At 42.0% G+C, this 576,716-nt stretch overlaps 2 protein-coding genes and 1 long non-coding RNA gene across 6 annotated transcripts; 1 reads left to right on the forward strand and 2 right to left on the reverse strand.

Moving 5' to 3' along the window:
- Positions 1-119,900: 119,900 nt before the first annotated feature.
- LOC126091219 (uncharacterized) lies at positions 119,901-326,471 on the reverse strand. Of its 2 annotated transcripts, XR_007521266.1 has the most exons (4): positions 326,311-326,471; positions 312,883-312,954; positions 179,184-179,321; positions 119,901-120,008 (listed from the first exon to the last, which is right to left on the reverse strand). It is a non-coding gene; the product is annotated as an uncharacterized LOC126091219 (long non-coding RNA). The 2 variants fall into 2 exon arrangements; XR_007521265.1 differs by lacking the exon at positions 312,883-312,954.
- Positions 326,472-326,620: 149 nt separating this feature from the next.
- On the forward strand, positions 326,621-358,662 carry LOC126091182 (S-adenosylmethionine synthase). Of its 3 annotated transcripts, none has more exons than XM_049907042.1 (10): positions 326,621-326,756; positions 341,202-341,464; positions 341,668-341,745; positions 342,295-342,417; positions 342,831-342,943; positions 356,107-356,250; positions 356,341-356,559; positions 356,677-356,859; positions 357,155-357,288; positions 357,609-358,662. In XM_049907042.1, exons 2-10 carry the CDS (start codon positions 341,347-341,349, stop codon positions 357,709-357,711), a joined length of 1,215 nt encoding a protein of 404 aa, XP_049762999.1. In that variant the 5' UTR covers positions 326,621-326,756; positions 341,202-341,346; the 3' UTR covers positions 357,712-358,662. The 3 variants fall into 3 exon arrangements, with proteins under 3 accessions (XP_049762999.1, XP_049763000.1, XP_049762998.1); XM_049907043.1 differs by lacking the exon at positions 326,621-326,756 and adding an exon at positions 336,332-336,355; XM_049907041.1 differs by lacking the exons at positions 326,621-326,756; positions 342,831-342,943 and adding an exon at positions 354,108-354,220.
- Positions 358,663-445,009: 86,347 nt separating this feature from the next.
- On the reverse strand, positions 445,010-503,999 carry LOC126163008 (GPN-loop GTPase 1). Its single transcript, XM_049919873.1, has 5 exons — positions 503,555-503,999; positions 480,355-480,719; positions 480,038-480,267; positions 450,936-451,177; positions 445,010-445,218 (listed from the first exon to the last, which is right to left on the reverse strand). The coding sequence occupies exons 1-5, from the start codon at positions 503,811-503,813 to the stop codon at positions 445,112-445,114; spliced, it is 1,203 nt and encodes a 400-aa protein (XP_049775830.1). The 5' UTR covers positions 503,814-503,999; the 3' UTR covers positions 445,010-445,111.
- Positions 504,000-576,716: the final 72,717 nt, after the last annotated feature.

The following is a 576,716-nucleotide window of genomic DNA, read 5'->3' on the forward strand; positions in this document are numbered from 1 at the left end:
CGCACACATGATCCACTAATTTATACGGAGGGCAACCACAGTAGAAACATTCTAAGGTTTTAATGAACAAGACTGCTGGGGCTGTTAGAATTGTTTATTGGAGGACAGGACCGGTTTCGCAAATTAAATTTACATCTTCTGGTGCTTCACTGTAGATTTTTAACTGTATGTAGGCATAGACCTTATGGCTTTTATTTGTGCGTTTCTTGGCATGGCTAAATTTCTGAAAAATCATTTTATCCCTTTGTATACAGTGAATTCAATTTGCGAAAGCGGTCGCGTTCTCCAATAAAGAATTCTAACAGTCGTAGTAGTCTTGTTTATTCAAATCACACATGATCTGTCAGTACAATGGACCCACCTTATGGTTTCTATAGCTCGGTCCGTGTCTATATTGCTGCAACCTGTTAAATCTCACCTGCCCTCATTTCGAGGTTGCGAGCAGGCCGAAGTGGCCGTGCGGTTAAAGGCGCTGCAGTCTGGAACCGCAAGACCGCTACGGTCGCAGGTTCGAATCCTGCCTCGGGCATGGATGTTTGTGATGTCCTTAGGTAGTTAGGTTTAACTAGTTCTAAGTTCTAGGGGACTAATGACCTTAGCAGTTGAGTCCCATAGTGCTCAGAGCCATTTCGAGGTTGCAGTCCAACAGGTGCCAATTACACAGTTTTTGGATTAAATGGCTAGTCTGGGATGAGGTTGCTTAGCGAGTAAGTAAGTACCGAACACGCCTGGTAAAAGCAGACTATATTTTTTGAAGCCCTGTGTCCTTCAGTTAAGTTGGTGTACATCAGTAACTATTGCAAATCAAGCTAAATGTGCATCACATCAGAATTCATGGACCTTCATGGAAGCTACCAATTCAAAATAATCATTTTTCAATGTAACTTTGATCAACTAGTGACCACAGTGGGAGACCAGAAAAAGATGTGCTGCCACACAGAAATTTATAAGAGGAACACCAGGATAGTAAGGATATGGTTTAGGGCCTGGACTCACAAGATTCTCCACTATTATTAAATTTCCATACACAGTGGTGACCAGGAGGTAACCTGGGACTATCTGTCACAACACTGAGTACATACCCAGCAAGATAATAAGTGGAGCCCAATTTTCCAGTACCAACGCATGGCATGATGTAATGGCATGACATAAACTTTGTTCCTCTGATCTAATCATATCTAAATCTGTAGTTCTCAAGACTGAAAAGATAACTTTTGAGCACCAATCAAAGTTGCTTCCTACATGACAGTGCACAGTTATACTGTGCAAACGTCAGATGAACTTGCAATGAACCTAACTACATCGCTGAGGTTGAATGGTCACCAGCCACTAGGTCCCACCTCAGCCAGCACCCATTACAGTCTACCGAGAACGAGGGGACACTACCCCAGTTTGTAACTTTGTAGCAAACAAACTGTGATATGAGAGATGACATTTCTCCTAACATTCACAATTTAGCAATTTTGATGAAATACACCTGCAACTCACGCATAGCCTCACTCGGAGCCGTTCTTGTATAGATTCTGCGATCAATCTGCATACAGTAGAGTCCCGTTATTCCGAACTAATTGGGACCAGACCTTGTTCGGATTACCGATTTGTTCGGATTAGCCGGAATTACGGTGACGTGTTTCTAGAATGAAGTATACCAAGCAGATAAGTAGGTACACAATGGTAACAAATGGGAACAAGTGTGGGAACAATGGCTCACTCTCACTCCCTGCCCTTGTTATTATGTATTGTTGAGACCTTTGTAATGTCTGAGGTCAGTGCACTGCCAGTTGGCTCGCAAAGCGCTTGGCTATGTTAGTTATCGTTCGCTGGCACGCGTAATAGTTGTATTGTATTCGTTCACGTGTAGTGGTGTACGTATTTTCGTCATGAGTAAACGGAAACATATAACGTTAACTCGCAAAGAAAAACTGAATGCTTTGAAGCAGCATGGTGAGAACGTATATAAACTGGCAGCGGAACTGGTTGTCGGTAAAGCACCCATTTGTGATTGGAAGAAGAACCAAGTGAAGCTTGAACAGTCCTTTGCAACGTCTTCGGGAAAAACACTCGAAATTCGGCAGACTTTGAAACGGTCGCAATACGATAATGTGGATGAAGCTCCTTTGGTTTGCGCAGGAAAGAGAAAGGGGAACTCCTTTGAGAGGAGCACTGGTTCAGGAGAAGGCTGTTTACCTGCCAAGTTAATGAATGGTGATGAGTCTTTTAGTACAGGTACGGGTTGGTTGGACAGATTCAAGAAACGTCATGGAAGCTGTCAGCTAACAATTGCTGAAGAGAAGCTATCTTCTGACCGTGATGCAGCGAAGGAATACTTGGGTGAGTTTGGAAAAATGATAAGAGAGGGTAAGTATCCTCCCCAAAAAATTTATAACGCTGACGAGACTGGCATTAATTTTAGGGCATTGCCAACAAAAAGCCTGGCATCAAAAGCAGAAGACAATGCTCCTGGTTTTAAAATGTGCAAAGTTCGTGTGACTTCATTAGTGTGCAGCAACGCTGCTGGTAATCACAAGCTGCCTTTAATGCTGATCGGCAAATCTGCTAGATCCAGAGCTTTTAAAAACTGCAACATGAAGTCCCTGTCCGTATATTATCGCAACCAGAAAAAAGCATGGATGGATGGTAAGCTGTTCATAGAATGTTTTCACGGCCAGTTTGTTCCCTCTGTTCGACGGTTTTCTAAGGAATCATTTGTCTCCCCGAGCAATCCTGTTGCTAGATAACACGCCATCTCACCCCAGCACGTAGCAATTATGTGATGGAGAAATTGTGGTGAAGTTTTTGCCGCCGAATGTTACACCACTTCTCCAGCCGATGGACCAAGGCGTACTACAAACATTAAAACTGATTAAAACTGATTTACAGAAAACAATTTTTTAGAATGCCGATCCAATATGATAGCATTCCTTTAGTGGACAAAATAAAAAAGACCAATGTGAAGGATGTTTTTTGGGCCGCTGAGGCATGGCAGATTATTTCAGAAAATACCCTGAGAAAATCGTGGAGAAAACTGTGGACATCTCTTGAATTTCAGGACAGCATAATTGAAAATGAAGAGGAAAATCTACTACAAATGATACAGACAGTTCCTGGATGTGATGAATCTAGTGAAGGAGACGTAGATGGGTGGATGGCAGCGGATGAGGCGTGTGGAGAACCTTTAGTTGCTGCTGTGTCTCAAGACCAGGAAGAAGTGGACTGCTGTGACGGAAGTGACAATGAACCTGAAAGCGACAAAGGAGAGCTAGTGCCATACAGTGACGCAGCAGAAGCCCTTGACCTCGCCCTACGTTATTTGGAGCAACAGCCCACCGCTAAACCTGCTGATTTGCTGTTTATGAGACGCTGGCGCAACTACGTCTCATATAACAGACTGTCTTCATTACGCCAAAAAACAATGACTGAGTTTTTGTCATGTAAATAGTAGGGATAAAATGTCCGCTGCATTTTAGTTAGTTTGACAGCTTTTCTTTCAATGTTATGCATTGTTTAAATCTAATGTTTTCTTGCCAATTTTTCTAATACGTATTTACTGTACCGTGTAAATTAAAATAGTGTGTATGTACAGCAGTTTACTGCACAGTTTTCCTACTTAGACTAACCTTTTTCATGTTTGGATTAAACGAACGTTCGGATTAGAGGGACTCTGCTGCTGTACTACACAATGTATTTTTACAGAAGGTTTACTTTGTTTCTATTAACCTTCGCGGTCACGGTTGAGTGCTTCTTTGTGTTCCTAAGGGGTGTCTTTCCACTAAAACTGTGTCTTACTTTGTAGTTTCGACACAAGTGTTGCTAGGCCAAGCTTCTAGAACATTCTATACAGCTCGTTTCAGCTTTCCTCCAGGACCTCGCGTCCCCACACTTAGCGGACTTCCGCCTCTTGCGGAGGTGCCTTTTCACCTGAATGATAATGACCTGACGTGGCTGCTTCTCATTGACCCAAATTCTGATATGCTACTCGATTAAAATTCACGAAACTCTTGAACCACATGTCGGATTTAGATTCGGATTGCATCAATAAAGTGCGAAATCTACAGAGCATATTTTCTACTCTGTTCAAATACAAGCTAAGCTTTTCCACAGCTCAGGAGATTATGTAATGTTAGATTCGGAAATGAGAGTGGACAGGGAGATAGCGTGTCGCTACCACGTCTAAGGTGACTGTTGACCCTTGGTGTGAGATTGGAAGAACTGAACGTTCCAATTTTATATCTGGTGCTACGGAAAACATATCATGGTTAAGGCAAATGACAGTACAAGAAGTAGCGTCTACAATGGCCATTGTAGGTAGATACTTTGTAATAAACGATAATAATGGTGCTCGTAGTGAAGGTAATACTAAATAATGTTCAAAGGACGTTAGAGAAATAACATGTATATCAAATGTTACAAGTCCTTGATAGTAATAGACTCTACCAAGTGTTAACATGAAAGTGTTGCCTGACATGGTACTGGCTAAATGTACTTGCTACCAACGATTTGCAACATTTGACGTACATTTTATTTCCCTAATTGCCATGGAAGATTATACGATATTACCTTCATTATCAGTAACGTTGTTATCGATTATGACAAAGTGCCTACCTATAATAGCCGTTGCAGACACTGCTGTTCGTACTAATGTGATTTGAAAATCGCAGTTCAGATCTACCAAAACTAGTCATCACTGTACAAATAAGTGCCTCTCCCTGAAGCCCTTTTTGGCGCGTTGCAAGCCATAGCTTACAAAATTTGCTACCGTGTAATAAAAATTAATGAATTCCAAGCAATAGTGAAAGCCGAGGGTGGCAGATTTGAAAGAATATGGGAAAGAGTTATTCATGGACAACATATGGATGAACCAGAAGGTAGGTTTCAGCAGCTACATTTCCAGAAGGCGTTCCCCACCAGTGACCTCTAAGCAAATCACGTGCCTATAAAGTATCGTCTCAGTTGCACGACTTGATTCGTGATTTCCTATCAGGAAGGATAGAGTTCGTAGTAACTGACGCAAAGTGATCGAGTTAACCAGCAGTAACATCTGGCGTTCCCAGGAAGTGTTATAGGCCTTCTGCTGTTTCTAATCGATATAAAAGAATTAGGAGACAATCTGGGTAGCCCTCTCAGATTGTTTACAGATGATGTTGTTCTGTACCGTCTGTATTCTTCGTAAGAACGATCCTGATGTAAACAAACCCATGAGAGGCAGCAATTCTACCACTTTTTCGCAGGCGTTGTTAACGCCATTGGAAGTAGACCTTCATCGTGTATTAGATATTATGTATTATACTACCGCTAATGAAACTTTGAGACATTCTAAAGCATTAACAGACAACAATGGTACTGCTGATCGGCAGCTAAATGCTTACGCTATGTATTTATTATTTCAAATCTCTGTGTAAAGTCGCTTCCTCTGACCAGTTCCGTGCACCACTGTATGACTAGTTCTGAGAGGTAGATTACGGCTTGGTTCGTAAATACTCTCTCAATTTCTTCTTTGAACGTAAATTCCGAAACTCTTAAGTTTTCAACTTGTTTATAATAAATTTGAGAAAGATGATACAGGGTGTTTCAAAAATGACCGGTATATTTGAAACGGCAATAAAAACTAAACGAGCAACGATAGAAATACACCGTTTGTTGCAATATGCTTGGGACAACAGTACATTTTCAGGCAGACAAACTTTCGAAATTACAGTAGTTACAATTTTCAACAACAGATGGCGCTGCGGTCTGGGAAACTCTATAGTACGATATTTTCCACATATCCACCATGCGTAGCAATAATATGGCGTAGTCTCTGAATGAAATTACCCGAAACCTTTGACAACGTGTCTGGCGGAATGGCTTCACATGCAGATGAGATGTACTGCTTCAGCTGTTCAATTGTTTCTGGATTCTGGCGGTACACCTGGTCTTCCAAGTGTTCCCACAGAAAGAAGTCACAGGGGTTCATGTCTGGCGAATAGGGAGGCCAATCCACGCCGCCTCCTGTATGTTTCGGATAGCCCAAAGCAATCACACGATCATCGAAATATTCATTCAGGAAATTAAAGACGTCGGCCGTGCGATGTGGCCGGGCACCATCTTGCATAAACCACGAGGTGTTCGCAGTGTCGTCTAAGGCAGTTTGTACCGCCACAAATTCACGAAGAATGTCCAGATAGCGTGATGCAGTAATCGTTTCGGATCTGAAAAATGGGCCAATGATTCCTTTGGAAGAAATGGCGGCCCAGACCAGTACTTTTTGAGGATGCAGGGACGATGGGACTGCAACATGGGGCTTTTCGGTTCCCCATATGCGCCAGTTCTGTTTATTGACGAAGCCGTCCAGCTAAAAATAAGCTTCGTCAGTAAACCAAATGCTGCCCACGTCTTCTATCTCTTTCACATCACTTGCAGCGCCATCTGTTGTTGAAAATTGTAACTACTGTAATTTCGAAAGTTTGTCCGCCTGAAAATGTACTGTTGTCCCAAGCATATTGCAACAAACGGTGTATTTCTATCGCTGCTCGTTTAGTTTTTATTGCCGTTTCAAATATACCGGTCATTTTCGAAACACCCTGTATATTATCATTATAAAAATATTACCAAATCCACACCACTGTGGTAGGATAGTGAAAATACTAACTGAGTTGTACACGCAAGGTTGTGGGTTCCACTCCACTCTAAATTAATTTTTTTGAATGTTAATCGAAATGACATCATGTGTTGTACACCTAAGAGTAAATGGAGTGTGCGGAGGAAAATCGATCTTTGAGTTTGACAGTGCACTGCCCACCATTCCTCAGTTCTTCAGCGGTGGTCCTCCTGTACAGGAGCGTTTAATAATGGACTTCATTCTGAAGAAACATCCTGAGGGTAAGAGGACGCAAAGAACCTCTCCCGTTGTGAGTATTGAAGAAAATGGCGGAAATGTTCGCCCCCTCCCAAACTCTTCTTAACAATCACATCAGCAGTTATTGTGACGCTTCATACTTGTTCGTGTTTCCCTATGTGTACGGTGAACATGGCTGAAACTGTGTCGTGTTCTTTTGAAGAGAAACATCGTTAAACAGCGGTGAAAAACTGATAGTTCTCAATGTTTTTTGAAAAGTTATCCTAAAAACATCATCGCTACTGGCAAAGGAACTCCTAGCCATAACATCCTAGTTCATCGGTGCTTCTATGACAAGTATAATGTGAGCGCATAGAGACAGACGCAGTACGGATAAGCCGTCAGCTCTAGGACAGTCATGATAACTTCAGTCGGGTGTTTAGGAAAACTGACGTATTTTTTCAAAATGCTGTGCAGTCAAATGTGGAGGCATTCATCTTCAGGAACAAAGTGCCTACAATAAACTTCAAGAGATAAATAATGACTATGGCTTGCCTACTTTTAAAAGAATGACTTTTAGAAACTGATAAAAGATATTGGTTTTCAGTTCAAAAAACGAAACGAAATAGTATAATTACACATAGAGATGGTATTCCTTTGTGGAGAAGTCGTTGTCTCCGGCATATTTAACAGTTCAAACGCTATAAACAGAAGATTTATTACTCTGACAAAATATGAGTTAACACAGGTCATGTGACACAAGAAGTATGGGCTGATAATACAGTGACCGGTAAGAGAAAAGCTTTTGTTGCAGTTGCATTACAGCAGTTAAAAAATGCGACTGGAAAAGGAAAGACGCTAATTGTAGTGCATATAGGAAGCAACTGTTGTTTTGTGGAAGGTGCTGAATAGATATTTTAATAAAAAAAGACTCGAGGTTATTATGAAGACATGAATGGCGAAGTGTTCCTAAAATGGTAGAGCCCAACAGTGTTATAATTATGGACACTGCTTCTTGTCATAGTATTAAGGTTGAGCGTAGGTCACAAAAATCGTGGAGGAAGAAAGACATTGTAAATCGGCTGATGGAAAAAGCAGCACATGTCGACCGTACTGCCGTTCAGGTCACAAATATCATGGGGGGCGAGAGACATAGTAAATTGGTTGATGGTAAAGGGAGGACATGTCGATCCTTCTGCGATTAAGCTTGAATTACTGAAACAGGTTGAAGCTTACGTTTAACATCAGTCCATTATTGCTCAAACGGCGCAGTCTGCGGGTCTCATTATCGTCAGGTTACCGTCGTACCACTGCAGCTTATTGGATCCGTCATAAAAAGTAATACGACTTCCAAGCTACCAGAAGTGCTTCAGTTGTTGCACGAATCTCAGTCGCACCTCACTGCCGAACGCTGGTGGGATGCAGAACAACACGTAACAAAGAAAAAGAAGGCGAAAAGTGGTATAGATCGTGTTGTTGTCGGCTACTCACCAGTGTTGAAGATGGCAGTTCCACTGATGACCTATCTTCTTCATATTGAAATTCAGAGATGGAAGGAGTTCAGAGGACACTGAGGTCAGTAATACTTTAAGTGGTTTCAGTATTCCACTATACAGCAAAACGTCTGCAATACGATCTTAAAAACACACCTTGTTCTCATAGATAAATTATACTGCGGTTGCGCAAGTATTTTTATGCTCTTTTTCAAAGTAAAATATAGTTTCCACCTGGCCATTTAAGAAGCATATTAGCAGAGTATTATTGTATATTAACACCTTTTAAAATTTAAATAGCATTTCAAGTTTTATTATTTGTCCGCTGTTTGGCGATTTTATTAATTATCTTCGGGTGAAATATTCGGTCTCATCTGATTCCAAATGTTTTATTTTAATACTTTTGACGTAAATGATATCAGTGTTCCAACATTTAAAATACCTGTCGGTGAGAAGTGTTAAAATAAAGCAATTGGAAACCTGATAAAACGAGACGTTATTAACATTCAGCTGTGGAATGTCGAACAGAAACGAATAAGCTTCCACATGATTATCTACATTTGTTCACATCACTGCTGTCTTGATGGGACGGCTTCCCTGTTAAAATGCACTGGCTAAAGTGTCGTGTGGCCAAGCTACTCGGCCGCATAAGACGTTAGGTTATTGTTGTTCCCCATTATACACAGCTGAAGCTCTGTGGGAAATAAAATTCACTGTAGTAATAACTAACGCGGAAGACTACACAACGTAATGTTTACATCAGCATTGCTCATACGATCAACTATATATTAAAGTCATTAGAAGATCAAAAGCAAATGCAAAATCATCTAGACAAGATATATGTATTGTGCAAAAAGTGGCAATTATAAGGGGGTTGTTTGTGTTGTTGCCCCAGATGATAACTACACGAAATATTAGTCAGGATTTGTAAGCAGTGGGTCCTTGAGGTACGGCAATACGCAAACACCGGGAAGTAAGGTTAAACAGTTTTATTAACAACGGCTGATCAGAAAACACGCACGCTATGCGCTCCCATCAGCACTGTGTTTGACATCCTAATTACGGTCGTATCGAAAGGCTCCGTGGTGAACTAAGAAAAGAGACATATTCGCGCCCGAGGGCACGTTAGTTAATACTGCACGCTGCGGACGGCGGCCAGTGGGTTACTACTGCGTCGCACTGCAGCCAGACACACGTGTGCTGACCAAGCAAATTGTCAGCATTCTAGACAGGACCATAGGTGGCTCAAAACGACCTCCTGGGCGTTATGAATCTATTTCGCCATTTTTGGCATCAGAAGGCATTGCAACATGAAGTTCATTTGCAGACACAGTAAAGTTCGGTACAGAGAAGTGTGCCTTCAGGATGACATTTTCATACATGACAAATGCTGTTGACAAAAGACAAATTAATAAAAGCAAAAAAAAAACACAATACTGATAATCAAGTATCCATTAACATTACTGGATCAATCGAAGGACTTAATTCTATTTGCTGCTTCAATGAAGTTTAACTCATTATTGGAAGAGATTACATTTTCATAGATGTCCTAAATTAAATTATTTTCTTCGGCAAACTTGATAAGGAATGCTTTCCATATGTTAATATGTATGAATAATTGTAATAAATAGATAACATTCTCGTTAATGGCAAATGTCCAGTTGCATGAAATGTAGTTGGCAATACACTAGGCATATCAAATAGTTCACATGATAAATCATAAAATGTGGCATTCAAGATTAATCCATTATTATTCAATCTGAGTGTAAAGGGTAGCTCAGGTGTATCATAATTTTTACATGTAAATGTGACATCAAGGGTGGAGTTAAATGAGAAAATTATACCTTGAGAACATAGTTTAGGAAATGAATGATAAAGATGGCTTCAAATGGTTCAAATTGCTCTGAGCACTATGGGACTTAACATCTGAGGCCATCAGTCCCTTAGAACTTAGAACCACTTAAACCTCACTAACCTAAGGACATCACACACATCCATGCCCAAGGCAGGATTCGAACTTGCGACCATAGCGGTCGCGTGGTTCCAGACTGAAGTGCCTAGTATCACTTGGCCACTCTGGCTGGCGGGTGATAAAGATGCATTAAAATTCTAGGCCAATCATCTCGTGGTTGATGATTCATAAACAATTCTTTCTCACAGCTGTACACTCTACTATCTAAGAATATTGCTGATTCAGTGTAAATTAACCTACGACTACGTTTACACATATGCAAATCATTTTCATTTAGGGACACAACATATCTTCGATCCTTGCTGATCAGTAGATAATCATTCAGTACATACTTTACGTGAATACCTGCCTGTCTCCATTTCACAAGGTAAGTATAAATCTTATACATTTCAAAATTATGCTTTGGTCTAGCAATGGGTATAGAAACAATAACAGTTAATTCATCTTCAATCATTAAAGGGTGTGTGGTGGTTATCTTGTAGTAATCGTATAAATTATAGGTTGCATCTAGCTTTCGCTCAATTGATAGTAGGATCTGTAAAAATTATTCTGGATGTAGTAGTACACTGCTCAAACAATCATTTGAACTACTTTCTAAGGCTGTTCTTGTTAAGGGCATCAATTCTAGCATTTGATAAACTATCAGTAATCCTTAACAAAAGAGTGTTTAAATCTAAGTGTGCACTCAGAACATTTAATCCTTGGAATAGTTCTTGGATATCTGCGTTCGTTTCATTATGTATTACATGGAGATGTGAGATAAATTGCTTTACAATCTGTTCAATGAAAACTGTGGTTAGTAATGGTTCTTTGCATATTCTTTAATACGATAATTTCATTGAAGAGGTTAGTTGAATCTGTACTGAACTGTTGTTCAAGAGCTAATATTTTGCCTTCAACTTCCAGTATATCACAACTAGTTAAAGTACCAAATACAGTACGAAGGATACTCCCTCCAAAATCAAACCAGGCACGTTTACGCCTAATTATAGTTTTGTGTGGCAAAAGCTTTAAAAAACAGTAAATGCCTTTTTCATAATTAGCAAATGTAGACTCTAACTGCATTTTGGCTGTGATACAGTTATTATACCAAGATGTGCCCATTTCCAAAATTGTATCATTAACCTTAACAGAACGAATTAGATCAATTTCCTTCTTTACAGAACTGAACTTTTGCTGGATTTCACTCAGATTGTACTTGAGTACAAGTTTTGCATTACTTGGTGAAACTACCATGTCTCATCGTGGTGCAAACAAAACACCTGTACTCTGTGGCACTATTACCACAGCAGTAGTAGAATACGCTATTATAGCAAACATTAGAATAAAAATGAACATGGTTAATTAGTTCTAAATACTAGAGTTAACTTTGAACATAAAATAAATGAGTTTCTTGTGGTAACCTGTGGAACAAAAGGGTTAGTTTCACTTGTGCACTTGTGCAATAGCTTCAATACTAAATTTCCACAACACATTCACATAAGCACATGGCTGAAATAAACATATGCATTGCACTCTCACACCCTACACATGTTTATGCAGATTGTAGAGGTGTCTGGAACAGGATCGCTTAGAATGTGGCGATGCCTCGGCCTCGAAGTCTGGACTGCGACCTCGCGATTCTCGCTTCCTGGATTTGAACACAGCAGGTCTGCCTCTCGGTCGGTCCTCGTCGTCTTGCGATACTACAGAAAATCTACCCAGAAATGACTTTACACGATTGATATGAACGACAATCGAACGAAAGGGCAGTTGGAGCTTAAGAGTGACTGGCCACAACACCTCCAAGATTGGATATGGTCCTTTCCAAAACTTCTTAAACTTTTTGACTTGATTCTTCTTTAACACCACGTTGCTCAGATACACAAGATCTCCAACTCGATACTGTGGTACTGCCGCTTGGCGGTCGTCTTGTGTTGCTTGCTGAAGACCTTTGATGATTTTGCTGTTTCACTTCCCTCCATGCTTCCTTTAGCTTGCGTGCTAGATCCCTTACGTGTTCATTGCTGATTCCGGCAGTCGACCGTGCAAAGTCCAAGGGTGAATGCATTGTTCTTCCATAGACGGTCTCATATGGACTTAGGCCAGTTGAGTTGTGCATTTTGGTATTGTAGCAGCTTACCAAGTACGGTAAACAGACATCCCAATTGTCGTGTTTGCTGCTCACATAATGGCTAACCATTTTAATAATTGTTCTGTGGACTCACTCAACTCTTCCATTTCCTTCAGGGTATGTTGGTGTAGTCCTTAACTGAGTTATCTGCATGAGCTACCAAGTCTGTTTAAGTAATTCACTCTTAAAATTCGTTCCTTGATCACTAATTGTACATAATGGTGATCCAAACTTGAGAATCCATTCTTTTACAAAACCTTTAGCTATAGTCTCAGCGCTCTGCTCAGGTATTGGTATCATGAGAAGGTATCTAGAGAAATGATCTAACACTGTCAATATGTATTTGTTTCCATCTTTGGTCTTAGGCAACGGTCCTACAACATCTAGGATGGGATACCAGTTCGACTTTACACAGATTACGCGAAGGAACTTGCCCCCCTTCTTGCAGCGGTGTACCGTAGGTCTCTAGAAGAGAGTAGCGTTCCAAAGGATTGGAAAAGGGCACAGGTCATCCCTGTTTTTAAGAAGGGACGTCGAACAGATGTGCAGAACTATAGACCTATATCTCTAACGTCGATCAGTTGCAGAATTTTGGAACACGTATTGTGTTCGAGTATAATGACTTTTCTGGAGACTAGAAATCTACTCTGTAGGAATCAGCATGGGTTTCGAAAAAGACGGTCATGTGAAACCCAGCTCGCGCTATTCGTCCACGAGACTCAGAGGGCCATAGACACGGGTTCACAGGTAGATGCCGTGTTTCTTGACTTCCGCAAGGCGTTCGATACAGTTCCCCACAGTCGTTTAATGAACAAAGTAAGAGCATATGGACTATCAGACCAATTGTGTGACTGGATTGAGGAGTTCCTAGATAACAGGACGCAGCATGTCATTCTCAATGGAGAGAAGTCTTCCGAAGTAAGAGTGATTTCAGGTGTGCCGCAGGGGAGTGTCATAGGACCGTTGCTATTCACAATATACATAAATGACCTGGTGGATGACATCGGAAGTTCACTGAGGCTTTTTGCAGATGATGCTGTGGTGTATCGAGAGGTTGTAACAATGGAAAATTGTACTGAAATGCAGGAGGATCTGCAGCGAATTGACGCATGGTGCAGGGAATGGCAATTGAATCTCAATATAGACAAGTGTAATGTGCTGCGAATACGCAGAAAGATAGATCCTTTATCATTTAGCTACAAAATAGCAGGTCAGCAACTGGAAGCGGTTAATACCATAAATTATCTGGGAGTACGCATTAGGAGTGATTTAAAATGGAATGATCATATAATGTTGATCGTCGGTAAAGCAGATGCCAGACTGAGATTCATTGGAAGAATCCTAAGGAAATGCAATCCGAGAACAAAGGAAGTAGGTTACAGTACGCTTGTTCGCCCACTGCTTGAATACTGCTCAGCAGTGTGGGATCCGTACCAGATAGGTTTGATAGAAGATATAGAGAAGATCCAACGGAGAGCAGCGCGCTTCGTTACAGGATCATTTAGTAATCGCGAAAGCGTTACGGAGATGATAGATAAACTCCAGTGGAAGACTCTGCAGGAGGGACGCTCAGTAGCTCGTACGGGCTTTTGTCAAAGTTTCGAGAACATACCTTCACCGAAGAGTCAAGCAGTATATTGCCCCCTCCTACGTATATCTCGCGAAGAGACCATGAGGATAAAATCAGAGAGATTAGAGCCCACACAGAGGCATACCGACAATCCTTCTTTCCACGAACAATACGAGACTGGAATAGAAGGGAGAACCGATAGAGGTACTCAGGGTACCCTCCGCCACACACCGTCAGGTGGCTTGCGGAGTATGGATGTAGATGTAGATGTAGTCCTACTCGTTCAAATGGTTCACTTGTCTCTGGCAGTTCTTGCAATGGTGCTCTACTTTTTCCTACATTATTCTGTCTGTTACAGAATCACTTTGTGAAACAAACTCGCAAACGCCAGCTTTGCAGCTCGGCCACCAAAGCATTTGAGCTATTTTAATGTTTGTCGCCCTTTTACTGCAATGTCCTGATAATAAAGAATCGTGTTGTTCTCTCATGATTTGCTCTTTCAGGCTTTCTGGAATAACTAGGCAGTTTCATTTACTAGTGATTTTGTATAATAATCCATCTATTATGACAAAACGTTTATCATTTTTCCATAATTTGCATTGTTGATCTTCCTCTTGAGCTGCCTTGATCTCTTCTTCTCCACTTATTGTAACATAAACATTGACTTTTCGATACATTACATCAGCATTCCCATGTTGTTTACCTGGTCGGTGAATTACCTTCAATTGGAACTCACTCAGTCTTAATGCCCATCTTGTTAATCTGGAACTTGAATCTTTTAAGCTCAATAGCCAATTAAGTTGGGCATGATCTGTAATAACTGTAAATTCTCTTCCTGTTAAGAAACATCTGTTATGTGTTATACCAAAAACCAAAGCACAAAACTCCTTCTCAGTAGTTGTATAATTACATTCTGCTGTATTTAATTGGCTGGAATCATATGAGATTGAATGTTCATGACCATCAACTTCTTGAGACAAGATTGCACCTATGGCGAAATTGGATTTCTGTTGAAAGAATAAAAGGTATACTGAAATCTGGATAGGTTAACACTGGGGCTTTGGTTAGACCAGTTTTAAGTTCTTCCATTGCCTTTTTGCACTCTATTGACCAATTAAATGTGGCTCCTTTCGTCAGTAGCTGTGTCACTGGACGTGCTATATTCACATAACCGGCTACAAATTGTCTGTGGAATTTGACAACCCCAAGAGTGATTGTAATTCTTTCAAATTCTGTGGTTCAGGAAAATTCTTTACATCTTCAATTAATTTTAGATCAGGTCGAATACCTTCACTGGTTATAACGTGACCAAGATAGTTAACTTTACTTTGTGCAAAGTGACATTTATCTATTGATAAAGATGGGTTTGCCCTTCTTATAATCTCAAAAACAGCTTGTAGTCTCTCAGTATGCTGCTTCATGTTTTCATCAAAAATTATTACATCATCAAGGTAAAAAAGTGCTTGTGTTGGGGTGAGCCCTCGTAAAACTGAATCCATCAGGCGCTGAAATGCAGTTACGTAGCTTTCCTCAATTTAACACTCGCACTTTTAATAACGGCCGTTTCAATTTATCCCGTTTATCTATGCCACACCACATTAATGAGATCTGTGCTCCTCTGTCAATAAGTAGTGTGATGTTTCTCCCACGATATACAGCACCTATCACAAAGTCATTTTCGGTCTGATTTTCGCTGGAACTAACAGGAATCACTGTCTCTGGCAAGGGGCGGACGGATTGGTGGCCCCTACATCCCAGTACTCGTTTAAAGATCTGTCATATTGTCTGTTGTTCACATTATCTTTCTTCTTGTTGCTACAATCTCTCGAAACAAGACCCTGCATGCCACGATGACAGCAGATTCGCTTCTCTTTACAATCCTTACGCTTGTGACCCAGTTTATTGCATCTGTAGCATTGTACTGTTGTGTTGAAAACTCTGCGTTCTTGTTTATGCATCTCATTCGGTCGTCTTAGTGCTTCAACGAAACCAATATCTGATTCTACTGCTTCCTGAAAAGTTTTACATCGTGCCAATCTAACAGCTTTGCTTACTTACTCTCCATGCAACCCATGAATGAATGCGTCCAAGGCTCTCTGGTCTGCTTTGAACAACTGAAAGCGATTTTCATTTTCATCTTCTGCTAACTTGTATGTTGATATTTCGAATTATGTCAGCAAACTGCTCAATAGATTCATCTCGTCGCCTTCGCAAACTGTGAAGCTGCTCCCTGTAAAATCTGATGGCGTTTTTACGTTTAAATCTCTGAACAACAATCGTTCTAAACTCATTGTAATCTTCTGTTATCACGCAAGTAGTTTCCGCACTAATGAAATCTTGGGCTGCTCCCTGAATACTTAATTTGGCAACCACTAGCTTATCGGATCCTAACAGGGCGGCACCTTCAAGCTTACGAAAAAACACCTTCACATAATCTTTGGGTTTCCCGCTAAACGCTGGTACTGATGGCAATAATGAAAAATTCTTTATTGTAGTTGTACCTGTACTGCATGAACTATCATTTTCCAAGTCTTTCAGAATTTTACGCTTGCTTCTTTCTACTTTTAACTGCTGAATCTCTTCCTGCAGTTCTTTAATAACAGTTCGTAGATCGACAACGCTACTCTGACTGGATTGCGACATTTCGTCTAATTTAACGCCAATGAGTCACTCAAATGTAAAATGAAATCCATCACTGCCTTTCGTATTCTAGCCAAACTGGAGTAGACCAACCTGAATTCCAGTGTTGGATGCCCCCGCATAGTCGGAAGATGTTCAAGATGCTGCTGCTGCTCGAAGTTCATGTTGTGCTGCACCTCTTCAGGACTGTAGATATTCCATAATTATCCCCATGTTGACACCATTTCTATAAGGGGGTTATTTGTGTTCATGCCCCGGATGATAATTACATGAAATATTAGGCAGGATTTGTAAGCAGTGGGTCCTTGTGGTACGAGAATAAGCGAACACCGGGAAGTAAGGTTAAACAGTTTTATTAACAAGGGCTGATTATAAAAGATGCACGCTATGTGCACCCATCATCACTGTGTCTGACACCCTAATTACGGTCGTATCGAAAGGCTCCGTGGTGAGCTAATAAAAGAGACATATTCGCGCCCAAGTCTATGCTAGTTAATACGGCGCGCTGCGGATGGCGGCCAGTGGCGTAACTACTGCGTCCCAGTGTGGCCGGACACAAGTGTACTGACCAAGGAAATTGCCAGCATTCCAGACAGGTCAGCTGGCGAGCGCGTGTTAAGTACCATACGGCTGCGTGCAATCCGTAGACCCTTACACAATTGAATCTAAATAATAAAGAGTGTCCGGTCCTCCACATGACTGCTAAAAGGAATCTGTTAAATTTTACAGGCTATCTATTCAACTAAGGACCCAGGGATAACAATTACGGAAACCTTAAACTGGAACTATCACACAGAAAAAGATGTGGCGAACCGAAGACTGCGTTTTATTGGCAAAACACTATTATAAGATGCAACAGGTCTGCTAAAGAAACTGCTTACACTTCTCTTGTCCATCCTTTTCTCGAGTTTTGCTGCACGGTATGGAATCCTTACCAGATAGGATTGACGAAGGACTTCGAAAAAGTTCAAAGAAGGGCAGCTCCTTTTGTACGAAGTTGCCCAGAAAGTAATGCACTGCATCTTTTCTCAGTTGAAAACAATGCTACGAATGCGAAACATTACGTACGTATTAGTTTAAGTCTCCTGAGTGAGTGCGCCAAGTTGCCGTCACTTCCGACAGCGTAGCTGCAGGACACTTTTCAAAATGGCATCTGTAGGAGATGTACGTTACAAGCAACGTGCCGTCATCGAATTTCTCACCGCAGAGAAAGAAAATGTGGGGAATATTCACAAACGCTTGTGCAAAGTCTATGGAGCATCTGCTGTCGACAGAAGTACCGTTAATCGCTATGCACAGAAGGCGGTTCGGCGGAGCTCCACGATTTGCAGTGGTCGGGGAGACTATCCACAGCTGTCACACCTGACATGTTGCAGCGTGCTAATGTTGTCAACCGCAGAGGAAGTGTGGATGCAATTATCAGCGTTCTTGGATATTCAAAAGTGTGTGCAAGATGGATCCCGCGGTGTCTAGCGGTGAATCACAAATCGCACAGAATAAACATTTATCTTGATTTGTTGCTCAAGTTGAGGGGGAGACTTTCTTGTGTCAGATTCTGACAGGTGATTAAACTTGCGTTCACCATTTTGAGCACGAAACAAGACGACAGTCGATGGGATGGCACCATTCCCAATTCCCACAGAAGAAAAAATTCAAAGCAACTGCTTCCGCTGGTAAGGTAATGATCACCGTGTTCTGGGACTGTGAAGGTGTGATTGTCATCGATGTGGTGCCAAGAGGCGGTACCATTAATTCAGAAGCATATGTCAACCCACTGGGCCATTAAAGGATGCCATTCGTGGAAGACATTTTGAGGATGATGAGGAGGTAATTCAGACAGTGAAGCACTGGCTCCGCCACCAGGACAAGGATTGGTACCGACCAGGCATTCACGCCCTTGTTTCGCGCTGGAGGAAGGCAATACAACAAGATGGAGATTATGTGGAAAACAGGGTGTGTAGATAACATAACATTCTTTCATGTGTGGAATTCTCATTATGATGAATAAAGAACTGTTGAAGAAAAAATGCAGTGCATTACATTCCGAGCAGCCCTCCTGTTTTGACGAAGTAGAGAAGGTAGTGTGCCACACCCTTGCCACAGTGGTAACACCGGTTCCCAACAGACAATCGACGTTAAGCGGTGTCGGGCTTGGCCAACACTTGGATGGGTGACCATGCGATCTGCCGAGCGTTGTTGGCAAGCGGGGTGCACTCAGCCCTTGTGAGGCAAATTGAGGAGCTACTTGATTGAGAAGGAGCGGCTCCGGTCACTAAAACTAACAACGGTCGGGAGAACGGCATGTTGACCTCGCGCATCTCCATATCTGCGTACAATGATGCCTATAGGCTAAGCATGACACGGCGGTCGGTCAGTACTGTTAAGATCTTTCGAAACCTGTTCAGACGGAGTAGGGGAGAGAGTGTCACGGATATGGTATGGGAGTTGGGGTGTTGTTCTTTGCGGCGAGATCTTTTCACGAAATTTCAATCACCATCTTCCTCCTCCCAATTCGACAATTTCTGGCACCCATATACACACATCAAATAAAGTTCTGCATCGCTCCGGTTCCCTGAACTCCTGAACATAAACATTGACTGTGGATATTGTATCACACACACAGTCCCGTTGACTATTCAGAGATGTCACTAAACCCGCCCAAAGATGTAAACAGCCAAGCATGAGTAGCGCCTATTAGACATGAGTAGCGCCTATTAGACGGAGGGCGTCCGTCAACCGATTAGTTCCAGTCATTCCATCAGGAAGGAGGTACACGCTCATGCAGTCAGTAGAGCAGCCATGCCTAGATGGTCAATACCGCAGTTCGATCGAGTCCGCATTGTTACTTTGTGCCAGGAAGGGCTCTCATCAAGGGAAGTGTCCAGGCGTCTCGGAGTGAACCAAAGCGGTTTTGTAAGGACATGGAGGAGATACAGAGAGACAGGAACGGTCGATAACATGCCTCGTTCAGGCCGCCCAAGGGCTAGTACTGCAGTGGATGACCGCTACCTACGGATTATGGCCCGGAGGAACCCTGACAGCAACGTCACCATGTTGAATAATGCTTTTAATGCAGCCACAGGACGTCCTATTACGACTCAAACTGTGCGCAATAGGCTGCATGGTACGCAATTTCACTCCCAGCGTCCATGGCTACACCATGCAGCTCGGTACAGATGGGCCCAACAACACGCTGAATAGACCGCTCAGGATTGGTGTCACGTTCTCTTCACTGATGAGTGTCACATATGCCTTCAACCACACAATCGTCGGAGACGTGTTTGGAGGCAACCCGGTCAGGCTGAATACCTTAGACACACTGTTCAGCAACATGCAACATGGTGGAGTTTCGCTGCTGTTTTGGGGTGGTTTTATGTGGGGCCGACATACGCCGCTGTATCGCTGTATGATACATGAATGCCAGCCTCCGGCCGATAGTGCAACCATATCGGCAGTATATCGGCGAGGCATTCGTCTTCATGGACGACAATTCGCGCCCCCATAGTGCACATCTTGTGAATGACTTCCTTCAGGTTAACGACATCGCTCAACTAGAGTGGCCAGCATGTTCTCCAGACATGAACCCCATGGAACATGGCTGGGACAGATTGAAAAGGGCTGTTTATAGACAACGTGACCCACCAACCACTCTGAGGGATCTACGCCGAATCGCCGTTGAGGAGTGGGACAATCTGGACCAATAATGTCCTGATGAACTTTTGGATAGTACTCCACGACAAAGAAAGGCACCTATCAATGCAAGAGGACGTGCTACTGGGTATTAGAGGTACCAGTGTGTACGGCAATCTGGAGCACCACCTCTGAAGGTCTCACAGGTGGTACAACATGCAATGTGTGGTTTTCATGAGCAATAAAAAGGGCGGAAATGATGTTTATGTGATCTCGATTCCAATTACCTGTACAGATCCCGGATCTCTCGGAACCAAGGTGATATAAAACTTTATCTGATGTGAGTACATAGGGAGAAACGATCATTGTAATAAAATAAGAGAAATTAGAGTACGCATGGAAAAATTTAAGCGTTCCTTTCCCCGCTCGCTGTTTGAGAGTGGAATGGTAGAGAAATAGACTGAGGGTGATTCAATGAAACCTCTGCCAGGCATTTCAGTGTGAACTGCAGAGTAGTCAATGTACAGATACATGCAAACGTCCTCCTACGTATAATGCAACAATCAATCTGGAAACAAAATCTAGAAGAATCTATTGTAAAATGTTGGACATTGTGATGGGCCACTTATAAGGTACATTCAGTAACTTGGAGTCTCTACAATTTTTGTAACTTTTGAATGTATATGATTTGGATTAATATAAAAATTGTTACTGAAATTGTATTGAAATCGCTAAAAGACTGCTACGGTTCATTTCTATGGATTTTCATGTTAAGATCACTGCGTGTATTTCTGGAGAAATGCATCGTAAAAGAGCTGATGATTTTTTGAAGTTATTGTCGACTGTAGGCGGCGTACTGTGAACGCTAAATCTCTTTGAACTTATTTTGACCACTCCTGTATCCAGTGTCTTAGCCGAGAGAAGCTTTTGGTCCTTAAGATGGTAAATAAAACTATTTTATAGTTCACAAACTGAGGAACGTCTTACGAATTTTGCTCTTTTGTTACCTGAAAAGCATGTCTGCGGCTGACAAGGTCTGTATTGAACGTCTCGGTAACCAACGAATTCGCCAAAAATCCAACTTTATTACATACTAGCTTAGCGCCCGTTGTTTCACTCACGTAGACTGTATGATCTGTACAGATTTTTTTACCTTTATTCGAAATTTTATGTTGTTCACAAACTGCAACACCTTCTAAACTTTTTACTCTAATTAAGGTCGTAGAAACAAGGTCGCTCCCGAATGTACATTTGACCGATTCTGGTATCTAGATTTCACGGTCTTTGTTAATTATACTTTTTGCGTTCTTGAGCTGATGTTTCCATAGAAACTTTCGTCCTCCAACACAAATCTCTTTACATTTAACCGAGAAGTTAAATACTGATTCTCATAGATTTAGCTTTAAAAATTGTTTAATGTAAAGAAATTTTTCTTAAAAAATTCATAATGAAACAATCTTATAGAACTTCTTCTAATACCCTGCCTCACTCCCTTAAGTGGTTGAATTCCCGAAACTGCTGAAACAAGTATTTTTTTATTTCTAACGGAGAAGTCAAATACCGATTTTCATAGAGGTAGCTTTAAAAATCCTTTTGTAGTTCTTTAATAATGATTTATTTTCAAAAAAATTTCATCGTCTATTTTACTCCCTTAGTGGTTGAATTTCCAAAACTTCTGAAACACGTGTTTTTCGTAGTCCTAGCTTAAAATTTTTCTTAATAGCAACATATTACTAATAGGCCTTTCATCCTTTATTTCACCCCTTAGGAGTGGAATTTCAAACTCCCCCTTCTTAAAGGAGTGGAATCTCGAACAATAGCTTCTTAAAGATAAGGATTTTCGAACCATCCCTTCTTAAACGGTGTCTATAGTATGAGATCAACACCGTCTCTAAATTTCAAGTTTTTATCCTTGGGCTTGGCTGGGCGATGATGAATCAGGGAATCAGTCTGGCTCTATTTCACCTCCTTATGGGTTGAATTTCCAATAACAGTGGAACGCGTATTTCTTCATTTCCAACTGAGAAGCCAAATACGAATTTTCAAAGATTTATCTCTAAAAACGCTTTACGCAATGAAATATTTTCACCCCCTTACGGGTTAAATTAGAAAAAAAAAACAATGAAATCCGTATCTTTTATTTCTAATAGGGAAACCAGATACAAATATTCATAGATTTCGCTTAAAAAATAAAATGTTTCCATAAGAATTTTCATCTCTTATTCCAGCCCCCTTACAGGTTGAATTTCCAAATATATTGAAACACATGTTTCTTATTCGTAACCGAGAAGTCAAATACCAATTTTCATATATGTAGCTTTGAAAATACCTTATTTATTCTTTAATAATGATTTATTTTCAAAAAATCTTTCATCTCCTATTTCAAACCTTATCGGTTGAATTCCTAAAAAAAGCCAAAATACGTATTTTTTTATTTCTGACGAAGAAACCAAATACCAATTTTCGTAGTTCTAGTCTCGAAATTGCCTTAATAGCGAAATATTTCACAAGTCCTTTAGTCGTCTATTTCACCCCATTAGGGATGCAATATCGAAAAATCCCTTCTTAAACGACGCCTACAATGTAAGATCAACATCCTTTGCATATTTCAAGTTTCTATCCTTAGTGGTTTGGGTTGGACAACAATGAGTCAGTGAGATTGAATCAGTCAGTCGGGGCATCGCCTTTTATGTATAGAGATCAGGTAAATTCAAATGTAAAAATGGCATTTTATTCTTTTGTAACTGCTCATCTTGACGAAAATTTCAGTGCACGCAACTGACCACCACCAAGTTTCATGACTGCAGTTCGATGTTTTCGAGGTATAATTAAAACATTATGATTACACCTCGTATATGATTACGCGATAAATGTTTACGCGACCGCAGCATATGGAGAAACTGCATTTTTGAAAGGACACGAAAGATGATTTAGAAACACGACACAGCTACTGAAAAGTTGGGCTCTGGTATCACGTAGCGGGAATAACAGAGACCTAACAATGTGGTGCAGGAGTGCATTCGCATTCCGAAGGAACGAAATTCAGATACCCTTTCGGTCATTCTGATCTAGATTATCCCATCATCGGTTCGAAAGTCACTTGAGATGAGGACTGGCATGGTTTGTTTAACAAGCCACGACCGATTACTTATCTCCATTACTGTAGTACTTTCTCCCTCTCTTTACTTGGACCTCGCGAGACCTTCAACTGCACCTAACCTTCAATCGTTCGGAACAACAGAGAAATGCAGTAAGCTGCTAACACGACAGAGGCGTCATAGGTACTGCAGAATAATTACTAACGTGCTGCCAAACTTTGCGGAGGCGGCAGTGAGTTGGTAGCGCTGGCTGACGTAACTGCGAGTAGTAGTGGCGAGCGACCGTCGGCATGCAGTACTGGCAACACAGTAGACACCGGCGGCGGGCTTAGTGCCAGTTTCCGAATTGAATTCCGAATGGTAACCAAGTGCGATCTATGGAGCCATTTGCTATGTTAGATTTGCGGCATCACGTGGCTGATACATGTGCGATATTGACTCACGCCTACACTAAAGTGAAAAAAGTCTGGATAGCCATAAGCACATTTACAGATGGCGGTGGTATCGCATACACAAGGTGTAAAAGGGCAGCGCATTTGTAGAGCTGTTATTAACACTCAGGTGATTCATGGGATAATGTTTCCAACGCAGTGTGCGATTTGCAGGGGGGGATGGAGGGGATTTCCCCCCCACCCGCCTTCTGCATCAGACCATCCCCACCTCTGGTTTTAGATTATGTATCCCAACCTGGGATGTTTATTTCCCACGCACTCGGGGTGGCCGAGCGGTTCTAGGCGCTTTAGTCTGGTACCGCGCGACAGCTACGGTCGCAGGTTCGAATCCTGCCTCGGGCATGGATGTGTGTGCTATCCTTAGGTTAGTTCGGTTTAAGTAGTTCCAAGTTCTAGGGGACCGATGACCTTATAAGTTAAGTCCCATAGTGCTCAGAGCCATTTTTTTTCCCACGCACTGGAGTGAAACTTTAAATATAATTTAAATTTGTGGAGCCGAACACTGAAAAGTTTTTAATACAGTCTTACTGTTAATACTATTAATATGTTTGCTTATTAATTTTGAAAAAGTGTTATGTAGTAGTTAAGCATTTCAAAACATTTTGAACTAAATCATCATTCTCATGTCATCATTGTTGTTTTCGTCTAAGGTGCGTCATCCGTTTACTTGCAAGCTTGCGAGGGAAGTACAGTCCAGACCTGGCTCCAAGCGATTTTCACATGTTTGGACCCTTAACGGAAGCGCTGCAGGGAAGAAGATTTGAAAGTGATGAAGACGTCATTGCTGCGGTGCAAAGTTGGTTACAGATGCAACCGAAAAACGTATTTTCTGATGAAATAAAAAAAAAAAAACTCGTAAAACTTCGGGAAAACTGCATTGAAGTCCAGGGAGGTTAGGTAGAAAAATAACGCATGTTTCAGTTTTCTATCATCAGAATAAGTACAGCTTTTAACAAATGTGCCTTTACTTTTTGAATTCCCCTCGTATGCCTGCATGTAGATGATTTTGTAAATAATCTTTATCTATAACTTTTAAAGATATAACAAGGGATGGCTTTACTGATTGTACATACGCGTGAATAGTGAGTTTCGGCATTAACATCTATTTATAAATAACTGTTTAACCATGGGTAACGCCACGGTGCAAGCTAGTAACATATATAATTATACTAACCCCCCTAAGACATCCCCCTCACTGGTGAAAGCACAAATCGCACACTGTTCCAACGTGACGGGAGTTGAGACACTCCGAACCCGGAACGGGTATTCGAACTAGACGCATGGCACATTCCATTTCTGAAATCGTTTGGGAATTCAGTATTCTGCAATCCATTGTGGCGAGAATGTGCCGAGAATGCCACATTCCAGGAGTTAGCTCTCAAAGCGGACAACGCAGTGGTCGACGGTCTTCGCTTAGCGACCGAAGAGTTGTTAGTGCTAACAGACAAGCAATACTGCATGAAATAACCGTGGAAATCAATGTGGGTCGTACGACGAGCGTACCCGTTAGATCAGTGTGGCGAAATCTGAATTAATGGGATACGGCAGCAGGCTACCGGCGCGAGTGGCATTACTAACAGCACTACATCGCCTGCAGCACCTCTCCTGTGCTTGAGATCATGTCTGTTGGACACTAGACGACTGGAAACCCGTGGGCTAGTCATGTAAGTCCCGATTTTAGTTGGTAAGGGCAGATGTTAGGGTTCTAGTGTGGGGCAGACCCCACGAAGCCATGGAACCAAGTTGACATCAGGCACTGTGCAAGCTGGTGGTGGCTCCATAATGGCGTGGACAGTGTTTACATGGAATGGACTGGATGTTCCGCTACCTGGAGACCATTTCCAGTCATTCATAGACGTCAAGTTCCCAAGCACCGAGGGAATTTTTATGGACGACCATGCATCATGTCACCGGTCCACAAGTGTTCGCAATTGGTTTAAAGAACATTTTGGACAGCTAGAGCGAATGATTTGGCCACCGAGATCGGCCGACATGAATCCCATCTAATGTTTGTGGGACATAGTCACAAGGGCAGATTTTACACACAATCCAACGCCGCAATTATGGACGGCTGTAGAGGCAGCATGGCTTAACATTTCCGCAGGAGCCTGCCAAAGACCGGTTCAGTCCATGGCACATCAAGTTGCTACACTACGCTGGGCAAAAGGAGGGCCGACACGATACTAGGAGGTATCCCCTGACTTTTCTCACCCCCTCCCCCCCGCCCCCCGGATATAAGTAAAACTGTACCATCTTCCTTATCTGCTGCCAAAGCGATCAAGTTCTCGTCACACCGTAACGCGCGATGCCTCTGTCTCTCTGATCTCGTTAAATTGTCAACTGCATCCACTCAAACACGGTTAACACCTATGACTATTAACAATATGATGTGCGAATGTAGTACGTGAGATAACCATTCATTCTGATATCAAAAGCTGCATGCAACACTTCATCTACACTACTGGCCATTAAAATTGCTACACCAAGAAGAAATGCAGACGATAAACGGGTATTCATTGGAACAAATATATTATACCAGAACTGACATGTGATAACATTTGCACGCAATTTGGGTGCATAGAACCTGAGAAATCAGTACCCAGAACAACCACCTCTGGCAGTAATAACGACCTTGATACGCCTGGGCATTGAGTCAAACAGAGCTTGGATGACGTGTACAGGTACAGCTGCCCATGCAGCTTCAACACGATACCACAGTTCATCAAGAGTAGTGACTGGCATATTGTGACGAGCCAGTTGCTCGGCCATCTGTTGACTCAGGGATCGAGACGTGGCTGCACGATCCCTTACAGCCAAGCGGATAAGATGCCTGCCATCTAGACTGCTAGTGACACGAGGCCGTTGGGATCCAGCACGGCGTTCCGTATTACCCTCCTGAACCCACCGATTCCATATTCTGCTAACAGTCATTGGATCTCGACCAACGCGAGCAGCAATGTCACTATACGATAAGCCGCAATAGGCTACAACCCGACCTTTATCAGACTCGGAAACGTGATGGTACGCATTTCTCCTCCTTACACGAGGCATCACAACAACGTTTCACCAGGCAACGCCGGTCCACTGCTGTTTGTGTATGAGAAATCGGTTGGAAACTATCCTCATGTCAGCACGTTGTAGGTGTCGCCACCGGCGCCAACCGTGTGTGAATGCTCTGAAAAACTAATCATTTGCATATCACAGCATCTTCTTCTGTCGGTTAAATTTCGCGTCTGGAGCACGTCACCTTCGTGGTGAAGCAATTTTAATGGCCAGTAGTGTATATAAAAATCACGCAATCTGTGAAGTCGGATGTGGTCAGACATACGTAGTCTTACCAGTGGACAATTTTTTTTTTCCCAAATTTATGAAACCTACATAACCCACTCTCTAACACTTTTCAGTAGGTGTTTGAGACTAACTATGTCTTCTATTAGCACTACAGAAGTGGTTTATTAGTGCATGCGTACTCTCTATTTATTCAGCAGCTTTTGCTATATTTGAGTGAGCAGCCTCTTAGCCTCTCTGGAATCCTGCCAGAGAGTTGCCCGTCCCTAGCCACGTGGAGGCGGCCGCTACTACTAGAGAAACCACTCCATTTATACTACTCTTTTATTCCCCCCGCCACCATGCTGATCTAACTACAGCTACTAGCTACTATGAATCGAAGACGAAACAACTTAGTATTTATATATTTACATTTGCGCATTAGATCTGAAGCGCATTTACTCTCTCCCAAGGTAGGCTCGCTGGACCTCCCTTGAGATTTTGTTTACCAATTTTGCGAAATTGCTGAACAATTCGCTTTCTGTCAATATTTCGTTAATATTTCTTGTTTGCAGAAGCTGTCTCTCCACTGAGACAGCCTGTTCGTATATTGGGCACTCAAACACTGTGTGTTCTGGCGATCCTTCGTGGGCACCACAGTCACACTCCGGTGTTGGCCTTTTCCCTATTTTATGCAGGTACGTGGGATAGGGACCGTGTCCTGTGAGGAAGTGAACTAGGCCCTGTGAGGGCTTCATTATCTTGTTCTTTAGTCTTCCCCTCACTATGGGTAGAAACCCGTGGACTCTACGGCCTGTACTGGACCCATCCCATTCGTCCTGCCAAATGTCAATCACTTTTCCACGGATGGCTTTGACGCTTACCAGAGGAATGCCCATTATGTTTTGCACCATATCGATGTTCTGTTTGCGCAGCCAGTAGAAGGCTGCGTGCTGTCTTATTATTAGGTCTAGTGGGCATAGACCCATAATTACCAACAGTGCATCTGTTGGACTTGTGTTGAATGCTCCAATGCATCTCAACAGAACGTTCCTCTGTATTCGCCTGACAGCAGCGGCAGGCCGCACCAGAGCTAACCTGTGGGCCCACACACTGGATGCGTGCCCTACTATTGGTGCCAATATACTGTTATGATAGATGTTTATTGCCTCTGACGGTAAATGAAATCTTCTTTGTCCAATTGATATTATCTTATTGAACAGAGCTAAGGACTTTGTCGTTATTTGCTCAATATGCGGAAGGAAACTCCAATTCTCATCTAGATATACCCCTAGGTAACGGGCATATCTCTGTCGCGACACTGCCTGGCCATTAGCTCTGACTGTTGGGTCCCTATTTAACTTGCCTTTTAAGAGCATGTATTGCGATTTTTGTGGTGCAATAGACATTTTAGTCTTCTCACACCAATATGTTAACAGACCAATAGCCAGTCGTGATCGATCTTCGATCACAATGCGAGTGTCACCTTCCACTAGAATTACGAGATCATCCGCGTCAGCAACGACGCCCAGAACTGCAGTCTCTCCCTGCAGGACGCTCAACAATAGTTCCATGTTAATGTCCCAGAAAATGGGACCACACACCGATCCCTGGGGACAACCACGGGATACTCTCTTAGTTACGACGGCTCCAAGAGCCGTTATTTTAGCGATTCTTCCATCACAGTAGGCCTCTAGACAGCCATATAGCAGCTGCAGGCACCCAATCTCTCTTAGGCGAGAGAAGAGTGCCGGCCACCACAGGCTATCGAAGGCCCCTGAGATGTCTATCATTATCCCCAGAACATACTTCGATGTAGCTGAGTGAACAATTCGGCAAACCTCATTGATCGCATCCTGAGTGGAGCGACCCTTTCGGAATCCGAACTGCCTATCACTCATACCGTGCAGAGTTCGGTGATTCAGGAGTCGGTCAGCCAGCAACTTCTCAAATGCCTTGCCCATTACATCCAGCAGACAGATAGGCCGATAGGATTTCGGCATCGTTGGATCTTTGTCTGGGCCTTTCCTGATGATTACAACTTCTGCAGTTTTCCACCTCTGTGGATAATGGCCCATCTGTAAACAGATGTTGTAAATACGACTTAATGCCGGGGCGACCAATTGTGCGGGTCCCTGTAAGATCTCCACAGGGATCCCATCAGGACCAGGTGCCTTCTTCCTTGCAAAGGTGTAGATGGTTGCTTCCACCTCCTCCGCAGAGAAAGGGCACACGTTTGTATCGTTAAGATACGGATTGGAGAGCGCCTGACGTATTTCCCTCTGCTCGTGCGAATCCTGGTCTTCGATGTCATCTGGCAGTAGTGTGTCCAACAGCAGTCTTGCTGGTTCTTCCCAATTCTTGGTCGTGCCACCACCCCCAGCACGTAGTGTAGACAACATCATGGGCGATCTAATTTTTTCTCGAACGATTTTGTAAGGAACTCCCCAAGGGTCTGTTCCCAGCTGATCGTTCACAAATCTTTCCTAGGACAGGCGCCTTGCACTGTCCAACTGATCCTTATACCTCTGCTTCAGACGACGATAAATACGCAGGTGGTATTGCCGTTTGTCATGGGCAAAGCTTCTTTGGTAGTTGCTTCGCGCCCTTCTGACCGACCGTTTAAGCACAGTCAATTCAGGGGTCCACGGGGTGGACTCCCTGCAGATGTATCTCGCTATTCGAGGTACAGACAGTGTGATAGCTGTTTGCACGGAGCTCACAAGCTCCTCCACAGCTTCATCAATGTTTCCTATGTCCTCTCCAAACTCTGGAGGACTGAACACCTGCACGAGCCGGTCCCAGTCTGTCCGAGCATAATTAAACCGTTCCACCCACTCGCCTGGCACATCCGCGATGGTTGTCGCTATTTCAAATGTTATGCAGTTGTGATCACTGACAGTCAAGTGTTCTCTTACTTGCCAGTTATGGACGTGTGCCATTAATACTTGACGTTGCTCCCGCCCTCCCTGAGTAGGTTGGGGGGTACCCAGGCAAGTTTAACACATGCATGTGCATTTCCATTATCAAATCAACAAGCTCCGCACCCCTACCGTCCTGTACATCACTGTGCCAGAGTGGGGACTTAGCATTGGCATCTAGAGCTACAATTATAGTCTGCCCGGCTAAAGGTCTTAGTATCCAATTCAACTGATCAAGATAAATCTTGATGTCATGTCTGAATTGGCAGTAGACGTTTACAACGTACATACTGTAAGACAGCAAATTAAGTTGTACAACTATAATATGCTCAGTACAGAATTGATTTAATATCGTAGTTTTAATAGTTTTGTTCAATACTATAATTGCACTCATGGGGTTCCAACCCGAGGAGACCACCTGTGCTGCTGCGGGAAAGCCAGGGACTCGACCCGCACAGGAGTTCGGTTCTTGTATCAATAGAACATCTATTCCTTCTTGTTGCGCTACTTTCCTTAGCTCATGTGCAACCATCTGGCTGCGCATCGCATTGACTTGTACCATTTTAAACATCGCCGTAATCTGTTCTTTGTATAAGTCTATCTAAGAACATTCGGTGGGTTGGACAATCTTTAGGTCCACCACACTTACGGCCTCGTCTTCTGCATGGTACACATACTGCTGCTTTGTCCTTATTAGGACAGCCTTTCTTAATATGACCAGACAGGCCAAAATGGCCGCATACGACATCAGGTTGCATACAGTACTTATTGGTATGATTTATGTCCTGGCATTTAGTGCATCGTGGCACCGCCAGGTAATCTTTTATGTTCAACGCAGAGTAGCCAACATACAACCGACCCACTCTCGTTAGTAATTTCCATAAACTTGGCGAGACTTCTACCACGTGGTGTACTGTTAACTTCTCACGTGGACCTACTTGAAACGTAACTTGAACTGTTCATCAAATTCTCCTCTTGACATGTTTACATCAAAATTTTGTGTATATATTGCGTCCATCAGATTGTCTGTTGTCATGAATGTAGGTACTTTATACAGACACATCAAAGGTCGACGCTTGCGAGGAGGTTCACACTTCACTTTGTTACTTAATTGTTCATTGTTTAATATCTTTTGACAGTCCTCTTGTGAGGCCGTTTCTACTATCAACAGTTTTTTTGCAGTACGTACATTGTTTATCTTATCCTTTTTAGGATCAATGCACTTCTCAAATGCTGACTTAACAGCCTTAATATCGCCAGGTTTAGGTTTTATAAATACTGTACGAGTAACTTTTTTGATGTTCGCCTGTATAGTTTCTTTCGTTGTCGGTGCCTTAGCAACTGGGGCTCTTGCAACCGCAGCATAAGTCCGAGCCGGTTGACCTCTGAGTCTTTCATTTTCTTTTTCTAACTCAGTTACCCTACCCTCCAACTGAGAGTGGGCGATTGCCCAGTTGGCTACAAAGTCCCTAATATTATTGATAGCATAATTGCTTATCTTACCGTTTTTTATGCTCGTATCCAGTAGTCTTAGGAATTTCGCATGACGCTCAGCGACAGACAAATTCTCGAGGCTCGATACTTCACCAATATCTAACGCCTTAACACTCTCTTGATTTTCAGCCATTTTGAATAATTAGAGAGTGAAGAAAACACAAAACACTGCTCGAAGACAGGAAAATCCTGGTGTAGGACGCGAACAACCAGATAATTCAGTAAACAAGGAAGTTTTGCAGATCTGCCGGTGTCCAGGAAATTCCGCAAGAGATAAATGTGTTTCCTTGAGGATTGCTGGTGTTGGCTACTTGCCCTCTTCGCCGAGACGCGCGGATCATCACTGGCTGACTGCAGTTCAAATTTTCGGTGGAAACCATTACTGGAGAACGATAGCCAATGGTTGTTTGCTTATGCCCATAATATGGAGAGTAATTAGGTTCCAAAATCTTAATCCGTTTGTTATCTCATGGAGCGAAGAGATCAGCTTCTGTTTCAGTACGCTGTTGGCGAAACACCATTGGAAACAGTTACTGCTGCAAAATACACAACGGAGTCACTATTCAGAGCACACCAAGTGGAATGATTACCTAAAACAGGTGTATGAAAAGCACATGTTAGGCTGAAATTCATTGGGAGAACAGTGAGAAAAAAAGTGGCTTACGCTTGTTCGACCGATTCTTACTGTGCATCATTTCGGCACGCTTCTCTAATTGTTCAAATGTTCGAATGTGTGTGAATTCCTAAGGCACCAAACTGCTGAGGTCATCGGTTTCTAGACTTACACACTGCTTAAACTAACTTATGCTAAGAACAGCACACACACCCATGCCCGAGGGAGGGTTCGAGCCTCCGGCGGGAAGTTTCTCTAATTGGATGAGTAGAAGGGGCAGAGAAGATCCGACGAGGAGCGGCACGTTTCGTCACGGGATCGTTTAGTCAGCGCGAGAGTATTACAGAGATGCTCAAAACCTCCAGTGGCGTATGCTACAAAGAGGCAATGTGCATCACGGACAGGCTTACTGTTCAAATTACGAGAGTGTATGATCCGGGAAGAGTCTGGAAACATACCACTTCCTCCCACGTGATATGACCACTACGAGAAAATCACATTTGCGAATGGGACAGGGGAGGAGGAGGGTGGCGGGGAGGTGGGGGGGGGGGTTGAGATAGTTTACGAAAAAAAACCTCCTCCAACTTTTGTATACCATCTACGAACGTGAGCCCTTCTTACGCAGTAGTTTCGTATGTGCGGTGACAGCAGTTGCATAGGACAGATGTATACAGGGTGAGTCACCTAACATTACCGCTGGATATATTTCGTAAACCACATCAAATACTGACGAATCGATTCCACAGACCGAACGTGAGGAGAGGGGCTAGTGTAATTGGTTAATACAAACCATAAAAAATGCACGGAAGTATGTTTTTTAACACAAACCTACGTTTTTTTAAATGGAACCCCGTTAGTTTTGTTAGCACATCTGAATATATAAACAAATACGTCATCAGTGCCGTTTGTTGCACTGTAAAATGTTAATTACATCCGGAGATATTGTAACCTAAAGTTGACGCTTGAGTACCACTCCTCCGCTGTTCGATCGTGTGTATCGGAGATCACCGAATTAAGTAGGGATCCAAAGGGAACGGTGATGGACCTTAGGTACAAAAGAGACTGGAACAGACATTACGTCCACATGCTAACACCTTTTTATTGGTCTTTTTCACTGACGCACATGTACATTACCATGAGGGGTGAGGTACACGTACACACGTGGTTTCCGTTTTCAATTACGGTGTGGAATAGAGTGTGTCCCGACATGTCAGGCCAATAGATGTTCAATGTGGTGGCCATCATTTCCTGCACACAATTGCAATCTCTGGCGTAATGAATGTCGTACACGTCGCAGTACATCTGGTGTAATGTCGCCGCAGGCTGCCACAATACGTTGTTTCATGTCCTCTGGGGTTGTAGGCACATCACGGTACACATTCTCCTTTAAAGTACCCCACAGAAAGAAGTCCAGAGGTGTAAGATCAGGAGAACGGGCTGGCCAATTTATGTGTCCTCCACGCCCTATGAAACGCCCGTCGAACATCCTGTCAAGGGTCAGCCTAGAGTTGATTGCGGAATGTGCAGATGCACCATCATGCTGATACCACATACGTCGACGCGTTTCCAGTGTGACATTTTCGAGCAACGTTGGCAGATCATTCTGTAGAAACGCGATGTATGTTGCAGCTGTTTGGGCCCCTGCAATTAAGTGAGGACCAATGAGGTGGTCGCCAATGATTCTACACCATACATTTACAGTCCACGGTCGCTGCCGTCTACCTGTCTGAGCCAGCGAGGATTGTCCACGGACCAGTAATGCATGTTCCGTAGATTCACTGCCCCGTGGTTTGTGAAACCCGCTTCATCGGTAAACAGGTAGAACTGCAACGCATTCTCTGTTAATGCCCATTGACAGAATTGCACTCGATGACTAAAGTCATCACCATGTAATTGCTGATGTAGCGACACACGAAACGGGTGAAAGCGGTGACGATGCAGTATGCGCATGACACTAGTTTGACTCAGTCCACCGGCTCTCGCAATGTCCCGTGTACTCATATGTGGGTTCATGGCACAGCAGCTAACACACCAACTGCACCCGCTTCTCCTGTGACGGGCCTGTTACGGACCCGTTTGGGTGCTACGACCATACCTGTTGCATACAGTTGGCGGTAGATGTTTTGCAATGTGCGGCACGTTGGATGCTCTCTGTCCGGGTACAGTTCTGCATATACCCTGCAGGCTTCAGCTGCATGTCGTCGACACTCGCCATAGATGAGTATCATCTCGGCCTTTTCAGAGTTCGAATACACCATGGTCACAGTTCCTACAACACTATACTATCACAAACGTCTGGTAACACGGTGTATTACAGTTGGTCTGCGTGCGGAGACGAATGCAGAATAACAATAGCAGCTAGCGCTACATGCGGACACTGCGACAGCTAGACCAAACCACAACAGTGCACTACAGCCACACTCGTAAACACGGTCGCCATCGTAAACATGTCCCTGCAGATGCTGCTCGCCGACCGTGGCCCGTGTTTGTTACAACACGCAACTGAACGTCGGAGATTTCAAGCGTCAACTTTAGGTTACAATATCTCCGGATGTAATTAATATTTTACAATGCAACAAACGGCACTGATTACGTATTTGTTTATATGTTCAGATGTGCTAACAAAACTAACGTGGTTCGATTTAAAAAAACGTAGGTTTGTGTTAAAAAACATACTTCCGTGCATTTTTGTATGGTTTGTATTAAACAATTACACTAGCCCCTCTCCTCATGTTCGGTCTGTGGAATCGATTTGTCAGTATTTAACGTAGTTTACGAAATATATCCAGCGGTAACGTTAGGTGATTCACCCTGTATAGATTTGCAGTCGGGACAACATTGACCTCACCGCTTTGTGCTTTCGTGTCATTTACGAAACTACTGCGTATGAAGAGCTTGTAGACGTAGATACCACGCAGAAGATGGCCGGCGACAACACTTAGCTCACTACTGCAATATCGCCTCATTTCCTTTCCATCTTTCGCTAATCCTTAGAACTAAACACCATGCGGTGCAGGGAATACTGAAGATTGTGATACAACCCGTCGGCTTTGAGCAGTGCCGTCGAAAGTTACCACGGATGATGCATTGCAAAGGTTTAAAAGCATAGATGAATGTTGAGAAACAAACTAATGCACTACAGAGAAAACACATCGTGGACATATACATGTACATTCATATTTCGAACGTAATGTTAAGTATATAGCTTTATCGAGTCCTAGTATCCTATTCTTCAGCTGAGCTATGTAACTAGCAAAAAAAAAAAAAAAAAAAAAAAAAAAAGTGGGTGGTGGGGGGGGGGGGACTTATGTACCATTAGCACGGAGTACCTCAGTTGCCATACATGAGTTGAATCCCGAACTTCAATTGACCTTCACAGATCAGTTGAAGTATGAGATACAAATTTTACGTATGTCAACCTTTTCGCCTTCGATATTACTAATATCAACTGAAGAATATGATACTAGTACTAGCGCAGCCGAAAAAAGCGACAAATGTAAAATTTGTATCCCGTACTTCAGTTGACCTACACAGGTCAATACTATTGCTCGCGAAAAAAAAAAGACGACGGACGTAATATAAACATGTAGCACGTCAGTTGACATATATATGATGCACCTACCTGTACATCGGTCAACTGAAGTCCGAGATACAACTTTTACTTATGTCGGTGTTCTCGCCTTCGATAGTGCTTTTATAGTATCAACTGGACAATATGTTAGCAGTACTAGCGAAGGCAAAAAAAGTGACATAATAAAATTTGCATTCCGTACTCCAGTTGAACTATATAGGTCAAGTGAAGAATAGAATCTAGTACTACCGAAGGCGAAAAAAACGACAAACGTAAAATGTTTATCCTGTATTTCAGTTGCCCTATATCGGTCAACTGAGGAATAGGATGCAGCATTCGTAGTTCAACTGAGTTACTGCCAGTGATCGCTTTTTTGCTTTCGCTAGTGATAGTATCCTCTTCTTCAGTTGATCTACATAGTACAGGATACGAATCAATTGCATAGGAAACAGCACCCCTACTGGTACAGTATTACGTGAACAGTGAATCCGAACGAGCCCAAGGACAACGGAAAACAATATGAAACGACAATGAGATAAATGAAAGAAGACAAAATTAATATAACGTGAAAATAAGACATTAAATTTACCGTGCACAAACTCCTCCAGAGAAAACCAAAACTGGCCTTGAGGGCCGCCAACAACAAAAATCACATACCGACATACAAATACAGAAGAAAAACAGCATCATACCTCACAGATACATAATCACATACATACAGAGAGATATATACAGAAGTTCACATAAACAAAATTAAAGAAGATAATAAAAGGAAAACCTCAAATGAAACTTTACCCAACATAAGAAAAGGAAAAAACGATGAAAAACCCCAAAAACTCCAAATAAATTCCTTAACCATACCCATCAAAACCCGCCATTTTTCCCAATTATCATTTGCGCCTCACCCCAACATGAAATTAGCGAACAAATTTTGGTGGGTACACCTGCTCAACACGTTTAAGACCACACTTGAATTGGCTACATGTCTGCGGTACGCTTCGCCTCCATAAACATCAAGCTAAATGGCTCTTTAATGTTGAAATGCATCGTTATGGCTCCCCAATAACCCTCTAAACTATTCGTACAAGCCCCAGTAGTTGAACTGCTGAATTCTGTTCTATGATTAACAACAAGGTGTAGAAAGCCCCCCTTTCAAAATCCCTATATGATGAAAACCCGTCTGAAATTACCACAGACCTTTCGGCCGCATGCTCCTCGATTAATTTAACAAAAACTTCCTTTGTTCTGTTAGGAAGCACTTTGAAAACTACATCGGAACACTCTGTACGTGAAATTATGGTCCCCAAACCCATAATCCCACCGCAGGATCACTCCTTTTACACTTCGTTTTACCAGAAGCGGATTCATCAGTTTCGACAATGACACCTGGCCCAAAGGCCACCTATACCTTACAGGGTGACAATTATTGAACTATATGAAATAAAATCGTCATAACTTCTAAACGGTATGCGTTAGGACGTTCAAACTACATGGTTGGCCACGGGGCATGATGGGAATTAGTATGCGGTATATAATTTGGTTTAGCGACGAAGGCCACTTTCATTTGGATGGGTTCGTCAATAAGCAAAAGTGGCGCATTTGGGGGACTGGTAATCCGCATTTCGCGATCAAGAAGTCTCGTCACCCTCAACGAGTGTGCAACTGTGTGGAGTGCAATGACCAATCACAGAATAATCGGTGCGATATTCCACGATGGCACGCTGACTACCGAACGGTACCTGAAGGTTTTGGAATATGATTTCATCCTCATGATACAAAATGACCCTGATTTTGAAAATATGTGGTTCATGCAAGATGGAGCTCCATCCCATGAAAGCAGGAGAGTGCTTGATGTCCTGGAGGAGCACTTTCGGTACCGCATTCTGGCTTTGGGTTACCCAAAGGCCACTGGCAAGACCCTCGATTGGTCGCCATATTCTTCAGATCTGAACACACGCGACTCCTTTTTGTGGGGCTTCATTAAAGACAAAGTGTACAGCAAACACCCTAAAATCAGCGCTGAGCTGTAAACAGCCATTCAGGATGTCATCGACAGCGTCGATGTTCCGACACTTCAGCGGATCATGCAGAGTTTCGCAATTCGTCTGCGCCACATCATCGCCAGTAATGGCAGGCGTATCGAATATGACATAACCTAAGTCCGAATATCTGTAGTAACGTTAAAATGTTGAATAAAGTGTGTGCACGCCATACTTTCTCATATAATTCAATAATTTTCACCCTGTATATTCCCCACAGACTTCCCCGCAAAAAGAGTGTCAGTCAAGAACGGTACACTCAGTCACTCGAGATTCGTGAACACACAATCACACAGGATACTTCTCAATCACCGACAGTATGTGATTCTTACGATATCTCTCAAGGCCAGCTTCAACTCCTCAAACCAGGTCCCTCTTCGAACTGACCGTCGTAATATATCTTTACTGCACCTCCAGATGTACAAATCATGAGAACGTCGAGCTGAAACACTAATCAGGTGCGTATGTTCGCCGCACTCTCGATAGCGGACATAATCAGCCGTAAACCCATACAATTGCAAAACCCCAATCGTAGACAACATATCTACACCTAACGCCTTCTTCAAATCGTTCATGTTTATCGGAATAGATAAACCCATACCTACAAAGGAACGAAAAAAGTAAAAATTGCCCAGAACGACAAACAATTCTTCCAAACTATCTCAAACTCATTAAGAATGAAAATAAGTAGCTAATGAATTGGAACGAACAAGTGGTTTAAATTATGACAAGCGACAGAAAATGGTCGTCGATAAGACTTAGCTAACTACTGCATTATTGCCTCATTTCCTTACCAAGCTTTCACTAATCCATAAAGCTGAACGCCGTGCGGTCCAAGTGTCTTATATTACTGTATCTAAGGCGCGTTCATGGTAAAGCGTCGATAATCCTCGTAGTCCACAGGAGAGATCGTTCAAACAACATGACGAGAAGGAAAATAATAGTGTTATTACAGGAGTTGGACAAAAAATCGGAAACGCTGAGAGAAACGCATGCTTGAACATAATCTCAGATGTTAGCAAAACTTGCAAGTTGCGCTGTTGTATTTGACCGCGAACGGTACCTGCGGAATGTCGGCAGTGTGTCACTAGCGGTCAGAACAGTGTTCTGAGTAATTGTAAGTGCTTTATGTCGGAGCACCATGAATTCGAAGGTGGACGAAGCCTCCGCTAAGTCACAACACGAACGAAAATGTGTGTTGAGTGACCGTGACTAATGGTCATTGATGATGATTGTGACGAAAAATAAGGGGATGAAAACTGCAAAAGTCACTGCAGAACTGAATGTCACTCTCGCGCAGCCTGTCAGTACCAAAAAAACGCGAAGGCAGCTCCATAAGCAAGGAATTGCAGGACCAGCTGGAATTTCAGAACCACATATAGTGATGTAAATGCCCGTAATAGAAAAACGTGGTGCCGAAGCCATAAAATCTTGACCGTGGAGCAATGGAAGAATGTCACTTAGTCGGATGAGTCTTGTTTTACACTGTTCCCAACTTACGGTCTTCGTTTACACCACAAGAGTGAAACATGGCGGGAGCTATGTGACGACATATCATGGTATTTTATGAGCCCCATTTTTGCTATGCAAGGTCGCATTACTGCCAAGAACTATGTGACCATTTTGGCTGATCAGGTCCATTCATCGGTACAATGTTTGTTCCCCAGCGGTGATGTTTGTTCCAAAACGACAGAGACCCTGTTCAATAGCTCGCATCGTCCAGGGCCTCTTTTGCGATCATGAGGATGATTTGTCACATCTCCCATGGTTACCTCAGTCACCAGAACTCAGCATTCGGGAGACATTGTGGTCTACTTTGGAGAGAACGGTGTATGTCGCTATCCGTCTCCATCATCGTTAGGTGAACGTGCCACTATTTTGTAGGAATAATGTAATAACATTCCCTTGAAAACTATACAAGACTTGTATTTATCCACTCCGAAGCTACACTGGTGTCCAAAATTAAAGCAACAAACCATTGTTTCCCCATCCTGTGTCTTATTCACGATATAATCATATAAACTATCAACAGATGTCCGTACGATCGTGTCCTGCACGGAAGATGGCATTCTGGTCAATACGAGGGCGGTTCAATAAGTAATGCAACACATTTTTTTCTGAAACAGGGGTTGTTTTATTCAGCATTGAAATACACCAGGTTATTCCCCAATCTTGTAGCTACACAACACTATTTTTCTACGTAATCTCCATTCAATGCTACGGCCTTACGCCACCTTGAAATGAGGGCCTGTATGCCTGCACGGTACCATTCCACTGGTCGATGTCGGAGCCAACGTCGTACTGCATCAATAACTTCTTCATCATCCGCGTAGTGACTCCCACGGATTGCGTCCTTCATTGGGCCAAACATATGGAAATCCGACGGTGCGAGATCGGGGCTGTAGGGTGCATGAGGAAGAACAGTCCACTGAAGTTTTGTGAGCTCCTCTCGGGTGCGAAGACTTGTGTGAGGTCTTGCATTGTCATGAAGAATGAGAAGTTCGTTCAGATTTTTGTGCCTACGAACACGCTGAAGTTGTTTCTTCAATTTCTGAAGAGTAGCACAATACACTTCAGAGTAGATCGTTTGACCATGGGGAAGGACATCGAACAGAATAACCCCTTCAGCGTCCCAGAAGACTGTAACCATGACTTTACCGGCTGAGGGTATGGCTTTAAACTTTTTCTTCGTAGGGGAGTGGGTGTGGCGCCACTCCATTGATTGCCGTTTTGTTTCAGGATCGAAGTGATGAACCCATGTTTCATCGCCTGTAACAATCTTTGACAAGAAATTGTCACCCTCAGCCACATGACGAGCAAGCAATTCCGCACAGATGGTTCTCCTTTGCTCTTTATGGTGTTCGGTTAGACAACGAGGGACCCAGCGGGAACAAACCTTTGAATATCCCAACTGGTGAACAATTGTGACAGCACTACCAACAGAGATGTCAAGTTGAGCACTGAGTTGTTTGATGGTGATCCGTCGATCATCTCGAACGAGTGTGTTCGCACGCTCCACCGTTGCAGGAGTCACAGCTGTGCACGGCCGGCCCGCACGCGGGAGATCAGACAGTCTTGCTTGACCTTGCGGCGATGATGACACACGCTTTGCCCAACGACTCACCGTGCTTTTGTCCACTGCCAGATCACCGTAGACATTCTGCAAGCGCCTATGAATATCTGAGATGCCCTGGTTTTCCGCCAAAAGAAACTCGATCACTGCCCGTTGTTTGCAACGCACATCCGTTACAGACGCCATTTTAACAGCTCCGTACAGCGCTGCCACCTGTCGGAAGTCAATGAAACTATACGAGACGAAGCGGGAATGTTTGAAAATATTCCACAAGAAATTTCCGGTTTTTTCAACCAAAATTGGCCGAGAAAAAAAAGTGTTGCATTACTTATTGAACTGCCCTCGTAGATAAGCACGCAAAGCGATGACGTCAGAGCACCTAACCTGCGGGATAGTGTTTGCCGGATAGTCCCACATCCACAATCGCTGTGTACACAGTCACAGAAGGCTCAGTATCGCCCAGAGAAGACGCCTACCAGACTCTCTACGGTGGAGGGCCATGGGAAGAATACAAGCGGGACAAACTGATGTGGCCCGATGGCTTAGTGTGAATCGTTCTGTTGTTTCTCGGAGGTGGCGACAGTTTATAGAGTTCGAAACTGTATTGCGAAGACCAGGGCAGGGTCGACGATGTGTAACATAGGACAGGCCCGACCATGTGTGACATCAGAAAGAGAGGACCATTATTTAGCTGTAAGGGCACCGCCTTAGTACTGCACCGCAACTGTCAACTGACCTCGCAGCATCTACTAGGCGTGTTGTATAGAGGTAAACAGTGCACAGAAGGCTTCGGAAGAGTGGCCTTTATTGTAGGAGACCTGCGGTATGTCTGCCTCTGACGTGTTTTCACAGAAGGGAAAGTCTAGAGCTGAGTCGTCAACATGCCACCTGGACGGTCGAAAAGTGGGCCAATGTTCTTTCCACAGATGAGTTCCGATTTGGTCTGGACAGTGATTCTCGACGGATTCGTATCTGGAGGGCACGTGGAACACGATTTCGGGACCCAACCGCCGCGCGGGGTAGCCGCGCTGTCTGAGGCGCCTTGTGACGGTCCATGCGGCTCCCCCCGTCGGAGGTTCGAGTCCTCCCTCGGGCATGGGTGTGTGTGTTGTCCTTAGCGTAAGTTAGTTTAAGTTAGATTAAGTAGTGTGTAAGGCTAGGGATCGATGACCTCGGTAGTTTGGTTCCATAGGAACTTACCGCAAATTTCAAAAGTTTCGGGACCCAACCATTGTGGAAAGAGACTGATACGGAGAATGATCCGTAATGGTATGGGCAGGTATTATGTTGACCACTTGAACACCTATTCGTGAAACTGTACTGATAAATCGGCAAGGTTTAACTGCTATCACGTATCGTGACGAGATCTTGGGACCTCATTTGCGGTTGTTACAAGTTGCTGTGGGCCCAGGTTTCGTAATGCTGGACGATAATGCTCGACCTCAGAGATCACGCGTGACTGATGTTGTCTTGGAAACGGAAGATATAACACGCATGGCTTGTCCTGCTCATTCTTTCGGTTTGAGTCACACAGAGCACGTCTGGGATTCGCTAGGGACACGGGTTGCATCACGTCAGCATCCACCAACCACTCTCTAAGACTTGCGAGCAGCGCTGCAGTTAGAAAGGGCGTTATCGAATGGTTCAAATGGCTCTGAGCACTATGGGACTTAACATCTTAGGTCATCAGTCCCCTAGAACTTAGAACTACTTAAACCTAACTAACCTAAGGACATCACACAACACCCAGCCATCACGAGGCAGAGAAAATCCCTGACCCCGCCGGGAATCGAACCCGGGAACCCGGGCGTGGGAAGCGAGAACGCTACCGCACGACCACGAGATGCGGGCCGGGCGTTATCGCCTCGACATGAAATTGATGGCACCATTCACAGCATGCCCCGTCGTTTGTGAGGCCTGTATTGCTGCCAGAGGTGCTCACACCCAACACTAAGCGCAATTTTTAGTTGTCGGGATGTATGTGTAAATACGTTAAGTCGGTAGAAACGAAGAACATTTTTGTCGCATGTTGCAGTTGTTTACGTTACTACATATTGTTTCTACTTTACTGTCACCTGATTATACTGTTTTGTGGCAAAACAAACGCAACCTTCCAAAATTTCGGTTTATTGCTTTAATTTTGGACACCAGTGTATTTTAAATGTCAGTGGTTTTCCTGCACCATATTAGGCATGGTAATGTGTTATGTTTGGGATATTTCCATATTTTTGTCGAACCCCTGTATCTCTCTAAATTCTCGTGGCTAAACGGTGATAACTTTTCACAACTAGAAGGTACGCTACTAGTAATAATGTTAACAGAATCTATAAGACGTGACTCTCGTATTTTCGGTCCTACCAGCATGGCTCATTTCGCTAAGTTGCGTCACTTAAGTGATTCCTTGAAGGCTTCAGCTGGTTCCCTCCAAGTACCTGTGTATGTGAGGGAACGCTGCGTGTCTCAACGTGTATTGGACTTTAACCGCGAATCGGAAAGAAGGAGAAGGTTGTTATAGTTCGCACGTCCCATAAATATAGTACCTGACAAAATGCAATAATTTGTTTAAGATGACGAAAGTGGTGTTAGGTTACAATACTGGCACGGGACATTTGGCTCTTCTATTGGTCCGTTGGCTCTCAGCGTGTTCGGCCTTGCCCTGGAATAGCTTTCCGAGTCGCCGTAATGGGTACAGTGCCTTCGCCAAGGAGGTTAAATTCTCGCGAGGTACAAAAATACAATGGCTCGTAACAGGCAGTTACGCAGGTCGGATGGTGCGGCAGCCTCTTTATGTGTCAGCAGGTGAAGTTCGTAGAAGAGTGAACTCGACTACTACCACTACGGTGAAGCCCTGCACAGCAGGAGCGTAGGTAAGTATTAACAGTGTCATGTCTTCCATTATATTCTTGTCCAATGGTAGGGTGACGTATAAATGAGAGCGTTGCTCCTGAACAGAATGTCCGAAGTGTTAGAGAACCATGTAAAGCCTCACCACAAGACTTAACTAGCCATGTTTGGAAATAGAAGCTACACCTTTAGAAAAAATTGACAACATAACCGCAAAATCATGGAACATGAGAAAGAGACGTGCGAGGTAATAAGACTCCTTGGTGGTGGCTGACATGCTGCAATTCGTCTGCCTCCCAGGAATGCTCTGTAAGAGGACTGACTGGCCGGTTCATCCTCTGGATGTCTCCAACCTGCGAGAAGATATATTTCAATGCGTTCGCGAATTCCAAAAATGTAGAAGGGTTCTAAAAGCCTTCTTCTTGGGCGTACGTAGCCAATATCACCAAGAGATCACAACAAAAGAACAAAACATCAGTGTGATGTTGAAGCATAATTCTCTGTTCTTTATTACCTTTTATTCACACTCCTGTTCGAAGACAACTTGTGCGGAAATATTGATGCTTTCCAGAGTTTGCTCTCCTTTTTTCCTTCTGTTCGCCTCTACCAACGGTCATGATTAACCTTTGGACACTATTGCAGTTTTCCTGTCCGGCAGAAGTATGTTGTTGTTGTTGTCGTCTTCACTCCTGAGCTCTCCATGCTACTCTATCCTGTGCAAGCTTCTTCATCTCCCAGTACTTACTGCAACCTACACCATTCTGAATCTGCTTAGTGTATTCATCTCTTGGTCTCCCTCTACGATTTGTACCCTCCACACTGCCCTCCAATACTAAATTGGTGATCCCTTGATGCCTTAGAACATGTCCTACCAACCGATACCTTCTTCTAGTCAAGTTGTGCCACAAACTCCTATTTTCCGCAATTCTGTTCTATACCTCCTCATTAGTTATGTGACCTACCCATCTAATCTTCAGTATTCTTCTGTAGCACCACATTTCGAAAGCTTCTATTCTCTTCTTGTCCAAACTATTTATCGTCCATGTTTCACTTCCATACATGGCTACACTCCATACAAATACTTTCAGAAACGACTTCCTGGCGCTTAAATCTGTACTCGATGTTAACAAATTTCTCCTCTTCAGAAACGCCTTCCTTCCCATTGCCATTCTACATTTTATATCCTCTCTATTTCGACCATCATCAGTTATTTTGCTCCCCAAATAGCAAAACTCCTTTACTACTTTAAGTGTCTCACTTCCTAATCTAATTCCCTCAGCATCACCCGACTTAATTCGACTACATTCCATTGTCCTCGTTTTGCTTTTGTTGATGTTCATCTTATATCCTCCTTTCAAGACACTGTCCATTCCGTTCAACTGCTCTTCCAGGTCCTTTGCTGTCTCTGACAGAATTACAATGTCATCGGCGAACGTCAAAGTTCTTACTTCTTTTCCATGAATTGTAATACCTACTCCGAATTTTTCCTTTGTTTCCTTTACTACTGCTTGAAGAACCAAAACGAGGAGAAGGGGGAGGGCGAGAAGGAGAAGAAGGAGAGAGAGAGAAGAGGATGATGAGGGGCAGAAGAAGAAAAGGGACTTCTTTCATTTATAAGGAAACCCACTAACATGATGTTATTATTGTCCAATAATTTTATACGTAGCATCACTTAAACGACTACTTATCCTGACACTCACCTCTGTAGCCGAGGTCGTTAACGAATGTTTGTTCGCGGGTACTCTACCCAAGATGGCCAGTTCGAATCCTGGGGATGGAAAAAATTTTCACCATCAATATTTATCTGGCAACAGGAGGAGAGGTAGTGGCACAAAGCAGCTGTCACTGTCCACTACTAAATTCCGAACCTCTCCTCAGTGTCTCGTAAAGTGTGGGCATGAGTCACCATTAATCGTGATCCGTCCGTCGAATGAGGACAGTCAGCCCGGTGGTCCTGTGTGTGCTACTCGAGAGAAGCAGCCCCGCACCCCTCCCCTCTCCATTCTCCCCCCCCCCCCCTCACCAGCAAATGTATCCGTCACTGCTTTGACGTGCAACAGCCAATCGAAAAAGCTTGTTGTGCAGAATCACGCCGCGAGGGCCACGTGATCGGAAGTCAGTTTTGTTTGGACATTTTCTTCTTCCACTTGTTGCGTGAGGATGTGCTGATCTGTATAGACACTTTGTCATCTGATAGTAAAATGGCCACACAGAAGTGACCGTTCTAGATAATGGTGAGATGGTTGTTAGCTGCTTACTTGCACTCTGTTTACGCGCTTGTACGTTCCGAGTCTTTTCAGTTTGTGGAACATTAGTTTTTTTTTCCGCGTGATACCTTGCAGTCCTGTTTGGCTTCGGAAACGTTAAGCGTTTGTTCGAGTTCCTGGCTTCGATGTAACATGTGACAGTCAACACACAAATCTTGCGTTCCAGCTCTCAGGACGTTTATCCCGTGGTTCTTCCACTCATCAAATACTATTTCAGGCGTTCACATGAGGTGTGTGAGCGAAATGTGAAGACTTGAATAGGATTTTTATATGAAGCAAGAGATTTCGTATTCCATTCCTGAATAATACATTAACTGTAGCCGGCCGTGGTGGCCGAGCGGTTCAATAGCCGGCACGGTAGCTCAGCGTGTTTGGTCAGAGGGCTGCTCGCCCTCTGTAATAAAAAAAACTGGGTAAAGGAATCAATGATCAACTTGAACGGATGTCTTGTGACGTCCGCCCAGACCAAACGCAAAAAAAAAAAAGAAAAAACAAAAGCGGTTCTAGGTGCTACAGTCTGAAACCGCGCGACCGCTACGGTCGCAGGTTCGAATACTGCCTCGGGCATGGGTGTGTGTGATGTCCTTAGGTTAGTTATGTTTAAGTACTTCTAAGTTCTAGGGGACTGATGACCTCAGACGTTAAGTCCCATAGTGCTCAGAGCCATTTGAACCATTTTGAACCATTAACTATTAACATAATATGAATTTCTTACGTACTTACTTTTCATTTCCCTGTCAGGTGTACCATTTTTCTACACGTGTTCACTTAAAAAGTACGTTCCCGAACGTACTGCGTTGGCTTTAGCTACATTTAAAGCATAGAGCGAGTAAATTACCTACAGCAGTGATCCTATTTTTATTTTAAATTAAATTTTCAGCTATCCAGGTAAAATCATATAGCTGTGGAATTTCAAGACACGTGCATTTGCTGTCACACTAGCTCAGATCTTTTTCACTTACTACGTATTGTGGGATACAGAGGGCAAAACACATACATGAACACGTACAAGCAGTCCCAGGAAGAATGGTTAACATTCAGGGATATGACAGGAACGCTCATTTGAAGCAAAAAGCTTAATATGGATATACGCCCTATTTCGAACAGTTTCCAAGATAGTGCACAATTATTGTACAATTACTTTTTGGCTGGTGCAGCAGACTTATGTGTCCTACCGACCGAACTTCTTTGACGTTTTCTTATAGTCCAACTATCGTATTGCTTTCAACCTCATTGCTCGGGATATCTTTCCGCCATTAAACTAGCCCATTGAATGCGCAGTTGTCTATCATGTGTTGCTGATGAAGTAATTCGAGGGACTGAAACGCTGCTGCCCTCTTTATGGATCATGCAGAGGCACTCAGACAAGCAACATATGTTCTCCAAGAGTCCACAAATGCAGTGAAGTGGGCGATGGGATATTCGAACATTTATTTTGAACTGTACAATGGTTATAATGTTGTGCGTACGACAATACTTAGAGGTGAATGTGTTACAAATACGTATTTTTCAATTGATGCTTTGTAAAATGCATGTTGTAATGTTTACTAACTGTTGTACCTGTGTCAAGCCGACAGTGTATTGAACGATACAGAAAATAAATAATAATGTACACTAAACACGTTCTATCTCGGAAAACATTCGGAATAGGGCGTATTTCCATATTAAGTTTTCTGTTTCAAACGGTTCCTGTCATAATTGTGAACATTTACGTTTCATCCTGGGGCGCCTTGTACAGTGCATAGCTGCCCTGGCTCTGTTGTAAAAATTACCTGTTTCAGTTTTGCCTTGGCTTAACTCCTCTGTACATAGTCCCCCTTCCCCTCCCCCCCCCCCCGTTAATTATGTTGCGATATGAGAATTTCTGAGTGGTAAGTAATATAGGTCCTCTATCGAATGCACTAGAACACTAGAAGGGAACGGAATCGACAATAAAAGTTCCACACACATAAATTTCCGGATGACATCGGAAACTCGCCTTTCTATTATATGTTGTAAGGCACATATTGGCTTGTCGCTTTCACGGTAGATATTTGTTCACACTCCATAAAACTCTGGAAGCGAACGTTCTGGCAGCGAATGTTCTCGAAACAACCGCGCCACTTACATAAGGGAAGCAGAATCGCTGCAGGTAGTCATTTTGAAAGCTACAATCGTCGCAGAAACTTGGAAATCATGAAAAGTGAACAACTGCGATTATTGGTTATTACCACGGATTTCAGTCAGCTTAGTGATATTAGAAATACGCGGAGTATGACCGTGTGTATTTTAGTACTAAGTGTCTAGTGTTGCATTTTTCAGTGCGAATAAAGTGTTTCAAAATGGTTCAAATGGCTCTGAGCACTATGGAACTTAACATCTGAGGTCATCAGTCCCCTAGAACTTAGAACTACTTAAACCTAACTAACCTAAGGCCACCACACACATCCATGCCCGAGCAGGATTCGAACCTGCGACCGTAGCGGTCGCGCGGTTCCAGACTGTAGCGCCTAGAACCGCTCGACCACCCCGGCCGGCATTAAAGTATTTCTTCGAGAATAATTTACCTACGTCGGAACAGGATAATAAAATGGATCTTACGTATGAAGAAAAGTAGAAAATCTGAAGATTACGGTCACCATACAGCTGCAAAAACACCACAGGCCGAGCCCAGCACTTCGTCGAAACTTCCACAACAAAGTTCATCGACTGATTCCTTTAATCGCACGGATATTGGCAATAATTCGGATATATTACAGTCAGGAAATATTAGTGATGGTATAAAGCACAAGTTCTCGCTTCCCACGCCCGGGTTCCCGGGTTCGATTCCCGGCGGGGTCAGGGATTTTCTCTGCCTCGTGATGGCTGGGTGTTGTGTGCTGTCCTTAGGTTCGTTAGGTTTAAGTAGTTCTAAGTTCTAGGGGACTGATGACCATAGATGTTAAGTCCCATAGTGCTCAGAGCCATTTGAACCATTTATAAAGCACAAGTGTCTCACAGCCCCAAGGAAACCTGAAAAAGATTATATCTTTCCTACTTCCGAGCACAGGGGACAGGTTGAATGCAGACAAGTGCACGACAGTCACTTTGAGCAGTATCTATGGCTGGTGTTCTCACAAGTTAAAAAGGGACTTCTTTGCATTAACTGTTTAATTTTTGAGAATAATAAAATGGTTAGAGGAAAGAAGTCCATTATCGCCAAGAAACTTGTGACTGAACTATTAACAAAGTTTGGCAGACTTACTGGTAAATATGGTGACCTTGAGACCCACTCTCAGCTCAAGTACCGTGTTAAAGCGTCAACAGATGCAAAATTATTTTTGGCGACACGAGACAACCGCGAACTTGAAGTCATAAATCATTTGTCAAGACGGAGAACGGAAAGTATTAGGGAAAACAGAGACCTTGTTGTACCTATAATAAAAACAATCATATTTCATGGAAAGCAAAATATTCCTGTGCGGGGGCATAGAGATGATGGGAGCCTATTAGAAATCGAGAATGATCATTAAAGTATAGTGAGTAATGAGGGAAACTTTAGAGCTCTTCTAAGATTTAGAATTGACGCTGGAGAGACCACTAAAGCGACCACCACTTACATAAGTAAAACAACATGTAACGAACTTATTTCATTCTGTGAAACAGTTATGTTATCGAGAAAACCGGAGGAAATCAAAGATTCTCGTTATTATAGCATGATCTTCGATAAGACTACGGACATAGCGCACATCGTCCAACTAAGTTTAGCTGAAAGATATGTTGCTAGTGACGGCAAATTACTCGAAAGATTTTTGCGTTTCGTTGACATCTTTAAAGACAATGTTTGTAGTAGAAACATTGACGATGAACTTCAAGAGAGTCAAGATCAAGAGCGTAGTGTTACTGGTGAAGTATTAGGTACTACGATTCTAAGGAGAATGGAAAGCCTTTCTCTGTCACAGGAGAACTGTGTGGATACAGGCTGTGGTGGTTGCTCCGTTAATATGCCAGAATTGATAGGAGCTGTGGCTACAATAAAAGGAAAGCTATCAACGCGTAAGTAGTACCGTGTCGAAGTCATCAGCTCAACCTCGCAGTCTCTTGCATATGCAAAGTTACAAGTGTGAGAAACTCACTTGGTACTATTGAAGAAGTAGTATCGTTCTTTACAGCGTCTAGCAAGCGGTTCGCAACGTTGAAGAGTCACCTAAAACCCTCGCTGCAGTCACATTGTCACACGAGATGGCTAGAGCGACATGATGCAGTTATTCAATTCCAGCTGATCTCGGAATAGTTTGCAAAGTTCTTAAAGATGTACAGTGTTGGAGGGATAGAAGAAAGGCTGCCAAAGCTAATGTTCTCCTTCGAGCTGTCTCTAATTGCGAGTTTATTATCACTCTGTTTGCACTGAGTGACATTATGAGCATAACATATCCAGTCAACAAAATCTTACAAGACCCTAGCTTGGACATCGCGATGGCAGAAGCAAAATTAGATTCGACGCTCTAGGTGTACGACGGCATGAGAGCTAATGCTGATAACCACTTTGCTCATATTGTTGAAGAGGCGAAGGCAGTTATGGAGGGGTTAGACGTAGAGATGAGTGTTCCTTGTCTTGCAGGCAGACAAAGACACAGGGAAAACTGCATCACAATGACGAAGCTATGACTTTTTGTAAAAGAACTGTTTTTACCCCAACTCTGGTCCATGTTATGACTGACATGAGAGAACGTTTTGCTGAAGAAAATATTTACCATTAAAAATTCAACATACTTTCGCCCTCACAACTACTGAAACATGACGGTAATGATCTGGCACATTAACTGAATCAGTGCTTAAGGGAACTATGGTTCTTCGAAGAAGAATCATTCCTTGTGGTTAAAAAGAGACTAATGGGAGAGATTCTTCAATACAAGCAAACGAGCACAAACGCCCTTAATTCTCGTGATTCTGCTATGCAAGCGTTGTCTGTTTGTCCTAGGTCTGACTATCCTACTTTGCACACGCTGTTCAAAATAGTCGCTTGTCTACCTGCATCTACCGAGCGAGGTGGCGCAATGGTAGCACACTGGACTCGCATTCGGGAGGACGACGGTTCAATCCCGCGTCCGGCCATCCTGATTTAGGTTTTCCGTGATTTCCCTAAATCGCTCCAGGCAAATTCTGGGATGGTTCCTTTGAAAGGGCACGGCCGACTTCCTTCCCCATCCTTCCCTAATCCAATGTGATCGATAAACTCGCTGTTTGGTCTCTTCCCCCAAACAACCCAACCCCCTCTACCTGCATCTATTGAGCCGTGCGGCGGCTCGCGTTGGTACTGTTTGAAGGTTTCTGCCCTCTGATGGAGGCCAGGCCGTATCCTTTAGTTGGCATGGTTGCGGTTGTTTGTCTTCTTCTCTTCTTGACTGGCGCCTCTCGTTTCGCAAGCTTTACCTGTCCGCTAGTGGCAGCAGCGGCGGTTATCGATATGTAGTAACTGTTGCCCTATCTTTCGGGCGACGTCGATGTTTTTACATGTCGTGTGAGTGTGGCAGTTCGGTTGGGGACTCCGGAGGAGTCTGGTCCGCGCAGTGCGAAAACGTGCTGGGGCTGCTGGTGGCGCGCATGGGTTGCCGCATGTAAGGGTTGTGGTCACGAGGGTGCACGACCTCGTGGTAAACCTGATCCTGCAGGTTTTAAGATGAGTGCATTTCAATTCAAGTAGAGAAACCTCCACCATTGTGACATCTCGAGATTCTCCAGTAACTTGGGTTCGTGTTGCTGCTCGTAGTGTCGCCGAGGTGAAGAGCAGCGAGTGGAGTGCTTAGAGAAAGCGGATCTGATTAGCTTTCCTCGACTTCTTATTACTATTTACTGCGTTCAGCTAGTTACTATTTGTTAAGTTCAACCAGCGGTATTTTTCCTGCCTGGTAGCTGCTAACGCCCCAGTTACCTGCCCTGGGATTAGTGTATGTAACGGCAGTGTACGTTTCCTCGCCTTGCCTCTGCTGTCCGGTAAGGCGTGTAGTTATGACATCTTTCTTGATTGTAGGCCGTTTGTGATTCTTCTACTCTTGTGGTAATGATTCCTTTCTCGTTCCGGGCGCTCTAAGCACAGTATTCTGGGGGCGTAGTGCACTCCACCGGTTCCGGCTTTGGCGTATTGTTCCATTCTTGCATTTGGTATATTGGACTTCAGGTAGCTTCAATAAGATTATCATTAGTCATTCGTTAGACTGCCACTAGTTAGAATTACTATCTTGTGAAGTGAATGCAGCTCTTGGCTGCCTATCTCATCGCTCGCGAAAGTTTTTGTTGCTGGACGTTCTCAGAGGTCGATTCCTGGAGCACCGTCTGTGACTGGTCTTGTGTTTTATTACTGTATTATTTATTTCCACACCTTGTAACGCCTACATTAAAGGTTATGTACGTCTAGTTAATAGTTCTGGTCGCCTTCTGGACTAAATCTAGCAGTGTAAGGGGTGTGTTACAAGGTTTATCATCATCTTATTTCAGCCGTTTGGTGGTCAGTTACTTGTTTATTTTAATTAACCTTTGTTTGTATTTGCTGTTTTACAACAGGTTTCTAAATTTTTTATATAATTGCCGTTCCTGGCGTGTAAGGCCTTCAGCCGTGATTGTGGTCATTTGGTTTGAAAAAATAATTCGATATTTATAATTTAACAGTAAGCATTAAAACCTTATTGACTGCCATTCCTGGCGTCTGATACCTTCTGCTGTGTTTACAGCCACTTACATTTTAATACTTCAATACCTGTAAGTTGTAATTGCAGAGAGTTCTTAAACATTCTTAATTTATTGCCATTCTTGGCGTGTAAGGCCTTCAGCCGTGATCACAGTGGCTTATTTTTTTTAAACATCATCTGTATCAGTATTTTATGGTGATTGCTAAACTGTAACGCACCGAAAACACTATTATTTACACAGTTGTTTATTCCTTCATTAATAACGTATGGCAATTTTTATTTATTGTTGAGTCTACAATTACTGTTTTAAAAATAAGTGTGTGTAACTGTAAAGGGCAACCAATAGTGACTGATTACTGCCCCGTCCACAATCATAACCGAAACCTGCCTTCCCTTGACAACCGGGTTTCATCTATTGCTACAGTAGAAGAAGTTTTTCAACATTGCGGTATACAAAGACATGGATGAGGTCGACAACGAAGGAGGATCGACTTAAAGGCATAGCTCTGTTAACACTGACCCTTAGATTAAGTGTCCAATTGACGATGTAGTTAACCAATTTACCAGGAAGAATAGGCGCATAGAATTCATCATTTAAGGAAGAGAACCACAGTCGTAGCTTTTTATGTCATACGATGGCATTGTCTTGTAAATGTCTATAATCAGTTTAAATAAAACTTTCTTAATCTTTGCATGTGTCTTGATTATTTTTTATTACGGTAAAAGTAAAGGTAATTCAGATATCTTTACCGTTCCGTCCTCGAGGTTTTTCTGTATCCGCCACTGCAAAGTTTAGACAGCGTGCTAAGACATGGCTTGCAGCTTCCACACTGCGATTCACTATCCCAGAAGATGGCTAGGTGACTAAGGTTCTTCGTACCATGACTTGCCTCGCTCATTCGCGTTACCGTAGACATGAACCGGGATGTTTATTTCAACAGTCTCGATTACCAAATGTTGCCCTTTCTTCACCGTGAGTACGCTGCAAAAATTGCCGTCTTCCAAAATACGACAGTTCTGTTCACTGTTCTGCACGCACAAGTTCCTAGTTCGACCAACATTCAGGACTCCAGTCGCACCTCGACTAACCCCACAGCCGCCGAGGCGAGAGGACGCGCAGTAGAGCAGCAGCATCACTTGTGTGATAAACTGTAAATTAATTTAGTTTTTGTTTTTCTGTTCACGTGCTTCTGCAAAGAAGTACGTGTGTACTTTACTGGGTAGACTAGTGGTTTGAAAATTAATCGTAGTTTTTGTTTTTGCGTAAGTCTTGTGAATATCCTTGTGTAGGGCGGGTTACTAGTGTAAATTTTCCCGTCGCCATAAACTCCGTCACGCCACTAAGTCTTAATTTTGTGCTAGTAGACAGCACACAGTTCAGATCAGTGCATCCTAGTTTGAATATTTATCTCGTGCAGTAACTTTTCGCCAAACAGGATTTCTAATAACAGGTACCTGTAAATACATCAACTTTAGTAGAGTAATTTATTTCTGTTTAATAGCTTGCGGTCTCAGAGTATAGTGAGAAATCTGCACAGCAAGTTTTAGTGTTATTTTATTCTCTTTATTCTCCTCTGGTATATTTTCAAACCCAGAAGCGCCATTTGAGAACTTATATCAACACTCCTGGAAATTGAAATAAGAACACCGTGAATTCATTGTCCCAGGAAGGGGAAACTTTATTGACACATTCCTGGGGTCAGATACATCACATGATCACACTGACAGAACCACAGGCACATAGACACAGGCAACAGAGCATGCACAATGTCGGCACTAGTACAGTGTATATCCACCTTTCGCAGCAATGCAGGCTGCTATTCTCCCATGGAGACGATCGTAGAGATGCTGGATGTAGTCCTGTGGAACGGCTTGCCATGCCATTTCCACCTGGCGCCTCAGTTGGACCAGCGTTCGTGCTGGACGTGCAGACCGCGTGAGACGACGCTTCATCCAGTCCCAAACATGCTCAATGGGGGACAGATCCGGAGATCTTGCTGGCCAGGGTAGTTGACTTACACCTTCTAGAGCACGTTGGGTGGCACGGGATACATGCGGACGTGCATTGTCCTGTTGGAACAGCAAGTTCCCTTGCCGGTCTAGGAATGGTAGAACGATGGGTTCGATGACGGTTTGGATGTACCGTGCACTATTCAGTGTCCCCTCGACGATCACCAGTGGTGTACGGCCAGTGTAGGAGATCGCTCCCCACACCATGATGCCAGGTGTTGCCCTGTGTGCCTCGGTCGTATGCAGTCCTGATTGTGGCGCTCACCTGCACGGCGCCAAACACGCATACGACCATCATTGGCACCAAGGCAGAAGCGACTCTCATCGCTGAAGACGACACGTCTCCATTCGTCCCTCCATTCACGCCTGTCGCGACACCACTGGAGGCGGGCTGCACGATGTTGGGGCGTGAGCGGAAGACGGCCTAACGGTGTGCGGGACCGTAGCCCAGCTTCATGGAGACGGTTGCGAATGGTCCTCGCCGATACCCCAGGAGCAACAGTGTCCCTAATTTGCTGGGAAGTGGCGGTGCGGTCCCCTACGGCACTGCGTAGGATCCTACGGTCTTGGCGTGCATCCGTGCGTCGCTGCGGTCCGGTCCCAGGTCGACGGGCACGTGCACCTTCCGCCGACCACTGGCGACAACATCGATGTACTGTGGAGACCTCACGCCCCACGTGTTGAGCAATTCGGCGGTACGTCCACCCGGCCTCCCGCATGCCCACTATACGCCCTCGCTCAAAGTCCGTCAACTGCACATACGGTTCACGTCCACGCTGTCGCGGCATGCTACCAGTGTTAAAGACTGCGATGGAGCTCCGTATGCCACGGCAAACTGGCTGACACTGACGGCGGCGGTGCACAAATGCTGCGCAGCTAGCGCCATTCGACGGCCAACACCGCGGTTCCTGGTGTGTCCGCTGTGCCGTGCGTGTGATCATTGCTTGTACAGCCCTCTCGCAGTGTCCGGAGCAAGTATGGTGGGTCTGACACACCGGTGTCAATGTGTTCTTTTTTCCATTTCCAGGAGTGTATTTTATACACAGTGCGATATGGATAGGGACTGTGCTTGTTGTGAGCGGATACAAGGAGAGTTGGCTGCTGTCCTTAAACAGCTGGGAGCTGCGTTGGCTACCGTCGACAAGCTTCTAGCTAATGCTCAAAGTTGCGGTGACGTCGGGGCGCCAGTGACGGGACCTGCGACACCTTTGGTGCCGCTGGCATCCCCTGGTGATCCGGACATAGCTGCGGCTTCCGATACGCAACATCTGACAGGTCCGTCCTCACTCCAGAGTGGGTGGCAGGCAGTGGTCTGTTCACGTGTGTCACTGGGCGGAAGGCGAAACAGGGAGCAGGCCGTGCGGCTGGCTCCCTACGTCTTAGCAACAGGTACGAGGTGCTGCCCGATGTTGATGACAACTCTGAGCCAGCACGGGATGCCTCTCCTGTTGGGCCAGCGGTCGATTTTCCTGCCCAGTCCGGACAAGTACAAAGAGGGGGGGGGGGGACGCTAGTCATTGGGAGCTCCAACGTTAGGCGGGTGATGGAGCGGCTCAGGGAGACAGCAGGCAAAGCGGAAAAGAATGCCAGTGTGCATTCGGTATATTTGCCGGGAGGTCTCATCCGTGATGTGGAGGAAGCCCTGTCGGGGGCTATCGAGCGCACTGGGTGCAACCGGTTGCATGACGTGGCACATGTCGTCACGAATGACGCCTGCCGCTTGGGTTCTGAGGCCATCCCCAGCTCCTTTCGGCAGCTAGCTGATTTGGTGAAGGCAACTAGCAAAGCACGCGGGGTGCAGGCTGAGCTGTCTACGTGTAGCATCGCACCCAGGGTTGATCGCGGTCCTCTGGTTAGGAGCAGAGTGGAACGTCTAAGCCAGAGGCTCAGACGACTCTGCGACGGTATCGGATGCGAATTTCTTGACCTTCGCTATCGGGTGCAGAATTGTAGGGTACCCCTTAATAGGTCGGGCGTGCACTACACGCTGGAAGCGGCTACTAGGGTAGCGAAGTACGTGTGGCGCGCACACGGGGCTTTTTTAGGTTAGAGAACCCCTGCTTTGGGATGAAAGACGATTTACCTTATAAATCGGAGGATCTTGGTCCTCGCAGACCAGAGATAGAAAAGATTAATATGATTTTAGTAAACTGCAGGAGCATACGAGGAAAGGTCCCATAATTAGTATCGCTTACTGAAGTCTATAATGCACAGATAGTATTGGGAACAGAGAGTTGGTTGAAACCAGATATCAATTATCAATGATAACGAAATCCTAAGTTCATATTAGAATGTTTATCGTAAGGATAGGTTAGTCGCCAATGGTGGCGACGTGTTTATTGCAGTAAAAAATTCGATAAAATCTAGCGAGGTTATAACGGATTCCGATTGTGAATTAATCTGGGTGAAATTGAGTATCAAAGAACAGTCAAAAATGGTGATCGGGTGCTTTTATAGACCACATAGGTCAGGATCTGTTGTTGTAGAGCGCTTCAGACAGAACATGCAGAATATCATTAGTAATTTTCCTGATCATACCGTTCTAATAGGGTGTGACTTCAACTTACCAGATATAGATTGGGAGTGTTATGCCACCAAAACTGGTACCAGAGACAGGGAATCATGTGGCATTGTTCTGGATGTCTTGTCCGGAAATAACATTGAGCAGATAGTTAGAGAACTAACTCGTGAGAGTAACGTCTTAGACCTCCGGGCAACAGACCTGAACTTAACGAACCAGTTAACATAGAGGAAGGTATCAGTGATCGTAAGACTGTGGCAGCATCTATGACGACGGGTCCTGCAAGGAATGTTAAGAAATGTAGGAAGACATATTTGTTCAGCAAGGGTGACAGGATACAAATTTCAGAATATCTCAGCAGTTTGCATAAAATATTCGGTGATGAGGAGGAAGATGTGGAGAACAAATGGAAAAAATTCAAAGGCATCGTTCAATACACCCTAGACAAGTATGTTCCGAATAATGTTTTAAGGGATGGGAAAGATCCACCAAGGTTTAATAGTCGTGTTAGAAAAGCGGTACGTAAACAAAGACCACTTCATCTCAGATTCAAGAGAAGTAAAAACCTAGCTGACAAACAAAACCTGAACGAAGCGAAACTGAGCGTAAGGAGATCAATGAGAGAAGCGTTCAACGATTTTGAAAGTAAGACATTGTCAATCGACCTGAGTAAAAACCCTAAGAGATTTTGGTCGTATGTAAAATCAGTAAGTGGGTCAAAATCATCCGTTCATTCTCTCAGCGACCACACCGGCACCGAAACGGAAGATAACAGAAAGGAGGCCGGAATACTGAATTCGGTCTTCCGAAGTTGTTTCACCTCTGAAGATCGTAACACTGTCCCTCCTTTCAATCGTCGTACGACCATCGAAATGACAGATATTGAGAGAACCGATCGCGGAACTGAAAAGCAGGTACAATCGCTCAGTAGCAGAAAGGCTTCGGGACCAGATAAGATACCTATAAGATTCCATAAAGATTACGCGAAAGAACTTGCTCCCTTTCTAGCAGTAATTTATCGTAGATAGCTTGAGCAATGAAAGGTATCTAACGACTGAAAAACAAAACACAGGTCATTCCCGTTTTTAAGAAAGGCCTAAGACAGATCAACACAATTGTAGATCTATATCGTTGACGTCAATCTGTTGTAGAATTATGGAACATGCTTTATGCTCAAGAATTATGACGTTTTTGGAAAATGAACATCTCTTCTATAAAAATCAGCCCGCATCTCGTGGTCGTGCGGTAGCGTTCTCGCTTCCCACGCCCGGGTTCCCAGGTTCGATTCCCGGCGGGGTCAGGGATTTTCTCTGCCTCGTGATGGCTGGGTGTTGTGTGCTGTCCTTAGGTTAGTTAGGTTTAAGTAGTTCTAAGTTCTAGGGGACTTATGACCACAGCAGTTGAGTCCCATAGTGCTCAGAGCCATTTGAACCATTTTTTTTATAAAAATCACATTGCCCACATTGCCGTTTAATGAAAGAAAAAAAAAACGAGCTTATGCAGTATCGGAGCAGACCTGCGATTGGATCGAGACTTTCTTGCAGATAGAACTCAACACGTCGCTCTTAACGGAACTAAATCGACAGATGTAAAGGTAATATCCGGAGTGCCACAGGGAAGTGTGATAGGACCGTTGCTGTTGACATTACGTAAATAAATGCAAAATATTGCTCATACATAGGAAAAGAAATACACTACTGCACAGCTACACTATTGATGACAAACAGCTAGAGACAGCGTCTGCCGAAAAGTATCTAGGTGTAACTATCCAGAGCGACCTTAAGAGGAATGACCACATAAAACAGATAGTGGGAAAAGCAGACACCAGACTCAGATTCATCGGAAGAATCTTAAGGAAATGTAACTCATCCACGAAAGAAGTGGTTTCTAAGTCACTTGTTCACCCGATTCTTGAGTACTGTTCATCTGTCTGGGATCTCTATGACATAGGACTGATAGAGGAGATATAGAAGATCCAACGAAGAACCGCCCGTTTTGTCACGGGATCGTTTCGCTGAAGAGAGAGCGTTACGGAGATGTTAAACAAACTCCACTGGCAGACGTTACAAGAGAGGCCTTGTGCATCACGGAGAGTTTTCTATTCAAATTTCGGGACAGCACTTTTCAGGAGTCGGACAACATATTACTTCCTCCCACCTACATCTCGCTTGTTGACCACGAGGGGAAAATTCATGAAATTAGAGGCTTACCGACAATCATTCTTCCCACGCACTATTCGCGAGTGGAACGGGGTTGGAGGGATCAGATTGTGGTAACAAAATTACCCTCTACCACACATCATTAGATGGCTTGCGGAGTATGATGTAGACGTAGAATTACCCGTTCTTAATACCTTATTACATGTCTGGTATTGTCTAGAAAAGCGGCTGGAACATACAGTCAACATTCCCACAATATGGCAGCTTTACGGGATGTAATCGCCAACGAGTGGCTTCAACTGAATATTTCGTACCTGAAGAAACTATGGACCCATTTCTTCGGCGAAGTAAAACCATTAGAAATGCTAGAGTTGTTGTTTCACGATATTAGTGCGATGTCTGCGGGGGGTGATTAATTTTTTGCGAGTTTGTTAAGCTGGGTTGGGTCTCTGTGTTCATAAGGGTACTTGCTAAAGAAGATAAGTGACCTTAATCCCAAGGTCAAGAATCAGGTTCTTTTACGAGGGCCCCGTTGCTACTTTAGAGGTAATGATAGCGTCCCTGTACGTTGTGAAATCAATACCACGATAAACTAATGCTATCATGTAGGCTAGAGTAGTTTTACACGATCGACTTTGTGGTCAAAATCGACTACTCGAAGGGTGTGCGCCTTTCGTGCTTGTGTGTAAATCAGCAGCTGACTACGTCACTTGTGTGTCTGTGACGTCAATGACCTATAGATTGTGTCGAGTGTGGATTACTAAATTTTCGAATACACTGCGCACTGAGTACGCGCAGAAAAGGGGAGCTCGGCGGCGTCTGCTATTATCAGAAGTTAACCTGTTCTAAATGAGCTCACACCTGTTATTAAAATGGATTTTGTGCTATCGTGTCTTCTTAATCTTTTTTGTGTTGGTTGCTTTGTTTCCTTGACACAGTGAAAAAGCTGCACGAGGCCCTGATATTTGTCATTTTAGCGTTCTCCTGCAAGAGAGACGAAATATCTGAAAGCAAAAAGTATTTGCGTTTTAGAGAAAAAAGCCTGCACTATGCGTAAATGAGAACGTAGGTAGATAAAATCTTTTGACGAAAATTGTTTCAACAGTGAAAAACTGAAAATTATTTTACGAGAAAAATAATTGTTGATGTTATTTCGCACTTATGAGGGAAATAAGATACAATAACGTGAAAAGACACTGTTTACTGCGTTCTATACGTTCTTGGATGTATTCGGAAGCATATATATTTCCTCGAGTAAATAAATATGCATGTTTAGACGATACTTTTCTTATTCTTTCAGCTTTCAGCACTCAGAAATTTACCCCCCGACATTCGACAAGAACATTTACTATGAATTTTTCTGCGTCATTAATAAGGCCTGTTACTTGTTCCTACAATTTGTTACTATTTGTCGATTTTTACATAAAGACAGTCGCTCATAACCACACTATTGCCATTTAGGTGCAAACTGCGCACCAGACAGTTCTCACAACAGCTGCAGTTTTGGCGCTGACGTGTAAATGAAAATGACCTCTCGAGACAGACGAGATTCGGTACAGAATAAAACGCCAGGAGCGCTGCGATAGACTCACTTGTCTCGAATAGTCAACTGAGACAAGAAAGTCGACCGTATAAAAGGTGCTTTGGACGCTGAGGTGTCTGCATCTCACAAGGGAAATTCCCCATCGCATCTCCCTCAGAGTTAGTGGTGAAATGATGCAGCTGATAGCCCGTCAGAAACTTAACACAGATCAAGCATGACAACAGGAAGAAGGTGTACTGAACTGTGAAAGAAGAAGCAAAATCGAAAGAGTGAACGGTACAAGCTCAAGATGTACAACATCGAACGAATTGCAAGGACCATGACGTCGTGGTTTTGTGATCACGGTGTTGGACTACTACAAAGCGGGAGATTGTATTTCATCTCCTTTGTGATCCTGTCTTCAACAAAATTATGAACTTTCCGTCCGGTCATTTACATGTCTATTCTCCTTGTGTAGTCACAGCAATTGTCTTGCTGTACACTGGTTATACACTAAAGCGCCAAAGAAACTGACATAGACATACATATTCAAATCAGAGGTAAGTAAACAGGCAAAATAAGGCGCTGCGGTCGGCAACGCCTATATAAGACAACAAGTATCTAGCGCAGTTTTTAGACCGGTTACTGCTGCTACAATGGCAGGTTATCAAAATTTAAGTGAGTTTAAACGTGGTGTTATAATCGGCGCACGAGCGATGGGACATAGCATCTCCGAGATAGCGATGAAGTGGCGATTTACCTGTACGACCATTTCACGAGTGTATGGTGAGTAACAGGAATCCGGTAAAACATCAAATCTCCGACGTCGCTACGGCTGGGAAAAGATCCTGCAAGAACGGGACCAACGACGACTGAAGAGAATCATTCAACGTGAGAGAAGTGCAACCCTTCTGCAAATTGCTGCAGGTTTCAATGCTGGGTCATCAACTAGTGTCAGCGTGGGAACTATTCAACGGAACATCATCGACATGGGTTTTTTTGAGCCGAAGGCCCACTCGTGTACCCTCGATGACTGCACGACACAAAGCTTTACCCCTCGCCTGGGCCCTCAACACCGACATCGGACTGCTGATGACTGGAAACATGTTGCCTGGCCAGACGAGTCTCGTTTCAAATTGTATCGAGCGGATGGACGTGTACGTACGGGTTTGGAGACAACCTCATGAATCTGTGGACCCTGCAATTCAGCAGGGGACTGTTCAAGCTGGTGGAGGGTCTGTAGTGGTGTAGGGCGAGTGCAGTTGGAGTGATATGGGACTCCTGATACGTATAGATACGACTCGGACGCCTGTGTAAACATCCTGTTTGATCACCTGCATTCATTCATATACATTGTGCGTTCCGACGGACTGGGGCACTTCTAGCAGGACAATGCGACATCCAACACGTCCAGAATTGCTACAGAGTGGATCCAGGAACACTTATCTGAGTTTAAACACTTCCGCTGGCCAACAAACTCCCCAGATATGAACACTGTTGAGGGTATCTGGGATGCCTTGCAAGGTGCTGTTCATAAGAGATCTCCACCCCCTCGTACTCTTACGGATTTATGGACAGCCCTCAGGATTCATGGTTCCAGTTTCCCCCAGCGCTACTTCAGACATTAGTCGAGTCCATGCTACGTCGTGTTGCGGCACTTCTGCGTGCTCGCATGGTCCTACACGGTATTAGGCACGTGTACCTGTTTCTTTGGCTCTTCAGTGTAGAATATGAGTCATGTGGTAGAATGTATCACCGTCGCCAGCAAATATGATGAATAGTGAGAGCAGACGATATGCAGCATGGACCGCTCACAGAAATGAAAACAAGAAATAAACGGGTGTGAACTATGTTACAGCAAAGGAATTCAAGTTTCAAAACTTACGAATCTGAACACAATGATCATAAAATGAGGTACTTGCGTAGAAGGAATAGGAGAAACGTACGTCTATAGGTCCCTTCCTTACACCTCGCAGTTGCAAAGGACGTTTCACTGCGAGTCAGAGACAAATTTAAATACAGCGAATAGCCACGTCAACGACCGGATGGACAGTTCATAATTTTGTAAAAAAAAAAAAAAAAAGAAAAAAGTATACGAGGGAGATTTGAACACAGATATCCCCGTTCCCAGTCCAATACCGTGACCACATAACCACGACGCCGTGGCTGTTCAAACCCGCCCGATGTAGCACATCTTGAGTTTGGACCGTTCACTGTTTCGATTTTACTTCTTTTTTCACAATTCGGTACACCTTCTTCCTGTTCTCATGTTTGATCTGTGTTCAGTTTTTGACGAGTTATCCACTGGGCAGTCTTACCAGTAAATCTGAGGGGGGTGGTCACCTATTTTCCTTGATAAAGAAATATGGATGATCATCCTCAGGAAAGAAACTGAAGCATGTTGAGTCAGATAGAGACAGAGGCCTGATGATGCTTAAGCACTTGTGAAACCTGACTCTGTCGCTAATCTCGATTAACAGAGGGCGTGAAGTATGAGACTGCCACGAAGCGTCAACACAAACTCCGGCGGGCAGCTTGTAGCGGTGACGTAGTGCCGTATCTTGCGCCAGCCGCTGCCTACCGCCCCGGCGCGGCGGTTGCGCAAGCGCAGTGCCTCGGCGGCTGCCTGAGAGGGTCAGTCGCGGCCCCCGGGGCCGGCATCCGCCTGCGGGGGGTCACTGACCTTGGCGAACGAGCCGGCGGGCTGCGCCGCTATTTCTGGGAGAGTGCGATACTGCTCACCGGACCGGCAACTCGCTAAACAAGTTCCACTTTGCACCGCTCTGTTGCCTGACAACGTCAGCGTAGCGCTAAGGGCTGCGTCCTGTTCACTCCTCGCGGGAGTGGTACAGCACGCTGTCTCAGCGAGCTTCGTCTCGCACAAATAATCACAGAATTTGTTCGGATCGCAAAGTAAAGGGTTAACAAAATATGTGCATTTTACACTGAAGAGCCAAAGAAACTGGTACACCTGCCTAATATCGTGTAGGACCCCCGTGAGTACGCAGAAGTGCCGAATCACGACGGTGCGTGGACTCGACTAATGTCTGAAGTAGTGCTGGAAGGAACTGACACCATGAATCCTACAGGTCTGTCCATAAATCCGTAAGAGTACGAGGGGGTGGAGATCTCTTCTGAACAGCACGTTGCAAGGCATCTCAGATATGCTCGGTATTGTTCATGTCTGGGGAGTTTGGTGGCCAGTGGAAGTGTTTAAACTCGGAAAAGTGTTCCTGCAGCCACTCTGTAGCACTTCTGGGCGTGTGGGGTATGGCATTGTCCTGCTGGAGTTGCCCAAGTCCGTCGGAATGCACAATGGACATGAATGGATGCAGGTGATGACACAGGATGCTTACTTATGCGTCACCTGTCAAAGTCGTATCTAGACGTATCAGTGGTTCCATATCACTCCAACCGCACGCGCCCCACACCATTACAGAGCGTCCACCAGCTTGAACAGTCCCCTGCTGACGTGCAGGGTCCATGGATTTATGAGGCTGTCGCCATACCCGTGCACGTCCATCCACTCGATACAATTTGAAACGATACTCGTCCGACCAGGTAACACGTTTCACCAACAGTTCAATGTCGGTGTTCACGGGTCCAGGCGAGGGGTAAAGCTTTGTGTCGTGCAGTTATTAAGGGAACACGAGAGGGCCTTCGGCTCCAAATAGCCCATGTTGATGATTTTTCGTTGAATGGTTCCCACGCTGGCAATTGTTGATGGCCCAGCACTGGAATCTGCAGCAATTTGCGGAAGGGTTGCACTTCTCTCACGTTGAACGATTCTCTGCAGTCGTCGTTGGTCCCGTTCTTGTAGGAGCTTTTTCCGGTCGCAGTGATGTCGGAGATTTGATGTTTTACCGGATTCCTGATATTCAAGATACACTCGTGAAATGTTTGTACGGGAAAATCCCCACTTCATCGCTACCTTGGAGACACTGTGCCCCACCTCTCGTGCGCCAACTGTTAACACCACGTTCATACTCACTTAAATCTTGATAACCTTCCATTGTAGCAGCAGTAACCGATCTAACAACAGCACCAGACACTTGTCTTACATAGATGTTACCGACCGCAGCGCCATATTCTGCCTATTCACATATCTCTGTATTTGAACACGCATGCCTATACCAGTTTCTTTGGTACATCAGTGTAAACGCTTCTACTCAGATGCATGCAAAAATAATGTAAGATTATTTTGATGAAGATGAATAATGCAGGCTCATCGGACGAATTGTTATTCCTTAAGTGGAGCGCTATAGATGGTGTAGAACAATGGCGACCAAGAATTCGGCTCGCAAGCCGTACCCTGCGTCATGTTCCACAGCAAAATTGGTTCAAATGGCTCTGAGCACTATGGGACTTAACATCTGAGGTCATCAGTCCCCTAGAACTTAGAACTACTTAAACCTAACTAACCTAAGGACAACACACACATCCATGCCCGAGGCAGGACTGGAACCTGCGACCGTAGCAGTCGCGGGGATCCGGGCTGAAGCGCCTAGAACCGCTCGGCCACCGGGGCCGGCTGTACCATAGCACCCAGCCTGACTAGACACTGCCCCCACCGTCATGCCGCGCTGTCTGAGCAGGGGAGAGGTGAAGGTGGGGAAGCTGCGAACGTGCCGTGTTTATATGGCTATGCAGTCGCACTGCATACGACTTGATTTCATATTTCTCGGTAACACAGATCATAAACGAAACAAATTTTTAGTATTATTTTATTATTTTTGGCATACAGAAGACGTAATATAATTTTCATCTGACATAAATTGTCGGTATGCGACAGACACATGCAATTTCACAGAATTTTGCCCTCACGTTGCCGCGTAATCGGTCGTGTCCTATTTAGTTCCGTAATCGAAAAAAATGCCCAAGTGTAAGTAGGACCCGCACACTGAGGGTTCCGGACAAACTTAATTATGTATAGAGAGAGGTTATCCATTCCGTAAATCGAAAATATTGACGGCTTTTACCTGTTGCTGACACTGATACTGGCAGGTGATTGCTCCCAGGGTTACCAAGACTTTCGGAAATCTTTTAATTTCAAGTCTGAAGTCGGATAACAAGCAGCTAAATAAAGATTTTTCTCGTGTGATATAATTACAAACTATCAATTTCGGATTTTTCTCTTTACTCGTACTGCGGAACCTTTCTTCTTGCCAAATTTCATGATTCTAGGTCAATGGGAAGCAAACTATACATTTTTGATGAGTGAGTTTTCGAGCATCAAAATACGCGACATAAACAGCTGTATGTTGTGTTGACTTAGAAAGTTAAAATCTTCATACCGCCAAGGGATAACAGACCTTAGTATGTGACAAAAATTTGAACTTGATACGCCAAATTGTTCCAGAGGAAAGGGGTCTTAACAGGCGGACAGACAAACAGAACGACGGATAAAAAAAGACAACAAATACTTTTTCGTGCTATATAACTACCAATCAACAATTAGTGGATTTTTTCCTTTATCTGTACTGTAAAATCTCGCATCTTACCACATTTTATGATTCTTGTTCAACGGGAAGTACCCCTTAGGTTTTGATGAGTGAGTTTCCGAGTATGAAAATATGTGACATAAATGGCTGTATCCTTTGATTGCATTGCCTCAGATGCTTAAAAGTTTTACACCGACAAGGGACAATAGACACTAGTACGTGACGTAAATTTGAAGTTGATACGTCTACTCGTTCCTAAGAAACAGGGTTCTTAACAACCCGACAGACAGACGGACAACAAAGAGAACCTGTCCTGTCGTGAGAGTTCCGTCCTCAGTGTGTTTTTACAGACTGCGGATCGGAAACCTAAAAAGGTCCTTCACATACATATGTTAATCGAAATATTGTAGCCCTGTTGCAACATCATTATGGAGATGTGGAAACTCTACCATGGGAAACAACGGAGACGTGTTGGAAAGCTTTAGTGTAAAAAGATTTGACCTTAAAAACTGAATTACACTGCAGATCAATCTTCTTGCATCTGCACACACACAGGAACACTTTCAACTGAAACGGCAAATGGTCTCGAAAAGGCTCGAAAACAAAGAATGGCAGAGTCCTCGGAATGTTTAGAAAACTATCCTTGTAATTCTTTCAAGGCCTTAATGAATTCTTCAAATCTCGCGTTTTCTTTGACGCTGTACTCTGGGGGAACTAGACTGGCTTTGTCAGAATTAGTCCCTTCTACAATACAGTTTTATTTTTAAATGCATCCGCATAAAATCAAAAATAAGTTTTGTCTCATCTTGCAGTGTCTTACCATGGACAGTGTGCAGTCAAGTCCACTTAAAATACGAGGTCTGCAATCAAGTCTGGATGTCCTAATTTTCGTTCCTGCACTCCTTTTTCTTTCATAAATTCAACAATAGTGGGTTTTAAATTGAAAGACGACTTAACCAACGTACTTTGCTGTAATATATTAAGTCCCCATACTCACCGTTCAGTTGCTTCGAAAACTGCCGCAACTGACAGTGGAATAATACGTGCGAATTCTGAAAGTTGCTATTCCCACCACAAATTTCTTCAAGTGCACGATGCCTGCAAATTTAGGACAGAGTGCTTCTTGATGTACAGAACAATGAATCCCATCTGTCGATCGTTGTAAATTTTATCTTTGATTGTCAACTAAATCTTTAAGTTCTTCCTGCAGTAGTTGTAATGTTGTTTAATTGCAAATTTACAGTTCCCGTTGATTAAGCGACTGCATAATAGATATTCAGAATTATCATCCCTTTCCTACAGCCACTGGACCTGTGAACATCGTTCATACCACGAATAAATAGCAAAGGGTAAACAGTGCTGATACCACGATTCTGCACAACTGGAGAGAGTTGTGCCACACCTCAATAAGAAATGAAAAGTCGCACAGTACCAGGTACTTCCGAGAAGGACCGAACAAAGCAGAGACAGGCCGTGCCTCGGCCAGCACGTGCACCACATCCGTCTCGCATGCGGTTTGGCACGGTCTGGTCGTCCCTATCGTAGAACTTGTACCAAGTGGTCACCTGACGCTCCACGCTGACCTGTATCCACATAAATTCGCATCCAAGTGCTTAACAAAAGGATCACAGAACAACATTCACCCTGTTTCTCTACGGTTCCGCTCTCGAATACCGCGTGGGAAAAATAAACACCTAAATCTTTCTTGCGAGCTCTACTTTCTCTTGCTTTATTAAAATGGTAATTCCTTCCCGTGTGGGTGAGACTTAACAAAATATTTTCGCAATTGGAGGAAAAGATATTGATTGAAATTTTCTGGGAAGATCTTGCAGCAGCAAGAAACACCTTTGTTTCAATGATTGCCACACTGGAGCGTGTACCATAACCGTGACACTCTCTCCCCTGTTTTGCGATAATACGAGGGATATTCAGTAAGTAATGCAGCACATTTTCTCCTCTGCCAGTTTTGGCTGAAAAAATGTAGAATCTGTTGTGGGACGTCGTGGAATATTCCCGCTTCAGCCCCTATAGGAGGCGACGTTACACGTAGCCTCAAAATGGCATCTGTAACGTAGATGCGTTGCAGTCAGAGAGCATTGAGTTTCTTTCGGCCTAAAACCAGAACATCACTGACATTTATAGGCGCTTGCAGAATATCTAAATATCTACGGAGACCTGGCAGTGATTCAAAGCACGGTGGGTGAGGCATCTGTCATCATCGTAACCAAGGTCGCGCAAACCTATCCGATTTCCTGTGTGCCGGTCAGCCGTACACACCCTCAGGAAACTGAAGAAACGACTTCAACATGTCTGTCACCTCAAAAATGCAAACTAACTTCTCCTTCTACATCACAAAGCGAGGCCTCATACAAGTCTGCACACCCGAGAGGAGTTTACTTCACTAGTCTGTTCTTTCTCATCCACACTACAGCCAGGATCTCGTACCTTCCGACTTCCATCTGTTTGGCCCAATGAAGGAAGCAGTAAGTGGGTGATTGGGATGTTACTGATGCAGCAAGACGTTGGCTCCGACATCGACCAGTAGAGTTCTACCATCCAGGTATACAGGCCCTCCCAGTAAGGTGGCGTAAGGCTGTCGCATTGAACGGAGAGTATGTTGAAAACCAGGGTTTTATAGCCAGAAGAGTGAGGAATAATGTAGTGTTTTGGAATCCTGAATAAAGCTAACATGCTTTCACAAAAAAGTGTTGCATTACTTATTGAGTACCCCACATACAAAACGAGTTGCCCTTCTTGAACTTTTTCTATGTCCTCCATCAATACTGTCTGGCAATGATACCATACAGTATAACAGTATTCTAGCAGACGACAGCCAAGTATAGTGCAGTAAGTCTCCACAGTAAATTTCTTGCATCTTCTAAGTGTTCTGCCAATAGAATGCAGTCTTTGGTTCAGATGCTCCACAACATTTTCTATGTGATGGTTCCAGTTTAAGTTGTGCAAAATTACAATCCTTAGGTTTTTAGTTGAATTGACGACCTTTAAATTTGTGTTATTTATCGCATTTCTTTCTTTCGCTTACGCCATAGTCCCGCAGCGATCGCAGGATCTGCGGGATTACAACGGATTTGGCAGTTTTAGTGTTAGGGATGGCCGGATGCACTTCCTGCCGCCACCGTACTCCCCAGGACGGAATCAGTGTACCCCAACTCTCTGCGTCTAGTGTAAATCGTGAAATAGTGCGGACGTGTTTCAAATGTCTGCTATGCGTGTAACTGAGGCGGAACGTGGGGACTAACCCGGTATTCACCTAGCGGGATGAGGAAAACCGCCTAAAAACCACATCCAGGCTGGCCAAGCAGTTGGTACACTACATCTGGATCGGAAAATATGCCTTTATTAAGTAACTTTAGTTGCTCCGCTACACCAGGGTATCTACTAAGTTATTTGTGTTGGCAGCTGTTCATGACTTGAATCCTGGAATATTTACTGCATCCTCTTTGATGAAGGAATTTCGGAATGTCGTATTTAGTAACTCCGCATTAGTGGTGCTGTAATCGACAACTTTATCATTCAGAGTGAAGGTTTTGATTATGTGTTGCCGCTGGTGTATGACCACAGTATCTTTGCATTTTCTGCCAGATTTTTAGAGAGAGTTTCATTGTGAAAAGTATCAGAAGCATTTCGGATCCAAGTTTTTACTAAATTTCGACGTGCACGCTCGACTGGTGCTATCAGAGGACCATTTGGAAGATGGAATGGCGCGCCGAGGTCTTCGGCGATGAAAGCAGGTTGTACCTGCACGCAAGTGATGGTCGTTTGCAAGTACGACGTAGAACTAGTGAGCGCTGTCTCGTAGAGTGGTGTGGGGTGCGATAAGCTGTAACTCTCGTTCACCTTTGCTGTTTCTGGAGGGGACGCTAATCAGCTCTCGGTACGTGCAGAATGTTGTTAGACCTGTTCTTTTGCTTTTCTTGTAATATGAAGGTGATGTGTTGTTCCAACGGATAGTGCTCGCCCATACACTGCCCATGAAACACAGAATGCTCCGCAAGATGCACAACAATTTCCCTGGCTAGGACGATCTTCAGACTTTCATCCAACCGAGCACGTTTGGGACGTGATGGGACGAGAAGTGACTCGTCCGACTTCGCAACCAACAACTCTTACACAACTACGTTAACAGGTCGATCAGGCGTGACATAACGTATCCCAGGACAGTACTGACCATTTGTACGATCGACTGCTTGCCAGAGTCGGCGCCTGCATTGCTGCCCTTGGAGGCTACACACGTACTAACATGAGTGTTTCAGCGAGGGTCGATAGCTGGTACTTCAGAACCGCTTGTGATATTGATATGTAAATGTAATCATTTCTTGTACTCCTTATGCACTGTTGCAACAATGAATCTTGTGTGAATTAGAAACCTCTGTGCTAATATTTTTTTCCGGCAATGTACTAATAATCGATATCCCGCAATTTGGCAGCTCTACGGGATCTAACAGTGAGTGGCGTCAGCCGGATGTGCCATAGTTAAAGAAACTTAGGGACTCACGCCATGTACGAGTTGCGACCATGATCAAGATTAGTGGCTATGTTATGCGGCGTGAGTGTGATGTCTCCTCAGGATAAGCAACTTTTTATCTATTGTCCTTACATTTCTTCTAGAACTGCCGGCATCAATACCGATTGAGTAATAAACGAAATTTTGCGGTTTATCGTCCCGTTGATGACTAAGTCCTTAGACACTGAGCACAAGCTGGTATCGGAAAAATATTTGACAAGAAAAGCAGCGATGCCTTTCCAAGCTATTCTCAAAAATGGTTCAATTGGCTCTGAGCACTGTGGGACTTAACATATGAGATCATCAGTCCCCTAGAACTTAGTACTTAAACCTAACTAACATAAGGACATCACACACATCCACGCCCGAGGCAGGATTCGAACCTGCGACCGGCTATTCTCCTGAAATGGTTTCTATTCTCCTGAAATGGTTTCTATTCTCCTGAAATGGTTTATAGAAAGCGCAGATAACTTATATGTTGATGGTCATATGGATATTTGAACCTGCTCATCCAGCATAAAAGTACACTATCCAGGTCGACCAGTGAAGATGAGATGTCGATGAGGTATCTACCGCCAGCGCTCCTTTGAGGGAAAGGAGCGTTTCGTGTGCTCATTCGACTTCGTAGGCGACTAGCTGAATTTAGAAATTCGTGTTCGGCATTACTGCCGAAATCATTTCTAATATTCTCAGGATGAGGCACCGACAAACCGTACATCGAATTGTAGGGCTGAATGAACTGTTGATCGGAGCGTCTTTTCTTAATTAAATCTGTTTGTCGCTCAGTGTCTGAAATCTTTTAGTTTGTTGATGTGGGTATAATATGGTGACCATCAACCGCGGCATAAAGAAGACCGTGCCGATCAGCATATGTATAAACAGAGATCTCCGCATGCCCGGTTTACCAAGTCAGTTTCTGATCTAAAACAACTGTTGACTTCCCTGTGAAACTGTTGCTCGCTTCTTGATTTTAAGTCACTATGATGTCCAAGCAGCTAAACGTATCCGTCGTTTTGAGCTTCTGACATTCAATCTGAATATGTACTCGGTCATGATCCTCAGGAAAGACATCAATTTACTTCGGCAATTGTTACGGACAAATGCGCCGAATTTAAAATGACGATTGAGTGTTCTACAGAATTTTCTACTTGTCATTTTTTAATATGTTTAGAAACTATCATCTAAATACACGAGAAGATAGTCGCCGACAAATCCAGCATTCGTAAATGTAACTTAAAATTTCTTTATGCGAAAATAGTACATCATTAGTTACAAAAAAATACTGTAGTAAATATTTAGCTAATTGTTTTTATTTCAAGATGTTGACATATTTGGCGGTAGGATTAAGTGTAACTGGAATAGTAACAACGAAGGGAGAGATGCAAATCTGTTGTGCTTTTCATTCTCACTCCAATTATTTATGCTTGATGAGTTTGTGATATCTAATATGCGTTACCGTTAAGCTTTCTCCACGTTAGTGTGTTTATTGTTGCCAATGCTATCTTTCATTAGAAGGAAAAGTATTGACGGTATAAGGGAAGGAGAACGCGGGAAGTTGTATAAGTCATTTGTCTGGCTAATGTGTAACATTTTTCTGTGTAGCGTGAATTTCAATTGCTTGCATATTGGATTGACAAACGGTAGTAATTACAAAATGCTCTAAGACAGATGTGTAAGGCAGACAAAAAATTATATTCTCATCGATCAGTGTCCTGTGACGTCACAAGTTAATTTAGCATGCAATTTTCAACTGTATACTGTAACAAACAAGTCAGTAAGTGCTATGTGCTGACCGTAATCGGAGGAGGAATCAAAGACGACTACGTATCTTTAATAAGCGATTGTAATTCTTGTGTATTTTCTGAACAGTCTTGAAAAGATGAAAGAATAAGCCAACCAGTTGCATAACGCAGGTTTCTTAGAATCCTTGACCTAGGTTTCGATAATTATAAAATTATCTTTCCAAGATTATCGCTTTACAGTAGCTGTTTACAGCCATATTCAAGACTTTATTTTCTGAATGATAAAGCACGAAATCACTCCAGCCTGTATCTCTGCAGATGCGATCATCTTTATTGTTTCTGAGAGAGGTGACATGAAATTACCTCGGTGTTCTATGAGACTTGTAAGCCATGATATTCTAGTTACATTCGCTTTATTCTTAATTTAATTCCACATTCAACGTTCGCAAAGCATTTTCTATGTCAGTCATTTACGATTGACATACATGGACCTATTGCATATAAGCTTTGCTTCATGTGACTAACTTTGACGCAACAGTTTGTATCAACAGGATTTTGTGCCTTTGAAAACGGCTTAATGCTGAAAAGCGTAAGTATTAAAGAACTACAATAAATACTGACGCGACAGTTTGTATCAACAGGATTTTGTGCCTTTGAAAACGGCTTAATGCTGAATAGCGTAAGTATTAAAGAACTACAATAAATACTTGAGGTTAAGACAAGAGTTTTATTATAAGTTACTACATACAGTTGCACACTGAAATACAACATACAGAGTTGGTACGACAGAAACCTCACCTCTCTGAGACAGTTTGTCATACAGTGATATACTCGTATTTTAATCTCCATTGATGACTTAGAATATATCTCTCTACCCTATCTGAGGAACACTTCATTGATGCTAACGATGCTTAAAGTAATCTATATTGCTGAGTCAGACTTTTAAATTAACTTTTTTTCATATTTAGCTGGATCTATTGCACAACAAAACGGGAAATCCTGCTCGCCATCACTGCCGTAGAGTGACAAGAAAGATTCTTATCTGAATTTTTTGATATGAGCTCTAAGTTACAGCTACTTTGTTCAGATACAGGAACTTCAATGGGCACAGAAATTCTGTGTTAGGCAATCAGGAAAAGTGTTAAATTTTCGATTTTCTGCCTGCACCGATTCACGGTTTAAATCAAATTTATTAATTGGTCGAGGTGGCGTAATGCTTAAAGAACAGCACTCGCATTTGGGAGAGGCGGGGTTAAAACCCTCGCTTGGCAGGTCCTTTTCAAAACTGAAGTTGATAAAAAAAGAAGCTTCGAACCTCCATGTTAGAAGAAAGGCTTAACGTTTTGGCTTCATTCAGTACTGACGTACTGAAAGTAATGTTTTGAGACAACTACGTTGTGAAAGTACTTTAAGTATCTTCAAAAGTATGAAGTCTAGGTGCAAACCAGTTAACGAATGAGATTATCTGAAACTTTTATTTTACGACTATTTTTTGGGAAAGTATTGTATTTAAATTAAAAGCTGTACCTAAGCTGTATCTAAAATAAATTAGAAAATAACTGCAATTGCTCAAATATTAGTTGAGACTTATAGTAATAACTTACGATAACTAGGAAATGAAATAATTCTGGTTAAGGACACAGCATGCTTTTGAGTAACGGAAGATCAAATTTTTTAACAATTTTGTTAAATTCTTTGGTGTTTTCTCATTCCACTGATATATACATTATAGGGTTTAGAATGAAAGAAAGACCGTTACGTACTAAGTTTTAGAGTTATGGTCGTGAATGCTGTCAAATCTCCTTTATTTCAATTATAGAAAACCTGTGGTATTTCCCAAAACGACTGGAAAATTTTTGCTTCCAGTGACTCTGCTTGGAATATAGCGTGTATGTTGGTAATACTGGTCGTTTCTAGCATCTGCAAATGATCATCATCGCTCGTGTTTACTTTTGCTTTGGTGAAGTGTTTTGTTTAGGCCCTACTGGAATTTGTTGCCTAAGTGCTACAGATATTTGTGCGTGTGGATATTCGTTGTGCTTGGTAACATCTTTCAATGAAGGACTTATAGCTATACTGAAATTATTCAGAAATTTGGGCACAAAGTCTGGTTGTAATACGAAAGACCAGTTGCGTGCCTATGAAAGACTACAGGTGCAGGAAGCTGAAATATTCGCTCTTTAACTCACTAAAGAAGCAAAAAGTGCTAAAAGGAATGCCAAGAAGATGCTTGAAGACGAAGAAATGCTACATAATCAAGACTATGCTTCAGGAATATTCTTCGGCACAATGTCATATCACTCATCTTCGTTCGAAGTTTCCTGCAAGTACTATTTTTCAGAATTTATGTACACCTGTCTCCACAAGGTTATAAAGCAATGAACTAATTTTTTTAGGAAATCTGCAGATATCTAAATCTGTCTAGTACACCTAAACTAGCAGTTTCAATTAAATTGCAGGGAAGTAAATGTTTATTTAAAAAAATATTCTAAAATTTAAATTATAAAACTTCCTGGCAGGTTTAAACTGTGTGCCGGACTGAGGGTCGAAGTCGGGACCTTTGCCTTTGGCAGGCAAGTGCTCTACCATCTGAGCTACCCAAGCACGACTCACAACCCCTCCTCACAGCTTTAATTCCGTCAGCACCTCGTCTCCTACCTTCCAAACTTCACAGCAGCTCTCCTGCGAACCTTGCAGAACTAACGCTCCTGGAAGAAAGGATATTGCGGTGACATGGCTAAGCCACGGCCTGGGGGATGTTTCAGAATTCCAGGAGTACTATTTCTGCAAGGCTCGCAGGATAGCTTCTGTGAAGTCTGGAAGGTAGGAGACAAGGTACTGGCGGAATTAAATCTGTGAGGAGGGGTCGTGGGTCGTGCTGGGAAAGCTTGCACGCACTCGATCTGGCATACAGTTTTAATCTGCCAGGACGTTTCATAACAGCGCACACTCCGCTGAAGAGTGAGGATTTCATTCTGGATTTAAAATATAAGTTACAACATTGTTTTTTGTGATGAATATACATAATCTGAGGAACAGAATGTGTCAAGTATCTCAGTTATCGTGTCATACTTATCTTGTAAATATTTGGTGTGCTTCACGTGTGTATTATTGGATTAAATGGTACCTGAATTTGAGAAACCATTTTAGAAAATTTTGTGCATTAATTTTTAGTAATTGTCTTTATAAAAATCAGTAAGTTCTACACATTTCAAAATACTTGCAAATTGTGTAGAAAGCATGCTGTATTAACTGTGATAAACTACACAACTCTAAAGCATATACAAAGTAAATACTGCTGGAAGAACCAGATTCTGATTTTCAAATAATATGGAGCCAAAAAGGTACACTGTGCCCTTAATGTTTTTTACCACGAGTTTTCATGAGGAAAATGAAAATGTGATTAGCTAGGAGAGAGAGACGTACAGACTCCTCAAAAAAAAAAAAAAAAAAAAAAAAAAAAAAAAAAAAAAAAAAAAAAAAAAAAAAGAGAGAGAGAGAGAGAGAGAGAGAGAAAGACTCGACAAAGACTGTTGTTAAAATTGAAGTCGCTCCAAAAGCGTACCTGCCAATTATCCCACAAACAACAGCGAAGGAAGGTCCTTTTCAAAACTGAAGTTGATTAAAAAAGAAGCTTCGAACCTCCATGTTAGAAGAAAGGCTCAATGTTTTGCCTTCATTCAGTACTGACGTACTAGAAGTAATGTTTTGAGACAACTACGTTGTTAAAGTACTTTAAGTATCTTCAAAAGTATGAAGTCTAGGTGCAAAAGAGTTAATTTATGAGATTATCTGAAACTTTTATTTTACGACTATTTTTTGGGAATGTATTGTATTTGAATTAAAAGTAAATAAAATTTCCTGGTTGTCGCATTCCTATTGTTATCCTGAGTTTGGCTAACAAACTTGTTTACTTTTAGTTACAGTAAGTTATTTTTAAAACTGAATTTCTATTATATGATCTCATCTTTTTGTTGTTTTCTTAAATCAAATATAGCTCTTGATATTGAGGTTAAAAAATCAAATTGAACACTTAATGATTTCAGCTCTCTTCATTTTTTAATCTCATCAATTTATTAATTCATAACATGCACAGTGAACTTTTATACAATCAAATAATAAACTGTAAATGCTGTATTATAGGCTTCCATTTTGAAAATTTCTCTAAAATGCTGTTTTGGAGGTTAATTATCATGGAATTTCTCCTGCACCACAAATTCAGACAAGGCGTCTGAAGACACTAAATAAGATCTTGCTTGCATAGTACACACATCGCAAAGGAATATGGTTGGAACCTGCGGTAACGAAGCGACCCATCATTCACCTAAAGTGTGGACCGAGTTTGCTGCTGTTTGGTCGATTAAAAGAGCACTGTTGCCAACCACTGTCCTGCTTATGTCAACGGACTGTGAAAGGAAACATGAGGAACTTTACAACTATCCTCAGCAGAAAACGGGCGAAGAAATTTACTTTGCTCCGCAAATACTGTTCGTGGTAGATGATTAGATATCTCTCTGTTTTTCAGTTTATTTCTGTTGACCTCATCAAGCTAAATTACTGCACTTGATGCTAGACACTACTTGTCGTGTTTCCTTAATGTGACATTTTATATGTCAGAAGTTGCCAGCGCAATTCAGACTGTCCCGTCAGTGTTACGTTAACGTCGACTGGCAAGGCGCTAGTTATCTCTGACGCAAAGTGAAGTATCGTTCCTAATGCCGTTGACAGCCTTGCTGAGCGGTATCTATGTGAGTCGGCATGTGCTGATTTGGTGATGTAAAGCAAGTGTATGTCCGTGGCTGAGCCCACCGAAGTAAACAAGAGCACAGAAATGAGAATGAAAAGAGTAATTACAAATGATCTATTCTGGAAACAACGCGGAAAATGCAGTGTCCAGTCGAAACGTTTACGTTGTTCTTTTGTTAGTGCCTAGAATGTAAAAATCTTGATAGTTTCATGGGAAACAAGTATGAATCGGCAGCTTACCAGCCAGCACTGCAGATAGCGTGGTGATTTGTACTCTGCTACCTTCTAAGCTACATCTTGATCTACATCTACAATCATCTTGATCTGCATTTATAATTCAACAGCCACCTGACGGTGTGTAGCGGAGGGTACTTCTGGTACAACTACCTGATCCTCCTTTCGCGTTCCATTCGCGAATGGCGCATAGGAAGAGGGATCGTCGGTATATGTCCGTATTATATCTAATTTCTCGAATTTTCTCGTTGTGGTCATTTCGAGAGACGTATTTCAATACTAAACCTTTCCGTGATGCACAAAGCTTCCCTTGTAACCTCTCCCACTGCGATTTGTCGAGCATCTCTGCAATGCTCTTGAGCCGATTAAATGATTCCGTGAACTAAATGTACTGCTTTTCGTTGGATCTTGTTCATCTCTTCTATTAATCCAACCTGAAGAGTAATACTCTGAACGAAGTGGGGCAGCGGTTAGCATATTGGACTCGCATTTGGAAGAACGACCGCTCAAATCCCCATCCAGCCACCCGGATTTCGGTTTCTCGTGAAATGAGTATATTCCTACATCACCCCAGGCGAATGCCGTGATTGTTCCGTTGAAACGAGCACGGCCGATTTCCTTCGCCATCATCTCGTTGGCTCAGCATGTGTACCATCTCTAATGACCACGCTGTAGATGGGTGGCTAAACTCTAATCTTCCTTCCATCCTTCAGTCGAATAAGTGTTTTGTAAACTGTTGTGACTTGGCAAGACAACCAAGCCACTCTGAGGAAGCCGAAAGGCACGCGTTGAAGCTCACGCAGGCTGGCGTGAGGTCTGGAACAGGTAAAGTAATTATACTAGCAAAAAAGGTACGTAGCTTCTGGAATACTTAACTTTAATCCATAATTGGTGAACATCGGTCTGACGGTACAGGCATCACAAGATAAATAGGAAATGATAATGGCGCCTTGCTAGGTCGTAGCAAATGACGTAGCTGAAGGCTATGCTAACTATCGTCTCGGCAAATGAGAGCGTAATTTGTCAGTGAACCATCGCTAGCAAAGTCGGCTGTACAACTGGGGCGAGTGCTAGGAAGTGTCTCTAGACCTACCGTGTGGCGGTGCTCGATCTGCAATCACTGACAGTGGCGACACGCGGGTCCGTCGTATACTAGCGGACCGCGGCCGTTTTAAAGGCAAGTGTGGTGTCTGGTGGTGACACCACATAAACCATTTCTGTTCTGAAGGATTACATTTCCTTAAGATTCTTTGTATGAATCTGCTTTTCCTATTATTTGTTTTATGTCGTCATTCCACTTAACGTCGCTCTGGATAGTTACTCCCAGATATTTTACGGTAGGCACTGTTTCCAGCATTTTGTCACCAATAATGTGTTTTCTATGTATGTGCAACATATTACATTTACAGTATTTATATTAGGATCAACTGCTAGAGCGTGCATCGTTTCATCAGTCATCTTGCGATCTTTCAGATAGTAAAATGTGGCCCTCAACTATGTACCCTCAGACTCAGAGTTGAAATATTAAAAGTTTTGGCTGGTTTCGTTGTCTAGGGGCTGGGATACGTAGTTGCCGCATTACAAGCCAAATACTGCTGAGTCTACAGTATACAATATGAATAAACACATGCACGGAATGGTCGAAGGTCCGTATCACTTGGCAATTACGAATTTTAAAAATAACATAGAATTTTATAAATGAAAGATTGCAATTAAATAAAATCTGCAGGTACTATTTTAACGACTTTAAATGATGAGTACGATAGCAGAAGTACCTTTAAGAATACCATTTATTACTGAAAAACACATTTGGTGTCGTTGGTCCACCAATTAAATAAAATATAAGTTGAATAACAGGGAAACAATAGATTCCTACTTCACGTAATTAGTTATGAGCAACAACTTCTAAACGCATACTACGTCTTCATTGCGGAAGACACGGAAATCTCACAAGTGCACAAGTCAGCACTACGAATTATTTTTAGCTCCCACGACCACGCTCAAACTGCTGGACACTCTCCAAGTCGCAGGAAACTGCGACCGTCCGATGCACCATCTCGTCCAGCATCCCCCCCCCCCCCCCCCCGTGTCCTGTGCGACCCAATGCTCCTCTCCCACTTCCATACAGTCTCTCCATTGACTTCGGTAGTCGCCTACCATAGTAACGAGCGCTGTGATTGGCTAGAGCGCTCCCGTCATGTCTCCAAGCCAATACACACTCACAAACATATTGAAACACATATGAAATATTGGATTTACATTTAAATAACTTGAATTAAATAAATATTCCTATGGCTGGATCATAAACACGCTCTAACACACATTACTAAATATATAAACAAATTAAATAAACATATATCAAAGGGATAGAAACAAAAGTAGGCCAGTAGCCTAATGTCTCTCTGCTTTCTAAAACACAGTAAATATTTGACCAATTTCTTCATGAATTGTATATATCAGGTATAAACAAAGATATAGACGAATAACTATATTTACAAGTATGCTGCTACCGTTTTCTCATGTAACTGTGGAGTACTTATGGCCTGACGCAATCAATAGTAATCGGCCACTTTGACCTCCAATAACTCATGTACTATTCAAGTTACATGCCTGTAATTCATACTAAATTAGGTTTACACTAATAGCTTTCTAAAGACATGTCGATCGACAAAGTCGGATGAGTCGTTTAGATTTTGTAAATTCGTTGCTGGTTGTTACGTGTGTAATTTACAGTGTTGGTTCAAACAGTCTTGGTTGTAATTTTAGTTTTATATTTTTAAACGACGCGTTTCGCCTTATTTGGCATCTTCAGGTTATCTTAATTTGGTATTTCTTAGAAGAATCCTTTAGTCAGAGTAGCCAAAGGGCATCATCAAATATATGGATTAGAAGAATTTCTGTGTAATTTACAGTCAGACACTAAACTTTAAACTAATAAAGATATTGAAAATCTGAAACTTCCTGGCAGATTAAAACTGTGTGCCGGACCGAGACTCGAACTCGGGACCTTTGCCTTTCGCGGGCAAGTGCTCTACCAACTGAGCTACCAAGCAAGACTCACGCCTCGTCCTCACAGCTTTAAATCCGCCAGTACCTCATCTCCTACCTTCCACACTTCACAGAATCTCTCCTGCGAACCATGCAGAACTAGCACTCCTGGAAGAAAGGATATTGCGGAGACATGGCTTAGCCACAGCCTGGGGGTTGTTTCTAGAATGAAATTTTCACTCTACAGCAGAGTGTACGCTGATATGAAACTTCCTGGCAGATTAAAACTGTGTGCCGGACCAAGACTCAAACTCGGGACCTTTGCCTTTCGCGGGCAAGTGCTCTACCAACTGAGCTACCCAATCTGTGAGGACGGGACGTGAGTCGTGCTTGGATAGCTCAGTTGGTAGAGCACTTGCCCGCGAAAGGCAAAGGTCCCGAGTTTGAGTCTCGGTCCGGCGCACAGTTTTAACCTGCCAGGAAGTTTCATATGAGCGTACAATCCGCTGTAGAGTGGAAATTTCATTCTGTATTGAAAATCTAATTACACCATCAGAATCGTCATGCAACTAATGGTAATGTACATGTTTCTTTTTAAGGGGCTCCGGAAAGGCTCAAAATCATGAAAAGTTCAATTTTTACTTTTTTGCGTTTTCTGAATCTGCAGACTATTACCTTTTAATAGATATATAATTTATTCAATTCCGAAGACTACAACTATTTTTAATTTTTTTTTGAAATGTGTTCTACATGGGCGTGACCCACTGTGGCGCTGTGCGATATGTTAATTACCTTGGTGACGGTGATTCTAAAAGTTTCAAACATGTTCAAGGACTGAAGCCCTATGGTGATTATGTTGTAGTGCAGAAATTTGAGTGTATTGGACACGTACAGAAGCGAATGGGAACAAAACTTCGGCGACTGAAAGCTTCGTACAAAAATCAAAAACTCAGTGATGGTAAAGGGTCGGATGGGAAGGGAAGGTTAACTGACAGTGTAATTGACAAAATACAGAACTATTATGGAATGGCTATTAGGCAAAATACACAAAGTGTCGACGAAATGGAGAAGACTGTTTGGGCTCTTTTTTTTCATACTTCTTCTTTGGGACACAAGCTATGTTGGGGAACATAGCTTGTGTCCCAAAGAAGAAGACAGTTGGTGTAAATATAACAAAGGATTGCTAACTGGTGAAGTGTACACTCATAAGCATAGTCTGCCTCATGCAATAATGGAGGTGATAAAACCTATTTTCAGAGACTTAGAAGCACCTGAACTGTTGAAAAAGTGTATTCACGGAAAAACTCAAAACCCCAATGAAAGTGTAAATAGTGTTATATGGTCGAGAATCCCCAAGACTGTATTTGTTGGAATAGAAACACTTCACTTTGGTGTGTATGATGCTGTTGCGACTTTCAATGATGGCAACATTGTAAGGTGCAAGGTATTTAGAAATATGGGAATGAAGATAGGTTCTAACATGGTACGAGCGATGCTTGCTTTAGACAAGGAACGCCTTCGGGCTGCAGACAGGGCTGTAAAGAGTCTAGAAATACAAGCAAGAGCAAACAGGAGGAGGAACAAGAGGAAGCTGGAGGAGGAGTTTGCAGAGGATGAAGATAATCCATCCTATGGACCTGGAATGCACTAAAAAGTTAATCCAATCTTTGTCGCTCGATTCCCAAACTTTTATTTTCTCATACTAATTACAAGTTTTCTAAGGATCTTCCAAACATATTTGTTTCAAACTTTCAGTAAATGTTACACAGTACTTTCTGCATAATTTAACACAGCCTTTTTCCAAAAAACTGTATATTTTTGAATATATAAATAAAACATTGCAAAAAAATGTTGTGAATTTTCATTACAATTGAAAAAAAATCATCTTTAATAGCTGAACTAAAATTTTGTAAAATCCCTGTGTTAAGTTGTAGCCCATATTCCAATAAATAATCTGTAAAAAGTTCAACTTCCTACCACAAAATACTTTGTGAGGAAAGATGTAATTTATAAGCGTTATTTTAACATTGCAAGTATAGGGCGTTCCGGAGCCCCTTTAGGTATCATGATTTCTCTGGCTATTATTAATTTCTACATGAGCTGTGAAATGCCTGCCATTATGGTTTCACAAAGTCCGCCATCTTTGGCACTCTTGGCATACAAATCTCGTTCATGGACACAAAGCACAGTCCTCGACGCAGCGTCAACATGGAATTCCCAGCCACGCAGTCGGCCTGGCCCACGCGCTGTGGCTGCCCCTCCTGCTCCGGCTAATGTTCGGCACCACGCGGTTGCTGACGAGCCCCGGCTTGCCGAGCGGCCCATACGGCCACGCCAACTCCGAACTTGGAATATTTTCAGGGCGCCATAACTCGCCCGTTACCTCATAATCTGCAGGTCATTCTGCAAATAAATAATGTCTTCTGGCGTTGATACTTTCTTGTAGACAACAGCGTTATCTGCATACAATCTTGCAGAACTTCCGACGCCTTCTGCTAGATCATTTATATACACTGTACTCCTACCACACTTCGTTGGTGTAATCCGGAAATTACCTTTACGTCCGTCGATTTTGTTCCGTTAAGCAAACATGTTGAGTTCCGTCTGCAAGGAAGTCATGAATCCAGTCGCAAATCTGGTCCGATTCATGATAAGCTCGTATTTCTTTCACTAACCGGCAATGCGGGACAGTGTCAAATGTCATCCTGAAGTCAAGGAACACGGCCCCAACCTGAGCGCCGTTGTCTACAGCACTGTGTGTATCATGGGAGCAACAGGGGAGCTGAGTTTCGGCATACCTCTGTTTGCCAAATCCATGTTGATTTTCATAGAGGAGATTTTCGTTCTGCAAAAACGTCATAATTCTTGATGAACGCATGTTCCAAAATTCTACAACAGACTAATATACGTCTGTAATCATGTGCATTGTCGTTTGGCCGTTCTTCAAACCTGGAATGACCAGCGTTTATTTTATTTATTTATTTTTTTCCGTGTCGCTAGGTACCCTTCGTTGCTCCAGCGATGTACTATAAACTCCTGCTGAAAGGGGAGCAAGATCTTTCGCATAATCTTTGCAGAATCTTGTAGGTATCTCGTCTAGACCTATGACTTCCCACTACAAAGCGTTGTAGTTGCTTCTCTATTCCGCTATCGGTTATTTCAATATCTGCCATTTCGACGTTCGTACTGTGATTGAAAGAAGGGACCGTGTTACAACCTTCCACGCTGAAACAATTTTCTGGTGTCACCGCCAGACACCACACTTGCTAGGTGGTAGCCTTTAAATCGGCCGCGGTCCGTTAGTATCGTCGGACCCGCGTGTCGCCACTATCAGTGATTGCAGACCGAGCGCCGCCACACGGCAGGTCTACAGAGACTTCCTAGCACTCGCCCCAGTTGTACAGCCTACTTTGCTAGCGATGGTTCACTGACAAATTACGCTCTCATTTGCCGAGACGATAGTTAGCATAGCCTTCAGCTACGTCATTTGCTACGACCTAGAAAGGCGCCATTACCAGTTACTATTGATGCTGTAAAACATGTACCGTCAAGAGCTATGTTCACCAATTATGGATTAAAGTTAAGTATTCCAACAGCTACGACCTTTTTTGCTAAAGTCTAACTTCCTTGTCCAGTTCCAGACCTCACGCCAGCCTGCGTGAGCTTAAACGTGTGGCTTTCGGTCAGTATTTCGCCCTTCTCTCTGTTTTCTTCCGTTTCGGTACCAGTATGGTCCAGATTAGTAAGACCTGTTTTAAAAATACATAAAATATATTCCACGGAAATCATTCAAATCTATGCACCTGCGTCCTCACGTTCTGATGAAGTAGAATACGAATTATTACAGATGTTGAAAAATAACAACACATCGCACTTCAGTGGGAAACTTAGGATACAGTATCATAAATTACAGTGGTCATGGTTTAGTAGAATTTGTCGAGTAGAACAACATATTTAACCCTGACATGCAGTAGTGGAAATCATTATACAGGCATGAATATTTGTAGGCAAATTAACATTGTAGGTTGGAACAGTTGTGCACAGTGTATATGCAGTAGTATCAGGTACAGTATACTGACAAATGCAGTCAAATAGTATCGCATTTATCATGAGATGCCAAAGGAAGTGCCGGTGCGCGCGAGGAAATAGGACTCTCTAATCGTCATATACGAAGAAGTTTAACCGTTTCATTACAGCAACTGACAGTTTTGTTAGATTGGGCGCACAATAAGGACGGGACGGAAATTACGGGCTAAGTGGAAAGTTATTTGAGGCATCGAAACTCTTCCTTTTGCGCAAAGCAAGGGACACAAACCGTTATTCTTCTCAATTTATTGCTGATTTACAGTTGTCAGTGATTGTCAGACGTGTACAACAAATTTTGTTAAATGAGAAAGAAACAATGCAGAAACCTGCTCTGACATCTAAAAATAAACAGGTTAGATTGGAGTCTGCTGATAAACATAAGTCATGGACTTCGTAATGGGATAAAGTGATCTTCAGTGACGAGAAGAAGTTTAATTTAGATGGACCGGATGGACTTCGATAGTATACGCATGATATAAGAACAGAGCAGCAGGCAAGAATGAGCAGAAAGTTTGGTGGGGAAAGTATTATGGTTTGGGCAGCTTTCTGCGCTAAAGGTAAATCACGTATTACTTGTCTGAACATTAGAACGAACTCTAACATGTACACCGAGACGCTAGAGGCAGAACTGATTAGAATGTATGAGTACCTATGGAACGAAAGTCTAATGTTTCGACAAAATAATTGATCTGTGTGTGTTTCTGCTACAACCAAAAAATGGTTTCAGGATAAAAATATCGATGTCTTGCCCTGACCTGCACGTAGGCCAGAGATGAACCCCATAAGACCTTTGGGGAGCACTTACAAGGCATGTTTATCGCAATGGAAGGCATTTTTGGGCCATATGTAAATTGCAAAGGGCGATACGAGAAGAGTGAGCGACAATTTCACTGAAAGAACTACAAACCCTAACAAAATCAATGCCGAAGAGAACTTTTGAGGTAAATAGGAAGAAGGTAGGTTGGACAAACTACCAACAATGCAACAACACAATAAGACAGTGAGTGCCTTTATACCAGTTTCCAGCCAGGAAATGCAAACACCTTATTTTGTTACACCTGTTATGAAAGAAACTATGTAATTTTGTCATAACTGTTTAAGTCTTATATGTACTCGTATCTATTACTTTTATCATTAGTTAGATACAGTATTCTACAGACACTGTACTATTATTTTCGTAGAAACCCTGCCTTTATATCGAATAAACCTAGCCTTTATACTGATTCCTACTATTGTTTTCGACTAGAGAAAAGCTAATGAACGAAGCACTTGACAAGAACAAAAATGTTCTAATAGTGAAACTGGTTACATTTTATCCAATAACAGACTTACAAATGTGATGGTCTTCCGAACTGCAAGTGACCCCTAAGACGTAGAGCCAAAGTAGATACAAAGCTAGAAAGACACAGATCCGTCGGAAGCAAAGTCAACAATACAGATTAAGAGTACTTGCCTAAAAAGGGAGAGCTATATAAAACTGAATTAATTAGGTTTAGTATCTTAAAAAAATGAGAGCTACGCGGAAACAGACGAACGTACAGCTATTTAACAAAGGTGTTATGCAAATAGCAGAAGATCTTGCAGGTGCGAAAAAAGTAAAAGAAAAGTAGAGTGAATTTTTCACTCTGCGGGACAGTAAAAATCCTGAAGGGGTGTATAAAGTCTTTCATGGAACGAAGAAGCGAAAGATGCCTGGAGCTGATGGTGTTCCAAAACAAATGATTAAAGCTAAAGGAAAAGTTATACACAAGAAACTTGGAATGCTATTTACAGTGTGTTTATAGAAGAAGCCGATTTCCGAGAACAATGCTGTAACCAATGCTATTTACAGTGTGTTTATAGAAGTAGACAACTTCCGAGAACAATGTTGTAATCATTTTCCGTCACAAGAAAGTGAACAAATGAGACATAAGAAACATCAGATCTTCTAGCCTTCGATCGGTAAAGTACCAGGTATAAAAATTTACATTTTAATGAGACAACATACTGTTTGTAGAAGTGTACGATGCACAATGGGATGTTCGTAAGTTACGAATTAAATTATGCAGTAGAGAAAAGACTATGGATTAACATTTTGATTGAAATTTATATATTTTTGAGAAAGCTTTTGTCTCACATCCAATAAAATCTGTGTTGGCGGCTCCTGAGTAACAAATAATTGTCTTAATCTATGCCAGTAGACTGAAGAATATATACATCAAAGCTACACCATCCATTATACTTCATCAGGACAGTGAGAAATTCAAAATTGAAACAGGGGACAAACAAGGAGTTTCCATACCATTAAAACTATTCTCAGGTATCATAGGGGAACTTTTCATGTCCTTAAAGTAGGAAAAAAAGAAAGAATGCATTGTAATGAAATATGTGTGAAGCATTCTCGTTTTGCTGATTGCACTATACTGATTGCCTCTAGTGCAGATGAACTTCGACAGCGAATGGGGGAAACAAGTGAAAGTTGTTACGTAGGACTGAAAATCGATTGCATTAAGACTCAAACAATTAAAAATCAACACATCGGAATAAGTAAAAAGTAACAATGGAATCACAGAATTAGCTAATTAAGTCTTTTTTAATTATTGTTTGAAACACTTGAAAAGAACGACTGTATGTCCAAAAATTAAATATAGTTATAACATGGCTGGTTTTTTAGTAACTGTTTGTACTGTTTCTTTCTGTTAATCGTGGCACGGGTAGCCAAGTATAATATGACTGCCATTGTGTTTTTACTGTTTCCGAAGTTAGGCTTAATTTTAAAATGTTTGTATGTGCAACGAATTGTTGTATCTGTTCATATGATGTAAGCTGACTGCAATGAAATGCTAGTGAGATTATCTATGGCACGCAAATTTTAATCTTGAACATTGAAATTCCCGAGTCTTTATCTTGAAACGGTTTTTTGATATATCTTCTGCGTTGAAGAAGTATTCTCCTATCATGCGTAAAATCTGCTGTGTTTTCAAGATGACAGCGAGCTCCACCCGAGTACATCAATCTTTTCTGGATGTTGATTCGTACGTAAATGGTCAAATGAAATAACTGACCTACAGTAATTCCTTTGAAGTAACTACTTATTATTTCCTATTTGTTTCACGGCATCAATCACTATCATACAACGTTATCACTGATTGCACCACATTATTTCACTAAGTTCATCACTATGCTAAAATAAAATTTCTTCTATCATTTTCTTATTCAGTAGTCACGCCGATTTTATGCACTCAATATTCCGTCCAAAATTGTTAGTTAAATCAGTATTTCTATAGCACTCCCTCGTCTTTCTCCGTTGTTCACTCTAAGTTCACCGGTCCCGACGTCCACCGCCGTAATCCTCCTGTATTGATGTGCTGATGTGTAGCGGCGCTACTTTGCCGTCCATTCCAGCGCTGTAGCGTCCCTGCGTCGCACACTATGATTTTCACTGATTCCACCAAATGCCTTCACGGTATTTGCCAATGAGTACAATACTCTCCCAAAAAAAATTTCTTTTCTTACTGATGCTTTTCTCATCAAACTTACACATAAAATTACGGCCGATTTCAGGTGGGGCTACTATTCATGCACTTATAAATAGTTTTAATTATTTTCAGTTAGTAAAACATGAGGTCGTTTCGAAGGTTTCCGAAGAAATAGCCACCCTCCTAAAAATAAAAAAAAAGTTTCTGTTCTCTGAACTTCGCATAATAAATGAAATTTGAATAAATTTAACTAGAAAGAAAATTCTGTTCAAACATCTCTACAACCCACATTTCCTTGCGCATTCTAACGAGTAACAATACCGTGGAACATACCTGACCTATCCAAATAACTGGTGGCTTACACAGTAACGACATTAAAACTATAAAAATACAAAGTATAATGTTTGAAGTTGGCTGGTCTAACAAAAACAATATAAATTAAATTTGTCTTTTTCATAAACTCATTCATATTTATACACTCACTACCTTCTTACCTGCAGCTTCGCTCGCGAACGTGTATGTCACATATATTGCATACATCTGTCCCTGATTCTCTGCTGTTTTCACTATACTACTCCAGAGATTATATTATGAGGATTTAATGAAAGGAACATTATCAACAATCAATATCTTTTTTCTTCGTGTCTACATATTTGGAGCCTTCTGCCACTAAAGAACTCCGAATTGTAGCACCTAACATGGCGGTGTGTAAAGTAACAATTTCGGTGGCTGAGAAAGAGGGTGCTGTAATCGAGTTTCGAATTCGAAGAGTTCATCCACACATGGAGCACACTCTCCTTCAGCATGACAGTACCAGATCACACATGAGCGCTGGACATCTGCAACAATCCGACGTGTGTTCCAACTGATCTTCCCCGAGGTCGGCTTCTACCAGTTTTTCCATTCGTCTGTAAAGAATTGGTATCAGTATTTTGGAACAGTGACATATTAAACTGACAGTTCGGTAATTTTCTCACCTGTCAGTACCTGCTTTCTTTGGAATTGGAATTATTATATTCATCTTTAAGTCTGTGGGTATTTCGCCTGTCTCAAATGGTTCAAATGGCTCTGAGCACTATGGGACTCAACTTCTGAGGTCATTAGTCCCCTAGAACTTAGAACTAGTTAAACCTAACTAACCTAAGGACATCACAAACATCCATGCCCGAGGCAGGATTCGAACCTGCGACCGTAGCGGTCTTGCGGTTCCAGACTGCAGCGCCTTTAACCGCACGGCCACTTCGGCCGGCACCTGTCTCATATTTCTTGCTCACCAGATGGAAGGCTATTGGTAGTTCTAATAGAATGTTGTCTACTGCTGGGGCTTTTTTCGTCTTATGTTTTTCAGTGCTCTGTCAAATTCTTCATGCAGTTATCATATCTTCCATTTGATCTTCATCGACGTCCTGATCCATTTCCATAATATTGCCCTCTAGTACATCGTCCTTGTATTAGAGCTTCTATATATTCCTCCCACCTTTCTGCTTTCCCGTCTTTGCTTGAGACTGGTTTTCCATCTGAGCTCTTGATATTCGTACAGGTGGTTCTCTTTTCTCCAAAGATCTCTTCAATTTTCCTGGAGGCAGTAACTATCTTACCCCTAGTGATATGTGCCTCTACATCCTTGCATTTGTCCTCTAGCCATCTCTGCTTAGCCGTTTTGCACGTCCTGTGGATCTCATTTTTGAGACATTTGTATTCATTTTCGCCTGCTTCATTCACTGCATTTCGTATTTTCTTCTTCCATCAGTTAGATTCAATACCTCTTCTGTTACCCATGGATTTGTTCTAAACCTCGTCATTTTACCTACTTGATCCTCTGCTGCCTTCACTATTTCTTCGCTCAAAGCTACCCATTCTTCTTTTACTGTATCACTTTCCCCTGTTCTTATCAGTCGTTCCCGAATGCTCTCTCTGAAACTCTCTACAACCTCTGGGTCTTTCAGTTTATCCAGGTCCTAGCTCCTTAAACTCCTACCTTTTTGCGGTTTCTTCAGTTTTAGTCAACAGTTCATAACCAACAAATTCTGGTCAGATTCCACATCTGTTCCTGAAAAAGTCTTACAATTTAAAACCTGGTTCCTAAATCTCTGTCTTACCATTATATAATCTATCTGAAACCTTACAGTGTCTGCAGGCCTGTTCCACGTTCACAACCATCTTCCATGATTCTTAAACCAAATGTTACGGTTATTTTGCTTTAATTTCTTTTGTACGCAGTACAATTACAAAACTTCCGAATATACATTTTTCTTTTTTGCGTACTGTGTTGTAAGAGTATGAACTGGCTTTTTGAACTAACAGTTCGTGAAAGGGCAACATATAATTTTGACCAAGCGAAAAACGCTCTGATCGTACATCCATTCTAGCGTATTTGAAAGTCTAACCTTGAGTCTTCCCTGATTGGGAACTGAAGTCGCTTAAAATGAATGGGTAGACCGCTTGGGATCACTGGTTTTGAGGTATGAAGGTGGTCTTTCCAGCTGCTGGATCTGTGAGGGTTATGGTTTCAACGACGCTATTTCGGATGGATTTCATCTACGAAAGGGGAGCATTACAAATTTTCAGGCGGTTAGAATTGCGTAGTAGTGTTCTAATGTCTAGTCGATAAGCCACAAATACAACTTTCTTAAATCACAGGTTTCCTGTAAAACCGACTGTGAGGAATCAAAACGAAACCGCACGTTTTCACAGCACAGCAATTTCTTTCTCACAGTCGAATTTAACTGAAGTCTTGTACGTTCCAGTCTCTAAAAATACTATATTGCCTACGTCCGCCTGTATATTTTCTGAAATATCCTGCAAAAATCTGAAGCAAATGTGCGAAGAACTTTTCGTCATTTTTGTTAACAACCTTTCCCCTTCATATGGGAGTATAGATTATAAAACTGATGTTGGCTGTTGAGACGTAGTTAGTTATTGGATCATCCAACCTGGTGGTGTACATTTTCCAGACATGCGTTGTTTGTTCCTCTTCACTTCCAATACAGGTCTCAGCCTCAATTAATGTGCATCAGTATGGAGTTTACTGATGCATTCGTTGCATGCAAAATTAAAAAAATCGTATTAGTAATAGTGTAAAACTACAGATGTTTATGCTGGAATCATAATTTTCAATATCTACACAGTCGGATTTCTTATACGTAAAAACACATTCTGGAGATATTGTTAGCAGAGTATCCTTCTCATAAAGATATTATTACTTCTCAGAATCATAATAAATATCATTCACTCCTGCTACAGGGCCAAATTTCATTTCTTTTTTCTATTCAAAAAGGATATCTGAGATCGCAGCTCCCAGTTCCCGGATAACTACTCATCCACATCAAGTGGTCGTCGTCTCCTTGTTTTTCGTTCCATGGTTCTTGCACTGACTACCCGTTCCTACTGTCTGTAAAGTCACGTTGTTACTTTGTTCAACTCGTTTTTGGCTTCCGCTCTTATCGATATCTTAGTTGCTTAGCGCGATGCAGTTTGAGCAACCTGAATGTGAGTGATTTGTTTTGTCGTCTCAGCTGCCTTTCTCGTTAGTGCTTCGGCTTGCTGAATTTCGTGCTCGTGATTCACCGTTTAGACGGGATATTTTAAATATGTAGCCGGGAGATTTTGTGTGTTTCAATTTCTGCTGACTTTTGACGAAAGTGAAACAATGAAGGTGGCGGAAAGCCAGTTAGATATTCGAGAATTCCTAATCCAAATTCAGCAATTCATGTGTGCAAATCATCAAATGCGGAGAGATGAACGTAAAAAAAAAAAGTTGGGGAGAAGAGACAAAATAGGGAAAGAAAAGAGAAAGAGAAGAGAGAGAGAGAGAGAGAGAGGGGGGGGGATGGCAACAAGCGGGAAAGAGCAGAAAAAGAAAACAGGCAGGAAGAGTCGTGGTTAGAAATCAATAAACTTGTCACATGTCTGTTGTTGTTGTGACTGTTTCTACCGTTTCTGTCTGTTAAAATCCTGGCACTGGTAGCCAAGAATATTATAACTGGATTTGTGTTTTTACTGTTTCCGAACTTTTAAGTGTTAATTTTTAAATGTTTATTTGTGGAAGGGATTATTATACGTATTTGTTCATATGTTGCAATCTGCCTGCAATGAAACGTTAGTGAGGGAAACTAAGACATTCTAATTTTAATCTTGATCATTGAAATTCCCTAGACTTTATCTTGAAATAGCGTTCTGACGCATCTTCTGCTTTGAGTAAGTATTCTTCTACAAGCGTATAATCTGCTGTGTGTTATCTTAAAGATGATGAGCTCCACTTGAGTTTTTCAGTCTTTTCTTGATGGACTTCATAGGTAAATGATTAAATGCAATAACTGACCTACAGTTATTCCTTTTGAGTTACAACTTATTACTTCCTTCTTGTTTTACAGCAGCAACCATTATAATCAACATTACCATTGATTGCACCACATTATTTAGTTGCAGACATAATTATGACTATAATGAAAAATAATAGCCAGGTGACTAGCTTGTAAATGGACCAAGGAAGCCGTTTACTGGATTCCTAAGGACAAGGAAAGGCCGACATCCAAATGAAAGGTGGATAGGTGACGTTTGAAAATGATGCTTATAACTGACGATCCTAAAACAAGGAAAAATCCAGGAGGACTGGGTATCAAATGGTGAAGTTGACAACAAAGGCGATAATTTTTATTATTCACAAATAGTAGTAGAGATACGTTTGATTTACATGAGTGATATCTGTCTAAGTGTTGAATTTCCGTTTGGAGGCGGAAAGAAGAGGCTAAAGAGTTTTTAGCGGTCGCTGGAATTTCACAGATTTATATTGCATTTAGCCGGTGGAATGAAGAAATCTGAAGCTGTTTCCAGTTAAAAAAGACATGACACCTTTCACTTTCTTCGAAATCAGAACTGACCTCTACTAATAGATACACAATTTTACTTGGAAACACTCATGCCACATTCATTGAACAGTGTGTTAACACTAATTTAAAGACACAGATAAACAGGAATTATCAGTATGGTTAGGCTTCCCCATTATTGTTGTTGACATCAAATGAAACAATAAGTTTATTACCATCAATCGTTGTGTCTTCATCTTCACAACGCGTTTAGAAGGCTTAAACCTCCATCATTAGGGAAGATTTTTTGGATTAATGTGACATGTATGTGTTGTATTACTTTGTGGAAACCTTTGGCACTGTCTAGAAGAGAGAAGGAAAAAACACTGTTTCAGTACGAGGCTCATGGTTTTGTGGAGTCTTCGGCTAAAAATACCTCCAGTAGGCACAGGTTCCTTTCCCTGTCGTGTTAATAGCAATAATAAATAAACAGTGCCTTGTAACAGTAAACGTGTTGCAAGAAATTGTGAAGTAAATTGATTGAGTGACTGGTATGTTTACAGCCCCACGCTGGGCACCAAATTGTTGTGAACTCAAATTGATTGAGGGACTGGTGTGCAAATGGACCCTCGCTGGGTGCCAGAATGTAATGAATTCAGACTGATCACACATGGGAACACTTACATTTACTGTTATTATGAGCGGAACAGGGAATTGTATCTATGCTTTATAGATCTAGAAAAGGCTGATGACCGGGTTCCTAGGAGGAAGTTATTGTCTGTTCTACAAGATTATGGAATACGAGGCAAACTTTTGCAAGCAATTAAATGTCTTTACATGGATAGTCAGGCAGCAGTTAGAGTTGACGGTAAATTGAGTTCATGGTTCAGAGTAGTTTCAGGGGTAAGACAAGGCTGCAACCTGTCTCCACTGTTGTTCATATTATTCATGGATCATATGTTGAAAACAATAGACTGGCTGGGTGAGATTAAGATTGTAAGTAGGCTGTTTATGTTTTCTTTATGTAAGTTTGCTGTTTATGTTTTCTTATTGGCAACGTTACGTAGCGCTCTCTGTATGAAAATCACTGGCTGTGCTGTGTGCAGTATGTGGCTAGTTTGCATTGTTGCCTGCCATTGTTGTCATGAACTGCTATAGCTGGATGTGAACAGCAGATAGCGTTGGGCAGTTGGAGGTGAGCCGCCAGCAGTGGTGGACGTGGGGAGAGAGATGGCGGAGTTTTGATAATCTGTAAGACTGAATGTCAATTATGAATATTAAGGTAAATACATTGTTTGTTCTCTATTAATATCTTTCATTTGCTAACTATCCCTATCAGTAGTTAGTACCTTCAGTGGTTTGAATCTTTTATTTAGCTGGCAGTAGTGGCGCTCGCTGTTTTGCAGTAGCTTGAGTAGCGAAGATTTTTGTGAGGTAAGTGATTTGTAAAAGGTATAGTTTAATGTTACTCAGGGCCATTCTTTTGCAGGGATTTTTGATAGTCAGATTGCGTTGCGCTAAAATTATTGTGTGTCAGGTTAAGCACAGTCTTGTACAATTGTTCTAAGGGGACGTTTCATATTGTATAATTGTTCTAAGTGGACGTTTCACATGTAAAATTGTTCAAAGGCGACGTTTCATATGTCGACCCTTAGCCTAGGATACCTCACTGGAATCTTCTGATTTTTTCTTGTAGTTTGTGTATTTAGTGTAGCTTTTGTTTATTGCTAGCGCGTAATTGTAGAGAGAATCTCCTTTGTAGTTGCAGCCTTTCATTGTTGTACTGTAAAACAGTTGTGGCATGCATGTAGATTTGCACCAAGTATTTCGCAGCTGCAATTAACTAGATATTATTTTCAGTGCTATGTTAATGTGTTCTCTTATTTTTGCTATTCAAATTGTGCTTTTCTGTGTTGTCGTGTGAAATATTGTGACAATAATGGCGTGTGAAAAACGTAACACTAGGCTCCAAACTAAATTGAGAAATAATAGTGACGACGAGCGTAGCTTATCAGCACCACTGGGTAGTGAATTAACTAATATTCAAAGTAGTAATTTGGTAACTGTGCATAGGGAAATGGAGCGGGCGTCAGACAATGGCGTAGGCAGTGAAACAGGTAGTGAACAGGGAAGCATTGTCGATCGATCGGTCGGCAACAGCTCGCCTCAGGAATCCGAAATGATAGGACACAATTTTGCAAATACTGTAGATTCAGGTTTTGCGTCCTCACCGTTTTCTCAAATGAGTCAAGACACATTTTCCGCTTGTCAAAATGTGAATGTTGCCGGTGCAAATTCACTGCCGAAAAGCACTGAGGAACATGTTTCAGACACCAGTGCATTGTTATTACAGTTAATGCAACAAATGGGACAAAGGCTACAAAAGTTAGACACAACGCTTGAACAAAATCAGAAACAAATGGGACAGAATCTTCAAAAGTTAGACACAATGGAACAAAATCAGAGACAAACACAGCAAAAGCTTCAAAAGTTAGACACAATGGAACAAAAGCTTCAAAAGTTAGACTCAGTGGAACATATGCTTGAACAAACACGTGAAGATTTAACTACTGAGTTACATAAAATAGAATCGAAATGTCAGAAAGTCTGTAATGACGTAAAAACACAAATTTGTGAGCATTTCCAACCTATTTTTTCGCGTCATGAGAATGTATTACAGAATCACGAAGCAGCCATAAAAGAACTGCAAACCATTGTTCATGAAAATCATGAGACCTTGTGGGCTAAAATTGACTCAGTTGCATCTACCGATTCGGTTACGCAACTGGCAAAAACTCAGGAAAACTTAAAGAACACAGTAGATTCGATTTCAACACAAATGGACACTCTGAAACTTGGTTCAGAAAAACACACTGAGGAAATGTGTTCACTATCGGAGAAAGTAGCTGAACTTTCGGATCAGGTCACTAACTTATCTACAAAGGTAGATGATGATCTGAATGACACAAGACCCGTAGCCTTCACTGACACAGAAGACTATGAACAAATAAGAAAATTCAAACAAAATCAAAATCAAATTAATACACAGTATAAAAGAGAAATCCGGGAAGTACAAGATCAGTTGACGCAGGTGATACAAGAATTACGTATTTCAGAGGACACTCGCGCCCCAATACTGGAAGAGGGACATAGAAATACGGAAAAGCCACAATATAATAACACAGAGCATTTCGGTAATTATGAAAGAAATTGGCAAGGTGCACCGAATTTTGAGATGGAACCGCCGACACGACGTAACAATGACCGATATGTGACTCGCCGACATGATGATTTTGACTATAAGCTGTTCATTACTACACGTAAATTCAAAACATTTAAGAATTCTGGCAACGACATTCATCCACAAGCGTGGCTCCATCAATTCTCTCATTGTTTTCCTCCCAACTGGTCATTAGAACAGAGATTAGAATTTATGTGTGGCTACTTGGAGAATGAACCAGCTGTAAGAATGCGATCGGTCATTCACGATTGCCACAGTGAAGGAGAATTTTACCATGCCTTCCTCTCAGCATATTGGTCTCAAGCTACACAAGACCGCGTAAAACATAGCATCATGATGATGAAACACTTTGAACAATCTGAATTTTCCAGTCTTGTCAAATATTTTGAAGACATGTTGCACAAGAATCAGTACCTATCAAACCCATACAGCCCCTCAGAACTCATCCGCATTTGCTTAATCAAACTGCCTGAACATTTACGACACATTATTTTGGCAGGACGTTGCAAAGACGACATTGAAGCTTTTCAGGGACTGTTACAAGAACTGGAAATTGACACAGACAGTCGTGGGATGCGAAAACAGGAAATCAATCACTACAGGTCACATCCGTCACAATTCCGTGACGACAGAAATAATAACTGGACACGACAAGTCTATTCTTACAACGCAAATCGTGACCAAAACAGACACCACCCGTATGACAACCGTTGGCAGAGTAGTAATAATTACAGGGAAAGATCACCTCTCCGCAGTAATGACTATCACAGAGACAATCAGAGAAACAGACAATATGGGAACCAAAATAACTATTATCAAGGGAGACAGAATAACTTCAGACGCAACGGTCCAGCGCGCAGTTACGACTCAGGCAGAAATTCTCCACCACATGACCGACAAGAAAGAAACTATCGAACCTACCGACATGACGACAGACGATATGATCGTAACGACAGACCTGAATTGCATCAGAACTGGCGAGCTTTAAACAGAGCTGGGCCCTCTCGGCAAGGCGAATTTGTGGAAGTTAGGCCTCCTAATCCCAGTAACGGCGCGCGCCAACAAAGAAACAGACAATGACTCACACCGCAGGCAGCCGCGTGCGCCGGCTGGCTCCGAGAAAAATAACATTGACGCTAACCTTGAGCAAAATTCCCGTATTCTTTACGGACGAATACCGCATGATACTTGCATTCAAGTTGAAACTCTGCGTACTGAGAAGAGCAAAGGGTAAAAGATTACACCACATTTCTCATGTAAAACCATTTATTGACAGATAATCTGCTTTTTAACTTAGTCTTTGCAATTTTCACTTCACGCTACTTGTACAATTTGTCACACTGAGAAACTGTTAACATGCAACATTTTGGTTTGCTTACGAGTGGATTCTGGATTTGGTGCTTTCTGTGAAATGCCAGATGACACAGTGGTTGGTTTGTGTGACAGCTACACGATTATATCACGACGTTACTAATGAGTGACAATTTACAATGTTGCTTTTGCGGTGTATCTGTTTGATATCTGCACAGTTTTTCTGAATTATTCTGTAAAGTAAAACATGTTTTAGTAGTAACTTTTGTGCTATTGCTACAAGGAGACAGCCTTTTCCGTAGCACAACAATACTTTACAGCACAGTAATTTCTTCATCGCAACAATAAGCATAATAACTAAGTTATCTATACGCAAAGCATTTCACTTTTGTTTATCATGAGGTAAGTACATTGGCTTCTGCTGAACTTAGCTTTTGGAGGACGATAACTACGACACTTCCCAGAGATTATCTTAGAGCAAGACGCACATTTAGCGCTACAGGACACGTATTTGAGTGATTAATTTTGTACTTAAAACATTTATTTTTAAAGAGATTTTTGAATTACAAAGAAAGTTTTTCGTGACACATTTCATTTCATTGCTGTAAGCTGTAATACCTGAGGATACAATTACAATAAACCTCAGGGGGGTACACACCTACTTTGTGTACCATGTGTTTGGCAAGCACAAGGAGCCCTAGCTAATATGGTATTTGCTTATACAATTTAACACATCGGTACCATATTTCTCTAACACATAAATTACACAGCTATCTGATCATTTAACTGAGAGAGACAAACTTGTTTATTTCGTCAGTGACAGATGATTACGTGATTACACCGTTGGATAACTTCACACTTAAGAAATTGTACTTTGTCTGCACTTTGTGAACTGTTCATAATTTTTTTGAAACCATTGTGATACTATGAGAACTTTGAATGATGTATTTGGTAAGGGAGTATGATTTTAAAGTACGTTGGAGGCAGGTGACACTTTTGACATGAGCAGAGAATTTTGTTAGGTTTTGAAATTATTGGAGGAAGCTACGACGATTTTGAGATTTGACTGAGGTTTTATGATGTTATTTTTACGACGACGATGTGTATTATGCTGTTGCGGTAAGTTTATGATCCATAAGCTGATGCTATATGAGTTATTTGATTATGCTATGTATCTGTTATGATGAAATATGGAAAAAGTGTCGACGAATAAGGTAAGGAGTAATGAATAGTGGTTAGGGACTCTTGACTTGTGAAAAAGGATGTTGAAAACCAAGAATCGTACTTTGAGAGTTATGAAATATGTGTAAATGCGTAAATGTATCACAATGCAAGCGAAAATTTTTTGGACTCTGTTATGTCAATTGGATTTTGTCTCTACAGATTTGTAACGCAAATTCTTGACCTGTGAAATATTTTTATATGAGACTGTCACTGTAGTGGAAACTGCTGTCGTAAATATTTCCATAAGAATGTTAAGTGACCACCTGCATGTGCGTCGTGGGCACACAGCTGTGTCAGACACCTGGAGAACAAGCCATTAGTTTGAGTGCCTCGTTAGAAGCACAGGTGAAAAAAAACAGAAAGGGAAGGCCATTGTCCGCGCTACTGAAAGCATACTGTGGAGCTCGTAATTTGTGATATTTACTGAAATGCCTAATGAAACGATGCGAAACATTTCACAGCTATTGTCTTGCTAGTTGAGAAAAATGCCATATGGCTTGCTTTATGTATTTATTTACATATTTTGTTTAATATCAAGTTTCCAGCTGCACTGCAGCATTGGTTAAAATAAAATTTAATGTATGTACTAATATAAATATTTTATGCCTACAGATCCAGTAAATAATTTTATGATCTATCCAAAAAAATGAGGGAGCACAAAAAAGACATTTCCCTTCACAGGAATTGCATAAATTATTTTTTATGATTTGGTAACTTATCTACTAGCGTAAGTTTTTGTGATGCATCACTCTAATGTTAAGATGTGACATAGGTATTAGACATGGCCATTTTAGTGTAATATTTTTTCTGCTTGAGCCATGTCATGTTTAGGTATAAGTTGCTGCTGTTTGCCAGGCATAGTGTTATTGAATTTGACTTTTGCTAATTTATGCTGCTAGCTTTGCCAATTTGCATTTTTTGTCATTTCTGTTTGTGTTGATTTGTTGTCATGCTGCATTGCCTCGTCCCTTGGTATATATATCTGAGCTCAGTAGATTTAAGTTAGCTTAAGAGGGGGTAGACTATATAAGAAACTGACTATGGAGAATAGGTAAAGAATGCATTGCGAAGAAAGATTTGGGCCCCAATGAGTATTGTACAATCAGAAATAATTATTTTGAAAGAAATATGAATAGAATACAGGAACGAGGTATAGGTAGGATTTTCTTGGAAATAAATGATGAGGTAAGCAATGTGTGAACATATAAATACAGAAAGCATGCTTGGATAGGATTTTTTTGGTGGAAACAAATGTTGAAATAAGACGAAAGATCTATCGAATGAAGTTGTGGGGTGGACTGCAGTACCAAATGTTACACTGAAAACAAACCCTGTCCTTTCCTTTTGTGTTATCCCACTATGTGTTTGGGTACCCTTGTGTATTTGTGTTTTTCCTGTCTTTATGTGTTTAGCTGATGAGAGCTCTGTTGTAGACTTTTTCTAATAATATGTTATTTACTTTGTAAAGATGCTTAGACATTATTTATTCTGTTTTGTTTTAATGCTCATGTGTGAAGTTGACGTTTCAAAAGTGATTCTGATCTTTTATTTTTGTACTCATGTCATCATTCCTGTAACACTGATGTATATGTTTATTTCTATTCTTTTGTAAAGCCTGCACTACAAATGTTATCTGTATTATTATGTTTTTAATGATGTATTTTGTATCTTTGTAATTGTATTCTTATGTTATATAATTGTAATTGACGTTAGTTAATCAAATTAAGTAACTTATACGCATTCATTTCACTGCACACATTTCTGTTGGTCATAGTATATGGACAATATGTGAGAAATAGGGACTGATAGTGTTTGCACGTGTGTTAATAATTCAGCAAGGGACTGGATAACAGCATTGCTGGTTCTAAGGACAATTCCAAAAACTTTGTGAGTGCACAAGTGGTGGTTATGGACTTGCTCTATTATCCGCAAGACTCTTCAATGGTGATTGTGCACCTGCACAGTCGCAACAGATGGCTGCTGGCAATCTCTACCAGGACTACAGTGGGCCTGTCCACACTTTCTACAAGGACTACAGTGGGTCTACACCTCTGATGACCCACCAATACCACAATCTCTACAAGGACTACTGTGGGTCTGCATCTCTGGTGGCCCACCAATACCACAATCTCTACCAGGACTACAGTGGGTCTACTCTGTGATGACCTACCTACCAATATTCGTCGAAACTTCGAATGACTCTGCTGTGGGTTTGCTCTGTTGTGGCCCATTACCTGTCAGCATGTCAAGAGTCAGCACTGTCTTTCTGTTGGAAGGACAATACTACTTCTTCAAGACTGCATGGAAATCCACTACTTCCGTGTGCATTGCCTTTTATTGCTCAGACTTTGATAAAAGAAATGGCAGTTTTACTCTTACGATGAATGATCAGGACTGTCTTTATTGACTGTGAAAAAAAATATTAGCTGTTGACCAACATTGTATCAATAAGTGTGTGCATTTGATATCTTTCTTACTGTAATTATGAAAAAATTTTTCAAATCTGTATTGGCCACTGGCCAAAAAAATTTGTAAAATTTTTTGTGGGGAGCATGGGGGCTATGTAAGTAGGCTGTTTATGTTTTCTTTATGTAAGTTTGCTGTTTATGTTTTCTTATTGGCAACGTTACGTAGCGCTCTCTGTATGAAAATCACTGGCTGTGCTGTGTGCAGTATGTGGCTAGTTTGCATTGTTGCCTGCCATTGTTGTCATGAACTGCTATAGCTGGATGTGAACAGCAGATAGCGTTGGGCAGTTGGAGGTGAGCCGCCAGCAGTGGTGGACGTGGGGAGAGAGATGGCGGAGTTTTGATAATCTGTAAGACTGAATGTCAATTATGAATATTAAGGTAAATACATTGTTTGTTCTCTATTAATATCTTTCATTTGCTAACTATCCCTATCAGTAGTTAGTACCTTCAGTGGTTTGAATCTTTTATTTAGCTGGCAGTAGTGGCGCTCGCTGTTTTGCAGTAGCTTGAGTAGCGAAGATTTTTGTGAGGTAAGTGATTTGTAAAAGGTATAGTTTAATGTTACTCAGGGCCATTCTTTTGCAGGGATTTTTGATAGTCAGATTGCGTTGCGCTAAAATTATTGTGTGTCAGGTTAAGCACAGTCTTGTACAATTGTTCTAAGGGGACGTTTCATATTGTATAATTGTTCTAAGTGGACGTTTCACATGTAAAATTGTTCAAAGGGGACGTTTCAAGATATGTGAACACAAAATAAGCAGTCTTGCATATGCGGATGACTTAGTTGTGATGGCAGATTCGATTGAAAGTTTGCAAAGTAATATTTCAGAGCTAGATCAGAAATGTAAGGACTATGGTATGAAGATTAGCATCTCCAAAACGAAAGTAATGTCAGTGGGAAAGAAATATAAACGGATTGAGTGCCAAATAGGAGGAACAAAGTTAGAACAGGTGGATGATTTCAAGTACTTAGGATGCATATTCTCACAGGATGGCAACATAGTGAAAGAACTGGAAGCGAGGTGTAGCAAAGCTAATGCAGTGAGCGCTCAGCTACGATCTACTCTCTTCTGCAAGAAAGAAGTCAGTACCAAGACTAAGTTATCTGTGCACCGTTCAATCTTTCGACCAACTTTGTTGTATGGGAGCGAAAGCTGGGTGGATTCAGGTTACCTTATCAACAAGGTTGAGGTTACGGATATGAAAGTAGCTAGGATGATTGCAGGTACTAGTAGATGGGAACAATGGCAGGAGGGTGTCCACAATGAGGAAATCAAAGAAAAACTGGGAATGAACTCTATAGATGTAGCTGTCAGGGCGAACAGGGTTAGATGGTGGGGTCATGTTACACGCATGGGAGAAGCAAGGTTACCCAAGAGACTCATGGATTCAGCAGTAGAGGGTAGGAGGAGTCGGGCCAGACCGAGGAGAAGGTACCTGGATTCGGTTAAGAATGATTTTGAAGTAATAGGTTTAACATCAGAAGAGGCATCAATGTTAGCACTGAATAGGGGATCATGGAGGAACTGTGTAAGGGGGGCTATGCTCCAGACTGAACGCTGAAAGGCATAATCAGTCTTAAATGATGATGATGATGATGACCGTTCATAGATCAAGAATACAACTCCAGTCTCATGGTCGATTTGGGGCACAAACACGACTCAGTAATAGGGCACGAGGGGGCGTTATTTGCTAGTGTGTGCAGCTGATGTCGATGCGACGAGTGGACTTCCCCTCTAATGGTGTGGCGCGGGTTGACCGCCGGCAGCCTTGACCTGCTGTGTCCTGCGACTCGGGTGCGGCAGTCGGGCGATCCGGGCCAGCTCAGCTGCTTCCTTCTCCCGCTGGTCACAGCCGACCCAGTGCCTCGATGTAGGGCGTGGCCCAGCGGCAGAGGCTGTGTTATTGTCCTTGCGCATAGTGTCTATTGTCTGTAGCGATTATGTTGCAGAGGTAGTGTCTGCACTCCAACCGTCAACTGCCAACTTACAGATACAGTTTACAGACAGTCTGAGTAAACCAGTTGTGTTGGCTACTGATGGTTCAAATGGCTCTGAGCACTGCGGGACTTAACTTCTGAGGTCATCAGTCTGGCTACTGATGCGGTGTATATTTGGATCGTGTTAACCCCTTCCGCATCAACTACGACCTGGAGATGGCGCATTGAAGCGCTGAAACTGGTAGCTACACAGTAAATAAGATCATAAGAACGTCTAGACGTGTTTCATTTTCTTACAATAGTGAACGATCGTTGTCCGTAAGACCTCCAGTCAAAAGAATGGACATACAAAAACTAGAAAATGAGTATGTCGGAAAATCTACATCAACATCTACATACATACTCCGCAATCCACCATACGGTGCGTGGCGGAGGGTACCTCGTACCACAACCAGCATCTTCTCTCCCTGTTCCACTCCCAAACAGAGCGAGGGAAAAATGACTGCCTATATGCCTCTGTACGAGCCCTAATCTCTCTTACCTTATCTTTGTGGTCTTCCCGCGAAATATAAGCTGGCGGCAGTAAAATTGTACTGCAGTCAGCCTCAAATGCTGGTCCTCTAAATTTCCTCAGTAGCGATTCACGAAAAGAACGCCTCCTTTCCTCCAGAGACTCCCACCCGAGTTCCTGAAGCATTTCCGTAACACTCGCGTGATGATCAAACCTACCAGTAACAAATCTAGCAGCCCGCCTCTGAATTGCTTCTTTGTCCTCCCTCAATCCGACCTGATAGGGATCCCAAACGCTCGAGCAGTACTCAAGAATAGGTCGTATTAGTGTTTTATAAGCGGCCTCCGTTACAGATGAACCACATCTTCCCAAAATTCTACCAATGAACCGAATACGACTATCCGCCTTCCCCACAACAGCCATTACATGCTTGTCCCACTTCATATCGCTCTGCAATGTTACGCCCAAATATTTAATCGACGTGACTGTGTCAAGCGCTACACTACTAATGGAGTATTCAAACATTACGGGATTCTTTTTCCTATTCATCTGCATTAATTTACATTTATCTATATTCAGAGTTAGCTGCCATTCTCTACGCCAATCACAAATCCTGTCCAAGTCATCTTGTATCCTCCTACAGTCACTCAACGACGATACCTTCCCGTACACCACAGCATAATCAGCAAACAGCCGCATATTGCTATCCACCCTATCCAAAAGATCATTTATGTAGATAGAAAACAACAGCTGACCTACCACACTTCCCTGGGGCACTCCAGGTGATACCCTCACCTCCGATGAACACTCACCATCAAGGACAACGTACTGGGTTCAATGCATCGGAATGAATGGAGGAATGCGGGTCGAGAGTGTGAAAATTGATACTACAGTAGACTGACGTACCTACTGAAGGCAAAGTTAGAACGCTTTGTGTGAAACAGTACGAAAAACACTACTTCTCAGGCATCTGTGAGTCCTCGTATCATTTATCGAATCAGCGTTACCTTAACTCACAAACAGACTGACCTCTTCTCTCTCGACCATTTCTCTTCGCTCCCTTGAGGCTCACCTCGCTCGCCAATTTTCTTCATTTTTCTCATATTCTGTCCTCCACGGTGCTGAAAGTTTATTGTCTTTGTCATTGGTGGGCTCAATTTGCAACCTCACCCAACGAACAATCCACACTGCATAACTACACCAACCCAGTCTTCGCAGGGTGACAAAATTTCCGACCTTGTGAACCGAAAAGTTCTTCGGCGATGGCTGGTGTGTAGCATGGGAACTCCTGCATCACTCTCAAGCTGTTTCGCAATGCAGCACTTCACACCGTGAGCTGCGTGTTATCTAGTGTCTCCCATATCGGATTTTCTCGTGAGTAGGTTACCAAATGTCCGGCCGGTATTTCTTTTTTCTTAGAAAATGTCTGACCCTTTGGTAAAGAGGGTGCACTTCGTCATCTAACGAATTTAAGTGTAGCGTAATTGGGCTAAAATCTTTCACTAAAAATTGACTTGAGAATAAGTTCACTCTCTCGAAGTCAGACAAGCTATGAATTCCTTTTCAGAAGTCAGACGTACGTGGAAAATGTATCTTGTTTCCAAGGAACTTGCACTAAATACCTAAAAAACGGATTCAGCCAATGAAAGGACTGAAGTGCTTTACATTACTTAAACTCAGTGACTGAAATGACCTTGCTTTGTGGATATTCTATGTCTTCCATACTTACAAACCAAAGGTGTGAAATTAGGTGATAAAAAACTGTTCAGCTCTGCAATGTCAAGAATTGTGTCAGATATAAAATTCTGGACGAAAACTCTACACTACGTCAACAGTGGTGTTCTTTGTTTAAAAAACGACAAAATGTCGAAACGGTTTCAGAAACTTTGAAAATTTGCTAAGTTTTCCTTGCGATTCCTAGATGTCACGCATTTATTGAACGAGTGATTTCGCTCATATCTAGTCAATGGATAAAAGAAAGAAATCGTTTGTTGATGGACACTGTCAAAGGGATTTCGCTGTTCATGTACAAATTCAAGGATATGTATTGTGAGGAATTTTATAACTATATCCTTCTGCATCTACATCTTCATTTATACTCTGCAAGCCACCCAACGGTGTGTGGCGGAGGGCACCTTACGTGCCACTGTCATTACCTCCCTTTCCTGTTCCAGTCGCATATGGTTCGCGGGAAGAACGACTGACGGAAAGCCTCCGTGCGCGCTCGAATCTCTCTAATTTTACATTCGTGATCTCCTCGGGACGAAACGCGCCGCTCTTCTTTGGATCTTCTCTATCTCCTCTGTCAACCCGACCTGGTACGGATCCCACACTGATGAGCAATACTCGAGTATAGGTCGAATGAGTGTTTTGTAAGCCACCTCCTTTGTTGGACTACATTTTCTAAGGACTCTCCCAATAAATCTCAACCTGGCACCAGCCTTACCAACAATTAATTTTATATGATCATTCCACTTCAAATCGTTCCGCACGCATATTCCCAGATGTTTTACAGAAGTAACTGCTACCAGTGTTTGTTCCGCTATCATATAATCATACAATAAAGGATCCTTCTTTCTATGCATTCGCAATACATTACTTGTCTATGTTAAGGGTCAGTTGCCACTCCCTGCACCAAGTGCCTATCCGCTGCAGATCTTCCTGCATTTCGCTGCAATTTTCTAATGCTGCAACTTCTCTGTATACTACAGCATCATCCACGAAAAGCCGCATTCAAGATAACAATTCAGCTCTTCTTTCAGTAGCACATTCCACTGAAAAATACGCTTTGAAAACAAACACCACTGGGAAATACTGGAAATTGCGTCAAGGTAATTGCAATGTATCTGTAACATTTAAATGCCATTGGTTGATACTATAGCAGATTTTCGATGTATTATTTGGCTCATCTCGTAATATTGATCCATGTTTATTAATCCACTGTATAAAATATAAGCATTTTATTGATTCTTCCATAAATTGCCGGGTTTTTAAAAGAAAATGTCCTCCCTTTTGTGAAACACTGTCCTGCTTTTGATAATTTGGAATTGGTAAACCTACTTGGAAATCATGTGAGAAACCACTGCATATGTTCATCTACATTCATACGTTTTCAAAGAGCTGTAGTCACGGCTGGAGCTGGTTGTGGTGTTGGACCAGACGGACTGCCTTGCCTTGGTTCCACTACGGACGTCATTTGGATGCATGTCCTGATACAGGTGCCCCATGCAATGATGGGCCTGTACGCTGGCTGAGCACACTCTACAGTTTGCAGGAGGTCTAACAATGTTCGATACTGATACCCATGCACTATTTCAGCCGGACTGAGCCTGTTGACGGGGCTGGACCGATATGTCGCAAGGAAGCCGTGCTTGACTTCCTCGATAGGGAAGGTCTTCAAGACCTTACAGTCTGAAAATATGGACCATCTGCTCAGGTTCCACAGTTTTTGGTGATCAGGTGTTTGATGATAGAAAGCATGGAAACGCGTCAACGTAAATTCGCCCCGTTAACGGCAACGGCGGCAAGTATCATCGAGAAGACACAGCTGGCAGCAGAGGTGACAGTGGGTAACACCCTCGCCACATGAAGGAAGTTAGAGTATCCACCACCAGGGTCCACAAAGCTGCCTGAAACGGCCCAGCAAAATCAACGTGGACCTTCTGCCATTGACGGTAAAAGTGGAGCCACGGCGAGAAATGTTACGCAGGAGCTGCCTGATTGAGGGAGCAGTTGAAAGGTCTCTGTTGGATTCCTTTCATGTTTAATTTCTTAAATCTGTTGCCATTTATGGAATAAATTCCTCTTCTAAATGTACTGTGGCGTTTCTGACCATCTGGGAGGAGACTGAGCAGTGGAACGTGTTACTTTTACACATAAACAAGAACGATCTGTCACACTACTACACTTTAAAGCACAGTTTATATGTAATTCTTATATGTAATTCATGTCACACAGTCTCATACGGAACCTACATCCGCTTTCTTTTATATACTGTATATGATAAGATACTGTCATCCCCCTTCCCTTTTGTGTGAGAGGATGAATGAGCATATGTATTTCTAGTTGCAAGCTTGAGGGTAGCAGACAAGGCTGTCTGCTAGAGAACAGTAGGACCAACGTCGGAACAGGTAGCTACGCTTCCTAAAAGCAAAGAGGTTTCTATCCTTAGTATGGTCCTGTCCGTCCGTTGTCATGTTGGTATAGGAAGCTGCCCTCTGGCCACTTCCGTTGGTCTTTGAGAGCCACCCTCAGGAAGCACGCTCGGCAGTAGGGCAGTTGCAGTGTGGCCGTGGCGAGCGTCTGAAGTGGTAAGATCTCCGGCTAAGCGCGTGTCTGTTAAGTCCGTAGGACAATGGATTTCTTAAGTTCAGCCTAACTGAAAATTTAATCACCTTTATTTCGGGTTTAGGTCTAAAATATCCGATGTTATCTTAAATTGCAGCGCAGTGTAATTATCATGTGAAGTTCAGATTATTTTCCGGTAGTTGCTTTGTTACTACTTTGTCAGTAAAGTGGAACCACGTGTTGATCAGTAACTCTAACTAAGATCAATCTTAAATGCGAATGCTTGTGTGATTATAACGTCTCGTCTTGACTATATTTTCAATATAGCAACTTTTCTTTATGTTCAGCCCACGTGGGGTGTACTTTGCGAGACCACTACCACGTGCTTATATAACTGTTTGACCCATCAGGTTAATAGTAAGACGTTAGTAACCAGTTCAAGGTTTTTCTTTTGTCAATTGCTTTTCGATCTAATGTATTTTAATTATCAAAATTATTGTGGAGTTGTACGCTTTGTGTAAACCAAGTTGACCACGTGAAGCATGTGGTGTAATCATCAAAGTAGCCCTCAGCTATTCTTTTTGCGAAGACTTCACAAAGAGTTAATATGAATTTAGTATACCAGTGTGTGGTAATTACATGACGGACAGGATTGTGGTATGAACGTAATTTCTTTGGGTAAAAACTGAATCTGTTGGTTGTGGTTAATTTCTTCTTGCTTATGTTTCAATATTCTTCGTGTGTTATTTTATGAATGCAGTGTGGTATGCAGTCTCCCAATCTTGGCTCCATATTTTATGTGTTCCGTAAGACTACAATCTCACATTTTTTTAATCGTATATAAGGCACCAGCTCAGTTATAACTCTCGTATAATATGCTGAAATTCCAATGAACAATCTTAAAATAAATTTCCAAATATAAACTGATTTCTTTCTTTTTATTTAAATTCTCCTTTTCTATATATATATTACCGGTTTTGTATGACTATTAAAAGATTATCATTAATGTTAGTCTGGTTGGTAAACCTAGACTAAATATCTGATGAAACAGTTGCCCAGTAATCCACGGTTAACGTCCCCAGACAGATCACGGCTTTTAACCCACTTTCATTGTCTATTAGCACCGATTTGAGTATACCAAAATTAAAGTAACAATATTACAATTCAGCATACCAAAATTAAAGTTTCAACAGAAAATATTTCGAAAGTGAAAGCGATTGGCCATTTAGAACCATCCAACAACTTATGAGGCAAAACCGTCGCAGTCAGAAGCATTAGACACTGCGCCACATTGAGACCATCCTCAACGCGCTCAAAAGTCTGTTGCTAAGCGGCTGACTACACAATTTGTCGTCTTTGTACATCTTATTTAGGGGGTGTGTGATTTGTGTGACTTGGAGAATAAATTTGTCACAGTACGTGAGTTTACCCAGGAATGATTACAACTGTTTAAGGCCAGTAGTGGTCAACGTATCAGTGCTCACTTTGAGTTTTTCGTGCTTGGGCATGGTACCCTCGTGACTAAGAATGTGCCCCGGGAGCGAAGAAACTGCTCTTCTCCTACTGACAACAAAAGTCGTTTTCCCGGAGCCGTTTGATAAGGCATTCGAGGTTCATGTGATCTGCGTGCGTCGTCCCTGTAACAATGGTACCATTCAAGTGATTGACACAGTGCGGAATATCTTGAATCAATTGTTCTAAGTAGTTTGGGAAAATGTTGGGTGCACAAACAAAAACCTAAACGGTAAGTAGTTGTATCAGCATAAGCCAACGGTGTAAGATGCATCATCGGGTGGCAGTTGTAAATATGCTTTCTTTGAAAAATAGTGGCCGCCTGTAAGTTTCGTTAGTAAATCCTCAAATGGTTCAACTGGCTCTATGCACTGTGGGACGTAACGTCTGAGGTCATCAGTCCCGTAGACTTAGAACTAGTTAAACCTAACTAACCTAAGGACATCACACACATCCTTGCCCGAGGCAGGATTCGAACCTGCGACCGTAGCAGGCGCGCGGTTCCGGATTGAAGCGCCTAGAACCGCTCGGCCACAGCGACCGGCAGTAAGTCCTCCGGGCGAGGCATAGGGTAACGATCGGTGTTGGGCTGGACTTAAAATCACCAAAAATGTGCGTAGACCCGTTTGGGTTTTTAAGGACAACCATATGTGTGACCCATGTACTGATTGAAATATGGTAAACGACGCCTTGGTCCTAAAGCAGTTCGAGATACCCTTGAGCATCCCCTTCAATCGCAACCGGTATATACGAACTCTACAATATTATGACATCGATGAAGGCTCCATAGTGATGTTAGTAGTAAACTTATGTGTACACAGGAGAAAAATATCTCTTTGAACGAGCTGCACGGAGCTTCAAGGTCAGAAAAAAGCGCCATTTTCGACAACAAATTTACGTGTTTCACTAATTTCAAACTAAGGCTGGTAAATCTCTGTTGATCCTTTGTGGACGCGGTACAGCGGCTGGTCAAATATTTAACAAGGGAAATCGTAAACAGCCGTACAATTTGAGAAGTTGTTTTATTTTGTTTTCACAACTATTTTCGCCGATTGAGTAAGCCATCTTGAGGCTCCATATGCACCTCATATATAGGTATTCAAACGTGTGATATTGGGATACTGGAGCCATCAGTTCCTGTAAGTTGTGAATTCGCATGTCAAGTGCTTCCTTCGAAGAGTTGACAGCAACTCAAGTTGTCAAGCCTTCGAAGGAAGCACGTGAAATGCGAATTCACAACATCCAGAAACTGATGATTCCAGTATGCCAATATCGATAGGTTTGAGTGCCCATATATGAGGTGTAGATGAGGACTGAAGATGTCATATTGAATTGTCGAAACTAGTTGTGAAAATAAAATAAATTCTCAAACTGCGCTCCTGTTTGGCGATCTTCCTTGTTAAATAAAAACTTATTAAGGTCTAAACTGTTAGCAGTACCAGGAGAATGTTCAACTAAGAAGGTCAGCACAAGTTCAACGTTTTTTACGGAGCTTCCAATGGTAGTTGGAGGACAGGACTGGCCTTGCGGCAGAAAGACGTGATCTAATACCGGGCACGTCACAGCAAGGAGAGCCAAGCCGCCGATACGTGTCCTCATTGATTAATGAGACGACAATGGCGGTGTCCAGCTGGAATTCTAAGGCCGTCTGGGAAGCGTCAGCTCCAACGTAAGCTTCCGCAGCAGCGGGTAGCCGATTTGCTATCCCTGTGCCTCAGCTGGGATTGCATCCGGCGGGCCGCTTCTTGGCACACTGTTGTGAGATGGCTTGCTTCACTCAGGCCCAACAGTTCGCTGCGGGCAGCTGCTTCTGGGATGTGAGTTCCTCAGTCACGACAGGACGGAAGAAACTTCGACCTGAGTGAAGAACGTAGCACGCAGGAGAGAGGACGTTTCTGACGCGCCTGTTTAACACTACAAGAAGGGTCTCTCGACGCCGAGGGGACAAAAAAATGGCTCTGAGCACAATGGGACTTAACTTCTGAGGTCGTCAGTCCCCTAGAACTTAGAACTACTTAAACCTAAGTGACCTAAGGACATCACACACATCCATGCCCGAGGCAGGATTCGAACCTGCGACCGTAGCGGTCGCGCTGTTACAGACTGCAGCGCCTAGAACCGCTCGGCCACTCCGGCCAGCCCGAGGGGACAGCAGAATGCTGGAAGTTCTGAAGTATCTCATGAGACACCGGCGATCGAGATGACCGTGAACTCGTGTGAGACTTACGGATGTAAAAAGAAGATGGTGAATCAGAAACATCAACTGGCTATTGCTTGTGACGTTAACTAACTACTTTTGACACTTTAATTTCCTTAGTGAAAATGTGCTGAGCATCGGAAGCGATCTCCAAAACATTTAGGAACCTTCTCCCCCAAGATTAGGATCGGATGTGACCAATGCTTTAGCTATGATTCCCCTGTCGCGGCATCATGAGTCAACGACTCTGTATAGGAAACGCTATAGTTCTGACTTGACATATTGCTCTGGCGTGACCGTCCGCCCCGATAGCTGAGTGGTGCCGGCACGGTAGCTCCTCGTCTTCGGTCAGAGGGTTAGCTGCCCTCTGTAATAAAAAAACTGAGTTAATCGATCAACAACGAACTTAAACGGATGTGTTACGACGTCCGCCCCGAGCAGATGCGTCGAACGAAAGCGAACAAAATGACATTTAAAAAAAAAAGTGTTCAGCGTGACGGATTGCCATCCTACGGGCCCGGGTTCGATTCCCGGCGGTGTCGGAGATTTCCTCCGCTCAGGAACTGGGTGTTGTGTTGTCTTCATCATCATTTCATCCCCATCCGGCGCGCAGGTCGCCCAATGTGGGGTCGAATGTAACAAGACCTGAACCAAGGCGGCCGGACCTGCCACGCAAGGGGCCTCCCGGCCAATGACGCCAAACACTCGTTTCCATTTCTGGCGTGACCCATCTCCGTGGCCGAGGTCGCTAACGCACGCTTGTGTGGTGGCGCTAGACTCGGTAATAAGCTGGTTCGAAGCCTGGTGGTGGACCAAATTTGGCCGACAAGGAGAAGGGAGATTGTGGCGTAGAGTTCCTGATCAACAGTCTTTGCACAACTGTCCCGGATTAAATCCCAAACCTGCAGTGTCTTATGAAGTGAGGGCATGTGCCACTGTCAATGATGATCCGTTCCTGGGTTAGGAAGCTATTCGATAGGAATAGGCTATGTGCCCACACTGGGCTTCACCCACTCCATTCTCTCTTCATCTCCAACACGACACTATATATACACCCACACACACACACACACATGAGATGATGGGAGAAAGGAGTTGGTGAAACCCAGTGCCGCACTTAGCCTACTGCTATCGAATAACTCCCAAACCGAGGAATGAATCATCAAGGACAGTACCACATGCCCTCACTTCATGAGACACTGTAGGTTGGACTTTAATCCAGGACAGTGGCGCAAAGACTAGTGATCAGTGACTGCAGTCACTTCCGCTTACATACACGAGGAAGGTGCCTAAGGACACGAAAGAAGGGAAAACCTTTCCAATTAGGCAGCTGAACCTGCCGTACGGGATCTCGCAGCAGTTCATGCCATACGACTTTATTTTACTTTTTGGCACTGGCATGCAAGACCCTTCCAGTCGGCAGCCTATACTGCGTAAGACTGTCTGCGTTGTAGAAACTAAAATTGAAGCGTAGCCGCAACGAGGTGTGCCTGATGACTGTTGTAATTGGTTAACAGAGCACATAATTCATTAAGAGACAAATCACGAGGGTTCGAAGCTTGTCGTAACATTTGAACTATTTTGTACAAACGACTGCTACAAGACAGCCTTTGCTGCTTACCGTAAATTCTATAGGCAAGACAGTGCAAAACGTCGGATGTATACCTCCTAGCTATCTGAAGCGCCACCAATGCAGACGAACGCCGCTGGGGGCGTAGCAGTGTCCACCGACCGATGTTGCTGAGGTTGAGACAAGAGCTGCAGGAGGACAGCATGCCGTTCTTGCAGGTGTTTACATTGTTCCTGGTACAGTGACAACTGTTGCTGGTGCCCGTCCCCTTGAGCTGCAAACTGTTACTGCCTTTGTTGCAGCTGTTGCTCCCAAAGTTCCAGAGACTTGGCATTGAAAGGACAACAGGGTAAGCACTTGTCACCACTTTTCTATCCACTCCCGGTACGAACGTGTAATCCATAAATAAAGCCAAGTTTGTCACGAGCAGAATATTACATGAAAGACAATAGCGAGAACAAGAAAGTCCAGCTACAATACAGGATAGAAACTCAATAAGCAGAAGGGCATAATTCATAGCGGCTTGTGCAACAGACTATACTAGACAGTCACGGCTGTCTGTCTGGTGCTGTTGCAGCGAGTGGCTTGGCCCACGTGACATGCCGCTCTTGCACCTGGTGGAGATCGTCCATTCCGTTCCGTAGCGCCTCTGAGTCACAATCGATATCAACCGTTGGCGCGGATATTAAATGTCTGTTTTATTTTTTTCCATTGCTTTTTCTTCCACTGTCTCTTCTGCTACCACTTTCCCATTATTTCTTGCTCATCCTCAGATCAATTAACCTCTTCACTAAATGTGATACTTTTCATACTACTGCTATTTCTTGCTTTTAGTACATCTTTATTCTCATTTGATGGGAACTTTTTATTGTGAAAAACATAGTAATTAAAATGTCAATAGTACTGGCAGTATTGAAATAACTATACTGAAGAACCAAAACATTATGACCACGGCCCATCGCGATGTTGAATGCCTCCTGATGGCGTTGCAGACATGTGACGCAGTAAAGAAAGATTCTGAACGGAACAAAGACGAATGGACAGTCACTATAGCGAAGATATGGATCGCAAATGCGGAAATCCACTGATATAATCGATTTTGACGTCAGTCCCAATGGCTGAGTGGTCAGCGTGACGGATTGCCGTCCTACGGGCCCGGGTTTGATTCCTGGCTGGGAGGGGCTTTTCTCCGCTCAGGGACTGGGTGTTGTGTTGCCTTCATCATCATTTCATCCCCATCCGGCGCGCAGATAGCCCGATGTGGCGTCGAATGTAATAAGACCTGTAACAAGGCGGCCGGACCTTCCCTGCCTCCCGGCCAATGACGTCAAACGCTCATTTCCATTTCCATCGATTTTGACAAAGGGTAAGTTGTTCTGGCGCTGTGGCTGGAAACAAGAATCTCTGAAACGGCGAAGCTTGTCGCTTATTGGCGTACTGCTGTCGTGAGCACATATGGAAAGCGGTTGAAGGATGGTGAAATAACAGGTAGGCCGTGTGGTATTGGACGACCGCGTCTCATTACAAAAGGTAGAGGTCAGAGGAGTCCCCATTGGGTAATCCAGTATAGGCAGCGCTCTGTGGCAGACCTGATAATAGAGTACAGTGCTGGTGCAGGCACTACTGTTCGGAGCACACCGTTCTAAACCCATTATTGAACACTGAACTCCACATCACACGACCCGTACATGTTCCTGTGTTGACCCAACGACATCGGCAGTAATGATTGCAGTGGGCACAGCATCACTGTGTTTTCACCGTGGATCAATATAAACATGTCGCCTGTCGAATTAACCGCATTTCTTGTTACAGCAGGTCGTTGTTTGGGTGCTTATACGGCGTCATCCAGGAAAACGGCTGCACGAAACATGCACCGCACCACAGACGCAGGCCTGTGAGGGCATAGTGATGTTGTAGGTTACATCAGTTGGGCTTCCATGGGATCTTGGTGGTAATGGAAGACTTCATGAAAGATGTGAACTACGTGCGGACCACTTGCATCGTTTCTTGCTTGAAGTCTCCCCCTACGCCGATGACATCTTCCAACAGGATAACTTTCCGTGTTGCAAGGTCAGAATCGTGCTGCAGTAGTTTGAGAGGCGTTGTAGTGAACTCACATTGATGTCTTGGCCGGCAAATGTGCCTAACCTGTACCCATTGGAACACATATCGGTCGCCAGCTGCGTGCCTGTAAACCACCATCCCGTTATTTGTGGGAATTGCTTGACTGTGCGTAGACATCTGGTGTTACATTCTTCTGGAATCCTGTCCAGGACTTCACGGCAAGATGGATCTCTGTTGTACTGTGTTTGAAAACTGGAACAACTCGTTATTAAACAGGTGGTCATAATGTTTTGGCTCTCCGCTGTATGTTCATTATAATCATTATTTTACTTACTATTATCATCATCACCATTATTATTATTATTCATTATTCATTATTCATTATTATTCCAGAATATCCTTTCTTTCAGGAGTGCTAGCTCTGCCAGGTTCGCAGGAGAGCTTCTGTAAAGTTTGGAAGGTAGGAGACGAGATACTGGCAGGAGTAAAACTGTGATGACGGGGCGTGAGTCGTGCTTGGGTAGCTCAGCTGATAGAGCACTTGCCCGCGAAAGGCAAAGGGCCCGAGTTCGAGCATCGGTCCGGCACACAGTTTTAATCTGCCAGGAATTATTATTATTAGTTGTAGTAATAGTGGCAGTATTTAATCATTTACTATGTGTGTTACAAGGTTAACTGTAAAGATAATACACCTAGCGAAACGTAAGAGGTGGCCTAATGGTCACAATGTTGCAGTGAATTAAATTAAATTAATAAATAAATTGCAAAGAAGCAATAGACTCCTCATTACAATGTACAATGCGTTAATGGCCACTAATCCCTCAGTTGTAGATCGGTGGACATTATATTGTAGTGCTGAACGTAAAATAGTTGTCTGCAGATTTAGATTTCTCGATGCAGTCGCTTAATAATTAGTCTTCAAATGCAGCGGAACGTTCATTTTCTTGTGTGACGAATTTCGCACGGCCGCGCAACATGTATGAGCTTGCAATATCTTTTGACTCTGTCCTGTAATCGTTCCTGTAAGCTTTCCTCGAGAGTCACGGCATTATATCGCTTAAAGATGCAATACACACAGTGAATCATCGATTCTAGTCCCATCCGACCTTATCTAGTGTTTATTTTTTAATCTGAGATGACTTGACACAGAAGTTTCTACGTTACACCTTAAATCAAAATTTATCAGCTAACCTGATAAAATGTTCCGACATGTATACTCTTGATTCTTTATTTGATAAGTGAGAGTGTTGAGCGATGATCGTTAGACTTGTTCTATGACTATCTTTCGGTAGAATTACCGAGAGATGAAGTCAATGCATTTTCGCCATAACATTCAATGGTTGGGGAATATTACGCAAAATAATGGAGCTCAGTCGTTGTTCTGCAAAATTGCAATAAAACCTTCTAATTTGGACAGTTGTTTAGAAAGTTGTTCCCCAAGATCATATGACGGCCACAAGTGTACAAATAATATTACTGAACAAAAGATTGGTGTTAACTGAAGTACCAGTATCACACCCAGAGTTTCAGAAGTTCTTACAACAATACGCAACCGAACAAAATTCACATTTGTCTTATTTCGTTTGGCCCTTTAACCAACCAAGTGTCAAAATGGCCTAGCCAACAGAACAATGAAGTACATGCCAGTGGTAAATATTCATAGAGTGAATAAGGAGAACAAAATCATACATCGTAGTTTCACTGGTTAGTTTTGAAACATCTGGAGAAATTATCAATGACAACTTATGCTAGTACACGTATGTCCTCAGGAGGAAGACATACCCCACAGTAAAAAGGTTCACAACCAACTTCACATCATGCATATAAATCTACATTTGCAGGCACTTCAACAACGGAGTCAGTTGCACAACTTCCTTAAAGTGCTTCCTCAAGCACAGGCAAACAGTCTACGCCACCTGCTGAATCTGTACTAGCCGTTTCATCCACAGGTCCACTAGACTACTACCAGTTACAGTAGTAGTGTTTGAAACGGTAGAGGTAGTAACTACATCATCTACATCAGACTCCCCTACAAATTCTGACTCTACTGCGTGTTCTTCTGCAACTTCTTCCCAGCAGTTTATTACACAATAAGCCAGAACTTCTTCTGCTATGGACCTATGCCACCTCCACGACGCCTTTCTTATAAACCTAAAATGAATATTCACGATTGTCAGTAAGCTCCCCCTAAGTATAAAAACCACCAAAAACTGAGAAAATAACGTCTCTGTTACATTCGAGTGTGTACATAAACTGTTTTTGTCGTGTTACATACTTTCAATAATCATGTAAATGTGCACTATAAGCGAAGATAATTTGTATCATCTCAGCAGCTAATATTTTCGAAGTTCTTTTGGTTGTCACCTAGAGAACGAACATTGATTTTTCATGTTCCATTTATGATATGGAATATTTTTTTAATTGATCATGAGTAAATGTTCGAGAATTTTCCGTGGAAAGGAACTAAATGGTTCGATTAAGAAACTCATATCTTCTGAACTTTTATATCGAACATTTTTATGTATTCGAATCTTTTCCTCAGTATCTGTGGTTCGATTTTCTCAACTGGATTGAGACTGACGGTTGGTGATGTCTCAGTTAAGTACAGTACTTTGACGGAACGAAATCCTTACACATTGAAGAGCCAAATAAACTGGTACACCTGCCTAATATCGTGTACGGCCCATGCGAGCACGCAGAAGTGCCGCAACACGACGTGGCATGGACTTGACTAATGTCTAAAGTAGTGCTGGAGGGAACTGACACCATGAATCCTGCAGGGCTGTCAACAAATCCGTAAGAACAGCACGCTGCAAGGCATCTCAGATATGCTCAATGAAGTTCATGTCTAGGGAGCTTGGTGGCCAGCGGAAGTGTTTGAACTCAGAAGAGTGTTCCAGAAGCCACTCTGTAGCAATTCTGGATGAGTTGGGTGTCGTATTGTCCTGCTATATTTGCTCTAGTTCGTCGGAATGTACAATGGACATGAAAAGATGCAGGTGATCAGACAGGGTGCTTAAGTTCGTGTCACCCGCCACTTGTCGTATCTAGATGTATCAGGGTTCCCATATCACTCCAGCTGTACACGCCTCACACCATCACAGAGCCTCCATCAGCTTGAACGGTCCCCTACTGACACGCAGGGTCTGTGAAACCATGAGGTTGTCTCCATACCCGTACACGTCCATCACTCGATAGAATTTGAAACGAGACGCGTCCGACCAGGAAAAATGTTTCCAGTCATCAACAGTCCAATATCGGTCCTGACGGGCCCAGGCGAGGCGTAAAGCTTTGTGTCGTGCAGTCATCAAGAGTACACGAATGGGTCTTCGACTCCGAAAGCCCATATCGGTGATGTTTCATTGAATGGTTCGCACGCTGATGTTGATGTTGTTGATGACCCAGCATTAAAATCTGCAGCAATTTGTGGAAGGGTTGCACTTCTGTCACGTTTAACGATTCTCTTCAGTCGTCGTTGGCCCGGTTGTTGCAGGATCTTTATCCGGCTGCAGCGATATCGGAGTTTTGATGTTTTATAGGACCATATTGCCCATCATTATGATGTCCTTGCCTGTTCCAGCCTCCTCTGTCATTTCTTTCTCCTGTTTTTTCTTTGATCGTACCCAATATTTCGACTTCTGTTGCTATGCTCGATGTCTGTCTCCATAATGTTCACGATCTCAGGACGTCTCACTATGGCTACCCGTTAGCTTTGAGTTGCGCCAGTGGAACATATTCGCTGAATTCACATGGTCCATTTCGCTTAGGAGCCTCTGGAATGTTATATTCAAGTGCCTGTAAAAAGCTTTGGAATAGCTCCAGGCTATCTTTGCATCTTCCCACCAAAATTATGAGTCTCAATTGCACTGAGAATTTAGCGAGACAGATGCGGATTAATACCGCCAGACTGTATAGGTTGCACAGGGACTATCTTTTCTGAACCACACTAACGAAAAACGTTGCAGGGCTCAAAAATTCTGATTGATTTTGACTGCTCACTGTGACTATTATATGGTTCATGCAGTCCTGTGCCACTTCATACAAATAGACCGAAAGAACCACTTGTCAGAAATCTCGGTATGATGTACACTCGCGAACAAGCTGTGTCATTCGCATAGCAGGATCTCCCTCCAGGTAGTCACATATGAGCTCAAGTTGTTGCTGACTGACCATGTGGGAGTGAATAGTAAAACTCCTCAAATCGCACAGTGGAGCGGATGCCAAGAACGTAATTTCTTAAACATTCGAACTTTTCCACAGAAAAAAATATTTGTAGTCAAATTCTTCCATTTCTTGTTGGGGTAATGATCCATTGACGTAATCTAGGTCACCCGTTGTGTAGTAATGATTTTAAATATGCTCAAGTAAATTTTCTTTACCAGAATCATATTCACCATCGTCACAGCTATTGCGATCATGAGAGGCTTCTCCACACCTACCAACGCGATTAATTTTTCTTTCCACAGATTCAAGCCTTTTGTGTAATTCACGTGCATTTTCTTTCTGGCGCCAGTTAATTTTTATCTCTGCTTAAATTTCAATTAGAACCTCACTTCTTCAGTATCTTCTATGGGGAATATACCAAGTTGCGTCAGATCTCCATTCACATGATCAGAAACTTCGCCAGTTTCACAGTTCAAACCTATATTCTCGTCTGTCGTGCTCAGATTTAGCGTTTCCAGCTTCTGTTCCAATCTGTGGATCACTGTTCCATTTTGCATCTCTTTCTCCCTAATGTGTTCAACCTCATCAGTCGTAGCGATGACACTTTACTGATCTAACAACTCCTCTTTATCTTGTCTCCTTTAGCCTTTAGCCTGCATCGTATTTCCCGTTCCAATCCCTCCTCTCTAACCTCAATCTGCACAACTTCCACAATCCTTACCTGTGATCTACTTCTTCAAATTTTGCTTCATACTCTGCCATCATCTGCAACAAAGAAACAGAAGAAGCTACAGAGAGCAAAAAAAACGTATAGGGAGTTCTTGCATCAACAGGCAGTAGAAACTAAAGAAAAGTATAAGAAAATCATAAATGAAACCAAAATGTTGTAAGACAAGTAGACAGACCGTCAAGAGATACATTTATAAGTAGAGTTGAACATGGCCTTCATGGTAGGCAAGAAACATCATATAAACTAATCAGACAGCTAAAAAACCAGACAAAGATACTTTAAATATAAATATCATTTCTTCGGAAAACTAGATGAACTACTGTAAGAAAATATGTTGTAATCCAGATGCAGGAGAGCCAGCGGAAGAAAAAACAGACGAAGGGACAGACTAATACATTTGACATAATTCAAACAAGCATTCAGGAGAACAAAAAGTAAAGAAGCCCTGGATTAGATAGAATTAACTCACTTGTCAGAACTGATAAGAATGCTCCATCCCTACAACAAATGTTGGAATACAGGTGAAGCACCAGACGAATGGCAATGAGCTAGAGTTATTTCATAGTTTGAAGGAGACAGAATTAATATATTTTTAAAAATATTTACTATTCCAGTCTCAGTTGTAATAAGAAATATTTTTAAAATGTTTGAACATTTGCAGAACCTCTTAGACAATATTTCATTCATTATCTATAATTAACACAACAAATTACAAGAGAATCAGATTTCTGAATGGTTCTTATAAAATCTGTACCAAAATGATCAATGAAAAGATTCGAGGCATCTCTAATTCAGTTTTATTAAAACAGAAAACTGGCCTCTGTAAAAGGAGGAGTGTTTAGCCCGAAAAAAAATCATACAAAAACTACGAGAATTCAATATGAAACACACCTAGCACTCGTCGACTGTGAAAAAGCATTAGACAGCATCCGCAGAAAAAAAGCTCTGGTCGTAGTGAAGAAAAGAGATTTCCCCAGGCAAGATCTATATAAAAACACAAATAAGAATAGATCGGGCGAAGAGCTGACACCAGAAACAGAGGTAAGGCAGGTGGTGAGGCGAGGCCGTAGTACATCACCAACACTGTTGGTGACGTACTACGGATGGGGGACAGAATACCTTAAGGTATAAAAACTGAGACAGATAAATTTCTAAAGTACACTGCTTTTTTCAATGACCAGGTAATCCTGCCGGACAGGCAAAACAAATTACAAATAGCGATACGTGGATTAAACCGTATAATCTTAAATGACAGCCAGAAGTTATCAACAACAAAAACAAAAACTATGGCCTTGTTAGGGAAACACTCCACACGAACTACACTACTGGCCATTAAAACTGCTACACCAAGAAGAAATGCAGATGATAAACGGGTATTCATTGAACAAATATATTATACTAGAACTGACATGTGATTACATTTTCACGCAATTTGGGTGCATAGATCCTGAGAAATCAGTACCCAGAACAACCACCTCTGGGCGTAATAACTACCTTGAGAGGCTTGGGCATTGAGTCAAACAGAGCTTGGATGGCGTGTACAGGTACAGCTGCCCATGCAGCTTCAACACAATACCACAGTTCATCGCGAGTAGTGACTGGCGTATTGTGACGAGCCAGTTGCTCGGTCACCATTGACCAGACGTTTTCAGTTGGTGAGAGATCTGGAGAATGTGCTGGCCAGGGCAGCAGTCGAACATTTTCTGTATCCAGAAAGGCCCGTACAGGACCTGCAACATGCGGTCGTGCATTATCCTGCTGAAATGTAGGGTTTCGCAGGGATCGAATGAAGGGTAGAGCCACGGGTCGTAACACAACTGAAATGTAACATCCACTGTCCAAAGTGCCGTCAATGCGAACAAGAGGTGACCGAGACATGTAACCAATGGCACCCCATACCATCACCCCGGGTGATACATCAGTATGGCGATGACGAATACACGCTTCCAATGTGCGTTCACCGCGATGTCGCCAAACACGGATGCGACCATCATGATGCTGTAAACAGAACCTGGATTCATCCGAAAAAATGACGTTTAGCCATTCGTGCACCCAGGTCAGTCGTTGAGTACACCATCGCAGGCGCTCCTGTCTGTGATGAAGCATCAAGGGTAACCGCAGCCATGGTCTCCGAGCTGATAGTCCATGCTGCTGCTTCGTCGTCGAACTGTTCGTGCAGATGGTTGTTGTCTTGCGAACGTCTCCCTCTGTTGACTCGGGGATCGAGACGTGGCTGCACGATCCGTTACAGTCATGCGGATAAGATGCCTGTCATCTCGACTGCTAGTGATACGAGGCCGTTGGAATCCAGCACGGCGTTCCGTATTACCCTCCTGAACCCACCGATTCCATATTCTGCTAGCAATCATTGGATCTCGACCAACGCGAGCAGCGATTTCGCGATGCGATAAACCGCAATCATGATAGGCTACAATCCGACCTTTATCAAAGTCGGAAACGCATTTCTCCTCCTTACACGAGGCATCACAACAACGTTTCAATAGGCAACGCCGGTCAACTGCTGTTTGTGTATGAGAAATCGGTTGGAAACGCTCCTCATGTCAGCACGTTGTAGGGGTCGCCACCGGCGCCAACCTTGTGTGAATGTTCTGCTAAGCTTATCATTTGCATATGACAGCATCTTCTTCCTGTCGGTTAAATTTCGCGTCTGTAGCACGTAATCTTCGCGGTGTAGCAATTTTAATGGCCAGTAGAGTAAGATAATCATCACTAACAGAATAGAACTGGTGTTCCATTTCCCGTATCTAGGAAGTGAGGTAACTTAAGCTTCAATTACAACCAGAAGGTATCAACAACAACAACAAAAACAAAAACTGTGGCCTTATTAGAAAAATACTCGACAGGAACGGAGATAATCATCAGTAACAAAATAACAGAATTGGTATTCCTTTTCCCGTACGTAGGATGTGACATAACGTTTGTCGAAGGAAATTAGCACCTATCAACACATACTTGCACGATAAGAACGTAATTGTAAAACGAGAAGAGAAATCCAAATGAAATTTTATAAAGTCATGGCACATTGTTGGACATGAAGGTCAAAAGAGCTAAGACGACTTCAGACATTAGAAAAGAAGTTCCTGGGATCTGTGAAAGGCTGCACAAGAGAAGACAAAATACGAAACGAAGAAATAAGGAAAGGACTGAGGGTACAGCCACTAACTGAAAAAGTTAGCTAACGAAAGCAGAACTGGAAAGAGCATATCTACTGCGCATGCCACTTCAGAGGATCCCTCGACAAGCAGTTGAATACAATCCCAATGGAAGGAGTGTGGGAGGTCGAGGATGAAATGGTGAAGTCAGAACACGCTATAAAGCCTAATCCTGGGTTGGCAGAAGAAAAAGAAAAGAAGACTTTGTCCTCAGTTCTTCCCAAACCTTGTGGATAATTTTTCGAACTTCTCTACCAGACTACCCCAACCTTCTCTTCTTGCCGCCTGGAGTGGCCTTGCGGTTCTAGGCGCTACGTTCTGGAGCCGAGCGACCGCTACGGACGCAGGTTCGAATTCTGCCTCGGGGATGGATGTGTGTGATGTCCTTAGGTTAGTTAGGTTTAATTAGTTCTACGTTCTAGGCAACTGATGACCTCATAAGTTAAGTCGCATAGTGTTCAGAGCCGTTTTGAACCTTCTCTTCTTACACAGCTTCTTTGCCGTCTCCCTACATTGTGTTGCATAAGTCACCAGTAGATCTAAACTTCTACTTTGCTCAGTTATTTTAGCAACTGTCCCATTCAATCGTTCACCCAACTTTTAGCATTATTTTCTGCGTGGTCTAGTCTCTAGCTGGCGCATCTTGCACACTCAGCTGTGTCTATTGAATTTTCATTCGTGACTGGCAGCTCCGTTATGGAGCAATAGACACTGCATGAAATACCATTAGGTAGACTGCTGCTGATTTAAACGGGTAGTGACATTTGAGATGTAGAAACGATACTGTTACCAGCTGTAATTGGTTGTCTCGTCAACACCTGTGGCCTAAATTCAGATGCTTCTTTATTTGAGCCACTGCCAGAGCAAAAAGGAGAGTAGTGATCTACTAAAAAGGAAAAGTAAGATCTGTACAGTGAAGAGGCAGAATCTAGCCACTCCCAGCTCCACAATTTTGTTCAGGTTGGGGATGTGGTGCTCTAGTACGCCTGAAACACGTTATCACTCTCTTGAACCGTTTTTTGACAAAGAGATGTTCTCGTAAAAGATTACTGACAAAAAATACGTTATTTTCTTGTGGTTCAAGCTCCCAACGGCTCAAAGTGTGGGAGTGTTTTGCTGTAGTTAGTGGATTTCAGAGGTATCATTCTTACCATTCTATTTTTAATGTGATGAGAGTGTTCTGTAATTACTTAACTTCCAACGGCGTGGCAGATCCCGTCAATTTCGTCTGGTTCTTCAGTTTCATATTTTACGTTGGCAGTCTGCCTGTTTCGTCTAAAAAAGGTATTTTGCTATCATCTTTATAGCGTCCTCTGACCAAATGCAATCCAAGCTCATTTGGTGATTATGGAATGGTTCATTCGAAACTGAACATGACCGACTGTTATCTTATCTCTGTATTTCGGATATGGTATCTCAAGATACGCCCAACGACTCGTAAGTACTTCATCGCTACTTGCCCAACCTTTTACACTTGTAAATATTAAACTAGGCCAAAGTCAACACTTCTTTTTATCAGAGACAACCTACATTTGACAGAGACGAAGCTAACGACATGAGCAGCTACCAGTTGTACTCCAGCCGGAGCAATCACTTCCTGAATCATCACAGCAGATGTAACAGGCGAGTTGGCACAGTGGTTAAGCCGTTGGATTCACGTTCTAGAGGAGACAGCCCTCGCGGTTTAGATTTGCCACTAGAAGCAGGTTACTTAAACAAGCCCCCTCCCCCTTGCCCAAGGCGAGGTTGTACTCCATCTCTTCTAAGACCCCAGGACGTAAATTTCAGCTTTCTGTAAATGAGTAATTCCTAGCGTTGGAAAGAATCGACGAAGTCCATTGTTTTGATTGTCCGCGTGCGTGTAGTGCATCAATTGCGGTGTTCAGTGTTTGCGCCATAGTAGTACTTCTTTTCAAAAACGTATATGGGAGACTGTAACAGTCGTGTTTTCTTTACAAAGACGTAACAAAAATATACAAATTAGTAGCGTATTGCCAATTTGAGGAATGAACGGGTCTTATCCTTAGAGCACCAACATTTAATTGGCCAATTAAACGAACTAATTGTATGGTGAACTCCAGGGTCAGGAACGACGGCAGTAGAGTTTAGGATTGTTTTGCGAACCTACGTCATTTCTCCGACAGCCAATGAGCGTTCAGTAGTGTTTTGAGCGCTCCGCTGTGAATGATGTAGCCAATGCGAGCATCATATATGACCGTAGCGAGTTATTTAGTGACTTTTTATTCCTTCTGTTGTAAGTTGTCATCGCTGATGGTGGTGGTAGGTGACACGTTCTACATAAGCAAGCGGGAGACATAATTTGCTGGATACACTCTTTCTTGAAGCCCAAAGCCCCTCTATCCGCGTACCGCAACTGTCACTTGGAGCCCGCAACACTACAATGCCCGTCCGTACCTAGACCAGCACGGACTCCTATCGTTCGTGAATCAGACTATAGTCATCTCACCAAACTTTCCCCCCTCCTACTTCCGTCCCATTAAGTGCGATATCCGTGGCACATTTATTTACAGTAACAGCAATGTTGCAAATAAGGGCAGAAAAGCTCTTTCAAAAGTCTTGGTGCGGTAGCGAGGACGCCAGTTTTTGTCGTTAGGCGGAGAGATACCAAGACTTCAGATAGCTGCCGCAAAGGAGTCTGCACGCAATGCACGTCTTCTGCTTTCTGCTCTATGTAACCACGTCTTCCCGGCGATGGTAGGTACTTGCCCATGGCTTGGGCAATGCACGAGGTGGTTCCTTCAGATCAGCATTTCCAGACTGAGTTTTCGAAATTCCTCGATAGCAGACAAGAAAAATTCCCTAAATGATATGATTTCGGCAACTTTTCCCCAAACATTTTAAACCTACCTATTCTTTTGAACTATTGCTTATTATCAGTGTTGCCAGCTTGAAGAGTTGGAATTGTATGTCCAGGGCCATCGAAATATCGTACTTACCCAAAGATTGTATTTCATGAACTAAAATTTTTAATTTGTAAATAAAAACACACAGCCCGACCGGAAAAATAAGAAACCTGTTCCATCGTCACCAAATTTGCTTCCTTCATGCTCTTTCCATTGTTCCATTAGTTCATTAGAGCACCACCTAACATCACTTCGTGACTCGACACCTCTATCCACTACGCTACTGTGAACACATAAAATTCGTGCCTGTGTTTTTTACTTACAACTCCTAAACGCTCTTAATAGCACTGCCTTATATTTAATTACAACAAATCGTACCATTACTGAAGCGTTTTCGGGGTATCCTCAATATTTGAAACAGCATTTATTCGCAGAACATACATTATAATATAAAACCCACCAAATACAGGTTTCGATTAAAAGGATGAAATCCAATACGGCGTCTCTTCGAAACTCTATACAACCACGAAGGTCGATAGACATCCAAACGGTCGAAACTGCTCATGTACACGTTGTAGTGATGTAACGGAGTGGTATCATCCTGACGAACCTAACACCTCCCGCAAGAGGAAAGGTGTATCGATTGATTTCAAGAGAGTGACATCGTCACTCCTGCTCATAAATTAAGGATAATGCTGATACATGGTGAAACAACGTGGTGGGCGGTTTGCGGGTTTAAATCACCTTGGCGTATGGCCATGCTGTGCATTTGACCTCCGGGTGTCGCAAGATGGTGCTGGCAGCAGTCCACATACGCAGAGGTGTGTTGGTGCATGTCAGAGTACGGTGCAGCGAGTAAGTGTGCAGACGTTTTCAGACGTGCTGATGGTGACTGTGTGTTGAAAATGGCTCAATTGATGACGTTATGAGGGGTAGAATACTAGGGCGACTGGAGGCTGGTCAAACACAGCAGTTCGTAGCACGGGCCCTCCGTGTACCACAAACTGTGATCTCAAGATTATGCCAACGATTCCAGCAGACAGGAAACGTGTCCAGGCGCTACAGCACGGAACGTCCACAGTGTACAACACCACAAGAAGACCATATCTCACCATTATTGCCCGCAGAACGCCACAGAGTACTGCAAGTAGCCTTGCTCGGGACCTTACCGCAGCCACTGGAACAGTTGTCTCCAGACACACAGTCTACAGACAACTGAACAGACATGGTTTATTCACCTGGAGACCTGCAAGGTGCATTCCACTGACCCCTTGTCATAGGAGAGCAAGTAAAGCCTGTTGTCAAGAACACAGTACGTGGTCATTGGAACAGTGGTCCCAGGTTATGTTCACGCACGAGTTCAGGTATAGTCTGAACAGTGATTCTCCCCGGGTTTTCATCTGGCGTGAACCAGGAACCAGATACCAACCGCTTAATGTCCTTGGAAGGGACCTGTATGGAGGTCGCGGCTGGTCACGGCGGAGGTTCGAGTCCTCCCTCGGGTATGGGTGTGTGTGTTTGTCCTTAGGATAATTTAGGTTAAGTAGTGTGTAAGCTTAGGGACTGATGACCTTAGCAGTTAAGTCCCGTAAGATTTCACACACATTTGAATATTTTTATGTAGGTCGTGGTTTGATGGTGTGGGGTGGGATTATGACTGGTGCACGTACACCCGTGCATGTCTTTGACAGAGGAACTATAACAAATCAGGTGTATCGGGATGTCATTTTGCACCACTATGTCCGCCTTTTCAGGGGTGCAGTGGGTCCCACCTTCCTCCTGATGGATGATAACGCACAGCCCCACCGAGCTGCCATCGTGGAGGAGTACCCTGAAACAGAAGATATCAGGCGAATGGAGTGGCCTGCCTGTTCTCCAGACCTAAACCCCATCGAGCACGTCTGGGATGCTCTCGGTCGACGTATCGCTAGGACACTTCAGGAGCTCCGACTGGCACTGGTGCAAGAATGGGAGGCTATACCCCTGCAGCTACTCGACCACCTGATCCAGAGTATGCCAACCCGTTGTGCGGCCTGTGTACGTGTGCATGGTGATCATATCCTATATTGATGTCGGGGTTCATGCGCAGGAAACAGTGGCGTTTTGTAGCACGTGTTTCGGGACGGTTTTCTCAATTTATCACTAATACCGTGAACTTACAGATGTGTGTCGTGTGTGTTCCCTATGTGCTTATGCTATTAGCGCCAACGTGGTGGCACCACATTCCGCAACTATCCTTAACTTATGAGCATTACTGTAGTAAATATCTAGAAAACTAGGTATTCTTTGATCAAAAATATCAGAAATGGCACTAGTAGTAAGACTAGGCAGATAAAATACTTGCCCAATTTGACCGGTATTGAAATTTTCTTCCCAAAAATTTCCCCGAGGTATCGTTTCCCAAAAGTTACAGCAAAAAAATATTTTTCCCCAAAACTGCGAAAAACCTCCAATCATGAGTTGCTACGCCAAGTCACCTACGCTTGAATTGGCGACTGGAGCCTGGTGGTGGGAGACCTGCTCAGCGGAAAAATTAGAAACGGGGAAGCTACAATACTACGAACGTTTCGTTATTGAAAGATCAGTTATTCAGTCATTCTCGGTCCATCTCCACTGACGCCGGCGTGTCAATATGTGAACAGGTTTCCATGAAGGGAGCTCATCTCGTCATTACTTTTCCTTGCTGTATACTTCATCCTTTTCGCTGTGGCTAGGCCCCTGGGGTTGACTAACTGCAGTAAAGTAATGTGCTACGTCTAGGTTTCTGTAAAATGTGTGTGTGTTTTGTGTGTGTGTGTGTGTGTGTGTGTGTGTGTGTGTGTGTGTGTGTCCCACTGAATTGTTTCAATCAATTTCAGTGCGCCCTTTGTCCACAGATGGTGCCAACTTTAGTGTACTGAAGACTGTTCTGGTAGATCAATATCAGCTTTTTTCTCACCGCTAAAGGCATTCATAAACTCGATTTACTTTTCTTTCTCTCATAAACACAACTTTTTATTGGTTTGAGCAATGGCAGCAAGTCGTGGTAAATAGGAAATTTACTATCAGCAAAATTACAGGACACGTTCCTCTCCCTCAAGTAAACAAAGAAGTACGAATTGCGAGTGCAATAGACAAATAATACAGGGTGTTTCACAATGTTTTGAGGATTTCAAATTTGAATAACACACAAACTAATCACGAAACAGAGCTGAACACTTTACACAAGGTACAAACAACAGTTATTCAAGCCTGCTACATCGGACCAATGACGACCATTCGCGGCTACACAATAGTGGAGGCGTTTCAGCCAGTTTTTGAACACATTTTTCGTAACTAATGGAGAAATTCTGGAAATTTCATCATGAGTTCCATCTTCTAACGGTTGCAAGCTTCTCGGGCGGTCGGAGTACACTCTTGATCTCAAATAACAAGTAAAAGTCTGACAACGTTAAATCAGGCGAGCGACGCGGCCATTCCACACAAGCGCGTCTGTAAATAATGCGGCTACCAAACGTTTCAAAGAGAACTTGTAAGGTCTTGTTGAATGTGTGGCATGTCGCTCAGTCTACTTGTAAAGATTTTGTAACGAACGACGAGGACTTGCCGGTTAAACTACTATGCACACGTAAGATTTTCTTGGGAGTACGGACGGTTTTCCTAGGACCGGTTAACTTTCGATTCGATGGACTGGCAGTAGCACGGAAGTTTCTTACCCAGTTCAACGTAGTTCCATGAGCAGGAATTTGATATCGTGGCTGAATCTTGAAATGGTTAGTTAAGTCTCGTTGTGTGTGTATGACAGATCCGCCGTAGCGAAAATAACACTCCACCGCGAACACACGATGTTGCTTCATCCTGTACGACATGATTACTGACCTGTATACAGGATGAAACATGACACTCCACACTACCAATAGAAGGCGTCGCCATCGCTGTATCTTGTTCTTAGCGTGCGCTATTCACATCTGAAATGTTTAAAAGATTGGGAAACACCCTGTATAATCGTCCACGTTGCGTGTCCAGCGACATATTCCCGAGAGACTATCCTCCCCCTCCCCCTCCACCTACAATCAGCCAATCGTATCCTCACCCCCACCGCAGCGCACATACGAGGGTTGGAACTTAAATAGTGGCAACTATTTATTCACAACCGATACAAAAGAGTTACTGTCCTTCAAAGTAGTTACCAGCGTTGTGTAGAACCCGTTACCAGCGATGTGGAAGGCGTAGTATACCGTGTAAGTAGGCTAAGGTTTTTATATTGGTAACGCCACAAGCCCCCATGAACCATGGACCTTGCCGTTGGTGGGGAGGCTTGCGTGCCTCAGCGATACAGACGGCCGTACCGTAGGTACAACCACAACGGAGGGGTATCTGTTGAGAGGCCAGACAAACGTGTGGTTCCTGAAGAGGGGCAGCAGCCTTTTCAGTAGTTGCAGGGGCAACAGTCTGGATGATTGACTGATCTGGCCTTGTAACAATAACCAAAACGGCCTTGCTGTGCTGGTACTGCGAACGGCTGAAAGCAAGGGGAAACTACGGCCGTAATTTTTCCCGAGGGCATGCAGCTTTACTGTATGATTAAATGATGATTGCGTCTTCTTGGGTAAAATATTCCGGAGGTAAAATAGTCCCCCATTCGGATCTCCGGGCGGGGACTACTCAAGAGGATGTCGTTATCAGGAGAAAGAAAACTGGCGTTCTACGGATCGGAGCGTGGAATGTCAGATCCCTTAATCGGGCAGGTAGGTTAGAAAATTTAAAAAGGGAAATGGGTAGGTTAAAGTTAGATATAGTGGAAATTAGTGAAGTTCGGTGGCAGGAGGAACAAGACTTCTGGTCAGGTGACTACAGGGTTATAAACACAAAGTCAAATAGGGGTAATGCAGGAGTAGGTTTAATAATGAATAGGAAAATAGGAATGCGGGTAAGTTACTACAAACAGCATAGTGAACGCATTATTGTGGCCAAGATAGATACGAAGCCCACACCTACTACAGTAGTACAAGTTTATATGCCAACTAGCTCTGCAGATGACGAAGAAATTGAAGAAATGTATGATGAAATAAAAGAAATTTTTCAGATAGTGAAGGGAGACGAAAATTTAATAGTCATGGGTGACTGGAAGTCGAGTGTAGGAAAAGGGAGAGAAGGAAAAGTAGTAGGTGAATATGAATTGGGGCTAAGAAATGAAAGAGGAAGCCGCATGGTAGAATTCTGCACAGAGCACAACTTAATCATAGCTAACACTTGGTTTAAGAATCATGATAGAAGCTTGTATACATGGAAGAACCCTGGAGATACTAAAAGGTATCAGATAGATTATATAATGGTAAGACAGAGATTTAGGAACCAGGTTTTAAATTGTAAGACATTTCCAGGGGCAGATGTGGACTCTGACCACAATCTATTGGTTATGACCTGTAGATTAAAACCGAAGAAACTGCAAAAAGGTGGGAATTTAAGGAGATGGGACCTCGATAAACTGAAAGAACCAGAGGTTGTACAGAGTTTCAGGGAGAGCATAAGGGAACAATTGACAGGAATGGGGGAAAGAAATACAGTAGAAGAAGAATGGGTAGCTTTGAGGGATGAAGTAGTGAAGGCAGCAGAGGATCAAGTAGGTAAAAAGACGAGGGCTAGTAGAAATCCTTGGGTAACAGAAGAAATATTGAATTTAATTGATGAAAGGAGAAAATATAAAAATGCAGTAAATGAAGCACGCAAAAAGGAATACAAACGTCTCAAAAATGAGATCGACAGGAAGTGCAGAATGGCTAAGCAGGGATGGCTAGAGGACAAATGTAAGGATGTAGAGGCTTATCTCACTAGGGGTATGATAGATACTGCCTACAGGAAAATTAAAGAGACCTTTGGAGAGAAGAGAACTACTTGTATGAACATCAAGAGCTCAGATGGAAACCCAGTTCTAAGCAAAGAAGGGAAAGCAGAAAGGTGGAAGGAGTATATAGAGGGTCTATACAAGGGCAATGCACTTGAGGACAATATTATGGAAATGGAAAAGGATGTAGATCAAGATGAAATGGGAGATACGATACTGCGTGAAGAGTTTGATAGAGCACTGAAAGACCTGAGTCGAAACAAGGCCCCCGGAGTAGACAACATTCCAGTAGAACTACTGACGGCCTTGGGAGAGCCAGTCCTGACAAAACTCTACCATTTGGTGAGCAAGATGTATTAAACAGGCGAAATACCCTCAGACTTCAAAAAGAATATAATAATTCCAATCCCAAAGAAAGCAGGTGTTGACAGATGTGAAAATTAGCGAACAAACAGTTTAATAAGCCACAGCTGCAAAATACTAACACGAATTTTTTACAGACGAATGGAAAAACTAGTAGAAGCCGACCTCGGGGAAGATCAGTTTGGATTCCGTAGAAATACTGGAACACGTGAGGCAATACTGACCTTACGACTTATCTTAGAAGAAAGATTAAGGAAAGGCAAATCTACGTTTCTAGCATTTGTAGACTTAGAGAAAGCTTTTGACAATGTTGACTGGAATACTCTCTTTCAAATTCTAAAGGTGGCAGGGGTAAAATACAGGGAGCGAAAGGCTATTTACAATTTGTACGGAAACCAGATGGCAGTTATAAGAGTCGAGGGTCATGAGAGGGAAGCAGTGGTTGGGAAGGGAGTGAGACAGGGTTGCAACCTCTCCCCAATGTTATTCAATCTGTATATTGAGCAAGCAGTAAAGGAAACAAAAGAAAAATTTGGAGTAGGTATTAAAATCCATGGAGAAGAAATAAAAACTTTGAGGTTCGCCGATGACATTGTAATTCTGTCAGAGACAGCAAAGGACTTGGAAGAGCAGTTGAACGGAATGGATGGTGTCTTGAAGGGAGGATATAAGATGAACATCAACAAAAGCAAAACGAGGATAATGGAATGTAGTCGAATTAAGTCGGCAGCGGCAGCTGGATGTGAACAGCGCGTAGCGTTGCGCAGTTAGAGGTGAGCCGCCAGCAGTGGTGGATGTGAGGAGAGAGATGGCGGAGTTTTGAAATTACATATATTATGACTTTTGATGATATTAAGGTAAATACATTGTTTGTTCTCTATTAAAATCTTTCATTTGCTAACTATGCCTATCAGTAGTTAGTGCCTTCAGTAGTTAGAATCTTTTATTTAGCTGGCAGTAGTGGCGCTCGCTGTATTGCAGTAGTTCGAGTAACGAAGATTTTTGTGAGGTAAGTGATTTGTGAAAGGTATAGGTTAATGTTAGTCAGGGCCATTCTTTTGTAGGGATTATTGAAAGTCAGATTGCGTTGCGCTAAAAGTATTGTGTGTCAGTTTAAGCACAGTCATGTATAATTTTTCTAAGGGGACGTTTCAACCGTTAGCAGAGCCTGTTCTGTTGATGGTGCGAATGGAGCGATCTAAAGTTATGGTGAGTCTCGTGTACGACTGTGATGGTGTTATCGCAACGCATTACGTTCCTCCACGGCAGACCGTCGGTGCACAGTATTACTGTTCGTTTTTGGAGTATCACCTGCGACCAGCTTTGCGAAAGAAGCGGCGACACTTTCTGCGCAACCCGCCCATCGTTTTGCACGACAATGCGCGGGCACATAACAGCGCAAGCTGTGGCTGCTCTGTTCGGGCGATGGGTCTGGGGAGTAGTGTACCATACACCATACTCCCCGGACTTAAAGCCCTTGTGACTTTGATTTGATTCCGAAGATGAAGGAACCTCTTCGTGGCATTCGCTTCAGAATTGTTCCAGAGATCGACAGGCAGTAGACCGCTCCATTAGCACCATCAACAGAACAGGCTCTGCTAACGTTATACTACGCCTTCCACATCGCTGGCAACGGCTTATACACAACGCTGGTCACTACTTTGAAGGACAGTAACAGGTGCAAACATGTAATTCTTTTGTATCGGTTGTGAGTAAATAGTTGCCTCTATTTAAGTTCCAACCCTTGTAGTATGCGGCTTAGCTTTTGTGGAAGAGGTTAATTAGTATAACTTACCGTCTAAGAGACAGTAATATCTTTCTGAAACTTTCTGGCAGATAAAAACTGTGTGCCGGACCGAGACTCGAACTCGGGAACTTTGCCTTTCGCGGGTAAGTGCTCGACCGACAGAGCTACCCATGCACGACTCACGGCACTTCCTCACAGCTTTACTTCTGCCAGTACCTCGGCCCTACTTTCCAAACTTTACAGAAGTTCTCCTGCTAACCTTGCAGAACTGGCACTCCTGAAAGAAGGATATTGCGGAGACATGGCTTTGCCACAGCCTTGGGCATGTTACCAAAAAGTTCGCAGGAGAGCTTCCGTAAAGTTTGGAAGGTAGGAGACGAGGTACTGGCAGAACTACAGCTGTGAGAACGGGCCGTGAGTCGTGCTTGGGTAGCTCAGTCGGTAGAGCACTTGCCCGCGAAAGGCAAAGGTCCCGAGTTCGAGTCTCGGTGCGGCACACAGTTTTAATCTGCCAGGAAGTTTCATATCAGCGCACACTCCGCTGCAGAGTGAAAATCTCATTCTGGAATATCTTTCTGTTTTCTTGTTTTCATTCTTTGTAGTTTAAAACTATAGTAGTAAGTCTTTATGCAGGTTACACGGCTGCGTTTTTATAGCGATGACAACGTGCTACACGTAGTGGAAACTCGTCAGAGACTACGTATGATGCGTGTGGATGCGGAGGAGACTGGGCCCTGTCAGGGAACAGAAACTACGATGGTCACGGTTCCAGTAATCTGGCTACTGCCCTGGGCTGCAAGGTTTGGATCACCTGTGGCGAAAGTCGTGGCATTTATAGTGCCTCTGGAATCGCCTGCGATCCTGATGGCGCTGCGCTTTTCGATGCGCATCACGTAGCTTTGTCGTCCTCATCTAAAGGTGAATGGTTTTCATATTATGCGGATAAAGAAACCGGCCAGGGACAAAGCTAACCGATCGAAAGGAAGCTCTTAGTCTCATACTAAGTTGTATAAATCATTTTCGGACTTCTTGCCGCGCCAATTGAGCGTAAAACCTCGAGCTTTCGACTAATACGTCCATCGTCTTCGTCAGGAGCAACTGCTTGTCAAAACTGCTGCAGTGGTGATCTTAGATGGCCCATACAGTTTCTTATTGGTCGGTAATTACGAAATGCTGTCGCCGATGGTGTCAACGTCTGCGCTGGTGTCGCGACCGCTCTCGTAGTAGTGTAAACAATGCGACGAATATATCTACCTCTTCTCTACATCCAGAGCTCGCTTCCATGCATCGCTAATACTATATCCACTGTCAAGTTTGCAGTTCTTCTCGCACGTTCTTATTTCTACAGCCCCTTTAATTACCGAATCCCAGAATGTATAAGTCTGGGACAAAATTTTTATCTCGTCAGGCACTATTTTGTATTTGTTTGTGAGGCTGTGCTCAGCAACAGCAGATTTATAAAGTTCTCTATTTTTAATATGCCTTTGATGTTCTCCAGGTCGGAAAGGACTGACAGATGTAATTGCTTCCGCACTCACTGTCCTTAGCAGGCCGCAGAATTTCCTTTATCTTCTTACGATTTCGGAAAACAGGTCTTATACCATCATCCAGTCTAGAAGAGAGCAGTTTCATATCCATTGGTACACAGACCAAAACTGTTTCTAACGAGGACCACTTGGATTCCGAAATTAATCATCTGAAGTACGTGTTCCGGAAAGAACGGTTATGGTATACCTGATACGGAGTCTGCCTTCTGCAAGAATAGGAAGCGTGAAAATGTCGAACTTTTTTTTTTTTTTTTTTTTTTTTTTGCGGCGCTACAACCAGAGAAATAGGGGGAGATCTGGGAAGACAAGGTACAAGACTTATTTTCCGATCTCCTAAGAAGATGCTACACCCTGTCAAGGATAGTCTCCGTCTCAGCAGCTACATCGGTCAATCCATCCGCACCGCTTCCGACCGTTACGCAGAACGTCAACGGCATCTTAAAAATCGAGAACTAGGTAATCCTACAGCTGCTGAACACACCCTCACAAACGAACACAAAACACTGTTCGACAAAACAAAAGCTTTTTCTCAGGATCCTACACACTGCGATTCTGTAATTAAAGAGGCTATCGGAATAAAAATGTGGGAGAAGAGCTTCAACTGTGGCAGCAGATATAATATTAGTGGTCCATGAAAGCGAGCTGACGATGTAGAGAAGAGGCAGATTCGTCGCACATTCGTCTACATTGACACCATCTGCGACAGAATTACGTAATTACCGACCAATCAAAATCTGCGTATGGACTATATAAGGCCATCACAGCAGCAGTTTGGAGAGTCAGTTCCTTATGACGAATACGGTGGAGGTAATAGTAGAAAACTCGAGGTTCAAACATTATATGAGAAGAGAATAATTTGTTGACGCACACTCAACACGGATTGAGAAAACATCATTTTTGTGAAGCACAACTAGCTCTTTACTCACTTGAAGTGTTGCGTGCTACTGACAAGGAATTTCAAATTGATTCCGTATTTCTAGATTTACAGAAGGCTTTTGCCACTGTACCAACACAAGCGGCTTGTAGCGGAACCGCATGCTTATGAAATACCTACTCAGTTACACGACATGTCATCCACATGAGTGCTAAAAGGAACTCGTTAAACTTCGGTTACACGATACATCAGTCTAATCTAAAAGCCATAAATTCAACTAAATATTTAGGTATTACAATTACCAACAAGTTAAATTGGAAGGAACACATAGAAAATGTGGTGGGGAAGGCTAACCAAACCTACTAAGGAGACTGCCTACGCTACGCTTGTCCGTCCTCTTTTAGAATACTGCTGCGCAGTGTGGGTTCCTTACCAGATAGGTCTGACGGAGTACATCGAAAAAGTTCAAAGAAAGGCAGCAAATTTTGTATTATCGCGAAATATGGGAGAGAATGTCACAGAAATGATACAGGATTTGGGCTGGAAATCATTAAAAGAAAGGCGGTTTTCGTTGCGACGGAATCTTCTCACGAAATTCCAATCACCAACTTTCTCCTCTGAATGCGAAAATATTGTGTTGACACCGACCTACATAGGGAGTAACGATCACCACGATAAAATAAGGGAAATCAGAGCTCATACGGAAAGATATGCGATTGGAATAATAGAGAATTGTGAAGGTGGTTCGATGAACCCTCTGCCAGGTACTCAAATGTAATTTGCAGAGTGTCCATGTAGATTTGGATGTAGATGTAGGTGGATTCGTGATTTCCTGTCAGAGAGGTCACAATTCGCAGTAACTGACGGAAAGTCATCGAGCAAAACAGGACGATTTCTGGCGTTTCCCAATGTGGTGTTATAGGCCCTCTCCTGTTCGTTATCTGCATAAACGATTTACGAGACAATCTGAGCAGCCGAGGTTGTTTGCAGACGATGCTGCCGTTTATCGTCTAATAAAGTCATCGGAAAATCAAAACAAAATGAAAAACGATTTAGAAAAGACATCTGTATGGTTCGAAAATTGGGAATTGACCCTAAATAACGAAAAACGTTAGGTCACCGACATGAGTCCTGAAAGGAATCCGTTAAACTTCGGTTACACGATAAATGAGTCAAATCTCAAGGCCTACACTACTTTTGTCCGTCCTCTTTTAGAGTACTGCTGCGCGGTCTGGGATCCTTACCAGATACGATTAACAGAGTATATCGAGAAAGTTCAAAGAAGAGCAGTACGTTTTGTATTATCGTGAAATGGGGGAGAGAATGGACATGATACAGGATTTGGGGAGGACATAATTAAAACAAAGGCGTTTTTCCTTGTGGTGGATCTTCTCACAGAATTTCAATCACCAACTTTCTCCTGCGAATAAGAAAATACACTCCTGGAAATGGAAAAAAGAACACATTGACACCGGTGTGTCAGGCCCACCATACTTGCTCCGGACACTGCGAGAGGGCTGTACAAGCAATGATCACACGCACGGCACAGCGGACACACCAGGAACCGTGGTGTTGGCCGTCGAATGGCGCTAGCTGCGCAGCATTTGTGCACCGCCGCCGTCAGTGTCAGCCAGTTTGCCGTGGCATACGGAGCTCCATCGCAGTCTTTAACACTGGTAGCATGCCGCGACAGCGTGGACGTCAACCGTATGTGCAGTTGTCGGACTTTGAGCGAGGGCGTATAGTGGGCATGCGGGAGGCCGGGTGGACGTACCGCCGAATTGCTCAACACGTGGGGCGTGAGGTCTCCACAGTACATCGATGTTATCGCCAGTGGTCGGCGGAAGGTGCACGTGCCCGTCGACCTGGGACCGGACCGCAGCGACGCACGGATGCACGCCAAGACCGTAGGATCCTACGCAGTGCCGTAGGGGACCGCACCGCCACTTCCCAGCAAATTAGGGACACTGTTGCTCCTGGGGTATCGGCGAGGACCATTCGCAACCGTCTCCATGAAGCTGGGCTACGGTCCCGCACACCTTTAGGCCGTCTTCCGCTCACGCCAAAACATCGTGCAGCCGGCCTCCAGTGGTGTCGCGACAGGCGTGAATGGAGGGACGAATGGAGACGTGTCGCCTTCAGCGATGAGAGTCGCTTCTGCCTTGGTGCCAATGATGGTCGTATGCGTGTTTGGCGCCGTGCAGGTGAGCGCCACAATCAGGACTGCATACGACCGAGGCACACAGGGCCAACACCCGGCTTCATGGTGTGGGGAGCGATCTCCTACACTGGCCGTACACCACTGGTGATCGTCGAGGGGACACTGAATAGTGCACGGTACATCCAAACCGTCATCGAACCCATCGTTCTACCATTCCTAGACCGGCAAGGGAACTTGCTGTTCCAACAGGACAATGCACGTCCGCATGTATCCCGTGCCACCCAACGTGCTCTAGAAGGTGTAAGTCAACTACCCTGGCCAGCAAGATCTCCGGATCTGTCCCCCATTGAGCATGTTTGGGACTGGATGAAGCGTCGTCTCACGCGGTCTGCACGTCCAGCACGAACGCTGGTCCAACTGAGGCGCCAGGTGGAAATGGCATGGCAAGCCGTTCCACAGGACTACATCCAGCATCTCTACGATCGTCTCCATGGGAGAATAGCAGCCTGCATTGCTGCGAAAGGTGGATATACACTGTACTAGTGCCGACATTGTGCATGCTCTGTTGCCTGTGTCTATGTGCCTGTGGATCTGTCAGTGTGATCATGTGATGTATCTGACCCCAGGAATGTGTCAATAAAGTTTCCCCTTCCTGGGACAATGAATTCACGGTGTTCTTATTTCAATTTCCAGGAGTGTATTTTGTTGACGCCGACCTACATAGGAAGAAACGATCCTCACAATAAAATAAGGGAGATCAGAGCTAAGTGTCCGTTTTTTCCGCGCGATGTTCGAGATTGGAATAATAGAGAATTTTAGTGAAGGTTGTTCTATGAACAACCAGTGCCAGACACTTAAGTGTAATATGCAGAGTATCCAAGTAAATGTAGATGAAATGATGCGGCAAGAAGTCTGAGAACGTCTTATACAAGTTCTTTGTCAGAAGTTCTCATCCAAGGACGAACCGTTATTCATCGCACTGAATGTAGCGAGCTGCTTAATCGTGGCTCTTACCGACACGAATGACGCCTGCATCTCGTGCCTGAGACCATCCTAGCTTCGTTTAGATGACTAAATTGGTGAGAACCGCTAGTCCGGCACGCAGAATGGAAGCTCGCCTGGCATTTTGTAGCATTTCCTCTAGAACCGACTGCGGTTCTGGAACTGCGCTGTCGGATAGAGAACTGCAGTCCGCCTCAGAGATGCTCAGGCAACAGCGATGAATACCAGAGCACAACGCTAAAAATGATGTACAAAATTCGTATTCCTTCCACTCGTAGCAACATAAAGTATTTCCACCACATTCTGTAGGTCTAAATATACAACATTAATCTGCAACTCACTGTAAAGATGCAGTAGGCGGTGTTCTTTTATTGTAACCTACCGGTACCTTAAGGTTTTCATGGGCGGAACTTCAGAAAAATGATTATATTCCTATGGCCGAACTGGTTTTATTTTCGTAGCTTCTTTGCGTGGGGGTATCAAAAATATTCGTAGATTCCACTCTGCATACTGGTTTTTCAAATCTTCAACTGCCTCCAGTTCAGACTCAGTATCAGATGTTTTATCTTCTCCCAAGTCGATTAAGCCCATTGGCGCTGCCTTTCTTAGTGTACGAGTACATTCGATGTTTCCAGGCCGTTGGTCCTTCACGCTTTTCTACCTGTTTAGTGTGTGCAGGTATTTTTTAATAATCTCACTCGAAGGTAAAACATTTTTTTTCGCAATAACCCTACCAGTTAACCGAAGCCTGTCACCTAGTCAAAATTAATTGAACTGTCAACCAAAGTGGCTTTTTTACCAAAATATTGAGTTCGCATTCGGGGGGACAGGAGTTAAAATCATTATCCAGTTTTCTGTCGTTTGCCTAAATTGCAAAACGTAAATGCCGGATTTGCTTATTTCAAAAGGTCATATTCGATTTTCTTCCTCACCTTCACCAATCCTTGATTGCGATGCACCTCTAATGACCTCGTTATCGACGGGAAATTTGAGCTCCCTTTTCTTTCATTAACTGAACTATGTGCTCGTTCTGGCTCATTTCACGCGTTCTGGCTCATTTCACAGCGCATGACTCAGTGCGTAGCTTGTTATCCATTTATGTCACATACTGGTTTCGTTAACGTCGCCATCGCTTGCGCAAAGCAGTGTTTATGTTGTGTTAGCGTGGACGTACAGCCAGTTGTTTGCTGGCGATGATCCTTATCTGGAATGGCGTGGCAGCGCGCACGGAGTGGAAAATGTAAACGGGTGATACGGCACTTTTCGACGCTCGTCGTAAAGTAGCGAAACTGTGAAAGTGGTTTTGGATCCGCAGGGCACGTCCAGGTTGTTACCGAAAAGGAGCTTGAACCACATAAAGATACAGCTCACTCCACAGCATCTGCGTCTGCGCATTCCGCAGGTGTGAGCAGCTCAACGGCCGGCGGTCACGTTTCTGCGCATGCGCTTGCCCGTGCACGGCACAGTGGCGGCGCCACGCGGGTTATCGCTGGTCTCAGGCCATGGTGCTTCTATTGCCGCACTGGTCAGGCGGTTGCGAAACGGCGACAGCTCGTTGCCAAGGTCTTCGACGAATTCGCACTTTTTTCTTTCTTCCTTTACGTTTTCTGAAAGCACTGATAATCGATAGTCCTTGTGTCGCTTATGCAACAGATTCGAAGTTGTAACGGTTCAAAGATCAGAACACACAAGGGCTTTAACACAGGCAACTTAGCTTTACTGCGATTAATGCTAATGATAAAGGTAGCGTACTTAACTCTCGCACTGAGGAAAAATCATATTTGGCTTGATGTACTTTCTCTGTGATTTTCATAAGCGGATAAAGCAACTGCTGACATAGATGTTTCTGGTAATTCAGAAATGACATGTATGTCTGTTATTCGTCAGTTGAGCTGCTACTATAACGGTGCCAAGCGAGAGAGGTGTTGCATTGAGGAATGAAGGAAGATTAAAATTTAACGTCCTGTCGACGTCGAGGTTATTAGGAACGCAACACGAACTCCGAAGGTGTCAAGGAGATGGAAGGGGATCGGGCGTGCCCTGCAAAGGAATTGTCCCGGAGTTTGCCTGGAGCGGTTTAGGGAAATCACGGAAAACCTAAATCTGGATGGCTGCGCCCAGATTTGGACCATTGCACTCGAAAATCCTTGTCTATTTAGCTAACGACTGCGTCACTTCGCTTGTTGGAATGAGGAAGACACTAAAATATTTACGAAGATCAGTGCTGGAATTCCAGTCTGACAGTTCTGATACGAGTCATCCATGGTTTCTCTAACTCACATAACGATTCTGATGGGGTGGTTCCTTACATATATCATTACTGCTTACTTCTCTTATTATTCTCCAACTAGGCAAATCATCCATCTCCTGTGATCTCGACATCGAGAAAATACTGTTTACTAACCACTTTGTCTTCGTTAATCTCGAAGGCGACAGTACATCTGGCAAGGGCTGGCCGGAGTGGCCAAGCGGTTCTAGGCGCTACGATCCGGAACCGCACGACCGCTACGGTCGCAGGTTCGAATCCTGCCTCGGGCATGGATGTGTGTGATGTCCTTAAGTTTAGGTAGTTCTAAGTTCTAGGAGACTGATGACCTCAGAAATTAAGTCCCATAGTCCACAGAGCCATTTGAACATCTGGCAAAAAAGTCCAGTCACTTACTAAAACGCTTTAAAATGTCGAAATAACGTTTCCGACAAGTTACGATACCTGAAGTGCCAGTATTTTGTTGCAGACAAGGTGAGAGAGCTAAAACAGGTCACTCAAAATATTTATCTAGAACGAGTGAATACTATATATAGAGATGCGGTTTTGTTACAAAGCTCAACGTGGCGAATTTTTTGACCTACGAATGTCGGTTTGAACGTTTGTGTTATGAAACAAACGTTTTTTAAATGAAGCTATGCACGTCATCCTGTGGCATTGTAAGGAGTCTCCGAAGAGATTTTCAACGATATAACGTGTGTACAGCTTAATCAAATAGTAACAAGATAAACAGGCTCTTCAGAGCGTAATTTCTAAGGTATACATGAGTCAGGAAGGGTTCATTGCTTCGTCCGAACATGTCTTTTCAAAAATGAAGCATATAGGTACTGGTGACGTCTCAACTGTTACATTTCGATCGATACGAGAACAAATACAATCTCTGTGTGTTGCGACCACCATGGACGTATAATAAAGCGAGGTGGCGTTACGACTTACCCGCTGTTAAGTTGCTTGGAAGCCGGCGCCGTTATGTTAGCAGGTCCTAAACGTTAGCGGACTACTGTTTACAACTGCTTCTTGTTCAAAATTTCTGTCGTGTACATGCGATTGTTATTTTAAATAGTAAATATTACCAGACTTTCGTGAATAACACTGTGTTAGGAAGGCATTTTCAGGCGTTTTTCTGGTGTCAAAGGCATATTTGATCCAGTAACACGACGCATTTGGCCTTGTTAATGCAACTTTCCTTTTGTTACACGTCCCAAATAGCCAAGAAGCGAGGACTGGTTTTGTAATCCAGCGTTTCCCTTAATACGGAATTACGAAACTGATGTTTCGTCTACTACAGCACTGAGACATATTCGCTATGTCTGTACTGTTCGCAATATTTCCTTCCCACAGTGTTCAACCAGAGTTTCCACTACACTAAAAGTAACCAGCGCAACTAAAATCATGTATATAAAAGAAAATATCGCTTGAACGAGTAATTCAAGAAAGAAGTGTGTTTTTTTTTACACTTCAGACTATAATCGGAACGACTAGTACATCTATAAATGATGCATGCTGGCCTTTTTTTTTTATCAAAACATTTACGCGAGAACCTAATGTTTGGGGCTCCTAACATGGCGGACGTTGGCTTCAAGTTTGTGACGTCATGACAACTTTATGGCGCCAACACACGGCTAAATATCTCTGGGCCCAACAATGATTTTTACGGTTGCTTGCTTTTGAACGCGTGCCACAGCTGCATTAGTTCAAGGCATTAGTTAATACGAATCTACAGATATAGCCTAGCGCGGACACCCGGTTGGAAGAAATATTCGAAAGAAAGCCAAGTAGTGTACTGAATTAAACGGCGGGTGCCGGAAGAATGTTGAACAGTAATTCGCATCTAGTCGTGCAGGATTGGAGTATTCATGAAAGTAGAAATTTTGTTCGAAATCGCGAGACATTATCTTATTACATTGTTTTAGTAACATCTTTCGATGAAGGCTGTAACAATGAAATAGTGCTTTCTTAATCAGTTGCGCATAATGAACTTGAACCGACAATCGTTAAAGAATAATATTTTCCCATGTTACAATAAAATTGTAACAAATTGCTGCATATTTTAAAGCAAAAATTGCAACGACTTCCCACGTTACAGTAAAAATGGTAACAAATTGCCCCACGTTAATGCGAAGATTGAAATAAACTGCCCCATGTACAGTGAAATTCTGACACGTGAACTCATGTAGGGAGAAGTCTAGTACGGTGAGTGAGTGTCTTGACTTTTATACTGTGGGTGGCGGTTATCGTTGAAACCGTTGCTCTTCGGTTATATCGGTTGTTTTCGATGCCAGTTCAACCGAAAAAAACGGCTCTGAGTACTACGGGACTTAACTTCTGAGGTCATCAGTCCCCTAGAACTTAGAACTTATTAAACCTAACTAACCTAAGGATATCACACACATCCATGCCCGAGGCAGGATTCGAACCTGCGACCGTAGCGGTCGCGCGGTTCCAAACTGTAGCGCCTAGACCCGCTCGGCCACCCCGGAATATTTAAACCACTCAAACTAACCGATTTCTGAAATGACCGCTTTTCGGATTTTTATTGCTATTAGTTTCTGTAATAATCGCAGAAATTTTCAAAGTACAAAGAATCAAAATAGTAAAATTACATATGCAAATAAAATAAAACTTATCCATCCACCATTCGCTGCCTTCCTTAGAAAGTGATAAATGGTTGACTAGTACAAAAAAAGCAGCATTCTCCTATTGATCCTAATTTTTTGAAACTCTGCTCAAAAATATGTTGTAATCTGAGTCCATACCACTATTTGGACATTACAAATAGTCAGTGCTAATGCGAGAAAATTAAGGTTGAGAATTCTTTCTTTCAAGTTATTTGATAATTTTCAATGGCTACAAGCGTATAAAAGCATGTCATGTAGACACAGGCAGCAGATCTATTTTTATTGTAAACTATTGATGTTGTTAAGTTTTATCCTTATATTGTATCACAAGTTTTAATCTCTTAAACGAAATGGGGCCTTGTACTTTGTAAAATGATTCCAGACTAGTAATAATAATAATAATAATAATAATAATAAAGATTTTATTGTCTTTAGGCCATTACAGCAATTGACAATGTCAAATGAAGTTACAATTTATAATACAGTGTGATAAGGTATTGACTACTGAAATATTTTAGCTTATATTACAATAAATGTACAGTGGGTCATCTGTTGGATTACTGCATTTTACAGTTGAAGAATTCATTGATATCATAGAACGGGTGGGCAATAAACCATTCATGCAGTCTTTCTTTGAACGTATGTTCAGCAAGATCCTGTATGGCAAGTGGCAGCTTATTAAATAGTTTGTGCCCTGTGACTTCATAGCTATTTATTGATTTTGATAGTCTGTGGTAAGGTGTGTATATGTGTTTGATGCTTCTTGTGTTGTAACAATGTACATTTTCTCTACGTTTCACATCTTGTTGGTTCTTCTTCATAAAGATTAAGATATTGTATACATAGAGGTTTATTACAGTCATAATTTTTTGTTTGGTAAATAAGGGTTTGCAGTGAGCCTTATGTGAAGAATTTGTAATTATCCTAATGGCTTTCTTCTGCAATAATGGGATGTCATATATATGACTACAGTTACCCCACAAGATAATGCCATAGGATATTATACTTTGGAAAAACGCAAAATAAGATGATCTGATGTATGTTTCAGGTACACAATTTCTGAGTTGTCTTAATAAATAAATTACTCTAGATAGCTTACTACTAATATAGTTTACATGTTGGCCCCAGGATAACTTTTCGTCTAAATAAACTCCCAGGAATTTAACAGAACTAGGGTCATCAGATAGTGGCTTGTCTCTTAGAGTGAAGATTATCTGCTGAGTTTTATTTTCATTTCATCTACATCTACATCTACATCCATACTCCGCAAGCCACCTGACGGTGTGTGGCGGAGGGTACCTTCAGTACCTCTATCGGTTCTCCCTTCTATTCCAGTCTCGTATTGTTCGTGGAAAGAAGGATTGTCGGTATGCCTCTGTGTGGGCTCTAATCTCTCTGATTTTATCCTCATGGTCTCTTCGCGAGATATACGTAGGAGGGAGCAATATACTGCTTGACTCTTCGGTGAAGGTATGTTCTCGAAACTTTGACAAAAGCCCGTACCGAGCTACTGAGCGTCTCTCCTGCAGAGTCTTCCACTGGAGTTTATCTATCATCTCCGTAACGCTTTCGCGATTACTAAATGATCCTGTAACGAAGCGCGCTGCTCTCCGTTGGATCTTCTCTATGTCTTGTATCAACCCTATCTGGTACGGATCCCACACTGCTGAGCAGTATTCAAGCAGTGGGCGAACAAGCGTACTGTAACCTACTTCCTTTGTTTTCGGATTGCATTTCCTTAGGATTCTTCCAATGAATCTCAGTCTGGCATCTGCTTTACCGACAATCAACATTATATGATCATTCCATTTTAAATCACTCCTAATGCGTACTCCCAGATAATTTATGGTATTAACTGCTTCCAGTTGCTGACCTGCTATTTTGTAGCTAAATGATAAAGGATCTATCTTTCTGTGTACTCGCAGCACATTACACTTGTCTACATTGAGATTCAGTTGCCATTCCCTGCACCATGCGTCAATTCGCTGCAGATCCTCCTGCATTTCAGTACAATTTTCCATTGTTACAACCTCTCGATACACCACAGCATCATCTGCAAAAAGCCTCAGTGAACTTCCGATGTCATCCACCAGGTCATTTATGTATATTGTGAATAGCAACGGTCCTATGACACTCCCCTGCGGCACACCTGAAATTACTCTTACTTCGGAAGACTTCTCTCCATTGAGAATAACATGCTGCGTCCTGTTATCTAGGAACTCCTCAATCCAATCACACAATTGGTCTGATAGTCCATATGCTCTTACTTTGTTCAATAAACGACTGTGGGGAACTGTATCGAACGCCTTGCGGAAGTCAAGAAACACGGCATCTACCTGTGAACCCGTGTCTATGGCCCTCTGAGTCTCGTGGACGAATAGCGCGAGCTGGGTTTCACATGACCGTCTTTTTCGAAACCCATGCTGATTCCTACAGAGTAGATTTCTAGTCTCCAGAAAAGTCATTATACTCGAACACAATACGTGTTCCAAAATTCTACAACTGATCGACGTTAGAGATATAGGTCTATAGTTCTGCACATCTGTTCGACGTCCCTTCTTGAAAACGGGGATGACCTGTGCCCTTTTCCAATCCTTTGGAACGCTACGCTCTTCTAGAGACCTACGGTACACCGCTGCAAGAAGGGGGGCAAGTTCCTTCGCGTACTCTGTGTAAAATTGAACTGGTATCCCATCAGGTCCAGAGGCCTTTCCTCTTTTGAGCGATTTTAATTGTTTCTCTATCCCTCTGTCGTCTATTTCGATATCTACCATTTTGTCATCTGTGCGACAATCTAGAGAAGGAACTACAGTGCAATCTTCCTCTGTGAAACAACTTTGGAAAAAGACATTTAGTATTTCGGCCTTTTGTCTGTCATCCTCTGTTTCAGTACCATTTTGGTCACAGAGTGTCTGGACATATTGTTTTGATCCACCTACCGCTTTGACATAAGACCAAAATTTCTTAGGATTTTCTGCCAAGTCAGTACATAGAACTTTACTTTCGAATTCATTGAACGCCTCTCGCATAGCTCTCTTCACACTACATTTCGCTTCGCGTAATTTTTGTTTGTCTGCAAGGCTTTGGCTATGTTTATGTTTGCTGTGAAGTTCCCTTTGCTTCCGCAGCAGTTTTCTAACTCGGTTGTTGAACCACGGTGGCTCTTTTCCATCTCTTACGATCTTGCTTGGCACATACTCATCTAACGCATATTGTACGATGGTTTTGAACTTTGTCCACTGATCCTCAACACTATCAGTACTTGAGACAAAACTTTTGTGTTGAGCCAACAGGTACTCTGAAATCTGCTTTTTGTCACTTTTTCTAAACAGAAAAATCTTCCTACCCTTTTTAATATTCCTATTTACGGCTGAAATCATCGATGCCGTAACCGCTTTATGATCGCTGATTCCCTGTTCTGCGTTAACTTTTTCAAATAGTTAGGGTCTGTTTGTCACCAGAAGGTCTAATATGTTATCGCCACGAGTCGGTTCTCTGTTTAACTGCTCAAGGTAGTTTTCAGATAAAGCACTTAAAAAAATTTCACTGGATTCTTTGTCCCTGCCACCCGTTAAGAACGTCTGAGTCTCCCAGTCTATATCCGGCAAATTAAAATCTCCACCCAGAACTATAACATGGTGGGGAAATCTACTCGAAATATTTTCCAAATTATCCTTCAGGTGCTCAGCCACAACAGCTGCTGAGCCAGGGGGCCTATAGAGACATCCAATTACCATGTCTGAGCCTGCTTTAACCGTGACCTTCACCCAAATCATTTCACATTTCGGATCTCCGTCAATTTCCTTCGATACTATTGCACTTCTTACCGCTATAAACACGCCTCCCCCTTCACTGTTCAGCCTGTCTCTGCGGTATACATTCCAATCTGAGTTTAGGATTTCGTTACTGTTTACGTCTGGTTTAGCAGGAAACCATTTGCTCTGAACCAATATGCTGTGTTAGTGAGTGTATTTTCAGCACAGGTTTTAAGATCATTAAGATTATTACTGCTATGAAGAAAAGTCGTATCATCTGCATACAATACAGTGGTGGATCTAATAAACAAGGGGAGGTCATTGATCATTATCAGAAACAGGGAGGGCCCCAGTACAGATCCCTGAGGCACACCTACTTTAACATTTTATATGTTTGACATTTCCTTACCAACACAAACTACCTGTTTATGGTTGTTGAGGTAAGCTTTTAATAGTCTGAGACTGTTTCCTTTGATGCCATAGAATTCTAGTTTCTCTAGTAGTGGCGTGTGCTCAACACAGTTGATGGCCTTGCTTAGGTCACAGAATGAGACCTGAGCAAAGCCTTTGCTCTCAAAAACTTTGAGGATGTAACTGACTACCGTGTTGATTGCATCAATGGTTGACAGATTCTTCCTAAACCCGTATTGTGTAGCATTAATTATTCCTAGATTCTCAAAGTGAGATGATAATTGTTGGTACATGATGCATTCTATTACCTTGGAGAATGCGGGTACTATTGAAATAGGCCTGTAACTAGATGGAGAGTCTTCATCTCCCTTTTTGTATACTGGAACGACCCTAGACAGTTTTAACTCATCAGGAAAATATCCCTCAAGTAAGCACTTGTTTATGCAATGGGTTAAAGGGTACAGAATGCAATCACACACTTTTTTTAGCAGGTTGCATGATATGCCATATATATCTAAGCTATCAGATGATTTCAGTTGTTTTATGACCCCTTGTACATATCTAGGCGTTACTTTGGAGAAGGTTAGCATGCTTGTATTTAGTGACTGTCTACCTCAATTTTGGGAGAGTAACTCAGATGGACTAATGTCTGGTTTGATAATTGCATCTCCTATTTCTTTCACTGAATTAATAAAAAACTCATTGAGTGTTTGTGGTGGGATATTAATTTTGTCTTTTTTAGTATCTGTGGCAGCACTGTTAATTACTTTCCAAGCGGTTTTGCATTTATTGGTGGAATTATGTATGCTGTTGGCATTGTAGGTTTTTTTGGCCTGCAGGATGGCTTTTTTGTATTCATTCCTGCATTCCACATAGGCTGATTTGGCACAGTCAGACCTCATACTATTGTATATGTTGTACAGTAATAAAACTTGTTTCTTTAGATCTGTCAGCTGTTTAGTGTACCATATATTTTGTCTGTTTTGAGATCTGGATTTGTGGCTGCTGTCCATTATTTTGATTTTCTTTATGGGAATACTATAGTTAAATAGGGTCAATAATGCATTAAAAAATCCATCAAATATTATTTTGGCTGGCAGGTCATTACTTGAAGTGTAATGTCGATCGACACTACAATGGCCAAACCAGTCTCTGTCAGCAAGGGAATTACGAAATGTGTTAATTTTATCCTCAGTTACGGGTCTGGTAATCACAACTGTTGGGACAGGTCTGTTTGCATTGCTCCTATTGATGGGAATTTTACTTGCATAATTTAGAGATACGGAGTCATGGTCAGAGAATGGGAACACTACAACTTCGCATGTGTTTTCAGTGGTCTTGAAGTTTACAAAGATGTTATCTAAACATGCTTTGTTTCTTGTGGGCCTGTTATTAACATGATGTAAATTGTATTGTCTTAGTAAGTTTTCCAGATCTGCAACACTACCCTTACATTTAGTAACACCAAAATCAGCATTCAAATCACCTCCTATTGCAATATCATAGTGTAGCCATTTAATATTACTTAATTCACTCAATAGCATGTCCATTTTTTCTAAAAATATGTTAATGCTTCCCTTTGGTGATCTGTACATGGATACCACTATTAGCTTATGACTATTAATGATTATACCCGTCACTTCAAAGTGCTGTTCATCACACAAGGAATTTAGGTCTAGTTTGGTTATTGTACAATTGAGTGACTGGTTGGAATAAATTGCCACACCACCTCTAATGTGCTTTTTCCTACAGTAGCTATTTACTATACTAAAGTTGTCAAATTTGGCAACTGCAAGTTCATTCTCATTAGCCCAGTGTTCACTCAGACAAAAAATATCAAACTGGTTATCAAGACCAAACTCATTTATGATAAGTTCTTTATCTTTCAGTCCTTGAACGTTAAGGTAACATATTTTAAGATCCATGCTCTTATTGCTTACACACTGAACACTATGGTGATTGGTTTTCAAACCTTTTTCAGGGCCTATCTTTTGGATTTCTGCCTCTTGTTGCCCTTTACTAAAAAATTGTTCACTTGGAGTGGTAGCACATCTACTGTTGTATGCCTACTCTTCCCTCCTTGTGATGATATTGTAGATGAGGCTGCTACTACAGGAATTGATAGAACTGCTGTTATGGTGTGTGGAGGCACTGTTGTGGCATCTGGTGACTGAGGAGATAAGGCGAATGCTTCTTCTGCTGCTGCTGTTGAATCTTGCTGGTGAAGTGTGATAGGTACTGCTGCTGCTGCTGCTGCTGTAGGCATTCAAAAAATGGCTCTGAGCACTATGGGACTCAACATCTTAGGTCATAAGTCCCCTAGAACTTAGAACTACTTAAACCTAACTAACCTAAGGACATCACACACACCCATGCCCAGGGCAGGATTCGAACCTGCGACCGTAGCAGCCTCGCGGTTCCGGACTGCAGCGCCAGAACCGCACGGCCACCGCGGCCGGCTGCTGTAGGCATTGTTGTGGCAACTGGTGAGAGTGGAAATTTGGATGTTGCTTCATCTTCTGCTGCTGTTGAATCCTGTAGATGAAGTGTGGTAGGTACTGCTGCTGCAGCGTTTGTTATGTGTGTAGGTATAATTGCTGCTTCCACCTCTACTTCTACTGCTGCAATAGAAGTAACCATTTCTTCAGGCTCTGCTTGCGTCAAGCAAGGAACAGGAAGAGCAGCAATTACTTCTTGGTTGTCAGATGCTTTCAGTATCATGCTGATGTTTTGGCACAGAATCTTCCTGCCTCTGTTATTAAGGTGCATGCCGTGTCTCGTGTAACAGTCTCTTTGCAAGGAGTCCATACTTATAAAATATGAATTTTGGTAGGCCCTGCAAATCTTTGAATATTGCCTGTTTGCTTTTATGATTTCCACGTTCACACATGACCATTCCGAAAGGTCATGCCTATGTGGAATTCCGACTACAAAAACTGATTTCTCTTGTGTTGAATTTAGTATTGCCTTAAGGTTTCGTGTTGCACTGTGGAGGTCGTTTTTATATACATTATTGGCTCCAGCTATGACGACAATATGACTATCATTTTCAGTTTCTATGTTTCTAATGAGTTCTTGGATGGGTGCACCTGGTTTGGCAATACTAGTTGCTTGTATACAATGACTGTAACGTAGTATTTTTGCGATCTCACGTCCATGGCTATCAGAGAATATTTTCACTTTGAGTTTGTCTTCACGTTTATTGCGGAAGTTTCTGCTCATGTGCTTGTCACTATATAGATTCGGCGTGTTGTTTTCGTCACAGTTTTCCGTGGATTCCACATTTATATCTGAATCTAGTACATGAAAACGGTTTTTTGTTACCACAGGAATTCTACAGTCACTGGGTTTCACACGAACAACCCTTTTTGGGCTAGTAAACATATGTTGCCTTGTTGTTTCTGCCTGTAGGCACTCGTTTATTGTAGGTAGGACACTGAAACAGCTTTTATTGCCGCAGTTCGTTCCATTCGTTGTATTTATCACCTTTCCGCTTCTTTCTTCCGTGATCATGCTAGTCCTGTGCTCCCAGTTCCGTGTTTTACTTGCTTTGGCGATCGGGATATTACGCGCCTTTTTCAGTTCGGCATTTTCATTTTCTAAATGCGCAATGTCACGCCTTAGTACATCTACAATTAACTGCAGGCTTGATACACGTTCATTTAGCTTCACTATTTCACTGTTATAATTTACGTATGTTTCGTTTTTCACCACACAACTATAACTTTTGTTCACTTTCTCACTATAAACAACTGTACCGGACGCCATGATGAAACAGATATCCAACGAGAGTGAGAAACTATCACACAGACTAGATTGGGCAAGCCTTGCACACTGCATACACTACATGCTTACCACTTAACACGCCATGACACGTAGCAAGAGGTACATTATTGTCTCAGAAATGTTGTATCAATTCTTACGCCATGTGTTTTGTCGATCGTTTTCTGGCGGCGTTGTTATTAAAACAACACGGATCGCCTTTGTCATGTTCTATAATAACGCAATATTTCAAAGCGATGGAGATTTTATGAATAAAAATTACTTGTTATTTAAAAAAGGTTTATTTAAAAACGAAACGTTTTAATACTGCTGCTATGGCTAACTGAGATTTCGGTTTTTCTGTCCGGTTATTAGTACAAAACAAGAACACAGACCAAACAAACATCGAAAAATACCGATCATTCAGAACTAAAATACTGGTATTGGTTTTAACCAGTTTCCCCCAACCCTGTTTTATATTTAGCACAGTTAGTCGTCTAGCATCTTGTACTTAGCACATATTATCAACTTTCCCTGTGACATCAGGGAAAACCAGTGAGAGATGGGAAAATCATACAGGCTGTGCAAGCTACAGAATGTTTGCGAGAAAACTGAGTGAATGTGATGTAGGTTGGTGCGGGTTAGTACTTGTAGGGTAATATTAAACAAATATCATCAAATATCATAACCCCCCCCCCCCCCCGATTATTTAGTGGTAAGATGGTCCAATGGATAGCGCGTCAAAAATTGAACACAGATCAAGCATGAAAACGGGAAGGTGTACTGAACTGTGAAAAAAGAAGCATATCGAGGGATTCTAGATAGCAACGACGTCGTGGTGTGACGGTACGTCACATAAATGGACATTTGGAGAAAGGGAAAAGAAGTTTTTGCTATGAGACGTGTGAAACATAAATTTTCTAAAGACTAAGTACGTCTGCGCGATGTATAACAAATAGTAAAGAACGTAAGTTATTATTATCCAAACACAAATAGCGATGTAGTTAACAAAACACAGTTTGTTGGTATAATCTCTGTGTAACATAGGTCATGCAGATCAGAGACAATGCTTTGATTGAACCAGCTCTACTCTTTTTGTTTCGTCTAGAGTAGGCCGCCATTGTAGCGCTGGATAAAATTTAATGTAAGTTTAGTTGTAATTTGGTAAAATATACTTAGAATTGTTATTAGAAAGTGTGTATTATTGACTTAGTTATCACCTCTCATGATCGCAACCATTAATTATAATTAATAAAGTTTTTACAGAACTTCGTAGGGCAGGGAGCTCATCTCCCCTAGCAGGATTTAGTCGGCCATTACGCTGACTGTATTATTTGATTAAAATTTCATGTCATAATATTAAATGTAAATGCGAGAGACTTCTCAATGTTGATCTTTCATTAATTTCAAAGTTGAAAAGTGTAGTGATAGACTTCATTTACCAAAATTCACAGCACTGAATGAGTTCAGTATGTTTCATTTTGGCCGCCTAACGGCAGATGAGATTCTCTCCAGTTTTGCCTTGCAAATAATGAACAAGAAATATTTAATATCATTACATTCAATAAGCTCCGCAATGTCTCAGTTAATGTTTGTGACATTTGGTACATAAATAACCAGTAGCCCCTGAGACCCATATTAATAATTACAGTTTGCGTAAGAGTACGCATATTTTCTTTTCTAAACAGCAGCGCTCACGCAAACTATTTATTAGAAAGCAGTGAGTCGCGCGTTGTGTTTAAAAAATTTTATCTCGTACGCACTTCGGGGCAGCCGATGTCCGTACGAGTGTTATCGCGCTATAAGTTAATTAAAAGTCTCATGCTAGCCCACAACATTTAAAGCCACCCCAACCAAAATCATAAAAATAAAAATATACACTCCTGGAAATTGAAATAAGAACACCGTGAATTCATTGTCCCAGGAAGGGGAAACTTTATTGACACATTCCTGGGGTCAGATACATCACATGATCACACTGACAGAACCACAGGCACATAGACACAGGCAACAGAGCATGCACAATGTCGGCACTAGTACAGTGTATACCCACCTTTCGCAGCAATGCAGGCTGCTATTCTCCCATGGAGACGATCGTAGAGATGCTGGATGTAGTCCTGTGGAACGGCTTGCCATGCCATTTCCACCTGGCGCCTCAGTTGGACCAGCGTTCGTGCTGGACGTGCAGACCGCGTGAGACGACGCTTCATCCAGTCCCAAACATGCCCAATGGGGGACAGATCCGGAGATCTTGCTGGCCAAGGTAGTTGACTTACACCTTCTAGAGCACGTTGGGTGGCACGGGATACATGCGGACGTGCATTGTCCTGTTGGAACAGCAAGTTCCCTTGCCGGTCTAGGAATGGTAGAACGATGGGTTCGATGACGGTTTGGATGTACCGGGCACTATTCAGTGTCCCCTCGACGATCATCAGTGGTGTACGGCCAGTGTAGGAGATCGCTCCCCACACCATGGTGCCGGGTGTTGGCCCTGTGTGCCTCGGTCGTATGCAGTCCTGATTGTGGCGCTCACCTGCGCGGCACCAAACACGCATACGACCATCATTGGCACCAAGGCAGAAGCCACTCTCATCGCTGAAGACGACACGTCTCCATTCGTCCCTCCATTCACGCCTGTCGCGACACCACTGGAGGCGGGCTGCACGATGTTGGGGCGTGAGCGGAAGACGGCCTAACGGTGTGCGGGACCGTAGCCCAGCTTCATGGAGACGGTTGCGAATGGTCCTCGCCGATACCCCAGGAGCAACAGTGTCCCTAATTCGCTGGGAAGTGGCGGTGCGGTCCCCTACGGCACTGCGTAGGATCCTACGGTCTTGGCGTGCATCCGTGCGTCGCTGCGGTCTGGTCCCAGGTCGACGGGCACGTGCACCTTCCGCCGACCGCTGGCGACAACATCGATGTACTGTGGAGACCTCACGCCCCACGTGTTGAGCAATTCGGCGGTACGTCCACCCGGCATCCCGCATGCCCACTATACGCCCTCGCTCAAAGTCCGTCAACTGCAGATACGGTTCACGTCCACGCTGTCGCGGCATGCTACCAGTGTTAAAGACTGCGATGGAGCTCCGTATGCCACGGCAAACTGGCTGACACTGACGGCGGCGGTGCACAAATGCTGCGCAGCTAGCGCCATTCGACGGCCAACACCGCGGTTCCTGGTGTGTCCGCTGTGCCGAGCGTGTGATCATTGCTTGTACAGCCCTCTCGCAGTGTCCGGAGCAAGTATGGTGGGTCTGACACACCGGTGTCAATGTGTTCTTTTTTCCATTTCCAGGAGTGTATAATTATCCAGTGATAAAGTGCACCCACACATGTACAGCTATACTGCTAGTGGTTATGTAGTCACGGTGTTGGACTGCGAAGGCAGAGATCCGTATTCAAACTCCGTCGTGGCCCCATTTATTTCCCCCATAAAGTTATGAACTGTTTGTCTGGTCATTTACGTGTCTGTTCGCTGTATTCAGAGTTGTGTCTGTGTCGCGGTGTAACGTCCATTAGCAACCACGAGGTAAAAGGAAGGCACTTCCAGACGTACGTACGTACCTCCTATTTGTTCTACACAAGTGCCAAATGTTATGACTCTTGCATTCCGTTTTGGAAGTTGAATTCCTTTGTTGTAACAAGTTGTATTGTGTATTGATTGGTTCAAAATGGCTCTGAGCACTATGGGACTTAACATCTATGGTCATCAGTCCCCTAGAACTTAGAACTACTTAAACCTAACTAACCTAAGGACATCACACAACACCCAGTCGTCACGAGGCAGAGAAAATCCCTGACCCCGCCGGGAATCGTACCCGGGAACCCGGGCGCGGGAAGTGAGAACGCTACCGCACGACCACGAGCTGCGGACTTGTGTATTGAACCGGGGACCTAGAAACGACGGAGAGGCATCGTCCCCGCCGTAGCCCTCAGTGGTTCCCAACCCTTCAAGCAGTCCACTCATCCTACCGCCGCCCCACACCGAACCCAGGGTTATTGTGCGGTTCGGCCCCCAGTGGACTAGTGGACTCCCCCGGGAACGCCTCATGGTAGACGAGCATAACCCCAAATGTTTGCGTGGTAGAGTAATTACGGTGTACGCTTACGTGGAGACAGTGTTTGCGCAACAATCGCTGACATAGTGTAACTGAGGCGGAATAAGGGGAAACAGCCCGCATTCGACGAGGCAGATGGAAAACCGCCTTAAAAAACATCCACAGGCTGGCCGGCACACCGGACCTCGACAGTAAACCGCCGGGCGGCACGCCTTCCCGCTCAGGAAGCAGCGCTTTAGACCGCGCGCCTAGCCGGGCGGGCTTGCTGTAACATAGTTCACATCCTTTCATTTGTCGTTTTCATTTCTGTAACAACTCTATGCGGCATCTCGTCTACTCTCATTTTTCACCACATTTAATTGCGACGGTAATCTGTTCTTACCACACGACTCACATTCTGTAACGTATGTGTAGTATGACAATTGCCGTGACTACAGAAAGAGAAGAGACACGTCACTGAGCAGACGGACAGTTTATAACATTGTGGGAAAAAAGCTGGGGCACCAGGGACGTTTGAACACGGCTCTCCCGCTTCGCAGTACGACGCCGTGACAACGTAACCGAGATGCCGTGGTTCTTCCATTTCGTTCGATGTTGCTCATGCTAACTTTGGACCACTCAGTGTTTCGATTTTGCTTCTTTTTTCGCAGTTCAGTACACCTTCTTCCTGTTGTCATGCTTGATCTGTGTTCAATTTTTGACGGACCATTCACTGGGCATCTTACCACTAAATCTGAAGGGGGTGCGATGGGGAGTTCCCCTTGTAAGTATCACATTCCTAGCAAGTGACTAGATGTTTCAGATGTGAAACAGTGAGGGGGAAGTAGCTTATCGGTAATAGCTGATTGAATGTGCTTCTGATCTGGACACGCCCGTGCTGGTTACTAGCCACAGGGTAAGTCAGCTGATCAGCTGCTTTCTATTTTTATTGTAAACTGTGAATGAACTGTTAAGTGTTACGTTTTTTTCCCTTATATCATGTCACAACTAGGTTGTGGTTCCTCCCGTTTTTATCTTTTAAAGCAAATGGAGCATTGTACTTCATTGATACCACCCTTCGTAAAATAATTCCAGACTAGGGATGGTTCCATTCTGTAATACAATGAAGAGCCAAAGAAATTGATACACCTGTCTAATATCGTGTAGGGCTGCAGCGAGCACGCAGAAGCGCCGCAACACGACATGGCATGGACTCGACCAATGTCTGAAATGGTGCTGGAGGGAACTGACGCCATGAATCCTGCAGGGCTGTCCATAAATCCGTAAGATTACGAGGGGGTGGGGATCTCTTCTGAATAGTACGTGGCAAGACATCGCAGATATGCTCAATAATTTTCATTTCTGAGGAGTTTGATGGCCAGAGGAAGTGTTTAAACTCGGAAGAGTGTTCCAGAAGCCACTCTATAGCAATTCTGGACGTGCGGGGTGTCGCACTGTCCTGCTGGAATTGCCCAAGGCCGTCGGAATGCACAATGGACATGAATGGACGCAACTCGTCCGACCAGGCAACATGTTTCCAGTTATCAACATCCCAATATCGGTGTTGACGCGCCCAGGCAAGGCGTAAAGCTTTGTGTCGTGCAGTCATCAAGGGTACACGAGTGGACCTTCGGCTCCAAAAACCCACGTTGATGATGTTTCGTTGGTTGGTTCACACGCTGACACTTGCTGATGCCCGAGCATTAAAATCCGCAGCAATTTACGGAAGGGTTGCACTTCTGTCACGTTGAACGATTCTCTTCAGTCGTTGTTAGTCCCGTTCTTAGAGGATCTATACTCGTGAAATGGTCGTACGGGAAAATACCCACTTTATCGCTACCTCGGAGATGCTGTGACCCATTGCTCGTGCGCCAACTATAACACCACGTTCAAACTCACTTAAATCTTAATAACCTGCCACTGTAGTAACAGTAACCGATCTAACAACTGCGCCAGACACTTGTCTTACATAGGCGTTGCTGACCGCAGCGCCGTATTCTGCCTCCTTACATATCTCTGTATTTGAATACACATGCCTGTACCAGTTTATTTGGAGCTTCAGTGTATAACATACCCAACAACGACCGTGAAAAAGTATCATATAGACCAGATCTTGCACACAGCACGTACATGCGTGCCATCTAGTAGGCTACGCCACATGGTAACAGGTACATTATTGTCTCCGTATTGCTGTACCAATTCTTATGTCATGTGTTTGTTGCTCGTTTCTGTTGGCATTATTATTAAAATAGCACTGATCGTTTTTCCGAGTTTCTGTAATAAAGCAATATTTCAAAGCAATTGAGATTTTATGAAAAAAAATTACTCGTTCTTTAAAAAAGGTTTACTCAAAAACGAAAAATTTTAATATTGCTGCTTTGGATAATTGGTATTTGTTTTTTTTTACCTTGTTATTAGTAAAATATAAAAACACCTGTTATAACTGGGACCAAACAAATACCGAAAAATGTCGGTTATTCAGAACTAAAATACCGCTATCGGTTCTAACCGGACAGTTTTCCCCTTCCCTATTTTATATTTAGCACAGGTAGTCAGCTAGCATCCTATACTTAGCACATCTGATCTACTTTCACTATGACATCAGGGAAAACCTAGTGGGAGGTGGGAAAACTGACAAACCACGCAGGCTGTGCAAGCTGCAGAATGTTTGCCAGCTAGAAGCTGACTAAATATGTTGCACATCCGTGCAGGTTAGTACATGTAGGGTAACATTATGCAAATACCATAACCGCAGTGGTATCTGTATCACGTTCCTAGCAAGTGAATTACATGCTGCAGATGTGAAACCGAATAGGCGGAAGTAGTTTAGTCGTAAACAGTTGATGAAATGTTTGGACATGTCCATGCAGCTTACTTACCCACAGTGTAATGGTATAGGGGAATGTACTCGTAGATGGTGTAGGGTCATGTAGAACAGAAATAGCATGTTTCATATACAGGGTGTCCCATTTATCTTGACCACCGTAAATCACTGTTTGTCAAGATGCAAATTACAAAATGTTTCAAGCAAATGTTCTTTAGCCGTCAGGGGGACATTGCCTTCGTTGTAGCTTTGTTTTTTACAAAGATATGAACAGTGGTATAACTTTTTTAAATGGCACCCTGTACTTTTTATTCTGTAATTCATTTCCTCTCCTAAAGACCTATCAAAAATGTGTTACAGTATACCATTCACTGAAACACAACGTTATTAATTACATAACACAACATTTACATTGACGCTCCCAGCGCTTGGTGCAGGTACTCGGGGTGATGGAACACATCCGCGTGCTGACGTTGACAGAGGACAAATGTGAACATAAGTAGAATGCACACCCGTCATTCCGTCAACCATCGTCAGTCGAAGAGTTGTGTGAGTAGAATGTACAACAACGAAGGGAAGGTAGAAATGCTACTCATCTATGGGGAATGTAAGTTAGCAGAACAGTAATGGCAATACTGTTTTCTTATGTACGGGCACACTTAGTACAGTAGTTTAGTCCTTTAAATACTGTTGTGTAGAGTAGGCATACAGCAAAGGCTGTCCTTCCTGCAAACGGCATCGACATAAAGTTTCTTTTATTGTTATTGTTGAAGGTAGGCGAAATGCTACGCAGGCAGCGGAACTGTACAGAGAGCGATATCCTGACAAGAACCCACCTTCCCGACGGATGTTTTCTCGTCTTGTTGCGACGCTTCAGGAAACGGGAAGTGCCAACCCACGACAACGCAATCGTCGTAGCACTCGCACAGACGGAAGCTGCCGAAGTTACTGTTCTCGCTTCCGTTGCTATGAATCCACATGTGAGTACACGACAGTTAGAACACGAGACTGGCATTCCTAAAACCAGTGTACATCGTATTCTTACGCGTCACCTGTTCCATCCTTACTATGTACACCTAAGTCAAGAACTGCATGCGAATGATGTCCAGAATAGTGTACAGTTCTGTCAGTGGGCACAGCATCAAATCCTTGCCAAACCGAACTTCTTCTCCAAAGTTCTATTTAGCGATGAATGTTCCTTCTCAAACAAAGGACAGGTAAATACAAGGAACTTGCATTATTGGTCCAATGACAACCCACGATGGCTTAGACAGGTGGAACATCTGCGTCAATTGAGAGTTGACGTCTGGTGTGGAATGTTTGGTACTACAATTATTGGCTCTTATTTCATCAATGGTAGTCCAAACGGCACAGCGTATGCCAACTTCCTCAGACGAATTCTTTCTCCTCTTCTGAATGAAGTGCCACTAAGAACCAGAATGCTTATGTGGTATCAACACGGTGGATGTCCAGCGCATAATGCCTTGCGTGCACGTCGTGTTCTGAACAGAAGGTATCCTGCCAGATGGATTGGTCGAGGAGGAACAGTTACTTGGCCTGCTAGGTCTCCTGATTTAAATCCTCTGGACACTTTTCTTTGAGGATGCATTAAAGACGTTGTCTATCGCGAAATTCCAACAACTCCAGAGGACATGCAGGGAAGTATCGTGCTTGCTTGTAATTTTATTAAGCAGGCAACACTGGAAGCAGTAAATAATTATTTCATTCAACGAGTGCACCAGTGTATCGGTGTCCAGGGTCACCACTTTGAGCACCTTTGAATGTTCTACTCCTGGGCAATGGTACAGGAGAGTCAAAGTCAATTTTTTGTCATGTTTTTACTTGGTTTTCATTTGTTTTCTGATAACACCATCAAGTGGACAAGTTTTTGATCCCGGGCTCAAAGTGAATTTTGTGTTATGTAATTAATAATGTTGTGTTTCAGTGAATGGTACACTGTGATACATTTTTGAATAGGTCTTTAGGAGAGGAAATGAATTACTGAATAAAAAATACAGAGTGCCATTTAAAAAAGTCATACCGCTATTCATATCTTTGTAAAAAACAAAACTACAACGAAGACAATCGTGCCGATTGATGTCCCCCTGACGGCTAGGGAACATTTGCTTGAAACATTTTGTAATTTGCATCTGGACAAACAGTTATTTAGGATTGTTAAGATAAATGGGACACCCTGTATGTGATTTACGGTGTTGGAATGTCACAGTCAAGGCAAGTGGATAACATACCCTAAATTCGTAGCAAATACTCCTTCTGAAGTGTTCTAATGTTCACCAAACAACTCCGTAAAATCTTTACACATATGAAAATCACACGCTGGATGGCTTTGTTGGCATACGTCAGCCTCTTAATCCGGGTTGCTAAAATGGGGTGACCCCACATGATATTCTACTTGTTGTATATTTTCAGTGCTCTTGGGTAGCCATACACACACTGTGTGCTAGTCCAGTAACATGGTCAGGGTTTCAGAGTTCAACATTAACGTTATTTGTCCTGAATGCTGACATAACACCATTGGATGTCAGCTTTGCATCCACAATTTATGGGAAATTCGTAAACATGTGATGTCAGATGCCTCTGAAAATCTAGAAGAATCCGCTGTAGCATTGCTTTGCTACCATGTTTGCTCTGGCAGCAATTCTAAATAATCATGTAGAGTGTGGTGTACGTCATAACAACAAACCCTCAGTATCACGACCGTTTGTAACCTTGGTCAGCAAAAAACTTACCACATAAACGCCCTTGTTGAAGGAAGCATTCTTGCATTTATCCAAAATGATTTATATATCCTGCGAAAACATCAGTTGTCTAAATCACACTTATTGATGCTTATACTGTAGACCAATGCGACAAACGCTTTCGATCCAAGCGCTTCTCCCTTGGAATTTTGTATACAAGCTGATTTTTGTATGAAATTCACTGATTTCAACGCACAATTGGCGGTTTTGCTGTATGTATGCATTGTAGGCACTATGTAGATTTTCTGCTCTGCTGTTTTCGATAGTCATCTTTCGTCTTCTTTGATCACAAACCTGTGACACATGTCACTGTTCATCTACTACACAGTCGTTTTAAGCTTTCACCAATCAAAAGGGCTAGTCTGTCACATTTATAAATATTTGCAATACTTGTAAGTACAAGACTTTCACGATTCTGATAAGCTACAAATTGTGACCTTAGAAAAGCGACCATATAGACTGTGATTGCTGTAGGTTAGATAAAAATTGCTGGAAAACCTATTTCAACCTAAAATTCATTCATTTCGACATAAAATCGAAAAATCAAGTAGTAATTCCCATTTGAAGTTACTCAGCCAACCAAAGATCCATATTGGGATGAAGTGCATCATTTCTCTGTCGTATCCGGTAAACTTGCAAGCATCTTGAACATAAAATGAATCTTTCAGTTTCATAGCTGTAGCGATTCTGGGTCAGGGACAGTGACAGTGATTCTGTTAGCACGAAGCCCACACTTGCTTGACAATTGTTGTGGGAGAGATATCAGGGTGAGCTAGTATTCTGTTTGTGACGTAAGTACAATGAAATGACATTGTGCATGTGGCATATTTGACTGGAAGTTCCCTTGCAGGAAGTTCAGCCGCCTGGTGCAAGAGTTCTTAATTGACGCCACTTCGGCGACTTGTGTGTCAATGATGATGAAATGATGATGAGGACAACACAAACACCCAGATCCAGAGCGGAGAAAATCTCTGACTTAGACAGCAATCAAACCCGGGTCACTCGCATGGCATTCAGGCGCATTGACAACTCAGCTGCAGAGGCGAACAGTAATACAATATTAGCAGCATACCGTTAAGTTCAGAATTCAAACGTTGATTCTCTGCAAGTGTCTATTTTTGTCAAGGGGTACCCTTTCATCGCATTGGTCAGTGCGATATGTATTAATAACAGTCATTTCTTTTGTAAGTACAGCCAGAAGCCTACTGAGACAAATAACAAGATGGCAGCTTATCATAGGTATTGTTTAAAACCAAGAGCAGTTTTTATGGTATTATTTTAAGCTACTCTCCTAAGTATTTAGTTCGTTCACACTCCGCCCCTTTCTGGTTTCAGAACCCTTTTTCTGTTTCGCTCATGTGTTTGCAATGACTTCATTTCTAGAGTTTTCGGATTTCTGCCGGCCGTGGTGGCCGAGCGGTTCTAAGCGCTTCAGTCCGGAACCGCGCGACTGCTACGGTCGCAGGTTCGAATCCTGCCTCGGGCATGGATGTGTGTGATGTCCTTAGGTTAGTTGGGTTTAAGTAGTTTTAAGTTCTAGGGGTCTGATTACCTCAGAAGTTAAGTCCCATAGTGCTCAGAGCCATTTGAACCACTTTGAACCATTCGGATTTCTGTACAAACTATTTCACTTTGCTAATGGTATTTCGACATCTGACTGAGTTGTCTTTTTAAAGTGCTCTCACCACTGGTGTTAGTTGGGTCACTATAAAAGTTTCTATTTCAAAATCACATGAACACAGAGTCCACAAGCCTTCGTACAGGGTAGCTTGTATAATAATCATTGTCTTTCCTATTCCAAACTGCGAAGTGAAAACGACTGCATGCTTCAATACTGTTAGGTGTTCTCTGTCACGTGGGCTCGTTGCCTCGTCTACATGTGGTACCTACACAGTGCTTATAAATGCGTCTGCAGCGGACCACTGCAGTAGTACTCTTAATTTTACTTTAACATATGGACCTAAGGACTGTAAGATGGTGTTAAATCATTGCCAAGTTCATGTTGTGAGTCGAGACAGGTGTTCAGTGCGGCTATTTCACTAATGATCCATTCTCCGACGTTTTTGGGTTACCGTGCATTCTGTATAAATGATGGAACATCACAAATGTCAAACTGGAATCTGACAGCGACATTTGATGCCACATACCTTAGGGCTAGTATGATGCAGAATCGATGATATACAGGGTGTAAAAGGTATACCAACACTATTAACCATACGGCTATTATGTTTTGCCTCATTTGTATTGATACTCTCGAAGTGCCCACTTTGATTAAGTTAATCAATCGACCTTCAGATTCCTCGGTGGCAGCGTAACTCTCTTAACTATGGTACAAAATTGGATTTTGTACCAGCTATTTATAGGAAATATTACGTTAAAAGGTGCAGAAATTGTGCAACAATTGTTGGCTATGTCGGTTGAGGCAGCAAAGTTTCTTTGTGTTATGTTTACAGGACAGAAGATGTATGAAACCACAATCTGGACTGTCACATTTTGTCATTTCTATACTTACAGCCACGCGGGTTAGCCGCGCGGTCTAGAGCGTCTTGTCACGGTCCGCGCGGCTACCCCCGTCGGAGATTCGAGTCCTCCCTCGGGCATGGGTGTGTGTGTTGTCCTTAGCGTTAAGTTAGTTTACGTTAGATTAAGTAGTATGTAACCTTAAGGACCGATGACCTCAGTAGTTTGGTCACATAAGACCTTACCACAAATTGCATTTCAAAAATATTAACGAGCTCTTATATCACTGCAGATACCGTAGAACGTGTTTTGGCGCAAACATGAGATTTTTTGAGACTTGTGTAAGGTTTAACGCTCAAGATTCTATGCTTAGGAGGTGTCGTTGCTGCGTCACCTAGCTGGGCGCCCACGATGTCGCTTGATATACGCCTGCAGAGGTTGCGTCTACACAGCACATCTCGCAGCTATCTGGAGCTGGCCCGGCAGCTGACAGCGGAGTGTGCATGACTGTCGTCTCAAAAATATGTCTAAGTATGGACTGCATGCTATTGTGTGCCACAGGACCACTGTGTTCAGCTTGTTGTTGGTTAATTCGGGCGAGAGGACCAAACAGTGAGGTCATCGGTCCCTTCGGATTAGGGAGAGATGGGGAAGGAAATCGACCGTGCCCTTTCGAAGGAACAATCGCGAAATTTGCCCGAAGTAACGGAGGGAAATAACAGAAAACCTAAATCAGGATGGGCAGACGCGGGTTTGAACCGTTCTCCTCCCGAATGCGACTGCTACCCACTGCGCCACCTCGCTTGGTGTGTTCGACATGTCTTCACTAGATGGCGCCGTGTCCTGTGCCTGACACTACCGAATGTTTTTCCTGTTGAAATGCTCCGCATATGATGGTTATTGAACACGATTCTCGTAAAACATCGTCCTTTTCCCTTGTCTGTGTTTGCAACGTTTTTGAAGGTTGCGATTCGTCTGTTCACTTCATATTACTTTGTTTAGCTCCCTGATATTGTTGACCAATACCTGGTGCACATAACTTGATGGGTCTTTCTAAGAATGACCTCCCCCCCCCCCCTTCCACCTGCCGCCGTGTTGCCTCTAGAGTGCTGTTTGAAGTGGGTATTCGGTGTTGTCCGTCCCCTGTCACTGTTGCGAACACCCCGCATACTGTCGCTAGGTGTGTTTTTTATCTCGTGCGAACAGAAACCAGACTGTCGCCGTGTCTCCTTCCTGTGTGTCTTCATCCGCATCGTCAACGTCGTGGTTTTGTATTTTAAGTTCCGCAACTTCCCGCCAATTTACTGTTACTAACAACACCGTTTTATCGCCATTTATATGTTGTTTGTTCTCTCACCACTGTTTGTTTAATTTTTCTCTCGGCTGTAGAGCAGCGTATTAAGCTGCTGTTAGCCTGCCCCTCCCAGGTGGGGCGGGAGGGACATCGAACATCAATAAAGGCAAAAAAAATTAAGAATGAATGCCCCAACCCCCCCCCCTCTCACCAGTACATCTACTGCAATATGCCGATGACACCACCTTCCTTGCCCTCACTCCTACCCTCCAACGGTCCCAACACCTTCTCCAGAATCACCTTGACCTATTTTGCCGCACGGTGTAACCAGTGGCTGCTGAAAATCAATCCTTCCAGGATGCAGGCAATCATCATAGGTCGTACAACTCGCTCCTTCCGGCTCCTTGATTTTTCCCTTACCATCTGCGCCTGTCCTGTCTGTCTCTCCCCCACCCTCACCTACCTTGGCCTCACCATTGACCGTCACTTCACCTGGATCCCTCATCTCTGCTCTATCCAATCCAAAGCCCACAACCGCCTCTGCCTCCTTAAACTCCTCTCTGGCCAGACATGGGGGTTGAACCCCTCTACCATCCTCCACACCTACAAATCCTTAATCCGTCCCATCCTCTGTTACGCCAGTCCCACCTGGATATCCCCCCCCCCCAAATTCTATAAGTCCCTCCAGATACTCAGGCGCCATGTACTCCACCTCACCTTCCGTATACGCCTCCCATCCCCCCACGCGGATCCTCTACGGCCTGGTTCCTTTTCCCCATCTGTTCCTTTTCCTCAAACATATCCATGTCCTCTACATTTCCCGCCGACTTGACCCTCCTCATCCCCTGCTTGATCCTCTCCTCTCCAAGCCCTGCCTTCTGCCACGCCTTCACCGTTGTGTCGCCCCCTACCCTCCACCCTTACACCCTTCATCTCCTTTTCCAAGGTAGTTTCCATCGACTCCTGGATGATGCCCTCTCTCCCTCCATTTATCTGTCCTATCAACTCTGATCCTCACCTCCCCCTCCCTCCCTCTATCCTTTTCCCGGGCTCCCTCTCGCCCCCTTTCATCCTGTTTTTTCCCTGCCTACCCTCTCTCTGCCTCTCTTCTCTCTCCCGAGTCATTTTGCTCTCCTCTCCACTACCTTTCCCACTCCTTCTCATGCCCGCCCTGACCCTCCATCAGCTCCCCCCTTTTGTCTTTTCCTCTCCTCCCTCCCTTTTTCCTGCCTCATTGGTCCAGGTTCCCCCCCCCCCCCCCCATAATCTGCCGCCATGTCGCCTCTATAGTGCTGTTTCAAGTGAGTGTTCAGTGTTGTGTGTCCCCTGTCAGTGTTGCGAACAGCAACCATACTGTCACTAATTGTATTTTTTTATCTCATGTGAACAGAAACTAGACTGTTGCTGTGTTTTTTAATTGTGCCTGTCTATTTACTATGTGTTTTACTCAGCATCACTGACTGTTTGTTTTTATATTTTCTTCGCGTCTTTTTCGCCATGTTTCAGTTTTCAACAGTCCCCGTTTTATCACCTGCTTTTATTGTTCTCATATCTCCTAATTCTGTTTTTTAACTTTTCTGCAGGCTGCAGGGCGACGTATTGTGCTGCTGCCAGCCCGTCCCTCCCCCCCTTCTGGGGGGGAGTCGAAATCCAATAAAGAAAAAAAATCTAAGAATGAACTCACCCGCCACCGGCACTTACAATGACACATCACAACCTCAGTAAGGCCAACCACTTTGCCTCCCACCTATCCTATGTCTTTTCGATTCCAGATGATCTCCAATTTGATTGTACCCTCTTCCCTGACGTCATAGACCTACAGATACCTCTTTTCCTCCCCTTTATCCTAGTGTCCACTAATTGGGCCACACACCACCATCTCATCTGAACACTCCCATCACTACACAGGACATCAGCCTCACACTCCACACTAAACGCAACACTGCTCCTGGCCACCACCATTTTACCTACCACCATCGCAAACACTGCCCTCCCTCCTTCCCTGCAGTCCTTGCCACCCTTTACAATGTAATCCTCCCCACTGGCTTGTATCCAGACCTGTGGAAAACCTCCCATATCCTGACATGCTCCAAACCCAACAAGCCTCCCTCTGATGCCTCTTCCTACTGCCCTATACGTCTCATCTCGATGTTCAGCAAGCTCTTAGAATCCACCCTTACCCGGTGCATCCATCACCACCTCCACCAACACCACCTCCTCCCCAACACCCAATGTGGCTTTCGAACTTCCTTCACTGGCGATGACCAACTCCTACGCCTCACTCATCCTATCTTCCACAAGCTAAAAATCCCATCGCTACACCATTTTTGTCTCCCTCGACCTCGAAAAGGCCCACGACTGTGTCTGGCACCCAGGTGTCCTGTTTAAAACTCCAGACCTACGCCCTTCCTATCAACTATATCCATCTAATTGCCTCCTTCCTCTCCCAGTGCCCCTCCTATGTTACTATCCATAATCCAATTCCTGCACCTTCTACCCCTCCACAGGTGTGTCCCAGGGCTCTGTCCTCTCCTCTCTCCTCTACCTCCTGTACACGGCAATTATGACCCAGCCCCCATCCCCCAGTACACCTCCTGTAGTATGCCGATGACACCGCCTTCCTTGCTCTCACTCCTACACTTCAATGGTCCCAACACCTTCTCCAGAATCATCTTGACCTTTTTGCCGCATGGTGTAACTAGTGGCTCCTGAAAATCAATCCTTCCAAAACCCAGGTAATCATTGTAGGTCGTACCACTCGCACCTTCCAGCTCCTTGATTTTTCCATTACCAATTGCGCCTGTCCTGTCTGTCTCTCCCCCACCCTCACCTACATTGGCCTCAACAATGACTGTCACCTCATCTGGATCCCTCATCTCCGCTCTATCCAACCCAAAGCCCACAACTGCCTCTGCCTCTGTAAACTCATCTCTCACCGGACATGGGGATTGAACCCTTCTACCATCCTCCACACCTATAAATCCTTAATCCATATCATCCTTTGTTACGCCAGTCCCTCCTGGATATCCGCCCTCCCCCCCCCCAAATTCTATAAGTCCCTCTAGATCCTCAAGCGCCATGCACTCCACCTCGCCCTCTATATATGCCTCTCGTCCCCCATGCAGGACCTCTACGACCTGATTCCTTTCCCTCATCTGCTCCTTTTCCTCAGACATATCCACATCCTCTACACTTCCCGCCAACTTGATCCCCCTCTACCCCTGGTGGCTCCTCTCCTCTCCAACCCCTTGCCTCTGTCATGCCTTCACCATTGTGTTGCCCCTACCCTCCACCTCTACACCCCTCACCTCCTTTCCCAAGGTGGTGTCCATCGACTCCCCCTCCGGATGATGCCCTCTCTCCTTCCATTTATCCCTCCTATCAACTCTGATCCTCACCTCCCCCTCCCTTCCTCTGTCGTTTTCCAAGGCTCCCTCTCCCTCTCCTTCTATCCTGTTTTTTCCCCGCTTACACTCTCACTGACTCCATTCTCTCCCCTGAGTCATTTTGCTCTCACCTCCACTGTCTTTCAGACTCCTCACATCTGCCCAGTGCCCGTTTTTCTATGTCCCATCCCTCCATTAGCTCCCCTCTTTTTTCTTTTCCTCTCCTCCCTCCCTTTTTCCTCTTCATCAGGCCAGGTTCTTCCTCCCACCATCTGCTGACATGTCGCCTCTATAGTGCTGTTTTAAGTGAGTGTTCAGTGTTGTGCGTCCTCTGTCAGTGTTGCAAATAGTCACCCTACTGTCGCTAGTTGTGTTTTTTTTATCTTGTGCAAACAGAAACCAGACTATCGCCGTGTTTTTTAATTGTGCCTGTCTGTTTACTATGTGTTTTAATCAGCATCACCGACTGTTTCTTTTCATATTTTCTACACATCTTTTTCTCCATGTTTCAGTTTTTAACAGTCCCCTTTTTATCAGCTTCTTTTATTGTTCTCATATCTCCTAATTATGTTTTTTAACTTTTCTGTAGGATGCAGAGTGGTGCATTGTGCTGCTGCCATCTCCCCCACCCCACCTCAGAGGAGAATCGAAATCCAATAAAGAAAAAAAAATCTAAGAATGAGCCCCCTCCAGCCAACCTCCCCTCACCCCACCCCCTCCTGCCCCCTTTGGGAGGACCCTCGTGGCAGCCCGTATTCTGCAGATGTGCTCTATCACTTACAGAGGTTTTTTAAGTATCTCTCGTTCTGGAGTGTTTTGATACCGTGGCCAACTTTTAACTTGTACATGTAACTTCAGTGTAATTTATGTACTTCACGACTTGCCACCTGCATTATTTTGGCTTTGTGTTGACTTTTTTCACTGTCCCATGATGAATGTCCCCTTGTCAGTAGATATTTTAACCCCCATTATCTCCACTTATTATGTTTTTATGTCCCCCTTTTTTCGCCTTTTTTATGTATAGTTTCCCCTTTTTGTTTAACTGTAATTTGACTTTGGTGACGAATGGCGGATTGTGCCACTGCCAGCCCATATGGGGCAGGGGAATGAAATCGCAATAAAGAATAAAGAATCTGAGAATGGACAAGGGCTTGATTATGACCAATACTGCTTACTGCTTGTCTTAACAGCTGTTATGCATCCCACATATTAATTTTGTTGTGTATTCTATAAATGTAGTACCACTTGAACCTTTTTTTACACTTTTAAGCTAATACACAAGTTTTTCTCAGGGGACAAATATGTTCGATTTTCGAATTTCTCTGCTGAATGTATTGGGGGGATTATTGGTTATTTTCACACCATTTAGCAATATGGGCTAATGTGTACATGTGCTTCTTCCATTTCAAATTTCCCTGTAGTTTTAAATTATACCACATGGGCTGTGACTGCAGTGCCATCGCAAATAACGTATTAGTTACAGAAACCTGAGCTAATACCTCGCACTTCACATTAGATAGTCAAATTGACAGTATGTATGTGGCATCCCTATGCACAGAGCTAACACCAGCATAGTGCCAGATTTGGTGTTTGTGGCTCCCCTCCAGTGCCTGCAGTGAAGAATAAGACTTGTCACAATGTGGGACCCAGAGTGCATGGGGTGCGAGCACTGACCAGCGAAGGAACACGAATGATGGCAGTCCCAAACTTCGCAGTCAGCATGTTCAAAGACCATAGAAGAGACATTCCCACATTTCTGTTTATATAAAGACATAAACATTCCTCGCTATCGCAGTAGTGGTGGCAGTTATTTAAACATGTAAATTGTGTGAGTTTTAAACTTATGGGCATATAGACTCCTAGCACAAATGCAAATTCAAAGGAGTGGAGGGAAAACCCAGAAGCCATACTGGATCAGCATTTCAGATTCTGACATCTTAGGGCTTTGGAAGTGTGACAACCACACAGCCTGAGCTCACATCCCTCAGGTCCATCATCTTGAAGTCTAATATCATTGCCAAAGAAGTCTGACTACCATGCGGGCTGGGCCCATATCCCTGGATCTATCACCATGGATTCTATCCTTAGCACAAGTGGCCTACATATTTTTAATATGTGAGTCACCTGTCCTTCCTCAAAGTCTGTTTGTGAGATCCAAAGACATCCTGTGACTCAGTTGTAAATATGTGTCCTGTAAATGAGTCTCTCACATGAAGGCTTATCACACATTGCACATGACCAATACTGAAATGCTTACTCTTACACATCTGGGAACGATTATCACAGAATTGTTATTGTATTTGTTATTGGAAATCAAGAGTTTACAGTGCCCACAAAATATTAAAGGCATCTTTTTCTACAAACATTATCTGTTTTTAAGCCATAATACAACTCTACCATCAGTCAGTACTGAGGAAATGTGTGATTATTTCACACAATGTATTTTTGGGGGTACATCCCATTATCAAGTTCTACAAAACAAGGGAACATAAAAGTTGTAGGAAACACATATCCACAGGTGCTGTAATTCATAAGACTCCACGCCACACTCATAAACATAAATCAGCATTCCTCAAAAATGCATTGCAGGGAGCTAGTAACATCTCGCTAAGCCCTAAGAACATGGGTGAAGAAATGAAAACACTTAGGAAATAGTGTAAAAAATTGTTTTGATTTGGATTTAATACATAAAATTGAACAGAGAACACAGAAACCAACAAAACTAGATAAAGCCACAGAACTATAGAATCGCCTATAAAGGGGAACTATCTCATACACTCCTGGAAATGGTAAAAAGAACACATTGACACCGGTGTGTCAGACCCACCATACTTGCTCCGGACACTGCGAGAGGGCTGTACAAGCAATGATCACACGCACGGCACAGCGGACACACCAGGAACCGCGGTGTTGGCCGTCGAATGGCGCTAGCTGCGCAGCATTTGTGCACCGCCGCCGTCAGTGTCAGCCAGTTTGCCGTGGCATACGGAGCTCCATCGCAGTCTTTAACACTGGTAGCATGCCGCGACAGCGTGGACGTGAACCGTATGTGCAGCTGACGGACTTTGAGCGAGGGCGTATAGTGGGCATGCGGGAGGCCGGGTGGACGTACCGCCGAATTGCTCAACACGTGGGGCGTGAGGTCTCCACAGTACATCGATGTTGTCGCCAGTGGTCGGCGGAAGGTGCACGTGCCCGTCGACCTGGGACCGGACCGCAGCGACGCACGGATGCACGCCAAGACCGTAGGATCCTACGCAGTGCCGTAGGGGACCGCACCGCCACTTCCCAGCAAATTAGGGACACTGTTGCTCCTGGGGTATCGGCGAGGACCATTCGCAACCGTCTCCATGAAGCTGGGCTACGGTCCCGCACACCGTTAGGCCGTCTTCCGCTCACGCCCCAACATCGTGCAGCCCGCCTCCAGTGGTGTCGCGACAGGCGTGAATGGAGGGACGAATGGAGACGTGTCGTCTTCAGCGATGAGAGTCGCTTCTGCCTTGGTGCCAATGATGGTCGTATGCGTGTTTGGCGCCGTGCAGGTGAGCGCCACAATCAGGACTGCATACGACCGAGGCACACAGGGCCAACACCCGGCATCATGGTGTGGGGAGCGATCTCCTACACTGGCCGTACACCACTGGTGATCGTCGAGGGGACACTGAATAGTGCACGGTACATCCAAACCGTCATCGAACCCATCGTTCTACCATTCCTAGACTGGCAAGGGAACTTGCTGTTCCAACAGGACAATGCACGTCCGCATGTATCCCGTGCCACCCAACGTGCTCTAGAAGGTGTAAGTCAACTACCCTGGCCAGCAAGATCTCCGGATCTGTCCCCCATTGAGCATGTTTGGGACTGGATGAAGCGTCGTCTCACGCGGTCTGCACGTCCAGCACGAACGCTGGTCCAACTGAGGCGCCAGGTGGAAATGGCATGGCAAGCCGTTCCACAGGACTACATCCAGCATCTCTACGATCGTCTCCATGGGAGAATAGCAGCCTGCATTGCTGCGAAAGGTGGATATACACTGTACTAGTGCCGACATTGTGCATGCTCTGTTGCCTGTGTCTATGTGCCTGTGGTTCTGTCAGTGTGATCATGTGATGTATCTGACCCCAGGAATGTGTCAATAAAGTTTCCCCTTCCTGGGACAATGAATTCATGGTGTTCTTATTTCAATTTCCAGGAGTGTATAAACTGGCCAGACTAATCAACAACAAAGGGATTTAAACTGCTTTCAGGATGGACAACAAATTGGAGCAGAGGCTGCAGTATAAAATTGGCACAATTGAAATATAAATGGGGAAAATGGAAGTTTATGAACTAAGTGTCAGGATTGGAGATTAATTATGTAGGTCAAGCAGGACGAAACTTTAACACAAGGTTTAAAGAGCATAATAACAAACTGTGGCAAAGCCTGTCAAGAATGAGCACCATTCGTTGGAAAACATCACAGCCAGCATAAATGTGTTGAACTTTGTAGATAAAAGGTGGTTGCTATCAAATTTAGAGGAAAAAATGATTTTTTATAGTTTAAGAGAGGAATGTGTGTAAAATGAGAAGAGTGAAGTGTCCAAGGGGTATTTCTGGGCGTTGAGTAGCAGCCGAATACCTAACCTTCTTAGTGGTCATTAAGTTCTAATGTTTCGTTCAGATGCCAACATTGATAAATAAGTGTAATATGGGATATTGTAGGATCTGACACATAAAGGTTCAAAGATATTACTATGGCCAGTAGCCTTGGTGGGTGTTGGGAAATATACAAGATGGCTTGGTGAGGGTTATTGCTTTTAGTTAATAACCAAGCTTTGTGCAAGTGTTAAGCATCCATGAACCATAGACCTTGCCGTTGGTGGGGAGGCTTGCGTGCCTCAGTGATAAAGATAGCCGTACCGTAGGTGCAACCACAACGGAGGGGTATCTGTTGAGAGGTCAGACAAACGTATGGTTCCTGAAGAGGGACAGCAGCCTTTTCAGTAGTTGCAGGGACAACAGTCTGGATGATTGACTGATCTGGCCTTGTAACACTAACCAAAACGGCCTTGCTGTACTGGTACTGCGAACGGCTGAAAGCAAGGGGAAACTACAGCCGTAATTTTTCCCAAGGGCATGCAGCTTTACTGTATGGATAAATGATGATGGCGTCCTCTTGGGTAAAATATTCCGGAGGTCAAATAGTCCCCCATTCGGACCTCCAGGCGGAGACTACTCAGGAGGATGTCGTTATCAGGAGAAACAAAACTGGCGTTCTACGGATCGGAGTGTGGAATGTCAGATCCCTTAATCGGGCAGGTAGGTTAGAAAATTTAAAACGGGAAATGGATAGGTTAAAGTTAGATATAGTGGGAATTAGTGAAGTTCGGTGGAAGGAGGAACAAGACTTTTGATCAGGCGAATACAGGATCAAGAATACAAAATCAAATAGGGGTAATGCAGGAGTAGGTTTAATAATGAATAAAAAATAGGAGTTCGGGTAAGCTACTACAAACAACATAGTGAACGCATTATTGTGGCCAAGATAGACACGAAGCCCACGCCTACTACAGTAGTACAAGTTTATATGCCAACTAGCTCTGCAGATGACGAAGAAATTGATGAAATGTATGATGAGATAAAAGAAATTATTCAGGTAGTGAAGGGAGACGAAAATTTAATAGTCATGGGTGATTGGAATTCGAGAGTAGGAAAAGGGAGAGAAGGAAACATAGTAGGTGAATATGGATTGGGGCTAAGAAATGAAAGAGGAAGCCGCCTGGTAGAATTTTGCGCAGAGCATAACTTAATCACAGCTAACACTTGGTTCAAGAATCATGAAATAAGGTTGTATACATGTAAGAACCCTGGGGATACTAGAAGATATCAGATAGATTATATAATGGTAAGACAGAGATTTAGGAACCAGGTTTTAAATTGTAAGACATTTCCTGGGGCAGATGTGGACTCTGACCACAATCTATTGGTCATGAACTGTAGACTAAATCTGAAGAAACTGCAAAGAGGTGGGAATTTGAGGATATGGGACCTGGATAAACTGAAAGAACCAGAGGTTGTAGATAGTTTCAGGAAGAGCATAAAGGAACAGTTGACAAGAATGGGGGAAAGAAATACAGTAGAAGAAGAATGGATAGCTTTGAGGGATGAAGTGGTGAAGGCAGCAGAGGATCAAGAAGGTAAAAAGACGAGGGCTAGTAGAAATCCTTGGGTGACAGAAGAAATACTGAATTTAACTGATGAAAGCAGAAAATATAAAAATGCAGTAAATGAAGCAGGCAAAAAGGAATACAAACGTCTCAAAAATGAGAACGACAGGAAGTGCAAAATGGCTAAGCAGGGATGGCTAGAGGACAAATGTAAGGATGTAGAGGCTTACCTCGCTAGGGGTAAGATAGATTCCGCCTACAGGAAAATAAAAGAGACCTTTGGAGAAAAGAGAACCACTTGTATGAATATCAAGGGCTCAGATGGAAACCCAGTTCTAAGCAAAGAAGGGAAAGCAGAAAGGTGGAAGGACTATATAGACGGACTATACAAGGGCAATGTTCTTGAGGACAATATTATGGAAATGGAAGAGCATGTAGATGAAGATGAAATGGGAGATACACTCCTGGAAATGGAAAAAAGAACACATTGACACCGGTCTGTCAGACCCACCATACTTGCTCCGGACACTGCGAGAGGGCTGTATAAGCAATGATCACACGCACGGAACAGCGGACACACCAGGAACCGCGGTGTTGGCCGTCGAATGGCGCTAGCTGCGCAGCATTTGTGCACCGCCGCCGTCAGTGTCAGCCAGTTTGCCGTGGCATACGGAGCTCCATCGCAGTCTTTAACACTGGTAGCATGCCGCGACAGCGTGGACGTGAACCGTATGTGCAGTTGACGGACTTTGAGCGAGGGCGTATAGTGGGCATGCGGGAGGCCGGGTGGACGTACCGCCGAATTGCTCAACACGTGGGGCGTGAGGTCTCCACAGTACATCGATGTTGTCGCCAGTGGTCGGCGGAAGGTGCACGTGCCCGTCGACCTGGGACCGGACCGCAGCGACGCACGGATGCACGCCAAGACCGTAGGATCCTACGCAGTGCCGTAGGGGACCGCACCGCCACTTCCCAGCAAATTAAGGACACTGTTGCTCCTGGGGTATCGGCGAGGACCATTCGCAACCGTCTCCATGAAGCTGGGCTACGGTCCCGCACACCGTTAGGCCGTCTTCCGCTCACGCCCCAACATCGTGCAGCCCGCCTCCAGTGGTGTCGCGACAGGCGTGAATGGAGGGACGAATGGAGACGTGACGTCTTCAGCGATGAGAGTCGCTTCTGCCTTGGTGCCAATGATGGTCGTATGCGTGTTTGGCGCCGTGCAGGTGAGCGCCACAATCAGGACTGCATACGACCGAGGCACACAGGGCCAACACCGGCATCATGGTGTGGGGAGCGATCTCCTACACTGGCCGTACACCACTGGTGATCGTCGAGGGGACACTGAATAGTGCACGGTACATCCAAACCGTCATCGAAACCATCGTTCTACCATTCCTAGACCGGCAAGGGAACTTGCTGTTCCAACAGGACAATGCACGTCCGCATGTATCCCGTGCCACCCAACGTGATCTAGAAGGTGTAAGTCAACTACCCTGGCCAGCAAGATCTCCGGATCTGTCCCCCATTGAGCATGTTTGGGACTGGATGAAGCGTCGTCTCACGCGGTCTGCACGTCCAGCACGAACGCTGGTCCAACTGAGGCGCCAGGTGGAAATGGCATGGCAAGCCGTTCCACAGGACTACATCCAGCACCTCTACGATCGTCTCCATGGGAGAATAGCAGCCTGCATTGCTGCGAAAGGTGGATATAAACTGTACTAGTGCCGACATTGTGCATGCTCTGTTGCCTGTGTCTATGTGCCTGTGGTTCAGTCAGTGTGATCATGTGATGTATCTGACCCCAGGAATGTGTCAATAAAGTTTCCCCTTCCTGGGACAATGAATTCACGGTGTTCTTATTTCAATTTCCAGGAGTGTATGATACTGCGTGAAGAATTTGATAGAGCACTGAAAGACCTAAGTCGAAACAAGGCCCCAGGAGTAGAAAACATTCCATTAGAACTACTGACAGCCTTGGGAGAGCCAGTCCTGACAAAACTCTACCATCTGGTGAGCAAAATGTATGAGACAGGCGAAATACCCTCAGACTTCAAGAAGAATATAATAATTCCAAACCCAAAGGAACCAGGCGTTGACAGATGTGAAAATTACCGAACTGTCAGTTTAAAAAAGTCATGGCTGCAAAATAATAACGCGAATTCATTACAGACGAATGGAAAAACTGGTAGAAGCCGACCTCGGGGAAGATCAGTTTGGATTCTGTATAAATATGGGAACACGTGAGGCAATACTGACCCTACGGCTTATCTTAGAAGCTAGATTAAGGAAAGGCAAATCTACGTTTCTAGCATTTGTAGACTTGGAGAAAGCTTTTGACAATGATGACTGGAATAATCTCTTTCAAATTCTGAAGGTGGCAGGGGTAAAATACAGGGAGTGAAAGGCTATTTACAATTTGTACAGAAAGCAGATGGGAGGATATAAGATCAACATCAACAAAAGCAAAACGGGAATAATGGAATGTAGTCGAATTAAGTCGGGTGATCCTGAGGGGATTAGATTAGGAAATGAGACACTTAAAGTAGTAAATGAGTTTTGCTATTTGGGGAGCAAAGTAACTGATTATGGTCGAAGTAGAGAGGATATAAAATGTAGACTGGCAATGGCAAGGAAAGTGTTTCTGAAGAAGAGAAATTTGTTAACATCGAGTATAGATTAAAATGTCAGGAAGTCGTTTCTGAAAGTATTTGTATGGAGTGTAGCCATGTATGGAAGTGAAATATGGACGATAAATAGTTTGGACAAGAAGAGAATAGAAGCCTTTGAAATGTGGTGCTACAGAAGAATGCTGAAGATTAGATGGGTAGATCACATAACTAATGAGGAAGTATTGAATAGGACTGGGGAGAAGAAGAGTTTGTGGCTAAACTTGACAAGAAGAAGGGATCGGTTGTTACGACATATTCTGAGGCATAAAGGGATCACCAGTTTAGTATTGGAGGGCAGCGTGGAGGGTAAAAATCGTAGAGGGAGACCAAGAGATGAATACATTAAACAGATTCAGAAGGATGTAGGCTGCAGTACGTATTGGGAGATGAAGAAGCTTGCACAGGATAGAGTAGTATAGAGAGCTGCATCAAACCAGTCTCAGGACTGAAGACCACCACAACAACAACAACATGGAAAGTTCAAGGAAGAGTTTTATACGTTTTACACTGTAAATTTGCGCTGGCTTTTTACTTTTGATGGTGCCTAATGGTGTAGTAAATTTAAGTTTTGAAATACTACAGGAAAATGTAGATAGGATTACATTATGGTCAGTATATGTAGTAATGTGACACTATGATTTGTGTTTCTTTGTTTTATAGCAGTTTATAATGGGATGATAAAGTCCCAAGACAAGTTATAGGAGAGAATCAGACATTTTTGATAACAGTTGTGTAACGTTTTCAGACCAAAGGCATTGTTTTTTTATCAATTCCATTTCTACCAAAACACTCTGTTTATGATGTTTCTAATACATTATCTTAAAATTAAACAGAGAAGTGCAAATCACCATTGTTTAATAATTACACAAAAGATTTGGATGTGTCTGACATCAAAAAACTATATTATCTTGAAGCTTACTCTCAAAACCACAGCAAATAATGGCTGCAGTAACATAATTTGTAACAGATGTGTATAATGCCTATAATAAACTATCAACAGAGAAGTTACGATGAATTATTGCACAATGTATTCAAAACAGAGTCAAAATTCACCAAATAAAGTTAACACAGATCAAGTAAAAGCATTATTAATAGTTTAACTGTTCAGTTCAAGAGAAACAATTACCTTAGCACATATTTCATGTCATTCACATTAATGATTTTTGTTAAATATTTTCATATTTTACACTTTTCTAATCTATGAAATAAATATGTGTGAGCATAATGTATGCACATACATGATTAAATAAAATTATATTTTAAACCTGTATATTTGGTATTTGCTGCCTGTTGTTTCAATGTTCACTGTTTTCTTCTTATTTCCACTGTCTTCATATCTCTTTCTTCATTTACTATCCATTTTTATATCATCAGTCTCTTTGACTCTGGTATTTCCTCTTTCTCTGTAATTGTCACAACCATTACTTCATTAGAAAATGCAAATTTTGAAAGTACATAAGAGGTAGGGGCATATCTTTTCCTATACTTTTAATTGTGACAAATACTATAATAATATTAACTATTTACTGATAATAATAATAATAACATAGATATATTATTATGTAACTGTTTATTACTATTATTATTGCAGTATTTCAACTTAGACTGAAATCTGTCATTTCGTCCTCTTTATTTCTCTGATTATATTCTTAATCCACTTTCACTATAATGTTTATTATGCCTCTACTACTATCACTATATTCTAAACATCTGTATATTGTTAACACTTGAGGTAAATTGTGTGGTATAAGAAGTATGCTTTTTGATAGTAGTTTATATATTCATTACTTTATCTGTAATTGGTTGAGAACACTACTGTTTTTCTGTAAATTTCCTTGAATGATACTTTCTGTTATTATCATTATTAGTAGTAGTGGTAGTAATAGTAGCAGTAACAATTATAATATTACAAATCATAACTTTAGCTCTGAGTAAATCTATTTGTGAAATGATCCTTAAGAAGGATACTAAGAAATAAGATTCAGTTAAATTAAGTGGATGAATATAAGTATTAATGTACATATGTATGAATCTTTTACATACTATTTGTTGAGACATAATGCAGATTTCTGTCATAGCAGCCCAAAAGTAATGGATATGACATATCTCCAATAAAGAATGAGATTACAGTTTTGGTTAAAAGGACAATTTATGAGGCAAATCTAAACGTGAAATACATCTGTAGATTTTAAATTATTATATACTTGAACTGAGTGCTTCCATAGTCAAATGGCTGGAATGAAGCAGTAGTCGCAGTGTCAGGATTCATCTACTGGTAACAACAACTGGAGGGATTGGTGACATACTGATAGTATGACCCACAGTCATAGATTGCTCTGCATTCTGCCCTGTAGGCAGCAGTTGGCCAGTAGGAACAGGTCTAAGGTCTAATCTTTGAGTAATATTCACATATATTTGAATACACTGGTTTACAATGACACTGCATACATAATGTCTGCATTAAATCAAACCTATACACAAAGGCTGCGACAGTAAAACAGACAAAATAAGGACATACTTAAGTGCACAAATAATTGTTCTTTTTCTGCACATCATTTCTAACAATGACAGGAAAATTTAAATGATACTAGTAGAGTATGTGGCGACTGTGAAAGTTTCGAAGATTACTAGCTGAGTGCAAATGTATATGTAGATTTCAACAACTAAGTTCTATTCATACTTTCAAAATCATCTGATTTATACAGAGAAAATCTTCTACTGGCAACCACTGTTATATGTTTTCTTCACAGGACATATTTAAGTGCCAATTAAAATCTCGTTCTTGCAGGGTAATAACGTTATCCCTTCACTTGCTTTTTAATAAAAAATGTAATGACATAAGACTTAGCACAATTTTGCATTGAACTATGTTGCATACTATTATCATTGTTTATCTGACACCAAGAAGACTCCCTTACACTCACTCTGTAAACACTTCAAGTTCGTTGTAGAATTCTGTTTGAACAATGTATTTGGTGTGAATAAAGTTTTCCGTGATAAATTCAGGAAAATAACATATCTCAAAAAGATTTTTCTTACCATCAATTTAAAGCAGTCTGTTTCACTTTTAAAACGCACTTTTGTTTGAAGTGTTTTATAACACAAACGTAATGTTACATTAGATTAAGTGAGTTGCTGACAACACGAATATGTTTCTTTATTTACGTAAATGTTCACAAAATCGTTCCAATGATACCTTTTGGTGAGATGTTCTTCATAACATACTTTATGAAAGCTTTGAAACATGGTCATTATTTTGGATGAATGAATACACAGGCTGTGGCAAGTTGAAGATGTGGGACCACATGCAGATTTCTGGGATGAGTGTCCTGGAATATCTCAGACAGAGCTGCATAGCAGATTCAAATGTAGCTGAATCCTTGATAACAAACAAAGCTAGCGATACTACAGCTACCAGTTTACAAAAAGAGTTCAGTGAATTCTAAAACAAGATCTTACCTCCAGAGTTTTTCTATATAAAATCAGTCAATGAAACAAATTCGTCTGTTCAAATGGGCGCTGACCATGATACATTGAAACGTAAGATTATAAAATGAAGGCTAATATATTAAATTCTGTTTTCTGGGTCATTTCTCCGAAGAAGATCACAACGCAGTTCCCAAGTTCGTGGATCACATTGATGTGCAAATGAATTGTATAGAAATACTTGTAGACTGATGAGTCAAAACATTATGTTTACTTGCTTAACAACTTTTTCATCCTTCTTTGGAACATAATGCAGAAGTGATTCTGCGTTTTATGGATTCGACAAGCTCTTTGTAGGTTTCTGGACGTGAGTGAGATCAAGTATCTACGCACACATCAAGCAGTTCCGGTAAATTCTTGGCCAGTTGTTGGTGGGCTCAGAGCTAGAGCCGATTACGTCCCAGATATGTTTCATCGATTTCAGATCAGGGGAATTTAGTAGCTAAGACATCAATGACAACATTAAAGTTTTCTCGACAAGGAGAAGTGTCACTGGATAAAAACCGACGTTTCGGCCACGATTATAGTGGTCATTTTCTGGACAAGAAGAATACAATACTCAAACAACTGATTTTGGGCGCAGAAGCTACATGGTTACATCAATCACTTTAGCACGATTCTGGGCTTGCGACTTGGACTGTTATCTTGCCGGAAGAACCACTGCCTTCGGGGAAGATATTAAGCACAAATGGATGCAGGTAGTCCGTAATAACATTCACCTGTTCCATAGCTATCATCGTACTTTCGATTAGTATCACAAGTCCCATGGAAGTTCAGGTGAATGTTCCCCGTAGCATAAAAGTGACCTCACCAACTATATCTGTAGCACGGTGCGTGTTTCGAGCAGCCGTCCGTTTGGGTGACGACCTAGTGTAACAAGAAACATGATTCATCCGACCAGCCGACACGTTTCCATTGATCCACGGTCCAGTCTCTGTGATCCTATGTTCACCGCATTCGTAATCGACGATGCTGTTGGGTCAGTATGGGAACAGGCAGGAGTCATCTTCTGAAGAGCCCCATGTTCAACAATATTCGCTGAATGATGTACTTTCAAACATTTGTACCTGTACCAGCACTGTGCTCAGTCGTCATCTGCCAGAGATCACTGCCTGTCCTGCTTTACAGTGAAGGCAAGTCTCCGACATGAGAGGCGGACGTCCTACACCATGTAGCCCAGCCGTGGTTTCATGGTCCTTCAACCACTTTCTGTAAATATTCACGACAGTAGCACGCAAACAGTCGATCAACTTCGCCATTTCCGAGATGCCCAGTCCCAGGCACCGGGCCTTAATAATCTGTTCTTTGTCAAAGGACTGGCGGTGGATTTCTCCATTTGCGGTCCTATTGTCGCTAGAACGATTCTACATTCGTCTCTATTCCGCATATATACTTTCCTCACCACGTCACCAAGCAGCATTCACCCTCGCGGTGGGCAGTGGTCATAATATTTTGGATCATCCGTGTAACTGAGCATAGAATTGAAAACAGCTTAAAACACTCAATAAGCCATAGACTTGTAGCCATAAACTGAAACAGAAAATACAGATCGGAAACAAATAAAAAAGAATTGTTCACAGTTTCTGTCCGTTTCGATTCAGAAATATCACGACATAAAAAACTCCAAGTTGCTACCATTACCAAAGTGGAAGCGGAAGCACTACAACAAATATGCACGAAAAGCCCGCAGTCAGAATAAATCTTAGGGGAGGAGGGGGGGGGGGGAGAGGGGAAGAGAAAGTTTCTTGGTGCTCGCTTCCTATTTGAGCTAGGTTCAAAAGTTTTTGGTTTAGCCCGGACCAGCGACCATTTGTAATTTTTTTTTTCATCAGTCTTCTGACTGGTTTGATGCGACCCCCCACGAATTCCTCTTCTTTGCTAACCCCTTTATCTCACAGTAGCACTTGCAATTCATCTCAGAGTAGCACTTGCAACCTACGTCCGCAATTATTTGCTGGATGTATTCCAATCTATGTCTTCCTCAACAGTTTTTGCCCTCTACGGCTCCCTCTAGTACCATGGAAGTCATTCCCTGATGTCTTCACGGATGTCTTATCATCCTGTCCCTTCTCCTTATCAGTGTTTTTCACATATTCCTTTCCTCTCCGATTCTGCGCAGAACCTCCTCATTCCTTACTTTATCAGTCCACCTAATTTTCAACATTCATCTGTAGCACCACATCTCAAATGCTTAGATTTTCTTTTGTTCCGGTTTACCCACAGTCCATGTTTCACTACCATACAATGCTGCACTCCAGACGTACATTCTCAGAATTTTATTCCCCAAATTACGGCTGATATTTGATATTAGTGGACTTCTCTTGGCCAAGGATGCCCTTTTTGCCATTGCTAGTCTGCTTTTGAAGTCTTTCTTGCTCTGTTCGTCACTGGTTATTTTACTGCCTAGGTAGCAGAATTCCTTAACTTCATCTACTTCGTGACCTTCAATCCTGATGTTAAGTTTCTCACTGTTCTCGTTTTTCTACTTCTCATTACCTTCGTCTTTCTTCAATTTACTCTCAGCCCATACTCTGCACTCATTAGACTGTTCAATCCGATCAGCAAATTGTGTCATTCTTCTTCACTTTCACTCAAGATAGCAATGACAACAGCGAATCGTATCATAGATATCCTTTCACCTTGAATTTTAATTTCACTCCTGAACCTTTCTTTCATTTTCATCATTGTGAACAGTAGGGGTGGAAGGCTACACCCTTGTGCGACACCCTTTTTAATACAAACACTTCGTTCTTGGTCGTCCATCCTTATTATTCCCTCTTGGCTCTTTTACATATTGTATATGACCCGTCTCTCCCTATAGCTTACCCCTAACTTTCTCAGAACTTCGAACATCTTGCACCATTTTACATTGTCGAACGCTTTTTCCAGGTCGACAAATCCTATGAACGTGTCTCGATTTTTCTTTAGTCTTGCTTCCATTATTAACCGCAACGTCAGAATTGCCTCTCTCGTTCCTTTGTGTTCCCTTAAAGCCAAGCTGATCGTCATCTAGCGCATCCTCAATTTTCTTTTCCATTCTTCTGTATATTTTATTCTTGTAAGCAACTTAGATGCATGAGCTGTTAAGCTGATTGTGTGGTAATTCTCGCACTTGTCAGCTCTTGCCGTCTTCGGAATTGTGTGGATGATGCTTTTACGAGAGTCAGATGGTATGTCGCCAGACTCATACATTCTACACACCAACGTGAATAGTCGTTTTGTTGCCACTTCCCTCAATGATTTTAGAAATTCTGATGGAATGTTATCTATCCTTTCTGCTTTATTTGATCTTAAATCCTCCGAACCTCTTTTAAATTCTGATTCTAATACTGGATCCCCTATCTCTTCTAAATCGACTTCTGTTTCTTCTTCTATCACATCAGACAAATCTTCACCCTCATAGAGGCTTTCAATGTATTCTTTCCACCTATCCGTTCCTCCTCTGCATTTAACAGTGGAATTCCCGTTGCACTCTCAGCTTGCAATGTCGGCATGTATACCTCAACTATCGTTGTCGGTGTTGGTTTGCTGTCGATTCCGATAAGAACAACTCTATCACTGAATGTTCACAGTAACACACTCTCTGCCCTACCTTCCTATTCATAACGAATCCCACTCCCGTTACACCATTTTCTACTGCTGTTAGTATCACCCTATACCCATCTGGCCAGAAATCCTTTTCTTCTTTCCACTTCATTTCACTGACCCCTATTATATCTAGATTGAGCCTTTGCATTTCCCTTTTCAGATTTTCTAGTTTCCCTACCACGTTCAAGCTTCTGACGTTCCACGACCTGACTCGTAGAACGTTATCCTTTCGTTGATTATTCAATCTTTTTCTCATGGTAACCCCCCCCCCCCCTTGACAGTCCCTTCTCGCAGATCCGAATGGGGGACAACTCCGGAATCTTTTGCACAATGGAGAGATGATCATGACACTTCTTCAATTACAGGCCACATGTCCTGTGGATATACGTTACGTGTCTTTAATGCAGTGTTTCCATTGCCTTCTGCATCCTCATGCCGCTGATCATTGCTGATTCTTCTGCCTTTAGGGGCAGTTTCCCACCCCTAGGACAAGAGAGTGCCCTGAACCTCTGCCCGCTCCCCCGCCCTCTTTGACAAGGCCGTTGGCACAATGAGGGGTGACCTCTTATGCCGGAAGTATTCGGCCACCAATGCTGATTATTAATCCAAATTTAAGCAGCGGCGGGAGTCATATAGCCACTCCAACATCAGTCTTACTGTAGCTATGCTACTGTACATTAAGCAAGGTTTGAACGACGAAAGGAGCTGACGCCCAGGCAAATTGTGTGAATCGACTAACTCCTTTTTCAAAAGATTGAAATGGAGCTGCAATTAATGCTCAGCTAATGGTGCCATTTGTATGTGCACCGTTCGGATTTTACACACAAAAACAGTCACCCTCGTTCGGATTTTACGTGCAGCAATCCTCACCTACGTACTAGAGCGGGACTGGTGGGCCATATTTGGCCCACCGATGTATCGAACCTTGGTCTAAAATAATTTTAACCGTCTGAAAAAATCTTGCTTCGTTTGTATTTTATATGCCAAAAACACGTTTTTCTGGGAGGTTGTTGAAGCGCGTTACTTCTGTACTTTAAACTTGTACGAATGGGCTCGAACTTTGCACGAAGGTGGATAAATGGATTTTTTTGTCCAATAATCTTTATGCGTTGTCGAGATAGGAGGGTTTAAAGTCGAGCTCAGTGAAGTACATAAAATTCGTTTTTAGGGGAATTGAATGTGCGGAAGCGTTTAAAGTAAAAAAAAGCGTTCTTGCGATAAAATTGAAAGGTCGCTTCCAAATCCTATCGTCATTCGTCACTCCTATGTTTCTAACTTGTGCGAATCGGTTCAAATTTTGTAAGAAGGTATGCAATGTTTGTGATAGCTTTACCCGTTGCCACGATATAGCGGTCAAAAGTAGCCCATAAAACGTACGTAAAATCCAGTTTTACACGAATCGTACATGCTGAGACGCTTCAAAGTAGTGCAGATGACAATAAAAAATACATTCTTATCGCAATTGTAAGAAGCGTTTGCAAAAATCTTTCATACTTCGGGTATTACGTCGAAAAATCATGCGTTTGCACATGAACCTGTGTTTTGTAGACAGGACGTTGCATCTTAAGCGCTGCTTTGGGATGTATCTAAAAAAAACAGGTTATTACAGTTTATTATTGGTGTGTTGTTTTTACGAGGTCCAAGATTTTATTCAGCAGTGGCGTAAAATCTTTGGATGTACAAAACAACGTATGAACCAAGCCAGAATTACGCCCAGCCTTGTACAAAATGGTATACTGTTTGATCGAACATGAAAAATCTTTATCGATGACGCGCAGAAGATTAAACTGACCTGAAAATTGGTATGCAAATGATTGTTAGAAAAAAGGTCACCTTGTTTCCAATCAACAGAAAATATTTCATTGGATTTTCTTCAGAAACTAGTGTGCTATGTTGTAGACAATTTATTTTCGTATAAAACAAGCTGAAGTTCGTTAATTTTCGTACAGGACTGAAAAGTTGATAGTATTTTGTCGTGCCTCATTGTTTCTCAGTTCTTATCGTTATATCTGGCAATCATACTCATATTTAATTCGGACTGGTTGTTGTAACATTTCGCACCAAAATTACTCAATGAGTTTTCTTAATTTTCAGTTTTTATTATTGCTTACTTTAAGCAAACAACGACAAGAATTTTGAGATAAGAGATAATAACGAGATGTATGTGTTTCAGAAGTTATTAGTTGTTGCGCGAGTCGTTCAGCTTGCTATATAATAGGTTTTTAAGGAAGTTTACCTGTGTAATATTTCTTTACCTTAATTTTATCTAAGTAATATAAACCATTTAATATATTATTATTATCATAAACTTCGCAGAGTACTTGATATTTCGTTCGGTGTCGTATTTATGATTGCTGTTATTTTGTGCACTGTGTCAAGCATTTACGGTTATTTTTCATGTCTGCGTACACAGACCCATGCGTATGTGAATAAAATGTGTGTAACTATAAAACAGAAACTTAAAACACAAAAAAATTTAAAGAATGAAAAATACAAAACAAAATAAAGAACAGTAAAAAACACGAAAATGTTTTAAAAATTTAAAAAAATAAAACAAAAGCCTCCCGCAAGAATGTGATCTTGACTTGGTGGTGAGAGTTGTATGCTCTGAGACCACAGTAGGCTACACTGGGTAGCCTCAACCATACCAGGAAGATAACGATAGCGGCGGCACGCAACATGGTTCGAAACACAATAAAAACAAAAACGTTCACCGGATCAGTTATCGCCCGCGTCAGCAAAAATTTACTTCGTTTGTCATGCTGTGGTAATCTAATGTCAAAATTATGGTACAGTAAAAGTTGGGAACCAGATTAAAAATACTCCTGTCACAGCACAAAAGAAGGCGAATATGTCCTGGGGAGAGTTAGGAATGTAGAAGAAGGGAACTAGCTTTTCGACGTATTTGGCAGCTCCGAAGATATTTAAATAAAAAGATCTTGATGTGTTTGCGCTTTTCTACGAGTTAACTCCATTTCCCCAGAGCGAAAATGGTTGAAATGGCTCTGAGCACTATGGGACTTAACATCTATGGTCATCAGTCCCCTAGAACTTAGAACTACTTACACCTAACTAACCTAAGGGCATTACAAACACCCAGTCATCACGAGGCAGAGAAAATCCCTGACCCCTCCGGGAATCGAACCCGGGAACCCGAGCGCGGGAAGCGAGAACGCTACCGCACGACCACGAGCTGCGGACTTTCCCCAGAGCAACGAGCTCTCATAGCTGCAATGTGTTGGCACGCCTGCGTCCTGCAGTTTATAAGCTAAAGTCCCTGATCCATTGCCCAAAATCAAGAACATTTGGCAACGATAGTAATAGTCTACATCTACATCTACATGGATACTCTGCAAATCACATTTAAGTGCCTGGCAGAGGGTTCATCGAACCACCTTCTCAATTCTATATTTTCCAATCTCGTATAGCGCGCGGAAAGAAGGAACACCTATATCTTTCCGTACGAGTTCTGATTTCCCTTATTTTATCGTGGTGATCGTTCCTCCCTACGTAGGTCGGTGTCAACAAAATATTTTTGCATTCGGAGGAGAAAGTTGGTGATTGGACTTTCGTGAGAAGATTCCGTCGTAACGAAAAACGCCTTTCTTTTAATGACGTCCAGCTCAAATCCTGTATCATTTCTGTGACACTCTCTCCCATATTTCGTGATAATACAAAACGTGCTGCCTTTCTTTGAACTTTTTCTATGTACTCCATCAGTCCTACCTGGTAAGGATCCCACACCGCGCAGCAGTATTCTAAAAGAGGACGGACAAGCGTAGTGTAGGCAGTATCCTTAGTAGGTCTGTTACATTTTCTAAGTGTCCGGCCAATGAAACGGAGTCTTTGGTTAGCCTTCCCCACAACATTTTCTATGTGTTCCTTCCAATTTGAGTTGTTCGTAATTGTAATACCTAGGTATTTAGTTGAATTTACGGCATTTAGATTAGACTGATGTATCGTGTAACCGAAGTTTAACGAGTTCCTTTTAGCACTCATGTAGATGACCTCGCACTTTTCGTTATTTAGGGTCAACTGCCACTTTCCGCACCATTCAGATATCTTTTCTAAATCGTTTTGCAGTTTGTTTTGATCTTCTGATGACTTTGTTAGTCGATAAGCGACAGCGTCATCTGCATGCAACCGAAGACGGCTGTTCAGATCGTCTCCCAAATCGTTTATATAGATAAGGAACAGCTAAGGGTCTATAACACTACCTCGGGGAACGCTACAAATCACTTCTGTTTTACTCGATGACTTTCCGTCAATTACTGCGAACTGTGACCTCTCTGACAGGAAATCACAAATCCAGTCACGTAACTGAGACGATATTCCATAACCCCGTATTTCGCTACAACCCGCTTGTGTGGTTCAATGTCAAAAGCCTTTCGGAAATCCAGAAATGCGGAATCGATCTGAAATCCCTTGGCAGTAGCACTAAACACTTCATGTGAATAAAGAGCTAGTTGTGTTTCACAGGAACGATGTTTTCTAAACCGATGCTGACTGTGTCAATAGACTATTTTCTTCGAGATAATTCATAATGTTCGAACACAATATATGTTCTAAAATCCTGCTGCATATCGACGTTAACGATATGGGCCTGTAATTTAGTGGATTACTCCTACTACCTTTTTTGAATATTGGTGTGACCTGTGAAACTTTCCAGTCTTTGGGTACGGATCTTTCGTCGAGCGAACTGTTGCATATGATTGTTAAGTATGGAGCTAATGTATCAGTACACTCCGAAAAGAACCTAATTGGTATACAGTCTGGACCAGAAGACTTGCTTTTATTAATTTATTCAAGGTTCACTACTCCGAGGACATTTGCTTCTACGTTATTCATGTCGGCAGCTGTTCTCGATTCGAATTCTGGAATATTTACTTCGTCTTCTTTTGTGAAGGCATTTCGGAATTCATTATATTACATGACATGTTTAATAATACTGACAAGCAAAAAAGCGCGAATACGTCAACGTGTCTTGATTTATGTGTCTTTGAAGGTATAAGTCGAAAAGCTAGTTCCTTTCTTTCACGTCCTTAACTCTGCCCAGGACACATTTGCCTTTTTGTACCATGATAGGAGGATTTTTCATTCTGGTATATCCATATGTTTGTGCCCATGGAGTCATAGGGTCTGCTAAAGGGTAATTACTACATCAGTGTAGTGATTTTGGCGAAAGAAGGCTTCTTACGTATATTGGGCCTCTTGTAAATCCAGAATAAAATGTTCTGAGTGTCGCGCAATTTGTTCGCATTCACGATATAGTTTTGCTACTGATATCTCTGGTGGCTTTTTTGTTGGAGTGAATACCAGGGAGCGCTTGTGAAAAGCAGTTTGCAACAATTCTGTGAATACTTTGAGGAAAGGGCTGTTGTTACGTCAGTGTAGTGACAGTGTGACTCGAATAACGATTTTAATCGGCGTTTCATAAGAATCCATAAAATTCTGTGGGATGCGGTCTGACTACCGTCGACTGAAGTCCATCCTTTGTCGTGACTTGCTAACGTAAGTGCTGTTGATTCCCTGCCAGTGGTTGAATAAGTAGGAAGGAAAAACATCCACTTCGGAGAAGTAGGTAGATCCCCGGCCTGCTGGAACGCGACCAAGGAACGCTATACAGCGCTGAGCACGTGACGTGGCATTCCACACTCACACACTTCCGTGCGCGCTAGCTACAGAACCGCGATGCTGTAAGGAACTGTACTTCTCACCGCATCGTGAGTTATTTATACGTGATTCCCCGTATGAATAATGAAGCACTAGGTTGGAAAAACTTCCTCGATTATGAGACAAGGAATTCACATAATGGGCTACGCAAGAATAACAAAAACCACTCCCTGTTTTCGTATTGTGTTTATGTATTTACGATCCATAGCTAGTTCTGACTCAAAGTTCATTTCGAATGTCATGTTAATTTTCATTTGCTTTTCTGATAGATATAAACCTGATAAATAACTAATAATAATTTGTAGGACCTCAGATCGTCTGGTGAGACGGCCACAGCGATCAGTATTATTTATCATAAATTTTAAAGGTGTCGATCGAAGTAAAATGTAATTACATCTAGTTGATAACCGGTTTCGATTGACTGGGAACCATTCTCAGATATATGGACGTAATTAGCAATATTGCTTGTCTTTCAGCTAATGTGAAAACCTCCTAACAATATTTGTAAAACATACATTTTTATAAAAGTATTTAAATTAAAAATAGTAAAAAAAACCTACCATGTTTACACTACACTGGCAAGTAAGTACAGTGTTGGCCACAACAAGATCTTTAGTACGCGTAACTTGTCAATATTAAAAGATTGGTCAAAGCATGGCTGTTAGCGTATAAAACGAGTGCTTGTCCGAGACCACCGTGGTTTTCCAGTTACAGGGCCGGAGGAAAAACGGAAACACCACAAACAATGCATATTAACAAGCCTGAAACGGTACAGAGAAACAGTTGGCAGTCAAAGCAGCTAGTCGTTTCGTAATAGATAAATACACGTTCTGTATGGTTTTCATAGATGTCTTATAACGTTCTTCCTGCAAAACAGTTGCAAGTTCAGGTAACGATGTAGAAGGTGGATAGCCATCACGTATCCTTCCCTCCAAAGTTAGTTAGTTGGTTGCATGTTCCTATATACAACACAGAGTTAAAGATTAATATTTCTATTATTTACCATATTCCCTTAAATGGCACAAAATGTATATACTATATTTATATATTTATTTATTCCTATTCAAGAATTCATCTATGGTATAGAAGGAGCTGTCAAGGAGATATGATTTCAATTTATTTTTGAAGCTCTTACTGCTGTCTGTCAGGTATTTTATTTCATCCGGTAATTTGTCGAAAATTTTTATAGCAGCATATTCTATCCCTTTCTGTGCCAAAGATAGGTTGAGTAAAGGATAGTGTTAAGTCCTTCTTTTTTCTGGTACTGTAATCATGAATGTCACTGTTGTTATTAAACTGGCCCATGTTGTTGAGAACAAATTTCATTAGTGTGTAAATGTACTGTGAGGCTGTTGCAAGAATTCCCAGTCTTTAAAAAAAAAATGTTCATGGTGTTAGGACAGCAACCAGCCACAAATTTACTTTCAGTTCCTTTATTCAAAGGGTACCGTTACCGGTTTCGAATCGTTGTGATTCATCCTCAGACGGTTTACACGCTTTCTTTAAGACATGTGGTGTGTTTTTTTTACAGATTAATTGTCCTAAAATATAAAAAATACATAATTATAAACACGCCGCACACAGACGGTTGCGTTACAGATTTTCGTTTCACGTAAGTCACATGCAACGAAAATCTGTAGAGTCGGTTTGGAGTGTTTGTTTTCATAACAGACACTCCAAACCGACGTTTCACGTAAGTCACATGCAAGGAAAATCTGTAACGCAACCATCTGTGTGTGGCGTGTTTATAATTATATATTGTTTATATTTTAGGACAATTAAGCTGTAAAAAAATATAAATAATACATAATTATAAACACGCCACACACAGATGGTTGCGTTTCAGATTTTCGTTGCATGTGACTTACGTGAAACGTCGGTTTGGAGTGTTTGTTATGAAAACAAAGACTCCAAACCGACTTTACAGATTTTCGTTGCATGTAACTTACGTGAAACGTCGGTTTGCGAGTGTTTGTTATGAAAACAAACACTCCAAACAGACGTTTCAAGTAAGTCACATGCAACGAAAATCTGTAACGCAACCATTTGTGTGTGGCGTGTTTATAATTATGTATTATTTATATTTCAGGACATTTAATCAGTAAAATTAATTAACCTGTTATCAAAACAAACACTCCAAACCGACGTTTCACGTAAGTCACATGCAACGAAAATCTGTAACGCAACCATCTGTGTGTGGCGTGTTTATAATTATGTATTATTTATATTTTAGGACAATTAATATGTAAAAAACACACCACATGTCATAAAGAAAGCGTGTAAACCGTCTGAGGATGAATCACAACGATTCGAAACCGGTAACGGTACCCTTTGAATAAAGGAACTGAAAGTAAATTTGTTGCTGGTTGCTGTCCTAACACCATCAACATTTGTCTTCAATCAACAGCCACGGTCTCCATCATGTCATCATATGACAAAATTGCATTTTAAAAAGATACCTACAAGATGTGCGCCTCTGAACCCCACACATTATTCTAACCACTTTCTTTTGAGCAGTGAATATTTCTTGTCTAAATGTTGAGTTACCCGAAAATATTATTCCACAGGACATCAGAGAGTGAAAGCATACAAAGTATGTTAGCTTACTAATTTCTATATCCTCAAAAGTGGTAATTATTCTGATTGCAAAAGTTGCTGAACCTATTCGCTTTAGAAGATCCAAAATATGAATTTTCCAGTTAAGATTCTCATCTATATGTACACCCAAAAACTTAGAGTGCTCTACCCTGTCCACTGACTTCTGTTGATGTGTTATATTTATTGAAGGAACTGTATTTTTTTGCAGCAGAAAATTGGATGCACTGTATTTTTTCATGGTTTAGAGAAAGTCCATTTGCAGAAAACCAATTAATGACTTTTCCAGAGACCTTATTTATATCATTTTCAATTGGAGTTTCTTTTACTGGATTAATAATGATGCTTGTATCATCAGCAAACAGTGTCAGTTCAGATTCCTGTTTCAGATAGGAAGGGAGGTCGTTCACTTATTTCAAGAACAGAAGGGAACCCATGATTGAACCCTGTGGAATACCTAGTGTAATTTCACCCCAGTTAGATGAATAGGCAAACTTATTTAAATCACTTGACCCACATAAGGAAACTTTTTGCTTCCTATTCTGTAGATCTGACTTAAACCGCTCATATGCTTTTTCATTTACACCATAGCATTGTAATTCTGTAACATAATGTCATGGTTGACACAATCATATGCTTTGGACAAGTCACAGAAAATTCCTGTTGGTGACATTTTACTATTTAAAGACTATTATGTGGACAGTGAAATTGTATGTTGCTGTCTCAGTGGAACAGCATTTTTGAAATCCAAACCGTGATTTACTAATTATCCAATTACAGTTGAGATGGCTAACCACTCTTAAGTACGTCACTAACTCGAAGATTTTTGAAAATGCTGTAAACAAGGATACTGTCCGATGATTATTGACATCTGTGGTGTCCCCCTTTTTGTATAGAGGCCTGGCATTGGCATATTTTAACCTGTCTGGGAAAATACATTAAGTTAGTGATGCACTACATATGTGACTCAGAACATCGACTGTAATTGCTCGACCTTGTTTTAATATCTTATTAGAGATGTCATCTACTCCAACAGAACATTTATTTTTCAAAGATTTCATACTTTTACTTGTTTCACAAGCATATCACCAAGACTCAATAATTGTGATCTGGTGACTGTCGTGCCCAGGGGAGATGCAGCAATTCATCCTCTGGAACACAAAACCAGTCCCGGACGACGCGAGCTGTGTGAACAGGGGCCCTGTCATCTTGGAACAGAGCATCACCATCGGGGAACAAACATTGTACCACGGCATTAAAAACAATTAAAATCGCTCAAAAGAGGAAAGGCCGCTGGACCTAATGGGATACCAGTTCGATTTTACACAGAGTACGCGAAGGAACTTGCCCCCCTTCTTGCAGCGGTGTACCGTAGGTCTCTAGAAGAGCGTAGCGTTCCAAAGGATTGGAAAAGGGCACAGGTCATCCCCGTTTTCAAGAAGGGACGCGTAACAATGGAAAATTGTAGTGAAATGCAGGAGGATCTGCAACGAATTGACGCATGGTGCAGGGAATGGCAATTAAATCCCAATGTACGTAAGTGTAATGTGCTACGAATACATAGAAAGAAAGATCCTTTATCATTTAGCTACAATATAGCAGGTCAGCAACTGGAAACAGTTAATTCCATAAATTATCTGGGAGTAGGCATTAGGAGTGATTTAAAATGGAATGATCATAAAAATAGCAGCCTGCATTGCTGCGAAAGGTGGATATACACTGTACTAGTGCCGACATTGTGCATGCTCTGTTGCCTGTGTCTATGTGCCTGTGGTTCTGTCAGTGTGATCATGTGATGTATCTGACCCCAGGAATGTGTCAATAAAGTTTCCCCTTCCTGGGACAATGAATTCACGGTGTTCTTATTTCAATTTCCAGGAGTGTATTTTTTGTGATGATTTCAGGTAAAACACATAATGTTCAATCACGTGCAGTTGTGACACAATGCGAATTTCTGTGAGGTATACAAATGTAGCTGTTTAATTGTCCTAATAACGCCAGTACTGCTTTTGTGAAGGTTTGCAAAGTGACACGATACAAAAATATGTTTTATTTTTGATGTCGTAATTTCAAGGGCTATATGTTTCTTTTACAAGTCATTTTTTCACTTACTCTTCAGCAGCGGATCAAAAAATGGACTGATGCCTTCTTTTGCGAATTTCATGGCTTCAAGATGTTATTTACGCTAAACGTGTAGTGAAAAAGCAGCAGCGGATAATCTCAGACTCTGACAAAGAAGTATATTTATTACACTCTGGTATAAAGGTTGAGAATCAGGACAAGTCATCTCACATTGAGTGCGTTCACGTAGTGAGGAAGAACTCCGCGTGTGGACTAAACATAAGGTGAACTCTGTCAGTTTTGGGGTGCCTATTGTAACACTTGGTTCAAGAATCATAAAAGAAGATTGTATACATGGAAGAACCCTAGACATACTAAAAGGTTTCAGATAGATTATGTAATGGTAAGACAGAGATTTAGGAGCCAATTTTAAATTGTAAGACATTTCCAGGGACAGATGTGGACTCTGACCACAATCTATTGGTTATGAACTATAGATTAAAACTGAAGAAACTGCAAAAAGGTGGTAATTTAAGGAGATGGGACCTGGATAAACTGACTAAACCAGAGGTTGTACAGAGTTTCAGGGAGAGCATAAGGGAACAATTGACAGGAATGGGGGAAAGAAATACAGTTGAAGAAAAATGGGATGAAGTAGTGAAGGCAGCAGAGGATCTAGTAGGTAAAAAGATGAGGGCTATTAGAAATCCTTGGGTAACAAAAGAAATATTGAATTTAATCGATGAAAGGAGAAAATATAAAAATGCAGTAAATGAAGCAGGCAAAAAGGAATACAAACGTCTCAAAAATGAGATCGACAGGAAGTGCAAAATGGATAAGCAGGGATGGCTAGAGGACAAATGTAAGGATGTAGAGGCTTATCTCACAAGGGGTATGATAGATACTGCCTACAGGAAAATTAAAGAGACCTTTGGAGATAAGAGAACTACTTGTATGAACATAAAGAGCTCAGATGGAAACCCAGTTCTAAGCAAAGAAGGGAAAGCAGAAAGGTGGAAGGAGTCTATAGAGGGTCTATACAAGGGCAATGCACTTGAGGACAATATTATGGAAATGGAAGAGGATGTAGATGAAGATGAAATGGGAGATACGATACTGCGTGAAGAGTTTGACAGAGCACTGAAAGACCTAAGTCGAAACAAGGCCCCGTGAGTAGACAACATTCCATTAGAACTACTGACAGCCTTGGGAGAACCAGTCCTGACAAAACTCTACCATCTGGTGAGCAAAATGTATGAGACAGGCGAAATAGCCTCAGACTTCAAGAAGAATATAATAACTCCAATCCCAAAATAAGCAGGTGTTGACAGATGTGAAAATTACCGAACTATCAGTTTAATAAGTCACGGCTGCAAAATACTACCGCGAATTCTTTACAGACGAATGGAAAAACTAGTAGAAGCCGACCTCGGGGAAGATCAGTTTGGATCCCGTAGAAATATCGGTACACGTGAGGCAATACTGACCCTACGACTTATTTTAGAAGCTAGATTAAGGAAAGGGAAACCTACGTTCCCAGCATTTGTAGACTTAGAGAAAGCTTTTGACAATGTTGACTGGAATACTCCCTTTCAAATTCTGAAGGTGGCAGGGGTAAAATACAGGGAGCGAAAAGCTATTTACAATTTGTACAGAAACCGGATTGCAGTTATAAGAGTCGAGGGACATGAAAGGGAAGCAGTGGTTGGGAAGGGAGTGAGACAGGGTTGTAGTCTCTCCTCGATGTTATTCAATGTCTATATTGAGCAAGCAGTGAAGGAAACAAAAGAAAAGTTCGGAGTAGGTATTAAAATCCATGGAGAAGAAATAAAAACTTTGAGGTTTGCCAATGACATTGTAATTCTGTCAGAGACAGCAAAGGACTTGGAAGAGCAGTTGAACGGAATGGACAGTGTCTTGAAAGGAGGATATAAGATGAACATCAACAAAAGCTAAACGAGGATAATGGAATGTAGTCGAATTAAGTCGGGTGATGCTGAGGGAATTAGATTAGGAAATGAGACACTTAAAGTAGTAAAGGAGTTTTGCTATTTGGGGAACAAAATAACTGATGATGGTCGAAGTAGAGAGGATATAAAATGTAGACTGGCAATGGCAAGGTAAGCATTTCTGAAGAAGAGAAATTTGTTAACATCGAGTATAGGTTTAAGTGTCAGAAAGTCGTTTCTGAATGTATTTGTATGGAGTGTAGCCATGTATGGAAGTGAAACATGGACAATAAATAGTTTGGACAAGAAGAGAATAGAAGCTTTCGAAATGTGGTGCTACAGAAGAATGCTGAAAATTAGATCGGTATATCACATAACTAATGAGGAAGTACTGAACAGGATTGGGGAGAAAATACGTTTGTGGCACAATTTGACTAGAAGAAGGGATAGGTTGGTAGGACATGTTCTGAGGCATCAGGGGATCACCAGTTTGGTATTGGAGGGCAGCGTGGAGGGTAAAAATCGTAGAGGGAGACCGAGAAGTGAATACACTAAACAGATTCAGAAGGATGTAGGTTGCAGTAGGTACTGGGAGATGAAGAAGCTTGCACAGGATAGAGTAGCATGGAGAGCTGCATCAAACCAGTCTCAGGACTGAAGACCACAACAACAACAACATGATATTGAGGGCCAAGTATTACTTTTGTTCGTGTACCATACGAGAACTCAACTGTAAATCGAGAAAGGAAACCTGTTATCCAAGCAATGAACCTCCATTGCGTCCTTTGCCTCGTGGAACTGATATTCCTGTACCTCTGTCGCCTGAAGGTCTTGATGATCTGTTTCGACTTTCTGGGAACGAGACACACGACATTTCTGATGGTGACTATGAAGGACTGCTGTAAGCCACAATAATTTTCTCTATCCGAATTGAAGAATTCGACCAGTGATCAGTCACTTCTAAAACATGCTGCACACCTGTTGGCCTCTAGATTGCAGGGAAAAACTTGTCGCCATCTGAAATCCTTTTTCTCTTGGTTCAGAAATAGAAAAAAATTAATGCAAGTGTTTGAAATTGTGAACGACGCAATAGATTGGAGACTCTTCACTAATTCTTCAAAAATAAGTCTCAAAGCTGTCCTTTTACACTACGGGAACAAATGTGCTTCCATACCTGCTGGATATTCAAAAGATCTGAAAGAGATTTAGCCTTTTTTCTGGGAAAGCTTAATTACAAAGAATTCGAGTGGACTATTTGCGGGCAGTTAAAAGTTGCCTCCGTGATCCTTACTCAGTAGGGTACACCTACTTCCTATAGGCATGGGGCTGTTGTACAAAAGACAGTCATTGATATCAGGAAATATGGCCTATTAGATCACCGAAAGTTGAAGGGAAAGACGTATTATTCTTTTATTTGTTCGACCCAAAAACTTCTGCTTCCACTTCGCATAAAACTTGACATTATGAAACAATTCATTAACATTTTTTACTTGGGGCCATCCACAACTGTTCTGCAACGTGTTCGTGGTAAACAAATCATCCACAGCTGTAGAATGCTTTTATTGACAGGGGTCTTACACGACAGAAATCGCTATACACTACTACTGTTTCGGGGCCTTAACCCCTTCACCAGCTGTATCTGAAATCTAGCAGTAGTAGGACGTCATGCCCATTTGTTTATCATGAACAATTTATTAAATAACTTAGGTTAGTTAGGTTTAAGTAGTTCTAAGTTCTAGGGGACTTATGACCACAGCAGTTGAGTCCCATAGTGCTCAGAACCATTTTGAATTGCAATGTCACACACTTTTCAGGAAGGATGGTTTGCTCTAAAAGAGTGTGCTTTTTGTACACAGACTAGGAGTCAAGCAAAAACAAGTCATTTTGACCACTTTTGGTCAAAAGCAGTGTTCATACTATAGTTGTACTCCTCTTACGCCCATTTTCCCACTCTTGGTTGCTATGACGTAAACATTCCCTTACTGCCCTTGCAAGATCACGCACACGAGAAGAAGCCGTAGGAGGCAGAGCACTGCCAACTTCTCGCATCACAATAAACAAGTTTCTAGCCAATTTACCATCCAGATTAACAGTCGGTATAATTGTATGCGAATGCGTTAAGCTATTGATGTTAGTTAATATCGTTACAGCTTTCCTGGTATCTATAATTTACAGTATTTCTTTCACATGCATGTCCTCTTCAAATTCATGTTGGTCGGGGTTGAGAACAAATTTCTTACTGAATGATAGGATAAGTTTGTTTATCTCATCCACATATTTTCAGGTCGATTCCGCAGTTTTCTGTGCATCGTTAAGTTGACGCTTTGTCTGAAATTTCGTTATCTTAGGTCCTTCAGTTCTGCAGCACTGTTTCAAGTCATCTAAAGAGCCAGTGCTTCCCTCAAAATCACTGTAATCTATGTCCCGTGCAATTTGATGTACATAACGTAGTAGATCACTATCAAATGTACATCCTATGAATTGTATCGAGCATCCTTGAAACGCACAATAACCAGTTTTTGTAACAATTGTGCCTTGTACTCTCTTGAATACTCGTAGTTTTTATTATTCACTACACGATAATATTGCTGCGGACTTATTCGAAATCTGTTCATAACCGTTTTTTTGCTATGTTGCGGATGATCTTTCATGTACAGTCTTAGACATAAAAACTGGCCGCCGGCCAGTCCGAGTCGTTCACTTAAGGTGGCCAATAAAACTGACAGCCCCTGACAACTCTAAGTCCGGCCATCTGCACAATCTGGCAACACTGTAAGATGGGGGAAGCGTTAGGAGGAAGTGTTGTCTACTTTCAAGTTGATATGGACGTAGTGAGCCCGTGGTCTTGCGGTAATCGTCGTGCATTCTAAACTTGGAGTCGCATGTTCGCGTCCAACTGTTTTCTGTTTTTTTTTTTTTTTACCACATTTCGGTCTAAAGTTACGAGTCTGATTGAACATCGAAGACAATTCGCTTATTATTCTACCCACCCGCAATAACAAGTATTCCAGAAACAATTCCGCAGGACAGCTCGTGGCTGCTTCGCGATCATAACAGCTTACGCTCGAGCGTTTCCTCGCGCTGCAGCGGCTACCGGCGACCGCCCAGACACCACCCGCCGCCTGAAATCCGGCGCCGCCCACGTGAAGGCGGCACCACGCTGTCAGCATAAGTATCACTGCCATTTTTGAATTTGAAGTTCTAGTTATCATCTTGCAGTTAAGCACTGGATTTTGCATACTTGAAAATCATGAACTATAGTTACACTTTGTAAAATTGAGTCGCAAGTGGAAAAGGGTGTAACATCTGCAACACAACATTTACTTTGGTATAACATAGGGGTGAATGTAGCGGAGGCAGCTTGAAAGATTTGAACTGCGATTGGAGCGAGTGCTTTTTGGAAAAAAAACGCCAGAAAAAGATATTCTTGTTTCAACAAAGATCGTTCCGGCATGAATGATTTTCCACATTAAGGAAGTCTCGACTACTGATATATGTGACAGATTAACATTTTACCATCATGCGACATTTGCATTCAACAGGCAAAGTTCAGAAGTCTGATGTAGGAGTACAGCATGCTCTAATTCGATACAACAAAAATCAACGGAGTGACTATTACTGAACGACATCAGGTTGCTCTTTGAGCATTCCTATGCAGTACTGTTACTGGTGACGTGTTATAATGCCTTTATCGTTAACTTCCTAAGAAGAAATGAAAGGCTGAGCAACACCAAAAGACGTAGACTAGAGTAAAGTGTAGTGTGAACATAATATTTTACATATGATAACTCCAAAAGTGTGCTTTGGGCTACGAATTCTACCCCAAGAGGTGTGTGCAACACAGCTGGAATTTGTTCTCAACAACTGAGACACCTTTCGGTCGCAGTGTAAGAAAATCGAGCAACAAAACTGAATCACCTGTGCTACTGCATAATAACTCTCTCTGTTGATTTGAGAAACAAAACTATCCAGGAAATTGATAGGAAAGTCGTCTCTCAGACACTTGCATTGATAGGGAAGTCCTCTCTCAAGCACTTGTCCCTCTCGTCATATATTCGTAAAATATTACCTTTCCCGCTCTTGATCGATCAACCGTCAAGGCAATTCATTTCTAGACGGAAATACTCTTTAAAACTACTATGGTTTAATGACATCGTTAAAACAAGTAGGTTTCTACGGGCGTAGAATTTGTAAACAACTGTTGCATTGTCAGATCGTTGTAGATATCGTGAAAGAAAATTCAGCTGCTGATTAATTTCTCTTTGATGATTACTGTTGCGTTTAGTAAACTAATGGAAAATGCAAATAAAATATTCACTTTACTAATCCAAATTAAATTCAGCTTACTATAGAAACATCACGACGGCAATCTTTCTTAATGAAACATTATGCGTCTGCAAGACGATTGAGCCTATTTTAACACGAATTAGTAGAATATTACCGACTTTTGACTTCGAAAAGATCTGTATTTACTTCATTTCCTGTATCATTCGCAAGTATTATGCAAATGTGGCATTTCATAGATAAAATTATGTATTCACAACAACAAAAAATATGTCGGCAGAAAACAAAAGTGACATGAAATTGGCAGTACCGTAAGGTTTTCGCTCTGACACTAAGGGTTACTGAAAGTACCAAGATGAATTTTGCTCGAGCGCTGTCTTACGATTCCCTTATTGAGTTTGTATCTACCTGCTTGTAGCTCTACTACAAAAGATTAAACCATCTGCCTTTCAGCGAGTCTAGAAAGGCGAACGACAACAGCTTGCACCTGGTAGCCAAGCATGTTACCTGAGAAATCGTATTTTCCTAAAGTGGGAAGACATCCTTTTGAAGTTGAATTGTTGGCAATTATCAGTCAGACGTGTGCCGTTGGTCTAAGCGTTTCGGTGTGTTGAATTTGTACCAATGATTTTTCTACTGTTTTTTTTCTGTCCCAAATAGAGAGTTGAAGTCTCCCATTAGTATTTTCACGTCATCTTGGTGAATTTTGCTCATAGTATTTTCGTGTGTGTTCCAGAATTTTTCGACATTTTTGGTGTTTTTCTTATTTTCGATGTTGGTGGGTCCATGTGCATTGATAGGTGAATATTTTTTACTGGGGCTCTGAATGAGCATAGTCGTAAGTCGATTGTTGAAGGGTGTGATTTCTTTGACAGAGTTGATGATAGATCTGTGTTCGAGAAAAGCAATGCCGAAGATTGGTACGCCTTTCGCTACCTTTTGTTGTATTTTGAACATGCAATGGTTTCCGTAATGCAAGGTTTCATTGTCAGTTAGTCGTGGATCGTGAAGAGCAATGATGAGAATTTTTTGTTGGACGATTTCTTTTGTGAGATTATTTAGTTTCCGTGCTTGGATCAATGTACCGATGTTTAGTTTTCAAATGCATGTTTTCTGCTTGTAGGGAAATTTACCAGAGATCTTCAATATTCTCTGCCGTGCTAACCTGGCCTCCCGAGAATCCGAAATTCCAACTGCCGCCTGTCGACAGTTTGCACAGTTCATGTTTGCTTGTGTTTCATTGGTTTGGCCTGGGTGATTCCAGGACCGGACAGGACCAGAGGGTGTTGAAGCCTTTGGAAGCAAATATTTTCAGCCGAGCTCATTGAGCTAACAGACGGTGACCAGAGTAGCGGTGGTTTTCACTCAGACGTGCGTGGATTTTGAGTTCAACGGATTGAGTAGTCGTTGAGGATTGTGTTAGTATTTGGTTCACACCAAGTATTTGATTTCCTCGGTACCATCCATATGGGGGAGGGTTTCCCATATCGGCTCCACGGGATTATTATTATTATTATTGTCATTATGTCATCAGAAAATCCGATATGGTGCATCTTCCCACCACTGAAATAGATGTGCATTGTTCGACTCAGTATTTTCATCACATAAATATGGGTTATAATTACGTTACATTGCTGCTAGTAGACATATTTCTCACTTTTTCTTGGGCAGTTGCAACCTGTTACTCCATCATAGGAATTTATGTGTGCAGCGTTGTTGCAATACAGACGTTCAAATTATCCGATTTCTGTAATTTCATTTCGATACCGGATCGTTCTAATCGGATTCAGCCAGTCAAGCTTAATGTGGATATCCGAATACGACTCACATCATTTGATAGACTGGGTAAACCACATTCTTAATCGGACGGTTGAATCTAGATCACTTATTTATGACAGGGCCTGAATTCTAAAGCACTATGAGAAATAATAATACAATGTGCATATTACTAATATTTTATTTAAATATAAATATATGAACGAACGAGATAACAGTTTATTTACAGGAGCAGAGCCCCATCCATCATAGCAGAGCAGTGCGAGATTGGTTTCAGGGCCAAGAGAGGATAAAGCTGTTGCCGTTTGTTCCACGATCACCGAACATCAACCAGATAGAGAATATGTGGGCAGAGGTAACAAGGTTATTGCCATGTGGACCTACAAATGCAAGCGACCTTTGGACGAATATAGAAAACGTATGGTGGGAAGTAAACCATCACGCTACACTGTCGACGACTTAATGAAGACAATGCCCCTACGCCTTCGAGGAATCTTACGTAATGATCGTCGGTGGGTTGGTTACTAAAAGTACACTCATCCACAAAACCCATGTGGACAATTATCTGATGGTCGGTCAAGCTTTGCTTTGTCGCAGCCCTTTAGATACAAGTCCATTTACTTTCAGTCTCCTCCTTACAATTATTGCAATGCAAGGTAAGTGAAAAATCTCATCCACTCGACGCCAACTGAGGAATTGACTGGTGCATGTGTTGTTCAACACACAGTAGTTGTCACCCTCACTGGAATCAATGGGTGTTTGTGTGTGTGTGTGTGTGTGTGTGTGTGTTTTCGTGTTCACACACAATCTGAATCAATACTATTAACATTAGAGAGACAACCAACAATAAATATTGAATCAAATATGACTGTAAAGTGTTTTAATGCGATGGGAAGTTACAAACTGAATTTTTACCTAACCCACGACCTGCATATTTTTTTTTAAATCCTTTATTGATACAACAACTCTATTATGAAACAATCAATAAGAAGATATTGTGATACAAAATGTTCAAAACAACAAACATTGTATGCTACACACTAACCCACCACCTTATCTAGTTAGTGGGTCCAATTATTATACTGAAAACAAGCAGCTTTTACTACTTAATTTATGGCACTTACTATGGACAGGGTTAATCTAACTTAACTACTCTGGTTATTCTAAATCTAGCTACTCTGCAGCGTTACTGGTGTGCCATTTGAAATACAAACCTACTAAACCGGCCTGCTCACTGAGCTAATCCCAGTGAGCGTGCCCCTGGCACTGGGCTGGCCTACTACTTTTTAGAATCGCTGCAGTCCCTACCTATGTTAGTGGTGTTAGTGTTCTAATTTACGTTATTCTAGTAACTACTTCCTATTAGATCTTAGTGCGTATGTCAAGTCCGGGAATGGTGCCCCTGCTCCCCTAATCCAGCAGCGCGGCGGATTCCGGTTGTGGGACAGCCGGCCAGTACCGCGCTCGGCGGAATTGCAGGTGCACCTGAGTCTTCATCGGGTTATTTTTGATGTCTATCCGTGTTGGTTACTAATATAATCCCTCAAGATCTTCTGGGATATTTCATTTGCCAAATTGTTGAGGACATTGAAGGTCTCGGCACGTCGCAGTAGGTTATATGTGTCTCTGTTTGGCAGTTGATTCCTAAGTTCGAGCGCCACATCGTCATACAACGTGCAGTCGTAGACGACATGTTCGGGTGTTCCATCCGGAGCACCACAGTCGCACGCTGGTGTTGCCCGTTTCCCAAATCGACATAAATATGTCGGATATGGCCCGTGACCTGTAAGAAAGTGCAGCAAACCTCTGCTCGGCTCAAAGTGGCTCATTTGAAGCCTTTCTCTGATGTTCGGTAGTAGTCGGAATACCCTTCTTCCCGTTTCTTCAGTTTCCCATTGCTGTTGCCATAACTCTTCGCCCCTTCTCTTTGTTGCATATCTATCCCCAACTTGTACCCCCATGATTTCCCTAGTCTTTTCTATCTTTCCTTTTGACACCCAGTACCATGCTCCTTGTTCTCTAATTTTTATCTCTAAGGGACATAATCCTATTATTGTCAGTAAGGCCCCCCCAGGTGTTGTTCGGTATGCCCCGATTGATCGCAACAGCATGTTCCGCTGCCCCCTTCTCACGGTCACTGCGGGCACCACCCTCGTGAGCCTGTGTGCCCAAACCCCGCTCGCATATCCTACTAAGGATGTTAGGATGCTATTATGGTAAAGTTTGATCGGGTTGGGAGGTAGGTGAAATCTTCTATGGCCTATACTGATTAGATTGTTTAAAATTTCTAATTCTCGCTGCGTAATATTTTCTATATGTGTATTGTAATTCCATTTTTCATCTATTGTGACTCCTAGGTACCTAGCCTCTCGACGCCGAAGAACTGGAGTTCCCTCAATTCTGACGGTTGGATTTCTGACGAGACTGCCTTTCATTAATAGATATGTGGATTTGTGTGGTGCAACTTTCATTTTTGCTTCTTGGCACCATTTCTGAAGTACTGTCATGGCTTGCTCTACTTTGGGCTCTAGTTCCTCTCGGCTGCGGCCGCCTACCAACAGGAGGAGGTCGTCAGCGTAGGCTATGACGTCTAGCACGTCCTCACTTAGTTGTAATTTCTCTAGGAGGGGCTCTATGTTTATGTCCCAAAAGAGTGGCCCCAGAACTGATCCCTGGGGACACCCCTTCGTGATGGTTTTACTTGTTCTTCCTCTAGGCGACGATAGCCATACCTCCCTGTCCATGCAATAGCTCCTTAACAGCCATAGAGGGGCCCTGGGCACTCCTTTTCTCGCAAGCGAGAGAAGAGCGAGGGCCACCACAGGTTGTCGAAGGCGCCACTGATGTCCACCATGATGCCTACCACATACTTGTGCGGGGTTGAGCTGCAGACCTCAGCTGCCAGGGCAATTGCGTCAAACGCCGATCGCCCTGGTCTAAAGCCGAACTGCCTGTCGCTCATCCCGTGTAGTATCCTGTGCGCTGCGAGTCTGTCAGCTAGTAGCTTCTCCAACAGTTTTCATAGATTATCGAGGAGACAAACTGGCCTATAGGATTTGGGTTCTACGGGGTCCTTGTCCTTTCCTTTTTTAATGATTATTACATTGGCCCTTTTCCAGATTTTGGGGAAGCTTCCTGTTCTTAAACACTCATTGTACAGTCCCGTGAGAGACGCCACCAGCTGGGGGGCGAGGAACTGCACCACCTCCGCGATTATGCCGTCTGGCCCCGGTGCTTTGCCCTTTTTTAGTGATTTAATTTGTGCAGCCACTTCTTCCTCTGAGAAAGGGTACACCATGGTGTTGTTGGTGTATTCGTTTAGATCCTCCCTGCGAATTTGTTTTTGGAGGTCGTCCTCCTCATTTGCTTCGTCAACTGGCAGCAGAGTGCGCAGGAGAACTTCAGCAGTTTCCTGCCACGACTCTGTCATTTTGTCTCCATCTCTGATCGTAGAGAGAACCGCAGGGGACCTGATTTTTTCCCTGACCAGTTTGTAGGGTATTCCCCAAGGATCTGTGGCTAGCTGGCTCAAAACATATCTCTCCCAACTTTTCATTCTTACTTGTTTTAGTTCTTTTTGGAATTGTTCTTTTTCTTCCCTGTATTGCTGCAGCCAGAACTGTTTTTCTTGCCAGACGGAACTTCGCTGGTAGTACCTCCTCGCCCGTCTTACAGACTGACGCATGCGTTCAAGATCGGCAGACCATGGCGATGGGGAAGCCGCCACGGCTCTCCTCTTGGTTGCCACAGCGGCCTTGACCGCGCTGACTATCGACCCTACCAGTTCTTCGGCATATGTATCTATGTCCAGGTCACCTTCCGGCAATGGCGGAATGTCACACTCCCGAGCCAGGCAGTCCCAATCGGTTTTATTATAATTTAGCTGGATTTCCCATCCTAGGTCCCAGCGGCACCCTTCTTCTCTAAGGCAGAAGGTAATTAGGTTGTGATCACTTGTAGTGGCGTGTTCACTAACTTTCCAGCCTTCGATGATGCTGATGGCGTTAGCAGTTGCCAGGGTAACATCGATGTTTGTTCCCTGCCCTCCACCTCCACTGTAGGTGGGGGGATTGCCAGGTTTGTTTGCCACTACAAGTTGGGAAGCCATGATTAATTCTTCAGCCTTCTCACCATTTGCATCCCTTGTGCCGCTGTACCACATAGGGGACTTGGCATTAATATCTGCTATAACAATAATTTTACGCCCGCGTAGTGTCGTGATGGTTCTTGCAAAATGGTCTAAGAAATCTTCAAATTTTCCTCCGTATTGAAAATACATATTTACGAGGTATATTAATCCTAGTGGTGTTTGTAATTCTGCTACATTGCAATGACTATTTGATAATTGTGTTAGTGCAGTGGCCCTTAGGGCCTTGTTTGTGACTATAACGACTGCCTTTGGCTCTTCTCCAGTAGAGATAGTCTGCCAGGAGGTAGACATGAAGGAGATCTGCCCCGCCCTGGAGTATGGCTCCTGCAGACAGACTACATCCAGTCTCCTCTCCTCCACTACCTTCCGGAGGTCCTGCATAACCAGCCGACTGTTATGGGTGTTTAGCTGTCCTATTATAATTTCAGATGTTATGGGAAGTAGGTGTGGAAATAACAATCAGGCCATGGTTTGTTGTAATCTGAGGCAATTCGGCCGTTCGCAAGTACAGATTGCACATAGATTTCTTGCATGTTGAATTCCTCACCTCTTCTCTCAAAAACCCTTCTGAGCAAGTCACGCAGAGCTCCGAAATCTGTGGGAAGATTCATTGACTTTAGCTGTATTCTATCCACAGCCTCCATTGTCGAGAAGGTGACCTTTCTGCCATATTTATGCCCTAAACGTACGACGTGCCTGAGTGCTGTAGTAAGGACAGCCGGCTGCTCCAGGCGCGAAAGTTGCATTGCAAGCTCCAGGTTCGGATAGATCCTTCTAGGATCCGGATCTGGGGCTCTCGGAGATACTTCCATGTTCATTGTACTTGTGATTGTACTATCTTGTACAATGGTTTGGAGAGGTCCTTTCCGGAGCGGAACAATGCTATTACTTTCTACTGGCTGTAGTTTGTCTTCTATTTCCTCCTCTGGCTCCGTCTGTATGCATAGGTTGATCATATTTGTCTGTTTTGAGTTTGTTTGTTCATAATTGGTGAAGAAGCTTTCTGCCTCTGGGTTGAGTGTCGAGTTGACACTCAGAAGACCCAGAGTCTTGGGCTTTGTTAAAGTGTCTGAGTTAGTCGTTTCTTCTATTTTTTCTGTTTCTGTTTCTGATTCGGTTTGGCTGCTTGTATCAACCACATTTGTTTCCTTTTTCTTTGTATCCTGGAGAGATTTTAGAAATTCCTTGAATTTCTCCGCTCTTTCTGCGTCCATTCTCTTCTTACTAGGAGACTTCCTTTTGTTGGTTGATCTGGTTATTTTGTTGTTATCAGCCATAATCCGTTCTGGAGATTAGGCGTTGTTCGAGTAGTTTGTAAGTTGGGCAGTTCCTTCCAGTTGTTCCACATGTCTTTTTGCCCCTTCGTATACACGGTATGCGTATAGCGGGTTTCCTGCAATCTTTTCTTACATGATTTTCCTCCCCGCATCTGGAGCAGGCCGGCTTCCTAGTGCAATATTTATGAATATGGTCAATGTCCCCACAATTATGACAACGGGGTACGATTAGGTAATCTTTCACGTTTATGGCGTAAAAATCTATGTACACCCTGCCCATAGCTGTCAGTGTTCTCCATAGTCCCCCTGTAACTTCGGCAACATGGTGAACTACGTCCCTATCCCTAGGTCCTGTCTTAAATCTAAGTTTAAACTCTTTTAGAAAGGTTTCCATACTTATATTTGAGTTGTCAAGATTTTGTTGATACAGGGTCTCACAGAGATCCTCGCCCGTCATTGATTTTGGGACGTCGTACAAAATGACCAATGGGTTTCGCTTTCGGGGGGGGTTCACATTTTACTGACTTACATAGTTTTTGGTTTTCTAAAACCTTATTTTTATCTTCCTCTGAAGCTACATCTACAATGACTACGTTTTTTGTTACTTTTACCTTATTTATCCTGATTTTTTTCTCTAACAGGATTGACTGTGGTAGCAAAAACTTCCTGCACCTTCTTTATGTCTTGGCCGGGTAATGGTCTTAGGAAAACTGCCGTATCAGGTCGTTTAGTGACCTTTGCAATGGTCTCTCTTGTTGTTTGGGCCTTTGGCGCAGCTTGTGCTACGACACCAGCCCATGTCTTCCCTGGTTGTTTTCTGAGCCGTTCGTTTTCCTTTTCCAGCTCTTCGATTCTCCCTTCTAATTTTGCATTAGCTATCGCCCATGCCGCTAGTTCATTCTTAATTGCCTGCACTGCGGCCTGATTAATTTTTCCATTTTTAATGTTTTAATCTATGAGCTGTGCAATCCTCATATGTCTCTCAAGATTACTTTCGTCAGTGTTCTGACCCAGGCCTTCCTGTGGCGAGGGATCAGAAAGCATCGAAGCCCTTATGGGCGCACTTAAGTCGCTTGTCTCTTCAGTGGCCATCATTATTAGACAAGCGGAAAAAAGGGTTGGAAGCCCGTCTCTTACCCCGGACCGGCTCCTCTGGCATGGGGGGGGGGGATTAAGATGCAGCTCGCCCACCAACCTCGTCCCTAGGTCATGGGCATCCCTGAGCAGCCGAGTTCAGTACACCGTTTCCAGTGTCCTGGTCCCCTTCAGTGGCCTCGTCATCGTCGATTTCTCCCAGCGTTTACCGGCAAGTGCACCCCGCACTCCGGAGAAGCGGATGCACTTCTCGTCCTTCGCCGCCTACTAGCCCGAGCTCCCACCTTTCAGGCCAAGGACCCGTTCCTACTTAGGCGGCGGGCCGGTCACCCAGTCGTTCGACGGTCTGGACCCAGCTAACCTGGCCCAGGCGATGTCAGCACCCCCTGGGTTTGGCAGAACACGCCCCGGTTACCCACGGGCGCGGCAAAGCGAGGTCCCACGCCGACAAACGTGGTCGCCGGCATGCAGAACACCAGCTGGTATTGTGCCTTGCGGAAAATAAGGAGGGACAGATGGATGGTCCCTCAGACACAGCTCCCCCTGTGCCATGCACCCTTCGCTTTCGCCTTGGGTTGGGGGCGTTTAACGTCCTACCTTGACGGGAGTTTAACGTCCTTCCTTGACACAACGACAACCCTCACCGTTCCACAGCCCGGAGATGTTATGAGAGTGATGATGTGATGTAAATGATGGTATGGCCCGGGTCTTATGTTGTGGAGTTTGACATCATCGAGACGGTGCGGCACTCAAACCCGAGTTACGTTCCCCGGAGGGCCTCCACACGTACTGGGGGATCATGGCCGACCATGTCTCACCCACCGCTTTTGATAATTCACGGTGGGCCAGTGCGGTCCAGTGAGGATTGCACCCATTTAAGGGCTAGCCTTTTAACGTCATGCATAGACGGCCCTTCCCGTGTTAGCTTCACCCCATCTACGGGGGTTACTGAGCGCCGGGGCCACGTGAATGCCACGGGATAGGACACTACGGTCCCCGCCCCACTCAGGTTCCTCTGGGCCACAGAGTACTTCAGACATTCTGAAGGTTTCCGGGAATCAGAGGGTCTCCTGGCGGTTTTAACCCAGTTTCGGAAGGCAACACACCTTCCCCAGGTGGCGCCACGCAGACCGCTTTCCCGTGCGACGACCTGCATATTACGTTACGTTAAGTAACATGTATTAACTCCATTGTATCGTTACAGAGACAGTGCGCTCTTGTCGTCGAGGCTCGCGACAAGTGCAGCGATTAGCAGTGCGGCCGGCCAGAGTGGCCGAGCGGTTAAAGGCGCTACAGTCTGGAACCGCACGACCGCTACGGTCGCAGGTTCGAATCCTGCCTCGGGCATGGATGTGTGTGATATCCTTAGGTTAGTTAGGTTTAAGTAGTTCTAAGTTCTAGGGGACTTATGACCACTGCAGTTCAGTCCCATAGTGCTCAGAGCCATTTGAACCATTTGATTAGCAGTGCCAAATGCCTCCGCGATTTGTTTATGTTAACTGAGCGTGGACACTGCAGCAGACGCTTCGCCATAAACAGAAAGAAATCACCTTGGCTCTGACTGCAGTGAGCGGATATCATTGCCTGCGTGTTCTTATAGTAACCAACGTGAGACTATACTCACAGGTGCCATGGGGTAATTGCAACGGGTATCATGTCATTAGTCATCAGAATATTATCCAGTGATGAAATGTCCACTCTATTTGAATCCCAAGAAAATAGGAACCTTCTCACAAAGGAATATGAGGTGATATCAAAATTTATCCAACATACAAAAATTAACTACAGGGCTTTCATGTATGCAGTAGTAGCACACAAGGAAATATTATGTCTTGGAAGCGTATATTTCATTTCCTCTTCTCATATTAACGCAATTGTTTTAGTATGAAGTGAGATAAAAAAACATGAAAAACTAAAGTTCCTGAGAAGCATATCAGTCATTTCCTCTTCTCATATCATAACTTTTATTTTAGTATGAAGTAAAAAACAAACAGTTTAAGTTTGTGCAGCATAATATGACACAAGATTCTCATCGTAGGCGCTATCGGAAACGCAAAAAGCAGGGAGCTGTCCATTCTTTTGTCCAACAGTCTGTCTCCTTTCATGCATTACTCCCGCTGGGAGATTCTTATTTAAGGACTTATGGGCATCAAGTTCTTCAGCAGAACAAGTCTTATGTTATTGTGCTAATTACGGTATGGAAAAAATGCAGCAAAGACGATTTCCCCTAAAGCAGGGGGATATTTGCAAATGTCTGTATTCAGCAATGACTGCCAGCTGCCATAACACTTCACAGAATCCATGCGGCAGGCAACACAACTGTGCGTGCACTTCGGACTTCTTTCAGTAAGACGTCAGGAGATGGATGGAAACGTGAAATTACCGTCGCTTTCCGAGTCGTATTCAATCCAGAATGAGGTGTTATTAAGGTAGTTGAGCGTTCTAGCAGTTACACTTTTATAATTCCCATATGAGTATTCCAATAGCCAAAAGAACCCGTTAGTGTGAAACTATCGGGAACTGCATTAATATCAAACTGCAAGAACTTGAGACAATATGTGGACTCTTCTCTTCGCTGGGTGACCTATTACTGTCTTTTAGGATTCTCTCCGTCCTAGGCGTAATGCAAATGGAACCTCAGAGGCGCTTTCCGCTATTCTTGACAAACAGCAGCAACTTGTAATCACTGCGAATTACAACTGCGTGATGATATGGCACAGGTTGTCAGTAGTTGTGGTAGTGTCATGCTCTCAACCTGCTTACAGTAACGTTAATGGTGGCACACATAATTTAGCGCTGACTACCTACTTAAGTAAAGATAGTGTTGTGGCGTCGTCGCTTCTCTTTATTTGGCCTCAGCTTGAGTAATCCGATTTAACGAACATAGTACTCCATTCGCGGGCTGCTAATGATACAGTATGACTACAGAGATAATCGTGCGGGTATTGCATTAATTCTGCAATGAATTGCTTAACAAATATTACCCTCAGCTATGCAGCTAGAATGACTCATTACATAGGTACCCTATGTTGCACTTGGTTAAGGGATCAGTTCGCTGCAATCCTGCTTCTACTGTTCGTAAATACTTGTATACTTCATAAATGGTTCAAATTGCTCTGAGCACTACGGGACTTAACTTCTGAGGTGATCAGTCCACTAGAACTTAGAACTACTTAAACCTAACTAACCTAATGACATCAGACACGCGACCGTGACTAAATGTGAACTACAATCTGATTCGCATATATATGACATGGGTTAGCGCCGGCACAAAGCAATGCCTAATGGTTGGATGCCGTTGAAGTCTCGTTACACTGTTGGCAAGGCAAATGTTCGCAAATTACCTCTATTGCCTCAAAAAACAATTCCATCTTAAATATCGAAGGACCGACGTCTACACTGTCACAGCGCGTTGAAATACAGCTAAGACGGCAGATGAATATTTGTGACCGACTGGGCTTCGAACCTGGGCCTCCTGCTTACTAGACAGACATGCTGATCACTGCAGCATTTTTTTTTTTTTTTAAGTTTGAGAAGACTTTCAGCACCAGGTAGGTGGAGGCAAAGAGGGCAGGAGTCGAAGATCCGAGGCCTGGCCTCAATGCCTCCCCCATACCTGTCACTGAGTAGCTGCACTATTCCCAGGTATTCCATATATACCTTTAAATTGTGGAACAAAATTGAAGTAGTAATTCAGGTAAAATAGATTACAGATTGCCGCCACCAATGGCGTGCGTTCCTTGTAGAACATAATTTATAACAGTGAAAAGGGTGACGGAAAAGTACATAACAAACATTCATTCAAAAATATATTCACAATTTAAGTTATTTTGCACTGGATGCATATGTGATCTGTAAGGAAAATGGCTCTGAGCACTATGGGACTTAAAAAAATAAACATCTTAGGTCATCAGTCCCCTAGAACTTCGAAATACTTAAACCTAACTAACCTAAGGACATCATACACATCCATGCCCGAGGCAGGATTCGAACCTGCGACCGTAGCAGTCCCGCGGTCCCGACTGCAGCGACTAGAACCGCACGGCCACCGCGGCCGGCGGTCTGTAAGGAAGTCATGTATTTTTCCACAAATGAAAAACATTTTGGAGCCGGAGGGGTTTTGCCAAATTAGAACAGTTCTGATTTTAGAACCAACGTAAAGGAATATTTCAGGAATAAAAATACTGTCCACCTCTTCGTAGCCCACATAAAGCAGTAGATAAAAAAATTTGAAACCATTCCTTATATTTGTTATTCTTCTTCAGTGTAAAATGTTCTTCTGCAATATAAAACATGCACTCTTCTAAGTTCTGTTTGTTACGACGTAAAACACAAACTGTGCCAGAAGCCACGAATAACTGTTATTCTTTGCGGACGGGTAACATTTCCAGTCGGGTTGTAAAGCTTCAGTTATCGGTATATGACTTCCTGCGGTTCTGTTGATAGTGCTGATTTCTTCCTAGTCCAGTTCCAAATTCTGATTCTATTTTCACATAAGAAAATGTGCGCTACAGTTTCTACAAGCCGACATTTGTCTCAGTATGGAGATAGTCTCAATTTGATTTTCCATAATCGTTCCGCTGAGGGTATGGTTTCGGTTACAACGTCGCTCCATACGGCACTGACTCTAGTTGGTAGAATTTTATTGTTGATATTTTTCCAGACGTTCCTCCAGTTTTTTGTAGGTTAATTTACCGGAATTGGTTTGTGAAGACGATGTGTGGTAATATAATCATAGACGGTTCTAGTGTTGGTTTATGCTGGTGGAAGTCTTATACAGCTCCAATCGCCATAGTGCTTTCGGACGTAATCTAGGCTGGCATGCTACATTAACAGGAGTGTTCCTATCCCCAGGATCTAACGAGAGGAACAGAAGTTTTGTGATGCCTGTCTTAGTGGCATGTATTAGTTTAAAAGCACGTCTTTAATTCCAAGTCCTCCATTTTGCTTCTGCAAAGTCGCCGTGTGGAGGGATACTTTGAAGACATTTTGCTTCCACACTTACCAAGAGGCTACAGCTAATATTTTATGTGCAGTGACCTGCAGTATCGGTAAGACTGCTGCGGCGACATGATATATTTTGGTAAGTGTGCATGTATTTATAAAGTGAACTGTCTGCAGTCGGTCTAACAATCGCATGTCATGGTCCTTCAACAAGGTTCCGATACATTAAGTTTCCGCTCCCAATTGTTCGTGACCATGCGCTTGGGATTCGCCCTTAACCTCAAGCCGAGTTGGAGTCTCTCTTCAGTTACATCTAACCAGTGCGCATCTGTTGCACTATTGTAAGAACCGAGATGCAGGTTCATTTGGCTACAATAATGCGTATGTTCCTCCAGCATGACGGGGCTCCTGCACATTCTAGTCGTCAGGTGACACATTATCCAAACCTAACATTTCCCGGAAGGTGGATCATTAGATATGGGCACTTTTCTTGGCCTTCAAGGTCCTCGGACCTTATCTCTTGGGATTTTTGCCTGAGGGGATGGTTAAAGGCGAAGTCTACAAATAAAAAGTAAACCCAAGAGCCGATTTGATCGTTCGGGTTATGAATAGTGCAGCCCTCATAAAAGAACGCAAAGACGACCTCAGTAAGGCTCCACGTGGTGTTATCAAGAGAAGTCAAATGTGCATTGAAGTTGGTTGGTGAATTTTTGAAAATCAACTTTGAATGTCCTCATTTGCCTTTGCTTTGAGTTTGTTAGCGTTACATACTAACAGCTGTATCTCTGTACTCAATAAAAAGTGGACGCATTTATATGGAATTGTTTTCGTCTGTACTACCACCTGCTAAAATACCTACTATTCTTCCTGAAACACCCTGTATATGGATATATGTGTGGTGTCTGTTCTTTCGGACATGTCCGAAAGAAAATGCTTCATGGCATTCTGCAACGACCTTCGATCTAATTGCAGGGGCTGATACAGATTTCAGAGCTGCTTGGCTGTCTGAATAAAAGTAAATGCTACGATTTTTGTAGGGTCTACTCTAATTTTCCTCCGTGCACATGCAGACAGAAAAAAAACGTGTATACTGTGGCCATCTTCCCTAAAGAGATTCTAGGCAGTACACCAGACCTGGTACTTCCATCTGTTTCGGACCTGTCAGTAAACCACTATATTATGTCTCCTGCACGGTGTTGTGGTTCGTTTTTCCACTGCTCCCTGCTTCCAACTGTTACATGGCAAAGTTTATCGAAACAGTTAGAAGTTATTGTGTAGTTAGTCAGCATTTCCCCAGTCATCGCCTTACTGATTTGGGATTCCGTATATTCTAACTATATCCAGTTATTTCCAATTTTTAGCCTTTATGTCCCTGCCGCTGCCTCCATTTTAAGTCACAGGTGTAAGGCGGGCATGTCTAGCATAATATCCATTCCAAGAGTGGATATCCTGCTAATTCCATCTGTTTGTGAAAGCAGGTCAGTCTCTGCAGACTCCCTAGCAGCCACCTTCTTTTCGACTTTGTTCATATTATAGGCCAATAAATCATCATTGGTCTTTTTGCAGGGATGTATATCCAGTACGTACTGGGTTTAGACCCCAGTTTACCCTACAGCAGCTTCTAGTGCTTATAAGATTATCTTTCGCAGTGGAAAATATTCTTTATGTGAGGTGTTCATAATAGTTTTCCATTCAGGGCTATCACCAGATACACTACAACCATCTCTAAAGTTTCATCGAGAAACATAATTCTTCAGTATGTGTGCTGGACATGCTTCCCCATAAATAATACTACACCAATTTTCGTGGGGCTCGTCTTTAAATACTTTTTCACAATGTTCAGTGCACATAGGTTTAACAGTACTAGCAAATTTTCTAAGTCTTACTGTGAATAGATCGTCTAGTTATTCTTTTCAAGAGTAGTCTCCCGCATTCAGCTCATCTATGAGTTCATTCACCACTAGGTTCTTCATCTCTAACCGTTTACTCGCAGGTCGTATTACTCGACATCCAGGAAGAGACAGAGAGCATCCAGAAAGGGTAGTGCTTTTTCCACCTTCCCAACAAGTTCATGTGTTACTTCACATGATTTGCTTCGCAAGTATTATGAAAATGTGGCAGTTCATAGATAAAATTATGTATTCACAACAACAACAAATATGTCGGCAGAAAACCAAAACGTGGCATTATGAATTTAGCAGTACCTCAAGGTTTTCGCTTTGACACTAAGGGTTACTAAAAGAAGCAAGACGAATAATGCTAGAGCGTTGTCTCACGATTCCCTCACTGAATTTGAATCTGCCTGCTTGTAGCTCTGCTACAAAACAATTAAAAAATCTAGCTTTCGGCGAGGCTCGAAAGGCGAACAGAGGCAGCATGCACCTGATAGGCAAGCACGTTACCTACGAGCTAGCGAATAGGCACGGTGTCTGCTTCCTAATTGACCCAGTAAGTGCTGTGGCAGATAAACCGCAACATAAGAGGCGACAGTATTTGTATTTCCCATGTGGAACGACTTTCGTGGACTCAAAAGGATTAACTGATATCCTTATGTCACGTCTCAAGCGAAAATCACTCAGTATTAAATTAAAAGACACGATAATATCAAATGAATTTAGCAGGATAGTTCTGTGCCATCAAGGAAGTAACTCGTCGGTCACAGAGTTGCCAAACATATTCTGCACTGTTGCCAAGTCTCAGTTTTACCGCCAGGAAGGATACCATCTGATGTGTTCTGTGAGTGACCTCGGAAGTGACTATAGCTTCGTTTCAAAGTTGCGGGTGGCAAGGATCGCAAGATCCTCATTATGTGTCAATGAGTCTTTCTCGCATTTCTGTAACTAGGTTTAGGGGCTAGAGTGCAATTACTTGTAACACATCGATGCACTGAATGCAAACTAAATGTCATAAATTAATAACTGCGGCAATTATTTGTGTTTTACTGACTTAATCGGACAGAAACCTTGAAGGCGTATTCACCAGACGCGATTCACAGTTATGGAACTTCTCCAGTGGTTGAGTTGGCAATGTATATTTGTTGTACAATATTGTTATTGAGATCACTGTCATTGGCACATCCACCAGAAGACAGGCTTATTGTTGTCAGCTTTCCTGACGGATATTCTGCCTTTGTTCGAAACGTGGAGACTTAGGGTGAATTCGAATATTCCATATGGCGAAAATTTCATGTTTCTATTCTTCCAGCTCTAACATTCAAAAAACAGTTACAATAAGCGGCAGAAAAGCGCCTGTGAATCAACAGTTAATAATGCAATCATAATTAGTGGAATCTGACAAATTCCATCTGTCATCTGACAATTGTGAAAAACTACTTTTTTCATCTTCACAGCACCGCAGTATGAACTCAAGGGTTTCATAGGATACCTATACTTAATTTAGTTGTGATCGTTTTCAATGACAGTACGGGAGGAGCAAAACCATCTGACTTGAAACATACTTTTCCAGCGAGATTTGAATCTTTGGCTACAGTTGCAGTAGCACGTCCAGTGAGGTATCAAGAATGTGAGCAATCACTCATTGCTATAGTATAGGCTAGGGCAGAGAGAAGCAGGTTTCCGACAAAGTAAACGATGAGAGACACTGTCGCTGTCACTTATTAAACAGGAATTGTTCAGAAAATTACAACTATATCTAATGAAATGAGTAGGTTGATGCAGCTCCAGTCCGGCTTTATCACTGAGTTGCCAAACATTTTCCGAATACCACTTAAGATAAAAATGTGTATGTATGTGTGTGTGTGTGTGTGTGTGTGTGTGTGTGTGTGTGTGTGTGTGTCTGTTCTTTCGGACATTTCCGAAAGAACAGACACTACGAATCGAAATAGACAGCCTTGTTAATCAATTAAAGATTGAAAGACAGATGTCCAGGCTGTCATGCGCACTAAAATAGAACAACGGCGTCAGATGAAAATTTGTGCCTGATCAGGTTCGAACCCGGATTCGTAGTGTCTTTCCTTTCGGACATTCCCGAAAGAGCCGCCCGCATCTCGTGGTCGTGCGGTAGCGATCTCGCTTCCCACGCCCGGGTTCCCGGGTTCGATTCCCGGCGGGGTCAGGGATTTTCTCTGCCTCGTGATGGCTGGGTGTTGTGTGCTGTCCTTAGGTTAGTTAGGTTTAAGTAGTTCTAAGTTCTAGGGGACTTATGACCACAGCAGTTGAGTCCCATAGTGCTCAGAGCCATTTGAACCATTTGAACCGAAAGAGCCGGGCATGTGGCATGCAGCAAAGATGGGAATTCGTGTCTGACGAGGAGCGTGTGTAGATAGGTCCTGAAAAGAGGTTGGCTGTTGCGTCCCGACAGTGCCCACCGTCGGAGGTTCGAGTCCTCCCTCCGGCATGGGTGTGTGTGTTGTCCATAGCGTAAGTTAGTTTAAGTTAGATTAAGTAGTGTGTAAGCTTAGGGACGGATGACCTAAGCAGCTTGGTCTCACAAGTTCTTAAAACGAATTTACAAAATTTTAAATCCAAAATACTGCATCTCGGTTCTTACAATAGTGCAATAGGTGCGCAATGGTTAGCTGTAACTGAAGAGAGACTCCAACTCGTATTGTGGTTAAGAGCATAATTTGAGGGAAAATATATGGCTTCCTTACAGACCTCAGACGCATCCAGTGCAAAATAGCTTAAATTGTGAATATATTACTGAATGAATGTTTGAAATGTATTTTTCTGTCACCAAAAAAATGGTTCAAATGGCTCTGAGCACTATGGGACTTAATTTCTGAGGTCATCAGTCCCATAGAACTTAGAACTACTTAAACCTAACTAATCTAAGGACATCACAGACATCCATGCCCGAGGCAGGTTTCGAACCTGCGACCGTAGCCGTCGCGCAGTTCCAGACTCTAGCGCCTAGAACCGCTCGGCCACTCCGGCCGGCTATCCGTCACCCTTTTCAGTGTTATAAGTTATGTTCTACAAGGAACGCACGCCATTGGTGGCGGCAATCTGTAATCTATTTTACCTTAATTAATTTTGTTCCACAATTTAAAGGTATATATGGAATACCTGGGAATAATGCAGCTGCTCAGTGACAGGTATGGGGGAGGCATTGAGGCCAGGCCTCGGATCTTCAACTCCTGCCCTCTTTGCCTCCACCTACCTGGTGCTGAAAGTCTTCTCAAACTTAAAAAAAAAAAAAAAATGCTGCAGTGATCAGCATGTCTGTCTAGTAAGCAGGAGGCCCAGGTTCGAAGCCCAGTCGGTCACAAATATTCATCTGCCGTCTTAGCTGTATTTCAACGCGCTGTGACAGTGTAGACGTCGGTCCTTCGATATTTAAGATGGAATTGTTTTTTGAGGCAATAGAGGTAATTTGCGAACATTTGCCTTGCCAACAGTGTAACGAGACTTCAACGGCATCCAACCATTAGGCATTGCTTTGTGCCGGCGCTAACCCATGTCATATATATGCGAATCAGACTGTAGTTCACATTTAGTCACGGTCGCAGGTTCGAATCCTGTCTCGGGCATAGATGTATCTGATGTCATTAGGTTAGTTAGGTTTAAGTAGTTCTAAGTTCTAGTGGACTGATCACCTCAGAAGTTAAGTCCCATAGTGCTCAGAGCCATTTGAACCATAAAATGTAGACTGGCAATGGCAAGGAAAGCGTTTCTCAACAAGAGGAATTTGTTAACATCGAGTATAGATTTAAGTGTCAGGAAGTCGTTTCTGAAAGTATTTGTATGGAGTGTAGCCATGTATGGAAGTGAAACATGGACGATAACTAGTTTGGACAAGAAGAGAATAGAAGCTTTCGAAATGTGGTGCTACAGAAGAATGCTGAAGATAAGGTGGGTAGATCACGTAACCAATGAGGAGGTATTGAATAGGATTGGGGAGAAGAGAAGTTTGTGGCACAACTTGACTAGAAGAAGGGATCGGTTGGTAGGACATGTTTTGAGGCATCAAGGGATCACACATTTAGCATTGGAGGGCAGTGTGGAGGGTAAAAATCGTAGAGGGAGACCAAGAGATGAATACACTAAGCAGATTCAGAAGGATGTAGGTTGCAGTAGATACTGGGAGATGAAGAAGCTTGCACAGGATAGAGTAGCATGGAGAGCTGCATCAAACCAGTCTCAGGACTGAAGACCACAACAACAACAACAAGTATTTACGAACAGTAGAAGCAGGATTGCAGCGAACTGATCCCTTAACCAAGTGCAACATGGGGTACCTATGTAATGTGTCATTCTAGCTGCATAGCTATTTGTTAAGCAATTTATTGCAGAATTAATGCAATACCCGCACGATTATCTCTGTAGTCATACTGTATCATTAGCAGCCCGCGAATGGAGTACTATGTTCGTTAAATCGGATTACTCAAGCTGAGGCCAAATAAAGAGAAGCGACGACGCAACACTATCTTTACTTAAGTAGGTAGTCAGCGCTAAATTATGTGTGCCACCATTAACGTTACTGTAAGCAGGTTGAGAGCATGACACTACCACAACTACTGACAACCTGTGCCATATCATCACGCAGTTGTAATTCGCAGTGATTACAAGTTGCTGCTGTTTGTCAAGAATAGCGGAAAGCGCCTCTGAGGTTCCATTTGCATTACGCCTAGGACGGAGAGAATCCTAAAAGACAGTAATAGGTCACCCAGCGAAGAGAAGAGTCCACATATTGTCTCAAGTTCTTGCAGTTTGATATTAATGCAGTTCCCGATAGTTTCACACTAACGGGTTCTTCTGGCTATCGGAATACTCATATGGGAATTATAAAAGTGTAACTGCTAGAACGCTCAACTACCTTAATAACACCTCATTCTGGATTGAATACGACTCGGAAAGTGACGTTAATTTCACGTTTCCATCCATCTCCTGACGTCTTACTGAAAGAAGTCCGAAGTGCACCCACAGTTGTGTTGCCTGCCGCATGGATTCTGTGAAGTGTTATGGCAGCTGGCAGTCATTGCTGAATACAGACATTTGCAAATATCCCCCTGCTTTAGGGGAAATCGTCTTTGCTGCATTTTTTCCATACCGTAATTAGCACAATAACATAAGACTTGTTCTGCTGAAGAACTTGATGCCCATAAGTCCTTAAATAAGAATCTCCCAGCGGGAGTAATGCATGAAAGGAGACAGACTGTTGGACAAAAGAATGGACAGCTCCCTGCTTTTTGCGTTTCCGATAGCGCCTACGATGAGAATCTTGTGTCATATTATGCTTCAAAAACTTAAACTTTTCTTTTTTTTACTTCATACTAAAATAAAAGTTATGATATGGGAAGAGGAAATGACTGATATGCTTCTCAGGAACTTTAGTTTTTCATGGTTTTTTTTTCTCACTTCATACTAAAACAAGGGCGTTAATGTGAGAAGAGGAAATGAAATATACGCTTCCAAGACATAATATTTCCTTGTGTGCTACTACTGCATACATGAAAGCCCTGCAGTTAATTTTTGTATGTTGGATAAATTTTGATATCACCTCACATTCCTTTGTGAGAAGGTTCCTATTTTCTTGGAATTCAAATAGAGTGGGCATTTCATCACTGGTTAATATTCTGATGACTAATGACATGATACCCGTTGCAATTGCCCCATGGCACCTGTGAGTAGAGTCTCACGTTGGTTACTATAAGAACACGCAGGCAGTGATATCCGCTCACTGCAGTCAGAGCCAAGGTGATTTCTTTCTGTTTATGGCGAAGCGTCTGCTGCAGTGTCCACGCTCAGTCAACATAAACAAATCGCGGAGGCATTTGGCACTGCTAATCGCTGCACTTGTCGCGAGCCTCGACGACAAGAGCGCACTGTCTCTGCTAACGATACTATGGAGGTAATACATCTTACTTAACGTAACGTAATATGCAGGTCGTGGGTTAGGTAAAAATTCAGTTTGTAGCTTCCCATCGCATTAAAACACTTTACAGTCATATTTGATGCAATATTTATTGTTGATTGTCTCTCTAATGTTAATAGTATTGATTCAGATTGTGTGTGAACACGAAAACACACACAAACACCCATTGATTCCAGTGAGGGTGACAACTACTGTGTGTTGAACAACACATGCACCAGTCAATTCCTCAGTTGGCGTCCAGTGGATGAGATTTTTCACTTACCTTGCATTGCAATAATTGTAAGGAGGAGACTGAAAGTAAATGGACTTGTATCTAAAGAGCTGCGACAAAGCAAACCTTGACAGACCATCAGATAATTGTCCACATGGGTTTTGTGGATGAGTGTACTTTTAGTAACCAACCCACCGACGATCATTACGTAAGATTCCTCGAAGGCGTAGGGGCATTGTCTTCATTAAGTCGTCGACAGTGTAGCGTGATGGTTTACTTCCCACCATACGTTTTCTATATTCGTCCAAAGGTCGCTTGCATTTGTAGGTCCACATGGCAATAACCTTGTTACCTCTGCCCACATATTCTCTATCTGGTTGATGTTCGGTGCTCGTGGAACAAACGGCAACAGCTTTATCCTCTCTTGGCCCTGAAACCAATCTCGCACTGCTCTGCTATGATGGATGGGGCTCCGCTCTTGTAAATAAACTGTTATCTCGTTCGCTTATATATTTATATTTAAATAAAATATTAGTAATAAGCACATTGTATTATTATTTCTCACAGTGCTTAAGAATTCAGGCCCTGTCATAAATAAGTGATCTAGATTCAACCGTCCGATTAAGAATGTGGTTTACCCAGTCTATCAAATGATGTGAGTCGTATTCTGATATCCACATTAAGATTGACTGGCTGAATCCGATTACAACGATCCGGTATCGAAATGAAATTACAGAAATCGGATAGAAAATATTTGCTTCCAAAGGTATCAACACCCTCTGGTCCTGTCCGGTCCTGGAATCACCCAGGCCAAACCAATGAAACACAAGCAAACATGAACTGTGCAAACTGTCGACAGGCGGCAGTTAGAATTTCGGATTCTCGGGAGGCCAGGTTAGCACGGCAGAGAATATTGAAGATCTCTGGTAAATTTCCCTACAAGCAGAAAACATGCATTTGAAAACTAAACATCGGTACATTGATCCAAGCACGGAAACTAAATAATCTCACAAAAGAAATCGACCAACAAAAAATTTTCATCATTGCTCTTCACGATCCACGACTAACTGACATTGAAACCTTGCATTACGGAAACCACTGCATCTTCAAAATACAACAAAAGGTAGCGAAAGGCGTACCAATCCTCGGCATTGCTTTTCTCGAACACAGATCTATCATCAACTCTGTCAAAGAAATCACACCCTTCAACAATCGACGTATGACTATGCTCATTCAGAGCCCCAGTAAAAAATATGCACCTATCAATGCACATGGACCCACCAACATCGAAAATAAGAAAAACACCAAAAATGTCGAAAAATTCTGGAACACACTCGAAAATACTATGAGCAAAATTCACCAAGATGACGTGAAAATACTAATGGGAGACTTCAACTCTCTATTTGGGACAGAAAAAAACCAGTAGAAAAATCATTGGTACAAATTCAACACACCGAAACGCTTAGACCAACGGCACACGTCTGACTGATAATTGCCAACAATTCAACTACAAAAGGATGTCTTCCCACTTTAGGAAAATACGATTTCTCAGGTAACATGCTTGGCTACCAGGTGCAAGCTGCTGTCGTTCGCCTTTCTAGACTCGCTGAAAGGCAGATGGTTTAATCTTTTGTAGTAGAGCTACAAGCAGGTAGATACAAACTCAATGAGGGAATCGTAAGACAGCGCTCGAGCAAAATTCATCTTGGTACTTTCAGTAACCCTTAGTGTCAGAGCGGAAACCTTACGGTACTGCCAATTTCATGTCACTTTTGTTTTCTGCCGACATACTTTTTGTTGTTTTGTATACATAATTTTATCTATGAAATGCCACATTTGCATAATACTTGCGAATGATACAGGAAATGAAGTAAATACAGATCTTTTCGAAGTCAAAAGCCGGTAATATCCTACTAATTCGTGTTAAAATAGGATCAATCGTCTTACAGACACTTAATGCTTCGCTACAGTCTGGAACCGCGCGACCACTACGGTTGCAGGTTCGAATCCTGCCTCAGCATGGATGTGTGTGATGTCTTTAGATTAGTTAGGTTGAACTAGTTCTAAGTTCTAGGGGACTGATGACCTCAGAAGTTAAGTCCCATAGTGGGCAGAGACCTTTGAACCATTTTTGAACTTAATGCTTTATTAAGATAGACTGTCATCGTGATGTTTCTGTAGTAAGCTGGATTTAATTTGTATTAGTAAAGTGTATATTTTATTTGCATTTTCCATTAGTTTACTAAACGCAACAGTAATCATCAAAGAGAAATTAATCAGCAGCTGAATTTTCTTTCACGGTATCTACAATAATCAGACAATGCAACAGTTGTTTACAAATTCTACGCCCATAGAAACCTACTTGTTTTAACGATGTCATTAAACCATAGTAGTTTTAAAGAGTATTTCCGTCTAGAAATGAATTGCCTTGACGGTTGATCGATCAAGAGCGGGAAAGGTAATATTTTACGAATATATGACGAGAGGGACAAGTGCTTGAGAGAGGACTTCCCTATCAATACAAGCGTCTGGGAGACGACTTTCCTATCAATCTCCTGGATAGTTTTGTTTCTCAAATCAATAGAGTGAGTTATTATGCAGTAGCACAGGTGATTCAGTTTTATTGCTCGACTTTCTTACACTGCGACCGAAAGGTGTCTCAGTTGTTGAGAACAAATTCCAGCTGTGTTGCACACACCCATTCGGGCAGAATTCGTAGCCCAAAACACACTTTTGGAGCTATCAAATGTTCAAATGGTTCAAATGGCTCTGAGCACTATGGGACTCAGCATCTTAGGTCATAAGTCCCCTAGAACTTAGAACTACTTAAACCTAACTAACCTAAGGACATCACACACACCCATGCCCGAGGCAGGATTCGAACCTGCGACCGTAGCAGTCCCGCGGTTCGGGACTGCAGCGCCAGAACCGCTAGACCACCGCGGCCGGCCTATCAAATGTAAAATATTATGTTCACACTACACTTTACTCTACGTCTTTTGGTGGGGCTCAGCCTTTCATTTCTTCTTAGGAAGTTAACGATAAAGGCACCATAACACGTCACCAGTAACAGTACTGCATAGGAATGCTCAATGAGCGACCTGATGACGTTCAATAATAGTCAATCCGTTGATTTTTGTTGTTTCGAATTAGAGCATGCAGTACTCCTACACCAGACTTCTGAACTTTGCCTGTTGAATGCGAATGTCGCATGATGGTAAAGTGATAATCTGTCACATATATCAGTAGTCGAGACTTCCTTAATGTGGAAAATCATTCATGCCGGAACGATCTTTGTTGACACAAGAATATCTTTTTCTGGCGTATTTTTCCCAAAAGCACTCGCTCCAAACGCAGTTGAAATCTTTCTAGCTGCCTCCTCTACATTCACCCCTCTGTTATGGCAAAGTAAATGTTGTGTTGCAGATGTTACACCCTTTTCCACTTGCGACTCAATTTTACTAAGCTTAACTGTAGTACATGATTTTCAAGTATGCAAAATCCAATTCTTAACTGCAAGATGATAACTAGAACTTCAAATTCGAAAATGACAGTTGATACATACACTGACAGCGTGGCGCCGGCTTCACATTTTTTTATTTTTTTTTTAAATCTCATTTTGTTCTCTGTTTTTCGTTGCATCTGCTCGGGGTGGACGTCGTAAGACATCCGTTTTTGTTCGTTGTTGATCCATTAACTCACTTTTTTATTATAGAGGGCAGCTCACCCTCTGGCCGATCACGCTGAGCTACCGTGCCGGCTGTGCCGGCTTCACATGGGCGGCGCCGGATTTCAGGCGGCGGGTGGCGTCTGGCCGGTGGCCGGTAGCCGCTGCAGCGCGAGGAAACGCTCGAGCGTAAGCTGTTATGATCGCGACGCAGCCACGAACTGTCCTGCGGAATTGTTTCTGGAATACTTGTTATTGCTGTTGGGTATAATGTTAAGCGAATTGTCTTCGATATTCAATCAGACTCATAACTTTAGACCGAACTGTGGTAGGGGCGGTCAGTTTTATTGGCCACCTTAAGTGAACGACTCGGACTTACAAGGAAATGGCCAGACTTATCATGTCGAAACCTGTGTTGCTTTTTTTACCACTGTGAGTTAACATTGCAAGAAGTCTGTATGCAGAATTTTAGCTGCTGACATGACCTGGAAGTCTGTAAACAATTTTATGAAGTAAGACATTATTGTCGCATGGTTTCCGCGCTTATAACTGCCTCTTGTACAACCCTGACCACTCTCGCTACGTTATACCAACGCCATCTAGGGACAAGGTGGCGTTAGCTACGCGCCGCTCTCTCGCCACAGCAGTGAGAGAGCTGATTCCCCAGTGAAAGCGATCGTATGATAATTAAACATTCGTTGACAAATATGGCTGATATGTTATCTACAACATTCTTTCCAAATAGCAATGAAATAGACACAAATAAATATACGGTTTAGAACACGTCCAAATTTTATTTCTTGTAATTACCGCAAAAATGCGAAATATTGATATAATGTTTAAAATTTAGGATTTTTGTGCACCAAGAACATACAAGCAAAGACGATCCTGCGAATCACAGACGTTGTTAGATGTCCGCAGACAAAACTGGGCTGGTGTTAGGAATGAATCAGGCCTAGTATCAGTATATTTCGAGGAGTGCCACGCATATTTAATCAAATTCTGAAACCGTGGGGAGGAAAATTGATAATGTACTACTGATTGCAGCTTGAGAATATTGTCACGGTGATAGACAGGAAATTGCAGTGAACTGCACACAATAATTTTCTCTGTTAGTTTTCTGTAAAATGCCTTCCACTGACGGAAAAATTCTCTGTCTAAAGGTTGGATTACGTTCGTCGTGCAGGGTGGAATCTGAAGTGTCTCTACTTCTTTGTCAGGGTGCGCTCGAAATACAGCTTTTAATGATTCAGACCTTTTATGACCTGACCACGAATCTAGGAGAAGAGATTTGTTCCCACAGATCGGAATAAAAGAATGACGCATGAAAAGTGTAACGTTTTCATTTCCCATTTTTCCAGACTTCGATGCGTCTACCGCAAGATTGTTTGCGTAGAACATTGTTCTTTTGACACGTGGTCCAAAACGTCCAGTTGCTTCTTGAAGACACACATATAGTTTAGGCAGCAATGAACCATCCAGACTAATTATGGGCATTATAGTGTATGAATGGGTGAGTGAAGTGGACTGCGCAATCGCCTCAATATGTTTTTCCCCTTTGAATGACAGTGTTCTTTTCGTACGCATTTCTTTTCGAAAACCTGACTGATCTGCATTGTACACGTACGATTCACTAAAACTAGAGATCTTACTTTTATGCATTCGTAAGAAAAGCTTCTATCATTTCGATTTGTGTCACTTCATTTTCCGACCTGTTTCTCGATACAAATTTTGTTATTTTTCGTGCCACAATTTTATATGATCTTTTGAAGCGACTAATCCAACTTTGAGAAGCTGTAAATTCTTTAGCGCCTATCGCGTTGGAAATCTCTAACGCCCAATTACGCAAAGTTGTATTGCTGACACTAAATGACTGTTGTCTGGCATCGGTAAATAGCTCAAAAAGTCGCGCATTTATCTCCGTCGCAATTTCCAGTCGACTCTTACGTCGTCCAACGACTTCCTTTTTCCATCTATACAATTCACGTTCAGAACGGACAAAGCGATACTTATTTTGAACAGTACTGACACGTAGGCGTTTCTTACCACTTTCGTTCAATTAGTACGTCACCGCTTTTTCTTTGCTGATGAGGTAATTGTAGTTGCTGGTGTTACTTTCGGAGATAATTGATGATGGTACGTGGCACTATCACTAAAAGAGTCTTCATGAGTGCAACTTTAGTCGGTGTCTTCGCCGTCTGTAGATTCACAGTGTGCAATATCGAGCTTTTCAGTTGTTTCTAGCCACATGTCTGCGCCATTTACATGCTCGTCTAGAAGTTTAACAACCATGTCGCACAACACATAGTCTTCACGCGTGTTTTCTGTTGATTGCTTCATTTGGCGTCTGTGGTATATCTCCATGGCAAGCAGCAAACCATTTACTAGGTTCGCCATCACCTGTGAGGGGAGAATGGCTCTGAGCACTATGGGACTCAACTGCTGTGGTCATAAGTCCCCTAGAACTTAGAACTACTTAAACCTAACTAACCTAAGGACAGCACACAACACCCAGCCATCACGAGGCAGAGAAAATCACTGACCCCGCCGGGAATCGAACCCGGGAACCCGGGCGTGGGAAGCGAGAACGCTACCGCACGAACACGAGATGCGGGCTGTGAGGGGAGATTGAATGGTCACCGTAAAGTGGCTTGCGGAGTATAGATGACCATGTACAGAACATCTTTCACATCTCTAGCCAGTTTCAGGACGGTATGTTTCGAAATACGTACCAGAAATTAAAAGGACGTGCATACCACAGAAACGAATATTCGTTTCCCCTTCCCACCAAAACCGCGCAGCGATATTCCTCTTCAGTGAACGCACCGATAAGACGGTCGCACTTCCCGACCATGCGCACAACGCTCGCGACTCGCCATTTCCAGGGGTGGCCAGCCGTCACTAGAAGCGCCAAGCAGGAAACACATCCATGTTCGTGATTTTTTTTAGGTGACTTCCAGTTCATGTCAGCAGCTACAATTTTGCATACGGCCCTTTTTGCACAGTTAAATAACAGTGCTAAAAAAAGCAATACATGTTTCGGCATGTCAAGTCTGACCATTCCCTTGTTAGTCTCTGTGGCGGCCGGCCGGCGGTCAGTTTTTGTGTCTAAGACTGTACATAATAATGTTCAGTAGCCGCTCCTTGGACAAAAATTGTTCTTTACTACGTTTCACTGGAGACGGGATCTGCAGTTCCTTTTCCGACAAGAATGATGAACTACATGGGTCGATACCAGTTTCAATATCACTTTCACTTGTTAAACATTGTTAAACACGTATTGCCATCATTGTACTCCTTACGTACATCGGCCGCACAGCCGAGCGTATACGACATCGCACATTTCACTGGCTCATCTTGCAGAAACGGTAATATTTCATCTGCCACTTCTCTCTCACTCTACGAAATTCCTTGGCTTCCTTTCTGACGAAATGTCAACTTTGCAACTGTTGTTGTAGATATAATGCAATGTTTGTTTATCGTTGCCATCAACATCATTAGCACTGTAGTACTGTTGTGAGTTAATCGTCGACTAAGCAGTTCAACTACGCTCCGTAGTCTCATGCTGTGCTCACCATTGGGTACCTCCGACTGCCATTAGCAGCCAATCAAATGCCGTAAACATCATTGGCTTTTTGCGATCTGGCATACAAGGTTTTTCCTTGTAAGATTTATGATTTTGTATTAGTCTTCAAGAACATACAATGTTAGTAGTGTCTTGTTTCTTCGTTTCCTTTTGATTGAGGTTTTTTGAGTGTATGTGTTTTTATTCATATTCTGAATTTTCATCAATACTTTGTGAAAAAAAACCGTATGTGATAGAGGGAAATACTTAGAATATCAAAAAACATTAGGCTCACCTAAAATAATTTAAAAAATTGAAATGCATAAATTTGTAGACCTGTGTTATTAGCCATTTATAATGAGAATTTTTCAAATAGTTTTCAGTACTATAGCGTTCGAACTTTTGGAAAATGTTCTGTAAATCAAAATTTTATAAAAGAAGTAGTGACATAATAAGGAGGTTTTTTCGAACTGAGCTCCGGAGTTATTTCTGGAAACGAAGAATGACTGCAGCTATATTCGGTAATCTGAATAGACGTGATGGAAGTGACGGATAATTCAACTACAAATAGTAGTACATTTCTGGGGAAACCAAAGAAAAATAGGCACTAAACATTGATGCAGCAGTTTAGGATACAGTTAGTTAAAACGAAAGGCCCGCGACACATTTTGCTTTAAGTAATTCTCACTAAGTTCTTATCAAAGATGCTGTGTAGCGTAACGTGACTTAAAATCGTACTTAACAACTTAATGCGGATGCATAAGAGTTGCCTTTTATGTACAAAAAAAAAAAAAAAAAAAAAAGGCTCTGAGCGCTAAGGGACTTAACTTCTGAGGTCATCAGTCCCCTAGAACTTAGAACTACTTAAACCTAACTAACCTAAGGACATCACACACAACCATGCCCGAGGCAGGATTCGAACCTGCGACCGTAGCGGCCGCTCGGTTCCAGACTGTAGCGCCTAGAACCGGCCGGCTTTTATGTGCACTTCGAACTGTATCTCACAAATATTCTTGGCATAATAATCCAATGGCAGCTCCTGCGTCTTACTCCTACTGTAACAAGTAAATATCTATTTCAAAAATGGTTCAAATGGCTCTGAGCACTATGGGACTCAACTGCTGTGGTCATAAGTCCCCTAGAACTTAGAACTACTTAAACCTAACTAACCTAAGGACAGCACACAACACCCAGCCATCACGAGGCAGAGAAAATCCCTGACCCCGCCGGGAATCGAACCCGGGAACCCGGGCGTGGGAAGCGAGAACGCTACCGCACGACCACGAGATGCGGGCAAATATCTATTTAGTTCTGTTTAGTTAAGTTCTGACGTCCTGTTCGCTACATTGTTTTATGTCGACTTCATCAGCTCCGTTCCTGTCTATCCACTCTTCTCCTGTCCGTCCCAGTAGCTGAACGGTCAGCGCGTTGGAATGCCACGCACGGGGGCCCGGGTTCGATTCCCGGCTGGGGTGGGAGATTTTCTCCCCTCAGGGATTGGGTGTTGTGCTGTCCTCATCATCATTTCATTCCCACTGTCAACGCGCAAGTCGCCCAATGCGACGTCGCACTCAATAAGACTTGCAGTTGACGGCCGAACTTCCTGCCTGGGAACTCCCGGCCACAGACGCCATACGCTCATTTCCATACCCTTCACCTCCTCGGCTTGTGAGAAGACAAGTTTGGCAAAGGAAAATGTCGAGCACAAAAATTTTCATCTGCTCCTTGCATCTGCATGGCAGAATGTTTGCTGTTAATGCAACACTTGTGAAACGATTTGGATAATCACAGTTAGACCAAAAGTAAACATTCCTCCATTCAGAGTAGCTTGGGAGATAGGATGCAGAATTTCAGCTTCCGAGAGGAAGGTTTCATCAGTTTGAATGGTTTTAGCGAATCTGTCTTGTTACATGTGTTCTGCACTTCTTTATGCGAAACAAGTTGGAGTATTAGTATAACTATTTCGAATATGATTTTAGGGTACCATGCACCTATTGGATTATGTGGTAAGACAAACCTTCAGTGACAAATGCAAGCAACTGTCCATCTGCTTACAGCCTTTTATATGGTGTCAGAAGCGTGAGGAATGCAGGAAAAAACGGCAGAGAAAAATATAAGGTTCCTATTTGAGTGGGTGAAATGCAAGGGAACTTAATACCAATAAAGAGACCTAGCAATATTGGTTCGGAGTTCTCTCACCATAGACATTTCAAGCAGGCATTTAATTATGAACGTGTCATGCAAATTACTGTTTCACTACTGTGAGTATAGGATGTGACGTCACAATTAGTGACTAGAACGTATTGAAATCTTCGGATTACGTCTCTGTTTCGAAGGAGTTAGGATAAAGCTTTTTACGGACATTTGCTTTTTGGTTTTATAGTGACCTGAAGAAAACGCTTACGGCAAACCTACGTGACTTCAAAATGGTCTTAACTGTAATGTATAACGATACGAACTCGGAAATGTCAGTTGAAGAATGAGACCAACGAACTATTAGCTGCTAACGACATGTGCTTAAGAATCTGGTAGCAAGGGACTTGACGGGATCTTTAGAAAGCAACATTCGATTGAACGTAGGTCACAGAATGCTCGAAATAGACACAGCTGACACTTAAAGAAAGCTGAAAATACACGTTTCACTTGCAAAGGCAGAGAACACACCACAGAAATCACAAGATATTTGACCAGGGAGATCAAAGGCGAAGTATCGGTTGTGTGATAGCCGTCTGGTGTTAAGCGAAGTACTCACTCTTGTAGGGAGGGATAGACAATCAGATACACGTAACGTGACGCAACCAAATGCGAAAAGGAACGTCAGTCACTTCCAGCACAAAGCTACAGATTTCGAGGTAATATCCAAAGCCTATATGTGAGGGACTTTTTCTAATTTTTAATTATAGTTTCATTTCTTCGTCCTTCATAGGGAGGCAGCAAGCTCTCAATTTATCGCACTTTGCCGACAGAAACAATAAATAATAATGCTGACAACGAAATTATAAATCAGTGAAATTTAAATATGACATGCACCACACTGACCATTTGCGAACGGTAATTTAATCCTGTATAGGTTCTTTTGAGCACTTTGTTAGCTGCTGCAGCCGTGGAAGCACAGTCTTGTCACAAGCATCTACGTTAATATACAATCCACTCCATCTTCAGGCCACAAGTGGCTCACCGGGACCATCCGACCGCCGTGTCATCCTCATCTGAGGATGCGGTTTAGGAGGGGCGTGTGGTCAGCACACCGCACTCCAGGTCGCTATGATGGTTTTCTTGGACCGGATCCGCTACTGTTCGGTCGAGTAGCTCCTCAGTTGGCTTCACGAGGCTGAGTGCACCACGAAAAATGGCAACAGCGCATGGTGGCCCGCGTGGTCAGCCCTCCAAGTGGCGGCCACGCCCGACAACGCTTAACTTCGGTGATCTGACAGGAACCGGTGTATCCACCGTGTCAAGGCCGTTGCCACGTTAATATATAGGGTGGTTATAATTAAACTTCCGCTACTTGAGCCAATGTAGACGGAAAACTGTTTACCATATCTGTAACCAACTCTATAGGAATGATGTTCAAACTGTACGCTGCAGGATGCGTTAATGGCATGAGTTGCCGTTAGACGCCTATAGTGGTACGGTGAAGTAGGGTTGAAAGACAAGCGCCAGTGTGCATTACATTTGCAGTCTTGCAGACAGTCAATACGAGTCTGGACAAAGTGTTCAGGGCTTTACTCGCGAACTGTTTTATCAAACCAACAGCAGCAGTGCTACAGCTCTTAGCGAGTATCGATGCAGTAAAAGATTACGGAGAGTCTTCTTTCCGCATCGGGATTGCAGAATATAATTCAGAAATTCGAATTAACTGGCGATTTGCGAATTGCTTCTGAGAGAGGCTGACGTCCATCTGCGCCACAAATTTTTGAAGAAGTTACTTTTGGCATTGCTGAGAATGCCGGAAGCAGTTACACGAGCTGTGTCACGACAACTGAACACTCTATGGTCCACTGTTCGAATAGTGCTGCGAACAATTGTGAGATGGTACCCCTAGAACAGTTCTAGGTTGTCGTGGATGCAGATGGTCTTCACACTAAGCAAGGTTTGTAGCTTGGAATGTAAACATGGTATGCGGTTAACAAATATTACTCTCTTAAGTGGAAACTAAAATGTATTTATTTCATTGGTTTATTCCATAGTTTTCTTTCGAATGTGCTCACAGATGTTTCCACAAAGTTTCATTGTTTTACGATCTTTCGTTTTTCAAGAGGGCCTTCACTAGTAGCGAGAGCTTAATTCTAACCACCCTGTACTTCAGCACACGGCCGTCCTCAGAAATTCTCGTGACTGGTGCCTTCTCAAACCGTTTGAAGTCTACAGCAAACGGTCGGTCCTCCTATAATTTAGTGAGTAAATACCACGCCTGTTAAAGCTCTGTGGTGTTCAAGTTTACAGAAAATAAAAAGACTAAAATCTGGTAATAGGGCATTTTTCGCCAAAAATGTGCATTACGTCATATGCGCCACAACCAAACGTCTACTACTTGTTGAGCAGTACCTGGAGATGTCTATCTGAGAAGCTGTCACTAACCAGTTTTGATATTTTTCAAATACAAAACGTTACATAGTTGCTATTTGAATATTACATACGATATTGTTATGAAGATGTCTGCGACGTCACATTTTAACGAAGCCTCTCCAGCCCTTAGCATTTCTTATCACACTAGCTGCTACGCCCCCTCCTCCTGTTATACAGCACTCCTTCTTCAGGCCACAAGTTACCCATCGGGACCATCCGACCGCCGTGTCATCCTTAGCTGAGGATGCGGATAGGAGGAGCGTGTGGTCAGCACACCCCTCTCCCGGTCGTGACGATGGTTTTCTTTGGCCGGTGCCGCTACTATTCGGTCGTGTAGATTCTCAGTTGCTACTATTTGATCGAGTAGCTCCTCAGTTGGCATCACGAGGCTGAGTGCACCCCGAAAAATGGCAACAGCACATAGCATCTCGGTTGGTCACCTATCCAAGTGCCGGCCACGCCGGACAGTGCTTAACTTCGGTGACCTGACGGTGTATTCACTGCGACAAGGCCGTTGCCCTCCTCCTCTTATACTACCAAGTAATTGGCATTTGATTGTTGGAGTGCTGACACCAATGTTTTCAGATAGCCTGCGTATCCAGTTATGCTGGCCACTGATGCGGTAATATAGGGATCGCGTCAACCGCTTCCGCATCAACTACAGCCTGAAGATGGCGCATTGAAGCGCCGAAACTAGCTGCAAAAAAAATAAATAATATCATAAGGACGGATGTAGGCGTTTCATTTTCTCATAGTCGTTTTAAAATTAGTTATACAGAAGTAACCATTAATTGTGAAATGGGTAAATAACTTACAGAAATTTTTGATACCTCACTGAACGCAATATATCTGCAAGTTTTATTCCCAAAAATGGTTCAAATGGCTCTGAGCACTATGGGACTTAAATTCTGAGGTCATCAGTCCCCTAGAACTTAGAACTACTTAAACCTAACTAACCTAAGGACATCACACACACCCATGCCCGAGGCAGGATTCGAGTCTGCGACCGTTGCGATCGCGCGGTTCCAGACTGTAGCGCCTAGAACCGCTCGGTCACCCCGGCCGGCTTTTATTCCCACCTAACACTGTTAGTCCCGCCTAACACTGCTTGGTGGCATGCATGAATGAGCTATACGAACGTCATCACAGTCATCATGGAGTCGTATAACGGTGCAGAGTGTGTGCAGTGCAGTTTATGATTTCATGAGTCGAAATCCGCTACTACCATCAGAGACAATACAGGACTTAATATCGTAAGCCAACACCTCAAAAACAAACTACACTCCTGGAAATGGAAAAAAGAACACATTGACACCGGTGTGTCAGACCCACCATACTTGCTCCGGACACTACGAGAGGGCTGTACAAGCAATGATCACACGCACGGCACAGCGGACACACCAGGAACCGCGGTGTTGGCCGTCGAATGGCGCTACCTGCGCAGCATTTGTGCACCGCCGCCGTCAGTGTCAGCCAGTTTGCCGTGGCATACGGAGCTCCATCGCAGTCTTTAACACTGGTAGCATGCCGCGACAGCGTGGACGTGAACCGTATGTGCAGTTGACGGACTTTGAGCGAGGGCGTATAGTGGGCATGCGGGAGGCCGGGTGGACGTACCGCCGAATTGCTCAACACGTGGGGCGTGAGGTCTCCACAGTACATCGATGTTGTCGCCAGTGGTCGGCGGAAGGTGCAAGTGCCCGTCGACCTGGGACCGGACCGCAGCGACGCACGGATGCACGCCAAGACCGTAGGATCCTACGCAGTGCCGTAGGGGACCGCACCGCCACTTCCCAGCAAATTAAGGACACTGTTGCTCCTGGGGTATCGGCGAGGACCATTCGCAACCGTCTCCATGAAGCTGGGCTACGGTCCCGCACACCGTTAGGCCGTCTTCCGCTCACGCCCCAACATCGTGCAGCCCGCCTCCAGTGGTGTCGCGACAGGCGTGAATGGAGGGACGAATGGAGACGTGTCGTCTTCAGCGATGAGAGTCGCTTCTGCCTTGGTGCCAATGATGGTCGTATGCGTGTTTGGCGCCGTGCAGGTGAGCGCCACAATCAGGACTGCATACGACCGAGGCACACAGGGCCAACACCCGGCATCATGGTGTGGGGAGCGATCTCCTACACTGGCCGTACACCACTGGTGATCGTCGAGGGGACACTGAATAGTGCACGGTACATCCAAACCGTCATCGAACCCATAGTTCTACCATTCCTAGACCGGCAAGGGAACTTGCTGTTCCAACAGGACAATGCACGTCTGCATGTATCCCGTGCCACCCAACGTGCTCTAGAAGGTGTAAGTCAACTACCCTGGCCAGCAAGATCTCCGGATCTGTCCCCCATTGAGCATGTTTGGGACTGGATGAAGCGTCGTCTCACGCGGTCTGCACGTCGAGCACGAACGCTGGTCCAACTGAGGCGCCAGGTGGAAATGGCATGGCAAGCCGTTCCACAGGACTACATCCAGCATCTCTACGATCGTCTCCATGGGAGAATAGCAGCCTGCATTGCTGAGAAAGGTGGATATACACTGTACTAGTGCCGACATTGTGCATGCTCTGTTGCCTGTGTCTATGTGCCTGTGGTTCTGTCAGTGTGATCATGTGATGTATCTGATCCCAGGAATGTGTCAATAAAGTTTCCCCTTCCTGGGACAATGAATTCACGGTGTTCTTATTTCAATTTCCAGGAGTGTATTAATAATGCTACAATCGTTTCACCGGAACTGGCTGTGTATCACATAGAACCCTAGGTCAGGGTAGGCCAGCAGTCTCTGACGCAGCAATTTTGGGTTCGGCAGTCTTACATTCGTAGTTTGGGTATATCAAAAAGAAGTGCCTAGTGTTACAGCTTGGAAGATATTACAGAAACACCTGTCAACCCTACAAACTGGAATGTTGCAAGCTTCGAGGAAAAGTGACAAAGAAAAACAAGCGTGTTTTGTGTAGAAATGTTTAAAAAAATGCAGACTGAAGACAATTTTCGTAGTAAAATTGTGTTCCATGTCGAAGCCACTTTCCATATCTGCGGGAAAGTGAATCGGTATAATGTTCGGATATGGGGCGACCAGAAATCACGTCAAGTGATCCAATATGTACAGGACTCGCCTCAGGTAAATATTTTTTGCGCTGTTATCTGTAACAAGGTTCGATACTTTCATTCTTGCCGAGTCTACTATAACTGGCATATCATATCTGGACATGATTGAACATTATACATATAATGGCCCAATTACAACAGGATATGGCACCAAATTCATTTTCCAGCAAGATGACGCGACACCACATTATCATTGTGAAGTTGTCGCATATCTCTGTAGGAATGTGCCGATTTGGATTTCATGTGGTGGAACAATGTTGTTGGTTGGTTAATTTGGGGGGAGGGGGCCAAACAACGAGGTCATCGGTCCCATCGGATTAGGGAAGGATGGAGAAGGAAGTCGGCCGTGCCCTTTCAAAGGAACCATCGAACCATCCTGGCATTAGTGACAATACCCTGCCCACCACGATCACCTGATTTAACCTCAATGGAACTCATTGTATGGGGCTACATTAAAGACAGAGTGTTTGTTCCTCTGCTTCCGGAAACCGCTGACAAGCTGCGACAATGGATAACACTAGTAGTTGCCACCATACATCAAGACCTGCTTCATAGGGTTAGGCAGGTAACTGACTGGAGATGCGACATTTGTCGTGTTACGAAAGGTCGCCACACTGTAGATTTGTAGATAAAATTTATAGATATACTGCATTCATGGCTGTATCGCATATTTCCGTAAATTATTGAGCTTTTATACAACTAAAGGTTACTTTTGTATAACTAATTTGTATATAGCGGATAAGGAGCAAAAAGGGTAATAAGGGCATTCTCTGCACGCCTAGGTGGCACGCCGCGCCTCGTACACGTCCACCGCGGCGCTCGGGGATCACAGCACCAAGTCACGACACCTGAAGATGGGCGTGTAAGAGGCCGAAACCGGTCGTGTGGTAACAAAAGAACTTTACAACTGTAGCGATATTTTCAGCCTCTGGTATAATGCTCAGTTGCTGATGTTCTTCCAACAGGACACTGATTTTAACTGATGAAAGGAAAAAATATAAAAATACAGAGCATGTGAATCAGTTGAAAGGGAATACAGACGTCTAAAAAATGAGCCTGACAGAATGAGCAAAACGGCTAACAAGAGACCACACGGCAATGGGATTTTTGCATTTCTTTGTGTTTGTGGTACGTGAAGTTCTGAACTCAAATATTAATATTCCGAAGCAATTCGATGCAAGTCCCGAATATTGTTGAAAAAATCCAATTAGAAGTTTTCCGACCCTCTTTAACATGCTAAAGTTAAATCATTTCTCCAACAAGCAGCATGGATCTGTGGTAGACTGCTCCCTGACATATGGGGGACCTGAGTGCGATTTCCATTGGATTAAAATTTTTAAACAAAAGTGCATGATCTATGAGCGTTTCTGTAAATTGGAAATTTGTGGTAAGTTCCTATGGGACCAAACTGCTAACGTCATCGGTCCCTAGGTTTACACACTGCTTAATGTATCTTAAACTAACTTACGCTGACGACAACACACACACACCCATGCCAAAGGGAGGACTCGAACCTCCGACGGGGGGAGTCACCGGAACCTTGGCATGGTGCCATAGACCGCGCGGCTAGAGTTTCTGTGATGCATACAGTACATATAGATAGAAAAAATCAGTGGTGTTCGAGAGTGACAATTGCTGGCTCGAATCTCGTTTCGCTCATTTTTTTCGTTTTTTCCGCTTAGTTCGAATACGTACGTCATTTTAATATAAAATTTATCAAATGTATACTAATTAACATGTGCCTAATAGTAATTCCTATGAAAAATAAACGTATTCTTATTTCTAACTGCATATTGCACATATAAATCCGGTTTTCATGAGAATTTAAACTCTTAATTATCGAACAATTATCTTTTATGGAAGATTTTTAATCAAGACAGTTAATCAAGATTATTTGATTTTAAAAATTTAGAAATTAATTTTCCTTCCATCTCTATGTATATGCATATATGCATATAACATGCACCTTTGTTTAAAAAGTTCAATCAATTAGAAATTGAGAACATGTCCCCCACGTGTTTGCCGAAAACTCTACCACAGAACCACCCTGCTAATGAATCAAACGACCTTACTTTAGCGTACTAAAGAGAGTCGGAAAACTTCAAAGAGGATTTTCAAGCGATTTTTTGATAGTTGCATCGAACTGCTTTGGGATATTTATATTTCAGTTCTGAACTTCGCATACCATAAATATAAAAAATACAAAAATCCGATTGTCGTTTGGTCTAAATGTAAGCAGGGAAGGCTAGAGGAAACTAGGAGAAAGATTGATACCAACTGTAGGAAAATTAAAGAGGCCTTTGGAGAAAAGAGAAGTACCAGTATGAATATGAAGGTCTCAGATTGAAAGCAGTACCCCGCAAAGAAGGAAAAGGTGAAATATGTAAGGAATAGATTGGTTCAAATGGCTCTGAGCACTATGGGACTTAACTTCTGAGGTCATCAGTCCCCTAGAACTTAGATCTACTTAAACCTAACTAACCTAAGAACATCACACACATCCATGCCCAAGGCAGGATTCGAACCTGCGACCGTAGCGGTCACGCGTTTCCAGACTGTAGCTCCTAGAACCGCACGGCCACTTCGGACGGCCTAAGGAATAGACAGAGAGGCTATACAGGGGAAATGAACTTGAATGGAGTATCATAGAAAGGGAACAGGAATTTTTTTTCTTTTTGTGCAATTTGTGATAAGATCCTGTGGGATCAAACTGCTGAGGTCATCGGTCCCTAAGCTTACACCCAACTTAATCTAACTTAAACTAATTTACGCTAAGATCCAAGTCGAAACAAGTACCCTGGAGTAGTAAACACTCACTCAGACCTGTTGATGTCCTTGGGAGAGCCGTCCGTGACAAAACTATTCCACCTGATGTGCAATATGTGTGAGACAGTCTTCAACAAGAATGTAATAATTCCAATTCCAAAGAAGGTAGGTGCTGACAGATGTGAATACTGCCGAATTATCAGTTTACTATATCATGGTTGCAAAATATTTACACGAATTATTTACAGGAGAGTGGAAAGACTGGTAAGGCGACCTCGGAGAAAATCAGCTTGGGTTCTGGAAAAATGTAGGAATACGCGAGGTAATACCGATCCTACAACTTACAATAGAAGACAGACTGAATAATGGCCAATCTGCGTTTATAGTTTTTATAGATTTCTCTAAATCTCTTGAGACTGTTGACTGAAATACACTACTGGAAATTACAGAGGAAGCAGCGACAGGTTATTTACAGCTTGTACAGAAACTAGACGGCAGTTCATCTACATCTACATAGTTACTCCGCAATCCACTATATGTTGCTTTGCGGAGGATACCGAATACCACTACTAGTCATTTCCTTTCCTGTTACACTCGCAAACAGAGCGAGGGAAAAACGACTATCTACAGGGTGTCTCAAAAATGACCGGTATATTTGAAACGGCAATAAAAACTAAACGAGCAGCGATAGAAATACACCGTTTGTTGCAATATGCTTGGGACAACAGTACATTTTCAGGCAGACAAACTTTCGAGTAGTTACAATTTTCAACAACAGATGGCGCTGCGGTTTGGGAAACTCTATAGTACGATATTTTCCACATATCCACCATGCGTAGCAATAATATGGCGTAGTCTCTGAATGAAATTACCCGAAACCTTTGACAACGTGTCTGGCGGAATAGCTTCACATGCAGATGAGATGTACTGCTTCAGCTGCTCAATTGTTTCTGGATTCTGGCGGTACACCTGGTCTTTCAAGTGTCCCCACAGAAAGAAGTCACAGGGGTTCATGTCTGGCGAATAGGGAGGCCAATCCACGCCGCCTCCTGTATGTTTCGGATAGCCCAAAGCAATCACACGATCATCGAAATATTCATTCAGGAAATTAAAGACGTCGGCCGTGCGATGTGGCCGGGCACCATCTTGCATAAACCACGAGGTGTTCGCAGTGTCGTCTAATGCAGTTTGTACCGCCACAAATTCACGAAGAATGTCCAGATAGCGTGCTGCAGTAATCGTTTCGGATCTGAAAAATGGGCCAATGATTCCTTTGGAAGAAATGGCGGCCCAGACCAGTACTTTTTGAGGATGCAGGGACGATGGGACTGTAACATGGGGCTTTTCGGTTCCCCATATGCGCCAGTTCTGTTTATTGACGAAGCTGTCCAGGTAAAAATAAGTTTCGTCAGTAAACCAAATGCTGCCCACATGCATATCGCCGTCATCAATCCTGTGCACTATATCGTTAGCGAATGTCTCTTGTGCAGCAATGGTAGCGGCGCTGAGGGGTTGCCGTATTTGAATTTTATATGGATAGAGGTGTAAACTCTGGCGCATGAGACGATACGTGGACGTTGGCGTCATTTGGACCGCAGCTGCAACACGGTGAACGGAAACCCGAGGCCGCTGTCGGATCACCTGCTGCACTAGCTGCGTGTTGCCCTCCGTGTTTGCCGTACGCGGTCGCCCTACCTTTCCAGCACGTTCATCCGTCACGTTCCCAGTCCGTTGAAATTTTTCAAACACATCCTTTATTGTATCGCTTTTCGGTCCTTTGGTTACATTAAACCTCCGTTGAAAACTTCGTCTTGTTGCAACAACACTGTGTTCTACGCGGTGGAATTCCAACACCAGAAAAAGCCTCTGTTCTAAGGAATAAAACATGTTGTCTACAGCACACGTGCACGTTGTGAACAGCACACGCTTACAGCAGAAAGACGACGTACAGAATGGCGCACCCACAGACTGCGTTGTTGTCTATATCTTTCACATCACTTGCAGCGCCATCTGTTGTTGAAAATTGTAACTACTGTAATTTCGAAAGTTTGTCCGCCTGAAAATGTACTGTTGTCCCAAGCATATTGCAACAAACGGTGTATTTCTATCTCTGCTCGTTTAGTTTTTATTGCCGTTTCAAATATACCGGTCATTTTTGAAACACCCTGTATATTCCTCCGTATGAGCCCTAATTTCTCGTGTATTATCTTCGTGGACCTTACGCGCAATATATGTTGGAGGCAATAGAATCGTTCTGCAGTCAGCTTCAAATACTGGTTCTCTAAATTTTCTCAGTAGCATTCCTCGAAAAGAATATTGCCTTCCCTCCAGGAATTCCCATTGGAGTTCTCGAAGCACGTCCGTAACACTTCTGTGTTGTTCGACCCTACCAGTAACATATCTAGCAGTCCGACTCTGAATTCCTTCGATCTCTCACTTTAATCCGAACTGGTACGGGTCCCAAACACTCCAGCAGTACTCAAGAATAGATCGCACCAGCATCATGTATGCAGTCTCCTTTACAGATGAACCACACTTCGCCAGCTGCTGTGCCCGAGCAGCTCTAGGTGCTTCAGTCCGGAACCGCGCTGCTGCTACGGTCGCAGGTTCGAATCCTGCCTCGAGCATGAATGCGTGCGATGTCCTAAGGTTAGTTAGGTTTAAGCAGTTCTAAGTCTAGGGGACTGAGGACCCATAGTGCTTAGAGCCATTTGAACCATTCTGAATTTGAACCACACTTTTCCAGAATTCTCCCAATAAACCGAAGTCGACCATTCGCCTTTCCCACCACGATCCTCACATGCTCATTACTTTTCATATCACTTTGCAACGTTACGCCCCGATATTTAAACGACGTGTCTGTGTCAAGCAAGAACTACTAATGCTGTACCCGAACATTACAGGTTTGTTTTTCCTACTCATCCGCATTAACTTACATTTTCCCGCATTTAGAGCTAGGGGTCGAAGGATATGAAAGAGAAGCAGTAGTTGAGAAGGAAGTGAGATAGGGGTATAGCCTATTTGTGACTATTGTACACTGGCCAAGTGCTAAAGGACGCCAACGAAAAACTGGCAAATGAATTAAAAGTTCAGGGAAAAGACATAAAAACTTCGAGGTTTTCCGATGACATTGTAATCCTGTCAGACACAGCAAAGAACTTGGAAGAGCAGTTGAGCGGAATAAATGGTGTCCTAAAAGGCGGATGTAAGATGAACATCAACAAAAACAAAAGAATAGTAATGAAATGTAGTCAAATTAAATAAGGTGATGCTGAGGCAATTAGATTAGGAAATGAAACACCAAAAGTAGTAGATGAGCTTTGCTGTTTGGTAGGAAAATAACTGCAATAGTCGAAGTAGAGAGCATGTAAATTACAGAGTGAATGTAGCAAGATAAGGATTTCTGAAAAAGAGGAATTTATTAAATATATAAATTTAAATGTTGGGAAATATTTACTGAGGGTATTTAACTGGGGGAAGTACTGAAGTGAAACGTGGACAATAAGCAGTATAGACAAGACAACAACAGAAGCTTTTGGAACGTTGTGCCACAGAAGAACGCTGAATAAGGAATTAGTTGAGTGTTACACCTGGAGGATTGTGTACCACGAACACACGATGGAATACGCACTAGAAACCGCTGTAAGCAGTTTCTGGAATTTTCTGTTATTGTTGTCTGAGACATTAATTGTGTTATGTGCAGTGTTTATAAATACTACGAGTTCTAGATATTTAAGTGCTGTGTGATTTGTTACAGGCATTTTGAGAATATTGTTAATTCTTTAGTTACAGAGTTTTATGGTGAGTAAAATCCTATATATTTCTAATACTAGTTAGCTAACGTGTGAACGATTAAGCTATACTTCATCGGTCGTGCACCGTCTTGTGCGTTGACACGGAATAAGGTGGAACATGTGATATTTATAAATGAACTGAGTTTCTTTGATGTTTTAACGGTTTACACTGTCTTGAAAATCGAAATTTTTGTTAGATGGCAATACCTTCTGTTTCAAAATGTTTTTAATTTGTAAGTAGTTGTTGATAATAGTAGGTGAATAATGTAACGGTTGGACTATTAAATACTGTATTGACAGGATTTTCTTGGTTGCAACAGTTTTCAATTTCAATAGAATATTTGTTCCTAGGAACAATTTGTTCCTGGGAACAATTTTTCACATTTGGAGAAACCTTACTTTTTCATAGTAATTTTTGAAATTTCAGAAACAAATTGCAGCACACATTAACTGAGAGTTGTTTTTTCAAAACAAGGAACAAGATAATACATTAAACTTCTGTTACAGAGCTGGCTGGAGGTGAAAGTCTCAAGAAGTACAACTCTCTCCCCTGATGAACAGAATTGGGGAGAAAAATAAATTTATGCCACAATTTGACTAAAAGAAGGGATCGATCGACAGGACACATTCTGGAACAACAAGAAATCATCAGTTTAGTATTGGTGGAAAGTGGGGTGGGGGGAGGGGGGTAGTTTAAAATTGTAGAGGGAGATCAGTAGATGAATATAGAAAGCTAATGGATATCGGTTGCAGTAGTTATTCGAAGTTGAAGAGATTTGCACAGGATAGAGTAGCCAGGAGAGCTGTGTCAAGCCTGTCTCCGGACTGAGGACCACAATAAAAACAGTCTGACGAAAGAGTAACCTTGGTGACTGTTATTGATATTTCGCAACATCCGCAGTGTTTATCATGGCCATTACTTTGACGTGACAGTCACACATCATCATCAGTCTCTGTACCCGCCTTCTGCCGAGATTAGGAGCCAAATCATGAATGCGTCGTAGACATCGTCCGCAGTTTTGACTGCTTGAAATGCCATTTGGCAACCGTGACCTCGAAGGCACGTATGTTCCTTGTACGATAAATGAATTTAGATTATAGTTTTTTTGCACGCATTACGTCTGTAGTGACCTCGATGTTGAGGGCGTTAAACTTATTCTTTTTCCCCTTTTTTTTATATGCATCTTGAAGGCTGTTCGTACGCAGCCTGAGTAAATGAAATATATGCGTTCAACGTCGAGGAAGCAGCGGTATCGCTGTGAATATCAACTTGTTTAAATACTGTAAGTCATTCATGCTAAAAACCACTGGACCGATTTCAACCAAACCTGGCACTCATATCTCTTATTGTCGGGTATCAATCGCTGTGTGGGTAATAACCAAACACCTATTATAGTTTAGGAGTCATGACGCCATAAACAATGAGATGCGTGAAAAACAATCCTATCATGCATTACGTTTAAATTTATTACTCCTGTGGTACAAATTCTATCCGCAATAAAATTCGCAGATTGTTTCCACATATGCCGCTAGACGCACGTACAAAATTGTATCATGCTACCACACATATTTCAAGAGGTATGACGTCATAAACAACGACATGCGTGAAAAAGTGCCGCATTGTGCATGACGTTTAAATTTATTACTTCTTTACAACTAAATTCTATTCCCAACGCATTTTGGAAACAGTATTCACATATGCCGCTAGACGTACCCAAAAAATTGTATCATTGTGTGACGCATCCTGTATACTAATGGTCCCAACCGGTTTACCCTTTCATTTAAGCGACTTCAGTTCCCAATCAAGGTTTCATTTGCAATAACAATAAACCCGACTCAAGGTTAGAAAGAGGGGGAAGAGGAGATGGACAGTGAGGGGGGGTAGGGGGGGCAGGGTAGGGGAGGAAATGGACATAGGGGGGCGGAGGGAAGAGAGAGGAGGGCAGGATGAGATGGACATACAGGGTGGTCCATGGATCGTGACCGGGCCAAATATCTCACGAAATAACCGCCAAACGAAAAAAATACAAAGAACGAAACTTGTCTAGCTTGAAGGGGGAAACCAGATGGCGCTACGGTTGGCCCGCTAGATGGCGCTGCCATAGGTCAAACGGATATCAACTGCGTTTTTTAAATGGGAACCCCCATTTTTATTACATATTCGTGTAGTACGTAAAGAAATATGAATGTTTTATTTGGACCACTTTTTTCGCTTTGTGATAGATGGCGCTGTAATAGTCACAAACATATGGCTCACAATTTTAGACGAACAGACGGTAAGAGGTAGGTTTTTTAAATTAAAATACAGACCGTAGGTAAGTTTGAACATTTTATTTCGGTTGTTCCAGAGTGATATATGTACGTTTGTGAACTTATCATTTATGAGAACGCATACTGTTACAGCGTGATTAACTGTAAATACCACATTAATGCAATAAAAATGCTCAAAATGATGTCTCTCATTTGGCAATACGTGTAACGACATGCCTCTCAACAGCGAGAAGTTCGCCTTCCGTAATGTTCGCACATGCATTGACAATGCGCTGACGCATGTTGTCAGGCATTGTCGGTGGATCACGATAGTAAATATTCCTTCAACTTTCCTCACAGAAAGAAATTCGGGGACGTCAGATACGGTGAACGTGCGTGCCATGGTATGGTGCTTCGACGACCAATCCACCTGTCATGAAATACGCTATTCAGTACCGCTTCAACCGCACGCGAGCTATGTGCCGGACATCCACCATGTTGGAAGTACATCGCCTTACGTCATGCAGTGAAACATCTTGTAGTAACATCAGTAGAACATTACGTAGGAAATCAGCATACATTGCACCATTTAGATTGCCATCGATAAAATGGGGGCCAATTATCCTTCCTCCCATAATGCCGCACCGTACCCCTCCAAGGTCGCTGAGGTTCCACTTGTCGCAGGCATCGTGGATTTTCCGTTGCCCAGTAGTGCATATTATGCCGGTTTACGTTACCGCTGTTGGTGAATGAAGCTTCGTCGTTAAATAGATCGCGTGCAAAAAATCTGTCATCGTACCGTAATTTCTCTTGTGCCCAGTGGCAGAACTGTACATGACGTTCAAAGTCGTCGCCACGCAATTCTTGGTGCATAGAAATATGGTACGGGTGCAATGGATGTTGATATAGCATTCTCAACACCGACGTTTTTGAGATTCCCGATTCTCGCGCAGTTTGTCTGCTACTGATGTGCGGATTAGCCGCGACAGCAGCTAAAACACCTGCCCGGGCATCATCAATTGTTGCAGGTCGTGGTTGACGTTTCACATGTGGCTGAACACTTCTTGTTTCCTTAAATAACCTAACTAGCCGGCGAACAGTCCGGACAGTTGGATGATGTCGTCCGGAATACCGAGCAGCATACATAGCACACGCCCGTTGGGCATTTTGATCACAATCGCCTTACATCAACACGATATCGACCTTTCCCGCAAACGGTCCATTTTAGCACGGGTAATGTATCACGGAATGTTACGTGACACCACGTACTTATACGTTTGTGACTATTACAGTGCCATTCATCACAAAAAAGTGGTCCAACTAAAACATTCATATTTCTTTACGTACTATACGAATATGTAATAAAAAATGTGGGGTTCCTGTTTAAAAAAACGCAGTTCATATCCGTTTGACCTATGGCAGCGCCATCTAGCGGGCCAACCATAGCGCCATCTGGTTTCCCCCTTCAATCGAAAAGAGTTTCGTTCTTTGTAGTTTTTTCGTTTGATGCTTATTTCGTGAGATATTTGGCACGGTCGCTATCAATTGACCACACTGTATATCCAATTCCAATATATATTTAGCAGTTGCAAAGCATTTGTATATTCGCCAGTATAGTATGAGTGGCGTTCAATAGGTAATGCAACACTTTTTTTTTCTCGGCCAGTTTATGTTGAAAAATGCGGAATTCGTTATGGGACGTCGTGGGTTATTCCCTTTTCAGTCCCTATAGTTTTATGAAGTTCCTGTTGGTGGTGGCGCTATACGTAGCCTTCAAAATATCGTCTGTAATGGAGGTGCGTTCGAAGCAGAGAGCTGCCACTGAATTTCTTTTGGCGGGAAACCAGAGCATCGTAGATATTCATAGGAGCTTGCAGAATGTCTACGGAGACCTAGCAGTAAACAAAAGCACAGTGAGTCGTTGTGCGAGGTCCCTGTCATCATCGCAACAAGGTCGCGCATACCTATCCGATCTCCTGCGTGCCGGCAGGCCGCACACAGCTCTGACTCCTGCAACGTTGAAACGCACCGACACTCTCATTCGAGGTGATAGAGGATCACAATCAAACACTCTTTAAAACTAGTCCCGTCATTAGACTGTTGTTTATTTACAGTGTTACAATGTAAATAAACAACAGTCTAATGGCGGTATTGACTTTAAATGAAATATATTATGACTGTGGCCCCGCATTATGAGGAAAAAAAAGTTCTACGCTGCTCAATTGGACGTTTCTGTTGGTAGTGTTGACACACTCATCCACCAGTGGGATACCAACGGAGGACCGTCTGCGCGGATCTACACGCGCATTACGAGGCAGATGGAGTTTGTCGAACATTGTCACAAGAGATGAAACATGGGTTCATCACTTCGAACCGGAAACAAAACAGTAATCCTTTTAGTGGCGCCACACTAACTCGCCTTCGAATTAAAAGGTCAAAGCCACACCCTCAGCTGATAAAGTTATGGCGGCGTTTCTTCTGGGACTCTGAAGGGGATATTCTGTTTGAAGTTCTCCCTCATGGTGCAATAATCAACTCTGAAGTGTATTGTGCTACCCTCAGGAAAAATGAAGAAACTACTTCAACGTATTCGATGATGTTTCGGGATTGCAGCCGGATCATGTTGAGTTCTCGCCACAATATTTCGGCTGGGAATCAATCACCCACCTTCAGGTGAGTGTCCGTCACTCCGAACACTCACCTGAAGACGGCTGGACGACTGCCAACCAAAATACTGTGGCAAGAACTCAACATGATCCGGCTGCAGCCCCGCAACCTCATCGAAAATTCAGTACGTCGGGAATACCTCAACATGTTCGTCACCACAAAAAATTCTAACGAACTTCTCCTCCTCCATGACGACGCAAGGTCTCACACAATTCTGCGCATCCGAGAAGAGCTGTCAAAACTTTAGTGGACTGTTCTTCCTTCTTCAGCGGGGATTTCACACCTTCCGACTTCTATCGATTTGGCCCAATGAAGGATGCACCCCGCGGGAAGCAGTACGTGGATGGTGAGGAGGTTATTGATGGCCGCGCGAAGTGACCGCGTGGTTTGAGGCGCCATGTCACGGATTGCACGGCCCCTCCCGCCGGAGGTTCGAGTCCTCCCTCGGGCATGGGTATGTGTGTGTGTGTGTGTTTTGCTCTTAGCATAAGTTAGTTTAAGTAGCGTGTGAGTCTAGGGACCGCTGACCTCAGCAGTTTGGTCCCTTAGCAATTTACAAACATCTGAACATTTTGACTATTGATGCAGCACGACATTGGCTCCGGGGTCGACCATCATAGTGGAGAGTGGTACCATGCGGGCATTGGGTCCTCCCAGGAACGTGGAGGCCGTCACATTAAACGGAGATTATATTGAAAAATAGCCTTTTGTAGCCAAAAGACTAGGGAATAATAATGTGTATTGGTTGTTGTTGTGGTCTTCAGTCCTGAGACTGGTTGATGCAGCTCTCCATGCTACTCTATCCTGCGCAAGCTTCTTCATCTCCCAGTACCTACTGCAACCTACATCCTTCTGAATCTGCTTGGTGTATTCATCTCTTGGTCTCCCTCTACGATTTTTAACCTCCACGCTGCCCTCCAATACTAAACTGGTGATCCCTTGATACCTCAGAACATCTCCTACCAACCGATCCCTTCTTCTAGTCAAGTTGTGCCACAAACTCCTCTTCTCACCAATCCTATTCAACACCTCCTCATTAGTTATGTGATCTTCCCATCTAATCTTCAGCATTCTTCTGTAGCACCACATATCGAAAGCTTCTATTCTCTTCTTGTCTAAACTATTTATCGTCCATGTTTCACTTCCGTACATGGCTACACTCCATACAAATACTTTCAGAAACGACTTCCTGACATTTAAATCGATACTCGATGTTAACAAATTTTTCTTCTTCAGAAACGCTTTTCTTGCCATTGCCAGTCTACATTTTATATCCTCTCTACTTCGACCATCATCAGTTATTTTGTTCCCCAAATAGCAAAACTCCTTTACTACTTTAAGTGTCTCGTTTCCTAATCTAATATCCTCAACATCACCCAACTGAATTCGACTACATTCCATTATCCCCGTTCTGCTTTTGTTGATGTTCATCTTAAATCTTCCCTTCAAGACACTATCCATTCCATTCAACTGCTCTTCCAAGTCCTTTGCTGTCTCTGACAGAATTACAATGTCATCGGCGAACCTCAAAGTTTTTATTTCTTCTCCATGGATTTTAATACCTACTCCGAATTTTTCTTTTGTTTCCTTTACTGCTTGCTCAATATACAGATTGAATAACATCGGGGAGAGGCTACAACCCTGTCTCACTCCCTTCCCAATCACTGCTTCCCCTTCGTGCTCCTCGACTCTTATAACTGCAATCCGGTTTCTGTACAAATTGTGAATAGCCTTTCGCTCCCTGCATTTTACCCCTGCCACCTTTAGAATTTGAAAGAGAGTATTCCAGTCAACATTGTCAATAGCTTTCTCTAAGTCTACAAATGCTAGAAACGTAGGTTTGCCTTTCCTTAATCTTTCTTCTAAGATAAGTCGTACGGTCAGTATTGCCTCACGTGTTCCAACATTTCTACGGAATCCAAACTGATCTTCCCCGGGGTCAGCTTCTACCAGTTTTTCCATTCGTCTGTAAAGAATTCGCGTTAGTATTTTTCAGCCGTGACTTATTAAACTGACAGTTCGGTAATTTTCACATCTGTCACCGCCTGGTTTCTTTGGGTTTGGAATTATTATATTCTTCTGGAAGTCTGAGGGTATTTCGCCTGTCTCATACATTTTGCTCACCAGATGGTAGAGTTTTGTCAGGACTGGCTCTCCCAAGGCTGTCAGTAGTTCTAATGGAATGTTGTCTACTCCCGGGGCCTTGTTTCGACTCATATCTTCCAGTGCTCTGTCAAACTCTTCACGCAGTATCATATCTCCCATTTTATCTTGATCTACATCCTCTTCCATTTCCATAATATTGTCCTCAAGTACATCGCCCTTGTATAGACTCTCTATATACTCCTTCCACCTTTCTGCTTTCCCTTCTTTGCTTAGAACTGGGTTTCCATCTGAGCTCTTGATATTCATACAAGTGATTATCTTTTCTCCAAAGGTCTCTTTAATTTTTCTGTAGGCAGTATCTATCTTACCCCTAGTGAGATAAGCCTCTACATCCTTACATTTGTTCTATAGCCATCCCTGCTTAGCCATTTGGCACTTCCTGTCGATCTCATTTTTGAGACGTTTGTATTCCTTTTTGCCTGCTTCATTTACTGCATTTTTATATTTTCTCCTTTCATCAATTAAATTCAATACTTCTTCTGTTACCCAAGGATTTCTACTAGCCCTCGTCTTTTTACCTACTTGATCCTCTGCTGCCTTCACTACTTCATCCCTCAAAGCTACCCATTCTTCTTCTACTGTATTTCTTTCCCCCATTCCTGCCATTTGTTCCCTTATGCTCTCCTTGAAACTCTGTACAACCTCTGGTTTAGTCAGTTTATCCAGGCCCCATCTCCTTAAATTCCCACCTTTTTGCAGTTTCTTCAGTTTTAATCTACAGTTCATAACCAATAGATTGTGGTCAGAGTCCGCATCTGCCCCTGGAAATGTCTTACAATTTAAAACCTGGTTCCTAAATCTTTGTCTTACCATTATATAGTCTATCTTAAATCTGCCAGTATCTCCAGGCTTTTGCCATGTATACAACCTTCTTTTATGATTCTTGAACCAAGTGTTAGCTTTGATTAAGTTGTGCGCTGTGCAAAATTCTACCAGACGGCTTCCTCTTTCATTTCTTAGCCCCAATCCATATTCACCTACTACGTTTCCTTCTCTCCCTTTTCATACTACCGAATTCCAGTCACCCATGACTATTAAATTTTCGTCTCCCTTCACTATCTGAATAATTTCTTTTATTCCATCATACATTTCTTCAATTTCTTCGTCATCTGCAGAGCTAGTTGGCATATAAACTTGTACTACTGTAATAGGCGTGGGATTCGTGTCTATCTTGGCCACAATAATGCGTTCACTATGCTGTTTGTAGTAGCTTACCCGCATTCCTATTTTTTTATTCATTATTAAACCTACTCCTGCATTACCCCTATTTGACTTTGTATTTATAACCCTGTAGTCGCCTGACCAAAAGTCTTGTTCCTCCTGCCACCGAACTTCACTAATTCCCTCTATATCTAACTTTAACCTATCCATTTCCCTTTTTAAATTTTCTAACCTACCTGCCCGATTAAGGGATCTGACATTCCACGCTCCGATCCGTATTACGTCAGTTTTCTTTCTCCTGATAACGACGTCCTCTTGAGTAGTCCCCACCCGGAAATCCGAATGGGGGACTATTTTACCTCCGGAATATTTTACGCAAGGGGACGCCATCATCATTAACCATACAGTAAAGCTGCATGCCCTCGGGAAAAATTACGGCTGTAGTTTCCCCTTGCTTTCAACCGTTCGCAGTACCAGTACAGCAAGGCCGTTTTGGTTAGTGTTACAAGGCCAGATCAGTCAATCTACGAGACTGTTGCCACTGCAACTACTGAAAAGGCTGCTGCCCCTCTTCAGGAACCACGTGTTTGTCTGGCCTCTCAACAGATACCCCTCCGTTGTGGTTGCACCTACGGTACGGCTATCTGTATCGCTGAGGCACGCAAGCCTCCCCACCAACGGCAAGGTCCATGGTTCATGGGGGGTGTGTATTGGTATCCTGAATAAAACCAAACTGCCTTCAGAAAAACAGTGTTGCATTACTTATTGAATGCACCTCGTAATATGATTATGAATATAGCACATTTTTGTAAATTTATAAGCTTCCTCAGTCACAATTTTATTCTCAGTCATGTTCTTGCATATATTTCAAATCTACTGATTGTGGCCACAAGGTTTTCCCAGGATACACTAATATCTTCTACGCGAAAGAGAAATACGTTTAACACTTAATATACTTTTAAATGTTACGTTTTCTTAACGTATGTGTCTAGATCGTGGCCTTACATGGGGGAGAAACGTGGATGGTAAACGGTGTGAGTAATAAGAGGAGGATGGTAAACGATATAGCCAATAAGAGAACAGAACTTTTGTAATGTCGTATTACAAAATAATGATGAAGATTAGATAGGTAGATCAGGTAACTAATGAAGAAGCGCTGAGCTGAATTAGGGAGAAAAGAGCTTCATGGTTCAGCTTGCCTGAACGAAGGGACCAAACTGCGACGTCATCGGTCTCATCGGATTAGGGAAGGAAGTCGGCCGTGCCCTTTCAAAGGAACCATCCAGGCATTTGCCTGGAGCGATCTGGGGAAATCACGAAAAACCTAAATCAGGATGTCCGGACGCGGGATTGAACCGTCGTCCTCCCGAATACGAGTCCAGTGTGCTAACCACTGCGCCACCTCGCTCGGTGAAGGGATAGGTTGATACGAGGCATACTGAGACGTCAAGGAACATTTAATTTGGTAATGGAGGACCTGTGCTGGAGGGACAACCATTATTTAAAAATTTTTTAATCACAATTTGTGACAGCAGCATCTTTTTAAAAGTACTTTAAACATCATAGTGTAAAAAATTTCAGGAAAAAATCAAGCTTCTACTCTGTTTTATTTTGAGATATGTGTACCTATCCTGTACATAAATATAACATGCTTTATTTCATTTACAATACAAAATACAATTCAGAAAAAAGAATGAGACCAAAAGCGGTGGTTCATACATCAATTGCCCCCCAAAGGATCTGTTAGAAGATGGTAAGCATTTCATCGGTTCTTATTCTTTGAGCTACGCTATTTAGAAAACTGACAAATTTTTCATGGTTTTTCTTGTGTTCTCGTACCAGACCCCTTGACACACCGTCGACGACGACGTCATTGAAGGCAGAGCACAAGCTGGGATTAATGAAGGGCAGGGAAGGAAATCAGCCGTACTCTTTCAAAGAACCATCCCAGCATCCGCCTAAAGCGATTTAGGTAAACCACGAAACACCTAAATCCTAATGTCCATCGTGGATTTGATCTGCTGCATTTCCGAATACGAGTCCAGTGTCTTACAACTGCTGGACGTAGCTCGTTCATTTAACTGCTTGCTGATGTCGCGGTGGTGTGTCAGGTATGTCTGTCAACTCAGTATGATGTTTAAAACAAAACACTAGTCTACCAAGCAAGGCTCTTTTTATCCTCAGTACATGACACCTACCCTGGGCACATTACGACACTTTGTAACATTCCCTTTACCGTGCTCTGTCAATGCCTCCTGCATATAAGAACAGTGTTTATAAAAAAAAAAAAAGTGTGTGAAATCTCACGTGACTTAACTGCTAAGGTCATCAGTCCCTAAGCTTACACACTACTTAACCTAAATTATCCTAAGAACGAACACACACACGCATGCCCGAGGGAAGACTCGAACCTCCGCCGGGACCAGCCGCACAGTCCCTGACTGCAGCGCCCAAGACCGCTCGGCTGATCCCGCGCGGCACAGTGTTTATATTTTACTTCTTCAGAGGTGTTCATTATACATTTTTCAGAAGTTCAGAGGAACACTCAAAGATCCGTCTTAATCCGAGGCCCGGTAATCCGGACATTCGGTTAATCCGAACATGAAGAATGGTAGTCTAAGTATGGAAAACTGTCCGGTAAACTGCTGCACATACAAACGATTTTAATTTGCACAGTACAGTAAACATGCACTACAAAAATTGGCAAGAAAACATTAAGTTTAAACAACGCAATGAAAGAAAAGCTGTCAAACTTACTAAAATACAGCGGACATTTTACCCCTACTTTTTAGCAACTAAATCAGCGCCAGTTAGGTTCTCCACACACGCCCCATCCGCTGCCATCCACTCATTTACGTCTCCTTCACTAGCTTCTTCATATCCAGGAATTGTCTGTATCATTTGTAGTAGATTTTCCTCTTCATTTCCAACTAGGCTGTCCTGAAATTCAAGAGATGTTCACAATTTTCTCCACGATTTTCTCAGAGTATTTTCTGAAATATTCCGCCATGCCTCAGCGACCCAATAAACAATATCCTTCACACTGGTCTTTTTTATTTTGTCCACTAAAGGAATGCCATCATCTTGGATCAGTATTCTTAATAATGGTTTTCTGTAAATCAGCTTTAAAGTTTGCAGTACCCCTTGGTCCATCGGCTGTACAAGTGGTGTAACATTCGGCGGTAAAAACTTCGCCACAATTTCTCCATCACATAATTCCTTAGTGAGATGGCGCGTTATCAGTCAAAAGGATTACACGGGAAGACAAATGATTTTCCTTAGAAAACCGTCGAACAGAGGGAACAAACTGGCCGTGAAACTATTCTTTGAAGAGCTTACCATCCATCCATGTTTTTTTTCTGGTTGCGATAATATACGGACAGGGACTTCATGTTGCAGTTTTTAAAAGCTCTGGGCCAGGCAGATTTGCCGATCAGCATTAAAGGCAGCTTGTGATTACCAGCAGCGTTGCTGCACACTAATAAAGTCACACGATCTTTGCACATTTTAAAACCAGGAGCATGGTCATCTACTTTTGATGCCAAGCTTTTAGTTGGCAGTGCCCTAAATTAAGGCCAGTCTCGTCAGCGTTATCAATTTGTTGGAGAGAATACTTTCACTCTCTTATCATTTTTTCAAACTCACCCAAGCATTTCTCCACTGCTTCACGGTCAGAAGAAAGCTTCTCTCTAGGAACTGCTAGCTGACAGATTCCACGACGTTTTTTGAATCTGTCCAACCAACCCGTACCTGTGCTAAAAGACTCATCACCATTCATTAACTTGTTCAGGTAAACAGCCTTTTGCTGAGCCAGTGCTCCACTCAAGGGAGTTCCCCATTCTCTTTCCTGCGTGAACCAAACGAAAAAAGCTTCATCCACTTTATCGTACTGGGACTGTTTCAAAGTCTGCCGAATTTCGAGTGTTTTTCCCGAAGACGTTGCACAGGACTGTTCAAGCTTCACTCGGGTCTTCTGCCAATCGCCGAGCGATCTAGGGCGCCTTGTCCAGGTCCGCGCGGCTCTCCCCGTCGGAGGTTCGAGTCCTCCCTCGGGCATGGGTGTGTGTGTGTGTGTGTGTGTGTGTGTGTGTGTGTGTGTGTGTGTTGTCCTTTGTGTAAGTTAAACTTAGATCAAGTAACGGCTAAGCTTAGGGGCCGATGACCTCTGCAGTTTGCTCCCACAAGACCTTACCACAAATTTCCAAATTTTTTTCTTCTTCCAATCACAAATGGTTGCTTTACCAACACCCAGTTCCGTTGCCAGTTTAGATACATTCTCACCATCGTCTATCCGCTTCAAAGCATTCAGTTTTTCTTAGAGAGTAAATGTTGTATGTTTCTGTTTACTCATGACGAAAATATGTACACTACTACACTTGAACGAATACAACACAACTGTTACATGTGCCAGCGATCGATAGAGTAACACAACCTAGCGCTTTGCGAGCCAACTGGCAGTACACTGGCCTCAGATACTACAAAAGTCTCAACAATGCACAACAACAAGGGCTGGCAGTGAGAGTGAGCCATTGTTCCCACACTTGTCCCCATTTGTTTCCATGGTGTACGTACTTATCTGCTCGGTATTCTTCATTCTAGACACTTGTCACAGTGATTCCGGCTAATGCGAACAAATCGGTAATACGAACAAGGTCCGGTCCCAACTAGTTCTGGTTAATGGGACTCTACTGTACCTCCTTTTGATAAGTTCTCTATTTTAGGCATGAAACTATAGGATGCGTATCTATTTTGTTTGGACTGCTCGCCCGAAACTGAATTATTTTAACGGTCGGATTGAACAGGGTGTCCTAAATTTATGCATTTTACTTTATTTTGTCATATCTTAAGTCTTTAGTGGGTCGTAATTATACACTCCACTTTCCACATCTTCTGTTATCCAACTTACAGTTTTCCCACACGAAACCAATTTACAAAGAGGTGAAACCTTTTTCAAAAAAACTAAAACTAAAACTAAATTTAACTCGCAAACGTGGGAATACGGCAACACGAGCTTTTAAGTTCAACAAAATGATTATTTTCATTGCCACGTAGGGATTCCAGAAAATAAGTAAAATATGTCGTCCCACGCTAAGACCATTGCGCATCAAGAGTCAAATGGCTCTGAGCACTATGGGACTTAACTGCTGAGGTCATCAGTCCCCTGGAACTTAGAACTACTTAAACCTAATTAACCTAAGGACAGCACACACATCCATGCCCGAGGCAGAATTCGAACCTGCGACCGTAACGGTCCCGCGGTTCCAGACTGAAGCGCCTAAAACCGCTCGGTCACACCTGCCGGCCGCATCAAGAGTCGTGCATTGGCAGAAGAGTGTACATGTTCCAGGCTTTCTGCAGACAAAGTTCTGCTGCGGTACGGATAAAAGGCGCATCACATTCTGGCTGTGAAATGATGCAGAAACTGGAAATGTACTTCAAATTTGAAGTACGAGCACAGTACGATCCTTGTGGGCATAACGTCTAAATTACGCACAGATTCATCGTGAAATTTTGGCTAAATATGGACCAAACGCAGTACCACTTGCCACAGTATGAAATCGTGCCAACAGTTTAACCAAGGTCACACAGACGTGAGAGATGCTGATCAGGAAGTCTCGATCTTGCACCATATGACCCCCATCCATAGCGGTTCTCGCATGGCTCCGGACCAAGAAGCGGATTTCTGTCATCAAGGAACCGAGTGACTGTTAGAATGATCCGACGACCGTTTACAGAGATTTGAAGATTGTGTTGGAAATTAATGTCATGTATCTATGTCACTCTGAAGTGTAGTGCAGCATTCAATAGAAATTACCCTTCCTGGCACAATAATGTATAGCTTCCTTTTTGAAGTCTGCTCATGGTACAGGGTGTTCATAAATCATCTTTGTAACTTAAGACTTTAATAACTTTAACACTATACTAGTTACACTAAAGGCAATTAAATTTGCTGCACCACGAAGATGACGTGCTACAGACGCGAAATTTAACCGACAGGAAGAAGATGTTGCAAGTCCTGTACGGGCCTTTCTGGACACAGAAAATGTTCGACTGCTGCCCTGGTCAGCATATTTTCCAGATCTCTCACCAATTGAAAACGTCGGGTCACTACTCTTGATGAAGTGTGGTATCATATTGAAACTGCATGGGCAGCTGTACCTGTACACGCAATCGAAGCTCTGACTCAATGCCCAGGCGTATCAAGGCAGTTATTACGGCCAGAGGTGGTTGTTCTGGGTACTGATTTCTCAGGATCTATACACCCAAATTGCGTGAGAATGTAATCAAATGTCAGTTCTAGTATAATATATTTGTCCAATAAATACCCGGTTATCATCCGCATTTCTTCTTGGTATAGCAATTTTAATGGCCAGTAGTGTATTAATAAACGGTTTTCAGGGTGTGACGACGCAATTTTGACGCAAAATTGAAATTCTAAAAGCTGATAAAATGGGGACACCACGGGAGAGATCTCAGTATGTGGCCTGGTTCATGCAGAGGACGTGCGATATCTAAGGGCAACGAGACTTTCGAACAGGTTATGGAAGCCAACCACAGTCCAGACCAGTGATTCGGGCCTAGCATCTGTCATTTATGGAAACAGGTTGTGATCTCCATAAAAAGGGGACGGGCCGCTCACCTGTTTCAGACGCCAACGTGGACAAGGTACAGGAATCAAAACTATATGAGTTATCACATGTTGAAAACCATGTTGTTAATATTTAGCGTAGTTTTAAAGGTATTAAAGCCTTAAACTGTAAAGATAATGTATGGATACCCTGTGCTATGTAGTACATGTTAGTGCACAGGGTGATTCAAAAGGTTCCGCAAAATTTGAAGAAGCTGATGGCGGGTGCAAAGTAAAACTTTGGAATAGAAATTCGTGGTCTTCGCATGAAGCTCATTTGCGCTGCAAGTATCCTAAAGAGAAGTCTTCTTATTTTCTGGCATTCTGGAACAAATCATTGTCACGGTTACTGAAATGTAGTCATGTGGATCTCTTCTGTTGCCCTTCTTGTACATAAGAGTGAGCTGTGGTTTCTTCCAACTATTGGGCACAGCTTTTTGCCCAAGGAATCTTCGATATAGTTAAAAGGTAGACTAATTCTGCCGCAAACTCGGTATAGAATCTGATAGGGATTCCACCAGATCCATGAGCTTTGTTTATTTTAAAGATTGCAGCTGTTCCTCAACGTTACTGACAGCAAATCTCAAATGGTTCAAATGGCTCTGAGCACTATGGGACTTAACATCTGAGGTCATCAGTCCCCTAGAACTTAGAACTACTTAAACCTAACTAACCTAAGGACATCACACACATCCATGCCCGAGGCAGGATTCGAACCTGCGACCGTAGTGGTCGCGCGGTTCCAGACTGAAGCGCCTAGAACCGCTCGGCCACCGCGGCCGGCCGACAGCATATCTATTTCACTGTCTGTACAGTTGTAAGAGAATTGAACTGGGTCAAAACTTCTGGATTTAACCTTGTAAAAGAACATTTGGAAACAAAAAAAAAATGAAATGATCGTATGGCATGTTTGGCCGGGAGGCACCATTCGGGGGAGTTCGGCCGCCGTATTGCAAGTCCTTTCTAGGTGATGCCACTTGATGCGACTTGAGTCAATGATGACGAAAATGATGGACACACAACACCCAGTCCCGTTACTGAAATCGAACCTGGGCCCACTGCGTGTCTTTTTTTTTTTTTTTTTTTTTTATCGTTGGATTTGGTCGTTGCGGACGTCACATGACATCCGTTAAAGTTCGTTTGTTGATCCTTCCACTCAGTTTTTTATTACAGAGGCCAACCAGCTCTCTGACCGAACATGCTGAGCTACCGTGCCGGCAAATGTGTGCCCCGACCGGGACTGTGTTAGGCAGAGGGCGCTACAGAGGCAGTTAAGCATTTGATTAGGTGTAATCAGTTTCAGTTCCTGTTTCGTCCATAACTGTCTGCAGACTAACTATGGTGTCACCTATAGTCTTTACATACGACAAAGAATTTCATCGGATTTTTGAAATCTTTCAATAATTTTCTGCTATGGTAGTTGTTGAAGGCTTCTCGCTTAACCTTCTTGAACGCCAAATGCGTTTCATTCGTCAGCTCTCCATGATATAGTTCTGTGCTTTGTTCTACATATGTTTTGCAGTAGTCTATGTACCTTTAGAAGTTTCGTTACAGTGACTATACACAACGGAGGGTCCCTCCCATCACGAGCTGATCTACTACGTACAAATCTATCCAGTTTATGGTCAACACTGAAAGTTGTACCGTAGTTCCTCTACATGCTCCTGTCTTGAGCAAAAAGTTTCAAGTTTCTCACTGAGATATGAGACTACAGTCTTTTTATCTAGTTTACTCGACATATAAATCTTTCTACATCTTTTAGTTGCCCTTTATAATAATGAAGTACTGTCTGAAAATGGTGTGCAAATTTCCAGACATACTTTTGTAAGATTTCAAAGTTTAGCATCTTGCTGTAAATGTACAGAAATGGAATCAGCCATTTCATGCACATAGTTTGGTGCAACAATTTATACGTATATGAAGGGGTATGATGACGTAAGCTCAACACACACATATACACACACACACACACACACACACACACACACACACCACATCTACATCATACTACGCAAGCCACTTAATAGTGTTTGCTGGACGGCACTTCTGGTGCCACGAACTGATCACCCCATACCCTGTTCCACATGCGAATGGCGCGTAGGAAGAATGATTGTCACTAAGCCTCTGTATTGTGTAACGTACCTACAACAGATACATAACACAGCTACAACAAATGAAGCCTATGTTCGATGTAAAAATGGACTCGTTAAGCAACCTGGACTATCAGTAATCGGAATCTATCCTGGATAACACTGTGTGCATATTGTATGAGTGTAGGGTGACCATACGTCCCGATTAATCGGGATTGTACCGTTTTTGAGGCTCAAAAATTTGTGCCGACTTTTTTTTTTAAACAAGCAATTTTTCCCGATTTTCAAGGATTATTTTCAGACATTTACAAAGTGGTTAAAATATATTCTGAGCGTCGATTTTATAAACTATCAATTGAAACTGACATTCCGTACGTTGGTACTCCCTGATAATGTACAGCTTAAGCACTATAATTGTTGCGTACTCTTACTTTCTTTGCTTTTGCTTGCCATTGTTGTCAGCACTCAGTATCAGTTTCGTGAAGTGCTAGCACGTCTTGGCGATGCCGAAACGAAAATCAAAGTTTTCGGAAGAGCTTCAGAGGAAATTTCCGTGCTTCAATGCTACAGACAATGACTGTTCAGCAAAGTGTAGTGTGCTGTATCCGTGTCTCATGGTGGTGCTGCAGATCTCAAGCATCATATGGAATCAGAGAAACACAGGAAGAATCTTCGATCGGCAGCTTCCTAGCAAAAAATGACGAGATATTTTGTAATTTCAAATACACAGGAACAGAAAAACGTAGCTGCAGCAGAAGGAACCCTGTCACTCCATGTTGTTAAACACCACCAGTGCTATCGTTCTAATGACTGCAGTGTTCAACTAAACAAAAAAAATTTCCTGATTCTAAGATTGCAGAAAATGTTTCGTGTGGAAGAACAAAGTGTGAAGCAGTTATCAACAATGTTATAGCTCCGCATTCCCAGGAACAGGTAATAGCTGCTGTAAACAGTGCGAAATACTTTTCAATATCTACTGATGGGCATCAGAAAATTTTTCCTGTGGCAGTTCAGTATTTTTCTGTAAGTGAGGGTGGACTGCAGACGAAATTGCTTGATCCTGATGAATTGCAGAACGAAAAGTCCGAAACAGTTTCCAGTTAGCTATCTTTCTTATGTTATACAGTCATTCAGTATCATCTCAAAGTGTGTTGCATTTGGTGTAGACAATACTAACTGTAATTTTGTGGGGGGTTAATAAAGATAGAGGGTAATAATGTTTTCACACATCTGAAAGAAAAATTAAAAAACTCTAACATTGTTGGCATAGGTTGTCCACCACGTTGCTCATAACTCACTTCAAAGTGCTTGTGATGTTTTACCTGTTGACATTGACTGCATTGTCATGAAGTTGTACAACCATTTTCATATTTTTTCTATTCGTGTTGCAGAACTCACTGAATTCTGTGAATTTGTTGGTGTCACTTACAAAAATTTACTTTCCTTTTCCAAAATAAGGTGGCTTTCATTGTTGCCAGCCATAGAAAGGATCTTGAAAATGTATGAACCTTTGAAATCTTACTTTTTGTCACAGTCTAACTGCAATCTTACAGAGTTTTTTCAGTGATCCTGTAAATGAATATTATTTACTTTTTGTACATTCACACATGAGTGTTTTCCAACAATCCATTCTGAGCATTGAGAAACAGAATAATTCCGTATGTGAAGTATTAGCAGTCTTAAATAAAGTTTTGACAAGTCTAAACTCAAGGAAACATGAATAATTTTGTACCATTAAGTGTAAAAAAAACTGCTGAATGATTGTGATGACCAGTCTGTTAAGAAATTTGACATAGCAGTATCAACGTTTTATGATGCTTCAGTAGACTATTTATCCTCATGGTTAAAGGGAATCTCATGGACGATGCTCACAGAACCACCAGAACGGTCAGTAGTTGAAAATACTTTAATGTGACTACATGAAAAGGGCATTCTAGTAAATGACAGCCTCTTATTTGATGAAATTTTTCATATACAGTCATTTGTAAAACAACAAGTGGAAACAGACATTGAGCAATGGAATCAGTTGATGGCACATGAAAAATGGTGTAAGTTTTTCAGATCTTGCCAGTGTAATGAACAGTTCAGACAATCGCTTAATATAGTGCAGTACTTCTTTTCACTCCCTGCCCACAATGCAAATGTTGAAAGAGTTTTCAGCTTACTGTCGTCACAGTGGACAGATGAGAGGAATAGATTTATGGTGAGGAGCGTTAAGTGTATTTTACTGACCTGTTTAAACTTCAGTAAATACAGCTGCAGTGACTTCTAACCATACCTATTAGCCAAACCTGAGTTTCTGAATGAAATTTCATCTTCGAAGAAATATGATTGCAGTGTGGAATCCACAAAATTATAAATTCCTTGTGTTCACTAAGAACTTTTTTTTTGTAGTTATTGTTACTGTATGTCTTTCTACATTCTGTATTATAAATGTCACATTTCTCAATAAGTAAATTTCTGAAAACTTGAGATGTACTTCTTTCCAGTCTTTCCATTCTTTGTTTGGTTTTGTACACACACACACACACACACACACACACACACACACACACAAATATCAGTGAAGGCTATATTTGCAGAGGAAGAAGAAATGTTAGCATTAAAAGTGATATTTAACGAGAAATAAAAACTGTCCCACTTTTTGGCCAAGAAAATGTATGAAAGTCCCACTTTTGTCTGAAGAAAATATGGTCACCCTATATGAGTGTCAATTTCACTGTCATTTAAGACCTCAACAGACCGTTACAGGAAACACTTAAAACTAACATTTGGATAAGCTACCTGACTGCGTATTGGAATATGAAAAACTACAGGAACAAATGAACCTGTAACAATGAATACCTAAGCTATCTGCGTTTTTGAATAAGAATTTACAAGTAATACACAATCTGACTTGTCCAACGGAATTTACTGGATTAGAGTACGTCACATGTTGTGGTGTGTCAGTGTCTCTGTTATGGCCCTAAGTTTTGAACTCACCTCTTTAGATGACTGTCTTTTTCCAAGTGGTTTACAGCAATTCGCAGCAGCAGCAGCAGCAGCTAAAGCTAGTTGTTACTACGAATAAATTTAATAAAAAGAAGTGTGCTTGGATCCTGTTAAATAATAAATAACTTGTAAGAAGGGATTTCATAAATTAGGTCTATTTAAAACTTCAGAAATCATCATGACCCATAATAGTATGGCAAGTATTAATAATGGCGAAATGCCTGACAATGACATAAGTATCAATAATGGCTGAGTGCCAGGTTAATAAATTATTACAATTTCAAAGTTACATTAACATTTAATAGCCACAACATATTTATTTGGAGGATAAGGAGGCTTCTTTAACTGACAAGAAAAACACGGGATTATTGCAAACTCGGACTAACAATCACGAGCCTAACCCTGCAATTGCGCTTTACGCTATACTTGCGAATTTCACCTTTAATTCCATCTTTAAGCGTAATCAAGCCATCTAAATCTCTCCTGGTCATATAAATGAAATCCTGCCTTGAATGTGGTAAGATCTGCGATCACCGACGTGAGGGCAGCGTGACACGTCTTCTGTCTCCGAGCTCTCGACCGACACTACATAGAATCGCGCTCTCATGTTTCGCCCTCATATTGTCACTAAATATATAACGCTATCTGAGTGCTTATTTATTTCCAATCTTACACAATGCAAAGAACAGCGTTAAGTTGGCTACATTGTTTTCAATGTAATGGAGAGTTCTGAGATATTCCTTACAATTGGCTTAAACTTCTCAAATTTTCTTGTCGTGATCATTACGCAAAATGTGTGTAGGGCGAAGTAATATGCTGTCCGACTCTTGCTGGGAAAATGCTCTCACGAAATTCCAATAGTAAACTTGTCTGTGATGTGCAACGCCTCTCTTGTAACATTTGCCAGTGGAGTTTGCTTCACCCCTTCCCCCTCCCCCGCTCCCAGTATACTCACACGCGTCACATACAACCAGAGGCACCACCCACCCACCAACACACACACACACACACACACACACACACACACACACACACACACACACACACACACACACACTCAATAAAAACAATTCGGTCTAAAAAGGAGACTGGTTACAAAAAACTCATTGCCAAGTGTGTGGGACCTATAGCAAATAGTACTGTCATTAGATACTGAATGTGATGCCAATTATTCCGCGAAAATGTACTCGGAAAGGTTCAAATACGAGTGAAGAATCTAGAATTATACTTCACCCCATTACATATCGCTTCTGTACGGACCACGATGAAAAGATTGAACTAATTACAGTCTGGAACCGCGCGACCGCTACGGTCGCAGGTTCGAATCCTGCCTCGGGCATGGGTGTGTGTGATGTCCTTCGGTTGGTTAGGTTTGAGTAGTTCTAAATTCTAGGAGACTGATGACCTCAGAAGTTAAGTCCCATAGTGCTCAGAGCCATTTGAACAATTTTTTTTAACTAATTACAGTTCGCAGAGAGACATTTAAGCAGTCGTTTTTCCCACAATCCAAAACTGGTTGGAACGGAAAGAATCTCTAGCATGTGATACGATGCTAAGTACGCTGTGCCATGCACCTCACAGTGGTTTGCAGAATTTCTTTCTAGACGCAATAGGCTGATGGTGTGCTACCCCTCCTACACAACTCAACGCTGTTTCTTTCCTTCCCAAGGGTAACCAGGTGTCTGCCGTCTTCTCAATTTCTGTTTATTTTTTTTAAATTATTTAGTGATACCGCTGCATGCAGACAACACTTAGAGCCGGCGTTCCTTGATTCACGACCCACACTGGTAGCGACCTTGGCGCCCCTGGGTACCTTGCCAACGCAGCGGAGCGTATTCCACCGTCACGGTCCAGAAGCCTCCGCTATCAGTTCCACTACCTGGTGCTTACCCGCTGCTAATAGCACAGGCGTGCGTTTCGAAATGGTGATTCCCTCTCCGGAGAGCAGTTTCACGTGAAGTCTTTCAAGTGCGTCATAAGTGATATATCAGTGGAAATAATATTTGTGGGGTTGTTCTCGACGCACCAGATCACTCAGAAGTGTAACAAAAAGTCTCGTTTACTTGTAGTAGAGTTTCTGCCAGAATCTTGACTCTTGGTACATGGGTGCAGATCATTTTTGAAACTGATTTGTAATTTACTAAATGCATTGCGATTTTGTACCTGTCACCTAGAGTATTTCCATAATATTTCTCACACAACTAAGCGAAATGCGCTAAGGTGACAAAAGTCATGAGGCATCAATGTGCACATCTACAGATGACAGTATTATCGGACACACAAGGTATAAAAGAGCAGTTCATTGGCGGAGATGTCATTTGCATTCAGATGAGTCATGTTCAAGGGTTTCCGACGTGTATATGGCCGCACGACCAGTTGACAGACTTCGAATGTGGAATGGTAGTTGGAGCTAGAAGCGTGGGATATTCCATTTCAGAAATCGTAAGAGAATTAAATATTCGGAGTGTGCGGAGAATAATGAAATTGCGAGTATTACCTCTCACCACAGACAACGCAGCGGCCGACGGCTTAGAGCAGCGGCGTTTGCGTAGAGTTGTTAGTGTTAACAGACAAGTAACACTGCGTGAAATAAATTTATTATTTTTTTTATTTATTTCTCGTTCAGCTACAGGCAAAGCGTGATACACTTACAAACATCAACATAAAAATTTAAATTAACATTAACAATGATTTACAATAAAATTTTCAGGGTTTCCAGCCACAAAAGTGCTTGGTCACTTATCACATGTATGTCCATCAGATTTCCTCCCTTAAGTCCGTGTACGTCGCACTCAACTATATGCTGCATGGTTTGACTCTCTCCGCACTCACAATTGGGGTCCTGGGAGAAACCCCACTTTTTCAACAAATATCCGCACCGACCAACACCTATCCGCAGACGATTTAGAGTTACCCACACTCTACGTTGGAGTTGGAAGCCTGGAACTCGTTGAGATGGGTCCTCAATAAGGAAACTGTTATTCACTTTGCTTTCCTGCCATTGCTGTTTCCACAGGTTATCGATATCAATCTGTTGTTTGAGTTCTTTCCAGAAGGGATTTCTTGACATCAATCTGTCAGGGGGAGGAGGTAGGTCCCTGAACTTTTCTTTGTACCTCTGGATTGCTCTTTCACGTCTAATCGAGGGTGGTTCGATATTGGCAAGGACGGGCAGCCAAGGTTTCGGGGTGGGTCTTACTGTTCCTGTTATGAGCCTCATGGTGACAGCCTCGACGTGGCCTACCCCCCCAGTATCGTGCCGCACAACGATCGCATTGCGAGAAGAAAATCGAAATGCTCAGAACGAGCTGCGACACGAGAAGCAAATGTCACCACCAAACGGCGGCCGGACGTAGTAATACCTCCCGGCCCTCACAGGCGAAGTTACGCAAGAAAGCGAGACAAATGCCTCAGTTTCCCCCCCCCCCCCCCCCCCGGAGCCAAGTGCGTGGACGAATACGTATATGCCAAGTTAACATAGAAGGATACACGAGGACAAAAGGAGACATCCTCACAAAGCTACTAACAGAAGAAAAAATTGATGTGCTGACCTTGCAGGAAACACATCTATCAGAAGAAAATATCTCGAGACTTCTAATACCAGGCTATGAAATTGTGGGCTATAAAGCCCATAATAAACACGGTATTGCAACACTGATCAAGAAAGAACTGGTTGATAATATTGAGGAAACTATGCACCACGAATTTGCCGTGGGAATCAAACTAAACGATATGACTGTGTATAACGTGTACAAGCCACCTACAGAAAAATGGGAACAACCTGTTTTACCTAACCCACAACACCCTGCAGTCATAATTGGCGATTTTAACTCCCATCACCCCAGATGGGGCTATCAGTCTTGCGACAAAGAAGGACTCATGCTGGCAGACTGGGCAGATATAAATAATTATACATTAATATACGATGCAAAAGATACCCCCACCTTCTGTTCAGGAGCGTGGGGCACAACATCAACGCCCGATCTTTGTTTTGTCTCATCTGGAGAAACTGGAATAGCACTTCCGTCCAAGAGAACTGTACTGAGCCGTATTCCTCGGAGCCAACACAGACCAGTTATTATAGACCTTGGGATCCAAATACCAGTAATAAAGAGCCCCCCTATAGCCCGCTGGAACCTCAGGAAGGCTAACTGGGTTAAGTTTAAAGATACCATTGAAAATAATGTAAACAGAATTCCCCCAATTCCAGAAAATTACGACAGATTTACGAAGTTAATTATCAAAGCGGCACATAACTCAATACCAAGAGGAGCGCGGAAAGAATACATCCCATGCTGGACAAAGGAGTGCGAACAACTACTCGATGAATACAACAAAACAGAGAATCCAGAACTAGGAGAACAGCTCATAAGAGCTATGGACGAGGAACGCAAACAGAGATGGCAAAAGCGGATGGAACAAATGGACTTTACGCACTCCTCACAGAAGAGCTGGAGTCTACTGAGGAAACTTGGCGGAGCACAATTCAAGGGACGGAACATCAATAATAAAATGACCCCTAACAAGATATGCTCTTCTATACTACAAACATCCAGAATCCATGCCTCCACCTCGAAGAAAAAAGAACTGCACCAACTGATGAACGAAGAGCTAGATGCAAGCGAGGAGGAAGCAGGTTTAGCGAACTGGGTAACACAAGAAGAGATAAATATAGCACTAAAGAAAATGTCACCTGGTAAAGCAGCTGGCTGTGACGGCCTTCTTCCAGAATTCTTGAAGAACCTCGGGCCAAAGGGAAGAGTATGGCTGTCTTCTCTTTTCTCTAATATCATAGATACCAGCCGGTTACCAAAGCAATGGAAAAACGCACAAGTCATAGCCATCCAGAAACCAGGGAAAACAGGAGAGAATGCTAAAGATTATAGACCGATATCTTTATTGTGCACCACTTACAAGCTGTTTGAACGAGTCATCCTAGGCAGAATAGAAAGTAAAATAGAAGCTGCTCTTCCCCCAGAGCAAGGCGGTTTTCGAAAAGGAAGAGACTGCTGCGACCAAGTTCTCGCCCTAACCACTTTCATTGAAAGAGGTTACCAAAACAAAAAGAAAACGGGCATGGTATTATTAGATCTCACCTCAGCATACGACACCGTATGGACAAAAGGGATACTGTATAAATTGTCAAAAGTCGTGAAATGCAAGAAGATCATAGATCTAGTCAGAAATATGTTAATAAACAGGAGATTCAAGGTATCTCTGAATGGGAAAACAAGCAGCTACAGGACACTACAAAATGGTCTCCCCCAAGGGTCTGTGCTGGCTCCATGCCTTTTCAATTTATACATAGCGGACATCCCAAACCTGGAATCTCGTTCTTTTATGTATGCAGATGACATCGCTATCGCGGCTCACGCCAACACTTTCGAAGAACTGGAAGAAATTTTAAACAGGGATCTGGAACGTGAAATAAAATCAGAAATCAATGTGGGACGTACTACTAACGTATCCGCTAGGACAGTTCGGCGAAATACGGCGGTAATGGGATATGGCAGCAGATGACCGAGTGCCTTTGCTAACACCATGGCATCGCCTGCAGCGCCTCTCCTGGGCCCGTGACCAAATGGGTTGGACTCTAGACGACTGGAAAACAGTGGCATGGTCAGATGAGTTCAAGTTTTCAGTTGGTAAGAGCTGATTTTAGAGTTGAGTGTGCCGCAGACCTCATGAAGCCCTGGACCTCAAGTCGACAACAAGGCAATGTGCCGGTTGGTGATGGCTCCATAATGGGGTGGGTTGTGCTAACATGAACTGATCGCTGACTGGAAATGATTATTTCGGCTACTTGGAGACCACTTGCAGCCATTCATGGACTTCATGGTCCCAAACAACGATTGAATTTTTATGGGTGAAAATGCGCCATGTCACTGGGCCACAATCGTTCCCGATTGGTTTGAAGAATATTTGGGACAATTCGGGCGAATGACTTTACCATCCAGACCCTCCGGCATGAATGCTATCGAACATTTATGTGGCATAATTGCGCAATCAGTTTGTGCACAAAATCCTGCACCAGCAACGCTTTCGCAATTATGGACGGCTGTAGGGGGCAGCTGGCTCAATATTTCTACCAGGGACTTTCAACGACTTCTTGAGTTCATTACCACGTCGAGTTGCTGCACTGCACACGGCAAAATGAGGTCCAATACGATACTAGGAGGATCCCATGACTTTTGTCACTTCGGTATCATGACAAATAAATGGAGGAATCTTACAACCGCTGTGTTGTATAACGAAGAAAAATCAGCCAGGCACACCGCCGTTGGTAGAATAACAATAGGTGTTACCGCTGTACTCCCCTGTCCCTTTTCCGTCATCGCCCATCCAAACCCATACAACTAAGCTCGCTGTAAGACATACACAGCCCGCATCTCGTGGTCGTGCGGTAGCGTTCTCGCTTTCCACGCCCGGGTTCCCGGGTTCGATTCCCGGCGGGGTCAGGGATTTTCTCTGCCTCGTGATGGCTGGGTGTTGTGTGCTGTCCTTAGGTTAGTTAGGTTTAAATAGTTCTAAGTTCTAGGGGACTGATGACCATAGATGTTAAGTCCCATAGTGCTCAGAGCCATCCATCCATCCAAGACATACAAAGAGTGGAAATGTCACATTCTTGTGTCACTTCACAGTGCTGCTGCCAAAACGTAATAATTCTTACATATAGATGGGAAATAATCTGATCTAAATATCAGTTATTATAATCTTACAAAGCTTGCATTCTTTGTATATACATTTTTCAGTATACAGAAAAAGCCGTGACTTTGCAGAATCAAAACAGAGAAAAAAGACATGTTCATTATTTGGAAAACTTTTTTCAAAACACAAGATTTTTTCCACTGCTATTTAAGGTAAAATAATTTCAACAGCTCAACAAATGAAGAACGAATTTCTTTAATTTTCTTGATTGCACATGTATGACATTTAACATGCAGAGAAAGCGAACACGATATTTAGATTTCTTGATGTCAGATCTGTAGTAGTAATCAGTTCACATACATCAGCCCTACAATACAAAGAAATGTAATAGAATATTTTTGAGCTTTGTATCTCTCAGTGAAACAACACCAGCATCCATGACAAATGCTATGCTTAACCAACTACATGAGGTGTCATTGCCAGTTTAAGACCTACCTTGACAAGGATAGGATGATGGGGGTAACACAAAAGGTAAAAAAAAGTAGTCTGCAGAAAAGAATAGTTATAATCCTTGTGCACGTTGTGTCCCATGCACTTGTCATACTCTGAATGATGATTATTCATGTTGCCGAGAAGGGAGGGTCTTTAAACTTCCTGGCAGATTAAAACTGTGTGCCGGACCGAGACTCGAACTCGGGACCTTTGCCTTTCGCGGGCAAGTGCTCTACCACTGAGCTACCCAAGCACGACTCACGCCCCCTCCTCACACCTTTACTTCTACCAGTACCTCATCTCCTACCTTCCAAACTTTACAGAAGCTCTCCTGCGAAACTTGCAGAACTAGCCCTCCTGAAAGAAAGGATATTGCAGAGACAAGGCTTAGCCACAGCCTGGGGGATGTTTCCAGAATGAGATTTTCAATCTGCAGTGGAGTGTGCGCTGATATGAAACTTCCTGGCAGAAGCTGTGAGGATGGGGCGTGAGTCGTACTTGGGTAGCTCAGTTGGTAGAGCACTTGCCCGCGAAAGGCAAAGGTCCCGAGTTCAAGTCTCGGTCCGGCACAAAGTTTTAATCTGCCAGGAAGTTTCATATCAGCGCACCCCCGCTCCAGAGTGAAAGTCTCATTCAGGGAGGGTTTTTGTCATTAGCAATAAAATCTATAGGTTTCGCCACTTGGAATATTGCCAAAAATACTGTGGCGAAAATCAGTTGAAGAACAGGAGTTATTGTGATTGCATTCCCGAAATCTAATTGATGTGTTCTATATCAGTTGCAAGTGCCAAGAGAAATTTTTCAAAGTTAATACTGTCTGCATACAAAGTTCAGAGATCCGGGAGATACTGGTGGAACTAGTGTCAGTATTGAGTGATAAAGCTTTAAGATGTATAAATTCTGAAGATTTTATTAACGATTCTGTTACAGTAAAAGCAAGAAAAGTCCCACTGGAGTTGTGACAAGAGCAGCACACTCAATTTGACCTACACATGCATCTATATCCATAGCCTGCAAACCGATGTGAAGTGCATGGCAGAGAGTACTTTCAATATTATGGTTTCTTCCCTACACAGACTGTACAAGTGGAACACAATGGGCTGTCCAAAATTTTACAAAGCGCAGACGGTTTGATTTTATGATGACCGCTTTCAAGAACACTGTAAGTACAATGCTTGATTTGACAGTTGCTAAGGAAGAGACACATTGTTAAACAGGAATAATCATAGGCAATGATGGACATACGAAACACAGTACATACATAATTGAGATGAAGTGGTACATTTATAATGGAAAATGATACAGATTTAATTACGTGGGAATTTTTTTAAAGTTCCACAACAGTTGTTAAATCAACAAAGTGATTCAGAACAGAGCTTTTTTGTTATATGTATGAAGTGATTCAGTACTAAACCTCTTTTCGTAATTTTTCTGATCTGATATGAGGTCTCTTTTTCTATTTTTTGCCTCTTCCTTTTTTTTAGTGCTCTGCGGCCTCGCACTTGTCCAATCGTAGCTTGCTTTAACTGTTGTTTCACTGCAATTGTTTTGTGTATTCTCCGGACCAAGAACTACCACTTTGCTACTCACGGATCTCATTTTCAGGCTTCCTGTGACTTACGTATGTCTACCTTACAGCTACGTAAGGAGTTACATAATTTATTACTAGTTTCCATTTTGGGAAAGCATTCCCCTACATTCAGTTCCATATTGTGAATATTTAAATCTTATATTTGCAGTTTAGATTTACTAAATTAATACTGTCAGGCCCACGTAGTGAAACGTAGCCTAAAAAGCCCAACAATCATAGTGTAGAAATACTCGTATTGCCAGATTCTCTATTCGCCTGTTCACTTGACTATATACTGTAGTTAGTATGTTACGGATTCAAGTGCTTATAGCTGTGTATAGATGTTATTTTTTGTAATTTCACTAACCCCCTTTTTCTTTACTTTAAAACAGAGCGTTTGTAAATCTAGGAAGGTCCATTTACTTACGAAGCACGATCTTTCACGAGACGAGAAATGGGTGTTTACGTAGCGCGGGTTTGAAATGCTTAACTTCCTGATCTAGTCAGCTCTCGAAGTTGAGAAATATATGGATATGGTCCAACTATTAGTTTTGATTTATACAGAGTGTCTCAGGAGGAATGGTCAATATTCAGGGATATGAAAGGAACGATCATTTGAAGTAAAAAAAGTCTGCGAACATCGGCTCTAAAATACATAGCTTAAGTGCAATGATTGTTCAAATGGCTCTGAGCATTATGTGACTTAACATCTGAGGTCATCAGTCCCCCAGAAGTTAGAACTACTTAAACATAACATCACACACATCCATGCCCGAGCCAGGATTCGAACTTGCGACTGTAGCGGTCGCGCGGTTCCTGATTGAAGCGCCTAGAACCGTTCGGTTACACCTGCCGACTTAAGAGCTATGAACATTTACTTACTAGAAGAGATGTGTTACACATTAGCGAATATGAACAAGAATTTGTAGCGCTTAGGGTATGTACTTTAGAGCTCATGTTTAAGAATATCTTTTTTTCTTGTTTTGGTACATAGTAACACCCCTCAAAATATTTAATGCGAGGAGCTTGCAATGGCGGAGATTTGTTTCGCAATATGGAAGACGAAGTAACGCTCTTAGCTCTTACGGTCTCCATTTTGGAGACCATTGCTTCGAATGATTGTTCCTGCCATATCCCTGAATAGTGACTATATCTCCTCGGACTCCTGTATATGAATAAATAGGAACACAGCGCACAGAACATGCAGACGTAGCATGCAGTTCGCTATTTGGTTTGCTGCACCTATGTTACGTCATGACGATATATTCAAACGTACACAGAAAGATTGTTTCGGGTTTCTGGGCGCGTTAACGATTTCATTTTACGGATCGATATAATTTTCAACTGATCTAGAAGCCCGTAAAACATGCCATTAATCTCTCAGAATAAATATCAGAAATATAAGCCGAAGACATTTAAGTGTAGCATTTCTGCCGAGGTAGATTGTGAACTACAGATTTTCTCAAGTTTTGAAGTGTCTTTTAATTTTTGTCTTATAGCCCAGAGTCGGTAATCACATTTTAATATTTAAACTTAACATTCTCTCGAAGCGTCAGTCGATATATCTTTGTTTCCATCTGTGGCAGCAATTTTTTTTGTAGCAGACGTATATCCTGTTTTGTTCTCTACATCATAGTATTGATGAAAGTAGTATTGCGTAGTTCTAAACAGACAAATTTCAAAGAGAACGCGAAGCTGTGCCAGCTTTTTTTGTTTTTACTTATACTCGCGTCGTTTTATTACACTTACTTGTGAGTTTATTACAAACATTTTGTGGAACGTAATAGTATGTTGGACAAAATAACTCAATAATGGAAAACTATAAACCATCGCCAGCGAAAAACTTCAATATGGCTGCTCAAAGGTAAGAAACGTTCAATACGAAAGCTATTACAATCTTTGAGACTTCTTCGGCTTTAATTATGCAATGAGTGTTTTTGTACTGAAACTAACCTATTTTGAACGCATCACGTTCGAACGAAATTATTCCATTGGCATACCAGTATAGTCATTTATGGCACACAGTGGGAAAAAACAGAAAGGATAGGTCACCATGTTCCATAGCTAATTTTAGAGAAAACCTATTTGGCATTTTCGTATTTTTTCTATTTCAGAAACTACTCGAGCTAATTGCAGCTCGAACACATTTCTTTTTAAAAATAGAGTTAACAGAGTATACTCATTTACGTGTAACTTTCCCGTGTTACGTCGACAATCTCTGTTTTTATACTACCTGGATAAGTACGAAACTTGCACTGTGACTTCTCAGAATGACGAACGGAAGATACCGTCTACAGTCCGCAGGCCGATGACATCATGTCTTACGTAGCAACCACCGGTCATCTGTAAATGATAATGATGACTCAGCTATACCCAGTGTCAAGTGGACAAACAGGTGAGCTCCTCGCTAAACGTTTTCGAATTGCTAATAACATTTTAGCGACATTAACAACCGTTGTACACATGAGCACTCATTCCTGCCGACAATCAATAACTGACATCAGAAAATCCGGTTCTAGCTCTTTATCTTGTGATTGCATTATAAACCAAATACTGACAGCAGATTGCAACACGAGATGAAATTACTTAACAACTTCGCATTATTCATCTCTCTTAGTAACGTGGGTTAGGAACGCCTAAACAAATAGCAGCATGGAATTGTTGTGGAGATATGACAGAATACATACTGTTCGATGAAGCATTTATAAAATATAGTAATAATTTGATAGACGAGGCCGAAATCAGTAGAAGCAACACACGAAGTAATAACTTTTGTGGAAAAGCTACACGTTTGTCGCCAATTTTGTAGACGTACATTCTGGTCTCTAAATTGAAAAAGTCTAGGGCACTACTCGTAGCCTTATTGGTTTGGTAGGGTTCTTTTTGTCTGTATATAAATGTGAAGACAGCGAATTGTAAATATTAGTGCCATTACCAAGGGGACAAGCGTATGACTACGAAGTCTGGGGTTTACTCCACAACTTATTCTATGATTCTTGTCTTTTAGTTACTGATTCTTTCACCTCTGGCATAAAGACAGTGAAGCTGTCCTCTGCTTGAACATTAGCCATTGAGAAGGCGTCGATTGATATTATACGTTAGTACATATGTACGTCAGTAATACAGCGCCCATTAGACTTCATCAAAATAGTGGAAAATTCAGAATTGAAAGTTTAGTCAGGCAAGCAATTCCGTATCCCTAAAACTATTCTCAGCAATCCCAGAGGATGTTTTCAGATACTTAAACTGTGAAAGAGGAAGAGAGAATATATGTGTTAATGTTTACGTACTTGAGCCACCGTTTCTCAGGTGACACTGTACTATTTGCCTCTAGCATAAATAAACTCCAACAAAAATCATTCATGAAATCTTTTAAATAATGTCTGGAAACAGCATTAGCTGTCGATAATCCTTTGAAAGTTATACACGACCGGTGTCGTGGTATTGTAATCAGAGCTTTAGGTGAAAAATCTACAAAAACACACCATGTGCTTTATGAGCAAATAAATAATACCAAAAATGTGTGGTATATAAACCAAAAAAAGGAGTGAAATATTCACATAGCTAATGTAACATAGGCCGTTGAAATAGTACCGTCTCCCAACCTTCGAACGACACTTGTCATTAGCGTTGCCAGTTAAAATGGATGCTGAGTGATCAAGAAAAAGAAAACCAAGAATTAAGGATTGTAGGCCGTGTAACTGAACACTCCAAGTGGCGTTTATATAGCTAAAAATGGGGACATGGCATAAGAAGCCTGAAAATTATGGGGAAATCAACTTACGTTAAAGTAAAGGAATGGTCGCTCTCCAGTGGTGCGAAACCGGTGTAAACAGAAAAAGATTTATTACGCTACGTCTCCATTTTTAGGTCTAGAAACGCGACTTGCCGTGTTCAAATACACTGTGTACAACTGCCAATTCTTGGTCTTCTTTTTCTGGATTACGCAACATCCATTTTAACTGGCAATGCTACAGACAAATGCCGTATAAAAGTCGGGAGACCATACTATCGCAATGGCCTAATGCTACGTTATTAACGTTTCACTCTTTTTTTTTTTTTTTTTTTTTTTTTAAGGTACGCCACTTTTTTTGTATTATTAATTTGCTCCCAACGCACATTGTACGTTTTTCTGCATTTTTTATCCGAAGATGCGATTATAGTATCGCGAAAGAGGTCGTTTATAACCTTGAAATAAATGATCATGAAGAGCCAATACGGTTTCCACAAGCTCTTTAGAAGACTTAAATAATAAAGAATTTTTTTAACATGCACCAGCTAAGTTGTAGATGCCGCACCCTGAAACCATGTGTTGAAGTAGTAAGATCGAATGTATACCCTAAAATGATAGTAAGACTAAAATAATATAAATCGTCACACTGAAAATATATGTGTACACGTTATGATTATGATATATGGGATTTTTTAATTTAGGACAGACGATGACAACGACTAGGCGGATAGCAAAAGAAATAAGCAGGAGACTAAACACGGTCTGCAGTGCTTTAAATAAAATATTGGATGTTTTCAAAAAGCGTCTTCCAACGAACCTGAAGTGAAAAGTGTCTAATTGTCGTCATTCCATTCTACAGCTGATGGTTGTCATTATTCTCAATTGCGAATACATTTAAGGGGAGCCAGAGGTGCCTATGCTGCCCATGTTAAAATCACTAAGTTTGAGGAACATTTATGAATAAACTACCAAATAGAAAAAAAATTTTTTTTACATATAGAGTGGTTTAGTATTGCAGTTATGACACAGGGATTTTGGAGTATCTTTTCTAGTTTCCTTCCAATTATTTTTTTTATTAATGACCCAAATTTTTTTACAAATAATTGCTTTATAATTAAACTGAAATGAAACTACTGAACATATTGCCAAATGGCTGTGTTACAATGTAAGTTTGACCACTAGGAGTGCTGTATAAAAATTTCATCTCTCTAGCTTGAGTGGATTTTGAGAAAATGTTCCTTATATTCGAAAAATTCTAATTTACGGGAAATGGCTATCAAAGTTTCTCAATACATTCCTGCACTATAGGATGGATTATCAGGGTCTTCTTCTTCATCCTCCAAAATCTTCCTCTTCTGTCTTCTTTTCTGGCCTGTTGTTCCATAATACTTCATATGCCTTTCTCTTCTTTCTGCTCCTCTTATCCTTTCTCTGTCAATATTTCTTAGTGCTCGTACAGTGTTCACCCCAGCTGTAAATCCTAATGCCTTCAGAACTTCACACTTCACACTGTTCCCTTGGTTGTAGGTTGCTATTGCATCATAAATGCCAAAGTGCAGTGTTTTTATGCTTACAAGCACCCTTTTAGGAATCACTTTCCAAATCAAATTGTTTACGCTTTCATTAGGATTGTGCGTCTTTCCGTGTAGACATTTGTGTAACAATTCTGGCTGTGTTAAGTCATGAAAAATTGGTTTTATTGCATTTATCACAGCTGCTGGCAAACCAAGTTTGTGATCATAGTCCTTTCTTGCATTATATTTGCACCAGGAATCATTTGGGCACAGGCTGTGTTGAGGGTATTCATTGGAAGAGGCAGTATGAAGGAACAATGCCCAAACTGCTTTTCCCATGTCACTAACATTACTAGTATTTGGCCTAATAGCATACCCATAGTATCTCTGTAGACGTTCAATCACCTCATCAGTAAGCCTGCCTCTCCCTCCTATTGTCTTTCCATCACTGAGCTTACTTGAACCCAAAGTTTGTTTGAGCCTTCGAAGCCGTGCACCCATACGCTTTTTCACATGCCCAATGCATTCCAACTTTTCAACTACAAATTCATTTCCATATGGTTTCAGTTCCTCTATAGTCTTGAAACCTTTGGAGTCACCATCCCCAAGGTAGTATTTGCTAGAAGATGTCACAGGGCTATGGCCGGCCATGTGTTGCTTAACAGAAGAACGCACTGTTTCAGTAATTGTAGTATCGCAACTTGGTATTAGTGTTAATTTTTTTTCCCTACGTTCTTCCTCTTTTTATATACACGGTTACTAAAACGTGGCATCGTAACCAGAACAACGCTTTACACAAGAAGTATAATACTACCAACAACAGGCGCAACACTGAACTAATTCGAAACGGTAAACAGCAAAAAGACGATGTTCCGCGCTCTTAGCGCTTCATTTGTCACAGAAAACAATGTAGCCAACCCTTGCACACAAGCTCTATGCGTAACATAAAGCGCTGTATGCGTAACAGGCCGAGAAAATCCCAAGCAGTTCGCCAGTAAGTCACGAGAGGGTGTCCGATGCATTCAGCGGCCGCCCATTTCCTCTGCAGGCGTGGGGAAAATGGTAATAACTCCACTTCTAGGGCGAGTAGAACAATAATTCAAAGTTTACATTAAAGAGGAATGTTCCAATTAATTTTCGGTAGCAAAAAAAATCGTAATTTTTTGGATTTGACCACCTCCAGCTCCCCTTAATGTATTTCATAACGGCTGTAGTCGCCGCAGTGCCTGTTCTGTTGGACATGCATGCATGTCCTACCACTAGCCTCAGCTTGCAGTTAGTGCTGCCACCACTTCTTGCCACTAGCCTAGCAGCTGCCGATAAGAGGCAGGGAGGCGTGAGGGAGAGTTTGTTTGGGTCTGATTCTCAGAGATTGTTGACGCAGCGGCTGGAGATGGTGGTCATGTGTGCAAGAGTTGTGTCTGAGTGATTGTGTGAATGTGTTTGAGTGTTCTTATTTTCTGGCAAAAGCTATGGCCGAAAATTTAGTGGTGAAAGTGTGATACATTTCTACATGCCTGTCTGTGGCGCAGTAATCATCTTTACGGCGAGTTGCTACCTATCCTCACTAGTATTGATTCTCAGAGTATTTGTACAAGTTGAAACTTCCTGGCAGATTAAAACTGTGTGCCGGACTGAGACTCGAACTCGGGACCTTTGCCATTCGCGGGCAAGTGCTCTACCATCTGAACTAGCCAAGCACGACTCACGCCCCGTCCTCACAGCTTTACTACTGCCAGTACCTCGTCACCTAAATTCCAAACTTTAAAGAAGCTCTCCTGCAAATTTTGCAGAACTAGCACTCCTGAAAGAAAGGATATTGCGGAGACATGGCTTAACCACAGCCTGGGGGATGTGTCCAGAATGAGATTTTCACTCTGCATCGGAGCGTGCGCTGATATGAAACTTCAAAATGGTTCAAATGGCTCTGAGCACTATGGGACTTAACTACTGAGGTCATCAGTCCCCTATAACTTAGAACTACTTAAACCTAACTAACCTAAGGACATCACACACATCCATGCCCGAGGCAGGATTCGAACCTGCGACCGTAGCGGTCACGCGGTTCCAAACTGACGCGCTTAGAACCGCACGGCCACACCGGCCGGCGATATGAAACTTCCTGGCAGATTAAAACCGTGTGCCGAACCGAGACTCGAACTCGTTCCTTAACAGCGCACACTCCGCTGCAGAGTGAAAATCTCATTATTTGTACAAGTTATCTGTTACATGGATTGATCACTGCGTTCTCATTTCAACAATATGGTGCCTTTGACACGTGAATAGCTGGCCATATGAGTGGAATTCCACGACGGGCCAAAATGCTGGTCGTTCCTGCAGGTATATGTAATGGATCAGGCCTGCCAATTTGAAGCCCATCGGTTCTCCCTAGTGTGCAGGCCCTGCCCGTCAGATCTAGCCTCACCGACATGTCTGCAGCCTGGGTCTGTTTGTATGTGGCTTAATGCGGTTAATTTTCGTAGTTTATCCACGGATCCGGACTGTTCTGCTCCTCGGTAGGCCAGAAGCCACGGGTGACTGGTTTCAGGAATTGAAACTGTCTCACCGCAAGTACATTGTACAGTGCGCTGTTTTATAAACATTTTATTTATTCTGGTACGTTTTGGAAATTCGAAAATAATTTACATATTAGAAAATATGGACGATGAGAAGAAGAAAATTGCGGCCGTCTTTGGCGGCTTGCACGCTATGTACTCAAATATTTTTCGAAAGAAATTCACATAATACCCGTAAAATAATAGACGTCACGCAGTGGGTAACAACCGACAATAATGAACATTGAAGAACTAACATTTTATTGACGATCACGCATAGTGTTGGTATACACAACTCTTCCCTGCTTTATACACTTCTTTCGAGAGGCCTACATTTTTTCTGAGGTTGTTTCTGAAATCAGTGAAGGTTTTTAAATCAATCTTGCAACACCAAGGAAATGCGTATTTTTGTCATCAAATGCGTTTTGTTTTACTGGAACAAAATAACAACGGTGGTCTTAATGAAACACATATACCATTTGGCTTGCTTTCTCCATCTAGAAATAGTTCATTACAAAATATGTTGATGTTAGTACTTAAGATTTTTGTTGACTGGGGAGAAATACAGAAGTCCCTACATTTTTTGTAAACTTTTGTCTTTACTTACCCTTGACATCTTAAAATTGATCAGGGAAAAATGCTAAAACTTGTCTGGAAATATCAGGGAATTTCACTTGGGGAAACGTGTGGCAACCCTGGTAATGTATCGTATAGGTTCAAGCTTTGTCAGAGGTGGCTGTTTTTAGTTTGTAGCAGCATGGTGACGACACAAGAAAAATCGTAATTGGAAATTGCGCGAAGTCAGTCTATTGTACAAGTGCAACGGGCATTCCGACGTCGATTAAAAAACAACTGCATTCTTGGAAATTGGTTGAATACGCAAAGGGAAGAGTACTGGTCGGCCACGCACGTCTGATGAAAATGTCGAACATATCCGAGATGCGTTCACGCCGCGCCCTCGGAAGTCCACAAAACGGCCGGGACTTCAACTTCCTCAATAATGGCGTGGGTGCCTACACATGAAGCCCGAGAAGTTGCAGTTACTGCAGCAGTTGCTACCTGGTGATCAAAACAGAAGGTACGAATTTCAGTTCTCCAGGATATCGCAGTTCCGCACGACTCATCTTTTTGGACGAATCGAAGTTCACTTATCGGTTAAAGTAAACCGCCATAAGAATTTGGGAGTCACAAATTCCTGGCGTCGGCGTCGAACTTGAAGGAGACTCGCCAAAAAATTGAATGTGTTTTGTGCTGTTTCTGTTCACCAAGTTTATGGACAGGAATGTCATTTTTGGGCACCCTGCAAAAATGGCTGTTTCTTCAACTTCATGAAGATTCCAGTGAGTTAATTTTTATGCATAACGGCGATCCGCCTTTTTTTTCACTTTCACCTTGAGGTATGGCGTTGTCTTAACAGCACCAACATACGTTGGATTGGAGGAGGTGAACAACAAGAGTTTGTTCATTGCTTTTTGCCTCCCAGGCCACCAGACCTCACACTGCGATTTTTTTCTGTTGGTATACATAAAAGACAGATTTCTTATCTCAGCTATGGCAGCAACTCTTCAAGAGGTGAGAAATTGAACTGTTAATGCTGTTGAGTCAGTGACCCGCTGAGTCATGTGTGGAATGACATGGACTACCGTTTCGATGTTTCTCGAGCTCATGTTGAGTGTATAGTACATTGTCGGTGCGAACAAAAAACTCTGAACCGTCCTCTGTCCAGTGACATGTGCAATGTGTTTATATCTTTCATAGTTCGTCTGTAATAAACAACTGAAATACGTTCTTTCCTTTTGAATCACCCTGTTTATTGCCCACTTTGATTTGTGGCGACGAGACCTGAACTTTTGAGGTGGAAAACCATACCAAAAAAGTGAGTTGCTCAGCAAACACGCCGGCCGTCGGGGCCGAGCGGTTCTAGGCGCTTCAGTCTGGAACCGCGCTACTGCTACGGCCGCAGTTTCGAATCCTGCCTCGGTCATGGATGTGTGTGATGTCCATATGTTAGTTTGGTTTATGTAGTTCTAAGTCTAGGGGACTGATGACCTCAGAGTTAAGTCCCATAGTTTTTGCAGCCATTTGAATTTGCTCAGCAACCAGTGGAAATGTGCATGTTGGAAATTACTTGCAGAGGTAGGAAAACAGACGGATAAGGAAACAGTGGAATACGTAATTATGACTGTAATGAAAGTGTAATATAGGGTATTGAGAAATTTAGCCTGGTAAATATGTGGTAGGTGAACCAAGAAAGTTCTTTTACGGTAAGTTTAAGTGTTTGGGAGAGAGCTCATAGAACCACTTTGAAACTATTTATCTACCGTTAACTCTTGAGTAGCGCATGGGAAAAATACACACCGAAATCTTAACGTGGAAGCTCCGATTTCTCTTATTTTATCAGGATAACCATCTCCCTATGTAGGTGGGAGCCAAAAAAGTATATTGTCGTATAGGAGAGAAAGTTGGCGACTGAAATTTCGTGAAAATATCTCACCAAAACGAAAAATGGCTTTGATTTAATGACTGCCATCCCAGCTTGCTTATCATATCTACGACAGTCTCTGCCCGATAATGCAAAACGAGCTGCCTTTCTTCGAATTTTTTTATGACTCTTGCCAGTGATATCTGGTAACGGGCCTATTTTTTTAATCAATCTTTTGTCTGGCTTAATAAGGCCCCGCCAGGAATTCCTCCCGTGTGCCAACTTCTTTATCACAGAGAAGCAATGCCACCTAACGACCCCATTTATTTGTTGGATGTATTTCGGTCTCTATGTTCCCTTATAGTTTTTACCATCTATCAGTCCCTCCAGTACTATGGAAGTACTTCGTGATGTCTTAACACATGTCGTACCATTCTCTCTCTTCTTCTTGTCAATGTTCTCCATATATTCCTTTCCACGCCATTTCTGCAGAGAACCTCCTCATTTCTCATCTTATCAGGCCAGGTAATTCTCAACATCCTCGTTTTATCCAGTAGTGTATACCTAACAGATGGAAAAAGTGAACGAACGGATATTTTGGTAAGTCACAGGTCGGAGCAGGTAATTTTCCATCATCTCTATGTATATAACGTTACCATTAAATTCAGTAATCAATGTGGCATCTCTGGGTACAATATATTCGCCTACCAATAAGACACTGGTTTATATTGCCTCTGAATAAAAACGTGTGTCACGCAGTATTAATTCTCTCACCGTACAAGGACGATAATCACAGTTTAACAGATCTCAAAGAGGAATTTATAGCCTTCAGAAATATATTTCTGGCAGCCAGTCAGCAGCTAACGTCATGGTCATTAATAGTGAGTAGATATAATTTTTTCCAAAACCACAATTGAACATGCCATTTTTTTGCGTGTTGGATGCTGAACTCTGAGACGTTATCAGTTAAGGAGTGTTGATCGAGGAGTCAACCAGCCAGAAACACTTTTAAAATGATTTATTGTACTAGAATGACCGGTTACGGTCTATCATGTCCATCATCCAATGGCTGCAGTTGTTTTATTATAGTGTATGATTCGTCAGCAGCATACTGTCCGCTCACGCACTGAATACCAACATTTACTCGCAAGTACGAATAGTTGGTGTGAGTTTATGTGCTGAGTGGATCACTTGAATAATACGGAAATATAGTCGATTTTTAAAAGTGACATGTTATTAATTGGAAGTGTAAATATTTGTATAATAATTTATTGCGCCACGGTCACTTAAATATGTTTAAAATATTCACATTACCGGTTTCAGCGAGTAGCTGCCTGCCTTCTTCAGATGTGTTTCAAAAATGGTTCAAATGGCTCTGAGCACTATGGGACTTAACTTCTGAGGTCATCAGTCCCCTAGAACTTAGAACTACTTAAACCTAACTAACCTAAGGACATCACACACATCCATGTCCGAGGCAGGAGTCGAACCTGCGACTGTAGCGGTCGCGCGGTTCCAGACTGTAGCGCCTAGATGTGCTTAATCCACTTAAATCAAACACTGTTAGGCACTTGAACATCATAAAGTCATTTAAAATAATTCAAAGAATGTACATCATCTCGTCACGTGGAGAAAAGACTGAAATTCAGATGTCACCCTATGTAATTACATAGGGATTATGTGAGAGAGGGGTAAGGTAAAATGGAGTGACGGGATAGGAGGGGGACGGGGGGATACACTAAGGAAGCGAGGCGAATAACAACATACTCAGAATCTACTTATGTCTGCTGTAGGCAGCCGTTTAAAATTGATGCTTTTAAAAGCACAGGAGAGAAAACAAAGTTATAAAACATACAAATTTAAATTTTTGCTTTACTTTCGAAAGTAACATGAAAAATTAAAAACTTATGCATACGTCAGGGGCTGTCGTATCTTCAAATCGTTTAAAATTTATAGACATTTTAATGCCTAATCTAACATTCAAAACACATTTTGTAGAATTATGTTGTATTAAAATACAAGTGCCCATATTACATTTGCTTTTTTACTGTTGTTTCGTCCCCTCGTCCCATATGGGCCGGAGATAGGCAGGCAGCGCTATAATCAACGCACCCTTCAGCCAAAGGACATGTCATCAGCAATATATAAAACACACAAAACCAAAATATACCAAAGTAAAAGGTGAGATATTTACAGGAGAAACTTTTAAAAATGACTTTTGCTAGGTTTTCATTTGTCACTAAAAGTCGAAGTACCGGCCCTAGGAAAGATCGTCTGTTGCTGAAGGTGAAAAAAGTGGGGCTTTGGTATTTTTGAAGGTTGTGGGTAGAAGGAAGGTGGACTGCTGGGCAGTGTCGATGGAGAAGGAGTGGTTGTTGCGAGGCAGGAAGGGAGGAACAGGTGGGGGTGTCGGCAATGCCATAACAGTGAAGGTCCTCTTTTTGAGATAGAGAAAGATAAGGGGAAGGGGAAAATAGATAGGGAAATACGGGGAGGGAAGGACAAGGGGGCCTGATGGGATGGGATGGGTAGGGTGGATTTATAGTTGATACGATGTGTAAACGTTGGTGAGTATTTCATGGTCTGGGAGAGGATGTAGAGGCTGTGCAGGTATAGTGTTGGTGGAATGTGTCGATAGAGGCGCGGCAACGTAAGGATTGGAAATTAGAGGGGAGACAGAAGGATTCCTGGAGTCGAGTTTGCAGATGGTGTAGGTTGTTCGAAGATGTTCAGTGTGAGTTAGGACATGCGGGAATTTAATGATACGGTAAAGTATCCGTGTGAGGGAAGGTAAACGGATGCGGAAAGCGAGGCGGAGAACATGATTTCCAGGGACCTGTAGAACTTAGGTGGAGAGGATATGCACGCATGCAATGGGTTGGAACAACGTTTTGTAGATGTGGAGGGTAGTAGAAGGGTGCAACCCACGGTTTGGCCAGTTAGTGGTTTTAGTCTATTATCGACTTGCTGTAGGATGATTAGTAGCTTAATTGACAGCCTAGGGTTAATCCAAGACATTTTACTGTATTAGTTAACTGGATAGAATGGATATAAGTAGTAAGGACGAAAGGTGTGGGTGGTTTGTACTATAATAATTATCTGTGTTTCTGAAAGGTTGATCTTGATAGTGCTCGTATCGAAACATTTACATGTGTATAAGCAATAAACGATTAGCGAATTATGTAACTGCTGCATAATTTCAGTGCAGTAATGTGTTCATTGTAAATAAGTGTGTCTGTGTGTGTGTAAGTACAATTTAACTTCTGCACCATTTCAGTGCAGTAATGGGTGCATTGTAAGTAAGTATTATAGTAGTTCTATTACACGTTTATTACCTTATAAATAAATTTAAAAAACTTTTTTATTTTAAATTCAGTACATTAGTATTTGTAAAATGATTCTTTCATATAGTGTTCATTAAAAAAATGACGATCATTCCACTTGGGACCCGTGGAATGGTACATTAGCTTATTTGTTTGAGTTGTAAATATTTGTCATGTATTATTGGTTTTCTGACATGTTCTACATCCTCGAGGACCTCCTCACTGCGGATCAATTCTAATGAAAGTAAATCTAATCTAATCTAACAAAAGTGAATTACATTTTATAAAAATATATCATTAATGAAAACCTACAGCGTGAAACAATCATTATTAAAAATCAGTTGTAAGCGTTAGCCCAGTGATAAAAGGAGTGCTATCAACTGCCATGAGAACTGTTAAAACACAGTTGCAATAAAATAAATTTACATTAGGGGGTGGCAGTGCCCTCTATTGGGCGTTTCGATAAAGTCGCATTGCTCTCCTTCTTTAAGAACAGAAATTCTTTATTTTGTTTACATTATATTTTGATGAAGTTAATTGCTTGATATGGAATTGTAACTTGCTCGCTAATGAGGTCCATGCAATCTGAAGTGATATGAATCTTCTTCTTTCGGTATTTTATATTCACATCCAGTCCAGAATCTCAAAAACACTATAGAAGATTAAAAGTAATTTCAAAGTTCATCAGTGAAAATTAAGCTCTCTCGCTCTCCCGAAATTGTGAATAACTTCGCCCAATGGGCAGTTCATGGTACTGTAGCATGCACTACATTACAAACAATTTACGCATCGGATTTTATGGCACAAAAATTCCACGAGGCAAGATCCAGCTTCTCTCGTTTGGGAATTTTCGGTTCTCTGGACTATGCGGGTGAATACCGTATCAAATAATTCGGGCAGACGGTCATCCAGGTATAGGGGTTCAGTGATTTTTCTGACCAACTTAAATAAAATACGCTGAACACTTTGTTTTCCGGTGCTACTACGATTAACAACTCTGAACCTCACTTAAAGAGCGCAGTTAGCGGTATTTGGTTTCAGTTTGTCAGTATAAGTTGTAGGTATGAATCTCGGATTACTCTTTATTTCTACGAATCTCAGTAGAAGAACAGATAAGTAAATTCCAAGTACGTCGTTTACACCCACCCTTTTCGTCGTTTACAATAATATTTTTCTTCAATTCATTTTTCTATTGCCCTTTCTAACCTAGTAAGCAATCGTTGAGTCACTTTATATTCAAATAAAGATGCTTTTCCGCAACTATTCAGAGCGTTAAACATCGAATTCCGATAGTTGCGATTAAAAGGTGATTGCTTTTCGAATGTTCACTTGGCTCTTCTTGCTTTTTACGTATGTCCGCTGATTTATATTAGCTCTCTTCAAACGTTCTCACATTTGTTTTGCTGTCGATTATGATGTTTTATCGGATACTCTCTTTTAAATTAATAACATCAGTTCCACTGTGTTAGCAACATCTTACTGTATGCTGAATAAACATTTTTCCGTCCGATAAAATAACTATCGTCGGTCATCGAACGCCTTTCTGAATTGTGCAACGGAAATAACCGCTCAGTAACGGCACCGTCAGTCATCCGTGCGGCGTTATGATAACAGACATCAGCTTCGTTTTTTGTAGCCTCAAGCAAGAAACTGCAAGTTGTGCGGTGGTTTCAGACTGCGTCGTCTTTCGTCAGACGAACAACGTTGTGATGCTGGGTTGCGTCAGATGAGTTTGTATACAGGACGGCAATTTATTATCTCCCCCCTCCCTCCTTAGTCTGTATCTACGATACAGATATTAATACCAAGCCCTTTGGTCCTACTTTTGTACATAATCAATCATATTTGCGCAACTTATTACATTCGATGACTGATCAAGATGTATCGTTATTTGTACGTAAACACTAAACGCTTAATTGGAATGATACAGATGGTGCAAGACTGAAATACGTCGTACCGGTACTGTTGGACTGATGTATATTCTGGCGACAGACGATTGTCAGAATTAGTACCCGATCAGGAAATGAGACATGTAACGGAGCGCGAAGACATCAAAGTAACATCAACATCACGGATGCCAGTGATTATAATCTGCAGTATATGAAATGGGCTCTATGTTCCATTGTAACTACACGATGAAGTGGCTGAGAGAGTAGCAGGCTGAAGGCTATCCGATGAGTGCTTTTAGAAAACAGAACCACTGAGAATTAGCAGAATTTGTCCTGAGCATGTAATGCGCATGCTCTTCCTTTACAATCCTCTGTTTACCATACCAGCTGTGCCTAGTTTCTTTGCTTTTCTACAAATGGAATCCAGACCGAACTGAAGTACTGTTTAAGATATCTCTGTACATTCTTATAGAAACGTCGTTTGAAACAACGCTTGTGTCTCATGCTACTGGTGCACATTTCTAGACAGAATCTCTAAATGACGGAACGAATTAACGGACTCACATACTGGACGCACGGGTTTCAGATCCCCGTCTGTCTGGCAACTTTATATGGCGAATGCGGATCGTTTACTTCCTAACAGTTAGCAAGCATGTAAAACTAATACTTGAAGAAATCTACATCTACATATATACTCTGCAAACCACTGTGAGAGGCATGGCAGAGGGTACGTCCCATTGTACCAGTTCCTAGGATTTCTTCCCGTTCCATTCACGTAAGGAGCGCGGGAAGAATGATTGAATGTCTCTGTGCGTGAAGTAATTATACCAATCTTATCCTCACGATCCCAATGTGAGTGATGTGTAGGGGCTGAAGTATATTCCTAGAGTAAGCATTTAAAGCCGGTTCTTGAAACTTCGTTAGTAGACTTTGTCGAGATAGTTTACGTCTATCTTCAAGATCCTTTCTGTCCAGCTCATTCAGTATCTTTGTGACACTCTTCTGTGGATTAAAAGAGCATTCGTGTTGCTCTTCTCTGTATATGTTCAATATCCCCTGTTAGTCCTATTTGATTCAGGTCCGAGTCACTTAAGCAATATTCTAGAACAAGTCGCACGATTGATTTGTAAGCAATTTCCTTTGTAGACTGATTGCACTTCCCCAGTATTCTACCAACAAACCGAAGTCTACCTGCTTTACCCACAACTCAATCTATGCGATCATTCCATTTTATATCCCTACAAAGGGTTACATCCAGGTATTTGTATGAGTTGGCCGATACCAACAGTGACTCATTGATACATTCATAAGCGTTTTGTGAAGTGCAAAATTTTACATTACTGAACATTTGAAGCAAGTTGCAAATCTCTGCATCACTTTGAAAACTTATCAAAAATTCTAGGATTGCTATTACGATATGATTAATATGCAAGACTTCATTGTTATAATCTCTCTTTGATTTCCTACATCAACAGATTCAAAATTTTTGCTCCATACACGTGACTAACAAGTAATACAAATATTTTAATTACTTATTTGCCTTGGGCAATATAGTCCCAGTAAGATAATTGAAGATCTCACTCAGAAGAGTTTGTTAAGTATATCTCAATTTCATAATTTTTCAGGAAATAAAAAAAAATGTTATTTTTCTTTGGTCCTGTTTATTTGTACAGTTTATTATGTATGATCAAGTGTTACAGTATGTATTATAGAACAGCGACATGTATTAAGCTTATTTTACAATATTTAGAAAGTTATCGTAAATTTTATGTAGCTTTCTGTGTAAAAAGTACGTTGGGGAATAACGTTTTTTATCAATACAATATTATTTTCTCTTACAATGGCGAAATTACTGGAAAGTATTAACAGAATATATTATCTGACACACGGAAACAATACAATTTATTCATACAATTAAGCTTCAGACTGAAAAGTTAGCGTGGTCGTGCGCTAGCGTTCTCGCTTCCCACGCCCGGGTTCGATTCCCGGCGGGGTCAGGGATTTTCTCTGCCTTGTGATGACTGGGTGTTGTGTGATGTCCTTAGGTTAGTTAGGTTTAAGTAGTTCTAAGTTCTAGGGGACTGATGACCATAGATGTTAAGTCCCATAGTGCTCAAAGCCATTTGAACCATTTTTTTAAAAAAGTTAGTTCCATATAGGACAAGAAACTATAACAAAGAAAAAATTAAACTGAGGGAAAATAAATTTAACTGTTCACTCAGAAGCTAAGTTCACTTACAATCAGGTCCCTCACTTTCCGCACCACACAGGATGAAGCTCTTTATACAACAAAGCAATTTGGTATTGACGGAGGACATCGAAAAACTTCAAAGAAGGGCAGTTCGTTTAGGATTATCGCGAAATAGAAGAGAGGGAGTCACGGATATGATAAGAGAGTTGGAATGACAGTCATTAAAACAAAGGCGTTTTTCATTGCGGCGAGATCTTTTCACGAAATTTCAGTCTCCAATGTTCTCTTCCCGCGTGCGAAAATACAGGGTGTACATAAAGCCCGGGAACACTTTCAATTATTTATTGCCCAAGAACCAAACATTGTACAGATATCATACATATGTCATTTTGAAGAGAAACCCGAAAAGTTTTTTTTTTCGTGCATACCGCCACAGCGTAGTGTGGTACTTTGTCGATAGTTAGCGCTCTTCGCAAACATGGCGAGTTCAGGTGAGGAGAGAGCCTCCTGTGTGTTGGAGTTCGACAAAAACAAGTGTGCTATTGGCTATTCAACGGTTGTTTATAACCAAGTACGATAACAAGCCACCAACGAAGAAGGCCATTCACCACTGGCACAACAATTTCGTTCGACGGGTTGCTTGCGACTGGCAAAGAGAAGCGGACGTCCCAGTGTGAGTGAAGTGAATGTGGAGCGCGCACGAGAGACATTCATAAGGAGTCCAAAGAAGTCGGTGCGTCGTGCATCCCGAAAATTCGAAATGGCTCCAATGACAGTGTGGAAAGTCCTGCGACAGAAGCTGTCTATGAAACCATTCAAATTGGAGCTAGCGCAGAAGTTCAATGATGCCGACAAAGACAAGCGTTTTGAGTTTTGTTCGCAGTTGCAACAATTAAATGAGGATGGGGATGGCATTGTTGATCGCTTCATTTTTGACGACGAAGCCACTTTTCACACTAATGGGAAAGTGAACAGGCATAATTGTCGAATCTGGGGTACAAAGCATCCACACGAATGCATTGAATTTGAGCATGATTCCCCAAAGGTAATTTTTTTGTGGCTTGACACGTCGAAAACTGTACAGACCATTCTTCTTCGGCGAGAGCACTGTCACTGTATATTCCTACTTGCACATGTTGCAGCAATGGCTGATGCCTCAAATGCAATCGGACTCTTCGTTCATCTTCCAGCAGGACGGGGCTCCACCTCATTTTCATCGTGAAGTTCGTGGGTACCTGAACACGGAGCTGCCGCATCGATGGATTGGCCGTACTACAGAGGAGGACAGCTGTTTCATGAAATGGCTTCCCTGATCACCAGATCTCACTACGTGCGATTTTTTTCTGTGGGGTCACACTAAAGACCTGGCGGATGTTCCGCCTCTACCTCGTGATGCAGCAGAGCTCCGGGAGTGAATACGGGAAGCGACTGCGACAGTCGACGACGCCATGCTGGGACGGGTATGGGGGGATATCGATTACCGTATTGACGTCTGCCGGGTCACTCATGGTTCACATATCGAATGTTTGTAATAAAAAAAAAAAGAAAACCTTTCAGAGTTTCTCTTCAAAATGCGATATGTATGGCATCTGTACAATGATTAGTTCTTGTGCAATAAGTAATTGAAAGTATCTCCCGACTTTATGTACGCCCTGTATTTTGTTGACACCCATCTACGTACGGAGGAAAGATCATTGTAATAAAATACGAGAAATCAGAGTCGCACGGAGAAGTTGTTCGTTTTCTGCGCGCTGTTAGCGGAATGGAAGAGAAATCGTGTGAAAGTGCTTCTCTAAATGGCACTTAAGACTGAACTGCACAGCATAGTAGTCATGTAGCTGCAAATGTAGGAAACCATCTATTAGGTTTAGGGATGTTAACTTGAGGTCCATTTTTTCTTTTGTTTTCAGCAAAGACTGTACCCAAGAGTGAATGAGAGTATGAGTACGACGTAGATATACTGAATATGGATTACCTGCATTGATGTTCAACCATGTACCTAATAATTTTCAAGTTTTGGTCACACTTCCCAATTCCTTCAAGAACATTGACAGCAAAGAGTCATTCTGCCTCATTTCCTTTGTAAGGAAAGACGTACTTAAACCAACTTCAGGTATTACATACTATCCATTCATACGTAATCATGACATCTATTACTCTTCTTTTTCCGATTATGCGAAAGTACGAGACCAGGACATATAGCTATGTCCCGAAACAATAAACATTTGCTGTATTGTTGTAAAATATCCTGTCAAAACAAGGTAATTTTGTAAAAGGGTCACTGAAACCAACAACCAAACCAAACAAATTATTCTACTGTACAATTGTTACGATATGATGATACACAACATTCTTGCGCGCAGCACATTTGATGTTGTTTTTACAGGTGCGACTTTGCAAGCCGTAGACATATAAGATTTGTATCGTTCCTCCCACTTTTTTTGAGATTCAGCTTCCAGTTTCCTCAATCTGATTTCCTTTTTGTGCTCTTATTTCACGGCGCAATATCCTTTGGAGAAAAACTTACATCAGCCACATCTGCCGTTTTCATTGCTATACAACGTTCTTCCAGGATGGTCAACTTTACAACTACAGACAGCTCAACTTGTAAACAAAAAAAATCCGTTGCTACGGTAGCGTTTCTCGAGTGATATGCCTCTTTATTACAGTAATGGTAATGCCGTATGCCTAGGGCCTCCCGTCGAGTAGACCTGTCGCCTGCTACAAATCTTTTGAGTTGTCGCCACTTCGGCGACTTGCGTGTTAATGGGGATGAGATGATGATGATAGAGATACCCAGTGCCTGAGCGGATAAAATCTCCGACCCAGCCGGGACTCGAACCCGAGCCCCTTGGTATGACAGTCCGTCGCACTGGCCACTAATAGCTATCTAGGCGGACTTTATTGCAATGAAAACTCAATATTGCCAAAAATGTGATATACACGTACAAACTTCTTTGAGGGATAGGATACGATCTTGCAGTGCCTGTGTTATTCCAAATTACGATGCAAAGTTTCTTTGGACGTTCTTGCATGTCCAAAGGAACAGACACATTAAATGTATTCGCAATAGCGAATATGGACCACCATAGACTGTAGAATGGAATGTCGACTACGAAAATATGTGCCGGAGTGAGACTCGAACCTGGACTTCCTGCTTAACGCGAGCGGTCGCCGTATCATTTGATTATCTGTGTCCAAACGAACTTCGCATCGTAATTCGGAATAACAAAGTCATTGTCATACATCGTTATACCATTCTACAGCTGATGGTGGTCCATATTCGCTATTGCGAATACATTTAATGTATTCTTTGAGGAAGGAATTCAGTTGTTGGAGGTACATAGGGAAAAGTATGTCTCAACTCCTACTGAAAAAAAAGGCTTGTCGAGAGGTTCTCACTTCGTAAGAAACGTTATTACACAACAAGCAATTACTAAGAATTCATACTTTACATGCATCAGTAAGCAGAGTAAGAGAGAGTGAAGCTGTCAAAATTTGCATCTTGCAGAGAAATGCGAGGGAGAATTTAAAGAAAAAATGATCTGTTTTTAAGACGAGGTCATTACAGTTGGAGTTGAAGATCTAATTGGAAAAGGGCGAAAAAGGCAATCGCCCGTATCCTCTCGAATTAGACAATCACGGCATTGTCCGCGGCTCGTGGTCTTGCGGTAGCGTTCTCGCTTCCCGCGCACGGGGTTCGATTCCCGGCCGGGGTCAGGGATTTTCTCTGCCTCGAGATGACTGGGTGTTGTGTGTCTTTCATCATCATTTCATCCTCATTCACTCGCAAATCACCGTAGTGGCGTTAAAGAACTTGTGGAGCGGCGGCCGAACCGCCCCGCGAGGGGTCTCCCGGCCACCAATGCCATACGCTCATTATTATTATTATCATCGTGGCATTTACCTTAAGCGAATTAGGGAAACCATGGAACACCTAAATCTGGATGGCCAGAGGGGAATTTGAACAGCTGTCTCCAGAGTGAGAGTTCAGTGACTCACCATTACACCACCTCGCTCGATGATGGAGAAATTCTCGGGCACATAATGAGTAGAAAACCCTCCTAATCACAAAAAGTGAAACTTCCTAGCAGATCATACCTGAAGACCAAGATCTTAACTAGGTATTTATGATCATAAACAGAGTTAATCAACACAGTGGGAGGTTCAAATGGCTCTGAGCACTATGGGACTTAACTTCTCAGGTCATCAGTCCCCTAGAACTTAGAACTACTTAAACCTAACTAACCTAAGGACATCACACACATCCATGCCCGAGGCAGGATTCGAACCTGCGACCGTATCGGTCGTGCGGTTCCAGACTGTAGCGCCTAGAACCGCTCGGTCACTCCGGCCGGCACATAGTGGGAGACTGTGGAGTTAAAAGAAAAAAAAACACCGGCGTAAGTTTGAAGATAACTGCGCAACATTGACTTGACAGTGAGAACAACGCATAAGGATGTCACGATTACAGCTTATTATGGTTCCAAGCGGCTTCAGTGATTAGAGTCATTTAGTAACAGGTAAACTGAAACTGATGAACGCAAAATGTGTGCAATACTCCAAAGATTATAAAAAAAAGTTAAGCAGAGGTTACCTGAAAACAAGCTGCATTAAAACTTATATGAATTTCAAAAAAGTTGTCAGTTACATTTATCAAAATTGTAAAATACGAACAAACACGCAACAGAGGTGCTAAAAACGCGATAATAGCCTGCGAATATCCCGATATTATTTCTGCGGAGGACTGGGTTGCTGTCGCAGATAGAAGCTAAATATTGAGACCTTAACATTGAATGACGTAATTTCTGTATTTAGTTATCTGACTGATGCCTTCATTTTTCTGTTCTTCTAATGGCTTGGGTCTGGGAACATTAATCATTCTTAAAATTTCCAACTAACTCATTCCTTTTTTTTTAATTTCCTCGACATATCACTATGACTATAAAGTCATAATCGCTCTACTCATTCATAAGACGTGCCTGCGGACGCATTAATTGAGAATGGATTTTAATTCCTCCTGGTTTCATACACATATAAGAATATTCGGTATCCGTTTCCGAATGTTGCGATAGGACTGCATGCAAATCTTTCAGAGACAGAAGTGTTGACATTCTGCCGTAATTGTACTGTTACGTCGCATGCCTTTTCCCACGATTTGTTTGGTGGCTTATGGAATACATAAATGGGTACAAATTTTCATATGCCGGCCGCGGTGGTCTAGCGGTTCTGGCGCTGCAGTCCGGAACCGCGGGACTGCTACGGTCGTAGGTTCGAATCCTGCCTCGGGCATGGATGTGTGTGATGTCCTTAGGTTAAGTTAGGTTTAAGTAGTTCTAAGTTCTAGGGGACTTATGACCTAAGATGTTGAGTCCCATAGTGCTCAGAGCCATTTGAACCAAATTTTCATGATTAAAGGTCAATAGAGCCGCGTACACAATTTGAAGCGGCTATATAACAAAAATTATTTCATTCCGGCTTCTCACACAATGGTGAAGTTCTTACGCTCATCTTAGATACTCAGATTGGTAAATAGCTCGTATTTTTGTCTAGGATCCGAATTCATGAGTTATTAGAATATATGACTTTCCAGGATGAAGTTAATCGCAGAATGAGGTGTCACAGTGCTTGCTTACGAGACTGTACTCATAACCATCCGTATCAGTCACCGCTCCGATTTACTTTTACAGTGATTTAATTGTTAAGCTGGAGGAACAACATTCACTGAATACCGGACCGAACGTTGTGGCGTAGTGATTAAGGCAATATTTCACAATAAGGGGGATTTAGGTATTTAATGACGTTTGTAAATCACTTAACAAGAATATCGCAACGGTTCCTTCGAAAGGACAGCCGATTTTCCACCCCTTCGCGTAGGATTCGAGCGTGCGTTCCGTTTGTAAGGACGTAAAATTTTCTCCATTTTCCTAACATTGTAAGAGATGAATTTTGTTTTGTCCTTATCTATTGCATTCTAATTTATGCGTGCTCCATTCAAAAATACTACGGATTCTACCAGCTTACGGGTGGCTCCTGGAGTACGCGATATATTACTGTTTGTCCGGCAGATTCTCCGTTTTGCGCCCGATGACAACCGATTTCTCCGCTTTTCCCATGTGTTGAAAGCATAACCGCCGTATGTAGTACGATCTCCATAGATGGAGCTGATTGTTTATTCTGTGATTTAGTCTCGTTTAGTTGCATACAAAGTATTTAAAAGTGTAAATGTTTTGAGAATACTATACCTAAATACACTGCAATCAAAAAGGGAAACACCGATTTCAACATCTACATAGATACTCCGCAAACAACCGTACTTGCCGTTCCCTTTCCTGTTCCACTCGCAAATAGAGCGAGTGAAAAAACGACTGTCTGTATGGCCCCGTAAGAACCCTAATTTCCCGTATCTTCGTGGTCCTTACGCGCAATGTGTGTTGGCAGCAGTAGCATCGTTCAGCAGTCACCTTCAAATGCCGGTTCTCTAAATTTTCTCAATACTGTTGGTCGAGAAGAAAGTCGCCTTCCCTCCAGAGATTCCCATTTGGGTTCCCGAAGCATCTCCGTAACACTTACTTGTTGTTTGAACCAACCGGTAAAAAATCTAGCAGCCCGCCTTTGAATTGCTTCGATGTCTTCCTTCAATCTGAATTGGTACCGTTCCCGAACACTCGAGCAGCATTCAAGAATAGGTCGCACCAGCGTCCTGTATATGGTCTCCTTTACAGGTGAACCATTCTTTCCTACAGTTCTCCAAAGCAACCGAAGTCGACCATTCGCCTTCACTTCCACAGTTCTCACGTGCTCGTTCCACCTCATATCGCTTCGCAACGTTATACCTAAATATTTAAACGACTTGATTGTACCCGCCAGGCTAGCCGAGAGCGCCAACGCGCTGCTTCCTGGACTCGTGTCTTTACAAAATGGAACGTCTAGAGGAGCCATCAACAAGCCACCTGGACAGTCGAACAATGAGCCAATGTTCTTTTCACAGTCGAGTTCCGATTTGGTCTGGGGAGTGATTCTTGCCGGCCGGTGTGGCCATGCGGTTCTAGGCGCTTCAGTCTGGAACCGCGTGACCGCTACGGTCGCAGGTTCGAATCCTGCCTCGGGCATGGATGTGTGTGATGTCCTTAGGTTAGTTAGGTTTAAGTAGTTCTAAGTTCTAGGGGACTGATTACCACAGATGTTAAGTCCCATAGTGCTCAGAGCCATTTGAACCATTTTGAGTGATTCTTGACGGATTCGTATTTGGAGAGCACGTGGAACACGATTTCGGGACACAAACTTTGTGGAAAGAGACTCATATAGAGGAGGATCCCAAATGGTGTGGTCAGCGATTACGTTGGCGACTAGAACACAACTTGATGAAATTGTACGGGTGGATCAGCAAGATTTAACTGCTGTCAAGTACTGTGAGACGATCTTGGCATTTCTTGCACGGGGAGTGGGGGAGGAGGAAGAGATGGACAAAGAGAGGGGGTGAAGGATGTGGACAGAGAGAGCGGAAGAGCAGATCAGGACATATATCTAATTCCCGCACACTTTTAGCAATTGCAAAACATTTTCGTGTACGCTGGTATACAATATTTACGGGAACCAAGAGTGAACAATAAGAGCGGAAGACCAAGAGCATAGCGCTCGTATTAAAAAGGGTGGAAGACAGGGATGCAAACTTTCGTCCATACTGTTCAATCTAAATATCGAAGATGCAATGCCGGAAATAAAAAAAAAGGTTCAAGGGTGGATTAAAATTCAGGTTGTAATCATATCAACGATATAAGAAACACCGGCGGTATTGCTAGCCTCAGTGACTGTGATGAAGAATTACAGGGTCTGTTTAACCGAATGAACAGCCTAATGAGTATAGAATATAGACTGAGGATGAACATAAGAAAAGCGAAAGTAATGACAATTAAACAGGAAAGAGAAGAGCGGAAAGGTTATCAAAATTTGTTATTACGAAGCAGTCGAAGTTAAGGAATTCTGGTACCTCGGGAGAAAAACAATCCATGATGTAAGAAGCACGAAGGACATAACAAGCAGACTACAATCCGCAAAAAGGGCATTCCTGATCAAGAAAAGTTTATTGGTATCAAACATAGATCGTAATTTGAGGAAGAAATTTCTGAGAATGTACGTTTGAAGCACAGCACTGTATGATGGACTGTGGGAAAACCGGAACAGAAGAGAATTGAAGCATTTGAGACGTGGTGCTACAGAAGAATGTTGAAGATTAGGTGGACTGATAAGTTAATGAATGAGGATGTGCTCCGTAGAATCGGTTAAGACAGGAATATATGGGAAACACTAACAAGGAGAAAGACGTGTTAAGACGTCGGTAAAACTTCTATGGTACTAGAGGGAGCTAAGGGAGTAAAAACAGTACAGAAAGACAGTGATTAGAATACAGAAAACAAATCATTGAGGACGTAGGTTTCATGTGCTACTCTGAGATGAAGACGCTGGCACAGGAAAGTAATTGGTGGTCCGCATCAAACCAGCCAGACGAGTAAAAAAAAACGCATGCCATAGGCGAACATATCAATTACTGTTCGCTTACGTTATTGACGAGAAATCACTGGGAACCGTAACAACTGCAAGGGACAAGGCACCTGGAAGCAACAGTTTGGAGAGCCCTAAAGCGCACTAACCACATAGACCTAGTTGTAGGAAAAGCTGATGCCAGGCTGAGCTTCATTGGAAGAATCTTAAGGAAATGTACTTCATTCAAGAAACAAGTGACTCATAAAACAATTGCAAGACCGATTCTTGAGGTTCGCCCATCAGTATGGGGCCGTTCTAGACTGGATTATTAGAAGAGATAGGGACGATCCAAAGAAGAACTGTACATTTTGCCACGCGATAGTTTAGTAAATATGTGAGCGTTACATGCATACTACGAGGCAGGAAAAGAAGAAAATGATAGTGGTTCCAGAAGTAACTTACACACCGCGTGGAGTGCAGAGTTTAGATACAGATGTAAATTTTGGTATTGCAATGTTTTCGTGCGCTATGTGATATCTCCGGTATATTCCTAACTCCTGTGGGAATGCATCTTTGCAGTGGGAGAGTTAGCGGTTTCATAAACCTGCTGGTTTACGACGCGCAATATTACCGGAAACAACTGTTGCAATGGTTACTTACTGGCTCTGTAAACCGGTTCTCAGGTGGGATAAGGTATGATCATACCACCTCTAGTAAGCTAGCACCTTGTTAAACAATGTGGCGTTCAATAGAATCTTTGTGTTAATGGCATATTTTCGTTTTTACTCTTTAAAGGCTTACTGTGTAGCCGAAGAAAAAGAAAAAATACGACATGCAGAACTGACTAACTGGTTCTTGTTTTCCCACATAAGCGCCTTGGCAGTAATCTTTGTTACAAAACAGAAACGTCACTACCAATGGTCGAGGTCGGCCGTTTCATTTCTGTCCCTAAGCTGTTCAGCATTTAAGGATTAGATATGCATACTCAAGTAGGGTGTAAATTTTCCCGCTTGCTCTCCACGACAGCTTAATGAATATGCATCGATTTTTCTCTGAAAGAGAATGTTTACTTGTCGGCCAGTGTTCAGGTTGCCACCTATGACTGCTCGTAGAGATACATAGCAACAAAGTCTAGAAACAACTCTCATAACAGACATCTTGACGCACAACGCAAAAAAGGAAAAATATAATTATGCAGGCGATGAAAATTCGTAACAGATTACAGGTAAAATATACATTCACTAACAAGTCTTAAAATCAGATGTTACAAGCAATAAGATTACACTAACTTACGTATCACAAGACACATATCGGCAAGTGAATTTTAATCTGTAATGCATAAATATGATAAGAAAGATTATATGAAGTTGGGAGAAAAATTTAATTTGTAGCAAAGACTAGGATGATATTTTCTGAATAATTTTTCGATTGATTTAACGTTCCTTCTTCATCAATCATGTGCTCATGTTCTCATTTTTACATAATCTGTTACACCCAGGATAATTCACAATGTGTCCTGCCTAGTCATTAGCGACAGAGCATAAGCTCTGACTGGACAAGTATTGGTACGGAATTCCGTCAGTCCAGTTCAAGGAGTTACCGTAGCATTTGCCCTTAACAGATTTAGGAAAACCACAGAAACCCTGCGCTCCGATACAAGCCCTGTGGCTTAATTACTGCGACGCCTTCAGCGTTGATGCGATTTTGAAGCCATGTCATGACATAGTAACTACTGACATCATTTGCTCTGCGAAGTGAAGACAGTATGAAATGACAATTAAATAGGCACCCTAGCTGCAAACAGGCGTTGATATACTTCATTGGGGACATGTTGAAAATGTGTGCCCCAACCGGGACTCGAAGCCGGGATCTCCTACTTACATGGCAGAAGCTCTATCCATCTGAGCCACCGAGGGCACAGAGGATGGTGAGCCTGCAGGGACTTATCCCTTGCACGCTCCCGGTCGGGGCATACATTTTCAACATACCCCAATGAAGTACACTCCTGGAAATGGAAAAAAGAACACATTGACACCGGTGTGTCAGACCCACCACACTTGCTCCGGACACTGCGAGAGGGCTGTACAAGCAATGATCACACGCACGGCACAGCGGACACACCAGGAACCGCGGTGTTGACCGTCGAATGGCGCTAGCTGCGCAGCATTTGTGCACCGCCGCCGTCAGTGTCAGCCAGTTTGCCGTGGCATACGGAGCTCCATCGCAGTCTTTAACATTGGTAGCATGCCGCGACAGCGTGGACGTGAACCGTATGTGCAGTTGACGGACTTTGAGCGAGGGCGTATAGTGGGCATGCGGGAGGCCGGGTGGACGTACCGCCGAATTGCTCAACACGTGGGGCGTGAGGTCTCCACAGTACATCGATGTTGTCGCCAGTGGTCGGCGGAAGGTGCACGTGCCCGTCGACCTGGGACCGGACCGCAGCGACGCACGGATGCACGCCAAGACCGTAGGATCCTACGCAGTGCCGTAGGGGACCGCACCGCCACTTCCCAGCAAATTAGGGACACTGTTGCTCCTGGGGTATCGGCGAGGACCATTCGCAACTGTCTCCATGAAGCTGGGCTACGGTCCCGCACACCGTTAGGCCGTCTTCCGCTCACGCCCCAACATCGTGCAGCCCGCCTCCAGTGGTGTCGCGACAGGCGTGAATGGAGGGACGAATGGAGACGTGTCGTCTTCAGCGATGAGAGTCGCTTCTGCCTTGGTGCCAATGATGGTCGTATGCGTGTTTGGCGCCGTGCAGGTGAGCGCCACAATCAGGACTGCATACGACCGAGGCACACAGGGCCAACACCCGGCATCATGGTGTGGGGAGCGATCTCCTACACTGGCCGTACACCACTGGTGATCGTCGAGGGGACACTGAATAGTGCACGGTACATCCAAACCGTCATCGAACCCATCGTTCTACCATTCCTAGACCGGCAAGGGAACTTGCTGTTCCAACAGAACAATGCACGTCCGCATGTATCCCGTGCCACCCAACGTGCTCTAGAAGGTGTAAGTCAACTACCCTGGCCAGCAAGATCTCCGGATCTGTCTCCCATTGAGCATGTTTGGGACTGGATGAAGCGTCGTCTCACGCGGTCTGCACGTCCAGCACGAACGCTGATCCAACTGAGGCGCCAGGTGGAAATGGCATGGCAAGCCGTTCCACAGGACTACATCCAGCATCTCTACGATCGTCTCCATGGGAGAATAGCAGCCTGCATTGCTGCGAAAGGTGGATATACACTGTACTAGTGCCGACATTGTGCATGCTCTGTAGCCTGTGTCTATGTGCCTGTTGTTCTGTCAGTGTGATCATGTGATGTATCTGACCCCAGGAATGTGTCAATAAAGTTTCCCCTTCCTGGGACAATGAATTCACGGTGTTCTTATTTCAATTTCCAGGAGTGTGTATCAACGCCTGGTTGCAGCTAGGGTGCCCATTTAATTATCATTTCATTCTAACGAAAGCTGCATGGTCATCAGCGGTAATTGTACTTTTAGGAACAGATACTACCTTCATATATAATGAAGACAATATCCTCAAACGCATTATGTCACTGCAAATGCTTTGCAGCAGCTAAAATAGTTTTGTCATACGGGATACCAGACAATTCACGGTGGTACAACAAACTGTATTTGTGACATAAATATTTATTTTTTTGTCCGTGATGGATAGAGAAGACCACGGCTAGGTAAATATAAATAGGAAAAAGGAACACTACAATCAGCAAGTACGCATGAACGATTGAATATTATTGAGTTTCAGGTCTAAGCCAATTTTATATATGGCATATATTTTTTGTGCAAATTTATGTTTCACACAAAAATTGAATTGTTTCTTATCTAAAATACACGGAAGCACCAAATGAACTGCTACAGGCATGCCTGTTCAGAGATACGTAAATAGGCAGAATACGGCGCTGCGGTGGGGAATTCCTATATAAGACAAGTGTCTGGTGAAGTTGTTAGATACAATGGCATGTTATCAAGATTTACGTGAGTGTGAACATGGTGTTACAGTCGGCGCATGAGCGATGGGACACAGCATCTCCGAGGTAGCGATGAAGAGATTTTCCCGTACGACCATTTCACGTGTGTACCGTGAATATCAGGCATCCGGTAAAACATCAAAAGTCCGACCGCTGCGGCCGGAAAAAGAGCCTGCAATAACGGGACCAACGACAACTGACGAGAATCGTTCAACGTGACAGAAATGCAACCCTTGCGCAAACTGCTGCAGATTTCAGTGCTGGGCCATTAACAAGTGCCAGCGTGCGAACCATTCAACGAAACATCATCGATATGGGCTTTTGGAGCCGAAGGCCCATTCATGTACCCTTAATGACTGCACAACACAAAGCTTTATGCCTCGCCTGGGCCCGTCAGCACCGACATTGGACTGTTGATGACTGGAAACATGTTGCCTGGTCGGACAGGTCTCGTTTCAAATTGTATCGAGCGGATGGACGTGCACGGGTACGAAGACAACCTCATGAATCCATGCATGTCAGCAGGAGAATATTTAAGCTGGTGGAGGCTCTTGTAATGGTGTGGAGCGTGTGTAGTTGGGACCCCTGATACGTCTAGATACGACTCTGACAGGTGACACGTACATAAGCATCCTGTCTGATCACCTGCATCCATTCATGTCCCTTGTGCATTCCGACGGCCTTGGGCAATTTCAGCAGGACATGCGACGCCCCACACGTAGAATTGCTACACAGTGGCTCCAGGAACACTCTTCTGAGTTTAAACATTTCCGCTGGTCACCAAACTCCCCAGACATGGACAATATTGAGTACATCTAGGATGCCTAGCTACGTGCTATTCGGAAGAGATCTCCACTGCCCTTGCACTCTTACTAATTTATGGACAGCCCTGCAGAATTCATGGTTTCAGATCCCCCCAGTACTACTTCAGGCATTAGTCGAGTCCATGCCACGCTGTGTTGCGGCACTTCTGCATGCTCTCGGGGGCCCTACACTCTATTTGGCTGGTGTACCAGTTTCTTTGGCTATTCAGTGTAGTACAGAGTTACTGTTCTCCTTGCTGGACCATGTGATAGCACTGGGAATCTTTAGATGCCATTCCAGGTTGTCTTTGTTATTTAAGAACACGTTTCTTTATTTGTCCGTGTTCTTACTCTGAAATAGCATCCAGTTCTCACTGTGATCACGTTTACCTAACATACACATGCCCGGTGGATACATTGGAAATACGCAAAATTCTTGCGACTGATAAATGCATAATAAGCTATCGAGATAATGAGCAATGGTCAAGGTCTGGAAGTTTAAAGCAATCAGACGTTCCTTTCAGCTGTGTCTCTCATATCTGTGCCCAGGAACACAATATACAGGTGAGCACAAAAGAGCTTTACCTTCTCAAAAATTCCTACAGTTAAAACGGTACAGCTTTTTCGCTTCAAACCTTATCCTGTTAATGAAGTATCTCTGCAAGTGTTTTTACAGATTGCAGAGACTCGATATGTGCTCCTCGAAGCATATGGTAAACGTGGAAACGTTATTCACACTCTACCCAAACCTTGTGCTCACATTGGGATGACTGTCTCTACCGCAGCTGCGACTTGCTGCTGTAAGCTGCGCTTCGGTAACGTTACTGTGGCAAGAATTGCGGCAGGGGTGGGATAAACACCTTGACTTGAACATATCCCCTTAAAAATTATGATGAGTTAAATCTGGTGATCATGGTCGTCACCTTACCACATTTTATCATCAGTTCCTGCACGCTGAGTCATCGTCCAGGCAGATGTGTGTTTAGGTGTTCAGCTGCAGCCAAGTGGAAGTGAGGATGTGCACCATTGTAATCTTCTTTCAACCGAGGCAAAGAAAACCATGTCTAGGTAGCAAATGCCTGTGATTGTTGCCCCAATTAAAAACCTTCTCCCTGGGCATTCGTGTTCAATGTAGAAATGGGGGTTTTCTGTTCTCCAAAAAGAAACATTTTACTGATTAATTTTGGCATTCGTCATTAATGAATGCCCATCATTAATGAACCCCCATTTCTACCTCTTTATGTGTCGTCGTCATTGAGTGCAGTAGTCAGATCGTACAATATAATCTCCTGAAGTGAGTGCGAGGAACAACTGCAATGTGTATGGTTTTCACGAGCAAGCGCTTATACAAGATTTTGGAAACGGTTGCTTGTGAGATCTGATCGTCACCACTTGCTCGACGTGTTGGTTTCTGTGGGCTTCGGTGGAAGCTGCTCAAACGCAAACAACGTTTTCTTCCTTTCCAAATACAGCCCTTCTCTTCAAACTATTTGCACTGGGCATAAATAGAGACTGCTGGGTGGTTCCTGATGAAAGTGTGTGTGTGTGAAATTCGCGGTTGCAAATTCTCTTATTGCTAAATGAAGGGCATACCAGAACATCTGTTGTGTAGCCGCCATTTACTATACTGGCACTCCCTGGCGGCGGTATCCTGCAACAAAAGGCCTGCGCCCATACATAAAAACACTTCCGAAAACAGGTTAAGGTTTGAAATGAATAAGCTATACCGTTTCTTTTGTACGAATTTTTGAAAGAGTAAGGTGTTCACCTTTTGCAAATTTCATGTTATTTGTGTTACTGTATGTGATAGCTTATGTAGATAGTTTGCAGACACGTTGATATTTTTGTTATTTATTGCATTCTGGTACTAGTGGAAGCAATTTCCTTTTCCAAATGGTGGTTATTCTGTTAATAAGTTTCCCTTATGTTATCGGTTTCGTAATGACTAAGCAAATATAATTTGTGTTGTTTTTGTTGCTATTTGTCATTTATCAATCATTTCTTTCCGCTGAATAATTAGTTAGGTTTCTACCAGTAAACACCCGATACTTCAAAGAATCGAATTCCTCGGTGTAACACAGCTTCAAACGCCTGATTACATAACCGGTGAGTATGCAAGAAAAAGATTCGTAAAGATTCAAAATTATGCTTAAAGTTTACAAGAAGTCGCTAAGTACTTCCATTGTGAAACACTGGATGAATACAGTCCAGGTAATTTGCACTGCATTTCAAGCAAAAGCAACTTTTTCACGCATCTCAGTGTCACGACATCACATCTGAACTGCGTGTCGTACAATGATATAATATGCAGGTATTCAGATGTAAATGTGCATATTGTTTACAAACTTTGTCGAGAATAGAGTTTGCAGTAAAGAAGTAGTAACTTCAGGCATCATGTCTGATAATGAAGTTTTGACTACATGAATAGCGATTGCCAGACGGCAAAGTAAAAGTGCAAAATTTGTCATTAACAAAATGCTGTATCGGTACATTAAAATTATGGACTAGACTAGACCAAGGTTCAACTCTAGCTTTCCTGTTTATTGCGAGCAGCAGCCTTAACCATTACGGTATCTTTTATTTTCACTACTACTATTCCTTATAGCCCACTTCACTCTTACCAAAATCGCCTTCGTTGGTGTTACCTCTTGGCTAAAGAAATTCTCTTCTGAAGGAGGTTTACCACAATATTCCTGCTCCTCCTTATGTCAATTGCAAATGAAGCAGCTCTGGTAGATATTTATGCCTAAACCGATGAGACTCTCCTAACTTCTGGGTGTGAATTCTGTTAAAAGTTGCACATCCCCACCAGAGGCACCAAAGTAAAACGAACACTTTGTTCTCAGGAGTTAAGAAAATTGCTACAAATAGTGAAACAGAGAAGAGAGAGGAATCCAGCAATCATTGTCCGGCACATTCTAGGACATATTCCCAACTCAACTAACAGTATTCTCATCTCATATTATTATTAATAAAGTTCTAAAGAGAGATATATTTACCTCCTAGGCAGGTTTGCAGCTTCTAGTGACGATCAAACTGCGTAATAACTGTAGTTCTCTCTGGTTTGTTCACTGGTAGTATGTAGTAAATAAATGTAGTATGTAGTAAACAAATGTCGAAGCTTCCATATGAACATGTGTAGGCATTATGTTTGGATGCTGGGTAGATACTCCAGTCTACTATCAGTACATCGCCCGAGGACATTATCTGTTACGTCGATCTAATTACGAAATGAGTTCTTTGAGTCTCCATTTCCAGATCTTGTACTGGTCGGAGCACGTAAATGGTGGGATAAGGATGCCACCACATGACATGTCTCACGATATGGAGCTAGCGCTAGGTGGTGTCCAAACGTTTCTACCTAATAGGAACTGTGTATGTGACCACTTCAGACTGCCGCTGTGTGCAAGAATTCGTTATGTACGAGGGTTGCCCAGTAAATAATGCCCCATATTTTTTTTCTCCAGAAGTATTTATTCCACAACAATCAAATTTACATATGTGAAAGACTGATGTTTTGTCTACTTGCTTTATTTTTCCACATAATCTCCTTCAAGTTCGACGGCCTTTTTCCAGCGAGACACAAGAGCGTGTATTCCCTGCCGGTAAAAATCTGTACTCTGCCTACGGAGCCAGGTTATCACTTCGTGAATCATTTCTTCGTCATCGGCAAAACGTCTTCCACGAATGAAATTCTTCATTGGCCCAAACAAGTGAAAGTCTGAAGGAGCCAAATCGGGGCTGTAGGGTGGATGGGGTAACACTATCCAACCCAGTTTCGCGATGTGTTCACAAGTCCTCAAACTTGTGTGAGGACGAGCGTTATCATGCTGAATCAAAACATCTTGTGGGTTAACATGACGCCCAAGGCGCCGGAAGCGCTGCTTAAGTTTGTCTAATGTTTTGACATAAGCCTCTGAATTAATGGTACTGCCTTTTGGCATCACATCAATGAGAATTACGCCCTCGCAATCCCAAAACACAGTCATCATGACTTTTCCGGCTGAAGGAACTGTTTTGAATTTTTTTCTTCTGTGGAGAATAAGCATGACGCCATTCCATCGATTGTCTTTTTGTTTCGGGCTCAAAATGATGCACCCAAGTTTCATCACCTGTCACAATCCGTGACAAAAAGGCCTCCCCGTCAACGTGAAAGCGTCGCAACAAATCGAAAGAAATGTCTTTTCTTTGGGATTTGTGATCGACAGTAAGACACCGAGGAACCCATCTTGCACACACTTTTGAGTATCCAAGCTGATTGATAATCACATCCACACTTCCTTTGCTTACTGACAACTCCAGTGCCAATTGTCGAGTCGTAATGCGTCGATCCCGTCGAATGAGAACATCAGCCCGCTGCAACATGTCAGGCGTGACAGCCGTGGGAGGCCTTCCCGACCGCGGCAAATCTCGGAGCTCCGCAGCACCGCCCTCTGATGCTTTCACCCTCTGTGCCCAGCGACCAACAGTACTCCTATCGACTGCAGATGTTCCGTAGACTTTGCACAAGCGTTTATGAATATTGCCCACGGTTTCTTCCTCTGCTACGAGAAATTCAATCACTGCACGTTGTTTATGACGGATGTCACCTGCAGACGCCATTTCAGAACATTCCTACACCACCGCTCTCTGTCGGAGGAAATTGAAACTTTGCGTACACACGCGGGAAACTTCAAATAACTCGCACCTAAAGTGTCACATTTCTAATATTTTTTATTTCGGAGAAAAAAATATGGGGCATTATTTACTGGGCAACCCTCGTACATTCACACAAATGTGGCGAAATCTCTGTTTGGGGTGTCTGTGTAGTATGGTTCTGCGAGTGACATGGGTTGTTCTATGATTTTTTTTTTGTCTATGCAAGTCGTGGAGTGATGAAGTGTCTATTCACGTATATGACAGACAGTGGTAGTATACTGAGTCTAAATAATCAGTTGCAAAGGTCAGATCAGTGCGTCTTAAATACTTGTTTAGCTATCGAATCTTTCATTTTGGTTCTATCTTACAGGTTCTTCTTAGGCTGATCACCTTGCAACGTACGTTCAGAGCCTGTAGTCCTGCCTGCCATTTCTCAGAGGCATATTGGTGATAACAGTTGGCAGATTAAATATCTGAGCATAATGTTTCAAAGTCACGCGAAATGGAACGCGCACGAAAGATCTGTCGGGTAGGTGAATGATTGACTATGATTTTTTGGAAGATTTCTATGAGAGTGTAGCTTATGTATAAAGGAGACCTTGTAGAGAACACTTACATGACCCACTCTTGAGTACTTCTTGACTGTTTGGGATTCCCACGAGGTCAGATTAAGTGAAGACAGTTTTAGAGTCGTGCTGCTAGGTTATTTATCAGTAGATTTGATCACCTCGCTGGTACTACAGTAATGCTAAGTGAACTCAAGTGGGAATCCCTGAAGGGAAGAAGACATTGTTTATCATACGCAGTAGAATAGGGAAAAAAATTACTAGCAGTGCTACAAAGAACTCTCCACCATGGGGTGGCTTGCGGAGCATGCATATAGTTGTACTTTAAAAATGTTCATATGCCAATTGTAGTAACGCACCGCTGCACCACTACCGAAACCACTTTCGCAAGACTGGGTGACGAAGAACCGCGGCAAAGTGCTGGAAATTACCAGAAAAGAGCACTTTTTGGAACCTGTTGAGGGCTACTTTCTTTTGCATCATTAAGGTCACATGGATGACATAGCAGTTTCCATGGATGCCACATCTGCAGCGACCCATAAGCTCGATTGCTCTTTACCTCCTCCATTTTCAACTAGGACTGGTTGGTGACAAGGGGCTTTTACCTAATTGCTTTAATTGCTGATTTATCCTTGTTCAGCATCGCCTCACTATCTTGTACACACTCCTTGTTAAGTCGCAATTTCGGCAGCCTCTTGCGTAGATAAGATTGTGATAACATCGTCTGAATGGGCATTTGCTACCATCTTAACTCCTTGAAATACTACTCTTGATTAGGGCACTGGTCAATGGCCTCAGTAATGATGTCAGTGAGGGGGCACTGTATCTGAAAAGCTCTCTGGATTCATATTCGTATGGTCATGCTTTCGTTAACTTTGATGAAAGTGAGTGTGCCTGAAATGCACATCCACACAGCGTTGATAATGCTCTGCTGGAAACTAGCACTTTCAGACTCAGTGACGTACGCGTTTAGATGACATTTCTGTCACATGCATGCTGAAAATGCAGGAAAATCAAGATCATTGGGTTGTCCATTACCCAAGCTACCTACGCATGTTGGAACTTGTAGCTAAACAGTGCATCTAGCATCCCCTGGACAATGCACTGGTTTGATAGGTGCTCAGGATGGTACAGGTTACATTTTGAGTCAGCTGTTAATTGCCAATGTGAAAGCTTGAAAAAAATGGTTCAAATGGCTCTGAGCACTATGGGACTCAACTGCTGTGGTCATTAGTCCCCTAGAACTTAGAACTACTTAAACCTAACTAACCTAAGGACATCACACACACCCATGCCCGAGGCAGGATTCGAACCTGCGACCGTAGCAGCATCGCGGCTCCGGACTGGAGCGCCTAAAAGCGCACGGCCACCGCGGCCGGCTGTGAAAGCTTGAAGTCAGTATTCAACAATGTTATGAACCTGTAGTTTCTAGATTTTAGTGTCTTAAGAATGAGTACCATCGTACCTTTTGCAAATGCTTACTGGTTGGTCAACGCCCAACAAGAGTTCCTTAAGCCCATATGACATGAAGCACCTAAGATGTACACCTATACAGCATCACCCCGAACTTACATGTTTGGTACTGTACACTGGTTCACATTGCCCAACTATACGATACACACAGGATATTCGTGGTGCTAATCTGCCCTTACGCACTACGCAGTAATAACGTGTGGAACTCCAAGGGGACTGTCTGACTTAATGTAAAGTCGCTCATTCAAATTAAAAAGTCCCACGAGCTCAAGGTTCTTATTTATCAAGTAATTGTTTATATCTATTATCATAATGATTACCATTTATTAAGTGACTCTTGTTCTCTCGCGTAGGTATCACAGAATTAATGTTATTACTGTTCAGAATTAGGGACTCAACTGTTCGTTTTATATTATGACATTTGTTCACACATGCATGCGTTTACGTAAATTTACATTTATACAAAATTTTTCCTTGGAGGATGCAGCTGTTTTTGGAGCTATTAACTACGACAATGACGACGACGACGAAAAGCCAGACGTTGTTGGGTTCGATTCTGGCTGGGAAGAAGGAACGAAGCCAGGAGCATATTACGCTGATGAAACAAACATTATAACCAACTATTTAACAGCTTCTTTGTTATATTTGGAACAACGTGCATCACAGATTCTGCATATCAGGGATCCGACAGTTTGTTGATAGGTTTGTGGAGGTGTGTGGCATCAAATGTCTACGGACAGGTCAAGTAATTTGCGTAAATAACGAGCCGCCGATTTGCGATTTGCATCCGACAGCGACCAAGATGGATTCCGTAAGATTTACATCAGGTGTATTTGGCCGCTAACACATCAACGTGAGTTCATTATAATGCTCCTCAAACCACTGTACGATGGTTTTGGCTCCGAGACATTGACAATTATACTGTTAAAAGACGAAAGTTGACAGTGCCATCGGGGAAGACACCAAGCATGAAGGGATGCAAGTGGTTCACAATTGTCAGCGTGTCTTCGATTACTACCACAGGTCCCATTCAAATGCAGGAGAATATCTCCCATAGCATAATACTGTTACCACCAGCCTACGTCCATGGTGCACTGCACGTTTCGAGCCGCCGTTCATCTTGATGACGGCGTTTGTGGGGCCGACCATCGACCTAGTGTAGCAAAAATGTGGTTCACCCGAAGAGCGACACGTTCCCAATGTTTGACGGTCGAGCCCAGATGGTCAGTACCCACTGCAACCGCAACTGATGATGGAGTTGGGTCAACATGTGAAGACTTAGCGGTAGAGCTTCACGTTCAACAATGTGCAATAAACGGTTTGCTCCGAAACCCTTGTGCAATCACCAGCATTGTGCTATTTTGACAGAGATGCCACAGATCACCATCAAATGGCTGGCTCTGAGCACTATGGGACTCAACTGCTGTGGTCATAAGTCCCCTAGAACTTAGAACTACTTAAACCTAACTAACCTAAGGACAGCACACAACACCCAGCCATCACGAGGCAGAGAAAATCCCTGACCCCGCCGGGAATCGAACCCGGGAACCCGGGCGTGGGAAGCGAGAACGCTACCGCACGACCACGAGATGCGGGCAGATCACCATCCATCCTACGTCATAGAGTAGACAAGCCTCCGAAGCCCAGGTTCTACAAAGAGTCACGGACGTCCAACCATTTAGTGTCTAGTGGTAGTTTCACTGTCCTACCTCTTTTTGTACATGCTCACGACAGTAGCACGTGAATATTCGACCAGCTTCACCGTTAGTGAGATACTCGTTCACAGGCTCTGCTTAATAATAATCTGCCCTTTGTCAAAGTCGCTTATCTCAATGGATTTCCACATTTGTAGCCCACATCTTCGTTAGGGTGCTCCCCCATCAGTGTTTGCTCCCCTTACATACTGTTGTTACTGCGTCACTTGCCCGCAACGCCACCGGGTGGCACCCAACGTCGCTGTGGACAGTGGTCGTAATGTTTTGGCTTACCAGTGTATATTCCCTGTTGCTGAAGGAATTGTGGCCCAAAGATCTATTGAGGCCCAAAGATCCCCAGTAATTTGGGAACTCGTGAGAACTGACGGCTTATTCTTACAAGCTGCTGTCTATGATAGAAGATGGAATTCGTTCAAGAGACACAATACAGCTTGGGATGTGTCTCGCAGTTCTTCTAGGTACAACGTGGTCCCTTAGGAACCTCATATTGGGGAACCATAACACAAAAGGTTGCTAAACGCCACTCGACCCTGCGCCACCTTTCTCACTTACTCTTACTGTTTTCATTTCTGTACAACATAACACGACTTCTGCAGACCTCATTTGTTGCATCAGGCAAAACTGCTCGGACTTTTTCACCTTCTATCGCCAGTTTCTTCTTCCTGTCATGCTGAAATAGACCTTAGCTGTTTAGTCCCCCTTAAACATCCCAACAACCACCACCACCACATATACAAATCGAAAATCACACATGTAAAGTCATATGCATATTTACTCACATAGAAACGATTGCCAACTTAAATTATTATGATAAAGCGAGTCGTAAGGATCATATAGAAAGTTTACCTCACTATACACTAGAAATAGGATGGATAACCGCTTGTTTGGTCCATTCCAAAATACGAAGCAACCAGTACAAATAATATAGGTATTGTTTAATTAATTGACTTATAAAAATTTACTCAGAAAAATAGTCGAAATCTCCAATGTAAAAACATGAAGTTGGGTGATGACCACATCTGCCAACAGTAACAGTAAACCATAATATTAACAAGCAGAAAGCACACTCCAAGTAGCCCCTCCTGTGCATGCGCGCGTTATTGCTGTAGAGTGTGCACACACATATTCATTTGAGTTTAGAGCTACAGTGCAGTCTATTTCAGAGCGTGGATAACATGTCGGTTAGCCCATCATTGAGACAGCACTGCGAGTTCCTGCTGCTAATAAGGCGAGTACACCGTTTGTTTATTACATATCTTTACGAGTTTCAAATAGGAGCGAATTCAGAAATGGATAGGCTCTGTGATTGCTGTGTACATTTGCGAGCTGAGTTGGTGACGCTTCTCTCACAACTGCAGGCATTGTTGGCTTCCTTCACACAGCATGAGGCTGCTGCCAAGGGGCATCTCCGTGGGTGGTCGAACGTGGGGATGTGAGGGACATTGAGCATGACCCACGTGTCCCCCCGATCGATCCACTGCTGTGGCTACCCTGGGTACTGCCTGCACTGAGGTTGAATCCTCACCTGTGGTCGAATGGGAGATCATGCCAAAGTCTGGCAGGCAGCGAAAGACTTTGTGGGGCCGATCGTAGGGCGTCCCCGTTTCGTTTGACGAACAGGTTTCGGGCATTATCTGTGGCTGACGAAGTCTCTGAGCCGGATGCAGTCGTCCACCCTGTTCCAGAGGAAACTTCTCGGCCCGCAAGGCCTGGGTATTCAGAGAGAGTGGTTTGCTGGTAGTTGGGAACACCAACGTTCGGTGCGCAATGGCGCCCCTTAGGAACATGGCTGCCAAGGAGGGAAAGGAAGCCAGTGTGTTCTCCGTGTGCATACTGGGAGGAGTCATTCCAGATATGGAAAGGGTGCTTCCGGATGCCATGAAGAGTACAGGGTGGAGCAAACTGCGGGTAGTAGCCCATGTGGGTACCAATGACATGTGTCGCTTTGGATCGGAGGAGATTCTCTCTGGTTTCGGGTGGATAGCGGCAATGGTAAAGACTGCCAGTCTTGCTTCCGAGGTTAAGGCGGAGCTCACCATCTGCAGCATCGTCGACAGAACCGACTGTGGTCCTTTGGTGCAGAGCCGAGTGGACGGTCTGAATCAGAGGCTCAGGCGGTTCTGTGACCGTGTAGGCTGCAGATTCCTTGACTTACGCCATGGGGTGGTGGGTTTCCACTACACTCAGGAAGCGGCTACATGGGTAGCGGGGGCTGTGTGGAAGGGACTGGGCGGTTTTTTAGATTACATGGTCTCATGAAACTACAGAAAGGGCGTCCGTCTAAAAGGGAGCAGATGAAACACAGTAATGTAGTGGAGAAACGATCGGTATTGTAGTTCTAAATTGTCGTAGCTGTGTGGAAAGAACCAAATCTCAAAGCCCTAATATATAGCACTGAAGCTCAAATAGTCATAGGTAAAGAAAGCTGGATAAAGCCGGAAATAAATTCAGCCGAAATTTTTTTCAAACGATCTATCAGTTTTCAGAAAGAATAGATTAAACAAAGTTGGTGGTGGAGTATTTTTTGCAGTCAGAAGTAGTTTGACTTGTAGTGAAATTGAAGTAGATAGTTCCTGCGAAATAGTATGGGTAGAGGTTATACTTGACAATCGAACTTAACTATTAATTGGATCGTTTTACCGACCCCCGACTCAGAGATATAGTTGCTGAACAGTTCAAAGAAAACTTTAGTCTCATTTCAAATAGGTACCCCACTCATACAATTATAGTCGGTGGCGACTTCAATCTACCCTCGATATGCCGGAAAAATTATACGTTTAAAGCCAGCGGCAGGCATAAAACGTCATCCGAAATTGTACTGAATGCTTTCTCAAAAAAATGTTTAGAACAATTAGTTCATGAGCCTGCTCTAAGTGTAAATGGTTGCGAAAGCTTACTTGATCTCTTAGCAACAAATAATCCTGGACAAATAGGGAGTATTATGACGAATACAGTGATTAGCGACCACAAGGCAGTTGGTGCTAGGCTGAATACCGTAACACCCACAACCATAAAAAGTAAACGCAAAGTACACCTATTTAAAAAAACTGTTAAAAATGCTCTTAACGCTTTTTTAAAGAGACAGTCTCCACTCCTTCCGATCTGATCAAGTAAGCGTAGAAAACATTTGGAATGATTTCAAAGACATAGTATCAATGGCAATTGAGAGATATAAACCAAATAAATTCATAAGTGATTGTACTGATCCCCCATGGTACACAAAACGGGTCAGATCGCTGTTGCAGAAGCAACGAAAAAAGCTTGCCAAATTTAAAAGAATGCAAAATCCCTAAGTAAGATTGACGGAGTTTTGCAGAAATTCGAAATATAGCGCGTGCTTCAATGCGAGATGCTTTTAATCATTTCCAAAACCAAACTCTGTCTTGGAATGTGGCAGAAAACCCAAAGAGGTTCTCGTCATATATAAAGCACACCAGTGGCAAGACGCAATCAATATCTCCACTGCGCGGTAACAACGGTGAAGTCACTGATGACAGTGCCACCAAAGCAGAGTTATTAAACACGGTTTTCCGAAACTCCTTCACCAAAGAAGACGAAGTAAATATTCCCAAATTCCAATCAAGAACAACTGCGAAGATGAAAAACATGGAAATAGATATCCTCGGTGAAGCAAAGCAACTTAATCACTTAATAAAGGCAAGACTTCCGGTTCAGATGGTATTCCAGTCAGGTTCCCTTCAGAGAATGCATATGCAATAGCTCCATATTTAGCAATTATATACAACCGCTCGCTCACAGACAGTTCCGTACCTAAAGACTGGAAAGTTGCTCAAGTCAGACCAATATCCAAAAAGGGAAATAGGAGTAATCTGCTGAATTACAGGCCCATATCAAAAATGTGCAAATGTGTGTGAAATCTTACGGGACTTAACTGCTAAGGTCATCAGTCCCTAAGCTTACACACTACTTAACCTAAATTATCCTAAGGACAAACACACACACACATGCCCGAGGAGACCGAGCGAGGTGGCGCAGTGGTTAGCACACTGGACTCGCATTCGGGAGGATGATGGTTCAATCCCGTCTCCAGCCATCCTAATTTAGGTTTTCCGTGATTTCCCTAAATCGTTTCAGGCAAATGCCGGGATGGTTCCTTTGAAAGGGCACGGCCGATTTCCTTCCCAATCCTTCCCTAACCCGAGCTTGCGCTCCGTCTCTAATGACCTCGTTATCGACGGAACGTCAAACACTAACCACCACCACCACCACCACCACCACCACCACCACCATGCCCGAGGGAGGACTCGAATCTCCGCCGGGACCAGCCGCACAGTCCATGACTGCAGCGCCCCAGAGTGCTCGGCTAATCCCGCGCGGCAGGCCCATATCACTAACGTCGATTTGCAGTAGGGTTTTGGAACATATACTGTATTCAGACATTATGAAGTACCTCGAAGAAAACGGTTTATTGACACACAGTCAGCACGGATTCAGAAAATATCGTTATTGCCGAACACAACTAGCTCTTTATACTTAAGAAGTAATGAGTGCTATCGACAGGGGATGTCAAATTGATTCCATATTTTTAGATTTTCAGAAGGCTTTCGAGACCGTTCCTCACAAGAATCTTCTAACAAAACTGTATGCCTATGGAATATCGCCTCAGTTTTGTAACAGGATTCGTGATTTCCTGTCAGAAAGGTCACAGTTCGTAGTAATAGACGGAAAGTCATCAAGTACAACAAAAGTAATATACGGCGTTTCCCAAGGAAGTGTTATAATCCCTCTATTTTTCCTGATCTATATTAAGGACATAGGAGACAATCTGAGTAGCCCTCTTAGATTATTTGCAGATGATGCTGTCATTTACCGTCTTGTAAAGTCATCAGATGACCAAACAGAATTGCGAAATGATGTAGATAAGATATCTGTGTGGTGCGAAAAGTGGCAATTGTGGTGTCACCGCCAGACACCACACTTGCTAGGTGGTAGCCTTTTAAATCGGCCGCGGTCCGCTAGTATACGTCGGACCAGCGTGTCGCCACTGTCAGTGATAGCAGACCGAGCGCCGCCACACGGCAGGTCTAGAGAGACAGATCCTAGCACTCGCCCCAGTTGTACAGCAGACTTTGCTAGCGATGCTACATTGACAAATACGCTCTCATTTGCCGAGACGATAGTTAGCATAGCCTTCAGCTACGTCATTTGCTACGACCTAGCAAGGCGCCATAGCATTTGATAATTATTATTGTGAAGCCTATACAGTAACGAGAGATGTTCACCCATTGTGGATTAAAGTTAAGTATTCTACCAGTTACTCTTGTTTTGCTAGTCTTATTTCTCTGACCTGTTCCAGACCTCACGCCAGCCTGCGTGAGCTTAATCGCGTGCCTTTCGGCTTCCTCCAAACTCCGTGAATTGGCTCCTGCCAATTCACAACAGCAATTAACCCTGAATAAAGAAAAGTGTGAAGTTATTCACATGAGTACTAAAAGAAATCCGCCAAATTTCGATTACGTGATACGTCACACAAATCTGAAGGTTGTAAATTCAACTATAAGTTTCCTTTAATTTACGTCTATGGTCACAATTTGTTTTTTTTTTTTTTTTTTTTTTGTTTTGTTTTGTTAACAGATTACCGGTTTCGGTCCGTAATTACCATCATCAGATCTGTTTTGCAGTGGCAGTACATTAGGACTTACATTTTATAAAACAGATCTGATGATCGCCGTTACAGACCGACACCGGTAATCTGTTAACAAAAAAATTTGTGACCATAGACGTAAATTAAAGGAAACTCATTGTATATACGGGTCACTGTTTTATTCGTGACAATGTCGCAGCTTGGTAAATTCAACTAAATACTTAGGGATTACAATTACAGATAACCTAAGTCGGAACGATCACATAGATAACGTTGTGGGTAGAGTAAACCAAAGATTGCGATTCATTGGCAGAACATTTAGAAGGTGCAACAGATCTACTGTACTAGAGAGACTGCTTACACTAAACTTGTCTGCCCTATTCTGGATTATTGCTGTGCGGTGTGGGATCCGTAACAGGTGGGACTGACGGATGATATTGAAAAAGTTCAAAGAAGGGCGGCTCGTTTTGTATTATCGCGAAGTAGGGGAGATAGTGCCACAAGCATGCATGATACGTGAATAGGTGTGGCAATCATTAAAACAAAGACGTTTTTCGTTGCGACGGAATCTTCTCATGAAATTTCAATCGCCAGTTTTCTCCTCCGATTTCGAAAACATTCTGTTGGCATCCACCTGCATAGGGAGAAAGGATGATCACGTTAAAATAAGAGAATTCAAGGCTCGCACAGAAAAATTTAAGTGCTCGTTTTTCCCGCGCGCCTTTCGAGAGTGGAACGGTAAGGAGAAGCTTGACGGTGGTTCATTGAATCCTCTGCCAGGCACTTAATTGTGAATAGCAGAGTAATCACGTAGATGTAGACGTAGATGTCTGTTAATTCTCTTAGTTCCATCTGTTCTACTGGTCAATCGTCGTGAACTACCCCCTACATGTGGAATTTAACCAAGGCTCAACTTGGGCTGCTGAGACAATTTCTGATGGGTATAACGTTCTAAAACAGTCATAGATGTGCCTCTTTAATTGCTTATTTTTCGCCCGTTTGAGCCCCAGACGTATGTGGTGTGTTGAGGTTAGATGTGAAGACTGACCCTCTAAACCACGAAAGTGCAATCTTTGATGTCTCACAGGCGTAATTCACAAACATAAGATCGAGGATCGCCGATCACATGACGCAACAAGACCACTCCTAGCGCATAGTCTTAATGTTTATGGAGCAACGCACTGATGTGTGTGGCACCGCTTCCCCAATACGTCACGTCAGTAAATTATCCTTCAAAACACGTGTATTTGAAAGTACATTCATTTATGTTCACGCCGCCTTTATATGTTTACATTTATTTACACTTTTCTTGCGAAATTCTGCAGCACCGTTCGTTAAAAACAATGTTCACAACATGTAAATACGTGTAAACATGTGAAAATGGGATACCAGGCATCTTGAATGTCATCACACAAAAATAAACTACAGTCGAGACCATGTAAGACACTCCCTGACAGCTTGCAAGCCGGCCGCTGTGGCCGAGCGGTACTAGGCGCTTCAGTCCAGAATCGCGCTGCTGCTACGGTGCAGGTTCGAATCCTGCCTCGGACATGGATGTGTGTGATGTCCTTAGGTTAGCTAGGCTTACGTAGTTCTAAGTCTAGGGGACTGATGATCTCAGATGTTAAGTCCCATAGTGCTTAGAGCCATTTGAACCATTTGACAGCTTGCAGCACTGTTGCCAGCTTTCAACTGAGAAATGCAAACGGCTGCAGGTGAAAACAATAGCTGTCTGCAGAGCTATGGCAACATAGGCGCTGCCCTAGAGACGTGTATAAAATCTTGTTCATGTCGGATTGAGGTAGGCGAGCGCAGATTTCATGCCACGACTACTGCAACAGTGGGAGACCTATTTGCCTACTGAGCTATAGTTTTTCATCAAGTTACATAGTCCCTGCTGCCGGTGTTCATTTCTGCATGCTTCACTAGTAGTCTCTCGTGCCATTGACGCCTACTATCAACGTTTGCGATCTACCAATGAGTGGCACAGACATCGGCAGCACGTAGAAAATAACGTATGTGTGTTTCTAGCACCGATGCGGAGGCAAAAATACGTCTCCCATACTTCCTCCAGGTAGTGAATTGTTTCCCCCACTCACATGAGCACATGGGCCATATCTAATAACTAACACTTTTCCAGTGTTACTCTTTGTTGTTCAAATCTAGTAGCGGCGAATTGGCGTTGCTCATGCACGGAGGAAGCAAGACTTCCACTGGTCTACGTCTTGGATTACATCATGGTCAGACATAGATACCAAAATCCGAATTTGGATTGTAAGGCGTACTCAGGAGCAGATAGTGACTCGGATCACAATTAAGTAATGATGAAGACGGGACTGAAGTTTAAGAAAATAGTGAGGAAGAATCACTGTGGGAGGAAGTGAGATACTGAAATACTGAGGACTGATGAGAAGCATTTGAATTTTGCTAAGGATGTGGATACTGCGATAAAAAATACCATAGGAGGAGGTTCTGTTGAAGAGAAGTGAACATCTTTAAAAAAGGCAATCACAGACGTTGGACTGCTAAACATAGGTAAAAGGAAAGTAAATGTGAAGAAACCTAGGGTAACAGAAGAAATACTTCAGTTGATCAATGAAAGAAAAAAACAAAAAAATGTCCAGGGAAAGACAAGGCTACAGCTATATAAATTGCCTAGGAATGAAATAAATAGAAGTGCACAGCAGCTAAGGCGAAATGGCTGCAGAAAAAGTGTGAAGAGATGGAAAAGAATTGGGAGGACTGACTCAGCATATAGAAATGTCACGAAAACCTTCGATGAAAAGAAAAGCGAGGATGCTAACACTGAGAATGCAAACGCAGAGGAGAGAGTGGGTAGGTGCAAGAGTGCATGGAAGGCCACTATATGGGTTAGGAGTTGTCCGATGACGTGACAGAAGAAACTGGAGTCGATATGGGAGACACATGGAACCCAGTATGATCCCGTATTAGAGTCAAAATTTAACAGGGCTCTGGAAGACTTGAGAACAAATAAGGCAGATGGGATACATAACATTCCACCAGGATTTCTAATATAATTGAAGGAAGTGGCAACCAAAAGACTATTCACATGGTGTGTAGAATCTATGAGACTAGTGATGAAAGCAAATATTTCTGAAAAATATTATCAACACAATACCGAAGATAGCAAGGGCAGATAAGAGCGAGAACTATCGCACAATTAGCTTAACCTCATATGCATACAAGTTGGTGACAAGGAAAATATACAGAAGGATGGAAAGAAAATTAAGTAACTGTTAGATGACGATCAGTTTGGCTATAGAAAAGGTAGAGGCACAAGATATGCAGTTCTGACGTTGTAGCTGAGAATGGAAGAAAGATTGAAGAAAAATCAGGACATGTTCATCGGTTAAGTCGACCTAGAAAAAGCGTTAGATAATGTAAAAAGGGAAAGATGTACGACATTTTCAGAACTGTAGCAGTAACTAATGGTGCAAGTGCTACTCTGTGGTGTAGAGGTTAGCGCGGGAGAAAATTCTTGGCGGGCCGCATCAGACTAATCAGAGATTTTTCGCTGTGCACAATTTCTTCTTTACATATTTCACCGTGGACAAAAGCTTTCTTATACTTTTATGTTGCAGATAATGCAAAACCTGAAAACATCAATTATTCAGAATCTAGCTAACCTATAAGAGATTCATTGGACAATGTATCGTTCCTATAAATAAACAAAGAGTACATTGCTCAATTAGTAACAGTTGCTCATCCGCCACACGTCTTATTACTATGAACCAGAACTTTCCAATTCCTTTTTCTCAGCTACTCTCTTCGTCCAACATTCCTCTGCTCCACAAACGTGACACATCAGATATTAATAGCATATTCACAACCACGCAAATGCAATGGACAGATGAGATTAAAATATTCCGTGACAAGCTGACAGTAATTAATGAATAATATGTGTGCAGAGCCTCTTCATATCCTGATCTATGAACAGAATGGTCATACCCTTCCCTTTCCCCTCAGAATACGACAGGCAGTAGCCATCGTTCAAGTTACCCGATACGTGAGACCCAGTTGAACTGAATTAGATCCTGATCGTACTATACTCACTGAGTGTACTCAACACCCATACCGTACGATGGGGGCACCAACGTTCATTTTACGAAGATAATGCAGAAGGTGGTCAAGCTAGTTACACTTTTTTCTGGATAGCAGTACATCATGGCACAGATGGGCATTCAGGTTGGATTCTGGGGCGAGGGACACAGTTTGTTCGTGTGGTAGGCTGTGTTTCAAAGTATGTTTTATCGTCGGCGTGTCTGTAGGGGGGGGGGGGGGATGAGAGCGACAAGTACACCCCATCCAGACTTCTTGTAGTTATTAGCGTCTCCACCCCCCCTCCTCCAAACACACACACACACACACACACACACACACACACACACACACACACACACACACACAGTTTTAGCATGCCTCAGATTCTAATAATAATAATGAAGTTTCCGCATTCTGCTCCTACATGGGCGAATCGGGCCCGACCGATCGTCGCGTCATCCTCTGTCAATGGCGTCACTGGATGCGGTGTAGAGGCGGATGTTGTCGAGCTTCTTGACATTAGAACCACTACTAATCGGTCGTGTAGCTCCTCAGTAGGCCTCACGAGCTAAGTGCACCCAGTGCTAATCCTTCCAACAAGGAAAAAATTCCCTGTACTGGGAATCGAATCCGCATCCTCTGCATGGCAGTCGCAGCGCAGACCACTCAGCTACAGATGACAGCGTCGTAATTAACAAAATGTAAAATCGAAGTATGTATTCACCATTGGTGAGTATTTCACTTAGCACTATGATGTGAACACAGGTCCGCAGACTGGCCATACAAGTGTGAAATGATGAAAGGAGGGGGGGAGGGGGGGGAGCTGTTGCCTTTGTTTTCTCCGGTATTCGGGGAAGTTTGTCTTTCTGTTATTTTCTTCTTAGGGTGGGTGGGGGCATTGCCCTTACTGCCTAACTGCCCGTCGGTTGCGGATTCCATCTGTCGACTCACGAATCATGTAGGATTTGTTGTTGGCAACAGCCTTAGTCAGGAGCCCACACGATCCAATGCCAAATACAAACACACAGGTTGCGAATACGCACCTTCACCTGTCTGGAACGTTTACTGCATTCGGTCAGGCCTCAAGGTAATCTATCCTTTAAGAAGCAACTGAAAACCATCTTGTGATACACATTGTGTGTAATTTTCTAGAAACCTTCCCATGTTCGAGATCTTCAGTTTTCATACTACTTCATTCTCCGGAAGTTAAGTGAAAATTTTAGGTATTGATACATGTGAAAATAAAGCACGTCGGCCTATTCCTTCACGAAACCTTCCCTGTCAACTCCACAGTATCGCAATCAGCAAGTCACTCTGTTCAAGAGTTCTGTCGAAACTCTAGTATCATCAACATTCTTGCGTCAGCGAATGCAACATCTTATAGAGTCGTCAAGAACTTTTTAGAATTCGTAGCCTACAAATACATTAAGGCGTCATATAGCCTTGCTGATGCTTTGGTATAACCCCTAGATTATGTTGCAATATGGTTTCAGAAGAAATTCGAGTATTTCTACTTATCTCTACCTTTTGTTCGATAAATACTGTTTTTGTTGCCAGTTTCCGTAATGTGTTACGTCCAGCTATTACCCAAATTTTTAATCGTCAGCTCCATCACTTATTAAAGTTTATGTAACCAAACACCAATAGAAAATTTCAAAAAGCTACAACGAAGCAACGTACCTTAAGAACAGGACTCGTTAAATGTGCCCAACGGTAATAAAATAGCACACAAATAACTGAATCCTGTTCTTATGTTTCATTTTGATACTAGTTCTTACACTGTGTTTCAACATGTACTTTCTTCCAGATAGTCTCGAAGGTTCCAAGTAAAATTCGAGTTGTAAGACACGCTAACACTGTTACAGAGGCAGCATTACCAAGTAGACGGGAATAAGGGATTGAGACCGTTGATCATTTTAAGTAGACATCCTGGCATTTCGTCTGTCGTTAGGGAAATCATTATAACCCAAGTCATAAAGGGCGGATGAGGGTTTGTACTCCACTCCTGTACAATACAATAAACCAAAACTTTCCAAACTTTTTCTCGTGGCGACAATCATTCTAACACAGGGTTTCACAAGGCTATCACTGATGTTAACAAAAGAGAATCTGTTGAAGCAATTTATATTTTAAAGCAATATCAGTTTTCACATTTAATTTCTGAGTGCAGTATAGTCGTACGTTAAAGTATAGTCGTACGTTAAACACCTTTCCACAGATACAAAACTTTTCAATACTATTACGAATTCAATGTCTATAGTGGGCCTGACGAGAATTACAAATCTGCTATATTAGCTCGTATATAGGACAAATTCACACGTATTTCCTCAGCTTTCTCAAACTTGCACATTTAACTGTTTTTGTATGTCAAAATAGAAAATACACTCACACGAAAATGTTGTACAAAACTGCTGAAAAACGATGACTGCTCTTTTACGTAGGTGGGGTAATATTGCTCAATTGAAATCCAGTAGTTGCATAGATCTGATTCTTGGTACTTACGTTTTATAGCGCAGTTCTTCAGATCTCCTAGTTCCTCCTATCTGACACGTGATCTATGTTTACAATGAATGAAGGGTGTTCTGTATAATTTTATCCGAACTTTTTCATTTGTTTTACATATTGAATTTACAGCTTACGCTACACTCCGAGTGTACGGGCACCCAGTTTGGAAAGATCTCAAGTAAACTGTTAATTTTATATTTGCTTATTAAATTCATTTCAGCGCAGATTACACGTTCCAAGGAACAACAGCTTCGAAAATAAGGAACACGAAGGGAGGTAGGACAGAGTAGCGATTTCCTTTCTTATATTATAATCATAAACCTGTTTTCTTTACCAAAAGACACAGTTTTTCATCAGCCAATAGTAAAATTTTTTTCGCTTCTGCGAATAGACTATAGTTACATAGATGAACCATATGAAAATAAAACATGAAATCTGTAAAATCACTACGCAGTTCAACCAAAATATTTCAGTAACAAGTCTTAGCTTTCAGTTTAAGAACTGATACTAGTGACTTAATCCATCGGAAACAAGGTCAAGTATGTTTAATTTAACTTCAGCCGATGGTGTCTTATTAGGGGCAAATGTTATCGCTACAATGTGATTTAATAAGGAGTATTTGCGACACTCATGTCGCAAGGTTATTTTTCCGATTAAATTCTATAAGACAAGCGATAATTTTGCTCCCTTTACAGAAAAGGGTAACTACTGAACTGGTTGTACTAAATTTCTAGCCACTATCTAAAAAAAATAATGATATAGATTTAAAGAAAGTATAACACCTAGAGACATACTTATCAGAGACAAGTGATGTGCACATGAAGAAGACACGTACTAGCGATGCTAGGCATCTAGATAGTCACTTTCAACTTATCATCATCATGTGTCCTGGATATGTTTTCTCGATATTTATTGGCTCAGCTTCATCTCCCAACAATCGTTAAAAACAAAATTTATCGCGCGGTAAGTACCATTATTTACAGAACTAACTCTGTGTAAATACCTGCTTAATACTACTGCGTCTGATGGATTCAGTTGTCACAATTAACAACCACCACATCTGTAGCCTATCGTAAATATCTTACTTTGGGTAACAGTGTTTGGGCTTAACGTTTCCAGTTGGCCCATCTCCACTATAAAGAATTATGGATAATTTCCAAAACATAACGAAATCTTCTAACAAGGGAAATGAGCTTAGGATATTAGCTCTTTAACAGTGAATACCTAAAGGAATTGCGTGAAGATGTCTAATGTAACGAAATTTTGGTTCCCTTTTGCAATTTTCATGTTTTGAGTACGAAATATGTACGTAACATGGACCAGGATATTCGTGGGAGCGGTTTTAGTAGCTAACAGACCGGTAAGTTTTCTGAATACACTTGCAATTTTAGTTTTTATAACGAAAAGTGCCTTAAATATGGCGTGCGAAGATAAATATCAGCTACTGATTAATCGGTTACCACAGTCTTTATTTCACACTGATATTCGTTGGCTTCACCAACTCACAACGAGATTGTCATCTTCGAATCTGACCTAGACTTCCGGCTACGCTCGGTTTGTCAACACAAACAGTGTTTCAGGAGATGATCACTCACCAGCTAAATTTTAAGTAGATTTTTTCTTAAGTCCGTAAAAACTGTTTGAAATAATTTTCGTTGACCTTAAATAAAATTCGAAAATAAGGACGAAATGATGCCATTTGCGGCGCATACGAACACTTCGATGCGTTTGGTGCTGGACAACTATTCACCGGACTACCAAAATCAAAAGAAAGAAAAATAAATAAATAAAATAAACGAATGAGATCCACACCTAGAAAACAGTGCGAATAATTCTCTCATTTGTTGTGCTAACCATTGAGTGATTGCTCCAATCTCGTTACTGCAATTGTTCTGCCAGGCGCAATTTTTCCCCGTAAAACGTTGTCGAAACACTTCACCAGATGGCGCAGCGACTGGCCCCAAGGTGTATCCCCACCACAAGCACCAGGCCACCTTATGGACAAGAGCAAGCACGAGTCACGCTGCACTGTATTGTAACTGGGCGACTGTCATATGTATACACACTTATTTTAGAACAGTGGGAGTGGCTAGAGGTCGAGGGCGGGGAGGAAGTCGCAATTCTCTCAAAAAGATCGTAACAGAATGATATAGACTCACGTGCAGTCTTCGTGTGCAGGCGATTGCGCAATAAAGGAGTTGCGTCGCTGTTGCCTCATTTGCGCCAGAGATTATAACGACGACGCGATCCCACTCGGCTCACAGTTCGTCGTTGGACGTCGACTTGGGCGCAAGCAATTGGTACGTTGTACATGTGAGCTTACATCTTTCCAAGTGATACACCGGTACTAGTTTACATATAGTCAATGATGTGCGGTGAGTTAGGAACGAAGGCTAGGACGAAACTAGCTATACTGTCAGATGGAACACTCGATCTGTGCTTCCAAAAAGACGCGGCAGTTAATACTCACTTTCAGTATTCATAAGAAGTTAATTTTCGAATTGATCCGTCGTACCAAATACATTGTACAGTCGTTTAACGGTTCTGTTTTTATAGGGTGCAAACTGTCTTCGATCAGCATGCTTTCCTTGTGTTTGTAGGCAATATTTCAGAAGTGAAAATTGAATTGTAGGGCAACAATCGGAGTTTTTCCTTTAACGGCCGTAAGTTTGAGAGTTATATAAAAAAAGGCTAAGGAATGGATTTGTCTTTTGAAACTGCAATTAGTGACTGTTAATGTCGGAAGTACACATTTCGGGTGAAGAGGCTGATCAAAAAGCTCACGCTGAAAAAAAAATAAGAAAGTTCTTGGACGTATGTTTTTGAATGCCATAAAGTTGGAGGAAAACTGTCTACCTCTCAAGATGAAAATGCACTAGCTTCATTAAGATTTTCGTACTCATTTAAGCTGTATTTCCACTTAACGCTTAGAATTCCTCCATTTTCTTCAGGGGCTACTTTTACTTTTCATAACTGTGTATCGATGCATGTAAGCCTCTCATAAAGTCGTCACCGTATTGCTATATAAGAATTGAAACGTGAAAATGAGTAAATACTTCAAAATGTGGGAGAAGACAGCGACGTCAGGTACAAAAACCGTGTTCAGTTAACGTTATTTCTGTTGAGGATGTTAAATGATTAACTGCCCCTCCCTTTCATCATCTTCAACCCTCAGTCCCTGCTGATTAACTTCGATATATAACAGTGCCCAAAATGTCAATGACTCATAAAACATGGGTTAGTATGTGTATAGGGCCAAGATGTGTCCACACCACAGTGCCTTTTTCCTTCTCGTGCGACCGAGCTAGGTGGCGTAGTGGTCAGGACACTGGACTCGCATTCGGAAGGACGACGGTTCAATCTCGCGTCCAGCCATCCTGATTTAGGTTTTCCGTGATTTCCCTAAATCGCTTCATGCAAATGTCGGGATGGTTCCTTTGAAAGAGCCCCTAATCCGACGACTCCCACTTTGGTCTCCTCCCCAAAATCAACCCAACCCCCTCCTCCTCGTACGCAATCATGGCCACAAGGAAATAAAAGGGCACGCACAAAACTTGTGGAAAGAACTAACTGAGCGTTCTCGTGTCCACACGTTGCGTTATTGCGCAAGCAGTAAGCTTTGGTTGAGCTTCTGTGCCCGGGAGCTTGTGCTGGAAAAAACAAAAAACTGGACTTTAGGTAAAGTATCGGGGTACGAGAAATACGAAGTGTCGACCAGTTTGTTTGCAAATTTCAGGTTACAGCGAGATTTTACATTTTCTGCATGGGCAACTGCAGCGATAAGGCTGACGCAAACATTTCGCTAGGTAGTAACCAGCGACTTATATACCATTCTGAACTATTTATTTCGCTTTTCAGTGCTTATTCCTGAAACTGAGAAATACTTTAGGGCTGTTATTAACTTTTAATGTCATTTCTGTTTTTATAAAAAGTTGTTTAAGCAACTTTAATCTTGGAAGATAATACGTAGATTAACATCCTCGGACTCGACAAATTTGGAAATTTCATAGAAGCCAAAATCCCCTATCATTAGTGTCCATTTTTCGTTCTAGTAGTTCGTTGAGGAGCTACACATACATTGTCAGGCTCCTCAGTTTTTGGGCTATTAAGCCCTCAGAACATAGTTCCCACATAATTCTCTGAAGACATTACTGTTTCAGAAAAGATACAGGTTTCCCCCTATCTTGGCGTTGGGAAAAGTGTTAAATTTTTGTTATTCAGCATGGTTTTAATGTAAGGTATCTCAATTCACTTAATTTGAATTTTGGGTAAAATTTGACTTCGGGCAGAGACTGCGTAGTGTGCTAACGTTGGCAACGCGAAATCTATCTGTACGAGCACACTAAGTGGATCAGCGGTTTTTAATTAGGGAAGAAGGTAGTGGATCAATGCTTCCTTAATATACAGAATGTGCCCTGTATTATAAACAAACATTAATCCTCCAAACTCCTCATGTGACTTAATTTTAAAAAAATGATCCACTCAATCAGCCAAGGTAACATACTACGCTCCCGCTGCCTTACGTAAAATTTAAACGAATCTTGTTAATATTGCAGTACTTGCAGTCTAAATATAGCTCATGGATTAAGGGTTTTGCAGCATGATCAATAGGTTGCTCCCATAGTTGAAAAGGTACAGTTTCTATGCGCTAACGTTTTAAGGTTTTCGACAGTTTAACACAAACCGTACGAAGGTGCGTTTCGGAGACCTTTCACTGCGTCCACCCACCTCACCGCTGTCCCACACCGAACTCAGGGTTATTGTGCGGTTCGGCCCCCCTCGTGGTCACCCTCCTCCCCCCCCCCCCCCCCCCCCCCCCCCCCCCGGCTTTGGGCGGGAGGGTGGACGTCTCATACCAGACGAGTGTAACCCCAATGTTTGCGTGGTTGAGTAATTATGGTGTACGGGTACGTGGAGAGTGTTTGCGCAGCAATCGGTGACAGTGTAACCGAGGCAGAATATGGGAACCAGATTTTGCCGAGACAGATGGAAAACCGCCTTAAAAACAGTCCACAGAATGACCTGGACACCGGACCTTGACCATAGTCCGCTCGGGAAGCAGCGCGTAAGACCGCGCGACTAGCCGGGCGGGCTTAAATTTGCATGATTTCCTAATGTACGTGCTTAAAATTTCTGTTCTGTGTTTGCAGTATGTATTTCTGCAACACAAATTTGTCACTCTTTAAATTATAAGCCTTTCCCATATGTTTACCGATTTTTTAAAAATTGTTCATCTTGGTGCCTCACAATCGGCGAATACAATACAATACAATACAATGTCGCAGAATCCATCGCCAGGTTGCGCGATCTGTATTAACAGATACAATGTGTATAGACATGGCGCTAGGTTACCGGTTGCTTGTATTCCCAAGCGCTCAAACGAATTGCATGTGAATCAGCCATGTGTGGCAATACTGCTGCCTGCTGCGTCTCGTTTGTATAGTAATTAACGTAGTTTTGTTTCGCCATGCCCACTTAGCGTACGCACTTTAAAGTTCGAATTTGTAGTTGAGAAGCACCAACCACTCTGAAAAGTGAAGATCAAGCAAGAGTTCCCACTTTACGAAAAGTGAATACAAATATAAGAACTCTCACGGATTTTTCAGTGCTCAGAATTTTGAAGCATGGGATAGGAGTAGAAATTAAATTTATGGAGAATTCATAGCATCAATCGTGATATACATCTAAATATCTTATTTTGAATTATTTATGAAAACCAGTGTACCATTGAAGTTTCTACATGCTAAATGGAACAAGATATTAAATGGACATTTATGGCACAGGAGCTGATGTATTTGCGAAAAAGACTGGAGGGATTTACAGAGCACACTTGGTTTCAATGAAAAGTGAAATGTAGCCTATTCTGTAAGCTTAGTTATGTAGCTGTGGGGTTTGTTTAGTACTTATCCCTGTGCTGCTTAGTACTTATCCCTGTGTTGCTGGGGAAAAGATAGGTGGGAACGACCATTTGCTGCCTTCCCCACCCCCACCCCCACCCCCACCCTTCTCTCCCTGGATCTGCTTATGTTCACAGCAATCTGCCCTTAGCATTTTCTTCCCTTGCTCCAAGCACCTGTTCTCACCATCTTATTTTCAGTCTATTTAAAGGTCTTTGTCCTAAGGGTTTCTACTCTCACATTCACCTGTCTTGATCCCTCCTATCTCCTATAGATGTGGCCAGCCCATCTGTCTTCTTGCCTTGGCTAGGAGACTTGTGCTGTGCCACTTTCAGTTCAGCATATTTTGGCAATGTGTCTTATATACTGATATCAGGAGCCCTCAGTCTCGATTGAGATCCATCCACAATCCTCGCCGATACTGATTCCAGTGTTACAAGAGTAGGAAACTTCGCAAACTCTCAGGCTTCATTCCTAAATTGGTGGGGATGGGAGGCAGAATTTAATGCATTATAAACCTGCTATGCATGTGGGGACAGTCTTCATCCCAACCCATGAGATTACCATGCTGGCTTTTCGTCAAGGTGCTGATTGCTGTGATATTGAGTGCCCCTCACCTAAAATAACCATCCTTGTCTTGGCTTCTAAAACATCTGATCATCATTCCTACATTCCTCCCCCACCAATAGGTCCAAATATTTTCTGCAGGATTTTAAAAAATCTTCACCTTTCTCTCTTACACTTACTATTCTGTGGATTTCTGCCCCCATATAGTAATAGGTCCTAGTCTGATTATAATTTTAGATGTCCTTTTTTGTATGACAGTGTTCCAATAAATTTCAGTGCCCATTTTCCTTAAATTTGTTTTTTGTATGTTGTGGGACCCACAGATCCATCTGATAAGTGCTCTTAGTGTTAATGTTGTGGATAAATCTGATGTATGGAGACATGTCACTTTGTGTTGTTGAGTAAAGTGAAATACAAATAACGAAAAAAAATCTGCCCAAGAAAAATTTATTGCAACAGATGTACAACCAGTCTTGGAATTCTTATGAAAAAAGTGGGGTGTGGAGTGAGTTGCTATGAAGTATATTGTGCTGGAAATATATTTCATGATACTGAGTCACATACCCATGTTTGAAACAAGTGAAAGCAAAACAGAACCTAAAAACAAAGAATATCGAGAGGTGAATCTGAGAGAGAGAGAGAGAGAGAGAGAGAGAGAAATTACACATTCAAAAGAACATTATTCTTAGACAAAAATTTAGAAATCACAAAATGGACTAAAATGTACTGTGGATTGCATTGTGTAATTTACCAGTGAAGAATAGATTGAACTTCAGATGATTACAGAAAATGAGATATTACACCAGGAAGGGACAAAGCTAAAGCAGTGAGGCTGTTTCAGTAGAGGAGAAGCAGACTAAAAGAAAAATCAAATAATTAAAGACTAAAGAAACTGCAGTGTCACTCCCTTAGACTTCAAATGCTTTCTGCTAACATCCACAGTGCAATATAGCTTCTGTGGGTGAGATGACACTGGACAAATGGTTGTCACTAATGGATTTAAACCATCATAAGTTTTCTGCAGTTTCCACAAATTACCTGGGGAATGTACCTGGATATGTTTTTCCATGATGATGCAACAAATTCATTTCACCTTCTAAGATGGTACACTCTTTCAATAATGACGTGAGCAGTAATGAAATGTTCTTTTGTCTTTGTAGTATAATTCCTTTAAGCTAACAAAGCAACGCATATGAAATACACATAAGTGGACTGACCTGTTTCTAGATTTATTCAACATCTTTCTCCTTACTGATTTGTTCTGTGTAACATTATGCAGTTGTATTTCACTTCATTGCATATCAGTTTCACTTACAAGAACAGTTAATAAATCTCCACAGAAACTACTTCCTATCCTGTAATAGTTCTGATCACTGCAGAAACTGAATTTTACGAACATAACCTGTAGTACAGTTCCCACAAAAAAGAGAGATAAAGTTAGTGTTTCTTGAAGTATAAGATTTTGAGACTTGTTTAAACGTCATAATAATTACTTGCATATCAGTTCCTAATGAAACTTTTCCACACATAGACTGCCTAATATGGCCATACTACGGCTGATAGTGTTCATTTAATGAATCTAATCCAGCTTCGCAAGCAAAACTACTTGAAATATTCACCAGAATCATTGAAAAGTACTGTACAATATCGTTCTCATGTAAGATGCCTATGATTTTTCTATGAGAAAAATTACAAACTTGTCACTGTCAATTCAAAATTGTTTAACCCAGTCAACAAGCTCGTGTCCAAACTGTTTTCATTGGATACAGATAGCTATTCCATGAAAAGCTGCCCTCCACCAATAAATTATCATGTAACTTTGGACTAAGTATAAGGTTCAAAAGTTGCCACTTAAACTATAAGAAACTATTATTGTGAGGCAAAGTCCTCAAGGTTTACAAAGTAATCAGAAATTTTTTAGACAGCATTTCCATATGAAGCTCCACTTGTTGATGTACCATGCTGCAGTCAGATCTGTGTCCAAACAGGGAGAGGCCTGTCCATGACAATGATAACCAAAGAACCATCTACATGGCCAGGTAATCGTGTATTACTGCATGGCTAGCTGCTTTGCCTTATCCGTAGACAAGCAGCTTGTGTTAGCAGCAAACAATGTATCAAAACTAATATACCGTATAGCATTCCAAATGCCCTGCATGCGTAATGGACATTTGCTGCCATTAACAACTGTAAACCATTCAAAATAGAATCACCACTGATGAAGGATACGGATTTAAAAATAAACATGATGTAGAAAATATTCTAACTATACAATGAAATAGTAGAATAAGGGAAAACACACTGAAAGAGAAACAGTTGGGTTGCAATAGCCCGCATATCGTGGTCGTGCGGTAGCGTTCTCGCTTCCCACGCCCGGGTTCCCGGGTTTGATTCCCGGCGGGGTCAGGGATTTTCTCTGCCTCGTGATGGCTGGGTGTTGTGTGCTGTCCTTAGGTTAGTTAGATTTAAGTAGTTCTAAGTTCTAGGGGACTGATGACCATAGATGTTAAGTCCCGTAGTGCTCAGAGCCATTTGAACCATTTTTGGTTGCAATAAGTTTGACAGCTGTTTAAAAAAGAAGGGGAGAAGACAGTGATGTTAGTAAAATACTTAAGAGTTGAAATTACTGAGTTACAGGGGAATGTGAGCGTTATTTAAAATTTATGAACTGAGATTGATTTTGATGTACTGCCTTCTCTTGAGGAAAATGCAAGAGAATTATCACACGGTCACAAGGAGAGACAATGGCTCGCCATTACTTACTTAACGTGAAATTCTAAATATTGACAGTGGAAACATACAAAAGTAGGAAAAAAGTAACCCAGCTTTGAGAACTGTTAGTTACTCAGGGAGGAAAAGGGATAGGTTGGAAAGGGTTAGAATAGAGGGATAGGTCATTCAGACCCCATGTTGTGAACACAAAACTTCTTTTCCTTTCTCACAACAGCTGAGTCTCAACCTGGTGTTTGAGTAACCTTTCCCTTCTAATATTTTCTTGTCTGAGGAAGGAACTAACAATTCCCAAGCCAGGATGATTTTTCCTGCTTTTGTCTATCAATGTAATTGGAATTTCTCCTCTGGAAGTTTCTTATTTCTGTGTGTTTGGGCGCTGATGACCACGCTGTTTAGTGCCCGAAAACCTCAAACCACACGCACTCCTCTGGAAGTGCTGGCCAGTCAGCCTGTCTACTTCTAAATTTAATTTCCTCAAGTGAATTCATTGTGACTGTAATTTTAATTGTTCCTGTAAATCACCTTTATAATGTGTTTCTTTAATTTGTTGACTGGGACACACAGAATTTATTAAAAAGTTACACAGAAGAATGGAAAGAAAAAGAGCAGGGATGCTGGGCAGTAAATACTTTAGCAATCGAAAAGGTAATGTATCAGGAGCTATACTGTCATTAAAGGTAATAGTAAGGAAAGTAATGAACAAATATTTTCTACTCATGTGGTTACAGAAAAAACCTTGTACAATGTTGAATTGGAATGAAAGATTATGTAGAGAAAGCAGCAAAGTGAAAGCCCAACAAACTGTTATTTCCAGATAAAATTAATTCACTGATGTAAGGTAAGCTAAGAACAACTAATAAAGGGCTAGAAAAACTGCTTATAACAGAATTAAGGTTATAAACAAATAAAACAGAAAAGTAATAGATAGTACTGGTACTGGAATAACATAGTAATAGAGAAATAAATTCAGGAGCTGCATAAATGGAGAATGTTAGCTCTGACTTGCAACTATTATAGGGAGGATACATGTGTAAGTGGGAATTTAAGGAGATGGGACATGGATAAACTGACTAAACCCGAGGTTGTACAGAGTTTCAGGGAGAGCATAAGGGAACAAATGGCAGGAATGGGGGAAAGAAATACAGTAGAAGAAGAATGGGTAGCTTTGAGGGATGTAGTAGTGAAGGCAGCAGAGGATCAAGTAGGTAAAAAGACGAGGGCTAGTAGAAATCCTTGGGTAACAGAAGAAATGTTGAATTTAATTGATGAAAGAAGAAAATATAAAAAAATGCAGTAAATGCAGGCAAAAAGGAATGCGGACGTCTCAAAAATGAGATTGACATGAAGTGCAAAATGGCTAAGCAGGGATGGCTATAGAACAAATGTAAGGATATAGAGGCTTATCTCACTAGAGGTAAGATAGATACTGCCTACAGGAAAATTAAGAGAGACCTTTGGAGAAAAGAGAACCACTTGTATGAATATCAAGAGCTCAGATGGAAACTCAATTCTAAGCAAAGAAGGGAAAGCAGAAAGGTGGAAGGAGTATATAGAGGGTCTATACAAGGGTGAGGTACTTGAGGGCAATGTTATGGAAATGGAAGAGGATGTAGATGAAATGGTAGGTACGATACTGCATGAAGAGTTTGACAGAGCACTGAAAGACCTGAGTTGAAACAAGGCCCCAGGAGTAGACAACATTCCATTAGAACTACTGACAGCCTTGGGAGAGCCAGTCCTGACAAAACTCCACCATCTGGTGAGCAAGATGTATGAGACACGCGAAATACCCTAAGACTTCAAGAAGAATATAATAATTCCAATCCCAAAGAAAGCAGGTGTTGACAAATGTGAATATTACCGAACTATCAGTTTAATAAGTCATGGCTGCAAAACACTAACGCAAATTCTTTACAGACGTATGGAAAAACTGGTAGAAGCCAACCTCAAGGAAGAACCATTTGGATTCCGTAGAAATATTTGAACATGTGAGGCAATACTGACCCTACGACTTATCTTAGAAGATAGTTTAAGCAAAGGCAAACCTATGTTTCTAGCATTTGTAGATGTAGATAAAGCTTTTTACAATGTCGACTGGAATACTCTTTCAAATTCTGAAGGTGGCACGTGTCAAATACAGGGAGCAAAGGGCTCTCTCTACAATTTGTACAGAAACCAGATGGCAGTTAGAAGAGTCAAGGGGCATGAAAGGGAAGCAGTGGCTGGGAAGGGAGAGAGACAGGGTTGTAGCCTCCCCCCAATGTTATTCAATCTGGTTCTTAACAGCCTAGGACTGATCATACATTGATTTCAAACATCTGACATTATCGGGCAACTGGACTGCAGAATTTGTACTCTATTATTGCAAGTTCCACTGTGTTGCAGTTGAAGACCCCAGCTGCTAGGGAGCACATCTTTCTGTACCTTGAAATGTCACAGCTCTTTATTCTTCCTCTAGAACAAAAACCTTTATTTCTTCTTTGCAGTTAGTGGATTTGGATCCATAGATGAAGTAAGTTTGGAACACACCGTATGGCATGGCCATATGTTTGTGTGTACTAAGATTGCTCTTTAGTTTAAAACTGAATATAGTCTCATAAAGCCTTAACAGAACTACTTTGTCTACAGGCGAGGTATTATTAAGATTAAGCTGCGCAGCAGGAGAAGCAAATTATCTTTTGGGTACCAGGGACAGATTCTAGGTAAGCATAATGATGCATGATAAGAACTGTATGGGGAAGTAACAGATAAAAGATTTGATTTTTTTATGTTGGTAATATTCTGTAAAGCTGTGTATCTGCCATAACTGCAAAACTGCTGCTGTGCCAAGCAAAGCATATAATGTACTGTGAATAGCCAGAGAACCAATCAATCATGTAGTGCTTGCTAAAGTAATTCTTTCTCATTGCAGTGGGCAACATTTAGTATAAACAGAATCACCCAAAATTATTTTTTTAGAAGTATGTGAACATTCTGTAATGAATAAGAAGTTAGCATTCAAGGTCTCTCTTAGGGGCAAGTGTCCTCTTTGTCTGCCCCCTCCTCCAATAATGGCAGAAAAATGCAGGCTTATGTTTGGACTGTAGAAATTAAAAAGATGGTAAATCAGCTATTATTATTATTATTATTATTATTGTGTTTTCCATTCTCACGTATTTAGCATTCACATATTTTCAAGATGAGAGGTAATCTCCTTCATTTTTGGAATGTAAATAAAACTTTTGAAAGTATATTTAAAAAAGTAAGAGTTGAAGGTGTTCTATGCTACCAATGTTATTAAATGGACAAAAGCATGAATCATGTACAAGGTGAGAAGGAGAACAATAAGCAATGGAGACACAGTATTGCAGTACCATCATTCTACAATGAAGATAGAAACAAAAAAAAATCACATATTTTTACTTTAATATGATCAGAAAAACTGGGACATTATAAGGAAATACGAAGGATGGTTAATTTTCTCATGTGTGGAAATCAAACTGCTTTATTTAGAAGCTGGACAATTAGAAATATAATGTACACACAATAACACAGTAATCCTCCTGCCCACCTCCAACACTGGCAAACATTAGCTTTATCGTAGCAACTATCCTACATTACTTTCAAATTCGTCCATTAGGTGGATAATTTCATAGCAGAACATACTTTCACAAGAAAAGTAATCACATACATAATTCAAGGAAACAAAGATGTACTAAACAATGATGCATAGTGCCCTGTATGGTCATCACTTCAGTGTATTATTGCCTTCACAAAAATGTGAAATTAATAAATATATATAAATATGTCTGATCATCAGTTGCATAGCAGATGATGTAGATATGAATATAAACTTACACTTAACTGAATGGACATCATTTAAGAGTGCAGACAAACATGCTTTTCTACATCTACACTTCATGACCCACTATGAAGTGCAGTGCAGAAACTGTCTCATTGTACCAGTTGTTAGGGGTTTCCTAATTCCATTCACTTGTGGAGTGTGGGAAGAATGATTATAATGCCTGTGTATGTATTGTAATCTAATTTTGCACTGTCTCAATGGAAGTTACGTGTGGGGAGTTACAATATTCATTATTTAAAGCTGGTTCTTAAAACTTTGTTTGTAGACTTTCTCTGGATAGTTTCCCTTTATCTTAAGTGTCTGCCAGTTCAGTTCTTTCAGCATCTTTGGAACACTCTGTTGGAGATAAAAAAAAATTAAGTGATTATTCGTGCTGCCCTTTCCTATATACATTAGATATACCCTGCTAGTCCTCTTTGAAACAGGTCCCACACATTTTAGCAATATTCTGGATGGATTACAGGGGAGATTTTTAAGCATTCTCCGATGGACTGATTGCTTTCCACAAACTTTTCTAACAATAAATCGAAGTCGGTTACCAGCTTTAACCTCAACTGAGCTTATGTGATTGTCCCTTTCCATTTCCGTACTAAGTGTTACATCCTGATTACAGCTGTGACCCGCTGATATATTGTACTCATAGGCCTAGTTTATTTTGAGTTTTGTCAGCAGCACAGCTTTGCATTGCTGGACATTTAAAGTTCAACTTTGCACACTGTGAAATCTGATCAAGTCTCACTTCGTATTAGTGCAGGTTAGTTTAGACTGTCCTTCATTGTGGATAACTGTATCGTCTACAAAAATCAGAGATCACTGGAAATATATGTTAGGCCATAAATATGAAACATGAACATCAAGGTACCCAACTGACTTCCCTGTGGTACGCACGAAGTTTCCTATACATCTGTCGATGACTTACTGTACAAGAAAAGTATTATCCTGCCTGCAGCGTCACATGAGATTTTCAGCACTATTTGCCTATTTTCGTAAGATGAATGTTGGACGACAACAGTGCAGCAACTGACAAGAATCCTACCGCCATTGGTATTCTCGAAGTATTTGTTTTTCAGCAGATAGAAAATGCTGGACAAAGGCGGCTGGAGACGGAGAGTCAATTTTTAGAAACGAGGGGTAACGTTTTTATTTGCTGTCTTGCTTTTGCACAAAGCAGGATTAGACACGTTCCCAATTCAGGCACACCGCTCATTAACTTCAACGTTTCAATTTTGCTACTGTGCATTCGCATTCTAAAACAGCATCACCCAGTAATAGGTATTGCACATTTATTTCCTTTGAAATTGGCTGCTTTTACTCACGGCCACTTCCGTCTCGAAAGTGTTTTCTAATGTATGTAGGAAATTGATTTTAAAAAAATATCGAAGATAGGCTGAAGAAGGAATGTTAGCGTACGAAAAATAGGCTGATTAGCAAAGTAAACAGTGCCGTTGCTCGTAGCTTCAAGCACGAGTGCCGATTTAAAAATATCGATCAAAAACGAGTCCATGAATTTTTGATCTGCGTTTCAACAATGACATTGCGTTTGTTCATTGTTCACTGGTTCATAAGAGAACTGGATGAAAAGTACGGCACGTCTGTAATATTCTATGCTATTTATCATTGGACTGGATGCTGGCCCTGCAACCAGATAATGTGTGGTTAATGAACATTGCATCGTGTAACCCAAGTGTTGTACGGTTTTGATTCATATCAAGGTGCGTTTAAATGAGCAGTATTGTACGGCAGAATTTAGTCGCAACCATTAACATCTCTCTTTCAGCCGGACGAAAACATATCTTTGCTTTTGTTAAAACCGGTTTTGTTACTTTGATGGTAATTATTCAGAGTAATGGAGAACCAGGGTTTCCATAAATATTTGATCTACGACCAGAGCTATAGGGCGCCGTGGTTGTAACTTGTACACATTCGTATTTGTCCTGTCTGGGAGGAGCGGTCATGCCACACAAACTGGACACTGACCTGAACCAGACGTGTAGACATATTACTGGATGTCTTAAGCCAACAATAGTAGAACACCTATACTCCTTATCAGGAATTACTCCACCAAATGTCCGACGTTCAATACAGAGCAGAATTGAACGAACTAAACAGGTTAAAGATCAACGTCATCCGCTACATGGGTGCCAAATGCTACCATAACGCCTTAAGTCAAGTAGTAGTTTTGTCCACTCAACCCAACCACTCATAGATCCACCAAAAACTTCTAGAAAAAGACTGGAGGAACAACAAGAATATGCCCACGATTCCGAGGAAGTGCTGCCATCAGGTGCGGAATTTGAGTGGGGGAGATGAAAACCCTGAACTGTTTGCGTTCAGAAATGGGCAGATGTAACAAAAATCTGCACAAGTGGGGAATTAGTGAAAGTGCTTTGTGTCCGTGAGGGAACATCCAGACCATGAACCTCCTGCTTCAATGTCTGCTAATAAACCAGCCAAGAGAGTGCACGGCCCAAGACCTGATGGCATGCAGCGAAATAGCGAGGGCATATGTGGACTTGTGGAAGAATGAGATATGAAACAAAGACTGCGAATATTTTATTATACTGTATATAATGTCCCATGTATTTTATAAATTAGCATTGTAATATTGTAATTTATAGGGGACAAATTATTCTACGTGTAATTTGTGAATTTATTGTTAGTTGTTTGTAGTACGCACACGAAATTATACTCGTATTTGTGCTGATTTTGGTATTTCTCGGACCAATTGCTTGTGCGAGATATTCGAATTTGTGCAGTGTGGTAAAATTGTAGAAAATGTTCGAATCCATCTTTGGGAGCTTTATTTAATATTGTTCTTTCAATTGTTTTGTGTAGTGTAAAAGCACTAGAGCCACACCTCTTTCTGCTAGCTCGCGTGCGTGTATTTTGTGACAATAATGTGTCCTTGAAAAGTGTGACAAACATCGGAAATAATTGACGATAAAGTTCCAGCGTATATGGCTGCAATTTGCCCGGATGGTATGTAGGCAACATGCAATTTTTATTGTCCATGTAAACGTACATTTGTGTTGTGATCAAAGAATCATAAAAAGTCAACATCCCCCCTTCATATTTGTTTCATATTAAGCTGTCTGATTTATTGCATTTTGTGGCGAACCTTATTATTAAATTGAGATTCGGTTTCATTCGCAGTAAGAGATATTTTTGCAAAATTCAGTTATTTGTATAATTCAGTTCAAAGAAGTGTGAATTTTATTCAGCATATATACGTATTTTTTTTACCATCATGACAGTTTTATACAACGTTGAACGATATTTTTTTTTCTGTTGAGTTTTGTGTGTACCTTATACCTCGAATAGGCTTAGGGGTTTATTTATTCTCAACGTTGTTACAATCTTTGGAACACACACAGTATTTCACGGTTACAGAGCAGCGTAAGTTATTTAAGCAAACGCATAATTGTATCAATAAATATTTCTCACATAAAATTTATCTAATTTGATCAATGTCGCATATGACGGGTAGTCGTGGAGGATTAATTTTGATTAACAGAATTCGTCAGACGCATCAACAGAACAAAATAACCACAGCTGTTACTTCGGTCACATCGAACATAACCCCAAGTAAAGTTCGGATAAAGTACGTTAAGTTAAAAAAAAAGTAGAGAGATCGCGTACAGAAAGTACTGTTAAAAATCATAATATGCACTACATGCTTGAAATGTTCTTTTCTTCCTACACAGACAACCATTGGGCTGCCATCTCTCCCACTCAAGCATTCTATCACGTGATCACGCCGAGGTTATAAATACAGGATCTGCGCGTGGTGTAAACCTCTTTTCCAAAGTAGCTTCTGACGCGGTAAGAGAGTTGGATAGTAGGTTCAGAATGCCGGAGACTTCATCGCCGTACATAAATGGTTATCAACAGAATGGTCACATGGAGCCGGAAATATTGGAGGATACATTCCTGTTCACTTCGGAATCTGTGGGGGAAGGCCATCCAGGTAAGAGAGAGACTCAATTTGTTATATACTTTATTAAAACCATGTGCTCATCATGGCGGACTTAGTTTGCTTGAATCTTATACGCTTTTCCGGTAAAGTGAATATTCGATGAAACGTGGGCGACCGCGCTATGAAGTCGTTCGCGATATTATTGAATATAATTGGAACTATATTCTTCCGGTAATATGTAATACTAATTTCAGATAAAATGTGCGACCAGATCAGCGACGCCATTCTGGACGCTCATTTGAGGCAAGATCCTGATGCCAAAGTTGCTTGTGGTAAGTAACAATATGCATGCTGTTCATGCATTTGTATTATTCACAAGGTTTCGTTGGACAACAAACATGCATGCTAATAAAGGGGGGGGGGTGGAGGGTGATGGTTGTTTGTTATTGGTGATGCGCGAGGAATAAATTGTATTTGCCGAGTTTTGTTCATTCTTTGATCAGCATATAATATATTCGTGCAGATAGCGAGATAACGTTTCCTAGTTAATTTTATGGATATTAGTCAAGCGCGCAGCCTACATAAATCTTGTATTTAAGACAAGTTTCCTTTTCTGTAATTGTATTGAGTACAGCTAATTTAAATAAATTTATAGTGATTGCGTACAAATCTTTCCCATTTAAGTTAAAGGTTATGTGAAATTTGTTAGCTTCACTGATTATACTTATTGTGTACGATGAATTTTGATACTTCAGTACCAGTTTTTATTGCTAGTTTATAGCTTAGTGGTTACTAACTTAAGTTTATTCCTGCATTGACTAATATCTTTGGTTTAATTGTAATGCATAACTTGAATTTACTTTCTATTTTGTTTCCTCCAGAAACTGTTGCAAAAACTGGCATGATTCTTCTCTGTGGTGAAATAACATCAAAGGCAAACATTGATTACCAGAAGGTGGTGAGGGAAACAGTGAAGCACATAGGATATGATGACTCTTCTAAAGGTACAATAAATTTTATTGCTCTCCACTGAATGTTTTTCTAGAAATCTTGTTGACAAGACAAAATGCAGATTGCTTAGTCAAAAGAATAAAACTTGGTGTGCCTTAATTTCTTAACTTTTTTTTATTGGCAAAGGTAGTTCAGTGTATTAGCAAGGGCAGTTCTATTCAGCAATTGACTTTGTGGATTTTTGTTTACAACCCTTCAGGAAGTGCACGGTGATCTGCAATAACATGTAAATTCTTACAGCTGACTGGAAGTTTGTGTCCAAAGGCCAGTTTTCTTTGTCAGGTATATTATGAAGTGAAGGTTAATTTGTCGACATTATGCATAGAGCATTACTTGTATGGATTTGGTTAGTTTAATAACGTGCCTTTTGCTAAGATAATGCTGATTTCTGTGCTCGCATTCGTAGGCTTTGACCACAGGACACTCAATCTTCTGGTGGCATTGGAACAACAGTCGCCAAATATTGCGGATGGAGTCCACATTGACAGGCAAGAGTTGGATATAGGTGCAGGGGACCAGGTACTAATGATTTATTGTAGGGAGGTTAATGCTTTCTGTAGCATGTAAAAAGTAAGAAGCAGCAGCAGCAGTGTCATCTGCTGTGTGTCTAGCAAGCAAAAATTCCACCATTGCAGATACTTGAAGCATGAATTGGCATTCAGAATTTCTTTCTCAAGAGAACTGTCAAATACGCTGGGCTATCATTCCAAACCAAAATGAACAATTGTTCATTTGTTTTGCTAGTTGGCAGGTAGATGGACGTATGTGAAAACCCTTATGGGTTCTGGCCCATGAAGTATTTTCATAAATCTTGTTTTCTACACAAATGACTCTCTTTCCAGAAACACTGTGATTTGTGCCGTATTGACTGTGCTTAATTCCTTGATGGGATGATGGCTTGTAGTATGATTATTTATTTATTTGTAAAGCAGGTAAAGAAGAAAAAAATACAACCAATTTATGGTGAGCAAACACAAATCACTATTCTAATACAGGTGAGTGCAGCGCTGCTGTGACAACATTCTTGGAAATAGGTGGTAGCAGCTCTGCTGTAAATGACACCACGCTTTCAGATAGATGGTTGCAGCTCTGCTGTAAAATACTCGTTCCAGGAACAGGTGGTCGCAGCTCTGCTGTAAATGACACCATGTTTTCAGAAACAGGTTGCAGTGTTGCTTTGTGATGGTACCATGTTTCCAGAAAAAGGTGGTTGCAGTTATGCTGTAAATGACACCTTGCTTCCATGAGCAGGTGACTGCAGCTCTGCTGTACTGACACCCTTATGGGTATGGTTTTACTGTTATAATAGTACATTTCAGTAAAATTACTTATTGTAAGTAGTGTAAGATTTAATGTAAAAGATTGCTGTTTCTTTCATTATCTTAGCTATGCATTTATAAAATATCTTGAACACCCAGTGAAACATACGTTTTGGTGTCATGGGAGGCATAGAGACATCGATCGAAAACTGTATTTGACCCACATTTGTTTCTGCCAGCTTAAAAAGTCAAATTGTGCACATTAATTTGCTCAACCCTTTTCTCCCACAGTTCTGGATTAAGTGCCTTCCTAAGGCACTTGATGAGTGATCCTGGGAGGCAGCTGCAATTTCCATGCTAAATGTTGCTTTGTTTGCTTTAACTTTGCTTTATTATTTACTGTTAGTCTGTCAGGCGATCTTATTATTATTGCTCCGAATTCACTTTGCCTCCCATGACAGAATATTTGAATATGCTGACTGCCAGCTAAATTTAATTTGTCTTAATCTTGAATTAATTCAGCAAGCTATTACAATACTTGATGATGCACGAGTCTAAGAATATTCATATATTTTTGCTTTAGTTATGGCAGACCGCACCAAACCAGTCAGAAGATAGGCCATAAACTATAATTTTCTGTCGTCTGTTTTGTCATTAATGAAATATTTCATAATGAATCAGTATGATTCATTGGGTGGCTGTTACATTTTTCTGTATGTTTTTATAAACTAAGGTAACTACTGAAGGTATTTTTAAGTTCATGTACAGTGCTTGTTTATACTTCTGGAAATTGCTTTTATTGGTTAATTGGCAGATACTTGGCTCCTGGAAGGTTGACGTCTGGCACCAGTATTCTATATTTTACTCTGTGTACATTGCAACATACCACCTGCATAGACAATATGCATGATAAATTGAAACCAATCTTTTGACTGATTTCTGCTCTAATTTAAAGTGCATGTGTTCAGATTTTCTAAGCTTACTGAATGTGGTAAGATTTTTAACACTGTGGCATACTAACAATTTTGGAACTTGCTCATTGTGGTTTACTGAGTTCCTGTTCTTAAATTACACTATATTTTGTTGGTATGTAAATTCTTAAGGCAGTGCTGTAAGAGGTGAAATAGACGTGAAGTTGTCATGAAAATAGATCAGCGTAGTGTTCCACATAAAGATTTGTCTTAACAATGCCTAAAACTAATGTTAGTGCCATAAATATCTTATTGTGTTTTAATATTTATGAAAGAGCTTGGATTAGCTCCTTTTTGTTGTTGGACATGCATTAGGTGCCACATTTCTCCATTTATTACCAAATCTAGAAGATTCACTAGCTTTTTTTGTTTTTGGTAATTCATCCAGCAGTCAATGGTTTAGGACTTTCATTCAACACAGTGAAAATAAATAGTTCTAAAATGAACCTGCACACAAAATAGGAAGACGGCTTTTATGAGGATAGGACAGGTGGGTGATGGCATCGAAGTAGGTACCATCACAGTATTTGCCGGAAATGGAAAATCTAAATCATGATTACAGGACATGGCAAACTCCAACGTCTCAAATATGAGGTCAGTGTCTTTCACAACTGCAATGCCTCTTTCGCTTGGACCCTACTGTAAAATGTTATTTTGGTTACACACAGTTTACTCCAGACGACTAACAATATGAAACGCTTGCTTTCTTCATTGTTGTACACACGGTTTTTCATATCCTTGCGCAGTTTGATAAAGGTTTTAAGGTTTTATTTCCTGATCAAAATGTATCAGTTTTGTTTTTGCTTAACAAAGATGAAGGCCACTACACATGCACTGACCGGCAAATAGGACACTTACACATATTTGACTGACCAAGCAAACTTTCATAGCCAGGATGTTGACCTGACTGCTGAACCACCCCATCCAACAAATAGTGGCATGTGTAATGCTGATGTGCCAACTTCCTGGCAAGTTTTCTTTAGTCACTATTTCTGAAGAAAGTTAAAGATTGCAGTTGTTTGTGGAACACGTTGTGGAATACGGTTGCAAAAAAAGTGAAGCACTTTCATTATTTCAATGAATCCATAATGGTTTTGTCACACAAAGTCTATAGAGCTTGTGTTGAAATTTAAAAACCGAAGTAACATTCAGTGGATGTTAATTCTAAAATATACTTGCTTCATTATGACGTGTTAGTCCAGCCTATATTGAACCCCTCTATGAAGAACAAAGCTACAAAAGGTTGTTCTAACAATTGTTAAATTGTAGATGATGTGCACACTACCGTGTGTAGTCTTCTTCAAATTTCAATAAGTTTCTTAAACTTACAGGTTGTTTTTTAAGATACATAAATTAGTAATGTTTACATGAAGGTATTTTTATTTAATTTGCTTTACTGTGGTTTGTTTCCTCGGTATAAATTGTGTAGCAGGTTTCAGGGATATTTTGTTAACAATTGTGAGGATATAACAGCACTGAATCTAAGGTCCTCTGCACTTCTGCCAGTGGCTAGAAATTGTAATGTAGCTTACAGCTTCTCCTTGCAGTTTACAGCTTCATGGCTATTTTTGTTAGGAATAATTTGGTGATGACAAGCAGTTCTAAAGTGCATGTTTCGCTTATTCTTAAATAACTATGAAATCTTTGATTCCCAGCTACTTAAATAATAGAATATGGATGAATTTCCTTCCTTGCATTGCCCACTTTACTCACAGATTTCTGCTCTTTTCCTTTAAAACAACCAAGACAAACACTAGTTTTTGTTTTACACAAAAACCAATCGGGATCTCATTGAACTTAAACACAATGAACCAAATGTAAACAAATCACTCCAGGGCAGCCGTGTAATCAGAGTGCAGTCGTGTGGGACATATGTATTTTGCCACGGAATTGATTGTTGGTCGGCCAGGAAATTCCACACGTTAGCCAGTATCCTTGATTTTTCCATTTCTTTCTCTGATAAAAAGTTGAAATCTTGTTTATACAGTGACCTAGTGGATTTTATTATTCTTACTTGGCACTGTTGGATTAAACTTCTTGAAGGTAAATACACGGTTCAGTCTTATTAACGTGACCACTGCCTTGTTAGACATTACTTGCAGTAGCCACCCAAGCAGCAGGTTGCAGCACTAGCAGTGGAGGTGTGTTGGGGAGGGGGGTTGCAGGAAGCAGTGCAGTCATTGTTTGTTGGAATTTGGTAATGAAGTGATATGTCCAATGTCCAGAAGGCCATAATAGCTTTCGGACCAAGAGTGAAAGCATTTCTGAAACTGCTACATTCGTGAACAGTTTGCATGTTGCCTTGATTAAAGTAAACTGTGCATGGCAAAATGATGCTATCAGAAAGTGCCAAACAACTGGTGTGCCATGGGTCTTAGATGATGGGTGAAAGTTGGCTGCAGATATGTGTGCAGGACGGTAGGTTTGCGATTGTTGATCAACTGACCGCACAGCTGAACCAAGAAGCTATCTCATTGCCAGTGAGTGTCAACATGTGGCCTTTTCAAATGAATAGTGTTTCATGCTCCATCGGACAGATGGCTGTTGTATGGCATGACACACTACGCAAAATTCGTCAGAAGGGTCCAGGCCAGGGGTCATTCCTGTAGGCAAAGTGGATCAACAAATGTATGCATTTATCCTTCGGGACCATGCCCAGCCCTAAATGCAGTTTGCTTGAAACTTGGTATGATGGCATCTGCCAGCAGGATAATACAATGTCACACAGGTCACAGTGTGGAGTCACCACAGAATACTGTGACCAGTCGGTGTGCAGTGGGCAGGGCTCATGTGGGGAGAGCCGTAGTGGTGGGTGTTATGGTCAGGTGCTGTAGGGGAAATGGCTGAGTGCTGAGAGCTGCTGTAGTAAACTGAAGCCTATGCTCACATATTTTGTTAGTGGTAAGTGGAGCCTCTACACCATTCAACAAGATCTTTCACCTCTACTTTGACTAGTATCTAAACAGAATTCAGCTGAAAATATTCATTTTTGCCTGACCTGCTAACCATTTGTAACTTTCAGGAAGTGCCATGTTTTAGTAACGCTTAAACATTTTGCTTGTCACCATGTTGAAATTGGCTTCTTTTGCCAAACACAGTGGAGTTTTCCATATCATCTCAGTAATGTGTTGTACACACACACACACACACACACACACACACACACAATTTTGAAAGAGCGGTTTATTGAATTAGGAGCTGTGAGGAAAAGTAAGGGCACTAGCTTATAAAAAAGCACATCCTCAGTACAGAATGAAAGTGTAATATCTTCACTTATATTTTTCCAAAACTTGACAGCATTTCTCATTTTACTAGCAACCAGTGCCCCTTATAAATCACTTTCGTTAAAAACGTGTGTTGTTAGTGAAATAACATAGTAGGTAATGAAGTTTTGCATAATAATTATATGGTAAAATATTCTCCTGTTGCAGGCTATCATTTGCCACAATCTTTTCAGTATCTCGAACCATTCATGAAATATGAGGAATGTTGTGGATATTTCACTCTGAGAAAAACAGTAAATAGTGTGCTACATCAGATCAATTCTCTCGAGATTGGTGACAGACCACTTTCCAAGCATACAGAAAAATTCAATATGTCAGCTATGTTTCATATGCAGCAACACATTATGTACATGCGCCTTGCATAAACATAATGACCCCTATTTCTTGTTGCAAACTTTTTCTTATGTCGGTCAGCACTTTACTTCCATTTAAATACAGATCAACTATGACCCTTAATTAAGTGATAGGCACAGCATCCTGAACCTGATAAGCTATAAATAAGGCAAATGTGAAATATTTTTACCAAATAGTTCCTGTAAAATAGTTTGAGAAAGATTGCAGAACATGCGCATCGCTTATGTTATTGCAGACTAGCCAGAATGTGGCTGGTACACACTGTGTACGAAAGTTGGCCAATGCGCATCGGCCACCGTATTCTGTGCAGTGTGTGTGTGTGTGTGTGTGTGTGTGTGTGTGTGTGTGTGTGTGGTGGGAGTTTCAAGAGTTCACTGTACTCCCCTGGCCACCGTAAAGGCTTTATTTAAACGCAGTCAAGAATCTGTAGGTCCACCTAGCTTGTTTATGCCATGGATCCTCAACCATGACACCTAGTGCAGCTGGACAGCACTGGAGTTGGCATGGCTCCATATCCTCATAGGTACCTTCCAGAACTATCTTCATTCACGTCTTGCAGCATTTTGCACTGCAAAAGGTGGTTTGTCAGGCTTTAGATATTTAGGTCACTTCAATTTGGAAGATGAGTCCATGTATATTGCCTGTAATCAGTGGAAAATCCATAATGGAATGTAACAATATTACAAAATAAACTCACCATATAACAGAGATGCTGAGTCTGATAGGCACAAGAAGACTCACAATTTAAACTTTCGGCCAATAAGGCCTTCGTTGATAGAGCTTGCAAGCCACACTGCAAGTGAAAGCAGCAGCGCATGATGGGAGTGTGGCAACTAGGTGGGGTAAGGAGGATGCTGGGGTGGGGAGGGGGATGAGTAACAGGGTGGGGGCAGTGAAATACTGCTGGGGAGCACACAAAGATGAGGTGGAGAAATGGTAGGGCAGCTAGGATTAGTCCTGAGGCTAGATGGAGGGAAGGGGAGAAGTTGGGAGGGGGGGGTTGTGGAAAACGAGAGAAGTAAAGAAAGGGTGAATTGGTGAATGGAGGACTGTGTGCTGGAATGGGAACAGGGAAGGGGCGGGATGAGGAGTTTGAGGCCAGGAGGGTTATGGGAATGTGGGATATATTACAGGGAGAGTTCGCACCTGTGCAATTCAGAAAAACTGGTGTTGAGTGGGAAGGATCCATTTGGTAAAGGCTTTGAAGTAGTCATTGAAATGAAGGATGTTGTATTTGGCAGCTTGCTCAGCAACGGTAGTGGTGTGTATGGGACAGGTATTGCATCTGGGTCTGTTACAGGGATATGAGCTGTGAGGTAGGGATTGGGAGCAGGAGTTGTATAGGGATGGATGAGTATACTGTGTAGGTTCAGTGAATGGCAGAATACCACTGTGGGAAGGATAGTTGGCAGGACCTCTCATTTCAAGGCATGAAACACTAGGTGGTACTGAGGACCTGAAACGTAGCCCTGAACCTTTCCTCTGAAAGCTCTAGCACCACAGAAGTAAGACTTTCCCAAAGGCCTCACCTTTTGCCCCACTCACAAACTGAATTGTGCAGGACTCGTTAAGGACCTCTCCTTCTCCCAGTCTCTACAATTTTGCTACCGATTAATTTTTCGGAATTTCGTAACCTTGAACCGTAGTCACCGTCATTCCCCAAATCCCTCAATGTGGAAACTAACCTTACATCTGCACAGAAAACTGCTGTCCACCATCTAAATAATCTAAAAACTGATCCTGGCCTTACAATCATTACCTGCGGACAATGACTCCACAACTGTTGTTCTGCACTGCAACGATTACCTGGCAGGACGACCAGCAGTTGTCAGGTACATCCATCTACAAACCTTGCCACAATCATTCTATTCCAGAAATCCAGCAGTATCTCAGGTCACTCCTCAAATCCTTTGGTCCATCCCAGAACCTCTCCCTGGAGTCCATATTTATGCTCACCCCTACCACTCGCCGCACTCATGTCTTCTACATGCTTCTTAAAGTCCATAAACCCCACCACCCAGGAAGCTGTATTGTGGTTGCTGTTTTTCCCCACTGAGAGAATCTCTGCTCTCTCGTAAACAAGCACCTTCAGTCTATTACCAGGAACCTACACTTCTATATAAAAGATGCCAATCAGTTCCTCCACAGGTCCTGTCCCTGTACGACATGGTGCCCTGCTTGCCATGATTGATGCCACCTTCCTTTACACATGACATCCCTAATACCTGTAGCCTTACTACTGTTGAACACCGTCTCCCAATGCTGGACGGATTCCAAACCAACCTCCTTCCTAGTCGCCATAACTATATCCTCTCTCCCACTATTACATCTCATTTGAAGTCCATACCTACAAACAAATCCAGGATACAGCTATGAGCACCTGCATGGCACCATCCGATGCTAACCTATTCATGGGCCATCTAGAGGATGGAGGGTAAGGGCACCTTATGCTCATTCCTACTGAAGCTCAACAGTTACCCCATTTGCTTCATCTGGTCCTACTCAACCCAACAATCTTCCTAGATGTTGACCTTCACCTCAAAGATGGCTGCATCAGTACCTCTGTCCACATCAAACCTACTAACCCCATGCAGTACCTCCACTTTGAAAGCTGCCACCAGTTTCCATACTGAGAAGTCCCTTACATACAGCCTAGCCACCTGTGGTTGTTGCATCTGCAGTAACGAGTGTTCCTTCTCGAAATATACCAAGTGTATCACTGAGGTGTTCGCTTACCTTTATTATCCTCTCAACCTTCTACAAGGTGCCTTATATCTCCAGTCCCCCACAACCTCCTAAAGTCTCACTGCCTGCCCACAGAGGAGAATTCCCCTTGTGCGCCAGGGTTTCGACTGGCTCTCAATATGCCCTGAAGTGAGAAATGTCTCCCAGTGGTGTCCTCCTACACAATCCTTGCTCCCGATCCCTTACCTCGTGGCTCATACATCTGTAAGAGGCCTAGATTCAAGACCTGTCGCATACATCCTCCCACCACCACTTAATCTAGTACAGATACAGACATCACTTATTCCATCAAAGGAAGGGCTACCTGTGAAACCAGTCATGTAATTTACAAGCTAAGCTGCATTCTATGTTGGCACGACAAACAACAAGCTGCCTGTTTACACTAATGCCCACTGACAAACAGTGGCCAAGAAACAAGCAGACCCCTCTGTTGCTGAGCACACTGCCCAACATGACGTCTTTCATTTCATTGACAGCTTCGTATGGATTCTTCCCACCAACAACAGCTTTTCTGAACTCTTCCTGCAATATATCCTTCATTCCCAAATGCTGGAATTTGTAAACAGAATTGTCTGGGCTAATTTACTGTAGTAAAACACGTATGTTTAATAGCTGCTAGATCAGTGGTTACTGTGAGAGGCTTTTTTTTTTTTCATCAATTTTGTTAAAGCTGAAACTGTCCTTGGTCTTCCTAAATGTAGCTATGTTGTAGAAATAGCACTGCCTAAACAGAGGTGCATATATAGGCTTTTTGTTTTTAGAATAAATTAAGAATACAGAGCTTGGTACAAAACCATGTCACACTAAAATGTTTATGCAAAATTTTTCCTTGCACTGTTCATGGCAAATCCAGTAAGATTAGTTACCCCCCTTTGAAAATTGTCCTGTGCAGCCTCATACAGATGTTCTACAAAGTAACTTTAAACATTGTCAAGCTCTGTCCTTTAGCCAGAAAACCAATGTTAGGTTTGATTTTGGAAGTGATATCTTTTCCCAAGGCATGTGTATGTTCTAAACTGAAGCAAGGAAAAATCAACATTAGTGTATTTTAGTCATTAATGCACTGGTTGGTTCAAAAAATTTGTATATTTTTCCAGTGCCTGATCTTGTGCTGCTTTAGAGGCTTTGTTCTAAAGAAATGTTCAGTGCAATTTTGTCTTACTGGGTTGCCTGACAGTATGTGAATACTCTGTAGATAATGGCAGATGCTGAAAGTTGGCTGGGTAGGTGGTGGGGAAAAAATACTCTTGTTGTAAATGGTTGAAATGATTGGTATTTGAGTTAGTAGGGGCTTATATGTTCACTTGTTACACCAAAATATGGAAACAGTATGTTTTAGTCGTACATCCTCGTAAAGAACTCTTTGAGCTCAAGGAAGCTGCCAGTGCATAACTTGGGCAAATGTTAAGTTGCCTAGAAAACATCTGAACAGAATAAGGGACATGAACTAGCTAACAGTCATGAAGCTTTTGTGTACATTTGTGCAGTTCTCACTTTTTAAATTTTTTGTTCATGCACACCCTTTAGCTTTTTTCCATTAAGAAGAATGTTAAGAACAATTTCGATAGAATTGAGGATGAGGACCTATGCTGCAGTGAACAAGAAGTTGTCATGTCACATCGTGTTTGTTACTGCTTATGTGCATGCTTGACTTATAAAATTCCAGAATTAAAATTTCGCTGCAGTGGTGTAATGAGTTTGTTTAAATAAGGTTCTCTTTTATTAGGATTCAGACACTTTCTACTTTAGTGCTAAACAGGCTACAAAAAATCTTGAGGTGAGTCCCAAGAAAAAACAGTTGTTTTTAAGAAATCTCAACCTCTGCTTAACTTAAGCATGTCTTGACCCTTGACCGAAAGAAGCATCATTCTGCTGCAGGGTGAAAATTCCATTCTCGAAACATCCCTTGGCTGAGCCATGCAATGTCTGTTCTTCTTGGGGTTCTAGCTCCACAAGTTTTGCAGGTGAGCTTCTGTGAAGTTCAGTACGTTCATGAGGTAGTGATGGAAGTAAAGGTGTGAGGACAAGTCACGAGAATTTTGGTTGGTTAAGTGTAGAGCATTTGCCTGCGAAAGGCAAAGGTCCTGAGTTCAGGTCTGTCTGGCTCATGTTTTAATCTGCCAGGAAGTTCATGAGCACACACTCAACTGCAATGAAAATTTAATTCTCGGGTATTAGAACAGTCAAACACACATGCATAAGCAATAATAAACACATAGTGACGTGATACAACTTCTTGCCCACTGTGGTGCGGGTTACTTGCCTTAAATTGCATAAAAATTTATATTAAAAATCCTTTAAAAAGAAAAACTAAGGCATGTGTGTGAAGAAACACAAAATTAAAAAGAAAAAAGCCCAATTGTTCACACTGATAAAGTTCCATACAGTGTATAGCACCCTGTTGTGTTCTAAAAGTTCATGTAACATTAGCTTTACTATGTCCTTAAGTACTGTCTAAAAATATTTTTGTTACACCAGTAACTTTTGTGTGATGCTGTTTCTTGTCGCATATTTATACAAGGAAATCGTTGTTTTGCTGCCGTACTCTTTTAAAATTCCATGCATTAAAAGTTGTAAATTTAATCAGTCATTTTCAGTGAGCAATAAGGAATGAGTGAAACCCACAGTACACACACAAATGTCCCACAAAATAGTTTGTGCTTAACTGCTTCTCAACTGTGTAGTAATTTTTCTTTTTGCTGATAATCGTTTGTGCAGATAGTGTACTTTAATTTTACTGCCTATACTTTGAAGAGGAAAAAAACCACTTGTAACCCATGCTGTTCTGAGACATTCCAGCTTTCTTGCTGAACTGTGAATTAAGATTTTTTGTTGCTGGATCTCAGTGTGCTCTGCTTTAACCATTACAAAATGCTTATAATGCTTGTTGCATTGGGTTGCCAAGTTTTAAAGTATAGCCAGATGTTGAGATTTTGATAAATTTTTGTGCTTGATTAGGTACTTGTTTTTTTGCAGTGCTTCCAGATTCAGAGTAATTTAACAGGGTTGCATTGAGCTATGGTATGTTTGTGTTGTGTTAAGTTGCAAGTTGTCCTTGTCTGGTTTGTAGGGTTTGATTACAAGATCTGCAGCGTGCTGTTGTCTCTGGATCAGCAATCTCCAAACATTGCTGCTGGTGTGCACCTGAACCGTAATGATGATGATGTTGGTGCTGGTGATCAGGTGATTTCATTAAATTTGGCTAGTATTAGAATAGTACAAAGCAATAGTGTATTTTCTTTCTTACTTTCATGTGAATGTCACAAAAATTAAGTTTATACTTCAATGTTGTGATATGAAAGGGCATTAACTGAATGTGCTTCTTTAATATTTGCATGGCAGGGTCCATTCAAAATTATTTTGCAAAATTTATGCATATGCTTCAGAAGGGTATCCTTATAACCCTTCCACTGCTGTGGACTACTACACATGTCCTGGTATGCTGTTCCACAGGTGCTGTGGAAGTGTACATGTGCACTGCTTGGGTATTCCTAGTTTACTATGGCTGTCTGTGTGCGTCCTGAGCCACCAACCTCTTGCTGCGTGGGCGAGCTACTTTCACACACACGTCGTTCCATGTTATAATTCGTGAAAGATCTTGTTTGGATATCTTAACAGTTCACAAAATAAGACATTTGACAACATGATTCTTTGTGTGCAAGAATCTGAATGGCTGCAGCATACAGATTCCTACTTAGGATTTAAAACCCAATAATTTGAGAATGAAATGAGAGAACATTCTGCTCCCAATTTTAAACAAAATATTGATATTTTATGTACATTTCTTTCACTGCAGTGTGAAAACTAAAATGTGCCATGTGCAAAGTTCACAAAATGTGTTTTTACCTTTGCAAACTAAAAATTTTGTTCCATGTCACAATTTGATGCGGCACAGTATGTATGACGGATAATGGAAAGAAATTGGGTTCCTTGAGTGAAGGTATCAGACTGTAAGATGTGCAAAAAGTTTTTGGAAATCTTTATAACGGGTATTTTGTATTGTTTGGAAGTCTCTTGGCAGAGGCGCCAGTATTTGGTGAACAGTAACAGCCATATCAAAAGCTGTCCTCAGCACGGGATGCAGAGTGCGTGTGTAGCAGCAAAATGGTTAACAGGAGAAATTCAGATAATGGAAATAATTGATTAAAGAGCAGCATAGCTTGACATGTGTAGGGTACACTTTGTGCACGGGAAGATATAAAATGTGTTTAGTTATAAATATATTCTACTGTGCAATGCCTTTACTTTCCCTGCCACATACCAGTGGTTGGATATTGTTTTAGATTTTCATGATCAATTGATCTGCAGCATTAGCCACACGTTGGTTATTAAGCGAGTTGAATTGGTGTTTCACTTTTGAAAGCTTGCAAGTATAAAAAAGTGTGTGGGAGGGCTATTTGTTTCAGTTTCATTACAATTGATAATTATCTAAATGTGAAAATAACTACAAATTAACATAATCTTTGTTGCAAGTCAGTTTGAATGTTGGGGTGTAATGGGAGACAGGGCAGACTGGCTCATTTACCATTGCAGATCTTCTGTGCAAAAAGGTATAGTACCAACTTAAAATGTCTCCAGTGTTCTTATGGAACAAACTAATTTGCATTGAAAATTGGCGTTAATGCAGCAAATTAACATAGTTTCTAGGGAGACATGAACAACTGTAGAGCTAAGAGTTTCGTTTTGGCCTGCTGTAAACTGACAATTTTCTTAGTACAGAGCTGTATCTTATCAAATAGTGACTATTATTGGTAGTACAAAGTTCAGAATGTAGACAGCATAAGCTCTTGTGAGCAGGGAATTAAGTATAGCACTTGGAAGCAGTCTTCTAGATTACTTTCTGCCAAACAAGATATCTACAAATTAGGGTATTTCTGTAAACACATATTTGTTTAATGTAGTGTTACTTTGGCCCACTTGATCCTTATTGTACAATATTGTTTGTTCTTACATCATGCTTTACACAACAAATAAATGTTCTTAAGCTCAAATTTTTCAACTGAGTGACTTAATTTTCTTTGGTGTAATGTATTTTCAACTGGTTGAACTAACTGTGCATTTTCTTTCAGGGTCTTATGTTTGGTTATGCAACTGATGAAACAGAAGAATGCATGCCATTGACAGTAGTTTTGGCTCACAGTCTTAATCAAAAAATTGCTGAGCTTAGGAGAAATGGAGAGTTTTGGTGGGCAAGGCCAGACTCAAAAACCCAAGTTAGTTATTAATTTATTGGTTACCAGAAATATGAATATTTAGTACATATTCTTTCATGTCTGCTTTAATGTTTAATCTCTCTTATTTAGGTAACGTGTGAATACTATATGTCCCATGGAGCTTGCGTACCTCAGAGAGTTCACACAGTTGTTGTTTCTGTACAACATTCTGAGAAAATTTCATTAGAGGAACTCCGTACTGAAATTATGGAGAAAGTTATAAAAGTTGTTATTCCTACAAGATACTTGGATGAAAAAACGACATTCCATATTAATCCATGTGGCTTGTTTGTTGTTGGAGGTCCACAGGTAATGACTGCTAATATTTCAGAAGTTCCTTGATATGTTTATTGTAAATAATTTAGATCAACATTATCCTTGTAATGTAAAAATCAGTACTTTTATTGAGGGGAATTTCTATTGCAGAGTGATGCCGGATTGACAGGCAGAAAGATTATTGTGGACACATATGGTGGATGGGGAGCACATGGAGGTGGTGCATTTTCTGGGAAGGACTTCACAAAGGTTGACAGATCTGCTGCGTACGCCGCACGATGGGTAGCGAAGTCTTTGGTGAAATCTGGTTTATGCAGGAGGTGCCTTGTTCAGGTGAGTTGGTCCCCTCACCCCCACTAGTGTAACAATTTAAATGCTGTTCAGTTTTATTCTGTAAGTGGGGTGGAGGGTGGTGACAATAATTCAGTTCTTTATATAGTTTATTTTGCCACTAAATTTTCTTCGTTATTGCTGCCGAAAGACTAAAACTCATCCAGTCCCAATGATGTTCATTGTATTTGCTACTCTTGACGGTTGAATGACGACAAAGTAATCTGAGGATTTAGCCAAGTCAGTAGGTACTCAACAGATTTGGAGTACCCTTTGGTAATTAATTGTTTTGTTTCAGGTATCATACGCTATTGGTGTAGCAGAGCCCCTTTCTATAACTGTATTTGATTATGGCACTTCACAGAAAACCCAGAGGGAACTTTTGGAGATAGTGAAGAAAAACTTTGACTTGCGTCCAGGAAGAATTGTGAAGTAAGTCTCTCTCTCTCTCTCTCTCTGTGTGTGTGTGTGTGTGTGTGTGTGTGTGTGTGTGTGTGTGTGTGTAATCTTGACTTCTGGTGTTTGAAACAGTTATGGCATTTGTGTCTTAGGTGGTTTCCTCTCCTTACCAATGCAACAAATTCAGCACAAAGTTAAGGTTTGAGGATGGTATTGCTGTGGTGCATACCGAAATGGTGGTGGTGGTGGTGGTGGTGATGTGGAAGGGGGGGGGGGGTTACTGGGGAAGTAAGTTAAGTGGTTTGACAGTTCCTACACACTTACTAAAACAATTTGTTAATTTTCTGTTGCAGGGAACTGAATCTCCGCAATCCTATATATCAGCAAACAAGCACATACGGTCACTTTGGCAGAGATATTTTCCCATGGGAACAGCCAAAAAGATTGGTTGTTTGATAAATGAAGAATTTTAAATTTAGATAAAAATTGTCATGAATTCCAGTTACTGTTTTACGTCTTACTGTATGATTTGTCAGTGTAATGTTGTGCAGTATACAGTAATTCACTATTTGGTGTAAAATGTAAGCAATTTACTGACCAGTTTGAAGCAGGAAGCTCCTGAAGTCTCATTTTTAGGTGTTCTGAACCTTTGCTTGTTTTGGCTTTTCTATACATTTGTACACCTGTGTGTTACTACTTTTTGTTAGTATGTCAGTGTAATAAGTTCTGTACAGCTCTGCTATGTTTTTCAAAGTGTGAGAATTATTTTGCTTGTACATGGTTACAAATGTGTAGAATTGCCTAAGTGTAAGCAGGCTTTTAAACAGATTTTGTGAAGTTTGTGGGGGGAAACAAAGCACATCTCTTGGCAGATCACAGTTGAAGGTATTCCTTCACTGCAAAAGTGTGTGGCAAAGAAAGCACCTTTCCCACTAGAGCTCCTTCTCTTGTTGGAAACTCCACACATTTTGTGTTGTGTTTTTGAAAAAGAATCTAATGGAAAAGAGCATTTCCGAAAACACTCCGATCTGTCAAGATGTGTGGAGAGTAACAGGCAGCCATGACTTTACTTTTGCATTTATGGTAGCAGCACTGATGTTCTGTAGAAAAGGTAGTGATGTCAGTGTTCATGTAGGAAGTTACGTCTTTGTTATCTGCCCAGGTTGAAAATAATTTGCATGATTAAATGAAATAAAAGTGGAAAATGTGACGTAATCTCAACTGCTGTATTCTGCATTGAGAGAACAGTTGTGTGTGTTTTTAATTTATAATATTCCTGTGAATTGCATTGTGATTTTGTCCTGTAAGTTAGTGTTTGAAGTAAGTGTGTCATGTAAGCTCTTTAGGAATGAATGCAGCTTTAATTCATATCTGATATTCACTGTTCAAATAAACTTTTTTCTTACATTTGAGTTTTTATTTCATTGGTCCTTGCCCTCAAGAGTGTGTTTATGCTGTTCTGTTCCATTTATTTTCCTTGGGAAGCGGAAATGAAATGTGCAAGAAGTGTAACAGCTCTTATTGGAGCTCTGGAGGGGGGGGGGGGAATACTTGCACCTACAACTAGATTCACCAGTAAAAAACAAAACTTCATTGTAAGGGAATTTTATGGAATTAAATCAGCACATGATTTGAAATTGTGTGATTCCTTTAATTCTATTGTACAGAATATTCACATGATAAAAGCTACAGTACATAACAAATTAGAATCTATGTAATGTTTGAGGCATGTTTTCTATATTTAATTGGGTCTTCATATGAAAACCTCAAACCACACACACACACACACACACACACACACACACACACACACACACACACACACACACACATTGGTTTTGGGGAGGGGGGGGGGTTCTTGTCAAGACAGTGACTTCTTGAAATGATGATGGATGCCCCAAAAGTCTGGAGTTTAATGCCTTCAGCAATCTCAAGGTGAGATCCTGTAAGTTGATGTTGGCTGTGAATTGCCTTCTTCCACTGATGGAAATAATGAAGGAATGCTTCCTGATGCTTAGCATTGGGCACGTTTTTGTAGACAAAATTGTGACTGCTCAGTTGCAATAAGTAGTGGTAAAAATGGGTTGTTTGCTTGAAGGGAACCTCGACAAGTATCGGTGTGGATGGCATTTAGTGCTATCACTTGCACTTTTGACTAATCTTGGAATTTAAAAAAAGCGATTTGTTGTATAAAGAAATATAATTAAATAACATGAAGATTTTCAAAATTTTGTTGAATGGTACTCGGTTGCCACAATAAAAATGCAGGACAACTTAAGAAACTGCAGCTTATTCTGGTCCCAGAAATGGACCAGTTGTTCAGTAATTCTTTGTGGTGGACAGAAAGAAGATTCCAGTATTGAAAATGAACTCTGTGGTTTCAAAATGTTTGTAGCCATATAAACAATTTTTGCAACAAGATTATGCAGCTAGTTGTTGTTACTGTCGTGAAACTGCATAACATTGAACATGTGAACAGAGAGAAACCTAGTGTGGTTAAATGAAGTTTTGTTTTGGACAGGCTGCAATGCATTTTAAAATTGCTTGTGATGTTATTTGCTCAGGATGCACTATTGTCCTTTCCAGAGAAAAACTAATGACCAGACAGTAGTTTACATTTTTTACTGCACAGTTGTTTCACACTAAAGACACAACCATTTTCTGGAATATTTCATCCATAGCCACTTGCAGCCTTTCATGTAACTATCAATACAACCTTGCTACAGATACCCCTAGAGCTTGGGTCCAGCAGTAAAGCACGGGCCTGATGTCTCAATGCCACTGCCTCAAATTTTGGTTCAACAATGGATTTTTTCAGTCTGCCTGTAAGCCAGTGTTTGTCAGTGGTGTGAAAATGGCCAGGAATGATATGTGGTTCAGTTCCCCATGTTAACATTGGTTGCCATGAGGCCAGTGGTAATGCAGCAGAGCTGCTGGCAGTCAGTCTGTTAAACTGTAGGGTACCTTTCCCATGTGTGATTACTAGGGTGGGTTAGGGACCCAAAAGTTGCAGAAGTGACATTCAACTTGTACTGGGCTGTGGAGCCACAGGAAATTGTTGGCTCTGTCCTATGTCTTCACTTCTGTGGATCATATGGAAGAAACATTCCTCAGAACATAAGCAAACTGGCTTGGTACAGATTTATAAATATCTTTAGACCAACGGCTCATGGCAAAGAACTTTGTTTTCTGCAATAGCTTCACAGTTTCTGAACTCGGTAACCTGGTCCGTATCCAAAGTTGCCATCCTTGATATCTGCTTCCAACCACCCTAAGTCTGTTGCACCACAGAACCCCTCAACACCTACATGAACCACCACTCCCCAGTACCCCACAGATGTTGCAAACAAATCTCATGGGCTGTACCCTTCTCTAAACTTTTAACTCTGTTCTGACTTCAAATTAACTTCATATAATAATTAGTTCGATTGCACATTTCTACCACACCAAGAACAAGAGTAAGTTTATTGTTAAATTTTTCAAGTTTCATCCTTTCTGGTGTCAGGATTAAAATGAAATTTTGTTTTGTATATAAAGTCTGTTTGGCTTAACACCCTGTTCTCTGAAGAATTTGCTTTGACTCTGCATTGAAGTCTCAAACATCTTAATCTAAGATGGTTAGTATAATGTTCATTCTTTGTGATAAACTGCACTATGTGCATTGTAAATGTAGTATGTCTCAGAAATTTGTTTTCAGAAACATATTCTTCTATGCACACAACTCCGTGAATGTTCAAAATCACAACAGTAACTGTAGACATTGCTTTTAGCTATTACATAATGTATTTGCTGTGAATGAAGTGATTTACAATGCCTGACTTGGGGTTAATACCACCTTTCTCCAATAGCTGTTTCTGTAAAAGACCAAAGGCGGGAAAATGACGAGAAGTAGCAGAATGTTGTTAGGCATGCAGAGGATGTCACAGAAAGAAAAAAAAAAAACCATATGTAAATATGATAGATCTGTCAGAAGGCAAAAGGCTTAGAAGTCATGAGGCAGTTCAGTTGCAAGGTGGGAAGTTATCACACTGCTGTCATAGAACTCAACCGAGAAAGACTGAGACTTGCATTGGTGTTCATTTCAGAACACACTGTGGCATATTAGTTTTTTAGATGGGATCTGATGGGGAAGCCGTTGCTGGTCTACTTTGGTTTGACTTCAGAGACTTCTGCAGCGTGAATGTATTGCAGCTGGACACGTGATTTATACATGATAAAATTTCGTGTGGAAGTTTTTTAATTTTTTTATTAATTTAAGCCTGTTACACGTCATTCGCTTTAAAATAAGATGTAAGTGAAAAAAAACTAAACATTCAGTGTTTGTCTGGTTGGACCAAAAGCTGAGAATTTTGCAGTAATTTGCCCACAGAAACAGTACTGCAAGTGATATTGATAGTATTGTTATTTGTAGGCTTCACATTGGAGTCTAGATAGTGAATTTTAGGCAGTAATTTAATCAGTGTAAATGATATGTCCTTAGGTGTCAAGTAATTCTGATAAATTACCAGTTGACTAATGTTGGAGAACTGACACCGTGTGGCCACTGTGAGCCACAGCTTAGCATTTATGCGTGACACAATGGCCTGATGTGGCAGGGAGACATCTATAGCTATGCATCCTTGCAGGCAGTCAATGTGTTAAACAACAGGTGGTTACTAATGAAGTGCATTAATCGAAGTGCCTTACATACATAATTTAACGGCTAACAGACTGTTACTGGAAGACTTCTGGCATTTTTAAGCTCTTCTTCCAAAAGCTAACGTTTTGCAACTGCTGGGTGTAATGGATTATACACTTAAGTGACAAAAGCATTGTCATTCATAAAAATTCAATTCCATGAATGGCTGCAAATGGTGTCCTGGTAGCTGAAATAAACCATTTCGTCAGCAATCAGTTCACCTGGACCAGAAGACCCAGTGCATCCCATGTTAACACAGCCCATACCATTATGAAGCCACCACAGTACCTTGTTGTCAACTTCAGATCCAGGGCTTCATGAGGTCTGCACCACACTTGAACCCTACTATCAGTTCATACCAACTGAAATTGAGACTCATCTGATCAGGCCATGGTTTTCCAGTCATCTAGGGTCCAACTGTTACAGTCACGAGCCCAGCAGTGTCGTGCTGTTAGCAAAGGAACTCGTGTTGGTCATCTGTTCGATTTACGTCCCACATTGATTGCTGTGGCTATTTCATGCACTGTTGCATGTCTGTAAGCACTGACAACTCTATACAAACACTCTTGGTTGTTAAATGATGACCATTGGCCACTGCATTGTCTTTGGTGAGAGATAATGCCTGAACTCTGCATCCTTGTCGCTCTCTTGACACTGTGGATCTTGGAATATGGAATTTCCTAATGATTTCTGAAATGGAATGTCCCATGTGTCTAGCTCCAAGTACCACTCCGCTTTTTAAGTCTTAATTCACATAGTGCAGCTGTAATCATGTTGGAAACCTTTTCGCAAGAAGTACCTAAGTTCGAATGACAACTCTGTCAATGCACTGCTCTTTTATACCTTGTGTACACAGTACTACCGCCATCTCTATATGTGCGTATCACTCTCTTGTGACTTTCGTCACCTGAGTGTATTTGGGGTGGTTGACAGCATCATCTTGCTAAGCCTTAGCATGTGCTAAGATTGAATAGCCTAAAATATTGATATCTTTAGAATTATTGAAGAAACAAGTCACAGATGTACATTTAAGACTTCACCCAACAGGTGAAATCTGCATATTTGCAGTGCTAGTATAATGGCACTCTAGCACTAGTCTGTAAAGTACCACATCTAACGCATACACAAATTTGTAGCAAAACATTTGATTAGTATTGTAGGTGGAAAGGAATGAAGTTGTAGTCTCATTTTTGCGTGAAGTTCTGATTATCATAGCTCTGATCTGTTGAAGTGAGATTTCAGAATTCCACAGTTTTACACTATCATGTAGCTTTGCTATTGGTCTGAGTAGCATGTTATGCACTGTTTTAATACCTTGCCCTATAGGTAAGCTGCAGTATTGGATAACAGTAAGGGCATCTTTATTGCTCAGATTGTCCATCTGTAGTCTTTGATGGTAATAAATGTGTCGATGTTAGCATTGCATGAGGTGTTGCTGTTTAACATGATAAGTATTTCTTCTCCTTTGTAGCATCGTACTTGCAGCTTTTCTCCATCATGATGAGAGAGAGTGTGATCTATAAGAAACTTGCTTTATTGATCAGTTTGATATAAAGTTCCCCTTTCCATTCGTTTCATTGAGTTTCTTACTTACATTGCATGACAATATTGTATTAATGTAGAAAATTGAAAGTCCAGGATGGAATAACTACCTGCCTACTGGAAATTTATACTCCAAACTATAGTACAAGCCATTATTGTATTGAAATGGCAAAATAAGTATCATTTCTCTCCTTGTCCCCTTGTATGCTGTTTTCTTGATTTCCAGTGCCCACATGTTGCTTGGCAGTAAAATTAAATGCACAGTAAAAAATTCGGTAATTTGTTCCTTGTTCAAAGACTAGATGGCTTTAAGGATAAAACTGATGAGCAGTTATTAGTTTCATACAGAAATGTGTACATTAGATCAAAACATACATATCCAAAGGAAGCTATGATCGTTTTGGTATATTGTGCCCCTGCCTCATGTAAAACTGCCCAATGGATGGCTAATAAAATGTTTGAAGTACTGCTGCTTCCATAACACAGGGTTGTTACAATTGAAGTTCGCTACTTTAGAGGGCCCCCATGAAAAACAAGCAAGTGATTGTATGACAGTGAAACTTCGTGAAAACATGCTCGTGTGGCAGAATAGTAAAAAATTAGCCATTGAAAGGAACACATTTTAATTCACACATGAGATGGTAACATTTGTTAATTAAGTTCCGGATTACAAGAATTACTCAATGTGACGACCATCTGTATCTGTGACACGTGGAACCACACTGGAGACTGCTCTACTACTGCCCAAAACAATGGTGCTCTACTACTGGCCAAAACAATGGTGGAACAAGGAATGGTCAGCTGTTGTGACACTGTACATGAACTGCTTGAAGATTGCACATAGCGTGTAGCATTCTGAGCCACAGCAACAGTAACTACTTCAACAATTTGTGGTGCAATTGGTTGTCGGTTTCTCCTAGGAGCAATTCCCATGTCACCATTTAATTAAACACACAAATCATGTTCTTCAAGTGCAGAAAGAGAGGACCCATCCGTTTTACTCTAATGCTTTGATACTTGTGAAGAACAGCAGCCCTATTGCTGCTGTTTTGTTAAAACGGCTTTACGAGTAATGCCCGGCACACCTTGTCCAAACCCATGTTGACTGTCTGTAACTGTAATGCACACTAATGCTTATGTTTCATCCCTATGTTGCCCTGCCAGTACTGATGCCTAGTGGCAAGTCATGCACTAACTACCGACAGCCTAAGTCCTGCAGTGCACAGTCTGCGACTTGGGTGCCTGAACAGTAAAAAGTTTTCTGTTTATGTGAATTTGCAGCTGTGATGCATGGGTCAGTCCATACCAAGTGGTCTAGTACTGGTTGCTTGACCATCTCAGAAAAAAATTATATTTGCTGGGTGAATTCTCCAATGTTTAGTAGTCACAAAAATATTTTTTAAAAACATTTATTTTTTATTATTTTGAAATGGGGGCCATATTTGTTCCAGGCCGCAAGTGTTTTTTCATATTTGCAAGCATCTACATTTTTTACAATTATTCAGTAGTGGATTGTCCTAAGCCTTTCAGATAAAATGCGTTTAGTTCAACACACTCTGGGCTACAAATTAACATCATTATCACTTAGCTGAATGTATTATATAATATATTTTTAATAGTTCAAAGTTACCAGACACAAATTAAAAAAACTCAATTTTTGAACAGTAGTTTTCCAAAGAAAGATTAATTTCTCAGCTTTAATATTTTTTCTGCTATTACACTCTATAGTTGAGTTACTTTTTCTAGAGTATCAATGGTTAGCAGCTTACACTTAAAAAAATTCAGTACTTTTAAAAAATGGATTTCTTAAATTTTTCCATTTTGTGGCCTGCAATATCTTTGTTGAGGGACCAGATAAAAATCTGAAAACTTCACAGTTAATAGACCTTTATGATATCAAACTTCAATATAAAATTCATCTTTGAGATTCAGTTGGTAGTTATGAAGAAAAGATTACAAACACGAGTCAAAAATACATTTTTTAACATCTCCGATATCGGGTAGGCTAATCAAATAAAGTAAACCAATTGCATAATGTTACACGCCACATTACACTAGCGAATGATTATTTGTCAAAAAAATGCTGTGGTAATAGTTTCAGCAGGCTGACAAAAGCATCTGCAAGCCTATGCAAGTCTGATTGTTGTCTTCCCCCTTACACCAACAATTGTCTACTCACACTTATTTAGCTAGAAGTTCTTGTAGTGTGCAATTGAAAAATGGTGTCTCAGTGTTCTGTTGGTGTTATTATTAATGAAGCATGTCATAAAAGTGTTTATGGAGCGTATCCTAAAGACATTTCTTTAATCGAAGATTACAGTGAAGAAGAAAAAGTGTTGTTTTACTTTACGAGTTGGTCCAGAGGTCAAATCAACATACAGGTCCCATGAAATGAAATACTTAAAAAAATTTCATCACCTTTTTGGTCCGTCTTGCATGGACCCTTTTGAGAAACATAAGAAACCTATAACAAAAGGTCTGCGAGAAATAACATTTGATCATTATTCTAAAAATAAAAACCCTTTTATCAATCTCATACCAGGAAAATCATTCTGTCCAACATGCTATTCTAAGATATTTGTTACTCACGAGAGAAAGGGGTAGTGAAACCTCAGATACAGAATTTTGTGACCTATTAACAACCATTAAAAAAGTAGATACAGCTTGTGAAATCCTGGGTATATTGCCTGCTAGTAAAATTAGAAAACTAAGTCAAGATAAAAGACCAAGTGCCTTGAATACAAAAATTAAGAAAGTGGCAGCTACAGTCAAAAAGAATTTGGAAGTTCCATTTCAAAATACAATTAGTACTAAAACAGATGGAAGTTCTAAAACTTCACCAACCAAATATGATGATTTGATAGGAAAACTAAAAACTAAACGCAGTACTTCAAACAAAGAGGATAAAATTAAGATTATCAGTTTACTACCGAATTCTTGGAGTCGAGGAAAAGTTAAGTGATGAACCTAATGTGTCAGAACATCTTGTTAAGTTAACAAGGCAATTAGTAAAAGAACAGGGAATTTTACCAGCATTACAAAAGAAAAGTGTATCTAATTTGGTAGATGAAAAAACAATCGATAAAGTTATTAAGTATTATGATGATGACAATAATAGCTGTTTGATGTTAGGCAAAAAAGACTGTTTCTGTGAAAGAAAATGGTTCTAAGATTCAAAGACAAAAAAGGTTAATATTGTGTAATTTAAATGAACTATTCACTGAATTTAAAAAATAAAATCCTGACATTAAAATTGGAAGATCAAAGTTTTGCGAATTGAGACCAAGATGGCGTATTGTTGCAGGGGCATCTGGCACCGATAATGTTTGTGTTTGTTTGTATCATCAGAACGTAAATTTGATGATAGGTGGGGCCATTTGGAAGTTATGATATGCAATATTAACAGTTACAATTGTATGATCAGGGGAAAATTTGAAGATTGTCCAGGCAAACAAGCCTTCCTTGACATGTTTGAAGAATCTGAAGAAGACGATTTGATGCCTGACAATATAAAATACAAACAATGGGTGACACAAGACCGAACTGAAATGGTGACAGTCATAAAATCACAAGAAGAGTTTTTTGAAGTGTTGGTGGCCAACCTTGAAAATCTGAAAATGCATCATTTTGTTGCAAAAGCTCAAAGTAAATTTTTGAAAGATAAAAAGCAAACCTTGGCAGCTGATGAATGCTTAATTCTTGCTGACTTTTCTGAAAATTTGTTGTTCAAGATGAAGTAAAAGGGCACCACTGGGTAAACAAACAGGCCACAGTTCATCCATTTGTATTCTATTATAAAGATGAAGATAACCTGATGAGCCACAGCTTTTGTGTCATAAGTGACTACCTTGAACACAACATTACAGCAGTGCACATTTTTCAACTAAAATTAACAAACTACATTAAACAGCACCACCCTTCCATAAAAAACTGATTTTCTTTTCAGATGGGCCAGCAAGTCAATATAAAAAAAGAAATTATAAACATCTCCTTTCATGGAGAAGATTCTGGGTTTATTGTAGAATGGCACTTTTTCGCTTCATGCCATGGGAAGACTGCTTGTGATGATGGTGTTGGGGGTACGATGAGGTGAGCTGTCACAAAAGCAGAGGAGGAGAGATAATGGACAGTTTAAGAGAAAGGAGAGTGGAGTAGGAAGAAATTCCAAGAACCAAAAATAGCAAAATAAGAATATTCTATCATGCTGTAGGCAAAATAAGTAGCAGATACCAAACAAAAACAAAGGCATGCTCAAGTAAAGATGAGAAAATGGTAATGGAGCAAAATACATAATGGGCAGAATACTTCAAAGGGAGCTGGGAGTAGGCAGTGACGCCAGATAGCTGACACTGCAAGAGGTTTGTCTGGGTATCCACAAGATGAAAAACAATTGAGACCCCATTGAAGATGGCATAAACTATGAATTAATGAAAAGTGGTGGAGCTGCTGTAATAATGGAACTACACATATTAATGTCAGACGTTCTGGAAACTGAATTAATAATCCCCACGTATAAGGAAGGAGATGCAACAGCTTGTGAAATTTGCAGAGCTATAACACTACTAAGAACGACTTACAAAATCTTGACAAGTATACTAAATGAAAGGGTACAAAAGTATGCAAAAAACATACTTGGGGAATATCAGTGTGGTTTTTGACCAGACATAGGAACAACTGATCAAACATTTGTGATCAGAAAGTCTTGTGAACATAATATACAGGGTGATTAAAAATTCCTCTTACAGGCTTATAGGGTTTGAGGAGGTTACTTGGTAGATGCGGTTTTGGTTAGGAACCCATTTCTGGAAATGTACCACTTTGATATAAAATAAGTTTGAAGATCAGATTGCATTCAAACCTCCCACTTCACTGTATGCACACAAGCTGAGAAGAGAGCGCCAGTGTCAGTCCGTGTTGTAATTATGTCACAACATCTTTCTCCAACTACAACAGCTGCGAGAAATTGGTACATTTGAAACTAGGAAAGCTAGCAGTGGTGCTCCACAGACACACTGCACTGTCAAAGTTGAAGAGTACATCCTTCATCATGCGAAGAGAATCTGAGAACAAGTTCTTGAAACATTGCCCATGCCAAGTGCTCCTACAGCATACAGGTCTGAACTCATAGCCTCCACTGCGTGCGTACTGTGAATTGGAGATTTGAGAGTAATCTGATCCTTAAACTGACTTTACATTCATACATTTCTGGACATGGGTTCCTTATCAAAACTTGATCTACTATGGCCCCTCTATGACACCTGTAAGCCTGTAATGGAAATTTTGAATCAACCAGTGGATATGCAGTTCATATTCATTGGTTTCAAACAAGCCTTTGACAGCATAAATTACCAAGAATTATGCAGAGTGCTGAAAGAAGTTGGTATATGTGCTTTGTCTTCAATAAAAGTGTGAAGCAATGTGATAGCCCCCTCCACTATCTTAGTCAGTATATCCCTCCATAGCATACTAAATAAAATCAATGAAGAAGTGCCTTGTTTATGAAAACTAGTCAGATATATGCTAATGCTGATGACATTGCAACTGGTTTGGGTTTGAACAAGGAGATAAAAACAACAGAGGTCATAAGCCCAGTATTTCCCACAATGAAACAGTGTTTACTGTGCAGTTTCACTCCCTGTGATGCTAGTAAAGCCAACCAGTATGCATAAAGAATAATAGGTGATCCTTTACTAGTTCATTATTAGACACAAGTTCTTCTGGTCTTGATGACCTGATCATTCTGAGTTTTCTGATCTCCCAGGTTTTACATTGGAAGATTAGGTTCCATCACCATCACCACAGCCTACACCTAGTGACTACTTCATTTTCTATACCCATCTTTTGTGTGGTGTTTCCTTAAGTTCGTATGGTCTATCATGAGTTTAGTCTGTCTCCTGCTCAAGCCCAGAATTGCAGAACTTCTTTCAAAATGTGGTTTTGACTTCATTAGGTTGCCTTATTTTCATTTTTGTATCGTAGTCCAGTGCTCTATATGCTGTCTTCTGATCCAGTTTTATAGTTTTGACTTAACCACCACCTTAGCAATGATTCAGAGAGATCCTGTTACAATAAATGGAGTCATTGCATCTGTCCTGGCCAGCCTATCAGCTTGTTCATTGCCACTGATTCCTGAGTAACCAGGGACCACAGCAGGTTTACCCTGTTGCTTTTTCCAACTCTCACAATGGCTTTGTGGTCTTCTGCAATGATCTTTGGATGAGCTATTTTAGCCCGCATCTCGTGGTCGTGCGGTAGCGTTCTCGCTTCCCACGCCCGGGTTCCCGGGTTCGATTCCCGGCGGGGTCAGGGATTTTCTCTGCCTCGTGATGGCTGGGTGTTTGTGTGCTGTCCTTAGGTTAGTTAGGTTTAAGTAGTTCTAAGTTCTAGGGGACTGATGACCATAGCTGTTAAGTCCCATAGTGCTCAGAGCCATTTTTTTTGAGCTATTTTACATGTGAGAATGTGTGATGAATTTATTAAATCTTGGAGCATTAGACTCTCATTCAAAACTTAACACTGAGGACCAGCAACTTAGAAAAATTTCAGGCCTAGAAGACCAGCCATTTATACCACTGTTTAATATTCTACTGGTACATTTGTGTTTTATATATCTTAAAGGGTAACACATGCTAAAATAGACCAAACTTCAAGGTTAGTTTTTCATATTTATTTTAGTTCATTCGTAGATTACAGATTATGCAATAATGGCACCAAAAAGTATAACTGTCCTTAAAAAAAAGTGACTTCTTGAGAAATTTCATATGTAATTGGATTTTCTATGGTAAAGTTGAAGCATGTGATACAACATGTACTCAGCCAGATGGCCCACAAAATGTTCGATGCACTGCAATGAAATTTATAATCACTCTTCTGAGAAATATTCAGCTTCTGCAATTTCAGCTGTGCTCTGACGAGCCTATCTGATCACACCCTTTGGAAAAAAAACCTTTTGATGACCAATATTATATGTGAAAGCTTAACTTTTCTTGTAGCTATGATGTATGTATATTAATTTAAATCACTGACTTTTCCTATTTTTGTGTTTATGTTAATTAACAATGATGTTGCTGTTGGCTGACTACATCATGTGTCCTATGCTCTGAATATCTACTGTCATTGATTGGTGCGATCACATGACATTTGCTATGATTAGCTGACAAAACCACATCTCAATCTTTATTTTAGTGCTTCAGAGGCTACCCTGCGGTGGAATACATTTTTATACTTTCGTAACATGAAAATATGCATTGTAAATGTTGCTGTGCATCAAAGATCTTTTCAAAAGTGTTGTTTTTTGCTGGGTTTAGTTTCCTAAAGTACAGGGAAGTTGGATGCTGATGAATAAAACCTTCACCATTCAAATGATTAACAAATTTTACAGCTCTGAGGGAAGGTACTCACTTTGTCAGAAAAGCTCCAGGTCAGGTTTTTTTAAAAACACAAAACTGCATGTACCAAGTAATGATCCTAGCTCCTACTGAATTAATCCCCTTGGCTATCTATAAGCAGTTGCCAACATTTCTGGATGTCTTGGAAGGAAGCTGGGAAATTTTCAGTTGCGATGCTTGTAAGCTCATTTGTCACAGCCCATTGGATGTTTGCAGTCTCTTGATGGAGCTTTCCTTTCAGTCACATTTTCACTTGTGGAAACAAGAAAAAAATCACAAGGTGGAAGGTCAGGTGAATATGGCAGATGTGTGATGCCAATAACAGAATGTCTCACCAGATATTCAGTAACAGATAAAGCAGTATGGGGTGTTGCATTGCCATACAGTAAGAACAAGTCCTGAGAATGCTACAAACTATGTGGTGATGTCGAATTGCTTGTCACAAACATTTCAAGACTATGATGTAAAGAGTTTGGTTCACTGTTTTGCGTGGAGGAACATACTAATGGTGAACTAATCCTTTACTATCAAAGAATGCAATCAACATAGTCTTTGTTCTCAGAGGTTGTTGTTTAGCTTTTTTTCAAGACTGCTGATCCAGGACTCCACCATTCAGCACTTTTATGCTTTGTGTGACCCGTACTGGTAGTATCAACTGTGAGGGTCGTACTGGTAGCACCAGATTTCATCCTCAGCAATAATCTTTATGACAGATATGTGGGATCATGTCTGTCGGTATGCAGTAATTCAGCAGAAATTCTTCGTCTTTCCTCTCTGCTTATCAGTTAGTGTATGAGAGATGAGTTTTGCATAAAGTTTCTATTTCCCTAACACATCACAGTTCAAATTAAATTCTTCTGATATCGCACACACAGTTACATGGCAGCCTTCTTGCAATAACTGCCTTACACATTCCACATTTCCACTGGTATGTGCTGTAGATACGTGACCAGCTCTGGGATCATCTTGCACTGAATCTCTGCCATCTCAAAACCTTTTGTGCCACTCAAAAACATGACTTCTTGTAAGTGCCTCACTTGCATATGTTTGCGTAATCATTGCCATGTTTCACTGGGGTTTTCCCGAGCTTAACACAGAACTTAACATTCACTCTTTGCTCACAATCAGCAGCCATTGTGTCACTGTAACTAATGTGCCAAGAACCCAAACAGTTTGTTGCTAAGCACAGCTCTGCCACCTAGTGAGTTTGTGCAGAAACATGACTAAGGTCGTTTCATGGACGTACACACACCAGGTAACATAAAATCATTTGTTTCTTTTTAGTATTGCAAACTCAGAAATAAAAAACCTGCACTGGAACTTTTATGACAAAGGGAGTGTCACTTAACACAGAAAAAATTACTTCTGACAGGGCTGTAGCATTTTTTCACCCAGGAAAAAGTGTATTTTTAACCGGGAAATTGGGGGAAAATCCAGGAATTTTTTTTCTTGTGTGCTTATAAACCACGTCATAAGAGTACCTTTCGCCTTGGAACATATATTCTGTATGTGAGGGGTCCTCGATGGCATTGCATCAAGGGTTACCTATTGGAACTTCACTACCCCCTCTACAGCTAGATTTTCATCAAGAAGCTTAAGATTCCAGTATGTGTGCTGGATATGCTCCTCATAAATGTTATTACAACAGTTTTCTTGGAACTGGCCCTTAGATCCTGTTTCCTGCACCAGTTTCGCACAATGTTCACTGAAAATTATGCCATTGTTGTAACGATACTACTGGATTTGCCAAGTATTACTATGACTAAGTCATATGCATATACTTGGCAAAAGTAGCCACACGTATTTAGCTCTTCAATGAGTTCCTTCACTAAGTTCCACAGTAATGGGGACAAAGTGCCTCCTTATGGACACACTTGGCAGTGTCGATGACTATTTTTTCATTCATTGTGGTGGCTTCTACCTCCCTTCTGCCCAATGTTGTCTTAATCCACCTACAACATGGTGGCTTCAGCGCCATGCCATTCTGCAGCTCTAATCATGGATTTGAAGAACATATTGCTAAAAGCCCTCTTGATATACAGGAAGATGGAGAGAGCAATTTCCTGAAAGTGTGGTGCTTTTTCTGCATGCTGTTTCATATGGCTTGCCTGATTCATATGCATGTCGGTTTACATGTAGAGCAACCTCTGGTAGCCTTCTTTCCTAACACGTGCATTAAAAAGTTCTTTTAATGTGTTTAAAATAAAGGAAGACAGACGGATCAGTCTTGTATCCTAGGCCTTGGTATGATCAGTTCTCCCTGGCTTTGGAATGATGCAACCTCTGCCCTCTAGAGAACACCAGCAAGCCTCACACATACAAATACTATCATAGTGAACATACCACATCGACATGATTTGACAGAAGCTTCATGTGTAAACAAGGAAGTATTAAATACGAATAATAGATATAAACAAATCTGTGATCATTTCAATAACATGACACTAATAAATGTAAGCACTTTCAAAAGGGATCGTTATACCAAACATAGGCAGCACTTTAATTACTGTGGTAAATTAGCTTTATGCCAGGCTATTGAAGAAGTTGTTATTGATAAGATAAAACTGCTAAAAACAATCCACAGTCTTGAATATAAATGTCTCCAACAGGGAAACTTGCAGTGATGACCAATACCTGCCCTTACAAGTCTTGGTCTAGACCTATTAAACTGCAACCACCACCAATAACTACAAAGTCAGATGATGGTAACTCTGTGCTAAAATCGAAAGTTAAAGATTGTGATTATCTGTCCTTCTTTCATATAAACATACAGTCAGTGAGAAATAAACTTCATGAACTTGAACTGCTTTTGGAAGACTTGCATTGTGATATCCTGTGCCTAAATGAGCACTGGCTTAAAGAACATGAATCCAAGATGTATACTCCTGTTGGTTTTAAAATTTTAACTGGTTATTTTAGATCAGCTATGGAAAATGGAGGAGTGTCAACACTAATGAAAAGTGAACTAAACATACAGTTAAGATAATAGATCTCAAGCACTTAGTCCACGAAGGAGAAATTGAAATTGCTGCCATTCACTTCCCCGAATGCAAGATTGTTGTAGTATCTATGTACTGTGCCCCCAAGACTGGTGCCAAAGTTTTTGTCCAGCATGTAGATAATCTCTTAATATTCTTACTTAAATATAAGAACCATAAAATTTTAATATTTGGTGACATTAATACTGATGTGTTGGTGCAAAATCCTAAAAGTAGATTGCTGCTAGATACCCTCAAGTCATATACACTCCTGGAAATTGAAATAAGAACACCGTGAATTCATTGTCCCAGGAAGGGGAAACTTTATTGACACATTCCTGGGGTCAGATACATCACATGATCACACTGACAGAACCACAGGCACATAGACACAGGCAACAGAGCATGCACAATGTCGGCACTAGTACAGTGTATATCCACCTTTCGCAGCAATGCAGGCTGCTATTCTCCCATGGAGACGATCGTAGAGATGTTGGATGTAGTCCTGTGGAACGGCTTGCCATGCCATTTCCACCTGGCGCCTCAGTTGGACCAGCGTTCGTGCTGGACGTGCAGACCGCGTGAGACGACGCTTCATCCAGTCCCAAACATGCTCAATGGGGGACAGATCCGGAGATCTTGCTGGCCAGGGTAGTTGACTTACACCTTCTAGAGCACGTTGGGTGGCACGGGATACATGTGGACGTGCATTGTCCTGTTGGAACAGCAAGTTCCCTTGCCGGTCTAGGAATGGTAGAACGATGGGTTCGATGACGGTTTGGATGTACCGTGCACTATTCAGTGTCCCCTCGACGATCACCAGTGGTGTACGGCCAATGTAGGAGATCGCTCACCACACCATGATGCCGGGTGTTGGCCCTGTGTGCCTCGGTCGTATGCAGTCCTGATTGTGGCGCTCACCTGCACGGCGCCAAACACACATACGACCATCATTGGCACCAAGGCAGAAGCGACTCTCATCGCTGAAGACGACACGTCTCCATTCGTCCCTCCATTCACGCCTGTCGCGACACCACTGGAGGCGGGCTGCACGATGTTGGGGCGTGAGCGGAAGATGGCCTAACGGTGTGCGGGACCGTAGCCCAGCTTCATGGAGACGGTTGCGAATGGTCCTCGCCGATACCCCAGGAGCAACAGTGTCCCTAATTTGCTGGGAAGTGGCGGTGCGGTCCCCTACGGCACTGCGTAGGATCCTACGGTCTTGGCGTGCATCCATGCGTCGCTGCGGTCCAGTCCCAGGTCGACGGGCACGTGCACCTTCCGCCGACCACTGGCGACAACATCGAGGTACTGTGGAGACCTCACGCCCCACATGTTGAGCAATTCGGCGGTACGTCCACCCGGCCTCCCGCATGCCCACTATACGCCCTCGCTCAAAGTCCGTCAACTGCACATACGGTTCACGTCCACGCTGTCGCGGCGTGCTACCAGTGTTAAAGACTGCGATGGAGCTCCGTATGCCACGGCAAACTGGCTGGCACTGACGGCGGTGGTGCACAAATGCTGCGCAGCTAGCGCCATTCGACGGCCAACACCGCGGTTCCTGGTGTGTCCGCTGTGCCGTGCGTGTGATCATTGCTTGTACAGCCCTCTCGCAGTGTCCGGAGCAAGTATGGTGGGTCTGACACACCGGTGTCAATGTGTTCTTTTTTCCATTTCCAGGAGTGTAGTTATGCTTGCCTTAACTATGAGCCTACCAGGCAGAATGCCTGCCTAGATAAATCATATCAAACATTTGCAAAGATGATGTAATCTTAAATGTTGTTAAACCAGTGCTCTCTGACCATGATGGAATTTTCCTAAAATTAATGGCATTCAAAAAAGAACAGGCTCAACCAATAGAACCTAGGACAGTGAGGCAGTTGAACCCATCAAATATAACAAATCTCACAAAGACTTATGATCATGGACTGGTGTAATGCTGCCAAATGAGTCATTAAGTGTTGCTTTTGATTATTTCTTAGACACCATTACCACTATCTTTAATGAATATTGCCCCCTCATCATTAAACACAATAGACTAAATGCAGGGAGAAAACAGAAAAGAAAAGTAACTGACTGGTATACACCTTAGGCCTACTTAAATAAATTAAGGATTCTGTTAAGAATTTACTATGATAAATCTTGCTTGAATAATGAGTATAGACACTCATATGCCAATTTAAAAAAAGCTGTAGAGGAAAAAGAAATCATTTCTGCAAAGAAAAAAGCTAATGATAACTATATTTATCAGTCCAGCAACAAATATAAAGCAGCATGGAAAATAGTTAAAGCAGAAACAGGGCTAATTGCAGAAAATTTACCTGTTCCTCTAAGCGCAGTTGAACTAAATAATAGTTTCATAAATTCTGGAGAATTAGCCATGACAGATGAAAGTAATTTAGATGATAGTGAGGACAGACTTCCCAAATTGCAGGAAACAGAGTTGACAGGAGACTTGCCAAAATTTGAATGGAGAACCATTTATCCTAAGGATATACTGGATGTAGTCAGATCACTAAGCAACTCCAGAACTGAGGACATCCATGGTTTTTCTAATTTTACCATAAAGAAAATAATAGACTTCCACTGTCTTACTTAATCAATAGGATGTTTACAGAGGGAACATTTCCAGACTGCCTTAAACTGACAATTGTATTACCCATATACAAAAAGGGAGACAGAAATTCACCCCAAAATTACAGACCTATAGCAATAGTACCAATATTATCTAAAATTATTGAAAAAATAATGAAAGACCAATTAAACGATTTTTTTGAGTGTCACAACCTTCTCAATAAGGCTCAGTATGGATTCCGAACTGGGCTATCAACAATAAAAGCAGTTCAGGAAGTTGTCTTATCCATATTACAAGGTTTTGAAAATAGGGAACATACATATACAACTTTAGTTTATTTAACCAAGGCATTTGACACTGTCTCACATAGCATTTTAATTAAGGAACTAGAAAAATATGGAATAACTGAAACAGAACTATTACTGCTGAAATCATATTTGACAAACAGAAACCAAATGGTCTATATAAATTTAAACAACAAATCTGACCTCCTCAAGGTAAAATATGGAGTCCCACAAGGATCTGTACTGGGACCTTTCTTATTCATTGTGTATGTGAATGACCTGCCCAACACATTACCATATAAATCTGTAATGTATGCTGACGACACAACTTTTATCACATCACATAATGTTGTCAAACAAATGAACAAATCCATGATGGAAAAGGCAGCTCACTGGTTCCATGAAAATAGGCTGTCATTAAATAAAAATAAAACTGAATACATCCTCTTTTCCCTTAGAGATATTAATGATGGACCTAATGAACTCAGACATTCAGTAAAATTGCTAGGCATTTATCTTGATACCAAATTGTGCTGGAATACCCACACAGAAAAGCTGTGCAGTAAGTTGGCAAGAGTTCTATATCTCCTTAGAAAACTGAAGGATTGTGTCAGTAAGGAGTGCATACTTATACCATGCCTATTTTCATACTCATCTGCATTATGGAATACTTCTTTGGGGAAACTCTGCTGGGGCAAGAGATATTTTCCTCCAGCAGAAGAAAGCCATTAGATATATTTTTGGTGTGAGCAATTTAACTTCTTGCAGACAGTACTTCATTGAGCACAAAATTCTTACAGTTCCCAGTCTATACATACTTAAAGCACTTATGCATGCCAAAGAGAATGCCCACATGTATGAAAGCAGGTCAGATGTGCACTCATATGAAACCAGAAATAGGAACTTATTAGACATTCCTTGGACATGTTTGAGTAAAATCCAAAATAATTTTTTACATGCTGGCAAAACATTTTACAACAATACATCACATGGAACGAGGGAATTGCATGAGAATAGATTTAAAGTGGTGGTAGAGACATGGTTGAAAGAGAAAGCATTCTATAGCATAAGTGAATTCCTACATAACGAAAAAATATGATTCTCTATTATTATAAATGTGGTTGTGATCAAAGAAACTGTAATTTATGTCATACAACCATACTGAACTTTTGTATAATCATGTACCATATGTTAACTTTTGTGTAATCATTTGTACCACAATCTGTATAACTATGAAACTAGCGACCTTACGTATAATCATTTGTATAACCATCTGACAATGCTTATACAACACAACAGTTGTCCACAGGCAAATAAATAAATAAAATAGAATAAATCTGGGTCTGGTGACTGGACGGTTGAAACATTCCTCCACCCTCTGGACTTTTTTTAAAAAAATCAACACTTCCTCCATATTCCCAGTTCTCATTCTGATTACCTTTAAACTGGTGCCTCTCAGGGACAGAATCTTAGTCTGTGTTGTCTGCCAGAGTGCATTGAGAGTAGTGAGTCTTGAGCATACCCAGTGTCTCATTCACTTCACTGTATACTCACCACCCTCCTCCCTTAGAGTACCTCCTGGATTAGCTGGTATTCTGGTGAGGATTTTGCAAAGACTGGTGCAAGTAGCTGTACTTTCCATTTCCTCACAGAATACCTTGTAGGAGGATAATCTTGCTTGCTTAATCACAAGGTTGTGTTTGGCAAGGGCCTTCCAATATTTTGTCAGTTGTTCTTTCCTCCCTGCAAGGTTGAAAAGTCTTCTGCTTACTCCCTTTGCAATTAGAGATTATTCTTCAACCACGGTACATTCTTGTTTGTGCATTTCTTGATGAAAGGGTAGTTTTCTAAATACTAGGTCATAATGGCAGATGCCAGTATTTTAACATTTCCCAAAATATATTGGGTTTCATATTGAAGTTCTGTCTTCAGATAAGCATGAGTTGAGGTCTTCCCCATATGGGTCCCAGTACATTCCCTGGGATTCCTCTAGGTCACAGTCCGTTTAACATCCGTTTCAATCTCAAACTTAACATACAGGTGAACTCTAGGTTGGAATATCAACAATACTAGGAAAATGATACATTGATACTCATCATAAAGATGATCTGTTGAATCGCAGACAGGCACAAAGAACCTCAGGTCAGAGGAGACTTACCAGGTCACATGAGAAGGAAAGACTGATTGTTGGCTGTACCAAACAATCAGTCTTTCCTTCTCATCCTGTCTGATAAGTCTACCATGCCCAGTGGTTATGGGCAACTTTTCTGAACACTGCCCATTTCCTAAACCTCACCAGTGGTTTTCCTTCATCCCTCCTCCTTCCCTTTCAACTCTTCTGCCAGAAGAAAGAGCCACTGGCTCCAAAAGCTTGCAGATTTCATTAACTTTATATTTGTATTCTCCTGATGCCTCTTGGAGAGTACATTTTTTTATCTATCCAATTACATTACATTTTCAAAAACTTATTATTTTCATAAACCTATGAAGTTTGGTAGTGATATTTGGAAGAAGTACCATATCACCCATGAGAAGTAGTCTCTAAGTGCCTGAATTATTTTATTGTGAGAAGGACATACTGCAAGTGGGGACAGCTGAGTGCTATCTACACCTTCACTCTGCAAGCTAACTTTTGGTGTGGTCCACTACCATTCCTCCCCCCCCCCCCCTGCCCCCCATTTTCTGCTCCTGTCACAAATGATCATCATTTTGTGAGACATATGTTGGAGGACATAATATGTTGCCTGACTTCTTAGAACATAAGATATTGAAATTTGGACAGTAAACCTGCATCTCCATAATGCTCTCATGCTGAGAAAATATTCCCATGACAAAAAGCACTGTTCTTCATTTGAACTTTTCTAACCCTTCGGTTAATCCTAGCTGGTAAGGGACCAAGACTGGTTAGCAATGCTCAATGATCAGTTGAAATAGTGTTTTGTGAGCCACCTCTTTTCTGATTGATTTGCTTTAAGATTCTTCCTGAGAATCTCAATCTGGCATCTGCTTTCTACACAATTAATTTTATGTGTTAGGTCACCCAAGGTGGTTAATCCTAAGTATTTTGCAGCAGTCTCTGTTTTCAGTAATTTGTCACAGGTAATGTAATAAAAAAGGTAGTGGGTCTCTTCACCTATTTATGTGCAACATGTTACATTTATTTATGTTCGTGATGAACTGCCAGTCCCTGCACCAGCCAAAGAAGAGCATCACATTTTGTATTACCCCAAAATAGGGGTGAGAGTGTCATGGACATGATACAGGATTTGCGATGGACATAATTAAAACAAAGGCATTTTTCGTTGCGGCAGTAACTTCTTATGAAATTTCTATCACCAACTTTTATCTTCTTATTGCAAAAATATTTTGTTGATGCCGACCTACATAGGGAGACATGATCATCATAATAAAACAAAGGAGATCAGGGCTCACACAGAAAAGTATAGGCGTTTGTGTTTTCCACAAACTGTTCAAGATTTGGAAATAGAGAGTTATTGTGATGGTGGTTTGATAAACCCTCTGCCATACACTTAAGTGTGATTTTCAGAGTATCCATGTAGATGTATATGGAGCTGTAGATGCCTTTAATCAATTAATGTTACACTGTGTGTGGGAGCAACTTATAATGGGGGTAGCACTTTCACCCCCTGTCTTTCAGCCAGGGAAGGGAGTCCAAAATGAGTGGAGGCCCAGCCTTGGAGTGAGATGAGCACCACAAGCCAACAATAAGATCCATCGGCTCTGAAGATGAATCGGGAGAAATGTCAGAGACAGCAATGTTGACATTGTTGGACTGCTTATTTCCCGTCTCTGACGGCATTTGATTCTTTGCCTTTGATTTTTTGACCTGGGGAGGTTTCAGAGCCACAATCGCATCAGCGGTTGTAGCAGCATTGGACAGTGGGGTAGTCTGAACTTTTGGAGGGGCAGGGAGCTCTGCAGCATCAGCAACCATGGCCTTTGCTGATGTTCTGAGTGGATGTACAGACTTTGAAATAACCACTGCAGCACAAGTGCCTTGACAAATGCACATACTAATGCAGACACTAGAAACCTCCTTTTGCATAGCAGCATCATTTTTATGAACTGACTTGACTTTTACTTAATTCCTTTGGTCCCTATGGGGGCATAGGGCATCCAGGAGAACTCGCCAACCATATCTGTCTTTGGCCATTTGTCTCAATTCTGCCCAGGTCTTGCCAACTCTTTTTGCTTCCTCTTCTACTGTCCTCTTCCATGTGCCCCTAGGTCTTCCTCTCTTCTTTGTTCCCTGGGGATTCCATTCCAATGCTTTTTTCTCGATGGCTCCAACTGGTTTTCGCAGTGTGTGCCCTATCCACCCTCTCTCGTATCAGGTCTTCTATAGGTATCTGGTTTGTTAGTCACCAGAGCTCCTCATTATATATTTTTTCTGGCTACTAGATATTCATGATGCATCAGAGACATCTATTTATGAAGCTTTGTAGCTGGGATGTTATCTTTTTATGCATTATCCAGCTTTCACTGGTGTACAGAAGGACAGCCTTCACATTTGTATTCAAAAAATGGATTTTTGTTTTGTACCTAAAATTTCTATTTTTCCATACTGGATACAGTTTTATGAAGGCAGCATTTGCCTTTTTAATGCGGTTTTTCTTGTCATTTCCAGCTCCACTATCTTCCGTCACTATATTACCCAGATACAGGAATGAGCTGACAGTCTCCACCTGCTGCTCCCCTATTAATAGTGGCACCTCCATGTTCTGTGAATTTACTCTCATTTCCTTTGTTTTGCCTATTTTTATCTTGAGGCCAGCAGTCTCTGCTTCTTCTTTCAACAAGGTTAATTTAGCTCGCATATCAGTCAGCATTTGAGCTAATAAAACCGTATCATCTGCAAAATACAAGTCCTTCAGATGTTTATGGATCCCCCATTGGATTCTTCATCTCCTGCCTGCTGTGACTCTTTTCATAACTGAGTCTAGAACAAGTGGAAAAAGCGTTGGTGATAAAATGCAACCCTGTAGGACTCCAGTTGTTACTTTCATGGGCTCTGTCATATTTCCCTCGTGGAGTACACAACATTTGTAGCCATCATATAGATCTTTGATGATGTTTAAGATCTTCTGTGGTATACCGTACTTCCACAATACCTGCCAGAGCATTTTATGTTTTATGGAATCTAAGGGCTTTTGAAAATCAGTGAATGTCAGGTACATGGTTGCCTGGAATTCTTTGCTTTGCTCTAAACTGATCCTAAGAGTGTCAATAAGATCAACACAACTGCGTTGTTGCATCGTGCCCTAAAACCAGCCTGTTCTTTATGCAGTCGATTTTCAAGTGACTCGTTAATTCTGTTTAAAATAATTCTGGTGAGGACCTTACTGGTAACTGACAACAATGAAATACCACGCCAGTTGTTACAGTCTGATAAATTTCCCTTTTATGGGAGCTTTACCACCAAACAATTTTTTCACTCCTTTGGAGATTTCTCTTCAAGCCAAATATGCTTCAGCAAGGGATGGAGCATTTTAACAGTACTTTCAATATCAGCATTTTAGAGCTCCAGTGTTATGTTGTCTAGGCCTGGAGTCTTTGCATTCTTTAGGATTTCAAAGCAATCCTCATTTTGTCCATTGTGAGGCACTGCAGATTTATGCCTTGATCTTCTTCAACTTCCTCTGGAACATATCTTACCTGTTCCTCTTGGTTGTCTTTACGATTTAACAGTTCCTTGAAGTGCTCCTCCCATCTCTGTAGTTGCTGAGTTCTAAGCATCACCCTATCCTTGTTCTTAACTGGTCTTTCACGTCTGAAGTTCTTCACTGACAACAATTTGGTTATATTGTAGAGCTCTTTCATATTTTCTTGTCTTGCTGCCTCTTCTGCTAACTTTGCTTGCTCATCTATCCATTTTCTTTTATCTTGACATAGCCATATTTTCACTTTTTTGTTCACATCCATGTATTCTTCATGTACTTCGCTCTTCTGCACTCTTGTCTTACAAAGATTTAACTTATGTTTTAGTTCTTTCCTGTGGCTGATTTCATTCCATGTAGCATCAGAGATCCATTCCTTCTTTTGATGTGCCTTAAATCCTAAAATTTTTTCTCCCACATCTAAATAACTGTCTTTGATTTTTTGCCAACCTGTTTCAATTCCCTCTTCCATGAAGTTTTCTTCAGAGAGAACCTGGAATCTATTTTGTAGTTCAAGGGAAAATATTACTTTGATCTGTTCGTCTTTTAACCTTGCCACATATATTTTCTTGCTCCTGTGATTGAGCTTGATTCTGAATTCTGCCAAAACTAGGTGGTGGTAACTTCCACTGTCTGCTCCTTTTTTATTTCTGACATCTAGCAGAGAGTGTCGAAACTTGCGGCTTATGGCTATGTGGTCTATTTGATTTTCAGTAACATGGTCTGGAGAAACCCACATTATCTTATGGCAGTTACAATGTGGAAACAATGTGCCTCCAGTGACTAGGTCATGTTCAGCACATGTATCTATCAACAGTTCACCATTTTCATTTATGATCCACATGCCATGCTCACCCACAATATGCTCAAGGCCTTTATTTTCTGACCAACTTTTGCGCTCAAGTCACCCATTAAAATTTTTATGTCCCTAGAATTTGTTTGTCTAAGGATTCCATTAAGCTCTGTATAAAATGCATCTTTTAATTCTCCTTTAGCTATTTCCATAGGTGAATAGCATTGAATTACAGTGTCATATTGCACATTTCTTTTAAAACGTGCTGTTATTATCTGTTCTAAGACTGGTTTCCACTTCAGTAAGCTCTTCTTGCTGCTTTTAGATAGTAAGAGCCCTACACTATTCCTATGCATCACATCCTCACCTGTCTGGCCCACATACAGCAGCACTCCACCATTCTGTGTTTGGAATTCCCCAGATTCTGGTCACCTTATTTCGCTTTGTCCCAATATATCTAGTCAGTAGTTCTCCATGTCTTTTTCAACCTGTCTTAGCCTTCCTACCTCTGTCAACATTCTTACATTCCAAAAACCAATATGGGTTTTCCTTTTCAGGCAAAAGATAATATCCTTAAGATCTGTCTGGCTGTTTCACCTTTTAGTTTCTGTGATATGTGTTTCTTGGTGGTGCGGGTTATCAGCCCACAGCCCCCAAGTGTCCTGGTGGGGCTGCCACCTCATGGACTGGACACCTGCCAAGGTTTTATTTCAGGGCTATACCCCTTACATAGCTTGTCTTCACCATGACTACAGCACGCTGTCCATCCCTTCACAGTAAGGCCTATGTGCATCACCATTGTCCTGGTTTCCAAGGATCTTCCACTGTCCACATTACGGGACTGTGCCTGCTGCCACACAATCAGAGAGAGGAAAAGGAAAGGAAGAGAGAGTATAAGATGGGATAGGATAGGATAGGATAGGATAGGATTGGACAGGACAGGACAGGACAGGACACTAGATGGGACATTGCGAGACACACTTCATCTGGATCCTCTATGGAGACCTGTCCGGCTTGGGAGGCCCTGCTGGTAATTAGACTACTGCCGGTATAGTCCTCCACTTCATTGGATCACACAAACCCTCTCACCCACACGGACAGTGTTTCGTTAAGGAGGTGTCTCCTGAGAGTGAGTGTGATTTTCAGAGTATCCATGGAGATGTAGATGTAGATGTAGCTGTAGATGCCTTTAACCAATTAATGTTACACTGTAGCGTGCGAACCATTTATAATGGGGTAGCACTTTCACCCTGTTTTTCAGCCAAGGAAGGGAGTCCAAAATGAGTGGAGGCTCAGCCTTGGAGTGAGATGAGCACCCCAAACCAACATTAAGGTCCACTGACTCTGAAGATGAATCAGGAGAAATGTCAGATACAGCAATGTTGACATTGTTGGACTGCTTACTTCCTGTCTCTGACAGAGGTTGACACTTGGCCTTTGATTTTTTGGCCTAGGAGGTTCCAGAGCCACAACTGCAGCAGTTGTAGTAGCAGCACCGGACAGTGGAGTAGTCGGAACCTTTGGAGGGGCAGGGACCTCTGCAACATCAGCAACCATGGGCTTTTCTGATGTTCTGAGTGGATTTACAGACTTTGAAATAACCACAGCAGCACAAGTGCATTGACAAATGCAGATACTAGTGCAGACACTAGAAACCTGCTTTTGCATAGCATCATCATTTTTCTGAACTGGCTGCTTAAGAACTGAAAAAAAGGAGGTAGCAAACATGGGGGCTGCATGGCTTTGGCTTTGTACTCACCATATGGGATACACTTTCTTATTTTAATCTACAATATATTAATTTCTTCAAGGAAGATACAGTAAGCCACACACAACTGAGGGCAAGCCTTATAAAACTGAAGTGTGACAGATTCCCCAGAAGTTTCCCAATAATGACTATTCCACATCATTGGTGCACAGCTCACCTTGTGACCAAGAGTTTTTTATGGAGGTTTTTACTGTTCTTTGGATCCAGGTGGTCAGGCCAAGATTCGCATTTCCTGTGACACACAACATTCCACCACTGTGCTGTATAGTGATTGCTGGAATATGCCCAAAGCTCATGGTGACAGCCCCAGATCAGGTACCCCAGGGTTGCCAAGCTCTTACCCAGAAATGGATGTTGAGTCCCTGGAAGCAGTTTGTTATTTGAGACATTTTCATCATGCTAGGTGTGGAAATTTCTCAGCATCTTTATAAGAGAGGCAGTCAAGCATTTTATATTCATGGATTTTCTACTGCCTCTTGAAAACTGTACACATGAGTGAATGAAGAGTGTGGGATTCTGGGCAGTTTACACATGTAGGCAGTTGTTGGCCAGGGCTACCCTCAGGCATTATCCTTCCTTATGTCCCTCAAATATCCTAATCAGTGCAGCTGGAAGACACGTCTGAGTATCTGGTGCCTAAAACATCTCACAGAAGGAGCAAAATAGGGCCTGACATTACATCTATAAACCATGACCTTAGCTTTCATAGGTAAAACATTTCCATCAAAGGCTAGTATGAAAGCTACAGTGTCCATCCTGTCATCCGTAGATCCTCTCTAGATGTGATGGATAGAGTGAACTCCATGCTGCTCTAGGTTAGCATGGAGTTTATCATCTGTTTGTAGTTTTTAGAACACTTTGAATCCTGTTAAATTTGTTATGAGGAGAGATGGTAACTGGTATATTGCTGAGATTGTCAGAGACCTGAAGTACCCATGCTTGGTTGTCATTAAAGTTTTGATAAAAAAGATCCATTTCTCATTTTCTCCATTGCATTCTCAATATTTCTGATGAAAAACAGTGTTTTTATTGTAGCAAAATGTTCTCCATCAGTTCTGGAGCAACCAAGAACTGGGTGAACTGTCCACCTCCATTCCTCTTTGTCTGATTCTCATCCCATAATGTGTCCAAAGATAGAAACACCATGGAGTTGTAAGCTTCTGCATTACAATCTTGTCTTCTCTCTGGTGAGACAGCCATGTTGGCATGGGCAGTGATGTGGGTGGATTTGATCTGTCTCATTGCAGATCATCAGCCCTGATGCCACTCACTCAGATTGGAGACTCTCCCCATGGGTACCACCATGCTACGAGGCTACCTGGCATAGAAGCCATGGGCCGGAGACTCAGTGGCCCAGACTGGACAGACACCTACTCTTCAGCATACATGGGGATATTTACAGCTCAGGTATCAGTAGTGCAATGCCTGCATTGTCAGGGGGCTACAACCGTGAGGGTATATGATGTTCCCCCACCGTGATGGACTGGTTACCACACCGGATTTCGGGTGTGAACATAAATCCTCTCTAATAGGAGGTGCAGGTGATCACACCACATGGTGGATACATTATGCACCATGTAAGATGTACTTCCCTAAACAGCCTGGACTTAGTTGAAGTTAAGGAAAGTGGAGGTCAAACCTTAAAAAGGGACCATATATAACATTGTCAAAAAATGATAAGGGGAAATGGTGTGAAATAACCTAAAACTGGTGGATGTCCTAATAATAGCTGAGTCACAATGTGAAAGCTTGACTAAGTAAGGCAAGAAATAACTGCAGGTCTGTTCTAGCCTCTGACACCATGAGGGGATGGTCCACAGGAAGAACAATTCAGTGAGCTCGAATCTCTCTAATTTTACCTTCTTGGTCCTTTCATAACATACATGTAGCCAGTTCAACATATTGATTGACTCTTCTTGGAACCTACATTCTTGACTCTCAAAATTTTAACAGTAAACTATGCCATATGCAGAATGCTCCTCTTGTAGCAGACAGCTGCCAATGGGGTTAACTGAGCATCTCCATGATGCATTTATAAAATGTACCTGTAACAAAACATGCTGCTCTTCTTTGGAATATCTCTATTTACAATATCAATCTTATTTGGTACAGCTACCAGACTGCCAAGCAATATTCAATTATTAGTAGCTTGAGGGTTTTGTGAGCTACCTGTGGACCAAAGTTCATGAGGATCCTTTCAATGAATTTCAGTCTGGCGACTGCCTTACCTGTAATTAGTTTTATAATGCTATTTCACTTTAAATCATTTTGTATGCCTAGTCCTTGATATTAATTGATGTGACTGTTTCCTGTAATTGTTCTGCAATTGTGCAATCATACCTATTTATGCACAGTACATTGATTTAATTATGTTGAAGGTCAACTGCCAATCCCTGCACCAAGCATTAATCTTTTGCAGGACTTTCTACAGTCCACTAAAGCATTCCGACTTTGCTATAGACAGCAGCATTGTGTGCTAAAAGCCTCATGGAACTTCCAGTGTTATCCACTACATCACTTATATCACAGTGACACACACAGTACTGGGTCTACTCTTGTTCTTAACTAACAATGATTTTACAATGGCAAAAGTGCAAGTCAAAAATTGTCATGTTTTCTGATGACCAAAATGTAGTAAGTGTCCAAATTCACCTTATCATGAACAATTAGGACAACAGCTGAATAGGCTTACAACTGCTCACAGCAAATGGTTTAAGTCTTAATCCCACAAAGATTCACATTCTGCTATTTGAAAAAAGCAAATTAAACAAAGAGTAACATTCACATGCTAAATGAAACAATTTGTTTAAAATCCCTTGGCTACAACTGGATAACAAGTTAAAATGAAGCAAACATATGGATAAATTAATCACGAAGCTCAGTTCAGCATGTCTTGCCTTTAAAAATGTGCTGTTGTTGTGGTCTTCAGCCCAATGACTAATCTGATGCAGTTCTCCCTGCTGCTCTATCCAATGCAAGCCTGCTCATCTCTGAATAACTGCTGCAACCCAGATCCATCTGAACCAGCTTAATGTACTTGTCTCTTGGTCTTCCTCTGCAATTTTTACCCCAAAACACTTTCCTCCAATAAAATGACATTTCCCTGATGACTGAGAATGCTTCCCATCCTGATCCCTTCTTTTAGTCAAGTTATGCCATACAGTCCCTTTCTCTCCAGTTTCATTCAGTACCGCCTCATTAGTGATGCAATCTACTCATGTAATCTTCAGCAGTCCTGTTCACTTCCAAACATGGCTAAACTCCAGACAAATACCTTCGGAAAAGACTTCCTAACACTTAAAGTTTTATTCACTGTTAACAAATTACTCTTCTTCAGAACTTATTTATTTATTTATTTTTGCATCTGCATTCTATATTCTCTTCATTTCAGCCATCATCAGTTAACTTACTGCACAAACAGCAAAATTCATCTATTACTTTTAGTGTCTGGTTTCCTAATCTAGTTCCCTCAGCATTACCTGATTTAATTCGATTACACTTGTTTTGCCTTTGTTAATTGGATTGGAAATTGTGCTGGTTTGTCAATACGGGTATACATTTAATTTTTCTGTCTATTTTTATTCATTCATTTGCCTAAGTAGTTTACAGTAAAGATTAAAATCCAGCGTGCATGTAGCAGTCAAGCCTTTGGAGATAGCATGAAAAGATGAAGAACATTAATTTTCTTATGTTTGTAAAAACTCCTATCAGATGTTTAATTGATCTTGTACTTCTGCCTTTTACCATCCATGACAGAGAGAGGGCATGGATCTCAGTTTAGTTCACTAATTATGTGAAATACATTAAGTCTTATAGTACAAAGACAACTTCATTTACTAATTCCTCATATCACCTGATATATCTATCTGTGTTACAGTATTTGTAATGCTTCAGAGAAGCTAGAAATTTAAGCAGAGCAAACTGGACGTAGTAACATTGTCTTCAAAGAAGAAGAGGAGACAAAGAACTTAAAGCTGCAAAGAATTATCATCTAATAACCTCACATCCCATCGAAGGTAGAGCTACCTTTGAAACCAGTCGTGTGATCTATAAGTTAAGCTGCAACCACTGTACTGCATTCTACATGGGTATGCCAACCAAAAAGCTGTCTGTCCACATGAATGGCTACTGACAAACTGTGGCCAAAAAACAACTGCACCAACCCATTGCTCACCATGCCACCCAACATGACATTCTTCATTTTGATGACTGCTTCGCAACCTGTACCATCTGGATTCTTTCCACCAACACCAGCTTTTCTGATTTTCACAGGTGGAAACTCTCCGTACAATATATCCTACGTTCCCATAACCCTCCTGGCTTCAACTTCATTAGTCATTGTCCTTACCCATCCAGTCCCTTCCCTGTCCCCATTCCAGCACTAAACAGTCATCTATTCAACCAATGCACCCAGTCTTTTTACTTCTTTCTTTTTCTGCTACTCTCGCCGCCCTCCCTCTCTCCCCCGCCCTCCATATAACCTTCCAATTGCATCTAGCTGCCCTACCATCCCTCCACCTCGTCCCTGCACTCTTCAGCAGCAGCACTTTACCTCCTCCCTCCTCCACCAATACCCTGCTATCCTTCGCCCTCCCCACCTGAGCCTCTTCCTTGCCCCCAACCAGTTGCCTCTCCCATCATGCGCTGCTGTTCGTAGTCTGGCTTCAGCTGACAGAGACTGTGGACGTGTGTGTGTGTGTGTGTGTGTGTGTGTGTGTGTGTGTATGTGTGTGTGTGTGTTTTTTTTTTTTTTGTCTATTTTTGACAAAGACTTTCTTGGCCAAAAGCTTATTGTGTGACATTCTTTCTGTAGTACCTATCAACAGCTCACCATCTCTGCTATATGGTCAGTAGCAACTATCCTTTTATAATACTGTTACATTCCTTCCTGGATTTTCCATTGTTTCATAATCCAATATTATATGTTACAGATCATAAGCCTGACTGTCCAGAGTGCACATTGCTGCGCATAAATTATTAATTAATCAGTAGAACTGGCAACCATTCCCAGGATGGTGCCAGATCGATTAGACAGGTGAAATAATTAAATGATATAATCCATGCTGTCTAACCTTCTATAGCACTAACTGTATTTTTTATTTACTTTGTTTCACATGTGGAATAACATTGCTAAGAGAAAACTGAGGGTAGATACCATACAGTATGCATACACTACAAAATTACAAATAGTTAACTGGAGAAATTGTACCAACAACATTTAATAAGATCATCTATAAGGTAGGAAAGAACTCCAACTTATAGCTCACATGACTGCGATTGATTATGCCTCAATCAAAATTAGTATCTATTCCTTAACCTATCCAGTGATAAATTTGAAGCATTTTTTTTAAAGCAATAGGGATTTGGACTAAAATTATTTTGATTTTTTGGAATGTGATACAAAAATTGTAAAAGGCAACGATAAGCTGTACTACTGTCATAGAATACATCATGCACTGATCGGAAAAATTCTCACAATCAGTTTTAAGATTAAAATTCAGTTTTATTTCAGAATCATAACTTTAATAAAGATTTACAAAAAGGTTGTGCTGACTAATGAAAATAGTATTGAGATACAAAATGTTGCCTCAATGGGTGCTACAACAAATGATAGTGACACCAAAAATATCAATCATATTGACAACAGCTGGGAATATTACACAAATTCAGTTTATGCTAATGACAATAATGTTTTACCTCATGATGCTACCATGCTCACGGTAGACAAGTCTAATTCTCAAATCTCACTGAGAATTTTCTCGCATGAAGCCAGTGGAAGATGCGCTAGTACAGAATAGGTAAATTTCTATTTCTCCTTGTCACGAGAACTTGTTTCAAATGTGATGGAACAGAATATCGTACTACACAAGATGCTAATGTGTCATTGATGCATTCAATGCAGGACTCAGATAAAGACCTCAATGACCTAATGAAGAATTTATTTAATAATTTTTCTACAGAACAAATTGAAAAAACTTGATAAAAAATTTCTTGATTTTAAAAACCAATGAGAGCAAACATTTGATGGTTTTAAAATGACATATTACAGAGGTTCAATAATTAAATCATAACCTATGCACTGACGTTTAAAATGGTTTAACATGCAAACTTGCAGATATGGGGAAGAAATTAAAGGCAGAATTATTCACTGATTTGTCTCAGGAAACAAACAACCTTGATCAAAAAGTGTCATCTATAGACAAGGCACGAAAGAAAATGGCAGGTAAGCTAAGGATTGTGAGTGACATGCAGACTCAGATGAAAGAGGCTCAGCTGGAAATTTGGCAAAATTTAGTAACTATGACAAGTACCGATAACGAGTTACAAACCTTATTTAAAGATTTTCCAGAAGAAATACAGGAGCCGTCAGTAAAATTGAGTAACTTAGATTTAGACACTAAGTTCATAATGAACGCACAAGAAAAAATTGAAAAGGAAGTAAAGAATTTAAAGGACAGAGCCAAAGCAGGAATGCTAGATAAGGATACAACCTCCACACAGATGGTTGTACAAGAGCATAAGACCTATATCGAAGCAGTTCAAGAGGTAGCAAAATAAAGGGAAAACGAATTGATTGCTAGGATTGAGGTAGGCTTAAAGGTAGCAGAAGTGAAGTTACAGAGCAGTCTAATTAATGTTGTGGATGTCAGAAGAGAGATACGAATAGCAAGCAGTCAGGTGGAGTCGGGCAGGATAGATACAGTAATACTTACAAACCACTTGCTACCAACACTTCAGACAGAGAAGAAAGGAATTATAAAATGCAACAGGCACTGCCAATGTCAATGCCAGTTGTGCAGACATGTACAGAGTATAATCATATGCATGTGAACAATGCCACAGTGGCAACAAATGATACTGCAAGTTTGTCTACTTTACTAGCAGATGAGAGTTTGAAACTTCCTGGCAGATTAAAACTGTGTGCTGGACCGAGACTCGAACTCAGGACCTTTGCCTTACGCGGGCAAGTGCTCTACCAACTGAGCTACCCAAGCACGACTCACGCCCTGTCCTCACAGGTTTACTTCTGCCAGTACCTCGTCTCCTACCTTCCAAACTTTACAGAAGCTCTCCTATCATTTGTTGTACCACCCATTGAGGCAACATTTTGTATCTCAATACTATTTTCATTAGTCAGCACAACCTTTTTGTAAATTTGCCAGGAAGTTTCATATCAGCGCACACTCCGCTGTAGAGTGAAAATCTCATTGGAGATGAGAGTTTGCTCACACATAGGCAATTTCTGATTTTTTCAAAGAGGGTACGAGAATGAACCCTGTAGTGTTTATCAGAGCTTTTTTCAGTGTGTTACCCCACAACTGGACAGAAGTACAGAATATTCTGTTCATTGTGGGGTACACACAGGGAGATGCTTTATTGTGGGCAACAAACATAGCTGAGGGGTGCCACACCTATGAGTAATTTGAATAGGCTTTCTTGGACAAACGTTGGTCCACAGCAGTCGAAGAAAGGCTATTTTGAAAGGCTCTCAACCTGTCACCACACAATAGTAAACATGGGGGACTGAGAAAGTATAAGGGGCATTCAAATGAAACTCAGTCACTAGTGTAAAGTAACAGTAACAATTTTATTAACTCAAAAATGTAGTTATACACAATACACATACTCAAAATTAGTCATCAAAACTGCTGGCACATTTATCCCGTTGCAACACTAGCCAGTCGATTCCATCCTTGAAGAAGCTAGTAGGCTGCTGTTGGATCCAGGCCTGGACCCAGCCACACACTTCATTGTTAGTTTTGAATCAATATCTGTGAATAGCTTGTTTTAGAGGTCCAAACACATGAAAGTCACATGGTGAAAGAGTGGGAAACTGCTGCAATTTTGTCTTCACCCCATTGGCCGTGTGTGGGCAGGCATTATCATGCAGTAGGATAATGCCATTGGACAACATGCATTTTGACTTGATGTCTTGTCTAAGGTTCTGTAAAGTGGCTCGATAATGCTGGGCATTGATGATGGTTCGCCATTCCAGAATCTTGACAAGAGTGGGCCATTGTGGTCAAAAAAGGAAGACACCATTACATTACTAGAACTGATGTGCATGGCCTTTGATTTCTTTGGAGGTGGTGAAGTCACATGTTTCCACTGCTTGCTCTGACACTTGCTTTATGGTTCAAAATGGTGACACCATGTTTCGTCTCCTGTGACAATATGTGACAGAAAGCCATATTCTTCCTCATGATAACACTGCAGATGACTCAAAGGCAGTGCCATTTGAGTACTGAGCTGTTCAGCGGTCAGTTGGTGGGGAACCCAGTGCACAGAGATTTTTCAAAAGTTCAAGTGATGAAGCATTATGGTGTGGGTGGTGCTCATGCTAATACCCGGTAACTGATGGATCTTATCCATGGTGATTCTGTGGTGGTCCCAGACTAAAGCATTCACTTCCACAACCATTTCTGCCGTGATGACATGATGAGCCTGTCCGGGACGAGCATCATCTTCCAGTGACTCGCACCCTTCAAGGAATCGTCTGTGTCATTCCACAAAACTTGAATGACTCAGACTGTACTCACCATACACAGCCTTTATCCACTGATACATTTCACAGCCTCCAACTCCTTCTTCCACCAAAAATCAAATCACTCCTCACTGTTCCTGCTTACTCGCCTGCATGTTCGGTAGTGATCGATAACTTGTGTGACCTTCTTCTCCTCGGTGTGGAACTGGCGCTATGCAGAAACAAACAGTGTGCACACATCAGTCTCTCTACCAATAGATGGTGCCCCCATACCCACAATTACATGGTGCCACTCTACATGTAAGGCAAAGGTAGACACACAGGCCAGGTTTCACTTGAATGAACCTCATATTTCGAAAAATACTTAAGAAAAGCCGGGTATTGACAAACCCATTTTGTCATGTGGGCTTATTGAAAGTACTGAAAAATTGCCTGCTCCACAATATCAGGAAAAAGCTGATCATTACACCTGAAAATGGTTCAGAGTATTTCTTACCTTTACTTGGCTCAGTTGACATAATATATGAAGAGGGGCTGTTGCAATCACAGAACATCAATATGCTGTGTGTGTCTCCACAAAATAGTCAACAGCAGAATGGAAACAGTGGCAATATCCAGCACACTTGGCACCTATATACCCCATGCAACAACAATAATACAAGAAATAATTATGGTAACTGGGGAAAACAAAAGTACATATGAGATATCAAAGGAAATCACATACAGAATTACAGTAGACCAGCTTATACTGGACAGAGGGGCTACGGCCAACAAGATCACAATGCACCCCAGCAGGTGGCAATAACCAAAACCATTATTGGCAGGAACTGATCACAAATAGATCATCAGAGAGTCCTCTATCCAGTAATTACAATCAATGGAATAACAATTATATAGCCATTGGGGGTCAAGGTGAAGGAGAATACAAGACATGATGTGGTGGTATGCCACCATGCAGAAGGAAACCAATATTCATGACCTACTTACCAAGTAAAAAACGGCAATGAACTATACAACTGTAAAAGGAGAGGTGATGGAGAGGGTAACCACAACTTCTTCCAGAAAAACATGCACACTGCCAATGACCACTGGCAGTGCCCAGGGCCAGCAGACTGGCAGTCACAAAGTCAAATGCCAAGTAATAATGTGTCAAATAGTAGTAGCCCCAGAAAGAATGGGTTCACAAAAAAAAAATGACTCTTCAAATGGTGAAATGTACAATAAAAGGCAGGTGGGACATAACCAGCAACCGAGTAATAGTAATTGGCATCCTAACCATGCGGAAGGAAACCAATATTCATAACCTACTTACCGAGTAAAAAACGGCAATAAACGATACAACTGTAAAAGGAGAGGTGATGGAGAGGGTAACCACAACTTCTTCCAGAAAAACATGCCCACTGCCGATGACCACTGGCAGTGGCCAGAGCCAGCAGACTGGCAGTCACAAAGTCAAATGCCATGTAATAATGTACTGATCCATCACATAAACGTTATACCCATGCCACCACCACCGTGGCTTCCACCTAACCCTAATGCCTGGTGTATATACCACAGAGTCAGTCTTGCATTCAAAATGAGAGTGTGAGGATTGTGGGCATCACAAATGAGACACGTGCAGTGGGAGACAGGGCTGTCAAAGACCGGCTGACCACTGTAGGCCCCTTCCGGTCGGTCGGCAGTGGAGGAGTAGGAAGCGCACGACATGTAAATGTATGTATGCTGAGGTACAATGATGGCCTGCATATAAAGGATGAGCTAATAACTGAACTGCGACAGCAAAGTATGGATGATATGGAATGGGTACAGGCTGCCTTTCAGGCTAAAATTAATGATATTTTAATAATAGTGATTCTGGACACCAGTGCCAGCACATCTGTGATAGATGGACAATTGTTCCATTGTGTGGACAAGATCAGGAAGCTGCTGATTTTACCAGTAGAAAACTGTAGAGTGGTAGGAGCTCTACAAGGGAAGGGGAAGTTACTAAAAAATGAGGTGCAAGTAGAGCTAACACTGGAAAAAGAAGCATTTACAAGCTCATTCCTGGTGGTTAGAAATCTCACCATACTCTGTATCCTGGGTTAAGTTGCTCTCAGTGAAATGAAGGCAAAAACTGATCTGGCATGGGGCATCTGCACCTTAATATAGCATTATAAGGAGATCGAGTTGGTGTTTATCAGGCCACCTGATGTGTGCACGAACATAGTGTAGTGCTCCCTGACATTCCCACACTAATGGAGGAGAATAATCTCACAGTAGAGAGTGAAAATGATACGGTAGATGCCTGGGTGCAGGATTCACAGAACATTAAGGAAAATATTGTCGAAAAGGTAGTGAATCAACATTTTTGAGTGACCAGCAACAAAGTGAACTGACACAGTTGCTTAACCAATTTTCCAATGTGTTCACCAAAAGACCCGGTATAATCACAGGGTATGAGTACAATATGCAAGTCTGAGCACATGATACATTCTGCTGCATCACCTATTCCATCCCCTGGTCAGCAAAAATTGTAAATAGATTTGCACTTGGTAAGCAAGCATATTTTGAACGGATTTAGGTTAGTCTGAATATGTCTTTTTGTGATTTGTGTGTGCTTTGTTCATATTTGTGGGTAAATTTTCTTGCCTTGTTTAATGTGTAAGAATGTGTATTTTTGAATGAGTTGAATTGAATGTGTGCATCATGTATGTACATGAACTATAATATTAGCAAATGAATCAGATGCAAGTGTCCACAAATGACATACTAACACTGAGCACAGTGCGTGCACCCAAAAATTTGTCCCATTGAATCATTCATATTTCTCATTTCAACTACAGTACATCTTGATAGATTTAGTGTGAATACCAGCTAGAAGCACTTGTGGCTGCACTCTCACATGCAAGGCAGCTGCAAGTGTGCAATCTGTGTTAAGCGAATGATTGTGTGTTGAATGATAATATTATGTGCAAAATTTACTGAACTCACAATATCAGAGTGACCACATGGCTTACATTTCATGAATAGGAGGATTCGTCAAATAACATGATAATTTTGTCATAGACAAAGCATATTACTGATTAAATTACTTGTCAATAAAGCTGATGAAAACTGTAATATTGATTGTATATGTATTTATGTATGTACTTTTAATGAAAAGGATCAAATGTGCTCAATGTGCCTTTAATGGGAATTACTCTTCTGGACATTCAGATAGTGACCTGAGGAAATAAGTCTTCATACAGCCACTTGAGCATCAGTATTGGACTGCTCACACAGAAGATGGCATGTTATTATAGGAGGAGAAGGCATACCCGCCCCACAGTGTATAAAGCAATTGCTAATATTGCTATTACTACCAAGAACTACATTGGCGCACAAGTAATTCTGCATGGTCCTTCAATGTTTTGTGGTGGTGTTCTGAACTTTACACTTACGAATAACGATGCCACACAGCATGGCAATGGTTGGGTTACCACTGCTCTAGCAAGTGGTCCGAAAGTAGAAAAAGTACCAGGGCTCAAATCATTTAACAGTCATGACATCATTACCTTTGGATATTTCAGGTCTGTGAGGTGTACAACATAGACATGGGTAAATTGTATTGCATGTCCAGCATGCCGTTGGTTATCAGGACCAGGAATCATCATAAAATAAATGAATCTGAATCTGTGTCAGTATGGGTCAAATGTGTTGACAACTGTAATAAAATAAAAATAGTCAGTGATCTCAGCAATTCTTCTTGGTGTTGTAGCTCTCTGGGGCACTCTGGAATGCTCTCTGTGTGAGCCCATCTCAGTGATTATGTAACTGCTTATCAGTGCATGGCTGCAGGGACTTGGAAAATTGTAGTGTCAGCCATTAACCAGACAAGGGTACATGCCCATTACATATGGCTGAACTGTAATAAGTAAAGTGCTATATGGTTGTTATAGTTTCACTAAACTGTGCATAGCAGGAAACAGTGGTGTTTATTGCAAAACAGTGAACCTATACATTGGAGTTAAAACTGTGTGGTTAAGAAACAGCTGACCATGAGCTAAAGTCACAAGTGTAAGTGGCACAAGTGCTAGCAGAACACTGTAAAAGGGTCACAATGATAAATCTTGTACGGACACCCACCAGAGTGATGCACAGGAAAATCATAGTGAACACGTGTGTTATGAATCACTACTTACATTAAAGTAAAAGAGTGATCTGAAAAAGCCAAAATCCTAAGTGAAGTACTGTCATTGTCTCTTCTCGACGAACATACTACAGACACTTACAAATACACATGTGACTGTGGAGCATATGGCCTAATAATGTTTCCCTTACAGCCAGTGTATTTTGTAGCACTACTGATAATAAATGTAATGTGTGGTGGGTTACTTTTCATGTTGTGCGAGTGGCGAGCAGTCGTGTAGCAGTTCTGGACCGCTCAGCTAATCGGTGCCGGGTGACGCTCACTTGTTTCCTGATGTCATACACTGGCCATCAATCCTGCTTTCTGCGTGCCTTGTACCTGCTTATGCCACTGCCCTGCCCTAAATACTCACCAAAACCATTGTCAACTGCTTCTGCAATGATTTGAGATGAACACTTCAGAAAACATGGAACAACTTGCTTATGAGTGTAAAGTCAAATGAACTTGATGTGCCAAAACATCATAAACGTCAAACTTTTCACTAATATTGCTAAACTGACAAAGACTTTTGCCTTATATGTGAAACTAGTATAACTTGGTGTGGACTTGAACCTTAAGTGACAAGACATGTCATGGACATTCTTAACCAATGGAAATGAAAAACTCTCTAAAATAATTTGCATTTTAGCCAACTTCTACATGAACTATTTTTCTTTTGTGTTGAGGTAAATACTGTTTCATCATAATTGTTGTATGTATGTATGTTTAAATGCCTATCATTCAAAAAAATCATTAAATATCACAGGAAACTAAACAGTTCGAAGACTCTGGGCAGGGTTATTTTCAACCCGTTTTTTCCCATGAGCCTGTAACCCGAATGGGAGAGTATAAGCTTTTTGTTATTGGGTCATAGATTATTCTGAACTGTTCGCCTTCATGTGCATACACAGGGCAAAGAGTAAGTTAAACACAAACCCTGACAAAATAATTATAAAGATGAAACATATTGTAAACAAATACTGTAGGTGTAAGTTAAAGTGCAGTGACAAATGTGACTGCAGACTTTAAAAATCATGTGAAGTGGTCAGGTCTGGTAGTAAGTGCCAACACCCTCACTAGGGGGCCCATGTGGTGGTACACTACATAACTTGAAAATATAATATTGAAGAACTTCGCAAATATAAAAAAACTGAAGTCACAACGAAATAAATATTATCACAGAAAACTCACAAAGACTCTGTAATCAACTAATATGATAAGTGAATGTTATTGTAATCTCTGTTCCTTTTGAGAAAGGATGGGACTCACTTCCCTTTTGTTTCTTAGTAGTGTAAGAAGCCATTTTGTGACGAGGCATGAAAAAGTGTAAGTTTCATGTAATATTTAGTCTAAATATAATCAAATATTACTTTAAAGTGTCACTAATGTTTTACTGTAACAGAGCCTATATTCATGAAACGAATGACTTAAATGCTTGATGCAAATTTTATAGGGGAACATTGGAGCAGAGGTCAACACCATTGTTCTAAATGATAATGGCCCAGAGTCATAACAAATATTTTAATATTTGCTACTTTTGAGAAATAAAAATAAATGTTAATGTAGGAGGATTCTCTTGATTAGTGGTTCTTGGTTCTTCCTTTGAAACAGTAAAAGTAATCAGTTTTTCCGATATTGAATCATATTTAAGTAATGTGACTTCAGTAAATTTTTTTCATCTGTGCTTAATGGAAATTGTGAGAATCTCCTCAGCATTGCAGTTTCACTAAAGTAAAACAAGTAATTAACAAAAGCCAACTGCAATGATAAATGCAGTTGTATATCTGGAATTTTGTATGTTGGTGGCGTCTTTTAATATAAAATTATCATGTCGCGCAAACTATCTGTAAGAAGTACCATAACTGCATCACTGATCTAAATAATTTTCCAGTTGTGCAGTAGGCAGAATAATACTAACTCCAACAATTCATAACACACATCTAATGATAAAAAAAGGGGAGCCACCACAACGAACCAGCGAGGTCAAACCTGCAACATGCAGCTAGTTGAAGTTATTCACAATGAAGAGGCTAACCCTCCAACTAATCAGGAAAACTCAAATAGGTCACAATAAGCCCCCTGTCAGAGACCAATAGAAGGGGTGGAGGCATGCATTTTATTCCAAATTACTTTCTCAGATATGAACAAGGGGTAAATATGAAAGAACTGTGTCAGGAAGATGTTTAAGGATAAGGATAATGAGGAGTCAGTGCAAGCAGTAATTTATGCCTAGATATGTGATCCAGATGTATCTGTGTACTTGACATGGGTGCATTGACAAATGTAATATCACAAGGTCTGTTTAACAAGCTGCAAAGTTTATTCTATATACCAACTTATCCAGTGCAGAATTATCATATTCTGACCACAGTGGGGAACAATTCAAAAGGAGTTAAACTTCAGGCATTAATACCCATAATCATTAGCAATCTTTCTCAAAAGTGTATTTTTCTGGTAGTGAAGAAGAAAATAGTAAACTGTCTTATTGGAATGGATACCTTTAGACAATACAAAGTCCATACTGACATAGGGTAAGGAAAATGTTTCTTTACAATCAATGAACACAGGTTATCAGTAAATTTAATTAAAACCAGCACAACTGAAAATACGTTCAAACTGATTACTGATATCAGAGAACAAATGTCATATCCAAGCAAACTGTTTCTTGATACAAAAAGGGCAAGCAGCTGTCTGAAGAAGACAGGACCTGGAGACTGTCTGAACCAAGTAAGTGAATCTGCTTGTTTGTCAGAGGATCAGAAGGAGAAGTTACAAGAAGAAATACTTTGGTATGGACAAGTATTTAGAAGGTGCCCTGGGGGAATAAAGGGTTATGAATACAAAATGGAGGTTGACCCACATGAGATATCCTGCTTTTCTTCACATCCAATTCCTTGGGTAAAAAGAGAAGCTGTGAAAAGAAATTGAAAGGGTTACAAAACTGGAAGATTATACAACCCTTGTGTTCCCCCACACTGTAGCACTATTTTAGCTGCCACCAAGCCCCTTTCACTATTTTAGCTGTCTCCAAGCCCAAAGGTAGCATCAGTCTTGTGCTTTATGCCCGAAGTGTAAAAACAAATCATTGTTCCTACCAGGATGCACCCTGACAACCTCGAAAAACAGTTACTGAAATTTCACAATGTTAAATACCTCACTATAATTTATTTAAAAGTGTGGTATTGGCAAATAGCATTACGCAAAGATTGTAGGAAATATACAGCCTTTATGTGTGGGGGCAGAAACTATAATTTTTTTGTTGTTCCATTGTTCGGCCTGAACATGAGCACAGGTGTTTTCATTTCCACATTGGACAAAGTTTTGGGACCACAACTCCTCAGTAGAGTCACTCTCCATGCTGACAACCTGTTAGTCGCTACTCTCACATGGGAGGAACATGTGAGACTTTTGGTACAGGTATTATATTAATTTGCAGAATATGGGATCACAGCTAATTTAATGAAGTTGGAGTGTGTGGTCATATTATCTCACTACAGGTATACTACCTGATCCAGGAGAACTTGACATGATCATACATTTAACACTGCCACAGAATAAGAAACAACTCAAGGTAAATTTGGATTTGGCTTCATTTTTTAGGAAATTCATTCTAGATCAGTTACTGAATAGTGACACAATGATGAATCTTTTGGGGAAAAATAATCCATGGATATGGACTGATCATTGTCAGACAGAAAATGACAAAATAATGGAAGCCTCACTATGTGCAAACATACACACCACTATGACATGTCACAGGATTTTTGCTTGAGTGCAGAGGCATCTTCACATGGACTAGGAGCATGCCTATTTCAGATCACTGAAGATAATTGATTCAGAAGTGTATTACTTTCCAAAAGACAAAGCACTCAAACAAGTCCAAGTAGACTGAACTACATCCTAACGGGTCCACAAAATCTTTAGAATTAGTGTTGTTGGATGCTGCTTGATCCTAACCACAAGGGTAGGGAGGTGTCAAATGTGTTATTGGCTTGTACAATGTTTTCACAAAATATTTTAATTTGTGGGCAGTGTGGTATGTGATTGCAAGTTCTATTATTAGGAGGATTACAGAAGATTACCTGCTGAGAGAGAGAAGTTGCAGACATCATTAACGGGTAATGTATTGTACTCTGTAGGCAACAGATGGGAGGAATTTACTAACACAAACAAGATAAAACATAGAGCAGTTTCCAGTTGCACTCCAAAGCAAGCCCATTAGAAGGGATATTCAAACAATTTAACAGGTTTATATGCACCTATACACCCTAGAAGCACTTTGTCTCACCATTTCAACAAATCATTAACAACTTACCACACATTTCAACCAGTTTTACACCTATTCAATTTATGTTTAAAAGGAGACAAGTCAATGAGTGGGAAAAACCATTGCCCAAGATACCCAGGGAAGAAATGTCACTTGAAGAAAAAATATGCCACGCTTTGATTAATCGGGAGAAAAAGGCTGGACAGAGAAATGCACCCTAACCCTATGAAATATGGTAACCTCAGTCATAAATGGAAATTTTTGTACACTGGGCCATTTGTAGTTACTAAAGTCCCACATCCAGGTGCATATATCAGGTGTAGAAGTATGAAATCAGAATTTCACTAATGATGGTGCTATCTGTTTGTGTAGGGCTCTTGAGACTGTATCTGCAGTGCCATATGCTTCCTGTAATGGCTGATGGCAGATGTCAACACACAGTAACCCAAGTTCCATACATTGGTATCTGTTTCAAACTCATAAACATGTTGAGTTTTGTGCCTACAAACTATGAGTTGTGGACAGCACTGGTTTTCTGTTATCATTAGAAGAAAACTGCTACAGAATCACATCGAATGCTTGTCAAAGCTTTCAGCAAACATGCTCTTGGTAAAACACAATGTTTTGAGTTGTTCAAAAAATTCAGAAGTCGTGATTTTGACATGAGGAATGACAACTGCAGGAAACCACTGAAAAAGTCCGAAGACTACAAATTGCAGGCCTTATTGGATGAAGACGATACTCAAACTCAACAGGAACTCATGGAACAATTGAATGTGATGCAGAAAGCTGCTTCTCTTCAGTTGAAATCTATGGGAAAGATGTAAAAAGTGGGAAAATGGGTTCCACATAAACTGAATGAAAGACTGCAAGCAAATCGAACTACCACTTGTGACATGATGCCTGCCATATATTTTTGTTGTGCCTATCATCACTCAACATCTCCACTATATGGTGAGTAGCAACTCTCCTTCTCATAATATTGTTAAGTGGATTTTCCATTGTTTGATACAGAAAAGAAAGTCATTTCTCCATTGAATAGTGACAGGTGATGAAAAGTGGATGTATTTTGAGAATCCTAATTGTCATAAATCATGGGTGAATCGAGGCAAACCATTGACATCCACTGCAAGACCAAATTGCTTTGCAAAGAAGACAATGCTCTGTGTTTGATGGGTTCAGAAGGGTGTCATCTGTTATGAGCTGTTAAAACCTGGTGAAACCATTAACACTTATCGCTACCAGCAGCAAATGACTGATTTAATTTGAGCATTATGTGAAAAATGACCAGAATATGGAAAAAGGCAACACAAAGTCATATTGATCCATGATAACATCCCATCACACACAGCAAAACGGGTCAGGGAAATGATCGAAGCTTTTAGTTCTAAAATACTAGGGCATGCAGCTTATTCTCCAGCTTGGCTCCATCCAGTTATCATCTGTTTGCATCACTGGGACACACTCTCACTGAACAAAGCTTCAATTCATATGAAAATGGCTTGCTGACTGGTTCACTTCAAAAGAAGAACTGTTTGTTTGGTGTGGTATTCATAGCCTGCTGGAGAGGTGAGAGAAATGTACAGGATAATTAAAATTAAAGTTAAACTTTCAAAGCGCTGTAGAAATAACACCGCTGGTCAGAATGACATCAAATTGCAACAGAATATTATCAGAGAAGGGGGAAAACATATGGCAGAAGAAAAATAAATAGTTACAAAATGTAGCAATAGGTGGTACTGTAAGCATCATAATTTAATAGTGGTCAACTGCAAATGACAAATGAATCATACAACAATGCCTAAGGTGTACATCTGATGCTAAATAAACTGTACTACTCAGTGTGCATGGATGTAAGGTGTGATACTGTTAGTTACGTAAGCACATCCACCACGGTAAGGTCACATCACATCCGATGGGAAAACTCGGTTTTTAATTGTTCTAAGGCCAAAAACCACATAAAAAAGTGTCACTCACATCGGTTTTTAATTGTCCTGAGGCCAAAAACTGCATAAAAAGCATCAATCAAAATCAAATCAGATTATTAATTTCCATGTGACTGGTGCAAAAAATGTTTAATATGCTGTCCACCATTTTCTGCAACAAGTTGAAATCGAGAAACAGCACATTCCACAACTGACCGAAGTGTTTCCAGGATCATGCTCAGAATGTGTTGCGCAATACATGCCTTCAATGCAGCTAAGTTTGCAGTCAGAACACTGAACAGAACATCTTTCAGATAGCCCCACAGTCAGGAGAAACATGGATTAAGATCAGGTGATTGGGATGGCCAGGCTGTAGGGAAATGGCAATTGATAATTCTAGCATTTCCAAAATGGCGCTTCAGCAGCTAATTCACTGGATTTGCAAAGTGAAGATGTGCAACATCTTGCACAAAAATGATTCCATCCACACTGTTGGAGAGCTGGAATGACGTGGTTGCGCAAAAGACACTCATAGCACTTACCAGTGATGGTACAGGTAACAGGACCAGAAGCACCTGTCTCTTCAAAAAATATGGCCCTATGATAAGTGATGCCATAAACCGGCACCGCACAGTGACCTTTTCAGGATGAGGTGGTGCTGGTTGATTTGTGTGTGGATTTTCCATTGCCCATATTCGAAAATTCTGTGTATTGACATATCCTGTCAGATGGAAGTGGGCTTTGTCTGTCCACAAAATCTTCCATGGTCAATCATTGTCCACTTCCATGTGAGCAAGAAATTCTAAAGCAAAGGTCTCTCTCGTTGGCAGGTCAACAGGTAGCAACTCGTGCACATGGGTAATTTTGAATGGATGGCAAAGAAGGCTGTTTCGTAGGATTTTACGCGCCATGCTCACGAGTATGCCCAATGTTCAGGCAATTCTCTGAGCACTACACATTTACGCACCACCACTCGTCTCCTCCTGCATTTCTGTGGCCACTGCTTCTGCTGACATTGAATCAATTTGTTTCCCCCCTCTACCAGCTTACACACCAAAAGAACCTGTCTTTTCGTATTTCCGAATCATTTTCTCCAGACCCACGGCAGTCACCATACCAATGCCTTTTTCCAAATTCATTGTCTGGAAGGCCTGCAGAGTGACCTGTGCATAGTCATCATTCTTGTAATACAGCTTTGCAAGCAGAGCACGATCCTGCATTGGGACAGTCATGGCAAACACTGCAGATGCGAAAGGAGGAAAAGCTGTGCACCTGGCATTTTTATATCAACTTCAATGAGTTGTGCACATGACAGGTGTTTTCATTTATGTATTCTGACACATACAGTACCATCTATTGATCAATTTTCACACTATTTCTTTTCTTCTGCCATATGTTTCCCCCTCTTTCTCTGATAATATTCAGTTGCAATTTGACGTCATTCTGACCAGTGGTGTCATTTCTTCAGCATTTTGAAAGTTTAACTTGAATTATTATCACCCTGTATAAATAGCAATGGAAATTATTTTGAATAAAATATTGTTTATCAGTTTCAAACAACAGATGTGTAATTATTGCAACCAAATTCCAGTTTCATACTTCTACACATGGTAGATTAGCCTATCCTAACAGTGGAAACGACAAGGGACTATATCCACAGGAGGAGCCAAGAGAACTTGTACACTAAAATAATTGGACAAAGACCAAACCTCACTTGAAGTACTTTACATGAACAAATGAAATATTTCAGTATAATATGTACACAACAATTGTTCACTTAGTTTTAAGAGAAAATTTTCATTTCATTTATATATATGTTTTTAAATGGAAGCAATGTAAATTACAGTAATTTAAGATTCTGTCTGATGTCAAAAGGCTATATAAAGCCTGAAAATTGAACACAATTGTGGTGATGCTGGTTCATTCTAAAATATGTACATTTCTGAAATACAATGTGATAATGAGCTTGAGATGTAAACACATGAAGCAGCATTATGAGAGGGAGAGGACACACAGTCATAGTAGGAGCTAACACATAGGCCAGCAACCTCAGCGCATGCACAGAAACAGTTCAGTCCAACGAGCCGCTTAGCATGCTGGATCCCACACAAACTTGGCACCTAGTCACCAAATAAGCTACATTTCTAAAGGTTTTAACACAATTACTATTTCAATGAAATAGCCTACACTATAACAATGAAACTAAAACAGTAATGAGGTTTAAAATCAAAGAAAATTAACAGAGGAAGAAAGAATGACTAACTACAGAAACCTACCTGTACACTACACTACAATTTACAGTATATACAAATTTACATGGCAGTTATATACAAAATAAATAAAATACCACAAGGAAAGTATCTATCTACAATGAAAGAAAGAATACTTGCAAGAGTATGGTCACATTCTGGACAAACTAAGAAAGATAATGAGTTGTGCCTGTCTACAATAACACATATTAATTGCAGGTGTAATCATACTATGAACATGGAGGGACTAAAAAAGATTAGTTGAAATGAGAGAGATGCTCTGAATATTTACAAGCTTATAAAAGAAGGGGTGGTGGATCGTTGTTGTTGTTGTGGTCTTCAGTCCTGAGACTGGTTTGATGCAGCTCTCCTAGCTACTCTATCCTGTGCAAGCTTCTTCATCTCCCAGTACCTACTGCAACCTACATCCTTCTGAATCTGTTTACTGTATTCATCTCTTGGTCTCCCTCTACGATTTTTACCCTCCACGCTGCCCTCCAATACTAAATTGGTGATCCCTTGATGCCTCAGAACATGTCCTACCAATCGATCCCTTCTTCTAGTCAAGTTGTGCCACAAACTTCTCTTCTCCCCAATCCTATTCAATACCTCCTCATTAGTTATGTGATCTACCCGTCTACTCTTCAGCATTCTTCTGTAGCACCACATTTCGAAAGCTTCTATTCTCTTCTTGTCCAAACTATTTATTGTCCATGTTTCACTTCCAAACATGGCTATGTTCCATACAAATACTTTCAGAAACGACTTCCTGACACTGAAATCTATACTCGATGTTAACAAATTTCTCTTCTTCAGAAATGCTTTCCTTGCCATTGCCAGTCTATATTTGATATCCTCTCTAATTCGACCATCATCAGTTATTTTGCTCCCCAAATAGCAAAACTCCTTTAGCAATTTAAGTGTCTCATTTCCTAATCTAATTCCCTCAGTGTCACCTGACTTATTCCACTACATTCCATTATCCTCGTTTTGCTTTTGTCGATGTTCATCTTATATTTTCCTTTCAAGACACTATCCATTCCGTTCAACTGCTCTTCTAAGTCCTTTGCTGTCTCTGACAGAATTACAATGTCATCAGTGAACCTTAAAGTTTTTATTTCTTCTCCATGGATTTTAATACCTACTCCAAATTTTTCTTTTGTTTCCTTCACTTCTTGCTCAATATACAGATTGAACAACATTGGGGATAGGCTACAACCCTGTCTCACTCCCTTCCCAACCACTGCTTCCCTTTCGTATCCCTCGACTCTTATAACTGCCATCTGATTTCTGTACAAATTGTAAATAGCCTTTCGCTCCCTGTATTTTACCCCTGCCACCTTCAGAATTTGAAAGAGAGTATTCCAGTCAACATTGTCAAAAGCTTTCTCTAAGTCTACAAATGCTAGAAATTTAGGTTTGCCTTTCCTTAATCTAGCTTCTAAGATAAGTCATAGAGTCAGTATTGTCTCACATGTTCCAATATTTCTACGGAATCCAAACTGAGCTTCCCCGAGGTCAGCTTCTACCAGTTTTTCCATTTGCCTGTAAAGAATTCGCGTTAGTATTTTGCAGCTGTGACTTATTAAACTGATAGTTCAGTAATTTTCACATCTGTCAGCACCTGCTCTCTTTGGGATTGGAATTATTATATTCTTCTTGAAGTCTGAGGGTATTTCGCGTGTCTCATACATCTTGCTCACCAGATGGTAGAGTTTTGTCAGGACTGGCTCTCCCAAGGCTGTCATTAGTTCTAATGGAATGTTATCTACTCCCAGGGCCTTGTTTTGACTCAGGTCTTTCAGTGCTCTATCAAACTCTTCACACAGTATCATATCTCCCATTTCATCTTCCTCTACATCCTCTTCCATTTCCATAATATTGTCTTCAAGTACATCGCCCTTGTATAGACCCTCTGTATACTCCTTCCACCTTTCTGCTTTCCCTTCTTTGCTTAGAACTGGGTTTCCATCTGAGCTCTTGATATTCATACAAGTGGTTCCCTTTTCTCCAAAGGTCTCTTTAATTTTCCTGTAGGCAGTATCTATCTTACCCCTAGTGAGATAAGCCTCTACATCCTTACATTTGTCCTCTAGCCATCTCTGCTTAGCCATTTTGCACTTCCTGTCGATCTCATTTTTGAGATGTTTGTATTCCTTTTTTCCTGCTTCACTTACTGCATTTTTGTATTTTTTCCTTTCATCGATTAAATTCAGTGTCTCTTCTGTTACCCAAGGATTTCTATTAGCCCTCGTCTTTTTACCTACTTGATCCTCTGCTGCCTTCACTATTTCATTCCTCAAAGCTACCCATTCTTCTTCTACTGTATTTCTTTCCCCCATTCTTATCAATTGTTCCCTTATGCTCTCCCTGAAACTCAGTACAACCTGTGGTTTAGTCAGTTTATCCAGGTCCCATCTCCTTAAATTCCCACCTTTTTGCAGCTTCTTCAGTTTTAATCTACAGTTCATAACCAATAGATTGTGGGTAGAGTCCACATCTGCCCCTGGTAATGTCTTGCAATTTAAAACCTGGTTCCTAAATCTCTGTCTTACCATTATATAATCTATCTGAAACCTGTCAGTATCTCCAGGCTTCTTCCATGTATACGACCTTCTTTTATGATTCTTGAACCAAGTGTTAGCTATGATTAAGTTGTGCTCTGTGCAAAATTCTATCAGGCGGCTTTCTCTTTCATTTCTTAGCCCCAATCCATATTCACCTACTACGTTTCCTTCTCTCCCTTTTCCTACTACCGAATTCCAGTCACCCCTGACTATTAAATTTTCGTCTCCCTTCACCATCTGAATAATTTCTTTTATTTCATCATACATTTCTTCAATTTCTTCATCATCTGCAGAGCTATTTGGCATATAAACTTGTACTACTGTAGTAGGTGTGGGCTTTGTGTCTATCTTGGCCACAATAATGTGTTCACTATGCTGTTTGTAGTAGTTTACTCGCACTTCTCTTTTTCTATTAATTATTAAACCGACTCCTGCATTACCCCTATTTGACTTTGTATTTATAACCCTGTGGGCACCTGACTAGAAGTCTTGTTCCTCCTGCCACCAAACTTCACTGATTCCCACTATATCTAACTTTAACCTATCCATTTCCCTTTTTAAATTTTCTAACCTACCTGCCCGATTAAGGTATCTGACATTCCACGCTCCGATCTGTACGATGCCAGTTTTCTTTCTCCTGATAATGATGTCCTCTTGAGTAGTCCCCGCCCGGAGATCCGAATGGGGGACTATTTTACCTCAGGAATATTTTACCCAAGAGGACGCCATCATCATTTAACCATACAGTAAAGCTGCATGCCCTTGGGAAAAGGTTTTAACACAATTACCATTTCAATGAAGTAGCCTACACTATAACAATGAAACTAAAACAGTAATGAGGTTTAAAATCAAAGAAAATTAACAGAGGAAGAAAGAATGACTAACTACAGAAACCTACCTGTACACTACACTGCAATTTACAGTATATACAAATATACATGGCAGTTATATACAAAATAAATAAAATACTACAAGGAAAGTATCTATATACAATAAAAGAAAGAATACTTGTAGGAGTATGGTCACATTCTGGACAACATGGTTCAAATGGCTCTGAGCACTATGGGACTCAACATCTGAGGTCATCAGTCCCCTAGAACTTAGAACTACTTAAACCTAACTAACCTAAGGACATCACACACATCCATGCCCGAGGCAGGATTCGAACCTGCGACCGTAGCAGTCACGCGTTTCCGGACTGAAGTGCCTAGAACCGCTTGGCCACCGCGGCCGGCCCATTCTGGACAAACTAAGAAAGATAATGAGTTGTGCCTGTCTACAATAACACATATTAATTGCATGGAGGGACTAAAAAAGATTAGTTGAAATGAGTGAGATGCTCTGAATATTTGCGAGATTATAAAAGAAGGGGTGGTGGACCACATAGTAAAAAGTGGAAGCTACTGATATGAGTGCCAAGTATGAATATTCATGGTGCATTTACAAGGGATCATGACTTACCTGAACATTCTCCTACAATATTTTCTTGCACAATCTTTGCAGTGACACATTTAAATATATTATATACACAGAAGTGGTATCCTGAAGATAGGGATATGAGTTAGGTAAACTGAATTATACTCACCACAGGTAGTTTCACTACAGGTAGTTTCAGACAATTAATACTGATAACTTATATGAAACCGCACTTTCATAATTCTGCAATTAGTTTAGCAAACATTGAGTAGGTAGTTTCAAAAAGACACAAAGACGTATGCACAATGAGTTTTCTCAATTTACAGGAAACTATCAGCCTCGAATGCGGTAATGAAACCAACCTTTACCTAGGTTTCAGCCCAAATAATTGAGCCTTCTTCAGAAGATATACCTGAATCTATAATTTGTCTAAGAGGGCATGGTCTAGAAATGAAACTAAAACTGCTTGAATAGGTGTTTCACGTGAGCCCCCGAGGCCCACTGCATTGCGTCCATGGAGACGAGGCCCACACCAGAGCTTAAGTTAAGTCTTGGTGTTGACTTAGTACTTATGTACTACATTTTTACAGCAGCCTATTCAGGCTGTTTTAGTTTCATTTCTAGACCATGCCCTCTTAGAGAAATTATATATTCAGGTATATCTTCTGAAGAAGGCTCAATTATTTGGGCTGAAACCTACATAAAGGTTGGTTTCACTACCACAATTGAGGCTGATAGTTTCTTATATATTAGATTATCACAATTGCTGACTGGGCTGCAATGTTGAAAGCACAGTTTGCTCAATTAGTCTATGGTGTGTAGATGATGAATTTCAGCAGCAGATAAAAAAATGCTTCTTTCCATTCCCTGTAGATCAGTAGACAGATTACTAGTAGACAACAGACTTGAGAGAGGTGGGGATAAGTGTAGATATGTTTGCTTGAAATGGTTAACACATAATGAAGATTTCTTCTCTTTCATTAGCAACCTGGATATACAGGTGCATGAGTCGGTAAAAATGTGAGGCTAGTGGTTTATGCATGCATGCATAAAACTGAAAGAATGATTATAATTGTTATTCTATTGGTCAAAGAAAATGTCAGGTACTGTGTATTTAAAATGCCATATGTGTCCTAAGGACGAAAATGAAATCTTAAAGGACATACAGTGGTACTGAAATGTTGTTTACTGCACGAGTTATAAATGCTATAATGAATCTAGATGTGAGTATGTATAAATTGTACCATGTATGTACCTGACATGTCAGCAGCACTTAGATATAGGCTTATCTGTGCTTAGGTTAAATCAAATAATGTTGAAATGTAATGTTTATTTTGTGTATGTTATGTGAAACCATGTATGTATTGACAAAACAGACTTCAAGAGGAACTATTCAGTTATCAAATGCTTGGTTTGTTCTGTAAAAGGGTTACATTTACGTGTGATAAAGTGAGTGAAGCTGCAGATGCTTACCATGAGCCAAAAGTTTTCTGTTCATTTGTAGCGGTGAAGGATGTTAGACTTTGTTACAACAAAAACCATAAAAGGTGAAAATGTTTGTGGACGTAACCTGCAATTTGGTGAGATCTTGACATGATGCTAAAGTACAGGCTGGCCTTGGATACTCAAATATATGATGCTCGATGTGGTACCAGAACCAAAGGCAGTAATGATGGGTCTTTCCCCTGCAGCATTGGAAACTCTCAACCACACACTTGCCTGTACACACTATCCAACAGAGCAGCTCTAAGGACATTTTGATGACATGGGATTTATAATTATCTAAAAACTGTGGGAAAAAACTGCACTGCAAAGCCATGTTGCACCAACAGACTTACAAGGTGTGTGCGCAATAAACATTGCTTACAAGTGTGAGTGTAGGCCTGCAAGAGGCATGTAGTGGTTACTTCACAATAATGGAGCTGCCTTTGTCACAGCATGGACTTGGAAAATTAAACTTTCAGAATATGTAAATAAAATTGTAAAAGGGGAGAGCTGGCACATTTAGGACATACATTACAATAAGACTGGCCATAATAAAGTTATTTTAAACCCTGATAAGGTCAAAGATACAATATAAGTTATACCTGGAAATAAAATTTAACTTGTTATAATTTTATGTAGAAAGGGCACAACAATTGTATACTGTTGTCCAGCAACCATGGACCATGCCAGTATACAGTAGAGGGTCAGTTGTAACCTATGCTTTTCATTTTTCCTTCTATTTCTATTTGTTCATTTACCTAAGTAGTTTATGGAAAAGATTAAAATACAATATGACCACAGCAATTAACCTGTGGAGCTAGTGAGAAAAGATGAACATTAATTTTCTTACATTTATAAAAACTCCTACCAGATGTTTTATCAATTTATACTGTCTGTCTTTTACTGTCCTTGATAGAAAGAGAACATGGATTTCTATTTAGTTCTCAAATAATGTGAAACACATTAATTCTTATAGTATGAGGTCAACTTCATTTACTAGTTCCTTATTTCACCTGATCTATATATCTGCATTACTGGTATCTGTAATGCTTTGGAGAAGCAAGAAATTTAAGCACAGCAAGCTGGATGCCACTACATTGTCTTCAAAGGAGAAGACAAGGTAAATAAATTCAAGGCTCAAAAAACTATCATCTAATACTCCCATATTATATTGATTGGCGACTCCATGTCTATGTGATTGCCGTAAGCTTATTGACAACAGTGCATCCTAATTTAAGTTATACAATATAGCACTGAAGATGGTCACTCAGTGACAGAAAATCGATTTTGCGATAGTAAAAAATATACGACCAATGCTGTCTCTTTTTCCAATATTATATGTTACAGATTTTTCACGTATATGAAAAATAATAAGCCTGACTGTCTGGAGTGTGCGTCACTGTGCGTAAATTAGTTGAGACACACGCTGCTGAGTGAACTCACTATTGTTGTACGTCTTGTGCAGTGCCAGCAAATTTCCATTGTAATTATTATTCTTAAAATTATTAATTAATTAGCAGATAATGTTAATCTTATATCTTTCTTTCAAGACGCTGTCCAGTCTTTACAACTCCACTTCCAAATCCTTTGCTCTCTCTGACAGAATTACAATGTCATTGGCAGATCTTATAGTTTTTATTTCTTTTCACTGAACTTTAATTCCTTTTCCTAATTTTTCTTTGGCTTCCTTTACTGGTTGCTCAGTGTACAAAGTGTGTATGGGATAGGCTACAACCTTGTCTTACTCCCTTCTCAACCTCTGTTTCCCTTTCATGCGCTTTGGCTCTTATAACTGATGTCTGGTTTCTGTCAAACTTGCACATAACCTTTTGCTCCCTGTACTTAACCACTGCTACCTTCAGAATCTCTTGGGCTCCCTCTACAATTTTTACCCTCCACGCTGCCCTCCAACACTAAATTGGTGATCCCTTGTGCCTCAGAACATGTCCTACCAACCAATCCCTTCTTCTAGTCAAGTTGTGCCACACACTCCTCTTCTCCCCAATCCTATTCAATACCTCCTCATTAGTTATGTGATCTACCCATCTAATCTTCAGCATTCTTCTGTAGCACCACATTTCAAAAGCTTCTATTCTCTTCTTGCCCAAACTATTTATCGTCCATGTTTCACTTACATACACAGCTACACTCTGTACAAATACTTTCAGAAACGACTTCCTGACATTTAAATCAATACTCGATGTTAACAAAATTCTCTTCTTCAGAAACACTTTCCTTGCCATTGCCAGTCTACATTTTATATCCTCTCTACTTCGACCATCATCAGTTATTTTGCTCCCCAAATAGCAAAACTCCTTTACTACTTTAAGTGTCTCATTTCCTAATCTAATTCCCTCAGCATCACCCGACTTAATTTGACTACATTCCATTATCCTTGTTTTGCTTTTGTTGATGTTCATCTTGTACCCTCCTTTCAAGACACTGTCCATTCTGTTCAACTGCTCTTCCAAGTCCTTTGCTGTTTCTGACAGAATTACAATGTCATCGGTGAACCTCAAAGTTTTTATTTCTTCTCCATGGATTTTAATACCTACTCCGAACTTTTCTTTTGGTTCCATTACTGTTTGCTCAATATACAGATTGGAATTATTATATTCTTCTTGAAGTCTGAGAGAATTTCGCCTGTCTCATAGATCCTGCTCACCAGATGTAGAGTTTTGTCAGGACTGGCTCTCCCAAGGCTGTCAGTAGTTCTAATGGAATGTTGTCTACTCCCAGAGCCTTGTTTCGACTTAGGTCTTTCAGTGCTCTGTCAAACTCTTCACGCAGTATCATATCTCCCATTTCATCTTCATCTACCTCCTCTTCCATTTGCATAATATTGTCCTCAAGAACATTGCCCCTGTATAGACCCTCTGTATACTCCTTCCACCTTTCTGCTTTCCCTTCTTTGCTTAGAACTGGGTTTCCATCTGAGCTCTTGATATTCATGCAAGTGATTCTCTTTTCTCCAAAGGTCTCTTTAATTTTCCTGTAGGCAGTATCTATCTTAACCCTCATGAGATAAGCCTCTACATCTTTACATTTGTCCTCTAGCCATCTCTGCTTAGCCATTTTGCACTTCCTGTCGATCTCATTTTTGAGACGTTTGTATTCCTTTTTGCCTGCTTCACTTACTGCATTTTTGTATTTTCTCCTTTCATCAATTAAATTCAGTGTCTCTTCTGTTACCCAATGATTTCTATTAGCTCTCGTCTTTTTACCTACTTGATCCTCTGCTGCCTTCACTATTTCATTCCTCAAAGCTACCCATTCTTCTTCTACTGTATTTCTTTCTCCCATTCCTGTCAATTGTTCCCTTATGCTCTCCCTGAAACTCAGTACAACCTGTGGTTTAGTCAGTTTATCCAGGTCCCATCTCCTTAAATTCCCACCTTATTGCAGTTTCTTCAGTTTTAATCTACAGTTCATAACCAATGTGGTCAGAGTCCACATCTGCCCCTGGGAATGTCTTACACTAAGCAGATTCTGAAGGATGTAGGCTGCAATAGGTACTGGGAGATGAAGAAGCTTGCACAGGATAGAGTATCATGGAATGCTGCATCAAACCAGTCTCAGGACTGAAGACAACAACAACAACCTTCAGAATAGTAAAGAGTGTACTCCAGTCAACATTGTCAAAATATTTCTCTAATTCTACAAAATCTATAAACATAGATTTGCCTTTCCTTAACCTATCTTCTATGAGAAGTCATACGGTCAGTACAGTTCATGTTTTCCAACATTTTTCTGGAAGCCAAACTGATCTTCCAAGAGGGTAGTATCTATCAGTTTTTTGTATTCTTTTGTAAATAATTGGTGTCAGTATTTTGCAACCATGACTTATTAAACTGATAGTTTGGTAATATTTATACCTTCACATTCTCCTCAAAATATGACGGTACTTCTCATTTCATATATCTTACACACCAGGTGGAATAGCACTGACATCGCTGCCTCTCCAATGGACACTGAAATATATCTTATTGTTAACACAGTATGGAAAGTGCTGTCTCAGCTGTAGATGTACCACAGCTAGTTTCAGATCTTCAGGTCCATTTCCAAGTGGTATGTAATGTCTAATACTAGAAACCAGCCAGCTTCAGGAGTTATATTGAAAGAAGCCAGCATATGAAAATAATTTTGAACAGTCCACAGTTTGGGCTTGTGAATGTTGGTCACTGTCAACTTACATTAAACATAGATACTGCTAAGTCAAAAGAAAATTAAAAATGTATGACAAGTAACAGTGTTCATAATAAAGCAGCATGTTATGATATAAATGGAAAATCCAGGGTTGAATAATGACAGTATTATGAAAAGGAGAGTTGCTAATCACCATATAGTAGAGATGCTGAGTTGCAGACTGTGAAACATAGCTTTTGGCCAAACAGACTTTCATCAGAACATACAAAACACACACACACACACACACACACACACACACACACACACACACACACGTTGGCAGACTGAGAGACTGTGGTCATGTGTGTGAGTTGTGTTTGTGTGAGTGTTTATATTTATGTTATCTATTCTGATGCAGGAATGTTTGGCCAAAAGCTTTGTTGTGCCAATTTGCAAATTAGCATATCCACTATATGGTGAGTAGCAACTACTCGTTTCATAATACTACCATGTTGTGAAACATTTTTTTTAATGATTTACTTGTTTTATTTTTTTTGAATATGCACCTTGACTCATTCCACATCCCTGGCAGTTTTCCCTCCTGATGGGATCTACAAAACATAATGAATGAACGAATTTAGCAATGGTGTGCTCTGCCTTAGCCCCAACATTATGTCTCACTCAGGAATACTAGTGCCTGTATGGACTTTGGGTTACTACACAAGAGCATCAGCAAATGACAAAGCTAAAAGCTACTTATGTGGCCCTGCTGAATATATGTTACACACTCAATGATTACTATGTCAAAGAGCAGGTATTGTAGCCACGAAAAAATGCAGATGCTAGAACTTGGTGTGATTAACATGTCTAAAAGAGTAGAGCTAGTGATCACAGCAAAGAATCAGTCCATATCAAATCAACAAAAGATTTGGATTTCATACTGTCAGATATTTATTATTTTTGTTTGTTGCATGTGTCAGGTGGTTATAATTAAAGTACAACTATTAACAGAGGTCCAGTGTGGGCTGCAATTATTGTATGGTGGAACACAGACAGAAAAGGTCAAAGTGAGAAAGGCATGTTGTTGTTGTTCTTGATGTTTTTGGTGTGTATGGGCACTCAATGGCAAACTTATCAGCTCCCGCACAAAATTAAAAGAAACGAATATGAATAAAAACATCTAAAAATGTTTGCACACTCCAGAGAAAGGCGTAATGTTGATTTTATTATTAACCACTGCTTACACAGTGTCTTCAATACAAGCACTGGTGATGTTGATGAGATGCTGTACAGCACCAGATTTGCACCTGGTGGCCAAAATTAGAACTATAATTTTTTCTAGTGTAAATTGGTTCCACATTAACGCTTTAGCATATCTATCAAGTTTTTCCAGTCCACACTGAACCTCCGTGAGCAGCTTCATTTGAATTATAACCACTTGGTACCAATAGAGTAACTGAGAGGTACAAAAGTTACACGCTTTCAATGCACAGATAATTTGTTTTTCTGATTTCAAGAAACAACAACAACTAATTCTTCTGAGACTAACATGCAGCCAAAATATCTGTAACTTCGAAGGTATTGGTGCTACAAAGTTGAAAGTTATGTCACTGTAATGGTCTAGGTTTAAGCTTGTGGCAGTTATCGACTGCAACAGGCGACCGCCTCATCTCTGAGAACGAACTTCTTTGAAAACTGTTGATCTCAGTGTGTTCCGAACTCTGTATTTGAGCAGATGTGTTTGTACCAACATGATCAAAATAAAGTTAATTCAATATTAATGAGTGAATACTTAATGTTGGATTCGATATTACTGTACGTAACATCTCAATCCCCATACTGGTGAACCCAACGCTGCTTATGATGCCAGAAATGTGTACTGGAACATTGCCATGGACAAACAAGGCAGCAACCCTTTGTCAGATTTCTACGTCCATCGACTTCACATCGCGCCGAATCTGGATGCAGTGTACAGGAAGTGTAATTAGTGCGTAAATTCCCAACTCTTGTGTGAATTGTGCTTTTTGGTAACTTTCGTCACCTTCTCACACATCGACAATGCGACCGAGGCGCACACGTCATCTGTTGAAACCTGCTCAACGCGTCGGTAATTTCACTTCCGGACATTGCAGTGCTCCTTCGCTGATTAATTTGGACGATTTTGACTTGCTTTTGTGTAATGCATTAACTTTATGCAGTGCTTTGACACCGGACAATCATGCCAAACAATGGACTGCAACAAACGGGGACTATGTTGCAAATCCTAGCTCACACGAACTCTGAACTATGGCTAAATTGCATGCCTGGTCGAATTCACAGGAACAATTTCATCAAGGACATCATACCGATCAACGACAATGCACCAATTACACCGATGACCCCTACCGACAGCGACATCACGGCCGCCGCCTGCTGGCTCACTGACCTCAACCCAGTCAAAACAAACAGCTGCGCGACATATGATCCCGCCATGGCTACCGCACCCGTATCTTGTCAACAGCTCGACGACACTATGCACACTTACCGCTCGGCCGTTCACTACTCGATCGCGCCCGCAACTTGTTCACTCACCCTAGAAGACGATTTCAGCCATATCAATGCTTCATACAGCAGTGAACGTGTTCTCACTCTGCCACCGCCGAGTACTGAGTTTCACATTTGCGATCGCACACATGATCTCTTCTACTCGAACTGTTACGTCAATAATGTGCCGCCGACCTTGTCTTGTATGCCAGGTCAGAGACAGATTCTGGTTTTGAGCCCATCTTACTCAGTGTTACACAGCAGACTGCTTCACGACATATATTTTCACCTGAACAACTGGAACAGTTAAGTGAGCAAATTGCGACATACAACTTGTTGGTACAAGATCAGTTACACATGCTGCAGCCAACACCGACCAAGCACGACATGCAATGAGATGCTCCTGTCATTGTTCCACCTCCGACTGCTGACGATCCTTTGCCGTTACTAACAGCTACAACTAATACCCTGATGATCACGCTGCATGGATCTATGTCCAAGATATCACAACTGTCATCATCACGCCACCTTAAGTGGAAATCCTACGTTACTGATGTGATACAAGCAACTTATTTACGCCGCTGCTACCTTTCCTTGGTAGTTCCAGACACTTTGTTTCTGTGCCATGGCATAACCAGCCGCATTCCAGTGCCGCTTGCCTTCCCGCCCTCTTCACTACCTCCGCAATGCACAACCAACACATCTGCCATTTGAAACTTCCTGGCAGATTAAAACTGTGTGCCCGACCGAGACTCGAACTCGGGACCTTTGCCTTTCGCGGGCAAGTGCTCTACCATCCGAGCTACCGAAGCACGACTCACGCCCGGTACTCACAGCTTTACTTCTGCCAGTACCTCGTCTCCTACCTTCCAAACTTTACAGAAGCTCTCCTGCGAACCTTGCAGAACTAGCACTCCTGAAAGAAAGGATATTGCGGAGACATTGCTTAGCCACAGCCTGGGGGATGTTTCCAGAATGAGATTTTCACTCTGCAGTGGAGTGTGCGCTAATATGAAACTTCCTGGCAGATTAAAACTGTGTGCCCGACCGAGACTCGAACTCGGGCACACAGTTTTAATCTATCAGGAAGTTTCATATCAGCGCACACTCCGCTGCAGAGTGAAAATCTCATTCTGGAAACATCTGCCATTTGTTATAATTAATTCATTATAAACGAGCGAATACTTAATGTTGGGTTCAATATTACTATATGTAACATCCTGATCCCCACACTTGTGACCCCGAGTTGTAACCTCTTCTGTTTTCGCTGTTTTACTGTATCCATGGCCTCCATGTCGGTTATGTTCATGTGTGTTACTTCGACACAGCATATGAACAATGACTTTGGCCCAACGCCTAACGCCGGATTTTGTGATCGACATGCATCGTGTTGCGGGTGATGTACACCTGCCAGGACTGCAACATGATACCTCTCACTTGACTATTATGCCGATTTCGCCGGACGTTTTTGAGCCTGCAACAATACGTGAGGTTAGGAGTGTGCATGACTCCGGCTATCTGACGCCTTTGTTCCCACCACATGTGCCCTCCCTCATCGACGGTGCAGTTATCTCTTACGGATCTCCATGCAGTGCGGGACCAATGCCGATTTCTGCAAATGCTTCGTTGGACAACCTGCCACCGCCAGGACAACGATTTGCTACGCCGCAATCTGTGCAGTACCACGCGGATTCCTGCCACGTGGCCGGAACTGCTTTGTTCACGGGTCAACCTCCTCAGCATCCGACCACGCCCACGCCTGCCTCGGTAAGCATCAGCACATGCCTTCCTGCTTCGAAACCTCGGCCTGCAACAGCAACAATAACTTGTTATCTGTGCCTGACCTCCAACTCTGTTCCACTGCTACATCTCAGTGTTTTGTGCCACGACATTCACCTTATCAGCACACCGTTTTGAGTGGAGTGGCTACGAACAGTGAACATTCTCACATTCCGACTGACGTTCGACATAATTTTCCACACTGTGCTTCTGGACAGCCGGCACCAGTCGAGCTTCCACTACCGTTCTCGGCACATCCCGGTGACTCATCCACGCTGGTCTTCCGCGACACATCAATCTGAACACAACCGCAACGTGTTGAGCTTCCGCAACCGCAATCGACACATTACGGTGTCTCACCCGCGTTGGCCTCCCGTGTTGCGACAGATCGTGCTCAACCACAGCGCATCATCTTCACGCTGCCACCCGACCAGCCATCGTCGCCACATCCCCGGGAGGCACACTCTACTGGAATACTACAGCAACTACAACTTGTTTCAGGCAGTGCCCCAATGAATTCAACTCAACTTGTTCTTCCGAACATTCTACAATGCTTACTGACGCTGCCGCTGTTTAATCCCGACAGAGCAACAACCTGGTTCAAAATTATGGACGAAGTGTTCAACCATTACAAACTCGACGAGTCAGCCAGGTTTCTGTGTCTCATCACCCACCTGCACGACCAGAGGACTTGATTGTTGACCTGGTTGACGCCCCAGACTCATGTACCCGGAACACTCTAGCCAAAGAGACAGTTCTACGTTGGCTTGCACACTCAACTGAGGCAGCAATACGGCAAGTGCTCCACGTCGAGCAACTAGGCAACAACAAACCTTCCCAACTCTGGAGACAGCTACGCGCCCTGTTCAGCGCCGATCTACTCTCCGAAACAGCTCTCCTCACCATCTGGTCAGGTAAACTATCTCCTCATATCTGCTTCACTCTGGCTCAGAACCTGTCGAGCAAACAGTGACAATTGCTGACAAGCTACACGATGCATCACTGCTCTATTTCGCCAGCCACTGCCTACCTGACAAGTCTCAGGTTCAGGCTCATTGTCCTGTGGCCAGACGCAGCCAGGGCTGCACTGTACTGACTGTTCTGCTCGCTCCGGAAAGCAGTAAACAAGCTCCTGGGACGTCACCGGCTCTGCCCACGGTCACGCCCCCTCCTGCAACTGAGCCTGCTGCGACCACCAAACCTCAGCCACCGCCACTAGCAACAGATGTTCTGCAGGAAATGCAACCGCACCACCCGTGCTGTGGTGAGGCAGCATGGAACTTCAGACCAGCCTGTTACTTCCCAAACGCCTCCTGCGCACAACATGACAGGCACCCCCCAGTGCTACATTCTGTCTGGGAATGACTGGATAATTGTGGACGACTTTACATTAAAGACATTTCATCGGGATACCTTTTCCTAGTGGACACAGGTGCCGATGTTTCACTGCTGCTCACGTCCTTGGCGTCGTCGAACATCTGCCCTCATCATACTTCGTTGCAAGCCGTGAATTCAACTAAACTACAACGCTCGGGATAACTTCACACGTTGTCTCACTCTCCACAAACTGCAAACTCGAGTGGACTTTTTTAGTGTGCGAAATTACGAACCTATACTAGGCATTAACTTCTTGCGACACCACAAACTTTCACCGGACCTAGTGTGAAACACTGTGTTTCATCACCCGTCCAAAACTCACTTCCCCTGTGCTCCGTCGAGCAAACCCCCCCGTGACATGTTGGTCTGGGCTCATCTCACCTGTACATGCTCGTCTCTGTCGACGACGTTACAAGAAACAATGCACAAGTGCCTTGTCGAGCTTGAAAACGTCGCTCGCCTATGCAAGGAAAACTTCGAGCTCTCCCTCTGGCTCCACAAAACTCAGCTACAGCTCTCCAACGCAGTAAAGGAATTACAGACATTGCAGCTAGGACAAAGCAAGGTCAGTAAGTGCGCCGAATCTGCTGGTAGTCCCAGCAATCGAGCCTCTGTGTGCTTACCTCCCGCTACCCCTCGCAACTGACCTATCAAGTCTACCATAATGTGTACTGTCAGTTCCACAGGACCACACCCCCCCTAACATGGCAGCATTTGACACTCGGTCGTACACGAGTGCGCATGCACGACGAGCATCACATGTTCCCGAACTGACAGCTCCTACTCCTCCCCTCACAGACAGCACCTCAAACTATACAACTTCGGCTCCTGCACGCCACCGTGCGACCCCCACTGACAACGCAAACAGTGCACTCGCACCTAGCGCTTTGCCTGCGACCGTGCTGCCACAGTCTGCGCCCTCGGACAATGGACTCACTAACGCTTCATGAGCTCTACCGAGCTCACCCGACCACGGTGCCACTGCTTCGTGCCGGCGGCCATCTTGTCACGTTGATTCCTGGGACACTTTGCCGCCTCGGCTCCCGTCGGATCCGCCAAGTGGCTCCGAACACCACAACCTTGCATCGCCTGCCCCACCCGCCACACATTCTAAACAAATCGCCTCCCGTGCCGCTGGCAACATTTCCGTCGTCACCAACGGCATGGTTCTCAAGCTTCGCCTCACACCAGGCCCCCTGATCTCCAGTAAACCATATCGACTTTGTCCTGAGTGCCTCTCCGACCTTAAAAAGCAGATTTCTGAACTTCTAAGCTCCGGCGTCATCGAACCCTCTGCCAGAAGCTGGTCTATGCCCATTCATATGACACCCAAGAAAGACGGGTCCTGGCACATGTGCGGAGACTACCGTCGACTAAATGCACGAACAATTATGGACACCTACCCCATACCCAACATTGCTGACTTTACCAGTTCCCTTGCAGGTGCGACCACGTTCTCTGTCATTGATTGCAAATGGGCCTACCACCAGATCCCCATGGCTCCAGAGGACATCGAGAAGACAGCAATCACCACTCTCATCGGGTTAATTCAGTTTTGATTCATGTCCTTCAGTCTGAAAAACACAACCCAGACCTGGCAACACTTCATCAATGAAGTGCTATTCGTACTAAAATTCTGCTTTGCATATCTTAATGACATTCTTGTGTTCAGCTCCTCCATCGAGGACAACATTCGACATATGCAAACTGTTACGGACCCTATCGTGGCAGCAGGCATTGAGACCAACCAGGACAAATTGCCGCTACATAAATCCACTGTCACTTTGCTTAGTTTTCGGGTCTCTGCCAACGGTATTTCACTGCCCCCTGACAAAGTACAAACAATATTAAACCTACCCAGACCCACATCATTCAAAGAGCTCCAGCGCTATCTGGGGATGGTTAATTATTATCGCCGTCATCTACCTCGGCCTGTGGAGATTCAGGCTCCACTGACGGACGCCTTGGCAGGCACCAAGACTTCTGGATCTCGGCCCGTTCCATGGACCCCTGCTATGACTGACTCTTTCACTGCCCTCAAAAATCTTCTTGCCAAGGCCTGCACAATCACGCATCCTCATCCCAATGTGCAGCTTTTCATCACCACAGATGCGAGCGATACTGCCATTGTTGCTGTCCTTAGCCAGACAGTCGATGGCCAAACTTCGCCTCTGCAGTTTTTCTCGCGCAAGCTCACCAATGCACAATGGAAATATTCAGTGTTTGACAGGGAGTTGCTCGCATCTACAAAGCGATCAAGCATTTTAAGACCGATGTTGAGGGATGCCCTTTCTATGTTTTAACAGACTACAAACCCCTGGCTGCAGCCATTTCAAACCCGCCAGCTGACCTGCCTCCTCGCTGCTTCAGATATATAGACATCGTATCTCAGTTCACCACCGATGTCAGACACATAAAGGGTGCTGACAATATAGTTGCTGATTTCCTTTCACGAGTCGACACCGTTCATTCGCTGTTAGACCTCTCTGAACTGCCTAACCTCCAACCCGCCGACGAGGACACGCAAAACTTGATTTCAGACTCTACCTCTTAACTACACTTAATCCGCACCATCTTCCCTGGCATTTCTGGTGAGATCTGGTGCGACGGCAACAACAGTACGGGCACGTTACGCCCCCTCATCCCAGCCACACTCTGTCGAGCCATCTTCGACGCACTGCATAATTTAGCCCACCCCAGTGTTCGTGTATCCGCCCGACTTGTAGCGGAGCGCTTTGTGTGGAGAAATGTCAACAAGGACTGCCAGCAACGGACACGCCCCTGCATCGCGTGCCAACGCTGCAAAGTACACAAGCACACTTCACCCCCCCTCGGCACCTTTTCGATCCCTCCTGGGCATTTCCAGCATATTCATATTGACATTGTTGGCCCTCTCCCCCCCTCTAACGGCTTTCGTTATGTTCTCTTGTCTATCGACCGAACAACTCGCTGGGTCGAGGTTGTCCCCCTCCCCAATATCACGGCAGAAACTGTTGCTCGAGCTTTCGTTGAGTCACGGGTATTGCGTTTCAGATGTCCAGCTATCATCATGGCTGACCAGGGCAGACAATTTGAGTTGGCACTGTTCAACGAGATTTGTAACATTTGCGGCATCCGGCGCGTCCATACCACAGCATATCACCCGCAAAGTAACGGGCTAGTTGAGCGCTGGCACTGCACTTTCAAGGCAGCTCTTCGATGCCACAACTCTCTTTGGATGGAGGCCCTTCCCGTTGTGCTACTTGGCGTTCTTGCAATCTATAAGGAAGACCTCAAAGGCACAATGGCTGAGTTTGTATACGGCCAGAACATTGTTCTCCCTGGCGAACTTGTGAGCCCTTCCGCTTCTCTCCCTCAGTCTCACTTACCTTCCTTCGTGGACCTCGTCAGATGCCATTTCATCAACCTCCACATCCCTCCGCTCGCCAGCCATTCCTGCCCTAAGGTTCATGTCCCGAAATCTCTGAACAATTGCGAGTACGTCATGCTCTGAGATGACACTGTCCGTGCTTCTCTCCAACCCCCATATACTGGCCCGTACCGAGTTCTACGGCGCTCAGCCAACACCTATGACATGCAGATAAAAGATTCAGCTGTTAAAGTCTCTCTCAACAGACTTAAGCCTGCTCATGTTGAGCCCGATTCTACCCCCCTTCAGGCCACGACCACGCCAATCACTGTCGTGGCTCACAACACTCCGACCACTCCCTCCACGTCGGACTTACTCACTCAGTCGAGTGACTTCCAGCTCCAATCGTCGAGCTCTTCTCTGACCTCGCCCTCTACTCTGGTCTCATGCACTCCGTCGAGTGATCACATGCTCCCCACGTCGAGCTTACCTACGATCACGCTCTCGCCGCCGGGCCCTTCTCCAGACTCTTTGACCTCTCCCCTGCCGCCTGCCCTGCCCTGTCGAGGTTTCTCACGCACCTCCCTCCCCCCCCCCCCCCCCCATCTTGAACGTGCCTCGCTCGAGGTGTTTGGGCCTGTCCCCCCGGACATAATCCCTGACATCTCTATAAGACTACGAGATGACACACTGTTCGTTGTGTGTTTCCCTTCATCCTGTGCTCATGACACAACCTCCATCATTCCCTGCCACCTCGTGAAATGTGTTCCCCTCTCGCCTGATGTCGACCTAGACATGCTTCGTGTGTTCACCACACCCACTGGAGACATCGTCATCGTCGCTCCGTTCCTCCTGCAAACCGCCGGCCTACCTGTCACCGCATGACCAGCACGCCCAGTACGATGCCCGGTGTACTTCAGCGACTTCCAGGTTCAGTGTCCGGACCCTCCTTCATGACATCTACCCACACAGCTCCCCGACGATGCTGTCAAGCTGACCGTGGTCTGGCTCCTGCAGACCACCCCTGCGACGTCATTGTCACCCCCGCCCCCCCCCCCCCTGCCTCTCAGGAGTACAACATACTGTGGAAGGGGGGGGGGGGGCTATGTGGCGCCGATGAGGTCGACACCAGTATCGATCTGAGCACATCTTTGAACTAAGCAAAACATTATCTTTGTGTACTTCCTCCATCCAGTTCTTTATAAGCCTTACTTGTGTAAAGAGGTGAATAAATGAACTCCTGATTATAAGGTGTTGTTTGGTGTATGTCACCTGAGCATCCACCTCAAGCTTTAATTTGATGTGGAACAGAATAATGCTGTACCATTTGCTTGATTGTGTGTGTGTGTGTGTGTGTGTGTGTGAGAGAGAGAGAGAGAGAGAGAGAGAGAGAGAGAGAGAGGGGGGGGGGGGAGAGTTGGAAAATCTCAAAAATTTCCCTTTTGTCAAAAAAACCTGTGTTTTTCACATGTGTGAACAAACTGTGAATTCAAAACTTTCCCTCAAAAGTCAAGACAAAGTATCAGGTGCACCAAGATTTGAATTATACATTCATTAATCCTATAACAAAGTGATGAAATATTTAAGAAATAAAAATTACATGAAATAGACCAACTTCATGGCAATTAGTTAAATGATCATCATCTGTGTTGTTTTTAGAAAAAAGTATTATGCAAGCTTTCCTGACACACAGGATAAAAAGATATAATAAATGAGCTGCAAAAAGTAATCTCTTTCAATCTGTTACTTGACATCTTCCTTGTATGATACGTTTCACTTAAACTCTTTTTCAATCAACTGATGATTATGATATCTCATTCAAGTTGGATGTATAGACTGTTCCAGCAGGCATACTGGGCTCAAACTTCCTTGGAATACGATCAGCTAGCACATCTAAGATTTCAGGCGATCGATAAGCATGGAAAAAAAAAAAAATGAAGCAGCAGGTGCCTTTGGCAACAGAACACAAACTGAATTTGTTCAACTGATGGTTCTTTCAAAGAAAACAAGTAGTCTACCACAAATTTGAGCACTGGCACTATAGGTTAAGGCAACTATAATCAATCCAGGGTCAGTGACAGTCAAACGTTCTGAGGAAGTATGCTATCTGGAAATGGTTGGCATACTTGATTTACTACTCAAGGAGTATGGCTTTATGGGGATCGATATGTTACGTACGGTAATATCGAACCCAACATTAAGTATTTGCTTGTTTATAATGAATTAACTTTATTTTGATCATGTCGGTACAAACACATCCGCTCGAATACAGAGTTCGGAACACACTGAGATCAACAGTTTTCAAAGAAGTTCGTTCTCAAAGATGAGGCAGTCGACTCTTGCAGTCGATAAATGCCACAGCGTAATTGAAGGTTGAAATTCAGACACAGTTGCTGAACTGGCACAATAAACTTATTTCAGTTTATTAGTATTCATCTGTTGTACTTAATACAAAGTGGATACCAAGAATGGTTTCTTGAGCAAAAGCTTACTTCTGCTTAGTGGGTCATGATTTCATTTTCAAACAGGCCTTCATCAGAACAGACAACACACATACACACTCCCTCTGGGCTGTGTAATCTTGCTTTAGCAACAAGTGTTTTGACAATGACTGCAAGTCCATGCAAGCATTTTTATTACAGTTTGTGAAAAAATAATGATGTTCTGCACCACTTTTGTGTCAGTCTTCTGAAGGTGTGTCCTGAGAATTTTTTTATGTATTTGTATTGTACAACACTGCCATCAGAAAAGTAGACCATCTCTTTTTAGGTTAGGCATTTTTCCCTTGACAGTGAAATCATTGTCAACTGGAAATCATTAAAAGCCATTGTATCACATTCTAAGCAGTCAGAAATGAAGCAGATGTTTGAGTTCAGTGCTATCCTCACAACAAAATGATTCACTGTGGTTTGGATAATGGCCATTTTATCTTCTTAGCAGCTCATATCACAAGAAATGATCAACAGTTAACAAGTATGGAAACACTGAGTAGCCTTTATTCTACTGTTAGATCACAGTTTTTTCACTGTAGCTTTTGCATATATTATTGTATACTCTCTGTATGAGAGATACTCTATCAGACTGAATTAATTCGTTGATGTACTTACTTGCAGCATAAAATTGCTAATCTCTGAAATTGACTTTGAAAATAATGAATCTCTGCTTCTGTTGTTAGCTTATGTTTGGTGATTAAAGTGGGGCAAACCAGTTTTCTGGTTATATAAAATAACTTAAAAGAGGCACAAGTTTTTGTAATCTATGACTTTGCTGAAGATTATTCATTTCTGTTCCAAGATTATCCTTTATGTCATTTCAGTGAGAAGAAAAACATCAAGTGCATGCTACTTCAATTTCATTCCTGAAAGAACCAGTTCTATTCCCTCTTCTCTCTGTGGTCAAGCATAAAGTTTTTTATACAAAAAGATAATCTTGGCCAACTGTTACTATTAAGTTTGAAACAGAGTGAACGCACTGTATTCCATATTTTCTTGCACTTTTATTTTTCAGAAACTGTGCAAAAAAATTTAAGATTTGGTAAGTTGTCTTTGAGAATCCAGGAATTGGGGTGTCATTGCTGATCCATATGCAAAAGAACTAGTTTTGATTGCAATGTTTGGTACAGATGAACTGATGCACCTACCCTCCTTGTGGAACCATCTTTACATGGACACAGTTTCCACCATGTTTCATAAGCTATTATTGACATCTTCCCCTTCAGATGAGTGCTCTTTCCATGAATCCCAATTAAAACTTTCTTTGCAACATGTTTCTAGATATTCTAAGCCTTTTGGTTTCACCTCTGCCATTGCTATTCATATCTCCAGTGCGCTATTACAAATAAAACTCTACAAACTTGTTCCTTTCTTAAAGAAACTCAGCTGAAGCTAGCTTGAACAACAGCTTGTCCCAAAACTGCTATATCCATGAGTGGCTGGATACCGGTGCACATGTCAGAAAACAGAAGAGAAATGGTGACAACACAAGGCGAGAAGATGCCTGCAGATGGGACTCAAACCTACGCCAGAGTGGAGCAACCAGGCTGACTGAGGGGCGGACCCAACACAACAAAAGCAAGTCATAGCAACCTATGCAACAACCTACATGTAACAAACCTTCAACACACTCCTGTCAACAGGTCAAGTATGAGCCACACCCCAAACCATGACCAAAGAGGAAATCTATATCAAAGCGAAGTCGTCGACGAGTAGACAGTTGTACTGTGGAGACAGTAATGAACACTATCAAATTAAGTACACGACTGACTAAGTGGCTGACGTGTGGTGGTATTTATGTTGGCATGGGGAACACTACTGGCTGGTGTATTCATGTGGGGAGACAGTGGTGCGCTCACTACGCTGTGCGACACTGCCGTCTGTCGTCCATCGAGACCCATTTCTCTGGCAGGCATTCAACTTACTCGGAGCCCGATACCAGATCCCTCCCCATGAAACCAGTGCATAAGAGCAGAAGCACTCCAGAGAGTGCCATGGAAGATGAAACAAAGGTGCAGTCTCGTCGACCGGCCGTGTAAGGGGTAACCACTGATCCACAGGGAGCCACAGGGGCAACAATGGGATGTCCACATTAGCTGCTCTGCATCATATTGGCACTAGAAGGTGGTGGGAGAGGGGCGCTGCGGAGGAGGTGCTGGTGTCTGGGGCTGAAGTTGATTCTGGTGATGGCGTTCAAGCCCCTTCTGAGTTAGAACTGATGTAAATCATCAACTGTAGCTGGCATCCAAGCCTCAGCACTCCCATAGGAGCATGCCCACACTGCGTTGCAAGGGGTACAACACTTGGAAGGATGCAAGAGAGGTTCCGATGGTGACGGTGTCAGCAGATGAAGCAAGCTCCAAGGCTGGTGACCATGGAGGAGCTCCGCAGGGCTATGACTGTTAACTGGTGTGATGCAACAAGTGTTCAAAAACAAAGTAAGGGCTGCTGCAGTGATTGAGGATTCAATAGCCTTTTTCATCTGGTGCTTTAAAGTCCGGACCAGGCATTCAGCTTCACCATTGCAGGAAGGGGAAACAGAGGGCTACAGATGTGTTTGATGCCATTGGCAGCACAGAAGTCATCAAAGACAGAGGCCAGGAATTGTGAGCCACTGTCAGAGACCCATGTGCAGGGCTACCTTTCACTGGTAAAAACTTGGGTTAAGGCAGTAAGGATGGCCTCGATCATGGTGGATGCCGTGCTCACGACATAGGGCTACTTGACGACATGGAACCCAAGAATGGGCCTGCAAAATCAAAATGGATGCAGTTCCAAGGGAGGTGAGGAGTAGGCCTGGAGGCAAAGGGCTGAGGTGTTGCCGCCTGATGCCAGGCATATATTGTTCAACTATGGACCATGTATTTGATGTCACCATTGATCCTGGGCCAGTACACTTGGCAGCATGCCAGTGTCTTCATGTGGGACATGCCCCAATGGCCCCAATGGAGCACATTCAATGTGCGACAAAGCAGTTCTGCTGGAAGAAGCACATCCATCTCAGTGCCCTCCGCCACACACTGTTGGGTGGCTTGTGGAGTATAAATGTAGATGTAGATCCAAAAGGATGACACCATCCACAACCGAGAGATGGTGAGAAAGCTATTTCCGAGGGCAGAGCTCTGTCATCAGCCGATGAGTGAGATAATGAGGCAGCCATGCAATACACAGCAAAGGATCTGTCACAGGGTGGGGTCCCGGAGCATTGCAGTGGTGACATGTGACTGTAAGGGGAAAACAGTCCAGTATATGTCGGCGTTCAGCATAGGTGTGGAAGCAGAGGACCTTCTATTGGTCAAAATCAGGATCTTGGCCAGCTGGTAGATGGGACATCAGCATTAGAATACTGGGCAGTTGGCTTGTACAGGATAGTATAATTGTAGGCACTGAGGAACATCATCCAGCACTGGAGGCATTTCACTGTTAGTTCTGGGAGATTGGAAAGTGACCTGAATAGTGCCACTAATGGCTTGTGATCCATAATTAGAGAGAACTGTGTCCCAAAATGGTAGACATAAAGTGTCTTGGCTGTGAACACTATTGCCTAGGTCTCCTTTCTGATCTGGGAAAAGTTGTGCTGTGCCAGGGTCAGACTTTTGGGAAAAAAGGAAGTGAGGCAGGGTGTGGCTGTCAGCATGGTTTTCAATTTGACAAAAGCCTGCTTGCAAGCAGGGATTCAGGTATAACAGATTCCCTTTTTATGCAACTGATTGACAGGTTGTGCAATGTGGGACACCATGGTTAAAAATTCAGTATAATAGTTGAGCTTGCCTCAAAACATTTGCAATTCAGGGAAGTTCGTCAGGCTGGTTAAGGAAGTGATGGTGACAAAATACTGATTGGTAGGCCAGATTCCCTCCTTAGAGGGCCAATGCTGCAAGTACGCCACTCCTGGCTCAAAAAAATCTCCACTTTTCTGAATGACAATGCAGGCCTGTGTCCTGCAGGGTGGTGAACAGGGTGTGGAGGTTTTCCAATTGCTCCTGACAGGAGAATCCTATGACAGTAAGGTCATCCAAGTAATTGACATAAGCCAATTATGCTGTATCAACTGTTCAGGAAATCACTGGAATACTGCAGGGACTGAGGAAATGCCAAAGGGGTGTTTCCTGTACTAATACAACCCAAACGGTTTGTTAAGGACAACAATGTTCTGAGATGCCTCATCTAAGGGCAGCTGGGTACATGCATCAGCAAGGTTGAGCTGGGAAAAATCTTCCTTTCCCAGTCAGTTTGGTAAGATCTTGCCAGGGAATAGGATTTGTTTCTACCTGCAACTGAACATTGATGGTCATCTTGAAATCCCCACTCATACAAAGAGACCCATTCTGTTTCTGGATAACGATTAGAAGCGTGGCCCATGCAGTGAATTTGACATGTTCAACAACCCCAGCTGCATGCAGATGATTGAATTCTTGCTTCACGGCAGCCCCCAAGGCCACCAGAATGCTCAGGCATGGTAGAAACGAGGCATGGCATCCAGCCAAAAAGTGATGTGCTCCTGAAAGACTGAAGCACAGTCCAAATCCAGTTGAAAGAGAGTTCCAGTTCCTGGAAAGGGATTGCAGTGGGAGCCAATTTCAATTCATCTGAGATAGAAAATCCAAATGCAGTGAAAGTGTCAAGATAGAAAATCCAAATGCCATGAAAGCGTTGAGGTAAAAAATGTTGGTAGCACACGGAAGGTCAACGACAAAGAATGTTAAAGCCAAGTAATGCATATGTAAGCTGCCACAATAGAGAACTACCCACAAAGAGGAATTGCACTGTCTCCATAGGGTGGGAACAAGTCAGGTGAACACATTCAAACCTAAGTTGTCTGATTGATCAAAGAGATGATGGACCCAGTGTCCACCTGAAAATGGATGTCCTGGTGAGACATGTGAAGCATGCAGAACAACTTCTGTGTGAAGGGGTTGTCCTGGGGGACCACTGTCTGCTGCACATGTACTGTGTCCAGGTGTGATCACGGTGCTGGGTACAGCCGTGTCATACAACTGCGATATACTGAGCAGAGTTGTCCCTCCGTGCCACTGTGTGTACAGAACCCCCAACAATATGGACAGTGAGAGGAAAAACACTGCAAGCATGAAGCAAGTGGCCCCTATAGCCATCATCGTGGAGTGGCTGGAGAGTCACAAGTCATAGAGACATTGGACCATGACGAATCACAACACTGCTGAAATCTGGCAGCCATCTTATGTTTATGACACTGCGTTGGTGCACGGGGTGTGAACTGCTGCCATCCGTGTACTTTTGAATGAATGAGTGATTTGCAAGATGTCCTCTAATGACGGGCTATCAGCTTAAATGCCGCCATGCAAAACTCTGGGTCAGGTGCCAGTTGAACCACCACATCATGAATCAAGGAGTCAGCATAGGAAGCTTCACAGCCGTGACTGGCACACATAAAATCACATTTTTCACTGAGTCCTTGAAGTCAGTGAACCACTTGCGGTATGACCGTCCTGGCTGTATATGGCACTGACAAAATTGTAGCCTGGAGGCAACCGCCAGCCACTGTGGCTGAGCGGTTACAGGTGCTTCAGTCTGGAACTGTACTGTTGCTACGGTCACAGGTTCGAGTCCTGCCTTGGGCATGGATGTGTGTGATGTCCTTAGGTTAGTTAGGTTTAAGTAGTTCTAAGTGCAGGAGACTGATGACCTCAGATGTTAAGTCCCATAGTGCTCCCAACCATTTGAACCTGGAGGCAACCACATGGTACCACTGGGCATAATAATTAGTCAGCAGATTGCATATCTCCTGAAAGGAGAGGGCGACGGGGTCAAACAGAGGCGGAAATTTTTGGAGGAGAAAAAATGTGTTCAGCGAAGCCCAAGAGAAAGACTGATCACTGCTATGAATTGTCTGTGACTTGAAATGGCTGAAATGCTGTTTCAGTTGATGCAAATATGTGTCCCCATCCTCTGCTGCATCACTGAAAGGTGGAAACAGAGGAGGAAGCTGGTCCCTTGGGCACAGCAGCCTCTTGCTCATGAAGTTTGCCTGCCAAGGGCTGAAATGAGTGGCTGGATGCTGGTGCACACCTCAGAAAATAGGAGAGAAACAGTGATGATGCCAGGCAGGAAAACCGCCTGCAGACAGGACTCAAACCCATGCCAGAGTCAAGCAACCAGGCTAAGCAAATAGTGGATCTGACACAACAAGAGCAAATTATAGCAACCTATGCAACAACAAAGTACAACGAGCCTTCAACACAACATTGTCAACAGGTCAAGTAAGAGCCACAAACCAAATTGAGACTGAAGAGGAAAAGCAATACCAAAGCAAAGTTGTTGATGCGTAAGCAGCAGTACAGTGGAGACAGTAATAAACACTATCAGATGAAGTACACAACAGACTGAACAGTCAAGGTGCAGCAATATTTATGCCAGCTAAGGGGTACACTATTGGCCAGTGTATTCATGTGGTGAGACTGTGGTACACTCACTAGCCAAGTGCATCAATGCGGCAACACTGACCTCTATTGTCCACTGAGACCCATTTGCTAGAGCAGGCTTTAAACTTGCATGCAGCCCGATAACAAAAAAACTACAGGAACTAAAGGAATGCATGTGAGCAGCTTCCACATCTTGGAATTTACCCTGTCATCTAAAGATATCACATCGACACCTTCTCAGCCCACTGTAGAGGAGCAACTGCTCAGGATTAGAGAAATGAGCTCTGTATACTCACTTTAAACTCACCTGTGAGCCCTGTGATGTCTTCTCTGAACTCACCATCACCATGTCCCTGTAACAGTTGAATCCAGGTACTTGAAATGATCGACTCTTTCAAAGGTATAACAACCCGTCGTTATTTCGGCTGTCACAAAATGTCCGACCTGCCTATATGACAGAAGCAAGAAATAACAACTGATCAATTAGGTTGTTTACATTGTCTTGGAGGAGGTGATGAGAGAAGCAAATATCTTGAATATGGGAGCGATTTTTCATAAATCTGTGCAGATACTGGCCTAAGCGTACAGCATCGACATATTAGCAAGAACTCTGATGGCAATGAAAGAGGCATTCACTTCATTTGAACAGGCAGGCAGGAATACAGGACTAAATATCAATGAGCAGAAAACAAATACCTAGCTGTTGGGAAAGCACACAGGGAGGCATGCCAGTGCGTCACTTTGCCATGCTTCAGTTTTAATTTCCACAGTATTGGACAACATTTCTCCAGTTTTTATGTTATTTTGTGTTCCTCACATTGCCATTTTCACTATACTTGTCAGTTTTTTTGGAATACCCAAGTCACCTAGAGCTTGATATAGTTTCCCTCTGTCTGTACTATCGTATGCTGCTTTAAAATCAATAAAAAAGATGATATGTTCTGACTCCATATTCCTTTTTTTTCCCCCAGGGGCAAATATCTAGTCAATAATTGACTGACTGGGCATAAATCCACGTTGGTACGATCCCATTTCCCTCTGTATTATTGGAAGTTGGTCGTACAGTGTGTTAGAGAGAAAGCAGTGTGATCCCTCTATAGTTACCGCATACCATCTGGTCTCCCTTCTTATAAATAGGGCATATAATTCACTCTTTCCATGTCTGATGCGCTTCCTCTTCTTCCCGTATTAGATTAACCAGTTTCAGAATGTCCATTTCCAATTCAGAGCCTCCTTGCTTGGAAAGTTCTGCTACAATGCTGTTCATTTCTGCTGCCTTGTTGTTCTTTAATTTCCTCGTTGCAGTTCTCACCTCTTCTAGGTTAAGTGGGTCCACACTATTATTTGGGTCCTCTTCCTCCTGTTTTTCTGTTGGGTTCCTTGGCACAACTGGTCTCGGATTAAGGAGTTTGCCAAAGTTGCGACACCGCCTCCCCCTCCTTCTCTTCAAAACTTTTTTTGCCCCTGAAAGGTTTCCGTGCCTTGTTCTCCTCTCTATAAAATAACCTTGCCTCATTTGCACATCGACTGCAATTGTATGAAGTGACTGCAGTGCCACAGTTCTCACACTTGCCATACATGTGGAACTACAGCATGAATGACGGAGGTGCTTTAGCACTGATTTAGCAGCAATGTTTTGATTTGTGAAGTATGCATACCCAACATTAGACGGCACTCACTCCGCTTCTGACCTGTACTGAGGATCCCAAAATGGATCTAAGAAGCCACTCCATAAGACTGATCAGTGACCTCCCAATGACTTGTCAAAAATAGGAGGGTCTTGGCTTCCCACCTGAGGCTCTAATGACACCAGATGAAGAATCTGCAAACAACTTCCAAGCTGTGTCTTCACTGTGTACTTCCAGAATTTAAAAACAGTGTCACCAGAGGCATGTGTGAAATGCTGTCTCATGGGTCAAGGGGTGGGATAAATAAGTGAACACCACCATCCTTTACCAATGGAGCGTTCTCAGTCAAGTTGGTTGTTGTTGTTGTTGTGGTTACAGTCTGTAGCTCTCTGCACTAGTAAATATTGTGCAAGCCTCTTCAATTCTGCACAATTATTGCAACCTACATCCATTTGGACCTACTTACTGTAGTCAAGTTTTCATCTCACTCTATAATCTTTAACCCTCACACTTCTCTCCATTATGAAAATGACTTTTCTTCACAACCTCAGGATGTGTGCTATTGACCAACCCATTCTTTTAGTCATGTTGTACCACAAATTTCTTTCCTCCCCATTTCGATTCATTATCTCCTCATTAGTTACCCCATCTTCTGTATTCTCTGTGGCGTCAATAGTTATGATGCCACAACACAGGTGCACGCTCTCATAAGTTGACAGTACAAGAGAAGACTAACTATGCTGACCACAGCGCCCTCTGGCCGATGCTGTGGAGTTCAGAGCGTGCCATCTTTTTCTCCCCTTACTGATGTTTCTTGCTCGGTACTGCTTTATCTTTTTTGTTCGATCTCCTTGTAACTGAGTGAATGTGCACTCCCACCCTTCACTCTAAGAAATCATTTTGTGTCAACGATGGCTTCGCAACAGGAACAGACTTTGCTGTCCGATATTGTACGGCTTCAGGCTCAGCAAATGACTCAGATGCTTGCTGCTGTGAATGGACTTGTCACACTACAAACTGCAGCTGCCTCGGTGCCTCCGATGCCCCCGCCTGTGCCACAGATGATGCCTACAGCGCCGCCATTCTGTGCCTTCAATCCAGATTCTGAATACTGGCCAGAGTACATTGTTCAGCTCGAGGCCCACCTTGCCGCATACAACATACCAGGTACAGAGCGGCTTGCCTTTTTCATTGCCAACGCCGGTGATGTATTATACTGTGTGCTCCTAAAATTGTTTCCCATCACCCATCCTGAAACTAAAACTTATGCCAAAGTGATAGAAGCTTTAAACTCCCACTTCTGTGACAATGTACATGTGATAACTGCTTGCAACAAATTTTTCTGTCTCCGGCGTAGTCCTACTTAGTGAAATAAATCATGGTTAGCTGACCTTTAGGGACTAACATTTGATTGTGACTTTAGTTGCTCCAGTGGACTCTCCTATGCGGATATCATGATTTGGGACATATAGCGCAGAATGTGGTGGATCACTGCATCCGCGAACAACTCCTAAGATTTAAAAACCTGTCTTTGCAGGAAGTAGTAGACTTGCTGACAGACAAGATACATTAGATATGGCTACTTCAACATTTGACGTGACTTCGGGTGTGTGTACTGTTAGCGAGGCACAACACATGCCCTCCCACCCTGCCCCAGCACAGGAAGCCACGCCGTGCTGCTCGCACGCAAGTAAACAAACTTCCACCCAGGCACCCACTAAGAAACTGAAATCTTATCCGAACTCCTTTCTTGCCCACCCACGTGACAGTTGCCCATCCCGCCATGTACAGTGTTATTTTTGCAATAAGAGAGGACATGTGCAAGCTGTGTGAAGTAAGAGACACACTAATTCTAAGACTGTTGCAAGTTCGTGTGAATCGCGGGGACGACACCGCAATGGAAACTGACGTGATCATAGTTCCAATCATCAGCCTATGGACATTAAAGCCATTTTTTCAAAGCCTTCTGCTTCACGTGCTTCTACAGCTCGTAGTGTGCATGAACAAGTTCTTCCAGGTGCTTCCTTTCGCATTCAGGGTGATTCGAATAAACTTTTTGTGATTTTGAACATTTGTGGACATTCTGTTCACATGCAGCTGGACACTGGTGCGACTGTTTCTTTTCACAACAGATTAACGTATGACTTGCTTGGTTGACCCCCACTTCGTCATTCGCATTTCACGCTGACTGCATTTACTGGACAGGAAATCTCAGTGCTAGGCATGTGTACTTTGCAAGCCACATATGGTGCAATGACAAAAACAGTATCTTTCCATGTGCTCCACTCTAGTAGTGCTCTGAACATTTTTGGCATGAACGCATTTGAACTTTTTGGCCTCGCAATTCGGGATAATGTACTTTGCGTCAATGCTTGTACCATGCGGTCAGTGTGGTCGCACTATGCGACGATTTTGCTGAACTCTTTTCTGATGGCCTTGGTTGTGCCACAGACTTTGCAGCACATGTTGTAGTTAGAGACAATGCCATGTCTATTTTGTGGCATGCACGTGCAGTCCCGCATGCAGAGCGCGATGCCGTAGCTGCTGAACTTCAGCGTTTGCAAGAAAGAGGTGTCATTGAACCTGTTTCTGCTTCGCAATGGGCTTCACCAACAGTGTGTGTGGCAAAAACCAAATGGTCGGCTCTGCACTTGTGCTGACTTTAAGTCTACAGTCAGTCCTCAGACCGTGGTAGCTATGTTTCCCTTACCGCATCCTGAAGACATTTTTGATAAGCTTGGTGCGGGTAAATTCTTTTCCACGATTGAATTGTAGGACGCATACTTTCAAATTCCGCTTGACAAACAGACGCAGCGATGTTTTGTGATCAACACCCACCTTGGATTGTTTAAGTTTCGCCGCCTTCCATTCGGTTGTGCTTCAGCTTCTGTTATTTTTCAGTCTTACTTGCAGCAGTTGTGTGCCACTGTTCCTGGTTGTTCCAATTATCTGGACAATACTGTGGTGTCAGGTCGCACCCCTGACAAACATCTGCAGAACTTACTGTACTTTTGCAGGCAGGACTCAAGTGTAACAGAGACAAGTGCAAATTTTTTCAAACTGAGATTCAGTATTTAGGACATATGATTAACGGACAGGGTATCCTCCTGTCACCGTCCCATCTCCATGTGATTAGGGACTAGCCAGCACCCAGGAACTTGAAAGAACTTCAGTCTGTGTTAGGCAAAATTACATATTGTGTTTGGTTTATACCAAACACAGTGCACATTGCAGCGCCTTTCCTTTTGTTTGGTCTTCGGAATGTGACGCTGCTTCGCGCAAGCTAAAATCTGCTTTTTTGGGTGATCACTGTTTTATTCCATACAATCCCTCCAAACCAGTTGTATTGGCTGTCAATGCATCTTCTCATGGCATTGGAGCGATTCTCTCGCACCACTTTACTTCTGTCGATGCCCGATTGCTTTTGCATCTAAATTGTTCAATTCTGCCCAGCAAAACTATTCTCAAATCGAGAAAGGCTTTAGCTATTGTATATGGAGTGACCAAGTTTCATGATTTTTTTGTACAGTCACAACTTCTAACTTCTATTTAGTCACCGATCATATCCTTTGATGTCGTCGTTTTACCCATCCAAGCCAGTTCCAGCCCATACTTCACAAAAGTCGCAATGTTGGTCTTTGTTTTTGTATAACTTTGTATACCCTAACTACAATTATGAAACTTTGTTTAGGCCTACCGCCCAGCGTGGCAATGCTGGTGCTTTGCTTCGTCTACCTATTGGTCCTGACATAGTGTTTGATTCTTCAAAATTGTCATGCATGTTCACTGATTCACAAGATAAGGATTTCACTGATGTTTTTCTGGTGGATTTTCATCACACTGCTTCTGCGACAGCCGCTGATGTTTCTTTTCAGATTGTTTTGCAGTATATTCGTACTCAATGGCCTCTGTCTGCTACGTAAATTAGTGATCCCCTTGTTCGACGTTACTTTGCGCAACGCCACAACTTGTCTGTATACCACAGTGTTATTTTGTTACGAACTGACAATGATCAGTCTCATGTGGTTGTACCTCGTTCATTGCAGTCGGAAATCCTCTGCTTACTGCACGCTGGTCATTGGGGTATAGTGCGGATGAATCAATTAGCGTGTTGTCACTGCACTTGGGTCGGTATTGATAACGAAATTGAGAATTTGCTTGCTAATTGTCGCTCTTGCGCGGAGCACCAATCTGCACCTCGCCAGTGCTGCTTTGCATGGCTGACTCGTACTGCACTTTGGCAGCGCGTTCATATTGATTTTGCAGGTCCTTTCTGCGACACCCGCTGCTTGATAATCACTGATGCTTACAGCAACTTTCCTTTTGTTGTACTTATGTCTTCTACCACATCTGCCAGTACTATTCGGACCTTGATGGTTATTTTTTGCATTGAGGGCCTTCCTGAAGTTATTGTCTCTAACAATGGCCCCCAATTTGTGTCCTCCGAGTTTGAAGCGTTCTGTGTTACTAATGGCATTCGCCATCTGACCTCAGTCCTGTTTCACCCCCACCCCCACTTGAACGCTTTGTGTGTACGTTTAAGTCGCAGCTGAACAAGTTGCATGCCATGCACTATTGCGAGTGTGCGCTATGGACTTTCTTTGCTTCATATCGCTCCCAGCCGCGCGGCGCCCATTCCCCAGCAGAACTGCTACATGGCTGCACACATCGGTTGCTATTGCAGCTGTTGCACCTGCCGCTGCATGCTCCCACTGCTGCGCCTCGTTCTGGCTTGGCGCCACATGATTTGGTTTTCTATCCTGTTTTCTCTGGCAGGTAGCGCTGGGAGCAAGAGTGCATTCTTCGCCAGCTTGGCTGTGCCTTGTTTGTAATTTCTGGTACCTTCGGCACTGTCAAGCAACACCGGAACCAGATCTGTTTGTGCCGTCCTCAGTTTTCTGCTGCTGGTTCTTTTCCGCCAGACTTGGATGCCTCGCGGCTTCCAACACCACAACCCACACCTTCAACGATAGTGCCTCTGCTGCTTGCGACTATGGTGCAGACGCCTCTGCCTGCGCTGCTGGTCCGGTCTGCTACGTCGTGCGGGTGCCTCTCGTACCCGCCACGGTCCCACCTCCAGCTGCATCACTGTCGGGTTCCTCCACGGTGCCAGAGCCGATGGACTCTGAGGCTGACGTCACGCCGCCGCCGCCATCACCCATGGACATTGTTGCTCCGCCTCTTCATCTGAGAATACCCAGTGGAGGTGTGCGTACTGGGCAGTTTTTGCAAGGGGCGTTTTCCTCGCCCCCTCGCGAGCAGTTCGAGGATGTGGGTGGGCAGCATGTCCCGGCAGTTCAGATGTCTGCCCCCTTAATTGCGCTGCCCCTGGGTCCCTCTCCCTGCTGTCAGAAGCCCTATTCCACAATGGTGCACTGTTTCAGGGGGGAGGGGATGTGGTGTCAATAGTTACGATGCCACAACGTAGGTGCATGCTCTCGTAAGCTGGCACTATGAGAGAAGATTCACACTGACCACAGCACAACAGCGCCCTCTGGCTGACGCTATGGAGCTCAGCGAGTACTGTCTTGATTTCAGTTACATTTCATCAAGAGCAGATGACCTGGAAATATTGCTTCGACTACCAAGTGGGCTAGCTTGCTATCAAGACTTTGTATTAGGTTAGACATGGACTACAGCTTCACACCTATGTGCTCATCCTAGCCAAAGTTATGTATGCCTTTGATATTTATTTGTGTTTTTGACTCTAGTGAAAAGTGTTAAAGTTACATGCAGTACCAAAGTGCTTCACCTCTCCTGCTCCTACTCGCTTCCTTCACTCTTGACTTATATTACAGAAGCAGTTCACAGGAGCAGACCCACATGCCGCCTATCCAGGCGGGATACAAAATTTTCTTGTAGTACCATATTTCAAATCTTATATTCTCTTCTTATCTGGACTGTTAACTGTCCACTTTTCACTTCCATAGAACAAATAATGTCAGGAAAGACTTTCTGACACAATTTTATGTTAACAAATTTATCTTTTTATTACTGCCAGTCTGCATTTTATATCCTCTCTATTGCAGTCATCATTATTTTTTTTTTTCATCTGAGATATCAAGACTCATATATGACTTTTACTGTCTCAATTTCTTAATCCAATTCTCTCAGAATCATCTGATTTCCTTCAACTGCACTTCAATACTTTAATCATTTTTCAGTCCAGTATCCATTTCTTTTAGCTGAGCCCTTGCCAGCTCTAATGAACTGCAACGGTGTCAGCAAACCTTAAAGAAAATCTCTTCTCCCTGGTCTTTAATCCCTTTTCCAAATTTTTCCTTGGTTTCCTTTACTGCTTGCGCAATGTTTAAATGGAATAACATTGGGCAAACACAACAACCCTGTCTTATTTCCTTTTAAACTACTGATTCCCTTTTCTATCCTTTAATTCTTATAACAGTTAGTTTCCAAAAAAACACACACACAAGTTTCCATACAAGTTCCAGATAACTTTTGCTCCTTGTATTTTATCCCTGGCGCTTTCAGAATTTTAAAAAGTGTATTCAGGTCAAAAGATTTATACAAATTTATAAATGCTATAAATTTAGGGTTGGTTGCCTTTTTTTTCCATCTATCTTCTAATTTGTAGATTGAGTGCTGCCTCACATTTACTACATTTCCCCAGAAACCAAATTGATCTTCACCAAGGTCAGTTTTTATCATTCTTTGCATTCTTAACGAAATAATTTGCGTTTGTAATTTGTAGCCATGTCTTATTAAACCAATGGTTCCATAATATTCACATCTGCTAGCAATTGTATTCTTTGGAATTGGAATCATTACATTCTTCCTGATGTCTGATGGTATTTTGCCTGTCTTTCACGTTTTGCATATCAGGTAGAATAGTTATGTCATGGTTGGCTCTCCCATGTATCTCAAGAATGTCAGTAGTATATCTTCACTGATAATTTAATCATTATGTGAGAATTACTTCGTAGCTTTTAACCCTCCAGCAGGCGCGTCAACTTTCATGACGCCACCAGTTGTGATGTATCTCGTGGATACATGCGACGATTTTTGTGGTTTTTTGTTTGTTTACAGGTTCTTTTTCTTTTGTTTTTGTTTTAAATTGCAGTTACATTTATTTTTACAGATTTTACAAATACAGAAGTGAACATCAGTCTCATTACACTTTCAAATTAACAGAAATATTTGACATTTTGTAATGGATAAGTACATGAAATTATTTTAAAAATTGATTTTATTATAGATACAAATAAATTATTGAGCTAATCAAAGCATGTCTCTTTTTACTGATTGTCCTCTACAGAAAGACATTGTTCACAAATTATTTTTGCGTGCTTTTGCAAACAAAGATGTGTACCGCATCTTTCACATGCATACTTGCTGAGACAAGTCTTTTTTGTCTCCCTGTAGCATGACTGGCACCTTTTTTCTTTTCTTATTTTGTGATTCCAAGGATTGTTCAGCATTTTCTTGCTCTTTTCCTTTAGGTTTGTACTTCACTAGCATTGACCTTATATCATCAGGTAGAGTCATAATAAGAGCTCTTCTTATGAGATGATCTTGCAGTAGTCAGAGCCAAAGTTTTGAGGTACTCGCGCCGATTTGAGTATTTATTCTTGTTGCCCAAGAAAATTACTCTTGAGTTGATGCCTGCAATGTTCAACAGGTGGAAAAAAATCACCATAGGCCATCTTCTTGTTGACCTAGCTACATTGTAGGTTGCACAGAGTTTGTCAACTACATCAAATGGTTCAAATGGCACTGAGCACTATGCTACTTAACTTCTGTGGTCATCAGTCGCCTAGAACTAATTAAACCTAACTAACCTAAGGACATCACACACATCCTGCCCGAGGCAGGATTCGAACCTGCGACCGTAGCGGTCACTTGGCTCCAGACTGTAGCGCGTAGAACTGCACGGCCACTCCGGCCGGCTAACTACATCAACTCCAGATTTGGTGTCAGTATAGTGTAGAATAATTGCTGGCTTTTTCTCTAAACCTTCCGAAACCTCACTTGACGATACACGCATACTCAAAAGGAGGACTACAGTTTTCCCTTTTTTCGGAACATACGACACAAGGGTTTCATTCTTGCTGTAGCCAAATACGCTATCATATTGCTGTCTACTTTTTGGTGCTACGAAATTCAATGGCAGTTCCATCTTGTTTTTTTCTAATTGTGCCTACAAACGACAGTTTCCTTTTATGCAGTTCTCTTACTACCTCCAAACTAGTGAACCAGTTATCTGCTGTAATGTTTCTACCCGTCCCATATATTGGTTCGGCAAGCCTCAGAACTACTTCTTTGGCGGAGTTGTTATTCTGAAAGGGTCCTTCTGGTTGTAATCCACAATATATTTCCATGTTGTAAGTATAATAAAGATTGGCATCCCATAGGCAGAAAATTTTGATGCCATATTTAGATGGTTTGGATGGTATGAACTGGTGAAATCCACACCGGCCTCGAATTGCTGGTAGCTGCTCATCAACTGTGACGTTCTGACCGAGCGAGTAATGTGTCTTGCAGTTATTCAAACACATGGTGAACATTTCCCTCATGGCTGCTAATTTCTCTGTCTTGCGCCGTTCTTGTCTTGTGGCTCCATCATCAAAAAGAACACATCTTATTAGGAACAGGAGACGTTTTTCGAACATGGTCATTTTAAAAATATTCAGACCAAGGTCAATTGCTGTCGAGAAGTCGTGAACATTCTGTCGTCCACCACGGAACACACCAGCTAGGTATAACAAGTTAAGAAAGGCTTTTATTTCGGTTGCGTCTGTGTCCTTGAGCAAAGTTTCCTTTTAGATCAGCTATATGCCTGTTAGTGTTGACTACAATTAGATCTAGGATATCATTACTGATGAATAGGCTCCAGTAGTCAATTTCAGTTACCATTTTCTTTGCGCCTCCAACTACCCCAGGCAGTTTGGTTAGTATATTATGAGGCTGTGTCTGTGTTGCTTTCCAAGGCACCTTCCTCCATTTAGTTCCATCCTTACCTAAAATAAAAAATAAGTACATTACACCATTATTAGATATTGTTATTATTACATCTGAAAGCGTATTTATTGTCTTTTCTACTCACCAAAATAATAATGTTCATAAGTTTCCTGCGCTTCATTATTTTCCTCTTCATCAAATTCATGATCTGTGTCCGAGTCTACAGATCGTGTTTCGAGTATATCGTCGGTTTCTGAATCAGTTTCCGCAAGATCATCTTCATCTTCAATGGATACATCATCGTCGAGAAGAAGGCGATGTACTTCTTCCAAATCCTTAGGATTTTCTAGATCATATCGTTTACTCATTTTGAAAGAGAGTACATGTAGCTACAATGAAACGTTGCTTCATTTATAAGACAACAACGCAACTGCCGACTTGTGTACGCTGCAAACAATGCAACAGCTGCAGTCATTAGCAGCGACAAAGCGTTACCCGACTAGGCGCGCTGTATCTGAGTGATACAGGCAGTACACGTTCCCACACCTGACTCATTTATGACCTTGTCAGTATCGGGACAAGACTGAAATTCCTGTGAAGCAATAAGAAAGGTATGACACAAGATGTCGTGAGCCAGCAAACTGTTACCACTGTTCACTGCGGTAATATTAGAGAAAAAGTAGGTCATGTATCTCACAGATACATGCGCGACTGTCGGAGGGTTAAGAGCCATTTCACACACAAAATAATGGTGTATGCTACACAAGTTTTTCAATGGTAGTGTTAAGGCTCATACATGTTCAACAGTGTTTCTTCTTTCAAGTTATAAATCTATGTATGGCATGTTATCATTTGCACTTTTTTATATATCTACAATATTCATTAGTGTTTCATAAATGGCAAGATAGGTATGGCATTCTAGTAAATAACTTCTACAAAAAATAAGTGGTTTATTAAAATCATATAAATTTGAAATGTTTTACAGGGTCCATTATTCACAAATGGTAACAATTACAAAATTGTGAACACTCCTTAATTCTTATTCTGTTCCATTGCAGCTTCAACTCTTTGCTCCTGTATCTTCTTTTGTTGTTTGAGAAAGTTCATGAATGATTCTCTTTCCTTTTCTTCTTCTAAATCTGAAAGAGGGAAAGATGCATGCAAGTTTTAACAACTAAGATTTCAAGTTAAGCTAGGTGAACGTGAATTGCATTACAAGACAAGACTTACAGAGTTCCTGTCTGAAAGAGAAATTCAACAGGTAACATAGACTTAGTCGACAGTAACTAATATTATATATTAGAATTATTATATATTATTACATAGAAATATTATTATATAGAAATATTATATATTAGAATATCTTTGGCTTCCCTCTGACAACCAAGCCTCCATCCTTGCTACCCTCCCTGTTTACCTTTCCATGTTGCTTCATAACCTGGGTTGTGAGTAACTGAATCCACTTTCCCTTCTTCCCTTTCTTCCCCTTTCTCCTCCCTGACGAAGCAACAAAGTTCTGAAAGCTAAGAACGTAAATTTTCTGTTCTGTTTTGTGTATCTATCGGCTGTACTGAGCCCCTCTATCTCTTTCTTAGTAACTAATATTACTGTCTCTAGGAAAACTAAATGCCATAAGCAAGATGAATAGCCACAAATTGTAAATGCAGCACTTTGAAAAGTACATGAGTGTTGACATACTGCCCAGAATGACAATGTAAGTTGACATCTTAACATTGCATTTTCATTTTGACAATGACATCTTGATTAAAATTTTAAAGCGATATGTTGTCTTCAGTCCTGAGACTGGTTTGATGCAGCCATCCATGCTACTCTATCCTGTGCAAGCTTCTTCATCTCCCAGTACTTACTGCAACCTACATCCTTCTGAATCTGCTTAATGTATTCATCTCTTGGTCTCCCTCTACGATTTTTACCCTCCACACTGCCCTCCAATACTAAATTGGTGATCCCTTGATGCCACAGAACATGTCCTACCAACCAATCCCTTCTTCTAGTCAAGTTGTGCCACAAACTCCTCTTCTCCCCAATTCTATTCAATACCTCCTCATTAGTTATGTGATCTACCCATCTAATCTTCAGCATTCTTCTGTAGCACCACATTTCAAAAGCTTCTATTCTCTTCTTGTCCAAACTATTTATCGTCCATGTTTCACTTCCATACATGGCTATGTTCCATACAAATACTTTCAGAAACGACTTCCTGACACTGAAATCTATACTCGATGTTAACAAATTTCTCTTCTTCAGAAACGCTTTCCTTGCCATTGCCAGTCTATATTTGATATCCTCTCTAATTCGACCATCATCAGTTATTTTGCTCCCCGAATAGGAAAACTCCTTTAGCACTTTAAGTGTCTCATTTCCTAATCTAATTCCCTCAGTGTCACCTGACTTATTCCACTACATTCCATTATCCTCGTTTTGCTTTTGTTGATGTTCATCTTATATCCTCCTTTCAAGACACTGTCCATTCCGTTCAACTGCTCTTCCAAGTCCTTTGCTGTCTCTGACAGAATTACAATGTCATCGGCGAACCTCAACGTTTTTATTTCTTCTCCATGGACTTTAATACCTACTCCGAATTTTTCTTTTGTTTCCTTTACGGCTTGCTCAATATACAGATTGAATAACATCGGGGAGAGACTACAACCCTGTCTCACTCCCTTCCCAACCGCTGCTTCCCTTTCATGCCCCTCGACTCTTATAACTGCCATCTGGTTTCTGTACAAATTGTAAATAGCTTTTCGCTCCCTGTATTTTACCCCTGCCACCTTTAGTCAACATTGTCAAAAGCTTTCTCTAAGTCCGCAAATGCTAGAAATGTAGGTTTGCCTTTCTTAATCTATTTTCTAAGATAAGTCGTAGGGTCAGTATTGCCTCATGTGTTCCAACATTTCTGCGGAATGTTCCAAACTGATCTTCGCCAAGGTCGGCTTCTACCAGTTTTTCCATTCATCTGTAAAGAATTCGTGTTAGTATTTTGCAGCTGTGATTTATTAAACTGATAGTTTGGTAATTTTCACATCTGTCAACACCTACTTTCTTTGGGATTGGAATTATTATATTCTTCTTGAAGTCTGGAGGTATTTCGCCTGTCTCATACATCTTGCTCACAAGATGGTAGAGTTTTGTCAGGACTGGCTCTCCCAAGGCCGTCAGTAGTTCCAATGGAATGTTGTCTACTCCCGGGGCCTCGTTTCGACTCAGGTCTTTCAGTGCTCTGTCAAACTCTTCACGCAGTATCGTATCTCCCATTTCATCTTCATGATAAGATAACAATAAACTGCAAATTTATTATGCTTTTCATTTAATAAAATAAAGAAAATCATGTAATAGGAGAATGGCAAACCAATACAAATGTCCTAGACATCTTAAAGTAGGACTTCATCATGAGAAAGTAACAAACAGAATGTTGTGAAAATTTGAGTATTATTAATGAGATAATGTAAGTGATTCTGCTGTCACATTTCAAGTGTCTGGCTCACATGAAGTCCTTTAGCACTAAGTTTTGTATGGCGAGATGCTTGCTGCCATTGCACAGTGAGATGGCCATAGCTTGCTGGGAGGAACACAAGGCCCAGGAGGAGATGGGCTCAGGTAGGAAGCAGCATTCAGTGGGAATTTTCCAGGTGGATGGGGTAGTGTGGGAACAGCAGACAGCAAGTGTGCTGAGTGATCTAAGATGGTGGCCCCAGAAAGTTGGAATATAGAGTCAGAAGTGTAATATTTACTGAAGATACATAAAATGACTTATAGGCATGCTGAGAGGAATCTAAATACAGCTTGTGAATCACAGTAATGAGACAAGCTGAGTGCAAGTCAAGCCTTCTTTTATCCAACTATGTTTATTTAACTATAATTCAATGTTTATAATATATTTAAAACTTGTGGATTGAATATCATCATGCTGTAATGCCAGATGTAGCATGACTTTCATTAAGTTAATTATTATTAAAAAAAGTAAGATACTAATGTTTTGTAACAAGTTTGCTAACTGCCCAAGAGTATTTATTATATGTTCTGACTGTATATACAGTATGTGGAATTTATTTTAAAGCATCCTGAATGGCAATCATGTCATAAGTGAATGTATTGAGTAGAGCAGTGGTCATGTGACCGAGTCTTTAAATAAGCTTGCATACTAGAGCTGGAGAACCTTTATCAGTGAGCAATCAGGATTATAGGCTGGCCATGTACTTGGGTGACCAGAGTACCACAGAGCATTTATAGGACTTAAAACATTTTGTTGACGCGAGCTCAACACTTGGAAATAATTCAGGGCTTTGAAGTCAGTTGGTACTTTTAATATTCAAGTCGCATGCAGTGAGTGATTATTTTGCGACCAAGTGAACTTTACCATTACTTAACTTTTACACTACTGGCCATTAAAATTGCTACACCAAGAAGAAATGCAGACAACAACCACCTGCACAAACAGTTAACAGTTTGACGACGTTTGCAGCAGCATGGACTATCAGCTCGGAGACCATGGCTGCGGTTACCCTTGATGCTGCATCACAGACAGAAGCGCCTGTGAAGATGTACTCAACGATGAACCTCGGTGCACGAATGGCAAAACGTCATTTTTTCGGATGGATCCAGGTTCTGTTTACAGCATCATGATTGTCGCATCCGTGTTTGGCAACGTCGCGATGAACGCACATTGGAAGCGTGTATTCGTCAGCGCCATACTGGCGTATCACCCGGCGTGATGGTATGGTGTGCCATTGGTTAAACATCTCGGTCACCTCTTGTTCACATTGACGGCACTTTGAACAGTGGATGTTATATTTCAGATGTGTTATGACCAGTGGCTCTACCCTTCATTCGATCCCTGCAAAACTCTACATTTCAGCAGGATAATGCACAACCACATGTTGCAGGTCCTGTACGGGCCTTTCTGGATACAGAAAATGTTTGACTGCTGCCCTGGCCAGCACATTCTCCAGATCTCTCACCAATTGAAAACGTCTGGTCAATGGTGGTCGAGCAACTGGCTCGTCACAACATGCCAGTCACTATTCTTGATGAACTGTGGTATTGTGTTGAAGCTGCATGGGCAGCTGTACCTGTACTCACCATCCAAGCTGTGTTTGACTCAATGCCCAGGTGTATCAAGGCCGTAATTACGACCAGAGGTGGAAGTTCTGGGTACTGATTTCTCAGGATCTATGCACCCAAATGGCGTGAAAATGTAATCACATGTCAGTTCTAGTATAATATATTTGCCCAATGAATACCTGTTTATCATCTGCATTTCTTCTTGGTGTAGCAATTTTAATGGCCAGCAGTGTAGTTAAACCTAGTGTCTTGGCTAGTAAGAAACTAATTGATTGGGTGTTGGTGGCAGTGCATCACTAATAAAAGTGTGAAATAGCTGCTCCTTAATTGTTTTTACTGAAAATCACAACCTATTTTGGCCTTACAAGAGGGCATTATATGCGATATGAGTCACATGCTCTTTCAGATGAACACTACCAAATAATTTTCAATAAAATGAGACAGAGTTGTAGCCTATTCTCAATGTTATTCAATCCGTGCACTGGGCAAGTTGTAATGGAAAACAAGAAGAAATTCTGAAAAGGAATTAAAATTCAGGGAGAGAAAATAAAAAAACTCTGAAGATTGCTGATGATACTGTAATTCTCTTAGAGAAAACAAATGACTTGGAAGAGCAGTTGAGTGGAACAGATAGTGTCTTGAAAAGAGGTTATAAGATGAATGTCACCTAGAGTAAAACAAGGATAATGGAATATAGTTGAATTAAATCAAGTGATGTTGAAGGCAACGAGACACTAAAAGTAGTAGATGAGTTTTGCTGTTTGGGCAGCAAAATCTCTGATGATGGTCAAAGTAAAGTGAATTTAAAATGCAGACTGGCTATAGAATGAAAAGCATTTATGACTACGAGAAGTTTGTTAATATTGAGTATAAATTTAGCCATGGAAAATCCAGGATGGACTGTAACAATATAATGGAAAGGATAGTTGCTACTCACCATATAGCGGAGATGCTGAGTTGCAGAAAGGCACTCCAAAAAGACTGTCTGATAGTTAGCTTTCGCCCAACTAGACCTTTGTCAAAAGTAGACAACATACACAAGTGCACATACTCACGCAAAAACAACTCACGCACACATAACCACAGTCTCTGGCAGCTAGAGCCAGACGAATATAAATTTAATTACTAGGAAGTTTTTTCTGAAGGTATTTGTAAGGAGTGTAGCGTTGTGCATAACTGAAACATGGACAGCTAGCAGTTACTACAAGAGGAAAATAGAACCTTTTGAAATGTCATGCTACAGAAAAATACTGAAGATCAAATGGGTAGACTGAGTAACTAATGAGGAGGTACTGAATCAAATTGGGGGGGAGGGGGGGGGGGGGTGGAATTATGGCACAATTTGACTAAAAGAAAGAAGGCATGAAGATATGTTCAATTTGGTCATGAGTGAGTTGTGGGGAGTAAAAATAATAGAGGAGGATCAAGAGATAAATACAGTAAGCAGGTTCAAATGGAAATGGGTTGCCACAGGTGTTCAGAGATGAAGACGCGTAGACATGAGAGAGTAGTGTGGAGACATGGATTAAACCAGTCTTCAGACTGAAGGCCACAAAATACCATTTATTACATTAAGAGTGGATATTTTTGGTAACTTTTAACTTTTGTTATGGAACTCACTAACAACTTTAAATTGGGAAATTACCCACTACTAAGGGTAACAGCAAGAGAGTTGTGGCATTAGCAGCAGCAACAAGAGTAGTAGTAGTAGTAGTAGTAGTAGTAGTAACAGTAGTAAGAATTGGAGCAACAACAGTTTTAATATTGACAATACCTTCGTCATTCTTCTGTACTATATCTTCCTCGCCTTCTTCATCTTCACTGCTCTCATTTGCTGGATGTTTCAGGTAAATTTCAGATAGTTCCCTTCCGGCACTAATCTGGGTTATTAGTGGAACAGGTTCTCCCTTTCCCTGCTCACTGTCCTTTGCTAAGGTTTCTAACTTCTCTTCTTGTTGCTTTCTTTGTTCTTCTTGTTTCTCTTTCTTCAGTTTTTCCCATTCAACACGATAATCTCTGAAATAAAAGGAAAAAAAAACTTCACTTTTTTTGACATATCTGCATCATGATGACAAAGCTCAGCTACAATAAAATACAAAAAGAAAAACAAAATCATTAACCTTGATGGGTGCGGGAGTTCTGACTCCTGGGGAGGTGGGTGGGTTATATTCATTGCTGTGTGCGCCGCCATCTTGGCGCGTGACCTTGAACGAGCTTCGCCCGGCCGCCGCTAGGCCGCGGGCAATGAATATAACCCACCCACCTCCCCAGGAGTCAGAACTCCCGCACCCATCAAGGTTAATGATTAATGTTCTGTAGGCTAGGCTGTGGATTGGAGTCATATTATGACAGAGATATTATAGCCTACAGAACATTTGCACTTGGAGTTGTCACTGACAGGAATTATGGGACATGTGTTGTTACTACAGACAAGCCATTTTTTATTCACACGAGGAACAAGAGAAGAACGAGAATGAACGTCGAGGCAGCTGCACGCAGCACACAGCAATGCCCTACAGGAGGAGAAGAGTATATCGTCGTTCAAGAATGCCTGTCTACAAGACAGTAGATTCTTTTGGTTTTACTCCAAATCAAGTTGCACAACAGGAGCTACTTACTGGCCCACTTTCGTTTGTTGGTTGTAAGATTAACTATGTTACTTTATCATATAATACAGAATACTACACATTGATCTTGCCAAAAGCCGAGAAGCGATTCTTCTTAGTGTTTTAGATCCCTGGGGCACTCTGGGACATGACAGGAGAAAAAAAAACAGTTTTCAAATTCAAACATTGTTTCATTTAGTAAATGTGAGGAAATGACTGAAGGGAATAAAATTAATTGAGGATTACTGCTGATTTCCTACTTGACCCATTCTGTTTCACCTTAACTGATCAAGGGTATTACAATTAGGTGACTCTTCTAACTGATTTTTGACTAGCCACATTTTTTTAGTTATGGAAGAATTAACTGAAAAAAGTCATGATCCTTTGTATCATTAAGGGGTCTAGAGAAATGTAAAGGAAAGATAGATTGCTACTTACTGTAAAGATGACACATTAAGTTGCAGACAGGTATAACTAAAAGACACTTACACATAAGCTTTCGGCAAAGCCCTTGTTAGAAAAGAAAACACACATATATTTACACAAGCAAGCACACCTCATGCACACATGACTGTCATCTCCGATAGCTTGGGCCAGAATGCAGCTGTCATGTGGAATGAGAGTAGCCGTCTGGAGGCGTCGGGGAAGGGGAATGGTAAGGGATAGCACTGTATGGGGGGAGGGGGGGGGGGGGAGGGTTAGAAAAGCTCTGTCTGGTTGGGTAGAGGGTGTGGGGACAGACTATTACTGTATGTTGATGCTGGGATAATTTCAGGAGTGGAGAATGTGTTGTCAGGGTAACCACTGGTGATGGAGAGGAAGATATAGATGGCTTGGGTAGTGAATCAGTCATTGAACAAGCATGTTATGTTCAACTGCATGTAGAACCACAGGGTGGTCAACTTTGCTCTCAGCCACAATTTGTCTTTGGCCATTCATCGTGCTGGACAGTTGGATGGTAGTCATACGAACATAAAGGAGGAGGAGGAGGAGATTTAGTGTTTAACGTCCCGTCGACAACGAGGTCATTAGAGACGGAGCGCAAGCTCGAGTTAGGGAAGGATGGGGAAGGAAATTGGCCGTGCCCTTTCAAAGGATCCATCCCGGCATTTGCCTGAAGCGATTTAGGGAAATCACGGAAAACCTAAATCAGGATGGCCGGAGACGGGATTGAACCGCCGTCCTCCCGAATGCGAGTCCAGTGTGCTACCGACTGCGCCACCTCACTCGGTCATATACGAACATAAAAAGCTGTGCAATGATTGGAGCAGAGCTGGTACATTGCAGGGCTGCTTTCACAGGTGGCTCAGCCTATGATGACATAGGATAACCTTGTGCAGGTTTGGAATAGGAAATGCTGGTTGGGTGGGTCGGACAGGTCTTGCACCTAGGTCTTCCACAGGCCTATGATCCTTATGGCCAGGGGTTGGGATTGTGAGTGACATAGCAATGGACTAAGATGATGTGAAGGTTGGTTGGGTGACAGAACACCACTTTAGTAGGGGTGGGAAGGATCTTGGTTAGCTTGTCCCTCACCTCAAGGCATGATGATAGGTAGTCAATGCCCTAGGGAAGGATATGGTTCAGTGGTTCAGTTATTCCAGTGCATGGTGGTATTGAGTGACAAAATGGGCTCTCCATTGTGGCTGGTTCTTGGGTGGTGGTGGGAGGATTGGGGGTATGAGGAGAAATGGAGTAAGAGATCTGTTTATGGGCTACGTCTGGGGAATAGTGCCTGTCTGTGATGGCCTTGGTGAGATCTTCAGCATACTGTGTAAGGGAGTTCCCGTCACTGCAGATATGCTGTCCTTGGTTGGCCAGCCAGTATGGGAGGGATTTTTTTGGTGTGGAAGGGATGACAGCTGTTGAAATGCAGATACTGTTGGTGGTTGGTGGGTTTAATATGTACAGAGGAGTGGATGGAGCCATCACAGAGGAGAAGGTCAATGTCCAGGAAGGTGTTGAGATTGAGACGGAATGAAGATAGGGTGTCTTGCCACTGAGTTGAGATGTGGAGATATCATCAATAAGTCTGATACACACTAGAAGTTTGGCATTTTGGGAGACTATGAAGGTCTCCTCTAGATGGCCCATAACCAGATTGGCATACATGGGTGCCATGCAAGTGCCCATGGCCATGCTGCAGATTTGTTTGTATACTTTCCCTTCAGAGGAAAAGTAGTTGTGAGTTACGATAAAGATAGTATGTGGTATGAGGCATGACGTGGTGGGTTTTAAGTTGGAAGGACGTTGGAAACGGTAAAACCGTGCACATGAGGAATACTGATGTACACAGAGGTAGTGTCAACAGTGATAAGTAGGGACCCAGGAGGTAAAGGGATTGGGATGGTGGAGAGTCACTGAAATAAGTGGTTGGTATTTTTGATATGTGAGATTATATTATGGGCAAATGGTTCGAGGTGTGGGCCAGTGAGGGCTGAAATTCTTTCAGTGATGGCACAATAACCAGCCACAATGGGGTGTCCAGGATTGTTGGGTTTGTTGTTTTTAGGGAGCATGTAGAAGTTGGGTTTGCAGGGTGTCATGTGGGGTGAAGAAGGAAAAAGATTGAGGGGAGAGGTTCTGAAAGGGCCTAAAGGCTTAGGTAGGGATAGGATTTTATGTTGGACTTCAGGGATGGGATCACCCTGGCAGACATTATAGATGGAGGACTCAAATAATTGCCAGGTAGTCACTGTGATTCATAACAACAATAGTAGAACCTTAGTCTGCAGGTAAAATGATTAGGTCAGGATTTGTTTTGAGGTTGCATATGGCTGTCCTTTTTTCTGCTGAAAGGTTGGTGTTTTGAGGAAGGGACTTCGGGAAGGATGGTGAGGCTAGGTTGGAAGTAAGGAATTCCTGGCTGGTGACCCCTAGCCACTGGTCACCTTCCACCACACGAAACATACCAACCACTCCCTTCACTGACTCTCCACAATCCCCACCTATTTACCTCCTGGATCCCAACTTGTCATTGTTGATGCCACCTCCCTGTACACCACTATGCCTTATGCCAATGGTCTTGCCACTGTTGAACACTACCTTTCCAATGTTGTTCAGTCTTCAAACTCACCATCTCATTCCTCATACACCTTAGCAACTTCATCGTAATTCCTTTGAAGGCATGATATACAAATAAAACTGTGGCACAGCCATTTGCACATGCATGGCACCCTCCTATGCCAGCCTCGTTATACACCATCTGGAGGAGATCTCAACTGCATCCCAAAATGCCAAAATCCTGGTCTTGTACCAATTCATTCATGATCTGGACTCAGTGCCAAAACACTCTACCTTCATTGCTTTTCAACCTCTACATATTCTCTCCCATCCACTTCACCTGGTTCTCCTCAACCTAACATGCCACCTTCCTGGATGTTGTCCTTCTCCTCCTCTCTGATGGCTCCATGCACACCTCTGTTCACATTAAACCCACAAACCATCAACAGTATCTACATTTCAACAATTGTAATGCCTTCCATGCCAAAAAATCCCTCACATACAGCCTGGTCACATGGCATATCTGCCATGATAGGAATTCCTTTACCCAGTATGCCGAGGTCTCACCAACATATTCACAGACAGGCACTATTCCCCAGACTTAGTCTACACACACATCTCTCATGCCATTTCCCCTCACATCCCCAATTCTCGCACCATCCTCTAGAACCAGCCACAAAGGAGGCCCCCTTCATCAGCCAGTACCACCCCTCACTGGAACAAATGAACCACATACCTTTCCAGGGCTTTGATTACTTTTCATTATGCCCTGAGATGAGGGACATCCTACCCAAAATCCTTCCTGCCCCTATTAAAGTGGTTTTTTGTCACCCACCCATCCTCCACAACATCCTTGTCCATCCATATGTTACTATCATGCCAAACACCTGCCGCATAGATCATATTCCTGTGGAAGATCTGCCAATATCACCTACCTAGAACCTCTCATTAGAGTCCTGTTACAGGCTTATCCTACCCCATCAGAGGCCTGGCCACTGTGAAAGTAACCATGCAATACACTTGTTCACTGCTATCATTGCACAGGTTTTTATATTGGTGTCACTACTAACCACCTATCTTATAGGATGAATGGCTGCCACCAAATTGTGGTCAAGAGCAAAGTAGACAACTCTGTGGTAGAACATGCAGCTGAACATAGCATGCTTGATTTCAATGGGCCGGCCAGGGTGGCCGAGCAGTTCTAGGCGCTACAGTCTGGAACCGCACAACCGCTACGGTCGCAGGTTTGAATCCTGCCTCGGGCATGGATGTGTGTGATGTCCTTAGGTTAGTTAGGTTTAAGTAGTTCTAAGTTCTATGGGACTGATGATAGAAGTTAAGTTCCATAGTGCTCAGAGCCATTTGAACCATTTTTTTTTTAAATTTCAATGGCTGTTTCTTTACATGGATCCTACCCTACATCACCAGCGTTTCTGAATTGTGGAGATAGCAGTTACCCTTGAGTTCCCTTAAAATACATTCAAGACTTCTGATATTATCCTGTCTTAACCTTCAGTAAAAGTCTCTCCCCATCCCCTCCACCCAACTGTTTCCATCCCCTCCATCCTTTTACCTCCTCCCTATTCTTATCTCCCACCCTCTCTGTGTGCTGCTCTCTTCCAAAGCACTCGTCCATCTTTCCCTGTGCCTCTACTTTTTTGCTTCATCCCTCCACTCTCCCTGTCCCACGGCCTCCTGTCGCAGTGCCTGCTGGCAGTCTAGACCGGCACCCTCCACCAGATTGTGCTCCCCCCCCCCCCCCCCCACAGTGCTATCCCTTACCATTCCCCTTCCCCACCCCCTCCAGACTGCTGCTTCCATTCTAAATGACAGCTGCATTCCGGCCCGAGCTGCCTAAAATGATGGTCATGTGTATGTCAGGTGTGCTTGCCTGTGTGAATGAATGTTTGTTTTCTTTTTCAGATGAAAGCTGTGGTGAAAAGCTTACGTGTCAGTGTCTTTTAGCTGTGCCTGTTTGCAATTTAATGTGTCATATTTACAGTAAGGAACAATCTATTTTTTTCTTACATTATACACATTCAGAGGAGGTATAAAAGTGTAAGGGAAGGAGATACAAAACTAAGATTTGCAGGTGACATAACCCTTTGAACTTAAACCAAGGAGACTTTGAAGAACTGCAGAATGTAATGGTTAGCATACTTTTCAAAGAATACAAATTGGAGATAAATGAAGCTAAGACAAAACTTGACATTAGAAGCATTAGTGCAAGGATATAGATCTCTGTGGCTGGAATGTTATCACCGATTTTTTTTGCTATCTTGATACACAAAATGCACTAATATACATTTGATAGCACAAAAGTACCAGCATAAAATCAATACTAGAGTCACAGTATGGTATAGTACTGATGTGAATGAAAGGCAACAGGCCATTTTTCCAGATTATTTTGTGAATATGCAGAAGAGGAATTATTATTTGAAATGTTGTGCAAAAAATTGTCAAGACTTATTCTAAGACAACATGTAAGTGTTCCTACAAATAAAATATGCTATTATTAGCTACTGATACACTACATATGACCTTAACAGCAGATTTATGATTGTCACTGTCAGTGAAATGTTAACCTCTAGGCATTCTATGTAAATGGACAGATGTTCCACTTTGTTTTAAGTTGCAAAAGTATTTTTCTTCTTCTTCTTTGCCATAAGAGATTTACTATATGGAAAACATCCTTCTATTCTGATGTTGTGCAGTTAATTTTTCACAGTAGATGTGAGTCACACTGTGCATTGGAAAAGATGGAAGGAAATATGAAAAAATGAGTGTCAAAATTTTCTGTTGGCTCATCCACATGGGATGCCTCTGACTTCTGCACAAAAAAGGAGTGATTGTAATAATCTAATGTTCATAAATTAATTCCATCAAAGTCTAGCAAATGGATGAAAATCATCAAACTATGTAGGCTTTCACGGCCGATATTGTCTTCACTTAAAACTTCCGGGCTGACAGACTATGGTCAATATATAAAACTCTCCACTGACATTTTGTTTCCGGCTGCAGGAGAAATCCTTCAAGGTAAAGCTACAAACTGCAAAGAGAACTCAAAGAAATGCTGATTATATAGACAGTGCAGAGGGCATCACTGCCCATCATGGGGTGTCAGCTATGAGACTGTCTCTGTAATGCCAACATTCTTGATTGAAAGTAATTGATTGTCATGCTTCTGCTGCAATGCTGACATCCAGATTTTATCCAGTTTAACGTGTTCCTCTTTCCTGTTAAAATTATTATCGTGTTTATTGAGCTCGATAGCCTCTCTATTCACGCGCGCATAATAATGTGAGTATATGCGGATGTATAATGTGGTAAGGTATAATGTGGTATATGTGGATGGATATGTGTGTGTGCGAGTGTATACCTGCCCTTTTTTCCCCCTAAGGTAAGTCTTTCCGCTCCCGGGATTGGAATGACTCCTTACCCTCTCCCTTAAAACCCACATCCTTTCGTCTTTCCCTCTCCTTCCCTCTTTCCTGACGAAGCAACCGTTTGTTGTGAAAGCTTGAATTTTGTGTGTATGTTTGTGTTTGTTTGTGTGTCTATCGACCTGCCAGCGCTTTTGTTTGGTAAGTCTCATCATCTTTCTTGTTAGATATATTTTTTCCACGTGGAATGTTTCCCTCTATTATATTCATATTAATAATGTGAGGTATTAGATATAATGCTTGTCTCGCTGAATTTTATTTCATGATTACCTACCTGGTAAACGTTTTCTGCTATTGCTGATTTGTCCATGTGACCCAGGTGGGAATTCCTCTTATGTTCAACAAGATGGGTGTTAACACTTCTCTTTGTGGTACCGATACAAACCTGTCCACAACTACAAGGAATTTTATATAGCCCCAGTGTAGCCAAAGGATGTCGTGCATCTTTTTCTAATATTAAATTTCTTTTATTTTCCTGGTGGGTCTGAAAATAGTTTCCACCCCATATTTGCTTAATACTTTCCTAATGTGATCTGTGACCTCACTAATGAACGGAAGAAAACCTTGCCATTGGCAACTGTTGGTCGTCGTTGCTCCTGATTCTCTACCTAGAGCAAAGTGCTTGATCTATCTGCTTACTAGAATAGCCATTCTTCATGAAAGGTGACCATAGATGTTCAATCTCATCTTTTTAATAAACTGGTTCACAAATCTTGTATGTCCTGTCTACCAAGGTTCTTATTATACCTCTTTTTTGTCGAAGGTGGTGGTTTGAATCTTTATGCAGATAATGATCAGTATGTGTGGCCTTTCTAAACATCTTACGGCCCAACATTCCATCTCACTGGCAGAATCAGCAGTAAGTTTTTTGATCTCCACTTGGTTATTGGTAATGCTATTCAGTGTGATGATTGGAATAAGATTGAAGGTCTATCATTGAAAACTGTGGAAGTTAATGCAGAAATATCAGTAAATAGACAGAAGAAGAAGTTTGTTAACTTACATGAGAACATTTCAGGGGGTTCAGTTGCGGACAATTTTCGAACTGTTATCAACCTGTCTGATAAAGATTTGTCAGAAGTTGAAATTTCTGTTCTAGCCAAAGGATGCAATTTTGCTGTGATGCCCCAAAACATACCCGCTGAGCATATTGTAACAAGTACTGAGGCAGGTATCTGTTAGCTTCCACAGCAGTCCACTGATGTAACTGAGATGGAAACAGCTAAGATTTTATGTACATGTAAGCCACCTAACAGTAATTTGTCGCAGGCAGAAAGGAAGGTGCTGAGGGATATCAACGCAGATTAAAACATTATTGTTCTTACTGCAGCTAAGAATAAAGCCACCACCATATTGAAGAGTGAGGACTATCATGGAAAGATCAATGATATTTTGGTTCCTTTCAATTACAAAAAAACTTCAAAAGGATCTGACTATGAAGATTTTAAAAATGACCATTCCAGGTGAAAGCATCTTCTTTCTCCTCCGATGATAGGAAGCTGCTTTGTAAAACAGTAGTGTACCCACTTAGACTCTATGGATTACCTAACATGCATAAACGTGAGGTTCCTTTGAGGCCAACTCTCAGTGCTGTAGGTAGTCTCACCCACAGAGACACCTTGCCTCAATGCTGCAATCTTGTGTTGGTAGAACTGACAGTCATATTAAAAATTCAGCTAATTTCACTGACAAGTTAAAGGAAACGAGCATGGGCCCAGATGATATCCTCGTTAGTTTTGATATTGTGTTGCTATTTACCATGATTCTGGTAAAAGAAGCTATCTCATGCATAGCACATATTTTTCCTACTGATATTGTGACATTATTCCGACACTGCCTCACTACAACCTACATTTTTATGAACAGATTGATGGGGTGCCTATGGGCAGTCCTCTTAGTCCTGCTGTGGCTAACTTGTTTATGGAGACTTTTGAACAATGGGCACTGCAGCTGCCAGTAAAAGACCAACGAGATGGTATCGCTGTGTCGATGACACTTTTGCAGTATGGACACATGCTGCACAGGTGTTGGATGCCCTGACACAGCATTAATCAGAGAATCCAATTTACTATGGAGACGGAGAGTAATGGGCAACTGAATTTTCTGGATATGTCTGTGATTAAATGACGGGACAGATTGTTGGGCCATAAGGTGTATAGAAAGGCCAAACATACTGATCATTATCTGCGTGAAGATTCAAACCACCACCTTAGACAAAAAAGAGGTGTAATAAAAACCTTGGTAGACAGGGTGTACAAAATGATAAGATTGAACAGCTACGGTCGACTTTCATGAAGAATGGCTATTCTAGTAAGGAGATAGATCGAGCACCTTCACTCTAGGCAGAGAATCAGGAGCAACGACGAACAGCAGCTGCCCAATGGCAAGGTTTTTCTTCCATTCATTAGTAAGGTCTCAGATTGCATTAGGAAAGTATTAAGCAAATATGGGATGAAAACTGTGTCCAGACCCACCAGGAAAATAAAAGAATATTTAATATCGGAAAAAGATGCATGACATCCTTTGGCTACACCGGGGGGTATATTAAATTCCTTGTCGTTGTGGACAGGTTTGTATCGGTACCACAAAGAGAAGTGTTAACACCCATCTTGTTGAACATAAGAGGAATTCCCACCTGGGTCACATGGATAAATCAGCGGTATCGGAACATGTTTACCAGGAAGGTAATCATGAATTAAAATTCAGCGAGACAAGTGTTATATCTACAACCTCGCATTATTATGTGCGCATGTTTAGAGAAACTATTGAGATTACCAAACACCACAATAATTTTAACAGGAAAGAGGAACACGTTAAACTGGATAAAATCTGGACGTCAGCGTTGCACCGGAAGCGTGACAATCAATTACTTTCAATTGAGAATGTTGACATTACAGAGACAGTCTCATAGCTGAAGCCACATGATGGACAGTGGTGCCCTCTCCAATGCCTATATAACCAGTGCTTCCTCGAGTTCTCTCTGCAGTTCGCAGCTTTACCTTGGAGGATGTCTCCCACAAATGGAGACGAAACATCAGTGGAGAGTTTTAATACATCAACCATAGCCTATCAGCCCAGCAGTTTTAAGTGAAGATCATCAAAGATTTTTAATTCAGGCTGCACAACATCAGAAGCAGCAAAAACTCTGCTGTATTTTAAAGATTATATTACCCAATTATGGCAAGGGAAGGATTCATCTGTTGAGCAGCAGATTTCCATATGCTTTACCACACTGCTGGGGGGCACTCAATAGTAATGCTAGTAAAAGGGTGCAGGTCACTAGATATCAGATTTAGCACAGATAAATAATCACACCTCATATAATTTTGTATCATCGTTTAGACAGTTTCTTCCTGAACTTAGTCTCAACATTGTGTCAGGTTCACAAACCTTCTGCACTTTTGCATACTGAATAGAAGACATTTTGGCACATATACATTTCTTTTGACTAATAGTCGAGACCATTAATTATACACATGGAAAAAAAAGTGAGCCACGGGATTTAAACCCATGATGTCCTGGTCGGCAAGTAATCACTGTGCCAACTCACCAGCTGTATGAAGTAAAGTGCTCAAACATGATCACAGCGGACTTGGATTTTTTTCAAAAACCAAGCCTAATGATCTAAACCTTGTATGGATGCATTTAGAGGGACTAAACTGCTTCACTTCCTTGTAGGATTGCCTTAACCAAAGGACAACGCAATCTGGAGTAATTTACCAAACTATACAGTGTCCTAGCATGTGGTAAAACTATTCTGCTACAGTGACTGACAAAGTAAAGAAGTGAATTGCACTTATCATTTCATTATTCATTCTACAATACCAATGACGATACATGTTTGAAGTTCAGGTACCTGAACCACCTTGATCTGAGTCCTGTCACTTTCTTCACAAGCCATACCTCATCGTCAATAAGCCATCTGTGACCACATCATTGCTCTTGTGGATGAAGGTGTCAGAGGCTAACATTGTTGATTCCATCACAAGTATCCACCTTCCTATCCTTCTTGCGACCAGTGCTACCCAACCTCCAGATGAGCTGCTGACATGGCACAGTATGGAGTATCAAGGCACACTATGCAATGATGGATAAAATGACATAGTGATACTGGAGAAACAAGTATGTGCCTGGAAACAGGACATTGGTATGTAACAACTCCAGTCCAATAGAATGAACTTGTAACACATCATGGAAAAATTCTTATCTATACATGGTGCAACTGAAACATAATATTGCATTTCCCCAATAAGATGACATAGTTTGGTGTCAGTTTTGGGAGATTGGATGACAAAGTGAGTGTGTGGCTGTCAAGGGAATGCTCATGATGATAATCAACTCTATCAGTTAGTGCTTGCCGAGGAAAATCCATGATGACTTGCAGAATGTAATATATTCCCATGAAAAAGTATTTTCCACAGTGCATGATGTTCCAGTACGAGTATACTAGAGATGAAAAATGAGTTCTAAATACTCGCTTTAAACTCACAAGCGGGCCCTATGCCCTGTGATGTCATATCCGAATTCGTCGTCTCTGTAAGATCAGAGATACGACTTGTGAGCCTCCACCACTGCCCAGTTACACCCATAAACTCATCACTTGAGTATTGTCTTGGGTATAAATGGACACTACCAGTGCAGAACGGAGAGTAAGTACTTGAGTTTGCAAGTATAACTGAGGACTTGTGGCACCGTTACTACATTTGCAACTGTTGGGCAGTGAATATTATTCTGTTTATAGATGCATTTATACAGAAGTGTATATAACCAACATTATTATTATTTATTTCTTTTCTCAGACGTTATGTCTGGTCAAAAATGGAAAGTGACACGGACCTTGATCAAGCGTGACTTCCTTTTAACTGTACGGTATATGTTATATTGCATTTAGGAACTTTCGGGTAATTGAAAATGTATCAATAATTACGGATTTCTGTAGTTGCATATATAAGTTTGGATGTAGCTGTATTGCATTGATGTACTGGTGGATATTGTGTGGTATGACTCATGTAGTTGATAGTATAATTGGTATAATGTCAACTTTATCCTGATGCCACATGTCCTTGACTTCCTCAGCCAGTTGGATGTATTTTTCAATTTTTTCTCCTGTTTTCTTTTGTATATTTGTTGTATTGGTTACAGATATTTCGATTAGTTGTGTTAATTTCTTCTTTTTATTGGTGAGTATGATGTCAGGTTTGTTATGTGGTGTTGTTTTATCTGTTATAATGGTTCTGTTCCAGTATAATTTGTATTCATCATTCTCCAGTACATTTTGTGGTGCATACTTGTATGTGGGAACGTGTTGTTTTATAAGTTTATGTTGTAAGGCAAGCTGTTGATGTATTATTTTTGCTACATTGTCATGTCTTCTGGGGTATTCTGTATTTGCTAGTATTGTACATCCGCTTGTGATGTGATCTACTGTTTCTAATTGTTGTTTGCAAAGTCTGCACTTATCTGTTGTGGTATTGGGATCTTTAATAATATGCTTGCTGTAATATCTGGTGTTTATTGTTTGATCCTGTATTGCAATCATGAATCCTTCCGTCTCACTGTATATATTGCCTTTTCTTAGCCATGTGTTGGATGCGTCTTGATCGATGTGTGGCTGTGTTTGATGATACAGGTGCTTGCCATGTAGTGTTTTCTTTTTCCAATTTACTTTCTTCGTATCTGTTGATGTTATGTGATCTAAAGGGTTGTAGAAGTGGTTATGAAATTGCAGTGGTGTGGCCAATGTATTTATATGAGTGATTGCTTTGTGTATTCTGCTAGTTTCTGCTCGTTCTAGAAAGAATTTTCTTAAATTGTCTACCTGTCCATAATGTAGGTTTTTTATATCGATAAATCCCCTTCCTCCTTCCTTTCTGCTTAATGTGAATCTTTCTGTTGCTGAATGTATGTGATGTATTCTATATTTGTGGCATTGTGATCGTGTAAGTGTATTGAGTGCTTCTAGGTCTGTGTTACTCCATTTCACTACTCCAAATGAGTAGGTCAATATTGGTATAGCATAAGTATTTATAGCTTTTGTCTTGCTTCCTGCTGTCAATTCTGTTTTCAGTATTTTTGTTAGTCTTTGTCTATATTTTTCTTTTAGTTCTTCTTTAATATTTGTATTATCTATTCCTATTTTTTGTCTGTATCCTAGATACTTATAGGCATCTGTTTTTTCCATCGCTTCTATGCAGTCGCTGTGGTTACCCAATATGTAATCTTCTTGTTTAGTGTGTTTTCCCTTGACAATGCTATTTTTCTTACATTTGTCTGTTCCAAAATCCATATTTATATCATTGCTGAATACTTCTGTTATCTTTAGTAATTGGTTGAGTTGTTGATTTGTTGCTGCCAGTAGTTTTAGATCATCCATGTATAGCAAATGTGTGATTTTGTGTGGGTATGTTCCAGTAATATTGTATCCATCATTTGTATTATTTAGCATGTTGGATAGTGGGTTCAGAGGAAGGCAGAACGAGAAAGGACTTAATGAGTCTCCTTGGTATATTCCACACTTAATCTGTATTGGCTGTAATGTGATATTATTTGAATTTGTTTGGATATTAAGTGTGGTTTTCCAATTTTTCATTACTGTGTTTAGGAACTGTATCAATTTAGGATCTACTTAGTATATTTCCAATATTTGTAGTAACCATGAGTGGGGTACACTATCCAAAGCTTTTTGGTAATCAATGTATGCGTAGTGTAGCGACCTTTGTTTAGTTTTAGCTTGATATGTCACCTCTGCATCTATTATCAGTTGCTCTCTACATCCTCGTGCTCCTTTGCAACAGCCTTTTTGTTCTTCATTTATAATTCTGTTCTGTATTGTATGTGTCATTAATTTCTGTGTAATGACTGAAGTTAATATTTTGTATATTGTTGGTAGGCATGTTATTGGGCGATATTTAGCTGGGTTTGCTGTGTCTGCTTGATCTTTACGCTTCAGATAAGTTATTCCATGTGTAAGTGTATCAGGGAATGTGTATGGGTCTGCAATGTAACTGTTAAATAGTTTAGTTAGATGTGAAAGTGTTGAGGTGAACTTCTTTAGCCAGAAATTTGCTATTTTATCTTTTCCAGGGGCTTTCCAATTGTGAGTAGAATTAATTGCTTGGGTGACTTCATGTTGCAAAATTATCACTTCAGGCATTTGTGGTATCATCTTGTATGTGTCTGTTTCTGCTTGTATCCACCGTGCATGCCTGTTATGTTGTACCGGGTTTGACCATATGTTGCTCCAGAAGTGTTCCATGTCTGTTATGTTTGGTGGATTGTCTATTTTAATGTGTGTGTTATCTATTGTGTGGTAAAATTTCTTTTGGTTTGTGTTGAATGTTTGGTTTTGTTTCCTTCTATTTTCACTTTTTTTTTGTATCTTCTAAGTATCTGCTTCCTTTCATCTAATTGCTCTATCGCTTCTTGTTGTGAGATTTTACCTAACCTTTTTCGTTTTTTTTTTCTGACATTTCATTTCTTATAAATTGTGTTAGCTGTCCAATGTCTTTTCTCAGTTTTTCTATTCTGGTCTGTAGCCTGTGTTGCCATGCTGGTTTTGTGGGTTTCTTCTGTGTGTTGGTTGGTTCTGATCTCTGCCTAGTGCATATATTTAGTGTAGTGAGTGCTCCTATATAAACCAGTAGTTGTAACTCTTCCATAGTTGTGTTTTCATTTATTTTGTTGTGTATGATTGTGCTGATAGTTTTTATTGTTGTTTCGACTTGTGGGTTATTTGGCGGTCTATGCAAGAATGGTCTAATGTCTGTATTTGTGTCTTTGTATTCTATATATGTAAGCTGAAATTTTTCTTCTATATCTAACATGTGTGTCACTTCGTGTTTGTGCTTGTTCTGGTGGCTGTCTTAAGATTTCGTTTTCCTCTGATTGTTTAATTGATGCGTGTTGTCCTTTGTTTGTTTGCTCTGGGATGCTTGAGTCCATTACTGTATTTTCTTCTTCTTCTGATTGCACATTATTTTGTTCCAGTATTTGTTGTACTTGTTGTTTGATGTTTTCTAATTCTGACTGGGGTATCCTGTTATTTTTTATTACTACACGGATCTGATCAGCTAGTCGTTGCTCTGTTAAAAATTTTAATTCTGGGTATCTGGTAATAAATGTTGTGTATACTTGTGATCTGTATCCAGTTGTGTTGGTTCCTAGGTTTGTTGCTTGGTAATAACAGAACATGAGGTGTCGATTAACTTCATCTGACCATCTCATCCTCTGTCTTTGTTTTCCTTCTAGGGTGGTTGCAGGAAGCATATCCTGCAAAACACCTCTATTTGGATTTAAATCATTTTCCAGTTGGCTAGCAGTGTCGTTACCATTGTGGGCGGGTATAGGGTTCAAGCGTCGTCCCCGACCATGACGGCGCTTGTCCGAGGCTTCTTTAGTTCTGTCCTGAACCAACTAATCACACTAAAAGGGGGGTTAGCCCTATTAGTGGTTTGTTCTTTTCGTTGCCTTTTACGACTGGCAGAACCTATTCTTTTACCGGGCCTCCACCACTGCCCAGTTACACCCATAAACTCATCACTTGAGTATTGTCTTGGGTATAAATGGACACTACCAGTGCAGAACGGAGAGTAAGTACTTGAGTTTGCAAGTATAACTGAGGACTTGCGGCACCATCACTACATTAGCAACTGTTGGGCAGTGAATATTATTCTGTTTATAGATGCATTTATACAGAAGTGTATATAACCAACATTCTTCTTCTTCTTCTTCTTCTTATTATTATTATTAGTAGTAGTGGTGGTAGTAGTGGCTGTATTAGTATTATTAGGAGCAACTGAACACTATCAGATAATAAAAAGCTACTACGTTTTAATCTTTGGAGTTTCCTGTAGCTCTCATTTTTTTCTCCACGGATACTTTTTCTTTCTTCAGTCCAGGTTTGGTGCTGACTTCATTCTCTGACAATGCTACCCCTTTGCTAATTTTTGTCTTTATGAGTTTAAGTTGAAAATGTCTGATGGACTTACATCAGCCTTTTCTAAATCCTTTCTGATCTAATGGATCCAGGGTATGGTTTTGAATTGTTATATACATACATCTCTCTCCCTCCCCCTCTCTCCCGCCTTGTGTGTGTGTGTGTGTGTGTGTGTGTGTGTGTGTGTGTGTGTGTGTAGTTATACATCACTGTGGTTGGTAGGTACACTGCTACATATAGCAATAACCATAATCTGTCATCAAGGTTGAAAAAAAATGTGTAACTCCATAACTGCAGCCTGAGTCTATTTAATTTATTTTTATATATGTACAGAACTTTTTCAAAAAATGCTGTAAATTTATTTTAGTATTTCTACATCTACATCGATACTTCACAAGCCACTGTATGGTGCATGGTAGAGGGTACCCTGTACCACTACTAATCAATTCCTTTCCTGTTCCACTCGTAAATAGAACGAGGGAAATATGTCTTTCTACATGCCTCCATATGAGCCTTAATTTCCCGTATCTGACCTTATGCACAATGTATGTTGGTAGCAGCAGAACTGTTCAGCAGTCAGATTTAAATGCTGGTTCTCTAAATTTTCTCAACAGTGTTTCTCGAGAACAACGTCGCCTTCTCTCAGGGGATTCCCATTTGAGTTCCTGAAGCATCTCCATAACATTTATGTGTTGTTTAAACCTATGTTGTTGTTGTTGTGGTCTTCAGTCCTGAGACTGGTTTGATGCAGCTCTCCATGCTACTCTATCCTGTGCAAGCCTCTTCATCTCCCAGTACCTACCGCAACCTACATCCTTCTGAATCTGCTTAGTGTATTGATCTCTTGGTCTCCCTCTACGATTTTTACCCTCCACGCTGCCCTCCAATGCTAAATTTGTGATCCCTTGATGCCTCAAAACATGTCCTACCAACCGATCCCTTCTTCTAGTCAAGTTGTGCCACAAACTTCTCTTCTCCCCAATCCTATTCAATACCTCCTCATTAGTTACGTGATCTACCCACCTTATCTTCAGCATTCTTCTGTAGCACCACATTTCGAAAGCTTCTATTCTCTTCTTGTCCAAACTGGTTATCGTCCATGTTTCACTTCCATACATGGCTACACTCCATACAAATACTTTCAGAAACGACTTCCTGACACTTAAATCTATACTCGATGTTAACAAATTTCTCTTCTTCAGAAACGCTTTCCTTGCCATTGCCAGTCTACATTTTATATCCTCTCTACTTCGACCATCATCTGTTATTTTACTCCCTAAATAGCAAAACTCCTTTACTACTTTAAGTGTCTCATTTCCTAATCTAATCCCCTCAGCATCATCCGATTTAATTTGTTACCTAATGGTAACAAATTTAGCAGCCTGCCTCTAAATTGCTTCGATGTTTTCCTTCAATCCGATCTGGTACGGATCTCAAACACTCAAGCAGTAGGCCCTACACAAGAATAGGTCACACCAGCATCCTATATGTGATCTCCTTTACAGGTGAACCACTCTTTCCTACAATTCTCCCAATAAACCAAAGCTGATCATTCGCCTACCCTTCCACAGTTCTCATATAGGCCTGCTCATTCCATCTCATTCAATCTCTGTTCAGAGTACATCTACAAATACACTGACATACACACAGTTTTCAGTCTGTGATGACAATACAAAGAAAATAGGACATGAGGACTAAGTTTATTCTTTACATGGTGATTAACTATTAAAATACATTTACAGTAGTCTTCAAAAAAATTTCAGAAGTGAATGATAAGCTACACAACTCACTAGCAGCCCATAGATGCAAGTTGCCATGGCTAAAAGAATACAAAACAGTGCACTTTTAGACCACAGAGACATAACAATGACACCACTCTGCACCCTATTTCCTTTGATGGAACACATACATTTTTCATGGTAGATGTAAAATAAACAAGAATACAACCAATTTTGTTTGCACCGGATGAACTTTGTATGTTTTCATATGAAGGGTGACCTACAACACCAAACATTTCCCAGACATCACTCTTCCTGTAATTGTGCACATTTGCTCTTGTATACACTTCATCACTTAATTTTCGTCTTAGATCCTCCACATCCTCACAAAACACAGCTTCGTTAGAGGCCATCTGATCCTGACAATCTGTCATTTCACCTTATCAGTGCAACATCACAAGAGCAAGATCGTACATTCAACTTTTGTACTAAGTCATGACTTAGCTTTATTAAGAGGGAACTAGTCGATGAGTAGGAAGTGATATCATGGAACACAGAACATTAATGCAGTATTGAGGTAACAGTGGAACCTCGATTTCTAAGGTATGCATTCCTCAACATTAGACTCGTACTTAGAGGAGGAAATTAACATTTAATGTCCCGTTGACAAGAAAGTGATTAGAAATGGAGCACAAGCTCAGATGAAGAAAGGACGGAGAAGGAAAGTGGCCAAGTCCTTTTCAGAGGAACCATCCCGGCATTTGCCTTAAGTGATTTAGGGAAATAACGGAAAACCTAAATTAGAATAGCTAAACACGTCCCCCTGAATGCAAGTACAGTCTGCTAATGACTGTGCTCCCTTGCTTGGTAGACTCGTACTTGCTCTGTGTTTGATCACTAGTATACAGACTGCATGGTGTCTGGTTTGACCCCAAATATATTCACAACCAATACTGCAGTGGCTACATGGAGGTGGCAGTCTGAAAATGGATGTGTTTCCACAGACTTGGGACACGAACAGTATAGATGGCTGACTTCATGTTGCCCACTATAATCATATTATGGATAATGTTATCCCATCAGTATGACAACTATATACTTATGGATTAATCAGTTTCCAGAAGGATCAGTTACCAATACACATGTCAGTTATGGTGCAAGAGTAACTTGGAAGAACACAATGACATTTTTGTTTTCGAATGGCTTCCTTTTGCACCAGAGTCCAGTTCCAGCAAAACTGTATAGGCAGAGAGAAAAGGGACCATGCGACAAAACTGGTCGGGCCATGTTCCAAGTAACGTCATGACCTTCAAATGTTGTCCTAGCTGCCTGTGGGAAAATGATACAAAAAGACACACATCATAGACCCCTTTCCTCACACACTACATGGTCACTAAAGTGGACAGCCTTCGGATGGAATAGTAAGTGGTAAAGAATACACATGCTGTTTCCTTTTGAGGGGCAAAAAATCATATTCAGAACCACGAACTGTTTGTTCCATCAATTTTATTTCTCTTATTGATTAAAAATAATAATAATGATGCTGAAAGTGGGATTTGATCCAAATCGTGCCACTATACAGTTGCTTAACAGTCTGCTGACTATGCCACTGAACTATGAATTCACTATTTAATTGCTGTGATGTTCAGGTATTTGACTCCATGACATCAAGTGCTTTTTCCATGTCTGAAATCCTAGAAATGATGCAGAGATTTTTGTGTGTATTTTTGTGTTGGGATTTGTTGGCATTGCCAGTTCACAATCAAACTGCCATGTTCCATTCTAACTTAGACCACTGGTTTTGCTACAGGTCAGTCTGTCAGCACAACTAGTTTTTTTCCAATTATCACACAAATATGAAAATCAGTAACCAACTTAAAAAATTCATAATAACTGAGATGAATAAATGTTATTGTGGCATTATACAGGTAAAAAACAAATGTAATCAATTTGTGTCATCTGCCAAAAGAAATCATTTATATTCAGCCATTCTCACTGGCTACTGTATACTATCTCCCAATTGGCTGGCCTCATAAGTGCACTTTAGCTAATTATCATGGATTCCCCATTCAGAATTTGCAATGCTTGTAGAAAAGTGTGTGTTTCAGATGTGCAAAGTTTTGTAAAAATATTGTCAAAGCAAGTATAAATTAAACAAGTTGCTCAAAATCAGCACCAGAAATGAATGGAACAGTGTATCCAATGCAAAGTTGGTAGTAATATTTGTGAACATGTTTCACAAAGTTGAATCTGAAAAATTAATAAATAAAACACACCAAGAGGTATCACATTAAAATGTATTTTATTACTAGATGTTTCTAGAAATTACTCCAAAGAAATAACAAACCACAGGTGCCCATCTTGGTATTCTGACACCTCTGTTCCGCATTGGCTGAATGAAGCTAAAACCCCAGGGAAACACTTTTGTGTTTTCTAGCATCATATGTAATTTTAAATAAAAAAACCTTGTTTACTGTTGATGTTTGATTTTGGTAATACATACAGATTAATTCTTATTTTTCATAGTAAATTGTAGGGAGTGTTCTTACAACCTTCTTTTTTGCCAGAATGTATCCAATACCAAGAACAAATTTTGTAATAGAAAGAAAATATTTGTAATTATGAACAATATTTTATAAGAAATATTAACAAATACCGTGTACTTCTAATTATTTATGCACACAAAAAATGCAGTACTCTAGCAAATAGCAATAACAACCCGCCATGTAGAAATGAGTGCCATTTTCACTGTTTAAATGACTGCCGCTGACGACAGAGTACAGTTTCCATTGTTACTGGCTGGCCAGTTCCACAAAAATCGAAAACAAGCTTGTTTTTCTGATGTTAATCAGCCTGTAAGTGCCAACAAAACAACTTAAAAGAAATTCGTAGGGGATATGACTGAGAAACCAAAGAGACGTGTGGACATTAAAACAAAAATCAGATTTAACTGAGATTTGAAAAGGGGGAGACTACTACAAAACTAAGTGCTGATTGTGGTACTGGAATGCAACAGAAAATACAGGATTTTGTCTGTAACTGTGATTCTATTTTTGGACCATCTGCATGAAAATGCTTGATGATATCTACATTTGATGAATTAGAGGCTGCTCTTTTGCAATGGTTTATCCAAAAATGAGAAGAAGGTATCACTGTTTCAGTGTGCAATGTGTGTTGGAAAAGCTAATTTTATTCATGGAGCTCTATGGCTAGAGAGAGAATTTAACACATCATATGGATGGCTAACCAGAATCAAACAATGTCACGGGTAAACAAACTTACTGTGCAAGGAGAGCAACTTAGTGAAATGTTGCAGCAGCTGATCCCTTCCGGGAAGGGTTCCACAAATTTGTGGAAGAAGAGAATTTCACACCAGACCAAATTTATAATGTAGATGAAAGTTATCTGTAATGGAAATGTCTTACCATCTGGAATCCTTGTTTTTGAGAGTAAAGTTCATGCTTCCGGGTATAAGCTGTCCAAAGACTGCGTTACAATCTTGTGCATCACTAACGCTTCTGGGAACCACAAAGAGAAACTACCAATGATTGGAAAATCAAGAAAATCCTGAGCATTCCAGAATACCAGAGCTAAGGATCTCCCTGTGCATTATTACAATCAAAAAGGACTGTGCATTATTACAATCAAAAAGGAGCACCGATGCATTGTGAATTTTTCAAAAACTGGTTCCACACACATTTTGTACCACAAGTTTGGCAATTTCTAGAAGAGAAAGGATTGTCATAAAAGGCTGTTCTCTTGTATGATAATGCCCCTTCACATCCCAACATGAGGCTTGTTGTATCTGATGATGGTCACATCAGAATTCTGTTTTTACCTAAACGTCACTGCCATTATACAGCCAATGGACCAAAGCATAACTGCATCAGTAAAACAGTTCTACCAAGTTGGTCTACTGAGAATGCTACATGATGAGGATGATTTGGTGGCATTCTGGAAGAAGAAGATAATTGTAGATGGCTGGCAGGAAGTCAAATCACATACACTAATTTGAACATGTAGGAAAATTCTTCCAGATATGGAAGCAAGTGATTTTTTTAACATTTCTGTGGTGAAGAAATAAAAACTGAACAAATAATGAAGCTGGAAATCGGGTCAAATGGTTTTGAAGATGTCCATGAAGAAACCCTGAACGAGTTGCTGAAGATTGACACATGTGAACCTAGCTTCTATTATATGAGTGTCACTGAAATTGTGACCGCTCCTTCACAACAAAACAAAGAAAAGAATAGTGAATGTGGAAATGGGGATAAAGGCGTGGCATTGTCGTCATTGTACTGCATTGCAGTGTATTGATAAACTTATAGATTATATGGACCAGAGGGGGTTTCAGTAGTACAATGGCATTATTCTGCAAGAAAAATTTGAAATGCACGGGGAAAAATGCCAACTCGTCTCCGAAGCAGACCAACATCACAACTGTTGTAAGAAGTAAACAGTCCTGCAGTACCTACAACCAGAAGTTGGATAAACTTTTGAACAAAGAATACACATTTGAAAATATCTGAATTATTCATGCATCATCTCTCCCAAATTATTCTGAATAATTAGCACTATACTATATGACATTGCTGAGGATGAGGTGTCAAAGAAAGTGGTCTAGGGGTAGCGTCTTTGATTCATAATCAAAACGTCTTTGGTCCCGGGTTCGATCCCCGCCACTGCCTAAATTTTGATAAATAATCAGCATTGGCGGCCGAAGACTTCCGGCATAAGAAGTCAGCCTCATTCTGCCAATGGCCTTTTCAAAGAGGGCGGAGGAGCGGATAGAGGTTCAGGGCACTCTCTTGTCCTAGGGGTGGGAAATTGCCCCTAAAGGCGGAAGAATCAGCAATGATCAACGACATGAGGACGCAGAAGGCAATGGAAACCACTGCATTAAAGACACGTAATGTGTATCCACAGGACATGTGGCCTGTAATTGAAAAAGTGTCATGATGATCTCTCCATTGGAAAAATATTCCGGAATAGACCCCCATTCGGATCTCCGGGAGGGGACTGCCAAGGGGGAGGTTACCATGAGAAAAAGATTGAATAATCTACGAAAGGATAATGTTCTACGAGTCGGGGCGTGGAATGTCAGAAGCTTGAATGTGGTAGGGAAACTAGAAAATCTGAAAAGGGAAATGCAAAGGCTCAATCTAGATATAGTAGGGGTCAGTGAAGTGGAAGGAAGACAAGGATTTCTGGTCAGATGAGTATCGGGTAATATCAACAGCTGCAGAAAATGGTATAACAGGTGTAGGATTCGTTATGAATAGGAAGGTAGGGCAGAGGGTGTGTTACTGTGAACAGTTCAGTTACCGGGTTGTTCTAATCAAAATCGACAGCAGACCAACATCGAAAACGATAGTTCAGGTATACATGCCGACGTTGCAAGCTGAAGATGAACAGATAGAGAAAGTGTATGAGGATATTGAAAAGGTAATGCAGTATGTAAAGGGGGATGAAAATCTAATAGTCATGGGCGACTGGAATGCAGTTGTACGGGAAGAAGTAGAAGAAAAGGTTACAGGAGAATATGAGCTTGGGACAAGGAATGAAAGAGGAGAACGACTAATTGAGTTCTGTAACAAGTTTCAGCTAGTAATAGCGAATACCCTGTTCAAGAATCACAAGAGCAGGAGGTATACTTGGAAAAGGCCGGGAGATACGGGAAGATTTCAATTAGATTACATCATGGTTAGACAGAGATTACGAAATCAGATACTGGATTGTAAGGCGTACCCAGGAGCAGATATAGACTAAGATCACAATATAGTAGTGATGAAGAGTAGGCTGAAGGTCAAGACATTAGTCAGGAGGAATCAATACGCAAAGAAGTGGGATACGGAAGTACTAAGGAATGACGAGATATGTTTGAAGTTATCTAACGCTATAGATACATCAATAAGGAATAGTGCAGTAGGCAGTACAGTTGAAGAGGAATGGACATCTCTAAAAAGGGCCATCACAGAAGTTGGGAAGGAAAACATAGGTACAAAGAAGGTAGCTGTGAAGAAACCATGGGTAACAGAAGAAATACTTCAGTTGATCGATGAAAGGAGGAAGTACAAACATGTTCAGGGAAAATCAGGAATACAGAAATACAAGTCGCTGAGGAATGAAATAAATAGGAAGTGCAGGGAAGCTAAGACAAAATGGCTGCAGGAAAAATGTGAAGACATCGAAAAAGATGTGATTGTCGGAAGGACTGACTCAGCATACAGGAAAGTCAAAATAACCTTTGGTGACATTAAAAGCAACGGTGGTAACATTAAGAGTGCAACAGGAATTCCACAGTTAAATGCAGAGGAGAGAGCAGATAGGTGGAAAGAATACATTGAAAGTCTCTATGAGGATGAAGATTTGTCTGATGTGATAGAAGAAGAAACAGGAGTTGATTTAGAAGAGATAGGGGATCCAGTATTAGAATCGGAATTTAAAAGAGCTTTGGAGGACTTATGGTCAAAAAAGGCAGAAGGGATAGATAACATTCCATCAAAATTTCTAAAATCATTGGGGGAAGTAGCAACAAAACGACTATTCACGTTGGTGTGTAGAATATATGAGTCTGGTGATATACCATCTGACTTTCGGAAAAGCATCATCCACACAATTCCGAAGACGGCAAGAGCTGAGAAGTGCGAGAATTATCACACAATCAGCTTAACAACTCATGCATCGAAGCTGCTTACAAGAATAATATACAGAAGAATGGAAAAGAAAATTGAGAATGCGCTAGGTGACGATCATTTTGGCTTTAGGAAAAGTAAAGGGATGAGAGAGGCAATTCTGACGTTACGGCTAATAATGGAAGCAAGGCTAAAGAAAAATCAAGACACTTTCATAGGATTTGTCGAGCTGGAAAAAGCATTCGACAATATAAAATGGTGCAAGCTGTTCAAGATTCTGAAAAAAGTAGGGGTAAGCTATAGGGAGAGACGGGTCATATACAATATGTACAACAATCAAGAGGGAATAATAAGAGTGGACGATCAAGAACGAAGTGCTCGTATTAAGAAAGGTGTAAGACAAGGCTGTAGCCTTTCACCCCTACTATTCAATCTGTACATCGAGGAAGCAATGATGGAAATAAAAGAAAGGTTCAAGTGGAATTAAAATACAAGGTGAAAGGATATCAATGATACGATTCGGTGATGATATTGCTATCCTGAGTGAAAGTGAAGAAGAATTAAATGATCTGCTGAACGGAATGAACAGTCTAATGAGTACACAGTATGGTTTGAGAGTAAATCGGAGAAAGACGAAGGTAATGAGAAGTAGTAGAAATGAGAACAGCGAGAAACTTAACATCAGGATTGATGGTCACAAAGTCAATGAAGTTAAGGAATTTTGCTCCCTAGGCAGTAAAATAACCAATGACGGACGGAGCAAGGAGGACATCAAAAGCAGACTCGCTATGGCAAAAAAGGCATTTCTGGCCAAGAGAAGTCTACTAATATCAAATACCGGCCTTAATTTGAGGAAGAAATTTCTGAGGATGTACGTCTGGAGTACAGCACTGTATGGTAGTGAAACATGGACTGTGGAAAAACCGGAACAGAAGAGAATCGAAGCATTTGAGATGTGGTGCTATAGACGAATGTTGAAAATTAGGTGGACTGATAAGGTAAGGAATGAGGAGGTTCTACACAGAATCGGAGAGGAAAGGAATATGTGGAAGACACTGATAAGGAGAAGGGACAGGATGATAGGACATCTGCTAACACATGAGGGAATGACTTCAATGGTACTAGAGGGAGCTGTAGAGGGCAAAAACTGTAGAGGAAGACAGAGATTGGAATACGTCAAGCAAATAATTGAGGATGTAGGTTGCAAGTGCTACTCTGAGATGAAGAGGTTAGCACAGGAAAGGAATTTGTGGGGGGCTGCATCAAACCAGTCAGTAGACTGATGAAGGGGGGGGGGGGGGGGAAATCTATATGCTTAAACACCAGAAATTTATAATTAAAATGCATGAGAGTGTTACCCATACAACAAAACTATATGCTACTCTGCATACCACTATTTGCTGGAAAGCTCATTTCAGTAGCTTGAACAGTTTACAAAATAAAAGGAATGTTATGTCTTATGCAACTCATTCTGTACATGAACGATGGTATATTTGTAGCAGAATAGCAGATCTGTATTGTCTGAAAAGAAATGATGGAGAAAAAAATACAATGAGTAAGAGGATTTTGGTGCTGCTGTTACAACCATTTAATTAATCACTGCTTGGGATTACATGCCACTCTCCATGGGAATATGGGCTATCAAGCTGAGACTAGAGGTCACTCTCTAGCAACAGACTTTACAAAGGTCTCAATATTTTACAATCAACTGCTTCAAAGGACAAACACAACTAATAAAGTATCTATCGTATTGATGCTGCAGGTTTCTCTGTGTAGAAATAAACACAACTGGACACAAAAATAGACCCTGACCATGTTGAATGATCTATCATGGTATCTGCTTGAAGATGCAGCCACACAGTTTTAGTTATCACCCCCCCCCCCCCAATAAAAAAAAGAAAAAAATTATATAAAATATATACAATTAATATTATGTTTGTGTACAGGTGCAAGTCTGCAGTAATGTTACACATTAATGTCCCAGTGTAACTGAACCATAGAATGCCACTGCTGCTACTAGAGGAACCAAATAAAATTGGAACGCCCCACTGAGTACTAAGTGGTAGTTTGTTTTAGGCACCAGCAGAAATGTTGCAGCTGTGCCAGGTCAACCTAAATGATTTGGTCCTCAATAGTTTATATTTCAATGGTTTTACATTTTATTAAAAAATGTAATTGTTGACTTGGAGTTAATGATAAAAAGATGCCTCTGTAACTGATCTGCAAGTCCTTGAAGCAAATGACACAATTCACACCACAACATAATACTCACAAAACTCTTAGATTTTGGAACCATGAATTACTTCTTCAGGTGACAAAACACAATATATCTGAGAATGTTGCAGATGAATGGCTGACCATTTGGGAAGAACTGAAGTTTAAGATCACATCAGCGATAAGATTATTACTGATAGAAGCTGAGCTCAGATAGGGCAAGGATGATGTAGGAAATCAATCTTTTCTATTTTTTATTTATTTTACATTGGTCCTCTGAATGTTTTGATGTGGTCTGCCATAGATTCCTATCCCGTGCTAACCCATGTATCTCCGAGCAGTAGTCTGACCCAACGTCCTCAATTACTTGTTGAAGAAAACCCTACAAAATTTAAATGTGGGTGACAGAACGAGGATTTGAAGCACACTTCTCCTTGATGTGAAATTAGTGCTACAACAGAAACTCAGAACCCGTATTAACATGAACCTACCTCAGATGGAGCTTAAAATTAATTACTATTACAAAAAATATGATGTACGGTACACAGTGAAAAAGAAGTAAGTCACACAGGTATTTTATCATGAAATAAGAAGTAAGATGCCACAAATAATGTTGTGCTTGCAGCCAAAAACAGAGAAAACCTACAGTAACAAACTGAAAATTGTTATGATTGACTCCGACCATATGGCCAATATACAAACACCCTCGAAACCAAATACTTGGAGACTACGCAAACACCTGATTCCATTAAATTAAGCAACAGCACACTAGAAACAGTAAACAAAATTCTGTAACCTGAGATCTGCATACAAAACAACAAGAACATAAATGGTGCACCAGCCAGAGTCAATATAGTAGTAATGCAAAGGTCCAAAGTCACAAGAGTTCTATGTGATGAGAAAATTCTACTCCACCTTAAAGCCTAATTATATTGAATATTGGTAAAACCTGTCATTGTATATGACAGTGTCTGCTAAACCAAAAATTGTTGCACAATCCCTCCAGGTGGTGAAAATGTGGATGCTGTCAGATAACAGGAGCAACTTTGACTAACTGTATAATAAGCAGCCCCATCAGACAGCAGGTCAGTGTTATGTTAGTTATTGAGAAAATGTGCAAGGTGGTACAGGCATGTACAGACAGCAACTCTGTGCACAGTGATTAAGTCTGCATATCAGCATAATGTGGATGAACAAAAATGGTGGAGACACCCCAACACCGAGAAGATGCATTTAATCAAACCAGAACAAACAGTTGTAACAAGACAGCTCAACTGTCCATGAAACACCTGGTAAATATACAATGAAGTAAAAATGTGTCACGTCATTTTCTCTCAGTCTGATATATTTTGTTACTCTTATCTAGCCCAGATAAGAGAGAATGGAGTAAAAGCATTTTGCACCTTATGGTAACAACTCAACTCAAAACATTGTGAGCTTAAATTTGGTCCTAAGAATGTACCACTTCCTCTAGCATACATGTGATAAACAATTACATAACTGAAATCAAAGGAATTGTGAAACAGAACAAAATACTGTTTTTTGAAAGGAATAACCAGACAGTACTAGCCTCTACTATGTCATGCCACAGTCCACAAGTGGTTTGCAAAGTATAAACACAGATGGAACACACTGAAATCTTTCACTGTTGATAAATCACACAGCTGAAATGTGGGAATACTGAACATGAACAAATCACTGATAGTGAAAACAAAATGGTAATATTCTTTAGAGCAATGAGAATTTTTTTATGTACATATTTTCCAGCAGAATACAGATTTTATTTGAAAAACTAAGCAACAAATGAGAGTGACAGTATTCTTTTTCTTTTTATCCTGATTTCTCTTCAGTCCATGACTCACTTTCATACAATGCTGCTTTTGAGGTGACATTTCAACTCTTGTACATAAGTATTTCAACTGATGACTTAGGGTGCCATGAAATAATCATTAACAAAATTAACCCACATCTTAACAATGAATAAGTAAAGACAACCAACCATTGCACATAGGACACTTTGACTAGTACATATTGTACTGCACTGTATACATGCACACGAACAAGAAAATCATAACTCATCTTATGAGACAAAGTCTGCATACATCCCTTTCTATTACACTCCGAAAAAAAGTTAAGTTTGGACTGTGTTACAATGTCCAAATTCTTGTTTATGTGCCTTTCAACAGCTCAGCACCTCCTCTGAATACTGAGTACTTTTTTTTAACTCATTTCATTTTTTGTACTTCCAAAAATTCCCCATTATCCTATTAATTACATATTATGAATTAAGTGTGATAAATAAAAAGAAAACTTTTGACTCACTGTTCAAATTCTTCAGCTGCCTTTTCAACCAAATGAAAAAATTCATCCATACCAGCACCACTAACAGCTGACACTCCAACACTCTTCAGTGTGCTGTAGAATTCATCTAAAGCTAAAGACATCGACCTTGTTAAATTTGATATATATGTTGTTTCAGATTCCAGAGCTTCCTGGAAAACCTCAAAGTCTTTCATCCATTCCACAGCATAACTGTGCTCCACAATGTCAACCTTTAAAGCATCAGATGTAGTTATATAAAATATGTTACTAACTAACAAGACAATGAATAACTTTGCAATTAGAAAAATAAATCTTACCTTGTTCATTGCAACAATGAAAGGTAGTTTTGTTTTGTACAGTATAGAACATGCATACAGCATATTAGACATAAAAGTGACAGGATTAACACTTCGAACTGTGTCCATCACATAAACAACAACAGTAGGAAACGATGAAGCCAAAGCTTCAGTGACTATGTTTCCTGATGCTGACCATGTAAATACTTCAATCTGCCCAGGAGTGTCAAGTATTGCCAAATCGTACTGTGATCCTGCTTTTTCAAGCAGCGACACAACTTGGCTAAATTTTGTAGCAAACAGGTTCAGTGATGTTACTATGCCACCATTGGGGCCAAGGCCGTATTGCTTCATGACCTCCTTGTAGTTCACTGTATCTCTTATATCTGTGAGAACAAAGAAACCATGGTAAAATATGTAGAATGAAACATATATTTTCATTTTAAGCATATTCAGTTATTTTTACAAGTAAGGATTAACTCCAGTAGATGATAATTTAATAAGTAAAATAACAGGCAGAATACATATAGCTGATAATTTTGGGATACAAAATCACAACTACAGCTACAGTTAACTGTCACCAAATTTAGCTTTTTACTGCAGGTGGCACCGTCATATGATCCCAGAATCAAACTGCAAGTCTTCTCAAAACTTATTAGGGCTTTTACTGTCTTCTACAAAATGCCACACAGTTTTCTCATATGTAACTAACTTGCCTTATGTTTTGTGTCAAACGAATGTTGCTGTTCATAATTTCAGTGTAAACAATCAGCCTGCATTAGATATACTTAGCCTCTAAAGTGTTAATAAAAAAATTGGTAACTACATCGACAGGCACAAAAAATGCAATTTCTTAAAAACTTTCTATTTTAAATTCCAAACACTTTTAATGACACCAGTCTACTACTATTTTATAATAAAATATTGTGGTTCAGTCCCATCTACAAGTTAAACAATGAAAACAGATGATTATAAACAATTAAGCCACAGATGCAGAAGTAACATGACTGGCTTCACATCTGAAGCAAATTTTGATGAAGCTCATGAAGGTAATAATGTACCTCTGTTTCAGTTTTCTACACATCACAGACCTCTCTTCGCATCTTCAAAACCATGTATTATCCCCTCTTCTTGTACCAATAACAGCATCCATTTTTTCTGGCACGCTCTTGATTAATTTTTCAATGTTCTCTAGAAAAATCATCTAGCTTTCGGGAAGATCTCCTACCAGGTCTCTTAACAGTGCTGATGGGTCCTTCTCCCCAGCTGCTGCCATGCATGCTCAACAGTATCCAGATTAGGGCAACAAGCAGGCCAAGTCATAGCATGAATCTCTCTTTCATACAAGAACTCTTGTACAATTCTCCCAACAAGAGGCTGTTCACTGTCATGCATTAGTGTGAAAATATCACCAATAAATGGAGTGAGAGGCACAACAAGCTTCTAAAGGATTTTCCCCACATACTGATGTGCTCTAAGGCTCCCATGCTCCATGAAGACCAAATCTGTCCTTGCAGTCATACTAATTCCTGCCCACACCATTAGAGAACCATCCCGAAAAGGTGCACTGGATGCAGAAATGCAGGAGAATGCCTTTCCTCATGCCTCCTCCAGACCCTCTTTCTATTGTCAGCTGACTGCAAGCCAAATTGCGACTCATCAGTGAACAATACTCGCTCTCACTGTACTGCTCTCCAGCATTGATATTCCCTTGCAAAATGTAGTTGAGCTGTGTGATGCTCTCTGCCGAGTTCTGGGCTTGTAGAATGTCTTCTAGATTGAAGATCTGCTTACTACAGTCTTCTCCGGACGGTTCTTTCACTAACACTCACTCCTCGAACTTGGTGGAGCCAATTTCATGCCCCAACAAGGTGGTGTGATAGTTGTGGATAACTTGAAGTTGAAAGAAATAGTCACCTCTTGCTGATGTGGTCCTTCTTGGGTCTGAACTTGGACTCCTTGCATGGTCTCCACTTTCCCTGTACCTTCTTAGCATTTTGGAAATCGTGGAAGGTGTAGTTCTTAACACTTCCACAATATACTGCGTGCCTTTACAGGACATTTACTCCAGGAAGCTGATTGCCACAATCACATAAAAATCCTATCAACATGTATCATTGAACGGGAAAAACCACAAGGTACAACAATAAAAGCTACAAGAGTGGGAAAACATTATTGCCTCACATCCAGTGATGTGTTTTCAGGTTGCAGGAGTAGTACAGCATGCTTTATAAAGAAACGTGAAAAATCTTATGTCATGCCCCAAGCATGACTTACAAACTAACTAAATTATGCTATTTATCTTCTGTTTGCGGTAGTATTTCATTTCTGTAATCATGATACCTTCATAAAGCACTTAACTGATCCCTCTACAACTGCCTAAATATCAACTATTTACAGTGAAAAGACTGATGGTATCATGATGGAGAATTGGCCTAAAATATTCTCGTGGAGCAGGCAAGGGGGAGCAGGGGGGGTTGTCTGAAATAATCTGCAATTTGTTTGGCAAGTATTAAGGGACATGCAAATCACTAAACAGAAAGAATGAGCAGGAAAATTTTACATTTTAATTTTGAGCAGATGGTGCCCCATAGCTCTTTATAAAAGCTGTTGATATAATACTTTATTTATATGACCAGTTTCAATCATCTGCTCATCATCAGGTTCTTAAAAGTATTCACAGCATCATGTTAGGTGAAACATAAAATTGTTATCATCAAGTAATAACAATACAGTGCCATCACACTGTAATATAAGTTACATTGTCAATCTATTTAACATGAATGTGTACATTTCATAGCACAGTTTTTACACATTGGATGTAGTTTGTACTAAGATATGACAGTGTATTGTTCATGGCTTTGTCACTTGATGATTTTATATTTCATGTAACATGATGCTGTGAATGCTTTTATGAACCTGATGATAGTCAGATGACTCAAAACTGGTTGTATAAACAAACTATTTTATCAGCAGCTAAAAGCAGTTACATGAATTTTTTTCATTTTAATTCTGAACACTGACAGTGAGTAAAGTTACAGATGTTGGAGATCCAATTTTTCAGACTCTCTCTAAGCTTTTTTCCCTTTTTCTTTGAGTTTTGTACCATTCTCATGACCTGCGCACTGAAGACAATAGCCCCATTCACTGGGAGAGCCAACATTTTAGCACTGCACAGTGGTTGCTCAAGCACGCACTGAGCTCACACCTACAGATGGCGGGTGGCAGTTCCCAGTCACTTGGAAACCAGAGATCTGTCAAACCTGTATCCAGCAACAATGTCAAGTTCACTGACTAAGACACTTGCTATTTGGCATCACTGCAACCATATATGGTTTACTGATGTTGCAATGTGACATTTACCGTAATATGGTTCTTTTCATTTTTATTAAACAACTTGGTTACAATCATGTTTGGCTTGTACATTAATTTGTTTTTCTTGTTTTCTTTATCTCAATGCTGTTCTTTTTGTGGAAACACTTCTGGCAGCAAAATGGAATGTCATTTGCTTACAGAATACTTGTTCACTACCTTTTACATTTGTTTTGGAAATTGACATTCCACTGTTACATTTTGTTTTATTTATTTTTATTTATCTTTCATTTTCTGTGGCTATTTTAGAGGGAGTCATAGTCCCATACTCAATGAATCATTCTGGCCATTGGCCAAGACATAAGGCTGGAATCTGGCATCACCACTGGTTACAGTGAAACAAAATTGGGTAGAAATGTGATATACAGTGATTATGTCCATACTATGAAATTTTGCATTCTTTTCAACAAATGTGGCTATCTTAGATTATTATAAACCAACAGATGAAAGACACAGATACCATACTTCACTTTATCCACAACATGATGGTTCTGTGTGTGATGTCATATGTGCACAAACAAAAAGAGAATGAAACACTGACAATAATATTTTTGCTTATATATTATTATTATTATTATTTTGCATGTAGGCTGTGGTGACAAACTGATCTTTAGGGTAGTCTGATGTCAACATTAGGTTAAAAGGTGACAGTTTCTTATGAGCAGGTGAAGCTAACAAATGTGATCTGTAATGCTTGCTTTGGTAAGTACGTTACACAAATTAGATTTCCACATCTACATCTATACTCTGCAAACCATTATGAAGTGCATGGTAGAGGGTACATCCCATTGTACCAATTATTAAGCTTTCTTCCTATTCCATTGACGTATGAAGTGTGGGAAGAATAATTCTTTGAATGTCTCTGTGTGTGCCATAATTATTTTAACCTTATTCTCACTATTTCTATGTGAGTGAAAAATAGGGGATTGTAGTGTATTCCTAGTCACCATTTAACGCCAATTCTTGAAACTTTGTTAACAGACTTTGTCAGGATAGTTTACACCTATCTTCAAGAGTCTTCCACTTCAGTCCCTTCATTACCTCTGTAACACGCTCCCGTGGATTAAACAAACCTGTGACCATTCGTGCTGCCCTTCTCTATATACTTTCAATATCCCCTGTTAGTTCTATTTGGTACTGGTCCCACACACTTGAGCAATATTCTAGAACTGGTTGCACGAGTGATTTGTACGAAGCCTCTTTTGTAGACTGATTGTACTTCTCTAGTATTCTGCCAATAAACCAAAGTCGACCACCTGCTTTACCTGTGGCTGAGCCTATGTGATCATTCCCTTTCATATACCTACAGAGTGTTGCACTCAGGTATCTGGATGAGCTGACTGATTCCAACAGTGACTCACTGATGTTATAGTAATAGGATACTGTGTTTTTTGTTTTATTTTGTGAAGTGCAGAGTTTTACATTTCTGAACATTTAACGTAAGTTCCAAATCTCTGTGCCACTTTGAAATCTTATCAAGATCTGACTGAATATTGATGCAGGTTCTTTCAGGTAGTACTTCATTACAGAAACTGCATCATCTGCAAAAACACTGATGTTGCTATTAATATTGTCTGCAAGGTCATTAATGTACAATATGAACAGCAGGAATACCAACACACTTCCCAAGGGTACACCTGAAGTTATTTCTACATCTGATGATGAATCTCCATCCAAGATAACATGTTCTGTCCTCCCTACCAAAATGTCATCAATCCCGTTACAAATTTCACTTTATACACCAAGTGATCAAATTTTTGACTGTTTGTGTAGATGATATACTGAGTCAAATGCTTTTCAGAAATCACGAAATACTCCATTTACCTGACTGCCTTCATCCAAAGCTTTCAGCATGTCATGTGAGAAAAGTGCAAGTTGGGTCTCACATGATCAGTGTTTTTGGAATCCATGCTGGTTGGCACTGAGGAGGTCATTGTGTTCAATATACCTCATTACATTTGAGTTCAGAATATGTTCAAAGATTCTACAGCAAAATGACGTCAAGGACGTTGGACAGTAGCTTTGTGGATCACTTAAACTATCCTTCCTGTAGGTGGGTGCGACCTATGCTTTTTTAAAAGAATTGGGTGCTACTTTTTGTTCATGGGATCTACAATAGATTATAGTTAGAAGAGGGGCTAACTCAACCACAAATTCAGTAAAGAATCTGACAGGGATTCCATCAGGCCCTGGAGCTTTGTTCAATTTCAATGATTTCAGCTGTTTCTCAAAACCATTGGCACTTATACTTATTTCACTCATCTTTCCAGTGGTACGAGGATTAAATTGAGGCAATTCTCATGAGTTTTCTTTTATAAAGGAACATTTGAAAATGGAGTTAAGAATTTCAGCTTTTACTTTTATACCCTAAATCCCCCCACCCCAATGAACCATGGACCTAGCCGCTAGTGGGGAGGCTTGCGTGCCTCTGCGATACAGATAGCCGTACCATAGGTGCAACCACAATGGAGGGATATCTGTTGAGAGGCCAGACAAACATGTGGTCCCTGAGGAGGGGCAGCAGCATTTTCAGTAATTGCAGGGGTAACAGTCTAAGTGACTGATCTGGCCTTGTAACATTAACCACCAGCCTTGCTTTGCTGGTACTCCGAATGGCTCAAAGAAAGGGGAAACTACAACTGTAATTTTTCCCGAGGGCATATATCTTTACTGTGTGGCTAGTTGATAATGGCGTCCTCTTGGGTAAAATATTCCTGAGGTAAAATAGTCCCCCATTCGAATCTCCAGGCAGGGACAATTCAGGAGGACATCGTTATCAGGAGAAACAAAACTGGCATTCTACGGATCAGAGTGTGGAATGTCAGATCCCTTAATCGGGCAGGTAGGTTAGAAAATTTAAAAAGAGGAATGGATAGATTAAAGTTAGATATAGAGGAAATTAGTGAAGTTTGGTTGCAGGAGGACCAAGACAAACGCAAATAGGGGTAATGCAGGAGTAGGTTTAGTAATGAATAAAAGAATGGAGCATGGGTAAGGTACTACAAACAGCTTAGTGAACGCATTATTGTAGCCAAGATAGACACGACGCCCACGCCTACCACAGTAGTACAAGTTTATATGCTAAGTAGCTCTGTACACAACAAAGAGATTGAAGAAATGTATGATGAGAGAAAAGAAATTATTCAGATAGTGAAGGTAGACTAAAATTTAATAGTCATGGGGGACTTGAATTTAATAGTAGGAAAAGGAAGAGAAGGAAAAGTTGTAGGCGAATATGGAATGGGGATAATGAATGAAAGAGGAAGCTGCCTGGTAGAATTTTGCACAGAAAATAGCTTAATCGTAGCTAACACTTGGTTTAAAAATCATGAAAGAAGGTTGTATACATCGAAGAGGCCTGGAGACACTAGAAGATTTCAGATGGATTATATAACGGTAAGCCAGAGATTTAGGAACCAGATTTTAAATTGTAAGATATTTGCAGGGGCAGCTGTGGACTCTGACCACAATCTTTTGGTTATGAACTGTAGATTAAAACTGAAGAAACTGCAAAAAGATGGGAATTTAAGGAGATGGGATCTGGATAAACTGAAAGAACCAGAGGTTGTAGAGAGTTTCAAAGAGAGTATTAGGGAACGACTGACAGGAACAGGGGAAAGAAATACAGTAGAAGAAGAATGGGTAACTTTGAGAGATGAAATATTGATGGCAGCAGAGGATCAAGCAGGTAAAAAGATGAGGGCTAGTAGGAATCCTTGGGTAACAGAAGAGATATTGAATTTAATTGATGAAAGGAGAAAATATAAAAATGCAGTAAATGAAGTAGCCAGAAAGGAATACAAACATCTCAAAAATGAGACTACAAAGGATTTCCCGGCGTAATAATTGATAATATTCTTCTCGGGTATGCAGCCGGATCATAACGTCTTCATGACACAATATTTCCGCGGTCCAACTGGCCGCCATCTTTCGGTGAGAGTGCTGGTGCACGATCTCACCGGAACTGACTTCCCAGCGCAAGCAGCGGCCCCTATATAGGCTGCAGAAGACCCACAACGCGTGGGCGAGAAGGTGCCGTAACTGCCCTCTAGCGCAGTAAACATACCGCACCGCCAGTGGTGGAAACAGGTGAAATCGAGATATCGCTGTCAAAAATTAAAAAATTTTTATTCCGACGATCGAAACACAGACCGTTGTTTTTTAATGTCAGATAACACCGGGTCCCAAGTCTTACTTAAAAGATAACCCTTGTCTCTATTAATAAGATTCTCAGATAAACGAATGTCTATGGATTCTTTTAAAACACAGTCCCAATAGCGAGATGCAGTGGCAACCATTTGTGTCGCGTCATATAGCATTCTGTGTCCCTTGGTGAGACAGTACTCCGCCACTGCAGATTTCTCAGGTTGAAGCAGCCGTGTGTGCCGCTGATGCTCAACACATTGGTCCTGAATGGTCCGGATTGTCTGACCAATATAGCCTTCCCACAGTGGCAGGGAATCTTGTACACACCGGGCTTCCTCAAACCCAAGTCATCCTTAACAGAGCCAAGAAGCGCTCTAATCTTGGCTGGCAGACGAAAAATACTTTTGATATGATATCTTTTCAGAATTCTTCCTATCTTCGAGGAAATGCTCCCAGCAAAAGGCAGAAAGGCCACCGATTTGCAGGTATCTTCTGAGGTTCAGGCGATGGTCCAAACTGGAAAGCATGACGGATCTGTTTATCTGTATAGCCATTCTGCTTGAACACAACCTTAAGATGGTCCAATTCTTGTGTCAAGCTTTCTCCATCTGAAATGGCACAAGCTCTTCTCGCCAACGTCCGCAGGACCCCCGGACGCTGGAACGATGGATGACAGCTAGAAGCATGCAGGTAACGGTCCGTGTGTGTAGGCTTTCGATAAACACTGTGTCCCAGTGTCCCATCATCCTTTCTGTACACCAGAACATCCAGAAACGGAAGCTTTCCATCACTTTCCACCTCCATGGTAAACTTGATGCTAGGCTGCAGGGAATTAAAATGATCTAGGAGGTGGTCAAGAGCTTCTCTCCCATGAGGCCACACCATAAACGTATCGTCAATGTACCTCCAGAAACGGGTTGGTTTTAAGGACGCCGTCTTCAGCGCCGTGTCCTCCAAATCTTCCATAAAAAGGTTGGCGACTATTGGGGACAATGGGCTCCCCATAGCCACTCTGTCAGTCTGTTCAAAATATTTGTCATTGAATAAAAAGTACGTCGACGTCAGCACATGGCGACAAATCCTGGTTGTTTCCTCATCCAGTTTCTCACCAATTAATTGCAAGGATTCTTCCAGAGAAACCCGGGTAAAAAGTGACACGACATCAAAGATCACAAGCAAATCGCAGGGACTAAGAGACAAGGACTTCAATCTCTGAATAAACACCATAGAATTGGGAATGTGATGTTCGCATTTACCGACGTGAGGGCCAAGAACAGATGCTAAATATTTGGCTAGATTGTAGGTAGGAGTACCCAAATTACTCACGATCGGACAAAGCGGGACCCCTTTCTTATGCATCTTGGGTAGACCGTATAGTCTCGGTGGCACGGCAGCACCAGGACGAAGTTTTTTGAGAATGTCGTCAGGTAAAGAACTCTTCTTCAGCAGTGAAAGCGTCTTCCGTTTTATCCGTTCAGATGGGTCGTCCTGCAATGTTCTGTATGCTGAGTCCTTAAGTAAGAGATCCATCTTTCCCAGATAGTCATCACATGACAGAAGAACCGTTGCGTTGCCTTTGTCCGCTGGTAGAACTATCAGATCCTCGTCTTCTCTAATGGACCGGATGGCTGCCCTTTCGAGAGAGGAGATGTTACTCCGTGGAGGCGGCACCCGCCGCAAGGTATGTGAGACCTCTTGCCTAATCTCTTCAGCTTGGTCCTCCGAAAAGTTGGACACTGCTTGTTTGACTGCACAGATGAATTTGGTGATAGGCAAATTCCTTAGTGTAGGGGCAAAATTCAGGCCTTTCTCCAACACTGACAGCATAGCGTCGTCCAGTTCTTTACTCGTGAGGTTAATCACTGTCCGTCGACGAGTGTCGTCATCAGATATCATGGGTTGAGAACAAAGCCGTTGAAACTTGGAAGACTGTTTTTAAATTTTTTTTAATTTTTGACAGCGATATCTCGATTTCGCCTGTTTCCACCACTGGCGGTGCGGTATGTTTACTGCGCTAGAGGGCAGTTATGGTACCTTCTCGCGCACGCATTGTGGGTCTTCTGCGGCCTATATAGGGGCCGCTGCTTGCGCTGGGAAGTCAGCTCCGGCGAGATCGTTCACCAGCACTCTCACCTGAAGACGGCAGCCAGTGGGACTGGGGAAATATTGTGTCATGAAGACGTTATGATCCGGCTGCATACCCGAGAAGAATATTATCATCTCAAAAATGAGATCGACAGGAAGAGCAAAATGGCTAAGCAGGGATGGCTAGGGGGAAAATGTAAGGATGTAGAGGTACATATCAGTGGGGCTATGATAGATACTGCCTACGGAAAAATTAAAGAGACCTTTGGAGAAAAGAGAACCACTTGTAAGAATATCAAGAGCTCAGATGGAAACCCAGTTCTAAGCAAAGGAGGGAAAGCAGAAAGTTGTTAGTAGTATATAGAGTGTCTATATAACTGGGTGATGTACTTGAGGAAAATATTATGGAAATGGAAGAGGATGTAGATGAAGATGAAATGGGAGATATGATACTGTGTGAAGCATTTGACAGAGCACTGAAAGACCTAAGTCGAAACAAGGCCCCGGGAGTAGACAACATTCCATCAGAGCTACTGATAGTCTTGGGAAAGCCAGCCCTGACAAAACTCCACCACCTGGTGAGCAAGATGTATGAGACAGGTGAAATACCCGCAGCCTTCAAGAAGAATATAATCATTACAATCCCAAAGAAAGCAGGTGTTCACAGATGTGAAAATTACTGAACTATAAGTTTAATATGTCAGTGCTGCAAAATACTAACATGAACTCTTTACAGATGAAAAGAAAAACTGGTAGAAGCCGAACTCAGTGAAGATCAGTTTGGATTCTGTAGAAATGTTGGAACATGTGAGGCAATACTGACCCTACAACTTATCTTAGATTAAGGAAAGACAAACCTATGTTTCTAGCATCTGAAGACTCAAAGAAGGCTATCGACAATGTTGGTTGGAATACTCTCTTTCAAATTCTGAAGGTGGCAGGGATCAAATACAGGGAGCGAAAGGCTATTTACAATTTGTACAGAAACCAGATGGCAGTTATAAAGAGTCGAGGGGCATGAAAGGAAAGCAGTGGTTGGGAAGGGAGTGAGACAGGGTTGTAGCCATTACCCAATGTTATTCAGTATGTATACTGAGCAAGCAGTAAAGATAACGAAAGAAAAAATTGGAGTAGGAATTAAAATCCATGGAGGAGAAATAAAAACCTTGAGGTTTGCCGATGGCACTGTACTTCTGTCAGAGACAGCAAAGGACCTGGAAGAGCAGTTGAACAGTGTCTTGAAAGGAGGATATAAGATGAACATCAACAAAAGCAAAATGAGGATGATGGAATGTAGTCAAATTAAATCAGGTGATGCTGAGGGAATTAGATTAGGAAATGAGACACTTAAAGTAATAGATGAGTTCTGCTATTTGGGGAGCAAAATAACTGATGATGGTCGAAGTAGAGAGGATATAAAATGTAGACTGGCAATGGCAAGGAAAGCCTTTTTGAAAAAGAGAAATTTGTTAGCATCAAGTACAGATTTAAGTATCAGAAAATCTTTTCTGGAAGTATTTGTATGGAGTGTAGCCATGTATGGAAGTGAAACATGGACGATAACTAGTTCAGACAAGAAGAGAATAGAAGCTTTTGGAATCTACATTTACATCTACATTTATACTCCGCAAGCCACCCAACGGTGTGTGGCGGAGGGCACTTTATGTGCCACTGTCATTACCTCCCTTTCCTGTTCCACTCGCGTATGGTTCGTGGGAAGAACAACTGCTGGAAAGCCTCCGTGAGCGCTCGAATCTCTAAGGTGCTACAGAATAATTCTGAAGATTAGATGGGTAGATCGAGTAACTAATGAGGAGGTACTGAATAGAATTGGGCAGAAGAGGAATTTGTGGCATAACTTGACTAGAAGAAGGGATCGGTTGGTAGGACATGTTCTGAGGCATCAAGGGATCACAAATTTAGTACTGGAGGGCAGTGTGGAGGGTAAAAATCATACAGCGAGACCATGAGATGAATACACTAAGCAGATTCAGAAGGATGTAAGTTGCAATAGTTACTTGGAGAAGAAGCAACTTGCGCAGGATAGAGAAGCATGGAGGGCCGCATCAAACCAGTCTCTGGACTGAAAGCCACAACAACAACACCCTCAATTTCAGCTCCAGTCTCATTCACTAGGGACTGGACACTAACTTCAGTGCCACTAACAGCCTTTACATATGACCAGAATTTTTTTGGTTTCTGTGAAAGATCATTTGACAGTATCCTGCTACGGTAGTCACTGAACACATCACACATTGCTCTCTTGGCAGGTAAATGCATTTCATTCAGCTTGTCTCTATCTATAGCCCTACGATTTGTTTTACACTTATTTTGCAACACTCTCTGTTCCTTAAGAAGTTTGTTTACTGTGACTGTATACAATGGAGGTTCCCACCCATTATGGACTTTTCTACTGGGCACATATCTATCCAGTGCGAGGTCAATAATTATTTTAAACTTGAGCCAGAGTTCCTCTATGTGCTCCTGTCCTGTGCTGAAAGTTTCAAGTTCCTCACTGTGACATGACACTACTGATTTTTTTTATCTAGTTTACTGAAAACATATATCTTTCTGCTTTGTTTAGTTGTCCTTTGTACTTTGGTAATCATTATTGCCATAACCATGTCAGGATCACTGATGAAAGTTTCAACATGGACATTCTCAAAGAGTCAGGTCTATTTGTTGCTATTTGATCCAATACATGTCCATCGTGAGTGGGATTCCTAACTAACTGTGCTCGGTAGTTTTCAGAGAACGCATTTTGTAAAGTTTCAGATAATACCTTATCACGTCCACCACTAACAAAACTGTAATTTTCCCAATTAATTGTTGGATGATAAAAGTCTACCACTGACGATTACAGTATGACTGGAGAAGTTACGTACTACTTCAGATTTTCTCTAAAGTTTTCGGTAACATCAGGAGACAAGTCTGGTGGGCGACAGAAGGATCCAGTTAGCATTTTATGTCCATCCCTGATACTGAGTCATGTCAAACAATCTCACATGCAGCTTCAATTTCTACCATCTAACATGCAGCTACAATTTCTATCTTGGTGGATTTGAGTTTCTTGTCAACTGCGGGAAATACACCACTGCCATTTCCCATTCACCTGTCCTTTCGATAGACACTTAAATTTTTCCCAAAAATCTCACTGCTATCAATTTCAGGTTTCAACCAGATTTTTTTTACCTAGTATAATTTGAGCTTCACTGCTTTTCATGAGCTCTTTAAACTTTGGCACTTTGTTGCAAATACATCGACAGTTTACCATTAGGATTTTTATACTCTCACCTGGGAGGCATTTCTTTCAATCTCACACATTGGATGGGGTGTCACCTAGTCTAAAAAGATCTTTGTGTGCAACCTAAACAAAGTCAGCTACCTGAGGTGTGTAGAGCACACCTCACCCATTTAGAGGGAACCTACAGTTCTCAACCCTATGTGCATGTCCAGGAAGTCACAGCCTAGCTTGTCACAGAACCTTAGAAGTCTCTGGTTCAGTCCTTGCACTTGACTCAGAACCAAGGGCAACGATCAGTTCTGAGGACAATGCAGCAAATTGTGAGCATTGTTGAAACTCCATGCACAAGGCTGGTCTTCTCAACCTCCTCTGTCAGTTGCCGGAATGACCCAAGCACGACCTTGGAGCCGAAATGACAAGCATCACTTGTTCCAAAGTGTGCCACAATCTGCATTTTGTTGCACCCTGTCCCGTCAATGGCTGCTGGAATAGCCTCTTCAACATGTTGAATGATGCCTGAAGGCATACGCTCTGAGTGCACCTGATGTCCTTTCATGTCCCTTGCTGCCATTTCTCTAAGAGGTACCACCATTCGCTGTACTTTTGCACTGCTGATGATTAATAGGCCTTACCCTTTTTTGTTTCCCTCCTCTTGACACTGGATGAAATAGGTTTCCCCAAAACAGGCGAACTGAATCCCACTGGCTCAGTTTTGCTGAGAGAGAGCACCTCAAACTTGTTGGTTAGAGAGATTGGCACAATACCCTGAGTCCTCCCTAGTCCCCATCCACCTGGTACAAGATGCCTATATCTATCATTGACATGCAACTCACAGTAAAGTGGATGAGTAATGACAGATGCTGTACTTTCTGATGAGTCGTTTATGTCTGCTACTTTGATGATGTAATTAGCCAAGGGTGATACACAGTACTGAAGGCCCCAATTAAACCACACCCTGCATCAATCCAAGAGTTGCATTATGTTCCAACAACAGAGAGATCTTCTTGGAGAAACTGCATGTTTCAATTAGATGACAGTAAAAGAAATCAGCATAAATTGGATGATTCTCCATAATTCCACACCCCTCTTTTTTTGAAAATCTGTTCATCACACTCAATAGGACTTATACCCAATGTAATAACTACTATTGTGGCAACTAATAAGTCTGTTGTTACGGAACCATGATTCATTTGAAAATAAGACACATTTTAGAAGACAGTGTCATTTTCTAAGAAAAACTGACTAAAAATTGCCGGTGCACTGAAATGTTGTGCATCTCCTGGTGTAGTCACAGGTGGTATGAGGGGGGAGTTGCCACATAACAATACCATGCTGATGTTGGTCTTTTGTGCAAATACCTGTGTGCAAGAGTGACAGTTATGCTAAACAGCAGCCTACACAATCTCTTAATTGTGACTATAGATCACTCTATGAATTCTTATCAGGCCAAGTTTTTCCCACGAACCCAAATGTCTGATGCCTCCAAATGAAATGACTATTAGTTTTTGCCTATCTGAAAGACAATAATTATGCAAGCAATATATTATTAAACCATAATGTCCATGAACAGAAGGATAGTCAAATATTCATCATTCAAATATTCCTGCAAGGAGTATATAAGCTGCTCCTTCTGACCTTAGTCGAGGTGTGGAGTTCAAAGGCTGTTAACAGTTTCTGGAGGCTTATGTTGTGCAGTCTGGAAGATTGGACAAAGGATTTGACTATCATTTCATCAAACCAAGAGCCCACTGTCCTAAACACTGCATTATCTAGTACAGTACGGAGGTCAATGGAAGCGTCCAATTCCACCCGTCTGGTTCGATCTGTGACGTAATGGTGTTGTGGTGTGTGACAACATCACTACAGCATGAAGTTTTTGAGTTGGTTGTGTCTGTAGATGTTGTGTTGTATCTGATGGTGCCCCTTGGCAGTGGATGTGAACATGCTGAGTTTAATGTGTGTTACTGGGTTTGGTGGTCATCATGCTAACATGGTTTTGAGATACGTAGCTGGTGCGGTAATGTGGGTTGTGGAAGAGTTTTCAGTGAGTTATTAAGGTTTTTTCTGTTTATGTGTTTGACATTTTTGTTATATCTGATTAGTTTGGTGTTTTTTGTGCAGAAAGAAGTCTATTTTTTTTATCTGGCATAATCCGTATTGCTTCAGGCAGGAGGGGGGTTACATTCATAGTCTCGGATGTTATTGAATTTAGCATATGTTAAATTTCAGGAGTAAGTAAGAAACATGTATTTTTTGTTTTCTCTAAAAAAATTCCTGCCCCAAGATGACACTGTGAACACCATTTTGAAGATGCGAATTTCAGAAAATTGTTTAAAACAGTTCTAAATATTTTATTAGAGTTATTTTTATTTGAAAGATAATTTCTTTATGATTACAATGGTATCCTCGATTTTGACATAACTGTCAAAGTTCTTTTCCTGTCACCTTTTGAATTTTTTTTATAATTTACAGAAAAAAGGTTTTTTTTTCGAAAAATACCAATCCTGAAAAGTTAGATATTTTTATGTTGATTAGCAGATTAGTACCATGTAGTACTCTGTAAAGAAGAGATTCCACTTTTAAGTTAAACAGTTTTATTTTAAAAAAAATCATTTTTTTAACTTTCAAGGGTAATGTATGTTTTCACTGAAGTTGTTTTTTACTAATTTCTTTGTTATATTGTTTATTTTTATTGTCTTTGTTGCAGTTATTTCTTTTCACTTTCATTGTTGCAGATATTTCTTACAGTTTGTCGTAGTTTCTTGTCAGTTTCTTTGTCACGGTTGTTCATTGCAGGTTTCTGTATTGTATTTGTTCAGTGCTAATTTGTTTACTGAAAAGGCTTATAAGAATCTGAGACCATCCAGTGAGTTCTGTGTTTTCGTGAGAAATTTGTCAGTTGACACGTAGCAGCGAGTTTTGTGAAAGGACTGTTTGAAATGACTTCTGACTGGGGCCACTGGAGAGTGAAGTGTGCTCACTATTTGAATATCCATAAAAGAGTGATATACAGGGTGTCCCATTTATCTTCACCATCCTATATAACTGTTTGTCCAGATGCAAATTACAAAATGTTTCAAGCAAATTTTCTTCAGCTGTCAGGGGGACATCAATCAGCATGATTGCCTTCGTTATAGCTTTGTTTTTGCAAAGATATGAACTGCGGTATGACATTTTAAATGGCACCCTGTATTTTTTATTCAGTAATTCATTTCCTCTCCTAAAGACCTATTCAAAAATGTATCACAGTGCACTATTCACTGAAACACAATGTTATTAATTACATAACACAACACTGACTTTGAGCCCGGAATCACAAACTCGTTCACTTGCTAGAGTTGTCAGAAAACATATGAAAACCAAGTAAAAACATAACAAAAAATTGACTTTGACTCTCCTGTACCATTGCCCAGGAGTAGAACATTCAAAGGTGCTCAACGTGGTGACCATGGACAAAGATACACTGGTGAGCTCGTTGAATGAAAGAATTATTTACTGCTTCCAGTGTCGTCTGCTGAAGAGAATTACAAGCAAGCATAATACGTTCCTGCATGTCCTCTGGTGTTGTTGGAATATTGCGACAGACAACATATTTAATGCATCTGCAAAGAATAAGATCTGGAGGATTTAAATCAGGAAACCTAGCAGGCCAAGTAACTGTTCCTCCTCGACCAATCCATCTGGCAGGATACCTACGTTTCAAAACATGATGTGCACGCAAGGCATTATGTGCTGGACACCCATCGTGTTGATACCACATAAGCATCTGGTTCTTAGCAGCACTTCATCCAAAAGAGGTGGAAGAATTCGTCTGAGGAAGTTGGCATACGCTGTGCCATTTAGACTACCATTGATTAAATAACGACCAACAATTGTAGTATCAAGCATCCCACACCACACGTTAACTCTCTATTGACACTGATGCTCCACCTATCTAAGTCATCGTGAGTTGTCGCTGGAACAATAATGCATGTTCCTTGTATTTACCTGTCCTTTGTTTGAGAAGGAACATTCATCAGTAAATAGAATATTGGAGAAGAAGTTTGGGTTGGCGAGGATTTGCTGCTGTGCCCACTGACAGAATTGTACACGATTCTGGAAATCATTCCGATGCAATTCTTGATGTAGGTGTATATGGTAAGGATGGAACCGGTGATGTGTAAGAATACGTTGTACACTGATTTTAGGAATGCCAATCTCATGTTCAAGCTGTCGTGTGCTCACATGTGGATTCATAGCAACGGAAGTGAGTACAATAACTTTGGCAGCTTCGTCTGTGCGAGTGCTATGATGATTGCATTGTCGTGGGTTGAAATTCCCATTTCCTGAAGCGTCGCAATAAGATGAAAAAATATCTGTCGGGAAGTGGGTCAGGATATCGCTCTCTGTACAGTTCCGCTACCTGCATAGCATTTTGCCGACCTTCAACAACAACAATAAAAGAAACGTTATGTCGATGCTGTTTGTATGAAGGACAGCCTTTACTGCATGCCCACTCTACACAACAGTATTTAAAAGGACTAAACTACTGTACTAAATGTACCCGTATGTAAGAAAACAGTATAGTAATTACTGTTCTGCACCTTACATTCCCCATATACGAGTAGCTTTTCTACCTTCTCTTTGTTGGTGTACATTCTACTCACACAACTCTCCAACTGACGATGGTTGACGGAATGACAGGTGTGCATTCTACTTACGTTTACATTTGTCCTCTGTCAATGTCAGCATGTGGATGTGTTCCATTACCCCGAGTACCAGCACTATGTGCTGGGAGCATCAATGTCAATGTTGTGTTTTGTAATTAATAACATTGTGTTTCAGTGAATGGTACACTTTGATACATTTTTGAATAGGTCTTTAGGAGAGGAAATGAATTACCAAATAAAAACTACAGGGTGCCATTTAAAAAAAAAAGTCATACTGCTGTTCACATCTTTGTAAAAAACAAAGTTGCAACAAAGGCAATCATGCTGATTGATGTTCCCTGATGGCTAAAGAACAGTTGCTTGAAACATTTTGTAATTTGCATCTGGAAAAACAGTTATTTAGGGTGGTCAAGATAAATGGGACACCCTGGATAAGACTAACAAAACAACAGACTTTGTCCAGGTTGGGAATAAGTATTCTTATTTGAAGACTCTGTTTTAAAGTGAAGATGTTTCCAGTGATGACTTTTTGTGTTCTAAATGTTTTGACAGAATAACAACAGTGATTGTATCTGAACAAGGTGAAGCCTCCTATGGTGCAGATGATGCAGATTTTGCATCAATAGAGGAAGAATTAAATACCCCGAATCAGTCAACCACAGAGGTAGGCGTTAGTCCTGTTAAGAAACTGTGGACAGTGAAGATGAGTCATAAGCTCTATGTGTCAAGAAAGTGCAGATAAATTACTAAAGCTAAGGATGAATACACTACAGCAAAACTGACCACACTCTTCAAAATAGAAATTCCATTTTCAGAAGAAAATGAATGAAAGCATTATTGCATCTCTTGCCAGGAATTTTTCACAAATATCAGTTCAGCTGTTGAATATAGTGCATCCTACAGTGAAAAGGTGCAAGTTTTAATTATTATCCCAGAGACATTTTCAAAGAAAACAATTTTGAACCACATTCCATCAGTATCACAGTACATGGTAGACACATCAACAAATGTGAGGTCTGTAAAAGGAGTCTTTGGAAGAACAGATCCTTATTATAGTCATCCTGTAGATCTGTAGATGCAGCTCAATTCAAATAGTGGAGTCAATTCCTCTGGAAAATAAATGGGGCTGTTCTCGCCAGAGTGCCAACAAAAAAGGACACTATAGTTGTAACAGCTGAAGGTCAAAAAGTTGTGAATATGAAGAGGTACATAACTCACAGTACTAAAGAAACTTTTTGCAATTTATAAGAGCAACTATACAACTTCACATATTGGAAGATCAAAATTTTATGCTGTACGACCTAGATGGGTAGTTCCACCCCTCCTAGAGATGTCTGTTTATGTATGTACTATGTAAATTTTGAACTTCGTGTGGTAACTTTGAAGAACTTACTGAAACATGTGACATATGACACCTTGGTTGGGCGTGTGAAGTCATTAGTAGTCTGTGATGTAAAGCAAGAGACTTGTTTGTTTCAAGAATGTGGTGAATGCCCTGGAAAGGGAGGACTGTCTTTACAGAAACTTGGCCTGGAAGGCGTAGCAGATAACTCTTCAGAAATTACATATGCGACATGGGAGGGAAATAAACCAATTAAGATTCATTGATGAACTTGGTAAATGGTCAGTGAAAGCAGTCACACACCAGCATCTGAAGAAATTGCAACAACACATTGCAGAAGTGAAAGGGTGTGTAAGGCTGAGGAATTATGTTTAGTGCTTCACTATGATTTTGCTGAGAACTGGTCTGTAATTCCCCCACAAGAAGTACAAGGGTATCATTGGAGTAATGACCAGGTTCAATTTTTACAGGAGTGACATATTTTCAAAACAAGACCACAAGTGTTGCAGTTATAAGTGATGACACAGGACATGACTCAGCACATGCTTTGCTAGCAATGTGCAAAATTCTTCAACTGCAAACAGGGGCAGAGAAGATCATCATTATTTCTGATGGTGCTCCTAGTCATTTTAAAAACCGTTACCTGCTGTTTGGACTGAGTAAGTTGCTTGTGCCAACTGACTGGGTATACAGTGCTACTGGTCCCGGGAAGAGGCCTTGTGATGGTATAGGAGGCCTGCTGAAGCACCATGCTGCAAAACATAATCTTTCCAGATCAAATACAGCTGCAATTCAGACTGCTGAAGATTTTACGAGAGTCATGAAATCTTACACATCCACAGCCCTCATTCTTTTCTCCAAAGAGGAAATTGAAGAATTCCGTGAGCAGAAAAAAGAAGAATGGTCCAAACAAGCTACTCCTGTGAAAGGAATTCAGAAGACACATTTCTGGACTCAAAGTGATGGGTGAACTCATATTGCATGCACTTTAAAGAGCAAGAAAGAAGAAACTTAGTTTGTTCAGCCAACACCTCAGAACAGCAGGATAATATTCAGATAAACAATCTGAGAAGGGGGATGTTTGTGGTGAGTGTGTATGACTGTGACTGGTGTACTGCAGAGATCACTGACACCAGTTATGAGTTAAACGAAATTGTGGTGAACTTTATGATACCACATGGACCAGCTACTGGATATTGGTTTCCAGCTGAAGGACAGCAACAACACCATCAGTACTGACTTCCTGTTCACAATGTTTCGAAGATTGTTTGTGCTCCAGATGCTATTGGTTCAACAACAAGGCATCACTCTATATCAAAGGACAATACTGAAGCAGTGGAACACATATTTAGTTCACTGAATGCCTAATTTCAGTACAAAACAGAGGGCACAGAAGTTATATAAATTGAAACCTTTAAGTCACTGGATCTTTCACATACATTTTGGAACCATTTAAAATGCTTGAAAAATGAGTCTCTTACTCATCCTTCAAAACTAAAATTATTTTAAATAAGGCTAGGTTTGGATTTTTATGAGCATGTTATGTGATAATGTGGTAATAAAAGTTTTTATGTATGGTAAAAATTTCAGTAGTTTATAAAACCTAAAAGTGGAAGCTTTCCTTTTCAGGGAATGTAGAACTATATGGTAGTAATCAACAGAAAAAAATCAAAATTTTATGGAATGTCATTTTTGAAAAAAAAAATTTTTTTTCCCTAAATCACAAAAAAAGTTCACAATGCTATAGTAAAAGAACTTTGACAGATAAGTCCAAATGCAGGATTTCTTTGTGACCATAAAGCAATTATCTTTCAAATAAAAAACAGCAAACCTAGAACTGTTCCAGAGATACAGCATTTTAAATTTTTTCCCAAAATTCGCATCTTCAAAATGGTATGTGCAATGTCATCTTTGGAGGGCTGTATCTCGGAGCAGAATTTTTTTTGGAGAATACAAAAAAATTTGTCTTCCTTACTTAGTCCTTCATTTTAACGTACGCTAAATTCAGTAAGATCCGACACTATGAAGTTAAGATTTTTTCCTAGCCAGCCTGAATTGATATGGACTATGCCAACTGCTTTTTTTGTTAGGTATGGATATGGCAGTGAAGTTCATGAGTATACCATTATGTTCTGAGATGGGTGATGATATGATGACTGTCACACACTTTCTGCAGATGTTCGTTCTTATTGCTGAATATGTTATTAGGTGTCATGTTTGTGGCAACAACATGAGGTTCACGAGAGTGCAGGAGGCTCAAGTCCAGGATATGTACATGTGGCGTTGTCGGCACGTGTGTGTGTGTGTGTGTGTGTGATAGTACTTATGATGTCATATATTTACAATTGGTCACTTGGGTTTTAATTGGTGTAGTGAATTTGAGGTATTTGGGCTTTTAAGTTGTTGGGGCTTTTTTTGGAGTTGTAGGTGTTGGTTTTTTGGTATCGATAGCTGCGGTTGTGCTATATAGATCAAGGGAAATCTCCGATTCCACTTTTTGGGCTTGTAGGTCTTGATTTTTGGTATCAGCAGCTGCACCTGACCTATATAGGTCAAGAGAAGCGTCAGATTCCTGTGGTTTTGTTGGTGTAGCAGACTGCTATAAATTAATTTTTTTTATATTTTTTGTTTTGGGTGGAGTGGTGTTCTTTTGTTGTTTATTTAGCTTGTCCCCACCCTAAACCTCCAATTTTCCATGGTTGTTCCATTAGTTTCATTTTATTTTTGAAGTGAGACATTATTGCGCCATTCTTATTTGTGTTTGTATTTGTTGGCATGTGTATGTAGTGACATCATTGTCATCACTTTGTGTATGCTGTAAGTAGCCATTTCTGCCACACTGATGATATCATGGGTCAAAGGAGATGGGTGGAATCAGATGCTTCTGTAATGCCCAGTAAGGTACAAAGTGTTTGGTTTTGAATGGGCTGTTTCCAACATATACAGCAGTAGTAATATATGTATTACTCAAGTCCAGAATTGTTTTACAAATTCATACTGGTTTTCATTTTCTAATTAATTAGGGCACTAAAAATTTCCTGTCTCTTCTAGTTCAAATATCCCTCACATCCTTGTCACGTTATCCTACACTAGGAGGTACAATTAACGTTTGTCTGAATAAGTATTAATTTTCAATTGTAGAGTTGTAGCTAGTGGCTGCAGTTAACCCGAAACTGCTTCGTCAGGCATTCTAACATAACAAATCTACACAGTGAAGAATGAAACTAAATACAACATTGAAAAATGGCTTGAGGCACTAGGATTTCTCTGAATTAATGTCCAAAAAGTCAAAACACACAAAAAATGTACAGAATGTAAGGGGGAGGGGGATTGTTGAAATAAGTTATAACAGTAACATTTGAAAACATTGCTGGAAAAGAATAGTGATGTGATAGATAATTACGATGCTTATCAGTCTTGAATGCAAAGACTTATTACAAATTAATAACACATCAAAATGGTAACTGGTTTCTATTTTATCAAAAATCAACTACAGACCAGTCTCATCAGATGGTGAACAGAGACAACAGCTTGAGCATTACTATGTGCTGGAGGACACCATTGGTAACTGTTCTCAAGATGATTTTTGATAAAATCGAAACCAGTTACGATTTTGACACGTGAGTATTAATTTTTAATAAATCCTTGAGATCAAAACTGATTAGGCTAGTACTTTAATTTAATAATTTGTAATAGTTCCCATAGTGGGTTATTGACTACAAGTTTCAGTGCACTTTTACACTGTTTTCAAGAGACTTCATCCCCGCGACTAAAAAATTTCATTTAGCCTATCTTTGCTTACAGGTTGTATCTGCAAAAAAACTGTGTGGATTGCTAACGACCCAAGCAATAAAAAGTTGTATCTCCTTAAGGTGTAGAAAAATCACACACTTATGCTGAAGGTGCTGTAGCCTACCATTTAATCTACAAGTAAACAATGGAGACAATGTGTCATGAAAAATTCACTAATCTCATTTTTTTTTCTTTTTACAGTATTAAACACTTACGGTGCAAAGGGAGTTATGGATTTCCACCATGTTTGACCCTGTGATGTATAGGTAAGCAAAATATCGTTCAATTACTCTGGACTAGTAGAAATTGTTTCCGTGGAACTTAATTTGCTTAAGCAGGCCTACCACTAATGTCGATATACGTTACCCTTTAAATTTATTTATTCTGTTAGAACCTATTAGTACACAGAATGTTCACGCATGTTGAAGGAAAAAAAATCAATATTTCTTCAAACTATACACTTTAACTGGTACTACACTGTATTGCACAAAATGCTTTTTTTCTTTGTAAACGTATTGAAGAAAAAATTATGCATTGTTTTATTTCACTACAAATCATTTCAACGTTACACTAATAAAGAGATGAACTTACCAATATTTGCTGGATAGGAAACCTCATGACATGCTGGATCGAGATTGATCACATAGGGAGGCTTCTTCTTTGCATGTAAATGCAAAGTAAGCCTCTGCACAAGAGTTGATTTTCCTGATCCTGCCATTCCTAGGATAATCAAGCAAACTGGGGTTTTCCGCTGTATGTTCTTTGCGGCATTTTCTTCCGTAGTCCCTTTCATGTCGATTTCGGCAGATGAGCACTGCTGCGAACTTTCTGCTGAGTCCATAGCTTGCATAATTTAAATAATTTGAGGAAAGCACTCAGACAAAAACACGTATTTATATAGTGAAACGTGTGACTACGCCATATCAACAACTAACGCACATCCTCAGTCTTCGTATGACTTCGTTTACACAACAAATAATCCTACTACATCCAACACGTATAAACACGACTCCATAACCAAAACAAACTAGTATAGCGAGAGCACACAGCGATATATCGAAATATCGATACATAGGGATCGGTAATTTCCAAGAATGTTTGCCTCCCGAAGCCGCGGGCTCCAAACGATAGATATCGAACTTGCGATTCTAAATCGATTACGTGACTGTGGTAGCGGGCGTTATGATAAATTATTTGTGAGATCGAGATGCTAGGAAAACCCAAACGATTTATGACGGTAGTGAGTGGGATGTATGGTATTGTTACCGTTTCTTCGGCCGATTACCTCAAGTGGAAGAATCTAATTCCATGCTTATGAAATGTAGAAAATAGTTTGAATTTTTGTCGGAAATGTGACACTCTACCCATATTTTTGCGTGACATTGGCAGAGTTACGGCAAAAAGGGAGTACTTCCCGTAGCATACACATCAAATGGACTTTCTCATGACGATAACGTTGAAGACGAGTACGTCGTTTCCTTTTTAATTACAGCTATTTTAGTAACGCTCTTCCTTTGTTGTTGCTGTAGTGGCCACTATAAGGTTATGGTTAACCATTAATACGCGCTCATCTGGAGATAGATTGGGTCGAAAGTCGAACAAAGGGTAGTGGTTTGAAGGGCAGAGGAAAGAAAGTGCCAAGGCAAGAGCCAAGGGGAAAAAGCTCTGGGTTAGTTGGGTCGGGTAGTAAGAGCAGCAGCAGATTTCTTGCTGCCTGCGACAGGTCATGCAAGGGTAGGTTTTGTTAGTAGTGGATATTATGGATGTCGATACCTTTGACGTTGTGTTGTGCTGTTACTCGGCGGCTGCTGCTGGGTTCCGGTGTTGATCTCTTGGTCAGCGTCAGCAAACTGTAACAGTTTCACCATCGTTTTGTGTCCGATAGGTCATATATCAGATGCACAGTGTGGGGTGACGTTGGTGATTTGTTTGTGCGTCACTGGGCGAGCTCCTCGGTTTCCCTGCTGTAGCCTGTTGGTCAGCTTTAATAGTAGCTGGTATATCCAGTCAACGTTGCTGATATGCGGGGGCTTGCCGACGTTTGTCGCTTGTTGGTATATGGTAGCTTGTCATAGGTGGTTATGTCCTAGCTAGTAGTGTTTTTGGCCGCTTAGGCTTCTACCTATGGTTGTGATCAGAGTTTCCCAGAGTAAGGATGAAAGGATTGTTCGAGTGTCTCGAGTTCCTGTACAGTCGTGTGGCGTTTTTTTGAATGCTTCCTTGAGGGTTTCAAGGAGGTATTCATTGTGAAGATCCACAGTGCGCGTGTAGAGTGGAGCGTTGCTAATGATACATAGCACTTTTTCTGTATCATCTACAGGCGGCGCAGGCGTGTAGGAGCTGCATATCCCCAGACGGGAGCTGCGTACGCCATCAGAGGACTAAGCTGTGTCATGTATATGGACTCGACTCCCTCCTATTCAGTGTGCTTTCTCTGTTGACCATTGGGTAGAGTTTTTTAGCCTCGCGTCCGCTCTGTTGGCAACGTATTCGATGTGGTCCCCCCATGTAAGTTTCCGGTCCAGCCAGACACTGAGATATCTGACTTTCTCTCGGAAACGTATTGGGCGTGTATGTACAGTTATCTGTCTACTGTGTTGATGTTTGCGCATTAGTTTCGGTCTGCATGTAAGCAGAACTGCTTCGCACTTGTCGACGTTTACTTTAATACGCCATCGTTCCAACCAAGACTCGGCAGTTCTGTGTGCCGTCTGTATTCGTGAATTAATGTTCGACGGTTTCCAATCTTGCGCAAGGAGGGCTGCGTCATCCGCGTAGATGGCTAACGTTATGTTTTGTGTTGCTGGGAAGTCGTTAATGTACAGGTTGAACGAGATGGGCCCTAGGGTGCTTCCCTGGGGTACTCCAGCTTGTATACCGTGTTGTGTTGATTGTTTGCTCTGCACGTCAGTGTTGAAACATCTGTTCGTGAGATGTGGGTGTATGAGACGTACGAGTCCGTCTGGAAAACCAGCTTTGCTTAGTTTGCGTGTAAGGCCGTTGTGCCAAAGACGGTCGAAAGCTTTTTCGATGTCCAGGAACACGGCCTCTGTGGCTTTGTTCATGTTGTAGCCGTGTGTTATATGTTCGACTACGCGTTGTTGTTGTTGTGTTGTTGAGTGGTGATTCCTAAAGCCGAATTGCTCCCATCTTAGGGTGTCATTGATGATGCAGAGCGTAGTGATGCGTTTTAATATTAATTACTCATCAATCTTGCTGAGCGAGCACAGCACACTGATGGGCCGGTAAATTTTGTGGGAGGGAGTGGTCTTTCCCTGGCTTCCTGAACATCGGGACCTTGGCCGCCTTCCAAAAGTCAGGGAAGTGTTTGTGTTTTAGGATGGCATTCGTTATGTGTGTAAGGTATTCTACGGCTCTATCCGCGAACTCCTGGAGGACACGGTTTTGAGTGCCATCAGACCCAGGGGCTTTCCTAACGTTGGTATGTTTGATAGCCCATGTAATTTCATTTGTGCTACTGCGTCTAATTTCGTCTCGCGTGGACTGGGCTACAAGACGTGTAACCTCCTGGTCCGTTTCAAGTGTGAATACTGGATCTGAAGGAGCCAGATTCGGCATTAAAGACGCTGCACGTGTTGTGGCCATAAGCTCTGCATTCTCCGACGCAGAGTAAGCTGGGCCGTCTGGTCCTTGTAGAGTGGGAATGTAACGTTGCTCCCCGCTGAAGCGTCTGCCTAGCTACACACGTCAAGATGTGTGGTGTCTAGCCCAGTGAGTTTCTGTCCCCATTGTTCGTTTCTAAATGTTTGTATTTTGTCCCGTATTATACCCTGGAGTCTGTTGACGTACAGTTTATAGAACTGGCGCCTGGTACCCTGCCAGTATCTCCGGAGGGGGTTCCTCGTTGAGATAAGGCCCAGGATCTCCTGGGGCAGGGCCGTCGAGTGTTGTTTTGGTGATGTACGTGGAATGGCGTCAGTCATTGCGTCATGGACGGCAGTAGTAAGAGCCTCCACAGCCTCATCGATTTGTTGAGTGTTGTTAATTTCGTGGGTGTCAGGAATACGACAATCAAGCGCTTCCTTCAACAGTGTCCAATTCGCGCGTTTGTAGTTCAGTATCCTGCATGGTTCTGTGTCCTGCAGTGTTTCTTCCGTATGCAGTATTACAGGCATGTGGTCTGAGTCCAGATCGTTTTCAACCATAAGGTTGAGTGTGCAGGTGATGCCCTTGATGAGGGCTATGTCTAGCACGTCTGGCCTGTATCGGGCCTGTGTAGGCACGTTCGTGGGGACATCCGGCCCAAGTATAATGTAATTTGGTCCTAGTGCGTGTTTTTGTAGTGTCTTGCCGTTGGAGGTTCGTATTCGTGAGTTCCAGTGGCGGTTAGATCTCCAGCGGCGATTACCCGCGGTGCTATTTATTTATTTATTTACACGTCAAGTTCCGTAGGACCAAATTGAGGAACTAATCTCCAACGTCATGGAACGTGTCAGTACATGAAATTACAACATAAAAGTAATAACAGATAAAAATAAATGTTTATTGTTATGTGTCGACAGAAGTGCCGACACAGTGTTATTTTGAAGGGGCCGAATAGGCACGCTATAAGCTCACCCAGAATATCGTGAAGTCTGAAACAGGATGCTCAATGAATGCTAATAAGAAAAGTACGTTGCTTTGGGAATACTTAACTTTAATCCATCCTTTTGGTATACATCGTTTATGGTGAATACAAGTAAGACTCTCTCCAGATATGGTTAACTGCGCCTTGCTAGGTCGTAGCTATGGACTTAGCTGAAGGCTATTCTAACTGTCCCTCGGCAAATGAGAGGAAGGCTTCGTACGTCTAGTCGCTAGCAATGTCGTCCGTACAACTGGGGCGAGTGCTAGTCCGTCTTTCTAGACCTGCCATGTGGTGGCGCTAGGTCTGCAAGTACTGACAGTGGCGACACGCGGGTCCGACATGTACAAATGGACCGCGGCAGATTTAAGCTACCACCTAGCAAGTGTGGTGTCTGGCGGTGACACCACATTCCTCCCCCGCAAATCGGCGAACGGTCGTGTTATAAGGCTTCCGTCCGCCGTGGGGAGGGCCCCATGTTGACGTATGCGATGAGGTGGGGAGCCTAACAACAGGCGAGGCTGTGCCACCCGCACCCGGCCATTCGGTCCGAGGGGAGCTAGGAAACGCCTGGAAACCTACTCCAGGGTGCACGTCAACATGCGGCGTATGCGCCCGTAATGAGACAGGAGTGGCCGAAGGCTCGACCTCCATTGCGGCGGGGTATCCGACGCGCGATGACGCCATGTGGTCCGGAGCGGGCAAGAGTTCCATGGCGGAGGACAGCTGGTCACGGGAAGCGATCGGCGGCGCGTGACCCAGGGAGGCGGATGGCGGCTGCAGCGAAGCGTCCTCTGCGGGCTGCGCCGGCGGCGGCGGCGGCGGCGGCGGCGCGACGCCATGGGGCAAAATGGAAGGCATCGTCGGTAATACCTGGGGATGAGGCGAGCCAGTAGATGGGTCCCCAGGGCGCTGACCGGACGGCTCCGTCGCTGAAAGCAGACGGGGAGCGCCAGAACCCAGGCGACGACAGAGGCGCAGCTGAGAGATGCCGACGCACCTCACCAGAGGCCCCCACAACCAAATACATCGCGCGGCCGAGGCAGCGAAGAATGCGCCCTGCGAGCCAACGCCGTAAACCGCGATAGTTGCGATAGAATACAACGTCGCCTGGAGCAAAAGCAGGAGTCTGCCGCTGCACAGGAACCTGATGCGGCGGATGCAGCAAAGACATCAAGGTTCGATGAGGACGACCGTGAAGCAACTCAGCCGGCGAGCGACCATCGCGGGGCCGAGAGCGATACGAAGACAAAAGGAGCAACAACGCGTCCTCCCGAGAATGCGACTCTTTCAACTTCAACATCTGTGACTTAAAAGTCCGGACCAAACGTTCAGCGGCACCGTTTGACTGAGGCGAAAACGGCGCGGATGTCAGATGTTGAATACCATTGGCCGTGCAGAATGACAAATTCTGCGGACATGAATTGTGGGCCATTGTCGGAAACAATAGTCTGTGGAAGACCTTCAATGCAAAAGATAGCAGACAACGCTTGGATGGTGGCAGATGACGTCGTGGAAGACATCCGGACAACAAAAGGAAAATTACTGAAGGAATCGACAACAACCAACCATCGAGCATTCCAGAATGGACCAGCAAAATCTATGTGTAAGCGTTGCCATGGGGAAGTGGCTTTTGGCCAAGCAAAGAATTTCCGCGGCGGTGCGGATTGTTGTTCGGCACACGCCATGCAAGAAGAGCACATATTCGTAATCGCAGCATCGATTCCGAACCAAGTACAGTGCTGACGAGCAAGTTGTTTCGTACGCACTATACCCCAATGTCCGTGGTGGAGAAGCTTTAAGACAGAGGACTGTAACGAACGTGGGACCACGACCCTAGACTGATCATTATCAGAACGCAACAACAAAACACCACGTCGTACAAAAAGTCTCTCCTTGTGAGCAAAAAATCGGCGAACCAACGGATCCTCGATCCGCGACTTTGACAAGGGCCATTGCGTAGCAACAAAACGCAAAACTGGAGCAAGGACAGGGTCAGCAGCTGTGGCTGTAGCTACACGACGAAAATCTATCGGAAACGATTCGACCACGTTATCAGTTTCCGCATCAATGAACATGCAAGCAAGTTCGGAAGAATCGAATGCTTTATCCTCAGCAACTGGCAAACGGGACAACGCATCTGCGTTTCCGTGCTTAGCAGGGGACCGATACAAGATATCGTAGCGGTACTGCGAGAGGAAAATAGACCAGCGAATGAATTTCTGCGCTGTACGTGGAGGTACAGGCTTGTTCGGATGAAAAAGCGATGTCAAAGGTTTGTGGTCTGTGATGATGGTAAAGTGACGACCATACAAGAAATCGTGAAACTTTGTAACACCAAACACGAGAGCCAAAGCTTCCTTCTCTATCTGGGAATAATTTCTTTGCGCTGACGACAGCAATTTGGACGCAAAGGCAATAGGGCGATCATGCGAACCGTCTTTGTGCGCAAGCACAGCACCGATCCCGAAATCCGAGGCATCTACCATCAACAAAAGGGGTTTCTGGGGATCGAATGGCGTAAGGCAAGTATTTGAAAGCAACGCCGATTTCAATTGGCGAAAGGCGCGTTCGCATTCCGTCGACCAGACGAACGGAACACGTTTACGGCGTAAGCGATGAAGCGGAGCTGAAGTGGAAGAGGCATGAGGAAGAAATTTATGATAATAATTTATTTTTCCCAACACACTCTGTAGCTGCTTCACATTTTGCGGCGAAGGCAAGTCCTGTATGGCACGGAGGTGCTCTGGACTCGGATGGATGCCTTGGGCATTAAGGACATGGCCCAGATATGGCAAGTCACGAGCAAAAAACACACATTTGTCTTTCCTCAAGCGAAGACCATTCTGTCGCAAGACCTGAAATAATGTTCGGAGATTTTGTAAATGTTCTGCTTCTGTCTTTCCGGAGATCACTATATCGTCCAGATAGTTTGCTGCAGTAGGGACCGACGCACAAACAGTTTGTAAATATTGCTGAAACAATGCAGGGGCGGATGCACACCCGAATGGCAGTCTTTTGAATCTGTATAATCCAAGATGCGTGTTAACCACCAATACGCGCTGGGATTCTTCGTCCACCGGTATTTGCAAGTACGCATCTGCTAGGTCCAACTTTGAAAAATATTTACCCGGGCACAGTTTGTCAAAAAGATCTTCCGGGCGGGGCAACGGAAAAGTAGCAGTCACTAGTTGTGGATTCACTGTTGCCTTGAAGTCCACGCAAAGTCTCAATTTGCCGGAAGGTTTTTGCAAAATTACTAAGGGTGAGGCCCAGAGAGAAGCCTGCACACGTTCAATGACACCTTGCGATTCCAGATCGTTTAATGTTCTTGCGACCTCGTCACGCAATGCGTGGGGAACATTGCGCGCTCTGAAAAATTTCGGTTGCGCGTTGACTTTTAGTCAAGGCCCGGTGCAAAAATGTCTGCAAATTCCTCACATAGACGGGAAACACTGGCTGAAGGCACAGTCTGGTTCACTGATAGGACCTGATTTACAATAGACAAGTTAAACAATTGAAATAAATCTAAACCAAACAAGTTCACTGCAGCAGAAGAACGAAGAACGTAAAATGACAAGTTTTGTTTGTCCCTTGTATGTTGCAAGAAGGCTGCACTGTCCTAACACAGGGATTTGCTGTCCTGAATAACTAGTGAGCTGAACATTTGCGGCACGCAACGGCGGGGCGCCCAGTTGTTTGTACGTGGCGTGATTGAGCAATGAAACTGCAGCTCCGGTATCGAGCTGGAACGGTATCACTTGTCCGGCAAAGTCCAAACCTACAAAAAGTTTATTGTCCTGCTGACGACAAGAGCGACTGTTTTGTGCAACTTGAACAGACACTGGGACAATCACTTACGACGTGACGGGATTGCCGTCGACGTCGACGCACACTTTTTGTGGGACGAACACAGTCACTGTTAGAGAGAGGAACACTGGACGGATTGGCATTAACTACATGAATGTCCATGGGCGAAGGTTCCCGTGCCTGAGTGTCCTTGGTTCGATTCCGGCGCGAAGCAAAGGGCCTGGAATGGTTGGTAGCGTCCGATCTAAGCTTTTTCTGGCAAACACTTTGAACATGTCCTTTCTTATGACAGAAAAAGCAAATAGCTTGGCGTGACGGGCAATTCTCACGCGAATGTCTAGTTGCACACCGCGGGCATGATTTCAGCACTGCATTTGCTTGCTTCCGCGGGACACGTAGCGTTGCGGACGGGCGCGAAGGCTGTTTACAGTTCCCTGCAGCGCGCCCGGCGGGCCGGTTAATGCGACACACAGCTGGCGAAGTTTCAAAAGATTCCTGAGCAAAGTCAAGTGTGTCTTGCCTATCCAATATGTCTATCACTTGTTGAAGGGAGGGATTGACCAGTTTTAAAATCTGTTCCCTGATGCGAACATCAGAAACGTTCTGTGCTATTGCATCACGCACCATTGTATCTGAATAAGGAAGGCCACAGTCGCATTCAAATGCGCAATCCCTAGTAAGGCCTTGCAAAGTTGCAACCCACTCCCTATTAGTCTGACCGGCCGTACGTTTTGTACGAAAGAACGTATACCTTTTTGCAACTACATTAACTGTTTCTTTGAAATAGGCATCTAAAGCTGACACAATGTCTTCGTAGGACAGAGTTGCTACGTCGCGTCGGGGAAACAATTTCACTATCACACGGTACGTTTGCACGCCGACACACGACAATAAGTGAGGCTGCCGCTCGTTACCTTGAATTCTGTAGGCGGCGAGATGGAATCCAAACTGGCGGGACCATTCCGGCCAGCTCTCCTGAGTTTGGTCAAACTGGCGAAACTGCGGTGCAACTGCATGTTGTGGCTGCGGTAGCGATGAAGCGGCGGCGGCCGCATCGTTTTGCAGCGCACGTTGACCCTGGACGAGCTGTCCAAGGGCATCCAATAACGCCTGCGTCTGCTGATTCTGCAAGCGATAAAATTCGGACAGTACATCTGGAGATTGTGGCGAAGCCATGACACAAGTAAATGTAAGCAAGTAGAAAGAACAAAACCCTTTAACTCGTCGCCAATGTTATGTGTCGACAGAAGTGCCGACACAGTGTTATTTTGAAGGGGCCGAATAGGCACGCTATAAGCTCACCCAGAATATCGTGAAGTCTGAAACAGGATGCTCAATGAATGCTAATAAGAAAAGTACGTTGCTTTGGGAATACTTAACTTTAATCCATCCTTTTGGTATACATCGTTTATGGTGAATACAAGTAAGACTCTCTCCAGATATGGTTTACTGCGCCTTGCTAGGTCGTAGCTATGGACTTAGCTGAAGGCTATTCTAACTGTCCCTCGGCAAATGAGAGGAAGGCTTCGTACGTCTAGTCGCTAGCAATGTCGTCCGTACAACTGGGGCGAGTGCTAGTCCGTCTTTCTAGACCTGCCATGTGGTGGCGCTAGGTCTGCAAGTACTGACAGTGGCGACACGCGGGTCCGACATGTACTAATGGACCGCGGCAGATTTAAGCTACCACCTAGCAAGTGTGGTGTCTGGCGGTGACACCACATTTATGAACCCGAAAAAAGTCAGTCCATAAGTTTAAGTAAACGTCATCAACAATACAATAAGAATCAGCTTAATTTTTCAAGAAATGCCTCGACAGAATGGAAGGAGTGACCCATGAGGAAACTCTTCCGTTTGGATTTGAAAGCGCGTGAATTACTGCCAAGATTTTTGAATTTGCGTGGTAGCTTATTGAAAATGGATGCATCAGTATACTGCACACCTTTTTGCACAAGAGTTAAGGAAGTCCGATCCAAATGCATGTTTGATTTGTGCCGAGTATTAACCGAGTGAAAGCTGCTTACTCTTGGGGATAAGCAAATATTGTTAACAAGAAATGACAGTAAGGAATACATATATTGAGAGGCCAATGCCGAACAGGGGTCGACAAGAGATTCGTGAACTTGCACCACTTATTGCCCGAAACTGCCGTTTCTGAGCCAAAAACATCCTATTAGAATGGGAAGAGTTACCCCAAAATATAATACCATACGACATAAACGAATGAAAATTAGCAAAGTAGACTAATTTTCGTGTCGAACGATCACTCACTTCTGATACTGTTCGAATAGTAAAAATGGCAGTATCAAGTCTTTGAACAAGATCCTGAACGTGGGATTTCCACAACAACTTACTATGTGATCACCTAGAAATTTGAACTGTTCAGTTTCACTAATCATATGCCCGTTCTGTGAAATTAAAACGTCAGGATTTGCTGAATTGTGTGTTAGAAACTGTAAAAACTGAGTCTTACAGTGATTTAGCGTTAGTTTATTTTCTACAAGCCATGAACTTAGGTCATGTACTGCACTATTTGAAACCGAGCCAATGTTGCACAAACATCCTTTACCACCAAGCTAGTGTCATCAGCAAACAGAAATATTTTAGAGTTACCCATAAAACTAGGGGGCATACCATTTACATAAATAAGGAACAGGAGAAGACCCAACACTGATTCCTGGGGCACCCCCCCCCCCCTCCCCCCTTGACAGTACCCCACTCAGACCCACATCACAGCCGTTATGAACATTGTGAATAATGACCTTTTGCTGCCTGTTGCTAAAGTAAGAGGAGAACCAATCGTGGGTTACTCCCCGTATTCCTAATCGTCCAACTTCTGGAGCAATATTTTATGATCAACACAATCAAATGCCTTAGTCAAATCAAAAAATATGCCAAGCGTTCGAAACCTTGTTTAGCCCATCCAGTACCTCACGGAGAAAAGAGAATATAGCATTTTCAGGTGTCAAACGACGACTTCTAAAGCCGAACTGTACATTTGATAGCAAATCGTGTGATATAAAATGATCAATTATCCTTACATACACAGCCTTTTCAATAACTTTTGCAAACACTAATGGCATAGAAATAGGTCTAAAATTATCTACATAAGCCCTTTCTCCATTTTTATAAAGCGGCTTTTAATCGCTCAGGAAACTAACCATTCCTAAAGGAAAAATTACAAATATGGCTAAATACAGGGCTAACATTGGCAGCACAGTACTTTAATATTCCGCCAGACACTCCATCATAACCATGAGAATCCTTAGTCTTCAGTGATTTAATTATTGACTCAGTCCACCTCTTGTCTGTATCACAGAGGAATATTTCAGACGTCAATCTCGGAAAGGGATTTGCCAAGAAAGTTGTATGATTTCCTGTAGAAACTAAATTTTTATTTAATTCACCAGCAATGTTCAGAAAATGATTGTTAAATACTGTACATATATCTGATTTATCAGTAACAGAAATATTTTTGCTGTGAACTGACTTTATATCGTCGACCTTGTGCTGCTGACCAGACACTTCCTTCACAACTGACCATATGGTTTTAATTTTATCCTGTGAATTAGCTATTCTATTTGCATACCACATACTCTTTGCCTTCCTAATAATATTTTTAAGCACCTTACAGTACTGTTTGTAATGGGCTACTGTAGCTTGATTGTGACTACTTCTAACATTTTGATATAATTCCCATTTTGTTCTACAAGATATCCTTATCCCACTAGTCAGCCACATGGGCTGCTTATTACTGCTAGTACCCCATTTAGAACGTTCTAATGGAAAGCAACTCTCAAAGAACATGAGAAATGTGTTAAGGAAAGCATTGCAATTATCATCTATGTTATTGGCTCTGTAAATATCCTGCCACTATTGTTCCTTGACAAGATTTAAAATCTCTCTATTGCTGTTCGATTAAGTCTCCTACATAGTTTGTAATTAAATATGACATTGGTTTGAGTACAAAAGCGTTTTAGTGTTAAAATTTGTGCATCATGGTCTGAAAGGCCATTCACGCTTCTACTCACAGAATGACCATCTAGTAATGAAGAATGAATAAAAACATTGTCTATGGCTGTGCTACTGTTCCCCGGCACCCTAGTTGAAAAAAAAACACAGTCTGCATCAGATCATATGAATTTAGATCTACCAACACCCTTCCTCTTGCACCATAATATACAAAATTAATATTGAAGTCACCACATGTAACCCATTTCTGGCAATTCCGACAAAGTGAATCAAGAACCCTCTCTAGCTTGAGCAGAAATGCTCTGAAGTCGGAGTTAGGGGACCTACACTCCCGGAAATGGAAAAAAGAACACATTGACACCGGTGTGTCAGACCCACCATACTTGCTCCGGACACTGCGAGAGCGCTGTACAAGCAATGATCACACGCACGGCACAGCGGACACACCAGGAACCGCGGTGTTGGCCGTCGAATGGCGCTAGCTGCGCAGCATTTGTGCACCGCCACCGTCAGTGTCAGCCAGTTTGCCGTGGCATACGGAGCTCCATCGCAGTCTTTAACACTGGTAGCATGCCGCGACAGCGTGGACGTGAACCGTATGTGCAGTTGACGGACTTTGAGCGAGGGCGTATAGTGGGCATGCGGGAGGCCGGGTGGACGTACCGCCGAATTGCTCAACACGTGGGGCGTGAGGTCTCCACAGTACATCGATGTTGTCGCCAGTGGTCGGCGGAAGGTGCACGTGCCCGTCGACCTGGGACCGGACCGCAGTGACGCACGGATGCACGCCAAGACCGTAGGATCCTACGCAGTGCCGTAGGGGACCGCACCGCCACTTCCCAGCAAATTAGGGACACTGTTGCTCCTGGGGTATCGGCGAGGACCATTCGCAACCGTCTCCATGAAGCTGGGCTACGGTCCCGCACACCGTTAGGCCGTCTTCCGCTCACGCCCCAACATCGTGCAGCCCGCCTCCAGTGGTGTCGCGACAGGCGTGAATGGAGGGACGAATGGAGACGTGTCGTCTTCAGCGATGAGAGTCGCTTCTGCCTTGGTGCCAATGATGGTCGTATGCGTGTTTTGCGCCGTGCAGGTGAGCGCCACAATCAGAACTGCATACGACCGAGGCACACAGGGCCAACACCCGGCATCATGGTGTGGGGAGCGATCTCCTACACTGGCCGTACACCACTGGTGATCGTCGAGGGGACACTGAATAGTGCACGGTACATCCAAACCGTCATCGAACCCATCGTTCTACCATTCCTAGACCGGTAAGGGAACTTGCTGTTCCAACAGGACAATGCACGTCCGCATGTATCCCGTGCCACCCAACGTGCTCTAGAAGGTGTAAGTCAACTACCCTGGCCAGCAAGATCTCCGGATCTGTCCCCCATTGAGCATGTTTGGGACTGGATGAAGCGTCGTCTCACGCGGTCTGCACGTCCAGCACGAACGCTGGTCCAACTGAGGCGCCAGGTGGAAATGGCATGGCAAGCCGTTCCACAGGACTACATCCAGCATCTCTATGATCGTCTCCATGGGAGAATAGCAGCCTGCATTGCTGCGAAAGGTGGATATACACTGTACTAGTGCCGACATTGTGCATGCTCTGTTGCCTGTGTCTATGTGCCTGTGGTTCTGTCAGTGTGATCATGTGATGTATCTGACCCCAGGAATGTGTCAATAAAGTTTCCCCTTCCTGGGACAATGAATTCACGGTGTTCTTATTTCAATTTCCAGGAGTGTATAAACAACAAAAATTAGAAGTTTAGTTTCACTAAATTCAACTGCCCCTGCACAACATTCAAATATCTGTTAGTGCAGTGTCGTGATACGTCTGTGGACTCAAATGGAATACTGTTTTTTTACGTACATACCCACTCCCCCAACCCGCATGGAACTCCTTGAGAAACAGCTTTGTTGAGAACTGTGCTGATATCGCGTATTACTATGTCTGTAGGAGGATTGTACAGCGATACCAGTGCGGTGTTGGCTCCTTTGAACTTGACCCTGACGGCCGTGGCCTCTTGTCTCTCAAGCGCAGTGAGCTCGATGTTCGTGTGTTCTAGGTCTTTGTGTATGATGATTGCTGTACCGCGTCCCTTCCTACCATTCGCCCCGTCGGCACGATAAACGCAATAGCCTAGGATGTTTAGCTGTTTGCGAAGCGTAAGCAGTGTTTCGTTCACTAGTGCGATTCGGATACCCTTTCGCTCCATGAACGCGACCATTTCGGCTCTTTTGTTTGTGATCCCGTTGGCGTTCCGCAACAGGATCTGTGAGTTTGTGTTAGCGACTGCATTTCGGGGTGGTGTGGTGATTATCAATGTAGTGGTGTAAATAGTAGCATAATAGAGGCTTGGATGCTAGTCCGGTTGAGCGAGCCCGACATGAACTGCGTGAAGAGTTGTGTGACACACCCCATAATCTTCATGACTATTTCGGTGGCCGTGAGTCCGGTGAATAATGTCTCTATTATTCTCCGGAATGTTGAGATGATGTTGGGCATGTCGGCCTGTGAGTTGTTGGGTGTGTTGGCGGCCGCTGGTGCTTGTGTTGGCGTCTGGTGAGGGCTGGCTTGTGTGTCAGCTGTTCGAGTGACGATTGGGTGTGTTATGTGGGTCGTTGTGTTGGTGTCCGAATTGTGTTCGTGAGGACTGGTGTTCTGTTGTCTGTGTGCTCGTTGTGGTTTGGTCGTGTTCCTCCTCTTCATAAATGGTTCAAATGGCTCTAAGCACTATGTGACAACATCTGAGGTCATCAGTCCCCTAGACTTAGAACTACCTAAGCCTAACTAACCTAAGGACATCACACACATCCATGCTCGAGGCAGGATTCGAACCTGCGACCGTAGCAGCAGCGCGGTTCCGGACTGAAGCGCCTAGAACCACTCGTCCACAGCGGCCGGCGTTCCTCCTGTTCCGACTGTTTCTCCTTCTCCTTCTCTGGCGTTGTGGTTTTGCCCTGTGTTAGTGGGTCTTCTGTAGCCTGCGATGGGCTGCAGTCCGCCATCTCAGAGGGTAGGGTGGTGTTGTTATTGGTGTTGTGTGGTGTATGTGGGTGTGGTGTTGGGTGTTGTGTGTATTGGTTCTGTGTCTGTTGATGGGGGTGTTTGTTGTGCGTGTCCTGAGCTTTGAGGCTCCTCTGACCGTCCCGCGCTGCTGGGGCTACCAGTGACCACTCTAGAGAAGAATATTGCACTTCTTACTGGACACTGGGGCAGTTTCGGAGCTGTGATGGCGGTAGTTTTGGTGTGCTTCTCTATTTTGCGCCTCAGAGCTTCTTTATCGGCAGCGAGGAGCCAGATAGCATCGGATACCCGAGTGCGCAAAGCGCTGGCAGTTTTGTCATTGTCGGGTGTGGGGGGGGGGGGGGTGCGGCGTGTTGTAGAATTCTACATTGACGACCATGTCAAGAAATAATATTAACTTCAACAGGTCGCGGGACTTGGCCGTGTGTCGGCCACCTCCGCCATGTAGTTGTGAGATGATCTCGCTGTGCCGAACTCTGTCATTCGGTTTACTCGAATGCACTCCATCCGAGGGCGGTGAGTTCCTCGTGTACCGTTTCGATTGGGGTTCGTGGGTCTATCCCCCTTGACCACGTACTGTTGTGTTTTTTCTAGGACTGTCCTGTACGTGAAATGTTCTACATTTCCTTCTTTCAGAAAGTCCATCAGATTCGAGTAGTCTGATTTGTTTGCCACGTACAGTGTGGCGTGGTCCCGGGTGAGTTTTGAGTCGAATGTTGTGGGGTTGTGTTTCGTATTAAATTCTTTGTTTAGGAGACTTAAGTTTCCATGGTTGTGTATAATAACTGGTGGGAAGCCAGCCGAGGATTTGTTCGGGTTCTGCGTAGCTGCTTGTTTGTTTGTGTGTGCTGCAGTCGCACGGTTGTTTGTATTGTTCCCTGTGTTGTTGGTGTTGCTAATTTGTGATGTTGTCGGAGTTGGCGGCAGCATTCGGCGGTTGCCTCGTGAGTTTGTGGACTCACTTGTTTGTTGGCTGTTTGCGTCGTGGGCTGACCTGCTGCCACGGTCCGTCTTCGGAGTTGTTAGGGTCTCCTGTCAGCTCTGGCTCCGATTCCGTCAGTGCCTGAGCCGCCAGAAGTGAGAGCGAGGGCACATCTCTCGTGTTTGCGGCAGGCGCTTGTGTGTGAGGAGTGTGTGTCTGTGTTTGTGAGTGTTCACTCCCCATTAGCAGCTCGATCAGCTGTTGCTGATCTGCAATCTGCTGGTCCTCCGAGGCAACTGCCTCTTGGAAAGTGGAGAGTGGGACGGAAATGCTGGCGGGAACAGCCGGCATCACCGCTTCTTGTGCTGCAGCTTTGCTGCGGGTTACTGGTGGGGATATGCAAGGAGGATCAGACATCTTTCCTGCATACGGAAGTTTTATTTGGATAGGGAGGGGTGTACGACGGTTTTGCTCTTTTCGAAACGACAACTTTTGCTTTTTTTCGGCGAGAGTGCAGTATATTGTATCCCTACGGAAGGGGGGAGTCCCTACGATCTATCTGCGCGAAGTGCAATGCGCGGCGCAAGAGAGCGCGGGCAGAAGAGAGCGGCCTACAGTGCGCGGGGTTATACGACGTGAACGGGCCCCTGACACTGAAAAACCCTACCAAAGAACGGGAGAGTCCCGCTGGGGGTTTTGCAACCGGAGTTGCGGAGTGTTGAGCCGAAGCTCCTGCCGCTTAGCGTTCCGAAGCGTTAAGCGGCTTGCGCTGGTTCGCGGCGCTCAGAAGAGCGTCACCGGCAGCTACGCCTGCTGCAGCTTGTTTGTGACCACTCCGAAGAGCTATCGGCGGGCAGCTACGCCAGGTGCAGAGAGCAGCGGTCCGCTCGGGTCGGCTGCTCGATTTAGAATCGCACATTCGATATCTATCGGTTGGAGCTCACGGCTTCGATAGGCAAACATTCTTGGAAATTGCCTAGGAATCAAACACGCGGCATGTTAACCGATATTTGTCCAGAATCAGTAACGTTGATATCTTGCGGCAATATAATCGAACAATAATGTTATTATCATGCAATGCATAATAGATAAAATTCAGTTCTCTTTTTAATACTGAAATATTTACAACATAAGAACGGTAACTACAGTTTTTTACTTTGAAGTTCTTAGAGGAATTCTGAATGTTGCCAGTTGGGTGTTTCCGTACCACTTTATCGCTACCTCGGATATGGTGTGTCTCATTGCTCGTGCGCCGACTATAACACCACGTTCAGACTCACTTAAATCTTGATAACCTGCCATTGTAGCAGCATTAAGCGAGTTAACAACTACGCCAGACACTTGTTGTCTTATACAAGCGTTGCCGACCGCAGCGCTGTATTCTGCCTGTTTACGTATCTCTGTATTTGAATACGCATACCTATACCAGTTTCTTTGGTGTAAGACCACAGTGAACCTGCACTAAATATTTCTGAGTGTTACAACTAGCTTGGCCGTGTTGCACCGCGAGTAATTTAAAACTCAGATTTGGGGAATGTTTAAAAATTTGGCGCAGCTATGGCTGCAAGGTAGAAATTAAAGGTACCATGGACACATCGGGCAGTGGGCTCTGACAATGTTATTATTAAGCAAACGTTTCTGCGAGGTAGGCTTACGACGCTGTTCTCAGCCAATGTGGAGACGGGTTTGGAGTAATCAGGCGCAACAAAGTGCACTGATGTGCTATGAAGAACCTTTACGTTGCGCCTAGCAACCTCTATGTGGAGACTGAAGCAGGCTAGAAAAAGCTGGCTTTCTAATTATTAAGGAACACTAAACTCGTACCCTCCAAAGGGACTACGTCAGAGAGGTAAGAAAAGGAGTGTAAGTAAGGGAGCCCAGAGGTTCAAGACAAGAACCGTGTCGTGTGCAGGAAGCAGGGAGGCGGCCAGCCTCTGATATCTGTGTGACGTCGTCCGCCGGACGGCAAGCTACCATCCACAACGGTGGAGCCGGGGCGCGATCCCTCGCCCTCCCAGGTCTGAGGCAGTCCTCAAAAATGATTCAAATGACTTTGAGCACTATGGGACTTAACATCTGAGGTCATCAGTCCCCTAGAACTTTGGACTACTTAAACCTAACTAACCTAAGGACATCACACACATCAATGCCCGAGGCAGGATTCGAATCTGCGACCGTAGCGGTCGCAGGGTGCCGGACTGAAGCGCCTAGAACCGCACGGCCACCGCGGCCGGCAGGCTGTCCTCCATCACCGACAGAGTCACCTTACGTGGGCGACTGGAGCTTCTGAGGCTCTACTGTGACGACTGCTGCTGACTGTTACCCTTCGGCTCTCCACATGGTGAGTATGAGAACGGCAAGAGAATGATGCTCTGGAGGGCAAGTTCGGAGTTTCTGGCTGTGCTGATACTTGCTGCCGGCCACACCGCCTGAGGTGGGAGGGGAGCCATTACGTCACGAGGGCGGAGTGACAGAGTGCATAGCAGCAGATTCCTGCCCTTTCATTTGCACTGACACAAGTACAAATGCCGCGCCATCGTTGTCTGGCTCAGCAGAGGCACAGCGTCCAAACAATTCAAGCAAATAACATTAGTAGTTTTATTTCTATAAAGCAGATTTGACAATACTTAACTTGGAGATTTACAAGGAGTAGTCGCACTTTAATGCGATTCTGTCTGTTTTAATTATTCGTTAGTTGACCGTCAGGTTTTAAACTTTCTTTGCTTTTTGCGTTTAATTTGTTTGGGAAACCGTTGAGATTGAACTTAACATATACATGGATGGACATGAGAAATTAAAGGTTGCAATAAATTTTTCATCTGTGATTATTACTTTACGTATGAAATATTCTGTTGCAGATTAATAAAAATGAATTTCTTTGAATATTCCTGTGGTGTGCGTACTGTAAGACCTTCGGTACACACACCATCAGATTATTTGACTTGTCGCTCTAATGAAGTAGGCGAGTGCCAGCCATATGTCTCGTGGACTTATCGTGGCGTGTTTATCTTCTGCCGTTAGGTCAGACGATAGAAATGCCACTTGCACGCTTAGAGTAACAGATTGACGGTGACCAACTTTAAACAGAACTTGATTAATTTTCACACACATTTATTAAAATAGTAACAAGCATAAACCTTACGTAACTTGATTCTGCATGCTATTTACAATTGACAATCTGAAGTTCCTTTGGTCTTGGTACGTTAATCTTATTCTCACTTATCTCTGATACTTGACAAAGTGTCTATACATTTCTCTTCATGGCTATGTACAGGAACATGATAATCTTATTAGGCGCAGACTGAAACTTGACTATAGACTGGTACAGACTAATGCAGACTCGTACAGACTGGTGCAGACTAATGCAGACTGAAGACTGACCAATCAGAGGTGTGTACACTCGTTATAATACCTCGCGTGTTCAGGTATCACTGTGCGAGTGTGATCTGCGAGGAGAAAAGGTTCTACCTTAGCAGCAATCTCATTGGCTGCGTTACATATTAATACGCGGATCGGCGGAAGCAGAATTTGGTCCGTCTCTAAGGCAGCGCCATCTTGTAGTGCGGAGACGGACGAGTGCTGTGCCTGCGCTGTTGTGCTTAGCGGGACGCGCTCTAGTGGGAAAGTTGTGTACGCGCTGACTACGCGGAACTATGTACACAACAATTCCAAAATAATTATTCAAGTTAGACTTTTATTAAAGTACTAAAGCTGTTTGTGCAAGAATGAAAATATTATTGTCCATCGAACTTAGCAAACATTTTCACGTTGCAGTGGATTTTTGTTTAACTGGATGTACCCCGACTAGCTTTGAAGCATGACTGTCTTTACCATATGAAAATGTTTTTTTTTTTTTTATATTGCTAAGCTCTCACGAAAATTATCCGGTTTTAAATACACTTTACGATATGTTCAGAATTTATCACTTTTTTGAATGAAAATTTACAAAAGCTGCAGCTTGTATCCACCTGTGGATGCACAACATAAAATTTACTATCTCTTTTTATTCTGCATCTGGAATGCTGTGAAAAGAAACACTTTATTATTTTCGTTCACCTCTACCTGTGGTCGTTATTGCGATCGTATATTTAAATCTGCCGCTGCTGCAGACTGCTCGCTCGCGGCGCAGCTCCGCACCACCAGCGATATCCAATAAAATGCTGAAATTTCTTAAATAAAATGGATAATGTCCGGTGCGAACTTTGCAGTTATTGTGACAAATCATTTTTACTAGATAAATATATTTTAACAGAAACAATTAAATTCTTTACACACCTTTTACAGTCCCAGCTACAAATGGCGTCGAATCATCGACTTATGACAAATGAAGACTACTTAAGAGCCTAGTGCAACGTCACGGGTTCCTCTCCCATTCAGTCCGTGCAGAATACAATCAATTCTATTACAATATATTGTCTGTTTATATCTTAACTAATTCTGGTACAGTCTTTGTCAGTTTTGACTACATATCGTTTCTCCTGTGGCGGTTTTCACATCCTTTCCACACTCTTTGAATGATAAGTTATAATAGCAAAATTCATAATTATATTTCTCCTCACAAAATTAAGTGTCCTTTTGAAATTCAATTAACAGAAATACATATAAATTATTTGTTACAGTGGAATGTTCTTTTAACTTTCACTTTCGATGCATGCTGCCAGAGAACGTTACAGCACACGATGGACGACATGCAAACAAGATATGTTCGTCGCTATAGATAAAGTCCAAACAGGCAATGGATATGGATCGTAGCACTCTCTGCAAGGTGCTCTGCTATGCTCCGCGAATACGTTTCAGTAATGTCCGTACACTGAGCCGATCTGAACCCCGAGGCTGGCAGAAGCAGCGCTTATATTCAGTTCTTGCAGAGGTCGTTCCTGGGGCGGCGTGGTCCTTATCAGCGGGCTATTGACTGACGTCGCCGCACCGCCTTGTCTTGTCTTGCATTCTTCCTCTTCGTTCTGGCGCTTGTGGTTGCACCAGAACGAAATGTTGGATATGGTGTGCAACAGCGTCCTTAATGCATACTGCGTTCATACTGATTTTGCATCAGATGTTATATCGATTTTCAATTAAAATTCGTCTCACAGCTTAATTAATTGTGTCAGGAACGTGAGTGTCTCAATCCAAGTGCATCACCAGAGCTACAGTTTAAGTGCTCAATCTCCTTTGTGCGTTAAATAATATAAAAGTTATTAAAGATATTCGGAATTGTGGTTATAAAAGACTTTGTCGGTGCTGAATTTTTACACATATATCGATTACAGTTCATATCTACATACTGGCAGAATCTACACTTTGACGTATCTTCCTTCACTATTCCTGTTACAGTTTGCACTGTAGGTGCGCAAATGTGAACAATATATAAAGTCTCTTAATGTGCACTAATGATGGACATGACATCACATCCGTTCATTTGAATTTTGACAGTTCCACGTGGTCTGACCGCCTGGCCTCCATTGGACATCCACGTGGCGCAATGAGCTGCCGCTAACTGCTAGCCGTCACATCCACCACAGCCTAGCATGGTCCTGAGGTCGTGCAATCTCGGTGTCCGCATCGAAACGTGTGCGACTCAAATGCTGCTAGCGACAAAAAATCCAACTTCCGTTCTTAAATATAGCCAGTTGTGCCACAAGTACCACTGGGAGTTGGGATTTTTATTACCACAAGTGGCTACCATGAAGGAGGTGTTAAAAACCGTAGCAAGAGAAGTAAATAACATCCAAGCAGACAATACAAAGTCGTCGAAGCAGCTGGCAGAGAGGTATTTGGGTAAAAATGCAGCGAGAGATTTAGTGTCTTCTATCTTTGATTTTCTTCGGCTTATTTTCTAAGAGACAGATGGGTGAATTCTTTTCACTAACAAAAAGTTTCCCAAGATTATTTGATAACAGATCATGGCCTACACGTCCATTAACAGTAATTTTTCTCTCTTCGTGTAGCCTGTTGGTTCGCTGTAGAGAACAGATAGGTACCCCGTGATCATCAATGCATGGTCATTTTCAAGTGAATATTGTGTATGGCTTCCGTATTGTGGTTTACAATAAAGCTAATTTTTTCAGTGTATAAAAAGATTATATTTATTTTACTATTTGATAAACCATTACTTCTTCGTTAAACATCATGATTACAAATTTTGTAATATATTTCGATAGAACAACAAAGTGTAATTTGCTGTGAAACAGTGTAAAGAAAGAATCTAATGTTTGCAAAGAATTATAGAACTTTAAGTGTCCATGCATTTATGATACTGACAGTATGTACTAGTAAATTCGAGATAGCAGTAACCTAATAATAGGTTTCGGTTCTTCTTAGAGAGACGATAATACAATCACTATTTAAACTCACTCAACGTGCAACAACAAAAATCAAAGAAAAATTACCTTAATTACAGAATGAAATGAAGTTAACACGAAACTAAACGTATTCTAGTGATATATGAGAGGACTGTTTGCGTTTTCTCCATTCTGACGTCTATTCCCCGAAAGTTTCAGACGGAAGTCGCAGGGAAGTCCTGCAGTGGCTAGTATCTTCATTTGGAGCTTAACAAGTTAATCGTAACAACATAATTTTACAATAATAAGGTTAACACTGATTGTCCTTGTTGCTATGCCTTTTATGAAATAAATCATCACATACTTTCTTTGTTGTTCAGATCTATTATTTATGTTCAGAGCCACAGCCGCCATATAGAGAGTGAGGTGCACCTCTTTAAGGCGCTGACTATAGGTAGATAACGACCGATGTGATACTGAGTGTGTTCAACAGAAAAAAAACGTGGTAAAACTTTTTTTGAGGTTAATTTCGGCGTGTAAGGTCTAGATGACTGTAATACTGATCTTGATGTCTGCAGTTGGTAAAAACCACTGCTTTAATCTAGATGACTCTAGTTGGATATTCATATTCATAAAATAAGCTATTTAATAATTATGTCTAACCTCTGTGGAAGTAAGTTAAGCACGTAATACTTTTTTTAACAAATTAATAAATTGCTCGTAAGCTCTTCGCTGGACTTTTGGTACAACTGTGGAGATGGCACATATACCAAAAAACGTTTCCTATAGAATAATTGCGTCTGGCAGACAACTGTTTATCATTCTACAGTTTTTAAATTTGATGCAACGTCTTACAAAATGCTAGAGACTCTGAGCACACCCATTGACAACTGCCATGGCCTGATAGTAGGTAAGAAGATACGTATGTTTATATTTTGCGTACATATGGTGCCTCGAACTCCAAATGCCTTTTATTTACTCAACATATTTTGGTCTTGTTTAGGATTTGATGAAAAATGGTGTGGTCCGGTGGGCATCCAAATCTCAAGGCGCCCCAGGATCAGAGATCAGATGTGAAGAGCGTGACTTTTTTGTGTGGGGAATCCTCAAACCTAAGATGTATCGCAACAGCCCTCATAATGTTCAAGAATTGCAGCAGAACATTTCGGATGAGAGTGCAGCTCTTCCAGCAGTCCAGGTTGAGCCGCCTTCAGTAACTTGATGATCAGGGCCAAAAATTACCAAGAGATTTCCGTGTCTGCTATAGTCAGGTTGGCAACGGCCTTGCCGCAGTGCATGTACCGGTTCGCGACAGATAACCGAAGTTAAGCGCTGTTGGGCATGGCCGGCACTAGGATGGGTAACCGTCCAGGCTGCCATGCGCTGTTGCCATTTTTCGGGGTGCACTCAGTCTCGTGATGCTAACTAAACGACCGAATAGAAGCCGCTCCGGTCAATGAAAACCATAACGACAGGGAGAGCTGTGTACTGACCACACTCCCCTTCTATCCGCATCCTCAGCTGAGGATGACACGGCGGTCGGATGGTACCAGTGGTCCACTTGTGGCCTGAAGACAGAGTGCATTAGTGCTTTATAGTTAGGTTAGTACCATATTTCCTTTCCTCTACTGTGTTTTGTGCCCTGGAACTATGGTCTGCCGGCCGCTGTTGCCGAGCGGTTCTAGGCTCTTCAGTCCGAAACCGCGCTGCCGCTACGGTCGCAGGTTCGAATCCTGCCTCGGGCATGGCTGTGTGTGATGTCCTTAGGTTGGTTAGGTTTAAGTAGTTCTAAGTCTAGGGGACTGATGACCTCAGATGTTGAGTCCCATAGTGCGTAGAGCCATGTGAACCATTTGATGTCTCTGTGCTACTTTTATGTGTCCCACCCTGTACCAAGGGTGCGTTGTCAGTGATAAATCTTCAACGCGTCGTTGCCATGAAATGTCGCACTGCAGTGAAACGCAAGTTATGATAAAAAAACACGAAATACAAAAAAATCAATACGGCGCCTCCTAAATTGTCGAACGCTATCATCACGTCGAGCAACGGGTCATTTTGATGACACATCCCAGGAAGGCGCTCGTGTCACAAACGCGACCTCACTGGCTACCGCAGGGCTGTCCAGAAACTAGGTATGCGGGCGGCCCTTTGGCATGCGCTGTTCCTGACTGTTGGTAAAAGGGCACGTACCCATAAAAATAAAAATAAAGTTGAGTCTGCAGCCACAGTACGTCAGTAATATTGTACGAACCACATAGTTCCATGTAAGATCCTTGCAACATTTCAGCTGAGATATAGAAAATGATGTAAAAACAAATGGTCTCGATAGAATGCCTTTAGAGATGGAAAAAGGTATCATAACGACATGTGAAAAGAAAAAAGAATATTACCTAGCACTTCTTTATCGACAGTGTCATGGGTTCGACTCTCAACAAAATATATGAGAAACAAAAGAAAAATTTCATAATTATTTAGTTACTTTTGGTTCCCTGAAGACGCAAAAAAACTGATAACTGGTACTAAATGGCGACTCACTGCCAGGTAATCGTGACATATAGTTTCATTATGGACAAAAACCTTTCACAAACATAGACTGGTTCAAACATGGATAACACTTTTGCAGCTTCATTATGGATGTGTCGAAACTCTTCCCGGGGAAGAGCTTCATAGAACTCTTGGACAGTTTTGAAGTAATAGAAGTTGTCTTTTAATCGGGAATTACACTAAAAATCGATCAGTTCCATCTGTAAATGAACAACGACGCTTTCAGCAGATACGACAAATGGTCCTGAAAACATATCAAAAACAGATGCGAGGTTGGCAGTGTCTTAAAAACGATTTGAAAACGTTTCCACTACTTCTTCCAACGCCGAAATGAACTGTCCAAAATTCGCATTCTCTTTAAAACCAAAGAGTTTGGGGAAATAGGCGGTGATCTTTTTCAAAAGTTTTCTCATCCACAATGATATTTTCATTTTAAATGCATCCATATTTCCCATCCCTTGCGATGACTTACTGAGGGTGATCAAGTGTGCAGTTAAGTCATATAAAAGTGCGAGGTATGCAATCCATTCCAGATCCTCTAACGTTGGTTCTTGCTTTCCTTTTTCCTTCATAAGTTGAGCAATAGCAGGCCTTAACTCTAAAAAATCGTTCCAGGCACGCCCAAAACTTAACCGACATACTTCCCAGTATTAAATCCCGTTTCCATACAGTTCTTGCAGTTCCATCAAAAACTGTTGAAACTGAAAATGTAGTAACTCATGTTACTTTAGATAATTTACTATTCAAACTACCAGTTTCATGACACGCCCCATCCCTGAAAATTTAGCACTAAGTGCTTCCTTATGTAGGAAATGATGAATTCCGTGTAAATTGTCTGATGATCGTTATAAATTGTTTTTTTGCGCAACAATGCTGCGAGTCCATTTTGTGCCCCTCGCATCGCTGCCGCTCCGTTGGTGGTAACTGACACCAACATGTTTCAGTTCAGCCAAAGTCTTCAGCTGCCTCTTCAGCAGTTTTCACCATACCGATTCCTCTCGTTGTGTCTTTCGTTGGTACCAGATCTAACAGACCTTCTGTCATGTACGTATAAATCACAATCTGTGCCGCGTCTGGAATGTCGAGTGACTCGTCCAAAACGACCGAGAATGCAATGAGCTTGCTGGCGTTGTCAATTAATTGTTTGTAGGCGTCAGCCACCAAGACAGCTATGCTGCTAGTTATTATATGTGGTGAAAGACTAATTTCGGAAAACTTCTGTGTCTCCTGTGACATCACGAAATCCGCTGCCTCAACAATGCACTCTTTAATGAACTCGCAGTCGTTGGAAGGTTCATTAGATCTGGCAATTTTGATCGCTACTTTGGAGTTTGTTATTGATGACGGGCCCCTACAGTTTATTGCCGACTAAAACTAAGAAACAGTGGAACGGACTGTAAACACATTGGTTTCCACAAAGAAATATGTACGAATACAAACAGCACAAACACAGCGATTTTCATGAGCTGCTGACGTTGAGATTGGCTCGCTGTGCAGCGTTGCGTCTTTCTACATCGCCAACTTGTTTTGGCTTTCGTAAATCCTTAAATTCCCTGTGCACTGAGGTTTAATGCCATTATATAACATAAACGAAGTGCCTGCCGTTTTCTCTTTGAAAGTCCCTCTCATATTTAAGGATCGTGGCATTACATCGCTATCCTGTCTCATTCTGAGTGTATGTGCCATTGCGATAACCACTATTCTTTTACGCTTACTTTAAACTACAAGAAAATAACGAGAAATACACAGCGATGGTACTTCGAAGAATATCGAACCATATGCCGGTAGAGCCAACGGCCTGTTCACAATGGTAACACTGGTTCCCGTAAGATCATCGAAGTTAAGCAATGTCGGGTTTGGCTGTGTAACGATTCATGTTGAATGTTACGTAAGTTTCTTCTGCCTGGTCCATTGATAAATGAATGCGAAATTTTCATGCTTCACAAAATTTATTCACATCAATTGACATCCGAACTGCTCACTTATCATGAAACAAAACACGGATGTTCTTGACTTCCAAAAGTAACTTCAAAACTGACTTGTCGCAGCATCGCTGCATCGCTTTATATAGAATTTTAACAATAGCTTCCAAAATAAAGCATTATTAATTTTTTACAATTTTGATGTCACAATTAAAATTTACAAAACGTAAAGAAACTGATGTTACAGCCGAACAAGGCATAAAATACAATATTCAGTGACAATCTTTTATAGTAATATCTTTAGTTTTCCATAAGAAAATCATTCTGAACTTTATTTACAATAATGTCTTATTGTATTATTTTAGTTATGTAATTAATTAGTTTGGAATTGGTTACTAATATTCAATGGTAGTACAGAGCTCATGCTTTATCCGATTACATACATAAAGTGCACAAATAAGGCCTCAAATTCTGGAAATTGGAAAACTGTGAGAAGTAAACAATTGGAGAGTTAATTAGAAGTGTAATTACAAAGAATATTAATTAGAGAGGAAGACATAAAAATAAATAACAAATGAAAATACATCGTTTGGTAATAACTTTTAAGCTGTTTCTCAAGATAGTGAGGTCTTTTGTTGCTGCATTTTTAGATTACCATTTTGTTAATTAGAAGCATTGATTTTTCATGCTAACATCTCTGCAATCTTCAGTTATTTATAGCTACGGACTTATTTACTTCAATTTTTGACTAGTTCCTTAATTTAGTATATGTACATAATTTTATCAACGACAACAATCCACCGATAACAATGACAACGCACGTTCTTCCAGAACATTCCACGCGCCTTCGCAATGAATATCAAGTTTTTTTTATCAAATAGGACAGAATGATTCCTTAGGATGCACTGAATTGTCCGATAACTATCCGGGTGCATATGAAAAAGGTGGTATCAGACATTTGATATGAATTTTGGGGAAGGCTGTATCGTTATAGTTGGAACTTGTGGGTGACCATTCGGGTCTGCCGAGCGCTGTTGGCAAGGGGGGTGCACCCAAACCTTCTACGGCCAATTTAGGAGCTAGTTGACCGAGGAGTAGCGGATCCGATCACGAAGACACAACGGTTCGGAGAACGGTGTGCTGACCACCTGCCGCCTCCCCTGCCCCTCCCTCCCCCCCCCACCCATTATCCGCAACTAGTGATGACTGTCGGCTGAGAATGACAAGGCGGTCGGTCGGTGCAGTTGAACTTTCCGAGGCTTGTTCGGACCGAGTTCAAATGTCGGAAGCAACGGTGCCGCATCACACTACCACATGAAATGTCGCTCCGTATCGAGTACTTCCGAGACAGATCAAGTTTCGGCCGAAACGCGGCTGGTACATCGAGGACGCGTGCAGTTTGGCGTGCCGTGGCTGGCTCTGGGCTAAAACTTGCTAACCAAAGATTACGATTGTAGCACAGTACTCTTACTAGCGCAACGTCAGAAATGGCTCTCTGGGTGTTTTTACGTTTCCAAAAGCTAATCGTATAACAGATTCTCAATTTTCTTTTCTATTCTTCTTATGTCACTCTTGTCATCAACTTGGATGTTAAGGTGTTAACTTGGTTTTACGAAATTTCTCATACTTACCTACACTTGCTATATTTTGGATTGTGTAGATGATATTTTTCTTATAGTTTGGTGGTATGTCTCCAGACTCATAGATCCTACAAACCAATATAGCCAATATTTTGGTTGCCTCTTCGGCCATTGATTTTAGAAATTACGATTCAAGTAGCCTATCAATTGATCGACGCTTAATAACTGTCAAATGTTATTACCTTTTTTACGTTTCGTGAACTGCAAACTTTAACATTTTCTCTACATTAACAACTTACTGCTGGTCTCTACTCGAGGCTGATATTACGTCAACTCGAAATAGGTTTTATTTAAGTTCTGATAGGGTAGATAATTGCTTCATCTCTGGAGATTTTGAAATTGCAAATAATGATACTCAATAAGTATTCTGGCCGCTACTGTAGTGGGATTTACCCAACTGCTCTGCACTGCAGTGTGCACTGGAATACTGTAGTTACGCCAGATATCAAATTTGACGATCTGTTCGTCTATGTTGAACCAAATCTTGATACATTTTGGCAGTCCTCATACTACTCACAACAGCAGCTCTTTGAAAGTACACCATTTATGAAATTTCGATAATTCATTTTATCTTCCGATCACGCTCGAATGCTCACTACGCCACTGACACATATCTAGCGATGTGAGGCGTGGCGTTACGTGGGTTTTTATCGCAAACGACATTGGTTACCACGGTAGTTTTAATTTCAGTAATCGCTTGTTGCGAAACACGTTGGCTGAACGATTAGAGCTGTTGTTACTCGATCTCTTCATTGTTGAGCGAGTACAGATAGTGAACGGCTATACTTTGTTTGCGTTTATCAAAGGTTCAAATCACAGGACGGATTAATTGTGGGGTAATGTGGAATGAGAGAGCCAGCGCGGCAAAATATGCATATCTGTACCAAAAGCAAATTCGAAAATAAGGAAAAGCATTCATTTTTAAGTGATTATACAAAAAAAGTTACAAGTGATCATGTACCCGATCCAACGGAGTCAGCTGACTGATGCAGTGCGGGAGTGATGACCACAAGGAATAAATGATATCAACAGAAGGAATCATTAAAATAAACTTCTGATGGCAAATAAACTGACTTTGGCTGCCACTTTTTCTTTTCAGACTCCCATTTTACCTCATCTCTGGCAAGTGTTTGTAAAATAAGAACAGTTTTCGATGATACCCGCTCTTTCTTAAACATGTTTCTCTGTGACCTGCTTTTTGGTTTGCGGGTGCTGTTGTAGCTTTCTTCACGTCCTATACTTTCAGCCTCACCGTCATATTCAACATTTAAGAGTCACATTTCACTTACATTATTCTGAACTTTGGTCATTTATTTGTATCGTTATATTTTAGATGTAAGGTGATTTTAATACTCAAACGAAGAGTCCTTCGTGGCACCATTGCTTTCACTCAACTGTTCTTGCGTCCCATTTTGCTGTTGGTGCCTAACATCCATAGGTGCATAACACTGTTGATACTGGTATCACTTTGTAGAACTTAACTATTTTCACCCACGTGACGCTACCAAATCTCCTCGGTTACATCGTACGCATAATGAATTTATGGAACTTTGTGTTGATGTCATTTTTTGATGTATCTGTAATTCTGCAATCTGAACTTAGAAATTTGTTGATCTATTCATCTGTCTCATCGCTAATAACTACAATATGTGATCAAAAGTATCCGGACACACCCAAAAACATACGTTTTTCATATTAGGTGACTTGTGCTACCACCTGCTACCAGGTACTCCATATCAACGACCTCAGTATTCATTAGACATCATGAGAGACCAGAATGGGCTGTTCTGTGAAACTCACGCACTTCGAACGTGGTCAGGTGACTGGGTGTCACTTGTGTCATAAGTCTGTATGCGAGGTTTCCACATTCCTAAACGTCCCTAGGTCCACTGTTTCCGATGTGATAGTGAAGTGGAAACGTGAAGGGGCCCCCTACAGCACAAAAGTGTACAAGCCAACTTCGTCTGTTGATTGACAGAGACCGCCGACAGTTGAAGAGGCTCGTAATGTGTAATAGGCAGACATGTACCCAGACCATCATACAGGAATTCCAAAAAGCATCAGGATCCACTGCAAGTTCTATGACAGTTAGGCGGGAGGTGAGAAAACTTGGATTTCATCGTCGAGCGGCTGCTCATAATTCACACATCACTCGGGTAAATGCCAAACGACGCTTCGCTTGGTGTATAGAACGTAAAAATTGCACAATTGAAGAGTGGAATAACGTTGTGTGGACTGACGAATCATGGTACACAATGTGGCGATCCGATGGCAGGCTGTGGGTTTGGCGAATGCCCAGTGAACGTCATCTGCCAGCAAGTGCAGTGCCAACAGTAAAATTCGGAGGCAGTGGTGTTATAGTGTTGTATTTTTCATGGAGGGGGCTTGCACCCCTTGTTGTTTTGCGTGGCACTATCACAGTACAGGCCTCCAAATGGTTCAAATGGCTCTGAGCACTATGGGACTTAATTGATGAGGTCATCAGTCCCCTAGAAATTAGAAATACTTAAACCTAACTAACCTAAGGACATTACACACATCCATGCCCGAGGCAGGATTCGAGCCTGCGACCGTAGCGGTCGCGCGGTTTCAGACTGAGGCGCCTAGAACCGCTCCGCCACACCAGCCGGCTACAGGCCTACATTGATGTTTTAAGCACGTTCTTGCTTCCCACTGTGTAAGAGAAATTCGGGTATGGCGATTGCATCTTTCAACACGATCAAGCAGCTATTCGTAATGCACGGCCTGTGGCGGAGTGGTTACATGAAAATAACATCCCCGTAATGGACCGGCCTGCACAGAGTCGTGACCTGAATCCTACAGAACATCTTTGGTATGTTTTGGAACCCGGACTTCGTGCCAAGCCTCACCGATCGACATCGATACCTCTCTTCAGTGCAGCACTCCGTGAAGAATGGGCTGCCATTCCCCAAGAAACCTTCCAGCACCTGACAGATAGTATGCCTGCGATAGTGGAAGCTGTCATCAAGGCTGGGTGGCCCAACACCATATTGAATTCCAGCATTACCGATGGAGGGCACCACGAACTTTTAAGTCATTTTCAGCCAGATGTCCGGATACTTTTGATCACATAGTGTATCTCAGTTCGGACAAGCTCATATCATTTGCGTGCCTTAATTTTAGTACTCGTATTAAATTCAAATTTTAATTTCTTATGCTTGTGTGAACATCGTATTCTGATGCACACTGAATTTTATTCTGAAGTATACAGGGTGTTACAAAAAGGTACGGCCAAACTTTCAGGAAACATTCCTCACACACAAAGAAAGAAAATATGTTATGTGGACATGTGTCCGGAAACGCTTACTTTCCATGTTAGAGCTCATTTTATTACTTCTCTTCAAATCACATTAATCATGGAATGGAAACACACAGCAACAGAACGTACCAGCGTGACTTCAAACACTTTGTTACAGGAAATGTTCAAAATGTCCTCCGTTAGCGAGGATACATGCATCCACCCTCCGTCACATGGAATCTCTGATGCGCTAATGCAGCCATGGAGAATGATGTATTGTATCACAGCCGTCCACAATACGAGCACGAAGAGTCTCTACATTTGTTACCGGGGTTGCGTAGACAAGAGCTTTCAAATGCCCCCATAAATGAAAGTCAAGAGGGTTGAGGTCAGGAGAGCGTGGAGGCCATGGAATTGGTGCGCCTCTACCAATCCATCGATCACCGAATCTGTTGTTGAGAAGCGTACGAACACTTCGACTGAAATGTGCAGGAGCTCCTTCGTCGTACTTGTAAAGACACATGTTCTAGCAACACAGGTAGAGTATCCCGTATGAAATCATGATAACGTGCTCCATTGAACGTAGGTGGAAGAACATGGGGCCCAATCAAGACATCACCAACAATGTCTGCCCAAACGTTCACAGAAAATCTGTGTTGATGACATGATTGCACAATTGCTTGCGGATTCTCGTCAGCCCACACATGTTGATTGTGAAAATTTACAATTTGATCACGTTGGAATGAAGCCCCATCCGTAAAGAGAACATTTCCACTGAAATGAGGATTGACACCTTGTTGGATGAACCATTCGCAGAAGTGTACCCGTGGAGGCCAATCAGCTGCTGATAGTGCACGCACACGCTGTACATGGTACGGAAACAACTGGCGGTGAATCGAGGAAGTACAGTACATACTGACGAAACTAAAATGAGCTCTAACATGGAAATTAAAGCGTTTCCGGACACATGTCCACATAACATCTTTTCTTTATTTGTGTGTGAGGAATGTTTCCTGAAAGTTTGGCCGCACCTTTTTGTAACACCCTGTGTAACACAGTTGCTGAGAAAATAGCAGCTTCGGGTAACATCATATTACCTAGAGAAATGTCCACAATTTTAAAATGGGTACTTTTTCTGTCGCTGAATAGGCAACAGAGTTAGGTTTCTCTATTACGCTGGTGTCTCATACTAAAGCAATAAACGAAAATTTGGGAAGGTTGCATTTATTTTGCCACAAAACAGTACATGCAGGCGATAGTAAAGTAAATACTACAGAAAGTAAACTACTGCAATATGCATGACGGTAGACAAAATAACGTTCTTTTTTTCGACTTAACGGGTTTGCAGACACATTCCGACAACTGGTTACTGTGCTCAGTATGGGGTGTGACCACCTCAGGCAGCAATAAAGGCCTGACGACGACGAGGCATGCTGTGAATGACGCCAGTCGTCAGTCTCATGTTGAGGCAGTAACGCCCACTCTTTCCGTAGAACTGCTCGCAGTCTTGGAGGTGGTTAGTGGACGCTGACGTGATGCAGCCTGTCTCACTAGGGCATCCCTGACATGCTCCATGGGATCCAAAATCTTCAAATGTGTGTGAATTCCTAAGGGACCACACGGCTGAGGTCGTCGGTCCCTAGACTTTCACAGTACTTAAACTAACTTATGCTAAGAACAACACGCCCATGCCCGAGGGAGGACTCGAACCTCCGGCGGGAGGGGCGCGCAGTCCATGACATGGCAGCTCTAACAGTGAGGCCACTCCGCGCGGCCCTAAGGGATTCAAATCGGGAGAGTGAGCAAAACGTCAACCGCCCGTGCCCTATGAGGTCGAGCATTATCGTCCATCAGTACGAAGTCTGGGCCCACACCACCTCGCCGGCCGAAGTGGCCGTGCGGTTCTAGGCGCTGCAGTCTGGAACCGCGAGACCGCTACGGTCGCAGGTTCGAATCCTGCCTCGGGCATGGATGTGTGTGATGTCCTTAGGTTAGTTAGGTTTAACTAGTTCTAAGTTCTACGGGACTAATGACCTCAGAAGTTGAGTCCCATAGTGCTCAGAACCATTTGAACTATTTGAACCCACACCACCTCGCAACAGCCGCACATGAGGTCCTAAGACATCGTCAAGATACCTAAGAGCGGTTCAAGCGAGCCGAGTCACACGTACAATTTCGAGTGGTCAACATGATTTCTGTCCACACCATTAGGGATCCTCCTCGATATCAGTCTCTTTCCACATTGTTTGGGTCCCGAAATCGTGTTCCACGTTCCCTCCAGATGCGGATGCGTCGGGAATCTTTCTCCAGACCAAATCGGGACTCATCCATGAAAAGAACATTGGTTCACTGTTCGACTGTCCAGGTGACATGTTGACGACTCCACGCTAGACGTTCCATTCTGTGAAGACAGATCATAGGTCTCTGGCAATAAAGGTCACTCCGCCGAAGCTTCTGTGCACCGTTCATCTCGATACAACACGTCAATTGGATGCTGCTAGGTCAGATGCTAGTTGCCGCACGGTATTAAGGCGATAGTACCGTCATGCCCTTTCAGCCAAAAAATGGTACTCTCTTTCTGATATCACATGATTGGTCCTGCCCTGGTCTTCGGTGTACTGTTTCGGTTTCTATAAATTGTCCACATCCGAGAAACAACAGAACGATTCACATTAAGCCATCGGGCTACAAAAGTTTACGACTGTTGTGCTTCCATTCTTCCTGTGGTTCTCCACTACAGAGAGTCTAGTAGGCGTCTTCGCCGTGCCAGACTGCACCGTCTGTGACTGTGTAGACAGCGACTGTGAGTGAGGGACCACACGGCAAACTCTACCCTGTTTGATAGGCGCCCTGACGTCATCGTTGGTGTGATTGTCTGTTGACCGGAATGCCGCCTTCCACGGAGAACGCGATCCTACGGATATCTGTTGACAGTTTGTATAATTATATCGTGAATTAGACACAGGGCGGGGAAATAATGGTTTGTTACTTTAATTTTGGGCACCTATGTACATGTCTTAACTTCGACAGATAGGTACAGTAGAGCCTTGAATGCCTTACCCTGCCCTAGATAGCATAGAAGTGTGCTCAGCGCCAGCGTAAACGGCGCTGATGAGTCGGTATTACGAGCCATGTGTGAGAGGTGGTGCTAGCGAGAGTCTCGGACCGAACTGATGCTATTTGTGACGAAAAAGGCGGGGACTGGCTTTACAGTGCATCTAATTTACGCACTACTACGAGTTACACAGGCATTAGGATTTTTTATTTTTAAGACATACATAGTTCGAAACAAAAACTTTAAAACACCAAGATAATGCAACACTCAAAAAAATTACCTAATAACATGAATTTTTTGTTTGCTATATTGCACTATTTTTAGAACCAACAAGCGTATACCGCACCCATAGTACTGAAGAGCACATAAGAAAATTTATTAAAAATGCCCAGTTACGTCAATTGAGAACGGAAGTAAATAAAAAAGTCTAACAAAAACAGGAACAACGACAAAGAATAACAGTGTCCTGTAGGAATGCAGCAGTTAAGTGTGTGAGTAGCGTACATATTATGTACGTAGACAATCAATATTGGATAGCAGACTTCTGCAGGACTTGGTCTGCTCATTAACGGCAATTTTGTGGAGATCAGACACTCACCAACCTAAGTAGAAATACTACCATACCTATATAACTGCAACCACTGTCATGACACGTGATGCATACACAGTTGGTGACTTAAAGTTTTCCGCTGTCTCCTCCCTATCCCTCAGTTTTATGCCATTATTCTTTGGGACGAATTACGTTGGAACTTAATTCTGAGAGATCAGACGCTTACCAGCCTTACTAGAACTTCTACCATGATAAGGTATCCCATGATATCTACTACAAGACACGTTACCATGTTACAATTCGGACGAGCGTAGCTGATGTACTAGATGAAGCACATTATTGCGTCCTATTTTCACATTTTGGGGCAGATTCTTGTTATACTATGAATAAAGCCTACTTCTTATCCATTAGAATACACTATAAACTGATTAACGTAAATTCCCGGACGTGAGCTTCACGTAACGAAGAGACACAATGTACTTTTTTTGTATACATCACCTAATGAAGATGTATCTCTACTGATGCTAAACCGGTAGTGTAATTTAACAGCCATTGCGTAAAATTTAACACATCATGTAAAATTTACTTTATTAATGGGATGTCCGCCTTCATTTTATTACTGGCTGGAATAAGTGGTAGTGTAAAATCATTCTTATCTGCTGAACTATTTCTCTGCGGCGTCTTGCTCTGATCGCCTTTTAACTCACCCCAAAACGGCGTAACTTCTTTCAGAGAAATTACGCGCAGAATAATCTTCTTCCTTTCAAGAACTATGTGTGTCTCTTTTAGAGCAGCTGGTGTCTAGCATTAAACTACTGTTTCACTTTGTTACGAACTGGTCGGTGACCATTTCAGTGGAAACAGTATATGCTTTTTGATAACTGTCCCCCTCGTAAATGCGAAAATTCTTACTGTAATTACTATTAGCAGCATCTCGTCTTCTTTATGTTGCCTCCTCCATATACGCTAGTATATCATTTCATAGTAGTCACGACAGTCAGTATTTTAAGGAGCGACGGAAGTATCAATGACAATGAGGTCAGTAGAGATGCTCCACAACTCATTTATACGAAGTATATTCGAGAAGCGAGGACTGCTTACTCATATGTAAATTTTGGCGGGTCAGAAAGAAATTGCACGAATGCAATGTCATTTTTTGATTATTGATGAAGCCACACAGCTATTGTTTTGGTTCAGAAGGCGTTTGAGGGTGGGAAAGTTAACGCCAATGACCTAAGCAATTATTCCTCCCGTCGCTTGCGAAGTGTATGGCGTAATTTGAGTTTTGTTTGTAAAACGACTAACATCTGCATAAGTTCTTTAGATGTTGAGTCGACAGTAAGATAATGGAACGCTAGACAATGTTGTCGATACTTTAAAAAGATGCTGTAGAAGTATGAGAGACGAAGAGGAGAATGGCAGGCCCAGTATCCGGAACGATGGAATTATTTTAAAATCGACCAGAAACTGCGATCTCATCGATGTATCAGTGGTGCTCAGGTTCGTGAATTTGATTTTGGACGCTCCAGTATTTAAACGACAGCCAGAGCTTGCTTATACCAAATGCTCTGCAAGATGGATGCCGAAAAGTGTTGCAAAAAGAGCAAAGAATGCCAAGCGGACGATCATTGTGGAAAAGGTTTCTCCCATATGTTACCGACAGTGAGATGTGGGTATTGTACAGCAGCGCAACGATCTGTGCACTGACGCTATTCACATGTGGGTAATAAAACAAAAAAAAAAAAAACAGGCTATGTTAGTATTCGAGTCGTAAGATGACGGCTATCGTTTTCCGTGATTAAAGAGTCGCTCTTTTGATGGTTTGATGGAATGAGGGTCAGCTGCTGTGTACTACTAAACACACACAAAACTTCGAAGTGGCATCCAAAATTAGCATCGCAGAAACTGTTGTCCGGGTTTGGTGGACAAAGGTTGAATATGACGGCCGTTGTTGGTTGGTTCAAGCCCCCAGACGTAGAACTTCTATGCAGAGGGGCTGAAAAAGCCACTGCAATGTTACGAGAAATGCTTAGAGGTGAAAATTGATCACATGGTACACTGAAATAGATTTGTAGGTATATAAAATCGCAAATAAAGGCTGTAACGAAAATTTTGGCCTTGGGTAACAGAACTCACGGGAAAGACAACTCTGACACTGCATTTGATAATGGAAACAAGGCTTAAGAAAACTCAAGACACGTTGATACCATGAACAGCGAACAGCGAAAAATTTTCGAGTCGTACTGAACCTGTGAATACGTCGTTTATACATGTCTAGAATATGACCAGTTCTGCGCACATCCAGTATTACTTTACATTCTGTTAAATACTCACCATCTATATATGTACTCGATTCTATGAAGATATTTCTAGTCCAACAGTTTGTAAGTCATTCGCTGCGGTCATATCTTGAGTATTAGTAGACGAAGTAGTACGGTGATGGATGTCTTTATGATTACTTGGAAAACGGGATTAACGTGTACACCAGCATGTACTGATCGCAATATATCAGGAGCCAAAGAAGCGAGCTGTGTTTCCCAAGAGTTGCTAATTCTAGGAGAGTTTTTTTTCTCCAGAGACATCATATTGTTGGTGCTGAGCATATGCTCTAGGATAATACAATAATCAGACACAAAATATACTGGTCTATAATTCTCCACATTATTTGCTTTACCCTTTTTACAAAGAGGAGTGCTGGTTTAGAGAAACATGGGATACTTCATAATTATGTGCAACAGCATTCAATATACAACATATAAGAATTCTGTCAATCACTGATGCCATGCTTGGTTTCAGTAATCTTAAAGGGCTGATTCTTTCTGTATCATTTTGAGGGTGCTGGGCTCAAATATTCCTGTGGCTTTTGCATACTTGAATACATTTTTAGAATCAAAATTAATTACTTGTGGTTCCTGTCTGTTTTCATTTGTTCATTTGAAGAATGGGAGCCTACAGGGTTGGAATCCTGGTCTGATACACTCACAAAGTTTGAAGTACCAAGTAACCAACTTTATGGCGTCGACGAAATGTTTGATTTCAGTCTTTCTCGGTGCTTTAGCTACATGTTTTACCACGTGTAGGAAAAATGGTTCAAATGGCTCTAAGCACTATCGGACTTAACATCTGAGGTCATCAGTACCCTAGACTTAAAACTACTTAAACCTAACTAACCTATGGACATCTCACACATCCATGCCCGAGGCAGCATTCGAACCTGCGATCGTAGCAGCTGCGCTGTTCCTGACTGAAGCGCCTAGAACCTCTCGGTCATACCGGCCAGCAACACGTGTAGGAAGTGGGGAATTGTGACTTTCAGTTTCCATGATGACCATAGGTTTCAAGGCATTCTATGTAAACACGTAATTTCATTTCACGTAGTGTCGACGCCTGTGTATAAAGTGGTGCTAAGCTTATCTATGTCTTATACACGGTGGTGCAACTGCCCCTACCGATGTTATTCTATGCGACCTTCAAAAATTCGCCACGCGAGATCGTCATATTCTTTCGCTCGATACACGCAAGTTATTAGTGATACTGAAAAAATGAACAGCATCTGTTTGTAGGAAATTTAATTTAGTTACATTTTGTATTGGGATACGTGTTTGGTAGATGCCGTAATTTAAGAGTTACTCAAGAAAAACGTACAAAAGCGACCTTCAGAGGCATCCTTACTCCCACGCTTAGCCCCCAACCGTCAGCATTTCTAATATTTTGATCATGACACTCCATGCTACCACTGTACAAAAATTCGCGACTCCAAGAAGTATTTTCCACATTCGATCTTTCTTGGTCTTCATTGACTGGTCTTATTATGTCTCCGGTTTAGTCGAACACTACGAAACTGTTCAATTGACGTTTGTGTTAATTTTACCTAATTTTGGAATTTAACAGCATAAAATAAAGAATTATATCGTTGTATTCGTCAGGCTTTCTGACTACGAAACAAATGAACTTGTAAGGGTTAAGTTTGGCTGGTACTGTCAACGTAATTAGTCTTAGCGCAATGTTTACAGAAGTTGTTTTTCTTTCATTACCCTCGCGGGCACGTTTAAATTAATAAAGTTATCGGAATATCCTAAATATGTTGGCGGCGTAATAGCTCAGTCAAAAGAGATCAAAAAGGGTCTAATACCTTGAATACTTGTAGTCGGAAATTTCTGTACAGTGATAGGAGTGCCACGCGCAACATACGAGAAATCTTGACAGGTGAGGTATGAGTGTGAGAGTGGAGGTGTAACAGTGGCTTTCAGCGAAAATGCATCCCAGTACCTACAAAAAGATCCTGTTCATTTTTTTCTGCATGGCAAATAGGCTGCACATAGCGAGCGAGAGAATGCGAAAACCTCGCGCGTGGTTTTTGAAGGTCAGATGTAACATTGCGTGTTGCTTGAAACGACATCGATAGTGGCAGCTGACTCAGCCTGTATATTTAACAACTATTACTATACCTCATGATGCCGTAGTCGTGGATTGATAATCATTGCCGCCTGTTGTGAAACTACTGCAACATAAGCTCTCGGCCGGCCGCTGTGGCCGAGCGGTTCTAGGCGCTTCAGTCTGAAACCGCGCTGCTGCTACGGTCGCAGGTTCGAATTCTGCCTCGGGCATGGATGTACATGATGTCCTTAGGTTAGTTAGGTTTAAGTAGTTCTAAGTCTAGGGGACTGATGACCTCAGATGTTAAGTCCCATAGTGCTTGGAGCCATTTGAACTATTTTGATAAGCTCTCGTAATCTTTATAAATTTAATGAGCCCACTATTTTTAATCTAGGGGAATCAAGATTACTCGGAAAACTGTTGAGTTTGTATGTCCATGAATTAGACAAAAGACGAGGAAATAGCGGTTTGTTGCTTTAATTATGGACACCAGTGTAGTTTATTCTTGAATCTTATTCATATAATTACAGGTGTAAAGATTTACCCCTGAAGAAAAAGATTTAATTTTAATTTTTGTTTACTTTGTTTTCTTTAACACTTGTTATAGTCAAAATAATAAATCAGAAGATTTCTATATTGCTTCGTTAAACTGAGATAAATATAAGACAGCTTCTTGTTTAGGTTTATTTTAAAAATGTTGTAAAATGATGATCAGTGGAACACTGTGCGATGGGAAAAATAAATAGACTGACGAAGGTGGAACAACAGCAGTGAATAAAGGCTATGAATAAAACATTTAGGCGACAGGCATTGGAATAACTTAGCAATGATGTATTTTAGTGACAGTGGCTGTATATGGTCATCGAGGTTTGTCAGAGAATATTCGGAATCAAAAATCAAAAAGAAAAAATCAAAAAGATTAGCGTGATAGGAATGAACCACTGACTTTTTCGAGAGTTCGGGCAGACTTGAAAATGCAGTGGGATCTCGCCGCGAAAATGTGGCCGTTTTCCACGCCGCCCCACTGAGATTCTTGTTCGTGATGCAATAAGAAGGCCCAGAAATCGTACGCAGCCGGACTGAATCTCCTTTCGACGGCCGTTATCTCTGCGGGGAGGCTCTGCAATCTTCTTGAAGTGCTCCGTTTCTGTTAATGGCACTGCAAACAGAAGAAGGACCACTCCCAACTCTCATTAGATGAAGTGGAAGCACTGGAATGACGAGCCGTTTCGAATTGCTCTATGGTACATATTACGCGACAGGATGACGTATGTTCTCTATCGTGTGTTTAAGAGTGGTAAAAAAAGGGAGATAACAACAATAGTATTTTTGAAAGTGCTAAGCGTACAGGTGAATTTCTAAAACGACGATCTTCGTCATTTGGATCGGTCGTTGCAGTCTCGACGTTGGCCACTCGTTGCTACAGTCCAAGCCGAATTATGTTACTGTATTCATCACCCTTCGAAGCATCTGTCATCCCAGAAACAGCAGTCACTTTCGTAACATGATCTTGTCTCCGGTGTTCTACTGACACACTGGCCAACGGTGTTTCTTTCGTTTTCCTTTTCAAATCTCCGTGAGCTATATGCTTGGCATAAGAGGACAGCGAATCTTGTGTCTTTATAAGATTCCAAGTCTGTTTTATGGGATTTATGTCTGAATAATACTGGGGGACTTTTCTTCAGCCAATGAGATCGACTAATGCAAGATGTGGACGAATCGACCAATAGAAATAAAAAGAAAACATGGTTGAATTCAGAATGAACTTCGTGAAGGTTAAATGTGCTTCTCGTATGCAGAAAGGGGTAAGTTTTTTGCCTTTTCCCCTATTTTTTAGAAAAATTTGTGGCCGTTCTCGGTCGTCATTTTGGTACTACGCTGAAGTGAAAAAAGTCGTGGGACACCTCCTAATATTGTGTCAGACCTTCTTTTGCCTGGTGCAGTGCAGCAGTTCCACGTGGCATGGGATCGTTAGAAGACCCCTGCAAAAATACTGAGCCATAGCCTTTATATTTATCCATAACTGCGAAAGAGTTCCCTGTGCAGATTTTTGTGCACGACTTGACCTCTCGATTATGTCTCACGAATGTTCGATAGATGGTCAAATCATCCGCTCGAATTGTCTAGAATGTTCTCCAAATCAGTCGCAAGCAACTGTGGCTCGGTGACATTGCCATCCATAAAAATTCCATCGATATTTGGGGACATGAGGTCCATGAATGGCTGCAGATTGTCTCCATGTAGGCGAACAGAACTATTTCCAGTCAATGATCCGTGCAGTTGGACCAGAGGACTCAGTCCATTCCATGTAAACACAGCCCACACCATTACGGAGCTACCAGCAGCTTGCACAGAGCCTTGTTGACAACCTGGGTCGTGTCTACGTGCGGTCTTCTGCCGTCTTGGAGCAGAGATGAGTTTTCACAATATGCGGTAGCGCCATGCGAAATCTGAGCAGTTGTCTTTTCATATGCTTGAATATGCAGACTAAGTTACTGACTTAACTCCAAGTGGAACTTAGTTTCTTTAAGCTTGCATCAGCGAGCTGCACAAAAAGGACATAGTAGTATGTGTGTGTGTTTTGCCTAATTCTGATAAAGGCCTGTTTAGCCGAAAGGTTTGTTTGACAGTCTTTTTGTTGTGCCTGTCTGCGACTCAGCATCTTTGCTATATGGTGAGTAGCAACCATCCTTTAATTGTATCTTCCATTGTCAACGTTGGTTTGATACTTGCTCAGCCGGCCGCTGTGACCGAGCGGTTCTAGGCGCTTGAATCCGGAACCGCGTGACTGCTACGGTCGCAGGTTCGAATCCTGCCTCGGGCACGGATGTGTGTGTGTCCTTAGGCTAGTTTGGTTGAAGTAGTTCTCAAAATGTTCAAATGTTCAAATGTGTGTGGAATCTTAGGGGACTTAACTTCTAAGGTCATCAGTCCCTAAGCTTACACACTACTTAACCTAAATTATCCTAAGGACAAACACACACACCCATGCCCGAGGGAGGACTCGAACCTCCGCCGGGACCAGCCGCACACTCCACGACTGCAGCGCCTCAGACCGCTCGGCTAATCCCGCGCGAAGTAGTTCTAAGGGGACTGATGACCTCAGCTGTTAAGTCCCATAGTGCTCAGAGCCATTTGAACCATACTTGCTCAGTTTAAGAGTAAAATCAGATTTTGCGAAGATGAGCGTTATTGTAAGTAACCTCTGTTTCGTAACGAGTAAAACTATAATGCTGTTAGAGACAAATAACTTTTCGCTTATCTCGTCCAACTTTAGAATAAACAAAAATTTTACAATTCTTCCCACTCCACGGCGTATTTGGTACAGCAACCATGCGTAGTATTTCGAGAGAAAACAGTGTTAGTTTTAGGGGAAATAATACTTTTATTGATGCCTGTCTTCCTTTTGGGGCATCATCAGAAATTTTCAATATACTGCAAAATTCGCATTTTGGGACTGTTGTATGTGCCTTACACACATGGGCGTCAATCGACAAAGGAGTGCATGCATTGGACCACACTTAGAAGTTTTGAAACTACGAGCCATAACTCGTCGCAGTCCAGCAAGTTAGCATGCAAACCACATAATATTCGTGCTGTCGGTCGACGAGGTAATCTTCCCTAGGTGGCGCTCGTGTGCGTATCCTTAATATTACTTCAAAAATAGTGTGAGAAATTGATACAATTAGCTATACTTTCTTGAAAACTTACTTTTAAAAAAGACTCATAATTTTGGAATTTAAATAATAAAGTTAATGTGCGTATAGCTCTTTACGTAAGTATCCACTATTTGGGGCAAGCAGTGTTGCCACTCTTTTCTCGTCAAGCGGCTGTCGAGTGTATTAATGTGGATTATCCGTTAAAATACGTGGCTGCATAAACAAAATAAGAGTTATGCGTGAAACAGTGTTACCAGTATCAGTGAAATGATTAAAATAAAATTGTAGAGGTTGTAAAACTAAATATAATGTAGTACATTGTCTCATCGTTAAGCTACCACAGGTATCTCGCGTAAAGTTCTTACAACGTACAACAGATAGGGAGAGTTCTTACTCAGCAGTATAAACATTGTTGAAAACGTTTATAAAATTGATTATGCATGCTTCTTAAGTTGCGTGTACTTGAAACAGGATGCTACTCAGATAAACATTTTAAACTCCTATAGAATAGAGTCGAAATTTCCGGCTGTTGCGGCCGAGCGGTTCTAGGCGCTTCAGTCTGGAACCGCGCGACCGCTACGGACGCAGGTTCGAATCCTGCCTCGGGCATGGACGTGTGTGATGTCCTTAGCAGAAGCAGCTTGAGCACACAAAGTATTAAGAGTTGTAAATTAAGTTCTAGGCGACTGATGACCTCTGATGTTAAGTCCCATAGTGCTCAGAGCCATTTTGAAGTAGTTCTAAGTTCTAGGCGACTGATGACCTCTGATGTTAAGTCCCATAGTGCTCAGAGCCATTTTGAAGAGTCGAAACTGGTTTGATTTCTGATAATCAGCTCATCTTTATGAACTAACTCGTTATGTGGATGCAAATGCTTTACTATTTCAACTTGCTCAAGAAGGTTTATCTTTTTGTCTTTTGGAGCCTGGTGCAGGATTTGAGGACACTCGATCGTGGGTGGCTGGTGTCTGCTTTCTTTTAAATGGTCTGCAAACGCAGAATGTCGCTTGACTTCACTCTTGGTAGTAAGTATTTGTTCATGGAATCCACTTCTGAACATTGTTAAAAACAGACCTGACTTCCATTACAACGCCCTTAACTTGTTCCTTAGCTTTCATGTTTACTTAGGATAAGGATAACCCGGTGTACTATCAAGTTGTGCTTTGCTGTGTCGATGTTGTCCTTTGTGTACAGTGGCTAGAATTAACGTTGTTTCACTAGCTGCAGCAGAAGCAGCTTGAGCACACAAAGCATTAAGAGTTGTAATTTAAGACGACCCCCACTACCCTCCTCCCCGCCTGCCCCCTCCCCCTCCACTTCAAATACGAGTATTTTCTAACAACTGCTTCTTTCACAAAGTTACCCCAATAAATAGACCTTTTTATTTCGTTTCATGAATTTGCTATCTAGGCGAGCGCTTTGTCTCTGCACGGACGGTCCAGCGAACATTCGCTCCGGTCGCTCTCAGTTCCCTTTCTCGCTCCACCCTCGACTTCTCTGATAACCTCCCTTGAGATGAAAATTTACGAAAATTCACGGCACCATTCGTCGCCCCCTTTGTGCAGTAAGGAACGCCGGGGCGGGCCAGGAATTTATGCCGGGGCCATAAAGCTGTCAGAGCTGAACTGAAAGCAGCGTCCGACACGCGAATGAAATTTGGTCCGGCGCTCTGTCGGTCTGTCCGTCTGTCCCCCCGACCGATTGCCCCTGGGACTGGCAGGCGGCCGCTGGCGCCACTACGCAGTGCGTACATTTCGGAGCTGGCGCCAGTTCTGCTGTGGCAGATGCGATACAGCAAAAATACTGCACTCGGACGCATTCACTACTGAACGACGTACCATTCAAAACCGCAACAATGTGCTTGCCTTTCACAGTGAACATACCGGAAACATGGCGTCAGTGTAATCACGTGAACTTTTATTTTTATGAAACACACATTACAATACATGGAGATTGGATATTTGGTGGATATTACGAGAGGAGTGGGAATTATGGACATGTAGAGCGCCACATGTTGCCTTGGTGGACTCAGAGCTAACTCAGCCTCTAACCCAGATAAATCTACAGTGTTCTATATGTTACTGTGTATGAAATGTAGTAGACATACGGGTATGCGGCTTGTCAGAAAACTGGTTGGAACGAGAAGTGGATTTTGACTGGTGTGGGGAATGATTGCTAGTCTGGAGAGTGGCGACATTTACTACCCTTTCGCTATGGTTTCAGAGATTCGCGGAAAATGATACTACAAAAAGCGCTCATCTTCTACAAAGCCGCGATGCTACATGGCCCTCTCTCGAACACTCAGTTTATTATGGCTTAAAAGAGGGCGGCAATACGAAATCGCACCTCTTTTACTGCTGCAACTGATTATAAACGTTCTCTAACCTCCTGACGGGTGTGGATAGTTAGGGGTAAAACCCATTTGAGGGACTAACAGTTGCACTCATCACACTGACAGCCGGCCGGTGTGGCCGTGCGGTTCTAGGCGCTTCAGTCTGGAATCGCGTGACCGCTACGGTCGCAGGTTCGAATCCTGCCTCGGGCATGGGTGTGTGTGATGTCCTTAGGTTAGTTAGGTTTAAGTAGTTCTAGGTTCTAGGGGACTGATGACCACAGATGTTAAGTCCCATAGTGCTCAGAGCCATTTGAACCATTTGAACCATCACACTGATAAAGGGGACCACGCCTATTCTTCAGCATCGATTTCATTCAAATTTACGGCATATGCTGGGCTTGACTAGAAAAGTGACACAAGTGAGAGCTTCAGATGACGAAGCGGTTATAAAAAGTAGCATTTTTGGCTCGTAGGGAATACAAACAAATGCGCAGTTATACGACGATATTTTTCATGATGAAGAAGTACTGTCATCTGGCAGTATTAAAAGAGTTCTCTCCAAATGCACTTCGCTAGTGCAACCGTACGATGTCTATTTTTATTTGATCAAATAGGTTCAAAGCTGCTCTTACATCATCAAGAGAGGAAAAGAAATCACGTCTCGAGAAGCCTGCTTCAAAATACCAGCTATCCTCGCCAGTATTTGGCGACGTGGGGTATGGGCATGGTTTCCTGAAAAATTGTGCCGTGAGAGCGAACCATTTACGAAAATAAACCAAGTTTGTTTTCTGTAGAACCTTTAAAACAACCGCGTAATTGTAAAAATGCGGTGTTTATAACCTGTCGAAGGTCCTAAGAAAATACCTGCTTCCCCAGCACATGTACATCATCAACTAAAATAATAAAGTTACTGAATTTCATGTACGAAGTTCTCAGGTATGACTATAATTTCTTCCTGGAAATTTGTTTCCAGTTTCAAATTTTCCTTTCCCTTCTCTTTCGTGCCTGTTATAAGCTGTAATAAATACTATACATTGAACATTATTACGCTTTATTTGCAGTAACGTAAAAACTGAAAAAAAGTTTTCACATATGTACTCGACACCACCGTCAGTTCAATATCCAGCACCAACATTTCATGGTAGGTCGAGATTTTTCTGTTAAATACGCTTTCGTTCATGTGCTTCTCGCTTAAAGATTTAATCGTGAAATAAATATAAGGCAAAAGGCATTCCTGATGCTCAACAACTCTACCGTTATTTATCCAGGTCCCTATAGAGGCTGTTCCAGGCCATCACAGCTCACATATATACGATCCTTACCATATTTAAGAGCTTTTCCTAAGTTAATTCTCATACACAATTGATCAAGAATTATCCAAGTACATCAAAATTTTATTAATTTTTCCTGAATTGAAGCTTGTCTAATAACGGTTTTTTTCTTTTCAAACGAATGTTCACGGTAATTCAGTGGTAGGTCAATTCAGGTGGCGACCCGAGATATCTTCTGTAGTAAAATTCCAATTTAAATTCGCATAATAATGTACCAAGGTATGTAACAGACTAATTTTCCATCAGTCAATCTAACTATATAATGAAACAGGTACGTTACGCCGTTTGGCGCATGCGCTGAGAAGCCACCATCTTGATCACGATCTTTTACAACAATGCAGTTAACAGAACTTAATGTCTTTCTGTATAGAACTTATAACAATTTAATTTAATTTACGAATTGCTCAATGAGATATCTAGAAAAAGAAAAGATCATGACGCCGGAAATGCAAGCAGTGGACGACGGTATCCCTTACCTTTAGTTTTTCGTTTTTCTTCCGTGATGTATTACAGTTTACTCGTTGGACACAAAAAAATTTCTTTTTCATATATTTTTATCTCATTTTCTTGATAGAGGTTTCGTTCCATCGGTCTCTTTCAGATATTGGGACTTACTGCTCCAGAGTAAATTTTCAGACATTAAACAGAAAAGCCATATAATCACAAACAATTATAGAAATTTACAAACAACTTCTCGTGCCCCACGTTAGTGGCACCAGAAGTCGCCCCAAGTTGTAATGAGAGTTAATAAATTAAAGGTTAAACTTTTCTCAAAGGTACGGAGATAATTTAACTATTAGCAAATTGTGCACCTTAGTACAACAGAACAGCCGCGAATGAAGGCAACCTCTGTCGAGTATGGATAGTATTATTAACAAGGGAACCTCCCCATCGCACCCCCCTCAGATTTAGTTGTAAGTTGGCACAGTGTATAGGCCTTGAAACACTGAACACAGATCAATCGAAAAAACAGGAAGAAGTTGTGTGGAACTATGAAAAAAGAAAGCAAAATATACAAACTGATTAGTCCACGCGCAGTATAGGCAACATCAAGGGTATTTTATCTCAGGAGCGCCGTGGTCCTGTGGTTAGCGTGAGCAACTGCGGAAGGGGAGGTCCTTGGTTCAAATCTTTCCTCGAGTGAAAAATTTAATTTTTTATTTTCATACAATTATTATCTGTCCGTCCGTCCGTCCGATGCGATCACTTTTTTGGGAGTGATTATCACATCCACAAGAAAACCTAAATCGGGCAAGGTAGAAGAATCTTTTTACCCATTCGCCAAGTGTATAAGTTAGGTGGGTCGACAACATTTTCCTGTCATGTGACGCACATGCCGTCACCAGTGTCGCATAAAATATATCAGACGTGTTTTCCTGTGGAGGAATCGGTTGATCTATGACCTTGCGATCAAATGTTTTCGGTTCCCATTGGAAAGGCACGTCCTTTCGTTTACTAATCGCACGGTTTTGCGGTGCAAAACACAGACACTAAACTTATTACAGTGAACAGAGACGTCAATGAACGAACGGACAGATCATAACTTTGAGAAAATAAATAAAGTAAACGTTTCACTCGAGGTAAGACTTGAACTAAGGACCTCTCGTTCCGCAGCTGCTCACGCTAACCACGGGACCACAGCGCTGCTGCGCCCACACTCCCCTTGATGTTGCCTACACTGCACATGGACTACTTAGTTTGTATATTTTGCTTATTTTTTTCGTAGTTCCACACAACTTCTTCCTGTTTTCTCGATGGATCTGTGTTCAGTTTTTCAAGGCCTATCCACTGTGCCAACTTATAACTAAATCTGAGGGGGGTGCGATTGGGAGGTTCCCTTGTAAGAAGCACACGATGTGGTGCGTCACATGAAAGTTCCCTGTTTTTACACAACAATTTGCCTCACAGAAATCCACCCTCGCGTAATTTATTTGCAGATCTGTGTGGTATTAGGCCACTGACAAAGGGAGACCACGACGTTTGGAACGCGGATTTACTGCATACTTCGTACACTCGTAGTACTCCATGAGGACAACAAAATGTGTAAACAGTAGTCAGCACAACTCGAGCGTTACTGAGAAAATCGCAAGATCATGTCGGTCGTCAAATACATATATATATATCTGTGTGTGGCCATTTTTAACCGTGAAGCGGCGGCAGCCGAGTGGTGGCGGCACTGTACCTCAGCGTGTTCGGTCAGAGCGTTAGCTTTCCCTTCTAATAAAACAACTGAGGGAACGGACCATCGATCAAACTGAACGGGTATCATCGGACGTCCTCCCTAAACAAATTCAACGAAGAATATAGAACATAATTTAAAAAAAAAAAAAGTGGATGGCGCTCAAGTCGCTGGATCGTTGGACCGAGTTCCGTTCGTCAGTTTTCTTTTATATTCAACACAATCATTTTCTTTATTATTTATATTACAATTGATATAATGGGCAAAATACGTGTAATCGGATGAACGTTTATTAAATTTACATTGTTATTTGGCAGTCTCCTAATTTTTATTAGAACAAATAATGTAATATTCATAACTATCGACTAGTAAACGGCCAAACGCATACAGTGATACTGAAAATGTATGCTTGTCCGTGATTTGAGAACTCCCTTATACCTGGAAGGAGCCCCAAACGACTTGTTACCTCCAAGTTTTGACCGGCAGAGACGGCTTTCGAAAGATGTACTATTAATCGTCGCTTTCGACTTTACGGGTACAAGTTGGAAGAAGGTATTTTTCGTAAAAACATGGAAAACATGAAGTTAAACAGCACCAAATGCATTGAATAAATGCTATGTTTCCTCATACGCAAGGTCTTTTTACGTTTTCCGTGGAAAAACAAACCTCGTTAACATCTTCAAGAACCTCTCTTTCAAACGATAGTTTGGAAGCAAACCATGCATAACGCAGTATTTCCTCAAAAATCGGTGCTGATAAATGGTTATGCGGTATCGAGTGTATTTTAATAGCGTCTTCCAAGAAGCAATTCCTCGTTCTCTTTAGATTAAATACGAACAGTTTTGAAGACACGGACAAGCAGACATTTTCAGTATCACTTTTTGCGTTTGGTCGTTTACTAGTCGATAGTTATGAATATTATATTATTTGTGATATTAAAAATTAGTAGACTGCCAAATAACATTGTAAATTTAATAAAAGTCCATCCGATTACACGTATTTTTCCCATCATATCAATTGTAATATAAATAGTAAAGAAAATGAATGTGTTGAAAATAAAAAAAATCTGACGAACGGAACTCGATCCAGCGATCTAGCGGTTTCAGCGTCAACCACGTTTTTTTAAAAATTTTGTTCTATATTGTACGCTGAATTTGTTCAGGGCGGACGTCCGATGACACCCGTTAAATTTTTTCGTTCACCCGTTTGCTCAGTTTTCTATTAGAAAGGAAAGCTAACGCTCTGACCGAACAGGCTTTATATTTTTAAATCTCAATTTGTTCGCTTTGGTTCGTTGCATCTGCTCGGGGCGGACGTCGTAAGACATCCGTTTAAGTTTGTTGTTGATCGATAAACTCAGTTTTTTTATATTACAGAGGGCAGCTAACCCTCCGACCGAACACGCTGAGCTACCGAGCCGGCATCACTCGGCTGCAGCCGCTTTATGTTTAAAATCGCCACGCACAGATATATATTTGACGACCGAAATTATCTTGCGATTTTCTCAGTAACGCTTGAGAAGCACTGGCTACTGCTTACACATTTTGTTGTCCTCATGGATTACTGCGAGTGTACGAAGTTTACAGCAAATCCGCGTTCCAAACGTCGTGGCCTCCCCTTGTGAGTACGCTGCCAGACGTCATTGTTCGGAAATGGAAACCTATCACATCCACGCTGTTTTAATTGCAAAATATTGCTTATAGCCGAGAAACAATCGGAATAAATATCTCAGGAAGGTTCAAGCACTCAGATGAAAAACAGTTAACGAAAGGACACTACTTATGTCCTATCGTTCGTGTCCAAACAATCCGCTGCCAACCTTGCTTACGTTTTCCTGCAACATGTGAAAATCACAACATAAATGATTAACAGAAAAGGTAGTGGCTTGCACCAATAACAGAGCCGACAAATAGATAGATCTAAATAACGTTTATCGATGAAATATATTTACAACTACGAAACGTAACATCTGCTCAGCTTGAGGTCCCAACGACAAAAGGCGATAACAGAGGAAGAAGGAAGAGCGTTCCATCATTTATTCTCAGTGACTTTGCATTCACCACTTCTAAAAGTTCTGGAAGTTGTGTAATGTTAAACACAGTCTTTGAATATTTCGCAAATAGTTTTATGACAAACATTTTTCTTTACAAATGAAATATTTTTTTCTTATTACACATCATTACACTATCAATAATGAGAGTAAAATTAGGGTGAAAGTGGAAACAATAATACTTCATCATACTAAAGATATACGAACTCTCTCTAGGCCACTGCTTTGTTGAGGGATGTTCAGGGATCTTATTTGTGAAGAGAACGTATTTCGATGATTCAACGGCTAACGTTCTGCTGTTACGAGACATGAGAAGTACACACGTATCTGGTCACCTTGCAATCATATCACCTCGTAAAGCCTTCTGTTCACAACTCTGTACCCCTGTACCATCTGCTAGTGTCATCTGTCCCGCAGCTGCAGGGCAAGCAGATTTCAGTTGGGCTGGGAACTTTTGGACGATCTTGATTGAACATTCTACATGCCAACTCCGTGATTAGGAATTGTTACCACAATTTGTAAGCAACGAAAAGACGAGCATTTATTAACCTGGACACTTATGAGTTTGGATTGTCTCCAGTGTACCAATGACGCTCCTCGCATATTGTTCAGTAAATGATTCGAACAAACCGATTCTGAAGTCTCCGGTCGTCTTCCATCAACTGCTGAAGGCCGTTCAGACATGCAGTGTATCAACTCATGTGGGCTGCGGCCGGGTGCAAGCCATTTATGACTTACGTCGCTCGAGATGTTTACGAGTTAAGTATACTATGTGTAGCTGTCGGAACCGGCCCTGTTCGAGTCCTGAGTCTGTAATTTTGGGTTTTTAAAAATTTATGTAAAGAACGTATTTTTCCACTTCGCATTCTTATCATTGTGCTTGTTGTGCCAATTATACTAATGTTAACTTTGAACTGTTGTCACCACTTCCGGTTGTATGCCTCTTTTCTTTGTTCTGCTGTGGAAATTGCAATTATGTTCATAAGACGTTTATGTAACTACTGTTGGCTGTCTTTGCTGCGCGAAACCAAAACTAAATAAAGAAAGAAAGTGTAGCTGTCTAGTGTGACAGCGGTAAGTTGACCTGTGACAAGTTTATGTTGCTTATGATGATTGAGAACAAGGAAATGGACCCCATAGCTGACTCCTACCGGAAGGTATTAAGGGGGGCACCACCTGTAACGTATCCATCCGACATACCATCAACAGTGTTACACGTTACCTGCCCTCAGTGTTAGCGAAACTGATGCGATGTCTGAAATTTAACCGAGGACTGGGGTGTAGAGTTTGATGATGAGGAAACTTACGGCATAACCTCTCTTCTCTTGTTTGTCGAATACTAGCAACGAAATTTTTGCACCATTAGGAATCGAACCAGCTACCTCAGAGTCGAGTACCATCACATAAACTTTCGCAGAAGTGCAGAAGTTGCGATTAGATTTTAGAGATCCTTGTTTGCATCTAGCATTTTTTTTTTTTTTGGCGTTGCCGTGGTAACAGCATACACAACTTTCTTCTCAATCGTTTTACATTTCCCTAGATTTACTGTAATGTTTCACTTCTTCACTGAGTTTCGGAAATCATTCTATACGACGCCTACGTTTTCAGTGAAGTTGGAATGCTTTTGGGGTGGGGAAGGTGAAACAGTTTGGCGCAGTACTTCATTGTAGATAGTGTCTTACATCCGAAGATCTCTGTCGGACGGCTTGTGTTTCTTTGTTCTTTGCGCTCGTAGCAGAAGGTGTCATCAAACGCTGCGGTAGCAGCGCTCCAAACAACGGTCCACTGCCGTAAACAGGGCGCGCCAGACTGGCGCCAGAACACTGGCGGCGGACGCCGGCTTCATTTTAAAACTGGCGGGGCGGCCAGCGCCGAAACTGAGGACACTTGACGGAGCTGATAAAAGAACAGAATGTCAGCAGCTCGGGGAACGACCGCCAGATCTGCCGGAACCAGCGAGGGGGACGGAAGATACGGCAGATCTGAGATGCCTTCCGGATAAAAGAGGACAAACAAGGGCGACCCGGGAGAAAACCGGGAAACTATCAGCGGAGACGGGTCAGTCCAGTCACGTCGCTGGAGTGGAGCTTCAGTGGACGTGCTGAACGTCACAGTGACTAATTTTGATGATACAGATATCCTAAACCACATACATTAGCGTACGCAGTCCTCTTTATGGCATAAAGATTTCTGTCATAAAATATATCTGGCATCGCAAATTTAATTAAAAAAACCCACCTGTTTCGGTTTTACAAACAGTCTACTTAAGAGATATAAATGTTGCAACGTGACTCGTTACTTAAAGGGCTAAGTTGTCTTCCATTATCAAAGGCGGTTATTTTGTAGCAAGAATAGAGCTTAAGATGGATTGTTTGTAAATTCGAAATCAGTCTTATTTTGAAAAGAAGAAGGAAAAAGAAGAAGAAGAAGAGAAGAAGAACTATGTGATACCTAACTGCTGGGCCGGCCGCGGTGGTCTAGTGGTTCTAGGCGCACTCCGGAACCGCGGGACTGCTACGGTCGCAGGTTCGAATCCTGCCTCGGGCATGGATGTGTGTGATGTCCTTAGGTTAGTTCGGTTTAATTAGTTCTAAGTTCTAGGCGACTGATGACCTCAGAAGTTAAGTCGCATAGTGCTCAGAGCCATTTGAACCTAACTGCTAAATATACAGGGTGTTTCAAAAATGACCGGTATATTTGAAACGGCAATAAAAACTGAACGAGCAGCGATAGAAATACACCGTTTGTTGCAATATGCTTGGGACAACAGTACATTTTCAGGCAAACTTTCGAAATTACAGTAGTTACAATTGTCAACAACAGATGGCGCTGCGGTCTGGGAAACTCTATAGTACGATATTTTCCACATATCCACCATGCGCAGCAATAATATGGCGTAGTCTCTGAATGAAATTACCCGAAACCTTTGACAACGTGTCTGGCGGAATGGCTTCACATGCAGATGAGATGTACTGCTTCAGCTGTTCAATTGTTTCTGGATTCTGGCGGTATACCTGGTCTTTCAAGTGTCCCCACAGAAAGAAGTCACAGGGGTTCATGTCTGGCGAATAGGGAGGCCAATCCACGCCGCCTCCTGTATGTTTCAGATAGCCCAAAGCAATCACACGATCATCGAAATATTCATTCAGGAAATTAAAGACGTCGGCCGTGCGATGTGGCCGGGCACCATCTTGCATAAACCACGAGGTGTTCGCAGTGTCGTCTAAGGCAGTTTGTACCGCCACAAATTCACGAAGAATGTCCAGATAGTGTGATGCAGTAATCGTTTCGGATCTGAAAAATGGGCCAATGATTCCTTTGGAAGAAATGGCGACCCAGACCAGTACTTTTTGAGGATGCAGGGACGATGGGACTGCAACATGGGGCTTTTCGGTTCCCCATATGCGCCAGTTCTGTTTATTGACGAAGCCGTCCAAGTAAAAATAAGCTTCGTCAGTAAACCAAATGCTGCCCACATGCATATCGCCGTCATCAATCCTGTGCACTATATCGTTAGCGAATGTCTCTCGTGCAGCAATGGTAGCGGCGCTGAGGGGTTGCCGCGTTTGAATTTTGTATGGATAGAGGTGTAAACTCTGGCGCATGAGACGATACGTGGACGTTGGCGTCATTTGGACCGCAGCTGCAACACGGCGAACGGAAACCCGAGGCCGCTGTTGGATCACCTGCTGCACTAGCTGCACGTTGCCCTCTGTGGTTGCCGTACGCGGTCGCCCTACCTTTCCAGCACGTTTATCCGTCACGTTCCCAGTCCGTTGAAATTTTTCAAACAGATCCTTTATTGTATCGCTTTTCGGTCCTTTGGTTACATTAAACCTCCGTTGAAAACTTCGTCTTGTTGCAACAACACTGTGTTCTAGGCGGTGGAATTCCAACACCAGAAAAATCCTCTGTTCTAAGGAATAAACCGTGTTGTCTACAGCACACTTGCACGTTGTGAACAGCACACACTTACAGCAGAAAGACGACGCACAGAATGGCGCACCCACAGACTGCGTTGTCTTCTATATCTTTCACATCACTTGCAGCGCCATCTGTTGTTGAAAATTGTAACTACTGTAATTTCGAAAGTTTGTCCGCCTGAAAATGTACTGTTGTCCCAAGCATATTGCAACAAACGGTGTATTTCTATCGCTGCTCGTTTAGTTTTTATTGCCGTTTCAAATATACCGGTCATTTTTGAAACACCCTGTATAAAAACTCTTATCGTCATTAGTACTGCCTGTGATGTAATACACTGGCTAAGATGCAAGTTTTATATTCGGAATAAGCATGAGTAAGACTTTTGTGAACACATAAGGTATTGCTTTTTTTTTATATAACTTGATGACGAAGTTATGAGAGATGGACCTCAGACATGTATAGGCGAAGGATACGGAGGGAAATTACCCTACACCTCTTCGACGGGAACATTGTGGCGTTCACCTTAATCAATTTACGGAAACCACAGAAAATCTCTCGGCCTATATGACTGCCCAAACAGGGATTTCTACTAGCGCTCGACACCTCAGTAGTGCGGAGAGACAACAATGTTCATCATAATGGCATAACACGGAATGTGACTGAGCTACACCGTTATAAAACATTGGTGAACTTTCTCTGTATACCAGTCCACCTAGGTATCCAACAAAATGAAAGAAAAGGAAGCCAGATGGGGCTTTAAAGTCCCATCGACGACGAGGTCGGTAGACACGGAATACATTCGGTTTGGGGAATGAAGTCGGCTTCGTCCTTTTCAATAGAACAGTCCCAGTATTTGCCTTAAACGATATAGGGAATCCACGGAAAATCTAAAAGTGGGTGGCTGGACATGGTTCTGAAATGATGTCCTTTCGAACATGAGCTCATTGTCTTACCACTGGCCACCTCACTCAGTTCCAACAACATCAGTACGCCGTAATTGCCGCAAAGAACACAGTGCAGTGGCAGTTGAAGATAGAAAAACGAAAGTCGAAATTTTAAATCCCGCGTTTAAGAAATCGTTCACGTAGGAGAATCGTACAAACACACCGTCGTTTGGCCACCGTACAGAGTCCCGTACGGAAGCCATAGCAATAAGCATCCCCGGCGTAGAGAAAGAACTAAAAGAGTTGACAACAAATAAGTCGCCAGATACGGGTGGAATCACAACACGGTTTTACAAAGAGTACTCTACGTCATTGGTCCCTTATTTAGCTAGCATTTACCGCGAATCTCTAGCCCAGCGCAAAGTCCCAAACAGATGACTCCTGAACATAAGAAGGATAAAAGGACAGACCCGCAAAATTACAGACCAATTTCCTTAAAATTGGTTTTCTGCAGAATCCTTGAACATATTCTGAGTTCGAATATAATAAATTTCCTAGAGACCAAAAAACGTACGTCGGGATCAGCGCGGTTTTAGAAAGCATCGCTCCTGTGAAACAGAGTTTGTCCTTTTCTCGCATCGTATACTGCGAACAATGGCTGAAGGGCGAAAGACAGATTCCATATTCCAAGATCTGCGAAAATCGGTTGACACGGAAACTCAGTGCAGACTGTTACCGAAGGTACGAGCATACGGAATAGGTTCCCAGATACGCGAGTGACTCGAAGACTTCTTAAGTAATAGAACCCAGTATGTTGTCCTCGACGGCGAGTGTTCATCGGAGACAAGGGCGTCGTGAGACGTACCTCAGGAAAATATGATAGGACCGCAATTATTTTCTGTATATAGAACTGACTTTGTGGACAGGGTGCCCAGCAATCTGCGGTTATTTGCTGATGATGCTGGGGTGAACGAGAAGGGTCGAAGACGAGTGCCTGTAGGATGATACGGGATGACTTAGACAAAATTTCTGGTTGGTATTATGAATGGTTGTTGGCCCTAAATATAGAAAAAATGTAACTTAATGCGGATGAGTAGGAAAAACAAACCGGTAAAGTTCAGATACCGCTTTAATAGTGTCCTGCTTGACACAGTCACGTTGTTTAAATATCTGGGCGTAACGTTGCGAAAGGATATGAAATGAGGCGATCATCCGAGGATTGTGGTAGGGAAGACGAACGGTCGACTTCGGTTTATTGGGAGAATTTTAGGAAAGTGTGATTCATCTGTAAAGGAGACCGCATATAGGACGCTGGTGCGACCTGTTCTTGTGCACTGCTCGTGTTTGGGATGCGCGCCAGGTCGGATTGAAAGAAGACATCAGAGCAGTTCAGAGGCGAGCTGCGAGATTTGTTACCAAAAGGTTCGATCAGCACGTAAGTGTTAACGGATGTGATTCGGGAGCTCAAGTGGAAATCCCTGGAGGGAAGAAGACATCCATTTCGAAGAACACTACTGAGAAAATTTAGAGATTCGGCATTTGAAGGTGACCGCAGAACGGTCCTACTGCTGCCAACGGACATTTCGCGTAGGGATCAAGAAGATAAGATACGAGAAATTAGGTCTCATACGGAGGCATGTAGACAGTCATTTTGCCCTCGCTCTATCTGCGAGTGGAACAGGAAAGGAGACGCCTATTAGTGGCACAGGATACCGGCTTGTGCACTGTGTATGTAGGTGTAGATGTGGAACGCACAATGCATCCGACATCATTGCTGAACATAAAGCTGGAGTATATTGCATCGAAAGAATAGTGGGAAATAATAACACGTTACAGCGGCAGCCTCTAAAATAATCTTCGACTCATTTCACACAGAAGATACTGGATTATGAGTTGGACAAATGGTTCAAATAGCTCTGAGCACTATGGGATTTAACATCTGTGGTCATCAGTCCCCTAGAACTTAGAACTAATTAAACCTAACTAACCTAAGGACATCACACACATCCATGCCCGAGGCAGGATTCGAACCTGCGACCGTAGCAGTCGCGCGGTTCCGGACTGCGCGCCTAGAACCGCGAGACCACCGCCGCCGGCTTATGGGTTGGACATTCGATAGATGGCACCCGAAGTACATCATAATGGTGTCTCTCCATCACGGCATCTTCCCAAGGCACCTTCACATGATAAGCGGCAGACTATATACACCGTGAAAATTCAAAGCAGCGCACTTTCCGCTGTAGAAACAAAATTATTCCACAATCTTCTAGGCTGTATAAAAGCCATTTCTGAGTGATGTCCTATTTTACCGATGCCTCTTCTGTTAGTCGTATTCTTGTTTGTCCCGACTTCTTGAGATCTCTTGATGAAGGGACACGATATAATAAGTTCCGTAGTGACAGAATGAAGTTACGCAATACTTGGTGATTTAACTTTCGAAACTGCCGGTTTATTAGCATTTATGGAAAGAAAAACACTCTCATACGGTCACGTGTAACATTTTGTGTGTGTAATGGGACTTACTGGGTCGCAAATCCTTCTGATAACTTAATTAAGCTCTATTGGAAATGGAAATGAGCGTTTGGCGTCATTAGCCTGGAGGCTCCTTGCGGGGCAGGTCTGGCCGCCTTGGTGCAGGTCTCGTTACATCCGACGCCACACTGGGCGACCTGCGCGCCGGATGGGAATGAAATGATGATGAAGACAGCACAACACCCAGTCCCTGAGCGGAGAAAATTCCATGACGTTGCCGGGAATCGAACCCGGGCGCGTAGGACGGCAATCTGTCACGCTGACCACTCAGTCATCGGGCAGACATTAAGCTGCATTAAAGTGTTGCTAAGCAACGTAATCAAAACTGTGATACGTGTCTCAATTAAAACTGAACCTCGATATTTTAAATAAATTTTCGGTTCATTTTTTTTGTCAAAATCAGTACTTGTCTCAAAATTAACTTCCAACTCAGTGCATTAAGTCAAAGCGCATTTGTAACTACTTCGTGTGATTTACAGGACAGCTCGATTACGCATTGGCGTGCGACGTATTTTAAATCGGGCGCGCAAGTTTCAGTTTTCCCTATTGGGCTACACGACTCTTTTGTAATAACGTGATCTCACGTAAAGTCTAACTGGAACTGGATTTGTCTCCATCCGAGTCAAAATCATAAAAATAAAATTCACCGCACAGGTCAACGAACTGTACACGCGCACTTTTGCACTCTTAGTGATAACTCGTCTCAGCAAGAGCCACATATAAATTCACACTTTTCTATGCATACAAAAATCAGAATACCTTTATATTAAACAGATAAATTATAACACGCAATTACTAATTAAACATTTCCGATTCTGAATAAACTTGTAGAACTTGTATTTCATAATCAGTAAAATTTATCGCCTGAGAGAAACTATAAGTATGCTAATATGGGCCCGCCCTATTGGCCGTGCGGTCTAACGCATGGCTTTCCGGGCGGGAAGGAGCGCCGGTCCCCGGCACGAATCCGCCCGGCGGATTAATGTAGAGGTCCGGTGAGCCGGCCAGTCTGTGGATGGTTTTTAGGCGGTTTTCCATCTGCCTGGGCGATTGCGGGCTGGTTCCCCTTATTTCGCCTCAGCTACACTATGTCGGCGATCGCTACGCAACCAAGTTCTCCACATACGCGTACACCACCATTACTCTACCACGCATACATAGAGGTTACACTCGTCTGGTGTGAGACGTTTCCTCGGGGGTCCACCGAGGGCCGAAGCGCACAATAACCCTGGGTTCGGTGTGGGGCGGCGGAGGGGTGAAGTGGACTGCGATAGTCGTCGTGGGGATGCGGACCACTGCGGCTGCGGCGGGGACGGAGCCTCTGCGTCGTTTCTAGGTCCCCAGTTAACATAACATAACATGCTAATACGGATTCAGATTACAGTCAACTCGTGTCTGGACGATGATGTCATCAATCGACACTTGCTTGGAATGAACGAAATACCTGTATTGAAATATACTGTACGTTGAGTGATTTACTGACTTTTACGACAAATTTGGTACCCCTTGCGTCGCTACACTATCTTCCACAGGTGACAATCCAGCATGGCATGAAGGTGAGCCAGTACGATGTTTGGAACGTAGGAGACAGGCAGAGCTCGTGCAGAACGTTCCGTGTGCAGAAACACGGTGGCAACCGGCTGGCAGCACGACCGCAGTGGACACGCGCCGCCTGTCTGGAGAGAATGAACGATTACATTCTTTGCCTGCTCCAGCGAGAGCGTTGGCCAGTGCGCTGGAATGCAGAAATGGCAGCGCGTGCGTGACAATCGGCTCTCCTGTCCTCAGACGAGTTTACAGAAACTCTTGGATGAAAAATTTTGATTTTTCCTCTGCTTATAGCCTTATATCTCAGCCCCATGGTGAACTGTCTATGTTTTCGGTAATGGTCATAGTTCTTCTGATACTTCCGAATTAAGTACCGCCCACCATGGAATTTGAGTAGTTTGACTGAAAAACAGGGGCCATTATGAGTTTCCGTTTGGTGCACATCTCGTCATACATATGAAATGTAAGAAACATACTGACGTTTTCTATAGACAGGGGAAGAGTTCTATATCTATCTCCAATATACAGAAAGTGGACTTTATGTAGTGCACTCATTTTTGAATGTGCACGGAAATACTACATACTAGATGCAGAGCCCAGCGTTGCACGGGATGTTTAATATCTGCCACACAAAATGACGGGCTCTGTGCTTACTCATAGCGAATACAAGCCTTACGGAAAGCTCCAATCACTGTAAATCAAAGGGCATATTTAAATCACTGGATATCAACGGAATGCGAGGAATGAATACATCTCCATCTGGGGCATATCCCGTGATAATGATGGCCTCCATTACGTTCGGCCATAGGTTCTTCACGGCCAGTTTTGTTCCGTTACATATATAACGCCGGCAGCTAATCAATAAATACGAGTTTGCAATCACATTTCTGTCAAATTCTCGGACTTTCGCTCGTCCCGCTATCTACTGACGTCTGATGGTACTACCTCGAAGACGGGTATTTCTCCTGCAGTTTATTCTCGTGACAGGAATTACAGTCAGTTTACCACGATATGGTCCGTTTGTTAGGCATTTCATATTTCATTAATTTCCTTCACTGTTTCATCTTAGAGTAGAAATTTGAAGAAAATCGGCCAAGAACTTTGAAGTAAATCGATCAACTACTCTTCGAGATGTTTGGCAACAACGTTTTCTCTTTACATATGATATATATACATTTTTCTCCCTGATATATTTTATGTATTTATTTATACATTCGGTAAATTAAAAAATGTGTATAGTCTGTGTCCGCCCAAAGGTTCATTTAGTTCTCGAATGACGACTGAAAATATGCCTTGCAGACGATGGTAAACAATTTGAGCACATGCTTAAGTAACGTATAAAACTACATTTCGTTAAGAAAAGTATTTATTTTATAGGTGATATGTCCCCAGTAATTCTGAATAAAATGGTTAGTTTATTTAAAATGTATTCTATCTGGTTTCAAATTTCGAGTGGTATCTATAGAAACATTTGTCCGACGGTAGGCGTTTTACCTTCAAGAAGCATTCAGACGTCTCCAGGCAAAGATAGACCAGATTTTTTTTTTTAAATCCAAGAAAGTTAAAAGAGTAGTTTCTTTCTTTCGATGAATAGGGCTGTTTATTATTATGAAGTACGAACGACCAGCGTTTCTGCATCGGCTCTGACCATTAAGCAGCAACGGGGGAAATTAAAAAGGAAAACCGCCTGACGAAGCTGTTGTTATTTCCACAAAACCTGAATACGTCCATACGTTTGCAATATTTTTCCTAAGCTCTGTCTGAATCGCCAGAACCTAATGTATGCCGTAGTACCATGTGTGGAAACCATAGATGACCCTGTGACGATGTTGTATAGGAAAGGAGGTTTTACCTCATCGTTAGTAGCGTAGGCCTGTCGCATGAGAGGCCTGCTTTGCACTGCAGTAGCCGACTCTGGCCACATTGCAAAAGGTTTCAACGTCAATATTAAAAGCGCTATATCACTGAAACTGCCCTTACAAGAGCTGTTCAATGCAGCTGTGAGAAATATACGGTCCTATTTAAAAAAAAATTTTTTTTATAAAGGTCCTTGTTTCAGTACCTCGGTTGATTCCATAGATCAGTGTGTTGTCCACACAAAACATTACGTGCCCCTCAGCATACTATCAATTGCGGATAACCTCGTTTCGATAGTTAGTTACGTGTTCCATTGATCAGTCTCACGGTAACCATTATGATGTGGAACGTGTCAAGTGAATAAGAAATGGACACATGACACATGAATCAAAGCCTTCTTTTTTTTTAACAGTTCAAGAAATAAAAGAGGTGTACGTCTTACCGTCTTACGTGACTCACCGTGTATAGCAAATTATTCATGATATTCATCATAGTTCATAAATGGCTTGAGGTATCGAAACGAATATTTAGCAAATAACAGCAAATAGGAAACTGTTCCACCATTTTGGTTAAAGTGAGAAACTTTTGTACACATACACATAGCTAACAACGGGTTTTTTGGAGTATTGTAATTTTGAAGGGCCATTTATAGTTGATAAGAGGACAATCTGTGTGGGCATGCAACAGCATAAGTGAAGAAATCCAGATTTTAGGAGGGGACTGCCAGCGGGTGGTGACCATGAGAGAAAGAGTGAAAAACCAATGAAAAGGTAACATACTGCTTGTTGGAGCGTGGCGTGTCAGAACTATGAATATGGTTGGAATGCTAGAAAATACGAAAAGAGATATGCAAAGGTTCAGTGAAGCGTAGCGGATAGTGAAGTGATATGGAAAGAAAATAAGGATTTCTGGTCAGACGAATGTATGGTAATATCAACAACAGTAGAATACGGTATAGCGGGTGTATGATTCGTTATGAATAGTACAGTAGAGCAGATAGTGAGTTACTGTCAACAGCGATAGGGTTATTCTCATCGGAATCAACAGCAAATTAACGCCAACGACAATAGTTCAGGTGTAATAGCCAATGTCGCAAGTAAACAATGAAGAGAATATATGAGGATACTGAAAGTGTAATACAGTATGTCAAGAAAAATGATAATCTAGTAATCAAGGGGGATTGGAGCGTGAAGGAACAGCAGACAGAGATGCGGAAGAATATGGGCCTGGTAGCGGGAATGAGAGACGAGAAAGGCTAATTGAGTTCTGCTTAAATTTCAGCTAGTAATTGAGAATACGCCGTCCAAAAATCGCGAGAGGAGAAACGGGGTTTAATGGTGAAGTGTAGCATGAAATGGAATTAGTGTGGAAAGAAGTAGGACACTGAAGTATTAAGGAATCATGAGATGCGCTAGATATTCTCTGTGATTGTGGATACTGCGATAATGAATACAACAGCAGTCGTTTCAGTTGTTCGAGGAACGTACATCTCTAAAGAATGAGTAACGTAGGAATTAAACAATGAAATAATGTTAAAGAAACTTAGGATAGTAGAAAAAATATTTCAAATGATCGACGAAAGAAGGAACTACAAAGATGTTGAGGGAACGACAGGAATATAGCTATATAAGTCACTTGAGAACGAAATAAGTAGAAAGTACATGGAAGTTTAGATGAAACAGTGGTTGAAGAAACGTGAAGATACCGAAGAAGAAATGGTCGTCGGAAGAACTGATTCAGCGTATATAAAAGATTAAAAAACTTTGTTGAAATTAAAAGCAAGAATGGTAACACTAAGAGTGCAATGGGAATTGCACTGTAAAATGCAAAGAAGAGAGGGGACAGGTCGAAACAGTGCATTGAAGTTCTCTACGATGGGGATGATTTTTCGGATGATATGATAGGAGAAGAAATGGGAGTTTATTTGGAAGACTAATGGGATACAGTATTACAGTTAAATAGAGCATTAAAAGGGTTTTAGGTCAGTGATGTGTTTTCCTAATGTTTTTATTTTGTAAAAACCATTCGGAAAGAACATACGCCAAGATAAAAACTCGCAATTGCGGTCGAATGTGAGGCTAAAATACTTGGGGTATTTGTTGTGATGGAGAATACTGTCATGAAACTGCACTTTGAGCTCAGTGTAAGCTTGTTTGTTGTTAAAGTGAAACACAGAAACCTTGCTCTTACTGGAACTTGAAATACGAGTTGGGGCCGCTACGTCCTGTGTTAGTGTTGCCTCTGAATGACCAAGCCCTTTTGAGTGACAAGCCAGAGCGACACCATCTTCATAGCAGAATTTCCTTGAAGATGTTTTGGAAATATAAAGGTTGAACAGGAGAGGTGCGAGAACTGAGTCCTGAGGCAGGCCCTTATTTACTTTCCTTATTAAGTTTCTATTTTCTTCCAAGCAAACCTGAAAGTATCGATTACTTGCCAAGTTATTAATAAGACACGTTGTTGTTGGCCATTTAATTATTTTCAGTAATTTGTAAATTATCCCTTCCCTCCAGACGGCGTCATATGCTACTGTTAAGGTCGATAAAGGCCACAGATGTATTTAGTTTCTCCCGGGAACCGCCCTCTGTAGAAATTGTCAGAGCAAGTACTTGGTCGTTGCAGCTTCGGTGAGGCCTAAACCTCGTTTTTTCTATTGGAATTTCTAAAATAAACCCATTGATTCTGCTGTTATACGTCCAACTAAGCAGAGAAATTGGCGGGAAGTTCTGGGGGGGATCCGGTGATTGGCTAGGTTTTAAGATTGCCAGAAGTTTTGTATTTTTCAGTTCCTTGGGAAGTGTTTCCGTCTTCAAAACAACAGAGAAGAAACGAGCCAGTCAGTGTTTGACGTTTTCCCCAAAATGGAAAAAAATTGTGGATGTATATTATCAGGCCCTGGAACCTTACCACTTTTAACCTTTGCTGAAGCTACCTCTGTTATGTATGCGTAAGAGAATTTTGAATAATTTGGAGACTGAGTTTTTAGATTTGTCACCTCTTTTTTGATCCTGGAGGTATGCTGTTTGTACCTGGACGATCTGTGCGTTTTTACTACACAGTAGAGATGGGTCGAACTCGTTCATTCCCGTGAGCTACTTCATTCATTTCACTCTTTGTCGTGAAGCGTTCAAATGAAGAAGTTCATTGATGAAGTACGGAAGCCTGGCGAAGTTGCCCAGTTCGCCGCTCAGCCGCGGCTACGCTCGCTTCGTCTCGCTCGTACAATAAAGCTTCGTAATACTTCATAATTTTACCAACAGATGACCGAACTATGCAGTAACGTGCACGTAACGTTTTACGCTCTTACAGCGTCTGAGTTCACTTAAATAGAGCATGGTCGAAGTGGACAAAGGAAAGATAAACAGAGAAGTCTGTCACATATAAAGAAGGTATTAAATTTAATCTCGCTAGACATTTTCTCATGAAGCGCCCAAAAAAGTCTTTATCTGCCAAATGAAACATGCATGGACTGAAAACTGGGGCTACCAACGAAATGCAGTCCAATTTTATGTTCCTTTTAAAATTTAATCCAAAATAGAATGAGTATGTTTACCACTGTCACAAAGTCTATACACCTACTTTAGGTAATTATTCAGAAGTTTTCTTCTAGGTTTTATTTTTGTTGAGAATAATTACTCTCCAGTTTCAAAACGTAAACTGTCACCTGTAGTCATTGGTACAATTTCAGATAAAATCCCTCTTCCAGTGTTATTAACAAACGTATTATTTTCATGTTGGCTGTGCGTGCTCACACAGCCAGCCTCTTCGTTTGTATCTTTAATATTCATTTGTCTGCAAGCGCTGCCAACGGTAGACTATCCGTAGACACGAAGTTTAATTGCACAAATAGTCACGGGTAATGATGTCAGCACTGCAGGAAGCAGCTGACGCTGCCTTCCCATCGCCCCTCACCACCCCAACCCCTCGTAAACCTATCGTTCCCCACAAATACTGCGCGATTCGTCGACAGGCAGTAGAGGGAGGGCTGAAGTGAAGGGAGGGCGAGGCCAGCGAGTCTTCCTCGTTGGCCTCGAGGGAGGGTGAGTGACGTAGCGCCGATGTAGTGGGAGGGGGAGAGGGGAAGAGAGTGAGTGAACTAGAAAAAAGTGTGGAGTGTGCTATCTGTGAAGAGTTTGAAGTACCAGTTCATTGAAATTGAGTGGTTAGTTCACACTTCACTGGAGTGAAGCGTTCATTTGAACGACACATTCACGAGCTTCCCATCACTACTACACACATCAAAAAGAGTATTGCATCACGCCGTTACCAGAACTCTTGAAGATAGACTTTGACTGTGGATATTGTACCACAGACACAGTCCCTTTGACTGCTCAGAGATGTCCCTAAACCCATCCAAAGATGTAAACAAGCATGCATGAGCAGCACCTATTAGACTGAGGGGCTCCGACAGTCGATCAGTTCCAGTCATTCCATCAGGAAGGAGGTACAGGGCTCGTATTGTCTGTAGTTCAACCATGCCTAGACGGTCAATACTGCCGTTCGATCGCATCCGCATTGTTACTTTGTAATAGGAAGAGCTCTCAACAAGGGAAGTGTACAGCCGTCTCGGAGTGATCATAAGCGATGTTGCTCGGACTTGAAGGAGATACAGAGAGAGACAGGAACTGTCGATGAAATGCCTCGCTTAGGCCGCCCAAGGACTACTACTGCACTGGATGAACGCTACCTTGGGATTACGGCTCGGAGGAACTCTGACAGCAACGCCACCATGTCGAATAATGCTTTTCGTGCAGCCACAGGAAGTCGTGTTACAACTCAAACTGTGCGAAATAGGCTGCATTTTGCGCAACTTCACTCCCGACGTCCATGGCAAGGTCCATCTTTGCAATCATGACACCATGCAGCACGGTACAGAAGGGGCCCAGGAACATGCCGAATAGACCGCTCAGGATTGGCATCACGTGCTCTTCACCGAGGAGTGTCGCATATGCCTTCAACCAGACAATCGTTGGAGACGTGTTTGTAGGCAACCCGGTTTGGCTGAACACCTTAGACACACTGTCCATTGAGTGCAGCAAGGTGGAGGTTCCCTGCTGTTTTGGCAAGGTGGAGGTTCCCTGCTGTTTTGGGATGGCATTATGTGGGGCCATGGAAGGCACCGTACGGCTGTACGATACGTGAATGCCATCCTGCGACCGATAGTGCAAGCATATCGACAGCATATTGGCGAGACATTCGTCTTCATGGACAACAATTCGCGCCCCCATCGTGCACGTCTTGTGAATGACTACCTTCAGGACAACGACATCTCCCGACTAGAGGGCCAGCATGTTCTCCAGATCCGAACCCCAACGAAAATGCATGGGATGGATTGAAAAGGGCTGTTTATGGACGACGTGATCCACCAAACACTCTGAGGGATCTACGCTGAATCGCCGTTGAGGACTGGGACAATTTGGACCAACAGTTCCTTGATGAACTTATGGATAGTATGCCACGACGAATACAGGCATTCATCAATGCAAGATGACGTGCTACTGGATATTAGACGTACCGGTGTATATAGTAATCTGGACCACCACCTCTGAAGATCTCGCTGTATGGTGGTACAACATGCAATGAGCGGTTTTCATGAGCAAGAAAAAGACCGGAAATGATGTTTTTGTTGATCTCTCTTCCAATTTTCGGTGCAGGTTCCGGGACTCTCGGAACCGAGGTGATGCAAAACTTTTTTTGATGTATGTGCATTGCAATATCACTGGTTGAAATACCAGGTTTCTGGTCAGATTTATTAAAGGAGCCACCCAATTTACGCAGAAAGTACCAAGCATTCCTACGTAGACTAGCGCAACTTTCTCGCATTACACAGGTCGACAAATTTTAATTTTTGTGTGGGGTTTGCATGAAAATATGAATTTCCAAACAAATTGACTCCGTTGATCTCGAGCCTGAAGCCTGTTTCTCTACAGCACGTCATGTTTTCGCATCATTATCATCATCATCATCATCATCACCCTCAACGTCGAAATCTATCCCATGAATTGGAAAGATACTGCAGGAGGATGGAGGCGAAATAAGCCAATAAAACACATTTATAAAAGAATCGTGAAAGGCGTATGAATTAGAAGAAGGAAATATTATTCTGGACGCTTACCAGGTAGAGGTAGTACTTATGTTTACGTTTGCCCATAAATTAACGCTTGAAATCCTTCATGTGTTATGCTTTTATTCCCCACCGACCTTGCCGGCCGGGGCGGCCTAGCGGTTCTAGGTGCTTCAGTCTGGAACCGCGAGACCGCTGTGTTCGCAGGTTCGACTCCTGCCTCGGGCATGGATGTGTGTGGTGTCCTTAGGTTAGTTAGGTTCAATTAGTTCTAAGTTCTGGGGAACTGATCCTCAGAAACAAGTCCCATAGTGCTCAGAGCCATTTGAACCATTTTGAACCCACCGACCTTGATAACGATATTCCAGAGTTTTGGGTACCTCATAGAATCGTTCACCATGTTTCCCTGATGTGTCAGCCAAGCTATCTGTGTGATATTACAAAATACAGTTTTAGAGAGCCCTTAAAATTAACTGTTGAAACGACTGTAGGTAATCTTCCATTGTTTCCTTGTAATCAGGCTACTTATTTTGGTCACAGAAACAATGCACAACGTTGTTTTAAACTTCTCCAAGCTTGCTGTTCTATTTCCATCATTGTATTTTCAAAATGCTCATCAGACACAAACTTCTGTATATCTGGTCCAACAAATATAACCTCTCTCAATTTTGCAAGCGATAGGTTTGGGAATTGGTTACACAGTTTCCCGTTTTGTCCAGTGCTTTCACATACTGCTTCATCAGTCCTAATCTGATGTGCAGTGGAGGCAGTGAAATGTGATATGTATTACTGAAATGTTAATTCAGAATGTTCTTCAATCCCGCTATCAGGTTTTGCCTCTTAGGCCAATCTCTCCTATTCCAATGCTGATTATATGCCCTACCGTTCCGTTCACACAAATAGCAAGGCTTCTTGGTGTACTCCGCTTACTGGCCAAGAAGATGGCAGTCACTTTCAAGGCACCACACACAAGCCACTGGTGTTCTTCACACTTCACATTTTGGAGGAGTACTTTCATGGTACTGTGTGTCTCTTTTAAGTGAACTGAACATGCAGCTGGATCTAGTTCATTTCCAAAATGTAGCAAAACTGCTTCCAAACTTCGCTTTGAAGAATCTATAAATAGTCTCTATCGCTTAGTCTCGTACGTCTGGGCTCCCACTTCCGTCACTAATTCGGCGATATCTGTGCAAAACACCATTAAAACATATTCAACAAAATTTTTTTAAAGGTTTTGTAACGATATCTGCACACTAAATATGATGTACCGTGTGCAAACAAATTATTTTCACTAAGACGTGATCCCAGAAGTTGTGCCGCGACTTTTCAGAGTCCCAAGTCTTTCACTAAGTTGTTAAGTTCTTTTTGAGTAAGAGGTTTGGGTTGCTATTGGTACTACACTTGGAATAATCACATTCACTACTTCCTTGAATTCAAATGTATCCTTTGATATTGGTGGAGAGGGGATCGGCAGCCCTGAACCATGAGGGACGTGCCTAATGGCCGAAACTAAGTGCAGATACAGGATTTTGCTTATGTTTCTTCTGTTGTACACCGTACGGAGGTAACAATCATCTTTGTGATTCTTCTGTTCACGCCATACCATGGAAATAGCAAAGCTGAAGCACTAGATTTTACCTTCACTCCACTTCCTTAATTGCACACACAGTGTGTAGAGCAGTTGACTTGATCCAATCTCCGAGCTTCATGCCGAAATAAGCAAAATATGAATTCTGTACAAATTATGTTATTAGTCGACGTCTGGACTATTCAAATAGTGCCTTTCTGACATTTTTAACACGGCTTCAATGAAATAACACCACCCACCACAACATAGGTAGGCGCCTTCTTATAGCTATAGCACTCACTCACTGATTTCTGCCGCGATAACGGAACGTCAACTTTGAAAGTCATCATTCCCCTCTACCGAACTGATCTACAGACAATACAGTGTTGCCACATACCTGTAAATGGTTCAAATGGCTCTGAGCACTATGGGAGTTAACTGCTGAGGTCATCAGTCCCCTAGAACGTAGAACTACTTAAACCTAACTAACCTAAGGACATCACACAGGATTCTAACCTGAGACCGTAGCGATCGCGCGGATCCAGACTGAAAAGCCTAGAACCGGTCGGCCACTCCGGCCGGCCACATATCTGTAGTTGTGGACAAAATCTTCCCAGGTGTTACTGAAAGGAGGGTACGAGTATTAGTTGAGGATAAGATGGATGAAAATTAGTGTGGCTTCACGCAGGATCAGATCTTTAGCTTACGGAAAATAATGGAGAAGTAGCAGCGCCTCATTTTTAAAGCCTCTGAGGTGGATATACCTTTTAATTATGTGATAAGAGTTTAAATTACACTGCATGACATACATTTCGCAGCTAATAGTAGGTCGAGAGGAGGGATAGCGGTGCAGAGAGAGCTGAGGGTGACGGAAAAAATCAGATAGGTAGCAAGTTAATCAAGAACTCGACTTACTTTCCATACCCCAGAACCCATGTTGAACTGTATTATGAAGACCAAGAAGAAGTTCGTCAGCGATGTCACTGGCTTCTGTTAAACTGTTCATACAGAGCGGTTCTAGGCGGTTCAGTCTGGAACCGCGTTACCGCAGGTTCGAATCGTGCCTCGGGCATGGATATGTGTGATGTCCTTAGGTTAGTTAGGTTTAAGTAGTTCTACGTTCTAGGGGACTGATGACCTCAGATGTAAAGTCCCATAGTGCTCAGAGCCATTTGTTCATACAGATGTTCACATCCCTCATTCCACTCTGGGATACGTTCACTCCTATGTCCACAAGAAATATGTTTCTTAGCAGATGCAAGAACAGCTCCAACAAAATGGCTGTAGCTCTGGTGTTCTGATGGGATGAAACAATTATATTTCTCCTGCTAGTTTGTCTTCCACCTATGTCGTGGCACTGACGTAACCAAAGGGATGGGTACGCCAATATTGAGAATACAGGTCTGTGTTGGCTGTGGGGGTAGTCTGACAAGACTTTTCTTGATGTAAGAATTGGGTGGTCTTTACAATCATGGGAGGCAAAATAAAGGTCTGGGTGTAGCGTCTTGCCATGTTACCGATCTAATTGTATCGAAATCTGAGCGATGTAAAAAATAAGTCCACTATTAGAAACAGGCTCACTATGATTATACATTTGTAATATTTACGACAAGAGCACCAGTGTCTCAAACCATTGGAGTAACCTATAAATAATTCAGCCATTGTTAACAACAGTGTTTGCCATGAAGATACTCAGGAGCACGTGCCGCTCATATGACCTGATTGGCGGGAACCGCGACGAGATACGTCCTGTAATCGTAAATTTTACGAGGGTTTAGTGATCTAGCGTTAACGGAAAAACTATCTGTTTCACTCATCTAAAAGAAGTCGTCGTTATGTTTACTTTTGTTTGTCTAATAAAAGTGTACCTAACTACGTGTTTTAAACGCCCAGAGAATATCGCCAGTTTCTCCATGCGTTCAATCTGAAACATCGACAACATTTTTTATAGCTACAGCAATGATGTTATTGTATGAGCATCTATCATGTAGATTAGTGGTTGGTGTTGATCCACCCAAACAAGCGCAAAAATAACGAGATTAATTATTCCTGCAAATGCTTGATATTTAATATGTGCAGGGCATATTGATGACTATCCAGAGCTTGAAACGTATAGCTAAGTAAATGTACCATTAATTGCATTCAGTAAACGATTTGCGAATTTGTAACATATTTAAAACAAGTGAATTTGTTTTTCCCCGAAAACGTTACCGTATTGTAAGCCACGTGAGTCAGAAAACGAGTATTAAGCTGCTATGGCTGAATGGACTTCTTGCTTTAGGTTACAGGAGTGTCTTTTATCTGCAGGATTATAAACAAACATTTTAATCCAGAACGCATCTTTCATTTTGCGGCTGAGTATGGACTGTTTTGATACTGCCTGGATGATCAGAACTGTGTACTGGACTGGACTCTAACCCGGGTCTGGACTCGAACCAGGATTCTTGCTTTTTGCGGGCACCCCTCTTACATCCTGAACTATCCAGGTATGATTCATGGGCTTACCCTCACTGCTTCGCTTTTGTCAGTACTTCTCTCTTGCCTTCCGACCTTCACAGACGTTCTACTAAACTTGCTGTTCTACCACTTCTGAGGGAAAGGAGATTACGAAGAAATTGCTTGTGATTCTTCGATGCATACGGAAATGTCGCCTGCTACATGCGGATGTCGGAACAGCAACTGTGCAGTAGACTTCCTGGCTCGTGTTGGCGGTAAGCAGAGGATGTGTACAAACAAAGTTACGCCCCACTCGCCTTGCAACACTCGCGAAGTAGCGCCACCAGCTAAGCTCGGAGCAAGTGGTGTGTTCCCAAAGTTAAGACCCTCTTTTGCTTGCATCACTAGTGAAAGTTTTCGTGCATTTTGGAAGCAACGTATTTCATTTAGGCGAACCACTCCATGCAGTCTTCGTAATATGATTTTAATTGCGAATTAGACGACGTCACGTACTTCTACCGTGTATGAGCTACAAAGAAGTTGCGATAGCGTTATAAATATTGAATTGCTTGGAATATATACGCCCTTAGATGGAGGTGAGGTTTAGACTATGATGACATCGAAAACAAAAAAAGTTAAGTGATACTAGTATTTTAAAATATTAAACATGGTTCCAACTTCAGCAACTGTGTGACAGTAAACTTGGAGAGGTTGAAGAAAATCAGCCAACGAGTTACAAATACAGGTTTATTGGAATCCTTATCCTATGTTTCGACAATTTTGAAACTGTCTTCTTCAGAATGTGTGATGGAGCATTTAATGTAACAAGATTCGTCACATCTTCAGGCGAAGATTGTCAAGGTTTCCAATAAATCTTTATTTGCAACTGTTTGACCGATCTTTTCAACCTCTCTGAGTTTAATGACGTAGTGTTATATCCTGAAAGCCTACCACGTCTCGTAAAACTTTAACTGAGTTTTGAAACAAAATTTTCATCAAGTTTCTCCCTGATTTTTATTCCAAATCTTACAATGTGGGACTCTGGATGATGCAGTATGACTCGAAAAGTTAGTTACTGACTTGGTAGAACCTTCGCAAGCTCAGCAGGAGTTTTTTTGTAAAGCATTTGTAAGGAGCACAGATTAAATGTTACATATAAACGCTGCTTAAAAAAAGGCCAAACGTGTAATGAAATTTACCTTATAGGCTCAGTTCGTACAGGGCAAATGTTCTTGCCATCTGTTACCTTCATCGCTTAAAAAGTGACTGAAACAGTGAGCTATGGTGTACCTGAAAATTATCAAAGTACTACTCCAAGCTGCATTTCAGCAACTGCGTCACGGTGATCTTACCTCATGAAAGAGACCTGGCGCGTGTATTGGAAAATGGATAGATGTTATGCTTTGAACACAAACCGCATGGGAAAATAAGCCTTGATTCCA

This window comes from Schistocerca cancellata, chromosome 1 (assembly GCF_023864275.1).
Source record: "Schistocerca cancellata isolate TAMUIC-IGC-003103 chromosome 1, iqSchCanc2.1, whole genome shotgun sequence".
Taxonomy (NCBI): domain Eukaryota; kingdom Metazoa; phylum Arthropoda; class Insecta; order Orthoptera; family Acrididae; genus Schistocerca; species Schistocerca cancellata.

Coding starts and splice junctions, on each gene's coding strand:
- LOC126091182 (XM_049907042.1), top strand. CDS start 341,347: ATGCCGGAGACTTCATCGCCGTACATAAATGGTTATCAACAGAATGGT. Junction 356,560..356,676: donor TTGTTGTTGGAGGTCCACAG/GTAATGACTGCT, acceptor TTTCTATTGCAG/AGTGATGCCGGATTGACAGG. Junction 357,289..357,608: donor CGTCCAGGAAGAATTGTGAA/GTAAGTCTCTCT, acceptor TTTCTGTTGCAG/GGAACTGAATCTCCGCAATC.
- LOC126163008 (XM_049919873.1), bottom strand. CDS start 503,813: ATGCAAGCTATGGACTCAGCAGAAAGTTCGCAGCAGTGCTCATCTGCC. Junction 480,268..480,354: donor TCATTGTTGCAATGAACAAG/GTAAGATTTATT, acceptor GATGCTTTAAAG/GTTGACATTGTGGAGCACAG. Junction 445,219..450,935: donor AGTACAGAAGAATGACGAAG/GTATTGTCAATA, acceptor TCCCTCTTTCAG/ATTTAGAAGAAGAAAAGGAA.